At 35.5% G+C, this 576,716-nt stretch overlaps 2 protein-coding genes and 2 long non-coding RNA genes across 10 annotated transcripts; 2 read left to right on the top strand and 2 right to left on the bottom strand.

The window, feature by feature from the left end:
* Positions 1-136,507: 136,507 nt before the first annotated feature.
* Positions 136,508-142,269, top strand: LOC139991357 (uncharacterized). Its single transcript, XR_011800805.1, has 3 exons — positions 136,508-137,220; positions 137,302-137,629; positions 137,731-142,269. It is a non-coding gene; the product is annotated as an uncharacterized lncRNA (long non-coding RNA).
* Positions 142,270-170,352: 28,083 nt separating this feature from the next.
* Pdm3 (POU-domain protein pdm3) lies at positions 170,353-382,314 on the top strand. 5 transcript variants are annotated; one of them, XM_072011846.1, is made up of 14 exons: positions 170,353-172,263; positions 188,011-188,306; positions 326,865-326,912; positions 355,041-355,218; positions 355,756-355,914; positions 356,386-356,577; positions 360,331-360,504; positions 361,047-361,300; positions 362,350-362,563; positions 365,835-366,015; positions 367,048-367,104; positions 368,242-368,325; positions 376,067-376,203; positions 376,647-382,314. In XM_072011846.1, exons 2-14 carry the CDS (start codon positions 188,040-188,042, stop codon positions 376,769-376,771), a joined length of 2,070 nt encoding a protein of 689 aa, XP_071867947.1. In that variant the 5' UTR covers positions 170,353-172,263; positions 188,011-188,039; the 3' UTR covers positions 376,772-382,314. The 5 variants fall into 5 exon arrangements, with proteins under 5 accessions (XP_071867947.1, XP_071867950.1, XP_071867945.1 ...); XM_072011844.1 differs by lacking the exon at positions 170,353-172,263 and adding an exon at positions 186,407-186,681; XM_072011847.1 differs by lacking the exon at positions 170,353-172,263 and adding an exon at positions 187,380-187,399.
* Positions 290,401-295,128, bottom strand: LOC139991609 (uncharacterized). Its single transcript, XR_011800881.1, has 2 exons — positions 294,822-295,128; positions 290,401-291,727 (listed from the first exon to the last, which is right to left on the bottom strand). It is a non-coding gene; the product is annotated as an uncharacterized lncRNA (long non-coding RNA).
* Positions 381,506-412,722, bottom strand: LOC139991606 (UNC93-like protein). Of its 3 annotated transcripts, none has more exons than XR_011800880.1 (8): positions 412,567-412,722; positions 402,817-403,500; positions 391,553-391,839; positions 386,292-386,517; positions 383,635-383,794; positions 383,299-383,566; positions 381,747-382,877; positions 381,506-381,710 (listed from the first exon to the last, which is right to left on the bottom strand). XR_011800880.1 is itself a non-coding variant. In XM_072011851.1 (8 exons), exons 3-8 carry the CDS (start codon positions 403,080-403,082, stop codon positions 382,606-382,608), a joined length of 1,479 nt encoding a protein of 492 aa, XP_071867952.1. In that variant the 5' UTR covers positions 403,083-403,500; positions 404,402-404,536; positions 412,567-412,707; the 3' UTR covers positions 381,506-382,605. The 3 variants fall into 3 exon arrangements, 2 of the variants coding, with proteins under 2 accessions (XP_071867952.1, XP_071867951.1); XM_072011851.1 differs by adding an exon at positions 404,402-404,536 and having other exon boundaries at positions 381,506-382,877; positions 412,567-412,707; XM_072011850.1 differs by having other exon boundaries at positions 381,506-382,877.
* Positions 412,723-576,716: the final 163,994 nt, after the last annotated feature.

Below are 576,716 nucleotides of genomic sequence, written 5' to 3' on the forward strand. Positions count from 1 at the left end.
ACAGAAATTTCCATCTACAGTAGAACTCTATATATCTAAACTCCATTTATTGGAACGAAATTTTAGTTAACAAAACTTGTACCGATTGAATGTGCTTATCTGCATAATATATGAACTTTTATTATTCCAAAGAAAAATGACGAAAGTATGAAGAATTATTAAATTCTCATCTTACGTATGAATTGTTTGTTAAACGAGCAAGAACGTAAAACGAGAATGAGAGCATTTGCTCGCGTTTGTTTAGTATAAACAATTATCGAGCAATCTGTTCGTAAACTTATTTGTGCCGAAAGAGTTTCTTCGCGATGAATGCGAGCGAGCGATCGGCAACCGACGAAATAATGCTCGTTTATATTTTCATTTTACTAAAGAGATGGAAGAACAAGTATTCGTTTGCTTCGTCTAAACGCATTTTTTTTAAAGAATCGAACAAATATTTTTGGAGCATAACGACTTTTCGATGTTCGATAAAGACGGAAACAAGATAGTATGGAAAATTCATTTTTCGTTATGTACCAAAATTAAACTTATATCGTTTCAAATATTTCACGAAAAACTTACTTTCCTCTACCAAATTTTTACTAGATGTTTATATATTAGGTTGTCCGAAAAGTTTCTTTCGTTTCATAAGGTGATAATAGATGAACAACAATTTCTGTTTTATATTATTTTATTGAATTAAGTATGATCCATTTCGTTCTATTTCTATTATTATGTTCGTGCATAATTCAATAAACTAATATAAAACAAAAAACATGGTGCGTCTATTATTTCCTTATAAAACGAAACATTTCGGACAATCTAATATAATCAATAGAGATAAAATGAAACCAACTATCTTCATACATGTAAAAGTGATCTTTATTACAAAAAATAGTCGGGAAATTGCACATCACCAGTTTCTTTCCGTCATTCGAACCGAACAAAACACTTACAAGAACGTTGCATGACATAATTCGCTCACTGTTCTGGCTGCGGTTATCTAACCAGTATTTTTGGAGTATTCCCAGAGTATTTTTAAAGTATTTGAATATTCGATTTTCGACTCGGTGAGTCGGTGATCAAAATAGTGATCGAATGCTCATTTACACTTTCGTTCTACTAAATCTTACTAAAATGGGAGACAATCGATTATGTTCTTGCTTCTTTCAATTGCACCATTATATCGAAGTAGAATAAGTACGACACCAACCGACACGAGAAACGGCGAGCAGCAGTTTTTCCTTGCGCAGCGGATTCCGTCTTGTCTGTGGCGCGAGGCATCGAAGTCGCCGATTCGTCGGGCGTACGGCTCGAGATTAATATCGCGGGTTCCGCAAGAGGCAGACCCCCTTCTCGATATTCACGCTTCACAATTACGTAGCATCCGAGAGATACAGATACCCCGTGGTAGGAATAACCATCTCGTCGAAGAAGACAGACGAAGACAGGGACGCGAAGAAAGAGAGAGAGGAGAACATCTATACGCTATATCACGTGTATAAATAATTACTCCGGTGCGCAGCAATTACTATAAGTTATGGCCTAGCCGGCACAATTTGCAATGTCAAGACATAAACACTGCTACCGCTTACATTTGAATACATTAAACGGCGGAACGGGAGGAGCTGATTGGTCGACGAGGGAGTGGTGTACATCGGGTTCTGGTATCTGTACGTGAGCTACGATCTGGTTGACGATTTTTATTACGGAAACGATCATCCCGCTTGGTTACGGGCACGATGCCTTTTCTCTGCTCCACTTGTGCTAGCTCTCCCCCCTCCGCCATTTTACTATTGCGCGCACGTTGATGGATGCCCATTCCCATTCCGTCCTCGATCGGTCGCTAAACTGGATTTGCGATTTCCGATCGATCTTTGAAGTATTTACGACGCTACCGATCGCGATAATCTCCCCGGCCAATTGTTTTATGACAATCGAAGAAGAGCCTCGACGACGAGATGGATCGTTCGAACCGCGATTGGATCGAAGTTGCAGTTTCTGCCTGATTTGGACTTTCTCTGCCTTCGTTGGTTATCTGCGCATTGGGAGGCGGGGCGACGTCTTTGGATGAAGAACGCCAGATCCTGGGTATATACGTTTACGGAGACGAGTTTGACGTGGATTTATCCAATTAGGACACGAGTTACAAGATTTTTATGGCGAATCAGAATGAATAATTGGTAAGATGTTAGATCTCGAAGAACAGAAGAAATGTAGTACTGGGAAAGCTTTGGGGAGATTGACTTCTAAATTTGATCCTAGTTTAAGAGACGGGGAGTTGATTTATTCCGTCGGTTGTCAATGCTGCAATCTACAACTTATCGATTTGAAGAAACTAAGTTGAGAGTGTGCAGAAAGTACAAAATACCTGCGATATATTCTTCAGGATAGAAGTCGATTTTTCAAGCTTGATCGTCGATAGAATGATAAGCCTGCTTTAAGAAAGCAATTATTCTTTGAAAGTAATTTAATTTCTGAAGAACAGAGAATACTATTCTGTGGTGTTGCAAGAAGAAGAGAAAGAAAGGAGTCTCTTTGTCAAAATCTCATCAATAAATAAATGATCTGCCAAGGTTCAATTTGCAAAGAATAAATCTACTGCTAATCTAGGTACGACGCCCTAAGAAAGACGCCCATTAGATTGTACAAAAATTTCTCCACTTCTTCAACTTCAAAATTCTCCAATGCCAAATTGCTTGTTTCAATCAACCAGGAAGATTCCAAGAAACGCTATAGTACATTTTCACGATAGTTTTCACCCGCGAAAAATACTTTAACCAAACCCACGATGAACGATCTCTCCACGAGCGGAGTAGATCGAGGAAAATCACCGGTGAAAATCGTCGGTGCAAGTTGTTTCCGTTACACAGTGGTAAACCGAGGGCGAGTGTCTCGGCCCAGCGGATATAGCAATCGCGGAGTGTTTTTCGCGTTGTTATATTTCGGCCCGACTGTAACGGTGTCCCGATGATCGGGATGCACGACAGAGAAATGCGCGTCCGATCCAGAGACGAAGAGAGGGGCAGAGAAGAGCGGTTTAGTCCGCGCGTATGTGCGGCTGCCAGGCCATTTGCCTCTGCGGTCTCTTGATTCCTAGCGACTAAATTTTCATCTGTACTCATTCAAGTTTTAATGTGTTTTTGCGGCATCAGTCATTCAAACTTAATCAACAACCAGTTACGCGCCGAGTCCGCGCGAGGCCGAGCCGCGAGCGCGCGCGACGTATAACGGCTGGTTCAACCGTTCTCTCTCTCTCTCTCTCTCTCTCTCTCTCTCTCTCATTCGTGACACGGGTATATAGGTTTGAATGTGTACTAAATACGTGTACGTGGCGATACGTGTATGGGCGCGACGGAATATTGGTCGGCCGCTCTGTGACGAGAGCGTATTAATTATAACTCTGGTCAGAGGAACGTCAAGAGATGCTTTTGCAGATACCTACGATAAATTGTCGGTTTACCAGCAAATCTCATTTCCAAACCCCGCCATTTTTCCGCTCGTTTGTCCACGCCCATCGGCCGAGAACAACGCTACGTACACCACGGGCTCTCTCTGCTCTAGCATCGTGGTATTCCCTTTCCTTTCCCGCACTTCCTATGTCCTATGTACACGTGTACACCATCGTCCGTGAACACCGGAGACTGTCGCGTGCACAACGCCCGCTATGACAGCGAAAGGGAGAACGATTTTATTGAATAAAGTTGATACGGCTAATGGGAACGTCGTCGTTCGCTGTCTTCTTGTCGGAATTAACGGCATCGCTTTTTCGTTTTTATCTCGACGGCTTTGATAAAGTGTAGTCTTTTATGAGGACGTTTATCAAGTTTCCGAGTTGCATCGAGCGATTTTTAGAGGTGCTTGGATCTTCTTAGTTATATAAGAAAGTTTGACACCTTATCTTTTGACTCTTTCTATTGTTAGATGCCTGGTTTTAATATGTAGCTATTTTGATGTAGTATACAGGTAGGGTTGGAAGATAATTTTGGAACTAAATAATAATATAAATAAATTGATTCAAATAATTCTTAATGGATCAGTATAATTGTATCAGTCATTGAAACAAAAGGGGCAATACAACGTGACTTATACTGTAAGTTTCAATCAGCTATTTCGTGCTCGCGCTATCTACACAATATTTATTTTCCTTGTAATCACATAATCTCCCTTTTTCACAGAATTTAGACAAATTATGCAGACATATCCTCGAAACACGTTCAGTCATGCATAGTTAAAACCTTGTATTACTATACATTCTTTCTTTGCTTCTTCATGTGAAATACAAATGCTTTGTTTCATACCTAATATTCAAAACTAGTAGTCAGTCATTCATTATGTACATTCACGTCAAATATTTTCCCAGACGTACAATGTGCAGTTAAGTACAATGAGCAGTGTGCTTTCTAGATGCAAGTTTCTCTTGATTCATCTCTTTGATACTATGTAAAGATATAATTTAATGTAATGTAAATAATTTATGGAATAATGAAATGTGATGCAATGTAGATAATTTAAGAAATAGTTCACATTAATTTTACGATTTAAAACTAAGATCGAATTTTATTATAAAACCTAAATGAATCTTTGTCACAATCTTTGACAATATGTTTTTATTGGATAGCAGTTTTGGACCAGACTTGATGTACAAGCTGTACTGCATGACAGTAATACATAACAATGAATCAAACATAAAAGAATACAATATGGGAGGTTTACAATTTTCTTAGAGTTAATGAACAGTCTTTTGTTGTTTAACTCACGTTAGAAGGCTAGAATCAATCTTACTTACTATCGCTTAATTTCTGGTGACCTTGGACTCTTGTGATCAGGAGATAACAATTGAACGATTAAAATAATTTCAGAACTTTTCACTGCAAAAAATTTTTGCTACTATCTGATCTACGACCATGACACGATCGGTCAAGAAATCGAAAAGATGTCGAACGAAGAAGAAATGAAAAAAGAGATTGACTAATAAACTCGATGCGAGCGTAACGCGAATTCTCGTCACAACATACTTGACGCGGGAAGAATTTCAATTATCCAGCGGGTCGTAAGCTTCGCCAAGAGTCAGACCGAAGGGACGTCGTAGGTGTGACGAGCGCGCGATCCCCAACCCTCTCTAGAAACGAAAGAGAGGCGGAAATAAAATCCGGACCAATTGTCCAATCTCCAAACATTCCCCAGTGGGGGCTGGTTACGAAGTTTTACCGTGTACGCGTGCCGAATTAGCCGAGTGTAGCGAGAGAGGAGCGAAGCGTCGGGGCAAGGAGTAGGAGAGACATTTATTTGGCTGTCACTGGAGCAGTTGGAAACTTCTGCATCGTGCTACCGAGGGAGGCAAAAGAGGTTTGGTCGAGCCTGTGTGCAAGTGGAAGGAGAAATGAGGGACGATAGACGAGGAAGAAAGCAACCCCCAAGTACGCGGAACAAGAAAGACAGAGAGAAACATAGGCATACAACGAGAGGGGAGCAGAGAAAGAAAGGAAGATAAAGAGACTGGTTCCCGATGCGGTGCAAAACCTCGAAAGAGAGAGAAAGACCGGTGGAAAGGTGTTGAAGCGTGACCAAGGGAAAAAAGAAGAGGAAAGGGAAAGGAAAACAGAATGCGACCGTGTAAAACGTGAATTTGTGTTAAAGGCGTGTGTGCACACTGTATACACGTGTGTATATATGTGTACATGCACGTGTGTGCAGTCCACGAAGAGCAACGTGTGTGTGTTTGGCCGTATGAGAGCAACTGAGAAGGGGCTGTGGAGGATGAGCAAGGTCCGAAGAGCGGGAGGAGCGCGAGCATGTTTTATTAAGTGCGTCGCGCGTGGAAAGAGCGCGAGGCAATTTTCAGGTGCTAAAGGGAGCGCTGATAACGCGGGACCACATTTGAAACAGTCCGTTACACTTTTCAACTCGTTATTTTCTGCCGTCTCGTGTACGCCCACAGATCTCTACTTAACGTATCTGGATAACGACCCCGGTGGCCTTCGAGGGTGGCGTTTGATTTTTCCTGTTCTCTGTTTCTTTTCTGTCGTTCGAGTGGAAATAATTGTCCGTTTGCTTGCTCGTTGCTGCTCTTTGCTCGCTAATTCTTTTTTACTGCTTTTTTAAACGTGCTTTGATCGGTTATGACGATGGGTTTGGCTGCACTTTGAGTTAAGTATCCTATCGTCGGTTTGGTTTCATACGAGACGCAAATCCACGAATATTTTCAGAAAAAGTAAGCGAGGATTAAATGTTGCTACATTTCAAGATACACTGCTAGCCATAAGTGTTTGAACGCTTCGCGATGTTAACTTACTTTCTCCCGCTTTTATTTCTTCATTATTTTATTACAAATCTGTTAATTTATTCGTGTCATAATATGTCTTATAATGTAAAATTCAAAATAAAATAAAATTTAGTGGAATATTACCATATTGTAACGAGTAGGTGTCGTAATATTTATGGTCGGATTTGTAAATCAGATCTCCAATCTTTTATCGCCAAGGATTAACAGCTGAAAGACAGTTTTAAGCATCATTGTATCTGCAATTATTATACTCTATATCTACTAACTTACTATAGTAAGAGTATTTGCTTTGAATGCAAAATTGGTGAAAGATTTTACAAAATCTACGTTCCATATCCTAATCGGCAGTACAAAAATTATTACAGAGACATATGTCGATTCTGCTCCAAGATGAACGCACCGAACGTGTCAAAAGACACCGATACCGATAGATTTTCCCAATCGTGACTATTATTTCAACCTTAAATCTCACCGATCTCCCACGATCACATTTTTCACCAAATACAAAGCCATATACATATTTCTCCGCGAAGGGTCGTAATATTTCACGACAAATCGCACGTTAGATTCGCCGTGCAACCGTAACGACGAGTTACAAAACCCCCTTCCGCGAAGCACAGAAGCTTATCCGCCATCGGTTCATCCGGATTCACCTTCGTACAGGTCCCATGATCAGCGTATCAAACATTTTTCCCGGTCCTTAACGCGGCATTAACGTTGTCCGAAAGACAAAAAAGGATTGCATACATCGTTAACGCGCAGCTATAGCGAGCCGAGGAAGCAAGCCATCTATTATTTCAGCCGTCAATGAGATGTGTCAGCGGTGACGGGTATACGTCATCCGCGGTGTTCGTCCGGCGGCGGACTCGTCCGCATCGCATGCAGAAAGCAAAGGGTGGGAAAGGGTGGAAGAGAGAGAAAACTACTAAATCGACGGAGAGAAACAAACGTTGGAAGGTGTAGGTGAGAGAGAAGGAGGCCGACAGATCGGCGGGCCGAGAAAGGGAGAAAAAAATAGGCCGGGAAAGTGGAGAGGCGTCGACAAAGTGAGAATTAATATTCAATCGCATTAACGAATCGTCGCTGGCGACGCCATCGTTATACCAGGAACGTACGCGTACGGCTGGCTCGAGAACGATGGACGCGCGAGAAGGGGGCCACGGAAAACGGGCTAGCTGAAACAACCAACCAACGAAACCCCCCTCGCACCTCTCGTCGAAACTTGGAAGCCCCCCGATCGCTCTTCGTTCGTCGCACCCCCGCCGTGCGTCGTTCCATCTCGCTCGAAGCGCGACGCCAAATGAAAATACCGAAGGACAATGGAAATACTAATGATTGATTGGATACGAAAAAGAATTATAATTGAAAAAAACGCGGAGTGCTGACCAAAAAAAAAAAAAAAGGAAAAACGAAGAGCGAGAGCGGATGAATTGGTCGAAGCAAGAGGGACGTACTGAAAAAGGAGGGTGCGAGGCCGACTACAAGAAGAGGAAGAGAGAAGGAGCGCGAACTATTGGGAATAATATATCAATACCCATCGAAGCCACGCATACGAATGCGACGCTTTCGTGGAGCCATTTCGGGGGCAAGGGGCGAAGGGGTTCTCGGTCCGTGACTCGGGCTAACAGCGAGGGGCAAAGGGGCGGCCGAAGGGGTGGCTGTTCGGAAAGAGTAAAAAATATTACACCCTCACACACTGGCGCCGACTCGCGGATGAAACGGACACTAACCAATACCAATAACGGGCGGCACAAAAGAACGGCCAGTCGGTGTGCGAAAAACAGACCCACACACCGAACCACCCACGATGCTTCGGTGGCATTATAGCTTTTCACGTACCCGGTGGCTTCTCGATACGCTACGGGCCAATCTGCACCCGTTCGTGCTTTCCTAGTCGGTCTGTACCGCCGTCGATTCGTCCTCGATTTACCCGCGCTTGTCGTCTGATAGCGTTTGTCAAATAACTACACGATGCGAGTCGAGGAAATTGCTGATAATATTCGTCGTATCGGTGATCGACGATGAAGACGGTATTTGAGGTGGTATTTGAAGAATGCGTTGGATGAAGTTTTGGAGAATTCTTGGATTAGTCGTTGTTTTGAAGATTGAAAGTGTAGAGGGAAGGAAGATGTTTTGAAGCTAGGATGAAACATCGAGGATATATTAATATTTGTTGTCAGGGTTAGGTTAGGTTTGAGTGCAAGGCAACGTTTCTTGAATTTCAAAGATTGCATGACATATATGTAGTTTCAAGAACCTTATATAAATTTTTAAATATCAGTGTACGATGGTTCATCGTTTCTTTCAATGGAATTTGAAGATTTCTTCTCCATATATTCTCCATACATCTCTCTCGATTCTTCTCCAATAGATTATAATCAGTCTTCCATTTCTCAATTAATCCTGCAATGCTCCAATATTTTTGTCTATCTCCAAAAAACTTAATCTGTAAGATCATTTTGGTTTACCGCGAGATATCTCAACATATTCGTCATACTCAACTGAATTTTCTTCAGGAATTTGTGAAAACATCCAATATATCACCCCTAAACGTAAAATATTGACATAGAAACTTTTAACATGTTGTCTGATTCTGAAGAGAGGATCAGAAGATTATCCTACTCTATTACAAGATTTTTCAAGAAGAAATTTTCATTCTTTATACATGTTATATATTAACACATACTTCTCGTCATTTCGATCATTTCACCTTATTATCTCAAATCGGTTAACTTGAACAAAATAAACAGAAGAGAAGATTAATAACATTATGTGTATAACATAAGCATCGATCAAGTGTTTTAGCATGAAAACTTTGAACATTTCAGAAAGTGGTTTTATGATCACTTTGACCTGTGACGACTAAATTGCAGTCCATTCTACAACTTCAAGAACCAAACGATCGTCCTCATTCTTTATTAATCTCCACAACCCTTAAAATCCTCGGCTATAGAAAGAATCTTTTTACTTCACCCCACGAGTCAGCAACGCGTTATGAATGCTATACAACGAGGAAGACCAAAGGATCAGCGGGTCCCGGGCCGGGTGTCGCGACGCGTCACGCCGACGGGCGTGCGTCGACTTCCTCGTTCGGTACGACCCTGTAGATGCCACACGTAACGGCTGGCACACAGGAATGGGTGGGCACACGAAGCGCGCGTTTAGCATTTGAAAAAAAGCCCTCGGCCGGCCGGTCGCCTCGCCCGAATCTCCCATACACCCGCACAAACAAAAGGCTACATTTAGCATTAAAAAAGCACGAGGACCGACGCGACTGTGGCACGAAGCAGAGGCGAGGATAGAGGGAACAGCAGAGAAACTAGGGGATGAGTTGAAGGAGGTGGAGGAACGATGCAGCCCGATGCCAGTTACTCTCATCTCCGCGGCCGGACACGCGGCCCTCTTCCACTATTGTGTGACTATGCTCGTGCCAGTAGAGGAAAACCAGTTGACTGGTTAAAAAGGGATGAAAGAAGGAAGCTCGTAGGAACGTTGGAGGAAGACAGAATGACAAACGTACATGACGTAACATTGTGTGAGTGGCTGGATCGGGACAGAAGTGGTTGATGCATTGGGACAAACGCATTTGCCATTAAAACAGATACGACGACACGCGTGTTCCGCGGAAACGGCACTTCTTCCTGCGACAGCCGTCTACCAGCTGCGAGGGGCGTGTGAATTTGAGCGAAAGAAAACGACATGGGTGGATCGTTTCGCGCGGACGCGTACACATTGCCGCTTTATGTCTTTTCCTGAAACTTCTGTTGCTCTGTTAACGACTGTTTCTTCTTATTTTTTCTTTCTTTTTTTGCTTGTTTGTCTGTCTTTTCGGGCTTTCTCGCTTGGACCCACCTGTGAAAGAATGGATTCGTGACAGACGTCCGGGCGAGAAGGTTTTTATGGACTCGCGTCGTGGACCTCTCCGGTGATTGATGATTGGACTCTCGGTGATTGACTTCGTTTGTTTTTTCGAGGAACATGGGAAATTGGAGGAATATCTTTCTTTATTTTGGATACTGGTAGTTGGAACGTGAAAGGTGAGGAATTGGTGGTGAACGATTCGGATAATGGATTAATCCTGTCAACGGATTGTCATCGAATTTGGAACTTTTCACGCATTCTTCCAAACTCTACAGCTACAAAAAATGAAGATAGGAATTCTAAACGACAATTTGACACTCATAAAAATCTTCAGATTTTTCAATTCTTCCTTTCACAAATTTGCAACAAATATGAAAAATTCTCCTGCTTGTTGAAACGAGTGTATATAAAACAATATATATAGGAATTCCACAACTTCGCTACTGTATAATGTTTCTAACATTTGTTATGCACATAAAAAAATGAAAACATTACTCAAACCATTTGATTTATAAGCCATTTTAGTAACTGAATTAACTTCCTTACGCCGACTATTCTTCAGAAGTAAAAACATCAAGAAAACAATTTACTGGTGACCGAAGCCGTAAATTTACCACCAAACATAATTTTACCACCTTGTACCAATCACTCGCCAAAATGAAGACATTAATCAAACAATTTAACAACTCACCACTGTTCACATCCCTCAACTCAGTTCTAAACCTTTACATGCTATTTCTTTCTGCGATCACGAATCAAACGAATGAGAACGTTAAGAAGGTGGCACAAAACAACAAGAGCATAAAGTCTGATCGACGATTTCGTCGAACGCGTAACCGGTGTCCGATTCACGCTCGCGACGTGTCCTCGCCTCGTCACCATCGTCGTCCTCCTGGTCGTCCAAATGCCACTGCACGGCCCGGGGCTTCCATCATTTTTTTGTCGGCGTTACTGCACTTCTATTTTCATTCCGCCTCACGTTCTGGAGGTCCGCCCGGTGGTGGAGGAGAAAAAATGCGTCCCCCGAACACGATTGATAGGTACGGGCAACATGCGAGCGTTGCTGGCCGTGGGTGGCACGCGTGTATGCGTGAAACACCAAGCAGACACCGCGTTGTGTACGTGCGGCGTGCAGAAGGCGACAGAAAGAAGAGAGACGGTGGCTTGGCCGAGGAAGCGAGAGCAATTGCAAAAATAGTGGCGGTCGAACGGCGGAAAAAGAAGGGGCGCTCGTTCTGTAGTACGTGTTCCGTTGCTGCGACGTTATTGCTGCCGGATGGAAATAGTTATTAGGTATAGTTTATTAGTCCTGCGACGTGTGTTGTAACCAGAGATTTCTCTGCGGAGAGGTTTGCGGAGGAACGTTTGCAGGGGGAAAAAAGGAGAGCACGTTACGGGGGTTACAACGCTCGGAAGAACTAGGTAACCGTATTTTTCTTTTGGAATCGTTTCCGTCATTCTGCTCTCTGACCGAGGGGTGAGGTAATGGCGGTACAGGAATATTTAGTAGACTTTCATGTTTGTTTCGATTTCGAATCGAAGATTTATTAGGAGCACTAAGATGGATTTCCCAGATCCATCATTAATAGCTGAGAATCGAGTTTGCTCTTATTAGATGTAGATTTTCGATATTTTTCGAATCTACATATTTATTCTGGGAATGTTACGTGAATCGTACGAAATGATGTATGAAACTTAAATCGTGTATTTCATAATTTCAGGTCGTTTTTATTCTTACACGCGATGCATAGCTCTTGAAGTTTAAAAAAATATAGACTCAGCAGAGATAACACAAATAACTCAATCTATCATGGAATATTTAGAAATTAAAAAACACGAAAATATTTTAGATGGTCACGTTAAATGAGATATTCTACACAATTTATGTGATGAAATGCACGAATAATATAATAATATACAGACACGTTTGCTGTGTTATGATTTTAATTCGAGCTACATTTACGATATGCGTATGCAAATTAAGTGTCACGAATGTTTAAAGAATCTTTTATTACAATTTATCCAAAGTACACACATGAAGTCTTATAATCTAGAAATATGTTTTGTGAAATACTTTTCTCATTTTTACCCTTTTTATCACAAATAACTGGTCACGGTAGCAAATTAATAGAGTATTCAACTGATTAATTATAATCATTATCAAGTATTTCCCTAAATGTTTCAATGTTTTCAATCTTTCATTGTAGGTAGTTTCATCGTCAAAACTGTCAGAACATGACAGGGTGCGATAGCTCAGCGTGACGAATAAGTGTCGAAAAGAGAATCCATAATGCGTACGCTGATTTTGCGCACGCTCCCCAGGTAATTTTACGCGTTTCTGTTGTTTTTGAATGCCTTGCAAACGACGACTTTAAATATATGCCCAAGTCAAACACGCGCAGGAGCCCATGGGAGCAAAGGTGACACGTGGTCGAATAAACAGGCGAAGCATCGCGAAATGAAATTCGCAAATTGTGCGATCGAAATTTAAACGCGAATGTATTTCGAACGAGACGAAACCCTGCAAACGATCACGCACCGCTGAAAGATTTTGTTGATTTGGTCAATCGAACGAGAGAAACGACCTGATATAACGATCGCAGCTTTTATCGCAGCATACCATCAAGGTTAATCCCTTATCTTGTTATTTATGGCCATAGGATCTGTAGGTCTAAATTACCGACTCGATATTTATGAGGAAATTTTAGAGTAGAGAGTCTGAAGAAAAAGATTTAACGGGCTACCTTGTGTTTAAAATATTAGCTACGAATGATTTAATAGTTCAATATATCTGTGCATTAATTTTAATACGACTCATCGTTTGTGCGCGTGTTTAACGACAGTTATAGTCCTTTTTGTATTGTATTTGTTGCACAGTATACACTTGTGACTCATAAATGAAGACATGCGTTATTTCTTCAAAATTCTTAAATATCAAGGAACAAGATTTCACTCAATTTATTGTCATAATGTCATAAATGTTAGCAGATATTAAATAGTTTAAAAAGGATACGTTTCTGAAAACTTGTAAATTTTTTAATACGAAGTAATACTCAGCTTGCATTATCCATCTTAATCATATTCAATCAAACCATACAGTTTACAAGAAATTAGAATTTAGTGACTTGATCTTACTATCTCATGGCCCGAAATTATTTATACTTCATTAAATGTCGTAACATTCATTACGAACCACTTTATACACTAGTGTCATATATAATGTGTATCAAAAAGATCCATCTCCTCGCTCCTCTAACTTCCTGAAAAGATAAAAAAGAAAGAAGAAAGGAAAGACTACAGCAGAAGCAGACAGTAATAAAGTATCTTTGATCGAGAGAGAAAGAGAGAGAGAGAGAAAGGAGGAGAGACAGTGAAGAAATCGGAAAAAGGAAGAAAGATGAAAAGCTTGGTAGAATCGGAAGAACGACGAAGAGAGGACGGTAGAAAGAAGAGGGTGATCGGGAGAGCCGCCCCTCTCTCGTCCGGTAGATAATTAAAAATAGTCCCCGCGGCTCTTTACTCCTTTTTCGCGGCTCATTAAATCGACTATAAATTATGCATCGAAAATTACGGTCAGACCATCCGAATATCGGTACGAACAGAGGAGGAAGGACTACACCCCTTGGCCCAACGCGCCACGGCATAATAAGCAATTTGTAATCAAGAGGCGTCGTACGGGTGTTATAGTTAGTAAGAAATCCAATGGAAGTCCCGTCCCATCCGTGGACCATGCCGGGCCACGACGTCGTTCGTTTTCAAGAGGCTTGTACAACAGCGGTGGTTGTGATGGTGGCGAACGGTGGAACGGGGTGAGGTTGGAACGCGTAAAAAGAATTGCAAATTGCGAATTAGCATTATGTCCCGACTACTCAAATCGTTATTATCCTCGGAGTTCTACTCGGTGTGGCGCGGGCTCGACCCTGCCCCCGGGGATGCGCTTTGTCGTGATACTCGGCGCAAATCGGATTCACGTCGCTTCGAGTACTGACGCAACCAGTTATTACGCAGGAACAGGACGAAAATTAAATATCGTGCGTGCGCCGGGCCGCGCCTCGCCCTGCGCCTCGGCCCTGTTACCTCGAAAAATAGCTGATAAACCAGGAAAGAACCGCATTGTTTCGGTCGGGGCTATCGAGGACTCTGACCCACCTGTTCTTCCTTTCTATCGGTTTTTTGAATGCATACCCTATCCAAAATAGGAACTTATATATGTATACGTACGCACATTTATGTTCGGGTCATTTTCCCGCTATATTTCGCTAAAAGGTTGATTTCGAAAGTTCAAAAGTTTCGCGCGGGTATGAAATATGTATTAATGTATTTGATTTTATTGCAGGTCAATTTTTTTGATTATGTGTTGAACTATTGGAGATTGATATTTCGGAGTTGTTATAGGAAATTAATCTTTCGAGTTAGTTTTAACTCGCAAGCATGATTCGGAAATATACACGAGCCATACGTGTGTATATTATTTTTGTATATTTTATTTATTATTATTTTGAATTTCTTTTTCGAGTTTATGTTTATCATTATTTTTGTTTTTCAATACTTATTGTTTATTTCGATTAATGTTTATAAATTTGCCCGAAGCAAATATGATTGAAAAACAACCAACAAATGAGAGATGTAAAGAGGAGGGAGAGAGACGGAAGAGAAGGAGGGAAAGATGTTATTGAAGATTATACGAAGAACATACGTACGTATGCTATGAACTTAAATTTCATGATAGTATGAATAACAGAGGCTCAGTATTAACTTGTTCGTTATAACCGAGCAGTTTCTATAATACCTAGATGTTCACTAGATAATTATCCTGACAAGCTCTTCGTATTATTGGATTTTATTATTCTATTCAAATATTAGTATTTAAGTGTTACAACTTTAATTGTTGCTTTGTTTACACGTAGAATTTGTTTAGAATAAAAACAAAGGACAAACATTAATATATTTATTATAGGTCGATCGTAGTTCAGATAATACAGGCTCAACATTAATTTGCTCGTATAAACAAGCTACGGATAAGCGAAGTTCTAATCTATCTATTGAAGTAGTTGTTCTGTAAACTGTCTTTGTACGCATCTTATTACACGAAAGAACGAAAAAATGTTTGCTACAGGTGTGAACGCCACGTAGGTGCGATCAATTAAATTACTCGTACACATTGCATGCACGCGTCGCGGTTAAGCGAACAATGTTGTATCATCCGCATTATTCCATCTATCCGATCGATCAAACGTATCCGGGCCGGTTGATAAACGCGCAGAATGCGCGATGAAAGCACTTCCAGCCTTGGTAACAGTCGGTTGTTCACAGTGGGATGAAAACCGGGAAGATTAAAAAGACGTGGAGACATGTGAATTCGGTCGCGCGTAGGACGCGGAAGTCTTGTGCAAATCGCACGGAACGCACGGACCGCGTGTCTCTCAACCGGCCGGACCGCGAAAATTTAAATAGCGGCCCCGTTGGTCATATTATTGCATTAATAAATGGAATTAGCGAAACAGTAAAGTGCTTTTAACGGGCTGTGTCTATCCTGACTTCTCTAATATGACAAATACACTACGCCGCTTTACCGGTTTCGGCGTTCTTGCATTCATTAAATGACGCCGGCAATGCGGTGCCGCGCGCGCCGAGGTTATTAATGGCACCGCATCAAAATCAATTTTCATTTGTTGAATACTTATGTACGTTGCAATCCAATTTGCACGGCCACGACCATGGATCGGCGATCTCTCACCCTCTTTCTCTCGCTTGTCCTCCCGCTTCATCCTTCTCTTCCGCAACTCCCCCTACACCCGTGAATTTTACTATAATTGAAAGTCCTCGAACATCCACAGACTAGATATCAAGATGTAACGCAAGGATGCTCGGATACTTGGCTAGTCTTCAGCGAATAATTATTAAGTTTATCAAACTACCTTTCTGTCCGAAGATATTTTTCTCATTGGAAACTCTAGATAGGACGCCGTTTTCGTTTGCTCGAAACGAAGTTATGTCGAGAAATAAAATTATACGGACAGGCGGATCTTTTTTGAATGACCATTCTAATTTGGTTAACAGATTGATAGCCTACGTTATAATTGCTTCAAGTATAATGCAATTTATCAGTGATCCGTGGAATTTCAGTTTAATCATCGCTTGACCTAGTATTCGTTTGGCGATCTTTGTTGGATTTTCGCGTTCCGCTATTGTTAAAACCGACGCTGGATGTAAATTAATCGAATAAAGAAGCCGGATCTGATATTCAAAATTGACCAGGACACAATTCTCGCATTATGAAGTCGGAATAAAAATTAATATTGCAAACAGAGAGGATTCTTTAGCGTGCTTGAAAGAACGTCTATAAAATACTTTCGTTTAATCGTTTTGTCACTTTTTAGCAGAATTTATTCAATTTAATTCGGTTTAAAATACACTTCGTATTTTTACATTAGGATCTTCCAATGTGATAAACTTGACAAAAGTTCGACGATCCATAGCCGTTTCTTGGTTCACGATCCAAAGGTCACGGTGAAATTAATAAATATCTGTCGGTAGAACAAGATCGATCAATTAACGAGAAATGGAAGGAGCCCGTAGTTAAGGCGGAAAAAGTCTGAAAAGATTTCCTCGGGTAGAAATGCATCTTGAGCCGGATCTTTTCCCAGAAGTTGCGCGTAGTTGACGAAATAAAGGGTCCGCGGGAATAATACTGCTACCTGGAGCCTCGACGACTCAGCGAAGCGGCTGGAGATCTCGAAGGAACCTAATTAACTCGGCGCATTCGAATGAAATTATTTTTGCGCGATCGTCGTCGAGAAGAAGGAAGAAGAAGAAAGAAAAAGCAAGTAGAAAGATACGATAAGAAGAAAGGAGAGGAATATTACGAGTGAGACGATCCAAGGAGAGGAAAGAAAGAAAAGACGAAAGTTCGACTGAGAATCCACACACACAAAGAAGGAGAAGGAAGAAAGGAAAGGTGGCCAGGGTGAGAAAGTAGCGGACGTCGAAGGATGCGAGAGGGCGAGATGAAGAAAGAAAGATAGAGGGCAGGAGGAGAAGTAGGTGGAAGGGCCGAGTACGCCGGCTCGAAACTACCAAACTACTTTTCAAGTTGCCCCCGCGGCCCTGGCAAGATTATAATTAAAACGTCGCGCGGTGCTGGATAATAAATTAATGCATAATTAACATAGCTAATTATAATACCGGCTGAAATTTTTCTCGTAACTCGCAACACACTGGTACACCTCGCATGCGAACCCAGCGCTGCCCGGTAATTTATGATCGGACATGAAAAATTACCGTCTCGGGGGGGTTTAATCATCCTCGAACCAACCCCTCCTTCACCTCTCGCTCTCCTGCATCGGTATCGTCGACCTTTTGCCAACCAACGTTGGCTACACGTTCCCTCGTCAGCACACACTCCCCTCTCCCAAGATCCGGTGGCTGGACTTAATAACTTATTATAATTCGAAGCAACATCGTGAACATCGACTAGTAGACGTTGGCCATTTTCGATCGTCGTTCACCGTGAATCGACTTTGTAGCTTCGAAACAGTGTTAAGGCCGATGCTACGGTTAGATTGCGCACGTGGACACAACCAGCGGGTCTGACGCTGCAGGTGGAACGTTTTATATACATGATGGTAATGTAGATTCATTGTGAGCTGTTTAAACGAGGAGTAATGTGCTTCTTTGTCTTGGCTAATTAACGCTGCAGTCTGATCGTCCGATGATGCTGTTAGTGTGTAAAAAATTTACGCGAAAGTCTGGTTCGTGTGATTCGTGATAAATACCTGGTAAATGAGTAGAAGATGGTAAAAGAGACTGGCGAAAATAGTGAGAAATAGAGGGTGAGATATTCGAGGGGTGGCTGACGGTCAGAGAGGCAAATCGAGTTGACGAATGATGAATTTTAAGAGAGATGAGTTCGTAGATAGTATTTAGGATTTCATTATGGTGTAGTAGAATGTAAAATAAAAATCAGTCGGATTTATGAAAATAGACGATAGGTAAAGCGAGATGAATATTATATTCTGATCCTCAAACATACTAAAATGTTTGATATTTAGAAAGTCAAAATTTCTACGGAATATTTATTAGAATTTACTTGGAGATTCTCTATCTCTTTACGTACTGTTCAGTTTTTAGTAAAAATAAATAGTATTATATTAATATTTACAAAAAGTACAATTAATCTAACTGAAATTGATTTATATTCAATAATCGTAAATTTGTAAGTATAGAATCTTTAGTTAAAACATGGCTAGGGAAATGACAGATGGATAATATTATAGATCGACAACTCGACATCATCCTTTTCATCTTCTAAATCTTAATAATTGAATGATAAAATCTCACAAAATAGCTCAGAAAATAATTTATAGTCGTTATCCCTTAATAAATCCACGAGACTAATTCACTTACTCGCGATTACATTTAACTACTACAAACTTTTATATTCGCTCTCGATCAAATCTGTCATCTTAAGAACTTTCTAGTTACATAAATGCGCAATTCTACGTGACACCTAAATATGTTGTTCAGAAAATACATTCATACGAGAAAGAGTTTAAAACCATCGACTTTTCAAACGTCGGAAGATGAAAAGTTTCGAGATTCGTCGGCTCGCGATAATAGAACACGGCGCGTCCGTTAATTGACTTATAAAAAGCTTAAATAATTAAATTAGCATTAAAAGCCGCCGCGAGCCGGCCCTCTGGCTATCCTATAATTCAACATTGTGCTTTATTTTCCTCGCAGTGGCAGTAACGTGAAAGCTACCGCCGCTGCCTCCGTTGCCACCGCTGGTCTTTTTCAAAGCGGACATACCGCACGCGCGTTAATTCATTAGTCGTCGCTATACATCGTTCTCGCGGAAACTTGCCCGGTTTTTAGATTCTCTCTGTCACGGCTTTTCGAGAGCGATCCATCCCTCCGCCTACCGAAACGGCTGCCTGCCGGCCCCCAAACCCCGATCACGTCACTTGGCCGCTTGAACGTCGGCCGGTCGTTTCCTACGTAATAATTTACACTCCACACGGGCCGCTACTTTCCCCGCTCTTTGATGTTATTTAGGCGCGGCGATATCGGTAAACCGTGGAAGTAATAAGCGTGGCCTTTTTATTCTATAAATATTTAGGTGGCTGCGACCGACCAGGGCATCTCTGTGCCCATAAATCGATACCGCGGATCGATGCCTTGATACGTTGGCAAGGCTGTTCTCTCACTGTCTGTTGGTCATCGACGTGGTGGCCCGCGCTCGCAAAACCAACAATTTCTATGAAAATTTATAGAAAACTTCCATGTTGCCTATTATCGTTGTCAGAGTGTATACTTTATACATATATATATATATACATAAAAAATGGTATACATAAAAAAATGCACGGAATCGAACGATACGAGGAGGCTGTGTATGCAGGCTACGTAACAAAATACTCCCCCAGCGAGGGATATAACTTTCCTGGGACAACGGGGTCGCATCGTTTGTCGGAAAAATCTGCAAAATCGCCGGCCGTTAGCCGGTTAAAATCGCGCAACACGACGATCGCTTAGGCTAGACACGCCACGAATGCACTAGCGTCGTAGTAATTTGTCCGCGTTATTCGAACCGGTCGCGGGGACGATTTCTCCCTACGCCTCCTCGTCGAGCCCTGTCGACCGATGTGTGAGTGCGTGTATGGACATCGAAAAGAGAGGCAGGGGAGGGACAGGGGCTGGAGGCGACGGGCGGATACGGCGAAAATGCAGACAAATGAGTTAAAAAACGCAGGTTGCATCGCCGTAGTCGGCGTCGGCAGAGCGGCGTTGCCGGCGATTTGACATTGTCGAAAGTTAATCAATGCCCCCGTAGCGGGCTGCAGAGAGCCGAAAGAGAGCGACAGAGAGAGAGAATTAGGGAGCAAGAGCGAGAGAGTATAAACCGAGAGAAGGTTAGAGAGAGTAGGATGATAAAAGAGGAAGAGACAAGAGGAGAGAGAGAGAGAGAGAGAGAGAGAGAGAGAGAGAGAGAGAGAGCAGTGGTGTGCAACTCCGCCCGTGTGCCGTTCCGTCAATTTTTTAAAATTAAATCACTATCTGTCCTTGTTAAATGCATTTCCCGGCTCCCCCGAAACTCATCCCTGGCCGGTAGATCCCCTCTCACCCGATGCACCAGCACCCCCGCAACTGCCGTTGATGCCGCTAGTCGCGCGTTCGCGCGCGCTATTGTGCCACTCTTCCCCCGTCGATCCACGTGCTGCGTCTAATGACAGACAGTTGGCCGCGAAAAAAAGTGTGTAAATCTGCTGGAACGAGACAGACAGAGATACACGGATCGAAGTGCGCGGCGATCGTCCATACACGAGTGAAGGGGGATCAGGTTGGATAGAGATAGGCATTGGAGAAGGCAAGAGACAGATAGAGGAAACAACGAGCGGGACCGAGCAGAAAGAGTGGCAGTGGTAAGAGAGAGGAACCGCTTGGCGATGGTGAGGAACAGGACGGGAAGAGAGTATGGGATACGAAAGAGATAGAACCGCGCCATCGCGGCCTTCATATATAGATGGCGGTTGGTAGGTACGTTCTGGTCTGGCGGCGGAGCGGACGCGCGCGCGGCCATTCCGGTAAAACGCACCGGAATAAAAATAATGGCTGGAAATGGACACGGGGGGTACACCCGGCACCTCGTCATTTTTTTCTATTAGCCGAAACTTACAAACACCCGGGGCTTCCGGCCATTTCGGAGCGCCGCGTTCACCGCCAAACTGCTCCGCCGACCGTGTCCCCGCGTCCGTGTATCCAACGTCGAAATTCGAAACGCCGCGCCGCGCACCGCCGTGAGTTTCCCCGGCTGCAAAAATCGTGGCCATATTTTTGTTCGAGCTTCTCTGTCTTTTCCCTTTCTATTCTTCTTTGCTTTTGCTATACCCAGTTTTATTTTTTTCGGTCGCCGCTGTTTTTGTTTCTGTCATACGCTCTGCACTCCTCGTTCAGAACCACCCCCTGCCTCCTCTTGGAGAAATTTTTTTTTTTGATGCTATTGTTTCTTTACTTTAATTCTTTTTGTTTGTTTGTTCGTTAATTCTTTTTTCAACGCGTACAGACAGAAGGAGGTGGAAAACTCGCGACAGTTCAACCGCGCGATTAAAATGTCATCCGTGCGCTGCAAATGACGACACTTTTTTTCCCGCGACGGTTTTCGAGCCGCGCGACCAGCCACGAATAATTCAGTCGCTTCATTGTGGTTATTAATTTCGCGCGTGGCCGCCAGGAAAAAATGTGGCCGCGCAATGTTTCGAATGGTCCCAACTTATGCCCGCGTACTCCTCCAAGCGCCGCTGCCGTTACGTGCAATCGTCCTGTCACCCTCGATTTTCCGCCCGTTCAAGGGGAAATCAGAGAGATGAATGGCGGATGGTCGGCGATTTCGAATGGCAGAAACGCGCCGGAGACGAATTGCCCTGCGTGAATTTTCGTCAACGTTATAGCGAAGGAAATGGAAATTTAAGAAAGGTTTAAAACGATTAAGTAATACATGAAAAGAAATGGTTATTTTTTGTGAACAATATATTTGCGACACTTTCGATCACTATAAGCATTTTACGAAAAGAACTGATTTTCTTATAGAAATATTACATTCATGATCTTGGTTAAGCAAAAATTAAGGAATTTATTATGTTACGAAGAATTTTGGTAAGAGTAAAGAAGCTTTGAAGATGATCTTTTTTCTCCCTTTCTTTTCTTTCTAATGAGAAGAGGAATTTAAAAGCTGTAGAGAAATGTATTTTTCTCAAGGTTAGAATCGTGGCAGAGTTGGAAGACGAAGCGTGGGAAGCTCGAAGTGGGAAAGGTAGAGAGAGCATTAAACTCGTTGAGGACCTTTGTAAGTAATTTACACTGCTTATACTGGACTGTTGCAAAGATCCTCATTGTTTTAAGAAAACTCTTCGAAAAGAATATAATTCTAAATTAATAAAAACAGAGGTAATAATGCTACTTTATGACAGACAGAAGATCAGTTTAAGAATTTTTAGAGCGTAGTTATGATTCATTTTAAGCCTTTACTTTATAATGCTTTTGATCATAGCTTATAAGATACTAAGATGCTGTACATGATCCTGGATACAACAAATCGAAAGTTGTTCAGTCCTGTTCATAAAAAATATGAATTTGTATAAATATCTGAAGTCCACTCATACATACGTACATATACCAAGACCTAAAATTTTATTCTGTTACGAGCATCGAATTGTTACATTTTAATCCCGCTCTGCTTTTAGCAGGCAAAAAGGATTTGCGATGTTTCAAGAAGATTTTAATATACGCTTAAAATGAGAAATCACGCGTATGAACTTGAGATATTTGTTAGAAAAATAAAATTGGATCGAAAATGATCAAAAGAACGAAACAAGTAAATGTGGAATTTTAGAATGAAATGTTTAAAGTGTGTTAGTATATGAGGATAGCACAATGATGTGTCTTGTGGTATAATAAATTATAATTATAATTATAATTTGATAATTCGTTGCTGTTGTTTGCCTTTTAATTTTTTAAGTTTTTCTTTCCATTTCTTTTTGTATATGGCATTTATTTGTTGTGTGTGGTAATTTACTTAAATATGTTTCAAAGTAATACTATAAAATACAATTTTTCAAAATGCAGTGATATAGAAGGATAGATCAAATGGATCTTCGTCAAGCTATTGTCTATTAAATAGCTGATGTTAATTTGTCGACGTTGGTTTTTCATGACCACTGAAGATTAAAATATCTTCACTTTCTATTCCAAGAAGACAATCAAACCTAACAACAGTGATATAAAAGCAGAAGAGATGTAAGGAATACGAGCGTTCCCCATCGGGATCTCGTTCCAACTCATTCGTATGCGGGCCGAAATGCCGTAAGACGTAACGTACGTGTTTCGTTAAGGCGGATCAGGCGAAGGGCACAGAGGAAATTATGCACAATTAACGTCAGTCAAGTATACTTATGTTACCGTCGCGTTGACCGATACTTTATATACACCGATGGTATTCCGTGAATTTGATCGTGCACGGATATATCTTCCATAATCATATACGACGACGTTGCCCTTAAATGGGCGCAGGATAAAGAATCCCTGAGATAAAATTAACGATGTTCCTCGAGAACGTGATGGATCTGACGATCGGACGTATATTCGCCCAGATTATTGACCATTCGTATCCAGGTTGTTCCATTGTAATTCGACTGGGTGCATAACGTCGATTAACTGCCAGCATGCATCAATGCTCGTGCTTCGGGTTAAAGTGACTCATCAGTAGGAAGTGGTGCATCGATAGCCACCCTCTTACGTTCGAATCGTCGTTAATATTGTCCGCCACGAATGCAATCAACCGACATAATAACCATTCCGTCGTCCTGACAATTCGTAGATCGCGCCGTCATAGAATCCTATTCGTTTCACGGTTATTTTATCCGATATTCCCCTCTATACCTATATTATCAGATATAGTTGCTAATGATACGACTATTGGTAGAATAGGTACGATGTCTTACCTGTTATTTTCAATAGAAATCCAATTTTGGAGAAAACTAGTTTCTAAGATTATAAATTTTGCAATGAAATGAAGGTGGGATATCTAGATCTAGGAATTGTAATCCTTGTGGATATTTGACAATTCAAGATTAAGGGGTCTAAGAGTAGATTGACAGCATTTTTATCTTTTGCGCTTTGAAAATTTTCATAATATGATCAACCAGGAATTCGAACACATTCTCGTAGTTGTCGAAACTAAGTTTGAAAAGGAAGGTTATAAATATCTTTTTTGCTGTTTTCATTCTTCGTCAATGAAAATAGTGTAAGATTTAAATAGTATTCTCTGAAACAGTTTTAAAATTCGTAATTCGTCGTAATCATCACGTTTTAACACCATATAAAATAATTTCCTTCTTGAAAGGTAATCTTTCAATCTCGGAGTTCATAGAAAACCTTGTGGCAGCGCCCACCGACTCATCAAGCTATAAATATGTTTCAAAAATCCATCGTACGCGTCGATCGTTAAAAATCCGATTAAAATAAAAGGATTACAATACAATGTCAGAATGCATAAAGAGTGTGGTTGTCGCGCGAGTACGATACTACAATGAATCTCAAGAAAGGGCCCGCGGAGGTTGCAAGAGTCCCGTCGAGTCGGAGAGCAAATCTGATTGGCTCATGAATATTAAGTTCGGCCCGCAATTATTATCTGCGTTATAAATCGGGCGACCTGCCTCGGCAGCCTTCTCGAGAGCCCAGGCGTTATTATCCGCGTTCGCACACTCGGATGAACCACAGCCTGTGCACGGTATACACGATTCCGACACACAGAGAAAAACGAGCACACAGAGACGTATAAACACGATTGCTTGGTCGCTCGTGCTGTATCTTCACGCAATGCTCGCGATTACCCCCAAGTGTTAATTACTAATCTCGCCTCTGCTAATTATAATTAACGCCTTTCGGCTTGGAATGGCCTCGACAGCGCCGATGGAACGATGCAAAACGAAAGGACAGATCGAGAAGGATCGACGGTGCGCGAAGCTTAAAGGAGATCACAGGGATTCTTCTGCCGAGTCTCAGTTCGAAGAGGCAACGAACGTATTTTGGACCGGTTTCCAAGTCGATCTCTCGACGCGTTTCTCGCGAGTTTCGCGAGCTTGAAATCCAGATACACGAGTTTCCACGCGTAATAAAGGGGCTGTTGATCGAACACCGATCATAATTCGATGAGGGAAAATTTGCATTCCAGGGCAGGAGTATTTCTTTGATTAAGTAACCTAAGCGGTTTACGAGTTCTCTGCGCGCGGACGATCGAGTTAATGCGCTCTGCACGAGATAATGCTTGTCTATGCTTGAGAGAATCGTAATCTAGCTTTATTAGCAAAGTCCCTTGTTTATTGCCACGATTTTTAACTCCTTCCCAGAGAGAATTTCATCGCCTGTGGAAAATTGACTCGTGTTGCTGTTCTGCAGATCAATTGTTTCTCTCGATATGGTTCTTCAAATGCAATAAATTAGAGTGTTTTAGAAATTTGCGTTTAGAAATATAGTTTAAAAATTTGAGAAAGATTTTTGAATGAGAACGTGAGATGAAAATTTATTAGAAAATCATCTGAGGATTATACGAAGAATTTTGTAATTGATCGTAAATGATATTGTTTGAATTTAACTTTAAAGGTTAAACAGTTTCGGAACTATGATGTATTGTCTTCATAATATGATATTTATTTCGTCACATTTATGTACGTATAATGTATTTGAACACTTCCTTATGTTTGACAAAATATAATTACAAAATTATGAGTATTTACTGTAATTATTGTATAGAGTATAGTAAAATTCATACACCGTGTGTATGTGTGTGTGTTTCTCTAAGTAAATTGAACGTAAGGATACTCAAATATGATATTGTAGATAATGCCGTGCAAAAGATGTAAATCAATTAGAATATTTTATTACTTGAAAATTTGCTGATAACATTTGCCTTAATAAATCAACATATATCAAACATAAATCAACTTGCAAACTATATACGTTTAAAAGAAAGAACCGATGTATTGATAGAATCCTACAACTTAAAACTTCCAATACTATTGTTAAAGGAAAAGAGCAACAGGATAAAACAATAAAAGAATCCTCGCGTCATGCAGTTTCAAAGAAACAAAGCGGAATCACGGGTCAAAAAGGGACATTTTCCAAACTACAGAGAACGGTCGCGGTCGTTTGAAGCACCGACAGGAGCGCATTTTCGCCGTTAGGCTCCCCATGTCGCATTATCATCGGCATTTGAGGCTGACGTTAGCCAGGGTAAACTGAGGGCTACCTGCTGCATCGTCCAACTCCCGCGGCACTCTACGGGCAGCGCCTCATTAAAATATGCAAATACACGGCTCTCGGCTGGTCCGTTCTGTTTCCTTGCTTCCCCTGCATGCCACGTAACGCGCGTGAGCTCTTTCGCGCCAGCGTTCGCGCTCCCTCGCTCGTCGAAATGTTTACGATCACGGCGAAATTAAAAGTACCGCTAAAATATTGCCCCAATACTTATATGTGCTCTGTGAGAGGCCGATAGGTGCCCTCGAACCTTCTCCTTAAAGGCTCCTACTGTTCGAAGGCTAGCACGCGGAACGATTACATTGGATACAGAGAGGTAGACTTGAAACGGCGTGAACATACCACGGACAGTTCACTTAAGGGACTTTCAAACCGTTTAACTTTGTTACAACGCCGCTCGATTCACCTCGTTTATTCTGCATTCAATGCAACCGAGTGATCGCATATCCATCCAACTATTCTTCCTAACGGAATTGCAAGCTTCGATATTTGAAGATTATAGAAGAAAGACTCGACGAGTCATATTTTTCTTTTTATCAAGATTATATGAACGCATTTTATTCGATTTTAGAATGAAGTATTTTTATCACACTCCGTTCATATAAAATCTTGAGAATTTATACAGTATGTTGTTTCTATATCAAATACATACTAAAATACACTTTTCTTTACTTACCAAGTAGGTAATGTAAAATTCAGAAAATCGTGCGGGCTTCATTTGTTTTTTTATCGAACTGTATGATACATTTTTCTTTTTCCATTTTATGTCGTATCTTTTTATGCGAGTTTCCAAAGGAGTTCTTATATTTTTTTATAAATTGCGATTTGATATATGTTTGTTTATTTATTTGTGGATATAATATAAATTCTTTAGTGTACATGAAACATGCGAGGCGACTTTGTTTTACATGACCATTGATTGCAAGACTGTAAAAGTGGTATGAGAACTGAACTGGTCAGGCGTCTCGCTGAAATTATTCCCATTAATAATGGTGTAATTAATAAGTGTAATTAAAATGGCAATAAAATCTGAGGTGCGATTCTTATAGAAGGTTATAGTGTTTTGCAATTACGGCGATATGGATATATTTAATTTAATTCATGGAATTTCAAGACAATAATTGGTGACATACAATATAAATTGTCAAATAAATATACGAGAGACAAATTCGTGTTGCTATGATGAAAGTAATATCAAAGATTCTATTCGATGAACTTCAATAATACCAAAGAAATTGTTCTCAAAAATTCCAAAGAAATTCCAAAATTCCAAAGAACTCAATAATTTATCCTAGATCTAATTAAGTCTAAACATTCCGAAGGATTCAGTAACTTATCTAAAATATAGACCTAAATGATTTTACAAAAACCTAGTCTCAAAATCTAAACTCGTATCAACCTTTATAAAAAGATCTCGAATCGCTTCTCACAATCGCAAGACATCGATATTTCGGACTCATCAGCGACATTGGCTCGACGTCGCCTTATCCACCAGGTAATCCGCGGCAACGAGCACGAGTTAAGGACTTAACCGCGCGCGACTGACGGCCGATCGCGATAAACAAGTTCGTATGGATTTACGGAAGAGGTATGGGCCCCGTGATGCCGCTCGAAGAAGTTGCAGTTGACGAGCAAAACGAGCTTCTTTCGGACAGGTCCTCCGGGCGGAGCTTCGCCTCTGGGCGCATTCGCCGCGTTACTCCTCTTCGTCTCGTCGCGATACCATTCGGGTCTCGATTGGCTGACAACGAACGCAGCGCGCGTGTATGCCCTGTTCGCGCTTAACCGCGATGATTTTTACGATCTCGATCCGCTAACGAGTAGTCCAGCGCCTATTCCATCGGACCTTATGCGACGATAATTCTTCATTATCGTACATTGTTGCGAACAGTTGGACCATGGCGGCGTTTCACATCCGCTCGTCTAAGTCATCGGATGAACCGTACGCAGGAGTGATTTTTTACCGAGCTGCTTGGTAATCAGCACGCATTTTAATTGCCAATTCGTTTTATTACTCGCTGTTCTCTTTTTCATGGTAGATAATTTTGACGTTTATGGGAGACGGGGTGACTAATCAGGCTACAAAGTAGTCTGGCTTCAATTTGGTATTCGTTAGGCCGCCGCGCTTTGTGTTCTGTTGTACTCGTTAAGAAGACGAAAATGAAGCGCGGGATGATTACATGAGAATTCAATTCTTGTCAACGATCCTTTAATGCGCCAGTGGAGTATCGAAGTCCTGGCTGATCGGTCAATGAGATAGCATCTTCCAATTGCCGTAATCGCGGAAGAGTTGTCCTCTTGGTGTCGTAGTTATTAACCTCTCGCTTAATGGCATTAACAAAGTGGCAGAATTTCATTAGCTCGCGCTTCATTCTTCGCGATGTGGCACTTAAATTTGTTGGAAATAATCCCTGTACTTCTAATAACAAAATAATTATGTTTCATGTATTCTTGTGAATATTCTTGTGACCATTTTCCACAGTTTGATTCTTCTTTTCAGTTGTTACATATTCTTAATTTCAATGTTGTATATCTAATAAAATATTTGATGTGACGCCATAAGTAAACTTTCCTGAATTCAGAAACTCGTACTAGCCAAACTGATATTTCACCATGTTATATTTCACGAATATTTAACATTATTTCAATAGAAAATGATGCTTCTTATAAAAAATTTTAATCGTACTTATCGATTTATTTTACACGTGTACATTCATTTTTTTTCTGAATCGTACCACTAGTTTGCTGGAAACTTGTGATGACTTGCTACATCTTAAATTAGCATAATACTTAAGAACATAAATTACATAGTTGTTAAATCATATTGGATAACTACAGTGGCTACAAACGGTATTGATACATATCCTTATTTCCAATGAAGAGTTCTTTGATCAGTGAATCTCCTCATATCAAAATAAATGTACTAAATGATACGAAATTTAACATATTTGGGACTAAATAATATAATTCTCGTGTAGATGTTATAATAAATACAATGGCATCAAATACTTTTTGCAGCCATAGTATGTAATTTTATATAATAAGTTAATGCAAGGCACAAATCAATATCACGAATTCGTACAAACCTTAACGAAATTTGAAATATCGTATTTGGATATCGTAATACTCGTCTCAAAAGATCAGTCGCATCTTGCACCTGTCGCCTTCAATTTTGATAATTACGTAACACTAGATCGTAAATCTCTTAGACCATCCAAAATAATTTCTTTCTCTTCTATTCCTCAACCACCGCAGATTAGATATCCTCTTCCTCCTATTAGTTGTAAGGTATAGTATCCTTAATAAATTTCTCTACCACCCTTTCAAGAATTATACAAGCCCGCATAAAATGATCAGAAAGTCTCGCAACACCTCGTGTAGAAAGCAACAATGTTGCAAAAAAGTAGCCGTGCAACGTCTCAACGCGACACGAGAATTAATTACTCGGCTCGAGTTAACCGTGGTGTACGGCCTACTTGGAGCAGGGTATTTTACTTATTAATGGACACGGAACGAATTTCTGAAGGTGTGGTCCGAGGACAGCTGACCGTACTTTTCGCGTTACGTTTTACGAGCATGATTTATTACCCGCGCGACTTCTGCGTGCGTATAATTCCATCGCGGCGGTAATGGTATCCTCGCGAGGTGGAAATCATCCTGCACCTTGCGAGACTGAGCTGGACAAAGAACCGGGCTTCTTCTCGACGTGCTAATTATGCGAGACGAGGCGCAACCTTCTTCGTGTTGCGTTGAAATTGGTTCACTTGGACGGGTTCCCAATTGCCACGGCGATATAAACGCCGACGATGCGATGCGATGGAAGGATACGAGCCGTGGCTTCGACACTCGTTACATTAATGCGCAATTTTATTGCAGAACCATTTTTAATTGTGCCTTTAATAACAAACCAGATCATTTTAAATTGTTTTTATTTGCCCCCGTTGTTGGTATTACATTATTTGAGTTTCCTGCACGTTCTGTTTTCGACCGAGTAAGGATAGAAACCTGGTTTCTTCGAGCAATTGAGTATTTAATTAACGTTGCTAGAATTTTCTTGCATAATAATTTATTAATTAATTGACATATCGCAGGTCTAGAATTTTATTGCGCAAATAGTTTACATTAAGTGTAGAAAACTGTTCTGTGATATTGGTTTTACAGTCTATAACATAATTTCAGATTCTGAGATATTTTTTAAACATTGCTATAACGGAATCTGTATACTGTTCGAAAGATGAAAGAAAGCAATTAACAGATCAATGAGAAATATTTCAGAATGACCGAGCTTATTGAAATATGTTTAAAATAAAGATTAGATTTCTTGTCGTGAGAATTACATAACTTTTCTTACAATTTTACAATTTAATAATTTTATATTGAATAGGATAATTAAATATCCAGTAGTCTGAGAAATTCACTTGCAAAATTTTACTTATTTTTTTGCATCCTTAATATTCAACAAATAATAATAATTTATATGTAAAAAAAGGACGAGGTTTCTCTTATAGAACAGTTTTAATCGCAGAAGCATCTTCTGAATTTTTTATCCATTTTTTCCTAGTTGGAAAGACATACGGACTTTTTAATATAATTTCTTTGATGATTTATTTCAGTTTAAAACGTACATACTTCTTAAGGAATACTGTATTATACATAAATCTTTGGACGAACATACAAGGCACTTATTTGGTATTTTTAAAGATACTTGACTGTAATTACTGGTAGAAGGAAGATTGACGTAAACGTGGGTACATACATACAACTGAACAAATACTGGAAGGTTAATTCTTACACAGTAAATAATATAATGATGATTTATAAGCAGTCTCATTAATCAGGTCTCGTAATTAGCCGGTTACACGAATACCCGGAGAAATGTCGGACTTGATTTCCTTGAAATCACCGTGAAACTATCTTTCTGCCGAATTTTTCTCATTTATGCCATAAATTATAGTCTGTTCTGAATACCATGGATAAACAAGATTTCTTAAACATGCTCGTCTATCAAACAACTTAGTTAAGGTATATTAAGCAAATATTTCGATCATGATTTCGTAAAAAGAGCCTTCGATTTACATATGTCCGTTCGTAGATCATCGTTAATTTACGCGACACGAATTATGTTAATGTCTCGTTACTTAAAGGTACCGTTAGTTGAGAACGAAAACGCTTGACAGATAAATTACCGCGATAAAGGAAATGGATATTTGCACGCTTCCCTTCGCCATGATCCTCTTCGCATACCTTCATCGTTCAGTCAAAGAACAGGCTGGCAAGTATGAATTAAAACGTATATTACAAAATATTACGTAAGATTGTACATTGACCTATCGAGAAGTAGCATTAATCGATGTCTTAGGATTATTTCAGTTATTTTAACTATTTCACCAATGAATATTTCTTGAGCTATGGAAAACAAATTTTTTGGTTATTATTGATAGTAAACAATATAAGGGGCAATGTATTAGTGAGTAATTGTCAGACTGCAAATTTCTATGCATTTATGGGAAATTTAATGCTATAAGAAAGCATAAAATACACGTAATATGCAAATATACATGTATATAAAATTTCTAAAGTACTGTTCTCGTTGTAATATTTAGTAGATGAAACAAATTCTTGCCTAGATTCTAATCTTTTAATTGTATTGATGGACGTATGAATGTATATAAAAGTTTGTGGTTTTAAGCTAATTCTAATAGTTAAGTACTAAAAATTTTTAAGAACTATTTCTATGGAAAAATCCATGATTCCTGTGTCGATCGTTGGATTCTATCCGCCACCGTTTTCACGGAACTGATATAAATGTTGGTGGAGGTTGCAACGCTGCTAGGTGTCTTGTACAGCCTCAAAAGCACTTAATCACAGTTAGCCTTATTGAGCTTACAGATTTATCCACGCCCAGTAGCCTCAGTCCTATCATACCGAGCGGATGATTACCCAGCTGCGTGCCGAATGACGCGAAAAACCGGCCAGGAAGGTGTACAATAAAATGCCGGCAGGCCACTTCATTATGTGTTCTCGTAACGCATTCAAATAACGCGTAATAGCAGTATAGAGCCTTGTGGCGTCTACTTGGGGCGCTCCTCTCGGTGAAAATAATATCAATCGTAGAGTATCACGTATGTGTGATTTTCTTCTGGAGGATCGAATGGTCGGTTCAGCTTCGAGAAGATCGTCTTTACTTTGTTTTCCTTTCATTATTCTTCGCGTTACTTTATTTAATATCAGAATTAAAAACAATTTTGTTACGATGGTGATATCTTTGAATAGTTCGCTGGAAAGAAAAATTAGAGTTTCGTTCGAAGTTCGTAGATTTTAATTTGCTGGTAGAACGTGACCAATGCTTGGTATTCGTCTTGTAGAGATAATTTTATAATTAATATGCGGGTTAAATGGTATCAAGTTCTAGTCGAAGATGTGGGAAAGTTAATTTTGTTGGAGATAGAAAGTTTATTCCTGGTAATTTAATCAATTTTCTTTTGTGATAGTTCTTCATACATCATCTGTTCTAATCGTAATTAAAGCGATTGGTTTTAATATTCTCAATGGGAAAGTCGGAAGACCGTATTCGTGCTCGCTGCAAGTTGATGCGAATTTTTATTTTTGGAGATTCAATTTTTCCAATCTCTGGAAGTATATGAATTCAAGTCGAAGGCATTTATTAATTCTCATAAGTTATTTTAAGATGCAATAAAAACCCCAATTACAAAAGTAGAAATTAATTCTGCAGGATGAAATTTGAGAAATCATTAACAGCTCTGAAAATTAAGGGTTATTTCATTCTATTACTAGAGTTAACTAGAGTCGCTGCATGTACATCAAGGGATGATTTAATTATGATATAACCTTCTAGAATTATAACTTTCTATTTAACAGAGGTGTAAAATATTTTCTTCATTTCTATCGGCAAGGACCAATCATCCAATACCTATTTCCTTTGTCACTAGTACCAACTACAACTACTATATACCAAGGATTATTTTACTTACAGCATAAGTTCCGTAATGACGATTTTTAATAAACCTCCAGGCCATTTTATCAAAGCAGTTTATCACAAAATACTGTCTCCATGGCAGGACAAAGCCCATTCCTGCATAGGATACAATGTACACATCGCCATAAGAATATTAGCCATTTAGAATCCAGGTCCCGGAGTAGAGCGAGGATCACATTAAGAATCGTTGCACCGGCTTGAAAATCGGAATTAATATCGCGTCACCATTCATCTTATCTCCGGGCAATTTATCCCCCTCCGGGCGGAGGGGGTGAATAGCAGCGGCGCGGATTTTTGTTAATGCGTAATTGAATTTACGGAGCGTGTCTACTAGATTGTATCTCTGCCCTATAGATTTCAGCCGGGCGATAACCTTGGGAAGGCGTGGACGGTGGTTCGATTCAATTCCCATTTATAACACCGTCACATCGAAAGTGGCCGCCGTAAGTATGCTCGCCCAGCCGACTACTAAATACACACACAAGTGTCCCGCGAGCCTTTCCATACCTGTATATACCGATACACACGCTTAACCCTCGCCGCGTATTTCTATACGATGTATTCGCGTGTATATGTGGCCGCGGGTACACGAGGCCGTGGTAAAATTCAATCAACTTCTTGCTTTTTATTTTTCTCTTCTCTTTCTTTCTCTTTCTCTTTCTCTCTCTCTCTTTTTCTCTCTTTCTTTCCTTCTCCCTTTCGAGGTTGGAGGCTTGGGACAACTCTAGATCCCTCGTCAAATACTCATGGATACCTGTTCGCTTTCTGATCATGCAGTAAAGAGTAACACGTCGCCCGGTTGCTTGGCCACTCATTAATATTCGTTCTCTAATTGATACGTATATCGATACCGATCTCAGTGCCGATGGAACGAGCCTCTGATCGTCTTCTACCCTTCTGATACGGGTTAATAATTCTCGATAATTCGTCGGACTTAACTTTTCGTAATGAGAGTCGAAACGAAGTTCGGAAGATAATAACTCGCGAGTTTTTGCCCGGAAGCGGTGATAAAAAAATGCCACTTGTCCCCTTGTTTAAGTCAGAAGGGGGTTGATTCAAGGCGAAATTAGCGGGTGACGCAGCGGACGAAGGAAAAATAAATTCCCTCTAATCGTTATCGAGCTAACCGAGTTTTTCGTCGGCGCCACCCCGATCCCCGATATGCATTATTAATACGCCACTGTATCATTATGCAATTTAGTTGCCATCATAGTTGCTGTAATTTATCGATGTATCCGGAATGTAACAATTAATCTTGCCCCACCGTAAGGATATTCAATTCCGCGGTGGTATGATTGCGATCGTATAAGTAACGCGATCGACATAAATCGCAGGACTTCTTGTAATTTCGATCGGCGCTTGTTCCGTCTGACGGTTCATTTTGTTTAAGTACTCGATCCCCTTCTACTTTAATGACCACTTTATTCTATAAGCGTTCCATAAATTTTACTACTCGCCGGTTTTCGGCCGTGTTCCTTATTACTGAATTAAATTGTTTCTTGAATGCACGAGGGGAAGTTTCAAGCTTAAATATTTCTAAAATTTAGTTTTATCGAAAGTTGTGAAAATTCCTTCTTATTCCGAGGAGTATTCAAATTCAAATTCATGCCTACGGGAAATGAATAGAAAAGGATTTGTTTTCTGTTAGAAGAGTATCAGAAAATTGTGGAAATTAAAAAAATTTAATATAGAATGGAAATTATTTTGAACATTTTATATTCAAATCAAACAATTTAGAAAATATGTTTTAGGTCCATTCATGGACAAATTTTTGTAATATGCTATCTATTTATAAAAATATTTATCCATAAAAAGTTACTGAATCATAAAAGAATGCCTCATATTGCATCTATCCAACTTAATTTTTACCATTACATAGCAACAATCGTAACATTCAACTTCATCTATTCAAATTCGAACAATTATCAAGCAACAACCTTAAGATCCTTGTATTCCATTTATGTTTCAATAATCGATCGTTCAAATTGAAAAGACGGACGCGACGGTAACAGCATCGGATGTCTGACAAGAGCAGGCAGTATTTCAAGTCAACGCCTCTGATTGTCACTTAACGAGGTAACAGCCCTTAGGCAAATTGTTAGGGCCGATCGGACGAGCATGTTAAGCTGGCTGGTAACGCGATACCGCGTGGGCAGCTCTACACGAATGTTAATTGTTTACCAATGATAGTTTATGAAGGCCATGATTCAGATAACCGAGTATTGCATAGTACCTGCAAGAACATCGATTCGACATTTTCTAACGAGTACACCTACCGCGTCGCGTTCGGGATATCGCAGTATAGCTCGCGGACGTTTTACTTCAAAATCTCGGCTGATCCGGTTCGAGGCTACCGATCTATTTGTCTTTCGAACACTGAAACTCGAACGCGATCACTGTTAGGTTCTAGGATGTTCTCATTTAATATGAGTTATTCTAATTCTCGCCAGCCACGATAATGGCGTTTGGGATTTTTTGAAAGCCGACCGAAATTGATCCGAGTAGGATAAGAGAAGGATAAATGTTTAGTAGATGTAATGTTAGAAGCTATGGTATAAAACGAGACGCAACTTTCAAGGTGTAACGTTTATGGCGTATGTTATTGAATTGGTTGGATGATTTAGTAGCTAAGATCGTGTTTCGCGTGTTTATTATTTTAGTAAGCAAAATGGTTGTTTGAAAGTTGAAGTGGTTTCAAGATTTAATTGGTATAAGCTTGATCTCGCAATTAGCTTCATTGATCGGAGCACAATTTTGTAATAGAAGGTTATAACGGAATACTAATATTAATGTAAAGCTGTATTTTCTGAGGATTCTGGAAGGCAAGCAACCACAGTGTAATTTATAGAACCCTAGCTCTTTGGGTAAATATTAAATGTAAATCTTCGATGTCATCTTTTCAATTATTTACTAGCATGCCTAAGAAGGATATTTTATTTTCTATCTTTAGGCTTTGTAATAATACAAATATTCATATCAAATCATAATTCATCTTTTACCTATAAATTCTATTTTAGTCAACGGATTTTACAAAGGTTTCATTCCAATCTTTCTATTAATATCTCTTAAAAACTATTCATCGAACAAATTTACGACATCATCACAATTTCAATATTCTGTGTTTCAGAACTTAATCCCATATAAGTTAATAAATTTTATAAAGCTTAAGTATTAATCATTATGGTACAGGTCAGAACGTTGCGCTAATAAATAAGAAATAAACAAACAATTAATCAATAGAAATCTCAGTTTACGACCGGTTTTGCATTAACATTAAAGATAATGAAGACAATTAGTGAGGAGTGCAACATTCTAATAAGAGAAAAGAAAGATGTATAGAAAACAAAACAATATATATATATAATTTAGATTTGGAAACTACAGTAGAACTCCATTTACCTGGACTTGTAGGGCGAATAAACATAAATATATAAATTTTCCTCACTATCTATATATTATTTTCTGTTCACATAGTAGTAACTCACGCCCAGATAGGTGAATTCAACCAGCAAAAGTTTAGTTAATTCGATACTAACTAAAATTTCGTTCCAATAAATAGAGATAAATGAAGTTCTGCAATACTCTAATGAACGAAACTTGCAAGAAGAACAACCAGCTACTTATCAAAAGCGCAATTCTTGATAGAACATGAAAACATATTACATCCTAAAAATCATTTCAACGGATTAAATCTGTAAGAAGAGCAACCAAGCAGCAATGGTACCATCGAAATTCCTGAATCGAGCCGGAGATGGTTGGACATACATCTGTCGAAGAAATTCGTTCCGACGCACCGGCCAATTTCCCAAGCAGTATCACCAAGACATATCGAAGTTCTAAATTCACGATTTGCACCAAAGTTCGACACTGTTTGTGCAGCATACGCCACGGTTAGTTTGCTGGTGGTCACGTGAGACCAGGTCTCACGTCTTGTACCGGTGCTATAGCTCACATTCTGTTGGCCGGACACTTGGCGACGACCCATCCCTCATCCCTGTCGTAGCTGTCCGAGCTTCTAGGCGCTGTCCAGTCACTGAACTCTCGAGCAACTTCTGTTATTATAAGTTAACCCCAGCCCCCGCGCGCGGCCAACTCCGCCACCAGCCCGCTCAGATTATGGCCATCAGCCAGCGACCCGAGATCTGGGTAACGCCGTACCTCAACTTCGCTTCGTTTGTATAAGGAAGTGTTTCAGGTCATCCGAAGAATAACACGTTCGACCTCTTGTCCGTTCTTCACTTGCTGCGTTCACCCACTGCATTTCCGCTCGATTCAGAAGGGCTTGGAACTAGCCAGAGGGTTCAAACTTCGAAAGTAATCGTCATCCATTAAGGTTCCTTCCGTAGGACCTGCTAAATATGTACTTCATTAATGGCAAGGGTTAGGGCGTGTCTACTTGGGTGGATGAAGGGAATGATAGGGATGATGTAAATACTAGGTGTAGAGATTTTGTAGAGGAATATTGGATAGTCAAGTGGAATTGTGCTTTAAGGTTTACTACGGAAATTGAATTTTATGAGTTAAAGAGAAAGGAAGATAGGAATTGTGAAATTAATGACAAGATAGATTCTTTGTAGACGATGTACTGATTAAATCGTGGAATGTCGTTAGAATATTTTATCAATTTTTATCAATGATTCGAATAGTTGGTAGTCGATGAATAGTTTTAATTCTAGAATAGATACTAAGTGTAAGGACTTTATGAAGAAATATTGGGTATGTAGTTAAGAAGAATTGTGGTCTGCAGTTAGTATGACAATAAAGTTTTGTTTTATGTGTGATTAATATATATATATTATATATTAATATATATTATATAATATAATATAAAATATAAAATGTAATATATATATCAGGTAATTGGGTCTGTAAAAAAAGGAAGACAAAAATTATGTAATTAATAATTGGATACTTTCTTTGCAGATGTTCTGATCAAATTGTAGAATATCGTTTGAATATTTTATTATTCAAACAATTCGAATAATTAGTAATCTTCACTGATGAATAGTTTTAATTCTAGAATACTTTAGAATATTTAAATTTTATCTTATAATTGTCTTACATTGAATAATTAAATTCTCGAAAATTTAAATTAAATAAAAATTACACGCGAATAAATACAAAGAAAAGATCGTGATACATGCAAAATCATTGAATGACGGTTCACATATTAGCTCTTCGTTATTATTTTCATTTCATTACTATATATATATATATATGATGATGATAATATATATATATATCGTCGCCGTTCAAATATTTGCCAATATTTCACTTTCACCTCGAATTTTCAGAACCCCACATACAACGACCGTAACGCAATATCCCATTCAAAATTCATAACGTCATTCGTTTACAATTAAAACGAGTGTACGAAGAGGTTCAGAATGATGAACCTTAACTACTACAGTTATGGACACACACAAATTTGAATAGGTAATAAGGAAAGACCTTTGACTTAATTTAATACATACTTTATTAAAACGGCCTGAAAAGTTTTGATTTATTCTATTAATTTCTGATGATACTTGAAAAGTATTATTACTACTAGACTGCGGATTTTTATGCAATTGTATATTTGTATTAATATAACTAAGGTACTTGGAACTTACATAAAGATTTGCTTCACTTTCAACATTTTTTATATTTTTGCGTTTTTCGTTACATTCTATACATTTTTGCGCTTTTAAATTTCCGGTAAGTGTTAAACTCCATAAAATCATAATTGCAGAATGTAGTATCTGAAGAATGCCATCCCAACCAATCAAAAACAACAGATAACTTTTCAAAAAGAAATATGAAAATGATACAGAACAGAGGAGACAATAATCTCATAATTCCTCAAAAATTTTACAAGTCCTCGTGCCTTTTTTCTGCTCGAATCTTTACGTATCACGTCTTCGATGTCTTCAGAATAGTCGAAACATTCCATGAAGCGTTTACCCGGTCCGTTCACCTAGAAGAAATCTCATTATCCGTTGAACGAGTTTTACACAGGTTGTAATTACGTTGACGCTAACGATGTTTTGTTTGGAGAAAGAGGGGAGAGGGGGATGTTGCAGGGATCAGAAGGAATTATTCGAAGTAATCTACAGCGTTAAAAACCGGCGACGTGTTCAAGCCTTGAAGGACAGGGAACGTTTTTCGAGCGCGAAAGAGACGGGACGAGAAGCAGCTTTACGAGAGCAGAAAGTTGCTCCGGAGATATAAAGCAACCCAAGTCGCATATAACTTACAATCAGCCACGTTCCCCTGCTTGCCTTTTCGTTTCACTCCTAGGTCTCTTCTCGTCCGGCTACCGGCACCGATTTTTTACCATGGAACCTCGTCGTGGCATCGCGCGAGTCTTCGACTTAGCCAACGAATTTACGACCGCCCCGAACGCTACCCTAATTTAATGGATTCGCAATTTACCGTACGCGAGACGAGATTTCGATAAACCCTGAAAAACGTCACGCGAAAAGATTTTGTCACGAAATAATTTACCAAGATCAGTATTGTGATCTTTAGCTCGAATTTTTAAGATACATTTGCTGATACTCTATGATATGGATTTAAGATGCAGATCGAATTCGATTTGTCTTTTTTTCAGAGAAGCTGCAATGATTTGCATATAGAGTGACTAGAAAAAGTATTGGGACATCATTGAATTTACTGATTAATTGGGTTCGTGTATATTAAATTTCTTACCATTTGATAGTATGGCATCATAACATTTAGCTGAGACAAGTTTCCATTGAGCATTAACATATAAACTTGCATAAATATTTATAGCCTACTTGTAACAAGTGGAAATAATAGGAGTTTGTGTTATGTGATTCAAAAATATCTAGAGTAGAACGATGGGTGTATAAATGAAGAATACTTACGGGCATAGATTTTAATGAAATTTATTTGAAAATGTTGAAAATATAATTATTCAGAATAAGGAAATTCATTTATCTTAATAATAGTGACATAATAATAATACTATCAGATATCGGAATAATTTACAACACAATGTAGACTAAATTACGTTAACTCCGTCGGAATTTTGTAAAAAATTTCGTAACCACGAACTAAGCTGGAATAAATGCAGTCCTTTGTAGCCAGGGCCCTCGATTTAAATATCCAACGCGACCTATGAATAATCATCGCGCCACCGAGAAGACGCTAATTAGTACGAATCAAAGTTCCCTTAACGGCAACTAAGGTGTCTCGCCTTAGCCAATCGACGGGTTTCTGTTCGCGTGAACTCGTATCATAGCCATCGCGTGATTTAAATAAAGGGGAAAGAAAGGTGTACGTAACTTTCTTGATATCGGGATTCACGAGTATGCGTCTCGATCTCATCAGCATCGTTTTCCTGGGGACGTTGAGTTAAAGCATCTGTGTATCCTCTTCGTTGAAACGTGACGAGCTACATAAACGTTTACTTACTGGCTAAGGGAGGCTTTACGGTTGGACAATGTATAGAAAATAAATCGATAACTTAATTAAGCCGGCCCGGTCCAGCGAGAATCGCGGTGAATCAATTCGTAGCCGGTACTCGTACCGTATTGTACGGATACGAATAACAATTCCTTGATCATAAAGCAAACTATATCGCCTTCGATTTCATTAAACCGTCTTCCTTCGTTTCGTTGGGTGATGGTGCGTGACTGGGACGAGTAAAATCGGCCAATTATTGTGCCCACGTACGTACATACACTACCGGTCAAAAGTTTGGGATTGCTATCTGCTCCGCAGAATCCACAGACTTATAAATCGAATTTGTATTTTGGAACAACTTGGAATTCTGGTTATCCCTCCTGGAGAACTTTTTGGTTGAAAACCGATCGAAGGGGATTGGTATCAGTATTTATTTTTAGTAATTATTTATTTTTTAATAATTAAATTATGGATGTTTATGTAAATCCATATTTTTATAGATATAGAAACGTGGATAGAAGTATGTCTTTTGTTATAAAATATATTTTGCATATTTTTGCATTTGTGTTCATTTTTGCATACTTTGCCATAAATGTATAAATATTTGCAGTTTACTAAGAATGCAACATTGCAACGTATCGCTGCTTGTATTAATATCAGAACTGCTAATTCAGGGATTAAAAAATCCAAAGATAGAGATTTTTCCACAAGACGACTACAAATGCCAATTTTATTATCATATATTCACTTTTAAAAATGAATTTAATCGTATTACAATAATCTATAACATGCGTCTATGATGATGATAAAGAATAAAATCATTATATTAGTTTGAATAGTAAAGTAAATTTATGTAACAGAACACATCAAATGTTATTATTTTCAAGAAATAACTTATTCATCCTATTTCTTTAGAAATTGATATCTTTCATAAAAAGATACGTGTATCTTTACACTTTTTAAATAATTTTTATAACATCCTCCAAAATGTGTACATGAGTAAAAGATGAACAAATGTATTGTTTGATTTACCCATAATTCGGTAATTAAAATGCATCTTGTCAAAAATTAGGATACTTTCGAGCGATAGTGTACGAATGCGAAATGAATCGGCAATTTTTACTTTCGGACGGTGAAGTCCGTCGAACTCAAGGGCGTCGTTAATATTCCATTCTCGATACGTGTATTTCCTCGACGACCACGAAGATCCGGTAGGCAGCATTTGGAAAAAAGAATGTATTCTCCAGGAGGTTTTGTTTGGCACGGTTTAATCGTCGTCTCGAATGTTTCGAGGTAAATTGCAGTGTTGCGACGCTTTATTACAAATGTTGGATTGATGTAATGATACCTCGAGAAATTGCTACCCTCTCGGTACCGCGTGTCTCTTGCCTCTTTGTTTGCTGACTTTGTATGCCTGATTCCGATCGGATAAATGGAAATACAAAGGTGTATTCCGTGTAAAGATTACCGATCAAGAACTTGTTGGCTATAACCTGATTATTAGTTACGATGCTTATATTGCAATTTAAGGAACTTTCACGGAACAGTCGGTGAATTTATAGAGGATGTGGAGGTACTTAGCAACGTGGACTAGCTCCGTTTAAAAAGGTTTTTTGAAGTGATGCATATTTAAGTGGATATAGAGAATCAGATTATAGACTGTGCCTGACGACAAATGACTCGTATCTACTTAAAGGTTTCGTTACTTTTTGCTTTACGTTTTCCTTATTGCGTACCGTTCAGTGTAGTAAAAGTAACTTGTCTCTGTTACATATTGAACATTTCATTTTTTTCAACAACAAATATTTATATGAGATGTAATAAACATACATATTCTCAACAAAAGTTCTTCGTGCGAATATCAAGATATCGATAGATATTCGAAAATATAGATCTCTTATTAGATCTAATCTGAAATAGACAAACAATTTATAATATAAAAAAACTTAACAATTCAGGTTCTTCACTCTAATTTTCTTATAAAATTATATCTACTATTTTATTTCACGTTGTTTATCGTTACATTATTTATACCGTAATAAAGAAATGTGTAAGACGTTAAAAAATTTTAGAATTTCCAATATTGTGGATATTGTACAAAATTCTCCACTAACGAGGGCCCCAAGTTTGCCGGATTTCACCGTCCCAAAGTAAAAGTCGTCGATTCATTTCACGTTCGTACACTACCGCCCGAAAACATTTTGATTTTTGGCAAGATGTATTTTAATTACATTACGAGTAAGTCAAACTTCGTCCTTCGTATCCTACATACTTCAAATCACAATGATTTTATTCTTCATAATCGTCATTGCAGTCTATGTTTTCAAGATAGACGTAAAGTGACGCGATAACATGTTCTATCATCGTGAAAGTTGCAAATCTGAAACTCGGATTTTTAAAAGCGAATTACTACGTATCACGACAATCAAACCGAGCACTAACCAATCAAGAAGTAAATACGAAGGAAACTCGAAATTACTACTTTCAATCTTCGATCAAACACGAATCTTCCCATGATTATCCACATGGTAGTTGTCTACTTGCGCAAGAACGATCGAACTCTCTTTATCGCAGAATCTCTTGGCAGAAACGGTCTTGAAACTGGGCGAGCACGTGACGTAGTTAGAAGATCCTTTCGCGTAAGGTGCACGAGATCGCGCTGTGAATATAACACGGTAGTTAGACAGAGATGACCGGTTATATCCCGTTGGCAAGGGCGCGACAATAGATATGCGGCGGACAGTACAATGGTCATTGTAAATCAGGGCATTTTAAAAATCTGACAGGATATATGTTGACTCAGCCTCGTATATCGTGTCACACACGGCCTGCAGTGCCTGCCCATTAAATACAGCATTATGCTACCCGGCCAGCAAACCAACTTCAGGCACGTAATGGTAATTGCCGGGATGTATTCCCAACGCCATTTTCGGCAACTTGCCATTCAGGGATACCAACCGTGTATCCTCCTACACCGTTTCTCCTCCCCCTCCCCTCTTTCTATCCTTTCATCGACGGTTTTGGCATTTTTCTGAAAGGCTAGTCGGGGAATCGCTCGATCGACCGTGCTCGAATGATCAATGGAACTGTATGGTGCGCGAGACGAACCGCTTTTCGAGACGTTTTATGCTACCTTCGTTAGTGTGTATTTGAAAGCTATGGGTTTGCTCGGATTGTCTCTTATTGGAAGGTTGTTTAAATGGAGAAAGCTGGCGGATATTGGATTGTTAAAAAGAGCATGTTTGAGACAAATTGGAAGGGAATGCCTTTTTATAGAATTAATATTTTGTCGAATAGTATGGTTCGTTCCTTTTGAATAGATCCCGTCAAGTATCAAGTAGCTTCGCTTTTATATTTTTTTAGCAATGGCTGAGAATCATGATTTGAGTGAGAGAATAGTCGAGAATGTTCTCCGAAGTATAGGAAAATACAGAACGTTAAAGTTTAGAATGAGAATCAGAGTTGTCAGGAAAAGATAAAATTACAATTCTTAACAATTTGTCATAGTGATACTTATTCCTGGTGATTATTTTATTTGAATCATTATTTAGGGTTTCTTAAATTCAAGAATCAACAAGTAATTTTCTTCTACTTTATTCGATAGCGAGATGCGAGTAGGAAATAGGAAATAGGACAAATTAGTAAGGCCATGAAAAGTTGATAGCGGAAGAGATAAAGACGACGGAAAAAGGAAAGAATGAAAAGATCGGGGCAAGACGTGGGTTAGGTCAAATAGTGCATTTTAACTGCGTCCAGACACGCGACAGACACGTCATAATTTCTTCCAAATGTGAAATAGGGCCCGTTGCAGCTAGCTACGGCTGGACTTTTAACACCTCCCTTTCTCTATATCCTTTATACGAAACTTTTTATTGTTTCTAGCTTTTCTCTTTAATCAACAGACCCATTAATTTATTATAGACGAAAAACTTTCCTTCGTAGCGACAGTACTATAATTTTATTGTTTTATGAAAATCAGTTCAGAGAAACTTGCGTTATCAGCGATTACGGCTCTTTCAAATAATTTCTAAAAATTATACATACCGAAATCTTGAAAAAATTTGTCAGCAATTATTACCAAAAGATATTTGAAAAAATGTAGAAACATTTAGTTATAAGTCAAACATTTCAAATCTACAGTGTGACAATATAAAATTTTAACCTATAAATTACAATTATTACAAATAATTAACAGAATAATTTCCGCACAATTTACTCAAAGAGAATGTAAAAACGCTCATCTATAAACTAAATAATTCAAATCTAAACAATGTGGTAAAATAACTTATCAATCTATATACATATCTCGATAATTCATCAGGTAATCAAAGGAGCTAATTGAAAATTGTTAATAGAATAATTCCCCGAGTACTCAAAGAAAATATGAAAACACTCGTTCACATAAATCAAATAAATTCAAATCTCACCAACGTAATAAAATAAACTTTCAACCTATATTTCTCAACAGCGAACCAGATAATCACACGAAATCATTCTCTCGATTATCCTTTCGTCGTAGAACGAGCTAAACACACAGTGTCGCCAGTCGTGATTGACCGGCCAATAATTTTCTCGCGATTTGACCGGTTTTTATCTGGCGTTACGAGGAAAGAAGCGAGCCTTTCTCTTCGTTGCATAAACCAGTTATCAGAACGCTCGACCCGAAAAGGATATGCCTCGTGCTGATTTCTAACACGGGCACCGTGATCATAAATTTTCGCTGTTGACAGGCCAGCCAGTCTATATCGCGATCACAAGGACGTTAATTAACGGACGACTAATATATCGATTACTTACTCCGATTGCGATTACCGCTTAATGCGAAATTATGGCTTCCCGCTCTACAGGGTTTCATGTTTCGCGCCCGTTTTGCACGAAGAACGCTAAGTTTGTTGATAAGCAGCAATCATAAACAGGTAATACGAACTACATGCTCCAGGACAAGCCAAGGATTAATCCTCTGGCTCATTATCCCTCGTTGCTCTTCGAATCGTCGTTTTTTCCAAGCCCAATGAGAAACTAACGCCATATCTTTGGCAACTTTATCAAAGATTTGTGTAACTTTATTGAAAGTGACTAACGATCAAGTAAATCATTTATTTTCTGGATTATTGCAACGGTAATTTAAATATTCGTAACAAAATTTGCATCTACGATTAGATTCCTCCAGGAATTATATTTTATGCAATTTCTTTGCAACTTTATCAGTGATCATTATAAATGACGTAAATTATGGATCTGGAGGTTCTATTTGATGAATGTTCTTTGTAAACGTAGAATGTAATTTATCGCAAAAGGTTCTAACGAAAGTTGCATTGAGTAAATTTTACGTAATAAATGTTCATTAATCGCAAACAATATTGCAGAAAGTGATTCAAACCCCACTCTCTTGTTACAAAGTTGCACCCTTTAATTCGCCATGTATCTGTTCTGTTCTTAATAATCATTCACACGTTTACACATAGTTCCTCGTCTTGTTCTCGAAATAACCAACAGCTTTGCAAATTTAACGAAACACAGTCCTTTCTATACGCGACGGTAAAAATATGAAAAAGAGAAACGGAAATAGTAAATGAAGTGGAAGAAAGACAGAAAGAAGAGGGAGAAGGGTACAGAACTCGCGTTGGTGCGATCTGAAAGCAACACAGTATGGTGAGAGCCACTGTGTTAACCACTGTGCAAGCTAGAAATCCAAACGGTAACAAGAGGTTACGTTTAGGGGTAGTGAGCGGTAATGTATTCCGTCCGGAGAAGTGAAGCATGCATATTCTAGATATATTATAAATAATTACTCAATTATATCTTTGGAAAGGCAATGAATAAAGATGTCTGTTGCCGTAGTTGCGCGCGCGAGCAGGAGAAAAACGTAGAGGAGCGAGGGGCAGCAGGCTAATAAAAAAAGGAAGGAAAGAGGAGGAGAAGGAAGAAGACAAGAAAAAACACACAAGGGAAGGAAGAGAGAAGGAGAAAAAACTTGCGTTGAATATTCAAACGCAACAAACTAGATACAACGGAGGGTGCTAGGAGGTCGGTAGAGGGAACCGGGGTGAGCTTATTTCAAATGGAGATCCATATTATACCCTCTTCTTACGGGAACGTACTTTTGTTTCCAGATTTCGCGATTTTTCGCTGTGCTCGAGTACGCCAAACGAAGGGAAAGAGACACTTGAATTTCCAAACGGTCCTTTATCCGCTTATAAATGTTGCAATGAAAATCGACCCTCCATCGATGACTAATTATAGCCATCGATGTATACGAAAACTCGTAACAGAATGGGAGTTTACGTCCGCATCAGATTCGTATCGACGATTCTTCGATTCACCACCGTGATCTTTCTGAGGACGTATCGTCGAACCCTTCAATTAAAAAAAAAAAAAAAAAGAAAAAAGACAAATATAATAAAAGGAGAGGAAATCCTTAAAACCCCTCGACGATGCGTCTGCGTGTCTCGTATGGAGTTCGCGTCGTTTCCATATGTCGTCGATATCGACGGGGAATGCTGTTACTCTCTTGTGTCCCTTTCATAATAATTTTTACTTATAGTAGTATCGTTTCTTCCTCTATTCGAATTTTAGCCAACATAGATTCCAAAAAGTATATTATTTTACTTTTTCTAAATGTTTATTCTTTCATGTTAATTTTTTTTTATACAAGCGAACAATTTATATCCTCCTCTCTGTGATTAAAGATTGGAAGAAGAGAGAATTAAAGATTAATTAAATTTCTATATCTCTTCGTTTCTTTATCTGTGCACTGACAATTTTAATAAAAAAGGAAAATGATATAGTACATTTTATCCAAACGACAAACATACATGTCACCGGAGAACGCATAAATCGGATTCATAATTCTCAAAAGGTACGCGAAAAAAGGAGGAAACTTGTAGAAAGAGGAATAAAGCGTTTAATGATTCATTAACATGATGCGTAAACCCGATTTATCTCGTGTATACACGCGTTGCCTCTTCGTTAGTCTTTCGCGAGAGGTCAAAAAACTTTATTGAGGCATAAATTCGCGGCCGCGAGACACGATAACTTTAAAATATTACGGAAACGAAAAGCTTTCGCCGACGCGTGCAATGTTTGCCTCCTTTTCCGCGAAAGATAATGCAACTACTGGCGAGAAGGGGTTGGATGTCGAGAGTTTGAGGGTGGGCCGGATTTACGGGACGTTGTTTTGTAAGTGGACCTTTCTCGTACGCGAAAGATACCGTGAATTTAAAGCCCGTTAAGCTACTTTTTCTCACTTGTTCTGCGGCCGACGTAACGCGTCGCGCGTACTTTTCTCATATTACATAGGGAACAGGAAGGATTTAAGCACCTCGAGAGAGAGCGTGCCTGACATTTGATAACGAAGGATAAGACGAAGGCAAAGAAGCTTACACTCCCCGCGGCCACCTTACACACTTACGTATGCGAACTGATTTCCACGGAAACCGGAACGATAATGTTCCTCCTTTCATCGGAATTAACGTTATTCCTTTCCACGGAATTGTACACCGTTTCACGGAAGCTCTTTATGTGTCTTGCATGGTCATGCTGTATTACTGTTTTCTCGGCGAATTAGATTCTCTGGGGATTTGGATGACAGGATGTTTCCAGAGGATGGTTTTCGTCGAATTTTTGTAATTGGGCATATATACATAAAAATATTGTTAAGCAATGAGAATTACATTCAGATTTTTAAGATTCATTATTTTGCTTTTGGTGGCTGTAAAATGAAAATATTCGTAAAATGGTGATTGATAAAACGTACAAAATTGTTTTTAACGTATATAATTGTTACATGATTATATGTACAATTATACGTATATAAATGTAATGGATGTTTTGGGATTTGAATTTTGGTAATTTAAAAGCGAATTTCAAATTTTGGAATTAATTATAATCACGCCAGTGATATTATACGAGATACGAGATTATTATTATTTTTTAACATACATATCTATTTCTTTTTTATGCATTTCGTAAGTCCCCAAACGATATAGTATATTCAATGTATGTAGAAATTGGTAATGGTACAATGAATTTGATATTGATATTGAATTTGATATCTAATCATTGATCATATATATGGATAATGCAAGGAACACAAGATTATACTACACTTTGAAAATCTTATAAAGAGCGCTTTCTATTACGTATGTATAGCCGTAATGAAATTACAGAATTTCTTGGCTAGGGTTAAAATTGCATTAATAAAAATTACCGTAATGTAACGATTAAATATCAGTGAATTATACAATTTTATGTATTATACAAGGAAAAGATTAATGTGTTTTTGATACACTCAAAAATATAAAACGACGATCAATTTCAAAGATCTTTAGTAGTTATTTATTTTATCTTATTTATTTTAATTATTTATTTAATTAATTTATTTTATCATTTATTTAGCTGTGAAAATAAATTAAACGTTAGCGAATATTTGCTATGTCCTCAGACAAATCTCGGCGGTAATTAACTTCGTTAAGTTACAAGAGATACAAACGAAATCTGTACACAACAACATTTTTCAGGTAAGGCATTTTGACTATTTCGGAATACGGTGTTGATTTCGAGCGCCGGCTGTTCGACTTTCCATGACCGAGACTCAAAGTCAGTTCTGTTTCAACCGTGTAAGCGATAAGTTCTGTGTTAAGATTAATATTCCTTAAAATTTTCTTATAATTTTGTGCGTACGTGGGTTATTGAAGAGTCATGGTGTTTTTAGTATAATGTTGATATGCGTTCTTTATTTATCTCCTCTTTTTAATAATTCATGAAAGTAATTAGGTTTGAGTGTTTGAAATTAACATTGAAAAATCTGGTATTGATCGTGAGATTAATTTTACAATTAATTTATAGTTTCTTCTACATTTTGTTAGAGTATCTTCCGAACATTTATTTTCTTCGAATTAATTAAATGTAATTATCAAAGCAACATTTCTTTCACATTTTTATGTTCTTTCGCTCTATAAGTGATAAATTTTCATAATTAAATTTTCATAATTCAATTCAGTCGATTGTAAAGTTTTTCCCCTTTTCGATCTCTTAATATTTCTTTATCATTTTATAATTTCTCTGTTTCAGATCCAAAAACGAACTTCGTCTCGCGTCTTATCACGCAACCATCAGTTCTCGATTCCATTTCAAGTATATTCACGCTGACCATACACCTCCCGAATCAAAGAAACCTCTTCGAAGGTTTCTTCATCCTAAAGAACGCGAATCTGTGGGGTTCCATGAAGTTAGGGAGTAAGTCGAATTCACAGATGTTTCTATTTTCTCGCCCCACACACGAATAGGGCAATATTTTCATAAGACACGGGGCCAGGAATTGACATCTCCGCCTGAACGATTTTCCGCATGTATGGATATGAGAGAGCACCCTCTCCGCCGGACGTGATTGGCTTCTGATAGAATTACGAAGGGTGGACACACAGAGTAGCTAAAGCTCCTTGTGTGTGCGAGCGCGATCCTTGTTGCGTCTGTATAAGTATAGAACCGCGTGGTACATAGACAGGACCACAAACGACCCTCGTTTAAAACAAAGGACTTGGCTGGGCTGCATCTTCATGTAGTCAGAATCATATTAAGTTTGTTTTTTGTCCCTTCCTACGGAAACGGGAAATTGATGAGGTCCTTTCTATGAGGGTTGAAAAGGAGTAGAGAGGAACGACCGTCTCGTTCCTTTGCCCCTTTCGCTCTCTTAGACGTCGCGATGCATTCTGTTACATCGAATTTTAGGGAATTCTTGAAAACCTGTTAAATAAGTTATTTCTATAGTACTTCAAAAAATAGATTCGGAATGTTTATGCACATTAATGTAAAATTTAAAGTTTCAAAGTACACATAGTGCAGGAAAATATATAGAATATTCAAGATATAGCACTCGTTACGATATTTAGTATGCGAAATACATCTCTGTGTAGGTTGCATTTGTTTGATCGTGTTTATAAAAATATAAATTTGCATAATACCAATATTTATAATCTAATAATCACGGAATCTTTAAAATTGTTTCACTTTAGTTAATTAATTACACATTATACTTTAAATATATGTATAGAAAATCACAATTGCTTCAATCTTTATTAAAGCAGAATTATTCACAGTCAGCGATTATTACGAGCAATATTAATTTGTATGTACATAGGAAATCCAATTTTGTATATAGAAATTTATACAATTGCTTTAGTTTTCATTACAAATACAAAATTATTCGTAAATAACACTCCTTAAATACTGCGTATTAAACATTGCATTTATACAATATTATAGTTGTACTATAATATTTACACAATACAGTGTTCGATTGCCTCAGACAAAACGTCAGTGCCTCATATAGAAACCGCTAATATAGCAATACAAGTGCTAATATATAATAAAAGTAATTAGCGTAATGTGTCAATCAATAATAATCATTTAACACTATATTACAAGAATTCCCCAGATAGATAGGAGAATAAATAAGTTGTACCATCGAGGAGGAGAATTCTTTCGTCATTGAAAGTCATCGAAGAAGCACGATCAGATTCAAGATCTTTGCTAACGGGCCGGATATGGTAACGCAAGGGCGCGAATAGGGGTGCCGAAATTGAAAGATTCGAATGACATTCATGCCAATTTCCTTTCGACGCAAGTTCATAATTTTATTGGCAATTTACGATCCATCAGAGTTCACGCAGGGGTAAACACGTCCACTGACAGGAATTTAGATCCAAGATCGAGCCGAGCTTCATCTTGTCCCGTTGAGAATGGTCCTTAGGATGTTCCAATGAAACCTTACTCGGAAGGAATAGACCAAAGAGCATAATTCAGGCTATTCGAAATGATTAACGAGAAAGGAAAACAATAGAAACGATGGATGTGCAATTACGCAGTTTTTCGAAGTGAAAGGAGTATCCCATACACAATTCCTCGTAGCGAATTTAATTTGGGAATCCTTTTCTGCTTGAATACAAGGGCGCATGGCGAGAATATTTTTTTCAAACAACAACAACAGTCAGACAGGGAGTAGTAACACGAATGAATTTTAAATAGGAGAAAAGGAATATTATCGGCCGTGTTTCGGTGTTTATAATGCATGTTATTGAACAGCGACACGATCGACGAATCATTAATTCGAGATTTTTTCGTCGAATGCAGTATAATTAACCCTTTTCACTGGAAAATTCGTCCTGGGGCTCCCTATTTTGCCTGGAAAAGGAAATTAGGATCCCTTTTTTCATGAAAGCACGGTGACAGACGGAAATTTTGATCGCGAAGCGAATCTGTTTTTCGAAAATCGAATCGCCAATAGTCTTTGTTTAAAAATTGATGTAATTGTTATCCAAAATACCGATTAGCGGACAGAGATTGGGATTCTTTGTTTAAATTTTATATATCAGATTCCAAAATGTAAAAATTTTTAATTTTTCGAATTAGAAAATTCAAATTTAGGATTCTAAATTTAAAAGATTATTTTGAATTTTGAATTGCAAATTTGAAACTTATTTACAAATTACGATTTTCTAAGAATCTTAATCTTGAACGTCGAACTTTGACGTCAAGTATGAAAAGTCAACTCTTTTTTCCCTTCGTCATTCTCAAATTTCTGAATTCCATATTAATGTCTTAAGATTTACATCATACATTAACATCAAAATTCAAGAAGGAACGAAACAATTTGCGACACGAGTATCGGAACGGTTGATAAGCATGCGTTAAGCAACGCAATCCCGATTGCCGATATTTATGTCGGCGGAAGATAAAGCGCGGCCGGAAGGCGGAGGAACGAAAGACACGTTTCATACTCGGGCGAACGATTTCAATTACAATGTCGCGTACGCCGGCCTCCGGCTCTCTAATAGCCGAAGTTATCGAGGCACTTTCACACGTGTTGCGGCGCGCACGATGTCGCGGCCACCCCCCATAAGAGTCCGTTTCATACCCCGTTTCGTCTCGTTGCAGCTACTTGCGCCGCGTTACGACGATCACAGGCTTGAACCACGGCGAATTTCTGACGGGACTGTACCTGCATGCCAACAGCGTCGGTCGCCTGAAAGTCGAGCACATCATTTTATCTCCATGATAAATACGCTACATTTTATGCGCATTATTTTGCGCCCCCTCCAATGGTCGGAGCGCGTGAGAGAGGTCTACCCAAACCCGAGGTTCACGGCGACCCACCCCATCTTCCTAGCGTTCCTCACCCCCGAAACGACACATACGTGGAACGCAGTTGTATCTCACCGTGCTCGTCGTTCGCAACCCAACGACCCTCTCCCTCCCTCCTCTAGCTCTAGTTCTCCACCTCTCGTGCCAGCAGCAACCATCTCCTCCGCCTGCTCCTCTAACCCCTTCCTATCCTGCTCTCTCGCGCGCGTCCGTCCGTCCGTCCGGCCACCGCCACCCCGTACACAGCCCATCTTTTTTAATGTTAGGCAGTTATAGCCGGTGCGCAACGCGAGCGGTTCGTTCGTTCGCTTCCTCTCTCGTACTTCTTCCTCTCTTTCTTTCTTGCTTACCCGAATACACGGTCTCGTCTTTTCTCCCTCGTTCGTTCGTTCGTTCCGGCAACGTGTCTCTTTCATTTTCCAACCGGTCCACGCGTCTCTGTCTGTTACTCGTCCTGCCAGTGTAACGTTATCCTCGTCGCCGGACGACGGGCGGAGGCGGGGGAGGGGTCGACGTAGAAAAAAAAAGAGGAGGACTTAGGTCAATTTTTATCACACAAACCGGCCGACCGAGCGGCACCCATAAAAAATGCCTCTTTACGTATGGCGATTGGTCCGCAACGGGGCTCCGGGGGTAATGCCGAACCGCGCGCTCTTTTTCTACCCCCGCAACCGGCCGTCGGTACCACTGGTGTATCGGTATCCTCTTTCGCTCTTCCGACGCTCCGCTCTTCGTTCACGCGCCCACCCCCGTCCGACTTTCTCACCCTATCTCGCTCCCTCTCGGTTCTATGCTTCTACGGCTTTTTTTTCGACGCGGGGAAAAAATGCGCGCCGCCCGTCGATTGGTCGAGGGGACAGATGACGTAGTGAGCGACGTGCCACCCCCCGGCACGCTTGGGGGTGGGGATGCATGCGAGACGATGGTGAGAGGGCGCGCGGTCGAGTGCGAGCTCCGCCACCCAAGGGGGTGCATATATCGAGGGGGTGCCGGTGCTGGATACCGGGGGTGGGCCTCAGGTCGAATTGGATGGAAATATTATTACATCAGAGAAACCTTAGCGAGCCTTAACGCGCGCGTTCAACCGACTGCCCCGGACTCTTGCGGACTTTCGCCACTTTGCCACCCCCGCTCTGCCTGTCGACCCAGAGGATCGCCCGTTCGGGGGTTGCTCGAGCGCGCCAGCGGCTCCCTTGCCAATCGTCGTGCTCCTTAGTTGAACATACTTTCGTGGGACCTTTTAAAAATCGGTAGTACTATAAAGTTACAGAGATTTGAAATGGGGAGGGGTTGATTCTTTGAGGCAGTGTTTTGGAAAAATTGTCTGATACGGTAGGATGAACGTTTGGAAAGAATCGTTTAGGGTGGTTAGAAATGGATTTTTTTTATAAATGACTGTAATTCGAATGTCTTATATATCTTTAAATCTTCATGTTTTTTTTCACTCGTTACTGAAGTTACGCGTGTTGGTAATTTAAAAAACAAATTTTTCTTTGTTGATGAGTTTTTATATAGTGAAATAATCGAGCCTCGAATCCGCACACTGTAATATATGTTCGTACATAAAAGTACAATTTACGAAACGCGCAGGAAATAATAATTCCAAACAATTTATCATATACGTATATCCATTTAGTAGTTGGAAATTGCAGCTCTACTTTATCTACATTCCACCCCTTCTCTTTAAAAACGTTCTTACAGATTTTGTAATCACTCATAACCACTCTTATCCTGTAATATACTTTACGGAGTCTCGTAACTCTCAGTAAAATAACAATTTCATTAAATTCGTTGGAAATGATGATAAAAAGTCGTCTAACAGTTGAACATCGCGGAAGAAAATCGCGAGGCGGCGAACGATTTCTGTCGCACCCGCTCCCTTTTTCTGAGGGGGGAGGGGGTTGTGTGTAACGTCGATCATAGGGGGATTGGCGAGTGTCGACACATTCGTACATCCACGTCGTGTCCCCGTCGACGGCTGGGTATTTGTTTAGCGAGCACCTCGATATGACATGATCAGCGCATTAACCCCGCTCGCATTTTTTCATCCGCGCGGTCCTCTTCTGGCTGGCGCCTGCCTGGGATGCGTTTTTATCGATTCGTAGACCCCTGCCCCGATGTGCCGTGTATCTGTATGTCCACCTCCACACACGACCGCGTACAAAGCATCGATAGAGGAGCATATAGATGGGACCGGGCATCCTTCTTTTTCGAATGCAGTCCTCCCGTCCGGGGAGAACATCGCGAAACTTCGGCCAATAATAAGACCGGTGTTCGCGATTCTTATCTGTTTACGTGCCCGTTTGCTGTTTGCCATCCTTCCTCTATTCTATATTCACGTTTAAATTTATTTAAAGTTTGAGTATAGATAGAGGAAGTTTAAGTTACGGATGATTTTAGGAATTGAAGATGAATGTTTGTAATCTTTATCTATCCATATTGGTTTTTGAAACTTTTGTTCTTGAAGAAGGTTAGTTATGTCATTTGCATCGTATATTTTTATATCGTAGCATCGAAATTTGTTCAAGTTTTCCAATAAATGTAATGAGTGCATGCCTCGATATTTATAACCGGCTGTACATCTTTCTAGGATATAGGCAATGAAACTTGAAGTTAGTGATATTAGGCATTCTGAAACTTTCGCTCTTTAATAGCATTCACTTCTCATATTACGTATTCGACGATTTTAGGAGTTCGAAGACCAGAGTTCGCAATCCTTATTTACCTACTTACTTGTTTCTAATATTTTTCTTCTTCAACTCTGTTTACTCTATAGTTGATAATATTTAGTTAAAATATAGATAGAGTGAAATTTGAGTTTAGTGATTTCTTGGATTGTTACTTGATTAAGAATGGGAATGGGTTAGTAGAATAAGCATCCGTTTCTGAGAATAGGATGAATCGCAGGTAGATCGAATTGTTTGGGAGGAAGTTAGCCATTTTTTTTTAGATATTTTTAGTACGTGTCGTGTACGCCATGTTTAGTCTACCCGTTGAAATGGATGATACGGTGGACGGGGTCTGTTGTTGGAAAGTATGTTTTATAGTGTAGATGAATAAATCTAATTGATAGGTTTTTGACATTTTATAATCGAGTGATTTATTTGTTCATCAGACAGACAATGATATCTGAAATCTTCCATAGATATTGTATAAAATTTCTTTAATTGTAGTAGGTATTCTTCATGCCATGTATCTCTTTGAATATATCATTATATTGTTTACATTCACTTTATATACACATAGAAACAGAAATCTTACAATCAGCATATTAGTCTTCCTCGAGACAAGTTTCTTTCTACAAATTTGTTTTCCCAATTCTACAAGAATTATTCTAAAAAACACAATAACATAAATTTCTTTACAAATCAGTTCTTCAATCCTCCAAAACATAGGGAACGTCGCATAAAATACGCTATATCCTCGACGATATCATCGATAATGTTCAAACGAAGGGCAAATTAATCGCGGATAATATTAATCTTGGTTGGGATGGACTGAGACGGAAGAGGGATGGACATCGGAGGCGGAGGGCCTCGTCCATCGAGTTTCAGCGACGTCGTCAATTTCGAAAACCCGATCCTTTTTGCGAGGCCATTCGCCGGCGAATTTTTTAAAACCAATTTAAATTTACCACCGGGCTGTAAAAGGTGGATAATAAGTTTTATGGGCCGTGCCCATCGGCCATCTGCGATCCGTCATAGGCCGGTTACGCGCGTTTCGCTGACGATACGTCGTTGGTACCATAACCGAACTGTACCACGGCTTCAACGACTGTATCCTTGTGTGTGTCGTTACATCCTGTCAAGCTCTTCTTTTTTTCTTTCTTTCTATCGACCTTGTTGTTGTTGTTGTTGTTTGTATAGGTCGTGTCGTTACAATAGTCCAACATTCGTAGATACTTCGGGTACGACGAATTGTTTCCCGTTCCAAGGACTCACCTATGAATCGATGTGTTATATGCATGGCATAAAATGTACAGAGGAGAGAGAAAAATAAAGAAACAAAAAGGAAAAAGAAGAAAAAAAAGATAAAAAAGAAGGAAGAAATGAGGGTGAACGGGGGCGAACGAACGGCGTCGACGAAACGGTGGTTCGCTCGAAGTGGCGCGAAAAGATTGCCGGAGAGAGAAAAGGGCGGGAAGTCGGCCTGGAGCCGGGCTTTTATCGCTTACGGAAGTGCCAAACACCTGTGGAATAACGGGGGCTGGCCAAGTACATCGTTGGTGAAGAAAAACGAAAGTATTTAGCACGCGAGAACCGCAAGATGGGATTTTATTGCGCGCCACCGACACACAACCGGCGAAACGCTCGCTTGGAAAATATTCACGTGCTACTCATCGTATCCTTTGCACCCTTTTTCAGTCGGTCTTAGATAATAGGAGTTTTGTCTACGATTTACGATCGCTCTGATTTATCGCGATGGTAATTGTGGTGGATTTGGAATTTTTTTGAGAGTTACTGAATTACGAGTTCGTTCTAATGATACGTTCTGGCGTTCTATATTCTTTGTAGTTTTACTTTTATTGGAAGAAGAATCTTTTTTCTTTATTCTTTTGTAAAAATCTTTTATCTTAATCGTTATAATCTCGTAGTTTCGTTTGAAATTGACAGAAAATTAAGATATTAGTTTTTAAGACATGCGAAAGTTCTGTTTGAACTTAACTGTGTTCATGACATATTGTTTAATAAAATCAGTAAAGAAAGTAACGTTCATAAAACAAGATTATTCTTATCATTTACAATTCAAAATTTATACTCGTATCCTTCAATGCAAACAAGATTCCAAAGCATAGAATGAATATTTTTCATTACGAATAAGTGTTTCTACATAAGTGGAATCTTTAATTAGTTTTAATCTCTTTTCCTCAGAAAAGCAAGAAGAATTATCTTCTTCTGGTTTCAATGAATCCGATTCTGAGAATTTAATTATGGATTTAAGTCTCACTTATAGAATTGCATATTGATTACTGATTAATTTCAAATAGGAATTTTAATTTTGATATGCATTCCAAATACAGCGTCTAAAGGAAGCCTCAATAAACAATCTCTACAAAACCATCTCTACAACCCTCAACAAACACTAGAAACCACCTCAATTCCATAAAACAGGAACCAAGCGAAATATTTCTCGTTGTAGCTCCCGATAAGAAACATACATAGTTCATATGTAAACACCATATGCCTTGGCAACATAAGCATAACAATCTCCATTGAAAACTGGAAGGGACGGGGTGCCATCAGTGAATCGGTTCTAAAGTCAAACGTGATACTTGGCTGACCGTTTCGCTTTGGGGCTTTCCCCTCACATTTTCGGGATCGGTGGCCTGTTGGTAACCATGGCGACTCAGGCTCATAATGATCTTCTACGAGCAGGCCAGAGTCCAGAAGCACCCTTCTCACTTACCGACACACTGGAAAACCGGCCGCAAAGCCCCGTACACAGGCCGTTCGTGACATCGAGCGAGTAGCTTCTCCTGTGCCCGGGCTCATCTTATTACAATAAAGTTATCGCAAACTTCGTTCTGCAACGTTGATCGTTCGCGTGCGGGGGATCATCGAGGATATACGCGTGTTTACGCGGTTGTATTATACACATGTGTATACGCATGCTGATACGGATCAGCTTAGACACTTACTGCTCTATATATCCTGGAAAGTATTTAAGTGCGTTTCAGACATATTTTTCAAGTTTGAAGTTTAAACGAGTCTATTGCTGGCTTTTATTAATATAAATTTATTATAATAGTTACATTAATTTTGTAAACTGTAAATAAACAAGAAGTTAGCTTATTTTAATTAATACAGTTCACTTATACGGTAAGGATAATCTGGTATTTTTGATTATATAGTGGTATTGCGAAGAATATGAATGTGTATCGAAAACTAACTCAAGATGGTATATAGCCTTGATGTTGAAATGAGCAGTTCAGATGTACCACTGGATATATATTATAATAGACAACAAGGTATACAAAGGCAACATAATTTTACAAAATGAATTTCTATCTAATATGAGCAATGAATAAATATAAGCTTGCCACAGAATAGATGACTGTTAGCAATATGATAAACAATTTTTAACACAAAAATGAATAAAATTCATAGTAATTTTAATTCTTTTATTCTCCACAGTAGTTTCTTTCGAACGATGTATAAGAGTTAATGTCTACTACTTTTGTTTTTCTTTCCTACGGCGAGCTCGGCAACATCTCGCTTCGTTGTTTAAATTTCTTTTATCTTCTCAGTGTGCTCTCCCTAACTCGTTGTTGTGTTCAAGCGTGTTGTGCGAAGTTAATAGAATATATTCATATTTCTTTCGCAAAAAAATCCCACATTTTGTCTCTTTTCCTGCCTCTCTCTCTCTCTCTCTCTCTCTCTCTCTCTCTCTCTCTCTCTCTCTCTCTCTGCTTCGAACCCAGTCTCTCAACTGTTTTCGTTAGGATATTTAGCTTATATTCGTAGCGATTGTGCAGCCTGAATATTAGATGATGGAAACGAGCGGCATCGTTGAAAATTGTACGTTTGCCGTGAGGCAGTTTTGTTTAACGCCGGTAAAATGAGTGCGCTACGATAGGGAGCCTACGCGTGCGAGCTGTTAACGCGTTGTGAAATATCGCGAGAAGGGTCACGATGTATGTGGTGCTGGTGCTATATTGAAATACGTCGAGTTTGTTTCTTAGGCTTGGGGAGGAGAGTATGGATTTCTTTCGACTGAAGTTATTGATTAAGGATCTTTATTGAGAATCTCTTTATTCAGAATCTCTTTCTGGAGAATTTTTTGAATCTTTCATTGGACTGACTGTTTCCTGTTTATGGTTAAGTAGATGTCCAAGTGAGAACGATTAAAACGTGGGAGATAATAATATCGTTCTTTAATGGTTTGCCTGTTTATCAATTTAAATGTTTGAGGTAAATTAGGTGATATGAAATGTTTCAAAACGTATCTCAAAGTTTTGATCTCAAAGTTTTGAAACGCATTTCTAAATTAGTTTGAAATACTTAAAAAATCCTTAGGCGATATCAATTCTGATTTTAAATTTATCAATATCCGATAGAATTTCATTTTTTGAAGTAGTTAAGAGATAAGTAAAATATCATTTTACTGATATATTTCACAAGAAAAGCTTCATAATATTTGTACTCGTTCTTTTTATACAGAAATGGAGCTCGCGACTCGCAAAATCGCAACTGCTTTTGCAACAGGGCACTGATACTGAACGAATTAAACGTTTCTAACATCCACTCTAAATCCCTACGAATCCTGATACCTTCATGCGTAACCAATCACTTTAATCGTTAATTGAAAACTGAATAAGCCAAAACGCAGCGGAATTCTAATAAGCCGAGGGGCTGTAGAAATTAAATTTTTTAGACGCGGGCCAACGTAAAAATGAAGCGACGCGACTGTTTTAAAGCGCAACGTTAGCCGTGGCCGAATTAAGAGGCGTTGTAAGCGGGTTGTTTCCGTACAAGTTGCGTCGCGTTGTCGCGAAACGCCCGAGGACACGATGTTGTGTGCCAACGAGGGCGAGCTAACACGCGTGTACAACACATTCACATACATACACAAAGAGAGGGAGAGAAACGGAGAGAAAGAGGAAAGGAAGAGACGAGAGGAGGAAAAGAACAAATGAACCTTAACTCAATCTGTAGCGCGGGAAACACGGGGCAGTACGCGGGCCGGTCTATCAATTTTTCAACAGCAATTCTCATTTCGACAAAATTTTATGCCATAAAAGATAGGAGGTCGCAGTCGCCCTTCCTCCACTGACGAACGTTACACCGGCCGTGAAACCGCGGTAATGCAAAACGCATTCATTTCGTCGTGGCTGCATTCGTAATGTCGCGGCCTGGTATTTTAATCAGCGCGGTTGCTATAAAAGTTACATCGTGGCATCGCGCGCGGCACGATCGCAGTTGATACGAGATATTAAATTAAGAAGCTGCGTCGTTAAATCGCCGTCAGTTTATTTTTCAGTGCAATTTGAGCCGCGCTGAAGGCACAGCGATCGACATCACATATTAAAATATAGAGAAAATTCGTGACATTGTAAACATTTTTTAAAGAACTTTCTTGGTATTTATGATTATTTATGTCAGTTTCTGGAGGTAAATTTATTTGTGGAAGTAAGTTGTTTCCTGAAAAATTGTACCGTGAATGTTTATGTAATTCATATTTCTGTTCCCAACATTTGTTTTTTTTTTTTTTTTGTAACTTTTAAGACTGATATAGCTTGTCTTGTCGCAAATAATATGTGTTTGGTTATCGATTATTAACCAAATAACATATAAAACTATGTTACAAATATCATTGCAATGAAATGATTATTAACTTACGGAATAATACAACTAGAACAAAATTCGTATATATAATTTAATCCACGATAGCCCTCGATTTTTCAAAACAATTCCTTAAAAATAGTTCAATAATTTTCTAAAAGACATTTTAAGATACAGATAACTGAAAAAGACTTTGCCTTGCTTCCATATTCTATATCAGTAATTATCTCATATACAGAAGAAAGAAATCCATATTCAGCTCCATTCAACTCTTTACTAAAAGAAACATCAGAACGGAATTACATAAAAAGAGGGGAAGGTGTTAGCGCATTTATGCCGTGAACGGTGGCATCGTTGTAATTTTTAAACAGTTGGCAAATTTTTCTCTGCATGATTCACGAGTAAAAATCTATTACATCCGCGTGAAACTTGGAAATTGTCTGACGTTCGTTTCGAGCCTGGTAAACGTTTTACGCGCTGAGTAAATGCAACATTCAAGGCGCGTTCTACGCTCGTTAATGCTTTATTATGGGAAATCCAGAGAGAAGTAGAAGGACCGCGAGAAAAGGAAAAAAGAAGAAGAAAAAAGGGGGAAACAAGCATCGACATTGAGAAAAAGGCGATTCTTGTTCGGGTAATAATTGAACGAATTAATCGCGAATATTTAATTAGGAACGGTTGAAAGGTAGGAAAGTGGCACAACGGGAGTCTGATTGGCCGTCGGTTGGATAAGAAGGGTTTTTCGTTTCATAAAGCGACAAGACGTTTGAATCGCGCAGCTGATTCACCGTCACGATCTCTACTAATTAAAATGATTTCCCGTGCGATCTCGCTGAATAATTTTATCTTCTTAATCACTGGACATTCATCGCATGAAAGAGTCTTGATTTTAAGCGTGCCCTCTAATAATTTCTAATAACGACGCGCCTCGCCTCACGGACCCTGTCATTAGGATCGTGCTAGGCACACGTCTACCCTGGTTATGCAAATTATCGGAGGGTTAATTTTACCCCCTCTATATCACCGACTTCCTTCAGTTTCTTCGACGTCGTTGACACGATTTCTCCAGCCGAGGAAGAATGTCTCGCGCTCGAAGAAACTTCTGGCTGACGTACGTGGTGAAGTGTTACAATTTATTTTCTAAATGGATCATTTTTAAGATTTTATCGACAAGATATTTCTACTGGGAACGATGCTTCTGTTTAAATCGTATATTTTCAATTAATCAAAATATTGATATAAATGTTTAAGGATTATATTGTGTATTTAACAGGATACATTATTTACTTAACATTGTTCAGATTAATCGCTATTTAAAATATTTATATTTCATCGCAATATAATTAGTTTAAATAGGGCGTCAAAATTCTACATGAAACAGCAATAATAATTTCTTAGGAGCAATATAAGGAACATCCCTATTCCGAGGATTAGCTTCCGAACGATTAAGCAATCATTTTCTAATTTCTAAATAAGGAGACTTTTTCCCTTTGTAAAACAATGTTAGAAACATCTCTTGTAGAACGATAAAAATAATTTCATGGAATCGATACTAAAAATATTAAAAATATTTCGTTGGTTTCATTTGATTTCGCAATACCTGAAAACATGCTTTACGTATTGTTAACGCAGTTGATCGGACAGGATAGGAACGATGAAAACGAGAAATCCCCGTGATCGATCGTCGAGCCTTTAAGATTCATATCAGGACGACGATGGAAAGCTCGAGCGGCGATTTAAACGTCTGTGCCAGGGTATTTTCGGGACGGTGGACACTTTGGTTGAATTTTAGAAAAACACGCGTACGTCAGGACGTGTATGCGTACTGCGAAGCGAGAATGAAAAATGGACTTTAAAATCGAATAGCTGCTGTCATATTATAAATTGAATTTCGGCTTTGCAGCGTGTACTGCTGAAATTTTTTTTTATTCGTTGCTCCTTCCCACTGGTCGTCGGCTTTCTCTTTTCCACGCTTTCCCCCTTCCTCGGCGACGAATTCAGCATTCTCTTTTTTTCTTTTTTTTCCTTTTTACATTTTTCTTTTTTTTCGCATTTTGTTTTCGCTCGAACGTCGACCGAGGTCATACCCGAATATTTTTGACGAATTGATAATGAATACCCGGGAAAAGAACGACTTTCTCGGAGGCTGGCACATGACGCTGTTAAATGCCGCGAGTTTTCGATTCAATCGACGCATCCGGCGAATGCATTGAAATTATTTCGCCAGAATTTAGAAATTGGGAAGCCCGCGGTCGAAAAGGTTTCAATCGAGGCATCGCGGAACCTTTCAGCATTACATGAAAAATAGTACCGCGCTCGTTCGGTACAATTTTCAATTTATATTAATATCTCGAGGATTAGTAAACAATAATAGCTATGCAAATATGAATAATCAAACTGTGTGTTTAATGACTGATAATAATAACTACGAAAGGTGCTGAAATGATTTGTACGAATTTGATTAATGGTTATTTATAGAACGCTATTTATAATTATTATTTATTGCTATTTATATTTATTATGTATTATTATTTGACTCCTGATGAAATTAATTATAATCATACATTATAATGGCTGTAAAGCAAACAAGATATTTCTTCCAAAAGAGCACGAAAACTTTAATTTTGTTAACTGTGTCACATCGGACCATGAAACTCTTAATCTTTTACTTATAATTCATTTCATTGATCACACAGTGAAAATACTAACAATGTAAAACATAAATAAAAACCTCAATAGTCTGGTAATATTATGTAAAATAACGTATCGATGATATAAGCATCTGGAAGGAAACGAGATACAACGTTTGTCTGACCACGAACGATCCTTTTCTTTTTCCTTAAATTCTCCATCTCCCCAAATTGGTACTATCTCCTGAAATACTCTGATACATTATTACGCAAATATATTGATCTAGTGATCAATAATAATAATAAATATACCAATGAACTGATAAAATCACCAATAACATACAAATACTAAAAGTGTATCCATCAAATAATAATAATCTAAACAGTAACAATAAATAATCACAGAAAATGTATGAATATGATGATCTAACAATCAAATTACTAGCCAGAAAAACATATGTTTCTTTCAAAATTGCAAAACATTTCTCATGAAGTTCGTTGCATTGCGTTAACGATTATCCGCGCGAGAAAATTATCGCATGCGTGTTCGTGATTAAGGTTCAACGCGCATTCAATTAATGTCGTGTAGTATGCGTAAGAAAAATTGTAACTGATATCTGATCGTAACTACGATAATTACAACTTTCGAACGTGTAAACGACTGACGATACTTCCTCGATCTCGCAACTCAAGATAAAATACGTATAATCTTGTCGTGTTTGCGATGCTAAGTAGGTAGGGAGGAAGGAAGGGCAATCATTTCAAGCAAATCGCAACGTACTTTAATCCGCACGGCATATATTAGAAGATCGCAAGGTCGGTGAATTATACTAATTAAATTTCTGACCGCGATAGGATCGGTTTGTATGTACATTCCGTGGTGTAACGTAAATGGAACGAATGGGACACCGATAGTAAGCAGCGGTAATAATTACTCGTTGCTGGATTACTTATGTTAGTGCATCGTTCGTGTCATCGTGGTGCTTGTGTATTTTGTAAAATTACACGTGCCCATCATCCCCTTACTAGTTAAAAAGTTGCTAATCACACCGTTGTTAGAAACATTCTATGGGAATAGGAATTACGGAGTTTTAGCCCTGATTCTTTCCTATCAAACTTCATCATGATATATACTACCTGTAATAAAAATATTTTAATCCTACCAAAGTATCTGTATAATATATGATTTAATGAAAAGTAGTATATGCTATCTTTTTACGAAGTCAGCAGATTACAAATTAAAGTTATCTGTTAGAATCTTGTTAATATAGTTAGAACTAAATATGTATTTTATCATTGAATTTATCAATTTTAAACATTGCTACCTGATTATAATGTTAGTAGCTTTTTTATCAGCATATAGCTTTGTTAGTAGCATATTTACGTTTGGAAGAATCTTGTTTATCTACTTTATAATATAGATTGTTAGTAGTACGAATAAATAGTATTATACATAAGAACAATGAACAGATACAACATGCGTATCTTATGATACACAACAGTTATCAACACGAAAAATATTATTTAATATGAAAATCATAATGTTTTTTACTGAAGAATTATCAATTTATGAAATTACTTAAATTACAAGTGCCAATTAAAAAATGTTTTTCCCCGCCAATATAAACATATCACGAATATCTTTTAAAGAAGAATTGAAATTACAATAATCTACCGAATAATCCACGAAAGACAAACCATGTCCAAAGCACCCTCGTCAATGTCAAAAATTTCTCCATTCGATCCATTATGACCAACCGCCATAATAAACACGCTGTAACGACATTCGATCGAAAGAAACCTGTAACACGTTGGAGAGCGAATTTACGAGGCCACAATGGATCGTTTCCTCTCTCTGGCAGTATCGGTGGGCACCGTTATCGAGCATCGGCTCGGTCTGATTATGCTAAGCACCAAAATCGATAGCATTAGGACGCAGACGTTTCCCGCCGTTGCTCCCCTGTGGCAACGAGCTCCTCGTTGGTTGATTCGAACCCTTTCGGTGGGTTGCTGCAATCACGGTGAACATAATCAGTATGCAAAGTCCAGAGTCCAGGGTCTAGAGCCTGGGCGAACTTCGCTGCATGATACGTAAAACGTACCAACGACAGAAGAGAGAGAAAGAGAGAGAGAGAGAGAGAGAGAGAGAGAGAGAGAGAAGGAAAGACGAACAAACGTGCACACGTTCGATTTCCTGTCGCTACGAACGCTCGAATCCTGATGTTCTGGCACATTTGTAAAAGCCGAAGTGCTCAGGAATGACCAATTTATCATTTCGCTCAGACTCCAGTAACCGATGCGAATAGATTGCGAAATTCCAGGGCAACGCCTCGCACGTAATCCGACAATATGCGCGATTCTGTCGAGAATAGATCACGATCGAATTTTAATAGTATTTTTAACGCCTCGTGCGCTGTACCGAATCGCTCCCGCGAGAATTTCCCGCTTGCTCGAGAGGAAGTGGTCGAAGAAGTTTTGCTTGAGGTTGTCTCGTTTGTTTCTTGGAAGATATTCCTGTATTTTATACATTTTGGGTGGGAGAACTGTGGGTTTTTTGTGTTACTTTTGGATACTGATTTAAAAAGAAGTGAGTAGGTTTTGAAGTTAGGAAGTTAGGTGGATTTTAGTGAGTTGAAGTTCCTCGTGGTCAAAATTTCTACGACTTAGAGCAACTGCGAATGGTACGAATGTGGAATAAATGATATATGGCGAATGGTAACGAATGATGCAGAAAGTAGTTCAAATAGTTTTAGTAAAAATTCGAGTTGTTTCATTTGATATGGTTTAAGTAGATTCTGAAAGATCTTGAATAATTCGTGAGGATACTTTGTCCCTTCAATTTTATCTCTGTAAATCTTTCCTTTTCATTTATATGTTATATTAATATATTTAATATGAATATTATACATATTTTTAACAAAATTCGATTCTCCACTTCTTGTCTATAATATCAACTCAGATACCTGTAGATTAAATTCGTAGCTGGAATCATACGTAATGAAAACAGGCCTAACTTGTATCAAACTTTAATTTCAATTCTATATAGCACACCTGTTATACAACTATATAACTATATAAGCAATCCTGTATGCAATTTGAAAGTTTCATAGTTTCTTAAATCTTGCATTATCTATTTATAACTGCAACACGGCATTTTATTATTTTATCATTAGCATTTACCATTTATCAACAGCACTACCAATTACATTCAACATTTCTTGCTCAAAAGTGTTAGGACCTCTATTCTTAATAGAATCTTGCTATGTGGTGTAAAATATGAATTTTTAATTGCTCGCGCGTTTCAATAAAATCGTTTGCATGTTAGTAGTGCATTAATAGTGTATTATTACTGTATTGTTCTAATTTTAAAGTTTACAGTAGCTTCCCTAAGATTTTTGAGCGGAAATGTACGTACTTTAAGTACAAAATCCGTTTCTGCTCATAAAAGAAACAACGCCAATAAAATTTCCTATTCACCATCTCCCCAAACCAAGCAGCCACGAAACCATGCGCCCCTTGCAACATTTCCCGGAATGACGCTACCGTTTCTCCAAAGATAGTCAGCCGCACCGTTTCCCGTCGTTAAAGATCTTAACGTTCTAATCAAGCATCCTAATGTAGCCACAAATTATTACAAGCTCTCGTTGCGGATGGCGGTAGTCGTTGAAGATCCGGGTGTAAGCGGTCGCATCGACGGGTCACGAGGAGTGAGTGAACATCGTCCGGGCATTTGCATCCAAGTGGCGTCCGTTAGCAATCCTAGCCCAATAATCCCTGTGCCACGTCGTCTATCGGCAGACGCTATCGGCTAATGACAAAACTACAGGCTCCCGACGGTAGTACATCGGACTGTTGCTGGTGGACGTCGGTATCAAGTTGTTGCCGGTCCAGTTCAGTCGGACCCTGCCCGCTCTGCTGGCCGAATGATAATTTGTAAGCGTTCTCTTCCTCCACCTCTGTCACCTCCAGTTAGTAGCAGCTAGGCATCGTGCCCGGTACACCATGGGCATACCCGAACCACACGTTGATCTCTTGCAGAGGAACCCCCTTTCCTCTTGCAGCCATCGCTACAACCCCCCTCTAGAACTCGCCCTGTCGCCCCTCTTCGTTCATGTCCACCCTTTGATTACGTCATACCCCTCGCACTCCCTGCCCCCAATCCTCTAATTATATTCACTCACCGCTCCGACTCTCCGGCTCCAGGGGGTCCAATTCCGTTCACCTTTCATTACGAACTGGCTACGATTCCAACGATCGAACCAGCTGCGTTTTTCAGCTTTTTTCTTCTTTTCTGTTTTTCATTTTCTTTTCTTTTTCATTTCGTCTTTCTCTCGCCGGTTTCTTTCTTTCTTTCTCTCTTTTCTTGCTTCGCTTGTTCTTTCTCTCTTTTAGTTTACTTCGATTTAGTTCGGCTCGTTCTTTGCTATCTATCTAGTCGAGGTCGACCATTCACGCAGGTCGATCTATGTGTGTACTTATATATGTCACGTGTATATGTGTGTACATATGTCCGTCTTCGTTTTGCGTAGTATGGTAACTCTGTTTCACTTCTATGCTCGGACTCTCTGGATCTCTGCTACCGGCCGGTGCATTGCAGCCCGCGACTGGAATGGTACCTCGGAATTTCCGCGTGCGTGCTACCGGATGCTGCTTCCGTCCGAGCCACAACGGACTGGGATTAAGTTCCTCGATAATTCGGACGCGAGGTCGATCTGCGTCTGACCCGGCCAATGTCGAGCCTCGTAACGAGGTATGTCATACGACAGACGTGTACCGTCAGACGCGGAAATTCGTTTAATCGCTGTGCGGCAAGTTTATTCCTTCTGGAGAATCGCTCGGTGCCTGTGTGCTCAATGCGAAATTTTTGATCATGTCACAAGGTGATACGTGTAATCTCATGTAGGTTATAATGGACATTTTTGGTCAAAATTAATTTCTTGTAAAAATGGTTAAATTTAGAAGGTTTCGCTATAAAATAAAAGTTTTGTTTTGCCTGCTGTATAATCCTGCTTTTTCTGCAGAGTAACGTCCAGTCGGTGATGTTTTCATGGTAAAATTGATCGAATGCGAAAAATTAGGTCATAGGGTAATAAAAATATAAGAATATTTTAAAATATACAAAGGATAATAAAACAATATAGTATCGTTCCTACGATGGCTTAGTTTTTGAGCTGTACAAATTCAGAATCCAGCGAAACAATTTATTTTTTCATAAATTCTTTATAATTGCTCAAGCGAATACTTCAACGATAACAAAATTATTAATCACTTCATTCCACTCAACTCCCAACAATTAGAGCCTCGTTCGTCTTGAAACGATCTAAATACCAAATTTTCATGGGAGAAATTCGAAATCTCGAAAATCTAAAGCACCTGTTCATTTAAATAACCGAGCTGAAAGTACGACGTTTGGTGGTAGCGCTGCCAGCAATAAGACATTCGTAGATTAGGGAACGGGGTGTTGCATGTTTCTCAGCGCTTAGACATAGTAATATTCAAAAGAGGGGGCGTAGCCAACGGTGGCGGGCCGCTAGGCGTTTCTTAGCATTGGCCTAGGCTGGACGTGTTGATTATAAACTAATGGGCCTTGAAATATAGAGATATTATACGCGACGCGAGTAGTTATTACTTCATAATTTCGGGAAAATTATTAAGGAAGGAAGTGGCTGTCTGCTCGCGTAAGAAAGCTTACCTATGTTATCTCTGGGAAGATTTAGGAGGATCGCACGCCACGAATAAGCCGCTTTATGCATAAGAGCTTCGAGCTACACTAGACGTCTAGATGACCCGCGCGTTAAATTCTGCGCCAATAAATGTTTCATTATGAATTTACATAAAGACAAACGAACCTATTTCGGTTACGATATATTGATTTCGGGTATAGTTACCACTCGTTTCGATCTTATGTCGTTAGTTTCAATTCGTCTATGTTACATTGAGAAATCTACCATTGACGAGCGTATCGCGTGTCCATACCGGGTCTATACTTCTCCAGGTATTTCTGGACCGTATTGTTTAAAAGTTGCGTCGTACAATACAATATTTTGATAAAATCTTTGACTAATCCTTGGTAGAAATATTATATTGTTTAATTAAAGTTGAAAGATTGTTAGCCATACTATAAGTAATGAGTAGACTGTAGGTTTTCATGCATTTGCAGAAAATCTAAAGTTGCATAGAGTGTACGTATGCGAAACTACATAAAATGTTCAAAGAGAATGTTCTTGAAACGAATTGAGGAGAATAAATGAAGAGTAAATGAGAATTACATAGAAATCTGCGATCTAGTAACGAAGTATTTTTTAATGGATGCTTTACGTGAAAATGATGTAGATACCCATGTGTAGATAATTGATCAGTGATGTACCTTTTCGCATTTTTTTTTTATTATTATTCGTTATCTTCCTGTCAAATTTCATATCTTTCTTATATAAAACTTCTATCATCGCTTCTAGTATGACATAACATCGTTTTCTTAGAAATTCGTTCAAATTTCTTGTAGAGAGATATCAGGAGATAATGACAACAAAAAATCAATTATCTTTTTAGTTAATTATGAATATGTGTTGTGTATGGAGACTAAAAATAGCTTTGTTTTATTTTGTAACGAAGTCTCTATCGAGAATTAAAGAAATAGGAGAATAATAATATATAATTTATCGTTTAATAAACCTTTTTGAATTTTTCTGCTGAAAGAAAGATACAGAATTATATGTGGAAAAATACGTTAGAAGAAGTAATTAGCGTAGGCCCACTTAGAAAGACGTCCCGTAAGAAGCCGTTCTGTCAGAGACAAATAGCCGATAGTAGAACGCACCCAGGAGCACTGAAAGTTGTGAATTATCGTGGTTGGAAAGTTCGAAGAATCTGCGCGTAATTTTGAAACGACGACGAAGAGCTTCTTGGTGTCGACGGTGGTGAAACTATGCTCGAATTTCCTCTCATAATTTATGCGCGTGCATGGTGATCGGGCGTCGAACACAAGATTTACGTTGTGTAATCCATTACGAAGTTATCGTCAAAGCTGTCTCTGTCTTTCTCTATCTATATCTCTTCTGCTTATTCTTCTCTCTAAATCACGAAAGAAAAACAACGGCAAGAAAAGAAAAAAAAGGGGAAAAACAAAGGGGGAAAAAGAAAGAAAGAACACACAACAGCCGCATTATTGTTTAACGAGTATTTCAATCGAAAGTCCTGCATCGCGTTTTCTCCGACTTCGGTATATAATTAAACCACACGGTAAAATGCAATCGGAGCCGCGATGGAGAATATTTTCATAAAAAATGTCTCGTTTCAACGCGGATAGCCCGATAACGAGCGGCAGAAACATCGTAATTTAATTAATAATTCAATTTCATCGGAGCCCTCTAATTAAAAAGATTGATACGCCGGTTAAATCACCATTACGACGGACGATGCAAAACGAAGGGAAACAGCAGTCACCTGTCTTCTCGAAACTGAGATAATAATGTTCTTTTGTGCAAACAGAGTTTCCGGGGAATCGTTGTCCCAAGCCCGAAATACCGTAGAGAAAAAGAGTAATTAGTCGACTGACGCTGTTCGACCGCCTCTAAAAACTTCAACGTTTTCGCTGGATAAAATTTATCGCCCGGTAAAAGTAGCGTTGTACGATAATACGAGGCCAGAGATACAGAGAACGAAGGATAGAACGAGCGATGCTGATGGCGGTTAACTCCAAAAATGATTTTCCACGATCGAGCCTTGCCGTTTCACGATAATGCGAGTGGAAACGATTATCCTGGAACGTATGACGGGACATAACCGATGCATTTTATCAACCACCCAGTCGACTGGGCTACGAAACAACCGCGGATCACCCACGTGTCACCATAAAACTAACCGAGTGACTAACTAACCGCGCGTATAAATATGCAATTAACGACGATTGTTGGGTAATTTTGCCCGACATTTTGAGAATTTACGATAAACGCTGGACCAAATGTCTGAATGAAACGTCGCACATATTGCCAATATTGTCTAATTTGACAGAAACTTATGGTGTCTGTAAAAAACTGAAATTGGTTCTTTGTAACTTGGAATAGTTTTGAATATTGTATGTCTAAATCAATGGAAGAGACAGCGAAATATTATACAATTTTACGATAATCTATTATTACTCTACTATCTAGTAAACTAAAAATGGTAAAGTATGATGTCCACAGATAATGTCTGTTAATTACTACTTAACTCCAGTGTGTACTTTGTGTTTTTCTATTATTAAAAGAATTCTTCAGCTTCGAATTTACATGAAAGCTTTTCTTAAAACATTGGGATTTTATATCACAAATTTTATTTTATAAGTCTTGGTTAACCCTTCCTTTGTGTGTAAGCAACATTGTACTGTAACAAGTTATTAATCAATTAAACGATGAAAATATTCGTCTTCGGTAAAATCGAACTTAAATTGTCTCTGGCATCAAAAAGGTGCGTTTTTATCATTGATAATCAACAAGGAAAAAATTGTTCTTATGACCAAAAAAGAGAATTCATTTCCAAAAAAATTTAAAGAAAGCCTACTATTGAACATCAACCAATATAAATTTTGTGAAAAAACCGTGCATGCTTTCATAAAATTGCCATAACAAAAGATCTCAGTAGACTATCCACGGTTGGTATAATAAACAAGTCATTATTGGACAAGTTTAATTAGAAAATTATTTAATCAATGGAAGAAAATGAACTTCCGTGGCGTTCAGACTCGATCTCAATGGGTTCCATCTCCTACCCTTTTTGCATTTCCATATAATCGTACTAGCCTGGTGGTACTCCAGCTTCTCCTAGGTCCACGTGTATATTAATATGCCGGGTGCACGCGAGATGCCGAAATATTTTAATCATGGCTAATTGGCGAGTAATAATGGAGTTCCACAGCGTCCAGGGTAACCGGCTTCCTCGAGTTCCTTTGGTTCCTCACTGAAGGAGCTAAGGAGACAGCCGCAGGACGCGATCTTGTTGTCCAGCCGTTGCTGCCATTGAATTCGGACCATCCCGGCTCCTCAGGCGTGTCGGGACACTTGCGGTATTTCCAGTGTCGCGTAATAATTTCCAACGCTTTGATTATACGCCTCGGTTCGCACGAGTCGTTTCCAATCTATCTGTCGTCAGATATCTATCGACGATTGTTTAATATATTTCACTATGGTTCTGGTATTTTGTTAGTTATTATACAAGTTGAGTTTTTAATCGTTAATGAGAATTTATAATTTCTATGATATATGTATGAAGATACATTTGATTTATAGTTTGTTAATAAAGCAAAAATTTCAATGACACGCAGTAGTTTCTGTCAGTTACAAGTCTTAAGGTGGGAAATTTTTTGTTTTTACAAAGAAATATTACGACACCCGCTGTTGTTTTCCACAAGAAGCATCGTCTCATTCAAAATGATTAATATTTTATAGATTCCGCTGTTGTTGTCTTACTCAGCAAGTTTTTTTAGAGGACATTGTTTAACTTTTCCGTGCATTTACTTTTTACATCTTCTCATATCCTCTTTCATTTTCGTTTTAGAATTTTCCTTCTATCCTAATGTCCATATATTATAACACTTAAATGTATAAGGGTTCTATTCACCTTGCAATGTTCGACAAATTTGCGAGCCGAGAAAAACAATAAATTAAGAATCAATGTAAACATCCATTTGCATATACCAATATATAAAAAAGTTTCCCAAAAACATATTTAATTGTTAAACAGCTCAAAACTTTCATACAACATCATATACATGTATCAAGACTCAAAAACAAGATACATACTCCTTTTCAAGAACCCCTAAACGGCGACGAAGGAAGCAGCTATTCTTCTTCATCTCCTAGACAATAAAGATGCTCTTTCGCGAAGGTAAGGTAGCAATCGCGGAACAGGGATGCACACGAGATATTTCATGCAAAAGTATCCCGTTACCCAGACTGAGGTCGTTTCAATCCTTGTAATGGAGGTCCAGTGGTCGAATTTAATTCGAATACGGTATAGCGGCTAGGGTGACGGTCTGGCCAGGAACAGAACCAGAAGAGGGTTGCTAAATATTCAGGCATTACGGCTCTGCATAAATTCATTTCATTATAGCGCCACCAAACATTGCTTTTGATGCTTTCCGCTCTCTTCTTCCACCCCTCCTGCCCCTCACACACCCACCCCATTCGTTGACGACCAAGCCACCCCCGCGTGTTAGGCCTTGGTAGTATCGTTCGCAACCGCCCGCGGCGCTCTCCTCCCTGCATTCCGCTTTCTCACCCCTTTTCTTCTCACTCCATTCTTCCCTCGATCGCACCCTTTCTCGCAGTAAGTACCGTCAGCTCCATTCGACGTCCGTTCCGTTGAACGATTCCGGACGAGCTGCCGCGAGAGATCGAAAATTATTTTTCGTCGATATCGCATTCATTTCAATCCAGCCCTCGCCCGTAGAATCTTTCACCCTTTCGTTTGGTTTTTACCTGCGAGTCACCGAATCGGAGTAAGATTATCTTCGCTGGCCCATTCGACGACGCGATTCATGGGCCAGGTTTCAGTTAACGAAGATGAGTTCGATCAGCTGGGTAATTTTTAGTCAGATTAATTTTATTGGCTCTTTGTTCTTTAAGGGGTGGAAAGGATTGGGTGGTAGTTTTTCCAGGATCCAGGAGGAACCTTCTCTTTATTGTAAAATAGTTGGAAAAGAAAGAACGTAGATTGTTTGTAACATGAGTTATTTCTTTGAATTATTGCTGTTGTAATAGGTATAGTAAAGAGAGGAGAAGATAATAGGTAATTTGTAATTTTATGATTGCAAGACACAGTGTCTGTCGTATATTTAATTTCTAATCTGCGTATATGTTTCTGCTATTGTGGTGCTAGATAGTCTCTAATGCTTTGTTATTTATTATATATTTAACATACAGTTTCATATAGGAACAAATGTAATACACAGATTCTTAAACCTCTAATATTAATTATTCTTTCATCAGGTATTCATAAACGAATTCAAACATTTCTAGAAAGCTATCCATTGCCTAAAATAATTGTCCCTGTCATACGAGTCATCTACAACGCCAATAACATCATTTACCAACGTGGACAGTGACAATTATCCTAATCTACGAAGAAAGGGCGTGGGGGGGAAATGGAAGATTTCCGATAAAGCTTTGGAGAAATATTTAAAAAGGGAGGAATCGCGTCGAGAGCAATATATCGGACGCGCTACGACCGCTTTGGTTATAGTGACTAAATTACGTTCCGCTCTCGCGTTCCCTTCTATTTTTTTCCCTTTTTCGTCCTTTTTTTTGCACCCGTCGGCGTGCAGGCGCCATTATTCTGCTCGTAGAGACGTTCGATCTGGGCTCATCGAACTCACGATACGTCAGTGGCACGCAGAGAAACGCGGGGCACCGTGGACGTGTGGTGTGCAAAGCGGCAGGCTAGCCTCCTCTCTCATGCATATGGAGCGTTTCATTATATTAAACCCTTTCAATGTATAATTTACTTTTGCGTGAGTCATTTGAGATCCGGCCTGTGCGCCGCGCCATAGGAGGACAGAGGGCTCTGTAACATCGTCCAGGCTGAAGATAGCGGCCGACAGAACCGATAGACCTCGCTTGGTATACATTATCCTCGCGTGCGATTTTCACGGAAGTTTTGCTTCCTTCACACCTTTATTGCAACAAGGCTTTTTTGCATACTAGTTAACGTGGCCGCGTGAAAACGCATCCCCCGCGCCCAGCCACACACGCAGGCGTGTTTCTTCTCTTCGCGTGGAAAATTATTGCATTCAACAACGCAAGAGATTGTCTCGATTTTAATTACTCTTAGATTCCCGCCTGTTTTACTTTGAATGAAACGCGTCAGATTGGTTGAAGAGGCGATGGTGTTATTTTTGTATTCTGAGAATGTTCAGACGGAATAATTCCCTTAACGAACGATTTAATTAAAATTAGTTCTTCGCTGTATATATAATTTTATTACAGTCATTCGTGCATATTTTATTTTTATGAGGTCAAGGGATTAATAATTAATTATTACTGGGAATACTGAGGGTATAATCTGTGATTTCTCAATTTAAATTATTAAATATTACTTGAAAATTGAACTACTTATCTTAGGGGATGATTATGGCTCATATTGCACTATTCTTATTGAAAATGCAAGATTGAATGAATCTATAACAACCGTAGTTTAATAATATTTTCCACCATCATATAGAAAATTTTGTTTAGTGATCAGCGATCATTAGATGTAACACCGTTTAATGATATTTAAGAAGTGAAGAAGATAATGGAGAAGATATAGTTAATATTCACTTTTATCTTCTCTAGCAAATTTCGGTTTGGTTTTATTCAAACTATCGTAGCTGGCTGTTATTTTATCAATCAATTAAGAAAATACTGTATTATATGAAAAAATTGATATATTATTGTTTCTACAAAGTGTAATAGTTACATTCTTCTAAACCATGGAAAACAATACTCCATGGTTTAGCTAATTAGTCAGATTTTCATGCATCGAAATACCATCTTTATCAAAAAGTTCAAACACTAATTAATAAAGATCGGTAATATTCTTATATACAACTTTACAAGCTAGCAATTTCCTTGATCGCAGTATACTGGCTATCAATTATTATTATATAACTCTCCAGTAAGAAACAGCGATTATTCAGCACGAACCGAGAACTGGAAGGCGGTGTACAGTGTGGCGTTTTCACGAAAGAAGCGGAGGTATTAATATTCCTGGTTGCTTGAGCCGTTCAATCTGGCCTTTTCTCGCCGCGATTATGGGTCTAATTAACGACAGGCTTCGTTCATTATGCAAATGACGGTAAGAACGCATGAGCGACCGCGTAATTCTCAGCGCGGTGGTCCTACTTAAAACATAATATAACAAAGTGAAGCGCAATTAGCGGGGACGCAAAGGTATTGTTAATTAGCGCGTCGACTTGTGGCTCCTTTATTATTTAACTGCGTGTATCCAGTTACCTTGCTGTGAACACAAAGGAACAAATAGGCGGACTTTGTCTATTTTATCCACGGCTGGCGGTCCCCGTGTAAAATACATTCGTACAAACATACATATACATAACACGTATACACACACCCACGCACACACGCACACATACACACACACACACACACATAGGGAGAAAGAGAGGCAGTGAGAGTCTCGCTCCCGAGGAACAAACAATATCTCCTATTTCTATTGTAATTACGTTTTAAAACGAAATGGAATTCCCATGGACCGCGAACGCTGGCCACGGCTATTTACGAGCACGCTGTTCCTCTATAGATCTCCCGTCGAATGGAAATTTCGTACGGAAGATCAAACGCGCGGGTTCGCCGATCTTCCGTAAGTTGATATCGCGTTTATCGAACGTGAAAAAAGCAGGCAGGCGTCGAACAAAACAAAGAGCCGGGCTAGCCTACGGGGGTGTAGAAGGTGGAACAAAACAAAAATGAAAGAAAATGCTTGAAAAATATAGAAATCAATGAACAGTTGCTATTCTACTAGAATTTTTAGGACAAGAATGTAGGGTGTTAGAGATCCTCGTTGCGGATAGAAGATGATGCTTCGGATGGAAGTTAATTCATCTGATTTTCCACGGATATAACGCACTAGGTCTGCGGTATCAACAGCGGCGCACGAAATTATTGAAATATGCATGAGACGAACGGTGAAAAGCGGCGGATTAAATTCGCCAAGAATTAAAATGAAATATTACGCGCAATCGTATTTCCGGAATACGCTTTTTTCCCCATTATTCTACGCACGGCCGACCTTATTAAAGCGACCATCGACGAGATCAAACGCCATGGAGAAGTTTAAAAGTATCATGCCAATGAGAATTTGTGTAGATGATAAATGAGAATCGTATTGAACGAATCTATGGTAAACTTTGAAATAAAGTTTCAATTAAATGGAAAGAATACTTCGAAAGAAACGCGTGAAAATTTGGGATGCGTGTCATAATTTGACTACACGTAAGAATTTTACTATATCTGATAGTAATTTGTAATAGAAACGGGAGAACACATAATAAAATATATCAGATTATACTTATATCAGATCAGACTCATTGTCAGATTATATCTTATTCAGAAAGCATATAGACATTTCAACTAAACGATCTCATGACAGTACAGGAATTTTAATAATCTATAACAATATCATATAAACTCACTACTAAAAATCACTATTCATAGTTACAAAAATCTACCTATCAGTAACATTGAAAATTTTGAAAAGTACGATTTGGTGGATTTTGAGAATTGGAAGAATATTGGAAATGCACCATCCATCAACTATGTACTTCTGAAATTCAAGAAAGACAAGGAGCTTCAAAACGACTGATAAAATGTATTATGCATTAGCAAAATTATGACATGTCTTTTAGATCTTCGGTAACTTATCCTACAATCACTACATTTAGTTTGAATACCTCAGCAAATAAAACAGTAGTACAAAGGAATTAACATGACGTATTTTATATCGATTATAGAATTTCCTTAAAATTTTATTTGCGAATAAAAACTTATCTGCAATCAAACATTTCAACAACTTGTATATCAAAGCCGATAATAACGTGACTCTGAAGATCGTTGTCCTAAACAGGACACGCGTGTTTATTTTAGTTAACGATTCACATAAAAGTTGATACTTCTGTAGAAGAAAATTGTCCCGGTGAAGATAAAAAGTATGTCTTTTTCTTCGTTTTATTCTACTTCCTTTGGTCTTTTTCCCCCAGGCGTTTTGTTCTCTTTCGAGTAAAACGCGTGAAACGTTTGCCAGGCAACGAAACCACGGTTTGACGGATAAAAGTTACATTAATTTTCAGGATGCTTCGCGGACGTTAAAAAATATGCAAACCACCCTTTTTACCCGTCAGAGTGTACGGGAGCAGAGAGTATTTTGGTTCCTCTCTGAGCAGCGTTGGGGTCCGCTGGGTGAATCGGACATTCACAGTAACACAATTAGACCAACAATCGATAGGAGCTGCTAGTGATGAATATGAACCTGTTCTGGCGCGTTTCGAGGACCACTACGTCAAGAACACAGAGGGAAACTCATTTAAGCGTCCCCTTAAGTTTGATTAACTTCTTCGAAAAAAATTAGAAAATCTTGAATTAAACACAGGTTCTCTACTCTTAATGAAAGAACTAAGAATTAACTTTAAATAGATTATATAACAGATCAATATTGCAATGATAAAACAATGTTATACGATAATAAAGATACAAAAATAGTGGCTGCTTAACTTCCAAATCACATGACCTTATAAAACGTCAACCAATTAAATGAGATTTTTTCATTTTAAAATACAAATCTTCTTCCTAGTCTTTTCAGTTTTCTAATTTACTGAAGAAACATTTAGCTAAGGTCAGCAGTCACTTTCACTCCAAAACAATTCCTCTGCTCTCCATTTCCAAAACAATTCCGCTTATGATAAAAAATCATAATATCTACGATTCTGCAAGCATTATATCAAGGTGATTATCCTAGAAATTTATTTTCGCGATGATTCATCTAATCGGCAACGCATTTTGGCTAAAAGACGAGACAAAGGAACGTCGAATGAAATATCACTTTCGGCCGGTATTCTGTCGTTTCGCGCAATAAAAGGAAACTGGCGTGTGTACGGCGGTCAGGCCAGCGTCGCTTCGTTCTTTATGTAGCAAGAGAATAGAAATTAATTAATGCGGCATAAGCTTAATCCGGTTCGGGCAGGTACTCTCTCTCTCTCTCTCTCTGTTCGAGCTCGGGAATCGTTTGAACTTTTCGCTAGGAGCCAGACTGACCATCTACACCGGCCACCTTCCCCTTGTTCAGTATAGGATTTCATCCCCTCATACTTCTCCGCAGTCGTGCAGTCGTCGCACACCCTCACCTCGGACGCAAAACCATCCCCTATCTCATTTGGCCTCATTGTGCCTTAGCGTCCATTGTTTTTTAAATTACGAACCCCACTTCTGTCAAGCAGAACTCGATTTCATTTTTTGTTGGTACTGTCACTTGTCTGAAACGCGTCCTCGCGATTCGTTCTAACCATCGTTCCTCTTTTTCTCTTCTCTCCTCATTTTTGCCAACCGTTCGTCGTCGTTTTGCTAAGTTGCCTTTGGAAGATTAGCGGAGGAACATGAGCACGAGACCAAGTGATAATCGACTGAGCTCGTTGGAAACGACCGGTTGAACTATCAAGCGACGTTAATGGGTAATTTGCACGACACCCGTTTCCCTCACGTTGCAACGGTACACACGCCTCGTCATTGTTTGGGCAAAAACGAAATTACTCCGGGATACCATAGAAAGGGAAATATCGCGTCGAATTCCGGCCATGGCTCCGAACGTAAGCGTTAAATTGCTGATTGCACGCTGCGGATCTCCCCGTTCTTGATATATGATTATATTTAAAATGCCGCGAGATTCGGGATACGCTCTGCCGCCACTGCGCTGTCCGCCTTAATTTGTCATTGCAACTTCATCGCGGTTTGGTTTTTCTAGACACTGTAAAATCCGTGCTCGAGGAAAGATCGTTTTCGTTACGGTTAAAATTTATATAACTTTTTCGTGGAATACTCTGCCATTTTACTTTAGATTTCGGTGTTCGGTTTTCAAACAGCTTTTACATTTCAGTCTCACGTTCCTTTCAATGAACAGAAAGACTTCCAGTTTCTAATGTTTTAAGAAAAACTTGAACATCAAATTGATAACAGTTATGTGCATGTTAGCAACAAGTTTCATGTATTTCGTACATTTAAGAAATTACTTAACGGTAAAAATTCAATATAGAGTAGGAAATCTTTGTACGGATACTTTATTCCCGTTTCTATTCTGTTTAACAACCAGTGGTATTCATCCTTACAAGATATTAACTTTGCATATGTAAACAGAATTCATTCTTGCTTCTGAAATGCTTCTCACATCACATATCTTACTCTGTACTCAATTTCTACTACTTTAAATGTAACCATGAGATTGGGTAACGCATGCCACTATTGAGTAACTCCATGTATCTTGAAAATTTTTCCCAAACTTACTGAACTCTATTAATAGTTTATACTTTTGGTTTATAATATGGAACCCAATCCACCAAAAGGAAGAGAGATGAATTAGAATTCATAAAAATGATACTTACATATAAGCATAAGCACTACTTAAATTAACTTCCTCCAAATCTTCTATTTTTCTATAGTATCTACGCTGTCTTAATCAAACTCTGTTCGAATACTCTTTAAATATCTTTAAACACTGAATTCGTTGAATCGATCAATATAAATCATCAGCCAGTAATATCCAAAAATCCCGCGCATTATAAAAAAGTACAAGGACTAAACCTATTTCTTTCATTCTCGCTAAACGATACAAAATATATTTACTTGAAACCATTTCAGAAGTCTACTATGACCATTGAATATAAATCTTAAATTCCAAGAAAATAAACCATGTCTTCGTTTACCATCAATGACGCCCACAACACGTCAAAAATCGAGCGAGCACGTGAGCCGGAACAAGCATCGCGCGGATAATTAACGAAATTCACGGTCAGCGGTGGCCGGGGTCGCAGAATGGGAACGCGGGATCACCGGATGATTTTCCACGCGGTAGAGCGTTGAATGATTTCAGCTCTGAGTGGGGGAATGGGGTTTATACAGCGAGTACGGAGGGGAGGAGAGTGCGTATCGGTAGCGGGCCGCTACAAAGCCGCATTCTTTCGAGAAGCACGTACTCGACCTTTCCCATCGATAGCTGTCATCGATAACGCGGTGCATGACACACCCGCGCGCGCGCACGCGACCCATTTGCCGGCATAAATCATTGGAAACGAAAACATATCCCCGCGGCCACGCAAATTTGCCAACACCCGACCGCAGGTAGAGGAACGGCGAGAAAGTGAAACAGTGTCTGTGACCGAGTGGTTTCCTGGTACGGAGGAAATAGCGTGGACCAGTTGGATAAACAGAGTCAGCGAAGACAGAGAGAACGATCAGTGAAAAGCGGAACAGGGACGGACATAGAGAGAGATAGAGATAGAGATAGAAAGAGAGAGAGAGAGAGAGAAAGAGAATGACCGGCGAGAGCGCGTAAACAAACGTGAAATCATGACATAGCCGCGGCCTACGAGTTTCTGCGTACCTCTCGTGAAACGTATACACATTGTCACGAACACGAGCGTAGATCGGCGTAGGCGAAATGGTGTCGAGCGAGAGTAAGAGGGAATCGAGAGAGAAAGAGAGAATGAGCCAGGATCGGTAACAGGGAGCCAGTGAGTCAGCGAGAGAGCGCGATGGAAGGTCGAGAGGAACGAGCACGAGGCGAGGTGTTCTAGCGTGGATGACTCGTCATTGCCGTGGGGCGCGCGTGCCACGCACACCCGGCCACGGCTGGACGCGTGTGTATACGCTTGGTACACGCGTGTGCGACGTGAGCTGGTAACAACGATGCACTCTCTCCGCCTCTCTCCCCGTGCTGATCTGTATACATCGCGGTCCATACAGCCACCGATATGGCATTTGCGTATATATGTGCATACACGGTGCTCAACGCACACACCCGCGTTTCCGCCCAGCGTGGCGCTCTCTCTGGCAGTCATCGCCCACACCAGCACCACTCAATTACTCGCGGCACGCTGTGGAATCATTTACCCAATCATTTAGTTACATCAACGCAACGCAACGCGACTGCCCGCCACACGGTCAGCTTCGCGGGCTTGCCGGCTGTTTCGAACGCGCGCCAACCAAACGGAGGGTGAAGGGGGCATAAACGCGCGCTTTCCAGACCGGAGAAACGACCAAGAGAGACAGAGAGGACACCAGGGGACAGGTCACCGGCTGGCGGTGGCTATTGTGTTTCGCCACACGGGACCCAGTCTCTCTCTCGTTTCCACCTACTGGTTCTTTCTCTTTCTGTCCCACTGTCATCGTGTATCGTCACCCTGTTGATTTCGCGTTATATCGTTATGATGACGATATAATAGCCCGGCTGATGCGCGCCAACTGGATTCACTTTGACGTCGTGCGATTCGTCACGCTTACGACGCGACCTTGTACTTCCGTGTCATTTAAGGATGATGCGGATTAGACAGGTGGATAAGAAGAATGTAAGATTCATTCTAGAAATAGCAGCTTTTCTTTCTTCCTTTCGACAATTAAATTTTTGCAACGAATTCCGAATAAAGGATTTTAGTACAATGCTTAAAAATCTTAGAACGAAGTTTATTTTACTGAAGCTACAAAATTGGCACATGCCCTTATTTTCTAATAAACTTTTTTTTATCAGATTCTACACATCATTTTCATGGCATGAAATTTTTTTTGTCATATGAAAATATTGCTAAATGTTATACAAATATACTTCGATCTGATTAAATAGCGTAATAAATTAGCGTAAATAGATAGATACAATGATGTGTAAATGCTTACTGCAACCACTGTAGATCAACTGCACGTTCAGAATGTAAGACTTTTCTTGTAAACCTTGTGTTTCGTGGAAAAGCAGTGATGTTGGTGAAAGATTGACGCGAAAGACTTAATAGATGTCCTGGATGACTAGTAGCTGAGGTTCATGGTAACACGAAACGCATTATTTCGTACAGTTGAAACTCCACGTGCTACGAGCATTTTGTTCGATCTTGCGATTCATGAAACATAGAAAATTTATAGATTATTAGAAGTTGCACTTGGTTAGTAGTTAGCTTTTCTGTTAATTAGGCTGAAGATCGACTTCTAGTATTAAGTGCAAGAAATAAGAAACAGAGGAAGATGAATACACGCGAAGAAATATAATCTACTGACAAAAAATCATCCACGCTTATAACTCTATCATTTGAACAGCAATTTCTTCTTAAAGATCCAAATTAAAATATCACAGTGCATTCCAGAATGACAAAGTTCATGTCTCTCTTTACTTAACTCGAAAATATATCCCTCCATTTAATTTCTAATATTGTCAAATTACATTTATAAATTTCACCCATTGTACGAGTCACCACGAAAAGAAGTCAGGAATAGTCATCCGCAAAAGAGGGTGAAGAAAATCGAAGTAAATTAAATCGTGAACTACGTGCATTTCTTCCGAATTTCCGCCGGGTAACGCTATTAAATATAAAAGGGATTAAACGTGGTGTTGGTACAAGAAGCTGAAGGAAAATCGTGACATGCTGGGAAACGGGGCGAAGTGTAGCATCAGTGGTTGTTCCATCACGCGGGGCCAATCGTAGCAAACTTCCATTCCCCGGCAAGTCCGGATACATCCTCGAAAAGAGGAAAAAAATCCATCGGGCGTGGGTGGGGCCGGGACGGGTGGTATATTGCAGATCAATACAATTGCACGTTAGTGCTAATAAATAATAGGCGGTGGGAGCAGAAAAAAGCGCGCAATGCAGCAACGAACGCAACACACAAATAATACGCAATACATCAACCACGCCGGTAGGTAGTTACGTATACGTGCCTTCCTCTCTCGCTCCCATTCCCAGTTTTTCTCTATCTCCCTTCCGCCTCCACCTACGCCAGTCCCCTTTTTTTCTGCCCCGCACCTATAACCGTGCAAGCACCACCCCCGGGGCACCGCCATTTCCGGACAAATAAACTCTAGTCGACGTAATTTTTATGCTGGCCGCCAAACGCGACGAAAAGCGAGCATTGCCGGGACTCCAGTTTCGTTGAAACGGCCGAGAAATCGCGCGATTGTTCCTTTGCCGTCTTAAGAATTCATTTGTATCACTTCAGTCTCGTTGTTCTTCCCTCGCATTTGCTCTTTCTAAATTTGACACATTACGAATGTATGATGTGATTTCTTGTATTTTGCATTTCATTGTTAATTTTCACGAGATATATCTGGTATTTTATATGTATCAATTGAAAGTTATTCTGGATGAATAAGAAGTACATATTATATTGGATCGTCCGGAAAGTTCCGATTTATATTTCGATTCGATATACATTTATTGAATTATATAAGTGGTATTTTGTTCCATTTTCTCCATCTTTCACGCAACTTGAATATTCTATCCTTCCAGAACTTCTCGGGCTTTTCGAAAAACTTTTCAATATGATCTCTGGTGTCGACCAAATTTCTTAAAATTCGGAAGGAACTTTCCAGGCGACCCAATACAAAATATTTGAAGCTACAAAATACCTGGCTACTGGTTAATAATGTATCAACCATGCTGCCTGTTGAGGCAATCACGTTTGTCCGTTATGAATCAATTTCTTCAGCTTGAGGAAAATACGAAAGAATCGTTGACAGTACGTGTGATTTCTAACTCTTAATTTCACACTGTTAGAGAGTTTTCAAAAAATTAATAGCTTTTTCGCGTGTGATAACATGCAAATGAGACTGCGTTATTTATAAAAATTCGTGGTCCGTAACAGGATTAAATTTAAAAGCTTAAAATTAAAAGTATCATAGTTTCATCCTTTTAATAATCCTCTTCAGCATACCGAAGAATGGTTTATTATTATTTCAAACATAACGCTTCTTTCCCTTTAAATTATATTAATTAGCGAAAATAACTTTTGTTAGTTCGTTCATTGGCTAAGATAACTTCATTCCACTTAAAACTATCAGTAACGTACTTTTCCAATAAAACTAAGCTAGAAGAAAGAAAAATTCTAAATCGAGAAAGAAATAGTCAGTTTCTGAGTCTCACAAAAACACAATAGACCATCCCATGACCGGTATTTGCCCTTCAACTGGTGTTAATTAAGAGTGATTAATGTTGGGCGACGAAGGGGTGATCATAGGTGGATGGATTCGGTGACGCGGTTTCGGTCCTGCTGTCGAACATTAGTTAATTTTGAAAAATTGCGCTAAACACGTTCCTCGTGAATTGGCTTCCTAGGGGGCTTTGGCAGGCCAATCGGGAAGAGACATGCACGTAGGTACCCTCTCTCCACCTTTCCCGCGCTCGTTGGTGGAAACGCGAGAGCGATAGACCAGGGGCTGGTAAACCCCTTCGCGTCCCTAAAAAGCGTTTCCCCGCGCCCCCAGTCCCAGGTCCAACCCCCGACTCTTCAGCCGGCAACGACTCCATCCCACCCACGCACACGTTAATGCCTGAAAAATGTACGGCAATTTTTTATTTTTTTAATACGCTCCTTGTCGCTCTTCTGTCGTGTTCTCTGTCGCTCTCGGGAATGCTTCATGGTACCCCTCTCGCTCCCTTCCGGTGAGCCGAAGCTATGCGTGATGTAGCGCTTCGTTCGAGTTCGGCTCGGTCGCCCTCAGCCTCGGGTTTTTTCGCTCTATCGATAATTTGTTTGGATAATTTCCAATGCTATTGATCTAGATGTACATCCTGCAGGATGTATACAATGCCTATATAGGCGTCGCGTACAAAGCGTTGTGTGCAGGATAGGAAAGCGGAGAGGAAAACGTAACAAAATAAAAAAAAATAACAGAAACGAGAAATGTAAAAAACAAAAAAAATGCAACAACATAAAAGCGACTGCGGCACGGGGGTGGTGGTTGTGCGAGCGCGAAGCAGGAGGAAATGGCAGAGGAGGGTTCGGAGCCTGATCGTGAGTTACTGACGTTTTAGTATTTATCCATCTACGAGCTCGTTTTCCGCGTATCCGCTTAGGGTCGATGGAGGATCGTGCTATCGTACGTACACGAACACGAGCGCGAGGACATCGTCGTATAGGGAAGCGTACACACGCATCAGCCGTGTTTTCGGACGCCGCGACGTAATATTTCGTTAGCTGTAGAGCTGTACGAGGGCGAAGCACGGATCACGGAGGGAGAGGCGCAACACTTTGATGAATCGCCCTCGTCGTCGATACCGCAGATCGACAGATACGATGGCGGCCACTGTCGTTGCACGGATTTCCGGTGACAGGCGACGAGAAAAAAGGAAGTCGATTGGCCGACAGGTGCGCCAAGCGCGGCTTCAAGGACTGGATGACCCTGTCACCGAGAGCCGTGCCGCCGTTCGGCCACTTATACCGAGGGTGAGAAAAGCCCACTCGATGGCCAATTTGACGCAGCATCTTCCCAAGCGATTACGATTAACGATCCCGCTCGATCATTAGTATTATTTCTAATTAATTATTATTTTAATCAGTTGGTTTGTAACGAATTTCTTCTTGTAGACATAGGACAGATTATTTTTTATGCTATCAAGGCGTGGTTATTGATACAATTGGTACAATTCTTTGAATTGTAATAGATATTAGACCTTTCTTCTAATTTAAGTTAGTATTGAAGATTAGAATTGGAGATGTTGGAGGTGTGGAAATCTTATAGATTTGATTTCTTTTGAAGTAGAAAAATTATGAAAAATTTCTGGTTTTAAAAAAATTCCTTTTCAGAATGATAAATATTTTTTAATAATTCGAGAATTAAAGAATTTTGGGACTAGAAACAAGTCCTTTATTGTGGATTTGTAGAGGGTTGCTTTAAGATCAAAGTACACTTATTAATTTTCAAATTTTATGACATTAATTATTAGATATTAGATACTAGGTATTAGATATTTTGTAGATTATACATGAATCGTAGTTTTAAATGGTTCTGTGAAATTCTTCATTTCCGAGTAATTTAGTCTTAACAAGATGTCTTCTTGAGAAGTCTATTGCTTTCTGAATTCTGCAATTATTCAATCTTCTTCTAAATAGTGTAAACTTGGTTTTCCTCAAGACAAAAAATTCATCTAATTTTAGAAAAATTCTTTTTAAAAATTTTAATTTTTTCTAACAATTTAGAAAATGCGAAGTTTTGATTGTCTCAAAAATTGTAGAACAATCTTTTCGAAGATGGTAACCATTCTCTAATAATTTAATGTTCTGTTTTTTAGTGATTTAAATTGAAGAATTATACTTATAATATTTTATCCTTAAAATTCTATTCTAATTTCTTAATTAACAAACATCGCCAATGAAACTTTGACTCGACCTATCAACTCTTGATTTCCGTTCGATGCCCCGTTAACTCTTCACCCAGTCACACGCACGCACACCACAAACGCACGCACTCGTCATCCAAAAATTCCACATCGATTCTCTGTGTCATTGGCATCGTCACTCACACCTAGTCGTCCAGTTCCCCACGCACCACAAACATTGTTCCCCCGGTACCTACAATGCCACGGTACATAGCAAAAATGTTGCTCCATAAATATCATCGAAAACACCTTCATCATCATCATGAACAAAGACAAACAAAAAGAGAAAAAGGCACTCGTTATATATTCTACTAGGAAGTAGGCTACTAAACTATTGTGGACAACCTATTCTTATTATTTGTCACAAGTAACAGCCTATATTGCCTAATCTTCGCTTCACTGTAACAGAAAATGGCAAAAATTAAATAATGACATTATATTTGCACACAAAGTATTTAATGGTCTAATAAAATGTACCCGAAATTTGAGAATTTCAAAATTAATATCCTAGCGAGAAATCAACGACGCTACTTTTGCGTCATGTCCAGTCTTAGGATACAGTGTTTATCTGTTTCACTGTCATTAATCGTATTGGCGTTGATACTAATAATTAGGCTGCAGATTTTTATGCATTTATAGTAAATTTCAAAACGCAAAATTGTACGAATGCACGGAACAAATATTCTCAAAGCTATGAATTTGTATAAAAATTCACACTCTACTAATAATATATATAGTTTTATCGTGCTGCATTGCAATATTTGTCTTTTCAAGTATGAATATTTTTCTATCTTATGTAACTTACATTCTAATATGTTTTATAAAGTATCGGAGCAGATGGGAAGGCGCGGAAATGGGAAAGAAAATGTTTGTGATCACGAAGACAATAGGACTATAATCCTGAAAAAAGTGGCGGAACGGGATCAGAAAGGATAAGAGGTGGAATGAGACTTGTGCTCTCTCCGCGGATTGGTTTTCACCTCACTTAACCCCTCATAGCGGTCGGCTTGGTGACCGAGGGCATTTGAAGGGCCGAGGATGCGCCGGCTTTCGTACCTACGAGTCAACTTTTAATTAGCTTCTCTGAATTACCGATGTAGCCCGGACTCGATTCACCGTTTCTTTGCCGGACGAACAAAGAGAGAGAGGACCTTGGATTATAGGCCCACCTCCTTCCCTCTTTCGTTGGAGCATGCTCTATATTGGACAATGGCCAACTCGCTTATTACGGGGGCTTCATAATAAAACCTTCTCAATTAGTAAATAAGCGCGAATTTTTTTAATTTCTTTCGACAACTCCGTTCTCCTCTGTTTGAGTGAGTCGTGCAAAGTTTAAGATAATTGGAAGTAGCCAAAGGATATAATGGGAGATTTTTTATCTTATTTCGGGAATTATTGAGGTTGTTTGATTGTTTGAGATGTGTGAGTAGAATTGTTTCTTTCTTAAATTGGTTTCGTTTTGTGCGGTATTACAGGACTGACTTAAATGGAGAAACGAGTAAAATTATCTTTAAAAAACGTGTTCTTAATTGATTAGATTTCGATGGAAGAGCTACTAAATTCTGGTGACTGTGCATTAATAATATCATAAATAGTAAGACCTGTATTCTTTGCTGTTGCAAATTTAGTTTGTTCTTAATAGGCTAAAAATAGATTTCTTGCAAGATCGGTTCGAATTATTTGCTTCTCGAAAAATTGGGTTAGAATTGTGTTACGCCTGCATTCGTTTCTTTATTTACAAAAATTAATCAAAATGAAGATCCTTTTCTCTGTGATTTGTGGAAAAACTGATTAAGTTTTACGCTTATAAACAAATTAACAAATACAATAATAATCGTATACCATTTATATGTAGAGAAATGGGGGCAAATTGTAATTAAACTACAGTCGCGTTTAATATTTCTTATCACTTTTTCCAGTCTAGGTTTTGTCACGCATTATAGAATTTAAACATTCATATAGTTTGTCATTAATTTTGTAAAGGTTTGAGGAAGAAGATAACATCAAGACGATGTAAGCAGGACATATTAAAAGTAACATTTTCAAACTCAACTATACACTTTCAAATATAGTAAACATTATTTTGTATTCAAAAACACAATTGTCTAATATTAATTACTCATAATATTACACATAATTACACATAATATTCGAAAACGCTATACAATTTATCCATCTCATACAGTGAAATTTAACTTTGTAATCTTAAATAGAAAATATAATTTTCTGTTCAGAAACGTTCTTAAAAATTCGTCCAACATTTAATAGAGCTTATATCTATCTAATATCCAAACATAGATTCTATCTTAAACATACAACAGAGTCATTTCTACTGACTTCCAATCAGAAATTAACATCCAAAATTTCTAACGATTTCTAAATAAATAACAAAACATCATCGTTCATACATGTTTAATCAAAGGAAAATATCCAAAATTGTTTATCCCAACTGAAGAAATCTTTATTAAAACAATCAACTCCACACAGACTCCGATGACTCCAATGCAACAACGTCAAACAAACTCGATCAAGGTATTCAACTTCCATTGCAAGTCTACAGGATTCAGCGTTCCTCCGGTAAAAATCCGGTGGTGGAAAAGCGAAACGGCGGTGCTCGACCGCGGGATGCCTCGTGTTCGTTCGCGTCGTCCGTTTCCATCGAGCGTTCCCCTAATGAACATTCGACAGCGGGAACAATCATCGGGCCCGGTCCTCTAATCACCTTTTTCACATGGGCAAAATTCGAAGTAACCCAAATATCTCGCAGGCAGAACGGGCACGGCTCTCATTCCCAATCTCGCGAAAGCCGTCGAATTCGTTTAACGAGAACGGCCGGAGCGGTGGAGGCCTGTCGTCGAAAAAATCGTCGCCACACCCACACTAACACCCATCTAGCCACCCACACACGCCCCTCCTCTTGCAGCCGCCGCTGCATGGTGCACCTCTTCGTCCTGCAGCTCGAACGTTGCGGAGGGGCCACGCTAGTCGTGCCATCAAGGTGCTCGATATTCCGCGCATTTCGGTATTTCCCAATTAATAGGAGAGCGCTCGCGAGCGCGCTATCGTTCCCTTGCATACAAGCACGCACTTGCGCGCGCGCGCATACACACACAGACACACAGACACACATATACAAATGTAAGCAGGGAAGAAACACGAATATGAAACATATATACGACAAATACCTGTGTACATATACATGAATAGAATTTATATATGTATGCCGCCCTTCCCCCGTGTCAGGGGTATCCTTACACACAGGGTGGCACGCGTTGATGCGCGCCTATATACCTGACACGCCGTTTGCTACATATGTACATACGCAAGTGCGGCGCACGCGTATTTCGACAAAGCTTCTAACGCGAAAAAAAACCGGGCTAGAGAAGAACGGCGAGCAGTCGGTCGGTCGGAGGGGCGAGGGAGATGCCGCAAGAGAAAGGCACCACCGCGGCGGTGGGTACGAAAAAAAGGGGGTGGTACGTAGCGAGGAGAAACGGAGCTGGAACTCGCGAGAGAGAAAGAGTGATGGTGGAAGACGGAGCTAGCACGGGACATGGTGAGGGAGGGTAGAAGAGAGAAAACGATTGGATAGAATCAGCAGTCTGCGAGTAACAATGGGGGGTTCAATTGAAAAAATAATTTAATGTGTCCTTTTAATTAAACAGAGAAGAGGGACAGCCGGGATGAGGATCGAATCATGGGGAGGGAGGGAGGGAGGGAAGGAGGGTAGCAGGGAGAGGGAAAGAGAGTGGTCGTACGGATGTATGAGAGGTGGAAGAGGACACCGGAGGGATTGATAGTGTGCGTTTGGGTGCGTGTGTGTCAGTGTGTTTGTGTGTGTGCGCGCACGTACATAGGTGCGTATGCGTAGCTATAACGTGTGCATGTACGTGTAGAGCAGAGGAGGCAGTAGGAGGAGGCAGAGGCGGAGGATGAGGCGGAGGAGGAAGAGGTGGAGGCGCGGCTCGGATGGACGCGGAAATTTAAAACCTGATCAATTGATAGGACGGAATGAAAAAAGTAGGGTTGTGGGGTTGCGCGGGTAGCGGTGTGTGCTGCGGAGTAGGAGTGGGTGCCACGGCGCATCGACAGTGGTGAGGCGGCGGGTATGGAGGCCGTAGGACGTGGTTGTAGGCGGTGGAGGGTGTACGTGGGGGTGCAGGCGGATACAACGGGGTACGTGGTGGCCCACGGCACGGTGGAGGAGGTAGCGGAGACCGAAGGGGCGCGAAGGGTGAGGGAGAGAGAGCGAGAGGTGAGCGGCGAGGGAGGCGGGTAGATGGGATTGCCGGGCATTATTCTGAAACGCGAATTTGTTCATTTGTTTCTTCCCTCTGTATGCGCCGCGGCGTGTGTGCATCCTTTTATCGACTGAAATCCAGGCTTCGAATTACCGTGCAAATGATTTTTTTTCGAGTGCGCACTCGCACCCCCGCCTCTCGTTCTTGTCCCCCCACGTACGCCGCCCCCAACCGTACCCCATCATCCAGTTCTCGTGCCCCCTTCAACCCATACACGTACGTACGTGAACGCCTTCCTACTCTTCCTATGTGTGTTCACTTGATGTCCGTCTCCGTTACTCGTTGGTTCCTCTTGTTCGAATCTTCATCACTATTTCGGCCCGATGCGATGTTCTATCCTCGCGTGCTATGCCCCACAACACCCCTGCAACGGACTCGAAAGGAATTTAAAACCGGTGCTCGGGCCCACCGCCGCCGCTGACACGGTACTGCGAGATGACGCGCATGCTGGCGTAACAAAAAAACCTTCAAGCGGTAGCCTCGTGATTTTCGCTACCCCTGGAGCTTGTGTTACTCGAGTCTCGGTTCCCGAAATATCGCAGCTCGTCCTTATTCCCCCCATTGTCGTTGTTATGTTCCTGCGTGACGGCTGACCAGTCACGCTGATGATACTGTGTTGGGAAATTTTCTCTGGTCGCCTCTCTGATGCTCGCTTGTCTAGATTTGATCTGCTTCTACCTGTTCCATTATGTCAGAGTTCGCGTAATGTACGATTTATAATTATTTCTGACGCGATATGGTTTTATTCATTATGATAGTAGGTGGAGATTGTTTTGTATTTGGTTACTTAGTTGGCTTTCGTACGGTAAAGTAACGTGAAGTTTGTGAAGAATGTAGAATCTCTTCGTGGAACCAATCGAGATTTTAAATTGTTTTTGAGAAGAAGTAGTTTTCAGGACGAATATAGTGTGTTCGAGATGGAATTTGACTCAAGTCATGATACTCAATCACTACGAACCGATACAATATTATCGTTGCCCTCAAATGAAGAGCCTGACTCGTCATGGTAATATAATGTATACAAATAATGGTATCAATATTATGTACAAAGTATACGATGGCGAGATAATCTTAAAAAGAGAAAAATTAAATCATACGTCAAACTTTTCACATTGATATTAAGAATTGAATCTTTTTGAGATTCAAGTTCAAAATACGCAAGCTACAATCTTCTTCTGTAAGAAATATACTCCAAAGAATCAGTAGGGAATCTTGACTGTACACTTCATCCGGTCGAATCATCCAACCCGTTGAACCTGAGGAAAACTCGATGAGGAAATAACGTTTGACGAAAGGTTGACTCGTTAACGCCGCGATCGCGAGGGATTGGTTGGCCGTTGGCCTCGAGACGAAAGAGACGGATTGCCGAATGGACATTATTACGAGACGAACTGAGGCATAGATAAACTTCTGGGGGCACGGGATCCAGAACGCGGCAATATGAAACTCCTCGATCTAATATGGCTTGAGGCGGCGACGAAGCGTGACGTCACATCCGTCCCGTCTACCGGTCATCTTGAATATTGAGTCGACCGCCGCCGGACCGGAAGTTATGAGATTCGGATTTCGACCCCGATGTCCCGATTCGCGTTTATATATCCCGTTCACTTCGTTTCGGCTCGATGAACGTTCCTGAACGCGGCCGATTTTCTATCTCTATCTTACTCTCTCTTTCCCTCTCGTGCACCCCTTTTGCCAGTGGGATGTTGGCAAATGTTGCATTTCATCGAATTCCGTTGGATCGTGGCACGCAATCGAATTATGCGGTCAAGTGTCGCAATAAACCGATCGCAGGAAAAGGAGAGACTCAATCCAAGTCCAATCAATGGATTGACGATCATGCGTATGTGAGATACAGATATGACCAATCAACTATGTTTTGTCCTAATAGATATAATTACGTTTTTGTATTTATGAAAACCCGTGCTCTCTTGTTATCTTGTGTTTCGCATCTTACTGTATTAGAAATGTAAGATATAAGAATTACAATACGATATATTATTCTGTAAAAGGGGTACAGTTCCGTTTCAAGAACTGTGTATAATTAAGCGGTTAAGGGGTTAAGGGTGTATTAATTAAGGGTATATTTGAAGCAACTGGAATTGTATAGGTCTTGGATCAATAAATAAAAAAAAATATATATAATAATTTCTCAAAGTTACAACGCTTAATCTCTTGGCTCATGTCAGAACATTCGTTATTCAATGAATCCAAAAAATAATTGTGATGGTCGAGGTTCTAATTAAGAAAGAATTATATAACAGCTTCTTATATTATAGCCTATTAAATTCTCCGGATTTTTGGTTTTGTTAGGAATTGTTTAATAAAATTGTTTTATTCAAATGAGAATGATAGATGGGAAAGATGAAGATCGAAAAATTTTTCGATTCTACAGAGCAACGCTCGAATCGACTTTTATTAGACGCATTTTTCTCGTTCGATAGAAATGGTAATACGTCGCGTACGGTCGTATGATAATTTTGCAATTCCGCTCGGTTGTGATCGGAACGCATTTTTTTACTCCGGGTGGAATTCTGGAAAACGCTGGCCCAGAAAAAAGGGGAAGTTTTACACGTTTCGACTGGTGTACGCAGGTTCGACGGGGTTTGTAACCAACCTAATCAAACCTAGCTGATTGCAAACATCGTGCCGATTGGAAAGGCAATCAACTGAGTAACGTTAACTAAGTGTAACTTTGCTCGTTACTCGCCAGGGAGGGGAAAACTGGAACTAAACCCTTGTGATCATAAAAGCACCGTGTGAGCGCATTAGCAATTCCAGATAATTTTTCTACAAATCTTACACTTTATCAATTAAATTCCCATTTCAAAAAATTCTTTTAGGACATTCAATTAAATTTCGAGTACCTTGCAAAAGTCTCGGACCACCTATCAATTAGAAAAATGCTTGATGTCTCTTTAAATCTGGTATTACTTTTTACGTAACGTTTAATTCGAGAATCTGTAATTTGTTAAGAAAGTATTGATGAACTAGAAATAATTAATACATTTTGCGTGATTTTTTGTTCTTTTGTCAGAAGAAAATTCTCTTGGAAATGTTGTCGGATACTTACACTCTGTTTTAATATTTTATGTAATCTATTTACCCATATTTTTTTACATTCTTCTCGTGAATCATTCTGAATATTTTTATGTGCATTCTATAACATCCAATTTAGTACTTAATCTATTGGAGTATTTCCAAAGTATCTATAAACTGTAAAAACTGTGAAAGAAGGAATATCCATATAACACCATATGGAAATATTTAAAAAAAAAAATTGTTGCTATTATGAGACCTTTGCACATTACTGTGTGCACATTCATATATTAATCGCGCATGCAAAATCGAGCGAAAAGATTGAAGTCTCGCATTAATTCACCGGTTGATTAAAATTATAACGCTGGTAATACGTTATTTTAATGGGCAACGGCAATTTTCATGCTAATTCCGAGGACTCTTTCCGCCACCTTGGCGTAGTTAATAAGAGCCGCATAACTGAAGCGGCGCATTAGTAATAACCCCATCGGTGAGCCGCATTGAGGCGAAACAATCGATAATTCATTTGTTGCGTCAATTAAAAATGTAATTTAAAAATATATTAAACGTGCGGGGGCCCAGGCCAGAGACGTAGACGAAGGCCAGTGGCGGTGTGCTCGAATGCAAATGAATTATTAAAAATTTAATCAATCGAATCGCCGCTGTGCCTTGCCTCACCCATCTACGACGCAATGATTATTCATGCTGAGACGGTTTCGCGCCGGCGAATATTTATAATTTGTTTATTTAAATTGCTCGGTCGGCCCGTCAGCGCGCCGCGTGTCCTCACGAAATTGCGTTATTAAGTTTACCGTTTCGTATAAATCGCGTTTTCAGCCCGAAATTATTGGAAACCCTTGAAGACTTTGCGCGCGATTTCTACCTTTCACGGATGTTTCCTTTTAGTGGGAAAAAAAGGAACTTCGATTCTCTTTCTACAGATATTTCTGCATAATCAATTCGACAAATAGCGCCAGGTTACCGATGATAAATATTTAAAGGAATAGCAATTTGTGGAACAAAAGTGTCACTGTGTAACCTGTTGGTTATTTCTACTTCCTTGGCTTTTTTTTACTTAAAGTAGGATTAAAATGAATATTCTTATCCTTTGCTTCTCTAGATTTTATAATCTTTTGTCAATGGAAGATAAATATTATCATTTGGGATGATTATTCTAATACATTGCTTCTCTAGTTTTTCTAATCTTATAGAAAATCTTAGTACATTTTACTTAAAATGAGGTAAAGATTTTCTTTCATCCTTTGATTTCCGAATTCTTGGAATTCTATCTATAAACTCTCCCTTTCTATCCAAAGAAAGGTTTCTTCACTTATATCACTGTTTCACTAAATCCCTTGTATATCAGTTTAATTAAATGGTTATAAATCTTTCATACATAATGATTACCACAAAAATATGAACCAAAGATCCTGTCTATCAATCCGAAGAAATGACGGAAATCGATGATCGACGAACCGATCGGTGTAATTCCTCGCGGCACAGCGACGCTCTATAATTTAACACAAATTTACGCTCGACTAAAGTTGCCGGGCACTGGCAGTCGAACAGAGAGAACGTCAACGAGAGGTCTTTGAGAATCAATGTAGAAGCTGTAGAGAGATGATCGCCGCCGCACATAAACGTAGCCTGAATTGTCTGGAAGCCTTCCTTTAACGAAGCTGTCGTCCCTCGTAATAGAACTCGAGTATTTCGTCCAGCACCACTAATAAGTGGGAGGGCCACACGATTCCTCTGGAAAGGCCACTGCCTAGGGTTTGATGTTCCTTTCGAACGGACCCTTGCGAATTCGAGAACGTCTCATTTCACGACCCCTTGAAGACCTTCGTTCCTCCCCTTCTGCCTTCGCTCGGCTCGCTCGGCTGACCAGCTGCATCTTCGACTACTTCGGCTCATATCCCCGAGACCTCGGCGGTATCGATCGATCGATCGGCTCATTTGAATGTTGACCGCTTCCCACGGCGGATGTAAAATTCAAAGTAGCCCCTCATAGGCATTTTTATACGCGACCCTTACCCGAAAACCCTCTCACGAGCTCTCTGCTATTTTTCTCGCCCCTTTTTTCGGGTTTCCGCCCGATGAAAACGCGTATCCTACGGTGTAATGTATTTATGCAGGAATATGTGCATATATGAGAGCTTTTTCCTTCCTTACGTTCGAACCTCTTCTTACATCGAATGCGCTCTGGTATGGAAAATTATGCGATGCTCAGACTAGGGGGAAAAATTTTACGGATTATTCGAAAGGGTGAGATGGTAGAATAAAATGGTTGAATGGAGAAATGAAAGTTTCAGAGAGGGAATCGCGCTAATGGCTGGTGATATTGGATGTTTATGGCGATAAACGTTTCCTTTTGCCACGATGCAAGATAGATAGGTGAGAGGTGCACAGCTGCATCGATACAAAGACTCCTGTAGCTCTTGTTCTGGGAAATTTTCTTGCAAATTACAGCCTCGTAAAGCTGCCGGCTTGTGCAAGGGAGGTATCCATTACACGTACCGACAAATACTATGCAGATGTATGGCTTGTTTCGGTGTAAGAACGTTAATTACGTAAGGAACCAAACTTGCGCTAAATATTCTGTGCAACTGTTGGTCCTGGTTTGGACTCGGAGTTTAAATGTTTTTACGACCCCGTCGTACATTCTTGCGACATTTTATATTTTTAGTACTGAAGGATATAATTAACCGAAGATTTTTATTCAGTCGCTGGTATATATTAGAGGAAGGATGTTGGAACAGGATTTTTAGGGTTCTTCGTGGTTTTCTACATCTTCCTACAATCTCATAAAGCTACAAAATTTTATATCATCTGTTGTGAATATACTAGGATTTCTCACAATTGAATTAATATGATCATTGAAATTCTCCAACTGACAATAAAATTAATAAATTCTCTTGCGCAATAGAAAGTGAAATGGAATTGTAGATACCTATAAATTTTATAAATTCAAAGTCACCTGATTATTCTACTAAACATAAAACTGGAACGTTATAAATATCTATAGTCCTCCACTTGTAATTTGTAACTTGTAAATTTACTAATATTAATTGAAAAATTCTGCAAGGGGTCTAAGAAGTATCCACCCCTAAAGACTGCTATATATTTATCGTTATCCCAAAAAGCAGTTTGTATCGTAAAATGTTTCTAGACACGTATCTATACATGATTATATAGGAATGTGTGTCACACCATCCAATGACACTAGCACAGAAATATTATCGCGAAATAATTAACCGTGGCAGATGACGCGATGAGAGGGTGTTTCTAAACAGAGTGTAATTAAAACGGTTCATACCCTTTGAATTTTTCTTTTTTCATTTCGAGGACAACGTAGGAAACGTAAATAGTCCGTGAGCGTTTTAATCATTTTCTCCTCTCCGCGGTCCCGGGATACAAAGTTGAATGCGCGATCGCGCGCGCGCGTGTGCTCGCTCGCTTGTGCTGGCTCGCGTCCGTGTTGCTCGAAGGGAACAAAAACATTGCGCGGTACAACGCTGTCAAAATATACCTTGCTTGCGTCCGTCCCGCGGGTCCCACATTACGCGAATGTTAAATATTATTTTTAGGGGGACACATTTATTTGCGAATAAAAAATAGAGCTGTCTCGTGAATAAAGTGGGAGCCCGCGAAGCGTATTTCGCCGAAGCGCCTGTTGCTAAATATCCGTTCGCTATACGTGTATGTATTTCTCTCTCTCTGTCGTCCTCCGCATCTCGCCTGTTTCATCTCTGCTCGGCGTGGGACACAACGCGCGGCCACGTATCACACACACACATACGTACAAGACACAGATGCGTGGCGCAGTAATTACTTGGTAAACAGTAATTATTTTTGAGAATATAGAGGGACGACCTTTCCACGGGAGCGCGGATCACGCGATGATAAAGCGCGGCAACGCGATTAATGTTTTAAACGATAACGTGTAACCGGAGACAATTGACATCCGGCCGAGCTCTCCACAGTTTCTCGACTCGTGACAGCGTTGGAGATATTTTTGGGCGCACTTTTATCAGTATCGCTTTCGCAATTTCGTTATCGAGAAGCAACGAACTGGGATATCCGGCGGTAATGAAGATCAGAAATGATCCTCCTCGTTGAATTTTTAGTGCACGATGGAGGGAAATTGTTTGAAAATTGCTTGGAAATTTTCGTCGGATGGTGAAATTTTAATCGATTGAAAATCGTTAAAGACTACAGGAAGGTTAGAAATGATTTTCTTTGGTGAAATTTTAATGTACAAAGAGGAAAACGGTTTGATTCTTTAGGAATTTGATTTAGGACGTTTAATTTCATAATATGGATTAATTATTAGTGATAAATCTTGGTATTTTTATCGTGTTTGTATTGGCCTGTACAGTTGATACCTGATAATTAGTTTGCGTACTACAAATTACAGCCGGTTATACCTAATTAACTCAAATTGAAATACTAGGAGGAACCAGATAGTGTAAGTAGATGCAGACCGTCTATAATCAGACATCATTTCGAGCGCTAATATGCGGACAAGCGTAACTATTTCTCTTGCTCCTTTTTTAAAAAGAGAAAAAGAAAAAAAGAAACGGATAAAAATATAAATGTTTCGTACAATTACAATCTTCAAAATATAATATAAATTTATTAACACTAATCTACTCGTAAAATGTTTATTTGTGTTATAAGATAAAACACTAATATGATTAGTCGAATTATATAGAGCCATTCAAGAAACGAAAGTTCCTAAACTATTCGAGTCAATTAATTTACAAAAAGTCATCTTCACGATGAAGGAGCATCTTTGAACTTCTCGACCGTTATCCACTGTTAAACGAAGAAAGTTAGACCATCATGATTGTTCAGGTCGAATCGAAAAACTGCAAGCGTTCGGCGCGGCCTCAAAGACGCATCGAAGCGGTTGGCCAGGCGTTTTGCGGCGTTTATTCCGGGGCTGGTGTGGTAACAAAGGGACGCGAAATCAAAGAAAAAGGACGGGAGGAAAAAAGGGAAAAAATCAAATTTTTCGGTGGAAAGACCAGTATAACTGAGTGCATTTACAGATATGTAGGATAAACGCGTATAGTGCCGCAGCGGCGCGCGTCTCTACACGTATACTACTCTTTTCCCTCTTTCCCGGTGGTTAGCGTGTATGCGTGCACACGCGAATGTTTCACCCTGTACACGCACAGGCTCTTGCCTGTGCGTGTAGGTAGACGTGCACGCGCATCGAGACTACGTAACCACGTTAGCGAAGAGAATCTGGCCGCAGGGTACTTTTTAAAAATTCGTGATTTTAAAATTCGCGTTGGCAAACAGCCCCCACTCGATTCGAAGAGCGGCCACCCCTAGACCACCTACACTCCTACTACCTCTGTCTAGCCCTCTCACTTGCTCTTGCGGCTAGCTGCGCCCCAATCTGCGCCCCCTCGTCACCGTTTCGTCTCTTTTAGCCTGCACTCACGCTCCCAACGGCGCCAATGGATGACAAAATATAAGCTCGAAGCCTGGATTCAATCAGAAATGGCGACGCCCCGCGCGCCACACATACGCGATGCCCCTTTTTTCATTTTTTATTCTTCCTTGGTCTCTTTTTTTTGCTTCCTTTGTCGGCTTCGGACGTTTCTGTCGGCTTTTCCGGGGTCGACGGCTCAATAAATAACCATAAGAACGCAGAGACTCACTTTGTAGGCGATATGAAGCGATCATACGTACGCCTTTTCGGCCGCGGTTCTGTTTTCTCTCTCCCTTTCTTTCTCTCGCTTTCTCTAACCCTCTCGTAGCTCTTCCCTTTTTCTCCCCTCTCCCTCTCTCTCCCTCTTGTTCCTTTCTTCCCTTTTTTGTGGGATCCCCGGATAATTAAGCGATTGCTTTCCAATCCCGGGGCACCGATGCTCTTTGATGGAAAGGCTTTTAAGATCGTTTTTCGAAAGCGTGTCGAGAGGCTTTGGTAGGTTGAGTTTGGCTTGCGGCTGCCGGGATTAGGGATCGAAGGTGGCAACTGTTGATACGCCCGGCCGGAACGCTGAAATGTGGCGAACGTTATCCTCTCGCCGAAGCCTCCTGGTGTTGTATCCTGTGTTCTCCCCTGTTGCGTCCCGATCCCGATGCTTATTTTTAACATATCCGGCACTGTGTTTCCGGCATGATGCTCGTTTAAATATTTTACTGGTCCATTTTATCGACGCTACATTCGACGCTATTTATAAAAAAGATATTCTATTCTGCATTTCGATTCGACTGTATTTATTTATGTATTTAGAGGATGAATCGAATGTTCAGTATTATTTACAGTTTTCATCAAATGAACGCTAATAAACCATGATTTTGATTAATCAACTTTCAAGGTTGTTGTTTAAGAAATTAAATTAACAGGATTGGTGGAAATTGGAGTAGGGTTTTCGACATCTAATTTCGTTCGTTTCCTTAAAATCTACGCGACTATACTTATGCAGAAGAGTTGCGATTAATCGTGAATCGAAATGTAAAGCTATTTCATTTTAAACATCATATTTTTATTTATCCAATTCTTTTCTAATGCCGTAGAAAAATTGTGTCAATGAAAATTGCGATATAAACTAGTACCTATAATTTGTAATTGAATTATTTCAGGATTGTGTGATTGCTATGAATAACTGTGATCCGAACTGCAATCTTTGTGATCTCTAGACTCTAAGGTGTTTGAGACGTGGCGTTCAAAATCTAGGATTCCTGGGATTTAAAGTCAGAGGTGCAGGATCTGGGACCTCCAGTATAGGATGTAGAATTTAAGATTTGAGATCTAATTTTTTATGTATTCGGGGTCTGGGATCTATAGAATTTTGTGTTTTTGAAATTTGGAATTTGTGAAATTTGGTAATTGAAAGAGTAACCAAAATCTAATTTTTAGAGTCTACTATCTGAGAGTTTGAAGTCTTTGAGATCTGAGGCTTCAGATCTCTGAAGTTTAAAGTCTATAAGATTTGAGTGTTTGAGATCTGGGGTGTCCCGGATCTGTAGTCTCTTAAGTTTCTGTAATGTAGGGTCTGATACTCAGAAATTTAAAATCCCATGAACCATTCAATAGCTGCAATACATTCTACGAGTCCAGAATTGCAAATTCTGAGATCCCGTGCTACTTGAATGCTACAAAGACTACCGTCTCATCTGTATACATTGTTGCAATGATTCAGGACGGGTACCATGACTTCTAACTTTCAAAGTTCAAGGATTTCTGATGCGAGCATAATCGAAAGCAGACTTTATCACCTCTCATTTAGCCATTTTATTAACTTACAATTAGCTGCAGTAAAAAACTGAAATCTGCCAAATAATCAGTTTCATCAATCTCCATTCAAAAGCAGATAAAGCACAATATCCGGTAAAACAAGCAGCACGATGGAACTTGCTTTCACAAAACGCGATAACTTGTTGGAAACTAGGTATCTGCGTGCTTTCCTGGAATTTCACGGGAACGGAATGTAATATCGATTAAAGACGAAGCAGTACTCACGGTAAGCGAGTGGAAGGGTAAACAGGACTCCATTGTAAGTACCAAGTGGCATTTTAACGTCGTTAAGCGGCGTTCTGAGGGCGCGAGAATTTCGCGGCGACCGCGCGCGAGATTAAAACTAGCTAACGAGAGCCGGCCCACGATGGTGATTGCAAATAATAAAATCTATTTTGCCGGTTTATTAAATCCGAGCGCGGAATAAAAATGTTGGCGGATTATTGAATTATTCCCGTGCCGCGAACGTAAAGCACAGCCCGGGCCACAATAGCGCGTTGCGCGAGCAGAAAGACTAACAATTTTTGCATCGACCAAGGCATCGCTTATGAGATTTCCGCCGCGGTATTACGACGAATGTTAATGAAATTGCTAGGCGCAAAAACGGCGAATCATTTTGCGACGTTCCACGGCTTGCACCTTGTTACAATTGCACAGGAATTCTTGTTAAAAATTTAACAGAAACTAACAGAATTGAAAATAAACGGGTCTATGATGTGCATTAGTTTGATCAATTTTTTCAACTTTTTATAACAGTTATTCACTAGTTCTGGTTAATGGTGGTATATTTTTCGTTTGGCGATTTCTCTACGTGAATAGAACGTTAAATTTATATATAATGTAATAGAATAGATTTTTAAATGTTTTGTGAGATTTTTATATGTATAAGTGAAACGAAAAAATTATAAATTTCACGATGAATAATTTTTAATAATTTGTTTCGATAATGAGAAACGAATTTCGGTATTTTTATAATGTTTCTATTGGTCCTAGCTTTACGAAGGAAAGATGGAAAACAATTAGATACATTTTTTGCTGATCGAATTTTCATTTAATGCAAATATGTAATTAACATATAAAATGTATTTCGCTATCATATACACACATATTGTAAAAATATTTGGTACCTGAAATCCAAGACCTATGCACTGAAGTGACAATATTCAGAATTCACATGAGAGCTCTATCTACTTTTATCCTCATGCTATAAACCTTGCAGTTGAATTCAAATCTAAGAATATCTTTAACATACATAAACCTACAGTGACGGAAAAATGGCAGTTTATAAAATGAAAAATACAAAGGCATCATAATTTTACAAAATGGATTTGTATTCAACAATGAATAAATATAATGTGTATGCACCACAGAATAGATGTCAATTCACAGAATCAACATGTCAAAAATTGTTTACTATAAAAAATTACCAAAATTCATAGTGTATGAATTTTGAACTTACTTTTATCCGCCATTGTATAAAAAAGGTGGAAAGCGGTGATTCTCCCCTACAGCATTCTCTTCAAATTTTATTTTTTTCGTCGCTCCCAAACGTTGCTTAGCAAAATAATTAGCGCATTTTATTCATCTGAGGGAACAAATTCAGTTTCACCATGGAAAAAGAAAACGCGTGCGGAAAAGAGGATGTCGAAAAAAAGAGCTAACAAGGATAAAGAATTAAAACGAAAACACGGAGCGGAACGCTCGTCGTCGATTCCATCTCCAAAGAACGAAAAACTATCTATATCCCCGGTATCATATCGATAACATTCGTTATTACTCTTTTTGACATTTCATTTCCATCGTAGCGGTGGGTTACTGGTGGCGGTGATGCACGTGCATGCGCGCGCTCGTACGTCCCGCCTCGTATCCGCGCGCTAAGCATATAACACTGTGGCACGAGCGTGCAAAGACAGCTCGCGTGTTCCGCCGGTTTCGAAGCCGAAATCCGAATCAAAAATGCCCCCGCCACGTACCGAGCGAACGCATGACGAAGGCAAAAGTCATTTCGACGCCGGTCCCCGTTTATTTATATTTCACAAATCGCTTTCAAAAAGAGCGCAATAGTTTGGGATTATCGGGAACGGCTCGGCCCCGCGTCGCTCTCCGTTAGGAGACGAGAAAAAAATGTCACACAGAGAATCGCCTATGAGTCGTGCGCGCGGACCGAGCGAAAAAAATTCGGAAATATTATTAAAAGCCGCTGGACCCACCTCCAACGCTCTTCCATACTACAACCATGCGCGCATATTTGGAACCTTTTGGTTTTTAGACACTCGCTCTAGCGACATATAGACGTGTCTCTTTGCCGGTTATCTTGATCCAACAGCCTGTATACAAACATGTATTTCGATGTTCAACGTGCGATAGTGCGAATATTTCTCCTCTACCTTTCACTTTGTAGCGCAAAGTAGTATCGTATTAGCCGATAGAGAAGAGACGAGATAAAGCAGGATGGCCCGTTGAAACTGGGTCTTTCGTTTCTATCGGGCATCGCGAATTTTTTTTTTTTTTTCGATCACGTTCGCCTGATTGCAATCGGCCAAGCTCGTCGATATCGCGAGGAGAAGTTATGTCGCTGACCGTGTTGAATTAACGACGCTTTGGCTTGGGGGATTGTTACCACCGGCGGAGCTGAAGGATTTAATGTGACGTATCCAGGGGGGCGGATTCTTGACACCGACGGGGATTTCCGAAATTGTTTGACGAACGAATCCAACGAATTGGACGGAAATGTATAAAATATGTTTGAGTCGTCGATTTACAAGAAGTATTACAAAATTTGAAAGAAATATTAGAATGAGGAAGAAAAGATTCAGATTTACGGTAGATAATAATTGGTAGCGTTATATGTATAGAAATTGTTTATAGTGTTAAAAGCAATGTACCTAAATTTTATGTTTTTTTTAAGACTCGAAATTACAATCTTACTGCTGTCTACAATTTCAAATAACAATTTGACAACTTTCGGAGATCTAGTTTATGAAAATAACAAAGATGAGTACAAGTGTAAAAGCGTATAAACTATGAGAAGTAAAATACGCGTTATATTTAACAAATAAGACGTTCTTTTATTCAAGTTTCATGTTCTTGTTAATGTCTTGAAAGATATAGATCCGTAAAGAACAGAATTATGGATCACACATTTTCTGCTGCGATTCGAAAACTAAAAGCTAATAATTCAGATAACTATAGATAGACAACACGCTATCCGAGTATAACTATACCGTAATAAAATACAGTACATAGTAATAAAGTTTCAAAAATATGAACAGGAAGGAGATGACAGAGGAGGATAAATTATAAACGTAACCGCGAATGTACAGTAGGACCTCGACGAACTTTATTATTAATTAAGAGATTAATTAAGAGAGGTATATGGTTGGTTATGATTATGTTGTAAAAGGAAATAGATCTTCTAAGAATGAAGAACATTTTTTGGTATAGAAAGTACGTTTTTACTTATTTCGCCTCAGATTTTGATTATGCATTGAGCCTCGATTTATCCAGACTGTTTGTTTCTCGATTAAGGCGGTTAATCAAGGTCCTACTGTGTCTCATTTAACACAGCTCCAGACAAAACACCAAATTTAGTTACATAAATCTCATATTTATAAAGAATGTATCGAAGCTTATAAAAAGCTCGCCCAATACAACTGTAGACAAAACATTTGGACTTAGTTAAATAAATCTCACATTTAAAGAACGAATCGATGACTATAAGAAGAACCGAACGAAAAGCGATAAAGAAAAGGAAAATAAGCAATAATATACCATGGGAAAGTTTCGATGTATAAACGTCATAAAAGATTGTTAATCAAAAGTAGATGCATTTAAAGGCACCAAAGAGAGAAAGATCTGTGTAAAACCAATTTTTTGTCCCATCCCTGGAGTCGTTCATGGGGCAATCTGCATTCATGGAAAGTAGTCACCAGCAAAAGAAACGGACGATAATAGTATTCATTATGAGTCTAAACTGCGGGTAAACGATCACGTCAGTATCGTAACCGGCCACGTCGTTACGTACGAAAGTGTTGCAAACCGAAAGTAGAGATACAGAACTGGTTCTGACATCTTCGACGGTACATTACAGACCGCGCCACAGACAAAAAGCGATGCACAACCGCGTGCACCACGGCCAAGCCTCATTATTATCATTAATTATATGCGCATTATAGGCACGACTGTTGGTAACAGTCTTGCTATTAGTTCGTCGTGTAAATTCTTATCGACGACCATCGGCCCCCATAAGTACACGTTTTCGATAGCTTCTTAATCAGATCACTTGAGCAATAGCGTACAGCCATAACAATAGTGTACACACAATGTATGTACATATATATACCTGGTGATATCTAGTAAAAACCTAACGCTCTTTACCGCTTTCATTTTTCAATTATTTTATTGTAAAACTTTTGCTTTATTTGCATTATATTTGTCTTATAGTGTAAAATACTTATTATAGTAAAATTTATTGGATTTTCTCAATAAGTGTAAGAAATAGCTGCCCTAATATTCATAGTCTATAGAGAATTGATCACGCATCTAACGAAAATAGTGGAACCGCGGCTAAGGACAAATTACGAGTCGTAGAGGAATAAAATATGAATCGTGCATTCATAATCAAAATATTTAGATAACTGATCGATTGATTATAAATCTTGGACAGGAAAGATGGAATAAAAGTTCAATAGGAACATGTGGATTGTGAAGGTCGAAAAGTGTATGGTCGTGCACCTATGGTTGAGATATTCAGAAAATTGAATTGACTTAGACTTAGATGGATCACAGGATGGAAAATATGGATCTTACATTCGTAGTCAAAGTATCAAAAGTATCAAATGATTGATCATGGACTTATTGTGGAATAGACGTCAGTAGAAAATATGGATTGTAGTAACCCATGCATTCATAGCCGTCATCTTCGAGTAGCCCTGTTTATTAGTTTGCTTATTAGCAATAAAGCTTATTATAAAATATAGAGTTAAGTAAAATATAGAGCTAATAAGATATAGAGTTATAAAATACTCAAATGGAAGAAATTGAAAAAATCATATATTCGTAGAATTGAAACATTCAAAGTATCGGATACCTTGGATCTTAGATGAAGAAGGTATGGAACAAGGATTGAGTGAAAATTATTGCATCCATAGTCGAAATATTGAGAGCGTAACTTAGGCTTGGTCGGAAGAGGTAGAACAAAGGCCAAATGGAAAAATGTGAATAGTGGAGACGGAACGGAGTAGAAACATCATCCCTTCCAACGTGACTTTTTTCGAAGGTCGGTCGAACCGGGGAGCCGTAGTCGAGGCCGGGTTTAATGTAATGCTATAAAACCGGCATAATTTAGTAATGAACGGCCACTTTGCACAAATGGCTTCGTGCATCACGGGCAAACCAAAGAAGTCCCTTTGGCCGAGCAAGCGCGTGATAGGATAATAGTAATGTGCTTAATGGTAAATGGAGGCATTCAAGAGGCCGAGATTCAGATGGCACTCATAATGGCCGCCTGAACCGGCATATCACCCCTAATAAGTACAAGTGGCACAAAATAGCTGTAATCACTTGACATCGTGGATCGTAAGATTATCCTTCTCCCCGCCCTCCTAAGACGTCGTTCTGTTTGCTCGATGATGCGTTTGTCACATAAGCTCTCTCATTCTCTTTCTGCCTATTCGAGCTCCTGTATGAAACTTACTAGTATTTCATTCGAGTCAAGGCAAGAATGCGACCGCTCGATCATAGTCAAGGTTGAAATTCTTTTGTTGCATGTACGACGTTATACTTCTAATTTAGGATCTTGAAATATTTACGTCATTCGATTCTGGAACAATTTAATTCGATAGTACTACAAAGTAGATTTTTATTGTTAATGAGGCATTAGAATTTCGACAATGATGTTTTTTAAGATAGTTGCCATTATTTTTACTCGTCAAAGTTTTATCCTTTAAAAAGGGAGAATATTTATGATTTCCTCTAATTTTTGTTCCCTATATCTTCAAGTTAAAAAATGTTGTCATTATAATGATTCATTTTTTCTGTGAAAAGTAATTCAAACAGTAACACGTAATTCTTCGATCGTTGGACTCTCCAAAATAGTTGTTACTCGTATTGATTTATTCTAAAATAAATTTAATTTTCTACATACTCAACCTAAAGCGCTATTCGTATAAATACCCATTTCTGTCATATATGAAAATATACCAAAGAGTAACCCATATTAACTCAAGCATGGTTTCACTTAACTAATTGTGCCGAAATTAAGTGTCCAGGTCATGGTAAAAAGTCCTTGACACGAAAAATTGAGGTTCCCCTTGGATCCGCTGAAAATTCCAGAGGAGGAAAAGGTAGAGGAAAGAGAAAGGTAGGCAGTTGGGTATTTTCCTTTGGTTTCGCAGCGGGTTATCGTGGAAAGGATCGAAACAAGGGGAGGGTGCAAGGTCACGGTAATGGACCGTACGGGAATCACGGACTAATAATAATCCAGGTCGCGTCGCACTATCGGCGGTAATTCAAAGCAAATTTAACGCGCAGCGTATCGCAATTGCGGACAAACCGTATATAGAGCGGGAAACATAACTCACCGTGGGTTTGTTTGCATTATCTGCCGCGCTCAAATACCCATATTTATCTCATCTCTCGTGACACTTCGATGGGAGATCGTTATTTTATTGACACCTCGCGTTACGCGAATATTAAATAACCAACGATAACGTCGACGAATAACACGATGCCATTCGTGCACGAGCAAACTTTCATTCTCCTTACCGCACTTGTGATAAAAGTCGAGTGGAAAATTAATCATCTATCGTAGTTTCTCGACGACATGAATTTTATCGAGATGGACAAAATTTCCTAGGTCGATCGGTCTTCCGATTTTTCTCGATCGGGGTGTATCAACGTGGCCGATGAGTTATCGGTAAAACAGCCGGCATAATATCGGCGGCATTAATCCCAGTAATGGCGACGCGGGGTAATTATTAATTTATACGACGCCTAGGAAAACGATTCGTGACGCCGGAGCATTTGTCACGAGCTTAAACTTCTCTCTCTCTTTCTCTCTCTCCCTCTCAACCCCTGCCCACCCTCATCCCTCGCGAACCTTGATCCCTCTCTTCCAGTTGCCCATCCAACTCACCCAGTTACAAAAGCGAACACCCCCTTCTCGTCGAGCTCATCCTGCCGTTTAAGGGACTGTCCGTTGTTCGTGATCGATGAAACGATTTCAATTAACAAAATGCGCCGCATCGATGCCCGCCGTGTGTGATGTCTCTCATTTCGAGCCGCGTTTTCCGAATTCGTCGAAAAATATGCTCGCACTCAAGGTTAATGGGCCGGTCGAACGAGGCCGTTTCGACCAACCGGAAATCGCAGATATATTGCACTGACACGATTTCGCATTATTTTGTAAACCTTCGATGGAAGATTTAGTTTATTTTGGTGTAGAGGATGGATTCCTGGGGTTGTTCCCATTTTGAATGGTGTTTCCGAGAATATAAATGGTTTCGTCGATTGGGAGACTATATTCGGATTATTTATTGAATCTTTAATGGGACATTTAGTATATTTTGATGCGAAAGGTGGATCCACCGGGCTGTTTCAATTTCGGAATATTAACAGGTTAATTAGAAGGTTACGTTTTGTATACGATACAATTAAATTATTTTATACCAGAATGTCGTACTATTTTAGATACTTTTAATGAAGAATCTACTTTACTTTGATGTAAAGGGAGATCCATCGATGCAACATTTAGCTTATTTCGAGATAAAGAAATGAATTCTTGCATTAGTTTTGATTTTGTCGTCGTGAGTGTATACGGAGTAGATGGTTTCGTTGCTTAAACGACTGTATGCAGAATGAAAAATGCAATTACGGTTTGCTTTGCTCATGCACTGATTAAATCTAGAGAGGGACACACCGTAAACAGTATAGTTTCGCGTTCATAATTTGTTTCAATTAATGTCTCTATATTTGTTTTATTATCAGCAAGTATCATATACGCCAGTATGTTTTTTCCAATAATTTATATAATTTTTAACTGTGTTTGACAAGAAGATATTTAATACATACAATACAAGTTTTGTAACTTCTTTCGCACGAGGTTGTCTTCTTTTTAGAAATTTCTTGTCTACTGATTTTTTTAATCGACAAGTTAAATCATTCCCAAATATAACAAAATATATTGTTATTTAATGAACAATACTTAACATTTCTCTATTCTATATTTAAGAAACAATTCGTAACATTAATTTGTATGGACGAAATCATCGTTACAAGGATATGATAACGGCAACACAAAGTTGCAGAAGAGTTCGTTGTTACTTATCGTAACGTGAAAACTGGCAGAACGCCGGGCGCGGCATTCAAGTAACGGAATTAACCGTGAAAATTAATTAACACACTCGACGGGGAATGTGATATCGATACTCGAACGGCAAGGAAACAATCGGGCAGAAATCAGATTCGCCTAGAACGCACGTAGTATCGTGCGTTTCTCACTTGAGCGTCGTCTGTAACGTTGGTAGCTGCGATAATTAAGCGACTGCTCTAATGAATCCCTATTCGCATGACTAATTTGCGCGATAAACTGACTAAATAATAATCCGCGATATTTCTCCCCTGGGAAAAGCGCGGTCGATCGGATGCAGCGTGCCTCCATACGAATATATACATATATGTATATATATGAATGTATATATATGAATATATATATATATATATATATCGGCAAAACATATTGTTGAAGGGCCCCTACACAGAACGAATGTAATTTGACAGGTCAACGTAGCCGATAATGCGTTCTGAATTAATTCCTTTTTAATCCTGTACGCCCGCAACGAGCTACGACTAGCATCCCCTATGTACACGTGTCGAAAAAATTACGTTCGTTTATACACAATATGCAATGGATGATCAAATTATTACGATGAGACGTATAAGTTGCGAACTTCCTATTTAGAAAATTTTTACTAATTTATAAAAGTTTTAAAATATTCGTTATTACATGTAATTAAGAATATGATAATTTCATTTAACGAAAAAGGTTTCATTTTACGTAAGTGATAATTTCGAATAGTGATTTGATTATCGATCGTACATTATTACTGACAAGTATAGAAATAGTTATGTTTTTTAGTTGATCTTCCATGACATATCTGCGCTTCTATATTTTCTAAAAAATTCTTTATTTTGTCGAATCTTGCTTATATGTATGTTCCGTTATTTGTTCTCTTTCGTTAGATAAAAAAATTTCTGGTGAATAGAATCCTACAGGACCATTGTATTGTTTTGCCTTTTATATTCAAATATTTTTATTTTTTGCTTAGAATTTATTTTTAGTTAGGAAATAGATATGAAGTATTTTTTCGTTAGGATTTTACTTTGTGGATTCGAGGAAAACCGCTTCCATTCGTCTTTCTAATAACGTTTAATTAGTTTATCCATTGATTTCTTATAATATTTTTATTTTATTCATATTTTTATTTTTCGTTATTTGCAAGTTGATTTTAGAAAATTTAACTTAAGAATTTCCATATTCTTACGGATATTTTTGAAACATGTGAGTTATTTAGTGAATGATCAAAGGATTCACAAAGAGAACGTTAATTGCCAATACTGTTTCACGTTTGTGTGGTGATACAAAATGTTTACCGTTTCCGTATTATACCACGGAATACAAATATCCAACTACAATTATTGGCGGTGTACCCGCGGGTGTGCTGAATTTCACGTGTTCAGTCACCCGTTGTTGTTGATTGAAATTGGAGGCGCCACAAAAAGGAGGGAAAAATCCTGCGAAATAGACGATTGAATCTTGTCGATTCGAAGATTCTTCTACAGTTTATTTCTTACAAAAGGACAAAGATATTAACAGTCATCTGTTATTCATGAAAATGTCTCTTATAACAACAATTATTTATTCATGAAGAAATATAACGACGAAGTGTGCAATGATCGGAGAATGTGGAATTTCTCAGTCGAGGTCATATGACATTTTTCAATATTTCTTATAACTATTAAGAAGTAATACTATTATGTTTGATGAGTTCCTTCTTTTCGATTCGAAAATTCGTCCATTTCTGCGTTGTAACATTTTGTTAGCATAATTACATTTTATTATAGATATAAATGTTATTACTTTTTGTACTTTATGCGCATACCTGTTTCATGTATAAAGCAAATTTAATAAAATATCACTGCGCTAAATAGAAATTCTACCAAACTTTATAATATTAGACAATTCTATTTTACTAGAGAAAAAAATTGAGGAATCCATATTTAGTTTATCATCGATGTTACATTTCTAACAATTTTGAAGAACAATACATATTCAATCAAAGGATTTGCTGTCAATCAGATAAACATATGACAAACACACTACACCAAAGACAGAAAACATAAATTCCTTTTGATCCTTTTGACATCAAAGATCACTATCACGGAAAAAAGAGCTTGAAACTCATCGATTCTCGCGAACATCTTAAACTGTGAATATTGCAAGATCTGAACGACGTCGACGAAGGCCGACCTAATTAATTTCCACGGTTAATCCCCGAAAATTAGACGGGTCTTCAGCGGCGCTGATTCGCTAATGATTCAAGGCAGTTCCGTCGAGATCCTAAGGAAAAAGTTTCCTTCCTTTTCTTTTTTTAATTTTATCTTGACGGTCTCCACGACCGGATCTCCGCGGGTTCCGCATTAGCCCGGGATCGAGATAGTTTCGTGGCGCGAGATGGCGCGATCTCATTTGCATGAAAAAGGCGAATGGAAACTTTTTTCCCGCGGACTTCAACTTTAATTCTTAATGAAAATGAGACCCTCGTGAAGTCACTAGGCTGGCAGAAGATGAGATGGGAGCGAGAAGCACGGCTGGTTGGCGAGAGGAATCCACCGTTCTGGGGTGGTCGACAACCGTGAGCCAAGGGGTAGGAGGACGCTGACTATGAACAATGAACACGAGAGGGCCGTTCCAGCGCCTTTGGCCACGCGGCCCACGGCCATGCACTTAACATCGTAGCTCTAAAATTGTCGCTATCTCCATGACGTGTCTTATACCATCCACCTTACTATCCCTTCTTGGCGAAAAACGATACGCGCTACCCTATCGCAAAGGTTTACACGGACCGCTGGATCCAGTTTAAAGAAGTGAGAAAATTTTTGTCAATGGACCGTTGTCGCATTTGTGATTGTAAGTGATCTTTCTTATATTTATAACTTCATTGAGTTTTCCATTTTGTTTCATTTTTCCGACTCCAGGTTTCGGATCCATCATTTGCATTATTTATTAATTTAGAGACCTTATATGGAAAACTTAGTCTTACTTGTGGAATATTAATCATTGGTTGTTGGTTCCTTTTGTTCAGCTTGATAAAAATATTTTAGTAACATCGAAGATGATAGGAAAGTATCATTGTTTGTTAAATTATCCTAGCGCCGCACAAATGAAATAGATAGTATAAAAAGGAATAGGTTTAGAAATGAAGTAGGTAAATTAAACGTAAGGATTTTTATAAAACTTTTTAACATTGGAAGTTACATTTTTCACTTGAAAATATAGAAATTGCTATAACATCATATATAATATCAACAATTTTTGATAAAAGACTCTTAGATCTAAGACTAAGGAACTAATAAATATAAATTTGTTAGATAGATGACTGCGCTGAATTGCAGGCAATCTTATTAGTCGACGGACAAAATTTCACCGGCTGGATGTAGAAGAATCTGGAAGAGTATATGTACTGAGTAAGTATATGCAAGCCTTTATCTTGCGAAAGAGGCCTCAAAACGTTACCGCGGGCGTCACACTTGGCGAGTGTACGGTCTCTTTCGAATGCAATATTGCTTTACCCGGTAGGCAGTCGAGACGCTCGACTGCCAAGCCCGAAACAATAGTAATCGCACTCGACTTCATACTTAACTGTACCCGGTTGTGGCACTGCCAGAAGGTACGTCTCAAAATCAAGAATATAATCGTTATCCCTGCTACACGTACGATTAGACAAGCTCACGATTTTCAATATTACGGACGTATATAAACCCGTTTCATTCAAATTACAATTTCAGATGTAGATATAATACCAGAATTTTCTTCCAATAAGTGAAGTTCAGATAAATGGAGTTACATTGTAATCATTTAAAGTTACCATAAAAAAGTTAGATAACTCACGAAACGACTTATTATTAGTTGGACATAATTCCAAACTGCTTCTCAGTAATTATTATCGAATACTCTTTGTAACTTCACAATGAAAATTTGGACTTTTAAGTAACTAAAATCTCTCTACGTATATCTACTATACTGCATAGAAGAGCATGCATCAAACCAGACTTGGGGAACCGATCAATCGATAGCTCTAAAAAAAATCGAACGAAACGTTTCATGGTCGAGGTAAGCACTGTTAAAAATTCTTGGCCGAGAAAAATCCCTTCTGTTACCCTCTCTCCATCGGTTTGCTCTCTCTCCCCCTGCGTCCGGCTCCTTTTCCACCACACCCGCCCCCGCCTCCTCCAGCAGGCCTGCTTCTCCTGAGTTAACAATGGGGCGAGGCTCACGTGCGCGAGGAATCAAGTGTTCTCACACACTGGCGCAGTCCACTAGACCGAGGGCGCATGCATAATACAATGACCCTGCTAAGTACTATTTTAAAACAATGCTGAAATTGCTTTAGGGGATAAAAATGAACGAGGTAGCTAGGTGTATTTTTCTCTCCCACTTCTTTGACGAGGGTTGCACGTACACGCCGGCCCATACACGGGGTAGTTACCGTCGCCCCTTTTGCGCCCCCTTCTTCCTGCTGTGCCTGCACATAGGCATTGCTACGTACAAAGCTCTAAGCCTTTGAGTCGCAGTCTCACCGGCGCACAATAAGGCGTTCCACTTTTTTGTTTTTACATTCACTTGGAGGGAAACGCGACGGGACAAGGACAGAAGAAAAACGGGCCGGGATATCGGAGGAACGATGGAGGAAGAGAACGAGATATCGCTGGCTAACCAGAAGGGGTAAGACTGACTACAAGGCAGGGAAAGAGAGAGCCGGAGATGTAAAGTATGTATGTCTACCGGACTGAGGAAACTACGTTTTTTTCCTTTACCTCGTCTTTTTTTCTCCCTTAGTCCTTTCCTTTTTCTTCCGTTCTTTATGAGCGCCGAGTCATAGGGTGAGGGTAGGTATTCGACTTCGCGTGCAAGGTATACTTGTAACGCGGAACTTCGTACGGATTTTCTAACACTTGGAAGACCTTTTTAGGAGCTCACGCAGTCATTATTGTTTTGTGAAATTTTGTGATTCCTATTTGGACAAACTTTGGAATTTTTCTTAAGTATAAGAAACTAATGGAGAACTACCGATGAATAAAAATTTATATCAAAAAAATCAAAATGAAAAATATATAAGGAAATAATTTAAGAGGGAAATCAAGCTTTTGTTCGTACGAACAAACTCATTTAAATTCACAAGAATCCACCGTTGTGAATTTATAAAATTCCTACGAATAATTACCAATTGATCATTTTGACCATTCTGATAATTCTACTTAATTTTGTTCAAAGATTATATCGAATTATTGCTCTGTAATAATAGAACTTCTGAATACCAGCGCTTCTTCGTCACAATTAAAGGTATATCCCAAAAATTATACGTTGAAATTCCCTGAAATCCCACCGTGCTAGACAATCGTCTCGAAAACTTGCACAAAACTACAAAAAAAAGAAGATGGGAGGAAGAAGTTATAATCGATCATTTGCACTCGCGAGCCAGCCGCCTTTTTCTTCCAGTCACTTATCCAAGCATAATTAGTGGGATGAAAAGTTAGTCTCGTCTGTGAGAAGTTTATGATTGTCGCATCGTGGGAACTTGACCGTGGTGTAGCCGTGTTATCGATCTTCGAAATCATGCTGTTTCGTCTCGTGGAGTTGCTTATAGGCGAATCGCGAGGAGGGTGGCCGAATAGCCACTCGAGGCCACGTCGACACTGGGGTTCTTAGACCCGCCGTTACTTTGACATTTTTAATTACTGGCCCTTATTTCCGACAAGCTCACTTGTCTGTTCTTCGTCGTCGACTCCTGCCGGCTTGACCACATAAAAAAGCGGCTTCACGCTGGTACAAGTCGAGTACCAACGGGTTAAGCTTAAATTAGCGATCATCTAAGACCGTGCCGACCGCAATTCATAGGATTCCTTGTATTCACGACCTTCGTTTGATGACGAAACGAATTACGGACGCGGAATCTTGTAGTCGATTCGTTTAAACAGACATTTCGTTGGGTATCGTTGTACGAATTTTAATACGTTAATAATAACAGATATAATATTATTTCATGAGTTGTTTTGCGCAATTGAATTATTATTCTTATTAGAATACGTATTTATTTTACTTCAATTAACGATAATAAGTGGTACAAAATGTGTCTATTATGTGTGTGAATTACATTGAAGCTCAAACTTCTGCAAGCATATCTTTGAAATATTATACTTTCGATCTATGTAATAAAAATTATATTTTATATGAAATTTCATATTTTATATGAAAATCGCCGTAATACTGTAAATCTTGCAATTTTAGAATCTCTGTGAAAGAAAAAATATTCGCAATTTCTTCACCCACCAGAATGTTAAAAGACAGAATTGAGTAATATAAATTAGAACCGGTAAAAAATTGCATTAATGCAATGTTGGTCCTTAATGAGTTAAACGAGTGATATTGGTTAATTAGATACGAAGTTACGTGCTCTTGGTATCGATCTGCAGTTCAGGTTTCCTTATCACAACTTAGGTATATACTTTCCATTTATGCTTCGTGGTATTTATCTTTGGTTAATTTCAATTTTAATCAACGGATATAGTTAGTTTTATTGCTTGTAAGAAGCCAACATGTTTAATAAGTATTATGTTACTTGTATTCTATTACAGTTACGTACTCTTATTTCCAAGATTTCCAAGAACCTATGTATCTTATCAAGTTAATTGTATTACATTGAGTCAATAACCTTTTTAATACGTACAATAAGCAAATTATGAATTCGTTTGTCTGTACCTTGCTTTTTTGTTAATACGATTTGTCATCGTGCAATTTGATTAGGTAGCAAATTTCAGATTCGTTTATGACCGCCACATCGATAATGATGTTATTTTTATTGTAAACGAAACGAAAAGCAGGGTGCAGGAGCGGTGAACGACCGATGTCCTACGCTCCCTTTCATAGTCTCTAACGCAATTTTTCAATGTCGTTACCGGCTACGTTTGAGGGAAAGTGGAGGCTTTTAAGGAAACTAATATTTTGGTGTTTTTTACGCATAACAGTCGATGAGATCATAATTATCGATATTAAAATTAATTATTTTGTTATTTTACATTGTTTCACGTTGCCTAAATCTTAATCATTCGAATATAATACTTTGGGATTAAAAATTTAATGCCGACAGGGCTAATGAATTATTTCTATCCTAATTGTGTCTTATTATCGTTAAAAAAATTTTGAAAAAATACGAAGAAATTAATATACTTAATATAAGCATATGTTACTTATAATTTGTAATTGTCACATAATATTCTCTGTTTAGTAGAAAATCTAAAAAATCATGAATTTTAAAATCAAAATTTTAAAAAGTCAATCCCAGAAATGAATTACTCTTTTTCTTTACAGTAAAGAGTATATATAAACAATGTTTTATCACAGACCATCAAAATTCAAGGATAAACAATTTTTCCATTGCTAGAGATTTGAGTAACTGGTAATCTTCGATTTCGATTTAATTTCTATTTAAAATCAATTTGTTGAAAAATTTACTTTCCTTATCCTTCTATCAAGTCGACGATGAAATACACGCAACGTACACTTCAATTACACACAATATACAATTTATCTCTTTTCTCTTCTTGTTTCAATTATATTCTCGAATGCTTTCAAAAATTAGGAGTTTAAGAGATCGAAAATTCACAAAATTTTAATAAACCTACATGATTATCACATCTGTCTAATCGATCAAAACATATTTAACCATATCAGAAGCTTTAACCCCGTTAACGATGAATAATGGGAACAACAAAATACACAGTGCCTATCGAATATATCAAGGGGTGGTTTTGATATACATGTAGTATCATAAATAATCGATCTAAAGGATCGATCGTTTGCTGGCTCGCTTATCACGTTGAACAGCGAATTGGAGGCTATTTATAAACTGTGTCTCGAATCCACCGATTAGAAACATACGCATTTGGAAAATTAGCGTCACCCTGTAGGCATAATGTAGATAGTCGTCCTCGCGTGAAACCAATAATCGCGTGGCACGGTGTTGGATATAGATTAGAAGGGTGAGTCGGCATAGCTAATACACGCGTTAATAAGAGCCCGTGTTCCACGCTCGGAGCTCTGTACATAAGCGCCAGGCATGTAATTTCTAACCACATTTCCCTGTATTCGCTTCAAACGTACGTACACGTACGAACGAAGGTGGCTGGAAGTTACGAGCGAGTATACCGTGTGTCTCGATGCAGAAAAGGGCTAAGCTGATTCACATTGCAATTAACTTTCTCCCCCTTGTATCGTGTCAGGATTTTTTCATGCAATACAATTGTCTTTTTTTTTTTTTGCGTCATTAAAATTTATGTGTTTGAGGTATGACGTAGAGGAAACAGAGAAAGGGGAAGAAATATAGAATGTTTCATTGTTGCTTCGTTTATGCACTTCAATTACTCCAATTTTTAAATAGTAGCAATTTATTCTAAGAAATAATTGGAGATACGATATACAGTCTAATTTCGACTAAAAATAATTGAATTCTGAGAAACACGTAGAGAAAAGATAACTTGTATTTAATTACCAAATACTAAAATTGCTGCATGAGTCACGTTAACGTTTTCATATCGTTTTTTATGCATGAATCTGCTATGAAGGCAAATCTTACCTTCTCTTACTGCTTAGAATGTTTTAAATTCGTATCACAACCAATATTCGGGTTCCAATGATACTAATGAACTTCAGGAAGATTTTAATTGATTTAACATATTCAAATGAATAAAATCTACGTTACTAATAATTAGCCATCTTTCACGTTTGATCAGAGCAATCTATCAAAACTTCTCCACGACAATTCCATCTTAAAATAACGTGCTCTTAATCATTTCTCTAAATCAAACCACTCAGAATCCCCATTTTTCGCCTAACGTAAACTACCAAAAATCAAAGATAAAGTGACCATGGCTGTCGCGCGCGGATCCCGTCGATCCATGGAATAGTTTATGAGACGAGAGTTTCCGGCCGCGTTCCGCGAAACGTTCCGGTGTTTAAGCAACGCCGCCGGGGCAGCGTATCACCCGTTACAATTCGACTAGACGAGTACTTATACGCCCACAGAGCAGACGGAACACCGGTAGCGGTAGCCATGCACACTCGCAAGAGGCGAGAGAGAGAAGGGTGGTGGCTGTCCGTAGCCCGCAGCCTGTAGTCACGTAATTAGGTGATTAAAATTAGATCTCGCATCAGCCAGAAACTCAATTAGCAATTAAACGTGGCATTTTCTCTAATTACGATACGTTCTCACTAATTACAGCAGCTAACCTTCCTCCCTCTCGCCTCTCGTCTCTCCGCGAGCGGGATTCTCTCTTTCTGCCCTCCCCCTAATTCTCTCTCCCCCCGATAGCACACCCTTCTCTTCGTTCCTCTCGCATGAAGCGACTCTCTCCTGCACGCAATTCGCACGATCCCTCTTCGTCGACACTCTCTCTCGCTTCGCTTTTTCGCCCCTTTCGCTCTTACGATGTCCTCCGTCGAAGCATGTACCATCGTAGAGCACTCTCGCTGAAATGAACCAGATCTGACTCGATGCACACGTCGACCTATCGAAAGTATCGATGCCAATTGCCTGCCGCTCAGGTTTGAACGCTCCTCTGTGCCTCAGGCATTCATCGGTCGACCCCTTCGTCGTCGTCGTCGTTGTTGTCGACGACGTATGTACGTAGGATGATCGAGCACGACGACGACCATTGACGCACTCGTTTATCGAATTACCGACTACAGGAGAAACGCGTTTCCTCTAACTCTGTGGGAGAGACTGCCGAGAGATACACCCCTCGATACTGTTACTTTCCACTTGCTCTCTGACGAGGGCTGATCATGCTCGATCGACGAGGTCGCGAACGAAAAGTCTTGGAGGGTTGAAACATTCGATCAAGGGTGGAGGAACGTTCTTGTCTACTTCGTGCGTGCTGCCTTTTATTTTCTCGTCGCTTTTATTATCGTTCCACGAGTTTTCCAAGGATCCTGTGGAGTAACTTATGGGAGGGAGAGAATTTGGGTAACTGGTTAGAATTGTTGGTTAACTATTCTGTTATCATTTTCTTATTTTGAAGGGGGAAAAAGAAGGACTGCGTTTTTGATAAGTTGTTTTGATAGTGAACGAACGTTTGGCGTGTAATAGTGGAAGCGTCGAGTCGTTGATTTCTGAGATCACTTCCCACGCAACCGTCCGTGGAGTCATAAAGTTTTACCTCGAAAATTGCCGAGATCGTTCCGATCCGGCGATAAACTTGGCCGGATGGATTCAGTCATTAACATAATGCAGCGAATGTCTGTATTACAGTTTTCGGTCCGGCTAACTGTTGCCTTGCGATTATACCGGCCAACAGTCGTTACTTCTAGATACGCCATTAGGAAATGCTCTTTCGCCATCGTAGAAAATTGCTTCGGTATATTCTGCTACTCATCTCGTTACTCATTCGATCTTAAAAAAGTATTTTAACTCATCTATTACCTTTCTTTCAATACCGTTTTATAGATTTGAATAAAATTACAAAATTATTCAAATAAGAGTGTAAAGAAACGAAGTCTTCTCTTTTTCGCCATTCCACTCATTTTCATTTCAACGTGTCGCTAATTAAATGCATCACGTTCAATACACGCGAACATACAAATAAATTCAATACAAATGTATCATCTACTTTTCTATAAAATTGACAAATCTATTGAAAAGATCAGTAGGTTTTACTTATTTAATTTAATCAACAAACAATATTTTAATTTACTTCCCTATTGCAGAAATGAAGATTTTCAGATTTATAGTTGCAAGGATTATGAATCGATGAAAAGGAAATGTTTGGATAGCTCTAACGATAAGTATATATTAAAACTCATTAATTAATTAATATTAAAATGAAGCGAAACAAATAATTTAGACTACTTCTTACTTAAAAAAAAAAAAAAAAAAATGAAAATTCTCCGACTCATAAATTCCAAAGATTATAAAAGAAAATCTAAACTTATCTATCGTTATACTTCTAACTGTATATTAAAATTTCAATAAGTGAAAATTGATGAAATCGTATTCTAAATTCAAAGATTCGATCAAAGGCCTATCGCGTCGATAGTCACTTATCGAAAAGCATTCGCGGCAAGGGGTAGAGGTGTTGCTGGAAAATCGTGTTGGTCCGCGTCGACGGATGAAAGCGTTTATTATCAGGCGGCTAACAGAAATGCGATGCTGCTGCACGGTCACGGGTGCCGATTATTTTAATCACCGCGGAATTACCGTCGCATTCACCTGTCCCAATGAATAATCATATCGAATTACACACGAACGGCTCTCAATCGTAGATACGATTATACAGCGTAGGTACGTTACGTAACACCAGCCGACTTAATTATTGAACGGGAGTCAGGCGCGACTATTGGGTTTGGTAATTTGCCACTTACACGGATTGTCGTATATGCGCTCGGGAGACAGAGGCATGTATGTACGTGCCCGAGATTGTTATTTCGGATATCTGATGATGAACGCGAATCTGATTCTCGTAAGCACGTGTTGTCGGCAGTGGCTTGAATTATTGGTATTGTCGATTAAATAGCTGACGTTAATTCGTCGACGAGGCGCCGGTTTGCCTTTCTATTCCCTTAAACTTTTCTTTCTTCTTTATTACTTGAGTTATACATCTTCGTAGAAAACTGAAATATTTTGTTATAATTTACTTCTATATGTTTTAACTCTGTAATCTACGATCACCGAATTTTCATATTTCAATTTTGCCCTCAGTTTAGCAAACTAAATGATAGGTGCTGTTAGATGTAATATGTAACGTTAAGTATAATATAATGTTTAACATAAAATTAAAACGAGATGTCACGTCATTTATCCATATTTTGTTCAATTGAAGATATTTTTTAATGCTAGATAAATATAATTTATACGAAAAATCGTAAGAAACGCGTTAGCATATGAGAATAGTATAATGATATGCCTTGTGGTATAGTAAATTATATGCTTGACAATTCGTTAGCGCTGGTTACCTTTCTATTCTTCATTTTTCCTTTCTTCTTTTTAGGTGGAAATGAAAAATATGAAAATGCTTTCTCGTAGTTTATTTTAATACGTTTCAAAGCAAAATTGTAGAATAAAATTTTCAAAATGCACTGATATACAATGGCAAAACAGTAACGTTCGTCGTGGCATTGTCTATTAAATTGCTGATGTTAATTTGTCAACGTGAATACGGTTTCTTTCAACTCGTCACATTTTTCCTCGCTCTTTCTGCGTGACGTAGGAAAATGTCCAACTAAGAACGTTTCTTTACAATTTGCTCCAATTTGTTACAATTTGTTCATGTTCCAACCCTTAACTAATGACATTCAATTTCTAGATATTAATTGTAAGACTGACTTGTATGGTTTCTTACATTCTAATGAAGAAACATATTGTTTTTGTAAATATATGTTTACAAAATAAATATTGCATTTGTTACGTAGAAATGAGATACAACCTGTTTTACATATTTTTACCAGAAAATATTTCATGGTCGTGTGAAATAGTTATAAAGTTAAAAGTTATAAAGCAAAGAATACTTATTTCCTCCATTATATGAAGAAACGTATCACACGATAAATCTGCCAGACTTCACATCAATATTAATTAAGAATACGTTTCACCTCTCAAAATATATTTGTATACAGGAACAGTCCAATAAGGTTCATCGTAGTAATCGACACTTTTACATCATTCCATGTTTCCGATTTAATACGTCATGTTCGGTGAGACTTTGTGTCCGACTAAGGTTTCATCGCACGAAAATCGATCGGTTTCTACTTCTCCTCTTTTATATAACTTCGACATCCGTTAATACGTTTATTAATCCCTTCCGGCCGATGGACTTCATTAATTTAAATCCATACCGCTTTAAACGCTCCTCAAGGGTGTACCGTTCGCGCTGATTTCAATTATTGGTGTCGTCGATCAATTAACCGAAGTTAATTGGTGACTGGAAGACCGTCGTCCTGCTTCTTCATAACGACACCGAGGCAAATAGGCTCGATGAAACCTTTTTTCCCTACATAATTCACTTTAAATTGGCGCACACTCGAATTACTTTATGCAATTATCAACCCCCCCCCCCTCTTCTCTCTGTGGTATGTAATTCGTTCGACTGTTTTCACGGCGCTATTTTAAACGTCCCTCTGCGAAAGCTATGTGAAACTTTCACGATTTTAACGATTGTGGTAAACGGCAGATATTCTGGAGAGTCCAATTGGTTCAACTTTCGAATAAATGAGTGGCTTATTCTCCATCGTTCCCATTCCCTGTCAAACCGCTGTATCTATCCCATATATCTTTATCTGTGGATTTTTTAAAAAAATGAGAAACACACAGCAGAAAACACGAAGCTTGGATTAACTGACATACGGGTATGGAATGCACAAAAGCATTGTTAGCCTCGGTTAATAAATTACGTTGATCCGGTTAGTTTCGAGAGAAAGAGAGAGAGAGAGAGAAAGAGGGAAAGAGAGAAAGAAAGGAATCACTTTGACGTGCGAGCGTTACAAAAGACACTAATGACGCTGGGCCAATCGATAAAGTCAGCCTAGCATGACGCGGATCCTGAAAGCCTCCGGACTGGTGAGATGTATAATTAAAGCAATATTTGGGCTTACGTAATTACGGTTCATTACTGGCTCCCTCGGCAAAACAGCGGACTCAATAAGATACGCATGCTTGGTTAACATTATGTCACATAGCCAAATTACGTCCCCGATTCCATTAGCTGAGTTGGAATAAAGTTACCGATCGATAGGTGTACACCAACTCTCTCTCTCTCTCTCTCTCACACTCACTCTCACTTACTCACTCACTCTCTCATATCCATTACGTATGATTCGAATTATATGTACAAACACTCGCGATCAAGAAAGCTAATTCTGAAGTTGCCATATGATGACGAACAGTCAACTGGACGTTATTAAGTCGCGCTTCCGGGGAAATCATCCAGTCAGGATCATTTCTTTTAATAACTGAGATTTGCATCTTACGACGACCATAAGTGCATCGTTGAAAGGACTGTAAGATTGGAACCAAGTTTCCAAAGATAAATTACTAAAGTACACTCATTGAACGAAGGTGGTTTTTGTGGAGAAGATTTTTGTAAAGATTTCCTTGGATACGATTGCGGAGGAATAGTTGGAAAAGTTTTATCATTGCAAGTACCTTCTAAGAATATTATTCTAGCATAAATGTAATTTTCTCACTATGCTTTTCTTCGATCTCTTTATCGAGTTTTCTCAGATTTTATCTACGTTCTCTTATAGCTTCTGCAAGAATTTTATCTGTACTTTATATAGCTAGTTTCGATTCTTTTTCTTTTTTTCTCCATGATTCTTGCGAAAAGGGTAGTTTTCTGTGAAAGAATATTATTTTAATATAAATTTTATTTTCTACTGGCCTCTTCTTCGAATCCTTTATTGGGTCTTCTTAGATTCTTTTTATTTTTCATTCCAGCGTCTGGAAAAATTTTATCTCACTTTCATCTAACTACTTTCAATACTTACACCAAATTATTATTTTCTGCTGAAAGTATCTCATTTATTTTCTGTTTATTTAAAAAGTTCTCAGCTTTCCAAACCGAATAATTTACAAAACAGTTCCACGAACGGGAGAGTGGAAATCTTTGGCGCAATAATGAAGCAGTATCGTTTTCACATAATTCATGATAACCACCGATAAATCGTCGAAAATTCTGCGTTCTCACGGAGGACGTGGTCGAACGGTCGGAAAGGTCCGTGATATTAACATCGGCAACGTTAATTGGCAAAAAATCGTTCGTTTGAGCCGATTACCAGCGATATTACGACGTTCGAAGAAACAAGTATCGATCTACGCGGCGAAAACGCTACATCGTCGAACATAGTAGTGTTTACTCGCGTCCAGAAGTCTGTGTGGAAGGCAGGGAGAGGGAAAGGCATTAAAATTAAAATTGATGGACTGCAGTATCGCAGCCAGCGAAATAATCTGGAAAGTTATGGACCTCGTAATTTACCGCGGTCTTACTTAAATTCATAATGAGACGCATTTAAAGCAGCTGCCGGTAATCGCGGCGATTAAAACGTCCTTAAGCGAGTACCGAAACAAATTATATACTCAGTTACAAAACAACGAATTTTATTTGATCTTTTCTTCCTTTCTTCTCTCCTGTGTTTCTTTTACTCCTTGTTCCTCTTCAGTGTCATGGATTTTTTAATGTGATCAGTTTTAAGAAGGACAATTTGTTTATTCTTGGCGTATTTTTATAATTCTTAAATGATATAGGAATAATTATAATGTATAGCGGTATAAGTTTCTTGGATTTTGATTCAGAATTTCATAGAATTGTAATTCCACTCACAGCCGTATAGATCATACTGTTTAAACTTTTTGTTTAATATTTCGAATTCTTATGTATACAGTTATGCTTTGAACTAAGCAACTCGGTATTGCCACCTTTTTATTTGACCTTAACGACAGAGTGAAAAATTCGAGGACAAGTAGGAAGCCCATGAAAGCGAGAAGCAATCAATTTTGCGATCGAGTAAACAGTGACATTGTTTAATAGAAGACGAATAGAATATGTGTAATGCTTTTTCACTCTAATATTAGCGATCTTGCCGTGTTATATACTGCTCGGTCGATCACTTTATAATTTGCCGCTATCTCCAGCCTCTCGCTCGTTCTCCGTGTTCTTTTTTGTCCCGTTCGAGAACAAAGTCAAGTCGAATAGTATATCTGTCTGGTAATAAGCAACCGAGATTCTTGTTTATATCGAACTTCTGATAATTTCTTTATTTTAATATTAAAATTATAATTATTTTGGTTACTAACTAATTTTTCAATTATATATTATATCATAGTCTACATATTGCAAAGTACTCGCGTAGCTCGCTACGATATACCTAATAATAACTATGATTCATGAATTGTGATAGCACACGTGAACTTCGCGTTTTGAGATGATTCGATGCGATTACAGGAATCTACAACCATCCTTCACCTTTATAGAGAAGTTTCAAACATCATAACCCATTTTATGTTAATAAATGTAATTCAATTTTGACTCTACACAAACAATAGTGTGTATTCAACAATTTTATAAGAATCATTATCTGAGACAATTTTTTATTTTATATAAAAATTCGATCTCAATTGTTTTTTCGAGATCTTGTTATACACAAAAGTATTTATTTTTCGGTATTTTTTATATTTTTGATTCCGAACTCTTTTAACCAGTTCGTAAGAAATACGAGTTCATCTCAATTCCTAATTTCATTAAAGTGTTAAGAAGATTCATGATAACCGCCGATCAAAACCAAACTAAAGAACATTTTTTTCTATCAACGAGCTTATCCACGAAGCGAAGCGGGTATTACACGTGTGATATTTTCCAATTTTACAGTTTTAATTCATTACAATACCCCGATATAATTTTTTTTGCGTCGGACCTTCGACTCGAAATTAGTTATTGTACACGAGACCGTCCGAATGGAAGGCTCAAACCCCGGTGAATACAAGAACGATATCGAGACACTTGTGGAAATTGATTACCGCTTTCGATCGAACCCCCGTATCAAATTCAACAAATATAATTGCAGCAAAAACGAGGCTTTACTAGTATGACACGTTCCCCGCACGTATCCGACAATTATTTCTCCATCCATTTCCTATCGCCGCAACCACGATATTCTCGAGGAATCCGATATATTCAATTAACGTTATACCGCACTTCCACTTGCGGAGCCAGGACTCCGCGCCGCGTTTTCCATGCTGGAGGAAAGAGTAATTCTTTTCCGAGGCATCACCGGGGTTTTTTGCACCGAACAACTTTATGAGGTCAATATGCGGTTGCGGTCGCTTACGATTTTAATTCGGCCGGTACACGTTCTTTCGCCCGGTCTCAATCTTCGTCTGACCGAAACTGGATAACGATTTTTAGTGACCCAGCACCCGCCGCGAAACCGATACATGAACACACATACACACATGTCTGGTCACGGGAAAAATTTACACGATTCAATTCGCCCCCGATTCTCGCCGTGGACCTCGTAGTTAGGCTAGTTTTTCTGAATATCGAATCGGTGAAAAGTAATTTGTCTGACCACCCATCTGTACATTCAGCAGCCATGCATTGATGGATATTGCGGTGTCTGAATTAAATGAAAAGTAGAAATTAAAATCTTCGATCGTAATGGATCGGCTGTCGATGTTTATGCATTTATGGGATATCTAAAAACGGAGAAATGCGCAGATTGCGTGATAGCGATTTGCTGAATATCGCTATATCGCTATTGTAATTGTTTATGCAATATCCTGCAGAACAAATATGGAAAAGAAAACTATTAGTTGATACTGTATCATATTATACTGCATCTACTATAGGACTCATGTACAAATTTGATTCTATACTTTTTTTTCCTCTTATCACAAAGTTCAAACGTCTCTACCAGAATATCTAAAAAGCTTTTGAAATATGAATGAATCTGGATAGGACGTATTGAACATAATAACATATTGCAATATGTGTTAAACTACGTAGCTACTAGAGTGCATCAAGCTCTATAAATTATCAGTTTAATTGTGTTATAAAACGTGTCAGGTGTATACATAAAAAATGTCAAATGTAGATGTATAGGAGTTGGATGGTTAGTAGAGAATAAAATAAACGTGATGTGGAATATGATAGTAGAAAGCTAAAACGAAGATAAAAGGAAAACAGTAGTTGTATAAATCAGAAAAGGTTAATTTATCTTCTTATTTGTTTTGGAATATCTTTTGGAATAATTTTGATATATAATCTTGTATTACATTCATTGTTATTTTTAAACAGCTGTATCGTCTCATTGGGGGAGCGCGCCGCTTTTTTCCCCCATTTATTATTTTTCCATACGGCACGACCTGTGTTAAATTTTAACTTCATCACCGCGAAACTTCTGCCACAAACAAATCTGTCATACCATTCACACGCGTATAAAGCAAATTTTACTAAATTTCTCCCAAATACATACACACTCACGGGATAAACGTGAAATTTTCTTTTTATGGTTTGATTATCCGTAATTTGTTTCGCGTTTTTGCATATCACACAACGAAATCCTCTCGTTCAAAAAAACGGATAAGGTTTCGACGTTCCTCTCGATCAGTCTGTACCGCTCATTATCCACGTCGACCCGAAAACGCGACGCTAAGAGGGGTGACTCTGCGCTTCGAAAAAATATTTTTTTTTTTATGCGATGAAAATTCCTTGCGCCGATAAATCATGATTATTCGACCGAGGCTTCCCCGGAGCCGGGGCAGTATATTTTACTTACGAAGTCACACGTTGGATCACGCGCAAACTTTTTTGCCCGGTTGCCGGGTATTACATTTTTAAATGGTTTTTACGTTTTGAATAGCAATGCGGAGTTCGGCTCGCATACCTGCACGTAACTGTGCGGCCCGCGATGTCTCCCCTTATACGGCCATTTTCATCTAGAGTGGACCAGCTATAGTTAGGAATAGAAATTAGAGTTCTTGAAAGTCAATATAGATTATGCATTTCATGAAGCAATTTATAGAGGGATAAATGATCGCAGAAGACAAAAATCATTCGCTCTGAATCATCAGAAAGCTTAATATACAATGACAGGGTGGTGTATGTTCAAAACTATCCAAACACTTGTTCATTTTTGAGAAGATATATAATGTTTTAGCTGTAAAATTATATTTAATTATATTTATATCATATTTTATTCTTTATATTTAATTTGTTATTTATAATTATCTTTTTTCGGAGTCAATATCCAGTTAAAAGGCTGGAATTTGTAATTTTCAAGTACATTATTTTGTTACTCGATAAACTTTTTATCTTCAAAGCTTTTAATTTTTTTTATTATAGGTTAAATTAAGAAGCGTCTTTTGAATCGATAGAAACGTTTCCAATATAAATACAACCAGTGTATACAACCAAATACAAGTAAAATATATTATTGTTCTGTTTTCTAATATTGTAAAATTGTTGTTCCTTCCAATTACTAATTCATCGTTCTACTGCCATAATTTCATTAGTGTGTCCCATCTACGAACGATAGTGTATATGAATAAAACAAGAAACTTAAGATACAAGACAGTTTTTTGTAAAAATATGTAAATAAACGCTATGTAAATAAAAGATATCGTAAAAGGCAAGAATCACTCGGTTTAAATTTGCAAACAATTTAACATACAACAACGGTGCGTATCATGTGTAGAAAGAAAAATGAATTTAAAACACAAGAAAATTTGGCGTAAAGATATGTACATAAAGCGATCGTACGAGATAAGTATCATTCGTTTTGGATTTAGTTGCTACCTCGTTCCCCTTATAACACCACGGCCATGCTCATAGAACGAAGTCGATGTCAGGTTTTCCGCGGTCGTACACGATACCGTTTGTGTCAGACGGGCGCCGACCTCATTTGCGAGGCTTTCGTTGGAACTTCGCGGCCAAGAATTATAATTAAGATCCTGTAGCGCTCTCTTTACCCTCCCCCTGTCCACAACGTCTTCCTAGTTCTCCTTCTCTGGCAGCAGCTACCTTCCGTGATATTACATTCCATTCCGAGTTGGATCAATCCTCTAATGGCCGGAAGTTTAATTTGTGCGCCGCTACAAAATAATCGCGAGCAAGACCGGGAAGCGTGACCTGTCGAGAGGTTTATTATTCATAAGCTCTTATTGCCGTGCCGATCCGTCGTTTCTCTCGTCGATATCTCGACACGTCACTCTCTAAAACAATCCGAACTTCGAATCTGAACTTTCCAAAAAATTATGTTATGTTTTTAGATACTTTTTTCTTGAAAACGAAGACTTCGAGTCTTCATCATTCGTTGAAGAATTTCCTTCATTCCACTTATACCACGTAGCTTCCCGTTCTACGTATGTTTCAAATTTGCGATTCAATTGAAAAGAAAACACTATGGAATAGTATATAGAGCAATTATATACGCGAATAGAATATTTTACTATAAGTTGAGAAGGAATAATATAGAATAATAGAATAGAAAATCTTACTACGTAACAGCATAGATAATAATGTAGTGTAGAATAGAATATTTTACTATAGAACAGTAAAATGTCAACTTTCTAAACTTTTATAACCGCTGCCCAAACAGCAACAGACACACATAGAAAGAATTCTCTTCCCGCTGGAGAGGCTTGGTTCCCCAAAGAATCGACGAGCAGAAACTTGAAGGACCATCCGAGAGACGAATCAAAGAAAAAAGAAGAAATCGGGAGAAAATATTTTTCGTAACAGATCGATCGTCGCCATTCAATTGATAGGGAATATTTTTCTTCGATTAAAATCTGAAAAGGTTTTTAATCACGGCGCGGCAGCGAGACGCTCGTTGAAAAACAACAAGCCATCGTAACGAATAATATTTAATTCATTCGAGTCTCGTCTTCCGATTCTGACTACTAGAAGAAGAGAGAAGGATGTTCTGTTTCGTCACGAGTAAATATTAATCGCAACTAGATGGAGGGTGCGAAAGAGAATTTCGCGTCGATCTGCATGCAGAATCTTGTTACCTGATTCCGGATCGATGAGAATCATTGGATCGGTAAGATTCGTTGAATCGGTTCAACAAGGAAGTCATTCTACACACACACACACACACATACACGCATATATATACCTAAAATAAAAATAAAAAGAAAAGAACGAGTCACACATTCGAGAGGAACGGAAACCATGCGAGTAGCCTGGGACGTTGGACAATTTCGCATGTATATTATACGGACGTTTTACACGGAACTACGGTAATTTCGCGGGACGATTCGCGCGCGCGTCGAAAGTTATTCGTTTGATTCGTTACCAGCGAAACGAGCACACGCCTCGCCCATCGTGTTCGCTGAAATGCAAAACGTTTTCATATCGCTACGCCCGGAGTCGAGATACATTTTTTTCAAAGCAAGTCCCGTATCAGAGTCGGCCGCGTTAGAGGGAAAGGGGGGAGACGGAATTGGGGTGGGTTTTCGGCGAAGGGTCAGGGGTGAAGAGGGGCTGGGAATCGGGCAGAAGAGCAGAGAGAGCCCCCATATGAAACCGTTATCTGCACCGATTCAGCAATATTTTTACATTTACTACCCCCTCCACCGATGCCCCCCTTTTTATGCCCATACCCCTTAATCTGAAGCCCGCAACCTAACGAATGTACGAGTACAGCGGGGCTTACATTGACTGTCGCTGGTCGCAGTTTCCAGCTTGACCAATATAGAGGCCGAAAAACCCAGGAACACTTTAGACTCCGTTTGTTATTATTACGAATTCGATTGGTACTACCTGCACAGGTATACCCATACATGGATTCCTTCGCTTTTTTTTCTCGTTTAGAAGGGATGGTTCTATCTTTTTTTTCACTGTGTGTTCCGTGTTGCCTACTTTTTGCAATTTTCGTTTTTTCGTTTCCACGCGTCCACGCCACGCTCCGGTCCCTGCCCCGCGTCGCAAACTGGATCCCGTAATAATCCTTTTCGATAGATCCGCCGTTGGACCGGGGACGGGGGATGATCCGAGTAATGTCGCCAGATATTTATAGCTCGTTCATTCGCATGCCACCGAGAGAAAAAACGTTATTTTCGAGATCCATAGTAAATAAAATTGCAGATTAATTCTGGCTAAAATACTACGTCGAGGAACGCTGCGACGCGTTGTTATCGTTGGGATACGGCTGAAAAAAAAGGAGGAACCAGTGAGCGAGAGAGAAAAGAGGAGGGAGAGAACGAGACAGACAGTGTTCGGTGGGGGTGGGAAAACAGAAACGGTTGTGTACGGTTATCGAAACAAAAAGAGGGAAAAAGAATGAAAAGGGGTATGTGTGAGAGGAAGAGAGAGGGAGGGGAAAAGAGGAGGGGAAGAAAAGAGACGAGCCGGCGAAAAAAAAATGACGCAGACGAGACAGGATTTCGTGGGTGGAAAGAAAGTCATCGAATTGGACTTATCAAATGGCGGTGATCCATCGTAGCGAAGGATCGAGCCGCCAATAGTAGAACTGATTTTCGCGGTTCACGTAACGAGCATGGTTGAGCTGTTGAATCGAGGGTTCACGCGCAGTTGAACCGCTGAGTGGTTGTGAGTCACCTTACAATACGACAGTGGTGCTCCGAAAGGGGTAAAAGCGTACAGGGTGTAGGAGAGTGGAGAAAGAGAAAGAATGAAAAAAAGAGAGAGTAACGGGCTTCACAAGGAAATGGAGAAACGACAGAGTCGTTCCGGTGTCAATTGTTCCGAACTGGATTTTATTTCACGAATGCGTTGACTCTCGCAATGCGTGTAATCATTCGAGTGGATCTCGACTCGCGTGTCATCATTCTACCGCTGCGTTCGTTCTGTGCACCTGCCATTATTGCTCGAACACGTTTTGTCATATATTTGGATGAACGAGTTTTTATAATACAAACTCGTCTATGTTAATTGTTTCGTTAAACGCGGTGACGATGGAAAGTTGATCGATCATCAAAAAGCAACGACGGTGAGAGCCGCTGCGCGACTACGCAGCGAGAACCCGAGCAGCGCTCACAGCCCTCGGTATAATTCCACCCTTACAATTATCCCCAACATTAAAAACACGATGTTAATTTCGCCGCGCAGAACTCTGTTGTACCCCTTCGATTCAATCGATTTGTAATTCTGCGCCTAAGCGTTGCCATCTTGCGATATGCAATATACGCCGCCAATGAACTCGTAATATTCAACCGTGTGTTTCAGGAGCGTCGAACAACGAAATCGAACGGTAATCGAAAGAAAAGGAACGATCGCTTCGAATTGAAATTAATTTACTTGCAACTAAAAAGGAATAAATCAACCCTATTTGGCAAAAAGATAGGTAGATATCTGAAAATTATTTTTCTTTTGAATAAGGACTATTATATGTTGAAAATTGAGCTGGGAAGTTATTTTTAACCCACAATCTTTGATTTTTCAAAAGATCGATCTTTTTGGAGTGCAGCAAATGTACGGATGCCCTTGATTAAGTCTCGATTTCACCAATCTCTGATACATGCGAAGTGCTCTAGTTTAGAAGTTGGGCGCTACTCGAAAAATAGGTAATCCAATCTTCGCCTCTCTTATTTTTCCAACTGGCGAACTATTGGGAATATTGTTAAAACAAAAATCTTCTTTAATGTTACTCTTTTGACTCGTTAAACCTTTTCATTTAACCGTTAAACCGTTTTTCAGTTTCCAGGTCACGTTTCCAATTCCTTTTCTCTTTTAGTAGAAATATTTTTTTCTTTTAATAGAAAACTCTTTTTTGCCAAAAAAAATGGTTTAACGATTACACTTTTCAATCTTTTTCTGTAACTGATTTTAACCAATGCTATATGTCAAATGTACATTTAAACTCTCCTAAGAAAAGCTCTCCAACTCTCCTAAAAGAATCACAATCACAAATATGCATTTATCGAAATCAACGAAATGAAATTTCGAATATATGTATGTACAATACATCTATTCTATGGTTAATTTTTCGTAGCAGTAAAAACCTTAAAAAACTCTCGTTAAAAAATCACATTCACAAACATACGTTTCGAAAAATCTTCGATAAAAGTGTTATTATTAATACTGAAAGAAGAAAATCCTCTAGAAAGAAGAAGCCTCTTTAAAAATTACCTTCGCCTTACTTCCAATTCAATCCAGCCTTTTTCCAAGCCCAATTCCAACATCCATACTTTAATCACAAACCATCTGTCACACGCGACAATCGAGTTACATCCAATTGAACTTCCATCTCCGAAAGAACATAACCCTTGAGAAAAAAAAAAAAAAAAGAAAAAAGAAAAATGAAGAAACACAACCTCTCAAAACCAAATCTGCAAATTATTTCACTTCTTTTTACACGATATGTTGTTCTAGAGGGACCAAGTAATAAACTGAAATTTTACAAACTATTATTTACAATTGCTCCGTGTTATAATTCTCTGTAAGTAATTTTGTTGTAGAATTATCGGGGATAGAAATGGAAATAAGGTGATTATTTGGTAAAAACTTACTAATGCAACCTTTTGATGCAGACAAGAAAGGGAAAAGAGAATTAGTTACTCGTTTCTCGGCATTGTCTAAAATTTTGTGCATCTTCCATCCTCTAGAAGCCCAGTCGTCTCAAGGGGTGTCTTCTAAGTCCCCTTTCGCTTTTTTTCGCCACTTTCTCGCAGCGGTTGACGGTCTGGTTTGGAAATGTCATGGTGAAAAAAAAGGTTAGATTCGCCGTCTTGACCGTTGTTCGCTCTCGTTTTCAACAAGGGCATCTCCCCTTCGCCCCGTGCGTGCCCAAGTGGTCCGGACGCATAATGCAGACGCACAGGATGGCGGCGTTTGCCGCGCGGGGGGCGAAAGGGGCGGTATAATTAGGGACTTGAAGGGGCGGCTCACAGGGGAGAGGAAGTAGAAGAGGCTGACAGATGTGGGAGCATTGTTTTATGGGGTGAACCACCCCTCTCCCCTTCAGTCACGGTGTTTCCCTACCACTCCTTTTGCGCCTTGTGTCTTCTAACTACACCCCACGGCGCGTAGCGTGCTGAGATTTAAAATAGGTCCGCCGATTTCGTGGATTCACGACCACGGACGCGATATTTACAGGCCTCGGACAACATAACCCACCACCGTGTGAATGTTTCGCCTTTTCTCACTGGCATTTAATGGTTTTTATGAAATGGTTTTTCGAGTGTTAGACCACGACTCTCTTACACAATAATTTACCGACTACTGATATTGGCCGTTTTTACGTAATCCCATATTTTATTCGCATAAAACATTGAATAAATTTGCTTTTTAATTTAGTTAATTAGTTTATCAGTAGACATTATCCGATTAGACTACAGTTTAGGTCAGTTATCAAGGTTTGGGTCTAGATACTGTTACGTGTACTACTAGAAACCTACGTAAAATATATTTCTGTCAATTTAACAACTTTGCAAATTGTGCAGTATTTAATCTTTTTTTACACAAGATCTACTGTATTGGTTTTTGAAAATATGAAACGGAATTGTTTCGTGTTCGAATATTTCCTGATATCATTCCCTGCGAGTGATATTATCGTGGAACGATTGGGATGGAAATAGAAGTAAGGTGATCATTTCGGAAAAGTTAGGGTAATTTATTTTCCATTCTTAGATCTAGTTAGGACACTTTTTGCACAGTGCGAAATTAGTTATAGAGGAGACAGAGAATTTTGACAAGCTTGCTTTTTAAATTTTTGACTTATTTTTCCATGAGAAATTACTGGACATTGTGCAAGTATCTGCGCTTTTATGACGATTTTTTCCGTATTCTGTACAATAAGCACAGGAATCGTCGGTTTTTGGAGCGTGTGTAGTTAAGCTCTCATGAAACGTTACACGGGTTTCCGTGAAAATTCCACGCTGGTTATAAAATTTCCTTTCGAAGTTTAATTTGCTGAAAATCGTCGTTCAATTTCATAACGCTAAAACAATCACAAGTATCCCTCTCTCTCTCACTCCCTGATATTAATCGACGTTTTTCTTGGAATCGACGAACGCGCAACTCTGTTCGACAATTTTTTGAATTTCGCCTCGGTCGATACACATATACAGTTTTTTTCTCCTTTCAGGGAACACCGTTGAGTCTTCAATAATCCATAACTTTAATACACATCGTGGCCGATTCTACAATTTTATTTCGCCAATGAAACGGTTCACCGGCTACCAGAAATATCGATATAACAATCAGCCCCGGTAACGGGGGTGGAAGTTACCCCCTCCTTCCCTCCTCTCGGGTTGCCAAGAATATTTCAATTTGCACGCCGGGATGAGTCACGTCTTTGAATTTTAATTTCTCTGAAAAATCTGAGTAATCACGGGAGAAACTGGTGAACATGTGCAGTCACACCTCTCATTAGGTTTTTGACAGCCCTTCATACGAGGATCAACCCACCCTGTGCATCCACCCGACCGTTCCCAAACCCAAACCCCCTCCCTCTGTCGTCCCTGCACGCTTCTTTGTTCTTGGTCTCACTGAATGCTAGCAACCCCTCTGCTGTACGGCTTAAATCAGTCGAACGTCGAATATGAGCACGAAATTCACGAGTCGAGCGGCAATTAAAATATTCTTTACAGTCAGCCAACGTGCGCTAGCCATCGTTTATTCCCACAACGATAACGAACGATCAATACCAAATTCTGTAATAATGTGATCGACCTCTGATTTAATTCTTTGTTGTGTGGCATATTTGGTTTAATTTTTCGTTTGACATTTTGGCTATAAAAGAAGATAAAATCATGAAATATTGCGATATTCCAGTATGTCAGATCTTTAACTATAAAATGAGAAAACATCCTTTTAATGTTGTTGCTATTCATTTTTAATTGCATTAACTTTTGAATTGTATTAACTTTTATATTTAGCAACTGTAATAAATATAGTGAATATATTGGGTAACCAATATGACAAAGTACATAATGTTAAGAAGGAAAAATAGAGAAAGAAATCTGCAGATATGTTTTCAATAATAAAGAATTGGTATTGTTCGTGGGGAGTATTTTCAGATTTTAACAGATTCTTCAGCCGTTGTTACTCGAATTATCGATACAGGTGTATCACCGACTTTTACATAAATGATTAAAACGCAAAGTTTAATTGCGGATAATACTAGAAGGCGTACACACTCGTCTCGATACGTTAGATTCATAAATATTCCAGTAGCGGTTGATTTATTGGTGAGGCAGTCTGATAACCTCTTATCCACCAGCTTCGGTTATCATCGTTCCCGATCGACTATTAATAAACATAGGGAAGGATTTAAGAGACCTCGATCTAGAATATGAACGTGTATCGTCTGTCATATCTGCAATGTGATTCAATTGCCCATCGTTAAGGTTTGATCGTTGTCCCTGTGTACGCATCAACAAGGAATAGTACTGAAAATATTAATCAGCCAGCTAAATATTACTGAGAGAAAGCTTTAGGTGAATACGCTTCTTGGAACAAATTTACTTCAACTCAAGTGGACTCGAAGCTTGATATTTCTATTTTAAGAAGATCGAAGTTTCTAAACGAAAAGGTAATCAAAGGCAGTGAGCATTGAATAAAAGATTGTGAGCAATCGTTATATAGATTATCTTGCCCGAACATGTTTTAAATCTAATTCAAATTTAACCCAAATATTTCTATTTTAGGAAATTCGAAGCTGAGAAAGTGAAATTAAGATAATTGGGAATGAATGAATTTTGAATAAAAATTACATAGAATCATTATAATACGGAATTGCACTAACCTAAATCTAATATTTCTCTAACATAAGACGTTCGAAATCTTAGAAGTGAAAGATGGCTGAATTTTAAATAAGAATTTTGCGAAGTCATTAGGTGAGACTATTGTATAACAGCTGCGGAATCGTTATTATTTATAACATAAAGATATTCGATGATATAAAAGACAATAGAAAGGAGGACATCTAATGACATATAATCAATCGTAATAGCATTTAAGACTATCAATATGCAGGTATTTGGGAAATATTTCACGATCCCCCAGTAGCCAAGAAACACTCGTCCGCCACCCGTATTGTCGCGTCGGTTTAAAAGTTTCAGCTTCGATGTTCGCAGGGTTTAGTTGCTGGAGACGCGTTACAGGATGCTAACACCTGTTATTGTCACGCCTACGGGGAATATTATGTAGGTAACTAGTGATCTGGTACAACTCGACAGCTGTGATCGATGGCACTGTGACTCCAGATAGCCAGCTATTTCTTTCACTGACGGAAACTACAATACGCGTGTGTATGTGTGGCCGCAATTAATTTATAACAAATTGCCCCTTAGATGTTAAATACAAATGAAAAACGGTGAAAAATATTACGATTAAACGACTCCTAATTATTGGTACGCCCTTCGATACTATGAAGACCAATATGTGTAATGTACAAATAAAATAAGATTGTATCTTCCTTAATATCATTCGTTTTGCCAGATTCAAATCGTAAAAATTAATGGAATTGAATAATTTGAAAGGTTTACGAACAGCGGACAAGAAGGATTGGAGAAGGAAAAGAAGGATATAACCAGATTTATAATTGATCAGTCTCGCATCAATAACTAAAAGAAAATCGCAATACAATTAATTTTAGCAGAGTAATCGTGCAGAAATTGATGAGATTAAATAATCTATAGGATCTAAGAACAAGAGTCGAAAAGGATTCAAGGGACGAAGAAAAATATTTGATACAGCCTTATACCTCCAAAGCTATTAAAATGAACAACTAAAAGAAGATTACATCTACCTTAATGCCATCAATTTCGCAAGATCAAAATCGCAAAAACCGACAGAATTAAATAACCTGAAAGCAGTAGGAACAACAGAGAAGCAGGACTCGGTCATAAAGCGGAGAGAAACGATTCAGGTAGATAAACGAAGAAGAGGAGCTTCGGAGGACTTCGTGTGAGGAAGACAGAAAGCAGACTGTAAAACTGAAAAGAGAACGTGTCTGTCATCGACTAAAATCGATCTCGAGCAAGCGTAAGATACAGCAAGAGACAGAGCGAGAGGTAGAAAGCGAGAGAGGGTGTCACAGAATGAAGCAAGTGCCACACCACGAGAAGCGAGTGCGTAGCTTAATTTCCTGCTAAATTACTACTTTAATAGGAAAGATGAACGCCGTTGATGAGGAGGGTGAGCCAGAATATAAATAGGGGGACTCTCCCTTTCCTTCTCTATCCAATCTTCCCCCTCGCTTCTCAACACCCTTCGACAGTACCACCACCTTTTCCCCTTCCCTTCTTCTTGTCCTCTTCTCTCTTTAGCAACCCCTTAACACGAGACATCATCGTCGCTCGGTTAACAGCGTGACAGGAGATGGAGGATGATGATTCACGGACGTGACGATTTCACAAAGAGTTTTTCCCTCGAATGCTGGCCAATTTCACGTGACTTTACGACCAGACGACGACGATGTCGCGTGATCACGAAGTAGGAAAATCGAGGGCTCGTCGCCGAATGGAGGTAGCGCGCCTCTCGTGTCGGGAGCTCGTTCACTTTTTATAAAGAGGACGCAGGAAGAATCGCGAATTGATTAATTGGTAATTGAGTCGTGACGGGTGTCCTATGGGAGGGATTCGAAGAGAATCCTCTTCCTTCTGTTCAGAGTGATTTTTTTATATCCATCAGGGGTGTTTTCTATGGTGTTTTGTTCGAGATACTTCTGGTGTCTTTATTCGTAAACGTAGTAATAAGCTAGGAAGATATTAATTGCAGAGTTCCTTTCATTTAGGATACCGAAGAAAAGTAGTAATCCGCTGTAATACACTCCATACATATGGGTATTTTAGATTTTGAACTTTCATGACGATTAGATGACACGTCTATGGTTCTTCAGGGCAGACCTGAAAAATTGAACTGGAATATTCACGAAACGTCGGAACAAAGCAGAACTTGCTGATTAAAATACAATGAAAATTCGAACTGTCACAAATATGTTATTTATGTATTGTTTAATTCATCAAAGAGTTGCGATAGATTGGAGCACGTTACACCACAACATTTAATCCTAGCAAAATATTGTATTCACATACTGTTTTTAACAATGTTATGTGAATCATTTCACGGTTGAAAATTTCTTAATTCATAAAATTTATCTCATTTTAAGAATTTTGAAAAATTTAGTAAAACGTGAGTCATTAATGACTACAGTGGTAGCCAACATGATAAATACATTACGCTTCTACAAAAGTGTACGATAGAGATATACGATCACGTAACTTTATAACGAAATACGTGCATCTTCAAGGAAATGGCAGACGATAAAACCAAACGTTTAAATTTATAACACGAGTCTCCCCGTGGCATCACCGTTCTTAAAATTGAAGAAGATTATTGGGATACACGGGGGACGCCTGAGCGACAAAGAATTCGCCCGATTAATAACCAAGCAACGAGACTCGCAATTAAAGTTCGATACGGCCGATAAATGAGGAAGAGAGCGTGGAGGACGGCCCGAAATCGGGGCAAGAAATTCGCATAATAATTATCGATCGTCCGTTAATCTCTTCTTTGTTCCCCTTCCTGGTCCCCTGCGTCCACCCTCCCCCTCCGCCGGTGGGCGCGCATTTCAACAGAGGAAAACGAGCCGCCACAAAGCGGATCGCTTTAGTCGTCTTATACATCTCGTGGAAGTTAACAAACATTGTGTTCCTTATCTCTCCTCGGCACAATTAATGCGAGAGAGGAACCCTTTGGCCCTCTGCCGCGCCACTTTCTTCCTCCTGTTCTTCTTCGTTTCCATCCAGCATCCGCGCCGACTCGCCATCACCGCGCACCGAGACGCCTTTGGTGCTTTCCTTAACGCGGTATTACTTATGTAGATGAGCTTCGCAATTCCTATACATTATTTGCAAAGAGCTCGACCCGCCGAAGGGCGGCGAAACGGACGCGAACCCTGAGCTTAAAAGGGGGCAACAACACAGGGCAGGGAAGGGTAAAAGGATCTGGAACTTTCGAGATTGCACCGCGGCGCTGTGCAAATTCCGATTCGCGCCGCGGAGAACAAAGGGAAAGCCGCGCGCCCCGGTGTATTGGCCCGCTGTCAGCGTCCTTTCCCGGAGAAGACGCGTGTCGTTTAAATGCCGTCTGTGTCCTCTCTGTCGTTAAATGCATCGGAAAGATTCGCCCTGATCCTTTGCTTACCTTTGACCTTGCTGTACAAGATCGTTTCCAAAGGTTCTCCCGATTGAAATATAAAAGGGGCTGTCGGGCAGGGTTTGGGGTAGGAGGTGTTACCAGCATTTCTCGGGCTAGGTTTCAGTTGCTTTCTTTAGATAAATAGCTTTTGTTTAGATGAATAGCTTTTTGTTTTTTTCTAAAGAATCGCTTGATTGTTATGTAAAAGAGGTTGGTAGAGATGACTTTTCTTTAGATAAGAGACGTTGCTAGTTTCTTTTAGTTGTTTCGTTATCGAAGCGAGTATTTCTTTCTTGAAGATAAGAGCATAGTTGTTTCTTCATCTGTCTGTTGTCGAAGGTTTAAATTTGAAACTCGTAGCAAGAACTTTTATGCTTCTCTTCTCTAAATAAATCTCCAGAGTCCACATTGAAATCTAGCAGGAATTTACAGGACCGTCTTCAGGCATAATAGTAATTATTATTAGTAATAATTGCTTCTTTAACTAGTTTTTACAGAAAATTGAAATAATTTGGACTTTAGTATTCTTCTTCAAACATGTAATCGAAGCTCTGAATTTGAACAAGGAAAGAGAATCTTTCATTGTTGTAGGTTAGAGCACGATGAACCTAACTATACATTTATTACCAACTTAAGTCGAAAATGGTAAAATCTCTGTACTAAAGATTTAAATTTAAATATTGAAATAGCAACCGCTGTAACATTAAATATGGATAGCCCAAATAATTAATTCAGTAATCCTATCAACTGAGTTCTCCTTCAAAGACGACTCAAGGTATTATTAAAGCCTACCATCAACGCTATAAAGGATCGCAAAGGTAAAAGGAAGATTTTACGTCAGCTTTGTAACAGACATCGTCTTATTACGCGAAATCACGACTAATCGTAAAAAGTCTGACGGTTTTTGCTGATATACGACAAGAATTCCAGTTGGTCGTGACTCGAAACCTTAGCAGAACAACGGGCCGCTCCGCGAAACGGCAGAAAATGTGACATTTTTATCGTGTCGTATATCGAAATGTAAATTCGGTCTGTAGCTTGATGGTCAGGGACGGTATATCTACTTTACGACCGATTTTAGTAGTGATATTCTTGCACTTAATGTCGCAGCGTGCAGTCGGATTCTTCCTTGAATGTTTCAGCTGCATTCTCAGGCGATTCATCTCCACGTGCGCGGATGCCGGTTCATTGCACCTACATTATTCCACTTGCACGCGTGCTTAGCATCTTATGACCAAAACCTATGTAAAACTTTGACTAAATGAATAAGAAAATGCTACGAGAAATTTAAAATTGCAAGAGAGGATCAGCTTTTCTTTCGTGTAATAAAATAAATATAACAAAAAGAAGGCAATAGTCCTTACAAGATGATATCTATGTATGTCATTATATTGATTCTGATATGATAGTGCATTTATGATAAGTTGAAATTCAAAGAAAGGATAAATTATTGAATGGAACAAATAAAAAATTAAGAAGGCAATATTCTTTATAGGATGATACTTCGCCCATTCAGAAATGATAGTGTTTTTGGATAGCATTATACAAGATTATAGTATTATTCTATTATATTTGTACGGTATTAATGCAAGTTTAAAAATTGCTTGACAAGACCATAGACATTTTAATGAAACCAATATTAACTTTTTATTACAATCCAATGTCAATCAAACTCGATATTTTACAATTTTTTTCTCTTTTTTTTGTCTAAAACATATTATTTTTTTAATATTCTAACGTAATTTGATACAAATATTTTAATGTTTAATAAAAAAAATATATAAGTCGTTGATAACGAAAATGTGAAAATAAATAAACTATCAAATTGCTTTTGAAAGTAACTTATAAAGTATGAATAAATTAATTTAAAACACCAAGAAAGTTGAAGATCAAGAGAAGCGCCACAAAGTTGATTATTTCCTTCAATTTAAACACTGTTCACTGTTTTAAATGTAAGATATTTCAAAAGACATTTAATTTCACGATAAGAATCTTTCTAAGTGATCTTCTCGTGTTTTCCTTCCACTTCCATTGTGTAATATTGCAAAGTATTATAAATGGTCCAAAGTAACCTGCTCTTTTATTTAAACAACACTGTATTTCTGTAACTGCTTACGCGAAAACTCTTCTATCTCCTTATTATTCCTATGAAAAGGGAAACACTTGCATTACAAAATCAACGTTTAAAAGCGCGCTGATATACCACAATTATACGCGTGATAGAGATATACGATAAGCAAACACGCAAGAAGTAAGACTCGGTTGAAGTGACGAAACTGAAGGTTTCGCACGGTCATTTCGCTCCTCGCATCATTGCGAATTAAATGACCCGTGCTACAAAGTCGACCGTGTTTCCATTAAGGCTGTTCGCGCGATTACAAGCGATCCAGGCTGAACATCACGAATTCGCAATAAGAAGGTTCGCATTAAGGTGGCAATTGGCTGGCAAGCGGATTTGCCATGTACGCAGCCGAACGCGAAACTGTAATGAGAAGAACATTGGAATCTTATCAGCTACACCCACGGAGTTGGCTAATTATCCGACTGCATTGATTTCAAAGCCAGAATTAACGAGCAAGTCTTTTCTTCGAGATTGGAACATGATAAATTAGAATGATCAGCGCGTTAAAACACCAAGTTTCTCTTAACTTATTAAAAATCAGCGTTGCATTAATGAAACAGTTTATTTTTTTAATCAGATTATATTACTGAATTCAGTTTCTTATATCGTAATTATGAAAAAGAAATCCAAGAATTTGTACAGTATTTTCTTTTTTTGACATTACTTTTTCTCAGTTAGATTCTGCAGTTTCGTTTGAGAAAGTTGATATACTTGTAACATAGTATGATAAACTATTTTTGTCAAGCCATGAAATTTTTGTTTTTTAAATCCGATTTTCTAATGTCTCTTTTTATATAAAAAAATCTCTTATTTTAATATCTATTATTTCAATTCATTTTTTGCACCTTGATAAATGTTTCTGTACCTAACTTGCGTATTATATTACTAATTAATTTTTAATAGACTAACGCATTGAAAACGAGGTAAATACAGACCAGAATCTTCAAGTGAAATCTTTCAACTAAATTCAAGTAAATTTTCTCATACTGAAAATTTTCCTCAACTTTTCTTACACAACATACAATTATTATGATTTAATCTCCTCGTATTCTCAAGTGAAGTTTTTATTTCGTCTTATATTTCTTACATTAAAATGTATCACATAATGACGATCAACATTCAAAATGATGTTTGAAATACTATAACAAGCTACGACATTATAATACTTACAAACTTGTGCACGCGATAATTCTTCAGAGAGAAAGTTCCTAAGAGTTACTTCAAACTCAAAGATTAAAAATCTACAAAAGGACAGAATCCTTCTATAGGTTATACTTGAATGTACAAACATAGAATACGTTAAATTATAAACTATCTGCCAAACGCTCAACCAAAATGGTCGTTAAAACGCAAAGAAAATTCTAAGCGGAAAACACGGGCGAGTACAATACTATGGACCCATTTTCATCTCGTGCAAAAACAAAAAACAAAAAAGTGGAGAGAGGAAAAAAAGGAACACGTTCAATCAGTTTTAAGCGGCAGAACGTTCAAGAAGATTTATCCGGAAAGCGTCCGCGTTCCCAGTTCGGTTGTAAAAATTGTCGGACCATTACTAATTGTCCCGTGTAATTATTTCATGCCGGTAACTGGTAACTCCGCGCGGGCGGACCGCTGGTCAGAGGGTGAAGATTCGTCGTAAAAAGCTGTGGTGCATCGTTCATCCAAATTTACTTTGCAACGCGGTTAAATAATAAATAATGCACTCTGTCACGCTGCCCGGTACCTTCCTCCATTTTTAAAGTCGCGCTTCATAACTATTGGATGCCTGTGCTTCTTTCTTTTGTTGCTTTTTTTCTACCCTCCTCTTTCTCTCCTTCTGGCCCTTTACTGTAACGAATAGCGACGATTATCCAACGCCTGCGGGAGGGCAGTCTCGAAAATATCAGCCCGATTCTCTCCGTTTATCCTCTGCTTCTCCTGCTTGTTTTATGATGGGTGAAAACTGGGCTAGAGAAATCGTCGAGACGAGCAACCTATATGCATATCGTTTTACGTTCCATCTGATGCGATGGGAAGAAGGATGCGAGCTGCATAAGAGAGCCCAAAGAGGGCGTCCATCGGGCAGGAAGTTGTTCGTCACGTCGGTTCTTATTGAAACATTCACAAAAGGGCGATCGTAGCTTTATCTGCAGTTTGATTGTAGATTATTGATGTTCCTCCCCGTGTTCGTTCATCCAGGCAAGCGAGGGCCGTCGCCCGTAAAAAAAAGCCCCGAAAAATCGACGGCAAAGGGTGGTCCACCCACGCCACCCCCCGCCTGGCCCCCTTCCACCAGTATCCACGGTGTTCCCCCTGCCTCCCCTCGATCCCTCTTCTCCACCCCCTCAGCCTGGCCAGTCGAATGCATGTCTCTCCCTGCACTCTCTCTCGTTGCACGTAAAAAAAATATCTACGTCCTCTCCCGGTACGGCAGCTCGACGAAGCGCTCGCGCGCACCAGCGTTTTTTTCACGCGTATGCGTGAACCCGGTGCTGTTTCACGCGTATGTATACACACACCTGTGTGTACACTGACACGAGAGGCAGGCTGCCACCTCTGTGTATGTGTATGCGTGTCTGTATTTTCTCGTCGAAGGGAGAAAGAGAGACAAAGAGATCGGGAGGGAAAGAGAAGGAAGTGAAGAGATGGTTGCACCACGCGGGCGTCGTCAACGTGTGTATGCAACGATGTAGGTGGACGTGGACGCGTAGAGACACGTACGCTCGCGTAGAGACAGTGGTGAGAGCGGAACGTAGAACCTGGCCGCGTTGTTTTCGCGTATGTAATCTCGATTCACAATGATTTCACATACTTTTGCCATTAGAGCCGATTCACAAGTGAGCAAACAATGCGTCCCATTCTTCCGATCGCTACAAAAGGGTTTTTGGCACACTTTCGCGCGCGCCCGAGCATACGCGCGTTTTCAGCGCCAGAGCAGGAACAGGACGGAATGAAGAGATGGGGAAGGAGAAAGGGAACGGAGGTAGAGGCATAGAACGAGAGCGGTGAGAGCGAGGGAGGAGCGTAACCGTGGGCTGCAGGAACACAATCGCGGATAGAGACGAGAGAAAGAGCGAAAGAGACAAAAGTATGTGTGTGTGGATGTGTGTGTGGGGAGGGCAGGCGAAAAGGGAAGGCTCGATGCGAAAGAGGCGCCCACCAACGGAGGGACAGAGAGAAAGGGTGGGGGGGTGAAAAAGGGGTGGTTACCCACCCGTCTGAATTGCATCGTCGATGCACCGGCGCATCGGATTTCCATGCGACTCTTCCTGACAATCGCGGTCCTCCTCGTTGGCAAACGAAAAGCTTCTGCCTTGCTTGCACCCCGTTACGAGGAAAGTTTGGCACGGCTCGCCGAAGCTTATCTTGTCACGGGACGATTAGCGAATCGCAGATACCGAACAGCCGATCTGGTGTGCGGTCCACGAGAAAAAGGTTGCCATGTGGAACATTTTCATGGGTCTTCTGATCGCTATTAATTCCATTATTATACATTTATTTTTTCCACTCCTCCTTAATCTTCCATATAGTTAGTTCTATATAGTAGAATTTTATTTATTAGAATTTATTGGACGTTTACACTTTCAAATAATTCGTGGTAATATGATATCCACTATCTGAAATGAATCGATTTAATATAAGGAATTCATTTAATCAAGTTAGTAAAGAATCAAAGTTCTTTTATACATAAATATTTAAATAAATTCGTATCTTAGTTATAACTTGGATAATATCGATGGCAGTATCTATATCGTTGCTGTTCCATCGTCTATATAGTTGTAATCAAATGCACATGTACTAAGAAAATTTAAAGATCTTTATCAATTTAGAGTTTAATCAAATTATGTGGAAACGCAATCATTTATTTATAATTTTCTTTTTCACAACATTTTCGTTAAATTAAAATCACGTAACAAACTTAAGAACATAAGAAATGATAAGTAATTATTTAAAAAATTTGTAACACAAGGGGAACAATATATTTTCCATATTTTCTAATTACTAGACTCGAGGAATCATTTGCTTCGTCGTTCGAAGATTAACTGTACCTCTTTGCCTTCTTCTTCCTTATCTTCTGTCTTTCTCATTTTTCCCAGCGTCGATTTAGTTCTTCGATGTATTTTCGCATCCTGGTAGCACGATTGCCGCGGATGGAATTCCTGCTGATGGGAATAAACGATTTCGAAACAATATTTGTTGTCTTTCCAGACAGCAAATACACGAGCACAGGGCCGTCGCGTACCGGCGGCTGTTACATAGAAATCAAAATGTAGAAACACGCGCGCGCACCACTTGAATATCAACTGAATTGGATATCGAGAGCCTCTCCCCGAGTGAGCGCACAGGGCTGATCAAATATTTTTTTTATGTTTTTTTTTTTTGTTCTATCGTACTTGACGAAAACACGTATCTGCGTTGGGCTAATCGTTAGCAGCAGATTCTGAGCACATCGGGAGAGAATAGACGTTGTGTGGATTAGTATCCGTTGTTACCCCAATTGGTTCCATGCTTGTTTCGGAAAGACACTAGCAAATTTTAACTGGTTGCCACGTGATAAATTTGTCAAAAATCTGTTTGGTGTCCAGTGGATTCTCCTAGGTTTTTGTTATTAGTTAGGGGTGTCCCAAAAAACTGGTGTGAATCAAGGAAAATCTATTTTTCTACAAACTGATGGAACTGACGCTTTCTACGCGATAAAAAAAATTGCCTTCGACCTCCGCTTTTCGACAGTCCATGATTGGATTCCGACGACATTTAGAAATTGAACGTAGAATTTAACAATATTCCATCAAATTTCATTGGCATTGAAAGAGAATCTTTCATGGAACCGAAGGAAACCTTTGGAAATGAAGAAATTGATTCTAATAATAGTCAACTCTGCGATATTACACCTCATAATAGTGAAGAATTGCATCTCCAATCGTTAAAAACAGTTGATGTAAACTTTAAACGATCGTGGAATACCATTTTGTTAACCTAACAACAAGTTCAAACCTGCGGTTTGAGCGAATAATCTTAATCTACGTTCTTAAATAAACAATCTAACGACTCTAATGCTAAAAGATTACTTGAAAGTATAAATAAGAAAAGTAGATCTAGTTAAAACGAAAAATGAGTTACCATTATATTTCCAAGTTTTCTCCCTTGTCGCGTAATTAGTAAAACACTTTCATTAGTCAATCTGATCATTATACTCGACTAAGAAAGGAACAGAAGCTACACAGAAACTCGTTACATTGTTATATACGCAAGTACTATAATTTTGATATTTCATAGGCTGCTATTCCATCCTACCCTTATTCTGTGAATTTTTGTACCTATAAATATTGCCAATCTAACGATGATCAATCATCGAAAATCGTTGGAGGCTGGAAGCGACGCGATGTTTACGACAATACATCCAGCGGATACAACGGAAGCCGTCTGCTCGGCTGTCATCGTTGGATAGAATCCTAAAAATTCCGCCTTGAAGGGTCGTTAGGTTAACGCGGTGACATCAGAGGGTAGCCTGGTTGCCGGTGCCTGGTAATATATCGAATGATGAATCCGCGCATCGCAAACCCATAAAAACCCGTCAAGCCCCCGGACAGATACGAGATACGCCCTATTACTGTCCACCAACACCCAAGCGGTCCAGCGTCCGTCCAGTTCGCAACGGCTAACTAAATTACCAGTTACATTTTTTACTGTCCGATCCCTGGGCGTTTTTTACCATCGTATCGAACGCAATGAAATGCTTCCCTAGGTCGTCGCCACCGTTACCGCCGCCGCCGCCGCTGCCGCCACGGAGCGGAGGCACTGAAAGGCCGGCTGCGCCCCCGAAAATGTTGCTCGCGTGCTTTTTTCCAACCCTACCTTTTCGCCCCTCTACCTCCACCGGGCTACGCAGGCTCCGCTTTTCGTGTACCACCGCGATGTGTTCCGGTTAAAACGATAGGTTCGCGAGAAAGAACGAAAAAGAAATCAACAGAAAAAATATATATACATGTATATAGGTAGATGTAATAATAAATACGTTCGAGTAACGGGCGTAAATGCGCGAAAAAAATACGACTCGTCATGGAGGCGCGGCCACCGGTGCACCGAGGGCGTACACGTTTCGGTGTTTTCGAAAAAATGTTCACGTCGAGTAGTACTCCCGCTGTAGGTGACTCCCTCCGGGATCGAAACATATTTTTATAGGGCACGGAAAAGGTTTACTAATGTCATATAATACTCTACGTCGCCGTCGGCGTTCACCAACCGACGACCCAGCCCGACCAGAGACCAGCCATGGCGTCGCGTCGAGTCTCGCGTCGACGCAACGACACAGCGACTTCGACGACCGAGAATAATTATCAGCGTTGCATTTAATTGATGGAATTGGATCTAACGTTCACGATGCCAATGTACTCGGGCTAATACGTGTGCAGCATGGTCGCTACTTACGGTAATCATTGCACGTTGTTAAGAAAACCGTCCTTAAGTGGGCGTAATTGGAGGAAGATGTAATTAGAAGCTTATTACTCGGAACTGTTTCGTCTTTTCTGGGCCATTATGATAACTGTTGGATAATGTTGTGGAGGATTTTTTTGATGCTTGTCTTGCGAGAATATTGCGTGATATTTTAGGTAGAAAGATAGATATTTATTTGTCGATTTATCGAATTATGCTCTCGTAGGAGCAGATAAAGTTAAGATAGAAAGTTCAATTCAAAAGGAAGCGTTTTAGTAGATTTACCGAAAAGACTTGTCGCTCTTACGAGCAATGAATTCTTTCACTGATGGATTATCTTTTATATCGTTTTGCTTTGTGTTCCAAACTTCTTTACTCTGAACTCTTCTGTTCTGCCTCGAATAGTTTGGGATCGCCGTTACTCAAGAATAAAGAGTTTCCAAAATCCATGAGATAATGTCAGGAAATCTTTTGTGGTACTCGCATACATTTCATACATATCATCATACATTTTCAATGGCTGACGGTCTTCTAGATAGTCTCCCAAACATAATAGTAAGAACAAATATAAAAAGTTTTTTGAATATGTATCTTCTATTCTGAACATTCGTTCTTCATCGACGGATTGATTCAAATTAATTTAACGTATTTTACGATCAAAGAATTGTTACATTTTAACAAATTTACATTTTAACAAACAGTTCACAGGAAGATACGAAGATACCTTTGACTAAAATGAAATTTAATTTCCAAAACACAATATGCTCTCGATAACTTCTTCGAGCAAGATAGATTTTATTCTGAAGTCTCACCTACAAGTCAAGCCAGTTTTCGATGTAACAACAGCTGCGATGGAATTTAAAAACTTGTATTACGCATATGTAGCCTACTCCGATAACTCAACGAAACTTAACCAGCGATCAAAATTTATAGAAACCAGCGGCGACAGTGATACCACGAAGATCGAACGATCAGTCTGATCTAGCTCGTTTATACGGTTTTATACGAGTCTCATTCGTAACATTAGCTTTAGACAGGGTAACTGCGTTTCGTCGATACATCGTGTCCAACAAATTTCCGTGGAACGGCTAGGAATCACAGAGGAAAAATTTATTAACTGCAAACCGATGGTTGCGTCTCTCTTCAACGCGCACGCGTGCACGATAGAAAGCGGTTTGTTTTGCAAGAACGATAGACAATGGTGATTTTATTTTTACGAAGAATTTTATTAGGTGCTCGCAAAATCAGTCATAACTAATATTTTACTATTGCTCGAAGCGAAGAGGGGGGAGAGATGTAAAATAAAATGTTGCACCCGTTTATGCAACTGCCGGGCCACTCGTTTCGGAAGTGAGACGGTGTAAATTTTACAGTGCGCGGACGATAAACGTGTGCGCCAGATGAAACATGGTCCGAACCATTTTTCTTCGCCATCCATTTGCGCGTAAGTCACCGTGCTGGCATTTTTTCCCCTGCGTGTGTGCAACCGGATCGTTATCCTTGGATCATAATCGTTTTCGACCGCTCCGACTGCCTGTAAATGTCCACCGGACGTGTACACGTTTCGGAAACGATTCTGGAAAAGGTATTCCGCTGGGGGATCTTCGATTGTTAGAATGAATGTATCGACTGAAGCATTCGTTATTCAGGAATGACGGCAAGAAAGTGTAATCGTAGTTATTATCCAATAGAATTGATTAATCATTTCCACCTGGATGATAAGATCATGAAACTGGTTTCATGAAAAATTCATGGCCTAATAATAGAAGCTTGAGAAGAGATTTCCGTTACTTTTATTTTTCATTACAGAGGAAACCTTACACATTTTGGAAACGGATGAAAACTTGATGAAGTAGCAAGTTATATTTCATTCGGTTATTCGTTGTCTTTTCTGAAGTCATATGAACTTAAGTTCAAGATGGATATCTACTTATAATAACACTTGCATGACATTTAATGTACACTTAATTGACTTGATTTAGAAAACCAACATAAGCAAACACAAAATTAGAAATGGCATGACGTTACCTAGGAATTACTGTTCTCAATTTCACTTGCAACTTGAAACAATCTCTCAAGCCATAAGTAAAGCAAGTTATCACCGATAAAGTAGTTTCAACCCGCTTCAATTTAGATAACTTCGCTGACCTAAATTATATTTTTTTGATCGAAACTTAGGAAACAATGGCAATTGCAAGAAATATGAAGAAAATCCACAAAAGAAAAAGAAAACATTTTAGTAACGTTTAACGTCAAAGGGTCTCTAGTATGCCCATGAAAAGCGTCAGGAAGTACAAAGAAATTTACAATGTACGAAACCACTGCAGGCGTCCTTCCCTCAGTCTGCATTTCTGTCCACAGGTCTTCCCCTCTCTCCGTTTCATTCTCAGGTTAGAATTTTGTTACAGGCTCTTAGAAATCTTAAAAAGCGATAATTTATTCGAGAGGAGACCGACAATTATGTATCGCGATAGAAAATTATGCCCTTGGAACCTCCATGGCGGCGCAGCGTGCATGAAAAATGCAACGGACTAAACGTTTGCGCTTATATGCCAACTTCCCGGAAGAAGTAAACCGTGCAGTTAGCCTAATTTATGCCAATATCTTTTCTTACCCCTCCTCTGACATGACTGTCTGCTTGCGAAGAGGTTAAAGGTACTGCATCTTGAGAGCCATCAGGTCGTAACGGATAGTACGTATTCGTGGCTAAATTATGACCTCGTAGGGCCTCGACTTCATCCCTCGTAAAAAAGGCTGGAACGGCCTTCCGAAACGAGGCAGTGCGCATAATTATCCCGCTACGTCCCTCATTCGCGCGGCCCCTCTTAACTTTACTGTCCTGCAGGACCTACACGCCTGTCGAAACTTTCCTGAAATTACGCGCAAGTCAGCCTCGAACCGCGATTATGCACACCTAAAGGGTTTCAACATTGATGTCTTGGCGTATCCGTGTTGCAAATTAACGGGCCACATTTTGCCCGGATAAGTAATTCGTAGAAATTTCGTTACTTGAGAAATTTTGTGTTCGTCGAGGGTAAAGAATTATTGGACGAAATTGCAGAGAATTTAGACAACGAAGGAAGTTGTTCGAAAAGTTGACTTATCGACGGATTTAACATACCTGAAGCGTACCAACATTGACGCAAAATTGCTCCAAATTATCGGACCATATCTTATTGGTTGACTTGGATAAGTAATTGGTAGAAATCGAGTTAGGTACTTACGATCTTTGTGTTCGTGGAAAATAAGAAATTACTGTATGGAATTGCAGAGAATCTATGGAAGTTGTTCGAAAACTAATTTTTCGATGAATATACTAATAGGGTTCCATCAGGTGCACGTTTGCATAGCAAATTGTCGCATCTTGTTTTACTTAGATGTGTCAATTTAATACTTCAAAAACTATTTTAAGGGTAATTTAAGGGAACACAGAAATTTGTACGAAAAATTGATTTATCGATAGATTAAGTACACTTAAATAAAGCATTCCATTGTGGTATCAGAATGCCGTTGCGTGACAAATTAACAAACAGTTTGCCTGTAATGAGCAATTCGTAGAAATGTTCTAAGAATAAGAGAGCAGCGTGTTCGTCGATTATTGGACGAAATTACAGATAATTTTGAGAACGAATGAAGTCGTTCGAATATTTTTATTTTTATAAAGATTTTTATTGAGTTAATACAGCGTGTAATCAACGGTGCAGTTCTTTCTCAGCAAATTATATCGTAATCACGTGGAAGTTGATCAGTAGCGGTAATTGCATGCGCGAAAGGTAATATTTCAAGATTCGATGTTGGAACCGGGTAATAAAGTCATTGGAGTAGCTGGTCCTAATTACTCGGAGAGACTGACGAGGCTCGTTAATTCTTCGATCGGCACACAGTTTGTTTCACGTTATTTCCTTGCTACGGTACATTATCACGTATAGTTATTGTGCCTGTAGACCCGATACTTGTCTGTTTACGAAGACGGTAAAACGAAACGTTGTAGTTAAGTATCAATTTGCCGAAGAATCTGTATTAAAACACGCGTCACGTGAATTTATACGTTCATAAAAGGTTCGTTCCTTTTTGCCTGGATCGGAAGCCGCTCACGAAGGACAGCTACGTCGATATCGATCAGCACAAAAAGTGCACGAATACATACCTACGTGGTTATAGCTCAATTAAGGTCGCGCAAGGTGCAGGAATCCTTTAGGACACCCGGAAGGGATCAGCGTACACCTGCTGACCGAAATTTTCACTAATATCTCGGTCGCGCTTGTACGATGTGACGTACGATTTCTGATTATTGTAAAAAATGTGTCGTTTTGTAGTTTGGGACTAAAGCCACAGTTAGGAGAAATTGTGGCGCGATAAGTCGCACGAGGCTGTCATTTCGTATCGCTGTATTCAAGGAATCAACTCGCGATTAAGAAGAATTTTAGGGTGATAATTTACACAAGGGTACCACTTTGCCGTGTAATTTTTCAGGAATTATAATCGCAATTAGGAAAAATTGTAGTGGTAATTTATCCAAGGGTGTTATTTTACACAGAGTAATGCTCAAGGAATCGAAGTCACATTTGGGAGAAATTAAAGGTGCTGATTTCTATAAAGCTGCAAGCTGGGCTTTAATATTCGAAGCATTAAATCCATAATTGACAAAATTTCTGCTAATTCAAACAATTAAAACTTTACTGAGTGAAATTGTGTATAATAAGATCTGTTCGAGAATACTACTTTATTGTTTCATAATGTACTTATTCTTAGTAATCAAGGAATTAAAGTCACAATCAGTAAAAATTGCAATTACATGTATTATATGATTGATTTGATAAAAATCTATCGATCGACTTTATAAATCGAAAGGCAGAGAAAATGGATGACACTACAAACATTATATCGAAAATTCGTTTTATTCTAAGAACTAAGTTTACTAAGTAATATAGTTAGTCATATAGAAGAATAATCTGTGTGTAAATGAACACTAATCAATTTATCAGTTTGCCTTGAAAGTTTCAAAAACCAAACTTATCAGTAAACATAATTTCATGCTAATTCATGCGCAATTTCCTCGAGTCGCCGATTACCCAATCCAGTGCCCGACGCATACTAATTATAATTTATTAATAACATCTCCCCATCCTTCCCTCGAAAACGTTAATCAAAGGCGGTCTCTAGAAACGTCACCATATTTCTTCCCATCGTGTTTATCGTCTAAACATCCCCTCGCTTCAACCTTTCTCAAGTAAGAATATAGAAATCGAAGAGGTTCTTGAACAGTAACTACTTGGTAGAAAATATGAAGTGACACTTTTCTAAAACTGGGATATGTTCTCCGCTCGGTAATTTCAACGCAGGCCTACGCGTAATAGATGCAAACTGCGAGCCGATCGGCTGTAAGGGGTCACGATAAAGATTAACTCTTCGAGCTGGTGTGCGCGTAATCAGCAAGGCGGGAACATAACCGTGCGAAGTTATCAAATTGATCAAGCCAAAATAATCTGTGCGAGCGGTCGCCCCGGTTATGCGCCATAAACGCAGTGTATGAGCAATACCGCGTGCCACCTAACAGTGTACACGGTACATACGTACAAAGCAAGCACGAGTCGAACAGGCCAGTGTTCGTGGGATCGCCAACACACGGCCAGAGAACATAACATAACCCGATGTCACGCGCAGGACTTTACAACTCTGCCATCTCGTCGTTGGTCCTCTCGCCTCCTCCGCCACCCCCCTCGCCATAGCCCTCTCGGTACATCGCCCTTACGCCGTTCTTCCCTTTCCAAATGTCTCTCCCTCTTCGTCTACGCCCCGCGATTTGATTTCTCCGGGAAATCTGTAACTCGTCGAGGTTGAAATGGCGTGGTTTTCCCAACGGAAGCCTCTGAAAGAGGCGGGACTACTTTTGCGGAGTCTGCTCCGGGAATTGGGTGGCGATGTCGGTGTTAACGTGCCACGATTCTGGGGACGATGGTAAGGATGGATTGATATCGGTATTATACGAGTGGAAGTGGATAGGAAGTGATAAATAGACCACGAATACTTATGTAAGCTCATAGTCCTAATCTTACGGAGATGATTCATGAAATGGAATCTAGGTGGAGAATTATTTGATCGATTGAAGATTATAACGAGTACCATACTTTGGATATTTTATATGTTTTTACGTATTACATGTATTTCGTGCATTCTTGTATCTTTAAATTTTTCATAAACACATAACGATCTACAGTCTAGTGATAAGGAATATAAAAGTCACAAGTGAAAAACATTGTTACATTTCTTGTCTTTTACAGTCGTTTGTCTATAAGTTTTAAATTCAATGTAAAAGTCCGTGTACTCGATCCACCAATGACTGCATATGAATATTATTTTTTATTTGATTTTCGGAACTAAGTATTATAATAAACTGTTTCTTAAAAACAACTGTGTTATGTTGAAATACTTCCTTTGAGACTTCCAAAGATATAAATGTTAAAAGATCAGCAAAAAATGGACTTATTATATTTTTCTATGGTTTTCAATTGTGTGAAGTGGTGTTGAAGGAAAGAAGGAGGAAGATTTTATTAATCCTTATTCGTTGCTTCTTGTCATTTTGATAGGTTATCATAAATATGAAAAAGCAGTATGCTCTGAGCATTATTTTATTATTCATGAACGATAGGAACGATTTTATACAGAAATACAGATATACAGAAATTTTATCTTTTTAACTTCTACAAAAGAATTTGCAAATTTACGTATGTCTTTTACTTAAACATGTCTTTTCATTATATTGAGATTTTATTTATCACGGCAACTTTATACCAAGATAAAAATTACGATGATAAAATAAAGCGTGTCGTAATACTCTCTAACATGTAATCAAGTGTCTGGATACTGTTAAACTATAATCTATATCAGCTCAAGTAAAATGAGCTATAATTTTCATAATTCAACCTCTCTTAAAAATTCTTACTTGCTGAAGATAGCAAACGTTCTGTATATAATTAAAGAAATTATTCGTCGTATAAAACCAAATTTAGTATGTATTTACCTCCCTTCAATGACAAAATAGCTCATTATGAATTACAATTATACGATTCGAATTATGTAAAATCGAACAAAACTCCCATCTTCCGCAAAGAAAAATGACGAAGAAAATTCTGCGTAAAGATTCCAGAAAATTCTCCACAAAGATTTAAGAGATATATTTTCTATATGAATGTGACGTGCGAAAACAACGAAGAGTGTTAAGGAGTCTCATCGATGCATCCGGAAGAGGAAGAAGCGAAAAGAAAGGCGGCAGCGAGATCGGTCATCGAAGTCTCTGAGAGTGACAGAATGATGGCCAGAAATAGACGTCAGAGGGAAAGAAAACAAGGGGCCACTCGATGTACTGAGAGTTAGCTGATGGTAACGTCGGAGAAGGCACCAGTGAACATCCTCCTGGGTGCTGGCAGATATTACTATAATGCAACTCTGGACATAAACGCGTTTACGACGCGCTGCGTTGTCATTACGCGGCCCCTGCATCGTTCGCCAGTGGCTTTAACTTTATCGGCACCACCACCGACACCGACGCTACAATCATTGTTACCACTACCAAAAACGACCAGCAATACGAGCGACTACCTTCTCTCTCGGCCCAACCAAGAAGTCCCTCGCGTTCGAAACGCCGTTTCTGTGTCCCTACTGCGCCCTCGAGGAACACCTGTCTGCCCGTGCTTTACGGTGCACTCGTAAAAATTAATTACCTATAATTAGAAAAATCGCGAATGTGCCGGCGTAGAGCGTAACGCGAAGGGCAAGAGCGAGGATTCGGCGGAAGATATTGTTCGCGGTGACTTTATGATCGTGAACAGTAGGATGATGGGTGGGGGATCTTCTTCTACCTTCTACTTTATCGTCTTCGTACGTACAAAAGATAAGTATCTGGGGCTTACAAACGAAAATCGCGAGGATTCCTTTGGTACCCTTAAACATCCTTTCTAGCATTCAACGTGTGATTTTTTCAGATTTTTGGAGTTAGTTAGAATGATCCGTGATAAGGAGATTTTAAACGGTTATTAAGTTACTTGCTTAAGGAGCTTAACTTAAGGAGCTTGCAAATAGGAATCGTAAAGATTCCTCTGAATGCATTCAAATGTTGTCAGTGTCCGGTGTACTATTTCTCCGGACATTTGGGTTTGGTTTGGATAATTTAAGATAAGAAGTGCTTAAAGGATTGTGCGTTAGATGTAATTAGTAATAGCTATTGAATACTTTTAATTTCTCAAGTGTGTAATCTCACTTTGCTTCGATAATTATTGAAAATCAGAAATTCGTTAAAAGCTTGAAAATCTTACGAGATCTAATAGCTCTTTAAAAATTAGTGATTCTGAATCTATCGAGCAATCAGTTCGTTTAAATTACTTCTTCCTCTTCGTTGTCGCCATGTTCTTTCTCACAGTAAATTGATTCTGTATGTGATTCAAAAAGATTTGCATAATTGGGGTTACAACAAAATTTAGCTTAAGAAAATTGTAGATAAAGTTAGATTTTAATAGAACAATTCGTAATGTTCCAAGTATGGAAACATTAAATGTAACTATAATAGTACCATCATGGAGAAACGTTGTTGAGATAAGTTAGATAGATACATATTTTTGTCGTTTTTGGAAAAAAATGCGCTTATATAATTTTTGCATCGAACCGTCCAACTAAGGCGACTTCACGTAACTTGAAATTAAACGTAGATAAAACACTCTGTTAGTAGAATATTTATTCTAATCGAGTAACTTTTTTAGCACCAATTTTACAAAATTAATATAAATACAAACTATATACAATATTTCAATATATTTCTTCCAAACAAATTCTTTAGCTTCAATTCTTTAATAAGTGTTATATAATATTTCAATATTTTATACTTGCTGCAGTATTACAATAGCGAGTATCAGAGATTCGTTTAATTTACTAAACGGAAAAAGAAAATATCTCAAAAGACGAGAGATCAGATAATTGAAATTCGAATCAAGTAACTACAGAATTCGAAGCTTCTCTCTATGCTCACATTGTATCTATTTAAACTGACATGACAGCATAGTGGCGCGTATAGAGAAGCTAAACTGGTCGAAGGAGCACGAAACGACCAGAAGAAGACAAAGTGCCTGAATATGTATTCGCGCGTGCGTTATATCCATCCATACAACGTCCATGAGCTCTGTCGTACACGCATTGCCGGGGTGTTGCGGCAAGGAAGGGTTTAACGATTCGCGTAGCTGCGTCGATTTACGGCCCCTAAAACACATCGAATGCGCTTTATATGTATGTAAATTAGGTCAGCCGCTTTGGTTCGCCCGAACCCCAATCTTCGCGGCGCGGTGCACAGGGTGAAACAGAGTCGAAAGCAAAATTACGACATTTTCGTTCGGTCTTCGCAATCGCGAAGAGAACGTATAAAGTCGAACTTTGGCCTGCGTTGCTTCGACTTCACACAGAAATGTTGCAACGTGTATGTGGATGATGAGATATGGAATACTTTTTGCCGGTGAAGTTTGGGTAATAAGAAGAGAGAAAGAAGAAGCTTGCGAGAGAACCGATACTTCACGCTCGTATGTTCGAAAGTGCTGATTCTCAGAATTACTTAACGTATAACACGTTGAAAAATGTAGCTACTTCACTTTTGAAATTACACGATATATACTTTTTCGTGGAATGTAATTAGCATTATTTTAAACAATAATGTTTGTTAAGATGTTCTGTCTATTGTGTTTTTGTTTCTAAGTTTTTTGTTTACTTTAGTTTCTAGTCCTTTTAAGTTTGTCTTTTGTTGAAATGCATAGACACAAAGATCTAAAAATTGCATCAGTAGTGTTACTTATTCTTAGACGATCGATGCGGCGTAAAATATGGACGCCCGAGACTCACAAAAGCGTAAGTCAGTCTGCTGATATTTTTCATGAAACAAAAAGCATTTTGCATTTATTATTATAAAAAATTCGTTATATTTACTCAACAGTTGGAAATATACTACGACAGGGAATAAAAATAAATAAAAATATTATAATTTATTATGAAACTATAGGAATGATATTCTTAAAATATATAAAGAAGTATATAATTAAATCCAAATTTTCAACGTTTGATTGCTATCGCTATAACTTTTATATGAATCAGTAGCAGCGAAAATGTTAACTTTGATATTATTAAAACTACTTTGTGTAATAAAAATTCCATTACATTTGTAATGTCCTTTTTAATCTTCGTTGATTAATATTTATAATAATCGAGCACACTTTGGAAGTTTATAGACAATCGTTGAAGCATGAACGATCTTTTTTTTTTTGTGAAATACAGGAGTATTAAAATTCACTGCAGGAGATAATTTCGCAGTCTAGACGTTCATTCTAATAGTAATCTAAGCTTCCCTTCCCAACTTCCCTTGTAATAGCAGCTAAATCTTCCCACCACTGTTCCAAGAACGAAATAAGAACAGAAAGAACAACAGATTATTACCAAATAAGACTACCAAAATCTCTAACATGTGCCCATAAACATGTCAACGCCATCGTCATAGTAAAACATCGAAGGAGAGTTCTACTTTCAATCGTTATTCTACGTCCGTGTGAAGCAAATCCTGCAGAGACACGATGGTCGTTTTTTGTCGACAAGAGGATGGCGATTTGGCGATTCGTGCGCGCTAATTATCATTCCTTTCTCCGATTACCTTCACACTTGTTTGCCTTGCCGAAGTCCGCTAATGGCTGCCCTTGAGTCGCGAAGCAAAAGGGGCGCCGGCCTCTGCCGTCTCGTTTCTTCCACCAGCGAAAATCGAGGCGTTTTGTCGGCAATAAATCGTAACAATGCAGCGACGGTAGAAGAAACGGCGAATTTTGATTTGCGAGCGTCCGGATCGCGTCCGTAATTTCAGTAATAGCTTACGCGGTTTCTCTCCGTACCTCTCTCCTCGTTTGTCCGAAGCGTTTGGATGAAGAAGGAAGGAAGAAGAAGAAGAAGAGATAGGCCACGATTCAAAGTAACCGCTTTCAGAGCGACCGTTTCGCCGTGGTAACTTCATAAAAGAGCCCCCCCGCGTTCAGATGATTCTCTATAAAACAGTATATCTCAATTCTCGAGGTACCTACACTCACACTCGTCCACGTTCTTCGGAATATAACTGGTGTTCTCGCTGCTGTCCGCTTTTCTTTCGCCTGATCGACGTTTATGAGGCTCGGGGAGAAAGTTTGACGAGCAACTTTCGGAGGGGTGGAGCGCGATGGTAGATTTAGGTTGTTCTTGCTATGATTTTTTTTTTTTTTTGGAATTTCAACGAAGTTAAATAGTGGAAGTTAGTGGTATTCCTTTATATTGCGCAAAGGGAAATAGTACTTTAAATTTCTTTGAAATCTAATTGAGTGTTAGAGAAGTGATTCTTTTGTGGTCTATAAGAAGTCAATGAAGATAAATGTAGGATATAGGATATTTTTTATTCATTTTAAATACGAAGTCTACTTTAACAAATGTAATATTTGTTTGATATGACGCACATTTTAAAAACATTGATAATTATAAAAATTTCAGTAATTTTATTTGTATATATAATTTAAGAAACAATGTTATAATAACATCTTGAACGATATAATTTTATACTTTATGTACGACTAATCTTCAAAGATATAGAATTCACCTAGAGAAAGAAATAAATCGAAGGAACTGGAAAAACATAAAACATGCGTATGTCAAAGAAATAAAAAATCCATTGAAATCTTCAAAAATATAAATCTACAAAGGTTCCATGAGAAGCTATTATTTTGAAAACTGATTATTTGTCTACTTTGATAGTTAAGAGATCTTGGATGAGGAACTGATTAAAGGGTAATTCGAAGAGTTATCCGACCATCAATATTACATGGAGCTATCGAAATGGAAACAGTGTGTGGAAGCACCCCCAGGATGGGGTCAGAGAGGCCGGCCTGGCACCGGAGGGAAACAGTCGACGAACTTTATGATCACCCAGTACAACTTGAACGGGAATAGCACGTTCTAAAGGCTTGAGCGCCGCTGCCTACGTAGGTTGCAGTTTGAACTATAAAACGACGTAAATTATGGCCACGGATTGCAATATTATGAGGCTATATACGCACGTTTAATGATCGAAGCTACCGGGCAGGGAAGCGCGGCTAAATATTGTCCGGAAATGGTGTGAAGGCACAGGCTGACTCGTCTTTGCCTCTGACTGGCAAGTATTGACCGATACATTCGTGACTGTACGATGCGAGGCTTTCCATTCCCGGACACCGGCAGATTCCGTGAGAAAATGCCTGGAAACGACCGCCAAAAGACGATCGAAAGACTCGTAACTCAGACAAAATCAACTCCACCGCCGAATGAAGTCACGCGGAGTAAATGCATTACGGCTGGTAATAATTGACACCTGTTTAAAACATCGAATTCTCTACCTTAAACTCGTTTCACTTCGCTGGTAATATTCGTACTAGAATTTGGAATTTTAGATTATAATAATATAAATATAATATAGTAATAACTATATAACTATAATATAACTACGAACAGATTTTAAAATATCTGTTCTTTTTAGAAAAGTTGTTTTTTTGAAATGGACCTTAAGACATTTCTATTCTTGTGATAAAAGAGGCTTGAGATTCTTTTTATTCTTGTACTAATCTACATTATATTTTGAGCAAACAGGAAGAACGTAACATATGGGAAAATTGTTTATCACGATCTTTCTTGCGCCTTTGTTAGTTAAATTTCATTATTCCGTATTTCTACTTGTTAGAATCAATAGCGGCATATACACAATGCACATAGAAAAACTGGCAATGTAGTAATAAAGAGCAGTATTATTCAAACTATTAAACAATTATAATAGTTATCGACAATTACAAAGGTCACACGCTGAAGTCCCCGAATGGCTAAACTTTGAGATGCAAACTCTCAAATATTTTTAAATTCTTCCATCTCCCTAATTTCCAATATTCCTAACTTTTCTCCACATCTTGCACCCTTAAACTCTCGAGCAGTGTTACTTCTCGTTAAATAATCCGCAGTAGAGTGATATTCCAAGTAATGTCCATAGAAATCTGTAAAAATCTTTCACCTCGAAAACACTCGATCCTTCTTCTCGCAATTAACCCGGTGCCTTCGCTTTTCTACGTTGCTGCTTAAAATCTCGCTATGTCTGGCTCTCTTCTATAAAGAAATTCGAAAGAAGAAGACGCAGGAGAAGAAGAAGTCGATAGAAGGAATTATTCATCAAGCAGCTCGCCGGTGTTCTTTAAGCACAAAGACAAGGGAGTCGTTTGGAATCCATTCAAACAAGAGCGAAGTGTTTCTCGTTACCGGATCACGGCGGGAACCTAGGGAACGTAATCTTTAACGTGACACGAAGATGCGGGTGAAATATCAAGTTCCATCCGTTTCACGATGAACCTGTCACACGTTCACAGACCAACACTCTCTAACCGAACACGTTTCATTTTCGAACTCGTGAGTTGTAAACTTATTTTTGGCGCTTCAAGTTTGCGAAAATGAAACACTGAACGCCGTAACAGATGTATAAGTATAGCATAGTTAATATATAGTTATAGTATAGTTTTTATATATATATATTATATATATTTTTTGGGGGGATGGGGAAATCGTAAATCTTAGGCTTAGCTGAGGACGATAATTGTTAATTACGCTGGTTGCAAGAAGCGACAGTTTCATTTAAATACGGTATAAGTAAGCTACACCAGGCTGAAGGGTAAAGGCAGGCGAAGCGTCGCTAACGAATCTAAACGCCGGAAGGGACAAGATCTGTTTTATTATCGACGCATAAATTGTGCAATAAACAACGACATAAGACAAGACGGTATATTACTCAGTCGTAAAAGGCGAGAAGGTTGCTGTCGCGGTGCTCGTGGTTTTGTTACATTTTCGCGGGAATGTAGCAATGGACGCGAAACAGGGGTGATTTCTGTGTAGCTACGTATATTATAGGTTCCTTGACTTTGTTCTCTTCCTTGGTTCTTGCGTAAATTTATGCAGGCAAAGTCTGGAAGTTTTATGTAGTGTACGAGTATCAAGGATGAAACGGAGTTTCGACGTAATAAATGTAAATAGATAATTATAAAAATATTATCTTATAGCATGAGATAATATTACGGGAAATAAAGTAAATCAATATACACACATACGTGTATATGGTTTGACATCTGTGTATTACAGTTTATAAAACGCCTATTCAATTATTATTACGTTTCATGGAAATCCAGTCACTTACAGTAGTACGAATGAAGTATTATTGCAAAAAATAATTTGCTGTTCAACTTTCTTGTGTATGTAACAAGTGTATGTACTAATGTATTATAGATGGTATTGTATATTTATAGATAATATAGATAAAAGATTGTTAACGGTCAAAATATCATTCCCTTCGACAAAATGTCCACAAAAATTTCAAGAATAATTTCCTTAGATAACCGAAACAGAAGAGGAAGGGGGGCCTAAGATATCAAAAAGGAACGAGACCGCAAACGACAAAATGGAGGCTATTCCGCGAAAATGTGATAAAAGGAAGCCAATACGACGAAACGAACTCATTGTACGCGCTCTTCCGGAGAAATATAAAGAAAAAAAGTGCTTTTAGCGAAGAACTTAGCTCTGGTGTCGAACATATACATATATCGAGAAGTGGTTATTACGGCAACAATAATGCGCGAAATTATCGATCAATGGGAGGTTGATACAAAGAGATCTTCCCTTAGATTACTTTGTTTCCTGGGTATCCCCGACCGGACACGACATCGCACATCCTCGCGGTATTATCATCATCAACCACCTGCTCTCTCTTCCCTCTGTTCTCCACCTCACTTTGAATATAATTCTATAAGACGCGAATTTTCGGCGTGCCACCGTGATCACGCGACCAACCAGAAACGTGAAACCAACGTTTCACTTATGCTTCTATTCCCGAAACAACGTGAATCGATCGCCATATGTCTTTTTCGACCATGCATTCTACCGAGAAAATGGGAACAATGTTGCAAAAAAAGAATAAGGACGTTCCTCGTATTCCTTTCAATTCGTCTTCATTAGGTAATTATCTTGACCCAAGTGAATCCCTTTTATATTCTCCTCCTCTTCTCTTTTTCTTTACCATCAAACCATTCTTCCTCCATGAGCGTTCGCTTACCTCATTGTTTTCTCGCCTTTCATCGAACATGCACCGATCGACAGTTTTGCTTCCTTCGTTGGAGATCACGCAACAACGTTGAGTTGGTCGCCACGCTCTCCCGTATTAATTAGCCTCAAGGAATCACCAGGAAAACCGGCATCAGGGACCAAGAACCCACGAAACAGCCGTTACGCATCTTCAAGCCCTGGGTTTATACTTCTGGGAAGATGCTCGTAAAGACTGCTTGGCTTTCGTTGGCTCTGTTATTAGCCGCGCATAGTCTGCGACTTAAAACGAGCCAAACCTGGCCCCGTGCAGGAAGGGGCCTCGAGGATATAATCGCGCTTCGCCACTCTTCCAGCCTTTCACCCAATACCACTAATCTACCGCGGCTGACTACCAACGCGAGAAAAGGTGGCCGCTTCGGCTATGCGGGATTAAAAGGCCTCTTCTCTTCCTTTAGAACTATGTTTCTTTTCCAGGATTGAGTGATCGAGGAAGGATGGATCAGCCGCGAGCGTTCTGTGGAATTTAAGGATAAGGTTAAAATTTATTGGTCAAGTTGAGCTCATTGGAGTAACAGTTTAAGCAACGACTCGCTTTCTATTGAAAAACACCCACTTTTAACTTAATACTTTGTGATTCACACAAATCGCATTAGGCCTTTTATTTCGACTAATTCACACTGAATGAGTTACATTCAAAGCGTGTTCATAGTTCTATATTCCGATTTTTAATTTCCACGATGATTAGATGACATCTTTGTGGCTCTTGCTTGCTGCAGCCTCGATTGTGTTTTTATTCGCACGTTGCACTTTGTTCCGAGTTTCGCTAGCGTTTCAGTTGTCTTTATTGGAGGTATAAAGACGCGCTGATGCTAATAAAAAGACGATTGAACCCCGAAGAACCACGAATATGTCAGCTTATCTATATTTTTGTACTTTTGTAATAAAATAAGCTATTATAATAAAATTAATCTATGTGAATATATTCTAATTTCAGTGTAAAAGAATATACTATATATGTATAAAAAGAAACGAAAGAAATAGAGCGAGTTTGTCTTTTAATTCAGATGCAGCAAATGATCAGTCATAAATATCTTAATCCCAATTCTACATCATATTCAGCGCTATTTACAATTTACTCAGTCTTATTTTTAAAAAATCCTCTAAACCACCATTGTAATCCACCCAAAAAATCCTCTAAATCGCCATTATAATCCACTCAAATACCAGAATTACAAACTGAATCTACAGGATTAGGCAGTCAAATCGGTACCTCGTCCTGCATAAAATGACCTTCCCTATTAAAACGTTTCCTAAATCTCTTTCAATCGATTTCGTTGGGAAAAAAGAAAGAGACGAAACGAAGTATCGCGAGAAGCGTCCCGTATCTGTGAAACGGGCAGGTAGCACTAAGGAAAGACAGGAAGCGTAAAAGGAATCGGAGGGTGGCGAAGTCACGGGGTAAGATCATTAGCATCCGTTCAGCTAGAAGAGAAATATTCAGGGAGTGAGAGGTAACGTCCGATCGGTGGCGGCACGCCACAGGGAAAACAGAGAGAAAGGTCCCGTTGGGCGCCGGAGTGAAGGCAATCCCCGTCGGGACGGAGAAGTTTTACGCGGAGATTATCAGGAAGCGGAGCGGACGCCCATGAATACGGAGATCCTGCCCGATAAAAGGACGAAAAAAGGACTGTGCGAAGTGACGAGGAAAGAAGAGCGAGAGCGAGAAGGGAGAGAGTGAAAAAAAGGAAGAAAGAAAGAAGGATGACAAAAAGAAAACACGGAGTAGGAAAGGTAGCAGGTAGTAGAAAGGCGACGAGAGGGAGGAAGATGGAAAAGCAAGGGGTAAGTGAGAAAGACAGAGGGCCAGAGGCAGTAGGGAAAGAGTTGGTAACCCAGTGCCGCCAGGAGAGTGCCGGAGCAATGTAGTCGACCACGAATGAGCGTACCAACGGATGGAGAGGCAACACTTTGTAGTTTTAATCGATCCGGTGGGACGGGGGAGAAAGACGGAACAGCAACCCCCTTCGTGCTCTCTCGGAGAGAGGGTGAGTCGGCATGTGCGGCAAGGAACGCGAGGGTGAGGAGGGAAGCACGAGCCAACGACTAGAGAGACGAACCGAAAGTGGAACGAAGAGGGCGACTATCGGTGGAAGAAGGACGTGGCGAAGTGGCCGAGCGATGAACGAGGAAACGATGGTGCAAGAGGGATGGAAGGAATACCCGGAGAGAGAGCGTAGAGACCCACATCCTGCCGACTCCTACAACTTCAACCACCAGCTGGCTACACCTCCTGCCTCCGACCGGGGGCGAGTTATATGTGAAAAGCACGTGGACCTTCGGGAGGAAGAAGGACGGGAGGATTCATTCATTTCCTCGTATATTTCCTGGAAAAGATCCGCACGTACTTTCGTCAATGTCGCCGGGGTTTCAGGCACCGAGGAACAGGTGGAAACTAGCCTTTCTTTAGGAATATTAGGTCGCCCACTTTAAGGGATGAATTCTCTTGCGAAAATTATTCTTAGCGAAGTTTAGAAAGTCGAGTGTTTAAGGAGTAGTAGAATATACTTAATAATCGTAAATGCACATAATTGCACTGATTGATCATGAATTTTATAATAAGCAAAAATATAAAATATATTTGGTATCTACCGATCGAAGAGAGACGATTCTAGAAACTCTTGAAGAGTAATGGAAATAATATGTAACGAAATTGATATTGGTTTTTTTGCATCAAATGACGCAAGATGTAGTTAAAATATAATCAGTCACAGTGTGTTTCGAAGATAAAGTCAGTCTTAAAAAGTTAAAAGCACTTTCAAGAGATAAAGACAATATATAACAAAATTTGAAGACGAACTATTTCAAATTAATCTTGTTAACGATGCAACTTCTGCTAGATTTAATTCCGTTGAAGAAAAAGCAAGAACATCGGAATCCCAAAATGCAAAATAACTTGTCGATTACGTAAAAGGAGACTTCTTTCGCGTAATTTCGAGGATGGCTGAATCGATGCGTTTTCATTACGAATTGCGAGGTCTAATCAGAGGTTTCGCGATCGATAGAAGCGTCGTCGTAGCAAGTATAGGGCAGCACGTAAAGAACTACAATAATTTACTGTCAGCTAGCGTGACCAGCATGGTCGAACTCGAAGAACTCGCCGTCTTCGAGCGATGTTTCAGCCGAAACGTATTTGTAGCAGAGAGACGCGCCTCTAAGGGTCGAATCACGACAGAATATTGTCGAGGTCGATGTTGGAGAAATTGAGGGGAGAACATTAAAACACCGAGGGTGCGGACAGTAATAGTGGCGCCGACGAGGGTAGCTCGTCGCTCAAAAGGGGTAAAATTTGGACTTAATAAAGGCTGGCTGCGTCGTAACGAAACACGCAGTTATATTTACACGAAATTCTGCGTTCACGAATATTTTTACGCACGAAGATCACTCGGAGCCATGCGATTTATTAAATAATACTAAGTCGTTTTAATTCGTTAATAATTAATAGTCGTTACTATTTCCTTTTAATTAGCATCTGATGAATCAAAGGTCCAAGTCAGGAATATTTCTGACATGTATACTTTATAAATTTCGTAAAACAATAAAAGTTGCAGTAGGAAATTTTGATTACGTTTATCTATAAGCATTGGATATGAAAGCACGCCAATGATAACTTTTTAGACTCTGGAGAAAATATGTTGATCAAATACTGGAAGATAGAGATGTCGCAAATTACAGATAGAACAGTTAGTTTCTAAATGATAAGAGGAAGAAAACGAGGAATGATACTGGCCTTCTGTACTTTCATGTCAAACATTTGAAACAAAACATCTAAAATCTACTTAATATAAAATTTTGCTAGAGAACGAAAGATGCGGTAATATTTTTGCAACATATTAAACTAAATAACGAGAGATACATTTGCAGTACAGATGGCGGAAATAATTAACTTGTAAGTATGCGGTGCATGTGCTGAGTCAAAGATAAGATGCAAAAACCATCCGTAATATATTCAGCCGTGAAGCGACCAGGCCACTCGTCCGGTGCAGTCCGGTGGGTAAAAAATTTCGAAAGATTTACATGCTATGGAAAAGCGTAATGCTTCAGATTCGTCGACCAGATTGACGCATTTTAATATGTATAGCGGAGGCATATTTCTTTCTAACTCGAGCCGATCTCTCTCTACTCGCCACGATGAAAATTCAAACCGCACGTTATTTCATTCGTCGATGTTTCAGAGTAAAAAGGAACCATTTCGTTCTCTATTTTTTCCCGATGGTCCACCATAAAACTATTCGTTCTTCTTCGTTCCCCGATATTTTCCAGCGGTTGCTACTTCGATCTGAATATTCGTTTATTCGAACGAATACGACAAATTTTAAGGTAGCAGAAGGACCGCGTGTAAAGTGTAAAAAGAGTAGTTTCGTGGCCATGTACGTACCTGTCACATCGACCTAACGACTCGAAACTCTTCTTCCATTCGTCTTTCAGATCGGACGGTGCGTCGTTCGAAACTGGCAAACCCATTGTCGTCGTTTCAATCTGGGAGACAGAACGAAACGAAAATGGCGCACTATCGGCTCGTAGCGTTGCAATTACCAGCCACGGGGTTCATCGCGCCCCCTGAAGATAAATGAGACAGTGGATCAACGTCGACGAACTCCGACTTCTGTGTACGACGATTTATCAAAATTAATGACCGCCGAGGACTACCGGGTCGACCGACCGTATGTGTAATTGGAGTGCATCTGTGACTTGCAATTGATAGGCCAGATACTTGAGGATCACAGACAGGACATGTATAATTCGCGAGAAATGGTTTCGTGACGATTTTGGACCGATGACTGAAAATTTTGCAGACTTCTGAAACATTCGAGAGATGCTTTGGAAAGTATTTGTGATTATTGTGTTTTTATATTATTACAGCGTGGATATTCACATTATCGCGGAACAGAGCAATTCTTGCTTACAGCCACCTATCTTCTTCCTGTGCCTGTGAATTCCCAAGAAGATGACACTCGTTATAGTGTTAAGTGCTAGAACTGCAAGTTCAATAAAATTTAACAAAAGTATGATGAATAAGACTTCTAGAGTAGAAGTCTAAATAAAAAAATTCTCCACTCTTACAAATACTACAAGTCTCGGTTACAATGAAATACACGGAACCTAAATTCACCCCAAATACCCCCTTCTTCCTCGCCATCCCAATTCCCACGAAACCAACAGAAACTACCATCCAGCATTCGCCTGCGGAATAACTCATCTCTTATAAATCTGTAAGAAAAACCAGAAGGACCGTCCCAGAAACCAACCGAGCGCCATCCATCGATTTTCAATCCGCTATCTCTGATCGTCCATTTTACAAGAACTAGCCGCCTCTGAAGAAAAAATTTGCCGATCTGTCCATCGGATGAGCGCTTAAAATCACATCGTTAGGAGGCTGGTGTCAACCGGTGGTGTCCCTTCCGCGCAGAAGACCGGTGGGTGTCGTGAGATCGGTCCTTGGTGGCAATCGCTCCTCCCGGGCATCCCCGGTCGAAGTACTCTTCAGCCCCGTCGGGCTGATTTGCATCACGGTTACGAGCTCGTTCGAGCTCGTGGTGGTTATATTACAGAGCGAGGGAGAGAGGGCCAGGATGTGGAAAAAGGGGGACAGACGACGCGCGGGTCCCTCTCGCGCGCCGCGTTCCACCCCCAAAGCAGCCTCGCTGGAGGCAGCTCGGACACTCATAACAATCATAACAACGGGATCCTCGCGAGTAACTCGCGGACCACCTCCGCGCATCGGTACCGCCTCCAGGACCGCCTCCATTGCCCCTTCCTGCTGAAACGAGCATTGGCTGGCGGCTAGGCGGGAGAGAAGCCACGGCGGGTTGCCTTCCCTCGACTCAACAGCGGGGCCACTACGCAGCCAGACTGCGGACCGTCAGGATTCAGGTCCAAGTTTTCGCGCCGAGCTTCGACCGCGCAACGTGCACACCACGCTGCCAGCGACACGAGGACCGAGCCAACGTGATCCAGAACGAGCAGTCTGAACAGCGATCGATCATCTTGGATCACCGATCTTGGGATTCGTTAAAGAGTGCGTCGAGTCTGATCGATCCTGTTCCACGAGGAGTTCGATCCCAGTCCACAGTGAAAAGGATACAGGAGCGAGGAATAGAAACCTCCCTGGACCTCATCAGACGGGATGTGAAAGATAGAGGAACGACTTTGAGTGGAAGAAGTTTGTGAAATACGCCGGTGGTAGGCGAGTGTGTGAGTTCGAAAGTGATCAGGGAATCATAGCGCAGAGGTGCGTGCGCCGTTCAGTCGGCACGTGGACGCACCAAAGGAACACATTATATATAGACATATCGCGAATCCTGACTATTCGTCGATTGTTACGGTTGTGGTGAATCTATTGAAACCGGTGACGCGTTTTAAACGCAGTGGAATAAGTGTCCATCGCCAGTCGTCTGACAACTACGTGCAGAAACTACTGTGCGTTGTCGCGATCGATTAGCCGACCCGTGGCTTCGTTAAGCCGGATCTCTACGGACACTGCTAGCGTGGACGTTCTTCGAATGACTTATTTCAGACCCAGTGAACTCCGTTCAGTGAATTATAGCGGCCCCAGGCTTTATACGTATGATCGAAGACTGTCGAAAATATATTATCAGGAGAGCCACGTGCGGGAGGCACTAAACGTGGCAGGTGCTACGGACAGGTGGCTCGAGTTAATTGCATGGCAATAAACGTAGACATTCTGCGAAAGATTGATCAACGGGCAAACTCTGAAACGTCCGTGTGTTGTACGTGTCTAGAGTGTATCCAAGGAAGGAGCCGCGTATCATTACGTTTTCTAACGACTACGCGTCGCACTGGCGATGCAGTAATAAAACTGACGACGACACAAGGACTCAGACTCTAACAAACTCCTAATTATCGCCGCGGGTAATTGCGACACGCACGTGACCGCCGTTGTGTTCTTCGACGTGGAATCGCGCGCGATAAGCACGGTCGCCGCACACCGTCTGACAAATAGAATAATTAAAATCACATTAAAGGAACGCTCGTTCGCGCACTTTGTGCTCGTTCCATCTTCGTATTACATGATCATCTCCGAAGGGGAACTGACTTACAAACCTCACAACGTTTTTCACTTAGGAATCATTACAAGACGATTGCGATTATTTCAGTAAAATACAAGACGTTTGAGTTTTCAATCGAGTTTCTGATTAAAAAAAAAAGAAAAAAAATAGTTCTATAATAAAATCAAAGGTGGTACTTCTGAAGTAGTATTCCTTTCGGGTTAGTTGGAACGATCGACGAATCGAGTCGACGTATTATCGGACTGTGAGCTATTAACTGTTTGCTTCTTAATCGCTCCTAATTACTCACAATTACCCGGCGTAATTAAGTAGGCTGATGTCACCGGCGGTCGATGTATTTGTGAATCGTTTGTCCGTCGACGTCGGTCCACCGTCGCCATCCGGACTGTTGTCTGTCGTCGCTGGTCGTTGGAAAATTACCGGAGGATCGTGAAAGAGAAATAGAGGAGGCGACGAAAAGGTGTTATCGAGGAAAGTCATCGATCGAATCAGAAAGCCGGAGGAATTGCGGTCGAATCCGTTGGTGTTCCAGTCGAGGGAAGTTTTATTCAGAGACGATAAAATTCGTCAGACTGGGGAAGCGCGGCAAGAAGATTTTCAGTTCGTTCGAGCAGGTGGCATCGAGGTGAATAAATAGAACCAAGCAGTCGAGAGAATCTACGTCAGGACGACGTCCCACGTACAACAATCACAAGTCGCCTCAGGTGAGTGTCAATCATAACTCTTACTCGTCAATATTAAAATAGGACACTTAGGAAAATAACATAAATAATAAATCCATTTAGAAAATAGAATAATGTAAAAATCGATTCTGTTCTACAAGTCATAAAGGTAGTTTGATACTTGTCGTTAAATATAGATAAGTTTCATAAAAATTTTATCATTTCATCAGGGAACATCAATTGGTAGAACACGAAAGTATCTCAATGTTATTTATGTCCCGAAAAAAAGAGGTTAACAGGAATTTTCGATCTCAGATAAAACGTCTAATTTTATGGATAACGTTATATTACACATCAAGATGAAAAGATTAAATATCAATGTAAGGCGTATCTAATAGAAAAACCCTATAATCGTGGTAATTGGTAGTAGTCGAAAAGAAAAGGACACATATATTTCCATCAAAATTTGGTTCGGTCGATCCAGCCGTGTATTTATATCTGGCCAGGCAATTGCGAGGCTCGCGAGCGATAATCGTTGCTCCGATAGCATGAAGTTAATCTCTGTAATTAAGAAAGTTACTCGGGGGCCCGGCCACGCGGGAATGTTGCTAGCGAGAGATTGAAACCGGCGCTGGGTTCTGCACGGCTCGCCCGAAGCCGATGATAATTCCCCGCGGCTACTTAGCTGCGTTCCAATAATTAGGGTGATAATTATGCGCGATCGCGTACGTGTCTACATCTAATGTGACCTGAAAATGCTAACTGAAGGATCGGAACACCAGCTCCGTATACCAATGCGTATACCAATACACAACAAACTGTGTGCTCCTTTAACCTTCGAATAGTCATTTTGCTCGTGCTATTCTCGAATTGGTCGTCTTCACAAAAAGAAAGAATTATAGCTTACTATTGGACGTATGTAGTACGATTGTAGAAATTGTTGCCAACATTTCTGTGGAAATAGGTTGAGTGTAACTTTTATATGATATTTGTATCGGAAAGTTCGAGGGTGTTTACTGTTTACGAAGATTTTTAAGGATATAGCGTAGAAAACATCTTCTTGCGAACAAAACTCTTGTTTCTTGTTATAATCCTTGAGTGGATAGTTTAATCATGTTTCTTAGTTGAATGATTTTAGGTATAAAATTTCCTTGTGTTTGTCGTATTATTCAATTTTATCTCCAGACGTTTTGTACGTCTTTTGATCATTCTATAACAAAAAAGGCAAAAAGAAGTTCTTTATCTGTTTCTTATAATTCATCGTATTATAATTCGTTTTGTTATTTCAAACAATGTCTTCTTTGTCTATAAGAAAGAAAACTTGAAACATACTCTTAGCACTGTCAAAAACTACAACATTAAAATCCGCAGCAAGTACACCATAAAAATTCTCAGAGTCGTTATATGCTTTAACCAATAGATCGCAATTACTTTAAATAAACATCGTGTAACCTATTTATATATCTAAGGATACACTCGATTAGAATAAAATTCTAACCAAATAAAAATGACGAAGAAAAAAGAAAAGTAACGGAAATATGATTAACGAGGTAAATGGCTAGAAGCGTCATCGCGAAATTTTAAACGTCCACTGGCGACACTACGCGTGCCGCGAGCTCTTCATTACAGCAATTCGATGACTACCCCCACCGCTCTGGCCAACATCCACCCTCCACTGTTAAAAACGAGGCCGGTGAACCGCGGTTTCCATCGAAATCATCGGCGGAATGATGCCGGTGCCGGTGGGTTGCGCGTACGCGCGGTCCGAAGTGCGTGTCGAACACGCATGCACTCGTCATGAATCCAATTAACCCAGCCGCGCATACGCTGCGTGCCAGATATTTTCGATGAAATGACACCGTCAGTGAGACCACGTTGGCCACCGTGGCACACACGGTTTCCACGAACCATGTGATTGGAGAGGTAAACAGGAGCACGTGTTGGCAGCGTGACTACCGAGTGACGCGCGGGGGTTGAGGGGCGGATAGGAAGCGGGTAGGAGGTTGGACGAAGGGTGTGCAGAGTGGTTTGCCGGATGGGAAGGGTGTCGAGGGTAGAAAATCAGTGCGAGCAACCGGAGGGTAGGAGAGTTCTTTGCTTGCCGCCTCGGGACCATGGTGAGTCGCTGAAAGAGGAGGAGAGGGTTGGAGCAGTGGCTGGCCGAGAAAGAGGGAGAACGAGTGAAAGAGAGGGCACCGCTTTGCTTGACGTGGAAAACCAGGAAGGGAATGCGAGGAGAAAGAGGAGGAAAGTGCCGGTTGATGGAGATTCGAAAGCGGAAAATCCCAAAGGAAGCACTCGACTCGCGATATCGTTGGGACAGTAGTTCTCTCCGGCGACTTGGGAAGAAAAACCGACGCTTCTCCTTATCTGTCTTGGAGTACTTCCGATGTATATAGGATGGTTCCGTAAGAAAATTGAAAAAGCGATGTTACAAATTGTTTTACTTAACTCAAGTTTGGATACACGAAGGGTCTTCTTATTGAGCAACGAACTTTTATTAGAAGAAATTTTTCTTGAATGGTTTAACTCATTATTTAGGGTGATAGGAACTTCAGAAACTTTTTACTTCTGAATTATAACAGCAAAAATTCTTTTCTTTGAAAAATAGTTTTCATCTAATAGTACAGATTTCTCAATTTCATCCTTAGAATATACTTCAGCAAAAGAACCAAAACTATGTTTTGGCAATTAAACAAGGTAAAAAACAACATAAAATTCATCAGTTTCCATAACAAGTACAACATTTATAGAATTGAACATTTACAACATCTAAGGAACATAGAGAAGTAGATATTTAAAAGAAAAGATCCTCGTTCATACGTAAGAAAAAGAGAAAAGCGAAAGTATGAATAAAAGTAAAGCCGGGGATGAGTAATAGAGAGAACGCGGATATTGTCCAGGTCAAGAAAAGTAATCGATGCTTTCCCCTTCTTAAATCCTTGCACATTTCTCCTCGTTCCTCCACGTTTATCCTCTATCTCTGTTCTCCTTTTCCCTCGGCTCGTCAACCCCCGTTTGCAGCCCCATTCAAGCTCCCTTTTAGCCGATTCAACCCCTGCCGACGATCCGGCGCGCGATAACGTTTCGCTCGACAACTTACCCACTTCCAGCTCGCTTTGTATCCTTGCTTCTCTATTTTCCATCCAGCGCCCTCCATCGATTATCGACTCACGAATCATCGCCGCTAAGCAAGTTACGCCACCGTCTTCGAGCGTCAAATGTGAATCGAGTGTTTCTCATCGTTTTCGTGCTCGAACACGATATCGCGTATTAATCGTTGACACATTCACTCTCCCCCTCTCTTTAAATTAGATTAAGCAATTTTCCTTCATTTGGAAAATTGATTTTCTTCGGTTATTCCACCGATTCGATCGATCTGTTTGTTCCGAATTATTTTGGCAGATATCGTTTCGGTGAAATAATTTAGGACGCTTGAAAATTATTTTGGATATTAGTATTTATAATGGAATTTATTTTTTAACGGATGATCATTATTATTAGCATGGTTTTAACGTAAATAAAAGTTTGGATCGATACTCGATCATTAAAATACGTTGCAATGTTTTATGCAGTTTGTTGAAAATTTAATCTATATTTTAGTGGTTAAATAGATTAACAAATTTAATTGGAAAATTTCTAAATTTCATGAAACTCCTCAGAATAAATCGAATATACAAAATAGACTATAGCGATTGTATCCTGTATTCAATAAACAATCTATTATATTAAGCAATACCTTACCTCACCGACGACGTTCAAGAACAATGTTCAATGTTCACGTTTCAAGTGGTTCTTTGAAAAACAAAAATGAATTGTCGGAGGGTGGAAGAGATAAGAAATGAAACCCTTTCGCAGTTTAAACTTTTTTCTTTCTTTTTTCCCTTTGAGGGCAAATCCTTCTGCAAGCAATTGGACGACGTGACGCCCCATAGCGCGAGGCGATGCGTGAGGTGTCATTAATTCTAATAATTCATAAAGAAGCACGCACGTGCGTAACGGGGCGGGCCTGCTCGTCAAGGGACAAGCGTGATGCCACGGCACGAGTGTTTTTGTACGCTCGATGTTCCTAATAGACCTAATTTGCGTGTAAAAGCACTCCTGAGATTTCCGTGCCTCGTCGCCCTATTGAGGACTTCTTCTCGCGCTTGCTGCTAGCACTGAAAGGTCCCTGGCAAGAATTTTAATTCTCCGAAGAATGGTCGCATGTTCCGCTCGTATTTTACGTCTGTCTCCTTTTCAACCGAGATGATACTTGATTTATATCTCTCGGGCCCTTGGGTGGTTAGTTTTGACTGGTTGCTCATTTGACTTGGAGAAGATTTTTGTGAAATTCTGTCTTTATTGGTTAGTATTTGATTTTAATTGTTATGGTCTTGAGGTGGATTATTAAACGGACTTGTTACAAAAAGCTCAAAGTTGCAGTTCTTATGTAACTCTAGTTGAAGATTACCAATATCGGCAATAACATTTTGTCGGGAGTTCGTTTGCCTTTAGACTTTGTAAACCAAAACAACGTTGGTACAACGTAATATGAGTCTCTCTAGATTCGAATTTTCCGTTGGCTCGTGTGCCGTTATAGTTTCTAGAGCCTTTGAGTATATAATTTTGTCTTGAGGCTCTACTCCGTGTACTTGACGGAAGTTTCTGTGAAATATCTATTATCTTTATGAGGTGGGATTTGGTAAATTTGATTATTTCGGTCTGTAGGTTATTTGGGTGCTTAGTTTTGAGACTTTACTCTTTGCACTTAACGAAAATCTTCGTGGGATACTGTTTTGTCAGAAATTGTGTTTTATTGGATAGTGTTTGATAAATTTGATTACCTCGATCTCTAGATTTTTTTGATCGCTTTTCCACGGTTCATTCTTCGGATTTAACGATTTTTCTAGAATTTTGTCTTTATTGGTAATGCTGTTTTATTGGATAGGTTATCTGATTAACAAAATTCCTACGCTATTAATACCTTAACGTATCTCAGTAATCTTTGCGCTTAACAAAGATTTTTGTAGAATAATATTTTCATTGAGTAATGTTATTACTTTTTGAATTCGTGAAAGAGTTTTGTTAGAAAATCTATCTTTGTTGGAAAGAGTGTTTTATTCAGTAAAGTTTTATGAACTTGATTACTCTGAAAGTCCCTTGCATAATTAACACTTCGTTACCTTGCATCACATTATAAATAATAATTTCCTGGGTAATGTATGATAAATTTTTTCATTATTAGCACGTTCGTTACTTCACGTCATATTACCATATGAGTTAGTCAAAGATTCTTGTGAAATCCTGTCTTTGCCTGAAATAATAATGTAGTTATTTAATACATTTGATTATTTCGTTACATAAAGTCCGTTTGTTAATATATTCGCTACTTTGTGTAATGTGTATGACACGTCAATTTTACGTAAGAGAGCATCTTATTAGACGATTACGTTTTAATTTCTGGAAAAGATATATATTTGAAGTCTTATCTGCATTTAGTATAGTCTTATATTGTATAAAAAGTGGCAAATTATGTTACCTGCATTTAGTATACTCTTATATCGTATAGAAAGTAGCAAATTATGTGTATCATGTAATATAAAAGTATCAAAAACCGACTATCATCTACATAAAATGCTCAGATTTCTTCATGAATGGTTGTAGTGGACATAGTAAAGATGTTGACACGCAGATACTACGGAGAAAGAATGATTTTGGTTATTTGATAATATGTACATTTGTTATATAAGTTTCTCTTCTTACTGAAACAATTTGCAACAAGTACAAAATGTATCCTGCGTCGTCTAACTTTAAGAAAAAAGTTTGCAGCATATATTGCAATTTCTATATTATATAGCAAAGGCAGTATGTGCAGAACACTCTGTGAGAGCCATTTCATCAACCTAATTATCAAATTTCATGTTCTTCACGCTTATTACATATTCGCTACAAATTACTCACAGCCACTTTACTTATTATTTGCTTTACAATTAACACTATTGTCCTAACAAAAAGGAACTAAGAAATTAGTCATCGATTATACGCATTTAATATGACTAGAAATTAATTAAGGATAGTTGAGCCGACGAATCTGGCGATTTTTCGGCTCGATCGAGCGAGAAACGCGAATACTGTTCAGCAACGACGGTTAATCTCGTTGAAGTCGGTCGAAAAAAAGGGTCCAATGAACCGAGGCAACTCGTCTTTGGGCCAGATGTTAATTCCAACGACTCAGCGTGAGCCGCGAAGGCGGTTTAGTACGTAAATACATCTTCAGCAGGGGGTACCATTATAATGGGCATGTGCGGTTAAAGTTCTATTTGTGGTAATTCGGAGTTTAATGCACTCACGCTCTGATTTAGCCGGCGGGCTGACACTTTTTTTGTCCGGCGCAACCCCAACGACGCTGGCGCCGTAAAACATGAAATATTCTTCCTGCGGCTCCTCTGGATGGTCTCTGCCCGCGCGCCTACGTATATCGTATCATATTTTCCATCCTCCGTGCCAAAATTTGACGCCACATTATGCCAGTGCTCTCTCTCACTCACTCACTCACTCACTCTCTCTCTCTCTCTCTCTCTCTCTCTCTCTCTCTCTCTCTCTCTCTCTCTCTCTCTCTCTCTCTCTCTCTCTCTCTCTCTCTCTCTCTCTCACTCACTCATCGTCTCCGCTTCTCTCTGGATTATTTTCACTTAAAACCACCGCTGCAAGCTCTCGGATATGTTCCGCCTTTTGATCGACTTCCACGACCACCGTTGCGAGAATTGGGCTAATTTCTCGGGGGAATGCCGACGATTTACAAATACGAGTGAAATACCAATTTTACATAATTTGCGTAAAATGAATTGACAGATTATGAATTATTCTATGAGTATGTTGTTTTATGATATGATACGCATAATTGTGGATGTTTGTAGATTCGTTTAAGGTTTAGGGTTTTGTTTTTAATAAACACGATGTTTGTTAAAATAAAGTTCTATCTTGTTCTTAAAATTTCTAACATTTTACAACGTCGTATCAACTGTCCCAACCTGTGAACTAAATCTACCATCAACCGAGTCGTTTATCAAACTTCTTGTTACTACACATTGCATTAAAATTGTAAATTGTGACAAATGGAATTCTTAACATCTTTACTTGCATTCCAAAACTTGTAACACCTTAAATCATACCAACTCTCGAATGTCTTGAAGTAAAACTTATCCTCAATGAATAACCTTCCTAATTCATCCTTAATCGCTCTTCGAAATCGTCATATAAGGTTCCAACTATCTTTTAAAACGCATAAACGTAGAATTCCTAGGTAGCATTTTTACTTTTTTCCTCAAAACTTAGAATACTACACCACTCTACTGATTCCGGGACACTCTGAAGTAAACCTATCTCCAACGTCACTTATCCATTGAAATTCTTAAATCATCTTAATTCACTCGATTCATCCTGAATCCAAGTCATTCAAAGTTTCAATCTTCCTTCGCCTAAATACAGAATCGCTAGCATTTCTGCCCTTTTCTCAAAACTTACATCGCTTCAGCATTCGTAAAAGTGTCGTAAACTTCAAAGTTTAGGACAGTCTAAACCTATCTTCAATCGTATCCATCCACCAAACTTTTAACGTATCCTATGTCATCTCTCGAAATCGTCTTTTAAAATTTCAACTCTTTTCGAAGCGTATAAACAAAGTAATCATTTGGCGTGAAAACATCGTGCTTAACCACAAACGTTTCCCGCAAATCCCGTATCTTGGGGCGTCCCAACGTCAATTCGAAGATCCCTTTGGATAGCCAATTTATGGCGAATCGTGAGATCGAAGATCCGTTGCGTTTACGCACATTCGTCCGGTTGTATGCATCCTCGTCGAGGCGTTCGCACAGTCGCATTAGCAGGCCTGTATTGGGTTTAATCCTTGCGTTTCGTGACTCGGGACAAAGCCCCTCGGATTTCTGACGGAATGGTATCGCACGGAACGACCATTACCTCGGGCGGCACTTAGCCGCCGCGCTTACCTACATACGCGCGTTAAAGATTAATTCGAATCACTCGATACCAACTGGAGACTGCAAGGGAAGGAAACTCGATTCAGCAGCACGGTGACTACTGTGTTCCGATCGAATACGTTGCTATAGTGCTGTTTTCGAGCGTTTAGCGAACAAGCTCGACGATGATATAAGGGACAGAGATCCTTTCATCGCTTTGGGGTTGCGCTTTCGAGTTGTCGGAAGAGCGATCCAGGGATCAAGGGGTTAAACGAGTCGAGTCAGTGAAAGGAATGGAAAGGTTCGAGTTTGACACGCCACTGTGTGAAGTCGCATACTTGATATCTTGCAGGTTTGAGTTTGTTGATCGATATTTGGGTAGAGATCTGATTTTTTAAGAAATGTGACTTTGGAGAGGTGTGGCTTTTTTATTCATTGATATTGATGTTCAGAGAAGATGAAGAACAAATGTAGAAAATTGTGAACTAGATTGTATTTTGTATAGATTGAGACATCGATTATGTTGGAAGACTCAATGTTAGGAAAAGTTGACAAGAATATTAGATCTAGTTACTTTCACATCCTTAAAGTGTAGAAAGAAAGAAATTTAAATATAGCAAGCGGTAGATAAATTATTGCACAATAAATTATTTTCTGCGAGCCATAAATATGCGAAATATTTGCAAAAGAGAATTTTCTCATCCAATGCAATATTTTTCTAGTCAATTACTCCAGTCCACTCCGCACAAAGGGGAGTACCGAATCTGTAGAAACAAAAAAGGCCTTGCACAAATATCGCAATTGCCTTTGTCAGCCTCGGTCCCACCAAATCATTTCATACACAGGGAAACGCGTTTCAAGCTTCCTTTTCACTCGGCCTCTTTAGCATTATGAGCACGGTCAGGCGCCACAAAGCCGCGATTATGCGTTGCCATTAGACCGGTCGATTGATTACGGGATCGTGCAAAAAAAGAGAAAGAGAGAAAGAAAAGAAGCCAGCAAGGACAATGTCGCGATGGGCGGTTGCCAACTGGTCCCGCTGGGATCATTTTATTGGCCGTGTTTCAAGTAGTAGGGTTACTCATACCGGCTTCTTCTACTTTCTCCCTCTCACATGCACCTTCTCTTTTTCTTTTGCCCTTTAACAGACAGCCTTGTACTTTCATCGAGCAATTCGTGCCCCTTCTTTTTTTCTCGATGGTACAGAGATTTTGGTATTAGTCGATTTGCTTCCCGCTGAAGACTACCAGTCTTTTATCAGGAGCATGAGTGTCGGTTAATTCTCGTTGACAGGTGCTATGATCGACGAGAGGGGTTGCCTGTTGGAAATAAGAAGACCATTCAGGAAATTTTTATGCTTTATTCGAATATACAGGTGTGCATACTTTTTATATTTTTTACAAATTTTGTGGAATGAAATAAGTAGTACTTTGGGCATCCTGTTTGATAAATATTTTTGATGATTATCATGTGACTAGTATATTTTATGAAACTATTTTACGAAATTACGACACTTCGAGTAGTTATCGCACACGTTTGCATATACTCGCAGCTTGGTATTTTGCTTATTTTATACCAAAAATATCTTACACCGAAGTATAATATCTTAGTTTACAATTACATGACAGAATATTAAATACTTGGAATACTTTCTTGAAGTTGCAAAATTTGACACCATGATAATCATTTGAAGCTTCCACTATAATTTTTTAAATAGAATTTCCATTTCGATTTCTTTTTTCCATAATTCTTCTCTAAAAATATAAAATTTTGCACGAAACAATCATTCGAAGGCTCGATACATATAGTTTCGTAGATCAAATTTCCATTCGTATCGCCTTCATTTACGACTCTTTTCCAAAACAGTTGCCAAAATCTTGCACTAAGGTAATCGTTTGAAGTTTATTATAATTTCTCAAATAAGAGAAAACAGACTTCTCTAACATCATGAAACGACGTCATCCCTAAATTTCTAAACCTAATGTTCTCATGGATGGTACCATCCCACAGACCGGAAACTGAAACGCGGCTGTCAAGTGAAGTGTGATGCGTCTATCAGGAAATCGAAGTCACTCGCGATCATCTGCGAAGAAACCGGGGTATTTGGTGGCATGCTTGGCCATATGGTGATTACCCGCGGTTATTTATAGCGTTGGTGGGCAAGAACGTCCGACGCGGCTCGTGGAAACGGGCCGCGTTTTCGCTACGAATTGGACCGAGCCTAAAATTCTAAAAGCGCGGCGGTCTACGCGCGCGACTCGCTTTCATAAATCGAGACCCGGATTTTGGGCGATTTACACGCACCTCCGTGCAACGCCTGAAGCTATGGGTTGTCTCGAGTGTGTGTGTGTGGGGGGGGGGAGAGCAATCTAGACACTTGTACACCTAGTTTAGAAGAAGACAGGGCGATAGGTACGACCATAGGTAGAGAAGCTAGCTAGCTGCTGGCCAGAGGCGCATGGTTGTTTCTAAACACACCTTATCTACTAGCCCCTATAATAAGGTGCGATCTGAGACCGTATATCGTAGCCAGCCACCTACACATACTCGCACGCACCAAGCCAGAGAAGAAGCCAGTCGAGCGTAGACACGTTCTCTAAACGTTACCACATACATACGTATAAGTAGGGAGGTAAAGTAGTGGCGGTCAGTTCGAAGGAAAGAGCTACCCGCAATTCTCGGCCGCTTATACGCGGTGTTGTAGGCCACGGAGCGCTTGCAATTACAAGCTGGTCAACATATAATTATCCCCAATGACCATAAATTACCGGATTTTTATGCGCAACATTCTTAATTACCCTTTGAATTAACATCAATCAACCCCCTTAATTGTACGCTGCTGTTGCCGGCGTCGCTGACGCTGCGTTCTCTCTATCTCTCTTTCTTTTTCACTCGTCGCTCGATCATCTCCTCCTCGCACTTTCTTACCGCTCCTTCCCATCCTCCTAACTTCTACTCGCGCTGTTTGGTTCCTTCTACGATCTTCGTCTCCCTTCACTCTAGTCGGGAGGATAGCGGTACGATGATAATATGAAAACGCGGTATTCGCCCGGAAGCGAGGACGAGAGAGAAATATGCAGAAGGACAAGCAGAGGAGAAGACAATCGAGGGATGAACAGTTGCGTCGATAGTCGCAACGAAATTGGTTAGAGGATCAGTTCTCGGCGGTTAAACGTCTCTGATCGGCGGTTGTGAGAGAAAGGGGTAGAGGTCTCGCGACGGGGTTTGTAACGGCTCGTCGCATAATGCACGCGTTTTAATTGCCTCCCTAGACACTCGACCGATCCTCGTATCAATGGTCCCCGTGTTTTAATTGCATATTCGATTACGTGGACTTTCACCGGCTGATCCCGTCAGCAATTATCGCTCGAGAAGACATGCCAGGATGCACCCGATGAAAGCGGATACTCGTTGCTCGATCAAGAGAATCGAGCCTCTCCATTTCCCGGGAAAATTGACCGGATTCGTTGCACCACTGGACATCTGTTTCTTCGACGTTAGATTTCAAGAGTTAAAGTTTATGCAAAATGATTTTGTTCGTTCATTTGATGGCCGTTTGAGTACCTCACTGTTGAGTTTCTATTTGTTTAACGACGATGGAATGAGATTTCAGTAATTGCATTATCAGGAAATGTAACTCGTGTATTATAAACTTTATTGTTGCGATGACAATATTTTTATCAGGATCAAACTCTTTGTTACGAAGAAAATTGTACAACTACTTGTACTATCGTGCTGTCACATGCGCTACGAATAAGCGTGTAGATTATTCAATTCTCAAAACATCGTTAAACCGAGTGAAACTTATCAATTCTAAATTTTATCATTATGGTGATAACTCTGTTACGAACTAAATTTTTTGTCATCAAAAACATTGTAATTACTATATTATTATCTATACTAGCAAGTGTTTCGAGTAGTGTTTCTACTCTTCGTATCTCATTAAATCTATTCTAAAATATATTGTAATTCAGCTATGCTAAAACGATACCGATGACAACTTCGTTTCTTAAGCACCAAATTCTTTATCACCGAAAAAGCAAAAAGGAAAGAAGTCGTGAAGTTATTCCTACCACCACACTATCATACGTATTAACAAGTGTTATTATAAAAGTATTCTTAAATCGATCATATTACCGTACGAAAAATATTTGTGACACGTGTATAATTGTCAAAGTGGCGGGTTTACGGTGACGATAAATTTATCGTCGTATCCTGAGACTGAAACGAGATGCCTCTCAAGGTCTGATACGAGTTCGAAACCTAGTAATTTTTAAACTCTGCGGCTCAATGACACCTGAACGATGAACGATCGTAATCACTGTCGATTTCTTCGTCCGTTGTTTTGCAAGGATTCTCCTTCCGTTTCACATATCGCGATCGCAAAAGAGAGGGAGAGGGGAGAATGAACGATGCCGATACGCTAATGAAACCGCACTCTCATTAAAGCATCCAAATCGACGATACTAATTGGCTAGCTTTCGGAATACCCGGCATTATACCTCAGGATGCGATATAATAATCGTTGCGGACGAATTCGGGCCGGACAGCCGGTGGTTAAAGCGTCTAGTAATTTCACGGGCGCAGCCCTAGAGCGATTAATATGATTCCAACGGAAATTAACGACCACAAACGGAAAAAAGGGAGGCTCGTTGGATGCTCATCTGACCACACGTTCGTCGACAAGCGGTCCTTCGAAATGAAAGGATCGCTTAAGACACGAGCAATTTACTTCCTTTCAAACGAATGATTCGCACTGTAAGATCTTGCCGTAGGATCACGTTAACACTGAGAAACATTTGTGATTTTAGTATTTTGATATTGGTTATCGTGTGATGAGTGATTTTTGTGTAGTTTGGTTTGATTTTATTGGAACATTCTTTCTCATTAATCTAGAAATTACTTTTTAAAAAGATATATATTACAGAAATATGTTACAGATGAATGTTTATAGGAATTTTCATACACAGAGTCCCGATCCTCCAAATTTTCGACACAGAAATTCTTTAGCAAGTTGGAACAATTGCCAGGCAGAATGATCATGAAATCGTGCACCTTTCACGAGCAATTAAGCGTCCGCCTATAGGTTCCCAGAAATTCTCACGAATGATGCAATCCCGCGCGTTAATTCTCCGATAACGAGACACAAAACTACGGCAATTACGTGTTACGTAGCGCGTGGATCGTCGGCGTATGTATATAACAGAGTCCAGACGTGTTTCGCAGGCTGTGTGTGTCATTCGTGCGATTCTCAACCGCGATAGAACCGACTCTCTGTTTTGTAGGAAAGAACCTCTATCACGATAGAACGCCGCGTCGTCGACGGTCTCTTTAAAAAAAAAAACCCCGTCCGAGAAATATTTACACGGGTTGCCATTATAAAACGCCTTTTATGAGGAACAAAGTAGCTGGCGGGCAGAAGGTGCGCCCTTTGACAATAATTTGTCCAGAATAACCGGCTTCACTTTCTCTCTCTCTCTCTCTCTCCCTCTCCCTTTTTCCCCTCTCCTTCGCCCTCTAGCCCATTCTGCTTCCGCTCGATCATCCATCCAGCCGTTCGTCATAGGTGCCCGGCTTTTAAAAAGTGAAGCGCTGGACTCGGGCCAGCGCAAAAATAGAAGCAGATGTTAGTTGCGTTCAGCAAGTACACGAACCGCGGCTTCGACGATGGATCCCCAAGCTTTTGCCCTAGGGAAGAGATGAAAAAGGGAGGAAGAAAGTGATCGGGGAAAAGAGGAAGGTCTAACTGAGGCAGGAAGAAGGAAAGGAGAAGAGGAAAATGTAGAAACAGAGAAAGAAAAGGAGTAGATGGAATAAGGAGGATCACAGGTTCCCTGCAGTCCCTGTCTGGACGGCAGGCTGATCTCATTGCCCTTGAATTCTTACTAACAGGCCTCTTAGATAAAAATAATTAGCCAGATAAATGCGAGGTGTCGGTAGGTAGCGAGGGTTTGGCCAGGCTGATTTTATTCTTGAATCCATCGAGAATCCTCTCTCTCTCACTCTCTCTCTCTCTCTCTCTCTCTCTCTCTCTCTCTCTCTCTCTCTCTCTCTCTCTCTCTCTCTCTCCTCTCCCTGCCCCCCTTCTCCCTAACATTTTCGTCTGGTCCCGATGCCATCGACCAAATGTTTTTGCTTTGAAGTCGGCAAGATGAACGGCGGAACCTCCTTCTAATTTCCACTGTCTGCATTCTTAACAGCTGCGCGCAGCACGCTTCGATACGGCTGGCGGGATTCCCGCGTTTAATTAGCATCGTGTTTATGCGTGTCGTCCTACGCCCTTTTAAGTTTCCTGGGGTCCAAAGTTTCCAAATCTATCGAACGCGTCGTTGTTCTCACACGGTTTTGCGAACTCTTCGAGACGTTCAGTGATAGGCTGCTTCGCGAAGTATAAGGTTCGAGTATATATTCCTTGGTGTCTGGTGTCCTGTTCTTCAAAATTGAAGCTTCCTGCGTAGTTTTGGAGATGTGTGGAAACGTTTTGGAACCATGGAGAGATATTGTTAGTAAGAATATATGTGATATTATATGATAAGTTGTCGGCGTGGCTGATTATGTAGTATCTTTAGGTTAGGTTAAGCGTCAGTAGGATGTTCATTTATATCTTTATGAACACGATCAAAGAAATAGAATCTAATAGAGATTTTCTTGATATTCAATACGTATTATAACAAGTATTATAATTTGAATAGTTTATATATTTTTACATATTGCGTGTATATGTACGCATGTAAATATGTCGTTCATACCTATGTCTTATACATATATGCGTGTGTCTCATGCATTTTTAAATTTTGAATTTCCCATAAATGCATAAAAATCTGGAATTTAGTCATCAGAGCATCAATTGCAAGTTATTAGTCTTTTTAACTTTCTTTACTGTATTACATTTCATAATAATAGAGAGGTTATAATTTTTTTTCGGAATTTGTGAGATTAATTGACACTTATGTGTTTTATTTGGTAAACATTAATACTATTATATGTATTTATAATGTTTTTAGAATATATTTAGGATTAAATTTGGAAAGAAAGAGTGTTAGAAGCATCTTGCATTCAAACGTATCGTGCTTGGCATCAAATATCAGCAATTGTTTACCCACAGCACGCGCATCGTGAAAATTGCGTCGCGTCTCACTGACTCTAAATTCCTATGACATAAGAACACAAGCCTTATCTTGAAAATAAAAAAACAATTGAACAAGGAAGAGTATGTGTATGTAAGTATATAAGGTGTCTAAAGAATAAACGTACATACTCAAACCAATAGTAACATAAAAGTTAAGATAGAAAGTTCAGATACAGATCTTGACTGTCATTGATTGTTATTACCAGATCTAAGCCTTTCACCATGAACAAGGTATCTTTGTATATAAGATTTGTCCATATATAGATATAATTACTTGTAATTTAAAGCAAAAATGCTGTAAGACTATTGTTGAAGAAAGAGACCGAGTAAGAGAAATTTTTGTAGGTTATGTTTCATTGATTGTTACATTGTTACATTGATTCTCGAATTCGTACGTTTGTGTCAAATTAACAATGCTTTCACATCTGTGATTAATCTTGCTGTTACCTTTAAAATTTTATATCCTAATCTCACTTTTATTTCAGTGAATAAAAAGCAGGCTTTGGACAAGTCTTTGAACGCACGTCTTAATCCAAAATTGATTTATCAGATCATTATCTGACACATTTCGCCCATCGGCGCATATCGAACCGGGACAAATGATATTCCTGGCATTATGGAATTGGGAACGGGACAGGGGCGCGTGCGGGCGGCGATTTCAACTATTAGATCGGTCCTCAGAGAGTTTTGGTCGATTTGCAGATTACGAGTCCCCGGGATGCAAGGCTGACATGGCAGAGGGTTCGGCCGAGGAGGAACAGAGCAGTACCGCTGCGCCCGCTTCCCCGCCAGCTGATCTTCGCACTCTGAACACCCAATTGTCGCCGCCTTATCACCACCAGTCCCATCTCCAACCTCGTCTTCAGCATCTGCAGCATCCCAACATGTTGGCGACCGCCGTGCCGCCCAGGCACAGCCACAGTATGCTGTCTCATCAGGTGAAAACGGAAGCCGAGTTGGACGCGCCCTGCGACGTGCCATTGAATCTGAAGAGCGAGGTAAGTCCCTATGAATCCTATATATCTCTATTTCTCTCTTGCTCTCTCTCCCTTGCGTTCACTCTACGAACTAATGTACCGTGATCGATTAAGATTCGTTCTAATCAACACGGAAGCAGTCACTTCGTGAAACTCGCAATGCTCGTTAAATAATGCGACGAATTATACGAGAGATTTACTCGTGTCGTTCGAGTGGAAGTCGTTCGATTAATAGTTTAGGATATTTAAGGGGATATATATTAAGCGACGAGGATTGATTTTTTTATTACAATTTTCTTTTCTTTTCTATCTAGGTGAGCACGAGTCGCGGATGATTAAGTGATCTTCGATTTAAAGTTTGAAGATTCTGAAGTCTTCAAAATTCATTATAATTGGACGGTGTTTAGATTAGAAGATAAAGAAATAGAATTATTGTTAGGATCTAAAAACTATTGTATGGATATTTAATACGTAAGTGGTTTTAGAAATGTTCGAAATTAAGACATTAGAAATAGCAACGGTGATGAATAACAGCTAGAATTTTGTAATTTAGAGAGAAATTATTTAGCTTATATTTAAAGAAATATTATCTGTTTTTCGTTGCATGCAGACGTTTTTATAATTCGAAGCATATTAAAGTCAATAGTTTCTTAATTTGGCTAATTTTGAGAATGAAAGGGAACGTGAAGATTTCTCCCCCGGTATCCGTGGACTCGCGCAGTCCTAGATAGTTAATAATAAGAAAGACCCTCAGTCGAAACGATCGTCACACTCGTTAGTAACGGTTTTGTGTGTCAATGACAACCAATTGTCTGCTTAAGTAGCTGCCGCGCCGCATCCCAACCTAAATCGGCCAATGGTCTCTCTGACCTGTATATGATTAACGTACAAAACAAAGCGTGTCGAACGACTTCCATGTGGACGATGGGGTCATTGTACCAGTTGATTCTTTCTTCGGGGATTGCACAACGCGTGATACCATTGCTCTATCGTCTATTTAACTGTGCCCCCAAACTTAATATTTAACATCCAACGAAACGATTCTTCGTGAAGGATATGCGAATTTCATACAACAAATTTTCATTTAACTTTTGTAATTTCTTTAGCATTCATTTGATGAATTGTAATTAGAATCAAATATCCATTCAAATAATTTTTTACAAAAAGATACGCATATTTCTTACAATTCTATAAGCTTTACTTTTCATAAGTTTCATACCTACTTCAACATGCAATTGATAAATTGCATATGAAATCAAATTTAACTCTTTGTACAATAATATTTAAAACTATATCCTCAAGGTTTTCGGATCCTTTTAACTTTCTACAAGCAATAAATTATAATAATCGCGTCATACGTAATAATGTCCAAGATTTGAAATTTTTGGTATTATATTCAAAAGCTTATCCAAGTATCTTGTATTACATTGTGAAAGGGTTAATATCTATCTACGCAAAATTATATGAAGAATCAATCTTAATATTCAGCAAAATAATTCTTTCCACAAAAAGTACGCAAACTTCTTATAATTTTACAATTCCTCAAGGAAATTCATTGTATAACGAGCGGTTCATTGCACACGTTATTCGATATATCCGTGAGTCATAGATCACCAAGTTCTAACCGCTTTCTAAGTCTCGTAGCGGAAGAAAAAGACAAAGGCGTTATCGGGTAGTTACTTGTAAATATACTCATATACTTGTACCAATCTAATCTCCATACTCGGTACATACATAGCGAGTCGTTGGAGCATTAAGAGAGCGGCTGACTCTCGGGTTATTACCACAAAACTGCCAGAAAAGGTTGCTCCCGTTAGTACATCGGAGCTCGTGGGAAAATCGTAGCAGATAGAATGTCAAAGTTTCTAACGGGGCTACCACGCCACGGTATGCGACTTCTCCTGCGCGTATATACGACATTTGCCTAAGCGTTTGCATGAAAGACTTCCGCGTTCCACGGTACGGACTAAAGTCTAATCACGGTTTCCAAGTCGCCCCTCCATCGAAATGGCCGCGTCGATCATTTATCAGACTGTAATCTGTATCAGAAGATCAACATTAGATCTTTGGCGATCACGATCTATCGTGCTCTCGTTAACAAGAATACTTCTTTTCTCCTGTCAAGATTATTCGGTTCAGATCTTATTTATCATAGATCGTAATTGTTTATTATAATACTCGGAACACGGGGAAAACGGGCGAAGTATAGGCTCGTTGCATGATCACGAACTGGCCTGAATGTTATTTTGGTGTACGTGGAACGAAGCTAGTTGCGTGCAACGCGCGAAATTAGTATTTATGGGAGGTCTGTTAACGAGAGCCGTTTTGTTCGGTTCGTAAGCGGTGAATTACTTGGCCGCTAGGTATTCGCCAGAGAGGCTAGGTTGTAATCCGTATTGATGGCTAAATTTGAGTTAAACAGCTTTGTTTAAAATGTGAGATATTTTCTTTCGCTTCTTTTTTTGTGGGCTTTCCTTTGCTAGGAATTCTATATTTGAGATTATGTAGGATCAACCGCTAATTATATTTTAGTACAGAGTACTATCATTGTTATTATAGTTAATAGGGAACACAATTTTATTTGTTATTTATTAAACAAAAGAAAACATTTTTTGTCAGATGAGGTTTGTCGGAATCGCACAATAATTTACTGATTAATAACATTGGTGTATCATAAATTACAAATTGTAAATTATATTGATATCTTCTACACAATTTTAAAGTTTTACATTAAATAAGATAATCGCATGACTTGTAAGTTGTAAAATTTCATTCATTTAATTGCCAAACTAGAGCTTTTATTACAATCAATAACTTATAGCTTATGGCTAAAATAACTAACTCAGTTGTGTAATTCTTTCATATTAGAAAAAAGAAAAAAAAAAAATAATGAGAAGTTTAACTCGTGAGGTACCTTAAATGTTCAAATTTCTAAAAATCCTAAAATTATAGATAACACTGTGTCCATCACCGCAATGGGGAGGCCATCATTAATGTCAGTGTAATCCTAATCGTCGTCGCATTCACGCCGAAGCGTTTTATTAAAGTTCGACAAAAGCGCTCCTTTTTTCGCGGACGGGCACGGTTGATTCGTGGCATCACGGGAACGCCCGACAATTCGTCCGTTCAACAATGCACAACAATGATGCCAATTAGCCGACGAAAGAGAATAATAGTATACTAGGAGAGGAATGAGGCGGCAAAGCCTCAGACTAGAGTCTCGAAAACAGCAGTCTCATCCGTTGGTCCACGCTTGGTCTCTGTTCATCCATTACACTATTATCCCCTCGGCAAACATCCAGGATCCATCCGTGGACACTCCACGCATGGACTTAATGCCTCGGCGTTCCGGTCCCCGTAGTCTGAAGAAGGGAGCATGCAATTTACGCGCAAAAGAACTAGGATGTGTTTCATAGCGACGATGCAAAAAGAAACGCCTCTCTCTGCTTAACAGGGTACAGCATACATAATAATGTCGCCAGCGAGTTTCCGCCGGCGGTGGTGCGCTCGCTTGGTGAGATATGAAAAGACCCAGCGAAAAATTGCGATCGTACAGCCGCCGGGCTACGATCTTCTTATTTATCGGTGTTAACATGTCAAAGCTGCTTAGCTTTTTCTTGTTCCTTTTTGAAGTGTACTTTTCAGAAGGTTCTTAAGATGTTTAATTTACGTTGTTCTTTCTTCTGATTTTACTATTTTATTTATTTTGTAGAATAATTATCGATGAGTGTTCAAAAAGGTGGCGAGATAATGATATATGAATAATGAATAAATGACCAAAGTAAGCGATTGTTGGATTATTATTTTGTAGGCGTTGGGAATGAAAGGTCGAGAGAATTACGATCATAAAATTATTTATCATGTATTAACATATGAAAATTGCTTAAATTCTTTTCTTTTTTCATAGAATATACGCTTGAGAGGTTTCTTAAGACGTCTAATTTACTTTTTTCTCGTGTTACATTTTGTTACTTTAGAATTATTATTGATAGATGTTGGAATAGTTGTTTGGTAAATTATAGTTAACATAGGAGTTGAGAATAAGAAGATTAAACGAAGTTTAAAATTTGAAAATCCTGTTTCTTACAATGGTGTGATTTTAACTCATCATTGGCAAATTAGATCATTGACGACCAGCAAATAACAGAAGTTTTATTTTGATTGAATGATATTTCAAGTATTTACTTCGATAAGTATTCCAGAACTTTTTCAGACTTTTCGAAAGTTTAAAACAGTAACAAGTTAAATTTATTTGCGAATAGTCTGTATTTTATTTTACTACTTGTACTGAATTTTTTATTGTTTAATTTTGAAATAGAAATTCTGCGAATATTGCAGAAACAAAGATAAAAAATGATTAGGAATAATTCTGTTGGATTAATTTACAATCTTTTTAAGACAATAGAATTTTGATAAAGTGAAGTGAAAATTTGATAAATTTTAACCAGATTAAAAATAAGTAAAATAAGACGATTTTACGTGTTATAAAAGATCTTTTATCGTCTAGATACTTCCATATTATACTAAAATTCCTCTTTACGACTATTTTATCATACTAAGACTTTCAGAAATTCGAAACCACCAATTGAACTTAATCATCTTTTGATAATTTTCTAACCTGTAATTCGAAAACGTCTCTTCATATAGAACATTAATCGTTTGAACTTCTCGACGCGATAATTATAAATTATTAGACCTCTGAGCGTCGTATTCCAAACGATTCCCTCAATGCCATTATACACATAGCCGTTTCTCTTTTAATTACGGAATAACTTCTTCTTGCGAGAATAATAGATATTCATTAACACTAATAAGTACACCTATACAAAGATGCAGTCCTTCAAGGATTTTTCGTTAGAGGCCGTTCGAGAGTAAATGAGCCACTCAACGGAAAAAGACTAATGCTGTGAAGGACTCGTTTGCACACAGTTACGATCATTGACAATTAGAAACCATAAAAACTCGATGAGAAAGAGTAATCGCGGCTCATTGCTATCGGTCACGGTTTTCTCATGGCCATTCGCGGCTCTGTGTTTCTCCTGATTGTCTTACGTTCTGTAAAATATTACTTGTGTATTTTCGAGCTCTTATTGTTCAATTCTTATAGGGAAATTTCATCAGTAGGAAAATTTAGCGAGGATGGAGGAATAGGAGGAAAGATGATACTGGCGAATAGTAAGAACGTTGATTGTTTTTAATTAGTTGAATATTTTTGTTATTGAGAGTTGAAGTGCTCAATTTAGAAAGTTAGAGAAAGATTTTATCAATTTGTGACTATCAGGGATCTACCGTCTCGAAGGTTTCTCTCACGTAGGATCCAAATGACTTATATTAGAATGAGATACGTGTAGCTAGAAAATGCAAAGTTATAGTTAAATTATCAGATCAGAATATCCCATTTTGTTGTAGTTGGCTCTATGAATATCAATGTAATTTGAAATTCAGTAGCTGACATTAGATAAAAGTGTTTAAAACAATCCTCCATTCTTAAATCAGTCAAAAAATTCACACTTTTATATATTCGACAATTTTTTAATAATTTTAAAAAGTTTGCATAGGCTATAGACAAGTTTCTTTAGACTTCCATCCAATCAAGGATCTTCCCATCACTACAAAATCATTGTACAATTACAAAAAGAGAGAAAAAACAACGAGATTCTTGTAACAATCTCGATTTTATCGCAAAACACATGAAGTCGAAAGTACCCTTCAGAGCATTGAAATCACCGAGCGAGCGACGTTAAAAAGAAAGAGAAAGAAGGTCCCCTCCCTGCAAATTCGTTAGAAACGACCAGCGCATCGACTGTCGCGTGGAGATCCAATTTCCCTGCACTCGTACGATCTATGGAACGACTTGAAATAAAATAGAAGCGAGTAGAAAATGCATCGAGTGCCTCCGGCATGGGGTGCCAGCGACCTGCCGGTAGTCGATACGTATCTGCGAGTCAGAGAATCCGGTTAAACATCGAATAGATGCATCGTCACGAACGTGTCTCTCCTTGGATCCTTGGAGAGATTCTCGAAGAGAATACACGAGAGTATTACACGTTGAAATATCACGAATAATCGACGATATTCCGGATTTTTGCCAAGAAAGCATCTTTGCTCGTGTAGTAACTACAGATTCTTAAATAAATCTGAGAGTTGGAAGTAGAGAGTCGCAGTCCCGCGTACAATTTTTGACTTCTTGAAACTTTAAGCACAATAGCCAGCTGTCGATCGAAAGCCATATTTCGTACATGTCAACACTGTGTTTTTATGATGACATAGGATAGAGAAAAGAAAATGTTATTATCACGTTGACTGCTACGGGTTGTCATCGGTGACCTATGTGTTACTAAATCTTTTAGATTGATTACGACAAGATAATTTTTATGAACTAACAAATTTTTAACAATGTGAATGATTTAAAGAACATTGGAAGGAAAGGTAGCACAAATACAATATAATACTTCGCAAAAGTTATATTGCGACTCTGAGGAAGACTTAACTCGTCATTCGGATTCCCAATTTTTGGATTTTTGGAATTTCTTCATTTATAAATTTCCTACTCATAAACGTATCGTGTCATCTTAAAGTTCTAAAATTTGCAAGAACTGAAACCAATCTAACCAAAATTATTTTATCTCTATTACCTTTTAATCACGTAATTATAGAAGTATATGATTAAGAAATGACTTAGTTAACCTACTTAGTCTTTATTAGTCTTTCAACTTAGAGGTGCATCTTCAGAGTACACCATATATTTCTTATCATATTCTATCTTATTTCCAATGGAAAATATATAGACAGACTGTTAGGATGAACAAAATAATCTAACTTCAACTAAACACACGACCAATCGAAAATTATTGAACAAGAAAATTCGTTGTGTAGCTAGAGCTAAATCCACGTTATTTAAATCGACATTATTCAAGGGTCAATTGAACTTAATGATTTCGAATGGTAGATTCTGATGTTCGGAACCATTCGATGGATCGACAGGTTGGTGTACGTAGTGGAGGGCCTTAAGGCGCATTCCACCTTGATGGCCACGAGCCCGGGACCGTAAATGCATCTGTCAAGAAAGTGATTGAAGGCAAACGAGGGGTGCTGGCGCAGCAAACCGGCCCGGCTTCACGTTCGGATCTCATTACCTCTGCTGGCTCATTTCACCGAGTCAATCGGGTTTCGATCGAATTTCACAATTATCGTCGGTTAGCCCAGGACAAGGTTGCGCTCTCCGCGGATTCGATGATTTCGCAGCGGTTCCTGGTTACGGAATGACGATCGTTTTCGGATTCTGGCACACGTGAAATCTCTTCAATTGTTAAGGCAGGCAGTAACTGTACGAAAATTCATAAAGTAAATTTTATTGTAGCTTTGGATAGGTATGGATACTTTTGAACGTGGCTCAATACAGAAAGATAGTAGAATGCCAAAAATGATGTAATGTCAGAGAAGATAGGAATAATATACCTTATATCTTTAGGCAAAACGTAGTAAATATAGTAAACTGTAAAAGATTATGTCAATATGATTCTGATATATATTGCTTTTCTCTCCGTATTTGAGCAGAAATATATTTGCAAATATATGTGATGAAACATTTTGAAGTTGACAATTTATGTGACATAAAATCGCAAAATATAAAAATGGCCAACTGTACAACAGTGAACATACTTCATTTATTCGCATATATTCTCTTTATATATTTTGTTTACTCGATATTAGTACTATTAATAAAATTGAGAACATCGATCATAATCGTTTATACTCGCATTTTCGGAGATGTTCTCCATTCACCACGTCTATAGCGTGCAATTCGCTACTTTGTGTTTCCAGCTCATCAAGCGACGCCGTTCTTCTTAGAGAAACTTGCTGTCGTTGAAACTTGCCAACTAATTGGTTTACAGACTAAGTAGTTACTCATATTTCAAACGCGACATTGTCTGTTTTGTACGGGCATAAATGAATTTATGGCACGTAACTCTAATTCTCCGCTTCCTTTTGCGCGAATTACTTTCGGAATATCGTTCTAACGAATATTGAACTAGATCGTAAATCACTTGAACCATCGACGATTCTATATAAATACAATGATTAACATTCGACGAATTGAAAGGTACGTGAAATACGACGCGATACCATCGATAATTAGCCAAATGATTCTTCTGTTCTTCCCAGTATTCAAACTTCGAATTCTATAAAGCATCACCAGCGAGTTGACGGACGTCGCTTTATGGATTGGAAAATCTGCGATTTTATGACGCACGATCGTGTGCTTGCCGTTCGCGAAAGGTTTATTCAGCCAATAAAGAATAAAAAAACGGGAAGAAAGAAAGAGAGGAAAAAATGGAAGGAAGAAAAGAATCGAAAGAAAAAAAGGGGGAAAAAGTGAGAAAAAAGGAAGAATAGGGTACCGCTCGACAAGCGGCGTTCGGTAAAAGCAAGGCAGCCAGAACGACGTCGACGAAAACCTACAAAAAAAGGAAATAAAAAAGAGGAGAACGGGCAGAACGAGAGAAAAAGAGAGAAAGAAAGAACAAGTATTAAAGAGCGACGGAGATAGTTAGAGAGAAGTACACAGTGAGAGAAAGGGTGACTATAGGATAGAAAGGGTTGGAAGGGAAGGGTGGAGCGAGAAGGGTGATATCCCGTCGGCCGACGGCTCGTCTATTTCTCCCGCTTGCTATTCGCAGAGTGATGGAATGTTTATCAATAGATTAATCTCGGAGATCGGCGTGCGGCTCCGCACAATCGCTGGACCGGACTCCTCGATTGCGATTAAACATAAAAGTATTATTTCAATCTGGCCCCTCCGCGCTTGCCGTACATTCAGACTCCATCGTTCGCGCTCTTTCCCTCTGTTCATACTATATACCTGTAGATACACATATACAGCGAAGGGAAAGAGAGAGGATCACACAGTATATGTGAGATAAAGAGAGAAACAGAGAAAGAGAGCCGCGGCCGAACATACATCCCCCGATAGATCGGGCATTTTTCCATTAGATTGGAACTTGATTAAATTGAAAATCTGTCAATTTAGGAAAAAGCATCCGACAGCTTATATTGACGGTGGACATTATACGCCAGTGGCCAGGCAACGAGGCAGAGAACTCGTTGGCCTGACAACTCTGCTGTAGATAAAAACCCATCGTCGCGCGAGGACCCCGCCACGGTGGCGGAGCCGTGTGCACCCGGCCCACACGGGCCGCTTTTCCTCTACCGCTTTTTGCTATCCTTTTTGCGTCCTTGTAAAATTAATTGCCGACGCTCTTTGAGGGCGACGCTCCCGTCGCGGCGCGCAGCACCACCAAAACGATCCTCTCCCTCTTCCTACCCTCCGGAAATTCGCTCGCGGTCTGTGTCATTCGTTCAATCTCCATCTGATGCGAATCTCCGCTACGTGAATACCCGCTCATCTTTGAAACCACCAACCCGATTTCGCTTTTTCTATGACAATTGATCGTGCAGACTTTCTGCGTGTCGATGGTGCCAATGATTTTCCATCATTTGTATATAGCCGTAGGATTTGGCTTGTTTTTGGTGATCTTTTTGAAACGTGTATCTATAGATTTCAGGCTTTCGGGAATTTCCTTTGATCGTAACAAGTATAATTATTCACAAGTTTTTTATTTTGAAGAAAGCTTGATTTTTTTTAGTTTTATTCAAAATGGTGATTGTTTCTAAAGTAAAAAGGAATACTAAAGATAAAGAAAATTTGGTATCTTCATAGTAAGTGACACTAATCATAGGTATAATATTTAATAAGGACATTTGCTTCTTTTTAATAGTTTGCAATGATTTTGTTCTTTATGTAGCTGCGTACAATAGAACATTACTTTCTGATGTACATACATACGTTCAGTAGAACATTATCTTCTGATGTACCTACGTACAGTAGAACATTATGCCGCTACAATATTGTGTTTCAAAAGCTAATATGCAATAACAAACTTGGTGTTCGTAATTTTCGAAGCTTATAGAATTATCTTGTTGTTTGAAAGCTCCTCAGGTTACCTAATTTCTAACCTGTGAGCTAGATAAAGGAAGTTCTACTACACTGATGGAAAAACTATCGGCATTTTATTTTTTTCTTCCATAATGACATCTAAAATCTGAGTTAAGTTTTCTAAAATGTAATTTAAATTTATTATCTATAAATTCCATTAAAAAGTTATAAATACTGCTGCTAGTTATTAATTTATCATTAATTTGCACGTTTTGTAAAAATTGTATGATATGAAAATCTTATAAAACGAACAAACTTGTAATATCAAATCTTATAAAATAAATTCGACAAAGCGTACGGATACTCAATGTACACATTAGTGTATCGTATATGTGATTGTAAAGAAGTAAGGATTGGATAATAGAAAACAGAAGATGAAGTATTACGAAGCAATTGTGTCGTAAGTTTAGAACAAAGAATCGTCCTCCGCGACTATTCGCAACTAATTATTAATCAAGGGGCATTCATTGACAAGCTTAAATTCCCCGTACACCACACACGGAAACAAGAGATTTTCTGCCACGTAGACACCTAATTTGGTATAATCAGTCAAGCCACTATATGTGTGCGTATGTACGTGCAACCGACCAACACAGTGCGTATTTAGTCAGAGATCGTTTCTTAACGAGATTCTAAGAATCCATTTGGAAAATACTTATTAAAACGACGATCCCTCTCGCTGCGAGCGACCAATCAATTACACGCTCGTATAAATCCCCGAGATCGTCGTGAGAATCTTCTCCAAACCCAGCCCATTAAATTCACTTACATATAAAATTATTTATAAATGTCTTATTCATCCACTATCGTTTTTATCGTATTTTCAAACGATTTCTTCATACGCATATGTCACGGACACATGCCATAAAACGAATCGTGTTTTAACTAATCAAGATGTGAAACGTCTAATGGTAATAAAGTTGTTCTCCAGACGCTTATTCTCTCAAGTTTTCAATGATATCACAATTATTTGTGGTTGTTTGATTTATTCTTCTTTTGAAATGGTCGCTACAATGTTAATTAGTAATTAGTATTGGGTCATAAAAATCCTTAGCTACTCTTTCATTTTGTACTCAGAATCTTAATAAGACTCGAAATAAAATTCCTATTTTTCCAATGTTCAATCCATTTTAACAGATAGTTTAGATTCTTTAGTTGATTAAAACGCGATTTGTCTGAATTCGACATCTTATGGTTAAATACAAATATTCTTCAGTTTCTCCTTTCCTCTTTTGCTTTATCAGGTTTCTCCTATCGCGATTCCCTTTGTTTATTCTAATTCCTCTTGTATATATCAGGTGGAGGAAAAGAAGGTAATTCGAGCGGGGGCTTAGTTGAGCCGGTAGTCGAGATAATTCGACGATTAGGCGGAACATAAGCCGGATAACATTATCTCGACTGATTTAAAACAGTATCTTGCGAAGGAGCGAAACGCTAAGCACCGCGGGAAACGTGATTGCAATTCGCTTGCCGGCCGTATATGGCACCATTGTCCAAACCAGTTCGATGTTCGCCTCGCAATCGAGAACGAATTACGCTCGCGATAAGGTGTTGCGATTGCGCGAGATATATTTAATTGAAAATGCGGCCCGCCCTAACGATAGTGCCACGCAACCAAAGTCGTACTGTACAGTTGCGGTCCGTTATTAAGTAATTTAAACGGCCAAGATTATACGCACTCTTCTTATGATAATTCACGGATCACGTGTCGGTCGCATGCGTTTTTACATCGCGAGATCCGAGGTACTTTAAGAGATCCTTGTTTTTTAAACAGGCAAGTATCCAAGCTTGGAAAGGAATTCGATATTTACGAGTTTGGTTTTATTGTGTTAGAATTATTTATTGAAACATAAAGATGTGTGTGTGTGTGCGCGCGCGTGTGTGTGTGCGTGAGTTTATTGAGGATGGTTAAATTATGACAGGATTGAAGGACAAGTTCTGATTCTCGATTAAGAGACTTTTCGTTCCTTTTTTATGAGTTTGAAATATATTAAATGTTTCTACGAAATTTGCATGACACGTTCGTTGCTACTTAATTAATTTTTGTTCGTTGTTTTAAGTAATAATGTTTAATTTCTGTTCTTAAATTTTCTTGGCTTGGATTGTTGCAACATGTGCATCGATGGCGAATGTCTAAAGGGAGGTCATTTTGATTGTTCTAAAAGATTGATTATTCTTTTAATTTAGTTAAAGCTTCTTTGTAGCATGTATTTACAGAGATGAATATGAATTGTACGGATATAATTTTATTCTTACTTATAGGAAAAAGCAATTTTATCAAGTATAAATCTGATTATTCAAAATATTTTATTACAGCCTAGCTGAGATACAATTTTTATTTCATGTATTTCTTCACTCCAATATATTTGTTTCTTCACGTTCAAGATACTTAGCCCTATTATTTCTTAGAACGTTCATCCATTCTTGACGAGAGAAGTGGTTCTTCTATAATTCTAATCCAATATTATAACCAAATTTTTCCACATACAAAACCAATCTCTTCAAATCGTATTTCTCCAAAAATCATCAAAGATATTCAAATACATAGACTTACAAAAATTCACCTTCAAGTGAAGACTAAATTCAGGCGACCCGAGGGTTAAGAGACTTTTCCTGCTTGATTAAAGACAATGGTACCGCGGACGAAGAACCGCGGAGGAAGAACCGCGGATAAGTCACGTTGCAATCGTGCACCACGACACGGCCTTTTAAAGTAGGAAACTCGCCGGAAACTAGCGGCCACACGGTACCTAGAACTCTCCGGTGCGGTGCCAAATAACAATGTTGAATCTCATAAACAAGGAGACAAGACAAATACCCGGCTGGCCAGTGGTCCAAGGGCGCGGAGTGGACAGAGTCCGTTTCACCCAACCACCCCCACGGGGATGGGAGATTCTGCTGGTAATTTCACGGTGTCTTGCATCCCTGAGCCACCCCCTCTGGCCCTCCCCATCGCAGCCCTCTCCATCCAAAGCCGCGCGATACGTTCGCCATATTCGTACACGCCAGTCCCATATTATGATCAGCGTTCACCGCATTAATCGAATACGAGCTAACTACCGTGACGCGTTGCTCGAATGCTGCCGTTCCTTTCTTGAGAACACGTTTTCATTGTGTGAAATTGTATGAAACAGATATGAAAGATGAGAATGTTTACGCGAATAAAATTATCGAAATTTATTTCTTAGCAGAGATTTGTTTTACACATTATATATTTTTGCATATTATTTACGTGCATTTTATGTGAACTTTTGCGCCTTAGAGTTTCTTAACTCTTCTACCTACCTTACTACTTACGGCAAAATTACGAATATGTAAATTTGCAATTTTTTTAGGAAAAAAGTGAGATGAATGTCGTTCTAGTCCTGGCGATTTAACAAATTAATTATAGGTATAAGACATCGTTATTTACCAACTTCTCGACCCTTTTTTTAACGAACATTTCTATTTTATTTTGCATTTAATAAAACACACGGATACAATATATAGACGTTTTTGGATATATAATCCATATAACACATATAAGAAGGCAAAGATATCTGAAGATACGAACGTGACCCATGGAAAAGGTTCTTAACTGTAATCGGATCAAAAAATTTCCTAGAACCCACTTAAACTGTATAAGACTTCGTAACACCGTCGATATATAATCTTAAAATCGAACGTTGTAAACCAAAGTATCAAATCGTACGTCGCGACGGGCAGAGTAACACGATGTCTTCGTGGAAGAGCAGACGACGTCTGGAAGGGTCAGCGGGATTTGCGCGAATGGCCGACGACTTAATTGATCGAGGGCCATAAGCGAATTAGGGATGACCAATGTTCCACGTGCGCAGCTCAGGAATAGAGCCGGGGGAAGACGCCGAGTTAATTCAATTCGAGGAAGGCTGAAGGGGTTTCAGGACGTCTCTCGCGAGACGTAAATTTGCGTACCACCGAGGCCCCCTTTACTCTCCTCTCTCACCCATTTTCGTTTCTCTTACTCCCAGTGGACGAAAGACATTCGGACAAATTGCATCGATGACTCCGTAGGAGCTGCTTGGCCCCTTCCTTTTCCTCATGGTCCGGTCAGCTTCTCAATTCCAATTTTTTCCTACCTCTTTTCGCCCGAACAGCCGCGAGTCATAAATCAAATTATACGCTGAGTGAGATTAGATTTCTGTTTGGCCACGTTCGAGTTTGGGTCCCGTAGATTCGACGAGGGTAAGGACTGCTGCGGTGGCGTAGAGACCTTCCCTCCTAGCCTCTCTTCCTCTCGTCATACCAGTTCCCCTTCTCTCCTTCATGAAGCGTGTGGCACGGTGTTGCTGGCCTGGTGATAGTGGGCGACGATGGCCGGGTTGCTTTGGTGGTAGTTGTACCGGCACAGTGGTGCTAGCAGTGGTGGTGGTGCACTACGAGGTCCAACATTAGTTAACGATTAATCAAGGCGCTTGTAGCTCAACATATATCATTAAACTAGTTAGCGAAGTAGGGTCGGCCAAGTGTGCTGACCACTGGCTACCACCACCCACCCGGCCTCCACCTCCCTTCAACCTGACCAACCCCCTTGACCGAGCCCCCATCTTGTTTCCGCGGCCGATCCAACCCTCTGGCGACGTGCTCACGTACCGAACGGAACTCTTAGAGACTCCGAGTTGAACCTCGTCCCTGATGTTTAGCCCGTTTCCACTGGCTGCCAATTGCTCGTTAAAGCCCGAGCGCAACGAGCAGTAGTTTCGCGGATACGAAGTTGCACGAACGAATTCGAGGATCGAATACGATAATCCCCGGCGGTGCATTATCCACCCCCTTTCGTACGGTTGCTACATAATGAATGGTTATAGTGACGATACCAGGGCCTTTTACGATTTAAGGTAGAAATTGGGTTTTAGGTTAACGTGTGTAACGTTAGGCGAAGAACGATGGAGTAACAGCGGAGCTTTCGTTCGTACCGCGGCTAGTATGTTTACCTGGACGCTAGGTTTACCAGATTGTAGAGAAATTCAGGTTAGTCCAACGAGGAGGGAAGAGGGAAATTCAGAGTAGCATAAACTGACCAGTGCATCAGATGCACACGTAAATATTCTCTCGTATTCCAGGGAACTCAAACCTAGAGAGATCACCCTTTCCTGGCTATCTTGCTCTCTCGCCCTTCCACTTCGATTGGACTCCACAGTTCCTAGCATCTCCGCCTTGCTTGCTCTGTATCCCTCTAATTCTCCGTCTCTTACCTCCTCGTTCGCCCACGATATTCGCACACAGGCCGATCTCAATGCCCCATCCCACCGGTCTCTTCTAGTTTTAACCATCGAGAGACGGCCACATAGCCTCCTGTGCGCCCGCGGGCGCCCCTTATAAATCCTGCAGGACTCCTGCAGGCACTAATGTACGACTGTTTGCGGGTATAACTTGGCCCCGACACGAAGGATAGGGGATGGTGTTTCCAGTACATGCTAAGCCGGGGCTAAAGGCTCGCTAGACCAAGCCATTCCTCACTGCCCTACAGACTTACACCTCCATCCCCCTCCTCGTGTGCTTGTCTTTGCTTCTTATCCCTAAGCAAATGTGGTCACCGCGAGGAGGGCGCCGGGATTTATTGATGGATTTACGACCTTGATGTTTAGATCTTAGAGTAAGACGAATGGAATCTTGAAATCGCGAGCGTCACTCGTGTTTAATCTTCGTTTGTGCGACCGTCCATCCTATCTCTTTCTCTCTCTCTCTCTCTCTCTTTCTCTCTCTCTCCTCATTCCGCTTTCTCCTTGCTTCTACTGTTTCACTCTCTCGCTAGAACCAACGGAGGATGAGGTGTTTGTTTCTTTGAATTGACGTCAGAGTCGCCGTACCCAGGGACGTCGATGGGAATTTTCAATTAATACTGATTGCGAGAGTGGTGACTGTGGACTTTTTACATGGTGAATTTAATCCTTCGCGCCTTTATTGGACCGTGTAATCGAAGCTGCTTAATTAAACCAGCCTAACTAACGTCTGGTAGGAAAGTATTATCGGGACAGTATCATCTTGTTAGCCAACAAAGAGAATTTTTGTTTTTAACTGTTATACGTTGTATAGTTGCAGGCGTAGGAATAATTCTCGCGAACAGAGCGAAGTTAATGACGCTGGAGGGGCTGGTAGTAGGAACGCCTTTAGATTATCGACATTTCGAGATGAAGCAGAAGCCCGAAGGGACTGGACACATTAATACCGTCGCAGGGAATCACTTGGCCGAAGTTATTTGACCACCACTGTTCATCCTGGGAGATGGTATTAAATCCCTCCCCCCTGCTACCACCCAACCCTCTCTGGACCCACCTTCAGTGGTTCAGACAGACTTGTACCTAGGACCAGAGCTAGCTAGGCACCAGTGTCCGGCGGTGTCGTCGGCAAACGTTTGCTCGACAAACAAACTGAACTCCCGGTCCCTGCTTCACCATTGCGCGACTCTGTTTTACTATATAAATGAGATGGTCACCCTAAGTACGGGGGTTGAAAGGGATGATACTATACGTGTGTGTCGCCACCACCCAGACCCGTTTTCCACCTTGATGACCGCAACCACTGATCCTTCCTCTCTTGCTCTTTAACTTTCTCTCGGAAGTAGCTCGAATCCAGCAATTAGAAATTTTTCGATTAATTGTCGATGTGTAAGAGATTTATCGCTATGACGTTCCAGAAACTCGTCTTTACGATGATTTCTTTAACAAATTTGACAGATTGTTTAACTATTGATTCCTTAAAATTGTTTAATTCATCTAACGACGCATATGGGCTATCGTAGAAATCTTTACAATTTAATTGTGTAAAATCTGTGGATCTTCTATATTAATTGAAAGTTAAAATTTTCCAATTTTTAAATTGAAATGTTTTCATTTTCAAAGTTAAAAAATTTCTCCTCCTTTTTTCCACAAATGCCTCAATATCTACGAACAGAAATTTAGATACTCTAATAGCAGTTAACTATCAAAATTAGTTTTAATAGAAATTAATATCTAAAAGCGGTATAATTTCAACTTTCGAAGCCTCTTTTTCTTTGTATCAAAAAAAAGATAAAAGATGTGTCGGATATAAAACTGGTTAAAATGTTAGGTTTGCGGTTCTAAGAATAACGTAATCCTCCGGTGTACGTGGAAGCTACTTCGTATTAATGTTTGCCCCGATATCTGTAAACAGGCATTACCTGTATCTCCGTATAGAGGTGTAACTATCTGCTCGACGAGCTAGCCGTGGGTTTGAACGTTAGCCGGCCACAGGGATTAGGAACTTCCTTCGGCCGGGTCACCCGTGCACGCCGTGTTTGCGCTTTCCTATCTGTATATCGCGGAAGGAAAAGAGAAATTCGTATCTCGCTGCTGCTCTCCACCCGTGTTGATACCAAGATTTTAACTTTGCCAACTGTATCGATCTTTAATAAGTTCTACCCTTCGCCAATGTTTTTTAAATTACAAAGGTAATTTATATACCGATTGGTCAATGTTATTATTAGTCTAGAATAATTATAAAAATGTCATTTTAAAATCAGTCGAATGATTTTGATAGTTTCGATATTCAAAGCTTCTAATTACAATTCTTTATATTATATATTTATTATATTATATCTATAATGTATTTGAAATACTATCATAATTTTTAAGTTGAACTATGAATCTTCTGTGTTGCTTATTAATTGATCATACAGATTTAATTTTCTAACTATGCGAGTAACTTTGAAATTCTGATATTCACCTTTTACCTCAACCCCAGAATTAATTTCTTTGATTCAGTAATATTTCAAACATTATCATAAGCTACCAACTTTCCAAATCTTCTATAGTAAAATAATCATAGAAATTTCGAAATCTTAAACATTCGGAGCCTTTAAACTCTCCATCGATGCTGTCACTATAAAATTCTTTCCAATTCGTTCTATTCCCCACGCTCTAACTTTAAATTTGTTCAGAAAACGTTAATAGAATAGTAAGTTTCAAAACTTACTCCACTTGTATTTGATTGTAGTCGATCCATAATCGTTGAACGAAGGGGTAATGTATGAGGAAAGGTCCGGAATCGACGGGAGAGCTAACGCATTGGCGTTAAGCGCCGCGTGAAATATGCAATACTCGGATCTTGTCTACTCCCTGGGTACAGTTTATCAACCAGCGTTCGCCCTAAATCATGGTATTTTTAGCGTTTGTCATCGGCGGCCGTGCAATCATCTATATTACGCTGTTTGCTCAGATACGTTTCGCAGGGAGAGAATAAAAAGGCCGGTTTGCAAAGATTCATTGTGGACGATAACGTGGGTTCCAGTGAGAAAGAGAGATAGAGATGGAGAGAGAGCGATGACACACTGGCATTACCGTAGATGACAGAGTGGCCGGTTTCATTCACACGCGTGCGTGTACGTTGGACGGTGGTTAACTGACGCGGAATATTTACATTGTGTGGCGGTGCAATTAAGCCTCGTATCCGGCATCAAGCGTAGGAAATTCCGTGCGGACTAACACCTTGCTCCCTGCTTTCATGCCGCCTGTTTCTGTCCTTGTGACAAGCGGACTGTTTCGTGCGAAACAGGAACTTCCAACGACCGTGTTTTTCCCCCTTTTGTTCCTCCACGCACCGATGATGAAGCTTTTCTCTTTTTCATTCGCTGCATTTTGTCTTATCGTCCCATATATTGCGTCCTTTCCTTCTCGATGAAATTTTCTGTTTCTCGTTTGAATTCTTGCACTCAAAGTGTATAGAATTCGTAATTATTTAAAGTTTCTATGATCTTCGAATTTTTGTATCTCAAATTTTGGGCATTTTGGTATAGGATCGAAATGAGAAATCAGACATAATAGTACTTCGTCGCCCAAAGTAGGAAAATTATGAAAGTTATGCCTACAAACTTGTCCTTTTTCTTTTTAAAATATTCACAAGAAATTATTCCATTGTGCGAAAATGACAAAGTAACATAGTAATTGTAAATGCGCGACTGGATCGAAAATTACGTAAAGAAGGTAACGGATTTAATTATATCTAGTTATTTTAGTTTATATTCCTTTTTTCTTTTTGGTTCCAGAGTAAATGTTAGAACACTAGAATAGAGAGGTTAGCAAGGTTAGCGGCGAGTCAGTAAATCGCGAGACTCTAAATTCGTAAAGCAATGCACAGCGGGAAAGGAAGTTCGATCGTTGGATATCGATCAGTACACTGTGGCAAAGGGGTATAACTGTTTCTACTGCTCGTAAGGGAATTCCAGGTTTGAATCGGCTGGGAAACGCTCGGGAAACCGTTTCAGAGAAACGTTAACGTACCCTTGACTCGAGCACACCTTACGGATGATTGTCCTCTGGGGCACGGCAACATGATTTCCATGCACAACACGATTCTTTCTTTTCTCCGAGAATCGAGATTCCACGTTTATAAAACACAGAGTGTATCTTGATGAGAGTCTGATAGCCTCGTGATTTCATTCGTGGAAACTGATTGATAATTTTATTGAAAGCACAGTTATAATAATATGATATCAAGAACTGTGGTGGCAGTTTTTGTTGAGATAGATGAAGATTATGTAGTTTCGTGATAATGGGGAACTTCTTGGAAATGTATAAATCTAAAGTGTTTCGTATTTGCGTTGAGAGCAGTGTAAATAGGAATCTACTGATGTGTAAAGGATGGAGAATGTTTTAAAAAGCATTTAAAATATATTTTAAATTTAATGTTTCAAACGTTCAAATTCCCAAATATTTAAATACTTTTACAAATTTTGCAAATTTTGTTATGTTTCCAAATTTTTTAATTTCGAACTTCCAGTATTTGATTTCTCAAATTTACAAATTAAACAACTCAGCTGTTTAAATGTTCCCCAACAAGATACATACTATTACAATTATCGCTTAATTAAGTTTCCTTCGACAATTCATTTTATTCGTCCGTACGATTTCAATTCGCCTCCATGTAAGTTTCCAACCCAATTCTACTAAAACGAGACGTTCCATAGGACATCCAACTTCCCACTTCTTTAATCACCACTTCCTACGTCTGTCGAGCAACAGCTGACGCACATAACATCACCAATAAGATTCATCCAAGCCCTCTCTATCTGCGTTTTCTAGAATTATTTCCGTTAGTACTTCCTCGGCAATCAATTGCTGTTCCTTTCATGACGTTGGTCAGAAGACGACGGCGACGACGATCTGCGAAACAATGGGACCTAGTAAGTTAGGGAGAGGCGATATCTGGCGCTGGAGTCTCTATCTATCCGGTTCTATCTTTTATTAGCATCCCGTAGAAGCTATTTCGTGGCCCTTTCTCTATCGGCCAACCTATCCCAGGCAGTTTCTCTCCGAGTCCCGGGCGTTCCACAACCGGGTAGGAGTAGCAGAAGTGCGTATTTACGAGCGTTCCCGTCCATAAAGCAACCTCGCGCCTGATTTTGATACATTCTCTACTCGCGGCACTATCTCACGCGCGAATACGACCCACGTAACCATACCACTTGGAATTTATGGTGATGCCACGGAAGTGCCGCGATAGTTCTCTTTTCTGGCTATTCGTGAATTTTTTTCTGCATCAAACAGTAGAAGACATTCTGTACTACTTTTGTTTCTTGACAGAAGTTTAGATCTTGGGAGATTTTTCGAAAATTTTCTCGAGGTAAAGGTGTTGCAAAGTATGCTAGGTAATATGTTCTACATATTTTTAAATCCTTTTGTTTAAATCCCGAGGAAAGATTAGATCTTGGAAGATTAGGAGGATTTTGAGAATTCAGTATACGAGCGAAACAAATTGCAATGATTATCTTTCCCAACGTGCAAGGAGAACGGAACATTTGTGGTCAGACAGAGAAAAATATTGGCCCTATAATATTCATCGTATCTTTCGAAATTACGCTCCAGTTAAACAAAAGTTAAACGTACCTCGTATATCGTCACGATATTCAAAAAATGATTAAACAAGGAACGGAAATCCGTCCTTAGAAAGTTCGTTCTACAAACAAAGCGAATCAGATGTGATCATAGTGGCCAGACGAGTAAGAAACTGAAATCGGACAACGATGGTCCTACTAAATAAAATAAGGCAAACACAGGATATCGCGTCCGGCGATGGATGTATTATTAAAATATACATTTAGGCGTTGGAGGAATAATGACGTGAGAGCTCGATTATGCAGGAATAAATGTATTGGGGTAGAAACGTGGAGAAGGGCGATACTGATATTGGGTGTACACTGGGCAAGGGGCATTTGTCCGAACCCGCGCGAATATATAAGCGTCTCTGCATATCGTAATCACAATATTATGCTGAAATTGGGAGGGCCGAGTTTCCCATTTCTATTTTAATGGCTTCGGGGATTTCAAACGGGTCTGAGCCAAGCGTCGCGTAATAACTTGTATTCCCCTCCCCCGTTCAGCTCCTCTTTTCCAACCCTCTCCACTGACTGTCGACAAAAAAAAAAAAAAAAAAAAAAAGAAAAAATACGAAGAAAAAAAATATCGAAAGGCCCTGGGATTCTGGATTTTTACGATTCTCGTTTTTCATCCGGCGTATTTTAATAAACCTTTCGTTCGCGTTGCCGAATGAAACATTAAGCAACGGCAGGGGCTGCGGATCGAGGAGGAATAGAGGGAAACCCGATTCGTGCTGGTTCGCTTTGTGTCTTGCTGCTTTCCGATGAATTTAACGTTCGAGAGATCGAACGTATCAATTTTGTCCCGTTTTTACCCGATTCTTGGTGAAAAAGTGTCGCTATGTGGACTATACATGGAGGATTCAGATGGTTGATAAGCTAAAATGGTTGAATTTTGAAAAGTCGTGTTAATAGTAGGATATATTGGCTACAATATTTATTAATTACTTTTGTTTATTTATTTAAGGAAGGAATAATGGATTAAGACTCGAAAGTGTAGGATAATATTACATCTATGTATTTATTTAGAGAAAAGGACAGTAGGTGGCCAAATTATGACGATCATTCGGCAAGTTCTACATATTTGAAGTTTGAAGAAGAATTGGAAATTGTAAAATATGTTGTGTCTTTGGTGATATACATATATTATTAAGGATCTTAAAAATTGTACAAATTATTCAATATCGTAAAACATAGTTTTGTCATTTCTCTGCTTGATCATAGCAATTTGATTATCCATTGTAGTTTAAAAGTTGCAGAGAAGTACAGCTTTTTTGAAGAATTACGTATACATGAAAAGTCCTAATCTATTCAAATGATTCTTTGGAAAATAATGATGAATATGGGTCCGAAGCTTGGTAAGACTTGTTTCATCCCCTGTTCGCATGAATTTCTCATCGATGAAACGGGAAAGATAGCGATTAGCGACGATCTTGGTTGTAGATCTTCCTTTATTGTCCTCGTGCAACGCGAGTTAGGAAGATTTTTATCGCAAAAATGCGATAGTTTAGCGCGATACCATTCGTGCCAAGGAAAATTGGAAGATGGATCTCACTGTTTCTCCGACTTTTTTTCAGAAACTTTTCCTACAATTTGAAAGTTTGCGAATAAATACTGGCACGGAATAAACGGAGTCTCAAAATTAGCATAATGTATGTCGTAATTATGGCCATAATTGCCTAAGTTGTTGGCAACTTATTTCAATCTTAAGATATCCTGCTTCTATCCTCGAATATCTTCGACGACAGCCTTACTAAACTCTACTTTACATACCAAACTTTCTTCCTTTCGAACATTTATCATAAGTGTCTAATATAACTAAATTATGAGCTAATAACTGAATAGAGATCTATTGTACTCACTAAATATTATAAAAGGTACTTTATTTTCGTTTCTTAATTCCTTATGAATGCGTAAACATATCTACTAATAGGTTCTGCCTCTGCAATAAGAAGATTATAGAAAAGCTTCGCAAACTATTCCGAACTACGTCAAACACTTCCGAAACATTACATGAGCACCAGAATATATAAGAATTACAATAAACAATACTTCGTTTCAGAGAGTGAAATAACAAAGAGGATAAAATTTCATGGAACAGGAAATGGTAAAAGTGGACGAAAATGGCGGATTCGATGGTCATAAATATTGATCGAATTATGCCGTGGCTAATTGGAAATTAAATACATTAGGTGTCGATGGCGTTACACAGAGGACAGGGACGTCGTTGCCGGCTGTTTTACGGGAAAGAAAGTTGAAAGTTGGAGGGGGTCGAAAGTTTACCTCTACCCTCGTTGAACGAACGGGGGATAGTCAGTTCTGAAGGGGTGAGGGTGTAGGTCGGCGGTCGGTGAGAATGACTCCAAGAAGTTAGGATCCATGAGAAAGGAGTCTGTAAAGTTGCTGGAACTTTTTAGCAAGAATTAATCACCGGAAGATGGTGACTGGTCCTTATTAAATTGCGACCTCGCCATTTATTTCGATGCGGTTAGTCCTAACGATTCAATTTCGCCGGTACCCGGGCATTATGCGAGTAAATTATGCGAAATGACGACTTCGGTGTTACTTAGCGCCGGCTAATTTACGGAAATTTCGCGAGTCCACGGGAATTTCGTTACACGAATTCCGCGGGATCGTTAAAACTTGCCTCGAACTTCGTGCCTTTCGTCGCAATTGTTCTATTTCTAATTTATCGTCTCCCCTTTCCTGCATAAAGTATCACTTCAAACGCCATTAAGAATTATTTATACCGAACTATTTTGTATATTTCGCTTTGAAACTTGTATCACTCCTTGGAAGAGTTCACGGGGGAAAAGCGCTAAAAATGTATCTGAATTGATCCAGTGTTTATAACATGTAAAGAATAGAGGATGTAAATAGCGTTCATTTTAAGCTACCAATTCTTTCAAAAGTCCTCTTTTTGTTCCTAGAATAAGTTACAGTATTTTTTGGAGATATGTATATACACATAACATACGTGTGTATGATCTAAGCAAATATGTGCGCAAAGAACTATAGTAATTCGTAGTGATCTTTTTCCATAATCGTTAGAGATAGCCTGAGACAAGAACGAAACGCAATCATTTATTCAAGCTTTTGTGTATTGATTTATTCGTATTGATCAGACATCAATACACACATATTGGTAATCCCATCCACTCATGAAACAAGATTAATATATAGGATGAAGTCAATGAATCCATGTCCAAAATTCATTGGAATTAATTGTTCCATTCTACTTATCGCTGACAGACACTGTTGCTTAAAACAAGAAAAACCAACGATTAACGTGTATTTAAATTATAATCGAAGTGGTAAGATAACAAAATAAAATAAATATTACATTAATTTTTAGTAAGTGCAAGAGAAAGAAAAATTAATTTTTAACAATTCCAAAAAACTGGGAAAACTGAATTTTTATTAATTCCTATGGAAGGAAAGCTCAAAATTTAAGACTGTAGTGTTAAAAATCGATGTATAGAAGGAACTCCACGAGACTTATGACTTTTATCCCAAAGTCATCGAATCGATGGACCGTAGGGTTAACAAAATACTGCCGACTTTATGGTGCTATTTTTATGTTGCCCTCACTTCGCTCGCTTTAATTCGCCCGCATAAAAACCAATGTCAAATTTAAATTTCTCTCACCAACGATGAAAGCACGGTTGAAACAAAAGGAAAAAGGAATTTGTGTGAAGGGGGAAAAAGGTAGAGAAAAGCAGCAACAACGAAGGAAGGAGAAACGGAAGGAAAGCGAAACTTAACGATTACACGTATTCTTCGAACGCGTGCGTTTGCTTCTTTTATCCCTCTGTCGGGCGAATCGAATTAATCCAGCGCAGAATTAAATACACGCATTCTCATAATTACCGGGACCCACGAAAATTCTCGTCACGCGATTTCCCTCTTTCCTCTTTTTCCCTTGTGTGTCTGTGTGTGCACTTTTTACTCGACGAAAAATATTTTTCTCCCTTCCCCGCCGCGACGAATGAATTATCCCCCGCGCGTTAATGAATATGCGCAAGTGAAATCGCCGGCGAACGTTCCGCGATCGGACCGAGGGCCGGCACTCCGCGTCGCGCCGCCGAAAACACGCGCCCATCAGGGGAAGCATAAATGAATTTCTGTTCGAGTACGTTCTGAATGGCTGAGGAAATTTGTAAAGGTTGTTTGAGATTGGATATTCGATACACCTTATGGAAAGCTGCGGCAGGTTCACTTAGTTCATTAAATTCGATGAGGAGATTATTATTATTAGAAGATGATTATTATTAGAATGTGGATTTTTATGCATCTATAATGATTTCAAAGCTGGGAAAATCCATAGTACATAAAGATGTATCCATAGTACACAAAGCAGAGTCCTCTATAATCTTTAGTAAATGAAATAAATTTCTACGTAGGTTCCTTTCCTTTAGTTCTATTCATAAAAATATAAAATTGTATAAAAATTCACAGTTATTATTTATTATTATTCACTAGTTATTATTGTGGAACATTATTTATGCCTAATTTCAAATTTTTCATTATTTTCAATAACAATAGAGCCATATATTGTACTTCTTAGAAATTTGTAAAATTAAATGAAGATACTAAGTTTTACAGAGTCGATATAGTGTGATTGGGGATTAAATTGAAAATTTTATAGAACTTTGTCAGAAATGTTTAATGGTATTGGAAAATGTCGGCTTTGTGAGAGACTTTATCGTAGTTTACGCCGAGAGAATATTATAACTGTTTAAAAATTTCGTAAAATAACCAAAATATTACACCATACGCGATCGTTGAAAATTTCCAGAAAACGAATGACCTGAATAAGCACGAGAAGGAACAAATCTAAACGATTCTTCTTTCACAATTTCCAACATACTTTAACATCGAGAACTAGCCTTCGGTTTCTTTTTAGAATATCTCACAAACTCAATGTAACAATGTTACAATGAAACCTCCACAAATTTTAACTTCCAATTTCTTTATAAGAATTCCGATCTCCATGTTAAACGCCATAATTCCACACAAAACCACGAGGTGCATGAAGATACGCGAAACGTCAAAACTAAAGAATACCTTCAAACATATTGAAAGAGATACTTAAAAAAGGCAGCAGTCATTAAGTGCACGAGTAGAAATAGCATCCTCTAAGAGCGTTTGTCGTTTGCATGGTGCAGGAAACGTTCCCACGGGGGTAGGAGAATCTTGGCGACGATGTCCAGATACCTCATTACATCGCTATTGACCCGGATCCTTTATTATCCGTCGAACGTGCACACGTAATCCAAGAGAAGCACACGAGTGGGAGAGACTGGCGCTCATTATAGCGCGGAAAATAATCATTATGCCTATTGACCGGTGCGCACGGGCAATTTTATATTTTCTGCGTATGGAATCGTCGGTGAATACGTCTCTGATGACGATTAGTGGCCCCCGGCATCCTTAATGACCACTCACACGATTCTGACTCTGGTTTGTGTGCGTGTCTCGTCGTCCTCTTTGACGTCGTTGTCGTCGTCTTCGTCTTCGTCGTCATCGTCGTTGTCTTCGTCGTCGTCGTCGCATGCACGGTGACACGATAGCTGATATCTAGATCGTTCTAGCCTCCGAATATGATATTTTGAACGAAGAACGTTTAATTAGGCGTCACGCGAGGTATTGTACACCTCTACAATCCCTTCTGTTGTTCTCTGTTCTTCTTGATCCGAACGCGGTTCATGGGGGCGAGGTGTTATTAACAACATGAAAAGGAATCGAGTTTTCGACATTCGAGTCTCGTTGATTACAGTTTGGAAATTATCCAACTGCTTGCGCTTTACTGTTGTTGCCTTGTAATTGTTTCTAATGTAGAAAAGTTCGAACGTTTGTTTATGGGAATATTTAGGTTTCATTAAGTTTGACGATTAAGTACTGACGAAGGGAATGTGATTTAAAATTGAAATTTACTGGAATATATGATAGTTATTATTAAGAAACTGATAATGTCGGAAAATAACAAAAAATCGTTGATAAAAGGCATTAAATAGAAGCTAATGCAGCCAAGCTTATTAAGCATAATTAAGTATAACACTAAAAAAATTTAGCAAAAGATTCATATATTACCACTCCTCTAATGGGAATAAAATGTTTTTAGGGAATTTTGCTGTAGGCTCTCTCTGTTCCAATATATTGTACATTCAAATTTTTAGGTATCACCTTTATCGCGTTACTTGTTCCTAATTTTTTTTAGTCCACTTTGTTGAACATTTTGAAGGAGACCTAAATCCCATAGAAGACCTAACACATATCAGATTACTTTAAATGATAGAAATAGGAGTGAAACATTTTTCCAATAAACGGAAGTAATAGAAACTACGACGTTACTAAAAATATGATGATTTTATTAAAAAAGTTTCGTACTAGCATCTTTCTCTCCGAAATAACGAAGAAGTAAAAGCAGGTCACACAAAATATTCATTATTCCGAATTAATCAATGTCTCTCGAGATACTTACTAATTCCTGGATTAAACGATTCTTAAGAAATGACAGAATTGAAACGATGCCAAGCATCCTCTTTTAAAGACAAAGCTAGATATTTCTGCTTGGTAAATAGAAAGCTGTATATTTCGATATTACGAAACGTTCATGATTTTATGGAAATTGAATTATATCGATGATTCATCACTATCACAACCTAATATTATCTTTGAGATCAACGATGGACACATAGCAGGACTGCGATACATTCCGTAATTAGGAAACATATTTCCTTTGATTAGAATCCTTTGGTGGAGGAATGCTTTGGCATGCTTGATCACATAATGAAATATATCTTCGTAGGATATGTGTGATAGATAAAAGGCTGCTCGTGGAAGTACTAAATTTGTTTATCTATGCTATCCTTCGTGATTCATTTGTTAATGGAACAAACATTTGCCTTTACTATGCAAATGATGTTTCTGTTTTCGTTTGTTAAAGATCTCTGCAAAATTTAAATTCCCATTCTGTTATATGAATCTAATAAACTTAACTCGAGGTAGAAAGAAACTGAATTCAACGAATAAATATACATATACATACGCTTTACTTAAATAAATTTAATAGATGCCTCAGAATTGTTGAATCTTCACAGTGCAAGACCGTGCGAAACATTGGAGTGAAGCTCAAAATTAGATTCAACTATGACTGACACACGAAAGAACAGTATTCAGAGATTTAAATATACAGGGCACGACCCAGCTAACGATTTTTAATCTTAAAGATCCATCGAACATGGCCAAGAGAGGAAAGGGGAGACAACATACAGGGAAATTAACTTAACTGGTGATTAGCAATTCCCGGTAATCCTAATGATAGATCCAAAGTGACAGCGTATACTTACTCTCCGATTCACCGTTTCCACGAGCTCGGACAGATTTTAGATTTCAATGAAACGATCTGTCAGAGACCGGAGCATCTATACTCTTATTCTCTCGTCTTCTCTCCTTTCTCTAGTGGAGGAAATTAAGGAACGATCTCGATACGAAGAACGAATACGAAAAGGGGAGAGCGGTAACAATTTAAAAATCGGCATAATTGATACGGTGCTGGTTCGCGGTGCAAGGTTGGATTCGAAAAATTGCCGTGGAATCTGTTCTATTATTCCGTGGCCGGGCTTCAAAAGACCGAGCGAAACGGTCGAAAATTGAAAAGAGCCGGGGAAATGAAAGAAGCGATTAAAGAAGAGAGGAAAAAAGAAGAATGAGAGAAAGCAGTACGTTGATGAAGACCGAAATTCTATTAAGCGGAAATTCGGGTAATACAGTCAGAATGAAGAAGAGGGAGATAGATAGATCGAGAGAGAGAATTTCGCGATGGTAACCTTGAATTCAGAAGAAAATTGACGAACACGGAGGAAACACCGAATCGCCTTTACTTCGATCTCGAGAGGCCTACTCGAGATCCCCGTAATCGCGGTTAAAAGCCGAGAACCAGAATGGAGGGTTGGAAACGACCCAGTCTAGCAACCAGTGAGAAGGATAGTACTACTATGGTCGAGGATGGAAAAGAGATGGGAAAGCGAGGAGAACGGTACTCTGTGGAAATACGAGAAAGAGAGATACAGCTAACGATAGAGGGGAAAGTGGAAAACCGAATAATCGTCCAGCGTCGACCTCGGTGTCGGTTAGAAGCCGACGAAAAAGAGGAGATGAAATGGACCGTCCGACTGACAGGAATTTACATCCTCTCGTGCGCAATCTGCGTGAGTGAATTGTGTCGTGTTACCGTCCGGAGAATTAGATCCGGAAAATCCGTAATAATTACTCGAGCGACGCTCACCGAAGCATCCTCTTCCCTCTGAGTTCGTCATCTCTCGCCCCCTCGTTCGTCCATCCTCGGTTCGTCCTTCGCCAGTGCACATTTGTCGAGCGTTGTCTCCGTCAGTCACCCCATCCTGTATCTCTTTCTCACGTTGTTTCACCGTTGGTTGCGTAGGCGCGGATGTTTCCTCTCTTTCTTCATCGTCTTCATCGTCAACACCCCTCAACGTGTATCCTGGGTTTGGGATAGGTTTCTCGTTTCCTCTACCGGCCGTGCGCGTCGCGTTCTCGTTTCATCAGCTTCTCTGGTTTGTCCCGCGGTCACTGAGAACCGCTCCACAGCGTGAAACGCAAAAATAAATAATGATTCACCGTGCGAGCCGGCATTAGCTCACGAAGAGAGAGAAGTTTCTCTCATGCGCCTAGCGAAACCAGTTTCGTCAGAGAGACCATCCGCGGTAAACTGGCTCGTTTAATGTATGTGCATATATGGATATGCATAGAGACGCGTGTTGCGCAGTTGTATGAAACGCAATCTGCTTCCCTACAATCTTTTACCCTCTTTGTGGTCGCTGGACGACGCGTTTCATGTTCTCCTTTCCATGTAATTCGCTCGCGATTATTAAGTTTCGAGTGTCTCGGAACGGATTCCAAACAGCGTTATCGTTATTGCCAGTGTTAATTCTAGAGGGAGGAACAAGAGGGGGTTGGTTTCTCGTGATCGTGACAAGAGTTTCTGCGTCTCGCATTCCAAGAAGTCGTTAAGGATCGTTCGGTAATAGACGCGCTAAATTCGTTTCATGTTTCCCGGAACGATGGCGCCGGTTTAGCCGCCGCTAATGTAGCTGCTTAGAGACAGTTGTAATTAGCACACTTAATGCCTAATGATATATACGCGGCGCTCGCGCGATTTAGGTTAAACGATGCAGCACGTGCGCGAACGACACTCTGTCTGCGTTCCACCCTCGTGTAAATTCGCCTGCAATCTCGTCGCTGAAATTGTCGAGTTGCTTGATGAGTTTGTGCTTCGACTTTTTTTTGGTAAGTTTAGTTGTTTGATAATGGAGATAGGAATGTCTGCTTTTTGGAAGAGAGACGCGGTATGTTAGTTCCAGTCAATTTGCGATAATTTCGCGAATAATTGTTTGAGGCTTTTCGGAGAGGTTGTCGTTTATTTGGTTGATGAAATAGACGTCTCAATGCCGATTTTTGGAAACAAATGATTATTCCCTTTTTAGATACATATAAAGTAATTTCATAAAGCAATTTTTATATGTGTGTTCCTTTGAGAACGAAACCCTTGTCTTCAAAAAGTTTCACTGAAGTATTTTGGTTGACTGCTTCATATAAATTTTCAGAGCTCTAAGAGTTAAATTTAAACCTCAGGAAAACTACATTACTTAGATATATGATTTAATAATCTGTGTCTATGAAGTTCTGTAAAAACACAAGTAGATTTCCACTAACTGCTACAATGAATTAATAACACCCATTTCCCTTCATGTATCGTTTTCTCGATACTGTTCTTTATAGAATGACTTAATGATACGAGTCGATACTTTTTTTTTGGAAAAGAACAAATATATCACCACTAACAATTACGATAAATTAACAATAATTTCGTCCTCGTATCGCATTATCGATACTAGAAATGTCTCCTAAATGTCACGAATTTCACCCCAATTGGTCTGATGATGATCACGGGATCGGATTACGAAAATCCAATGACTCGGTTCGTCGAATATTTAGGCGATCGTTTAAGGGAATCTTAGACAGGAAATACACAGAAAAATACATCGATGATTTTCCTTTAATTGACACCGACGACGTAAATAAATGATTAAAATCGCAAAAGAACATCGCCAATCGAAAGAGCAACTGGCGTGTGTGATGACTATACATATAGCACGGTCGATTGGTTCGCACAAAATTCGAGTTAATGGAGCGCGTGCGAGTAATCAGGTTGGAATTCGAGTTCATCACTTTCTCGATGACTATTTCGGGTCATCGTTGGGCGGCTCGTGTTACCAATCGAAAATAATAATTTTCTTTGTCAACATTGCGTCCAAACCGAACGAGCAGCCCGCGTGTTTCGGTATATACCGGTGCGTGCAAGTTCATTAATCGATTATCATTTTTCACATAGTCAGACTATTTATCACGATCGCGGCTTTTCTCGATGATCATTGCCTCGATCGATCAACCCACAACGTGTATACACACACACACACAACCCCTCGAGTCTCTAGTTTCGCTATTTTAATTTCACGGCCTCCGACCGCCGATAGCGAGGACACTTTTAATTGCCAATTATCGATTATAAACCACTTAATACGATGTCGAGCCACGCGAGATCTAGGTGAACTATTTTCGCTGTTCCGTTTTTATGTCAATCACGACTTTTCGTGCATTCGTCATTTCTTCCTCTGTTGTGTTATCTCTTTTCCGTTTTTCCGATCGTTTCAAACCACTTGTTTCTTTGACTGATCAATTTTTCAAGGGATCGGAATTTAATCCTGTTAGATATCGTGTTCAGCTACCGAACTTAATTCTCTATTCTTATAGCTTCGATTCATGAAACATGTACGTATCGAACGTAATTTATTCTCAGACTAAGTCTAACATTTAGGTTCTATTGTTTCATCAAATAAAACTGAAGATTCCAATAAGCATGACAATCGAGAAGAGCGTTGGTACATTAATCTTTTATATACTTTGATCCAAATAGTATTTTTGGCTCAACGGTGGAATTCTTATTTTATTTTGCACCATTTCTTTCACGCTTGGAATACAAGACGTAGATACCTTCCTGCATTATAGTTTCAATTAATGAAAATATACCAATGTAAATGAATATTGCCTACAAAACTATAAAAATGTAGCGAAACTACCAACAACTTTTGAAGTTAACTCCGTTTAAGACAGATATCTATTTTTAGATTGAGGAAAAAATTTTCTTCTATTAGTTATTTACTTAGTCACTTACTGATCACGAACTTGTTAAAGAATAAAGTTATATATACGCAACATCGAGTCTTAGATACGAATCAAATACAACTCGCCCCGCGTAAAGAGTAAAATATAGACACTCGTATCATGATAATCACAGAACTTTAAATTTACAATTTATCGAGTCACAAAATCATCTCTATTTCCACCGTGGTGACGTTGATTAATGTAACGCTGCTTTTTGTGCGACCTACACATCGTCCCGGAAATCCTTCATCGTGAGGACCACCCCCCTTGGACGTTGATTCCAATTTCAGCTGGCATTCGCGCGACTTCTTGGTAATAATTCCAGATGAATTGCACGTCCGTTAGGACTGCCGTCACGGCACACATAGAGAGACCACGTACAAAGTCACGAGCACATGGTACTTCTGAACGAAAGGGTGAAAAGGATCTCTTGTTGGAAAGACTCGAGCTTTTTCTCTCGCGGACAATAAAATTAATTTTGTTCGATTCTGATTAACTTCGTTTGTAATCAGGGGAAAAATAAACATGCACGAGGAGAGATAATCCCATACTTCCATCGCTAAGTGTCTCTCCCTCTCCTTCTCTCTCTTTCTCCCTCTCCTTTCATCTCTCTTTGTCGCTAGTCTTTTTTTCGATGCAAGCAAAATTCCCTCCCCGTGATCTGTTCCCCACCCTCACCACCCTTCCATTTGTACGTTCGTCTGTCCGCCCATCCGTCCATCCGGAATAGTGGCGAACGTACGGCGGTCGCTTTACTTTTTCAACAGATATATATTTTCTGTGTCCGGCCGCAGCGGACCGCTCGCGGACCGAAACGTAGCGAATGAAAAAAAAGAGAAAGGGAGCAGGAGGGAGAGACAGAGATACATAGTCGGTCTGGTGTATGTGGGGGACAGAGTGGGGTGAAGCAAAAAAAAAAAAAAAAAAAAAGGAAAAAGGAAAAAACGGACGCGGATGAACTATTAAAAGGCACGTTCGGCCAGGCCGTCTGATGGTCGGGGGTTTTCATTAAAATTCTTTCGATCTTTTAACATTTCCAATCGGTGTTTGTCGGAATATCGAGTTCTCGCGCGTCCGTGGTAAAAATGTAAAAGGCTCTGGCGCTCTCACCATCGGCCCCCCATGCGCTCGCGATGCGCCGTCGACAGGGTAGGTTCGCGCGCTTATAAGCATCCATTCGTGTCGAATCGAATACTTTCGGCCCGCGATTTCCCATTGTTCGTCGCTTTTCGACGATCCGCCGAAGATTCGAACACAGGAGCTAACGTGCAGTATATGTACGTATACACGTAGGAATGGTTAGGGACTGTTGGAGGGGATGCCTGCTCGGGAAAAAAATTTCGGCGCGGAGAGTTCGCTTCGCGCGATTTTTCAATTAATCGGCGGAAAAAATGATCGAGCCCCGAGTCTTGCGCAAATATTCGATAATATTTTCATTGTAGCTGCGTGAGAGATCGCTCGGTTTTTAATTAATTCTACAACCGGGGGGATACGCGTATCGACTTCTGGCCCCGTCGCGGAGGTTAGTTCCGGTCAATTGGCATCGATTCGATGAAATGTAAGAAATCGAATGTGATTTGGCTGTAAATTGCTTTCACGTGGAATATTTGTATGTTAATGTAGTCGAGCAAAGAAAAAGGAATGAGAAACTTATAAAAGAAGCTACCTATAACTTAAGATCTATCGTAGAAAAAGATCGATTAGGAACAGTATTGTTTTCATAGAAGTATAAGTATCTTTTTATTAATTCGACAAATAGGCAACAAAAGAAGTAAATATGTAACATTATGAAGTACTGTTATGTAAAAGTAAGATGTAAATTTTATTAGGATTGTTAGAGAAATTAGGATTGCTGGCGCCGATATTTCTTATACATATTTCGTGCCTATAGGAAACCACGTTTTGTTAGACTCGATTCATGGCATCTCGTAAGTGTTCAAAGTTCGATCGCACTCTGCAAAGCTTGCCGCTGTAACAGATTACCGGCAGAAACATATGGCACCAACTTTTAAGATGACTGCGTGGAATCTTTGGAAATGATGTTTTATTGAAGTCATTGGATAATTCTACAGTACAATACCTATATTACTACAGTATAAATCTGGCAACTTCTGTTAAACTTCTGTTAAACTTTGATTCGGAATCAATTCCACTTGTCAGTGACACTTCTTCGTCAAATACTTGTTTCTAAAATTTCTCGTATCTTATGTTATATAATTGTCACACTGGATCAATCCACCCTTCGGTCAACTACTGTTCGAAAAATAACGGTGGTATCGAATCAAGAAAATTTTGGAATGTAGTTTAATTGCCAAAGAATCTTTTCTAGTGATAGAAAGCTATTCAGAAAAATTCTTTCTCGTAATCAAGTCGTGCACCCTAAAAACGATACGCAACGAGAACTTCGCTAGAAGATTCGAACGAGGCACACGCAAACCGGGTGAGAGAGTAGAGAAACGTGTTTGTTTTACCAGCAAACACCCGTTCGCACGTATCCGTACCTTCGTGTGCCTCCCCCTCCAACAATCTCTCATCCTCTCCTCGTTCGTCTCTCTATCGTTCCTCTTTGTCTTTCGTACGGGGCTAGCACACGTTCCGGCTTCGACCACGTGTGTTATACGTACGATCTGGCGTATACGGCGAAGAGTGGCCAGCCTTTCATTTCCCACCCCACTTGGAAAGCGGCCGCCAACCAATCGGACCTCACCCCGCGTAAAAACATTGAACTGCACCGGGCGGGTGGGGGGTGTGCGCGAAGGGCGCGTCACGAACGGTCCGGGGGTTGGGAAAAAAATCGTTCAAAATTAAAACAGTGAAGCAGACAAATAATCAGATTTCCGCGTATATTATTAACGAAGATACGCCCGGCTATAGATGGAAGTATTGACGTCGATTGGCATGGTTCCACCCTTGTAAACTGTTGGTATTCGCGATTCCACGGTTGAACCGAACTTCTTTTTCTCTTTGTTTCTTCTTGTTGAAATTTAGATAGTTAATTTTATTTTTATGGATACCATAAGTGATGTGCGATCACATGGGGGTACATCCGCATGAATTCATCCTTGTAAACTGTCGTTATTTGTGATTCGAGGGTTGAATCGAGATTCTTTTTCTCTTCTTTGTTGTTCTTTTCGAAATTTAAATAGACAATTATATTTGTACAGATACCATAAGTGAGGTAGAATGTACGATCACGAGGAGGTAGATCGGGTAAAGAAATCGTAGAATGTATATTTTCATATCGATTACTTGATTTTCATTTCCTTGATTGTTAGGTGTGTTTGGGTTGAAAAATTTTGGTACGTTTCGTATTCATTCGAATCGATCGGTGTATATAGATTGTTAATTCGGTTCTTACGTTTTATTGCAGAGCGATACGTTCATTGATTTCTGCACAATGTAAATTTATAACGATATTAAAAACCAATATCAAAAAGAGGTGTAAAACTGTGGAGGTTTAATTAAGTCTAATGACTCGCGGACACACACGTACACACATCACTTGGGATTTCGAAATTAATCCCAGTCTTCGCGTTCACCTGACTATAACGTACCTATTGTGTATAATAATTTTAATATTCAATAATGTTGTAGACATGATATGATGCAAAAATATATCCAAAATATTTGAAAATTTTGGCAACTTTCAACTCAGGCGTAGATAGCCGACTCATCTTATATAAGGTTATTTTAAAGCCTATACATATGCACATTTATGGAATTTAACTATGGTACACAAATATATGAATTAAACGTCATGAAGTCTTTGCAGAATTCAAGAGAATTAAAGAAGTAAAAACTCAGCAAGATATATTTCACCTACGAAATATTGCCGTCAATATTTTATTTTACATAATTTTTATGCTTTTGTACATTATCCGCTTTCTGTGTGTTTTTTCCTTTTTTAAACGTCCCACGAATGCATAAAAATCCGCGATTTATTTATAGTAGATCGAGAAAATATTCATACTAAATATACTTCAATATTTGCAAAAGAAAGAAATTATTCTACCCGGTCTACGAAACATTTAGAATTTACTATAATTTCAACTCCAATTATCCCCTTTCGAAACTTCCCATTGACCGTCACATCGACGATTGACAGAAAAATTTCTAATTACCAGCATCAGACCGGCGCAACTCCATCGTTTACACTCGGACTCTGTACATAAGCGTGGAAGTGTGTTTCGCGGGAGTTGTTCAGCATCGACGGGGGCGGCGAGGGTGACACGAAGGGTCGAAGAGGGCGCACAGGCCGGTTGCTGTCCGGCGCAGAGAATTTATAATGTGAAAAAAAAAGAAAAAAGAAGGGCGCCGCCGCAGCGCCGGTTGTTTAAGCGGCGGTGACTCGCGCCGCGGAGGAGACACCGACGGGCAAATGGTGTGCGTAACGCGGAATTTATATTTCGAAAAATCGCCTCGGCCAGACGGTGTGTGAATGGAGACGCGTGACTTTTTGATAGCGGCCGCTCGCTCTCCGCCTCCGTGCACGGTTCGCCGGCTCTTTTTGCGGGACCGTAAATTATTTTCTGAGAATCGCCGCTCGCTTTTCGCCGTCACCGCGCCTGTTGGCATTGTTCCCCTCCAGCCTGTCGCGGTTTTGGGAACACTGTTTTCCTCGTTCTCTTTTCTTTCGTTATTTTTTCCAATTTTTGTTTGCGGGAGAAAAAGTCGGACGATCTGGATAATCCATGTTTTTAGTGCAGCTTCTTTCTTCTTTTTAGGGCGTGTTAAGTTTCGGAGAAAAGATGGTAATTGAGACCAATGGTCTCAATGGCACATTCAAGAGGTAACAGGTCCTTATAGTCAGACAATTTTTTCAAGAAGTATCGATTCATCTTTTTCATTCGAAATAAATATTTATGTACTTGTGTATATTGTGTAATTTATGTATTATAAATATACTACAATGTAATGTAGTCCGAAGTAATGAAATTCATATATGTTTTCTGTACTTAACACGATGCGTAACGTTTCTACGTTCTAAGAACGAAGATAAATTTGAGATACGTGTATGTTCTCGAACAATTTTGTATTTTTCGAATTCTATTTTGAATCTTATATCTTCGATCGATAATCTCAACGCCCAACACCCATATTTCATTTTTATAGACCTGAATCTTACCATATATCTGACAAATTAACGTCCTATCTTTATCGCTGTACATCCAGAACGATGTTCAACACTCGGAACGAAGTCAGTACCAAGCTTGTCATATGACCAACATCTTTCAATCGTCCAACGATCCAACTGAACGTAAAATCGGAATTTTCCACCCCCTACGCATTTCCGATTCAACGTCCTGCGCTGGATCCGTTGAACACGGACGAGAAGTTAATTTCGACATCCTTAATCGAGTTCGATTGCATCTAAATGGAAGGACGGAGGGAAGAGAAGGCTGGGGTGGTAGATAGAGAGGGGGTTAGGATGGGGTTAGGTAGGGGAGTAGAAGAGCCGCGAGCAGGAAGTTGAGACTGAAAATCCGGGTCAAATGTGTAAACAGGCGTAACAGACAATACGAACGCGACAGATACGAATTCGGAGTCGTAGTCCCGAATCGAATCGTTACTCGAACGAACACCGCAAGCACGATGCTGGACAAATACCTTCGTCGAGGTCCTTCAGGAATCCCTGGAGTTTCGGCGGGTAGCGGTGGAATCCTTCGATACTCTAATTGGTGCATTCACGCTGGTGTTGGCCGTGTATTCCGGTTGCAATCTGTATGTACCAATTCGATTTTCGTCCCGTCCATGTATCCGTAAACGTCGTCGTACCGTGACTCCACGGAACCAATTTGAATTATGCCGATAATCATGTACGTATCTTCAGGATCGAAATTCTTCGTTAGCCCGGTCACGGTAATTAAAGTTGAAATTGCTTTTCAAGCGCGCCCGGAATCTCCCCGATGGCGGCACCCGACTGCCTTGAAATATCGCCGGATTTAAAACGTGGCAATGCATTTTTCAGCGTTTCGGGAATTAGCTTCAAAGTGATCCCCGTTCAACGACTCTCCTCGTCTCGTTTGTAACAAAAAATCAACGGCGACGTCTTTTTTCGGAAATCGGATCTATCAAAGTCGCTTATCGACACTAAATGTTGTACAACTGTATCCGCTAAATTTCTCTGGATAATTCGAAGGAGCATCTAAACAGATTTGTTGAATTAGTGATTCGTTGGTAACTAGTATAGTCTATTAATACATAATGATTATTTCTATCGTAGAAGTTCTGTCTGTGCTATGATATCTGACTCTACTGTCGGTTCTACAATGTGTTTGTTATTGTCGTAACTTTTCAATCTCTAAAGTTTACCAGTATCTTATAGAGTCACTTGTACGATGTCTTCTGCATCACTTATATCGCTCTAATATCCCCTACACAATTTCAATCTTCTCACTTTCACGCGTCTATTTTAGTGTTTAGTAAATTTTGAATGATTAAAAATGGTGAATTTCATGTATATACTGAATTTTGTCATGAACACTGAGAAGCGTTCAACCACTATTTCGGATGAAAAAACAAGTCACCTCTTTACACGCTTTTGTCGATGAAATGACCATCATTTGTCCCGCCATCGAGGCGAGAAGTTCTCGACGTCGTTGTCGTTGATCGTCGATAAATTCAAAACGGTTCGTCTTTGAAGGCGCGCTCGTTTTGTATCAATCTTGTACCCCGTGTAACCACCCTCTCATTCTTCCTCGTTCCTTTTCCGGAGGGTAGGTATATCGAGCACCAATCACCACGCATAATCTGCGTGCTCATTATTACTAGGACTGCAAGGGGACGAACATGTGCATGTCCCTGGTACCCGCGTTCATTATGGAGACGATATGGAGCATTGTTTGCGGAACGAGAGGGTGAGCGCCACGACGACCTAACCCACCCTTCCTCTCGTCTTCTTTCCCTTGTGACAGACCCCTTTAATGCGATACCAGGCCTCTCCGTCTCTCTTTTCTCTAGCTCTCGTCATCCCCTCTGGTTCTCTTCTCGCGTGTCTCGCTGACGAGTCTCGAGCATTCTTCTTCTGGTGCACTCTCGCGCTTCCTGAGCACCGCTCTGCGGCGACACGCGTACAACTAAACTACTTATCTCCCGGATCGAGCGTACGTTTTTCACTCCAGACCGTCACAGGAAAGATTTCCACGCCACGTCCAACCGACGCGTTCCGTCGCGTCGTATCGACGCGACGTCACGGAAACCCTGTACAAAAGCCTCGCGAATCGTTCCGCGTAATTAGAGCACGTGTACGGATACTTATTGTTAGCGCGGAGATGGTGTCCGGTTTGCGTCGAGATCTTATCGTTTTGCTGCCGCTTTTATTTCGTGTGATTTATTTCGGTTTTATACGGACGGTGGAAATGTAGACTGTTTCACGTCGAAGAGTCTGCGGAAGAGATTTAATGTGACTTCTTTTTTTTTTCTTTTTTTTTTTAGTGTTTGGTTGTATAAAATTAAGAAAATATTTTAATATTTCGCATCAGTGATTATGCTACGACAGTAAATAGTTAACGATCAGCTTGGATACTCGAAAATCGCAAGGTGAGAGGTAACTAATTGACAACATTCTAACCCACCGTAATCAAACTGGGTTCTTTGTATCCAAGTTTAATATTTATGCTGTTCAAGATTCTCGAAGAGTTATTAAAAAATTGTAGGATACTTATTAGTATCTGTATTAAACAACATTTTAAACTCTCAATATAAAAATTCGGAGGAAAGAAATTCGTTGGCGAGATTTCTCTTGTCTGACTACGAACGGCCGATACCACTTATTACGCTTATTTCCCAATACTAGCTTCTGTATTCCAGTTTCCTCTGATCGATTGAACGAACAGCTTGGGAATTCGAACGACGCTGCGCGCTTTCTAAAAAAGAAAGGAATCGTGGAAAGGAAAGTCGATCGGTACGGCTCGCTTTTAAAACCGCCTGCTTCCTTGCTTAATTTGTTAATACGCCCGTTACGAAATTCGCACTGATCTGCAATGCGATATCGACTGTTTCGTCAATGGTGAAAGCGAGAGAAAAAAGCGAATTTCACGCGCCGGAAAGTCATCATAGGGATCATCGAATGCGAGATTGCAGGTCGCGACAATAAAAACACGCCGCTCATTTCCATATACGTTGCAGAAGTCTTTGCTGCCCGTCGGTATACGAGTGTGCAATCAAACAGCGCAATTATCAGGGCCTTTGTTCATGAATAATTACAAACAGGAGAACCGTGAGCACGCTCTTTCCGCGCTCCTCTTTCACTCCTGTTTACACCGAGCCTCTCTCGGACCTCGTGTTGCTCGCACTAGGGTTTCTCCAGCGCAGAAGGGACCCTGACAGCCGAGGGCAACCGTTTGGAATCAAGTAACACCACCCTCTTTTGAATTTTGGCATTTCATAAGCGACGCCTTCTACCCCTCGCAGACGACGCACGAAAAATTGTTTTTTCTTCTACTTTTTCTTTCTTATTGATGGGAACATGGAACGGAATATTTTTTTAGGAATTGAGCCCAGGGTTGCTTGAGTTCTTAGTTAGGTATAATGGTTTGAACGGAGAAGATAGAGAAGCTTCTATCTTTTTTATTTTGAATTTTAGTGGAAGATCAATTCCGAATATTGTGACGTATTTAATTTTATACGAGAAAGAGACATTTGTCTTTTTTTCTTTTTTCTTCTTATTCGTTTTATGGTATTATAGGTTCAGAATGTTTCTAGTCACTCTTTTTTTTCCGCCGTTTAGTACGAACTCGTAACAATATTTCAAGTAAAAAATTTTTAAAGCAATTCTCAAAAATTTCTTGTTGATTTACCTCTGTATTTACCTTAAAATAAATTACACGTATTTCTTAACTCACACTCTTCGATTTCCCCAATTTTTCACGCCTTTACATTCCGAAATAGAATAATCATCGACAGTAACAAGATCAACCTTTGCGTTAAACGTTAACTTTTTCGATTTGCTCTTAAATGTTGCCAGTTCTGCACAACTGCACGGTTTGAAACAAAATAACCAATAACAGAATAAAAATTAAAATTCCATGCAAATAAATCTTTTCTCCAACCTACATTTCAAAGATCTTGCATGCACATAGACAAGGGAACGAAGGGAATACTGGTGATTGCAATTGACGCGTATCAGTAATTTCGGTGTGTGTGGTGTACGAGTTCGGCGCGCGAGAAACGGCGGCGAGTAGCTGCTAGCGACAATAATGAACGGCCGTGGACTGTATCACGACGCAATCTGCACATACTTAACGGTAGAAAATGCATATTCATAACCGGGGTCTGTAGGCGGGACCACGTGTGTACGTTCTCCGACACGTGTGGAATTCGCTTTTCCTCTTGTCTCTGTGTGTAAACGCGCGAGAAATGTAACGCGGAAAATCGGAGCGAGTTTAAGCGATGATGCGTCAGGCGTCGACCAACGAACACAGGAATAATAACGAGAGAACATGTATATTGGAACGTGGCGATCGATGACGCGATTCTTCTTCGTTGACAGCGGGTGATGCTTAATTCCCGAGACGGAGACTTTTCACGTGGCTCAATGAATGACAACGAGACAGAGAAAGAGAGAGGAAGAGAGAGCACGAGACAAATGGTATACGAGAAGCGAGGAATTTTTAAAACGTCCAATAGAACGAGATTTTCGTCTTGCTTTTGTTCTGTGTTGTGCGCAGTCATAATGCGGCCGATTTGTACTCTATTTCCCCCTTTTGTTCCACGTTCTTCCTTTTTAAACGATTTTCGTACAGAAAGTAAATTCAACGGCACATTTTCGTCAAATTTATCAACGGATAGGAAAAAATTAGAGAAAGTAGCGTGATTTAACGCGCACGATAAATTTCTGTGGTTATGAACGAGGTGAGAAGAATGTGATAAATCGTTGGTTTCTAAGAGAGGTTTTATACATTCTGGATGAATCAGAGTTGCTGTAAAGTGATTCAATTGCTCGTTTTTTGTGGGCTGTTTAGCATACGGTTTTATTAGTAGAAGAACATTAGCAAAGAAATTTTACTGACTCACCAGATCCAATAGACTCGTGTAACTACACGATGCGTGAGAGAGAGTTGCGTTGAATAATGAATGTTTAAAAATTCATAGGATTAAGATCAATTTATTTCGTATTCTATATTATTCAAGTCGTTGTATGAATAATATGAAGTTTCTTTACATATAATATTACGAAATATCCCACGTAATATACAAATCTGTCTATTTTCGTTGGTTCTAAGACTGTGCCCACTCTCGTTCACGTTTCTTTAAATTTGAAATATATTACGATATTTTTTAATCTTATGTATCTGCAATATGCACAAAATTTGTTCAAGATTCTTTTTTATTTTTTGTTTGTTTGTTTTTTATTTCCACTTATTTTTTCACAAAAAATTATCCCTTTTAAAATAGCATCACGCTTATAGGTATACGTTAGTGTTATTGTCTTGAATAACACTTAGCACGGTTATACAGCGCGGTTACTATGGTGCAATTTATGAATGGAATATTAGTGCACGTAACCAGGGATAACCGAGGCAAATCTAGCGAGAATAATACGATGTAGAGTGGAAGCTCGACGATGGTACGTTTAACCTAGTGACTCGACTGGTCTGCTCGTCGTCGACGGCGACGACATGACGACCAGTCAGGGACGCAGGAAGAAAGGGGCGTCGAAACGCTAGAAATAGGCGGTCGACGCTTTCGCTCTCGACGCTGGAAGGCGCCGTTCCAACAAGAAAACTTTAAAGTTGGCGGCCAAGTTCAAGTTGCTGCCATTCAGTGGCGAATGCCTAGGACTCTTGAAAGTGCGATCCCGATTTGCATTGCGTGCCTCTGCCAGCGGGAGAATTTCATTCTCGACTGTTTCGCGTGGTTGAAAATGATCATCGATCATCGCGTGACTTTTTGCTTCGTTTCTTCCGTTGGACATCTGGAAATTATCTTTTGATCTCTGATTTATATATTCGAAAGATAATTAATTTCAATTTCTTTTCTGTGGAATTCCTTAGTAGTGTACTTTGATGTTGATTTATTTTCTGTAGTTTTCTAGTTACAATTATTTTGTTTAGAAAGTTTCAGTCTAATACTTTCTTCGTTAGTCTGATGTTTTACTTTTTTTTAAAAGTACAATTTTTTCATTAGCGCTAAATTTGTTCAAAACGTGTCGATACAATAGGAACGACGGTGTTTGTTTTACAAAATTAAAATTAATGAATTTATATAACGGAGAACGAAATTGTTCTTACTCTGATTAAAAATGTTTATTTCGATAGAAGTAGTACTTATTGATATGATTCTTCAGAAATCTTTTATGACACTGTTAAGTATATAAAGGAAAGAAGACTTCGTCAGACAAAATTGAACGACCTTAGACATTTATTCTTTCGCTCGTAATCTCTTCATATTACGGGAGACAGTTCAAATCAATTTAAAAAATTTTCAGACATATTCACTTATTCCACTCGTCAGTATCTCACCGCTTTATTATAATAGCATATTAAGCATATTAATTTCCCATCCCCTTAGCAAATGTGCCTCGCATCGGTAGCTTTCCCATTAGCGATTCAGATGCACAGGCGTGACGCTTTTATTTTCAACGTACCACTTAAAACAGTCAACGAAAAGAAACGGGTACCAAAGCATATTCTCTCTCTTTCTTCCTCTATCGCGGAGCGTCTCGTATCGTAACTTTAAATTACGCCATTTTGCAACTCGTTTCATAACTAGCATCAATTATTTCGGCCGAAAGGGGTGACAAGGAGAGTTCCAAACGAGTGGTTTTCCCTATGTACGACGAAAAGTCCGGCGTGTCCAACTGTCCCGCATTTCGCGCTTTCATCCGCCGCTGGTCGTTGCTCTTTTTCGTTCTTTAATCTCTTTCGTTTCACCTGTTCCCCCTGTCTCTTCGTCTTGCTATCTCTCATATTCTGTCATTCCCTCGTTACCGATCAACGTTCTCTTGCTCATCCCTCGGGGCAAAACAATTTATACCGTTTTTTTCACCACGCTTCACCCGTAGCACGAACGTTCGTTTTCGCTTCTTCCTCCTCCCCAATTTTTATCCCTTCCTTCCTACTCGTTTTTTTTTCTCTACGCTCGAGCGAAAACACACGCTTGTATAGGAAATTTCTTGAACGATCCGCATGCAAATTTTCGCGCATATTTAATCCACTGTCATGAATGTGAAACTTTGGTATACAAATATTTATATCTTAGGTTTTAACCTAAGGCATTTCTGGTTTTTGATTTCGAAATTTCAGTATACCCATTTTTATCTTCATTTCGGCTTACTTTTTTATATTAATTTTATGGTAGAATTATCAGAGCATTCAAAATGAAATATTCGCAATTTTTCATCAAAATCTATAAATTGACAATCGTTCATTTTTATATATCGGAGCGTAGGTTCTTTAGAGACTAGCCTTCTTCCTAGAATAATATTCTTTTGTTTCCAAGGTTCACTATCCTCATTTTAATCTTAATTCCAATTTTATATAAATTTTTATTAATTAAATATTAGAAGTATTAGAGTGGTCAAAATCAAATGTTCGTAATTTTTCATAGAAATTTTATAAATTTACATTTGTGCATTTTTTGCAATTTCAATGATTTTTCGTAAAATATATGAATAAAAGACCGTATTACATATATTTTTATATTTCTTTCGTACACGATGCGTAATTTAGTTATCGTTAGTTTCAATCTCAAAGAATACCTATTGTGCCATGGAAGAAGTCAGGGGAATGGTGAAAAATAAAATGGTCAGATTAAGCAAACCTACTCAACGAGGGATGAATAGTGACGTTATTATTTTCGCAGTCTTCGAAGGGGCCGCTACGAAGATCGATCCCCGGTAGCCAAGGTCGTACCGTGGATGTCAGGAATTAACGAGAGCTCGCTCGCTGCAACTGTCCCATCAATTCTTATATTTTTTAGCTCCGTGACAACGAACCACTGTGGACAGGGATTTATAGCCACGAATTAACCAATGAAACGCTGGCATATTTCGCCACTTGAATAGAAAAGCAAGCAAATTTTCTCACTCGCGAGCGAGAAAATGAAAGTTTGAGTTCGTTAAAGCTATCTATTGTTACGTACATGTATATGTATATTCCACCTAAATACTTTACTTCTACGCATAAGTGTTATACGTAGAGTTACTGTTGCGCGATTAACTAACGAGAATTGATTGTGAAAAAAAATTAGTAGTGTATTTTCTAATACGTGATTTATTGTATTTGAGTCTTGCTTAAATACATACACAATTAGAATAATTTTATTTGGTTGCCATAATAGTAAAGATTAACGTGAGTGTTTAGAAAAGAAGTAGAATTTAAACCGACATTTATATTTTTGCAAATAACTTTGAATATTTTAAGTGTACTTTGACTATTTCGTATAGTTTTACATATAACTTTGGATATCTTGTGTTTACTTTGGGTATTTTATATATTTTTAGGTATTCACAACTTTGAATATTTTAAATTCACTTTTGATATTTTTTATATTTTTGCATATTACTTCTTATATTTCTATTTTCCTGTGGATACGCTTGACGCATATTATGTACACCCTATATACTCTTGCACAATTTCCTGTAGATGCATAGAAACTTGTAATATAAATATTTGCGTTATGGCTCCATTATGTGTTTCACATATTGTTAAAAAACTGGAGAGCTGTCTCCGATTTGTATCACATGTCATTTTCTGAAAAATAAATAGCGCGTTTCACTCTAGGTGGCCTAGCAACTCTTAACAACTATGTATATACATACATATCTTGGAAGATTGCTTTTCCATAGGTTGAATCAATCAATTAAGAAACACTAATGATTATCGAAACGAATATAGAAACAATTTCGAAGTATCGAACTCGTGGAATTCAATCTTAAACGAGGTGGAACTAATCGCTAACCAAGGCACGATTGTACGGTATTGAAACAAGAAGAACGTTACTTACACCAAGGAAAATTCGATTAAATGATACTGAGAAAGTGTCTGATGCAATTCACGTTTAAACGAATGCATAAATATTCGAGGCTAAACGCAGAAGCGGATCTAATTATAATTGGAATGCGCGACATAGGCGTGAACATTAATTTTCCCGTTTCTTGAGCGACTTTTTCCTCCTGTTTCTTTATATAACGGTCGTTGTATTAGATTCTAACATACGAAATCAGATTCTTCGCTTAGATCGTATCGGACAGCGTATTGTTTAGTTGCATCGTGGTTTACATAAAGTTGAACGTCGGTTTATATTCTTTTGTTTGAAAGTTGTTTGGTATTTTCTTCGCAATGATACAACGAGTACGTACAGAATGATTTTCTCTTACGAATTTAAACTTAGACACTCTGTAGCCAAAGTTGAACAAAATATTAATGTAATTTTTGAAATCATGACACCAACGAAAGTACTATTCTTTGACGATTTTCCAAATATTTTTTTCGATATTTAAAGTAAATTTCTAACGGAAAAGTAATATACTTCAATTATATTAAAAGATTGATAAAAGGTTTTGATAAAGTGCAAACCCATACGTATATTTAAAGTCAATTAATTTCATATATGTTACGATTTAATAATAAGATAATGGTATCATTGATACAAAGTAACAAAATGAGTCACCAAGGAATTCCCGCGCGAAAACGAGCGTGCAGTTGTCAGAATTCGCCACTCTTACACCCTTTTCTCTCTCTCTTTCTCTCCCTCTTTCTTCCTTTTCGTCCGGTCCTCGACTCGGTGCTTCTGGATTCAACGGGGCGAGTGACGAAATCAACGCTCATCTGTTTGCGTAGACGACTCTCGGATAACCAGTTAGTTTCAAAATTGCCGGACGGCAGGCTGGCCGTCGAACAAAATTGAAAATTGTCCCTTCTACCTCTGTCTGTCGGCGTTCGTCTTGTTCCACTCACTCGCGCAATCGTCGACTAGAAAATTCTCGCGTAGCTCTCCTACCAGAAAGGTCCTACTACATTTTCAAAGAATATCCAAATTTCTCTACGAAATATTTTGCTTTCAATCGATCTTTGAAAAACTCCGTATAAAAACCTCTTTTCCTTTATTGCACGATAATATGTCGTTGATTACAGCAATTTAAACGAGACTTTGGTTATAAAGTATCGATAATATGTCAACGATTTTACGTCTTCAAAGGACACGTGTTACATTTTCCTCATTTTTTCCCCATGTATAGTCGATAAGCAAACCAGCCTTTCATTCATTCGAAACTCCCAGTGATTTTTACATGATGCCAGGTAGCGCGGAAAAGAAATACAGAGAGAGCAAAAAAAAAAGGAGGAAAAATTGATTTTCTTGCAAAGGCGTGCACGAAATTTCCCGGCAGCCCACCCAGTCGTATTTTTTTCTATCAGAATATTTCGTACGAAAAAAAGCGTATGAAAAATAATCGTTCGTTATGATCGGAGCTCGAGTTGGCCAGAGCGCCAGAGATACACATGTGTACGTTCTTTCTCTGTTTCACCCTTTTTCGTTCGAAGCGTTCGTTTATCAGGGTGGCGTAGACACGAGCATAATAAGTGTTGATTCCGGCTCAGAAATTACTGTCCCTGTAATTCCCGGCGTTTTTATCCAGCGACGATCGCGAGTACACGCGTACGCGTGCACGCGAGCGCATCAGCCTCATGTACGAGTGTTGAAAAAACGTATTTTTATTTAAATTACCGATGGGAGAGCAATATTTTCGATATTATTAACCTCTGTAGATTGGAATGAACGAGGACAGGCGCCACTTTTTTCCTCTTTCTTTTTCTTCCCATCCAGTTACTACTTTTCTTGCTGTGTTTTTTCATTTTTACCCCTTCCAAACCTTCCTCTTTCTTTCTTTCCTCTTTTTGTTTTCTGATTCTGCTCACACACGTGATCACCATCACACGCGTTTCTCTGGTGTGTGTACACTTTCACGATGAAACATCGAACCTAGGAAGAGTGATGAAAAAATTGAGTAAGAGAGAAAAGAGGAGAGAGACGCGTATCGGGGACGGGGGATGCACAAAATCGTATATATCCGCGTAAACGCACGGCATCTCACCGGATAGCGAGGGAGAAGGCTCGGGATTCGAACGAATGGACGGAACGAGCGAACGGTTTCGCTTCGGTTCGGTTCGGTTCGGTCGTCCCTCGTATAAATCAGCTATGCTTATCGGTCTTTCATCGAGCCGGAGGTGAACTCATTTCGTTCTCTCTAAATACGAACTTTTTTTTCGAGGCAAAAACCTATTTCGATTAAAATGGCGCGCGCGTTTCGCATTTTGCCGGATTATAAAAGGTTGCCCTCGTCACCCCCACGCCATCGTCTTTCTCCCCCTCTGTTTCGAACACGCCGCGTTTCTATCCTCTGACCGCGGCTCTTCGAATCCACCCCCTCGATTCTCACCACCTCTCTCCGCGCTACACGCGTAGATCTCCTCTTTTTTTCTTCATTTCGTTTCTTTCCCGCTGTTTTTTGTTTTTCTGTTCTTTTTTTATTCTGTTTCTCGTCCTTCTCGTTCATTTCTGTTTTTTTGTTTTTTTTTTCTTTTTTTTTTCGTGATTTGGCTTCAATCGGATACCGCCTATAGCGAAGCGGTCGAACGGCGACTCGAAATTTTTTCGCCGCTCTCTTTCGGCTCTTCCTTCGTCGATCGAACCGCCGTTGCTCATTTTCGATTCCACTGTTATTTCTGCGCTTGATTTTTTTCCCCAGCTTTTAACCCCCAAGCCCGAAAAAAGGGAATGTTTATGGCGGCTCGAATCGCTGTTACCTTCCCCGACTGGTTGCGAAGGATTACGAATTTCCGTTTTTGATGGATTAGAAATGTAAGAATGGTTTTACTCGTGTTTCTTAATCTCGTCGAGTATAATATCGATTCACACGTGTGGGGATAGATTGTGGTAGATGGTACAGAGACAATTTGTAATAGAATTTTTAACCGAGAGCGGGCTACTACAGTAAGTAATTAATTTTTGCTGTTAACGTGTATTTATTTAAAATATCTCTATAAATTGTCAATTGGACAAATAAGATTTAAAATGGTTGGTGAACTTAAATAACGGACCGATGTTCATAATGTGCTTCTTTATTCACTCTTACTTTTAATGAAATAATTTTACGTTTATCGTCTTAAAAATTTAACTATATCCTTCGAAATTACAAAAACATCTCTCAAACGACAAAATTAATCGATTATGTAATAAAATTAAACGGTTGATACTTTTAATACTAGAGAATGATTCTTGTTATATCTTATATTTAAGAAATTCGACTTACATCACTATGATTCTCACTCTGTTACAATCCTTCAAAATTGAATTAGGTAAGAAATTTTTTATCTCCACAAATTATCGTTTTATTGCATCCTCATCCTAGACATTACTGAAACACCAGATCAGCGATAACACACGTGGTTGTTAAAAAAATCACAAGGCGAGAGATTAACCTTCCAATCTCGCGAAAGCTTTCGTCAAATTTTCCATTCAAAATTACACAAACTCCGCTACCCCTACCTTCGGTCGTTCCGCTAATTACGAATTCTATACACACGGCCATGGCGAAAAATACTCGTCCCCCTGTTCCTCGCCGACGAACGCAATTTTATTTCAACGCCGCGCCGGTTCGAATTTTTTCGCTCGCGTCGCTTTTAATTCGTTTTATCCTGCGCATTATAAATCGTAAGTTGTTGTCGTTTTTTTTCCACCCTCTTTCGCCCACCCCCTCCGATCGTTCCGGTGGGGTTTGCGAGCGCAAAGCGGACGATGGTAGTGTTCGTTGTCGATATATAAAAATCGAATACGGGAATTTTCGAGCGGCCGCGGCCGACCGGATTTTTTCCCAGGCTCTGGCCGTTAGGACACGGCCTCGGCGATAGAGATAATAGAGCGACGTAAATCTAGTTATATTTCCGAATACACGGTGACAGCCGGCGAACGACGACGGGCAGGTCAGCGGCCAGGGGGAGAAAAAAATTGCGCGCCGGCTCGCGCTAACGAATCGTGATTCTCCGGCCGAACCGTTTCTGTCCTTCCGCGAAATTAGGCGGCATTAACGATCCTACCTGCAATTAATTGCGAGCCGTCGTGCCCGCCGCTACAAACGAGGACGCGCCTACGCTGTTTGCCTAACGCATCAATCTCCGACTCTGCTCGTCGCTGCCTGGCGAAATATTCGCGAGATCCGCAACGAGATTCGATCGGGAGTCGATGGAACTTCTTCTGTTCGGGGTTGTCGTGACACGGAGTTCAATTGGATAGGAATCTTGAACAAGGATTTAAAGCATATTTAGCAAGTTTGGGGAAAAACTGATTTTCTACACTCTTATATACGTCATATATTCGACACTGTATATGTTTCAAGCGCGTAAAGCGTTTCTTGTGTTGAACGTTGCGTCGTCTTCTGTCAACGTATTTGCAAACTGCGTGTACTAAAATGATCGACACAGACCGTAGAATCGTACTTTAGCTATTACATCGACTCACATGTGTCGTAGACCCTTTTTCGAGCTTTTCATTCACCTTGTACCAATTTAAAATCGCTTCGCGTCTTCCATTAAAGCGTAGCAATAGTCAGTTTGGAAATTTTCGCAGAATTTCGCTACGACTTTTCAATTTTAGATTTTCTATAAGCAGTTTCGTTTATAGGTAGGAGAACTAATTTTTTAGGATTAACGGAGAATTCGGAGTTTCTTTCTGCTCTTCGATAATGATTCGAAATTCGCCAAGTCTTGAGCCCTATGGTATCGTTGCATTCCAACGAAGAATAGAGTATTCTGCAACTTGAGTGACATGTATGTGGTTATAGTATTTGCTTTCAAATGTGGAAATACTGATGAGTAATGAAAATTTTGGTTGTCATATCTTTTTTTCGTTAATCAGTTGAAATTTCAATGGAAATTAACTTTTAGCGTATTTGCGCACACTGTTACATTGTATTGTTACAATTGAATTGCGAACATATATTTATAAAATTTCGTATTTTTAAGAAAATAATTTCACGAATGAAACGTATTATATCTCGTTTTTAATATATTTTTTCGTGTAAGCTATCTGTGAATATTTGCATCTTCAAATTTCCTAACGCATAAAAATTTACAATCTTATTATATCATTTACATATTAATTAATTAGGTCCAGGTATATTAATATAGGAAGTTAATTCTCGTTTTGTACACCGCACAACCATTTTTAGCTAATCATATGACAATTTATTCCAGTTTCACTTAAACTATCGAAGAATTTATAAGTCATCGAATTGAACGATACTGTCTCAGCTTAAATAACAAAAAAGTTATGATATTCGAGAGAAGTAGGAAATTATTTCAAGAGGATCGGATACGACTGTTATCTGTTTTTTTTTTTTTTTTTTTTTTCTTTCAAATGCTTCGAAGGAAGGAAAATTTCTTAATCACAGGCTAAGCGAAATTTTACTGGATCAGATCGTTGCAAGTTTAATCGAGTTGTCGCCAGATGAAATTATAATTATAACAGTCACAGTAAATATTGTTTCACTGGTTGTAAAGTACACACAGTTCGGCTCGGACGTGCAGTTAATTTGACGGAAGGTAATTAGATCTTAACTGTCCCGTCTCAATCGACTTCGTAGCAAGATGATAATGGAAGAAATGAAATTGGACTCGGCGATTGATTGAAACGGGGAAATGAGGGACGGAAAGGTAGTCGTGAATGAATGCGAAAGAAGAACTCGGAACGATGATGTGGAATGACTCAGCTCCTCTCGTCTATCGAAAATCGCGATACCATCTTCTTGCGTTATAGATCGTTTCGATGAACGTGATCGAGCCGTGAAAATATTCGCCTCGTTCACTGCACTTGTTAAGAGTTAACATGATAATCGAGTTTCGTTCCTTTCAAATCGGTCGACTTGGAAATATTATCATCGTCTGCGAAGAAAATATTTTATTTTCAACTTTTATGAAAAATAAGCCCCAAGGATACTAGCGTACATATATGTATATGTATGTTCAGCTTCTTTTAATTTCTGTATAATTTTAGAGGATACATTTTTCTGAATAAATATATAATTAATTCCTAAGTATATAAAATCTTTTCACGAATAATTGAATTTAATGTATATGCATTATTTTGAAAAGTAAAATATAATTATTCTTCTTCGATTTTAATGTACCCGCCCTTGAAGAGATCGAGTTACCAAATTTCATCAATAAACTGAACAGTCGAGTCTGATAAATCAAGTTAAATTAAAAAATGCAGCTGTTCAAAAGTATCATTACCGCAAAAGATTCATTTTGATTGAAATTGTCCAACAATTGTATAGCATCGATATACATTTTCTCGTTTCATTGGTACGACATCTCGATCAGACGTCGAATAAAAATCTACAACGATGATTACAAAACCACGGCGAAGAGGCGAAAAAATTCAAGATCATCTAAGATATTGAAAGGATCGAGTGTAGCAAGAGGAGCGCGCGTTTAATCGCCTGACTCATCGCCCGATACTTGAATTCATCACAGAGCAATCATTCGTTTGTTCCGTGCACTTCAGAGACAATCGCCGCTCGAATGAAAATTTATAATCCTCTGTACAAGTACGTGGCGCAAGATGACGTCGATCCGAGCGTAAACGACGTTAAACCAAGAGGACGAAGAAGAAGAATGGATGGATCGAGCTACGCGTAATACAAAAGCGTAAAGAGTCGAGGTTGTTATTTTAGGAGAATAGTAGAACGAGTTGCCAACGAAATGGGTTATTTCGAGCCGTTGATTTTCTTCTGCTACTACGAACGAAACGCGGGGAGAATATCATTATAAAACGCCAAGTCACGAAACCGGCCATTCCGGCGTCCTATTAAAATATTAAAACACCTCGTCCAGCCCCTGGTGAGTCCTGGCGTGGGGTGTGAAAAAAATAAATCTACCTTGTCATGCACAGCCCCTCTCCTGGTGCCAGACTCTCTCGTTGTCTCTCCGCTGTGGTGTTTCAGGAACAGGTATGAACGGTCCTTGAACACGTCCGATCGATCGATGGAACAATTCGTTCCACCGGCTTGCCTTTCGCCTCCCAAGAACGAAACTGCTCACGCACCATTCATCCTTTCTTCTCGTTCTTTAACTCTGCAAACGATCGTTCGATAGTTCATTGTTTGATAACTCAATCGATTAATTTTTGCAAATTGTCAAATATAATTAAATGGCTATAGAATGCCGAGCTAGAAGTAGTTATAAATGGTTAAGAAAGCTTTCAAAGGATCGTTAAGAAAAGTTAACAGAAGCAAATTTAAGTGCAAAGCAAAGCAAGGGAAATAGAGCGAAAGAAGTATAAAAGAAGTTATCGTTTAATCTCAACCGATCTAGGTTAATTTTTCGGAACAAAAATGTGTCAAACAATTGATAGAATTAATTGGTACACATTTAACCATTAAATGTCGCATGGTCGCGTGCCACGTATAGCACGATTGCATCACGAAGTAAATCACATTTGCAAACGGTTCCGCGATACTGTTAGAAACCGGTCGCCAGAAGAAGCATGATGACGGTAGTAAAAAACGCGGAAGCAAATAAGTCGACCGAGGCGGTAGTTCGAGGCCGTCACCACTTCTACGCTATTTCGACCTGGCTGGACTTGTCCGGTCGCTCATCAGTCAGAGTCATTACCGGGATAATTAATTACATTTGCCCCCTCGTCTCTTCAGCCCAGAGCTCGTTCGCGTCTCGCCCCTTCTACGGAGCCACCCTCGACCCTGATACGAACAGTGGACGAAATCAATGGAAAAATATAGGATTAGGCCGGCATAGGTTGACGATGTCGCCGACGAGAGTGAAATACAACGTGGAAAATGGCTCGTGGAACGAGACAGGACGGAGAGAGAAAGAAAGAGAGAGAGAGAGACAAAGCTCCCCGGTTAACCGCTGCTTGGTTTCTCTCTTTTGCTATACCTATGGAGGAAAAAAATAAGAATTATCCCTCCAGTGGAGAGTTGAAACTGAATTTCGGCCATTCTGAATCGTCTGACCCGAAGTAGAACATTGGAAGACGAGGAGAAGGAAGAACCGGGAAGAGGATCTCGAAGGTTCTCGTCTGAACGAGGAGAGAAGGCACGGCATGAAAATCTGTTGAAAACTCGACTCCTTCTTTAATTAATTATGCAAATGGCCGGCGGGCAGCATGCTTAAACTTTTCCTCGGAGACCCGACCGACTCGCGGTAGCTCGAGCCGCGGCGTTAATTATACACCGAATAATAACAATTATTACAATTACCGTGAGCCATCCTCTTTCTCTTTCTCTATCTATCTTCTCTTTTTTCTTTCCTTGTTCTCCACTTGGTCGAAGCAAGCTTCAAGGCGCAAGGAATACATCTACAGCTTGCCCCTGCGACTGGTCGCCAACGTGTATTCCGTACACTTCATAGCCACCAAACAGCCAGCAATTTACACGTTTCACGACGCATATTATTTCCGTATAATATGAGTGACTCGCTGTGTGAATACGAGTTTGCGTTAAACGAACCGCTGGTGTTAGAACTTGCGACAAAGTAATAAGAAGTGAATCTTCTTCTGTCATTTATTAGAGGCTGTTTAATTCCTTAGACTGTAGTTAAGGAATGAGAAAAATTTTTAGACATTTTGTCACATTTCACATCGTTGAATTATACGTTCGAATAATGAATTCTTTCGCCTTTTACTACTGTACTATTTCGGAGAATGTTAGAGGAGTTAATTAAAGAATATAAAGATACACTTATCAATGGAATAAATTCGTCCATCTGATTATATAAATCTTGCATGAAAGTATTAAAAGGGTTCGTACGCTTGATAGAAGTAGGAAAAATAAAAGTAATTACTATACAGGAAATTTACAAATTTTATGACACATATTATACCAGTTACTGTAAGGTAACAGAAATTGGATATTTATCACATTCATCAAAGGAAGATTGGCGTTTACACCATTGATGGACAAACAGATATTAATCGAATTCATCTAAATCGTGCAAGGAAGATTAATTTTTGCATTATGGATAATTGTTCCATTTCTTTGAATTAAAAGTAGGAAAAGAAGAGGAGCACTCGCCAAACAGTCAGTAATTTAATTCCGTATAATAGAATTGTCTTTTTCCCATTCAGCTAGAATCCTGACAAAAAGTATCGAGCAAAGGGGAGAAAACGATACCGATATTCGACGATTGTTCTATTCGCACAGTATGTGGTATTAGCAGCAGCAACTACAAAAAAGAAAAGAATCAAAGAGAACAGGAACGGTCGATTCAAGTAAATCCAAGCGTGACATCCGACGCGAATTAAAAACCTCATTACCGCGGATACGCGTTTTTCGGAAAGCTCGTAACTTCTCGATATCCCGACAAAAACGAAAGCCGATCGTATCCACACGAGATCCTAATCGGCGCGTTGCGTGAATGTAATTTCGCACTAGGAACGCAACTGACCCTTGAGTGGACGCTCGACTATGACATAGCTCATAAAACTGTATCAGAACGAGACAGTTAGTTCGCCTTCTCTGTCCCTGGCTTTGAAAAATGCAGAACGCGGCGCGTGCAACACACGCGAGTAACACACGCCAGTGCGTATATTTATTCGCCTGGCCGGAAAACGAAGTTACGTAAGAGGCCACGCGACAATATCATCCAGCGTTTTATATTCTTACGCCCTTGCTCATTCGCGTGGCATGAATTTATGTCGTTTCATAAGTTGGTACTTGAAGTTCAGATTGAGGGTGTGGTTGATGGTTCAAAAAATTTGCCCGTTACTTTGCAAGACTTTTCCGGTATTGTTCTTTGCTTGATTTGTACTCATTTCGAAAATTGTTGACACGTTCTGTTACGTGCTTTCATAACACACATATGATATCGACTGAAATACAAAAAAATAAATTAGAAGTTGCGAAATTAAGAAGAAAAAGGTTTAACGTAATTCTCATAAAGTCGTATACTACTTATTGAAATATCGAAATCACTACGTGTTTCATAGAACTCATTACGTCAAGAATGCTGAAATGAAATTGTATTTAGTGGTGAATTAATAACAAGATTATAGAGCGATTTAGTACAGTAATATAGAAATACCTTCTAAATACATGAACGCGATTTGCTACAACGCAAAATGAGTAACAAAAATCAGTAGTCAACGTTAAATAACACGTTTGTGGACCATAAATACTATGCACTCTACAAGAATATGTAGGAAGTAATTAGACACATTAATTAATTAATTCACTAGAAACAGAGGTTACGTATAAAGAGGGAAATAAGGAATAAGGAGAATCGAACCGTGCCTGGTCAGATACGGTTAAAATGGCAACGAGTCCACATCCCTTCAAATTCCCAACTTTTACTGGAGAAACTATTACGAGTGAAACTAACCAGATTAATATTCCTGCTTAACGTTGCAATTTATCTTCAAATTTACAACTAAACAATCCAAGCCGCCTAAGGAAAGAAACTGAGAAATTTCTAGAATTCTCAATTAATGAATTACAAAGAGGCGATAGAAATTTATTGCATAAGATAGAAAACATATCTAAAATGAACAAAGAAGAGTATAATAATTAGTAGTTGCTCGTGCAACATTGTGCCGCTTTGCTTCGTAATATTTCCTACTTTCAAAGTTGTACACTTCGCTCTATTCTAATCTCTTATACTCGAATCGATCTAGAAACATCATTTACCCATATATTAAACACCTCGATCGTTAAGATCCGTAATCTGCGTTTATCCTTTTAACGGGAGCATGAAACGTTTCTTCCCAGCGATGTGCACACAACTAACTACACAATCGCCGGTGAATTCTAAACGAGAGTTAATGAAACATTCTTCGTGTGTACACACGATCATCGGACTAGATAAACCGCCTTTCAGAGAACTGTGTTCCTTAAAGCGGAGTGAATGGACGCGTCATAAAAATTGTAAAATTTCAAGCCCAGATAGCGATCGAGAAAAACGAAGAAAAAAAGGCGTTAACGCGATGCTCCTGTGGTTCCATTCGTCACGAGTAATTACGTTCACGCAAGCAGGTCGATCGTAATCTTGTCTTACGCGCGCGTGTAATCGAACCTCTCCTGTGCTCCTACAGTAAACAAGAAATAAGTTTCTCAATTTTTACTATGCTCTCTGACACCTATAAATTTCCAAATTTAAGCTTCCTACTTAAAATCTCATTACCTCAGAAATAATAAATTAGTAATATAAAAATTGTATGTATAAAAACAAGTGTGAAGGTTTCTTTTGGACTTGATAAATAACGAAAGAAGCAAGATTTGAAAGTATGTCTCATTCTCTACTAATATTCTAACATGTATTTTCCTTTCAAGATTCAACATATTTTCAAATTCTTGCCTATTGTCATACAGTTGTAAGTGATGCAATCTAGAACATATTGCTTACAGTTTCGTTTTTGATAAAACTGAATTTCTAAAATCCTTTCAATGATGTTCAGTAGACATGAAGAATAATGTGCGAACCAATATATGACAATAAATTTATTAGTTTCTTCTACAGCTCTGCAAATAGATTTGCCATTTATATTGACGCTCATAAAGAAGCAACATTTGAATGAAATGTCCTATCTTCCAAACACCGTAGCATATGTAACTTTTCTTCGAAATAAGCGACACGCTCGGGACCAACCAGTTACTTATTACGAGACAAGTATATTATTCGGTTTGACTTTGTTTTCGAACGGGAGATCCAATATAACGGCAAATCAGGAAGATGATCGGTCAAGTAGCGTATAACACCTCAGGATTGCTAATACTAGAGTGAGAAAGCATTACACATATTCTATGCGTTTTCTACTAAGCGATGTCACTGTTCATTCGACCAGAAAAATGTATGGCTTCTCGCTTTCACGGGTCTTTCACACTGTCAAATAAAGAAGAGGGGATACCGGGTTGCTTATTCCGTGGCAAAACTTTCTTTACTTTCGATAATTTATATATTTTCGCATTCGTGCTCATCCTTATACATTTCTCCATATTTCCACTCTTTCTAAATGCATGAACATCTGCATTCTAATTACCACGCTCTGTCATTATGCCATGAAACATCCTAATATATATATTTTTTAAACAAAGTTGCAAATTACTTACGTCGTGGAATCGATGTGGATGTTTCATTTACACGCGCAATAATTGACCGCTCTTTTTTTCTAATTGAATTAACAGATACCAAGCGTGCTTTCTTTATGCTTGATGCCTCGTAACCGAGCCGCGTGCTCGTTGCAACAAATTGCTGCGTTACGTAACGCGGATAAACGAAAGAGACGTGTAGAGCTCGCGGAGTACCCTGCGTTGGGGCGTTTCACTTGAAAATTATTGCAAATAACAGAGGTGATGTAATGAGCTAAAATATAATTGGCCGGAAGATCGGCGTGCGTGGCGTAACGTTCCACACCTTACTGGGTTCTCGCTTTCTGTTATCTGCGTGTGTTAAGCACGAAAATAACCGTAATCAGTCGCCCGGCGAGAGAACGCCACATAATCCTACCGCATTACAAGTGAGCATAATTTATTTACTACGCTCCAATTAGCCGTACAGCTCGCCTCATAGAGTATCGAATTTTACTTGTTGCGTTTAATCACTGCTTCCTATTGCCCCGAGGACAGCTCGTGCTCCGTGCTACTGCATGCTGTTGCCGTTGTTGTTGAATTTAATCGTTTATTCGTTGCGTTACGAGCTATCCTTTCCTCGCTTTACTCTACTAACTCGTAGGTTTGTTCGTTACCTTAGGAAAAACGTTGGACGAACTCGTCTTTTGGGGTGGTTTCGATGCATCGTGGTTTAGTTGCATTACTGGTGCAACGATTGTCGTATCAGCTTCTCTGTTTCGCTGCAAATCAACCTGTTTGTATGATTGGTATGTATGAGTGCGTATATATGCTTATTTATCTATATAGGAGAAGTTGATTGTCATTGGATATCAAAGAGATAGGATTTTAAGCGACGTTTGTCGGCGCGCGATGAAATGTTGGCGAAACGTCGGAAAAATTCCCGGGTACGCGATAATTGCGCGTTCGAAATAAAGCACGGCCAAAGGTCTTGGGACCCGTGCTCATTTCCTTTCTCATTTAGGTCTGTAAAAACCGCTCATGATATCGCGTTACTAATTAGTAAATGAAACAGCTCGAGATAATGCCGCCGGTGCCACAGGGAAAATATTGCACAATACGTTTACAACTGTGCAATCTGCGGTGCGCCCAGGGATAGTGGTATAATTTTTTTTACATTTTTGCGTGTATATGCCGACGCGTGTGTGTTTGTTTTTTCTCTGTTGCTTTCTCCCCCGTTTTTTTTTCCCCAGGCCAGGAAAAAATTTTTAATCATATTAGTTCCATTTAATGACTTTGTCCGGATGATACTTTGTATCGGTCGTTCCTCGTATGTACCATCCCCACCCCGCGGCAGACATTAACAGAGAAACAAAGTGAGAGGGAGAGAGAACGAAAAAGGGGTAATATAATTAAATTTAATTTAAAAAGTGTTCAGGTTTTGTTCGAATTTTCATGGCGAAATAAAATTTTAACGAACCCCGCCCAACCATTCTGCGTCTGGAAACGGTCGTGATATCAACAAACGAAATTAGAATCAATTAATCGGTACACGTGAAAACGCAGGGAACTTGATAACCAAGAAATTATAAAGAACATCAGTCTATTACTAAGAAATAACCGTCTGTTTTGTGGTTACTTTTGCCATAAAATTTCTAAGTATTTTTCTTATAAATTTAATCTCAGATTTTTATAATAATTTAACAATTCTTAGAGAAGTTCTTAATTTACTGATGTCGCTAATAAGGTATTTAAATATCCATTTTATTTTCCAATTAATTAAATTATATCTTTAGGACTTACTATTTAAGATTTGATGACCAACGTCGCATCTAATAACTTATTCTTTCGACTTCATTATATTCGTTAAAGCTATTCAATCCGTCTTATAAACAATTATCGTGACAATTTGATTCACGGATACACTCCCCTTGCGTTATTACCATCTTTTTACTTCTTCATTCCTATTAATATCTCCCTCGACGTCCGACCGTATTGTTATTATGAATTTATTTAACACAAATTAATGGATCTTATTCTGTTTATAATAACGAGAACCCGTCTGGACATTCGGAAATTTCCTTTACCTATTTCCACACGACCAATCCCTTGAATTATTCAATTTAATTTAAATGAAAATTGCCACAGGAATTTTCTACCTATACAGACATTAATCCTTTCGTTGTGATACGTTTATGAAGATAAAAATGGTGTTTGTTAATATGAAGAAGATAGGGGTAGAAATAGATTAATTAGTTTGCATAATTAATCATGGTGTGACACATATAAACGGAAAGAAAAAGGAGATACGTGTACACTTGTTTAGCAAATGCGATAAACAATTGATCTTTAATATATTTTCTAGACGATTGGCCTTCCTCTTTATAATTGAACAATTTATCTGGCTTGATATCATTAAAAATGTCTGGAGCCTATTCTTATTCCAGACGCTATACTCCCTGATTTGAAGATAAAAATTCAAGATGTTCGATAAAATAATAACATTTTAATAATTAACATATTTTAATGTTAGACTTTGCTTATTCCTCGCAATTTTTACGAGAAAAAATTGAAAGAAAGATGAATGAAAAATATAGTGAAAATAGTTATTATCTGTATATTAAAAAATGCTATTTGACTGGTCCTAATTCGATGACCAAGGATTAAAATATTAAAGACAGACGAATCATCGATTCTTAGAGAAAACCGAAAAACCCTTAGGAACAGCCGGCGTATGTATCGTTTTATTGTCGATTCATGGAAGAAACTGGAGTATAGAGGAATCAAGTCGGTGGTTGGAAATGAAATAAACTCTTTTTTTCTCTACTGCGCGGATCGATGGAAATTTGCATAACGGCGAGCGAGATAACGGTGTCGAGCGTTGCCGGCTAATAGACCGAACGACAGCCAGGATTGGAACTTTCATAATTTTTTCAGAAGGAGACAAATTCGAATCGGCAGGTATCAATCGCGCAACTAATGCCAGGAACGCGGGTAGAAAATTGCGAACCATGCGCCGGAGGATTGGGAGCACATCGTTCGACCGATTGGAACCAAATTTGGCATGAAATCACGTCCCTCATCGTGGCGATCCCGGTGATTCATTTAAAAATTCATACTACGTGCCCAGTAAACCTTTTATGGCGCGCCTCTTCTATCCTGGTTCTTGCTGCTTCGTCGACCTCCTTCGGTGTTCTGCTTGACGTCGCGGTTCTGAAATAGAATCCATTAAACGCTTAAGACACGATGGAACGTTCTTCGCTTGACTTTGGTAGATATAAAAAAGGATGCACGCGGGTCGGTTTGAAGGACCGATTGCCGTTTTCGTTTCGGGAATTTTGCTGGTTGAGGTGATGTAATTGGTTTTGTATATCTCTTTGCGACAATTTTATGGAGGGTTTCAGTATCATACTGTGTAAGTTGTGCGTGAATGGATCTTCATATTATGATTGAAAAAAAAAAGATACAAATAAAAATAAAAACTGTAAATGACGAGCAAGCATACGCATTTTTTAAATGACAAATTATTTACGAGCAGATAAAGCTTTAGTTACTTTAAGTCGTAATACTTCTCATTGTAACAATTATTACAAAAAAACTGACACGTTCTTCCTAGGTATAGAAAGATCTTTGAAATATTCCCAACATTTTAATGTTCTTAAAAATTGTATTAGGTTCGTAATTATAAAAAGTCAACTGTGAATTACAATTCGCTATTAAACGTACCAACTTTAAAAACTCATTATTCCAAAAATAGACAAAACAAAACATTCTATTTAGGTTCTCAGGTGTTCAACAAATTTTCCCACGAATTAAATCCAATTAATTTCTACAAAAAGGAGGAGGAAAGCAAAAATGAAAAGAGCGTGGTATAACGTCGTTTAAGAAACCCCATCGCGAGAACGAAAGGACGGTAGCAAAACAGCCGTTCGGATTCCCCGAAAATCCGCTAAACTCTAATGAGCGGAGTTTCGTTCCACCGGTGGTGTCAAACGCTATTCAACGTTATTTTAATATTAAACGATATTCAACGGGATTTTAATTCCGGCGAGTTCGCGGTATCGTGGCTACATGCGAGCGTAAATGGTATGCGAGCGCGCGATAGTCGCCGTGGCGGCCGCGGTGCGTTAAATTAACCGCTAAATGATGTCAAGCAAAACCGCGCGACCGTTTCACACAAATTCCGTGCAAACGAGCCGCTAGTCAACCTTTGAGTGACCCTACATTCTACTCGAAAATCCTCATCGATTCGTCGAATCGATTAAGAACTCGCGACCGCGATTTTCTTCCGCATACGTCGCTATACACGCTCGTGATCAGCGATTTAGGATCGGGGACAAACGATGGAAAAAAGCGGGCGGTTCCAATCAGACGAGCGTCGTTTCGCGCGATCGCGTATGAAGCACGTCTACGAGTGGAAACCATAGGGGGGGAGGTGGCTGCTGTGAAGGGTGTGGGTGGCGCTGGACGAATTTGTTTCCGAACAATTTTCAGTGTTCCGCCGTCCAAAGGGGTTGGCCGGCAGGAATAATGTATACCCGAGGTTTGGCTAGCCTGTCGAGCCGTGGAACTGTTCGGAGGGCCAAGGGGTAAAGAGAAAAACAGAGTACCATAGGCGGGAAAGAGCGTAACGACAGGGCGAGCGAGCGAGAGAAAAAGAGAACAACGTTCGGGTGTGGGTACGGGCGCGAGAGGGTTCGAGGGGTGACGGCGATACTTTTTTCGGGTGTAATTTTTTATCAGCACCGGCAACCAAGCGCTTTGACCAATCCCTCAACCCCCTCTCCAAACCTCTATATAGCTCGGCTCTCTCACGCCATCCTCCACCCCCTCCCTTCGAACCCCTCTGTACCTGCAGGTACCCCGATTCCGCAACCCCCTTGAACAGCCTCACCCTGCTCGCGCGCCCCCGAGAATCGTTCGGTTATATAGCCTACACACGACTAGGCTGCCCTCTCCTCCGCCTACCTTTGGCCCTCTCTCTCCCCCCACCATCGACCAATCTCGCCACCGTATCGGTGCTCAATCACATTTGCGATGCATTTTTTTTCCTTCCTCTTTTTTCATAAAGCTGGATTATAATTGCATCGCGAGTTCGAGTTGCGGGATAGCCGGGCGAAAAAATGGAACATTGCTGGGGTATGGGGTATGGTGCGCCGGTTCGGTGGGCCAACGTGTAGTATGAGGAAGCTCGGAGCGTGAGTTAGATAGAGCGAGAGCGAGAAGGGAAAAGGTAGAAAAAAAATTGTAGAGAGAGAGCTGGAGAGAAGGACACATAGTATACAGTGAGAGGAGAGGGACAGTGAAAGAAAGGTGGGGGGTGAAGGGAGCGAGGGGAGTGCTCGATGGACGATCGGTTCGGGAGCGGGTGGAAAAAGGGGGTGGTAGGGGGATCGAACAGGAGGAAAAAACCGATGAGGTTTCGGGGCCGCTTGATTGGTAGCCGAACGTACACCTACTCGCTATCAACGAATCCGACTATTCGTGTCCTCATCTTCACCCCTTGCGTTATATCCCAACACCCTCCACTCCTCCTCTTCTTCCTCGCGCCGCTTGCACGGCTCTCTTCTCTACTGCTCGGTCCTCCTCATACTCTCTTGATCGTATTTGACGCCCCCTAGACAGTCTATGCCCATTCTAGTGGAGTAACGCTAGGAACTGCCTCCGACATAGACCTCGTGGCAGCTCTATAACGAAATCTGGAACACGTCGTTATCCCATTAAATTGGGTATCTGCTGATCCGATTCGTGGGCACCGTGGGGACCGGAAGTGCCGCGTGGAACACTTTCGTTCCGGGCGTTCGATGGCCAAGCGCGCCAACAGCCGCGTTTCGATGCGTCGTCGAATAAAATTCCAACGATGCGACTCTTTTCGACCGAGAATCGATGTCGCTGAGTCCACAGTCCCACTGCTGGGGGGCGGAAGGTTGGAATTTTGATGGGGAAATTTGCTAGCCGATCGACGATCTTCAATTGATTAATGGGAAAGCCGTTATTTTCCGAATTGCCACCGAAGGAATGAAATTGATGGCCTGTGGAACTACGTCCGTAGTTCTGGGATAAGGAATTTTTTATGCGAATTTTGTTTTTCTGGTTGATTAAATTTTTTGTTTCGACCTCGTGGAAAGTATCGTAAATCGGCCGAAGGATCGATTTTTATGGGTTTTATCGATCTCGATTATTCGAAGGGTCGATTAAACGCGCGTGAATATTGCCGCGGGCGATAATTGTGTATTAATGGTGGTCATAAGTCAAAAATTCGCGCTTTTAACACACTTTTGTATCGCGGACGTAGTATTTCTTTTGACGAGGTATAATTATCGCCACGCGAATGGGGGCGAGCAATTTACAGGGAGCAAATGTAATTGGTCGGCGGGAAGCAAGCGAGACGAAACATCGCGAACCGGGGAACGTGGAAAAAATAAAATATGGGCAACAAAAAAAAAAAAAAAAAAAAGAAGTAGGGAAAAGGAGAGGGAGAGAAAATATATTGCGCAGAGAATATATTACATACGTATGTATATATTAATTCGTTCTTAATCCCCGTACGTCCAATTACTTTCGCCGGCGTTGCATAACTAATTACGAATCTCCCTGGCCGCGTTGCAACCGCCGTTTGCAACTTCTTACGGGAATTTATTATGCCATCATAATTACATGAATATTTTATTCCACGATGAGAGAGAGAGGCAGAGCCACTCGTGCCTCTTACTAATTAAAATCATTCTTCGCATCTGCTTAAGCTATCTTCGATAATCCAGCCGCGTCGGTTATAGAATCCTGCAACTTGAAACCACCCCTTCGACCGATAGGAGGAAGATGGGTGAGATAGGAAGAGGTGGAAATTCGCGGATCCGTTTCTTTGACGATAAATTTATCGCGACGTGGTGGGATAATTAAACGAGCGAAAAAGTATAAGGGATTGAAAAATGAAGGAACGAAGAAAGGTAGAAGTAGAACAAGATGTGGAAAAAATTTGAAAGAAGAATCACAAAAGAAACAACTCGTTCAATTAAATCGACAGAAGAGAAAAGAAAGGGATATAAATATATATATATATATATGTATGGATGAGAGATAGGAAGAGGTACGAGACGACTCGTGGATCTTGGAAATCAGTGCTTCAATTCTCGACAACCGAACGCTGAACGTGTGCTACAACCAACAATTCCTGGTGCCTAACAAAGATCATGCCGGCGATGATCGGTCGGCGATATCGCTTATATCCAGCATAGGGTGTTTTATCTGGCGCGCATACGGGAGGAGGGTGGGAGAAGGACACAGAAGGGTGGTTTGGGTGGGTGAAGAGAGAAAGCGACGTCCTTTGGACGTGCAGCCCGTCGATAAATAGCGAATGCGATAAAATGCCGCGAATTTAAAATACGCCCAGGATTTTACAGCGGGGACCAAAGGACAAAGCCGCTCTCGTTGTTTCGACAATACCGCTCGTCGAAAGGGGGTGGCGACGGCCGACAGAGAGAAAACGAGAGGCCGAGTGGAGGGAAAAAAACGGAGAGAATCGAGACGAGTGGAAGCGAGAGGTAGTGATCGAGGAGGATGAGATGGAAACAAGGGGTGAGAAAGAGACAGACTGTGTGGAGAGAACCGTTGTATATACGTATGCGCGTATATACATATATATAAAAGAGGCACGCCAATGTATACATGCGCGAGTGTGTGCGTGGCGGTGAGGAGGAGGCATAGAACGAAGGCTGATTCTTCGGGCAACACACGTTTGCCCACACGTTCACGCAGCAGTAGCAGCAGCAGCAGCAGCAGCAGCAGCAGCAGCAGTAGCAGCATCACGCGCCGGCAGGCGTCGCTGGTTTTAAAAATGGGGGATTTTTTCACATTTATCAGTGCACGCTCAGATCTGGCTTCCGTATCAATGTCCGAACACACGTGAACACCCAGACAATCGAGCGTTTCACACGAATACATTGTCCTGATCGGATTGTATGGATTTTTTTCCGGGACACACACCACCCACCCCCTTTGCACCCATCTCCCTACCTTTTGCTCTTCTACCTCCCGTATACCCGCCCTCCCCACACTTCCCTTCCCCCTGCTGGTGGCCGGGTCTGCTCCCGTCTACGGCCACCCCCGTACAATACCACCCCATCAGCTATTCCGCCACCCACGCGACAACCGTAATTTTAAGCTGAAAGGACCGATTTTTGTGCATCTCGATGCTGTTTGCTGCGTCGTCGGCTTCCACCCACCCCTCCGCCTGCCGATATCAAGCCCCCTGGTTTTTTCCCCTCTCTTTCTCAACCACCGCCCAACTCTCTTTTTTCCTTTCTCTCTCTTTTTGCTCTTCGCGGTCGAACGACGCTGACGTCGACCGAACAATCGTTTTGTGCGTACATAATGTTTTGATTCCTCGCAGCCTGCCTTGCCCAGGATAATTGTTATCGATGCTACGTATTTTTTTTTTCGGTCATGATATAATACATCTCGGATATTATACATTTACCATCGCTGTACCGTTCTGTCATAAACGAATTTTGTAAAAGGAGAACGAATCACAGACAGAGAGGATGAATCGAAGTTGTAGGATGACGTCGGTTCTCCGCGACGTTGCCGTAGTCGCGGTCACAAAATATCGACGGGAAACCGCGAGGGCGTACAAAATATAACCGATCGCCACAATTATCAAGCCAAACATCCCGAAATACACTTGCAACCCCGCGCGCGCCCGCGTTTGTCGATTCGAGGTCGAAGCACGATGGCCTCTCTCGCGTCGCCCGTACCCGCAACGATAGCCGTGGCCTGCGGTTAAAGCCCCCGGATCCCGACATCTGCGGAATCAAAAAGCTCTTCCCGATGAATGGAAGACGATCAGTCGTGTCTGTTCGCATGCTCGGATAAATAAATAGGGATCCGCCATTATCTGGAGGACCAGCCCTCGACGCTGCTGCGGCCGGGACCCCTACCACCGGCACAGGTCAATGGGATTCATAACGTTTGCGCGTCGGATAAAAAAGCTGGCTGGCCCAGTGTACAGAAGGGTGGGGCCACATCGGAACATTACTCATGCCTCGGCGTTCGCGCAATTTTTAGCTCTGAAATAAATCATCATTATTGCGGCTGGAGGGATGCGCATTATGGGGGCCACGGGGGTAGATTATCGTAGGTGGAGGCCACCTACGGTATATATACCTCTTGCTCTCTAGCACATCGCCATCTACCACCCCCACCCATCATTTTTCTCTCTCTCTCCATCTCTCTCTCTCTCTCTCTCTCTCTCTCTCTCTCTCTCTCTCTCTCTCTCTCACTCTCTCTTTCTGTATCTCTCGCTCTCTGTAGCGCAGTGCTAAACACCGATGAAACGAGACGAGGAAAAAAAAAGTTCGGGTACACGATGAATGTTGCCGGCTACGCGTTCCGATTGATTTCGTCTGATCAAAGTTCGTGGAAAATGTGTATTTTTATTAGTAGTTATTGCGTTAGGGGTGGCTACGGGATCGAAAGAATGTAAACGATGGGTTCGGAGTAAGGTATTGTATGAATGTTGGACGCAGACAGTATTTGATAGCAGAAATCTCAAATGAAAACTGCGTTTAACAAAGATTTAAAAATTTGTGTTTCATGTACAATCTATAGAATGATTCGAAATTCTTGCTTCCGGTTCTACTTCGATTGTACATTTTCACACTTTTGTCTTAAGTGTAGACTATTTACAGTTGCGTATTCCTTTGTACCTCTTGTTCGATAAGGAATTTAAGACAGCCGTACGTTCTTCACTCAGACACCATCTTAAATATACCAAGTTACAAAGTTAAGTACTCGATATTCTGTCGTTCAGGCATTATATAATCCTTGAAGTATTTTCAAGCTCCTTTAATTCTGTGGAGAACATAATTGCTAAACTAAAATGAGATAATACCTAGAAACGAACACTTGATCGTGTAGACTGTATAATCTTTTTACGTACAGTATTTTTATAGCCAACATGAGAACGTCTTCAAAATAATATTTTAATCACTAGATTAATTTACTTTTTCGTTAATCAATGTTTCTGATCGGTTAGTCTCTTTCTTCTTCGTTTCGAACAGGATAGTATACAAATCAAAATCTAGTCTATTTCGAGAAACACCATTAGTAGAATTGATTAGTGTGTAATAACGAAGCAGTAAGATGAATAGGCAGATCGAAGCTAGTTTTTCATTTTTCATGGAACGTTACGGAGATAAAAATAACGAGTTCTGTACCCTTCACCCATTTCTCTTCATCTTGCCTTGACACGATACTTTCGTTCCAATTCATAATAATGCTTCTCTGAGGCGAAGTAATCCTATGATTAGCAAATATCCGATTGTCGTCGATGTCCAATCAAGCGACAGTTAATATTAATTCACCTCCACGTGTTTATTTAAATCTAGATCTTTGCCAAAGTCAATATAGTCAGTATAATCCAAAACAATTGCCAAATTCTGGTAACTTCTAAATAGAAAAATCGAAGCTGTATTATTCCAGATCATTCTTCAATAATTATTCTCTTATTGAACATTTCATCATTGATCACTTTTCCCCATAATCTGTCGCATTATCGCGCATTAATATCGATCCACCGTGAATAGACAAAAACTCTCGACTATTTGCGTAAAATACACGTAATATTCAAGGATCCAAGTAATTAACTAATTCTATTCGAATTATAACTTACAACTAATTACACTAAAACGTGGAAATCTATTTGACGCAGTCGATCAGGCTATTTAGCGTGATGTATCCATGCAGCGCGGAAGGATAGAAAGTGAGAGAGATGGAAGGGAGCAAAGGGGTTGGTTGAAAGGGCGGAAATCGGTGGGAGGGTAACCAGGATGATGTTACATCATCAATCAGCTGGCAAACATCAACTCAACACTCGCACCCCGGCTGGTATGTCCTGACCTGTAGCCAAATATATGCGCCGATAATATCGTCGCAGCATTGCTACATCATGTCCGGCTGTAATTAATTATCTAATTCTTAATCGACGGTTACCACGCATCGATCGAGCCTCCACGAAGATCGCGGGAGATTTATAACGACGTTTATTCCTCCTTTGAATTTTTTATCGAGGAAAATTGTACTATTTTTTATTACAATCAATCTTTCCTGACACAGATTTTTTAACTTTGCATTTTAATCATAAGGACGTTCGTTAGGAAATTTCGTATGATAAAGATTTCAATGATATTGAGATTTGAATTATTTGATTTGTGAGACTTATGAAACGTTTGGTACAGAAATTTCGAGAAATTTCACGTAATAAAAGTCGTTAAAGGTATTGATTTTGTAATTACCTCGATTCTCTTTCACAAGAATTTCTAGAAACTTTGTGTAACGAAAATTCCCTTGGTACTGTGGTTACTAAAATTTTAGGAAATATCGCGCGATCAAAATTCGTATGTCACTGATTCCGAGTCTCCGAGTCTACTCTGGATTTTGCTTCGCAAAAATTTCTGAACGTTTGTTAAGAATATTTGAAGAAATTTCGTATGATACGAGTTTTTGAATGTTCGTTACGGAAATTTTATGAAATTTAAACTAATAAATATCCACAAAATCTTTATGTGAAACACTTACGAAAATAACAAGATCTTCAGTTAAAAGTCACAAAAAATAATCTCGTAACAATACAAACATTTTTCAAATTAAAAACCATATAGATAAAGAATTAGCCTAAATCTTTTTTCAACGACTTCAATCTTCCATCTCACCTACCAGATTCACTTTACAGAAACACCAATAAAACACAAACAGTTCATTCCATCGGTCAATGCAGAAGTTAATGATTTGCATTCATGATTCTCTGCTTAGCATTAGATAATAAACAATCATACAAAACACTGCGATCGTACGTCTGAATTAAAAAGCGGGAGAAAATTGTGACGTGAATTAGCAGTGGACGGTGATGAGTTTGGTGATCCTATTGGAAGAGTAGGTTAAGGTTACTCGGCTCATTAGCGGGGTTGAGCGTGCTGGTTGACGCGAGGCTCGCGCGTCGCGACGAACACCGTCGTTCCGGCAATCATCGGTAATTGTGACGATCGATCTTGATCGAAATGCTCATTTCCTGTTTGCTTGGCCGCTAGGAGCGTTCAGAGGCCCGCCAGCTGGGTGACCATCCAGGTCGAATAGTGGGGATGGTAACGTTGAACATTGGCAAGAGGGAGAGTGGGGTCGAAGGGTGCCTCTAGCCGGCGCATCATTAACGTGATTAATGTTGAAATAAATCAGGAGCTTCGAAACGGTAGTCGATAAATCCAATAATTGCGGTATAATCATAAGTAAACAGGTAACGCGGCTCGCGTTAGCATATCGCTGCCGGCGATCAGGCTAACGCTCTGTGTCCCTCCATTACGTATGCATTGACTTTTGATTCCCGTTCGTACTGACTTTTCGCGTTTAGCAACAGCCTCGAAGCATCATCGTCGCGTAAATCTCAAACGGTTTATTACACGTATCGATCGATCTCCGGTTTCCGGGATCTTCGTGTCTCTATCCCCGTCTCTCTTCTACGCCATTCAAGGAGCGTAATTATTCAGCGTAAATGAGTTATTAATTACAAGGCGGTTTAATTATATGCTGATGTATGATTTATGACGCGAATCCACCGCGTTCTTCTCGGAGTACCTCGGGAAGACCGATGTACGAGATCCGATCGAGCGAACGAGATTCTTGAAGAACAATCCTGTTTCGATGAGGTTTTGTATTTGTATGTATAGCGGAAATTGGAAATATTGTATTAGCACAGATCTAGTTTCCCTGATCTTAAATCTGTATGTGAAAGATCGTGATATGACTTTTAATCAATTTCGCTTTTTCTTTGCAAAATATGATTTACGATGATTTACGTTTACGAAGTTATGTATTAAAGATAAATAATAAAAAATTCACATAGTAATAGATTTTCTTAATAAAACGTACAAGAATCGATAACACATAGAACAATTTTCGGACTGTAATCACGATTCTTTTCGGCCCCTACTTATAATATGTTTAAACTTCAGATTCCAAACTTATATCTTATAAAAAGGAATTAAATAGAGGAACACGTTTCTTTAGAAGATAAATTCTATATCAATATTCTTATTCATCATTAAACACATGTACGTGATGGGTTGAATTGTACGAAGGAATCGGAAAGGACGGTCAGGTGGTGATCGTAAATTATCGATGGCTGGAGGAACCTGGCCTCGTTTTAATTAAAAGCAAATTGTAATAAACGTCGAGTAGGTCACGCAGATGGAACGATTGGGCAGAGTAAGCTACTTTTACGGGCAAAAAGGTGACTGACTACTTTCGTCGTTTCGATTCGACGAACTGAGCCGCGATGATTGGTTAAATCTTGACACTTAATTAACAAATGTGATGGGTGGTAATGAAGTTCCGCGGTGACGCGATACTTTCGATGTTATCGCCTCGATGAATGTTTCACTGGTGGATTTTCGATGACGCGAAGGCGAGATCAACAAGTACCTATCGTTGGAACAATACGCGAATGGTTGGACTAGTGTTGAATTGCATAACGTAAAAACGCACTGTTAAGTTTACAACAAGCAATAATTGTATTTTCATATTGTTAAATAAATTTTCTAAATTTGAAAAGAAATACATAGAAATGGTTGATAATTCTAGAATGTTATTAGTATAAGAGGGTACTGCATTTTCTAATCATTTTTATTTTAATTATTTTTAAGAAAATTAGCTTTTGTTATTTCTATTTCTCGATGTTCTGTCAGAGGAAAACCAAGATATATAATGAATATTTAAATTTTACGTTGGTATAATTTATATTATATAACTTAGTCCTGTGCCAAGAAAATATCTTTTCCAGTATAACAGAATATTATTAGAACTATATATGAATGCGATATTGCAAAATTAATGTACGTGAATTCTAATTTCAATTTTATGCAAAATCCTTCCCTAAAATATTAACGACTTTCTTATCTGATGAAACGAGAACAAGATTGAAATATGAAATTAGGTTAAGCTACCACAATTTATTCTTTATTTACTATTTTATTTGCTTTCTGTTTCTTTGCCTTTTATATAACTACTTGGCTATAATAAACACGTAATCAGAATAATAATAAAATATGGTTAGAAAGATACGTCATAACTTTGAAAACTAATGTTAATATAGAAGGAAATTCAGGTTAGCAGAAAAAGATAAGATTACGCGATAAGATTCAGATTGCTTTTAAGTTAGTACGAAAGTATGTGTACATGTAACAAAAATATTTTTACCATACTGTAATCCTTATCGATGCTCCTGTACTTTTTGAATAATGAGGCTAACTGAAAGACCTGAATCAGCCTGTTAAAACGCTTGTCAGACGTTTAAGTGACACTCGTAAGAGACTATCGAATCTTGAAACGTTTCACACGCGACAGGCAGGTTAATGAACGAAAATAGCGACCGTGCTTAATACATCTATCCTTTCATTCACGTTCTGGAACGGTATTTTTATCAATGACTTTCAAGCTTCTAGCTGGTTCGTTTTAAAAATATACGACTAGAGCAGGTATCATAAATATTCAGTCATCTTTGTGTCTATTGCTGCTTGGAAGCTGCGATAATAATTAAATAACTAAAATAAAAAGAATAATATTTCAGTTATAATATAGTTTGAGAAGGAAGTAATTTATTAAATTAAATAATATTTTCAAGTGCTTTAAAATTATGTTATGAATTTGAGCAATAGATTATTAGTATTCTAGAATGTTAGTATACAAAAAATGTCATTATTTTTTAAATTCACAATGACGACAAAAATTTGTTTTTAAACTAAGAAACCTCGTTATTCTATCCATCAACCCAGTCACGCTTCATCACGCGTTTCTCAATTTCGTTCTAACCACTCTACCTACAAAACGAAATTGTCCACGAAGAGAAGACAATCTTATTGCTCGACACATTTAAGAAACACTGTCGCATTGTAATAAAATCCCAACCTTAAAACTTAAACGCATTATTTACCAATCTAATTATATCTCGCCACACATCTCTTAATTTTGTTTCAACTCTACTCATTCTACTTATAAAACCAAACTTGCTATAAACCAAAAATAATCAATACAACTCATCATTCCTGTGAAATTTCTTATCAAAATCCCAACCCCCAAAGAAACTACTTTAACCATCGCCAACATCGCCGGAAACACCTTTCCAATTACCCCACGCGCGCACTATCGACGGAATTACTATGAAATCCTTCCTTTCATCAGTATAGCTGGCTGAACGGTTCTCCTATCAGTCTCGAAGGTGATCCACGTGCTGGTAGATCGATCGTTCAGCTTTCCTCCTTTCCCCCGCCTCCGCAGGATACAGTGAAACGTTGTCCGGTGTTGTTGCGCGCCACCGCCACGCAACAACATCTACATAGACGTACGCGTCTACATGTATACGTGGCATATGGTACAACGTGGAAATTTAGCGGCGCACCGAGAAACCGTGTCGACCAGGTACAACGTGGCGGCTTTAACACGCGCCGCGGACAATCGCTGGCCGATAGATACATAATAAGCGTGGCGTTGTACGCGTCCGTCTAAGGCCGCGGCAGGCTAATGAAGCCTGGCCTGGTTAGGCGCGATGTTAATTAAATGATATGATCATTAGTCATTATAACGTCATTGTGTTGCCGGCGACTTGACACTTGGCGTTGTTACTCGCTCCTGGGACCAGGCCACGAGCATGCGGAACGTGTAGTGGACGCGAAACCCGTGACCACGCCCGATACAACCAACGTTTCTATGAATACAACCAGTGTCCACCAGGCCTGCGAATAATCACGCACCCGGATAATTAGGATCTCTTCCTACTCTTGACGTCATCGGAACGATGATTCTGTAACGTGCGATTCCTAGCGGAAGGTCTTGTCGATTCGTCTCACGATAATACGTTTGTTCACGCGAACGCGATCGAATTTCAACTAAGATTGGGAATTTCTAATATTTTTCTGCATCCGATTAATCTTGCTTTTCAATCTGTGTTTCGAAGGATTCGCGCTTTAACATGAAACGCGTTCAAATTTTATTACTTTGACTGTTTTATATTTTCAACGGTAAAAATGCACTGTATATATTGCATTATTACTAGACTACTGATAATACACAAAACTATATAAAATATTCAAAATAAAGTAATCTGTAATTCGATTTCATTTCTTTAATTATGTTAATAATTTTCATAAAAATCCCCAGTTAATTCATTATAAATACAAGTTTGTCAGATTGCGCACAGTATCACTGATGCGAAGTTTAACGTTGATTCTTGCTTAATTCGCCATAAGGAGGAATGATCATTCGAAAAACGGCTAATTGTGAGTCGTATATAGCACGATTATACGTGGTACCATGTGGGGGAAAGAGTGAAAGGTTCTGCGGTTAGCGTTGGGTGCCGAGGTTGCCAGTATTGGGATACGATGGTTGTCGGTTTTGGCACGCCGCGCACGCTGAGGAATTGAGCTGCGCTTGGTTCTAATAGGGGAAATCCGATCAGAAATTTGAGAAAACAATTTGTTGTGTTTGCTGCGAATAGATCAGCGATGTCGAAATTTGACGCTGTACGTTTTTGTAATCTAATTGAAATTAAATGCATTTGAGTAACGCACTCTTTAATCAGCCGTGTTTTATGCAAAGAACTTTCGTTTTACGAGGGTTAGACACGCAATATGTATACACTTTTATAAGCATTAAGAAGTCTTTGGAAAATGAGAAAATTTTGTCACTTATTGCTAGTTTTTTTTATCATGGTCTACGCTATATGTTTTTTCGTAATAAAAAGATCATCTTTGACAGAATTTATTCAAAATTTGTTGAACAGGGTTTAGATCAGACCAACGTGTAATTCTTAATTCGCTATTGTTTCATAATACCTGGAAATAGTTTTCACAAACTTTATCGCCTATTTCAAATCGTTATCTAGCACAAATATAAGAAGTTCGTAGCCATTAATCATTTCCTGATAATCTAGCGCAATTATCATGTCTTTACACAAAACCAGAAAACAGTTACATGTAAGTTAGGAATCCTCTAAAATCGAAGCGAACTTGTTCGTTTAAAAATCGAATCCGCTAAAATATGTACATACGTATATGGAAAGTTAAACGTTCATTTCCTTCTACAAAAAGAATAATTAGAAAATTATCACGAATCGTTAAACCCGGTACACCGACGCGAATTTCCAGCAACGCCGCGTGAATGATTGGATGAAAGTCGAGAAAGTTACCGGTTCCACTTTGCTTTCTAATGCTTTTAGAATGTAATTGACGTACGATTGACGCCGCCTTAAAATTCCCGCAATTATCACCGCTTTATCTTGTAACTCAGTACTCGGAAATTCTTTTATCGAGGTCGAGTTCTCTTTTTGGATTCGTACACTCTTTGTATATACGATACGGCTCATGGTTGTGCGTGAATGGCCTATAGTTGGATCGAATCGAGCGGTTTCGCGGTTTACGCGGAAGACGAAGTTTCGGATCCCGACTGGGAAGCACAACGTGCAACCGGAAAAACATTTGGTCGCAGCCGCCACGTCCTCTCGTGGATTTAACGATGCCTTGTGAAACGACTAGATCTGTATAATTCCTTTTAACGATGTTGAAGCGAGAACATCGTTTATTATAATCTGATATAAATAGTATTATATTAGATTTCTATGGTAATTGAAAAATTGGAATCTCAAGAGAGACTTTTTTCACCCACTAAATGTTGTAACGACTATTGTTACTCTACGTGGGATATTTTAAATACTTTTCACATTATGCACATTCTGTGTATTTTTGTATTTCTTAAATTTTCCATAAATGCATAGAAACCTGCAGGCTAATTGTAAGTAGCAGTATAATTATAAGAGATACCTTGAATTTTTTGTCATTATCAGATTACTTGTTTTAAATTCGACCTAATAGAAATTAAAAAATTATTTTTATACGTGGGATCTGTGGCTTTTTCCCTATTGCAATATTTTTTTTTTTTTTTATTTTTATTATAGTATTTCCTATTATTCTATTACACAAATGAAAGATTTGCAGCGAGAAGGATTCACCTGCAATATTTAAATTGTATTTATTGGAAGAGAAAGAAATATACAGGTTTCATATAAAAAATTTTAATAGTTTATTATTAAAAATATTAGTTGAGTGTAAGTTACAGTAATCTGTCCGCCCTTTTATTATTCCATCTTACGAATTTGGAGACATTTACATTTTCAAGAAACGTTTACCAAATTTTAATTTTTGATGATCGTAATCGATTAACTGTATCGTATAATTAGTACTTTTCTATATTTTGCATACATTATTACGACGTTGCGATTATTACGTTTTATAGATGATTAAAAATATCTAGAAACAGTGATATTCTGTTGCACGACCGTCGTTGTAATGAGATTACTTTATGAATTTTTCTACTTAATTAAATTCTTTAAGGAAATTATGAGAGAAGAATAAACACAGATTCTATTTATAAAGGAAGCGAAATAAAAGCTTGGAGAAAGGTGTCCTCCGACGCGTTCAACGAATGATTTTCCTCGATAATATTCTAATGATACCTGCTGCCCCGACAATCTACCTTCGGCCAGATACGTTCACTTACGGGGACTTACAACGGGACACCCTTGTGCGATCCAGGTTATAATTAAATTTATCATCCGGACGTATCTAAAAAGCTCGAAAACGCAAAACAGTCGTCGCTATAGCGACGTGAATAACACTAGAACCTTTATGTTACACTCTCTGTTTACACTTAAATTGATTATATACCTAAAACATTTAGAATATTAACTGTATTAGAAGATTACAAATGCAATCAATTTTTTCTAGACTAAGTATTTTCTATGGAATTTGTACGGTGGAGCTGGATTGGATCATTGCTTTTAAGAAAATATGCCTATAACCTGAATCATCTGGTTGCTAAAATTATTCTATAAGATGTTGAGAAATAATCAGAGTCCTACTGTAAATCTTTCTGCAAGATTAATTTTTGCAAATTTATATACACAATATAGTCACGTGTCGTATAAAAAGAAAACTTACAGAAATAACGAGTTAAAAATTCTGTGACGTTAGAAAATTTTGTTACGAAGAATATCAAACATTTTAAATTGAATGAAGAAAAACGAAGATAACAGAAAGAAACTGATAAAAAAGTTTAGCTTTCGTCAGTTTCAAAATGACAGACATTACATTTGAATGAAGGGACTCGATAAGTATAGTTCCACGAGAAGACTCTCACATCTCTCCCTTTCTCTCCCCGTTCTTCTTATTTTTTTTTTTTTTTATCCTTTTTATTTTTTGTTAAATAAAATTGCGAATCGAGTCACGACAGTTGGTTCGCCAGCTTTAAGTGGCCGTTAAAATGTACAAGGGGAGTGGCAATTGACGACTTGAGCTTAACCAGGCGACAGCTCCCTCTCTCTTTTCTGCTTCTATTGGCTCCGCGGGCCGCTTAATTTCAATCGAAACACCAGAAATGCTAATTAGATGGTATTTATAGCGCGGTTTAAAGCGCGGAGCATAACCGAGCGTGGATCGGTGTGAACCGCGTACCAGGCAACGCATCGCTACGTCGCATTTCGCGTTAATGGCCACAATTAGGTGTTTTAATTAGCGCCTCTCCACTCGCAGTGGCAGCTGTCGGCTGCCAAATTAGGGCCGCCACGAAACAATAACTGCCGATTGAAGAACCTAATTAACGGAGGTTCACGGCAACTCGAATCTGCGCCGCGCTTACGCGCTTTATATCAGTCCAGTTATAAATTAATAATTGGCCATGATCTGCTGTTGGATATCATCAGATTGTCGAGATCGTGCCACCGGAAGAATGGTAGTAACCCTTGTAATTAAGTCGTCGTATCGATTATAAGAAGATTCAGTCGTCTGTTTTACGTACATTCCGTGATCGACATACGTTTCAGGGAATAACCTTGCTGAACGACCGTGGAAATGTCTTAATCTTGGATTATGTTAGACTGAATGGTGAGTTCTTTACTTTGATAACTACTTCATTTACTCTTGAGAATATCGACAATGATTTATTGACAATGAACGTCTTATTTGACAGGCTGAATCTTCTTTAGGGTACCATTAATCTGTCATATCGATGATATCGTAATCAGTATTTACAGTTACGTGAATAGTAAAGAACTTTAGGTTTGTAATTAACATTCCTTTCCCTTGATGAATAGATAACTATCTGTTGTAATAGTGTATCGTTTAATTTGAATATCAATAGTATTTTAATAAACGTATATGATTTGTTTCTATGAAAGCTAGTTAAATTTTCAAGAAATGCTAGAAACTTTGTAGAATAACTCGACTATCGTTTGGTAAATTATTATCTGTTTCTACTGACACGAGTAAAATGTATCAAAAAAAAAAAAAGGTTTCACTTGGAAGGAGATTTCTACATTCTTAATTCTGAATTGGAATTTCATCGTGCGAACAATAAGAAATTCCTCTTATTTAAACCTTCACTTTGATTTTTAGCAGTTCGATGTGCCATTCTCAAGGTACATGCAATTTCATTGCAACTGGGACTTCTTTAAAAAGCAGTTAGTTGAAGGAACGTTATTTTATTTGGTGAGAGATAAACGATTGGAAGGGTTAAGCGACCAGGAAGCTAATTCAGCGCTGTGAAAGCGCGCTTAATGTTTATTATCGCGTTACATTGTAAGCGCGGTTAATGCGTCCATGATGATGTCACGCGCACTGAAAGTCAAATAAATTATTGGTCGCAATGCGGGAGAGGGAGGAAGAGAGACAGTGACGAGAGAGGAGAGAACAGGATAAAACGCGGCAACGAGAGCATATACTCTTTCATTAATTTTCGTACGTTTCAGAGCTCTTGTGCGGGCTCTCATGAGGGAAGTTATATTTAAATATGCGCTGCCAGGGAAGAGAAAGAGGGATGCGGAAAAAACGACTACAGACGAAACTAAGTAACACGAAATATATACCATCGTCGCGTGTAAACGCCGGATGAACCTTAAAAAATGTATATAATGTTGCACGTATGATATTCGCTATCCCCTCTCCCGCTAATTTTCTTCAGCCGCGCTTAATTCTGCCACTTCTTCACGCTTATGCCAGCGAAAAGTCACTTTCCCGAATTACTAGCATTTACAGTAACATGAAACGATAAAAATCCGATACCTTAAATAAATTTGTTATCCGAGAGTTCTCGAAGAGAGTTTTCTTCGACCAAGTTTCTATTGGTCTCTCTCGTTTGCGACCGTTGCATAATTTCTTCGAGTTACAAAGTATCCAATTTTGGCCCAGGAATTTGATTCTCGAAATTGTATTCATTAATATTTGCTACTCTAAATGTGAACTTCTATATTTGAGTACTTGTTTTAGATTTAAGATCGTTGAATAATTTCTTTGACGGATGCAGCATTTAACTTTGATCTATAGTCCTAGTTCGCTAAAATTTGTTTTTTTACGCTGCGTGGTGTTATGCGAGGAAAATTATACAATTTTTCGTGAGAAATACAAAATTTCCTAATAAATGTTATGTTTCTAGTAAATAGCACAATTTCGTAGAAAGTTTGGTATGTGAAATTTCTTGATACTTTTTCACTTAATGACGCCTTCTGATATTTTTGATTCTATATGTTTAATGACACTTTTTAACGTTTTTGTCTTTCTCTGCTCTTTTCTAATGCAACGAAAGTACAACATTAACATTGCGACAGGGGAAAAGGGATATTATACATTTTCTAATATATTGATCTATGTTTTAATAATAAGAATTTGAAGATCAGAAAAATGTTTTTAACGTAAATCAAATGGAAAAGTCATGAATCAAGTATCAATCAATCATAAATTCATTTATATGGTATAACTAGAATACACACAATTAGGAGTTAAATATTGCAATTACTTCCATAAAAATGTTTGTAAAATTTAATTTAGTGATGTTACGACTTACTTGTTCTCCGTTATTAAAATTCTTTTATTTTAAAGCATTTTATGAAATTCAAAACAATTACAACATATTATTATGACATATCATTTCGACATATTTTCACGAGATCACGGATTTGATTAATAATTTAAAGTGATACTTGTTTAACATCATAGAAAAACTTCTTAGATCTCTGAAAATTACAACACAGCCATGACTCACAGGACCCAGAGTACGATTCCTCCTCGGCGTATAGCACGAGAACAAGTTTTCCGATTGTTCGAGCCTCTGTCCGACGTAGAACGCGTATTATCCTATGTGGCAAGGACGACTTTGGCTAATCCTCGAGTGCATATGCTCTTTCGTAATATGTTCGGTTACGTTCCATCCACTCCCTCCCCTTCTCTTTTTCTCTTCTCGTCGAATCGCAGCTCGCTGGTCCCCGTAATTTAATATACGCACGAAAATGGAGACAGTAATGATGTCGTATGGTTTCCGGCTTAAAATTAAATGCGACTATCCGAGTTAGTAAAATTCCTAATTCGTTCTCGACCGGTTCCAGGAGATCCCTACGGACCGGACGCGAAGCACGTACATTTTTCGTGTGATCTTCCGGGGCTTCGTTTCCTCGTACCAGTCAGTCGGAGCGAAAAGGTGCAACTGGACGCGTTCCAAATTAAATTTTGCCCAGGGAAATGAAAAAGAAGCAGACGGTGCCGTATGCTCCCAGTCCGAGATGCTTCCTCTTCGGGTCTCGTTCTCCTACTCTCCTCGTCAACGAGTCCCTAACCTGACTCTTGTTTCCGGCTTTTCGGAGTAGGCTCAAAAAATTCGAACGACCCTTAAATAAATCGCTAACCACCCGCACGTCCGCTCATATCGAGACTCGAAGGGAGGCTCACATGCGGGTAACTTCGAGAGTTTCCTTGAGTCTATCGATAATTCAATATCTACCTGTGTTTAACCATGTTTCTTCCTTTTTTCCTTTTATTTCATCGCCAATAATCTTTCAAGGCTGATTGAATAAGTTGTAAGAGAAAGTTAGAATGTAAGAGGATAATTTTGGTGAAGAATTTAGTCTTTAATAATGTTTTAAATGGCATTATTGCACGCACGGTTTAGAAATTTCTTCAAATTTATTAATGCTAGATTACTAAAATGTTGTATGATTGTTTAATTGAGTGTCTTCTATTTTGATTTTTGTTGATGATCTTAGAGGATTGGATATACCACAAAAGGTCAGAATGTAAGGAAATGTTCAAAGAATTTCTAATCGTGTTTTAAATATCTTTAATGTTTTGAGAATTTCATTAATCCTAGAATCCTAGCCTCGTTAATCGCATCCTGTAACTCCATCTCAACATACTTTTGCTTCATTATGGCGCACAATACCCTTCGCAGAAAAATTGTACCGTTTACAAACGAACCAAAGCAAATAGCATTCGATTCCTTACCTGGCTACTGTGATGTCGCATACTGACGTGTAATAATTGCAAGAATTCAAAGCTTAACCGTTATCGAGCCTGTCACCGCTGCTAAATAGCATCGTCACACGACTCGTTCGTCGGCCAGATGTCTATCTACCTTCGATCTGAACGCTTCTCATACTCGGTATGCGTTCGTTGACGGCGGACAATTCATTCCGCGACACTTTTAAACCTACACCAGAATATGTATATCACAGATTAATCTCGTCGACTCTTCCATTTCAAACGCTATACGAGCTTCTGCCGTTATTTCGCTCATAAATTATGCATCGATGTTGACCAACTTGTCCATCGTCGCGTCAATCAAATCTTGCTTGGGTGCAATCATGCATGAAACCGCCTATATGTATACGATCCAGTAAAGCAATCATCATTTTCCCAAGGACTATACTTCCGAAGTATCCATGTCACATTGGACCGATGCAATTTCCAACTTGCACTTCCTCGCGTCATTTGGATAGAAAGCTTGGCACCAGGCAGTTTTTCTTCGTTTCTAGGAAAAATTAGAGAGCGTACGGTTGAAAGGTGGCGGCTACTGGCTGGACATACGCGGCCTCGTTTAATTAATGTAGCTTATTAGCATATAAACTCGCGCGTCCCGGGGACGTAACCAGCCCGCGGCGTTCGTACAGGGACGTGGTGAATCGTGGAGGGACGTGGTGTGGTCGTGGTCGCGGTCGTTCAGCCGTCAGAGAGAGAGAGAGAGAGAGAGAGAGAGAGAGAGAGAGAGAAACGGTCGTAGAACCTCGGTGTTCGCTCTATGGGGAGTGGCCAGAGAGATGCAAAATGTCGTACGCGCGAGCACTGGAGGCAGTGGGCATTACGAAGCCCCTGGAGCACTGTACCCGGCAGCCACTAGTTACATTGTCTAAGGTTTCAATAACCTAATGAACCCCAACGCGCAGACCAAACCAGGCGAACTCGGTCCTTGGCTAAGGGAGAGACCCGGCCCAGAGACTTGCTTAATTAAATACAAATTAGAGCCAAGAATTGCGTCCGCGGGGGGTTCGTTGCGCGGTGAAAATAACATGTTAAACGAGGATCTCTGAGGTGACGAGAAAGAAGAGGTTTCTCTGATTCTCTACTCACTTTGAATGGGGCTATTTATTATGGACTTCGGAGCAACTTGAAATCCGATCGTTATATGTTTCCTCTTGTCTAATATCATAGTTGAGTCTAAACGTGGATCTATATATGTAGATGGAAGTAATCACGTGAAATTTTGGATATTTTGTTAATTCTTCAATCTTCTTTGTATTGTCTAGAGAAAAAGAGGAAGTCATAGAAGAGACAATTCTGGGGATTTTAAAGACCGTTCTAATTTCTGAATACAAGAAAGAAGTAAAGAGAAAACTTTTGGATTTTTCCACTTACTTATTCAAGAGGGGGCGAAAATAAAAGAAAATAGGATTGTTTGAAGTACCCTTCGCATTTTGCTAATTCAACGAATTTTTTGCATTTCTTTACTTGACCATCCATTTAGATGCAAACAAGAACAACGTAAAAGGAATGTAACCACTTGGAATATGCTCTTCTACGCTCCTTTTGCGCCCTTATCCAGTCAGAAAATAGGTTGAAGAAAAATTTGAAAGTGGAAGAAAATATTATCAGACATAAATATTTGAAGTATCGTATTAAGACTCAACAATCTTTTAACATTTTAAATAGCGTTCTGATTGTTTTTTTTCATCTTCAATGTTTCATTACATATAGACTTTTAATAATGATAACAATTCAATACTTCCTATAATCATTAAAACGATCCTCCTTATTGGAGACAATCGACGTAAGAAGTATTGAAGCAACTTTGAAACTGAACTGTGAAATCTGCCATTTGAAATCGAATGCCAAATTGTTCCTGAAGATGGAGGAATCATTAAATCGATGATGGCGTCAATCGGTGACTGAAATTGAGAGATACAGGCTAAAGTAACGTGACCGACGAAATACGAACACCCATGTGTCGAATATAAAGCGGGTCGTTAATAGACCGATTAAATTAATATATTCGCCTCCGTTCTGAAAATCGTTTCACGCACGCAGACGCAGGCCACGCGATTGACGGTATTCGCGCAACCGAGATGCAAACGTTAAGATAAAACGAATTACCGGAATATTTACGGTTTCGACGATTAAACGCGAAACGCGTTCGCTGATCCCTTGCATCCGTCGTGGACGTTTATTTAACTGCGTCAATGAAACGGTTCCGAGACGCCGAGGTCGCTGGAAGACGTAATTAAATCGGAGATTTCAGCGGTTCGCGAATTAAGAAACAGTCGTCCCAACGTTACCGTGGGAAGGTGTTATTAACGATCGCAGCGAATGATTCTGGACCTTCGTTTTATTGCGTCGATTTCGTCGCGAAGGGACAATTTCGGCTTCGAAAGGAATTCGAACTTTTACGAGTGGCAGTAAGGAGCGAGAGATATTGTTTCTTTAATGTTAACGTCGTCGATCGATTTCTATCTCAAGGATCTTTATTAACACTGATGACCTTTTTTCTATATGGAAATTTGAAAGATCTTAATGTAATACTTGTATAGATAAAAGAATTATCATCCCATTGATTTTATATCCTCGTTGATGAGTATGGGAATATTTATAGATTAATCAAATATCATTATATGTACAATAATACATCTTAATATCCACTCCTTTTTTTCTAATAACCCATCAATATAGTATACCACAAAATACACGACTTTTACCAACATAGTAAATAATGTCTATCGCAAAATTTACTGACACTCACATGCACAGATACCAATAATTTCAAACGTCCTTCTTTCCGCCGTTATAATAAGAAGAGCAAATACAACCAGTCGTTCAGAAGCCACATTGATCAACTCCATAAATAGAATGGCACAGAAAAGTGACTATACTTACACTATCTCTTAAACTTACCTTAAAATTTACCATTACTTATGTCACCTACCTACAATGGATAAACTTACAGCAATGGGTCCTATGTCTCTTCAGAATCGAATATTGTGTATCTAAAAAAATGGAAAAATTAATACAAAGTGAAATTGATGAATTTGAATTCTGATAGGTTTTTATATTACGACACAAACCTATCGTCATAGACCAACGATATCCCCTACGGTGCATGGAAAAGTCTCATACTTCACTCACACTAGTTTACCATGATAAAATAATTAAACGACAAAGTTGTACGGATTGAGAGGTATCCCAAAGTGCGAAACGGGAGCAGCCACGTGTACCGAATGTAAGACGGATCATTAGTAGGGCGATTAAATTAAAATATTTGATTGGCAAAAGGGTTGACGGTAGTCGCGATCCCTGGTAGAGACATAGCGGAGGCCTGGGTGTATCGCTACGGGTCTGGCCGCTCTCTCGCCGAATTTGAAATGCTAAACAGCAAATACGCCTAATGAACACGTATGCCAGGCTGTGTCCGTAGGTATGTTTGTACCAACCGGTGACATTACTGCCGGCGTATTTGCGTTGGCAAGGCCCCCGCGGATAATAGATTCATCCTTCACGCTTCTTAATTAGGAGTTAAGTTTTATTGGCCTTTAGCCGGCCACCGGTCGCTTTTCGCGTCCGTGTGCGTCACGCATACCCGCGGCCACGCGGCCGTACCATTATAAAACCGGCGGCACACTTGGTTCTTAAGAGGAAGCAAGTATGAGAATGTTCAAGCTTATAGAATGATATGCACAAGAAATATCTTAATACGCGATAAAGAAAATACATTTCAATTCGTTTAATTCCTTATTAAAGAAATGCTGATTAACAAGTATACTAAACATCATAAGCGATCAGAAGTAATAGAAAGTTTTTCAACGAGTAATGTAAAAGTGATACAAAACGAAGGAGACGATAAGTTTATAATTGGTTAAAGAGTTTTTGCGAATGCTGAGTAAACAAATTTCTTTTGGAAATCGAAATGGAAATAAAAAATTCGTGGAATTCCATTTAGGAATCATGATGCTTAAGAGCATGCTGAAAGAGCTCAGGAATGTGAATTGACTAAAAGAAAATTACAAGGAGAGTATAATCATTCGATAACTTCGAAATCAAACCAAAGAGTTACTATTATTCTGTCAGACAAAGTTGTGCATATTTTATTTGCAATGTAGGATGTAACGAATGATCGTTAAGAAAATATTAGGCGAATGCTGCAATAGAAAGTTCGTTGACAGGGATGTAAGAGATGTCATAGCAACAGGACGGAGACAGAACTTTGGCGAGACTAATGAACGGCTATTATGAGCGTTCGGTCTATCGAGCAATGAAATTTCATTAAACCGCTCGAATTATCTGATTTCCATTCAATTTTTGTCAATTTAGATCGTCACCGTAAAATGTACAAAGATTGAGATTTCGCTTGGAATTTAAGCGGATTCAGCGAAATGCAACGAATAATACTCTTGAATCTTGAAAATTCGATCAACTTCCATCGTGGTAAATAGGAAGGAAATGCTTAATACATAGAGAAGGGAAACGATAGCTGCCAGACACGGGCATTAAATCTATTCCTAACAACGACAGATTTTCTACCGGTTGATAATTCATTATCAACCACAGGTATCCCATTAATATCAGCTTTCTAAAAGAAACTGCTTAAACCTTAAGCTATTCGTACGCGGAAAGAAATTGCTCGTAAATATTCAACCTTCCATTTGTGCACACGTTCGAGCTTATTTTTATGAACAAGTATCATCAATGTACGATGAAACACGTTAAATGCACAACTTTCATTAGTGTTTTGAAGAATTCTGAACGCATGTTTGGTTTCATTCCAATTGAAGCATAATTTTACAAGATACGATATTGTTATGAAATGTTTTCGTCGTCAATAATCAATCTTACTCAACTGCAATTCGTGATTCATTCTATCAACAATTCTATGTATAAAATTTGGAATTATTTCATTGAAATTTATCTTTAAACTTATATATAAAATTTAAAATTATTATGGACATTTGGAATTTATTGCCTACATATTCGCCATTTCCTATACCTGACTAATTTTCGGAAAACTACACTTTTTCACCGAGCTCCTCGATTTAAGCTTCCCAGCTGATCAGAATAATTGTACTTGGCATAGGATCGAACGCCTTAATACGAGATACGAAAAGAAGAAACGAAATAAGGTGAACACGGTTCTAATACGGCCTGACAGTATCCAATGAAACGGCTTTTTCACTGTTAACAGGAACGAAACACGATGTATAGAAATAACGCGTAAAAGCGGGGCGAGAGATCGAGTCCATTGAGAGACGTTATCGTCTCGGATCCCCTCTTTTGCTCTTTGGCCGCCTGGTTCCTTCCCGGAACGCTTTGCATTCCGTTCGCCTCGTTCAGCGTCTCGTTTTTGCAGGAAGCATCAATATTTATATTGCATAATGCATTCGTAATTGCCGCGTGTACACTCTATTTGTTCCGATTTTGTAATGCCATGAAAATGTATGAAGCGATAGCTATTATTAGAAGCGGGATGCAAAACTCTGGCAAGGGCCCTGGGTGCCTGGGTTAACTAGGTGTAGACAGGTGGGGAAAGAAAGTAAATGAACCGGGGAATGAGATTGCAGAATTATCAAAGAACTTTCTTGCGTGTGAACCCCCACCTATTTCTCTTAGCTTTCGTTTCTCTCGATTCTTTCGCTTCTTCTCTTCTTCCTTTTTTCCGCTCTTTTTTCTTTTTTTCATTTCGTCCCAATACTCGGCGCGTCGATGAGTCGTTTGTGATGAATGAGAACGCCACCTATCTTCCATGCACAACGAGATACGTTATCAGACACATCAAAGGATCTGAAGGAACGATCCCGTCCATCGGAAACATCGTCGTACAATACGTAATAGTGTGTTGTACGTTATTTATCCCGCACGCGTGTCCCCCGATTAAAGGGGACAAAATGAACTCTTGGGTTTGACAAGGATCCAGTCACTTTGGTCCAACGATCTGTTAAGAAGTATTTTGATACTCTTTTTAAGAGCTTCGGATCTTCGTTTTATTTGACTTCGAGCGATTTATAAATATATGTATACATATCCACGATAAATAAGTTCTATACATTCTCCCAAAATATAACGAACACTATAAACTATCATACTATAAATGTGTAAGCATTCTATAAAATATTTATTGTACGCCTATTGTTATCAACATTTTTCTTCTTCTGACGATGTGGCGATGAGACATTGCTGATCTAATATTGTGTTGTAAATATTGTTGATCTAATAGCGTATCAAAGACTCATTTACAGTTTGTTGGAAATTTTAGATGTAATTATAAAAGTTTCCACTTCATTTGTAACATGATTGGAAATTTTGCAAAGAATATTTGTAGAATCTTATACCAAACAAATTACAATCAATATGTTACCTGAAACGTAACTATTAAAAGATTTCAGGAAAAAGCTTGAAATTTATCTACATTTTTACTCCAAGCAAATCTTTAAAAATCTCCATCGTATTCTGACATCCTTCGATCCACGATAATTTAGCACCGAAGACAGTTGGTGCATCGTAATATTGCAGAAATTAGCCCCCAAACCTAGCACTCTGGTATGCTATACAAGCTCGTTGCCATTTAAAGTCCTCGAGCAACAAAGAGAACAGTTGATTCACAGCAACGCACAATTCAAAGCTAATCGATGCCGAGATGCCGAACACTACACGTCTTTTCTTCGCAAATCCCTCTCCGGGTGCAAAGCATTGTAGGAAGAGAGAGAGAGAGAGAGAGAGAGAGAGAGAGAGAGAGAGAGAGTTCTTGGCCTCTTGATCCGCAACATGCGTTAAAGAATCATCCCCCTTTCAACGAATCATCTCGCGTCGACGCTTCCACTCGCGACTGTGCATCCTCTCTCTATAAAACATTTCCGATTGTTAAAACAAAAAAGAGAAAAAGAGAACCACCATAAAGAATCTCAAAGCCTCGATGCCTCGAAACCTCGTACGAAGAAACGTACTATACTTGGAGAACTGTCCGAAACTGACCGTAGAAGTAAGTCTGAGCAGGTGTCGGACGTCTCTCGGCTCTTAGAGGCGTGTCAGAGAGAACTGGACGGCTTTCGATTTATCGACAACCTGTACCGACGGTGTTGTTAAGACCTCGTGGAAATGGCTCGCACAGTACGATCCATATTACGAAGGGACCAGGCAGACAAGATGACCGCTTGCTCGCCAGCCAAGATCTGCGAGAGAGGAGGGTTCCATCGGAGGGTGAGTGGGCGGCGAGCGAAGCTGGAATAAGTTATCTGCAACTAGCAACCCTTGGGCTAAGTGGACGGTTCTCAAGCGGGAACATCTCACTCCATTGTCCTGGCACGGAGACGACGCTGGAATTCCGGTTAGAATGGCGGTCTGTCGGCGAACATTGTTAGTGTCGATTGAATATCCTTGAATAGTAAAAAGAAGCAAACGATGCTTGCTCGATAACTATAATATTATCTGATTATACAATATATTTTTTTCTTCCTTTTGAAGAAATAAAATGATCAAGTGGTAAGTGACAATGAGGATGGATAACGGTATTGTTAAAAATGTAGAGAGGGTACAACGTTAATCTTTTGTCTCGGTGATTGGCGAATGTAAAGCAGTTCTGTGTTTCACTGCACCGCGCAAAGGGTTGCTGGTTGGGAACCTATTTTCCCAAGAGGGTGGAATAAGGTGGAAGGAGAGGCTGAGGAGGGAGTCGTTGTGTCCAGTGTCTCGGCGTGCGGCCGCTGGGGTGGTTGTGGCCAGTCACGAGGGCGTATGGGATGGGGTTAGGTCCCTCTTGTACACGAGGCGAGGTTCGGACTTGAGAGATCAATAAACGACCCTCCAACCTGGACACTCGGCCCATCCCTCATTCTACTACCGGCCAGCTACCTTCTCTACTACCTACTTCGACCCACCTAATGTCTGTTGCAATTGCCTTTTTTGCGCCAACCCCAAGAATCTTCCTGTCCACGAAACACGAAACCACCCTCCTCTTCCACCTACTGGAAAAGGTCTTATGAATTTGCAAATTTGCATATACCTACGAATATCTTCCATTTCCCCGTTTAAATAACATTCATTTGTAAGACTGTAGACATTATTTTAATTTTATTTATATCTTTCATGATAATTCAGATTTTTAAATAGAAATTTCAAAAAATGTATGTGGTGGATATAAAATTTATCAAGAGAGAAAATCTATAGTTATGAATTATAAAACTTCACCCCTATTTTCTCTACAATCTTCGCATTTTCGTAATACTTTTCAATGCTATGAAACGTGATAATCATCGAGGAAAGAAAATTTCAAGTTATCGAGTCCTAAGTTCACCAAAAGACGCCAGTCGCGGGGATCGAATCGATGGACAACTATCCGACGCGGAAACATGGTAACAGACGAGATCAGTGTTCTAGGATGATCACCATGATAGATACACGCTCTTCCACGCATGGTAATTTCGCGAATTACTGCAACGAGACCGAGAAGGCAGGAGAAGACAAGGTTATCTTTTCTTTGGTGTAGGGTTGAAGGATCGCATCGGTGTACTTTGTTTCGTATTAATTTGCATAAGGGTGGCTAATGTAAGCAGAGACCGCTGTAGGGTGCGCGTTGCCTCTCGGGACGCTCCGAGCATAATGCACGGCTCGCGATTGCGAGTCTTCTTAACCGGTGTACGACTAAAAACGGCATAATCGAGTAAATTAATTTTCTGCCAAGACATAGCCGGCTTCAGGTAAACTACAAGCGCAGTAGCCCCGGTCAGGCCGCTTTGAATATATCCCGACATCTTATCTTCAGTCGAGGTTAAACCTGAAACCGCCGCAAGCTGAAAGCTTTCCGTGAACGAGCCTCGCTACGGGCGTGTTCCAGACGTCGAATTTTTCTGAGAATTCTGGGAGGCGTGGGATTAATGCAAAACTATTTTCGCGGTGAGATGGATATGGAAAATTAGCAGGTGTCTTGACGGTAATGGAACGTTTCAGATGGATTGATGTTTCTTATGGTATCTGATGAAAATGAGGATGGGAACGGTTAGTGAGAATCTTGAGATTGATGTTATAATCTCCGTGAAGACTAGGCAAGTTATTTCGCATAGGATTTTGATATTGACGTAAAGTTATTAGAAATATAGATAGAAATATTTTGTGAATGAAATCGACAGAAATATTGATAAATATTAATAAATTGGTTAATTATTTTTAGTGAATTAAGAAAGTGAACGTAGTGAAGAAGTAGATAAAATGATATACAGATTGGTACAGAAGATTTTGATATTGATATGAAATTATCAGAAACAAAAATATGTTAGAAATATAAAACGAATTCTACGATTTTACATCGAAAAGGATAATCGATTGAATTTTGATTTTTCAAGTTCACTTTTGTATTTCCTTCGTGACCACCCTTGTTACTATAATATTATACAAGAAAATTTACTAGCACTGACAATTTGTGAAATATATTTCGTAAAATTCAATCGATTTGATCGATTGACATTAATTGTGCAAGGATCAGGTGTCCGAGCAGAAACAAATATTGTATGTAAGTATCAAAAAACAAATCCTTCGATCATAATAACATAGCAATATCGCGATCTTCCAGTGAAATCGTAAACAAGCTTCGATTGATCGGCCTTGAACCATTTCCACCCTCTACTCGATTAACGAAACGGTGGTTCCGTGCTCTTGCGCAACTTTAACCGACGTACGGAATCGCGCGGGATCACGGAATCACGGTGGTGGTGTTCCCCTAGCTAGCAATCGACTCGTTCGCCGGCATTTTTCCCTGGTTTTATTCTCTAACCCAGTTTCGTTGCCGAAGAGAGAGAGTCTGAGGCCATGGACGGGAAAAGAGGGCGGAAAAGGGAAAAAGAAGAGGCAGCCACCGGCAGCCACGGCGGTAACTGAGAGCTTCAGACTTTTACGGTAATGCAGCGTCGATTCGAGTGGGGTTTTCTGGCCTGGCAGCAACTGGTGGCTGAAAAAAAACCACCCCTCGACGAGTTCCTTCGAAATCTTCGCGTTCGTTTTTATCGGTTTACGATTACGCGTTGACAACGGTTATCCGAAACTCTCTTTCCGTTGGTCATCTAACTCCAACGTGCTGTTTTCACTAAGAGAAAACTGTAAAGTAATTCCGAACGACGTTCTATTGCTGTTCTCATTTTAATGAATAGAACGAGGAATGACAATTTTAGAAAGCTTGTAAGAGAAAGATCAGAAAGAAACGTAAAATAAATAGAAATTAAATGACCATGGTTTTCTTCAATAATATAGTTTTCTACAATAAAGCCTTCAAAAAGGAAAACGAACGTAGTTAATTCATTTTCATTCGCGGAGGACCAAATATTCATGTATAATATGTAGTAATTACTTTTTCAAACAAGGTTAAATTTGTCTCTATTTGGGAATTGAATTCAAGTTAGAAAATGGCCCAAGTCCAGTAACTAAGGGTTAAATCATAAAACCCAAGTCTCTTAAAATTAATGGATCATGTCAGCTGACATCATATTCAACAAAAAAGAAAAATCACAAATTCTCCAGCTCAAGTATCCATCATTTTTTAAACCCATTACAAGAGCACCCAAGTGCGAGTACAGAATATACAGAACAAAAGACACAGCTATAAACGCAAGCACAAGAGAAACATACTGTCACACATCCACCCCCGCAATCACAGGCGAGGGTCCATTAATCTAAATTCTATCAGCGTCGTCAGATCCTCCTTCACGGTCGTTCACCTTCACGCTAGACGCGTTGAACCGTGACAAGACTTTTTTCCATGTCCGTGTACGGAGTTCCTCGTTACGCCCTCGAAACCCACGCGCCTTCGTGTGTACACATCTACATGCATACACGTATAAGTGAATGTGTATCCAGGTCGAAGAGGCCGAACGTCGAAGAGAGGAACAGCAAGTGGACGGTTGGAAGCGAGTTTGGGACTTTTATGGTCTGACAACATTCGTTCCCTAGCTTTCTCTCCCCCTCTTTCTCTCTCTCTCTCTCTCTTTCTCTCTCGTTCTATGTAGCATCCAGGATCGAGAGGGGTTTGCGGATGCCGCGAGCAACTGGTGGTGGAAAAACACCCTCGTTCGCTTTCTCTCTCCACCCCCTTAGCAGCCTGCTGCACAGACATCGTGCGCCAACCTCTCTTCCACTTCCTTTTCGCCCTCATCCTCGATCCCTCGGCGTATCGCTGCTTCTACGAGGCAGCCAACATCGCGTTACTTCGTCGACTCAAAGCGATCCTTCGAGTTTTATGAACACGTAAACGCTCCGGGCCACACCGGGATTCTTTGTGAATCGTTTACACGTATACACACATACATGTATAGGTTCATAAGTATTTGGACACATCCTAACGTTGCGAAAGACGCGATAGTTGATCGAAATTATTAAGGAAACGATCGATCGATTTTTGATTCATGCAAAGTAACCGTCTGAGAATTTATGAATATTTGTAAAAGTTAGAAAAGGAATGCGGTAAGAATTACACGTTGCCTGTATAACACTATATAATATTGTATAAAACTAATCTCCCAACCTAAAACTGTAAAAAAAATATAAGAAAGATAATAACGCTTAAGTTCAATAATCTCCTAGTAATATCTACTTAAGAGAGAAGAGAAAGGTTAAATGTGTCATTGACGACGATTTGAACTTGCTTGATATGATGGTACCTAGAGGAAAGATTTAGCCAAGGGAAAAAAGTAAATCCGTACGAATACTTTCACTGCGGACGACATCATTCGACTCCCTTGGGTGTTTTCTCGGCCTCGACGATTCAAACGTCGTTACCCATTTACCCTTGCTTGGCCATTCCACTTTATTGTTTCTCGGTTTATTCCGGCTCCCGTTTCAGCTTTCTTCGGTTAACCACATTCCGTATCTATTGTTCCTGCAACACCTCCTATATCTCATATCGCGGTTTCTCAGCCCCTTTAGGCCCCCGGCAAGGGTGCGTCGTCTACAAGCAGCTCATTGGCGAGTCATTGGTCGAATATTGTTGTTTATTAGGTTAGCGGAGACTTTTTAAAAAAGCTTTTAAAATTTGGATTGTTAATAGTGAATTACAGTTAATGAGTGGGAATCGATTTAGTAGTGAATTTATTAACTTTTTACTTGCTTTACTCTGGGATTGTTCACTTCTTTGCTGCAATCAAAAAATGTATTAACGTTTTATTGACAGGGCGCATTGAATGATTTTATTTCAAAATATTGGTGTGAAAAATGAAGGATATATTAATGAAATTTTGACTATTGTTTCTATATTGTTTATTTAACATTGTCTAAATTACATTGTTTTATTTATTTTCGTTACTTTAATGTCACTCTATGATTAAAAAATAATGTTTTGATATAATGGCTGAAAATAAAAAGAATCTGTCAGTCAAATATGATACCTTCAAAATAGTTGCTGGATTGACAAGGTTTTGTAAAAAAAAAAAAAAAAAAAAATATCAAAAAGCAATATTCTAATATTATGGGAAATAACATTTTTGAAATTCTGGAGAGGACATAAAAGCCGAATAGGAAAATATTTCTGGTAATAGATTTGAGGCTGATTAGTTTGGGTAAATTTTTTTCACTTGAAAAAAAAAGAATGAAAATGTGACTTACTGTGTACACTTCATATTATCTGAAATATTTGAAAATATAATGTCATAGGGTTATTTAATACTATGTTTTACCGTCTTCCGTTCTTAAAGTACTAATTCAATTTAAAATTCTTCGATATGTGTGGAAAATTTGATCTTTTTTTTTTAAGAATAGAAACTTTCGTACAACTTCGTTTGGAAAAATAAGGGATTAAATCCGAAAATAAATCGATAAGCGGATTCTTTGGACAGGAACATTTGAACGAGAGCCTAATTCCAGAGTGTTCATCAACTCTGGCAATATTCACGCTCTGATCCCTCAGATCGGAGGGCGGGTGCCTAAGCTATCATTAAGACTCGAATAATTCAGGTTAACGGTTAGCGCAGTCCGGAATAATCTCGATTTGCATTTCGTTGTTTGCTTGGAGCAGGCCAGTCCACGCAAGAATAAACATCCTGGAAAGGACAGTGGCCTCTTCGTCCATGTCAGCTGGCTGGATTCTCAAAATTCACCGGAAATAGTTTCCTCATTGATTTCTCAGCTTATTCAAAGAAATGCCTGATAAATTAGATCAACAATTACCATCGGGAACTAAATTTATAGCTGCCCGCATCTATTAAGCCGCTTCACTATTTCCACCAATTATATATTCTTGCTGAACTGAAATTCTGGCTACTCGGAAATCTTCATTTTAATAATTATAACAAACTCTTATAGTAATCCATTTATAATGGATATTATAAAGATAGATAGAAGCGCGGTCCCAATTTTTCTAAAAATTTCTTTCCCAAAATTCTCAAAATCTGATAAAAAGTTACTATATCGATACTATAAAATCTTGACAGCGATAGAATCTGTTACTTAGATCTATCCAGTTATACTTTGGATTAAAAGAAGCTATTTCAAAATTTCCTATATTACATCAACCATTACGATTAAAATTCTCGATTCGACCGATTCCTTTCAAAATATTCGATGATCAGACTGCACCTAGGTAAAAAATTGTGTTACCTATCGAGTATTATATCAAGCACTATACTTTAGATATTTTATGTATTTTTTCATATTAAATTTATATTGCGCAATTGTGCAGTTTCAAATATGCATAAAATGCATAAAAATCCGCAATATACTTGTAATTGAAAGCAGCTACTTACGTCTATCGTTGAAGCTATCGATTTCTCCAACCATATCCTGGCGGAAGCCTTAAAAGTAACCGAGCTGTCTAATTTGCCTGTCCATTTGAAATTGCCTTCTTCGTGGAGCGTCTCCGGCCGGGTCCCTTCTGGACGATGGTCAATCGGTCGAGTCGGGCCGAGTCGCTTCTTGCAGACTCCCTGAGTTTCCAGACTGTGGGGCCGGTTACAGAGCTGGCCGGGCAAATACAGGCTATGCATAACAATCGATCTCCCAGGAAACTATGGGGGTGGATGGTGAGCGGGCGGATAAAGCAGGGTAGCTCTCGTCGTAAGGGGTGAGGCGGGCACGAGGGCAGACCGGCACAAGATGAGGGAAGTCTGAGATAGCCAGTGGCCAACACCCCATCTGCTGCCCCTTTCGAAACCAGGTTATCTGTTCAACTCCCGTTAGACGCGAATGAGAATCGGCCAGCAGTCCGGGAACTAAGTTGCGCATCCCTCCGTGTGATCGGGACAATTGTTAATGCTCGAAAGACTTCCGGAATTATATGCTTGTCCCTGGTATTTTCTGTCAGTCTTGCCAAGATTAAAGCGCGTGATTACGTCGTCCCTCCGGTTCGGCTGTTCCTTGCTGTGCTGCCATTTTCGCCGCAGCTTCCAGAATTACAAGTTCCTTAGAGTGGCTCATCAAAGTGTTCGGATATTTACCACAGAAAATTTTCATTATACTCGCATATCGCTAGTTTCTTTATACGAAACGTTTTGGAATTCCATCTGCTCTGTAACGAGACACGCCTATCGTGATTATGTTTGGACAATTTGAAACCAATCTGGAAATGGATATTGAAGTTACAAGATATTTATTACAAATTGCTCAGTCACTGAAGTCTTTCAGGCATGCAGCTGTTATGCCGTGATTCATAGCTTTTTACTTTATATATTCTGTTGTGATTAGCCTATATATGTCTATGAATTTATAACAAATGTAAATAGATGAACATAAATCCAAAAATATATAAAATATCAGAAGATACACATATCAGAATATTTGACACTTATATGTTTGCTATATTACAAGATGGATATTCGTAATGAATGTCTGTACAAAATATGAATTTGCATAAACATTCGCAATCTAATTATGATGAAGCTTCATCTTCTCTGATTAAAAAACCCAGACCCATCTGACGCTATGATATCTCGTAATTCTCATCTTAAAAAATGTCAACCTATCCTCGAAATACTTCTCGCAAACAATCGTTTATTATTCGGATAAAAACGTAACAAACACAAGTTGTCCAAATTACCAATCTTTCTAAATACCTCACAGCAGAAGACGATTTTGCGAGATGAAAATTTTCGTCTATCGTCGTGACTTATCGCGTTTCAAATTGGGGACAGGGACGAAAATAGTCGAATATAAGGCACGCAAGGGAAACGGACAATCGTACTTACACAATTCGAATTGAAATACAAAATTTACTTGCCAAGGGCATTCGTTTTATTAATCGTGAAACGAAAACAGAAAACGCGAGCATCGCGTTTCTCCGTGAAAATAAAAGTACCATTACGAAATGAATAAAAATTTTTATGGAAATCGATGCGGCTTTTCAACATAATACGAATAGGTAAACACACGAATACGCGCGATCCACGACAGTAATGCATTAAATTATGTCTTCTTCGAAGCTCAACCTGCGGAAAAATGGTATTATATTCTCTTTCTCGCTTTCCCATTTTCCAGAAGGAAATTTATAATATTTATATTCGTTCGCGATACCAGCACGCGAATAAAAAAGCTCATTTTGTAAAATGCATGTACGCTCACACATTTTAATTATCCAGCTTCTCTCTTCCCCTACGGTCAACTCGTGTGAATCAGCCTTTTTTTAATTTTCGTTTGCCGTCGGAAATTTGGAATTTAATGTATTTACGATTACAAAAGATTTTCCTATCTTTCAATTGTCTTTCCAAAAATATATCAAATTTCATATAACAATGTTAGTTATTTTGGTAATACTCATTTGATCTCTGAACTATTTTATCCTTTCAAGCAGTTTTCCTTTACTCAGACATGCTTATCATAATTTCAGAAGGATGATGGTGTTGTAATTTTATTGTATTCATTAATTAATTATTTTTTAAAAACTAGCCTTAATAGTAATACAGAAATTTAATTACTATATTCGGTTCAGATTCGAACCATTATTCTAAAAGAATCGCAAAATAATCGAGCACATCTGCATTAATATAGCAAAAATATATGTATGATATTTCAATAAATATTTTACGAAATTGATTATATAGATTATATAAAATATTATATAGAATAAAGAATGAATTTAAATGGAATTAAAAAAAAATTATCCTATAGGAAATACATCAAGGAATAAAACTTTCGGTAATGATTGATCAATATTTGATGTGTTATTCAAAGCGAATTATTGATTGATAATTTCCAAATTACGATAAACTCAGAGTTAATACTTTCAATACACATGCATATTTTCGAACGTTTGTTTATTGGTATCGTGTTCAAATGGTCTACAAATGGTCTGGTATCGATGTTAAATTCCGCTCTGGAAGAAAGACAATGGAACACGAGGTTTGGCGGAGCACGTCCGAGACTGGAGACGAGTGAAACCATCGGTCAACCAGCATTACGGCATTTGCATGTTATTTACTCGCGAGCCACCGAGTACATTTGTTTGGATTATCTCTGAAATAAACCAGTGCCCATTCCCTCGCGCTGCCCCTTCGATGCCACGGCATCGTGAAGTACAGACTCCTGGAAAGCAGACAAATGGCCCTAGTTTGTCCACTTTATGCCCGCCTACATCATTCGAGAAACGTCACTATCGCGTCTTCGCAGCGGTTGTATGTCCATGTGCCAGGTAACCCCCTCATTTTTACGTGAAATCAACTTTATTCCACGTGAATTATAGGCGAAACCGATGTATTACACGTCTGTCATCTAGTAATATTAAAAACTAACAGATCTATGTCTTTCTCTATTAAATATATATCATTATCGATCATTATCATTACATATATAATCATGTAGAAATGTTCGGTTGGAAACAGGTTTAATATGTTTTATTATCAATAAAATAGTAATGTCAAATGAAAGAATAATGACTATATTTAGAAAACGATAATGTGATAATAATTGATTAAATACTACGTAGAAATTTGAGAAAGGAAACTAGATATTAAATGCAATCACTTTGACTCTAATCGATTCGTGTCGGCTCATTTTAGCTCCTCGTCCTCAAGTGATTTCTGATTCTTAACCGCTTTCTTCTACATTTCCTTTTTTCTTCTATTTTGCAAATCGACCACCGAAACCTTCGTACACATAATAATCTCACTACCAAGCACTCGATTCAAACTCTGTTTCCAGTTTCTTTCACTACAAACGCTTTGAAATTCTGAGTCAAGTATCCTTCGATCGAACATCATTCCACGATCAAATTGCAGATGATTTGCTCCTCAACCTCGACAATCACACATGATTAAATCTCTTCTCCACGTTCTCTCCACGTTCTGTCCACGTTTCCATATATACCAGCATCCCTAGACCCGTAAGAGTCAACCGCTATCGATTCTCACGTTCCGAAACAAACACAAAAATGCCCGCTAATTACTGGCGTAGCAGGGGCCGAGATTTAGCGTGCGTCTCGTTCAGTTTGATTAACAATAATACAAAGCAATAATGTTTTAATAAAAAGTGCAGGCAGAAATTGGAAACGTAACAACGTAGAGAGGGAAAGGAGGACAAGAAGGAGATGGAGGGGTTGTAGGGGTGGTTGAAGCGGCACGAGCAAATTTAAAAGCGCAATTACACGAAGATAAACGCTTTGGCAAATATCCATTTTTTTTCGCGAGACCGGAACGCGTCCGCCTTCGTTATAGAATCTCGGTTCCGTGCACGGACGAATGGAGCCATCCAGATATGTAGATCCGATTCAATTAAAGAGAAACGCTCTGTCCTTTCTCTCTCTTTCTTTCCCTCTCGCTCTCTTTCTCTCTCACTCTCTTTCTCTTCCCCTGCATCTCTATGGATCTCTATGGTACTCGCTGCCAGAGATCCGAATACGTGAGTTATTCCCCGACGAATCCCGCTAAACCTATACGATAAACCGCCAACGGCGACTTTTTCGAATTCCCATCGAGTCGCCGGATGCTCTCGGATACCAGACGACGTTCCCTTGGCTCTCTTAATCGGTATACATTGGAATGCATCTCAGCCGTACGCTACCATGCGCCGCGGCTAAGTAATCGTTGCACAATGACGAATCGCATAAATGGGAGGATTCTCGGAGACTCTTCCAGGCTAGAAAGGTACGGTCCCCTACGCCATCGGGTAATTTCATGGTGAACCTTAACCTATCTCCCTTGATGTTTCTTCACTGTTTCTTTTTAGGGAGAAAATTAACCGTATAGCTAGGATATAGGATTCAGGAAGAGAGTAATAAACACTGGCGAGTGTTTCAGCGCGTTTAAGAATGTATAGGAGGGTTCGTTTAATGGTATGCATTGGAGATTTTATTGAGGAAGTCCTGTTGAGGGATAGGAATATTTCTGTGCTACCAAGATTGATATCTTATGATGGGAAATTCTGGAAATTCTTTTTGGTAGCAGTTATATATCGTTGTCGTTAGTGGTTTCTAATTGTTAATGGCAACTACTATCTTTTAAAAATATTGTTTGCTAATCTTTGGATAGCGAAAGTTCTGTTCCAATTATATTTTATGACGAGAAATTGTAGAGATCTTTATAAATAGTATCTATTCGCCATTGTATTCGCTCGTATTCGTAAGTATGCAAAAGTATTCATTATCAAGACGTTTCGGAGATTTTGCTAAAAAAATCTCGTTGAATGAATAGAATCGTGTTCATAGTCCAGAGACTTTTATGTTTTATAATCATACGATGAAGCGGTTGAAGAAATTTCTTCTCATAACGACAGTAAATAGTCGTTGACATACAAACATATACATGCTGTTTCGCTATTAGTATTCTCCGAAGAATTTGTTCTAAAACTCTGGCTGGATGAATAGAATTACTTCTGCAATTCAGAATTTGATGCTTCATGAATTTCATGTGATGAACATCTTTCTAATAACATTGGCAAATAGTTGGAACCGAATCGAATGCAAAGAAGTTACCGTCAGATGTCCCTTGAGATTTTTATCATTATACGGCAAATTCTATCGAAAATATCCAGTCTCCAGCAATTTCGGCGGAAATACCGTGCCCCTGAACGACACCATTCTTCCCGAGTCTCTTACGTCCCCTCTAGAAACCCTGCAAGACTCGAGGGAAACTTCACGATCGTCCACTACTACACTAGACAAAACGGTGTATCGATCACTGTAAAAGCTGTACGCGCTCAAAACTCGCAGGAATTCCGTCAATTACAGCCCCGTCTTTTGGAATTCCCACCTAGTAGTCGTCGGATACGGAACGATGTTCCATGACTCTCCTGATCGGTATTCATTGGAATTCGTTTCGATTCTAGATATACATACGTATGTATGTATGTATATTTCGTACCGATCACGCATATATACGTGTGCATATAAATATATATGTATATAGAAATATACACGTAACGTTCCAACGTTCGTCGTCTTCCTCGTCTTCGTCGTCTTCGTCGTCTCTGTCCACGCGATATTCGCAAATTTATGGCAATTCCGTCAATTAAGTCGAGTGAAGCGGAGTCATAACATAAATATGTAAACGGCCACGACGAGCCTCTCTCGGAGTAGCCATATAAGCTGCGCTTGTCCATCAATGTCTCCGCGAAAGAGGTCCAACATGCTCGTAAATGCATACCCAACGAAATGCAACGGTCAGTGGCTATCATACATCCGTACGTGAGGATCCGCGGTATCGCATAACTCGTCCTCCTTCCACGATCCACAAACCGAGTGCATACACGACCGCGTGCGTGTGCATCGCGCGGTTTATCGTTTGCAGAAAATGCGAGGACGGAAACTACGCCGAGCCAGGTTGCTCTTCTCGCATATTTTTCAACCGATTACGGGATAGCCTCGGGATTACGCCGTACTCTTGATAAAGTTTTCGAGAATAACGAGGGATTTACTTATGTTGCGTTGACTTCGATAATTGCCTCGATGGTTACGATTCGTTTACTTTGAAGAATAATTATGATTAATTACGTTATGACTGGATTTGATAGATACGATGTTTTTGATGTTAGAGTCGATCGGTAAAATTTGATCGTCGAAAGAAAATGATTAAGGAATACTGAATAATATTTGTAAGTAGGGAGAGGATAGACCACTGGTTGAAATTAAGAGGATCTTTTAAACACTTCGTATATAAATTTTTTTATTAGTTTACTAACAAGAATTTATGATATTTCAAATGGAACTTTTAGAGATCGACGATTAAAATAACCAAACTGATTTTACATACTGTGAGAGTGTGTGTTCTTAAGTGGTTAGTGAAACTCTTAAAATATTAATTTGAAATAATATTTCTTTAAATTCACGGTAGCAAACTTTTACTTGTAAAACTACTTAAAGAACGTGATACAATCTAAATGAAGATGACATTGCATTAGCAAATGTACTTCATAAATCCTGAAGAATTATTTTTCTCTTCCATATTCATGAAAAATTCTTAATTTATTTTAACGAATCTTAGATGTTCCTAAAATCGATACAATTCCATACAATTTTGTTCCTTTCCTTTTAAAATGAATATGGATATTACGATATTTTTATGATATACAATATCGATATTAGAACTTGTTCGAGTCATTAAAAATTCGAAAAATCATAATAATTTTGTACACCATGATATGCGAGATACGATCGTTGTGTATTACTGCTTTATAATAGCATAACTTTGTTTTGTAATATGTCGAAACAAGTACTATAATTAGTAGAAACGTTTTATTTATTTAATGTATATACTTTTTCTAAATAAAAAACAATAAGATAAATGATGCTCAAACATCATGTCGCAAAAATATTCGAAATGTCCGAATATCATTGCGAGTCACTGTATGTATAATTTGTTTCAGTGTGAGAAAATTCGATTAGTCAATCGGAATTTATGAACGCGACTGCGAAATCACGGGAACGAGGGTCGAACAGGAAGGGTGGCTGCCGCGAAAGCTTTCAGGCTTTGTCGTTTAAAATGCAGTAGTATCTTTGGCAAAGTGGGCGGTTCGCCCCGTTCTTTCTGGCAACGTGCCCGATATAAACTTCTTAAACGATTTCTTAATTCGCCACCCCGTCGGGGTGTACTCGGTTCTCGAACCTTTTCGGCCATGTTTCTGTCCCACCTTACCTATCCCTCCCTCTCACCTATTTGCAACCCTTTCGTATCCCCTTACCTCGACGTCTCTTAATTTCCACGAAACCCTCTCGCTACGTTCACCCTTTCTCTGTCGGTCTTCGCTTTCCACGAGCGAATGTAATTAATGTTTAGCATCCGCGTTATTTGTTTAGTTTCATTTCATTATCTTCGAAGGCGTCGACTACGACGATTTTATGCAAATAGAGGCGAAGAGACGAAGTTTCACGTCCTACCTCTCCCCCTTCCGACCCTCTTCATCCCCTCTTTGGCTCTGGCTTTCCTGAACACGTTTCTTATTGTTCCTGCATCTCGTCCTTTCCTTTATTATCACCAGTTCTTTATACGTTTTTCTTCCTCCGTCCTTTTTCCCTTCTCTTTTCTTTTTTCTCCTTTCTTGTCGCTGTTGCTATTATTATTACGATCGTGACGAAGATCCGCATTATCATTTTCCCAAGTCGCTTCGGTACTCGACGAATAAATATCATTCATAATTCATTCCACTTCTTTGGCGTTCATTAATCCTCTGATTAAATGTATCTCATTATTTAAGAAAGCCCGGCCCGTTTTATAAAAGCGGCAGAAGTTCCATTACCAGGCGCGGGTGAAATTCACGGCGATACAAGTCCTTCCCTTTTCTCTTTCTATCTCTGTCCCCCTTATTGTTTTGAATTTAGTAACGAGAGTCCCTCGGCTAATCGAAGCCCACCCCTTCCGCCCACCCCTTCGCCTCTCTTCGATCTCATTTTCGCTTGTTAATTAGAATTCACGGCTAAGGGATACGCGTAATTTGCCGGTGGACCGGATGCCGGTTGAATAATTGTACTACAAGCGTTTCGACGAGTTGGAAACACTTTGAAAACCGATCCCTCTCGCAGAACATTCTTACATTCTTCTTCGTTTGCTAAACAATAAAAGAAAGTTGTTTAATGGTTAATGAAACGTGTATATATAAGATTGTCGTGATTTCTCATCGTAAAATTGAAATAGCGCCCTGATAAGTATGTGTGGGTTTCTACGTGTATGATTAGAAGCTTGTTGCGAATACCAGCTTGAAGATGACTTTCTGTTTCGCGGTAAGAGAAAGTATAATGACACGCAGAATTGTTGAGCTATAATAGTTGCTTTTGGTTTGTGGTTTGGAAGAGGGAAGTTAATAATGTGCAGTGCATTAGAGAGTTTTCAATGAGAAAAACAATATACTAATAGCGTGACATTTTCCTCGTTCATCATAAATTCGAATATTTAAAAATCTAAGTTTGCTCAATCAAAATTCCAAGAAATAATTATTATTTCTAGTATTATTTAATCATCGAAAAGTCAATCGAGCAATATTAAAAAGATTTGATTTTCCACTGCAGAAAGCATTTTTAGGTTTAATATAACTGACTACGTCAAAAAATTCGAGTTTTCAAACTCTCCAAAAATAATTTATGTTCTTTGTAGTCTTTAATTGTCAAAAATCCAATCCGCCAATATTTCGAATTCGAACTCGAATTTGTACAATTGAACTTCCACAAAATAATTCATATTGCCAACATTCTCTAATAGTTAAAAATCGATCTACCGTTATCAAAAACTTCAAGTTGCCACAATCAAAATTCGAAAAAGTAATCCAGGACCCTAATAAGTAAAATTCCATAATTTTCGATTTTTTTATTCATGTAATAAATTTTCACCGCTGGAAATAAGCGTCGATTGGAATGGGGGTGGTGAAAAGCGGGGAGGTCGAAAGAGACAGGCGAACGACATGAACGAAGGGTTGGCCGTGAGCATGTTGCGCGACTTATCCAGACGCCGTATTTAAATTCAGGCGAACTTTGGAGCCGTAAGTTCGGGCCGGGTCGGGACCAGCTGAATTGAAAAGCTAATTCTCGGCGTACAATCGACTCGTCTCGGCGTAGGGCAAACTTTGTGAATGTGTCTCATTAACCGGCTGCGAGTAGCGTGCGCACGCGTAAATTCGCGCGTACTCCGAGACGCGTGTGCGTGTTAAAGCGTTTCACTCGGTGTAACCACCGCGTAATCTCTTCCACGGTCACATATTCCCACCGCGTATTTCAATTCAAAGGTCATACGTCGGATTTCCTGGAAGCCCGGCGACAAGTGTGTCTTATTTTACCCTCTTATCGGTCTGTTATGCGATACGCCTTTCAAGATCTTTTATTCATACTCTTTTGCCTCTTTATCCTCTTCTTCTTGATCTTTTCGTGATGTTTTCCATTCGTATTTTTATTCTTCAAAAGTATTTAAAAATGAGGTTTCTCTTTAATCTGTCAAACTCATTCTTTAATTGAACATTTCTACGATTGCGAAGTTGTAAATTAACAAAGATAAATCAGTTTCAGATAGATCTATTTCAAATGAAGTAGCGTATTGAAAAGGAGACTTCCTAACTAAATTAAGGGATTATTATGTATATTCTATGTACTATGTATACCTATTTATGTTTAAGAGATTGGGAATCTAAGCGACTTTTTAAGTCGTTCTTCCTGTTTAATACGTTAAATGAAGGATTCTTTTATGGTAAAAGAATTCAACTTTCAAGTCAAATCATGTTTTCTCACTGTATTATTTGAATATGCTAAAAAGTAGAAAGGAAGAGATCGGATGTCTGAAAAAAAAGCTGGCATCTTCACTCAACAAGGGAACATAGAAACTGGTGTATGCAGAAGGTGCATTATTCCGTGGAATCGAGCGTGACTCAGTTCCCAACTATTTTCCCTACTTTCCCAATTAGAGTGGCACACGCGGGTGTGTAGGAATACAGTTAAAATGGCACAGTTTTCGTCGACCGCGGAGCCACCCCTAAATTCGGCTGCACGCGGTCGCATTCCTGTGTTTTAAAATCTCGGCAAGGGCGCGGGAAACAAAAGGCAAGTTGCAGCGACGCGCAACTTTCACCCCGTACGTGTGGCGGAAACGAGAGAGAAAACGGGTGTAAAAATAAAAAAAAACGAGAGAGAGAGAGAGAGAGAGAGGAGGGACGGTCAAAAAACCGGGGTAAAAAGACAAGAAAAAGAACGTCGGGGAAAAAGGAGGGAAAAAGGAGATGCACGGGGGTGTGAGTTGGTGAAAAAAGAAAAAAGAAGGGAAGGGATTCGCTGAACCCGGGGCTCCAACGAGCTAACGCTTTTATTATCCGTCGCTTTAATTTAAGCGGCTCTAGTCGCTCCGTCACGGTTCCAGGTGTGAATTAAGCGCGGAATAAGCGAGCAGCCGCGTATCCACTTTCGGCGCCCACGGCGATGCGCGGAATAATTAAATGTGTGTTTTGATAAACGCAAACGAAACCGTCGCCATGCCACCCCTTCGCACAGTCAGAGACGCAAGAAACATGCAATTCCACGCCCGTTTCCGAACCACCTAGCAGAAATTTCACGGGCAACCGAAGGACACCCGTTTTTCCTTGCGCTTCCTCTCCCTTCGCTACAGTTATCTTTATGCAAATATTTCTCGTACGTTTCATCGTGAACCAATTCGCTATCCTTGGTCGTGGGAGCGATCGAAGAGTCGATGGAGGCTTGATGGGTTAAGCATGGTTTATTACTGTTTGATCGTTTTAAAGGGCTACTTTTTATGGTTGGTGGTTCGTTAATCGTGAATGGAGTTACTAGATTATGAATTTGGAAATTTTATTAATTATCAGAGACTTTGGTTGTGTTATATTGCATCTATGCAATAGGAATGTCGACTAATTCCAAGTGCAAAAATGTTTACTATTTTTAGTTACATTTATTGATGTATTAATACATTAAGTATTATGTTAGGAAGCATATAGATTTATTGAATTACATATTCGTTGGAAAAAATATTTACAAATCTTGAATTTTATTATTAATATTTTATGTTATTATTATATAGAGAAAGAACTTTTAAGCCGTAAAATTTATTACTTTTATCAAGAATAAATGCTTGATTTTTTTCAATTACGACACATGTTCAATTTTTTAAGTAATTCAATTCAACGGAAGATACTTTTTTATTTCTAAGAATACCTTTATTTCAGTATTATCCTCAGTGTGTAAATCGATCGTCAAGTAGGTGCGTCCGAGGCGCGTCGCCCTTCAAGGCCGGAAATCGTAAACAGAGTCCTCAGTTTGTCTCGAAAGTTTGAACCGTGCGGAGTGATGTGCGCGTTCGTCTTCTATTCCAAAATTGCGTCGTACTATATTGAAACTGTACGAATGGACAATATCCGAAAAACTCTACGCTGTCCGTCATTCCGTATCAGTCAAGATAGGTTCGTACCATTTAATTCTGTACACTCTATTGCCATTTGCAGTCATAATTATCAATATTGTCTAAAGAAACGAAAATTCTACGTTTATACTTTTTTTACACCTTTTTACAATCATTTTACACTTATTTCACAATCATTTTTTTCTTTAGAATTTTAAGATACGAATTAGTGTATTGTACATTGCAATTATTGCAATTGCTATAGCTAATATAATTCTCTTAAATATTTTTACTTGCTTTTAGTGATACGTGTGTTATTATTTTTCCAATTATCAAAATTTTACTTAGTTTAAAGTAATTTTTATCGTTGTAGATGTAATTTTCCCCTGAAAAGAAGAATTCTGTGTACTTTTAAGTAGATAAAATTAGTCATGGTCACAGATAAAAAGATGCAAATCCTGTTTAACTAAAAGTCACGCGTATTCCATTAGACTTAAACTCAGATTCGTAATTACAACCGACATTCTCTTACGGATGAAAGAAAGAGAAAGAAAAATTATATGTAACAGATTTCTCGTTTCCTACCGCGATGTTTTGTGAATAATTTCACGTAAAAATGTAACACCTATATATTTTTCGGTCAACTCGTTCCCAACGTTTTTCAAAACATCGTTCTCCAATCATCGTGTGTACATTATCGCTCGTCAGTATTTACACATTCGTTGTCACTGACGTAAAATTACTTGTTTGCGTAAACTGTATCTGACACTAGTGTGAAATTACTCATTTTGCAAGATAACAGAAATATTTAAAAAGAATATTAGACTGCCTAAACATTCTTCTCAAGCATTCCTACTATACATAAATATATTTAACAATTGTTTTTCGTTTAATTCTAAACAGGATTTCTACAATTCTGCTCTTAATTTTGAATACGAAAATTTCCAGTATGGAATTATTAAATATTTTTCTGTTTATCCTTCGATATACAATTAAACTAAAAGAATTATATTTCCAATATAAGTTAACTTCGCCTTAAGTTCCATATACACAGCACTTGGTAAGAAAACAAGTTACATAATCTTGAAAATAGAATATACATATGTTTCACGAGTAATAAAAGTTACTTAATTCCTTAATGACCTATTCCGTCTCCCATACGTCAATTCGGCATAAAACACAGATATAACGAGCTAGAGACGAGTCGCTCGAAATCAAAGATGAGACAGCTTATAAAGTTACTCGTTTAAAGACTTACCGTTATAAGGATTTCCCGTTTTAATTTTATGCTGAGGATTTTTCAGAAATATCTAAAGGCGCTGCCTTGGTCGAAACGAAAGCGAGATTAAGATATAAATAAATAAATCGTAGCAGAATTAAAGATTATTGTAACAAATAATCACAGCTAGTAAACTGACCAAGAATAATTGAATATATAACTTATCCGGAAATTAGATAGTACCGCCTATCAGGCGGCATTTTTGAAAGCGCAGCCGCGTACGACTACTTTCAACGCCAGTGGCAACGCGCGGCATAATTAAATGTGTGTTTTGATAAACGCCGCACGCAACGCTCGCGATCGGGCGTGCAAGCAAGAAACGGTCGACGAGGCAGCCGCTTGTTCGCTGCAAACTTTCATGGAAGTGTCTACACAGCGTCCTTGTTGGAACCTCGTCCTCCCACATCTCCTTCTTTCTCGCTCTAATCCGTGTCTCTACGTACGTGTCTCTCTGTCTCCTTCTCATCTTACTTCCTGTCCGTCTCTCTCTCTCTCTCTCTCTCTCTCTCTCTCTCTCTCTCTCTCTCTCTCTCTCTCTCTCTCTCTCTCTCTCTCTCTCTCTCTCTCTCCTCCCAGTTAGAATACAGAGGCACGACCATAGGCGATAGGGATTTGTGTTAGGGGGCCGCACTGGCACTGCTCTGGAAACTGCTGATTCGAAATTAACGAAAATTAATTGGCAACGTCGCGATATTAATTCCCGAGATTAATTCCCCAGGACGTAGTGCTAATTGATATCTCTCGGTGCCAGGAGCGAGTGAGAGAGAGAGGGTGGTTGCCAGCAGGTCAGAGGGAGAGGAAACACAGAGATCCGCAGCTTGCAACGCAGCTGCACCTTGATCCGTTCGAATCTTGATATCAACGTGAGTTAGCGCCTTTTTGGACGCAAAAATTCAAACATTTCGTTTCACGAACGAAGAAGGATCCCGAGATAAAACAAAACTTAATCGTCAGATAAGATATTTCGTTAGGTCTAGTTTTCTAAGGAAAAATATCGAAGTCAGTAATTACGTTCTTATCAAGAAATCAGAAAATTTATTCTCGCTATATAATAAAATTTTTGTGTCGAGGATAAGATATCGACGTTGAGGTATTTCTTGTCGATTAATGTTAATAAAAAAAAATTGTAATATTTCATTTTGTAGTTAAAAAAATATATAGGTGCGAGTCGTTGTTCAACCGTTGGAAAATCGATTTTAATCGTCAGATCTCGCTTTCGTAAGTATGAACGTCGATTCATTTTTATTTAGTAGTTGAAAAATTTATTTTCACGATTGAAACACAGATGAAAATGTTGAATCGAGGATAAATGCTGAACGAGACCGCAGTGTTTCTCGTTAGTTGGGGTTAATAAGATAGAACATGAGTTTCAGCTATATTTAACTTGACACTTATGTAACAAACGTCGCATCACTGTCGTTTAAGTATGTGTTTGTAAATGATACACGTATATTCTTGGTAATCTTGACGACGTTCTTTATGATGAGTTGACCAAATTCTTTCGATAACGCGTGGATGTGCAGTTTGATTTCTTTCTGGATTCTTCTGTTGACAATCGTCAAGAAAATGGAGATAAATGCATTATAAACGGTTGATAGATGCGTTTTACGGTAGATGCATTTATCTGGCAACGTATCGTTTAGCGCGGAAGAGAAAGTGTTAGTTTTTCCATCGAACGTCATTCCATTAATGAAATTCTTCTTAGTCTCTAGTAATGACGCTGTTAATCATCTTTCGTCTACATTCGTATTGCGTATTTTACAGCTTCTTCATTATAATTTGTGAGAAAATATAAAATATTCCCAGTAACATACTCGTTATAATATTTAGAGGATGAAACGAATCTCTGTCTAGATTTCATCTTTTCGGTTGTATTCATAAAAATATGAACTTGCATAAAAATCCACACTTTCGAACTAACTACAGTGTGGTTATAAAACATATCTGTACAGTCTTATTTGGCAATGAAACTTTTTTCATGTTAGGTTCTTAATAAATAGTATCCAAATTTTTGTAGTCATATAAACGTATTATTAAATGATACAGAATTTATTATAATTAGATTTAATTAACTGATATACAAATGTAATAATACATGTAGCGGTGTACATATAACTTTCGTACCCGCTGTATATCTCATCTCTTGAAATTTTTACATCTGCTTACCTATTTTATCACAAATATTAGCTATCTCCATTAAAAATCTACGACCACATAAGAATAGAAATCAAAATATTCCAAGATAAAACTCGGGAAACCACCAAATTCTAATCGTCATTGTCTTTGAAGGATCGATCACGATGCTGCAGTCGATGCAAGGCAATCAAGCATTAATTACCCTCGCGAAACGCAATAAATTTCAACAATGTATAAAACACGATCTCGGTAGAACGTGTCTCGAAACGAAATCGTAATTAATTCTTGGCATAGGGCGGATAATGAAGACGAAGCGAGGCTTGGTGGATGGTCGTGGCGAATTCTCATTGAAGAAGTGTCGCCCAGGCCGGTGTTTATAGCCGGATAAACCACCGGGACCAGTCGACAATTAAAGTTGAAAACTCTTTGGGCTTGGGGATGTTTTACGTCGGCCAAGACGGTCGGTGCTGAGCTCGTAAAACCTAATATAATTAAACATAAAAATATCCCGGTAGCTAGCCCGAACCGACTAGCTTGGCTGAACGAGGCAAAGTGAATAAAAAGTGCTCTTTATTACAATGAGCTTTAATTAACGCGCGCTCGCTCGCTCGCTCGCGATGACTGCTCGCGTACCGCGCACTTTCTCAACTTTAATTTACAACGTCTGAAAGCGCACCCGGGCGCGTTCGTTACATCGTTGCCATAAAGCATAGACACATAATTATGCGGCGCAGGGTGAATGAACGCGGGACGCTGATTCGTCTACAGGGCATTAAATCCTTTTGTGAAACGCCGTTCTTCCTCCCTTCAGTCACCAGCATCTATGCTATTACGAGTTCGTAAATGATGGATTTGGGTATGGGATAATCGAAACGTCGAATTCGTGTCGGGAAATGTTTGGCAAGATAAATTATTCTCTCGAAATCGAATCATCGAGTGCTCCATATTTTCGGACTGTTTCACTAGATATCACTTGTTTATGAGATATTAGGATGAGATTTAACGCTTTTCTAAAGTTTCACGTTTCTGGTTAGAAAGTTTGTATAACGAAGTCTAATTTTCGAAAGAAGGAACATTAGATCACAGAGTGTAGAATTTCTATTGTATTGTGTTTGGAACTATAAGGCTGTGGGATTGTTGTATTATTATATTCCAAGATAGTTCTTAACGGAAAATAATGTATGATTCTTTTAGCGTAATCTATACATATAATGATCGTTCAAAAAGTAAGTCTATTCAGGGACTATAGCTCCTATTTAGTATCTCGTGCACATATCTTTTGTACATTATATCCAGATAAATTATATAGATATTCTCCACTCAAAACGTTAAATATAATCATGCCCTCTTTTCGTACCCTAATTGCAGGCAGTCGATGCTTCCATGTATCTCTAACGCTCGAAATTCATTGCCAGTCATTTGCAATAAATAATCACATTACATTCGTGTTTCTATCTTTTCCTACAATATTCATTCATCATAACGATATGATTTTGTAAAGTCGTTTCAAAATGGAAGAATATGGTAGAGGAGAAAGGATACATATATTAGTGTTACAGTTTTCAATTTATCACTAGCTGAAAGACAATCCACTTATTAAACCAGTAAGTAAAACGTTACTTCAAACTCACGCATCGGAATCTTTATACACTAGAAAGATATTGAAAATCGTATTTTGGATATGGTATACTACACGTAACTCTTAATTAACCCATACATTTACAAGCGCTGACATTTAATTCTTCATATAACCACACAACTCGCCATTTGAATAATAAATTTCAGAAAAATCTGGCATAATCTTCTCTAGAATACAAATAAATCTTTTCCTCGTATTTTGAACTCGTAAGGTACCTTTCAAGTTTCCATGTCTCCTCGCGATAAAAAATCTTGGCGTTACATTATCCCATGAAACCTTCCCGAATGATATCTTTATCCAAACGACTCACGATCTCGCCATACAATCCCATTCATTTCGAATCACCGATGAAGAAACTCAGCCGTCCGAAGATGAAACGACCCAACGATTAAGCATAGTGAAAGACAATTCTGTATATATAAGAAATACGCGTCAAAATCTCGGGATCGGCGAAACAAAATGCTCCTCGCGACTCGCGATCTGTGGATTTTGAAGTAATAAATTTCTCGTTGGTCGGTCGATGGTTCGCCGTCAGGTTATGCGCGAAAGTTGAAATTTATGTCTCGGTTGTTTATGATCGGCCAGTGATAAGGGATCTACGGACGTATGACAAATGATCCCGTAATGAAAAGTGAAAGATACTGCGCGTAGTGGGTCCTGGTTCTGCATAAATTTCAATGATTTAGCGCGTCGCGCGTGCTGCCGCGTATCCTCATTGAATATACACAGCGATCGATAAAACTAAAGCTTGGATCGATCCGCGGAGCGAAAAGTCATCGATCCGTCGTGCAAACGTTTGCTGTTCAACCCCCTGAAGCCATGGCACTAGGTCACACGCCGTTTGTAACTCGAGAATCATCGCAGTCTCATCGTTGCCGAGAGAAGGAAACATATTTTATGAAGCATTTAGACCAAACGAGAAAATGCTGGTTCTTCTCCCACTTTTAGTAAAAGTTTACTCAAATGAAACTCTAAACGAGTATCAGTTTGCCGTCTGACGGCTGCTCGCTGAATTGTAAATCGAACATTCAAATGGTCTAAAAATGCTCTAAAAATGCTCCAAAAGGAATTTGTTCAATTCTTTTAGATCGGAGTGTATATGTACATTACGTATAATATTTGCTCACGTTCGTCATGAAACAACGTACAAATTTCTAGTTATTAATAATTAATTTTCCAATAATTCGCTCACTTAGTTTAAACGCGTCATTGGAATTGTAGATTGGCGACAGCGAAGGTGGATTAATTGTCGTTGAACGTCTCTTTACACGCTGGCATCAAGCAAAAGAAACATTTTACTTCGTTTGTACCGTTCTCCGGCGAATGGCAGACGTTATGCAAGTGCTTGCGCAAAGATAGCTAATAACATTGTGAATCGCGAGACTTATGTGCTCGCGGTAATGTTCCTCCTTGAAGAAAGATCTTGGATACGAACTTCCATTTCTGATTAACTGATCGATACGTATTTGGAGAATTCCAACTATTTAAATCGTTTATAATCTTGCAATATTAGTTGAAGATTAAATTTATGTCATTTTCGATCCAGTTCTATGTTTCTAATATTAAAAGATATCTGGAGATCGAATAGAATATGTAGAATTTTTATTGATATGTATAATGTCTTGTTTTAATTATTTAATATTTTTTTAAAATATTAATAATTCTTTTTGTTTACTAAAATGAGAACAGACAATATCGACATATAAAAATGAAAATATCGCACCAGGATTGTTAAATAAGCTTAAATTCTTTTGTAATATTCTTCAAAGTAATATCATTTGCTTTTTCCTTTTCTTACTGTTAGTTGATTTTAAAACAATATTAAAATTCTAAGTTTATTACCTAGAGAAGTTTATGGCAAATTACAAGACTTTAAATGATTTGATTATATTCTACCGTTTACCGTTTGTGGATTTATTGCCATTAGACTTTTATTGGTTATACATGTGTTATATTAGATGCCTATATATATATTTTTTGTCTTCTATATTATACGTCGCCGGCTGCTGCTTAAAAATACGATATTGATAAAAACGAATGTCTCATAAACAATCACCGAAGTAGAAAAAAACATGTAACATAACTCGTTAAACGTTATAAATGTTATTTATATAAAGACCATAGGAGAAAATCAGGATAAATTACATTTCCATTTCTTACCAGAAAACAATTATAAAATTTTGCCGACCCATCTCAAGATTATTTTTATATTTGGTTTTAGTATTAAATATGTGTTTCTTGCTACCCACTCGAAACATTTTAAAAATGTTGAAGCTTATAATACTAGTTATAGGTTTTACAACATTGCGCAATATTATACCAGTCTTTCACAGTACTTTGTGAGAGTTCGGAACTAATCATTTTCCTTTCAAATGTTTTGTATAATAATGCTTCTTGTTAACCACCAAGTTATATCGAATTAAAATAGCTAATATGAATAGACACCTTATTTTTTCTTATAGTTTTCATACATATTAGAATATCTTTCTTGCAAAATCGAATGAGCTTCGTTCAAAATTGGTTAGTTATTTTTCATTTTCTTGTCCGTGTATCATTTATATAGTTGTATAAAATATAAAGTACAAATTAAAAGGAAATAACAGAAACTGTTATAATCACCACACGAACTTAGAATAGTAATAAAATAACAAAGAAATCAGATATATATAAATACATATGTTAAAATATTTTCCTTATAAAATTGCATCGACTTTGCTCAAAACTAAGTTATTCTACCAACACGAGTTCTTCTTGAATTATCTGTAAGAATATAGCTATCCTTGCACCCAATCCACTCGTACGAAACGAGTACAATACCAACGGGCAGGTTGCTTGAATTAACACGTCCGGATGAAAATGGAGGCGTTGGATCGAACGTAACAGTTGCTCGATCGTGGCAGTCCCTCCGTTGACCTCGTAAAGTCGGATCGGTAATACGGAACACTATTTATTCCCGAAGTTTCGACGGCTCGGTTGAGCCGAAAGCAGCTCACTTGGAGGTAATTACGAGGATTCGCCGTCTTTCTCAACGGCGGCGGCGCGCCGTCTCTGCCCTTCTCTCTTTCTTCGCCTGTGCAAAGTATACTGCCGTCTCGCTCCCGCCCGCCGATTCTATCGGGCATAATTACCTTTCGCTGTCCCTCTCGGATAATCATTGTAACACCTAAGCACCCTACCTAACCTACCGGAGCCTAGCCAGCGTTTCCAGCGTTATTCGCCATCGATCGACCGACCTGACGACGATTTCCGTGCTACGACGTGGTCATTGCTGCCATACGAGTAGATCGTTTCGCTAACGATTACAGTGTCACTCGGCCAATCTAGGATTATCGCTATTTCGGAAGCCGGCATGCGACCAGAACCGACGCGGTTATCGATATCGCTGCCGTGATTCGTTGAGTACACTCGATAATTCCTGCTTACCAATTTATTTTCCACGTGTCTTTTTTGTTTCATTCTATTAATGTCGATTTATCCGTCTCATAGTGTAGCACGAGACAGTATTATAAATTGAATACCCGCTTTTGGTCATTGTTGATATAATTATGTTTTTCGAACGTTAAATATATATCTGAAGTTTGAACAAGACGTGAGGAAATTCGTATTGTATTGATTGCTTTCTCTCGATTTTATGGCAAACGTCTTCTTGGAATATTACAAACTCTTTTCGTTTCGAACAAATTCGAAGGTCGCAGCAGGGTTAAATGTCATTGTAGGTAGTGCAATTAGTAGTAAGGTTGAAAGTATATATTTCTTGTATCTGATACGTGAAATATACGAGATCTTGAAAGTGAAGAGATAATGATAGAGGAAATTATCCATTCTGATTTCTTTGTTATTTTATTACTATTTTGAATTCGTATGGTGACTATAGCAGTTTGTGCTACAATATTTCCTTTTAACTTGTACTTTATATTTTATACAATAAATGTTATGATGAATATTTTGTAATACAAATTGAAATAACTAAATAAACCTAAATTGGCGCGAATCTATGATTCCGTGATGTCAACTTAAAATGAACATATCTAACACGCACAATTGCAAAGAAACATACAAGAGAAATAATGATCACTGCTGTTAACAATCGCAGAAAATCTTGTACTCGTCATTATAATAATAGTGAAGTAAAGTATAGAGTGTGCATTGTTCGAATAATTATGAGCTGATCATTATTACCACGCAGTGTCACACTTAATTCAGTGAGTCATGCAGTGACATAATTCTTCATAATAATCTTCAGAAAATTAAAAATACTGTCATTCGATGTTTCCAATATAATTACATAGAATCTTACCTCATTAAAAAAGTACTTAAAACGTCGCCAATAAATCCGCCACCTAATCGAATTTCCAGGAAACATTCTCTTAAAAAAAAAGCCAGGTACGGAACGAATCGTAAATCATGAAATTTTATTCTCGGAATTCATCATCGTCTAAGATATTAATCAAATTTAACACCGTCGTCCTGGCTTTCCACATTTTGTTCCGTGTCTTACCGCGAGACGAGACCGGTACGCTGTACCGTTCGATTTTCTTGGCGAAATCGTCCGTCCGCATGCTGCGCATACCAGTCGCGATAAACGCGCCAGTGAAACGCGATTCCGCTCAAACGTTCCCCGCACATTAACGGTACGTCGCGTTAAGAGCTTCAAGAAGAAGAAAAAAGGATCTTTCTATCCTCTCTTACGATCAATTGCATAACAACGACTGCCATAAAATATTTGACATGCAATTGTGTTATAAAAAGAATTATTCTGGAAGAAGGAGAGAGAATTTACCTTGAAGAAAATAGAGTAAGGTAGGATCATTTATAGACCGTGGATTTTTATGTATTTATGAGAAATTTAAATAGTCTTCGAACACTTATCGTAGAAAACTTATATTTACATACTGTACGTGCTATGTAAAACATTTTGGAATTTCATTGTCACTGTAACAAAATGCGTGGTGATGACGTGATTATATTCATAAAATTTATACCTAATCTAAAATTCTAGAATTCACCATTAGGTATCTATGTCATTTTCTTGCTACAAATAAACTTATACGAGTAATTTGTTTCTTAGAAACTGAACATAACTTGAAATTTTCAAATTAACAAAAAATAAGGTCATAGGATGAGCGGGCTCCAAAGCGGCTGAAATGTTAAAACTTGGACTTCTGAAATAACCCTACCTTACGAGATCATGTTAAGAGATCATGAAATAATCAGAGTGAAAATGGCAGTCGAGGATAATGGGATTCTTTACGACGCGTTTATCGATCCGTTTCTAGCCGTAGAAAACCAGCTGGCAAGCAATGAATTCGGCAAATGGTACCTGGCAAAAGGCGTCGAACTTACTCCGGGTTCTACCGTCTGTCGTCGGTTAAGATTTAATCCGTTAATCTATTCCCGGTAATAAGGAATCCATAATGAGTCGAAGCACAGACATCTATATCGTTCTACTGTCGTCTGTGGAAAGGGTGAACGAAGACGCAGTTACGCGCTTCGCTCCCCGCGGTTCAGAAGGTGAACACTGAGAGGCTGTCGTCGGAGAGAGGATAGAGAGAACGAGAAACGCGAGTGGAGGACGATGGAGAGGATGTAGGGTGATAGAATTGGTGGGGCGAGGAGGGCGATGGTAGGGGGTTAATTAAGCCGTCCTAATATAACTTCTCCTCGGCCCCCGAGTTATCGAGTATTATTCCGCAAATGTGTCGACCTCAAAGACAATGCCATTCCGGGAAAATTTATTTGTGTCGCTGTACACTGCCATCTCTACCGCCTCGAAACAAACCCGACGAAACTTCTGCCAGGCTCGCGCAACTTAATTAAACCGACCGTGGCCGCGTCGGTCCTGTACGAAGTGTCGACCTCTCCCTCTTCCTATCCTTTTCTCTCTGCCACCCTGGTTCTACCTCGCGATTCTTTTTTATTCCTTTCTTGCTTTCTTCGTTGCGACGCCTTTCGACCGCCCCCCCCCCTCCATCCACTGCACCACTCTCTCTGGTTACTTCATTAAACAGTTGGTCGGAGTTTTCCGACCAACCAACGCCGTTTCGGTCGTGTAATTATGTAACGAAAAGTGGTGTCGATGGAAGAGGGTGGTTTCAGGGGAGGAATGGGCAGCACGTTGCGTTACACGCGAATTTCGACAGGTAGTTGGGATTGCAGGGTGCAAGAGGAATTCTCGGAGGTGTGTCTTCATTTGGAATGATTCTACATAAATTAATTTGGTTTGGATTACGTGGGTTACGTGGAAGAATTGTTCAAGGGAATAGAGAACATTGACTTTAAAATTTGACAAACGCTTCATGGAGCAGTTTGGATTCGTAGAGATTGAAAAATGTGTTTTGCTGTTTGCTTTTTTCCCCATTTTCATTTATCTTCAGAACTATCTAATGTAAATTATGGACCAACTAAATTCTAAAAAATGAATACATCTGAAGCCTACGATGTAAAAATCTGTGTACATATTCGATTACATCGAGTTCGTCAGAACGTTCATTTATCTTAATACGCTTCTACAACCCTAATTGTGGCCAGCGTAGGCATAATGCCAAGAAAACTGGTAATTTTATATCTACTCCACGATACTATATAAATTCACAAAAATTCTGCAGAGCCCGAGTCCTTTATCCTAGACGTCACTAGAAATCTATCCGACAATAAAAAAAATTTTTGTAAAACCCGATATATAGACCGATGAGGACCCGAAATCCAAGTCGTTCGTCGAATTCACTCTGTGGAGAGATCGAATGTTGAAACGGGGGTTCGAATTACGACAGGGGTGAACGATCGTGTCGGGCCAGGGGCGTTGGTATTGTTGCCTCGGTCGGCCATCACGGTCGTTGCAGTAATTATGTGCTGACGTTTTCCTCGGTAACGTTTCCAAGTGAACCGCCGTGAAGATGCTTCCCAGAAGTCATCAGCGTTGGACGAGTTCGTTCAGCACATGTTAAGAGATCCACTTGTCGTCGCACAAGTGGCGAGGAAGAAGGAGAAGAAGCACGAGGAGGAGGATCGGGAGAATAAATTATTATTACGCTGGTAAATCCGGTCAATCTCGTGGACGGACTCCGATGCGCGGCGATGACGACGAACCGCCGCCAATCGCCGCAATGGAGATGCATGGGAGTGCGTTAATCCACACAGAATGTTCCGACACTTGACATTTCCTTTAATAATGGCGTCTTCATTCGTTGAACCGCAAGTTCAAGTTAACTGGGGAGCTACGCTTAAGGAGCACGCTGTTCTCACTGCGCATGCTAAAGATCTATGGAATTCGTACGGAGAACTCACGAGTTCAACTCGTTTTTATCCCTTGGTGAAAATAATTAGAGGATCGCGAGCATGATGTATGTGCAAGTCCCTTTTAACGAGATTCTCAGAATCTTAGATTTTATTTATGCTCATTGTTTCGTTTCTGATAAGGAATGCTTTATTTTTGTACATATTTTCTTGGAAATCTCAGTATTATTGTTCTTTCTGCAAATCTAGTAATTTTGAAAAGTTGATAAAAAATAATATTCTATGCTCGATATTTTTATGGCAAAGAAAATATTGAAAATTTCCACTTTATACTATATTTTATAATGTAGAGATTTGATTAAAATATAGAGATTCTGAGAATCTCTATATTAAGATTCTTGTTGATAGTTTTAGGATAGCTATACTTATTTCGTATATAATCGTTACAGAATTTGAAAAAATATTATTCCGTTTAATATTTCATTCGATAAAGAAAATATGCGGTATTGATGTGATAAAAATATTGCAACTACGTTCTAGAAAACTTTATTAAAATATAGAGTATTAAAATATAAGAGGTTATATTAAAATATAAAGCTTCTTCTAAAAGTTTTTATTCTTCCATACCGATAGATATGATCATATTACGTGTATTTATAATACTAATAGATGTTCAACATTTTCAGCTATTAATTCTCTCGGAATTTTAATAATCTTCTCTAAAATTACCTACTCAACTTTACCTTATTTCATTTCTAAAATATGGAATAATAAACAAAATCGGAGATAACTATTTTACATATACGTTCGAAAGATCCGAGATTCACATCGCAAAGTACAGCACAAAGGACTATAGAAGACATACATTGACTAAAATGTACACGCGTGAAATCAATTTGGATGAAAGGCGAAGACATTAATTAATCGATACGCTTTACCAGGTCACGAGTTAAAATACTTGCGCAAATAAATGGGTTCCCCAAGTAGAAACAGGTTAAATTATACATGCACATACATGTATCATACATACGACATTCTATAAATACGACGCAAATGCAATTTTGATCGTCAATTTCTGATAAGAATCGCGCGAGGAGAAAACAGAGTAGGGATGTTATTACGACTCGAGTGTGTTACGACTCGGGGTTACAATGAAAAATACCGAGCGAATTAATTCATCGTCTCTTTTTCTCGTTTATCTCCATACAGTAGTATGCAAAAGTTCCCAGCGAGAAGGGTCTTACATAAATGAAAATACATATCCCATTTTAAAAATTGAAGATAAAAAAAAAGACACGATAAGTACATTTTTGTTGATTTCTTGATTTTAATGTCACTTTATGATTAAATAAAAGGGCTTTGATGTAACGTAATTGAAAGTGAAAGCAACCGCCGATAGTATAATATAATACATATGGCATAATTATTAAGACAACAAAAATCTTGAAAATTTTGACAAATATGATAAAAACCAATATGAAAAACACACATTTAATTTCAAAACCGATTAAGAAAATTATTTTGGGAGATTCACGGAATTATAGAATTCTTAGAATATAGTTCATAGTTACGATATTAAAAAGCAAAATTCGATAATGTAAACGATGATTGAAAAAGAAATTGCGTTATAAAAATATCGCGTTAACGCCGTTAATGTGTTCAAATTCTCCAATATTGCTTTTGAAATGTAAAGTGAAATGTTTGTCTAATCAGAAACTTTTGTAGAGCACTGTATAAGAGTTCAGCTCGTGGCGAGCAAACCGAATGAAAATTGATTCGACATTGATAGTCACGTTTCATAACCTTGACGATGATAATGGAGAAACCTCGGTACCGATTAACCTTTTTCCACGCGAACTATATTGACCAGTACCTACTTATGACCATAGTCTTGGCTGGCGTAGCCGGGGTAACGCAGCTAGAATAATCGTCTTAGCAGTAGAACCGCGAGAGCGCTGGCAGTATCGTTGGAACATCTAGAATTACGCTCATTAACACCAAGGCATCTGCTAATGATCTTACTTGGCTCCGGATTGTGTAACTCAAGGACTGCGCGGAAATCGGTCGCTGTGTATAATAAGCCTCCTCAGAATAATGTTATTCCTTGTACGAATTACGACGTACTCCCGTTGTCTTCCTCTAACGCCGAGTTATAAATCAAATGTTCACTCGATAAAGAAGTTCAACAGACAATTGCTTATTTCTTTCCTTTTTTTCTTTTTTTTTTTTTTTTTTTTTAAGTGTTTGAGATTAGTTGATTCTTTGTTCGGTTTTCTCGTGTCACGTTAATTATTTGTAATTGCATGGAGTTGAATGTTGGAATTTATGGAGGAAAATGCGTAAGATTGTTAAGAACGGTTTAATTAGCGTTTAGTTGCTGGAATCACGAGATTCATATCGTTTAACATGTGATTTTGCAACTGAAATTTTATTAAGTAGTCGTTTAAGAAGTATTCAGAAAACATATAGAAACTTTGCTGAAATTTAAAAAATCTGACAAACTCTAGTCAATCATACTTTCGCGTTGCAAGCAATTAAGCATCCATTCCATCGCAAATATTCAAGCAACCATTACAGAGAGGATTATCATTAATTATTAGACACATTTCAGATACGAGGGATATTTCGAAGAATCTTTTAGAGTCTTGTAAAATCTTGAAAGTTCAAATAAGCATACACCCAACCATCTCAATTATAGAGAACTAATTAACAAAAGTATTCAAAATTCGAAGAACATTTTAAAGAATTTTAGAATCCTATAAAATTCTGAAATACAAAATGAGCCGACCAATAATGAAGAAAATTAATTAGCAAAAAGTTTCTAAGATTCTAAGAATATTTCATAGAATTCTAAAATTTTATGAAGTTCTAAAAGACTGAACTTAATATTTTATGAAAAATAGCTACGTTGAAACACGAGATATTCATCGTAAGATCCTCGAACCGTATCTATGGCCGTTGATGTGGCACCGGCGGATAATTATCGTCGGCTGGAGTCCTTGGGCCACGATGTTGAATCGAATTAGCTAATCTCGTCGTTGCGCCTAGGCGCAAGACACGGAGGTGTTAATTTCCATGTCTTTGATTTTTGGCAAGAGAGAGTTTCACAACGTTGTTCCAATCTAAAGACCCGACGCTCTTATTCCCGATATCTTGAACGCCCTGTGGCAGTTTTGTTACTCATCCCACTGTCGAGAGCTCGTACACGCGTTAGATTTCGACGTGAAAGAGGCGAGGAGTCGCGCGTGACTTAGCCTTTGCGAACCGAAAAGGCTTTACGTCAACACGATCTAATAAAGTCACGACTCTTGGATGCGAAGGTTAACATTGTTCCTTCCTTTGACTTGTTTTCACCTAGTCGGCGGCAATTCGCTTTACGAGCTATTCCTTTGCACCTATCCTCGTGTCTCACTTTTAACTTCTTCTTCGATTATGTGCAGATTGAACGTATGAGAGTGGTGAAATGTCTTTATATAGGTTCACATTGTTCATCTCTATATTGTAAAATATTTATAATAAGCATAAAGTAACGATATTGACCTTTGGTGTTTGAGATGTATCACACGATTCGTTCCTGTAAGGATGACAATGTAAGTTTCCGATTTGTGACATATTAGGAAAAGATGCTTCAAGTATCATAAAAAAATCTCATCTATCCGTATAATTTCCATATAATCTCATTCCACGAGTATTTCACAAATATGCTACTGCAAATAAACTGCCAGATAATTCCCATAAGTTAAAACACTCTAATTCTGAAGTACTTCCATTTATTATCTACAACCAATCAAAAATTTTGGGTCAGGATCCTTCTTCAGTTATACCTATATGTACATAGAATCTCTATTAACTTTGTCATTAACATCGCAAATATCAAGAATACTTTTTCTTCCACCAATATATTTTCATCTAAAAGATTTTCCAAGCTAATACAATGCTAATTTTTCATTTTTACCATCTAATTAAAAGTGTTATAAATAATAGAACACGTACTAACTCCAAACTTTTGACCGACAGTATAAATCTTACTCTATCAAATATCGAAAATCTAAACAGTTCGAAATATCCGAAAGAAACCAACTGCCCTTCAAAAAACGCATACAACTAAAATCGATCAGCGTGATAGATCAAAATAGATCGGAATAAACGAGAAGTTGGATGAATCACGATATTCTAAGGCGCCTGAAAATTTCACAGGACCGTCAGAGATCGTTTATCAATTGGAATTATTGATCATCAGCGAACGTAGCCTAATTTACAGAGCGAGAACGAACAGAGTCGGCTTAGGGTAGCGGAGCGTAGGCCAGAATGACACTCTTGGTAATCCCCCGGCCCTTCCCTGTCGTTTCTAACCAACAGATCGGTAAGGGGGAGGGACGCGATGCCTCACGGTACTATCGATCATTCGGCAGGCCTCATAATTAGCAATTAACTATATCCATTAGTCGGTGATATAATTACCATGTGCTCCTACTACCGACGCTTAACCCGCCGTCTGCACGGCACAGCGGACGTTGCGAGGGGCTGATTTTCGCGGCATTAGCAGGTACATCACGATAATTATACGATCGATTATTCTAGGAGACCGACGGAGGGGGACGGGGGGCAGAGGACGAGGGGGGGGGCGAAAATTGCTCCCTTCGTCCCCACCAAAGTGTCTAGTAAACTTGGCTAGTTTCGACTCGAATCGATCCATCCTATTTTCGATAATTCAAGGTCCGCGTGTCCTTTCCACCTTCATTGTAAGCCGTGTTCTCTTTTTGTTTACGCCGCTTGCCATATGTATTAGGACACTTGCTCGACGTCACTTTATTGAGAAACTTGAACAAATTTTACTTCGTTTACTATTTTCCATGATAAGACACACGTGATACGAATGAAGGGACACATTTGTAATAAAATAATTAGAAAATAAAAGCAATGAAAAATAGCATTATCTAATTTGTATCTACTAGTAATTATTATATACCTACTAATACTAATGATTGATAGTGTATGTTTTGTGAATGTAAGAATATTCTTCAACCTGTGACGATTATTGTATTCGTTGGTATAATTGTTGTTTTAATCGTCTCTGGAAGAGCTATTTTCTTATGAAAGATTATTATACGTTAAATATACATGAAGGAAACGTTAGGTAGTAATTTGTTGACTTACGATTGTTTCATGAAAGTTTCATGAATTATTCGTCGGTGTTTTATTTTAATTTTGCACGAAGCTGTTCGAAGTCGATGACGTGCTGAGTATGTCATTTATCTATTTGAGTCTCTTTATGTAACTCAAGTCTATGACAGCACTCTGTTATAGAATAATCTACTAACTAACAATATAATATTAGTGTATTGACAGATTATAAGTCAAAGTTGCGAACTATTCTTGTACAATTTTATGCCAAATAAAGTAATCAATTGATTTATAACATGCAAAATTAATCGTGTATGTAAAACTTCATTCATTGTATTACTAAATTTGTTTCTATTATGCAAGAAAATATATTAATGCTAATAATTTGTTACTTACGACTTGTGATTTCTCACTAGGAGCATCGAATTGGCAACTTTCAATTGTACAGGAGGACCCAGGCCACGTATTTTATTCTTCCAGCATAAACCACAAAAATCTGCCATTCGTAAAAGTCTTACGATAAACCCGCGGCTTCGAATGGATTGAACTATTCACCATCAAGCCCTGCCAGAAGGTCAGTCGCATCGTAATAAGACATTCAGTTGCGATGGAATCGATAGTTGGAAAAGTTATTAACCTGGCACATGCCGGTCATTTCGACGTGGCGGTTTCTGCTATACACCGTGTAAATCCCTCTGCCCCCTGTTCGACCGGCCTCGTGTATTCTTCTTTCGCAGTCCGTGTCGAGCGGTCGAAATGAAATTTAATCACCGAAGAAGTTAGAAACGGGCCAGGGCGACGACGCGTGTGCCGGTTGAATTAGCTGCACGAGACACGGCAGAGAGTTCACACACGCGGCTGAAACTTTCAGCCGGCCCTCCTCGGTAATTATTATCGTGGGATTGGTATAACCGTTGATTATGGCTATTATAAACTGTCGGGCAAATATAAGAAGGTTAGGGGTAGGGCGCGGAGTCGGTGTTAGGTAGTTGGAATTAGTCGGGCAGGATCGGCCTAGAACTATCTTGGATACCGCTGATTGCGGAATTAGAATTTATATGGATCTGTGCACGCGAGCCCGCGAGCCCAGTGGCTCTCAATTTCTGGTCCTGGTCGTTAAAACGAGCTTGTCGTGATACGAACGATCTGTTTTCGGGCCGCGGTCGGTTTACGATTAATTCTAAAAGCTCTCGATATACCACTTAATTCGGCCAACGATATCAGCGATTAACGTCCAGCAATGATGTGGCGCCTACATCGCCCCGCCTCTGGTGTCCAGCTCGCCAATTCACTCAAAACCTCCTCTCTTCTCCCTCGTCCATCCCTCCTTTCCCCATATACCACCCCCTCACGTTTGATCACCCTCTCCCCCCTCTCTCTATCCTCTCTTCGCTTTCCACCCGCTTTGCTCGTCGCACGCAATGAAATTACTACGCGTCCCATGAAAATAATCTAATTGAATAACGCGTCGTTATCATTTTTGCGTAATAACGATGAGGGCAGACCTTGATCGTGATTTCGGCCAGGGAATATGGCGATGTTTGGTGAAAACGATAATTGTCGAATATAGCCCCGGCGACAGTGCAATACGGGTCGATTATATAACCTGCAGCAGATTAATGTTTCAAGGAACGTTGCTTGGGGAATTCTGCGGTGCGATATCACTGGGTTAGTTGAATCGGTTTGCCCGATTCTCCACGGTGATTCGGGCGGGAGATTAAGATCCTTTCGTTCCTTAGATCTCATCTGTATTTTTGCCCATATTTATTTCTCTAATTTAGTCCCATTTATTATTTTTTTATTTATATAATTAGTTTACGACCGTTTAATTGAATATTTTCAATACAATATAATTTCCATTATAATTCCGAGAAAGTTGATTTCGTTTTCAAAGGCACTTTTGATATAAATTAAAAACACTAATTGTACTTGCTAATTTGTATAGTGAACCACTTATGCTGTAACATGTAATTAGCATAAAGTTATAGAAATAAGTAAACGAAATTTTAAATTGTGGTTTTGTCGCACTCTTACTATTAAGAGTAAGTTGAACAATTTTGATAAAAGTGGTGTTTTATTAAATCCTTCGGAACCATTGTTGAAGAGTGGAATTATAGCTACAGATACATTACTTATGACCATAGTTAAAGTTCTACTTCTTGCCGGAAAAATTAAAACGCAGATTTTCAACAGAATTTTATAGAAATATAATGTGAGATTCATAGACACAATTCATAATAAAGTAGCATCGATATATCGCATGTCTAACGAACTATCTCAAAAATATTTATTTGGCTCGTTTCTACTCGAAGCTAGGCTCGAATTATCCTATACTCGAATTCCTTCAATTAACATAATCATTACCAGTTCCTCAATCACTGGGATCATCTATCACCACACAAAGCCCAGTATCGTCCCACAGTATTGAGAGACAATCTGTGGACAGGGAATCCCCAGGAAGCCTGACGGCTGATTAGAGCCCAAGCTGCTTGAATAATATTTGTCGTCGACTTTCTTCTTTGGACGAAATCCGCACCACGTTCGATTCTCCTATGCATATGTAAGAGCCGTGCCCGGCACTCGAATTGATGAAATTCCCAACATTAATTGTATCACAATGGTAATTGAATCTGCGGAGCGCCGTCTATTTGAACAATAGTTGGTTATATTATGTAGATTTGCCGTCGTAGCCTGGTACCCCGCCATCCAGCTTGCCCCCTCTTCTCTCTGGGTTCACTCTTACCCTTCCTCCTTGTGCTCTACTGCCCCTTGTCACCCCCGTCTTCCCGTTACCTTCGCTGTTCCATCCCCTTTACACCCCTTTCAACCCTCTCCTTTTCGTTTCAACGACGACGGTTGCTGCAGCACCGCCTGGCTGTTTAAACACAGACGATATCAGAACTACCAGAACTAACGTACGGAGTTAGCACGGGTTAGGTGACTCGACTACGGTCGCCATTATCATAATTGCACGCGGAGTTCCTTCGACGAAACTCGGCTGACCTATCGCAATGGGAATAGACGATGATCTCCTTGGTGACCTGGAATCAGTGCGCAACCGGGAGCTCCAGAACTTGGAAGTCTGCCATTGGTTTTGCAGATATCAGTTGGAAAGAATTGGGTGGTTTGTTCTTCGATTATTGGATTGATTGGAAAATTCTGTCGATAGAGTTTGATTGTACACGTAAAATTTTGTTTGATGATTTGTAGAAATCTATTTATGTGAAATTTATCAAACTTGTCTAGCATCTATGATTCCAAAGTTTCATCTATCTTTAGTAATATACTTTATCTATCTCTCTTATGGATCAGGTTGACCTTTCTCTTACCTAATCTATATAATATGTACTTATTCCTCTTTCTATAAGAAGAGTAGAACTGAAAAGGGTTAAAAGAGAAGCGACCTTGACCTATTTTTTTGATACAAACGAAGAATCTCGTAACGAAGGATCTGAATAAAAGTGTAGATTATCTTACATGATCCACAAGACTTTCGTTACTGCACCTTTATATCATGGTAGAATAAATCAACGAAGTTTAGTATGCATGTCTAGAATAAGAAAATCTGATTAGAGCCAATTATCTAAATAGTCTTGAGATGAGAACCACTGTGACTGCAGGTGGGGTACTCATTTATTATAACGAATAAAGTTGCAAAGGCGGTTCCTTCTATCCAAGGAAGAGTACTCGTAAAACTAATGTGCCCTTATTACACGCTCAAAGGAACGTTACACTTTATCATTGCACGGATTACAATCAGACTTGATCAGACACAGAACTTCTTCTTCGAATCCCTATTTTTCGTACCTTTATCCTTGATCGTCTCTTTATTACTAATACACTGTGTTTCGTTTCCTTGCAAATCATTTTTATAGATTACTTTGTAAATGAATAGAAGAAGTACTAACAGGCCGGACAATAAGCGACAGCCCGTGCAAATGATATGCACGCGTCGCACTCACAGGTTGACACCTTCGCTAATCGACCACGTTGGGACTATCAGGGACGGTTCGACCGTGTGCCATGATATGCCCTGGCTGACGGCGGAGGGACGAACCTGTGACGATATTAGGGACGTGTTAGGTTTGCCGAGGGATCCCTCCGGGGACAACAAAAGGACCACACGCACCGGGACGTACCAATGGACAACGTTATATTGCGCTGAAATTGCTCTCGTCCGATGCCTCTCGCTTCTAAACCTTCTTCGCTTTCCCCCCTTTTCGACTCTTTCATCGGAAAGCAAAATAAATTTGATATTCTTTTCGGTCACTGAATCTTTCTGATCCCTTTCTAATCGGTTCAAATATTTACGAGTCGGCTTTTATTGCTTTGATTTTTCTATAGTCGTTGCATCTTTTTCTCACCCTATAGTGGTCTTGTCTCTTGAAGAATTAACTTTGAGTGAAATTTTTGGTGCGTTTCATATTTTCTTTTAGAAAATAGAATATTTTTGGGGAAAATAGAGATTAAACTGAACTATTAAGAGCCGCTTCAATTTTTTAATTAAACGAACATTTGAGGGGTTCATTGGGACAGAGGTACAAGTGTATTTCTATTTTTAAATAATAGGTATATTTATCTAAAATATATTTTTATGAATTTTCAAGATTACAAACTTTATGTATCTTAATATTTACAAACGTACAAATTCGTCGATTTTTCTATTAGAGTTTAATGTTACTACTGTTTCTGCTATTTATACCATTTTTCCTCTAAATACTTCATTCGTTTTTTATTCATCACTTTCGATATTTCCTGTCAAGAAAAATAATTAATTTTATCAATAAGTATGCAATTTTTTTTTTAGCAAAAACGATTGAGTCGGGAATCACTCAAGGGGCATATCTCTGACATCCATAATTTTACTTTTCGATATAGATAAGAAAATAAAAAAACGATATTCCTCCTACCTTTACAACATGATTTTTGACACTTAGCGTCCTGATAAAAAATGATAATCACGCTCCCTTGTTAATCCGCCCACTATTCCCAATTACTTCTTTACCAGGAAACTATCCTTTCCAGGTGTTCGGCGTCTAACTTAATCCAGACCAGGCTTAAACAGATTAGGATTCAATTTTTACACGGTTCGATCCGCGAAGGGTAGGAGAGCGGGTTAGGTAGAATGATTAAAAGGCATGGCTTAGGTAGGTCGGGGGCGTCTACAAGCGAGCATTAGCTCGGATGGTATACGTAACAGGACTATTCGGATCCGAATTTCGAGAATTCCGGTAGCTTTTAACGCCCATCCTAGCATCGCCCGAACTCGTGTTAGGCCAGGGCCAGTCGACGTACGATCGCCGTCGATGTGCACGGACTTTGCTCGGTGGCGATGGTGTTCTCCCACTGCTGAGTTGGTAGCCCTGGCTGGCTGTGCCTGCCTGCCACCACCTCATTTGAATTTCTAATTAGGAAACCTCCATGCAATTATTGGATTAATGTAAATTACGAGAGCTGGCTCGGTCTCCGCCACCGCTACCGCTACCGCCGCACAAGGGTGAAGCTGTCTCTCTTCCTCTCCCCCTGTATATATATATACATCTATCTCACTTCGCTATATCCTTCTCTCACTCCATCTAACTGTATATTTCGTCTCTTTTCAACTCGATCTCCAACGTTACCTCCGTTTCCCTTCAACTCTCACTTATTCTATCTCTGTCTGATAGTTTGCCTATCTTTGTTCATTCGGTTCAACCCCTTATCGTTCCTTCTTCATCTTCTCTGTCTTTGCGTTCGTCTCTCTTTTACCACCACTCTTCTCCAACCGCTGCCCTCCACTCCTTTCCTTCGGCAAAGCCGCCGACTCCCGCTCTATCTCGCTGTCTCTCTCGCTCGCCGGGGGTTGGGGATAATTAAAATCCGTTGATTAATATGTAAATTTAATAAGATTACTGTTCTAGGAATGCCCGGTGCAGACAAGCGGCTGTACCGCGTCTGCTTGTATCGGGGCTGCGGCCGTTGTAGCGTTTGACTGTCGTTGGGGGGTGGCGAGCTTGACGGTGGGATTTCTTGTCGGGCTTCTTTCGATCCCATGGAAGTCGTTGCTTCTCGTAAACAGGGAACGATCGTTCTTTTACTCGATTCTTTAGTCCGCTGCTCTTTTGAAGATTGTTGGAGATCAGTTTCCTCGTAACTGACTGTTTGACTTTGTTTTTGAAATTAGTTGGAATTACTGAAATTCTAATGATTATTCGTTTCGATTAATTGATTTGATTTTATAAAATTGTTTGTAGTTTATGAATATTGCTTTTAAAATATTTAAAAGTACTAAAAATTCATAAAGTTACATATGATGTAATCCTACTTGACCTTAGTGACTAATATACTAGGCTATTGTATGTACTGCGATATTACTCATGGCATGCGATAAACGCCACTATATAATTAGGCAAATTTAATACATTTAAAAATTGTTTCTGTATACACAATGTACGCTATAGGCAATGTAATAAATGCAGAAGATTTAGAGAGAACGAGTTTATCTTGTACATTTAAATTAGTATATCTATCGCATATGGCTCGTGTAATATAGATGTATTCTCCATATTGTACAGTATTCATTACATTCAAATAATACAACGGAACAGTCTCTAAGTTCTCAAAGTTCAAAATTTTGTAATGTAATTTTCCGAAATAAAAGGTACTGTCCTACAAACAATTATTCCACAAATCTCATAATTATCTATCGCTAATGTAAAGATTGTAAGGTTACATCTCGAGTTACACGACAGACGGGAAAAGTCAAAGACAGGTTGACCGATCCGAAATCGAAGGGTGACAAAGCCGCGAAAAGGCATACGCGGCGACAGGCAATTTTTGTTGCTGCGTAAGCTAGAAATACAATTTGAAAAATCCAACAATGCTGGCCAATTCGCAGGAAAATGCGCCAGTCACCCGAACGCCCTCGGTATTGTTCGCCGGCTGGACACAATGCGCCCGATTGGCGGTCCCGGATTTTTACAACATTCGCGACTTTTTTTGCGCGTCCCCGATCCCCTTTTCCACCCTGGTGCACCCCATCGTGTTCCTCCGTGTTACGTGGCTGTCCAGAGGCCAGCCAGGCAAACCACCTCTTTTATTTCCTTTTCCGCTTAACTCTTTTTTTTTTTTTTTATGCCACGACACGACGCTACGCTACGCGACGTCGGTTTGCGAGCTTACGCGCCAAAACTGAGCGTAATCGACGCGTCCCGCGATTTGCATAGCCGAGGCGAAAAGTAGCGGCGTGCGTTTTCGTTGATTTCTCGCTCGTGCCATGGCTTTTTTCCACAGAATCGCTAGTATCCAGCGAGGATAATCCGTAAAAACCGGTGGATTTCTCGAAATCACGACACGCGCCTACCAGCGCGTAGACGCGTCCAGGTGGAGCGACTCGTGGCTTTTTCGCCGCGTTCCAACGACACCCTTCGTTTATTAACGCCCTACAATCGCGACGTGGTGGTTGCGCGCTAAAGCCTGTGGCGAGTCAAACAGTCGTACGAATTTTTAATTACGCCTGGAGAACCGACCGACGCTCGCGAAAATATCGTCGTGATTAGCGGGATTGTTTTATGAAAAACTTGTAACGAGACTGGTTCAATTAACGGATTTCCATGGGAATGCTGGTTATGAAGAGACACACTCGTTGCGCGCATTTGTTTTTCCGCCAGCTGTCATGCAATTGTTGACACTAGAGCTCATACAGCTGGCTGTTTGGTGTAATTCAACTGTTCGATTGGGTTCAAACAAACCAAGCAAAGAAACTTTCATAGATATACTGTCTTTCTTAGTTAACATTTCCTATCTATCATTTTGTTTGTTTTTCAAAATGTGTATGTATTTCAAAAGTGTCGCAACTTAAAGTAATCTAGTCGTATGTTGAATATCAAAATCATCAAACGGATTCCAAGAGATAAGAATGAAGAATTACAAAAATAATATTCGTCCATTGTTTTCTACGGTCTATTTTTGTCCTTATTGTGTGTTTAGCGAAGAATTTTTTTGTAAGCTTCCAAATAATTTCTCACTTTTTTCGAAAAGTTGTTTGAACTGTGTCGCTTTTGACATACATATGCGATATTTTTAAATATGTGAAGTTACCTTTTAAGTAAAACTACATTATTATGTACATTTTTACACCGAAAGCTAAAGGGAGACTGTAACATATTTGTTGACTGAACAACGCAAAAACGTCTTGATAATCGCGCAACATTTAGTTGTAATTAAATCAGTATAGAAAGTTGAGTTATACAGATCGAATTCCGGTGTATCATAATTAAAAGTTGAGGGAAAGAAATTGTATATAATTAGAAAGTCACTATTTCACTGTTAATTACAGGTAATTTGGGTTGCACTTGTTTTACAACTGCCAGTTACATTATCTTTTCTATGGTAATAACTAGGTTTCATGGTTTACGCGTAAAACATCGCGGCAATCTCGATGGTATACGCGTATTTAAAATATTCATATATCTCATCAACTTTGTACAACGGCTGTAATCGTTGACGGCGGAAGGAAAGCGAAAAAGAACAAATTTGCAGGACAGAACGGATTAACACGCCTTGGTGGCCGATCATACATGTCCTTCAGAGTGTCGTTTCGACCGCGATCCAATCAATTTCGCGTCATCCGGCCGAAGAAACCGCCCCTTTCGCGGCGGCCGAAAAAAGGGCACAAAGTTATTAAAATTCTGGTACAGCGAGGATCGACGTCGACTAGCCGGGAATAATTAATCGGCGAACAAAAAGATTCTTCCGGTGGCCGCCGCCGGCCGTTCCATAAATTAAGATAAATTCCTGTGACACGTCGATTCATTCGGCTCTAGGATCGTTGCCAAACATCGACGCAGTTTTTCGTTGCTCTTCCGTGCTAACGAAAAATGAAACAGAGAATGTACTAAAAAATAGGGGTAGGGGGGAATAGAGAAAGAAGAAAGAAGAAAGAAACAAAAGAAGGAAAAGAAAAGAGAGAGAAAGAAAATGAAGGAGAGCGAAAAAGCGAGCGATCCATCGGTATTCCACCAGCGAATCTGTCACACTCCCTTTAGCCGGCTTGTAGAACGAAGCTGACGCGTGCGCTCGCACGCACCCGATCATCCCCCTTTCTCTCGTCCCTCCGCGACACATATACATCGTACTTTAACGTGTATAGTATCCTGTATACGTAAAACGAAACTGGACAACACACATACACGTGCCGGCTGGTACACCGACGATTCGGCTACTAACAAACCCAATAAAAATAATGCACTTTCGTGCATTTGCAAATGAACGTTGTCATTTTATTTCGACGGGAACGAGTCACGTGGTGGCTCGCTCTGGGGCTGCCAACAGCTCCCGCCGCTGATAATAATTATGGATATTGAGAATGGTTATCGCTGACGCCCCGCGTATTAATGCCCCCGACGCTCGCACGCCGATAAACAAATTTGCCGTGTCCGCGTCTACACGGCGGCGTCTAACTTTTTTCCGCGGCCAAGCGAATTAAGCGCGCCCTGGGCCATTAGGGTTTCGAGAGACTGGAAATTAGTTTGTCGCCCATGCGATCGTGGCCTAGCAGAAGTAAATAAGCGTGTTTTCGCTTTAGGAAATTTTAAAGGACTCTATTTGTTAGGAGTGAATTTTTTAGATATTAGGGCTTTCTCAAGGTGTCATTTATTGGTTAGGGGGACGAGGGCACCGTTATATGGTAGATAAGAAAGTTAGAGTAGAATTGGATAAGATAAAGATAAATAAGGGTAGATAATGTGGGAATGAGATGGAATTGGATAAGCTGAATAGGAATTATAAATTTGATAGGGTAGAGATTAATGGTGGAAGAATGATTACAAAATCAAAATGAAAAACACAGAATTATAATATAAATTTGATAGAATTGTAACGGTTCGCTTAAATTACTACGTTTAATACTTACCAAATATATTAAAATACATATATAGAAAACATTCACGAATAAATTCCATTTCATTTCATCTATTAATCCATAACTTTGACATTCCTTTTTTTTTCTTTTTATACTTCCATTTGTTCAACGCTCTATGAATACATATTGTAATTTTCGATTTAATAGGAAAGTAGTATCTCGATATTCATTTTATTTGAAAAACTACAATGCACGGGGAACGCGAGGAAGATTTTACCGTTATCCATCGGTGGTTACCGTGTGGCGCGAAATTTTCTTTTTCAACCAAAGGGTTGAATCGCTGTCGAACGCATAACGCGTAATTACTGTCCACCGATTGGCGGAGGCAACGTTTATGTGCTGGCCGTGTAACGTCCAGTTATACAGGCTCGTCGATGGTCGTCATTTACAGGAATGTCGCATTGGCCAGCAAGCCGTGCGTACAGCGCGTGCTAGTGTGCGGCTATTTATGAATTGACACCGCATTAGGGATATTGCTTAACAATAGCGACACTGTTAGCTCGTCGGAGGGTCGGCGTGAAAAGCTGTTATTTTGAAACGTGTTATCGTTGCAAGCAGTAATTGCGAGATTGTTGAACACCGACTAAGTACACCGTTCCGCTCGCATTATACACCGATTCTACAGTATTTTCCAGCTTAAGTAAAAGTATCGCGATAATAGTGAAATTAAATCGTAGACTCGCCTAAATCTGCACTAGAAAATTACAAATTTCGATATACTTTCTTTCACATTCCGTTTCTCCATTGGACTTCCTTGCTTCTTGTTTCGTCTCTCTCTCTCGCGTTTCTTTTCGGTTTGGGAAATTCATCGAAATTACGTCGTATTAATTTTTTGTCTCTCGTAAGTAACTAAACGCGAGAAGTTGCATTTATATTCTGTAATTAATTAACGTGGCTCACAGTCAGCTTGAAAGAAAACTTTGTATGGACATCGTTGTAATTAAATTCGTTGCTACGCTTTCAATTAAAAGGAAGAAAAAAGAGAGTGGGAAGGGGGAGGAAAGGAAGGGAAGAAAGAGGAAAAATATAAAAGAGGGTTACGTAATTTCTGACACGTTCTTTGCGACTCCTTCCGCGAAAGCGTTCCAATAGAACGCTCGAATTCGTAATTAGAAAAGTCAAACGGCAAAGCGACCGCCACCGCGTGGAAGAAAGCGATTTTTTTTCTTTTTTTTGACAACAATTTGGTGAACACACGACTTTTTTTCCCTCGACTCGTTACGCTTTTTCCCTCATTACTTTTCCGCGATAAAGTATAATAATTCCGCGTAGAATTAATACTACATATTTAAAACTATCACGCATTCGTTCTGTTTCGCGTTTTGTTGCTCACCTTTACCGACAGATTTTTAACGGGTAACCCATTATATCTGCCAGCTAGATTCTTAAACTGAACTTTTACACCGTGTTATTCATAGAACGTTCTTTTAAACTTGCCCAAATAACGTGTCGCGTAAAAGACATTTGTTATTATGCTTATTATAATCGGAATAATGATAGAATGAGAAACATAGGGGCTTTAACTCTATCAGCTTACAATATGTAGATTCACGTTCCCTTTCTTTTATTATATTTCCTACAAAAATTTATATTCGCGCAAAGTGAAGTTGGGATTAAATTTTATAACACGAATAATGCCAACGAGCTGTAGGATAATACATTAGATTCGTTTCATATGAAATTAAAAAATGTTTCGGATTCTTAGCAGAGATTAGTCGATGTTTATGTATACATCTCGTTGTTTTGTATTTAAATACTCAAAATCTAATTAGGAAAGAAAGGTCTGTTGCTTTTAAATGGTTCTAAATCTTAATGAAGGATACATTGGTTACTATCCTTATTACAATCGGGATAATGGCAGAATGTGAAACGTGGAGGTTTATTCTATCTCATAAAGATGGCTTTATACACAGTAAAGTTGGTATTGCAAGATAAAGGGATTGTTTTATGCGTAATTCAAACAAGTTTCGTTCTTCTACCGAAAATATATTATGATTTAAATACAATTGTATTGCGTCATAATCACTAGAACAACAATTCAGACAAATCTTTTGTATTGATAAATCATATACGGATTGTTACTCTATGCAGAAAGGTACACCTTTTCTTCTATAAAAAATATCGTCTTTGAGAATTATTATTTTATATATTTCCTTTGTGAATGTGTAAATTTAGTGGTTGAATTAAACAACAGGTTAAACAAACTGCTGCTATTGAATTAATTCTTACATCACAGTGATTTAATACATAAAATTTTAACGCCTAAATATAATTTACAATACAGTCAAAATTTCTAACATACCATAAACCATTTTCTAAACGCTGCTCATAAAATATCCAAGCCGAGAATTAACAATAAATTGAAACACCTGGAGCTCGCACGAGATCTCAACGCTTAAACATAATATCCCGGCCTAGAAACGAAAGCAGGCCGAACAGAGTCTGTGATTTAAAAAAGAACAACACAGGAGCTTTGTTCGTAATGGCAATTCTCAAACGTAGCGCGAGTTGCGGGCGCGCGCGCGCGAAGTGCATAAACTTCCTGTGACGCGCGCGGCCGAAGGTACAAAACCGCGTGCAAGTTGCGGGCGGCGAATGCGCGCGATATAAAACGCCTTTGTCTTGCAAAAACCCGCAGACGTATATCATGCGAGGCCAGGCCACCAGCGGGCATTGTTTCACTCTCGCATAATTACCGCGAGTCACGTTTTAAAGTTGAATTTCACCTAAATAAAGCTTAATGTTATTATCGCGGCCAACGGCGAGCCGCTGCCGCCATTATGAGCTGGTTACAGTCTCAAACGTCATTGTGCCGTGTGATCGTTTTCCACGATATTAAGGCGCAAACGACGTTTTTCCACTGTTTTTAACCCCGGCATCGTCGGCGACCCGTCGCGATCGACGTTAATTAGATGCACGCCGCGAGCGTTACCGGTGTGTTGCTGGATATATATTCTTGAATGGCTCGACTAACTTTGTTACATTGACTTCCCGTCGTTTCTTTGTACGTCTCCTCTTTTTCCTGTTTCGTTAGAAAAAGAACTTCGTTCGTTAAGCTGCCAACTCTAGAGATTATAATGCGATTTAGTAGGCAAAGCAAAGGAACATTCGCGAGGGCGCAGCTTCTTCCTTGGTCATTGTAATCTTGTCACTGTAGATTAAAACGGTAGCGTGCTATAATCACTATGTTACAAAATTAAAAAAAGAATTTGTTCCTTGTAGATTTTGAATATAATTATTTATCGAATATTTAAAATAGCAAATACATAACGATTCATGTACCGTCGTGACAATTATAAATCTTAACAACTTATAGTCTTTTGTGCGCACGACGAGACATGGATTCTACAGCGAAGGAGTTAATTTATGAAATTCTGGAATTAATATTTACAGTGTAAGAATGCTATTGATAAAGTTATGAGACGTATTGATACATAATTTTTTTGTAAATTTTTCAATGTTATTATTTAAGTGTACAATTAATGTTCAATTGTAATAATCTTAATAAAGACATTGCTTATTTTCATAAATTCGTTTCTCCTCTTTTCAGTATGTCGAATTAATCAGTGACTATTCTCTGGTATTCAATTCATGGAGTTAATCAGTATAGCTTCTGAAAGGCTCTTATGAATCTCTCAGAAGATCAACTGATCAATTATAGTTTTTGTAATAAATGATTTTATTTCATAAACTCATTTACTGTAAGAAGATGATACAAACAGTAATAAATTTCAAATTGTAAAAATACTCCTTTTTTCATTTTCCAATTCATAACGTTGATCAATTTTCTTTTGAAGAATAATCAAGTAATTTACTGAAAGCATCAATAAATTACTATCCTATCAAAATGAAATGTTCAAATCTAAACCGTTGACAAACAAATTGTAACAAGAGATTGTTATTAGGATTGCTATTAGTAAAACGGATGGTAGAATGGGAGGGGGGATGGTTGCCCTTAAATTTAACAGATACATGGTCAGGAAGGTTGCGCATGTTCCACTGACGTCAACGCTAAATCGAGAAATTAATTACTAAAATTGCAAGAAAAACCGGAGCGGGTCGATAACTGATACAACTTCATTAAATTTACCGATCGATGAGGAGTGGCGAACGCGGCGACGCGGGCAAAAAATCAGGCTATTATCCCGCCGAAAACGGCGGTATTGATAAAACCCGCGTCGCGATCACGGCCGACCGGACAAACACAATGATAGCGAGCGAACGAAATTTTTTTTCTCCCCTCGCCTCCAGCCCCTGCTCGTCCCGATTCACTCCCCCTTTTGCCGACCCTGTACCACCACCTACGCATCCCCTTTCCGCCCCTGTGCCACCCCTTTCGTGCGTCGCTTCTGCAAAACTCTCCGTCCGCGAGCATAAAAGTCGGCGTAATAAACGGCGAGCGTCCGAAAGGGGTCGAAAAGGGATGGATTAACCGACGGCGGCCGTTGATGGAACAACGTAATGCATACGTGATGTTTAATTAATCAATTAATAACCGTATTATTGTTTTGTTTAATTAAAAATAATGAATCTCTCTCTGTCTGTAGCGTTGGTGGGCGGATTTACGAGCACGACCGGCGTCGGCATCATCCACCGTACGTATCAATCGCATTTGAAAGCTGACGCAGGCTACGGATAAGCCTACCTTATGTATCTGTGCTTTTTGTCGATATACGATAGGTTTATTTATTTATTTTTTTTGTCTCTTTTTTCACGTATCTTTTTGTTCTCTCTTGCCCGTATATCGCTTTCTTCCTATCATGGAACATTATTTACGCGAGATGTTTGAGTTTTTGTACTTTCTTCCTTTTCGTTTCAATGCACGCGCGAATTAGTGGATTTTAGTGATCGAGATAGAGTCGTTGCGGGAACAATCACGTAGATTATATCGCTTTATGATTGTATGGGTTGAAATAGAAATTTACGATGATCAATTGGTAGATATTTTAACATAGCAAAAATTGCAATAGTGATGAAACGAATCGAAGCCTACAGCTTTTTTCGTTATTCAAAGACAATAGTCAGATGTTTTGAAAATTCATATTTCAAATGTTCAATTGCCAACAGATCCAATATATTAAAAGCTTCAAGAATTCAATGCGAAATATTCAAATATTCAAAGTTTCACATATTTAAAATTCAAATATTCGAAATTCTATATGTAAAAAATCCAAATTTTAAATACTCTAAATACCAATATCGATGATAGATATATCGATCGAAATCAGAGACGACTAGATAAGGACACGAAACTGGGCTATTCTCCGTTGGAACCCAAACGTGTCCATGTTCCGGTTGACGGTTTATATTTCGCTAGCAGTCGATTTTAATAAACTCGATGTAAACGGTTGGCCCCTACCCTTTGTAGAGAAAGTTTCCGGGAGAGCGCGCCGATTTTTAAATATAGTGTGCCCGGTAGGTTTGGACAGCAACGGGAGCCTGGGTCGGGTGTGGAACCGTGTGCTACCGTCAAAGCTTTTCGCCAAGCGTTCTCCGCTTGCCTCGTTGATCCACGAAAAAGGCTCACCATCCGTGGAATCTTTTGTTTATAATTTTTTTGATCATTACCCAACAGGCTACTAATTCCACCGGCGGGTGCATTCAAAATTTATCGGCGACGCGACAAAACGCACCCTCCAATCTTTTTTATCTTCCTCTGCTACACCTGCTACTTCTGTCTCTGTTCGTCAACCGACTATCCGCGATCGTTTCTCTTCCCTTTTTCGCTGCTTTTCACCTTTCTCTCTCTATTCTGTGTTTCTCTTGCACTCGTGTCTCTCTGTCTGCCGCGGTCCCTCTGTCTGTCGTGGTCCCTGTAGCTGTCCGCTCGCTTTCAAGCGTCCCATTCCCTATTGGACAGCGTTCAAAGGGTATTCAGAGTCGAAGGTCCGGAAATGGTTCGGTGAAAAAAAAACAGGTGAATAGAGTTAGGCACTTGTTTGTCCGACGGATCTATCCGGACGTCGTGATTCACCCAAAATCCTATCATCTATTTCCTTTATATTGGTTCCTTCATTTTTGACCAATTAATTATACATGATTTTATAGTAATATTAGATTGTCATTTAGTAAATTTTGAAGTTTGAAGATAATGAATGAATGATATCATTAACCTATTTTAGTCCTGCGTTAGTAAGCCAATATCATATCGAGAAACTGATTAGTTCAATTGAGAAAATGAATAAAAATAGAGGTAAAATAGTTGAAGAATATAATTTCATTGATATATCAATTGGTCGTACCACATGCTAGCAAATTTTCAGTAAATATTAGTATGAAAAAGAACTTACCATTTCTTTTTACACTCCACAAATATCGCGTATAATATCCATATATTGCTATACATGACTTCTTTAACTCTTTATGTTCGTAGTAGCCAGCCGATCCAGAACGCTTTCACGTTTTAATTTCCAAACCGATAGAGCCTGTGCATAAATCACGTTCGTGGAACAGAAACATTCGAGAAATGTCTGACGCGTATATCGAGGACAGTCGAATAAAAGTGGCTCCCCCGTACATCTATATACATGCATTTTTTTTTTTTTTTTATTTTCACCGAGTTAATTGAGATTGCTCGAAACGCGAAAAACGCATCCGATCGCGAGGCGCGGCTGGGTCGCGTATCTCTCTTTGATCCTCCCGTGCCGACGTTTTTCCTACCCCGCGCTATATATACGAGCGTAATTATCAGCATTTAAATCCCTGTTCCCATCATCAAAAATGTGCCCAGACCACACCGGGCCGCCGCTGTTTGTGTTCCGCGAAGAGTAACCGCCGCGTTTTCGAGAGGTAATCGGCATCGTCAAAGAAAGTGACGAGTGCCCAAGCACCGTTAATGAGACACGTTTTACACGTATCCTGCGGGATAACTCCGATTCCACGTGCTTGTCTGTATGGCATATTCGAAACCAACCTCAGTTAGTAAGAGACATATAAAAAAAAAAAAAAAAAAAAAGAAAGGATGAAAGAGGGAAAAAATAAAAAGAGGGCGAACAAGTGGCCTCGAGGTGGTGGTGGTGGTGGTGGTGGTAAAGGGTAACAGTCTGCATTCAGAGATCGCGGTATATCAGGGGAAGGGATGAAAAGGGGGTTGGTAATACGGGGTAGAGAGAGCAAAAGCGCGGGATACGGTAGAAATAATGTGTTTAGGCGCAGGCATTTTTATCGCGCTACACCCTCAACCCCCACCAACCCCGTTCGCCCCCTTCAGCCCCTAAAGCTTTTGTTGTTTCCAATGCTTTATGTGAATTGCACTGTAAAATCTCATTATATTCGTGTGCAATGCGTCCATTATATCCTGTGCCAGAAACATTTTCTCCCACCGGATTTTTCCTCTCCCTCTACCTTCTCGTGTTCTTTTTATATTTTTCTGTTTCTTCTCTGCTTTTTTTCCTACTTTTTCTTCTCTTATTTTTTTCCGTTTTATTCTACTTGCCATGCTTTCGTTTATTCGTTCCTTTTCTCGTTCATTTTCGTTCTCTCGTTCCTCCAGTGCACAGGTCTCTGTGACCGTCTCTGTTCGTTGTTCCAAAGCCGAAACATTCCCTAAATTTATTCGCTCGTGCGACGCGCCACGGTCTAATTTGTTTCGCCGGAGTACAACGCGCCCGATGCGAAACAGCGATGGACGCTAATTACCCCGCCGCTTCGACCGATCGCTGTTCGATTTCGTCTCTCGAATCCTGTGTCGCACGCCCTCCATCCTCCACATGCCTCTTTCACCCTTCGTTCGATCTTTTGTTATGCTAGCTTTTCGTGATTTAGAGAATCGGTTGTTTGGGTCGCTTGTTCGATGCTTTGCTACCTCTCTCTCTCTCACACACACACACACACACACACACACACATACACACATCTCCCCCTCTCTTTCTGTCTGTCTGTCGGTCTCTCTCTCTCTCTCTCTCTCTCTCTCTCTCTCTTTCTGAACGGAGCAGACCCGATTGCGAATGGTTTTTTTTTTCGAATGTAATCAAAATGTATGGACAGCGAATGTTCGATGAAATAGAAAAACAAAAAGGCTATGAAAATTGTTACGGAAGTTAATTATAGCGAAAAGGATTTCCCTGGAATTGGTATTTCGCTGAAACGTTGCTATCATCTTGCAAAAATATCGACGAAATTTAACGGCGCCTCTTTTGCGTATAGTACGAGCTAATCTTACATTCACAGCGGAATAAAAGTGGAAAACTGTAATTATATCGAAAGAATACGATAGAATTTGACATAGAAGTTCATAATCCATTTTATAAAAATACTAGTAAATTTTGTAAGTGTCCCGGAATAAAGAATAGTTCCCTTATGTGCAGATCGGCTATTTTTTTATATCATTCGATGTTTCTTAAATTTACAGAATGATTTGCTTCATGAGCATGATAACTTGCATTATAACTGTAACTTCCCTTGTTGATAAACCTCACGTAGCATCATAAAGATAGAGTACATACATTTTCACCATTCAGATCATATAGCATTCTTTGACAAAGAAATCATCATTTTCCTTGCATTCCTTATATTTATTATTATTATAGTATCAGTAGTTTTAGTGTTAATTTTCAATGTCATTCTTATATAAATTTCTAATAAAAATATAAATCTCCAAGAAAAGCTGCTAATCTCGATTTCGTTTCGGTAAATAGAAAGGTTAAGGATATTTTACTTTTATTAACAAGCTTAGAATGAAATTGAAATTAGAAATTAAGCATAGTAACAATGATTTTTTTGCATTTGCTTCAAACTTAACAAATGCTGTTTAACTGGATCGAAACCAACCCAAAGTACTACGTAGAAGAGTTAAAAGCTGCGCAAGATCGAAGTTAGAGTCGCGTCGATAGGAAACCAATTAGGAAAGCAGCTACAAATGACGATGCATCATCGAGCCATTATTAAGAAGAAAGAGAGTCAGTCGGAATAAAAGTATGGGACGAACCGTTAAGCTCAGCCGGGCAAAGCAACTGGAAGGTTAATGGCGCGTCGTTGCGTATTCCAACGGTGTTTGTTTCCTCGCAGTTGGCAATAAACTAAGATAAATGAATGTCCGTAGGCTAGACCACTATTATTCCTTCGCTCGCTGCTTACATTAAGTTGCCCCGCATTAACGGCGATGCTGAATGTATCGCACCCATTACAAGCTCGAATTCCCGATCGAACGCTCGTCTCTCATTTGTACGAAGCACCATGAGAGAAGTCTGGCTTTCTTCAGGAGTTTGAAATCTAGGATCACGGTCTTGAAATGTTATGTACTTTAACTGAATCGTAGAAGAAAACGATTGAAATAGTACGCTGCAATTTTTGGTATTTTCGTGCAAAGATCTCCATTCGAGTTAGTAATCGCGGATAAAGCTTCACACGCTTTCTCAGTTATCTATAAGATTGGGGAATATAGGATTTTATGGTTGTATAAGGACATGTGCATTTAGATTTAATTAGATCATCAATATCATTAAAAATACAAACAACACTGTATATATAGAATACACCGAAAAGGTAACAAATTAAAAAGTTTTCAAATATTTTTGTTCACATCGAAGCGAGCAAGAAAATTCCGAAAACATCTATACGCTAAAAGACTAAATACATTTCACCCTGAGATATCGTTTCATCGACGACGGGTTGCTGAAATAAGCTGGTAGGAGTGTTTCTTTACTGCCCTACGAGACAATTCCCGAGCGTAGCTTCATCAACTCATCTCGTTTCGGAACGAAACCGACATGGTGACTGAAAATTATAACAGCATTGTGCGGCGGTTGCGTCCAAATAACCGGGATCGTTAGGTCGTAGCTGGGTACGTTTGGATAACCACGGGGAAACGCTTATGATTCGTTTGCGAAGTCGAATATCGCGCGACGAGAAGCCGCGAATCCATTCTGCTGAAGGTAAGGCGGTGAAGAGAGGAGTTGCTGGAGGGCAACACGGTGGCAGGCAACCGTCGGCAGTAACGTCGTCGCAAAATCCACTGTGAGTACGCCTCAAATTCCGGCAGAGGAGGCTCAGCTCGTAAAGCACAGGAAGATGCATGCCGGGATATTAAGGCCATTATCGCCGTTGCATATTCATGCCGTATTATAATGAAAATACAGTTTATTACCGAAGATTAACAGCTTCTTACGACGACGTGCGCTCGCTGCCGAGCTGGCGACTACCCTCTGCGCCGCGTTTCACCCCTCTTTCGCTGTGCCAGGATTCGATGAAGATGGAAACGCGTTCGATAGAAAGTTCTTTACCGCTGCGTTGTTCAGTGTGAGTGTTTTGGTCTTAGACATATCTCTTTGTATATCATGCCGAGTGGTATTGATGTTAAATTTCTTAGTTAAAGTGGGTAAACTTTAGCTACGAATATACTTCTGTTCTTTTGGGTTGAAAAATTTTCTTGGCCTTCTCCCGTAGTAAGAAAGTTTGTATAAAACAGGTTATTTTCTTAGATCTATATTTGAATGCTTAAGAAATGATGACAACACGCCAGAAAAAGATATCGCATTGATATGCAAAATGTTCTGAAATGAATTATTTCCACCCACGCAAGAACTACTTAGGCAAGCTTGTGTGCCATTTACCAGAGTTGAGACAAGAACCAGTAAACCTTCAGGATTAAAGGAAAAACAAGTAAACCTTCGTAACCAAATGTAGTTAGTTTCAATTATCAAAGAAATTTCTCTGAAATTGCTTTATTTTCTACAAATTCAGTATAGAAGCTACTCAATTATTTCAAATATTACAAATCATGTAGCAACCTGTAGCAATCTATAACAACCCACACAAGCAGTTACCATAATTGTAGATAATGAAAGAAAAACGAAGAAAATGTGCACTCTCGTAAATTTATTATTGGAGACGGAACAAGATACGAACAGAAGTGCACGTGTCGCTGAATTACGCACGTACATTACATGCCTGCTACAATTTTAACTCTGCTGCAATCCTTGAATTTATATTTATTCAATTTCATTCTTACTCTCCTTCTAATAATTTAAAAAGATTTCTAATGCTCTAAGAAAATGTTTATTACGCCGTAGAAACGAAAAATAATGCGTACCCATAATCATTTTTCCATATTTTGTTACGAACCTGGGGTATTTTTAGAAGAACACAATTGTGCTGCAAGTGACAAAAAAAAAAAAAAAAAGAAAGAAAAAAAGGAAAAATAATAGTTTTAAAAATCAAACTATGGAATGTATGAACAGAACAATATTATATGAATGAACAAAATCAAATCGATGTGATACAAATTTTGCGATATTTTATCTGCTCAGGTAGCGACGAGAGTTAGGAGCTGTTTTGGGAAGCTCGAATCCCCTAGTGTGCGCAGGAACTCGCGTGTGCTCCCGTTTATCCACCGTACATAAGTAATTAATTCTATGACTTGCTTGCCGAGTGACGCGACAGCTTCTGCCACGGCTGTCGCGTGCTTGCCGAAGAGTAAATAAGACGAAATGAGGGAATAGATTGAGGAATAATTCAGATATCTTTGTAAATCTTTTATTACTATGTGACGACATTGTTTCTTTCATTTATTCTTTCATTTACAATTGCGAATTTCATTATAAATTTTCGTTGTCTGGCATATATTTTTCATTTATGGTTTTATTGCTTGTATATTTATTTAAGTGTATTTTTGTTTAATATTTATGAAGCCGCTGTTGAAGTAGTAACAAAATGTAAGAAGTCGCTGAGTATTTCATCTAAAATAATTCTTTTAAATATCTTTTTCCCTTTTTGAATATACAGATTAACATAGAAGAGAGGAAACGAAAATCTTCAAAGAAACTTCTGAATAGATATAGGAAGATATATACACAAAATTTGGATCGCTATAAGTACATTTATTAATACAGTGCGATAGTACAATAGTGAAATTTCGTCGCTCAAATTGACATAGACGAATATGGATTTTTTATTTATTTCAAGTGTCACTTGTAAAACATTGAATCTAACAAGCATTACGAAATATGTTATAAATAACACATGGCAGGCTATAATTATTCAGTCAAACAATAAAATGGAATCTTCATCAGTAACTTGTCTGACTCACTTTCGACAATCCGCCAGAGTTCTCCCCCCCTCTCACTCTTTCTCTCTCTCGAAAACCGACCGTGTCCAGCGGTTGTCACCCTCTTGAGCCAATTTCCTTGGCTGGGAGGGCCAGCCTCGCTGTCTTAATTCCTCCTCCACTATAGACGGGGAACGAGGTACTACAGAGATTCCGTTTACGTACCGTAAATAAGTAAATAATTCATTCTCTGACTCGCTTGGCAAGTGGCACGAGGAGTAAGCGTGTCCTGGAGGATGATGGAGGGAACAAGAGACCAAGGAGAGTGGGCGAGGAAATGCTCGTGGAGGGGTTTCTAGGAAAGGGAGAAAGACTACTGTACCAGCAACTACGTCGTGAAGACGACGACAAGGGGTGGTAACACGGGCGGTGGGGATTGAAATCTGCATAATATCGGTAATGCTCAAAATGCGAGTCGCGTAGCTACCTGCCTTGCTTACCCCCGCGTACCGCTCCACAGTCGCGTCAACTAAAACTTAATTATAATTAATTAATGCGACTGCTAACTGTGGCGGCCGGACAAGTATTGACCCGACACGCCACGCTCGACCGTTTCTGATTCTCTTCCCATGCGCGAATCCCTCTCGATCTTTCCTGTTCCTTCGTCTGATCCCCGGCTACTCGGTGTCATCAAGGCCGCTGACGTGGCAGATCTCGTGTCTTAATTCCGCATTTCGACCGTCTTTGCTTTCGCCACCATCTTCGTCCTCTACGTTCCTCTCCTTCTCTCTTTACTCGACCGTCACACCCCCTAAGAGGAACGATAGAGAGGAGGGAGGCTTGGTGCAAGAACTGGGACATAACATTTCCGTGGCGGAGGCGGTACTAAGTCTATGGCTCCGTACAGTACGTAATTAGAAACCTTTGTGCAAAATGAATACTGTTAATTAACGTACCTAAAAAGACATTATACCCGCGGGCTGGTAAACTAAATATGGCCTCCGGCGAGCGTATTACACCGTTCACGGTGTAAATAAGCGATTTGCTCGTCGCCCACGCCGACAATATACGCCTTCTTGCTACCGTTAAGTCATAATGAATTGTATTCGCGACTCGCGAGAAGAGTTCCCTCTTCGTTGTTGGACGCAGCGTCGAGTTACGTCGCCATCTACAGCCTCGTCGCACGCCGATTTCATACTCAAAGCCGGCTAATGCATGGAAAACTCGCGAGGGTCGTTCTTTCAAAACGATTCCTCCAAGAAATTTTGACGAAAATTCTAACAACACGGATTTATGAATATTTGAACAGAAAACCAACAAAATTATTCTTTTCACACTTCTCTTCTGTAATTTTTATGTGAAATAAAAAAGAGAACAAAATGATAGATTCGCAAGTACAATCCTTCGAAAATGGGTAATAAACTTACAGTGTATTATAAGACGCGATTAATATTAGTTTGATCGTTCCGTTAAGTTAACTGAATCAGTATTAGTCCAAAATGTTCAAAAGAATATTAAAAACATATTTAATCTTAAAATCAAACGAACGGGCAGTTTTATCGTGGCATTGTTTAACGAAGTATTGAATTTAAAGATTGATCAAACTAGGATCTAACATTGTAATTTAATATCTATTTTGAGCTTAGATCGAATGAATCATTCGCATTACGTGATATTCTATGATATTTTGTGATTAAATAGGAAAACAGGACAGGTGGATTATGTCAAAAGATGATGAATGTATATAGTTGATATTAATTGCCTCTTAATTTATTAATTCGTTCGCATTATCTCAGAATCGTACAGCGAGAGATCGTCCGAGGTCGTCCGAGATCGGGGTTCTCTGTTCGCTTTTACGTGGCCCGACTGGAGTTCGGCGGGCAATTACAATATGAAAGGCACATAAATCAGCGGGTTTAATTAACGCGTTGTTATTATGATTATGACACCACCACGGGATTATAATATCCCAAAATGCTCCTGGAGAGCACAGTACCCGCTGTAAGCCATTTTTCAATGGGCCGCAAACGCGAAAACTCCTTTTGACTTATCACGGGATCCGTTTGAAAGAAAGTCACCCTTCTCGCGCGACATTTCCTACTTTTATCCTTTCAATTCTTTTTAAAAAACTGAATATTAGTTAGGAAAATTACATAAAGATAAGATTTGAAATGAGCTTAGAAATTATTTTTAGTTTCTTAAATCGAATTTGCAAAAATGCTCCGTTAATTGAATTAAAGTCAGTCAAATTAATTAAATATTAAATGAACGGCCCAGAGAAAAGGTAACATAAGCGATACAATTTTTAATTTGGAGAAAGTTTAATTAAGTTTGTAAGCTTTTTTTAAACATACTATTTGTATTCATAAAATAAAGACACTTGCACAGTTTTTCATTTAAGCGAATACGGACCTTACACATTACTTCCTGAGTTTATTTTTGTTTCTTTTTTTTTTTTTTTTTTTTTTGACAAATTGCCTGGTGTCATTCCCAAAGCAATTTCGACGAAAACTTCTACTATTCCAAAGTATCTCAAATTTCGCCAAGATTAACCACGCAAGTATAGCGTTTGAAGACGCAAACAGTCGAAAAGGATGAGAAATTCTCGAGGGTACATATTTCGAAAGGAGTGGAGAACAATGGAAAGAAAACGAAGGACGTTGACAGATAGAGAAAAGAAAGAACCCTTAGTCGTAACGGAAGAGCGGTCGGGAACAGGGACTCCCGTTTTTCTCCCTGTTCTCGTTCCCCTGGCTGCGAAACAGTCTGTGAAAGCACGACTTCTCTATTACCGTCAGTTAATAGGGTTTTTAAAAGTCAAGTGCATCTCGCATCCCCGCACCATGACGAGAGTGTGGGACATAGAGAACGAGTGAGAGGAAGAGAGTCCGGGACGATGGCGAGCACATAGGTGGAAGGCAAAAGGTAGCGAAAACGTAGAAGAGGAATTGGCAGAAGCTGGAGGGATGAGACTGCATTCAAAGGTAGCCAATATAAGCCCGGCAAGTGCTCGCTGTTGTGGACGTTTGCGAGAGTTTTTCCGCTATGATTGGTAGTTCCAGAAAACACTCGCTCGATACTCATAATCAAGTAATCACAGATGATGCGGGAGCATCGAGTGGTACGTTTCAGCTATCAGCTATTAGCCCTCGTCGATATACATGGGCAGTAAGAGAGACGATGATGAGAGACGCCTTTTAGTCAGCGGCTCTCAAGCTACACACCGTGTACGTTACCGCGGTGGTCGAGTCGACCGGAGCTTATGTTCGTGTTGCAAGGGAAACGGCAAGAGAACAAGGGTGACAGATCGTATGATGATGGTGTGTCTCGCGAGAAACGGACTAGGGGACGATAAAGAGAAATCAATCTACGGGGGCCACATACGACGCGAACGGAAACTGACTGAGCGACCCTGCGATATTTTTTAATTAATCGAATTATTGAACTGTATCGCAATTGAATTGAATTAAGTGTCGGTGCCGCGGAACCTGGAAGCGCGCAATTTTCTGTCATTATTGCAACGTCCTCCATCCCCTATAACCCCTTGTGCAGTCTGCTCTCTATCGTCGTCTCCCTCAGTCGTCTCGATCGTATCTTCTCTTCTTCCCCCTTTTTCTCCTCGTTCCCATGTTCTTGCGTTCTTCGTCCCGCTGCTCGTTACCCTTATACCTTTTCGTCGCCCGTTTCGTCGCGACCCTTGGACTACCCCTTCCCCTCTGCCGTTCCACGTTCCATCGGTACCCTCGTCGATACACGCACTCACGCATCAACCAACACTGCCGCGTGACGCGCGTTTATATCGTAGCTGCACCACGTGGCCCTCACTAATTACCTATCCAGCTGTACCGCACGAGTAAACGACGGGAAGGGTTGTGCCTACGCGCGAACGCCAAGGATTTTTGTTCGGTCCCCGGGAAATATTGATAAAGTAAACGTAGCTCTCTCGGCAAGCGAGATAATTAAAAAAAAAAAAAGAGAACAAAGGGAATCCTTGCCGCGCGTCGAAAATAGAGTGAGCGCGATTAAGGGATCTTTTCTCTGGAAAATTGTTTTTTTAAAGAACGTCTATTTAGGACATTTTTAGTGGAATTGAACTAATATTTTTATTTTTGTGTTTGAAGTAGTGGAAGTAGATCGTTCAACCCTTAACTGGTGCAGTGAGAATTAAATAGCCGATAGAAATACATTTTTCATTTTTATGACAGAGTGTTGTACTTCTCACTATGTAGTTACCATTGATGTCTGTACGATGTAAGATTAGTCTTTGCTGATTAATTGTTCATTTCTTGCTTTCTTATCAACGATCTCACTTGCACCTTATCAGTTGAGGATTAATTTATTCTTAAATTCGAAAAGATATTTGCTATATGTGTGGCGTGTCTTCTAGAATTTCTTTGAAGCTATTAACACACACGACGGTTAACTATCATGCTCGGTCAAATATCCCCTAGCACGAACTCATACTTGACGTATTTCAATTAACCTCATTGCCGTGGCTCGTTACGTCCACCGAATGTCAAACATGCTCGTCCATGTTACGGGGATCCATGGCGGCCGTGACATCGAACCTTCCACCAGCTGTTCGACGATTATTATTTCAGCCATTGTCGAGTATCGTTCAGATTCTACAACTGACTGTGCGAACCATATTTGAACATATGCTGAGAAGTATTACTCCGACGATTCTACTTTCACTTATAAAAACTACTCGCACTCCTACTTTTATTATCCACGAAATTTTACGTTCTTATATTCGAGTGACTTATTATAAACTTTTAGCCAATCTACCCTGGGTACAATTATAGCGGAAACCGAGAACGATTACATCACCGATCCTATAAAGATCGATACGACTTTAATTCCCCGTGGTTCACCGGTTTCAATCGCCGCATCCCGAGGGTGGATTTCAAAAATTCGGCGGACCGATCAAATCGCGGCTGCCACATTCGGTATCTCGGTTGGCGAAACGAGGTCCACCGAGGCCACGATTTCCCCTTGAAACCTGGTAGGCCTATCGAGCGGCGGCAGACCACAATAATTCAAACGAGACGAGACCGGAACGGTTACGAAAACCGCGGAACGAATCGTCTCAGCGAGACACGATTTAGAACACCTCTACGGTGGCGCGTCGTCGTCGACGAAAAAGGGATGGGTTGGACAAAGAGGGTGGGTGAAGAAGATAGGTGAATGAGAAAGAGAGGGTGGAGAAGGGAGAGAAAGGAAGCAGAAGAGGGAAACACGAAGTTGAAAGAGGAGGTTGTGGGTGGTTGGGTGGACCGTGGGGTGCGGAAGGGCGACGGTGTGGGGGTAGAGGGTGGTCTAACCAAACTTAATTGAATCCCAGTCCGAATGTATAATATGTAGACTGCCTGCATAATGTCGTGAGCCAGCAGTGATTCTCAACGAGCCACGTGGCCGTTTCAACGTTAAGCGTCGCGACGCTAGCCTGGCCGCGACAAACACCGAATTTTGAGAACCATCCACGGAATTAGATATACAATAATGTAAGCAGAGCCCCGTTGCGGTGTAAGGGCTGATGGTAAGGTCATGTATATTCATACATCGGTCGACCCACCTCCGATTCTCTCGCCCAACCACCCCTACCAACGTAGCTACCACTACCACACTCATCACGACCACCTTCTCAGCCAGCTTTTCTATCTTACTCTCTCTTGCTCTCCAATGTGTTTCTCGAGCTCATGCTCCTCTTTCATCCTCACTCACACCGTGCTGTACTCGCCTTCAACCGACCGCCCCCTCTTAACCGGCAAAGACCGAGAGCCAAACAACCACGCTGCGAATAGATTTACGTCACGTCCGCGCTGTTTACGACTGGCGAGCATTAAGATGTCTGTTGCGAAGAATATTCTGAACGTTGCCGATGAGCTGATTACAGGACGCTCGCGTGTACCGGATAGTTGGCTCGTTCTTAGCTAGATGGTATATATACCGGACGCTATCAATAGTTGTTGCACGTCGTTTTGGGGATAATTGGTATGCAATATTTGACAGGATTATATGATTAGAGTGAGTGAGATTAATCTTAAGGTGGTAGAATTTGTAATCTTGTTGGCTGATTAAGGTTTCGTTTGTCGTAAACAGTATCTTTGATTGTTAATTATTGATCAAATGCAGTTTCTATACAAAGAAGTATATCGTATACCGTGACTACAGAAACTATTTGCATAGTATTGTATTTATTATAGCATTTATTCATATCATTTAGTAGTACAGCTACAAAAATTTCATGATATGAACGTGAAATGTAAAACTTGATAAGAAAATGCTTCTTTAGACAGTAATGTGCAATTACTTTCTGCAGCCACTATATGTCAAAAATTTCAAAAACTGGACAGATTAAAACATCAAATCCACTTCAAAATAGGACCGTAAAGTCTTCAATTATATTTATGAATTTAAAAAAGTAACAAAATTTTAGACAATATCGCGTACAGACTACGATAGTGATTTTCCTGTTTAATTTGACAACGTAACGTTACATGATTGAATAATTCTTCATACCCGTTTCGTCTCCTGAATCATTTAAAATAATCGCATCCACTTTGCTGTAAACCGTGAAAACCGCGTTATTTAAAAGTTTCCTCTGGCTAAGAGCAGTAAATTCTGCCGAAACTTCGTTTTGATTCTGCCCAATCAGACGAGCAAACAGCATTTCGCCGGAATTTATGCAAGGCGTAATTACACGGAGCCAAGAGAAGGAAAGATACAGTCCGGTGCATTATCGCGAGGTCTCGGGGATTTCTTACAATTTCTCGAACGCGGCGTGTCCGAATAGTCGTTAGAACGCATTTCCTCGGAAACGATATCTGGATATAATGAAGGATCCATTTACAAGTAAGATTCGCCCCGGCGACTTCATTACCCCACGATTTCACCACGAACACCCCGCGGCATTCGTAATGAGCGATGGTCATTCATTTTAATATCCATTAAATGCAAATACCACCGGGCACAAACGTTTACTCCTATTTCGAATTATTTCGCTGACTCGCCGTAATTAAGCTTTTCGAAGGGACTCGGGGAAACATTACCTACGGAGGAGTCGTTACCGGTAACGATGCCCCTCTACTTCTCGTCTTTCTCTTTCTTTCGTTCTACGTATCGTTTCCTATACAAAAAGTACCCGAACGCTTGGCACAGAATCATTTTATGAATATATTACGTGCATTACGAGAAAAGTTTTGAAATTTCTTTAGTATTGTCATAAGGCACATGATTATATTCGTAAAATTTGTAACCAATCTAGAAATGTACATAGAGGGTACAAGACATTTATTGCAAATATACACTGGATGAATAAATTATATACAGCATAAACATACAATTAGTGCCAGTTGGTTTCGCTAAATTTGTGGTTTATTAATGCAGTGAATAATTGATTGTTCAAATACTTTGACGATCCTTGCAAAATGTATACATCCAATAAATATTGTATGTAACTTCCCTATATATTTTGAAATCCGTTCTATTAGAGTTATGATAGTCCTGTCTCGATATAGTGAAATTTCAAAATGGTTTGTATAATATATATGTATATATAAAAAGCTGTTAGGAATGTTCTGATTCTTTCGTAACCCACTGTACAATGTATGTGTAATGACACGGAAGTATTCAAACAGTTCACGAAACGAAGAATCACAAATATGTGAAAATTGAATTGTTTACGATTTTAAAAGTAATTTTCAAACGATACTTTTGTACATAAATTTTCTTTATCGCTTGATGTTTAGGATCATACTACAAATGTGGCATAATTTTTCAACACCCTATATATTACCACCTAGTAACATCATTCACCGTGACGATTTTCATGCGCGATAACTGGAAATTAAAGTTTAATACACAGAACGGTGGAGGAGGATGAACTTGGAAAAAAAGGAAAAAGAAGAAAAGAAGCGATCGTCTTATCGTCTTGCCTCGGTTTAAAATATTCATAAATTCCCGCGTTAATGACGCCGGTTTTATAATCATTTTAATAGAATCGTATTACTCGTGCCTAAGGTTGACATAAAGTTCGCCTCGCGATTTCCATACTGCCTCCCAGGGAACGGTATTGTCCTCGCTGGATTTTACGAATTGTAATTAAAGTAAGGTTGTAAGTGCCGCAGAGAAAGGAAAGAGAATGTCTGTTTACGAATGTGGCGTTCGATTTTGCGAAATTGCAAAATATATCGTCGCGAGCAACCTCGAACTATGAGTTTGATAATCATAAAATTCTGGTGATCTATTTTATTATTAAAGAACATAAATTTAAATGCTAAAATTGTCTTGATCTACTGGAGAAGTGACACGTGTAGACAGAATTTTTCCGGAAATTGATTTGGAAAGAAAAGTTGGCAATCATATGGCAATTTCTTCTCTTTTACAGTTTAAATAATAGATGTGTCATTTTTCGAGCGAATAAAAGAATAAAAGAAACCAATTTCTAAATTCACTACGCTATCTTTATATGATCAAACTCAGAACGTTTTACTCAAAACGTTTTAAGAATATCGATCGTCATGAGATTAGTTATAACATACTTTTTAATACACTTTTTATAACACTTTGTGAACTTATCATCTATTTTGTCCTATTTGATCGCTTCCCTATTCAACTGTCATATCAAAAATCGTATCAAAATCAGGAAATTGACAAAAATTATTTATTATTGTCTTCTGATATAGTTTTCATACATTAAGACGAAGAAAGATTTTGGAACTTTTATCTTTATTTCGCGACATCGTAAAATCGAATATCGTATTTAGCATCATTTAGTATACCTCCTTTTCGTACATATATGCACGCTTATATGTATAATGCTATGCACGCACTGCATGTCCTTTTAAAATATTTTACGCCATTCTTAAAACTTTACACTGCATATTATTAGTACTTCAATGGCATATACATTCACCCTATCAATTCACCAAGAAAAAATGTACTAATCTATTACAAAAACATAATAAAATATACAATGATCAAATTAATTAGTACGTAAATACGTAGGGTAATAAATAAAACGATATTTTTTATAGCCATTTTAGAAATCTAAAAACAATAAGAAAAGAGTACTGAAATCAAAAATATTAAAAAAGTGCCAAAGATAAAATGATCGAGAATTTAATAAAATTCATTAAAAGGTTACCCCGGGAGGTCGGCAATAAAAAGTAATTAAAGCGTTGAAAGAGGTGATAGAAAACCAGTCAAAAAGTGCAGGCTGGAATTTGAAATTTCCAAGTTGGAGGTACACGGTAGATTGACACATTGAAACGTGACGAGGGTGGCACAGTTGCCTAAACCTGATGCACCGAATGGGCTGTATTAGAATGCAGTGGCGTGTGGTAAGGGTAGATTTTTCGGGGATCGCGTGTGTTACAAGAGTAAGACGCGAGCCGCGGATGCTCGAGACACAAGCCACCGTCGGTCGTTATACACTCAACATTCTGCAATCTACCCTTTCTATCGGCCCTAATTTATGTTGAGTAAGGTAGCAGCAGTAACCCACCCTCGACTTGCTTCGCCTAGGAAGCCTCGGTAATGTTTCAAGTGGCTTGTCTGTTGTTAATTTAACCCGGTGGAGGCCTTGATGGGGGTCTGTCTACCCGCTGCCATGCTCTGCTCGTTGCGATAAATCGGTCATTATCCCGATACCTGGTTGTACCTCCACCAAAAGAGAGAAGACTGCCCCTCTTAACCTTCGTCTTATTTTTCTTTTCTTTTCCTTTTTCTTTTCCTTTTTGATTTGTAGTTGATACAGGATATAAAGGGGGTGGAACTTTGGGTTTTCGCAGCAGAGTGTTCGTTTTCTCGGGGTTACGCGATTACCATAACCGGATCGGACGTTGCTGATAAGCGACAATTCTGGCCAGATAGCGGTGCAGATTAGGGGGAATTCTCGAGTGAAAATTACGGATTCTCGGTGGTCCCGTGGTATCCAGTTTTCGGGACGTTTCGCGTTGATAATGTTCCACTATCTTCGAATAAATTTCGTTACTATCTGTATCTTTTTTCAATATTCCGATACTTGTACTATTGTTCTCTCCAATGCTTTTTCTATTCTTTCTTTTTATCTAACTGTGTGATATTATAGTAATATACTCTGTATTCCTTAATCATATTTGTTTTGGCTTCTAAGAGATAGTAGTTATTTGGTACGTATATTTTCTGGTAATCTTCTGACATAGAAGAATCGAGACTGTTCAACAGCAAATCTGGACTTGTTTGAAGTAAATGTTATCCTAATACAATTCACGTCTCTCTTAAGTTATGCATAAAATTCTCTACTATCTTCCGAGATATTTTGGAGACATTATTCTTTTCATAAATGAAAAGAAACGTTAACAGAATTCCATATCTGTAATACCTGTAATATAGCGAATTCCTTAAAGTGAAAGTATTCTTCTCAAAAAATCTATAGAAAATTTCTTGCTCCTTCTAATCGAAAGTAGTGACACAATGATTTCACCCCTCGATCTAGACCATCGACATCGTAATTTTCAGCGGAGCAAATCGCACGTTGCACTGGTGAACACAACGGTCGTAAACATATACGGAGGAGGGCGAACCCTTTTCCGCGTATCCTGTGCACCCTTTCGCGCCGGGCCAGGCCGACTCGGCTGGAACATTAATATCGCGAAATGAAGCTCATTTGCATATAAATAAGGCGGTGGTGGGGCATGGTGGCGCGGCGAGGGAGAGAAACCAGGATGAACCACCCTTTCCCTCCTTCTACCCCTCTCTTCCCTTCTTCCCATAGCCTCCTCTGTCTCTGTCGATCTCACTTTCTCTTACGAGAAACCCCACCCTGGACTAATTACACTTACAGACAAAGCAGCCTTGTGCCGAGGGTTCGGTCGATTCTCCCTCTTTCTTTCTCTCGTTTGTCCATCTTCCTCCAGCTCTCTCCGTCTCTGGTTAGCCCCTTTTCATCCCCGTCTTTCTCACACGTGCTCCCTCTTCTCCCTCTTTCTCTCTGTCCTCCTCATCCCAACTGCCCGATAACAACGATTCGCAATGACCACGTGATAATTGCAACCCCCGTGGAGCACGTCCCCGTTAGGATACCCCGGTCGTCGAGGAAATTCATCGTTTCCTCGCACCGCTTCGCTCTGGATGGCCACGGATAATCCTTAATCCCGATCAATGGAGTACTTGTGACGTGGTACGCGGTGAGTTAAAAGTGTCTTGGTGGGTCTGTTACGTCGTGATACGGACTTTGTTAATGGGCTTTTCTTCTCGTTTCTTCTTCTTTTTTTTTTTTTTTTTTTTTTGTTCTTCCACCACTCTTCCTTTCTTTTTGCCCCTTAGTGGTAAGGTTTCTAATGAGGCGCGCGGTTTATTTGCTTATTCCTGTGTTCCGTATTCGTTGTATCTTCGCCATTGAATTTCTGTACGTTCAGAGGGATGGGGATGGATAGATAGGTTACGAAATTTGTTTTTTAAACTATGTTGCTTATGTAGTAGCTTACGAAATAATTTTTGTCTTTTCTCTTGTATATTTTAATGATCCTCAAAAGAATCCATCTAGATTTCTTTAAAATTAATATTTTAATTTTATACACTTATTTTATAATTGTTACAATCCCACCGATCATCGTCTCGATTTCTTCAGAGTCATCTGAAACCAAAATCAAGATTCTGCTTTGCTAATATACATGTTATTCCAATACCTCGCTTAAAGCTATCACAATCCTGCAACAACCATTCTTAATTATTCCTAGCTTCGGCACTCGTCACAACATTAAATAACAAGAATCCTTTCAGTAACCCCAAGTCGAGCAAACTGGAGACTCGTGCACGATATCCGAGCGGAAAGCAGTAATCCCAGCGTGTAACGAGCAGGGCTAGCTCGCGAAAGCCTTTTAAAGCAAAAAAAAAAAAAAAACATCGCAGGAAACGACGAAGAAAAAGAGCCGCGAAACGAGAAAGAGAGGTAGACAAAAGGGAGAATCGATCGTAACGAAAGATTGGCGAGAATATAAGCGTACGTGGGAAAGCCGGTGCCGCGAGGGCCGTTGTATAGAGAAAGAAACATAAAAACGCGTATTACCGATTCCGGAATACGGCCATTAGTCTGAAGTCAGCGCGGCTATCGTTTATTAAGCGCAAACAGATATTAATGTATTTTTACACGCCGTGCCGCCGTTTTCGTTGCGCCGACGCCACGAACCGCCGCCGCCGCCGCCACCGCGGACGCCGACGCCACCGACGCCGCCAGGCACCGCTGGCGCGGTCCGCGGGGTCGAAGCCAAATCCAATTACTTTTATTCGGGCGAAATGAGTGCAGCTAAGTCATTAATACTAATCAATGGCGCTGGGACCTGATCTCCCGTTCTCTTTCTCTCCCACGACACGCTCCCACCATTTCCATACGATCTTTCTCTCGTACTCTTTCTCTATCACATCCCCCTATGTCTCTGTGTTTGCGTTACCGGTCGCTCGCGCGTTCCACACGAATTACCCATAACTCAAATGCCTCGAAATGACTTTATTGCAAAAAACTTGCGCTTTTGCGCGGCCGCGAGCCGCTTCTCTCGTCGTATCCGCATTGTTAAAGGCTCCCGTGCCGATAAGTAATGTTTATTGTTGCATTTCCAACGACCGTGTATCCCAATCCTGTGCCACCCTCTTTTTTCCACCCCACCACTGAACCAGCTCGCAACGCCGCCCTTTTTCTGCTCGCATTTTTTTTTTTTGCACCACGTTACTCTGTATATATGTGTGACTGTTCGATACATATATGCATGTATGGATAGACACACGCGTGTCCAGGTACACCCCCGTCCACCCTCAGATCCGATCTGGGTGGTGGTCCCTCTCTTCCCGTCTCTATACTTCTCTCTCTGTCTGTCGAGCGGAGAACGTTGCAGCACGGTTTTTCGCATTAGCGAGATGGCCCGTGAGGGCCGGCTAACGATTTTTTACTGCTCGAACCGACCAACGAACGATCCTTCCCGCGAAATTTAAAGCGTTATTATTTCGTTCGGTCGGGCATTGTCGCTGATGGTCGCTGTTCCGATTGCTCTGGACGCCGGTGCGCGCGTCACGGGAATGAGAGAGGGAGAGGGCGAGGGTGGCTCGTGTAAATCGGGCTGCTTTCCAGCCGTTTCGAAGGTGTGAAAGGTCGCGGATTAGTTTCTTTGTATCGGGGAATGGGACTTTTTTGTCGAACCGTCCCGAGAATTTATGTCTCGCCATGGATCCCCGGCTATGCCGACGAGAATGTTTCCTCTGCCCCCTAGGTTCGATTTATTGGAGTTGCAATAACTCGAAAATTTCAGTTTATTTTACCGGCGGGGCCTCCAACTTCCGTGTTCCTATCCTAGCTGCATGGGGGACGCGTTGCTCTCCAGAAATTTGTATTTGTAACCCTCGTATGTTTAGCATTGTTCCAATCTTGCTATTGATGTTTTTAAATCTCCCGGAAATTAGAGTTTTCTGTCGAAAATTTTTGTAGAAAATCAGCCCGTGAGGTTTTACAATTTGTAGGATTTTTGGTCCTTTGTGGAAACTTTGAAATCTGGAACTTTCTGGAAAATTTGAATTCTTTGAAGCAAATTTTTGTGGTCAACTTATCAATGAAGTTTGTAGCAAAATTGGAAGGTTTTCCAAAGTATTTGAAGGTTTTCTGAATATCCTATCAGTGAAGTTTTACTACATTGTAAAAAAGTTGGCTAGCTTTCCGAAGCAAATTTTTGTTGTTAACTTACTCACCACCGAAGTTTCGGAACTTTGTAAAAACTTGGAAACTTGTGCGAAATAAATTTCTCTGAACCAAATTTCCGTAATATATAACATTACAATATTCAAAACTTTGTAAAAAGTTGATCAATTTTCTGAAGTAAGTTTTCGTGCAAGTAGAACACGCACCCGATACAAATTAATATCCAATTTTATTCTCTTTATACCGCTACTACTCTTAAAAATTAATGATTATTTTATATTACCTTGGAAATCCTCTTCGTATTTTAATTTTACATTTCTCTTTAACGAAATCTGATAATGGTAGATACACAAACCCCGGCGGGAAGTGAATGGCCAGGTCTATAATGATAATTGAAGTTGATGCAATTGTGGGTATTTGGTAAATCCATTTTCGGAATGCGGAGAACTTTTTTGTCCTGGTAATATTTATATATTTAGGACACTCGAAATTCGAGGAGTTTACTCAGAGGTAATTAGAACGGAGAGGACAAACTTGTTAACGGAATTGGGAAACGGCTACCAAAATACGGGAATGAATGGACAACAATTAGAAACAGTAACAAAGTCAGTGAGAGGCAGTTATGAATTATGCACACGAGAAGTCGGCTGTCGCTTCAAGAATTTTTCCAAATGATTTGTTTGTTGTTCCAGTGGAGAGTCAAGTGCGTGTTACATTAATTCCCGGCGGCGCGGTTAAAATTTATTAAATAATTGGCAGAGTAAAATATATCTATTCTTCGCGAAGAAAAACTTGACAACCTTTTAAATGCATTCTTCCGATCACATTCAACCAACATTTTATTTTCCTAACGCTGAAAAATACTTCAAGTTTGAACAAAATAGAAGAAAATTTTTGTTGGTATGCATGATCTTTCGTTTCAATTTAATGTTAAACATCTTCTTACGATATTACAAATCTTTAATTACTAAAATAATGAGCAAGATTGAAATATAAATTTTCTTGCATTCCCTTAAACTTTTACTATAATTATTCAGTACATTTGTTTCAAGACTCGATACAATTAAACAATCATTAATAGGAATACCATTTAACTTGGCTATCAGTTTTATTGAAAAACGTATGCATAATTTAAAGTTTATAATATGCATAAAAAATTGAGTCTTATTAAAAATAAATGTTATTGCAGGATTTTTAAGTGTATTCAGAAATAAATCTAGTTTTTTGTATACGTATTAGCATCGAATTATAGAAATTCCTCAATAGGTCGTGAATAATTAAGAAGCGTGTTTAACACGGGGTTGAGATAATCTAACTTATCAGTTAAGGTTTGAACAAACCGCACTGTCGTAGATACATTGGTTAAAATTCATTTCATGCATACTAAAATTTTTCCTTTCGTTGTATAAATTTACATTTAAATGCAAAGCGACCGCGTACCTATGTTTACATGAATTTTCTTCTTACTTCAAGTACCTGTGCATACTCTCGATCCGCATTCCCTATAATCAGCATGCTTATTACCCAAACAAAATCACCCGTGATTTAAAAAGGTATGTACGTAAAAGATCACTCTTTTGCTATAAGAAATACTTATATCTCTACAATACGATCGATATTTATCCCCAACCTTCAGGAAAAAATTAAATATAATAACATATTGATCAAAGCATGCAGGAGGGATTTATATTTCTCATAGTAAAACCGTTGAAGAAATTATAAAGGCTTGGATACATGAAGAAAAGCAACGTTTGTGTGCTTCTGTCGAGCAAGGGGGGTCGATCGGCTGATTAATTTATGCGAAATGTCTAAACCCCGTAAACATACGTTTCTACGGCTTACTATATATCGGAGTGCACTTTTACAAGCAAAATGGCCGGGCCTGTACATTCAACTAATCCCCCTCGCCTCGTCCATTTAATATGGGGGTGGCCATAGCCGTTTACGAATTTGCGTACAAAAAAAATTGAACTACCGCCGTTGCTCCTGCGCCTCCTATTTTCGTTCGTTACCTATCGACCGGGCTTTATCTATTTTTTATGCAATGAAATGCCCCGATACCAATGGCGATGCGGCCGCGAGCGCCGCTCTCCATTGTACGACTTTGACGAAAATTCGAAATTACAGCGCCACGGAAAAGGGATATTCACCCCTTTTATATAGAAAAATGGCAGCGAGAGTATTCGAATCGTTTGATAACTTCCACCATTCGCGGGATTCCGAATCGTTATATATTTCTTTTTTTCGCCTAATCCTGTCACTTGTACCAGTGAGAATCTTCATTCTCCGATTTCACGTTTAAAACTTTGATCGTCTAAAAGCCTGTATCATCATTCAGGTAACTGGCCACACGAACTGAAGACAAACGAATTTTAAACCTCTAAAAAGATCCGTGTATTTAAATCCCCTGACTTAAAATTCCCTTGCGAAATAATTTTATCACTGGTTGAAAATCGCCATAAACGTCGTCTGTCTGATATCTAGTCATGTTTATCTGGTTGACCGTGAGTCCGAGAGAGAAGCTTCGGTCGAATTTATTCATGGATCGTGTCACCCTGGGGAGAGAGTCCTTTTTCGCGAATTAGCCGGGTGTCGAAGCTCTAACACGCTTAATCTGTATCCAACTATGGCGATACACGTTCCGGCATATTTCCATGCTATTATGCAAAGAGGCCGCGCGCCGGGTAACATTACTTTGTACAACCACCAACCATCGACACACGATGAAAGAGAGAAGAAACGAGGGTGGAAAGCATCGGGGCTCGTGCGTACTCCATCGATTTATTATAATTTAGATTGTCTTTCTAAGAAGCCGACTGTACGTGCGATGTACATATATATACACAGGACGCGCCTTAATGCGCTGCCGTTCGTTAATTATTCCTCCGGCATCCCGTAAATATGCATGAATTATATATCGCACGGCACGAACGAGCCGGGGATACGGGGACGAATGATTAATACACGCCAGTTTCTCTCTTTTCTTTACCTTTTTGCTCCCTTTACCCCGTTCAACCCTCGTTCGATTCATATTTCTCGAGAGAGAATAGGCAAATATTGCTGAGTGATAGATTTGAAGGTTCTATCGAAATTGATATTCTTTAGAGCTAAGTTGGACGTTGAACCCTCAACTACGAGTGATTTTTATATTTTTCTGTTCAGAGTTGACAAAATTTATATCTTGTCCTGGTTAATCATTAGGAGAGTCTTAATGCAATAATAAAAAAAAAAAATAAAAAAAAAAAAGAAAAGGAACATGACGTGATAATAGCGATGGCCCGCCGGAATTAACAGAATAAATAGAATAATGAATAATAAATAGAATAAATTTCCCGTAATGAATAGTTGTAATGTAGTTGTCTCACAAAGCAAAATAAGGAGAAGTGTATCCTGAACGCGGAACGTGTCAAAGATACGAATAAAGGACACGAAGATGAAGTTACCAGTCGTTAGTGTAAAGTGTCGCCTGTAATATATCGTATCGGTAATATGTTAGGATGAAAACAGAGGCGAATGCACAAGTAATGCAAAATCCGGTAGGGAATAATTGCAACAAATTCCAATCTTCACCCTTCGCGCATTGAAACGTGGGTATTTGCGAGATTGTACATTCGCCGGTGGTATTTTAAGAAAATTGACAATCCGTACCGAGCCTTTGTGCAGCTTTGTAATCGTACAGGGGCAGCGGTATAAAAAATATTCACCGGCTTGATTGCCAATATATCGTTGTACGGCGCTGATTGAACCAACCCCAGTGGTGGTAGTGCCTATATCGCGTCTCGTCGGCTTGTTAATTTGGAATATCGTCAGGTGCACAATAGAAAAATTTCGCAACGCGAATTATTTATGTTTATATAATATCTCGTCGATTTGTAATACACGTACGCGTGTACTCACACAGAGAATGAGAAAACGGGAGTGTGTGTCGCAATGTACAATTTTTCTACGTTGGTCGTTTTCTGTTTCCTACATTCTCTCTCTCTCTCTCTCTCTCTCTCTCTCTCTCTCTCTCTCTCTCACTCACTCACTCACTCACTCACTCATTCACTCACTCACTCACTCACTCACTCACTCACTCACTTATTCGCTCACTCACTCACTCACTCACTCATTCACTCACTCACTCACTCACTCACTCACTCACTCACTCATTCGCTCACTCACTCACTCACTTTCTCTCTTTGTTGGACACGCGCGCGAAAATCGTATTATCGCGGGAGAATTTCGTTAACGAGCTTCATTTCGCGAAAGAATCGTCGCGCTCACAAAGAATCGTTGCTGGATACATCGCGGGAAATATTATAAACTCGCGAGTTCGATTCGAGAAATCGGCAAACCTTTGTCGCGTTTCGCACGTTCAACACACGGGACACAAAGTGTATATCGGACGAACGGTCGACTTCGTCTCGCTGATTTTTCTCTTCGTCGATGATTCGTCGCCCGCGTACGGGTTTCATTGTTCCCTTTTTTTTCACCGCCAGCCCTGCCTCCAACCCCCTTATACCCTATCGAACGGCGTGTATGTCTACCACCATTATTTCGTAGCGAAGCATTTTAACGTCGGCCAGTTGGACCGTGAATGATTATTAATCAATTTTCAGCGTTAAACGTGCCGCCGCAATAAAAAGCGTGGTACGTTAACGAACCACGCGCGTATAATTGAGCATTTTGGCGAGAATGATTGCGAGCCCGTGCTAAAACCTTTGCGTACCCGTTCGATTGATTTCGGCTAGCAAGGAAAGAAAAAAAAATCAGACACGGTGCAAAGGGATGATGAAAAGGTAAAATGAACGACTTGCCCGTCCTCGATTTTTTAGCTTTTAGTTTTTTAATGGCTGGAAAGCCACGTCACCACACGACGATCATGTATGCAATCGATTACAATGTCGGATTAATGTTTGGCAATAATTTTCTTTGGGGCTGGAAGTTTAATTGATCAGTAAGAAAATTTCTAAATCTTCTTTTTTTTATTTGTTATAAATATATATTGTATACAATTTATCATATATATCATGTTTAAATGTAATTACAATACAAGGTCATTTTTCTAGAGTCTCCAATGAAAAAGCCTTTGAAATTTCCTAAATATATGAATTATTTTTCTAGGGGTAAAGTATATCATGTGTATCTTTTTAACCCTACTGTGATCTTCTAATTTTTATGCCCGAATCTCACTTATACCTCAACAAACAAAAAACCTTAATGTTTTGAAAATATCTTTTTTATATTTTCTATAAATTCATGAAATACTTTAACGATAGAGAAACATGGGATTTGTTTTTGCACTGTGTTATTCCGCAATTGCATTTTGCCAATACACAATATTTTTCTCTAAAACTAATTAAACACAAAAATGTCAATCACTGTTCAATCGAAAACTTCAATTTCAATAATTAAAATTAGGTGCATTTACTTTTTCTATATTGACGGTAAACGATAAAAAATTGATGTGAAAGAAAAAAATAAAAGTATGCATCATATTCTTGCATTCGAAAGTTGCTCCTAGTATGTCAAGCTGCTTACACAACAGGAATTAATTATATCAGCAGAATGCGGGGGGATCGATAATTTAAAAAGTTGGACGTATTCCTGGATACTCGGCGAGCGTCATCGAAAGTTGGGACGTTTATCGAATCCCCTTGGGGTAGGTTGGGTCCGGCGATCGCGTCCACGTTGTCCTTAAACAGGTAGAAAGTTGAAAGTTTGTCGGGGCTTACCTGACCTTCGTGAAATAATCAGGCACAGTATCAAGCGAACTCTCTTCAAATAACGTTGCTACTTCAACCCCTCTCCAAGTTTTATCGGCACGATAATTGTGCTGCTGGTTTAAGTTCAATCTCCTTACTACGTACCACTAGAAATTATAATCGTAAAGCAGCTAGCGAGCTATTGAATCGGATGCCATTGAAACAGTTCTCATTCTGCTTCTAACTCTTTAACATTGGGACTTGCAGAATAATTAATATGACGAAATCATAGTTTTGATAACAATTTTATATATTTATTACGAGGCACTGTTTTTTTTTATATTTGAATGACGTTGATAAAGTAAATAGATGAAAGCTTATTTTTTCCTCTCACTATATATTTTACCATACACCTCTCATGTCAGTTTCTTTGATACGAATTTTACAGTTTAATCACCAATATTTTTATATTTCGTTATTACATTGATGATTGTGATTCAAATCATTTCTGTCGATCCATTCGTATCTTGTTAATTCTAACGTTAACAGTTTACCCTGTCTCACAGCATCATTGAGACAGAGCATACGAATTTTTGTCATTGAACTACGATCGTTTGACAAAGAAGGTGTCTTTTCACTTGTATTATGTATATTTTCGTACGAGTTCTGTTTGGTACAAGGTTCGATAATTTTAGCGCTAAATGTCTACAGTGTTTCTTCGAAGATCTCTTCATTTCGATCACCAGGGTATATTAATTTATAGTTTGAAATAAAGATTTGAAAATATGTAAAAGACTGTTTTACGATTCGATTAAGAGGACGCATGAAGAAGTCAGAGTACGATATTAACAATATCAATTCCCTTAACGAGGGCCATTAATATTTTGGCAACATTGACAACAAAAAATTACCTGGGAAGCTTGAAAGGCGCGTAGGAAAATTTGCGATGACACATATAGTCGAAAGCACTTTGTTTCCACCGGCGGTGGTCGAATATTTTATAATTGTTATCAATACGGTACAAATGCAAAGGGGTTTCAAACGCGGCGTAATAAACGAAATAAAGTATCGCTATTTTCGCCGCTGACAGAGCGCGCTGCTCCGCAGTTGGACTTTTCGGCTGTGTTTCCACCGGTACCTCTTCAATCGTAATTAATATTTTTTCCCGGCGGCTACTTTTTTCTGGCTTTCGATAAATTTGACAAAAAAAAGGGGGGGGGGAATTGGAAACAAAGCCTCATTTTATGATACAGCGTCCCATTTCTTTCATTTTATTTCTATGTCCGTTCCCAACCATCGAAGCGTAGAGTTTAATAGAGTACGATTAACATAAGCTGTAATTATGTAAATCTTCGTAACTTACCATTTGAACGCACGTTTGTTACAGGACAGCGACAGGAGTAGCGTTGGCAGCCCTGAACCGGTGGCGGCCGCGACCGGCTCGCTCCATGAGCATCAGATGATGATGGATGAGATGAAGAACTCGCGGAAGAATAGTCCGTCACCTGAAAATCTGCATCAGGCGAAACGTGCAGCCGTGGCGCAAGCGCATCTTAATGGGACGAGTAAGTCGGGATCTGATTTATTAATTGGATAAAATAATCGTGTCTTTCTATCATACTTAACGCTGAAATTATCAAGTCTATCTAAATAATGGATATCAAATTCCTTATTTTTATTTTACACAGAACAGAAAATAAGTTCTTCATCGAAACTAACTGCATTATTTACAGTTATACCAGATTTTGACTGATATGGTTTATAAATAGAAGTAACGATAGATAGCCAGATTGAGTGAACTAAACAGACTGCGGTTAGTTGAGTGCATGCGTACTCAACGAATATTCAAACTCCAGATTCTCGAAAACGTAGCGTCATGTAGAAACATTTTATTCTATATGTTTGATTTATTTTTATATGAGCAATCCCCTCCTTCCCCATTGTACCACGATTTTGGAAATATTCCGCATATATATATTTATGAAAATACTCAAACATTTGTAGACACCTTTTATAAGTATATTATATTTATATTATACGAGACATTTTCAATTAAACAGAATGAATTTACTATATTCATTATGTTTTTATTGTCCTATCAGTGGCAGGTATGGTGACCCTACAGAATCTTCAGAATCTAGCGAATCTACAAAACCTACCGCAAGTCGCGTCGCTAGCTGCGGGTCTCCAGGGAATGACAGCGGGATTGACTAACAATCAGCTCATCAACACGCCCCTGAATCTCACTGTCAGCTCCTCCGGTAGGGATACAAACAGACATTGCATGGTTTGACAAACTGACATACAAAAAAACTTGACACTCTTTTACAATTGCTTCAATTATTCAAATAACTTCCTCACAAATTGTTTTAGCACATTGTAAGTTTTCTCGCCATACTCTCGATAGAAGTAACATTCGCTCTCACTGAAGAGATTGTTCTTTATTTTTCTAATACTTATATCATTTACCATCTCAACTGCTCAATTGTAGAATTTTTGTCGTGAAGTTTATATTTATTTAACCATGCTATTCCCTCGACTATATTTACGTAAATAAATATTTACGTTTTGTTGTACTTGAAGAGATACAAACCTGAAAAAGGATTTTAATTTCTCAAAACACACCATCCAATAGTGAAACAATTTAGTATTCTTAACAATATGTTATAAGAGGCGGGCTAATTAATTAAATCGTCAGATTTTCCTTTCACCCAATGAATTTTCATGTTCAGGTGGCACAGTACCAACAGCCTCGAACACGACAGCTGCCCCTCATCTTCTGCCGCCGAGTTCGACGCCAATGGCGACATTACCTCAGCTATTATCTCAGCCGCAACCGGTCGCGATGCCTCAATTCATCCTAACGTCCGGTCAATTGGTTCAAGGCATTCAAGGGGCTCAGCTTCTTATCCCTACATCGCAAGGTAAGCCTTCCGTTTCTTATGTGTTTGCACCCTTTCAGCTCTCGAAACGAGCATTCAACGACACCCATTAGAGGCTCATTCCTGAAGTTCGAAGTAAACCTCGTCCACGTTCAACGTGTCACGCAAATCGATTGTTCGTCAAACCCTTTTACAATTACGATTCATAGGGAATTTATTATACAGGAAATAGATGCGTAGAATGAATCATGCTAGCTTGGAATAATAAGTAGATTCAGTATTTGACTAGAAGTATATTTCACTTTATTGTCGAATATTTTGAAATTTGGAATATTTTTTGGATAAACTTTTATCATAAATGTGTAGAATACTTCGGGATTTGGAATATACATTAGAATATTAGACGAAGAAATTTATGGGGAAGGAGTTATAGAATTTTGTTTTTAAGACCTTCCTCTAAGATGTTCTTTACAAACACTTAGATATTGAAAATCCAAATGATCTGAATTAGAAGTTAGCAACTAATGGTTAATGACCAATTTTACGTATCATATTTAATCGTCAAAAGCCATCTGCGAAATATTTTGCATTTTATATGCGTTAATCGATGGCTATTAAAACTTAATAACAAGTATACAGAATTGAAAGTATTTCAATAATTTTTGACTGACTTCTAAGGAATTCTAATCACACAGTATTAATTTCAAACACTTTTCTCATATAATACACAATATTTTCCCGCAGTATACCAAATATAACATTATTCTAATATTCTTCACACGTCACAGTGTATTCCTTTTTCCAAACTTGTAAAGCATTAGACCCTCTCAACAAGTCCAGTTGTCGAGATCCTGAAAACATTCGAGGCGGCTAATCGCAGCCTCACCTGTGAAATTTAATTAAACGGCACCCAGGAGGCAGAGCAAGAGAGTGAGACTGTCTGACAAAGGATCCGCGAGGAACAAGGAGATGCCCTGTATCCCGTAGCTATCAGTAAACCAACAAGAAATCTCCAACAATAACCCTCGCACTAAGTACCTTCGAATTTCAGGGCATAAATCAGTCCGAGTGGTCTCATCGTGAAATCTGCACGATGTGCCGGCGCATAATGTTGTGCAATCAAGATGTGCCGATGTATATATATATATATATATATATATATATATATATATATATATATATATATATATATATATATATTATATGTGTGTACATATTATATATATATACGTATATATACATATAATATATATTATCATATCGACTATCTCTGACCAAGGCTCGGACTAAGGCTCGCCCCGTCGTCCATACTTAGTGGTCCTCGACTGGCCTGGCGAGCAGAGGGCAAACTCTGCAACTAATTTCAATGTATAATTAACGTCTCACTACCCCTTTCTAGACCCACGAATAACCACCCCTCGCCTTACTCGTGTCCGTTCCTTCCTACCCTAACCCTAATACCACTCTCTCTCTCTCCTGGCTGGACATCACAGCTCCGCGGATTCAGCCGCTATTATATCGATTGCGGTTCGCGCTAACTTCGTTTCTACCAAGTTGAGTTTCTATTCTGGCAATTGAGAGAGAGAGAGAGAGAGAGAGAGAGAGGACTGGGACCATAGGAGGAATGAAGAGGGACAGGTGGATGCAAGGGTTGGTACGAGAGGGAAGGAAATGAGACACTAGCACAAGGGAGGGTAAAGAGGGGCAACGAAAACTTTGCGAGTCTGCCTAAGTGGATTGAAGTTCGTGGATATGGACCAGTCCGTGGTAGGATGACGAGTTACGTGGTGGCAAATAATGTTTGCACTGCTTTTCGGTACAATCGATGTTAACTGGCTTGCGCTCGATTGATTCGCAATTCACGATTTGATAGAAAGAAGCATCTTGGGTTTATAACATACGCTATAATATCGCGCTTCAACCTGAGGATCAGGGATTAACAGCTCTATCGAGTCACCTGTTAATTTTAATATTCATTGGAAATTAATTCTACCAATGTTGATAATAATATTCTTCAGTTTTATATAGTTTTGTATCAAAGGATCTTCAGAAATACCAATATATAGCGACGAGGAAAATAGAGAACGATTAAATATGTATTACATTGTTTAGTGACTCAGTCGACACATTAAACTTTTGTGTCAATTGTCTTTAAAATATGTTAGACGGAATCCTAAAAGAGAATCTAGAAGGAATAATTTTATAATCGGAACGCGATTGAAAGCAATAGTGATCGAACGTTCTATAATCGCCTAGCAGTAGGTCATAAGGATACAGATCATTGGCAACGCAAATAACATTGGATACTTTAGAATACTCTTTTAAGAATAAGCTCGCGAGGGCTTGTCAGATGTGTCGGCTATTTTCGTCGAGAAATTGAAGAATCTTGAAAAAGACTCGGGTCAAGAGTGTAAGTCTTGATCTGATTATAAATCGTGATTCGACCTAAGCTTAACGTACTTACGTTACAATACCTATGTTTGAATGTCAAACTATTCCTAAATCTGATTTGCTGTAATCATCGCATGTTATATTTTCCTTTTTCAAACTATGAAATACATTCCTCTTAATCAAATTCAAACGGTCTACGAAGGATCTTAATATATGTACATTATATTATCTATGATGAAAAATCGTAGTCGTATTTTGTGATTACAATAAACTACCCTTAAACACGGTTTATTTCAATCGACAAATTTTCTTGTTATCAGAATATTCAATTTATCTTTATCTCGATAGAGCAACCAACTGAGAATTTTAATATATGTATATCATAATGCGATATATGATTTTAATAAACCACATGTTGAAGTGGTTTATTGTTTCCATCAAACCATCAATTCTTTTTTAAAATATGAATTACGTTTGCTTTAATCTGATTCATATAGTCCATTAAAAATCTTAATGTACGTTAGATTATTTACAATGTCGTAGACGTATTGTATATTTGTAACAAACTACTCCTGAATCTGGCTTTTGTTTCAACCACCATATCTCTCTTCTTTTTAAAACCTAAGTTCCATATTCCCTTTAACCTCGTCTTAGCTACCAGAAAGCTTGATAACCGCAACAGTTTATACGAAACTCAAATGAGATTTTTCCTTATATTCGCGAAACTCCATTTTTATCGTACGTAAAAGACAAAAGAAACAAAAATGACAAACAACTGAGCAGCATACATAGTGATGACACTCGGAAATAAAAGAACGTTCTTCGGAATATTATCGTGGAATATCGCGGAACGGAACTAAACGTTAATCGGATTGTCAGTTGACCTTACCTCAGAACGCGAAACTTTTATGGCTGTTCGGAATACGGGATTTGCTTAGCTTAGCTATAGGTACCAACACGGGTACGTACTCATGATCAGTAATCATATTAAGCGCGTGTACAGAGTAATCAGATTAGCGGAGCTGGAGGTAATCCCGAAACTATTCTAAGTATGATTAGGCGTCCTTCTCGCAGCCTAGTCCAGTGCCAGTACCTGTACCCACTATTAAGATGACGATAATAGTTTGCCAACTACGCCGGTCTGCGAGGTTACCTGCCCTATGGGTTGCCTAATAATCCCTCTATGAGACTCTGATAACTTTACTACCCTTCCTGGATCAACGACGCGTGGACTACGTTCATAATGGAAATGAAGTATCTATTGATTCGAGACACGTTCATACGAGGATAGGCCACAGATAGAATTATCAAGCTAGGTTCTCTTAACCCGTTGTGGTATCGTTGTTAACCTTGTGATGGAACCTACGGAATTAATCTTTCTTTCTCTATTTATTATTCTTGCAGGAATCGCTACACAAACTATCCTCACTATACCTGTCAGCCACGTCACGAATAATCAGATGGTGAACTTGGCGCTCAGCAACGGCCAGGTCGTATCTACTACTCTGGCGAATCTTCAATCCATCGCTCAGCCACAGAACATGCTGAACACGCCGACCAGCAACGGTGAATTTACAGGTAAAGCCAGTTTGCAAAATTTCCTTTTCCTTTTAAAAAATACAATTATACGGTTTATCTATTGATCTGATTGCCTTTTAATTGGAAACTTTTATAGTCACGGTATGTTAAAAGTTGATAAGGATAAAACAGTTTGAATTAGTAGATTTTGATTTTTCGAATTTAGATTTACTTCTCTGAACATTTTATGAAAGAAATGTTCTGATGTTCTATAACAAACTACGCTACGTATTGGTATTCTCCAATAATGCACCATTGTAAATTTATAAAAATTTTTTGAGTAAATTTAGTACAGAAATAATTGCAAAAGAATGCAGTGACCAAAATAACGACACTTTTTGTGAAAAATTCTGATTCCTTTATATTTTAACTGTTCTAATAGTTCTAATATTAAAAGGCCAAAAATAGTCTTTTTCGGTCACTGTATAAAATACATTCTCCAAAAATGATATGAAAGTAATTATAGAAAAATTCGATGAATAAAACGAGACGACTGAAAATTAAATACGATTGGATCGTGGTTTTCTTTCTCCGCGTGACAGTTCCAACAAGTCCCAGCTTAGCATCAGGATTAGGGTTAAGTCCCGCTGCCTTGCCTCACCTTCTAAGCAACAGTTCGGCCAGCCAGCAACTTCTGAGCGCGATGCAGCCTCAGCAACTACTTCAGGCCGCGCAGGCGGCTCAGGCACAGGCTGCACAGGCGGTCCAGGTCGCTCAGGCTTCTCAGCAACCGCTTCTAACAACATCTCCTCAACACCACGGTCATCGACACAGCTCCCACATAAATCATTATACGGTGCGTCTACATATGTCGTCGTTTGCTGAATAATTTATGCCTTTTCCACGCGCGTTACAATCATTCTCACGGGAATACTTCGAAAAATGATCAATTCCCGCGGCTTTATGAAATAAAGCAATTTCGTCATTTTCCACTGTAATTGGATTATTGCCTGGCCATCGACAACGAAATCCTATTAATAGATCCCGTTTGATAATTTAATCATCGAGGTATATTTACTGAAACGTTTCCACCGAAGAAACTTCGTGTTCGATATAGCTGATTAAGAATTCAGCGAAACGTGTCTGACAGATTTTATTTTATTCTCAAGACTCGGCGAAAAATCTTGCTCTATAGTTTAACATAACAGAGTCGCGTCGCTTTTAAATAACTTTTTTCAAATTAATCATCTTGACGGATTATTCGCGAGATTTAGAAACTATTTCACGTTGTGTAAGGTTAACATCATAATAGACGTGCTGTGCACGGCCATTCTCTTTCATCTCCTTTTATTCTCCTTGGTAAACCAGGGGGAACACGACCAATCCGAGCAACATTTCGCTTGTTTGCTACAATTATCATCCGCGAAAGGACCAGCGGAGCGAAACCGGAATACTTTTTCCGCTGCAGGAATTTTGATTTATCCCGGTTTCGTCAATAACTAACGTCACTCCTGGTCTTCTAATGAACGATCCCGCTACCGGAAAGTTAACGATAGACAAACGAGTCAATTCGCGGATCGATATACAAGCGAAACTGTGGGTGAAGGTGGAAAGGGCTTAAAAAATATCGCAAGATCAACGGGACAGGGCAGAATAGTTCCTCGATAGCGAGCGATCTCGTTAAGAAAGTATTTCAGTATTTCAGGCGGCGTTTCTTCCACTAATTAGTCTGTAAAGTGTCTTGAATTCAAGAGATAGAGTGAGATAGAATACGATAAAAGAAGGATAGGACGAGGTCTCATTATTAAGTGCATAATTGGCGTGAAAGAGAATCATGAAGCATTGTCGTTGATGCTGGTTGAGCTACTAATCCGTTACTACCAATCCCCTTGTGTCCCCTTACAGCCGACGGAGAAGCATCATAGAGAGAGACCCGAGCAATCGTCGCCTTTGAACGAGTCTGTGGTATCCGCAGCCTCGGCTCTGAACAGACTGGCGGCTAGCAATGGGGAAATTACAATCACGACCACGCACGGACCCAGCGGAGCCGGGGTGAAGCCCTCGCCGAGCAGCATGCACAACGCCAAAAAAGAAGAGGAGGATCTCAATGATTCACCTAGTAAGATCGAAGTTCTCATTTCATTTTCTTTTCTTAATGCTATATGTTCAGTTTTCGAAATTTCCTGATAAGAGTTAGGGAAGAAAGGAATGTCTTCAGGTGTTTAGATTGAAATTATTGGGATAGGTAGTAAGATAGTAAGAATCTTTAGGTGGTTTAGATAGGTTAAGCAATTTTGGAATTTGGAGAAATTGTATAGATAATTTATGTGACTAACGTTGATTGGTAGATTGTGCATGTTTATACATTTATGGGAAGCTTAACGGTGCAAAATTTTATAAAATGTACATAATATGTAAAATACATAAAGTTAAATACACATTGTAATATATTCATAGTAGTTGGAATCAATCTTCATAGATTCATTCCACTTTTTTAGTTCACACACAAAATTATGAAATTGTATACACATCCACAGTCAACTATATTTGTGGGTGGAAAGAGATCATTTCTAGGGGCTAAAACAATTTTCTGCTAACAATTTCTCTTTTTAGATATATTCATAAGAATATGAATTTGCTCAGACTTCCTTAATGTGTTAATTATCTCATGAATCATATTTAGACAAGGAAAAGACAAAGGAATTTAGACAAGAAAAGAATATTTTCATTTTATGTATGAGAAAATAGAGGTTACTAATTATAAGATGAGAAGATGTAAAATGTTTGATAATGTAATATTAGGAGCAGAAAGCTCCTAATATGAAGCATTTTTTCAAAAATTTTGTATGATCAACCATATTTGAGTATATGCATTTCAACAAGGATGTCATTGAATGATTCACCAAGCAAACTTATCTTTATTTTCTCTAATAAACATACGATATTCGATAATCAGACAAACGATAAATATCTAAACGAATATCGATCGCGTAAAAATAAATTGACGAATAATTCTTTGGCAAACCATTCAAGAATAAAAGCATAAAATTGATCGTCAGTCCGATGCAGAAGCGTTTCAATCCGGCACAATCCGATGTATTACGATGCTTTATGATCTGATAATTAAGTTGATCGACGGAAGAATCATTTATTTATTAGGAAGTAAAAATGTTTTATAAATCCAACGATTCTTCCTGTCTGGTTGCCTCGAATTACGTTTCTTTCCTCCGACGATACAGCATTTAATGCACGGTCAAAGCCGATAAATAATAATGTCGGCGGTTCAAGCCGTGCCGCGAAGCTCTTAATAATCCTAATAGGATATCATACAATGCACGGCTCATTACGGTGTATTAGATCGTTGCCTCGCTGCCTTCTGGGAAGCCATAAAGATTCTGACTACGGTGCACGTAACCTCAACAGCCGGCAGACAATAATTTTAATAATTCACAATCATTGCTTAGGTTGGCACTTCGTCATTCCGCGGGCAACGATCAGAATAATCGTTGGACGTATCGAGCCTAACGATTCTCAATTGCCGGTGCCACGTTACTTAATAAATCTGCGTCTTTGTTAACCTATCTCCGATAACCGATCCTTGAGTAACGGTTCGTAAATTTAAAAGAAGGTTAGATGCTTTGCCTATTTCAAACACGACGAATAGAGATTGATAATGGAGAGTAAATTTTGAGAGACGAATAAATTTCCACCAACACGTTATTCATTCGTGCTTTTATCATAGATATTTGATTTTTTCTGTCGTCATAGAATTAGCCTTAAATGTTGAAAGATTTCATCTTGCAATGTCCATTGTGGGGAAATCACATTTGGTCCACACACTAGTTGTGTTGATAAATTTTATCGACCTATTTAATTTCTAAAAGATTCTGGAACTGGAGTTGATCAATTTGGTTTTTGATTCAATTATTTGTACTATAGCAATTGAAAACTTGTATTACAAGAAAATGTAAAAAATTTTGTTGATTTATTTATCACAGCTATGATCACTGCGCCTGTGTGTGCTACGTAAAAGTACTCTTCAACAAAATTACTGTCCATTACAAACTTCCATCGAATTAAAATACAAAGTTACCAAAGAAACATTCGACTCGACTGCAGAATGTAGCGGATTATAAATTTTTATTTCTGTACTTCATTAAAATATCAGAACGAACATAATGTATTTACAGCATTAAATGCTTTAAAAGCCTGAATGTTGGTATTTCGTTAAAAATAATATTCCCGTGTAAAGATTCGCTTTAACGATCTTTACGTTCTTCATTGATTGCGAGTATGAAGGTTACGCTTCCTTGTACGTATCGATTCTCGAAAATGCTTGTACGTTCATCGAAACTGGAGGATCGCTGACACGAGAAAGTCGAGGATCGTCGTCGATGCGTTTTTGTCCGCACGCGGAAACGAGGATCTTGCGTTCGATTGGAAATTAATGATCGCAGAAAACAGTGTGCCTCGGAAGAAGGATTTGCAGTTTATTGCTTGGCACAGAAAGCCGGCTCGAACTGGTCGAGATTGCGGGGCATGTGGGCACCACTATTGCGTGCGTATACATTCGGGGTGACAGATTTACGAGTGAAATCGGTGTAGCTGAAGCTGCTTTAACGAAGCCGCCCGATGTCATTAAGCAGACTCCCGATGAAACTTCGAAACATTCCCGCGAAATCGATCCGCAACTCCATCGAAAATTCCTCTAATCTTCTGCCAAAACACGTCCTTAATAGATCGGTATAAGTGGATTTTCTTACCAAACAATCGCGGAAGAATTGACAGTTTTCATTCCAGAGCGAATTATATTTCCTCGAATCGATTTAGAACTCGTTGGAAAATTCCTGTAATCCTTGTCTGAGCACGTCATCCCGAGAAAAATAAATCTTGTTTCGTTAGTTAGGAATCAAGAGAGAAATGAAAATTTTTAATTCATTTGGGAATTCGATAGGAGAGTGTTCTAATTCTTGATAAACCTAAAATATGTTCTTCCATAACCGCTGATTCTACGATTAGATCTTGATAGCAGAGAATCAGAAAATAGTTAAAAATCTGCATTTATGTGTGGAACATAGTTGGAAAAATATTGAACACATATCTTTCTTATTATTAATGGCTAATTCTGAAAGGATGAAAACAATCCTAAGAACTAGCGATTGAAACTATTCTTAAATTAAATATTCTTCAAATATCTGTTTCATATTACTTATAAATCAACCAAAATCGAACATTTTTGAATAATTGACAAACTGTAGGATGAACTGTATACAGTAGTGAAATGATAATCAAATTTTGGCTATAAAAGAATTCTTTGAACGTCCAAAATTCCTGATTCCGTTTAAACCTCTAAAACCACCAGACGGGAGATTTGCAAACTATAATTGCAGATCAACCGACGATCAACGAAGCCACGAACAACGTAGTCGATGGCATCAATCTGGACGAGATCAAGGAGTTCGCAAAGGTGTTCAAGTTTCGCAGATTGTCGCTGGGTCTGACGCAGACCCAGGTAGGACAGGCCCTGAGCGTGACAGAGGGGCCAGCTTACAGCCAAAGTGCCATATGCAGGTGAGTGTACGACGAAACAGTCGCGTGTTCCCTTTGTTTTATTTTTTAATTTCTTTTTATACTCTCTTTATCTTCTTCTATGACGAATAATTTGAAACGGACGTCGCTGATGAGACACAGAAATAGAAAACGTTAATAGGTTATGATATGACAGTGTGCCAGGTCACTGGAAATGGGGAAAAAATGGTGGATTTCGATAGTTCCCTGGCTGCTAACAATCTATATACATTTCTAAACTACGGTAAATCTTGATGATGTCTTCTTTCGTTTAGAAAAGTCGGGGCTAAGGGACACTTATCGCTAGTTGAAAGTTCCTCGAAACGGTCACACATCCTTTTATTCTGTCCTATGTCCAAATGAAATTGGCCATTGAGTCAGCGTACAAAATCCTGACATTCGTTATGTCACTCTCTTTTGTCTCTGTTAATCTCTCTGTTTCGTGTTTCCTATACTTTTGTTCGAATGGAAATTGAGGGAAGTGTCTATTCGTAGGAACGAGTTTGTAGAACATATCTTCCTATTCTATATTTTTTTGCCTTAAAAAAGGAGTACACGTGATGAATGAAGCAACAGTATATGTGATGAAATTGGTAATCCAAAATATGGCCTTAAGTAACCAATTCATTTTGGACATAGTGTTTAAACGAAAGAGTTAGTTATCCCGATTTGTATTGGTTCATATCGTATACTATATTGTATATTTGATCATGTTCGACGCTCTTCGAGTACAGTTTCTAAGAGAGTAAAACGTCGTTGAATTTTCATGTGATCGTACTCTGTGGGAAATGTCTAATGTGTAACCTGCCACGGTGGTTCCTCAAACCTCTTACATTTACAATTATGATTTTTAAGAGATGGAGTACACTATCTTCAACCCTCAAGTTTCACGAATGACATGTCTTTCCAGAATACATATAAAATTACGAAAGGAACCACAGTGGTAATGCTGGTGGCAAGTAGAAACACTGTTTCTACATCCATATAGTATTGTTATCGTAACGACTAATTTAAGCATTGGTGATTGTTCCCCAGTGCCCTGGCTACCCAGATGTACGCTGCCTCGCAGATTGCCTCTCAGCAGCAAGCTACGTACGTTCACCCCTCATGCTATTTAATTTACCTAAAAATCTAAAACTTTTTCAAATCCTCTGGAAGCATAGCAGTTATACCCAAGCATGTGAATCCGTACATTTGGTATCGTCGTGTGCATATGTTAAAAGGCGTACGAGTAGCTCGGAATGAGTGTTCTCAACGAACCAATCAAACCTTCGCAGGTTAATTTACCTTTGTTTTATATATATACATATATATATATCTTTTTTTTCATTTTATTACATAAACGAAATTGATACAGGAACAAGCGTACACGCGTACTATGTTAGTACGAATTAACTTCTATCCGATTACTCTCGCCCTGATCTTTCTTCTATTTTTCTGTCCAATGTCTGTCGATCTTCTCTGTTCGACTCTCCTCGTGTTTCGTTAGACGAAACGTTTAGTCGCTTTTTAATCACGTCTTAGTACCATATGGGGCATATTTGGGTATAGCTGCAAAAGCACTATCACTAATTTCTAACTCCGTTTTCTGAGAAAAGAAAGATAAAAAGTAAAATATAAATGAAATGCGAAAGGAGCACTTCTGAAAGTTAACGATTTCTTCGAGCCAGGGCATTGGCAAACTTGGGCATGATGTCGCCAACGCGTAAGAACACGTTCAAGAAATCGCGGAGATCGACGTCCGTCGACGAGAGTGTGTTCCTTTTTAGACGATCTTCGTCTTCATATTTTTTTTTTTTTTTATTTTTTTGATACTTGTTCTAAATTAATTATCTCGATCTTCACAATAATGAACTTGGTTTACGCTCGTCGCAGAAGAACACTAGCTCTCGAAGCGCGTTGGCAACATCATACACGGCATCACCAGAACCTTTAAGCATGCACGCATTGTCAATGTCCTGTTTTTGAGTCAATGCATGCCTTTTAGTGCTCCTTTAGTCGAACAAAGACGCAAAGAATTTCTATCAATTCAATTCTATACCTTTTCATTCGAACATGATTACGCGAAGTGTCTTAATTGATAATATTTGTGACTGGTATTTCTAAATGATCGAATAGCGTGTCTTTACGTCTTTGGTGTGGAAAGTGCGATTTCTTCCTTCACGAGTTTTCATCTTATATAAGATACGAGATCACAGAACGAGAATCATAACTTATTGTTGGCTCTAGATTCGAAAAGTTGGACATCACGCCAAAGAGCGCGCAGAAGATAAAACCGGTCCTTGAAAGGTGGATGAAAGAGGCTGAAGAGAGGTGAGTATATTTCTGGAATGTCATTTTACAATTTCAATTCATTTTGTAGATTTGTAGTGATGTAGGAAAAAGTAAAGATGTGGTACTATAATCTTACCTCCGAAAAAAATCTTCCTCGAGCGTATTGATAAATTTGAACTCGACGAAGATCAAATTTAATCAAATTCAAAAATATTTATCGAGACACATTTCATAGAACACGTCTTAAATTTTCTAATTTCTTCAAATTTCGTAACATCTAAATACCTTAGGTATTCAAACTGAGATCTTAAATTCGTTAACATTCTAAATTTCTCAATATGAAAAGATCTTAAGTATACAAATTAAAAATCCATGTCCAAATCCTGATTAAACATTTCTCCCTCTGAAGCTCGATTATTGTCAAGTGCAATACTACACCAAGTACTCGTCTCCTTCAAGAACAATTCTTCATTACTTATCGAATGCTTTCCTTAAATTTTCCAAACTTTTTTTTTCTTCTAAATTTCCCGATATCAACGGTACTGAAACTAAAATCTTAAAACTCTCCAGCAAAGCATTTTCAAGTCAAGCATAATGCCAAATACATATTCAACTCTCTTTTGAAGAACCGAAACTTCTTCTTTTATTGATTGAAAAAAATTAATGATGCTCAGAATCACCTTCAATTTCGTGAAGATCGTCCGATCACGTACAAGATTGCCGTTTTAACGACGTATATCGTGGCTCATGATTATCCAACGACCGTCCAACAGGATCTCAAGCGGTGTCCAAGAGCGTGTGAACGCGTGCGTGCTAATTGGTAATTCGCTAATTGAATCCACCTGATTAATTGCAGATCCGCGTCTAATAAATACGCGGAATGTTAATTAGAATGGGGGAAACCGTTAGCGGGACCGTGCTCTCCGCGCTGCTACAGGTACCGCCGGTTTTATTCGTGTCGCGAAAGAAGTCGCCTATCGGCTTCCTCCTTCGAGGTATCGGTTTTACCGCGTGCACCGACGTGCCTACACACCGACATCCCACGATTTTCTGCGAACGCTGTATCAGGATCTGTAATTAGCGAAATTTAAAGTTTAATTCATCGTTCGACCGTGGCCGACCGATACAACCGGCCTCATAACGAACGATACGCGGCACGCCGACTTATTTCCATTGCCGTGGATATTCTTGCGAAATTTTCATGGTTTATTGTTGCTTTTGATTTTATGCAGATTAATTTTGTAATATAGGAAATTTGCTTCGATAGGAGTAAATTGAAATGAAGTATCGAGTTTTGCATTATGTCGCGTAGGGATTTTTCGGATTTGGAATGTCACGAATAGTATTTGTGGGTTTTCGTGAAAAGAAATGTTGTTTAAATATTTAAATGACTGTCCTTTTGTTAGATTTCCTTGCATTCGAAAAGTGAGTATCAATAGTCCGTAGTAACTTTCCCAAGAAGCTTAAGAATCATTAAGCAACTAGGGTTAAAATATTCTGATCTTAAAAATTTCTACGTGTAGCATTTAGAATCCTCCTGTAGTTTAAAAGCTAAAATCATAGAGTTCTAATCTAATTCAAATATAGTCCAAACCTTAAAAAATTTCGAAACTCTGAATGCTGATGAAAAAAACGTTCATCTTCTCACATGATGTGTATTTTAAATCATCGACTTAAAAAATCATGATTTGCGAATATTCGTAACAAAATATCCTATCTAATCTTTAAATTGACGTTCATATTCCCACGATACAGAATGGTTGTTTAACAAATATCACAATCTAAGAGTATCAATCAATCGAATTTCACGAGTCGGTGACACCTAACACACGGTTTATGGTTTCGATTTCACCGTGATGCCATTTTATTATCGGCAAAAGTGCGGAGAGTATATATACGTGTGTTATATGCAAAAAGATATATATAAACACGTGCAAATACAACAGACGTGTTATAAAATACACATGTACGTATATGTATTTATATATGTAGGGTAGCGTATCGAGGTACGCAGCATGTATCTCGACCGTGAACCGGATGATTCGATGACAGGAGCACGCGGTCATTTCTCTTTTCGCGGCCGAGCCGGCAACAATGACCCATTCCGCATTCCCGCGGCGTAACATCAACAGATTTTCCCAAAACGAACAAAATGATTTGTTGACTATGCATTAACACCTTTGCACGGCGATACAGCGAATCATCCCCGGCGTTATTGGCCCGGAACCGTTTTCCCGTTTAATGATTCGTTCCTTGATTACTCGTTCGTTCAAAACGAAAAGCGAAAGTCCTCTCATTTTCTCTTTCCCGTCGCGTCATTTCGTTACTCCAGGTAGAACGTGATACGTTGAATTATCAGACGAGGTGTTCATTCTAAGAAAAAATGTGAGAATCTGTGTTCTTTAAATCATTTTCGATTGAATCAAGTCTTTTTTTTTTTTCTCGTTGGAAAAATATTTCTTTTGTTCGACGAACATAATGGACAATTGTTGAACGTGTGATTATTTTTATCTCAATTTCGTTGTAAAATTTTTCTTAAATATGTTAAAAGTTTATTTATTGGAAAAGAAGTGAAATCGAAGCATAAAAGTTCGATGACTATAATAAAATCGTAAAGAAGATGATGGTGCGTTTCGAAGAAAATATTCGCATTAGAACAAATAAATAAATATACGAATAAAGAATAAATTTTCATTTCTAACAAAATAGAATGTCTTAATTTTCTACAAACCTCAAATTCGACAACTGTTCCAGAATTGTTAGAAATTCGAAAGGCTCTAGAGACCAAATACTTGTCAAAGTATCCTTCTGTTAAATATTTTTAAATATCCTACATAATTAAATCATTCTTCCGCAGCGTCATACACCCAATTATGATCATTGCGATCTACGAATCCGTAATAAACCCATTAGACCATCCGATCTTGAAAAGACCAAAAAATATTCAATTACCACTAGATTTCAAAGGAACTGAATTCGAAACCGAGCATAGAGCTGGACGTGGAAGGATTACGAGCCTGCGGATCCGTCAGCCGGTTAACACAGCGGACTATTATCCAACCGATTCGATGACGGTTTAAGCACGGTCATTTCTCTTTTCGCTCGCGCACCAACCGAGCAACAATGACCCATCCTGCATTCTCGCGGCATAGAAGTAAGCGCGACCGTGCCGGCCGCGTCCGGGAAAAATGAAAGCGGCTAGTTTATGCGGTGCACGTGCACGATTTATCTGCCGAGTAATTAAACTGTGGACTAATTAAAATCAGGTTTCTGATGTACCCCTCCCTTTGCAGCTCTCTGCCCCACCAAGCTCTTACCCATGATTCCTGTCGTTTCTTCTCCACCTCCTTTTACTGCCTCTTTCTCGTTCCCTCTTTCACTCCTCTGATTCTCTTCCTTATTCTACTTAGAATTTCTACACGGTCGCGTAAACGCGAACACTCGCCAATCCATGGTACACCCACGCCACAATCTCTCTCCTTCTTCGTTTATTTCTTCGTCTATTACGCAGTTTGCTTATATTTTCTCTTCCCTTCTAGATTTCCAATGGCTCCAGGTGTTTCCATAATCTCTCAAATGCTATTTCTTTCCATTTCTCGCCTTTACAAGTCTCTGTTTTTTATCTTTTTCCAAAGTTCGGTGAATATGTAGACGCACTAACTTACAAAAGTATACATAAACACTTACTATAAATTTTTGCGTCCATATTATACGTGTTATATAAAATATTTCGAAATTTCATTCGCACTGTAACGAGACAGGACTGTTACGATTATGTTGTGCAAATTTTAAATCAGTCTGAAAATGTATATGAGTATCAGTATGAAAATGTAACAAAAAAAGTTACAAGATATTTATTGCAAATATCTATAGAAAACTTTTATGTCCAAGTCGTATGTGTCACGTCAAAGATTTTGAAATTTCATTTGCACTGTAATGAGACATGTCGAGCAAACTTAAATTCAATCTGAATATGTATATAGAATTCACAACTCATTGATTGCAAATATGCACTCAATAAAAAGTTAGTATACAGTATTTGATCATCTCAAGCACATAATAAATTTAAGCACATAAGACAATTTAAATATTTGTGTGACCCCTATGTAGTTGCACTAAATATTTTGTAACTCCTATGTGCCTTATTCGGATTTGTTTCAAACTTTACCAATAGTATTACCGTGATAGTTAAGCCTCGTTACAGTGCTAATAAAATTCTAAAGTCTCGTATAACGCATATAATATATTCATAAAAGGTTTCCACAAGTGTTTGAACACTTTCGTGAGCTACTGTATGTATACATCTCGGCAAGATTTAAGCTTGTTTAATGCCAGCCGGTAAGGAGTTTCTAATAAATATTCGATTAGCTGATTTATTCCAACGATCCAGCGGACGGATTTAGAGGAGACAAGAATCAAACCTCCCCGCTGACTAAGCACGTTTTCAACGTTTGTCTGATAGCACGTACTTGGTCGTGATTCATATTTCAAAAAAAGAAAAGAAAAGAGACGATGTGGTGCGTATTGTCTTGGACGCGACACGTCGGCTCGGTGTTAGAGGCTCCTTTCATTCTTTTTCCTCTCCTCCTCGACGACGACGTTTAATTCTCGCTTCCTCTTGCTTATTCTCTCGCCCTCGCGGATTAAACCTCGCCACCGCGCTTTATCCCTGTCCTTGTTTCTCCTCCGTTTACGTACCTACCTCGTTTCCCCTCTTTCTCTCTTCATTTGGCTTCTCACCTATGAGGGAATACGTGCTCGGGCTAACCCTCGACGCCGGTTTGATTCCACGTTTTCCCTTTCTCCCTCTTTTTCTCTCGCTCTCTTTATCCAACCCTCGTCACTCGTCCCGGCGAGTTTCCTCTCTTCTTCAGTCAGCTTTTCTCGCCTGCAATACACGCGCGCGATAATAACGTTTCCTTTGGAGGCGGAAGGGTTTATTAAGATTATTGAAAGCGGTGGTAAATTGGCGCAAGAGAAGCAATTACGATATTTGTGACCGCTTTGAAGCGGTCGCCTTTTAATTTGTGTCGCGTGTTTTCAGTTATTGAAAGCTTTGTGCTCCTCTTTTTCTCCTCTCTCTTTCTCTCTTTCCGTTTCTTTCCTTATTCAACTAGCTTTTAATAAGTGCTCGGAACTCGAGCTTGCATTTTAGTCGGCCGTAATGTCGGCAATTGCTTTGATAAACGATTAAAACAATATTCATAATAATACCTACCGTTAATAATTCGAAGACCACCTTGGAAGATATCTTATCGCTGTTGCATTTTTAATTGTTCCCTTCGACCGTGGCCTTTCAACTCTTCGGGCGTCGACATTTTTTTAATGGCTGAATTCACATTTCGACGAATGCTTCGAAGCTACAAACTCCATCAGCCTTTTACACCAATGACTCAAATATAATTAATAAACCGGTGCGCCACTAAAAATATAGCTCTTTTGTAGGAAAAATGTAATTACCGTATGGTTAATTTTAATCACATATCTTTGAATATTAAACAACGGAGAATGATAGGGTTGGCTTTTTCTACGAAATTAATAAATTCTACCACTTCTCGTCAATTACTAGGAAACTAATCTGTTACCTTTGCAATATCCACTGTAACAACGTTTATACCAGTTTTGAAGATCGCTAAAAACTTTCCTTGAATATTATTTGAGTAAATAAGGAGTGTTAATTAATAAGATGCTAGTGTAATTGATTTTTATTTTATCCAGACCATGACATCCCTAAGAACATTGAAATTTCCCTTACATATTTCATATCTCCAACTAGAGGTCGATTCTTTGCATAAAAATGAATAAAAAACCAGATAAAGAAAACTACCCGTCATAACTATTATAATACAATAATAGAATAATTTTCTCTGATACAAATAGATACATAAATATTTAACGTATTATCAAGACTTGATGACGTCTATACACTGAAAAAGTAAAAGAAACAAGTAAAATGTATAAATAAACAAAAGATCAGGAATGAAACTATGCCATCGCAATTACCATCTCTAAACGCATTAATATGTTGTAATTCACTCTTAGAACTCTGACATTATCACAACAAATTTGTAATATATTAACATTTTACCATTTTCAGCAGCTGCGCGTAAAAAATTCGAAATAAAATATCTCGTTATTCCATCAAGCCTACCTCGTCATTATCTAAATGCACCATTAATTTTTCTCCATCAGATTACCATCTTCAACGCAATAATATTTATATTATATAATCTATTTTTCGAAATCGAAATCGAAAACGAAACGGAATTGTTACAATAAATTTATAACATACTGATATTTTACCATTTTCTCCTGAAACGCGTACAAAATTCGAACTAAAACATTTCCTTATTCCATCGAGTCTACCTCATCACCATCTAAATGCCCCATTAATTTTTCCCTATTAAACAGCGGCGTAGCGTGGACGTATCGCCCCGTACCACCCCTACTCGAATCCCATGGCCGTTCGTCAGCCTCCGTTGAAAACTCCCCCCCTGTCCGAGGGGGGTAGCTGGTTTCGAAGCATCGGTTCTTCGCGCTCGCCGGCTTCTCCATTAGCATATTGTTTTCGCGGATTCGACGAAATATCACCGCGCGATGCTAATGGCTCAGCCTGCACTTTTTTCGGCGGGGCTCGACAGTTGGTCATACGGAGTTAAATTAAAAACATAAATTCCACAGCGGCGTCCACCTACGCCTCTATCCCCCCGTCGGCCAACCCTCTGTGTGTTGTGTGCGTCGGGGACGGCCGACCCTTCATCCTCTTCTCTCCCTCCTTCTCTCTCGTCGTCTCTGTCTTTCTCGCTACATTTCACCCTTTCTCACGCGTTTGGCTCGTTTAGTCGCGATTCCCAGCGGAAGTTCTCCTGTTTACGGTTACGAGGTTTTTTCGAAGCGGCTGCGACGCTTCGATCGCTAATTTCATTTGCGCGACGGCGACGTCGCGATACCCTCGACCGTTCCATTCGTGAAAGTTAGTCGGCTAGGGACGCGGACCAATCAGTCAAGGGGGATGAATGTCTCGCAAAATGCTCGCTATGTTTCCTCTTCTCTATTTGTCTATTCTTCCACTTTTCCCTATTTATCCAATTTTTTTATTCTCCTTCCTTTTTGGTTTTACTCATTGTTTATCCGAAAAAGTCAGGGAATGGATGAAATTGATTAGTTTAGATTTACCCAAATTTATCTGGATCTGTGATTTTGTATTCTCTTACATTTCCATGTGTATTAATAATCTCTTTTTTAGCATTTGTTTTTTCTTTTTCTTTTTCTTTTTTTTTTTTTGTGAAAAGGAAGGAAGATGATATAGAAATGGATGAAATCGGTTAGTCCAGATCTGTCTGTTCTTGTCTGTTTATGGCGCTTCCGGTTTCACGAGAATCGCTTTGATGCAGAGAAAGTTTGCCGAGTTAACACACGATCAAATCCGCGTGTTTTGTTTTAATATTTGATTAGAACATGATCGAGGTATTTGCACTGGCGCGAAATGAAAATTCAGTTCTCGCTATCAAGTCGGTTTGTCCATAGGAAGCTTCTCCTTCCTCCTTTACTGTTCTTTTTATTGTCTTTTTCAAGACATTATTTAATTAACATAGCACATCATTGAGATCATGATGTTCATTCCTGTGACACACGTGTTCATTGTGAATTTTATTTTATTTTATTTTTTTATGTGTCTGTTATTAATAGATATATTTTCTAATTTTGATTTGATTTGTTGAAACGTATAACGTTAATGGATTTTATGGAACAGGAATGAGAATAGTGCGTTTGGTTACAGGCACAAGAGCGGGCTACATCAGTTGACAGATTTTATTGGCGTGGAAACGAACAAGAAACGAAAGCGACGAACTTCGTTCACTCCACAGGCTTTGGAACTGCTGAACGCTCACTTCGATAGGAATACTCATCCTAATGGTAAGTTTCTCTGTTTCTTTTGCTAATACATTGTATTCTATGAACGACCATTTCTGTTTTTTAAATTGTTATTCGTATTTCGTATTTTAGTGAAGATCTTGATTCACTTTTAACGTATCTTCGAGAAAAGTTAAGTTGTATTAGCATCAAATTGTATGAAATTTTCATAATGGAAGATGTTGATAAAAACAGTTTTCAATGCCTGGGATTCTCACTCTAGCGTTATGGATAGAAATTTTGCAGTTGCGATTCTTTGCAAAAGTTTAGAAATTCTAGGAAAAGGAATTTCATACAGAAACGGCCGTAACCAAGCATTTGACTTATTATACATCCTAAATACGAAAAATTAAAAAATCTCGTTACCTATTAAATATATTCAAGCAAGAAAAAAAATAAAATTCTTTTAAAAAATTAATAATCGTCTTTCTCTGTGCTTATTTCAGGCAACGAAATTACGAACTTGGCGCAACGCCTCGGATACGACAGAGAAGTGATCAGGATTTGGTTCTGTAACAAGAGGCAATCCCTAAAGAACGCGGTGAGACTGATGTCGAAGGACGTTGTGTAAAAGTGCTAGGATAAGATTGGTCGTGAACGGAACCAGTGAACAAGAATAATTAAAAAAGAAACGAAGAAGCTTTAAGGACTCGAATTTTACGTTGCACGGATTAATTCCACGAGATTCGAATCGCGTTTACGTTCATCGGTCGCTTTGCATCAACCCAGGGATGGATCGATGAAATTTTGCGCGTGAATTGGGGATTTCGACAACGGAGATCACAGAAGAATAGAAAAAAAGGGTTCACCGAATCTCGCGTTAATAATATAATTCCGACAAATCAGCGCGTCCGAAGGAATCGCTTTAAAAAGTCATGTTTCTCGGCGACAACCGGCGAACCATGAAGTTCTAAAGGCGCGCTCTCGACGATCGATGTAAAGATCATTGTGATTGCAGGCGTATACGAGACCTATATGTAAATAGTTTTAAACCTACGGTTAATGTGATGTACAGGAGTCGAGCGTTTAACGTTGATAATTGCCTTAACCGCCATCGTCTTATCCGATAAATGTTAAACGAAGAAAGAAGGAAATGAAATCGATAAAAAATTCATTACAGATGAAAAGAATACAGTTTTATTATCGATAGTCGATAAAGAAACGGCTGATGGTAACATACATAGTGATAAATGGTACAGGAAATGTTATCGATTGATGGTAAAATATAAAATTGACACCTCGTAAGTTTTTAGAAATATAATAGAAGAAAATTCTTGGTAAATATTCGGTTGTAGAACTCGTGTACCATTTGTCACGGGGCAGAACGCGATAAGACGTAAATCAAACAACAATTATCAAGTCGCGTCTCGGCTCGTGAAACTAGGATAAGTAAATTCCATTAAGTAATCGCACAGATAACGCTAGTTCGTGAAACGATCGAGAAGCTTCCAGCTACTGAGAATCGTCTGTCATTAAGAAACCAACAGACGAAGCACAAAACGAGGATCGTGCAGAAGATATGATCGAAATCTTCTAAATCGTTCCAAAAGATAGAATGATATTTTCTGTACGAAATCCCATCGAGAACCACGAGACCGAGGAACAAACCAGTGTGTTCGGTCCTCTTGCACACAGGAAGGAACATAGTTGAAGCAACGAGAACAGCAACAGTAACAGGATACCAATAATAACCAAACAGCAACAAACAGCCAACAACAGTACCGTCACATTCACATGCCATACACAGCGGGATACAATTCAGTTTGACCACACAGGAAATAGCAACGGAAAAGTTTTGACAGTACCGCCGCTATCGTTTATGACGATCCATCATCCAACTCTTTTTATTTTCATTCTTACCGGTAAAACAACCACTCGTTTACAGGCTTCGTTAGGGAAGAAAAAATGATAAAAAATGTTTCAACCATATTGTTCTCTGGGTGTGCTCGTCTGTAAATTATACGCGTGTATTTAAGTAAAAAAAAAAAAAAGAAAATCGATCGAAAAGCAAAAGTCACGAGGGAAATGAAGTTAGAGAAAAAAAGGAGAAGAAGACGAAGGAACTTTGTAGCGAGTAAATTAACGCAATAATGTCTTTTTGAAAGTATATTATCGATCGATCATAAGGATCCTCCTGATGCCCTTTTAAAATTCTATTCGAACCCGAGAAACAGGGATGTTTGAAGGTGGTTTGAGGTTTTTCCCCCGCAAAGTAACATGGAAAAAAAGTACTAGTCCGTAATAATCTGCCATATAACGAGGTATACGTATTAAACATTTACGCATCTTTCGTTCCTAAATGTTCGATCTGCTTGCCGCTGGTGATTGTATCGATATATTTATATTTGGTACGTGTCCCGTCTTTCTTTAGTGACTGGAAAATATGCAATCGAATTACCGCTTCAAAAAAGAAAAATTGATTCAATATTTGCTTTAGCTAGGACAAAAAAATACAGGAAACAACCTTTATCTATAGTATCTCTAGTTAAAGCAAAATATTGAATGAATAGCAATTTCAGGAAGAGTTTCAAATAATCATTCTTCATTCTCAAAGAAAATCGATAGATTGCTTGCTGGATGATCATCGTCAATATGGCATCTTCGATTTTCTTATTCCGCTTCCATTCGATTCTCAAGATGAGTGACCTTGAAGAAATAAATATAGAATTGCGCGAAGCTGATCGATATATCACCGATATAAATTCCATGGTAATAAGTATGAGCTGAGTATATACCCATATACATATATACATATGCATGTACATATTATATATGTATATGTGTGTATAACACGGCCATGAAACAGGCAACGTGCATTGGATAAAGATATTAATTCGGTTGCAAATTCACCAATGCAAGGACATTAATGAATAGCAGCGTAGTGAATCACAGATGCCGTGAGTCGTCTTTGGCGAATATTTATTTCACTTCCGGTGTACGATTCAAGCGCGCAAATTGAAACGTGTCGTGTCGTGCAATAGACATGAAAACGGCGTATTTTGAGCGAAGACGGGACGCGGAACGACCAGGGACAGGTTTCCAATTTCCACAGACGAATCTTCGTATTTAACGCATCCAGAGGAATGGTTCGTTAGTAAAAAAGAATAAAAAGAAAAAAAAGAGAAAAAACGCAAAAAAAGAAAGGAGAAGACGAAGGAGAATGGGAAGAGGAAGAGTAAACTAAATAAAAATAAATTATAATACCACATTTTATGAGAAAAGCTTAAAATATCGACCATCCACGAAGGATAAAAGTATCTCATGTATTCCCCGGTTAAGCGATATAGAAATAATAGCGTTTACTTTTGAATGTGTTCCGCTTCAAGTGAAAGGGCTCTCTTTCTTTCAGTCTAATCTAAACTAAACTAAACTGGAGGGCAGGATAGTCGGTTTTCAAGATAAAAAAAAAATATAATAAAATATATGCGAAAATGCGAAAAAAATAAATACTACAGAAATAGCGCGCGCGACCGATCGACCATTGTTCTCTCTCGACGATTTTTCCTTCCTTGCCGTTAATAAACGATACTGTAGGCGAAACTAAACCCATCCCAAAAGAAATAATAGTACGACACGATTTCTTAAATATCTCTCAGCTCGAGTATAATTAAAAAAGAGATAAAAAAAGAAGTATTACACGCGTTACATACACAGATATACACAACGATTGTGCGTTTAAAGGAACATAATGAGAAAAAAAAAAAAGAGGAGATGATACCATGACACATACATACATCATAATACATACATACATTGTTCATACAGACAGGTACACATTGTACTTCGATACCCCGCCGTTGTAATGGGCTAATTCAGTACGATTAATTATTAAACCAGAAGATCCTTGCAAGGAGCATAGCTAGGAGCGCGAATGGGTAGCGAGTGTACATATTAAGGCGACACCTAGGGACTGCAATATCGTAAGAATCTAAAAATGTTACACTTATTAATCGTGACAGCTACGAAGTAGCTATGCACACGATATAACGATGACCAGACGACGACCAGACGACGACAGACGATTTAATGGACGCACTGTGTAATTGCACGGTTGAAACGTTAACGACGAGAAAATAAAAAATCACGTTAGGTTGGGGGAGGGGGGTAAAAAATGAAAACTAAATTTGTAAGAACAAACGCGTACATTTAAGATATTTTACTCTCTAGGATACCATTAAAGATACGAGCAAAGTGATCTGTTCCTAAACGAAGCACACAAAGATGAAGGTAATAGAAGATACAGAAAACTGAATAAGAAAAAAAAAAGAGGAAGAAAGATTTGTGGTGTAAAGGAGACAGGGAAATGTATTATAAGAAGAAAATGATGGGATGGTATACGGTTAAGAGTGGAGTTATATGGGGATAATTCAAAATTCAAAATTTTGATTACGGGATAGGGGGGGGCGTGTATGTTATTCTGTTTGATAAAAGAAAGGGACGGAGTGGGGTGGAACAAAGAGAAAGAGAGAGAGAGAGAGAGAGAGAGAGAGAGAGAGAGAGAAAAGAATGAAAACGTTTGTACAGAGATATTCCGGTTATTAAATTTTGTTATATGAGGAAAAAAAACTAACGGGGGAGAATGGCGCGGTGGATGTTGACGAGAGAATAAATAAGAAAAAAAAAAACTACGAACGAGTGAGGGAGAGTGTGAACAAGAGAGATACTGCTAACGAGAGAGAGAAAACAAATTTACGAATCATGTGTATTTTCTTCGTGAAAAAAAAAAAAATTGATATTCAATAGGTCATTACGGAAATATAAACATGAGTATTAAAGAAAAAAAAAAAAAAACGTGAACTGTATTCGTGAGTGTCATATTTCTAAGGAAGATAGATCCACGGGCGAATGTTTTATAGCAGTTTCCGGCCGAATTTTCACGTTCAGGTTATATCCAGAGATGAAAATATACGCATTGCTACGCTTGACAAATAAAATAACGGAATTATGTGTTTTCAGAACGAAAGAACGAATAGAAAATAATTTAAAGAAACAGAAAAAAATGATGGAAAATACTAAATAATCGAGGATGAAAAATAAATGACAGTAAACTAAAAAACAAAAAAGAAAAAAAAAGAAATAAAAAGGAAGATAAAGTTTGTGGCACGAACAAAAAGAGGAAACTGCTCTTGAAACATTGCCCAGCGAAACCAAAGTTCCTACTACGTTTTATAAAGTATATAACTGAACTGCAAAACTTGAATTGTACATAAACGAGGGTTAAGCTAGCACACGATTCACAAATACAATCAGCAATCGAACGACGCAAACAGACGAGGGATGCAAGGTCAATTGATTCCACGTCGCGATTCGTTTATTATTTATTAATACGAAATTCAGACAAATTCAAGAAGATCCGCGTAACGGACCACGCGATATACATCAAGCGGCAAATAATCGTGTAATATACCATCGCCTTCGCAATTTAAAAGAGACGGGGGACAATTGATCGTGACAGCACAATAAACGATGAGCATAAAACGGAACATACTACGAGAGAGGAAAACGCGTTACTACATACATACATACATACATATATACATACATACATACATACATACATACATACATACATACATACAGATAGACACTCGCAGAGATACATATTATACATAGAATCCGATATAACATACTTTATCACATTTACAGACACATATATACATGTATACATACATAATATACAGAGATACCTACATACATGAGACACATCACGCGTACAGTGAAAAGGAAATTAAGCACATTAAGTATACAATTAAATTAAGCAGCCGTAGCTTTAGCTTGAATGTTAGCACCTAGACACACGATGTAACATTAAACTACGTATTTAAAGAGACAAGAAAAAAAAAAAAGGAAAAAACATGAAGAAGAGACGGAGAAAAGAATCTTTAGCGGTTAAGCGAACTATCTGTGTAAAATCTAGTAGGTGTCCACAAGAATAAAATAAAAACATATATTATGGTACAAATCACACAAAAGATCGTACCTTCAAGGTCCTGACTGCGCCTCCAACCGAACTCTTTCTTGTACATATAATTTTTTATATGCCGATCTGATTTGTGTATGATTTCTATATATACGATATGTATACCGCAATTATAATATTATTCACACCGATAATCCTATTGTCGAGCGTTTTCAAAATAATCCGAAGAATTATCGCTAGTAAAATCAGCTCTTTTTCTTTCTTCTTTAATTCATCGCCCTCTCTTTAACACAATAACTCGATTATAAAATAATTTTAGATATCAACAAAACTCCTGTAATTTTCTATTCACATCATGACGAAGCATTTATACCTGAGAATTATTGTTTTAAACTAACTAACAAAACTGAGGTTCATACAGTACAACGTCTGACAAGAGATCATATTTCTAATTGAAAGGATTCATTAATTTTATTCTCGTCAACTCAAAGTTTCGTCGTGTCGTTCAATTCGCCATTTGTCACCAATTCGAAATCTGGTTTCGATTCTGGAACCGATCTATCAGCTTTCCCAGTCCACTCGATTATACCGTAACCAATCATTCCAAGACAGAGGATTGCTATTAGACAGTACAGCTTCGTTTGAGTGCAGAGGTAAGGACTGTACACGTATGTGATCACAGAACCTGTGGACTCCCACAATCGGAAGTTTGAAAAAGCGGCTTCTTCTTTGCCTGGGAACAGCAAACCTGACAGAGCTGGAAGTTGCAAAGATATTTTTATTCTAATTAATTGAAGACGAGAAAACAGTCTCCATGATTGATTAGATAATTTTAAGATGATAGCAAATAATCAAATATCGACAGAGGATAAAAATAATCGCATTCTATTTTGTGAATATCGCATGGAACTACAAAATAGTGCCAAATTTATAAAAAAAATTATAGGAATATTTTTATATGGATTCAAAAGGAATTAATATTTCCTTCAGTCGATAATGTAGAGAATATTATATACTACTATCAAATGTTCAATACGAATTCTACCGAATCAACAGCTAGTATCGTCATATAATGCAATTCTTTTTACCGATAAACGATGAAGATAAAAAATACGAATATACTTTGAAAATATATATTTTCAAAGAAGGATAAACTTTAGCAATTATTTAGTGCTCACCGTTTATTTGTACTAGCCACATAGCGTCACAAAGACCCCATAATCCAGACATCAAAAAGAATATTTGATTTTGATCAGGAGTGGGTTTCCAACGTAACAGGAAAGTAAAAATTCCCATGTGAATACAAAAAGCGAATATCATCAAAGGCCTTCTTCCTGTTAGTTTCATTATAGATCCTGTACCTAAAGCAGCTATAGCGTTCGTCACACCGAAACAAATCATTACGTAACCTATATTGTTGATTCCCCATGCACATGAGACAAATGACTGAAAAAAATGAATGGAATGTATTAAAAAATTTCTAAGCAAGACATAATAGGACTTAAAAGACTTACAGCATTGTAATCAGCGAATAAGAATGCTTGCTCCGCTCCAATGAATATTATTATTGGCAGTATAAGGATCTGATTTTTCTCTTTCAATAGTTTCAGTGTCACAGCCAACAATTTGAATCCTGACTGGCCTGTCGCTGATCCTGATCTACCTCTGTCATACCTATGAGTAGTATGGTTTTATATGTTTTTATAGTTAATTCTTGATTCTTAATTAAATATTTATGTTTTAAAAGATATCTTTAAATAGAAAATTGTTTCTTTACAAAATAACGATATCTTATTTTGCATTAAATTGAAAGTCACAGTACCACGATGTTTTTAATTAAACTACACTTCAGAGAGTAAATTTAAAGAGAAAGTTATCTCGTAATAAAATACTAATGATATCTTAACTATGCGCAAAATATTCATTTAAAATAGTAAGAAAGAAATTTCAATTTGAGTAACGGAAAATTGAATGAAATTATCCTTTTAAATCAGTTAAAATCGAACAGCAAATCCAATACTAATAAATGCAAATGACATACGAGATAAATATCTCTATTTTCTTTATTTTTTAATCCATATTTGTGACGAATCGCCATATAATGAAGAATCGAACCAATGTGAATGATTTTTTTCTATCGCGAAAAATCTCGCACGCTTAAATTTTGAATGCTTACGTTGCAGCAGGCGTTAGTTTCGATTAATCGTTGAAGTTAGCAGCAATAATTTTTCAAACGGAAACAATATTGCGCTTCTGCCGCAGCTTAATGTGCTATCAATTTCGGATTTCCGAATACGTCAGGATAGACGAACAATTTATGGCAATCCGAACAATACATTGTACTCCAATTGTAAGTTCGATCGTGAATTACTTTTCCTTCTCTTGGCGTTCATATATGTATGTCGGAGATGAAAGGACAACGGGGTCACCCGTTGGAATTACTTGGAAAACCTCAATACTGTAGCATTTACAAAATAAACAAACACAGTCGTTCGAAACTTGAGACAATGAGCTTGGGCTCGAGGCGACTACCGGTCGCCGAGTGTAGCCACGGTCACGGGATGAACGTTCCACCTAACAGAGATATGAAGTTACATAGCTTTCCTTTAAAGAATTGGCCGTACCGGCACTTGACAATAAAATATTCCAGCGGCCACACATAGACCCCATTCTTTGGGTAAGATGGTCGCCAGATGCCGACGCATCATTCGCAGTTTATGTTCAGATAGCCTGAGGAACCGTTACAAATCTTAGGATCTGGTTAACTAAAGTCCTTTAGATTGGCAAACAGTCTTTATTATATCAGCCCGTATATCTGTCACCTATTGCGGCAAGATACGGGAGATCTGCTTTCCTCACGTATGACGTTTTCCGCTAGGAACTCTCTCTCGAGAGCGGCTAGCATCCTTTTCTAACCGCCAACATGGAGATTAACCAATTAACAGCAACGTCTATTTCCCTCGCCCTCCGAGCGGAGGCTTTCTTTGGCGAATCCGATGACCTCGTGCCCTTAGGCACATCCCACCATAGTTTTCCTCTGCAGCGTCGTTGCGACGGAAAGTCATTCTTTTTCTTACAGTCGCATTAGTTAGATACCTAGTGTGTTTGTACGATCAGTGGATAATCTACGTCTTAGTAAAGAGTTAATCAAGCGATCCTTGTATCACGAGAAGTAAGTCGAGTTCGACTTAGACTTTGAAGTAAAGTAGATCAGTTATCCCGTGGGCCGTGGATTCGCTATACTGACCCCACGATCGTTGTCATTATCGTTCGAGTATCGAGACCGGTAGTTTATCTTGTATTTGTGACAATAAAAGATATCATCGATTGTACACTGACGATGAGCGACCCTGGCGCAGATTCTTTACACGCCCCAAACCCAAGTGTTAACCCTAACCCGACATGTATGTTAATTTTTATATCTCATTGTTAATTGACGACTAACGCGTATATATACGTGATATAAATGTATATACAATTCTTTTTTATTATTATATTCAAAGCTAAATTATCCATAGCATTATTGCTTGTAATATATACAGAAATTTTCTAAATTCTATATTTATGAATATAAAATTGAATATTAAATTTAGATTTGAAATTTAAATTATTTAATTATTCTATAAATATTATAGGTAGTATTCTACAGACATTCAGTAAGATAGATTATTTTTTCATAAGTAAAAGAAGATACATATTATATTTACGTATAGAGATATTGAAACTTTATACGCGACCGGAGTATCGGTTTTCAGTATTTTTTTTACGAGGTTTAAATAATTTAGATCTGTTGCAGTTGTTTCGTGAAATGTCCGAGATGGTAAACTTGAAATCTGATACACGTAGAAGTTTACACGGTTCCAAAATTTGGCGATTTGAAATTAAAAAAATTTAAATTTAAAAATGATTGGAGGTTTGGAAAGTTATCAGTATGCAGATCCGGAAATTTTTGGTCTTGAAAATTTGGAAATTTAGAAAGTTTAAAATTTGAAAAGTTGAATCCTCCAAAATTTGTAAATTTGTGATTTGGAAATTTAAGTCTTTAAAAATTTTAGAACTTGAAAATTTTATTAGTATGTAAATGGTAACTAGTTAGGATTGTATTACGTTTATGTTAATAGTTAACAGGGATTATGATACGGATAATGAGCAAACATAATTTTATTGTTACCTCGAGAGTGAGTCAACTCCAAACATCACAATCAATGAAGCGACTATCATACAGCCCAAATAGATACCGCAGATTAGATGAATTCTTTCCTCTGGAGGTCGTTCCAAATTTGGACTGTCGTCGGTATCGGAAGTTGCACCGCAAAATTTGGCACCACACGCTTCCGCCACAATGCTACTATTCAATGTAATATTCGTTGGCATCGTGTCGATTCCATATGAAAGGACTGTAGAAACAATGGGAAAAATACGTTAAATCGTGATATATTACATTTGAAAATGTCAAAAATACATAAATGATAAATTGCCCACCAATAGAATTTCTATAAAGAAAAAACTTTCTAACATTTCTAAGGATTATATTTCACACTATCAAATAACAAAAATTTATGACATAACAGCAACGCAAGTATTCTCTTATCACTCATATAATAATTATTATACAATTTCAATGTTTTCTCAAAATTGTAATTTTAAGCCATACGAATTTCATTCTAAATTATTTAATTAATTTTCCATTAGATATAATCTAATTCAGATCAATTGATTTTAGTATATTCTCCAAGAGATTCGCGATCAGAATTAGTTCCAGAGTTGGTTTCGAAAAAATTCAGATCTCGAGTCTTCTTCACGGTCAGCAGTAATCAAACTTACAAACACGTCAATCCCTAGGGAACACTTAAAAATCGATTGGTTTTAACCATTGCCCACATTCCTGATGAAAGTTTTCCACGATTATGAGTCTGTTCTTTCCACACGAATTGCGGAAAAAATTTCTAAACGACAATCGTTTTACGATATTAGAATTATGACCTTGGAATCTGCATCCCACAAATACGAAGGATTCAGTAACGTTTCGTTCAATCCTTCCTCTTTGTAAGTTGATGAGCCATGTTTTATCTCGCCGGAAAACTTCGACATTCCTAGAAAGGAGAAACCACTGACCCATTTTCCATTGCACCTTTGATTCTTCCTAACGAGAACTCATCCAACTTTTTTCGAAGCTCCATCAATCATTCGGAATTTGTTATACGATTCTTGTACATTCTTTTCTTTTTACGTACAATATTTCACAGAAATTTCTGTATACATTCTATATGTTATGTAAAATATTCCAAAACTTCGTCATCACTTTAATGAGAAAATTGCAAATTTTGATGGATTTTCACATTTTTATGAATGTAATTCAAGAAATGGAATTTGAATAGGAATTTGTTTCATCTGCTAAATATTAAAATAAATGCTCTACTTTGAATATTTCATATTATATTCATGTTACATTCATACTCATATATATACATGAATATTTCACTTTTGCATATTATATGCAACGTGTGCATTTCTGCACCCTAAAATTTGCTAAAAATACATACGAATCAACAGTCTATTAGTGACACACGATTGTTACGATTATATTAAACATAGTTAAAGTTCAAAACAATCTGGAAATGTACGTAGAAATTATAAGATATTTACTGCAGATGATTGTTATAAATATTTATAGAAAACTTTTATATTGTATATATTGTATGTGTTATACAAAACATTTTGAAATTTCGTTAGCAATGTACCGAGACAGAATTGTCATGATTATATTGTTTAAATTTGGAACCAGTTGAAAAATGTATATAGAAGTTACAAGATCTTTACAAGTTTTTTTTCAGATTTTCTAATTTAAAAATATTAGTATACCTGCAATTAGGCAGATACTTAGTATGAATATAATATAAAAATGGTTTCATCAAATATCAAGCCTTATTAATATAACGGATAATTGTCTGTTTAAATAATTGTGTGATCTATGTAAAATATGCAATTGTAGTAAATATTTTGTGGCTTTCACCCACATTTTCAGATTCGTTCCAAACTTTACCAATACAATCGCGATAATGAAAATTTCAAATGTTTGCATAGCGCACATAATGTATTTGTAAAAGGTTCCAGCAAGTGTTGGAATACGTTCATGAGCCAATTCTTATTTCTTCGTCTTTAGGACATAGTGTGCAGCTTGTCCGGGGTTTCGCGTGCCTTTGTATCGGTGAAACATTAAAACTTTCAGATATTCTTGAATTTCCGGACATCGAATTGGAAGGCTCGTGAATAAGCCGGGTTCTCCCGTGGGACTCGAACGAGAAACGAATCAATATACGTTCTCTGTCACTGAAAAGGGAACTCGCAAGTTGCTTTTCGACGCTTCTATACGTTCGATCATTTATTTGTTGGTTTTACGATTGTGAGAAATAAAAGAAAATAATAAAATTCTTGATGTGTTACATCTGTTTAAATAAAGTTATCGAATATCGACTGTCAAGTTCTGCTATAAACTAGTATCCACGTTGTCTTTGATTTACTTATTTTTTTTTTTTTTTTTACTTATTTACTTATATTTGATTAATTTATTTTCTGTATAATATTTATATGGTGCAGTTCACGCTGTATGTTGGAACTTCTGCGACTCGATCTTAGAATTGTTATTAATCAATTAAACTTTGATTAACTCTAACGTTACTAGGTTTTGGATTTCTATCTTTATTGAATTTTATTGATTTTTTAATTCTTATATAAGATAGAAAGAATAAATTCGGTCTCTGGTTACCAACCACGCTCTGTTACGATTCTTTGAAAAGAATAAAGGAACATTCCGCAGAAGGAATTTCTTCAGTTGAGTTGCCAGTGAGTTGAGTGCAGATCCAAAAAGATAGGGATGACAAAAAGATTCCAAGGGAAGCGTAGGTCTAGTGCAAAAATCGCAACGTTGGATTGTGTCTGTGTATCTTGCTTTAAAATATACATGTATAACAGACTATGAAATTTTCAAATACGCACTTAATGAATACAATCTGTTATATTAGTGTATTATATTCCATTAGAATATTACATCATAATTCAGAATTTGAATTTCCTTTATAAAATTATAAGATGAACTATCCAAGTAATTTATAAAACGAAGTAAACGTTTTCACACCATTTTTTAATATTTATTATATTATTATATTAATATTATAATAATATTATATTATATTATATTAATTATTATATTTAATAATGTATATTATATTTTAATACTTTATTATAATATATCATAATATATAATTTTATTACATTTTAATATATTATATTATATATTACTATATTATAATAATATATATTTATTAATATTTAGTTATATATATAGAGAGGTATTAAGAAAGATTCCAAACATTTTGACTTTGAAATCAGCAATTCACGTGTCCATTTCGCCAAAAAATAATTCTTTAAAAGTACTTGAAAGCACAGAAAACTCTTTGAAACTGAAAAACGTGTCAAAAGACAACCGATCATATGCTAGAACAACGTTCGATCGTCTGACGGCAATGACAAATTGCGCAAATGTAGCGCAATTTCTCGCAGATTAATTCAAGCTGTTCTCTGGCGTATGCGTCGCAAAATGGAGATTCGAAATAATCTTCGGCTCAACGGGTTCAGCTTCAAATCGCTTTTAAGCAAACGGTTTGATTGGCGATATTATACAATGCACGTGACACATTACCGTTGCGATTCACAGCTTGTTCCGTTCAAAAAAAAACATGAGTAACATGAGCAAAAAGTAACATTATAAACAGGCAGCTTGGCCAATTAATCAGTATTAAAATCCAGCCCAGTTCTTTTTTTCCTTTTCTTCTTTCACACGAAAGAGAGTCAGAAAGCTTTACGTTTATTTTGTTTCGTTGTTTTATTGCTATCTGAATAGCTCTATCGTTTTACCCCGTTGATGAAGTTGCGAATTAAAGTACCGTTTCGAATTTGAACGGCAGAACGACGTTTTCCGTTACAGCAAATTTCACTGCAATTAAAGTTACTTTATTTTTTTTGCACGTAACAAACGTTCGAAGGGGGAACGCACGTATGAACTGATGGGAAGCTGGCGTTAGTAGCGAAGAAAAAAAGAAAATTACATTTGCCTTTATGTCAAAGCGTTTCTGTAGCCAACCAGAAGAGCTTAGAGTCGCTAATGACATCCCTTAAGCGAAATAAAACTTTTCCTATGAATGCACTCCGCTCCAATTTAAACTATCATAAATGGCATCATAGAAATCTAGATTATTAGATATTTACGTATATGAAATTTCGAAAGAATTTTTCGAATCTGATACAAAATAATAAATTAAATGACATGTTTGTAGTTCTTTGTTTCGCAAAATTTTTCAGGCTTGCCCTAAAGAAATGAGCAGGAATGTTCATGAAATGTCGAAACAATGCATGACATGCTAATGAAAACACGATTGAAACTCGAAGGGCCGTAAATATTATAATAGGAATATGATAGGAATTATTAATACAATAAACGTAAAACAATTTGATGGAAATGATTAAACAGACCAATATTCCTGTAAAGCAAAAAAATTGCTCTTGCAGGAAACTATTACTCTACCAAACCTTCCATATTTTCATATGTATCATATGTATGAGTTCTATTGTAGAAGTTTATTAGGTCGCGCATGTTTATGCAAATTCGTGTTTTTATAAATATCATTTAATAGAAACTTGTTTTATCCATTATATTATTGTAGTGAATACACATATCATCTTGAATATTTTATTTATGTGTAATGGCTCACAAAAGTATTCGAATAGTTACTTTATAATTTTTTATGAATATATTATGTGCATTACACAAAACCTTTTAACATTTCATTAGCACTTTAACGAGACACTACTATCGAGATTATGACAGTTACATTTGAAGTTGTTCTGAAAATATATATACCTATAAGTTACAAGGTATTTATTACGAATATACATTTAACGAAAAAATTAGTATACTGCGTAATAGTTTCAAATTTATAATTAGTACTAAAAATGGTTTCACTTATATATTGTGTCTAGTTAATATAGTGAATAATAAATTGACAGTTCAAACATCTCAGTGATCTTTGCAAAAATGTATACTTCTAATAAATATATTCTAACTTTTGTATACATTTTCAAATCGGATTCAAATTTTACCAATATGCACAATCGCGATAATCGTGTCTCGTTTGCTATGCTTAGCGTACATGCTGCTAGTGACATTTTAAAATATTTTGTATGACGCACACATACGTAAAAAGTTTTTAGGAGAGTGTGAATACATTCTTCAGCCGTTTTATACATACACATTCTATGGTTTATGTGGAAAACGTTCTTGTTTTATCTCTCGGTCTTCAACGCCAAGGAACTTGGCGCGTAAAGGCACAGATTCAAATCTTGCCCCTCGCCAAGAAACATTACAATTATACGCACCTGCCGAAGATATAAGATTCCCCCAGACTTGTGCCATCTGGTAAAACATGAAAAACAGGCCGAAGAATCTTGTGACGAGGACATCCTGAGCCACATTCGATAGAGTGGTGTATGCTTCTGCGACGACCGTTAAATAGGTGCATTTGGCGCACCAGAGTGGCCCTGCACCGATACCAACCATCAACCCAGCTGGTATCATGGTGTAGAATTTTGGGTAGAATTGTGCAGCCATAAACGGCACGTAAGTCAGAATGGACAATGATATGGTCCATTTACAGCCCAGCCAGCTGTAATGAAATACGAAGCGGGGATAAGATTGTTTCTACGTTTGTCTACTGTGCTTTTAATCTCCCAGGTTATCAAGTGTTCTTTGTAACGTTTTCGTGTTTCGAAGTACTCGAGTAGTGTGTTCAGTTTAACAAGTTGAACCGCGTAGAAAGTTCGACAGAATGGCACGGTGGAATTCCATTTAACTGAACTACGTCTACTGACACAGAAAATTTAGTTACTGCCTGATTAAGTGAATTTCTGCATGCATTAAATTAAATTACTCTCTTGTCCCAATGTGAACTATTATTTAAACAAGAAATCATGAAACGAGGAGGAGTGAATTCGTATTATACGAATCACTGGATTATAAATTTGTTTATATTCTTGATGAGGCAAACGGAATTCTACTGTACAAGCTTGTCAGATTGCAGATGTTTATGCAAAGTCATAGTTTTATAAATATAATTCAATAGAAATTTGTTTTATCAATTGCGTTATTGTAGTGAATACATTAAATAAATAAAAAATAAATTTTTGCACTTTACGTATACTTATCTTTAAAGTTTTTGTACATGATCTTAAAAATATATACAGTCCACTAGTATCGCTTTTAATTTAGAATTTACAATTATAATTTACATAGTTCTATACTATAACTAATTTGAAAGTTAAAAATGTATCTCAATCAGTTTACGTTTTTCAAGCTTTCATGGAATGTTTGCGAAGATTTATAAAATTAATTGATTCATTGACAAGGTGGCAAAATCTTGAAGAGCAGTATATATCTATTTGTTCATTGGACAGGTAACTGACTTCTTCTTTTATCATATTACAATAAATAAACGCGCTGGAGTATCGGATTGTCAAATAGGGTTAAGAGTTAATCCGAAGAGCGTATTTGACGTTTACCACAGATATGACGCAAAAGATACAAAATCGAAGATCAGAAAGGAAAAGCTTGATAGTCTATTTCTGTTGATTTTTTTATTTGAATAGATATCGCTTGTTGGTTGTAAGGGATCATATTAACATGATATGGTTGCAATGACAAACAATATGTTATATTGTTTAGTTATCTTTTTGATATACGAGTCGTTCAGAAGATCATACATTCAGAAGTGCAGAAAAGTGATGTTATAAACGTTATTTTTCAAAATTACCTTAAAATTTCCTATTATTTGTCTCATCTTTTTGCAATAGATGAAACCTAAGAAATTAAATCATTTGTTTCTTGGAAATTGAACATTAATGGTGTATTCGAATAACGAAATCAAGAAATTAACAAGAATTGAGTTGATCAGTTTGGTTTCTCAGTGGTTCATACATTAATAATTTTTTATATATTACGAGAAGAATTAAATAAAAAATTTTTTAAATTCACAAAGATTTTACGAAAAAGATTGATGGTGTTACGCCACGAGGCTTTTTAGAGATCGTATTTCCAACCGTCGCTCGCGGCCCTCCAGCGTCGCAGATACATCCTCTTATCTGCCCGACGAAAAATATACATTGTATCGATGAGCGCATATTTATCACCAAATAACGAGTTCTGGAACCGTCGATCTCGGACCGTTATTTTATAAACGAAGAAGTCGGCCTGCGTGATCATCGGCGCGTGCGATGGCGTGATCCGAGCATATGGGGGGTCGTCTCCCCGAAAGACAAAGAATCGGTCTAAGGAGGTCAGTCTCAATCGAAATCTCTTACGGATCAGTCTCAATCGAACACTCTAACCGATCAGTCTCATTCGAAATCTGTAACCGAGAAGTTCATTTTCGTCGTCCGAACAGTCAATAACTCTACCACGGTTCTACCTTCAAATCAATCCGTTTGTAAAGTCTAACTATCTCATCGAGAGATATCGTCAAATCGGGTCACATTTTCTGTAACGCATAAGCTGTACTCATCGTCAAATACTTGTGACGCTCATAACATTGTGTAATCCATTGTTGAATATATACATCATATTAACCTGTTAACACAGTGTTAATTTCAATTAATCACCCCTGTTATCCTAACCGAAACACGGGGAACGACTACTTCGCGGCGTCGATTATACGAATCGTAGCGAGAATTTACGCCTCTCGCTGACGCGTTTTCCTCGCGACCGCGTCTCTCCGCGAACGGTCGTAACATTTGGTCCTTCGAGCCGGATCCAGTGATAAGTGAAAAGTGCACACCAGTGATACCCACTACCATACAGTGCCACCCAAATCCAACATAACCAGCAGCGGAAGCGTTGCCACTCCAGCGAAGTCAGTATCGTCAAGGGGCCGTCACCTCGGACGAAGCACAATTCGACGGTTGAAGACCGCAACCACGCAGTCTCCCGCCCTAGCTGGACAATCACCAGCACATTCAATCTCCTGTCGCACAATACCGAGTCACAACACAACCACCAGGTAAGCTCGTTCAGAACATCGAAATCAGTCATGGCTCCCAGCCTGGAAGAGCGCATTAGACAATTGAAAGTCCAACGAGAAGGGTTCAGAAAGGGGTTGGAGGCATTTCGCATGAGTATCGATAGTTACGAGGAAGGGACATCTATACATGCCATCCAACGTAATCTGAAAGAATTAGAGGTAGAATTCACATCGTTCAAAAAGGCTCAATGTGAACTAGACGATAGTGACGCGGGCATAGCACAGCAGGACCGCATCGATTTACAACAGACGTTCTATGTCGTCACCGGGAGAGCGACCACTATAATCAGTAACGCAATCAAACAATCAGAACCGACCACCCAGATGCCTACTTCGAACGTGTCGAACATCCCAGCATCAAATGCCGCCGACTTGCCGAAACTTCAATTACCCACCTTTTCGGGAGCGTATGAGGACTGGCCAGGTTTCGCGGATCAATTTCGCTGCGCGGTGCATGATAACCCTCGCATTGACGATTGCATGCGACTAACATACCTCCGCTCTTGTTTAACGCATGACGCGGCTCTCACTATATCCTCACTAAGGAACGTGGCCGCCAATTATTCAATCGCGTGGGAAATATTAGAAGAGCGATATAACCGACCCGCTAAAATCGTTGAAAGACACCTACAAGAGATATTCAACATTGGTTCCTTCTCGCGCACAGCACATCGAGATTTACAGTCCTACACGACCAAGCTAGAATCGCACTACAAGGCCTTAGAATCCCTTGGACAACTGACCGTCGATGCCGTGTTGCTATATTTGTGCACCTCTAAACTTGACCGCGAAACCGATCTAGTGTGGAAGGACAGGATAAGATCCACCCCATTCCCCACGTTCAAGGAGTTCCTAGGATTTTTGAACGAGCGGTGTCGAGTAATCGAGCTTCCAGGAACGACACGCCAAACGCGTGGACATGCATTCATCACATCACAGTCTTCGTCACATTGTCCAATTTGCCGGAATTCACACTCAATCTGGAATTGCAACGAATTCAGGAAACTCACCATCGACGAACGCCGGGCGGCCGTGGAAGGAACATCAGCATGTATCAATTGCCTGAAGACAGGACACTCGAGTTCGCAATGCACTGCCGGCTCCTGTCGTATATGCAGACAACGCCATCATACTCTTTTGCATATACCCAACGCCCAGCCTCCGAATCAGGCTCTCGCTAACAACTCCACATCCGCGACAACACCACCCATCAGGAGAAGAAACCCATCCTCGTATCCAAATGATACACCAACAACCCCCTCATTTCCTAGTCAGTCCACTAATACCCAACGACAAATCACACAATGACAAAGACAGACAGACGCAACAAGGGACACCGACTCACCGACCCTCAAATCGTCCACCTCATTAGCCAACGATCTCTTAATCACAGCACGCATAAACATATTAAACGACCGAGGTCAACCCGTACGCTGTCGAGCCCTACTAGACACAGGCTCCAGCATGAATTTCATGACCGAGCGTCTCGCGAATTCCTTAAGAATTCCGCAACAGAAATGTTCCGTCCCAATCGGAGCCCTGGACACCTTGTCAATGACGTCAAATCACTTTGTCACCGCCACGATCACATCTACTAACACAAGCTACCAACGCACCCTAACGTTCCTCGTCATACCGACAATCTCGACAGCCATCCCTCATCAACCCATAAATCGATCAACGATCCCGATACCTAAGAATATCCAACTGGCTGACCCAACATTTCATTTACCAGCCCCCATCGATCTCTTGATAAGCTCAGGGCCCACAATTGCGTCATTATGTGTCGGTCAAATCAACATCAATCCATCAACAGGCCCCGATCTGCGCCTGCAAAAAACACAATTCGGATGGGTCATCGGGGGGAGCCCAGTTCCCCGATCGACCGCCAGGGTCCTCCATGCCTCCACGGCAACGCTTGAAACGGACCTCACCCGCTTTTGGGAGCTCGACGAAGGGCCACAAACGAAACACGTCTCAGAGGCGGATCGACGATGCGAGGAACATTTCCAAAATCACGTCCAACGCACCAGCGAAGGGCGATACATCGTCGCACTCCCCTTTAACGAGAAACTTTCCTCACTCGGATCATCCAAAACAATGGCGATGAAACGACTCGCCTCTCTTCATAACCAATTTCAACGAAACCGACAATTCGAAGCCGCATATCGGGCGGTCATTCAGGAGTATCTGGAATTGGGTCACATGACAAAAATCACATCACAGCATCAATCAGGTGGAGAATACTATCTGCCACATCACGGCGTAATCAAGGAATCCAGTCAAACGACGAAGCTCCGAGTCGTGTTCGACGGATCGGCGCCGACTACCACCGGCGTTTCCTTAAACGATACGCTTCATACCGAACCTGAGGACTTATTGGATGTCTATACAGACCTGAAGATACGATTGGTTAGACTCAACAACATTGATTCTTCCTCAACGGATGCCTCCAACGCAGCGGCGAATCCAAAACTATCGGAATGCAGCAGCAATACTTCCAGCAGTTACCAGAGACGTAAGAATAATCTAAATAATAACAGTAACAATGATCATACTCCGCCGACGGAGAATCTCGTATCGAGTCTAGCGCCGATTCCGTCGCATGACACGCGAAGTTCATTGCATAATACTCGCAGCGCGCCAACACGCGACTCGACGACGATCAGGTTCGCGTCCTCATCATCTGAAAAATCTGATTCAACGCTATCAAACGCCGTGAATCAGACAACCTCTAACGTTCCCTGCTCATCGCCTGCATGCGACTCGACGACGACCAAGTTCGTGTCCTCATTACCCGAAAAATCTGATTCAACGATACCGATCGCCGTGAATCAGACAACTTCTAACGCCCGCTGCTCATCGCCAATACGCGACCGGACGACAATCACGGTAGCATTATCATTACCCAAACAATTTGATTCGACGATACCGATCGCTGTGAATCAAACTACCTCTCACGTTCGCAACTCATCGCCAATACGCGACTTAACGACGAACAAGCTCGCGTCATCATTATCTGAACGATCTGATTCAACGCTACCAATCGCCTTGAATCAGACAACCTCGAACATTCGCTGCTCATCGCCAGCACGCGACTTGGCGACGGCCAGGCTCGCGTCATCGTCTGAACAATCTGATTCAACAATGCCGATCGTCTTGAATCAGACAACTTCTCACGTCCGCAGCTCATCGCCTACACGCAACTCAACGACGACCAAGTTCGCGTCCTCATTATCCGAAAATTCTGATTCAACGCTACCAATCGGCTTGAATCAGACAATCTCTAACGTTCGCAACTCAGAGCCAAAACGCGACTCGACGACAAACAATTTCGCATTATCATTATCTGAACAATCCGATTCAACGCCAGCAAGCGCCTTGAATCAGACAACCTCTGACACTCGCAACTCTTCGCCAACACGCGACTTGAAGACAACCTCTCACGATCCTCTGGACCGGAAAAAACTGAATCCCGTTCATGACAACAGAGTCAATTTCGAATCAAAACCTACAGCAGGGGTTTCGAAATCCATGATAAGATTCTCTAGGAACATTTCCTCCTCAATCAACATCTCAATGTTCAGTCTGTCTTACAGCACGTTACCTGTATCATCTGAGAGCAGGAGTATCATATCGGAGAGTCATTCTCCTGGACATAACACGAAGATGCCACCTTCGCCATTTCCGAAAGGGGCCACATCTGCAAATTACCCGAAGCGGAATACTCATCACGGTGTCACCACCGTAACGAATTCCTCAAATGAGATTAGTTGTCAAACCACACCATCAGTTTTCAATACTTATCCACTGAGCCCACAGATTGCTGCATCGGACAAGTCTCGGGAAAAAACCACGAAGATCTCACTGGAGTCACCCCTGGCTCCAATAACGCCAACATATTCTCCAATGCCAAGGCAAGTCACAGTTACGACGTCCAGCGTCGCGACGCCCAACGCTCATTCTCCGCCAAGGATCATCACTAAGAGAGCGCGATTCGGGCGGATCATCGGGGGGAGCCCAACCTCCCAATCAACTCCAAAACTCCGCATCGTGTTGGACGAATCAACATCAGGCAACACAAGAATTCCGTTCAACGACACCTCATGGGCAGAGGTGTTCCAAGACACTTCCTGGGTCGAGGTACTCCACGACACCTCCATGATCGAGACATTCCACGACACTTCCTGGGTCGAGGTACTCCACGACACCTCCATGATCGAGACATTCCACGACACTTCATGGGCAGAGGTGTTCCATGACACTTCCTGGGCAGAGGTGCTTCACGATACCTCCAGGATCAAGGCACAAAACGACACTTCCTGGGCCCAAAAACACAACCGCAAATTCCTAAAACGACGAGAACCACAGCGATCGAAACTACAAGGAGTTTCCGAACAGGACATAAACAACAAACTTGTCAAATCACTATAATCTAGTAATTTTCAGATGTAATCCGTACTCTACGAAGGGAATCTCGCCCATTCATCAACCTCAGAATCACCTATTGCAAATCATTTACGTCAAAGAGCGAGAGGATCGCAACCACCGCAGAATCCAGGTATTCGTATCCAACTTATACGTCTTGCAGTTAATGCAGTCCACATCGAGCTGGTCAACGATCTCATAAGCGAGGCCTTCGTCGCGTCTCTGGGAAGATTCATCGCTCATCGAAGGGTCAGTCTTTCTAGCCGGCCGATGGATCGAATGGCACTTCACACTCTCAACTCGCCTCACTTCAACGGATTGCGGAAGCTAGCAGCAATTCTTCAAACGACATCTCAGACGTGTCGTCATTAACAAGCTTCATACAATTAAAACGCGAAACACACTCCCTATCAGAATCAAAACCAACCCTCAACTCCAGACCGCCAACTTCGATATCTCCAGATCGAAACGATCTCTTAATCCTTACTCCCAGTCACCTCCTCATCGGAGACTAACAAGTTTGCGAGATTGAGTTTTCAGGGATACTCCAACCAACCTTCTCCAGCTAGCATCAAGAATATCCACACGAGCTGAACATACGAACCAAAGGGAGCAAGGGCAGTTACGGCATACTAGAAGACATCATCGTCCTCCTCATAGAAGACAACGTTCTCCCAATGCGATGACCATTGGGCAGAATCATCAAGGTCCAGCCCGGCGCAGACGGCATCATACGGACGGCTACCGTACGAACGGCAACAAGCACACTGGATCGGAGCGTCAAGCGGATGGTACCACTACCGAGCAGATCGCCGACAGATGACTCCGAAACACCCAACAGTTACGAAGTCTAACGAGAGATCCACCTCACAGTATTACTCATAGTACTTGATCGGTACCCTCTCAACGGGGGGAGTATGTTACGCCACGAGGCTTTTTAGAGATCGTATTTCCAACCGTCGCTCGCGGCCCTCCAGCGTCGCAGATACATCCTCTTATCTGCCCGACGAAAAATATACATTGTATCGATGAGCGCATATTTATCACCAAATAACGAGTTCTGGAACCGTCGATCTCGGACCGTTATTTTATAAACGAAGAAGTCGGCCTGCGTGATCATCGGCGCGTGCGATGGCGTGATCCGAGCATATGGGGGGTCGTCTCCCCGAAAGACAAAGAATCGGTCTAAGGAGGTCAGTCTCAATCGAAATCTCTTACGGATCAGTCTCAATCGAACACTCTAACCGATCAGTCTCATTCGAAATCTGTAACCGAGAAGTTCATTTTCGTCGTCCGAACAGTCAATAACTCTACCACGGTTCTACCTTCAAATCAATCCGTTTGTAAAGTCTAACTATCTCATCGAGAGATATCGTCAAATCGGGTCACATTTTCTGTAACGCATAAGCTGTACTCATCGTCAAATACTTGTGACGCTCATAACATTGTGTAATCCATTGTTGAATATATACATCATATTAACCTGTTAACACAGTGTTAATTTCAATTAATCACCCCTGTTATCCTAACCGAAACACGGGGAACGACTACTTCGCGGCGTCGATTATACGAATCGTAGCGAGAATTTACGCCTCTCGCTGACGCGTTTTCCTCGCGACCGCGTCTCTCCGCGAACGGTCGTAACAGATGGCTATAAACACTTTTATTCTTTACTCTACACACGTTACTTAACACTGAAAGAAAAACTATAGGAATATTAAAACATACATTTTTGGCGCAGAAGCCAGATTACCGGAAGCGATTCTGAAGATAGATGGTGATACTGAGTAAGGCTGAGAATTTCATGGGCGATAAAATTCGATAATAAACTTTACTACTTCCATGCTATAACCGGAAGCAGTCTCACGAAGAAAATCGTCGGCGTCTCATAAATCGCAATCGTCGATAAGATTCTTGAATTCTTCTGAGTTTTCAAAATCATCGGACACGAATCTCAGTCTGGACACAATTTCTCCATTTTTCTCCTCTCATAAAACGATAAGGAAAGGAAGGAATATAAGCTACTTTTTTTCCTAGTTTACGAATTAGCGACGCACGCAATTTCATTTTACACAATTCTACCACTTTGCTCGAGCCTGCAAACGCAATACAATGCGGCACATTAGAAAACACAAAGGATGAACGCCCTTTAGCCGCAACTCTTGATCCTTTTAAAGTAAATGAGTCATGTGCGCTCGGACAACGCCGAGGTGAAAAGCAGAACAACGCCGCTACTATTAGCAACGTCCCTTAAATATGCTGTAACGCTAAGACATACGCATTTATTCTGTTTCAAAAGTGATACAATTCAAGCTACTTTATATAATTCACCAAATTCGGTTATGAAATTACAGTCACCGCGATGGAACATCTAGTGAATGTTTCACGACTCTCCGACGTTGTTATTAGAAATTGTTATTGTCGCGAAAAATTACGAGGTTGAATTTGAGATGGTACAATATCTTCTTGCAACTTCGTTGATCGATAATTTTTAATTACGGTTTGGGTTAGGTTTCTACATAGACACCTTTATTGATTTAAAGTCTTCTGTCGAAGAAACTTTAAATGTTGAGAGAATCCTGGTATCTGTTGGAGATTTAGTTACAAAACTGTCTTCAAAGTGGGTTAAGAATGGTTTTGTTCTTGGGAATTATGATGGAATATTCTGCGTAGAATGAAAGAGATCTTTGTAAATTTTGTAGTGCCGATCTGAGATTTTTATCGAGTTTTCCAAGATAATTTCTGCTAAAAGTTTCCAATAAATTTGTAAATTATAATATCTGAACACACATATCTTTGTAGATTTTTTATTGTCAATCTGTGATCTATACTGAATTATTTCAGATGACTTTTCACTGAGTTTCTAATAAATTATTAGATGCAAGAGAAAGCATACTTCCGCAAATTTTTTAATTTGAACATCACTTGGTGATTGATATGTATATATTGGAAATGACAAATGGGCTGCTAGATTTTGAAATATATTGCTTTCAAAATTACACGATAAATTTACGAAATTTTCTAGAAGTCGACAGCAGAATTGACATTATAATATACGATAATATTTTCGAAATGTTCTCAAGCATCATAAATCACATATTTTATCCCGAAATTAAATAAAATCCTAGGTTAGGTAATATGAGAGCAATTAAAGACGTTCTTGAGTATCAAATTGATCTGTTTTAAAAAATAGAAAATGTGACTTAAATTTTTCCTCTGTAGTCTTCTGATAATTATTAAATATACTTCCTTTTTCGTAATCGCAAAAGGATTCCAAATAATTATTCTCAAGTGTTCGACAAATTTTGGTTATGCTTTAATCTTGCGATTTAATAAATGATCTGTAAATAATAAATCTATCCATTAGACTCTCCATTTAATTCCATGATATAAATAAAAGGGTATAAAAGAAGATCATATACATCTTTGATTGACGCACAAACGAAAGATGAACAATCGTGACTTTTCATTAAATTGTGGATGTTTTGACAGACATTTATTTTTAAATAGGAAGATATTTCTTTTATTCACTAAATATTGTAAGTAATTTACTTTGTATACTTTATGCATGTATATATATATATATATATATATATACAATACAATATAATACAATATTTAGTGAATAAAAGAAATATCTTCCTATTTAAGAATAAATGTCTGTTAAAACATCAACAATTTAATGAAAAGTCACGATATATATATATATATATATATATATTTCTTTACATTATGTACATACTGTAAATTACTTCAAATTTCCTATAAATACATAAAAATCCGCGATCATGTTTTCTCTTTTTCTTAATATATGTACAGTGATTTACAACTTGATGAACATGAAACTTAAGCATTATTTAACTTATCGCTGTTCATTTAAAAAGTATGTGCAGTAAATAATATATTACAATGTATGCTTTTGCCAACTTCGATATTTGTTTTAATATGTTAAAAATCAATGAATTATTTAACTATTATAAACGAATGCATATAATAATAATGTCCCGCATTCTATAGTGTCCGAATATTAATATAAATCATTATACATATTTGGAATTGATCAATGTAATATATTATAATATTCAGTTATTAAAAGCATCCCCTGTAATAATTGATTATCAAAAAAATGAGGAACCACATTACCTTATAATCAGAGTCGGCAGAAAGATATTGCTGAAGATCAGACTGCCATAAATTGATGCCAGCGTGAAGGTACCCAACGATCCATCGGCATTAATCGAGCTCTGTAAATTCGTCGCCCCCATGAATGCCGTGAAGTTCACCATAAACGCGATTCCAATTATCAGAACATTCCTCGTGATACGCCATCGTTCAATAGGTTTAAAGCCAGTCCTCTCCGATCGTACTTTCACAAATTGTCCTGTCGTGTCCGTTTTATCCAACGACATGATTCGTTTCACGTTTCTCCCGCGATTTTAATTACGATCGCGACAAATCCTTCCGCCAATGTCTGGCATCGAACACGTTTTTAGGATCACGTTCGACGTTCGCGCGACGCCGCATAAAAATGTGTCTTTCACAAGCACACGGCACGTATCGACCGATACATCGACGATCAGACGGCGAGTGATGAAATTTATTGGCAGCTTGACTGAAATATTACCACGATATCGCTGCGAATGTCCGACGTTATCAATGGTCCTCTTCGAACGATTATGTATTACACAATGGTCTAGCTCTGATCATTGGGTAACGATCTTCGAGCGATATTCACAAAATCACGAGTGAATGATTAGGTAGGTCGGGAAGTAACGTCGATCTCATAATTGGCGTTTCTTGTAAAGTGAGTTTCCTTTATTGGGGCGCCTGCAACAAAAAGTTACAATCGTTCTAACGCAGTTTACGAGCTTCGATGAGCGCAATCGTGCTTCTTGTATTAGAGAACACGTGCATAAATTTCAGCATAATTTTCTTCCATTTGTATTCATTTTGGATAATATTTATTCTGTGGTATTAAAGATATTTGGCCAACTTGTTATATCTCTTGTTGGTACGAGACGAACAGAGTTTAAAAATAGAATTATTTTATTATGACAGATAACAGTCTCGAGGTTAAAAATCTTTCAGTTCGAAAATTATCCTCATTCAAACAACGATAGAATATTTCATATTCAATTTCACTTTTGTATTAGATAAATTTCCTATGACTGTAGATACTTTTGTAACGTAGTGAGAAACAGAATTAATCTAATTTTCGTAATACGAAAGTTTCAAATTGGAGAAAGTAATCTCTGAGCAATTTCAAACACAGAAGTTTTCTTTAATGAAAGTTAAAATAAAATGTAATATTATTCCTTTATGCAATAGCTCTTTTATATTTTATAGTTATAAATGTGAACATTTTTGTAGCGAGAAACAGAACTTTTCTAACTAATTACAGTTTGAAAGTCTGTCTGAAAATGAAACTTTATTAAAAATTCCAGTAAAAAGAAGATGTAAGCAGTGAATAAGTGTGAAAATTTGTGAATGTATTATTCTGAAAGATTTCTAATTTTACCTCTCTGTTCAACGATTCCTTTGAACTTTATAATTTGAAATATACATAACGCATTATAATGGTTCCCATGGAAAGCAAAGTTTATTCAGTTCCCTTAATAATTTAAAAAATGATTAAATACTATTTTCTAGAATATTTTTAATACAAAAATATTACAGACTTCCCTCTCATAAAATACTCAAAGTAAAATAGAGTAAATATCTATCTTACATTTAAAGTTTATAAATGGAAACGGAACCAATCATCCCTGTCTCGTAGACAAGGTAAATTTTATTGACCATCCTATTATCCAGCATCCTATTATCCATCGATAATGACACACTGGCGTGATGAAATGGATTTAACCTGCAAGATAACCAACCTGTTTACGTTCCATTGACAGGCTATACGTTATATAGCTATACGTCGAGACACGAAGGGTAGTATAAGTTATTGACACAGCGATGTTTAGTGTGAATGGCGAAGGAACAAATTTATCTTAGTGAATGATCGAGTAACTCTCATTATGAGGTAAGTTCCACCCGACATTAGTATGACTACACACGTCACACTCTATCATTATGATGATATCAGTACCTTACGCACAACAGTTTAACTTGTCCATCAGAGGTATTACGTCAAGAAATTATGAGTTTATGATTTTACTTTTATTAAGATTTAAGGTTTTATTAAAGGATTAAAAGGCTAAAGATAGATATGTTAATTTGGGAACTATGCCAACTTCGTTGACTGTATTTTATTTTAAAATATAAAATAAGCGTAGAAATTATTTATTTTGCACTGTATTATGTATATATTATTTTACAATTTATTTGTAAAAAAAATGGGATGAACATTTTTTATGGACGATCCTTTTAAATCTTATTAATTATTAGACATTTTTATAATTGAGTCGATATATTATTTCGTAATCTTATTTGGATATTTTCTATATTTTTACATACGTACACTTTGCATTTTGAAATTTCTTATAAATGCATACAAATTTACAATCTATTGATTATATAAGTTATTATATAACTTAACGAAACACTGGAATCAATATTTGGAGGTTCGAAAGTATCAAAAATAAAGTATTCTCGAATTATAATATTCTATTAAAGCATTCTAGTTCTGAAACTTTAAGAATACAGAGGAATGATAGAGAGTTAACCAAGATGAATACACCATTCTTCACTTTGACGTTTACATGATACTTTTTCCCACCTTTTCAAAGTGTTTTCAATAAGATGTTGGTTGATGATTGCTTTCGGAGTAGAATTTCCCGTTCAGTGATTGATAAGAGAGATCAAGAGGGGAATGTTAAAAGCACGATGTACAGACATTGAAAAATGTACTACAGATGGAGGAAGAGAAATGAAGTTTATTGAAAGAAGCACGAAACATGTGAAACAACCGTGGCACCACTTTGTGGAAGATTCTGTTAACTTGCTAAAAAATAATGTATATTTTCCTATAGTTGAAGTGCTTTATAAGTCATTTTTGGTATATATAAATCTTATTAGTTTCCTCAACTCTGTCGTTTTTGTTTTTCATACCTAAAACGAAGACTTAAAATTGATTCTTAGTGCAGGCTGCTTAACAAAATTTGTATTAGAATGTCACAAACAATATTATGAATTTTATTTAATATTCAAACTGATTTAGGAAGCCATATATTCAACAACTATTAATATTATAAACAAATATAATATATTACAACAGGATTGACATTAAAACACAAACAATTCGTTTAACAAAATTTTTATAAAAATTTCATAAGCAATACCATAAATACTATTCGGTATTCTAACCAACTCAGAAATCAAGAATAAAACACAATAAATTTGTATTAAACTAGGAGAACAGAATCGATATTAGAGCAATAAAATTTCCATGAAATGGATGTTTAAAGTATGCTAAAATATTCGATCCAGCTACGAACAATTTTTAATATGGAATCTCGAGGATAGGATAAATGTCGAGAAGAGGAATGTACATATGTCTGTGTCGATATTGCAACATTCAAACCGCTGAATATGAATATTTATATCGACACATGGACGATTGAGACAAGTTACACGATTTACGCAGCTCAAGATGGTGATCTCAAGGTTAGCGGCTACAGGAAAAACTAGGATTTTAAGAAAAATTGCATAACTGTAGGATATTTTCATTTGTAATCGATTAATAGATAATTTAAATAAAGGTTCGCATTATCAACGTTCTATCGCGTTCTCCGGTTGGCTCGCATGTATAACTAACAGTCTGAGTCTATTTGCTATTATTCACTTAATACAATAACTATTCATTTAGAAAATACATTCTAACAATATTCTAATTAACAATAGAAATAAATAAAATATTTTAAACTTCTCAATCAACAAAAAATAAAAATCAATAAAATTAAAACCAATTCAATGAAAATAAAAAAGGTTGAAAAGTTTGATTCCGTGATATTTTTTAAACTATACTCTAAAAAAATTAAAAGGAATATTCCAACTCATCACTAGCTAAACAATCTCTTTTCATACAGCGTACATAAGAAAAATTCCGAAAATGATTTTTCTTTATATATGACCAGCTATAAAAACCCGACAGAAATCTCAAACTATAAATACATTTATCTATTAGTATGAAATAAAGCCACAAACACACGTTTTCTTGTTCAAATATAATCGAAACTTAGTCAAGGTTAAAGCCACGACTAATATGACGAAAATTAAGAATCAGTGCAACCTTGGACTAACAGTACTTTTTTAAAAAAATAAAGTTAGACAATATTGACATTCACTGCGAACATAAACACGAATAGATGATCAGTATCGATTGTGTATGATTGATATCGAGACGTACGATTGTCTCAACAAACAATACGTCCTTGAAGATCCTTATTCGTTGCTCCTTTCACGAGGTTCGTTCTGGAACTGGATACATTTTCAATTCCACTGATACACGCCTGGCTAGCTACCTAACTATCATATAACCTTACAATTACGGTGCTACAACCGGTTACCATGGATTCGTATAGGAGATTGTAAAATGATTGCGTGAGTTGTGAATGTTTGAGAGGAATAATTCTTAATACATGTGTAGAATCACGTTGGAACTTCGTTGACTTTAGAATGATTACTTTGATTCACCAACTTTAAGAATAAAGATATAAGGGGGAACTATAAGAAGAAAATATAAGAAGATAGTTTTCATTACCATAAATGATTGACTGATATTAATCTACTAAAGGCTAGCGTTGCATTAACGCAACATCTCCTCGTAATATTTTCCGATTAATATACATCGTCAAATTCTGTTTTTTTAACATTGTGGCTATATAAAGGAACTCCACAGATTCAGTTAGTATTTCTTTTCTTTTGCTATTACTTTTCCATCTTGATTCTACAATTTTATTAAATTCTAAGATATGTTAAATAGATTCTAAAATTTCAAGAAATTGAATTATGATAAACCATTGATTGGTCCTTAATTAAACATTACAATTAGTATGTCGTGAAGTAAATGTGGAGTTAGTCAAGGATTCTAATATTTACCCTGTTTAAAAGAATTGTTGTTGGCGTATTAATGAATCCAAGCGGAAGCGTAAAATCCTATACGTTTGAGAGACTTTGATAGAATAATAAAAATTGATCTTACACCAGTTATTTAAACAAATGCACAGATACAACAAGTGGATATAAAAATCAGGGTAGTACAGAAAATGGACCTCTTTGGTAATTATCATAGCAAAAAGACTTCCAAGAACATTCTTATGAGAAAAATACGATAATAGGAAATGATGTATTATTAAAAAGGACCATGTGGATCTTTAAGCACCTCTGTAAATAAGGATCATCGATCACTACTATCCTAGTACACTAAGGGTTAATAGCACTGGGAGCCGAAATACTCTTGACTTTAATATTAACAGCAAAAAGAAAACACTATAACTCATTTCCCGAAAGAAGAAAAATGGTGTTACTATCTTCTCTTTCCTTACCATCCTTTTTTATTATCAATCTTTTATACAAAACACTGAACGATTGATCGCATAAAGGAACTCCAAGTACGAAATTAATTATCTCAAAGAACCCTCGAGGAATAGTCTCGTTAAATAATCCCCAAAAGTAGAAACATCGAGTTACTAAATCGGTTTATCCAAAGAGGTTTGACTAATTATTTCTAATTTCCTGCGTCTCCATCATCTACAGCCCCTGGATACGCGTGTTCTGCTATCGAAAATTAAAGAAAATTAACATAGCTAGGCTCCATGGAAACAGAAAAGCTATTAAGTATATTGGCAACTCGGTTCATGATCCGATTACGTCTTTGTTGCAGCGGAAATTTCGAAAAGCAACAGCGATATTCCACAAGATAGACGACGCATACAATTTATATGCGTCATTTTCATGCATTTGCATACTTATCATATTTGGCCTCAGCTATAACAACTTTACTAGGCACATACGAAATTAGACAACAAATGCATTGATGGCGACGCCAAATGATTGTACTTCAAAAATATGATAAATTTTTATCAAGAAGCAGATCTAAAACTTAGTAAATTTATTCGATCAATCCTATGCTACAAAAATTGTGTCTTTCTTTGATTTTTCTGTTATTCATAAAATATTGGGATACGTTTTTCTTCATTGCTTTATATTTTTTATATCTCTATATTTATATATATATATTATAATAAAAATATATTATATATAAATATATATATTTCTTATTATAAAATATAACGTATTACTGTCTGAATTGTACATTTTAATTAACATTTCTAGAACGTACTGTTAATTAGATGATTGAGGAATTTAATTTCAAAGATACGGGTTTTGTCCAAAATATGAAATCAATTATCGTATATTGTATAAAATTGGAGAATTCATCTACATATGTAATATGTTGCTTCAATCACGCAGTTTTTCATACTCTCTAAAATTTTCAGTTTTGCTTGTGATAATATTAAACGATCTGTATAATTACACTATATATGTACACATTTGGCTTTCATAAAAATTCGTCAACTCACCAGCTAGTATTAGACTTACATCTTCAAGTCTAACAGATTTTTTATTTTCAATTATGTCATATCGCTTTTCTACTTAATTATTAAGTAAAACAAAAATAAAGAGACCAACAAGAATGCACATCACATTTTTTCCGTAATCTTCAATTATTTAAATCACTATAAAATCATTCTTACTATCCTTTCGATTTAAACAGAAGAATGTAAAAAATCCATCGAAAAGAAATCAACTAGTTGCCGCTGAGTAAAGCGCCGCGGCATTAAAACAGGAATCGTAGTCGTTAGAGTTGGAGTTAATTTATCGATCGATTACCACATTATTCCTACGAGAGTACGACTTAACATTTAGATTTATTTCAAACTCTAGACTATTTCTGCCTCGTAACGTTTCGAAATTGTAATCCGAACGAATCGCCACAGAAACAACGCACACCAGCTTCTGTGACCGTATCAAATTTATGCTTTAATCCAGGAGTCGGCGATCCTCGAATTTCGAGGTTTTAATTAACAGTAAACACTGATTTACATTCGTGCCACGAGATGTATTTCGTGTAACCTGGAATTTCGCAGAATTTCGACGTTTTTTCACGCCAAACGTCACGCCTCTTCTAAATCATAAGTCTGTAGCGTTTGAGCCACCCTGTAAGTAATGTGATTTCTCGGAGAATTGAAAGTTATTGTAGAAGCAGTGGAATTTGTTGCGACAGAAATTTTAGAAAAAGGAAATTGAAATTTTGGCTTCTCTTCATAATTTTGTACAATATTTTCAAGTTTTCACATTACGTATAGGACAACCTAATTACTATCATATAAATTAATTAGGATGCTCTGGAACAGCTATCCACATCTACATTCTTCACACCGTACGATTTAGTAGAATCGTGTAATTATATTTTTCTTATATTAACATACTTAACGTTCTACAGACACGATATCACGTTTCATAGACTTAATTGCTTTCGGAAATATCAGCCAATTATTATATACCCTAATCGACAATAATTACACGGTTAATTTATTCCAATTGACTTTATAAAACCTTGCATAATTTTTTAACGAATAATGCGTAGTGTCTCTTATGGTTTTGTTCATGATTCTGTATAAAAATAACACGACATTGGGATCGATACTAGGATTACAAACAGAAACGTCAGGTGCATGACGATATCTGTCGCGTCAGATGAAATTTCCTCGAGAGCAGAATATTTCCCGAACGACGAATTCATGTAGTACGCTGCCGCGACAATTTTTCAATAATTTTCCCTTCGAGGACTGGATGATGTTATTCTAAACGGAAAACGAGTGGCTTCTATGTTTGTCACAACGTTTTTCCATCGAATTGGCAATCGTTGGAAGTTGACACGAATTTCAATTCGCAATTAATACTGGATGAGGCACAGTAATGACATATACGGTAAATCAGATATGTGGTTAATTACTTTGTTCAGTGACAGGATCGAAACTCAGTCGAATACACATTCACTACATTATATGGAAACCTCAGAGAGAGAAAACAATAAATCACATTTTCCATTTTTGATAAAAGAACAGTTTTAAAGGCCAGTACGTTGTCAATTAGTTCTCTTGTTACTGAAATTGTACTATTATTTGTTTTTTTACCCTCTTTATAATTTTAAAAATTTTGTTCGTAATAATAAAATATCGAAAATATTAAAAGAAAAATAAAATTCTATACATGAGGTCTTAACAGTTACATCTTAGACTTATACAAAAATTTGGCAGCCACATCTTTGAAAATTAATTAGGTTTTTCCCACTTTTAACTATTTTATATTAAAATATTAAGATTTAATCATAAAATGACAGTATGATAAAAAATCTTTTCTATAACCGTCATATTTTTTTTTGTCATGTCCTGTAATATGACAATTACGAAATATTTATAGTAATCTATCGAATCTACTAATATAAAATTCAGAGAATAAGAATTAATGTTATTTATGCCTGACAATATATTTCGCTAATTATAGAATAATTGCACCACAAAAGCTATCGGATTTCACATCCAGAAAAAATTCATTCTATTCCTAACGCTTAAACATACATATACATATATACCTAGTCTTTTAATTCCGAGATAATTACACCATAAAATTTACCAAGTTTCATTGAGAAAAAGTACATTCAAGTTTTTCTTTTAAGTTATTATTTCATTTTCCTACTTCTAATATCTGATGTTCTGTTAATTACAAATTAATTATTTTGTTTGGAGAAAAACAAAAGAAAAAATTCATACCTATATACGTTGCAAGTTTGCTATTTGGAAACGTACCGTGTTAATTACAAAATAATTACAGAACACCTACCAGCGTTTCGCTTAAAATATAAGAAAAATACAATTCAGACCTGCTTTCCTTATATTTTTCAATTATAAAATAATTGCAATAAATAACATTATGATGTTATAACTATGGTTCATAAATTATATTAAAAGGGCACTACAAAAGTTTACGATGCTATATTCATCATAAATAATATAAAATACTACTTTATTAATTACGAATTAATTAAATTTGAAGCTTAGTTGGTTTCATTCAGAAGAGAAAGGATTTCGTAGACAGCAATAACAGGCAATTTTAATATTTCTTGCAATTAAACATAGAATTGAATAAAATTGCTAACTGAAAGCAATGCTAACTATTTAATTGCAAACCACGAAAAATATTGCATTTCGGATTATTAGGATATAATCCCACGTCAGAGAGACTGAATTTCGTTCCCATCAAGACGTAATTTAATAATTTTGGACATGGATATGTGAGGTCCGCAATTTTTGTTTCGCTTTGCTTTACTTTTGAGGATTTTGCTTGGAAGAGGATAATTTGGGTAGAGATGCAACGGTTGGACTAGTTCGTACTATAATACTTGTAATATTGCTGGATTGACTAGATGATAATTTGTACACTGCATGTTCTTTTTCAATTTTATAATTTATAATTGCAATCTCATAATTTCACGTTAAGTAGGATATAATTGCGATATTAAAACAAATTTAATGAGTTAAGATAATTAAATAATATACGCATTTTTAAAAGTGATTCATCCTATTACTTCACTACAAAAGTTAGCAAGTATTATTATACTTCAGCACTTTAAAAATATTTAAACAAATGTTTCTAACACAAGCTACATAATTTTAATTAATTAATAATTTTAATTTCTAGCTTACATAATTTTACATTAAAATATATATTATATATACATAATTATAATAAAAAGTGGTATAGTAAAAAAAAGTGGATTCAATGAAAGTTCAATTAAAGCCGACACTAATTTTGATAAAAATTCACGATTAATATTTTTAGAAATAAGCTTTATTTTGCCAATAATTATTCTATGTATCTTACCTTTGAAGTTGAATCGATGATTACTTTTTCTTTAAACTCTTGATACGATTCTACCACATCAATTTGCTCTATTTTTCCTCTCTTTTATCCGAAATCGCGCCGCAAATCGCTCGCAGGTGCGCAACGAGTGAAACAACACTGATCGAACACGAAACCTCGCGGTCAAACCTTCATCCTGTTCTGCCCCACCTCAACATCTTTTCACAGCGAGAGAACAGCTATTTGAGTAGGGATTTCGATGCTTATTGAGTCGAACCGCGGCTATCTGTATTCCAAACATACGGTCGATTGTTACATCTCGTATTTGATCCGGGGATTCGCTATTTTTTGCGATTTCCTTATAGATGCGAGAAAAATTCGATTTGGAAAAGGAGCTCAACGTATTTGGTTCCTCGGTTATACACATGTTTGGATCGACCAATTCGAAAGCATGAGTTTGCTCCCGAAATTTTTTAAAGAAGAAATCCTCATATAATTGAATTCATTTTCCTATTGTTAAAATCCTCTTGTTCAAGGCTCAATTGTATCATCTTTTGTCTAATATTGACGTTGGCGTTATTGCCAAATGACACATGCTTTATCAAATAAAGTGCCGTATTCTTAACAGATATCTTAATAGATTTGGATAAACTTCTTAATAGATAAGTACACTGTAAACAGTACATATGGTTTTGAATTGCACGTAACCGTTACACGAGGATTGTCTGCAATAATAGTTTAATAGTTTATTTACAAAATTTCTTCGAATATTCCTAAATCTATTCAAAGTTTCACATTGTTCTAATCTTATGGTTCTAAAAAAGATTCTAAAAGAGATTCTAAAAGATGATTCTAGAAGATTCACTGCAGGCAGTATAATCGTATAATATGACTTTAAATCAGATGCAATTAATTAAATACAAATGGCCATAACAATTTATTTGCAAAATTTCTCAGAATATTTAAAGAATTATTCCAATTCTTGAATTATCCTAATCTTACTATTTTAAAAAAAGGGGTTTTAATAATATCGAATATTTTCACACATGAAGATCCGAAAAGGTTGGGAGCGAATGGAAGTATCGAGTATCGATATTCGACGTTCCCAATTCCTTAATGTACTCACCGCGTAACATTTCGAATCTCAAGAAAACACGGTCCATCGTTAATTGTTTATTCTATGTTCTCGTATCAAATTCATGCTCTATCAATTTTTATCGATTTATAATTGCCTTTTTGGAATTATATGACATAATGCCTTCGTCAAATAGCTGATAACGAACGACAGAGTGCGTGTTACAATATCTTCATTTCTACAGTTAAATAATCCAGAGTTATCAGTATAAAAATTTAAATGACCGTAACAAGGCCAAATGATGCAGTTAATTATCTTCATTGATCGTAAGAAATATCATGTTTCGCTTGATATTATAGTTATTTTTTAATTTTTAGAAGTATAATTGCGAAGCACGATGTAACAACAATATAACAATACCCGTGACAATAGTTAATGTATTAATTATAATAATAGTTATAGTGCAATTATGATAATTAGATGCTTATATTATATTTATATATTAGTTTTTTCGATACGTATATTAATCTCTGTGTAAACAGGATTATGATGTAAGATTCTTATTCAGGAGATTTCTATCTTTTCTCATCACGTTCATTACGAAATATATATAAGTAATCAGGTATTATTCCAATTATCGCAGAAAAACATTCGGAACGTGGAAGAATAGATAATTTTAACTTGTATTTTCTGAATCTTTTAAGAACATCTGGTAATTAACATATCGCTGGACAATATAGTCATTCGTATCTGTAACATTTTATTTAGTTCTTAAAACATTTAATTTCAATTGTACTTTTATTTTTTAATTATTATGTTATAACTCTTTTGGATGTAAAACTTTATTCTCAGAAGTATCTACAGATCTTTGATAATTATCAAATTCTTAAACAATTTAATTAAGTTGTTATAATATTATTATAAATTGGCTTTCTATAAATTTGTTTATATTTCTTTAAATATTTATTTGTGATTTTCCTTCGTAGCCCTTATATTAGTAAAATGTGGGACCGGCTAAATCTGCAATAATAAACAACTACAAGCAGAATATCAAACATATGTACCGATCGACTATCGCGCTAATTAATTAAAATTACGCGGCATCGACTCGCCGGATTTTAAACAGAGAATCTATATCGAGATCTTAACAGCATGTTCATTAATCGTTGGAACTTACTTTGCTCTAGCTTCTCACAGAACAAAAAATTATCTCTTCGGAATTTTCTTACATGATTCGATCTTGATTTATTGCTATCCTCTGCAAGAACCATTACTTTTGTTTCTGAATACTTTCTTCATACGACAGAAAAAGCTAATTTGTGGGTGGAAGGGAAGGGTCATTAATGTAGATTTCGAATTAACGTGCATAAGGTATTGTCTGCTGTATGTGTTGTCTTTTATTTGTTTACTCATTTTTTATGATATCTATCTAGAAAAAGTAGGTAATACATCTGTAATTATAATTTTGTTTAAGGGAACGTCAAATTAATTATAACTATTAGACAATAACAAGGTGTCTTCATATATCGTTTATAATTAAAGCAAACCGTATTGAATATTATATATTTAAAATAATATACTATTATTAGATTAGATAATTGAATGTCAGTATTAACAATAATTTATAAGTGGAGAAACCGACTAAAATACGTGTTAAATTGTCAATAAATTATGATGTGGTACAATTAACAATTCATGTTGCATCAGAATGCAATCATAAAATCATATCACGTTTCAGTATCATAGGATACTTCTTGGTAAAATAAAGTGATAGGTTATATATTCAGGAAATTGGTCTCAACCTAGGTGGATAGCCAGCGATATAGTTCTGCTAATAACAGTTGACTCCAAGTTTCTATTTCTCATTGTTTCATTTTCCAGCCCACAATGGGGATGTCCATGATTACATATCGGATATTTATTAGCCGGTTTTGTTCTGCATCTAATAATTCCATATCGTATATATTATCTCGCGAGTAACCACTTTTAGATTACGCTCAATTCCGTTTCCGAAAATGCATAAAGAAGTAGCAGAAAGCAATATTGACGATACCGTGACGAAGCAATATCGTATTATTCTACTATTAAATATTATAATATAAATATAATATAAATATAAATATTATTAAATATAGTAGTATTTCAAAGCATGCTGATTTTATAGTTTGTTTATTCTTCACAACATACATTCAAATTAGAAACTACAATTGATCATAAAAGTAAATTCATTTTAGTTCCAGTGATGCCCGTTAAAAAAGAAGAAAGTATATAGACACTTTGGTCGTATTGTTAATACAATATATCAATATTATTGAAATATATGAATTAATGGTCAGTACAATGATCAAAATTAATACTTACTATCTTTTTATAGAATCAACAGATATATATATATATATATATATATATATATATATATATATATATATATATTATATCATATTAGGTTTAAATTGTTTCATAACCCTATCCTATTAATGATATTAATCCTATTAATAAATAATAACATCTTATACATATTAATGATATATTAAAACTAAGTAAATGATTCATATGCTTATACGTGTATTAACTAGTTTGAAATATTGCTAGGATTAATCACAACATCAATTTGGAAGAATCTTAACAATAAGGAAAGGTGGTCGTAATAAATTTCTTAAAATAACGAAATCATTCCACAATGTTTAACACTTGCAAATGCTACTGCATATTGCATATTCTAGTAGTAGTTTTCAAAAATAAATTTTGTCGTATCATGATGTTCTGTTAACTCTAATAGTAAAATCGTCCTGAATCTTTCTTTTTACAATATTACAACTACTTTAACTGATTTAACTAATTTAACTAATTTAAACAATTTCGATAAATAGAATAATATTGTAATATTAAGGAAAAATAATTTTGTAAAAATAATAAAAAACTAAATAGAAAAGTGAAAACGTCATACTTTTAGGCAACATACATGTGTATATATAATAGAACATTATAATTGATTTTTAAAAGTCAATATGTAATAATGGAACTGACATTTGCACAATAATTATCAGATGTCGTAGAACTATTTTCAGTAAAAAATGATGTACAATGGAATTTACAGTGAAAAATTAAGTACAGTTTTATTCAATTTTACCAACGTTGAATACACAACGATCTATTCTTTAAAAGAATAAAAAGAAAACAATAGGAACATTAGCGTCCGTAAATTTCAATTAAATTGCTATGTAGTCACGTTTTATTAATAATTTACTGTGTGGTCGCAGAGAAGTGTACAATAACCTTTATCGGGAGTCGCCGCCATTATATGGATGTTAAAGCATTATAAATAATCGAGATAACCGTGTTGGCTAATAATACACGCGGTCGAATAAAAAATTTCTAAGATATGCAGTTGCATTAATATTTGGACATTCTTTAAAACAGAATAACTTCTTTAAGATTGGACCGAACGACTTGAGTTTTCTTTTGAGAAATTTCAGCACATACATAACTGACCTAAATTTACAAAACTATATAAGCTCAGACAGGAAAGGTATGAAGCGCGATCTTTAACGTTTTCTTCGCAATTCCGACTGATTAAAACTTTCCAAATTTTTCTTTCCCGTTTTAGCTTTACACGTAGTAATACACTAATCTTTCCAAGTTCTCAAAAAGAGAGAGAGAGAGAGAGAGAGAGAGAGAGAGAGAGAGAGAGAGAGAGAGAGAGAAGAAAAAAGAAAAGAATAAGTCGTTTGGTACAATTTTAATAAAGTTATCCTCTTTTAAACGGTATCCTAGAGGGTAACCCGACGAATTTATAATTATTAGAGGAAAGTTGAGGGCCAGTCGATGTCAGGCTACGAGATGGTTTAATTAAATTTCTCTCTGCAACCGAGGTTGTTAAATATTTTTTCTAAATAAAATTCTATCTGCCGCTGGAAATACAGATGCATACAATGTGAATAGGTTTACTTTGATATCTTGTTTTGTTTTGCAAGAAAATGTGTCGCTTTTTATTTTTATAAACATATTTGTACCTCAAAACTTTAAACCATAATCTTTAATAAGTTGGAGTAACTTAATTTATTTTATGTTCCATAATTAAGGATGACAATTGTGAGAAAGATGAAGGATAAATTTGATGTAATATTTATGAGAGTAACCAATTAGTTGTTTGCAGTAGTTTTCATTTTTGAATTTACTGCTTATTTTCACTGAAGGTATTTATGAAATAGAATTAAAATTAGCGAATTTATTGTATAAAATCGAAAGTATTCAAATGATTAAAGCTTTAATTGCATTATATCGCAATTTCTACTTAAAAAGAACAGTTTCTCAATTTTATAATAATATTATAGTTTTCATTGTGGTTTTTGTTTCATCTGCTAAATATATCAAGTAACTCTAAAACCAATGACAGATATTATCATAGCAATCTAGTTTGAAACTACATTGTAGAAATTAATCGAGGGGATTATATCGATATTTATCGAGGAGATCGTTGATGATGGAATATTTGTTTCATTGGTGATTACTAATCGTCGAAAATTATTAGTAGGACTTCTAGATTGAATCAATAAGTTCTCTATTCTCTTCCAATGCGTAAACTATAATTAATTAGTTCTTTCCCATAAATATTTGATTGATATGGTTGACAATTAGGATGAAAAAAGATATATCATGTAAATTTGTTTTAATTAGCAAAGTACCCTAGGAAATTAAAGTGTAAGTGTAAAGTGTAAAGAAAATTGAACGAAGAGGAAGGATTTAACGTCGTACCGTGTATTTTCCATTTATATGTTTATTCGATAAAGTTACATTTTAACTTTGTCGATAGATGTACACGCGGTAACGCATGTTCTCGAGATTGTTTATACGTGTGTGCAATAGAATAAATAAACGGAACTGTACCTGTTCAAACAGCACTCCTGCATAAAATGATATATTAGTTACTCTTAACTCTAGATATGGGTATGATTCTATTTGTCGTTCACACTCTTTATGATTTTACATTTAATCTTGAGTAACTATTGCAATAAATTATTTATTTAATTAAATTGCGATTACTACTTGTTATGATAAATATGAATGTTTGTTTTCAAGACATATCGTACTTGTTTGCATGCAGTAATCTTAATGTCTCAATGTTATTCATATTTGTTTCAAGCTTCTTAATATTTCAAATATTATTATGTTTTAGCATTTTAAAAATTATGTTATATAATCGAGATAAACAGTTTTTAATTGCCACAGCAATAAATCTCTACTTTTAATGAAAAAGCATAAGATGAAAATAAAACATATACAAATATTTTTCTATGGTCTTATAATACACGAAGAAACATTTTGTTCTAATTATAAAAATTACGCAATTAAGAGTTAAACCTACATGCATAGAAAATATACATGAAAAGCAACATAATCATCTGAAAATTGTAACGTGTTAAATATTTATAAATATTTATAAATATTTATAAAAAAATAATAAAACTTATCCTTTAATCTAGAATAATACGCGTGTACGAAAAACAATTGATACAGATTAATCTTAAAACGATTGTCAACGGTAGAGTAGTATGCAAGTTTAATATCTTTATCCGTGCAAGCAAAAAGAAGCTATTGCAAGAAATATTCAGCACAATTACATGATAATAGTAACCGTGTTCCCGTTTTTCCTAATACATTTTCATTCATGACAGCAGTGTAACAGAAGTTCCTCTAGAGGCTTTTTTTGCTCGCGGCTCGTAATAAAGGAACGTTAACAAGTAAACGTTTATTTTCAGAGAGAAATAATTTTCTTCTACTGAATAAATAAATGCTACAGATCAGGAAGGGAAATTCAAACAAAATAACAGGTTTACTTTTCCTCGGCGATAAGGCGCTATAAAATGGAAGATTAAGAGAAAATTAACGAAACACCAATATAAATCCGAGTTGAAAAATAAGATAGAAAGGAAATACGACCACATGGAAGTCGAGTTTCTGACAGGAGAATCTATATTCATTTCACTCGTGATCGCGTGTTAATTAAATTTACGATAGGGACACGATTGTCTGTTTGAATAGCCACGAGATTCTCGCCCCTTTGAAACCCGATATCTGTTCGGACAACAATGAATGATACATGAAGGGATGTGACGTGAATCAGTTAGCATAAAATTTCTGTATATCATTTTCACGTGGAAACAATGCATCACGCGATTGTTACGATCGCGTAAATGCAGTTGTAATCAAAACGCAGGAATAATGTCGTCGACATTATTAACATTGCAAGCATTTTTAAATATATTTCATGTTTCTTCTTCGAGAAAATTGACGAATGCACTGTTTTATTAGTGCAGGCATTCGATCCTCTTTATAAATCTTTCGAGTTATAGAGTAATCAATTAAAACAAATGAAATTTCAAAATGTTAATGTATCGAATGATGGTAATTTATTTATAAAAAATGGCGATAATATTCTTTTTATTAAGAATCCCTTTTATGGTAGACATTGTTCATGAAGTTTCACTTCAGTAGCAAACATATTTAATCTTTGTCAATGATGATAATTTAATATCCGAACCGAATTTATTCTGCTGTTTTTTCATATCAGATCGAAACGATGTCAAATATTTTCTCATCGACAGAAAAAACACGTTTATCTTTCATTCGTTGAAATTCTGTCGAATGCAAATATTCTTCATGGTTATCGAAATCGATCATTGTTGGTCAACGAATAGCCGTTTCTCCTCATTAGAATATTATCCTGTGAATCAAATTTTTATGCTTATGTTTATTTTCAATAATTGGCAACATTGTGAAATGGCAATATCGAAATATGAGTATTTGCATGTTTAATTTTCGTATTACACTTGGTTGATTAATATTGCGCCTGTTAATTGCTTGAACGAAAAGCGTGTATTAATTTCAATATATCGTCACTCTTGTATATCGACACGAGGACTTGTAATAAGATTCTTTTACTGAGCAATAAAAAATCGGTATAAAGACCAATACGCAAAGGATATAATATAATGATCGGTAAAAATCAGTAAAACCATGTGGGGACACATGAGTCATAGGACGAGGCGAAGCGAGAGCGAGTCATGTTGTTGTTGTGCCTCGGATTACGGATACTGCTTAGACACACATAAATAAAGCTGGATTATCTCTAGCCAGAAACAATGCCACCGTTGAGGGCAATCGTCATTCCAAAACGAATTTAAATCTTCCGAATCCCCCCGACCAGTATATATAAGCGGACACGATCACGAGCGAGATTATTATTATCGAACGATTATTGAGTTGTATTATCGAGCGATTATTGAGTTATATTATCGAGCGATTATTGAGTTGATATAGCGAGCGAGTTTATGTGTAATACGAGTAAGCGTTAGTGTGATATAAAGCATTAGCGAATCTTTGTAGTGTACCTACAGGCGATTTACTTCACCGGAAAGAAATCTCCTATAAGGACGTTTATCGACGTTGTACTTTGTTTTAAAGAATTGATTTAAATATACTGGACGGTTGCAATAGTAAACAACCTGATAATTTCTGCGATCCAAAACACAACATCCTCATCCGCCACAACCAATTTACAAAATTTCATAAAATAAGTAGACTGAGAATTTTTATGCATTTATAGGATATTTGAAAGTGCAAAATTGACCGGAATGCGCACAATATGAAAAAATATATAAAATATTAATAGGATGAAACAATTTCGTACCTAGGTATTTTCTTAGTTATATTCTCAAAAGTGTGTATTTGTATAAAAATTCGCAGTCAAACAAGATTTTAAATTTTCGTTAGCATACAATTTATCTTTCGCAAAAATTTTACATAGACTTCGTTAATCTAAATAATCGCTCCAGCCGCAAAAAGTATTGATTCGAAAGAAAGGGGACAGTACTACCGCCAGATAAAGAGACACGATGAACGTTCGTGATCATGAAAAATCGGAAAAACATTCGCAAAGCTCGGTGAAATACATTTCCTGCAGCGTCGAATTAGAATTTCAAATGAACAATCACGCGGATGTGTTACGCCACGGAAGAGAAAATTTTCAGAGGATTGTGTCGAGGCTAACAAACGGAACGACCCTTAACCGATAGGGTGTGTGTACCTTGCAGATAGGGGTGAAACGTCATATATAGAAAATCGAAGAGCGGAAAGCTCAAAAGACGTGCATGAGGCATTATGTAAATGTCGACTCGGAAAAACGATGTGCTCACATCTTTCTTATCAATCTTTGTTCGATCGAGGATCTCTTAACAGAATATGCAAAATTAAACGAAATGTAGTTCGAAACCTGTGTCTGAGTTAGTTAAAGTGCAGTAGCTTTGAGCAAATTTTATTTCAAGTAGAAATAAGAAATTACTATTTAAAATAATAAATTTTCAATAATCTTATCATTCTTATTTTAAAAGTAACACAGGAAGAGCAACTTTATTACGTGTTAAGATGAAGTAAATCACTTTCAAATGTTTATTTTTCCGAATGAAATAACAAATAATGTGGAATGTGATATTAATTTGAATTTTCAATATTATATTGTGTATGTTATAGAGACATTTTTAGTTTCAATTATTCGTGAATAATACATGCTTAGGTTTTCGAGTGATTTACAACATTTACGTAATAGAATCAGGAACTACTTGAAAGAATATAATAATACAAAAAATTATAATTTAATTTATTGTAGCTAAATAACGAAGTAATTCAAATAAAAAATCATTTGTTTATTCAGATAAACTAATACATCATGCTTTTAATATTTCACTGAAATAACATCTAAATCTAACTCAATTCGAGGGTAAACCATTTTAAAATTTACAGCAGAGGAAGAAGAACGAGGGTGTGATTTTTTGCTCAACGAAATTGCAGCAAACTTGTCAACACTGCCATTTCTATGAGAACTTCCAAGCAAGGACGGTCTATTCTTACGCCATTCTTGCTCTCTGATGCAACGAATTGCTACGTTGTCCCATGTAGAGTAATATGTATAGATTTTTCAAATTGAGTTTTTCTTGCTGATCCAATGGAACGAAACAGCGGAGACTATGAGAGCTCAAAGGTAGCACTTGGAAGTTCATATCGCACAGACAGAGTTACAAAATCAAATAGCTTTGGTGAATTCAAAATTCAAAATTTCAGTATTCAGATATTCGAACTTTGTAGAGTTTAAAGTGAGAATGTTTAAACTTTCAAAGTTGAATATCAGAAAAATCGAGACTTACCTAAAAGCCTGATATAAAAACTCTCCGTTTTTTCAAGAGTATTTAATCTAGAAGAAAGAAAAGGATCGAGGGGTAATAAATTCGCACATAAACGACTATAACCTTTAATCTTAAACGAAAAGCCATTCGTCACCGTTCGAATACAATCCACCTTTGAGCTCGTTCTTAATTCTACGTTTTTTGCTTTGATGAAAAATATTGCGGTTTCAAGAAATTCCCAAAGGTTAGCCGTAAAATTGAGAATAAATCCATTCGTATAATATTGTTAGCAAAAGTCATACAGGTTTTATACTATGTCTGACTATACTTCCAATATATTCTAACTGTGTCAGCCATGGACAGTTGCTGAGGTCACAAAAGGTAGGTCTTTGTAGTAAATCTGGATTGAGCTAATTGCCTTCGATAATGTTAAAAATGTAAATTATAGAAATATAGATAATGCTTTACACATAGTGTTATTATTAAATATTGTTTTCTAAGAAAGTCTGCGTTTGTTGATCAATGGTCACAGAAATTGTTCTGAGTTCGATCTGACCAGAGAATAGTGAACATACGATTTCTTGACTGGCGAGGTTGCGGTTAAATCCGCAAGAAATTCTTCACAGTAAAACAGATTTTCTTAAAGAGAAAATGGAATATTTCTTTCGGCTATGTATGGCCAGCCTGATCTCAAACAGAGGTGCGTTTCGTCAATCCTGTACATAAATATTTTTCATTTAGAGCAGACAAAACCTCTTTGTTCCCGGAGACATTATTCTGAATGGTAAAGAATGCTATACAATTTGAAGTTTAAAAGACATTTTACTTAACTAAGGCAAAACAAGATATTTTCGCCGAAAAGTTAGAACAAGTTCTAAAATTTATTTAGTATATACAAAATATAATGCCATCTAAAATAAAAAAAATATGAAATTCATGAAATTCATAGTTTGTGAAAGAAACAATAATAAATTTCTTTTTGAAGTCCTCTTTCTATTTCATTTGTTACATACAATTACGTAAAGCGTTCATATTTTTCACCTGAATTCAATAAAGGAATCAATGCTTTTGACTCAAAGCTCTAACTACATTTCTTCACGTGTATTCCAAAAGAGAAAAGCGGAATATAACACACTCTACCCTCAGGAATCAGAGTAAATACCCTTGATCAGCGTGAAAAATTTTAATTAACTCCTCGTTAGACAGTTTTCCGCCATGTAACAAAATTAATGACCTACAAAGTTGCATACAAACTAAGTTAGTAACTATAAAAAGAAACGAAGAAGCCTTGAGGTCACAGAGTGTCTACAAGAATTCCGATTCGTTTTTGCAGAAGTATGACGAAAAAACCACCACCAATTAGGTAATATTATATTAAATTACACAGTATGACGTTATATAGTACAAAGTTATATGGCATTACGTTATAACGTATTATCGTTCATGGTAATATGTTATAGCGTATTAAGTTATATGGTACTACGTTATAACGTATTACGTTAGATAGTATAAATTACATGGAATTACATTATAACGAGTTACGTTATATAGTATAACGTTATACGATATTACGTAATCACGTACAATGTTATAGCGCATTACGATACACGGTATTACGATATAACGTATTATATTATATGGAATAACGTTATAACGAATTACGTTATACAGTATAACGGTATATGCTATTACGTTATAACGTAGAACTATATATGCTATTACGCTAAAACGTACATTTGTTATATACTATTACGGTACAACGTATAACGTTACTTGGAATTACGTCATAACGTACAACGTTATATGGTATTACGATATAACGTAAACCATTATACATTATTATGTTCTGACGTATAACCTTATGTAGAATTACGTTATAACGTAATGCAATATAACGTTATACGTTATAACGTAATGCAATATAACGTTATAAGGTACAACGTAATAATATATAACGATATTCATTATTACATAATGCTACATAACATGATAGGATATAAGGTAACAGTATCTAACGTTATACGATATAACATAAAGCTACATGACGTAATACGTTATCACAAAATATTATATAACGTCATACGTTGTAGGGTAATAGTATATAACGTTATACGTTATAACCTAATAGCACATAACGTTATACGTTAAAAGGTAGTCTCATATAACGTTATAAGTAATAAGGAAATGCTACATAACGATATACGTTATATGGTAATAGTATATAACGTTGTACGTTATAACGTAATAGTATATAACGTTATACGATATAACGTAATAGTAAATAACGTTATACGTTATAACGTAATGGCATATAACATTAAGCGTTATAAGGTAATAGCATATAACGTTATACGTTATAAGGTAATAGTATAAAACGTTATTCGTTATAAGGTAAAAGTATATAACGTTATACGTTATAAGGTAAAATTACATAACGTTATACGTTATAACGTCATAGTATTTAACGTTATACTATGTAAGGTCATAGTATATGACTTCCTACGTTATAAGGTAATAGTATATAACCTTATACGCTATAACATAATAGTATATGACGTTATACGCTATAACGTAATGGAATATGACGCTATACGTTATAACGTAATGGTATATAGCGTTATACGTTATAACGTAATGCAACATGACGTTATGCGTTATAAGATAATAGTATATAACGTTATACGTTATAAGGTAATAGTATATAACGTTCTACGTTATAACGTCGTGGTATATAACGTTATACGTTATAACGTCCGAGTATGTAACGGTATACGTTATAACGTAATACCATATATCGTTATACGTAATGAGGTAATAGTATATAACGTTATACGTTATAAAGTAATAGCCCATAACGTTATTCGTTATAACGTAATAATATATAACATTATTCGTCATAACGTAATAGTATATAACGTTATACTTTATAACGTCATAGTAATTAACGTTATACTATATAAGGTCATAGTATATGATTTTCTACGTTAGAACGTAATAGTATATAACGTTATACGTTAAAACGCAATAGTATATAACGTTATACGTTAGAACGTAATAGTATTTAACGTTATACTTTATAACGTCATAGTATTTGAAGTTATACTATATAAGGTCGTAGTATATGACTTCCTACGTTATAAGGTAATAGTATATAAAGTTATACGCTATAACGTAATAGTATATGACGTTATACGTTAAAACGCAATGGTATATAGCGTTATACGTCATAACGTAATGCTACATGACGTTATGCGTTACAAGATAATAGTATATAACGTTATACGTTATGAGGTAATAGTATATAACGTTATACGTTATGAGGTAATAGTATATAACGTTATACGTTACAACGTAATAGTATATAACGTTCTACGTTATAAGGGAATAGTATAAAACGTTATACGTTAGAAGGTAATAGTATATAATGTTATACGTTAGAACGCAATGGTATATAACGTTATACGTTACAACGTAATAGTATATAACGACATACGTTATAAAGTAATACCACATAACGTTATACGTTATAAGGTCATAGTTTATAACGTTCTACGCTAGAACGTAATAGAATATGACGTTATACTTTATAACGTAATGGTATATAGCGGTATACGTTATAACGTAATGCTACGTGACGTTATACGTTATAAGATAATAGTTTATAACGTTATACGTTATAAGGTAATAGTATATAACGTTATACGTTATAAGGTAATGTTTATAACGTTATACGTTAGAACGTAATAGTATGTAACGTTATACGTTAGAACGTAATAGTATGTAACGTTATACGTTATAACGTAATAGTGTATAACGTTATACGTTATAATGTAATACCAAATAATGTTATACGTTATAAAGTCATAGTTTATAACGTTCTACGTAAGAACGTGATAGTATATAACGTTATACATTAGAACGTAATAGTACGTAACGTTATACTTTATAACGTTATAGTATATAACGTTATACGTTATAACGTAATAGTATGTAACGTTATACGTTATAAGGTAATAGTATGTAACGTTATGCGTTATAAGGTAATAGTATATAACGTTATACGTTATAAAGTAATAGCATATAACGTTATACGTTAGAAGGTAATAGTATATAATGTTATACGTTAGAACGCAATAGTATATAACGTTATACGTTATAAGGTAATAGTATATAACGTTATACGTTATAACGTAATAGTATATAACGTTATACGTTGTGACGTAATGGTATATAACGTTATACGTTATAAAGTAATAGCATATAACGTTATACGTTATAAGGTACTAGTATATAACGTTATACGTTATAAGGTAATAGTATATAACGTTATACGTCATAACGTAATAGCATATAACGTTATACGTTATTACGTTAAAGTGTATAACGTTATACGTTATAAGGTAATAGTTTATAACGTTATACGTTAGAACGTAATAGTATCTAACGTTATACGCTAGAACGTAATAGTATATAACGTTATGCGTTGTAACGTAATGGTATATAACGTTATACGTTATAAAGTAATAGCACATAACGTTATACGTTATAAGGTCATAGTTTATAACGTTCTACGTAAGAACGTAACGGTATGTAACGTTATACATTAGAACGTAATAGTACGTAACGTTATACGTTATATCGTAATAGTATGTGACGTTGTACGTTATAAGGTAATGGTTTATAACGTTATACGTTAGAACGTAATAGTATGTAACGTTATACGTTCGAGCGTAATAGTATATAACGTTATACGTTATAACGTAATAGTATTTAACGTTATACGTTATAAGGTAATAGTATGTAACGTTATACGTTATAAAGTCATAGTTTATAACGTTCTACGTAAGAACGTAATAGTATGTAACGTTATACATTAGAACGTAATAGTACGTAACGTTATACGTTATAACGTAATAGCATATTACGTTATACGTTAGAAGGTAATAGTATATAATGTTATACGTTAGAACGCAATAATATATAACGTTATACGTTATAAGGTAATAGTATATAACGTTATGCGTTATAACGTAATAGTATATAACGTTATACGTTATAAGGTAATAGTATGTAACGTTATACGTTATAAAGTCATAGTTTATAACGTTCTACGTAAGAACGTAATAGTATGTAACGTTATATATTAGAACGTAATAGTACGTAAGGTTATACGTTATAACGTAATAGCATATTACGATATACGTTAGAAGGTAATAGTATATAATGTTATACGTTAGAACGCAATATTATATAACGTTATACGTTATAAGGTAATAGTATATAACGTTATGCGTTGTAACGTAATGATATAACGTTATACGTTATAAAGTAATAGCATATAACGTTATACGTTATAAGGTAATAGTTTATAACGTTATACGTTAGAACGTAATAGTATCTAACGTTATACGCTAGAACGTAATAGTATATAACGTTATGCGTTGTAACGTAATGGTATATAACGTTATACGTTATAAAGTAATAGCACATAACGTTATACGTTATAAGGTCATAGTTTATAACGTTCTACGTAAGAACGTAACGGTATGTAACGTTATACATTAGAACGTAATAGTACGTAACGTTATACGTTATATCGTAATAGTATGTGACGTTGTACGTTATAAGGTAATGGTTTATAACGTTATACGTTAGAACGTAATAGTATGTAACGTTATACGTTCGAGCGTAATAGTATATAACGTTATACGTTATAACGTAATAGTATTTAACGTTATACGTTATAAGGTAATAGTATGTAACGTTATACGTTATAAAGTCATAGTTTATAACGTTCTACGTAAGAACGTAATAGTATGTAACGTTATACATTAGAACGTAATAGTACGTAACGTTATACGTTATAACGTAATAGCATATTACGTTATACGTTAGAAGGTAATAGTATATAATGTTATACGTTAGAACGCAATAATATATAACGTTATACGTTATAAGGTAATAGTATATAACGTTATGCGTTATAACGTAATAGTATATAACGTTATACGTTGTAACGTAATAGTATATAACGTTATACGTTATAACGTAATAGCATATAACGTTATACGTTGTAACGTAATAGTATATAACGTTATACGTTATAACGTAATAGTATATAACGTTATACGTTGTAACGTAATAGTATATAACGTTATACGTTATAACGTAACACCATATAACGTTATACGTTATAAGGGTATCGTATATAACGTAATACGTTATAACATAATGCTACATAACGTTATACGTCATAACGTAATAGTATATAACGTTATACGTTATAAGGGAATAGTATAAAACGTTATACGTTAGAAGGTAATAGTATATAATGTTATACGTTAGAACGCAATGGTATATAACGTTATACGTTACAACGTAATAGTATATAACGACATACGTTATAAAGTAATAGCACATAACGTTATACGTTATAAGGTCATAGTTTATAACGTTCTACGCTAGAACGTAATAGAATATGACGTTATACTTTATAACGTAATGGTATATAGCGGTATACGTTATAACGTAATGCTACGTGACGTTATACGTTATAAGATAATGGTATATAACGTTATACGTAATGAGGTAATAGTATATAACGTAATACGTTATAAAGTAATAGCCTATAACGTTATACGTTATAAGGTAATAGTATATAACGTTATACGTTATAACGTAATAGTATATAACGTTATACGTTATTACGTTAAAGTATATAACGTTATACGTTATAACGTAATAGTATGTAACGATATACGTTATAACGTAATAGTATATAACGTTATACGTTATTACGTTAAAGTATATAACGTTATACGTTAGAAGGTAATAGTATATCATGCTATACATTAGAACGCAATAGTACGTAACGTTATACGTTATAACGTAATAGCATATTACGTTATACGTTATAACGTAATAGTACGTAACGTTATAAGTTATGAGATAATGGTATATAACGTTATACGTAATGAGGTAATAGTATATAACGTAATACGTTATAAAGTAATAGCCTATAACGTTATACGTTATAAGGTAATAGTATATAACGTTATACGTTATAACGTAATAGTATATAACGTTATACGTTATTACGTTAAAGTATATAACGTTATACGTTATAACGTAATAGTATGTAACGTTATACGTTATAAGGTAATAGTTTATAACGTTCTACGTAAGAACGTAATAGTATATAACGTTATACATTAGAACGTAATAGTACGTAACGTTATACGTTATAACGTAATAGCATATAACGTTATACGTTATAGGGTCATAGTTTATAGCGTTATACGTTATAAGGTCATAGTTTATAACGTTCTAGGTTAGAACGTTATAGTATGTAACGTTATACGTTCGAACGTAATAGTACGTAACGTTATACGTTATAACGTGATAGTATATAACGTTATGCGTTGTAACGTAATGGTGTATAACGTTATACGTTATAAAGTAATAGCATATAACGTTATACGTTATAAGGTCATAGTTTATAACGTTCTACGTAAGAACGTAACGGTATGTAACGTTATACATTAGAACGCAATAGTACGTAACGTTATACGTTATAACGTAATAGTATGTGACGTTGTACGTTATAACGTAATAGTATATAACGTTATACGTTGTAACGTAATAGTATATAACGTTATACGTTAGAAGGTAATAGTATATAATGTTATACGTCAGAACGCAAAAGTATATAACGTTATACGTTAAAACGTAATAGTATATAACGTTATACGTTATAACGTAATAGAATATGACGTTATACGTTATAACGTAATGGTATATAGCGTTATTCGTTATAATGTAATGCTATGTGACGTTATACGTTATAAGGTAATAGTATATAACGTTATACGTTATAACGTAATGGTATATAGCGTTATTCGTTATAATGTAATGCTATGTGACGTTATACGTTATAAGGTAATAGTATATAACGTTATACGTTATAACGTAATAGCATATAACGTTATACGTTATAAGGTCATAGTTTATAACGTTCTACGTAAGAACGTAACGGTATGTAACGTTATACATTAGAACGTAATAGTACGTAACGTTATACGTTATAACGTAATAGTATGTGACGTTGTACGTTATAAGGTAATGGTTTATAACGTTATACGTTAGAACGTAATAGTATGTAACGTTATACGTTCGTACGTAATAGTATATAACGTTATACGTTATAACGTAATAGCATTTAACGTTATACGTTATAAGGTAATAGTATGTAACGTTATACGTTATAAAGTCATAGTTTATAACGTTCTACGTAAGAACGTAATAGTATGTAACGTTATACATTAGAACGCAATAGTACGTAACGTTATACGTTATAACGTAATAGCATATTACGTTATGCGTTATAACGTAATAGTATATAACGTTATACGTTGTAACGTAATAGTATATAACGTTATACGTTAGAAGGTAATAGTATATAATGTTATACGTCAGAACGCAAAAGTATATAACGTTATACGTTACAACGTAATAGTATATAACGTTATACGTTATAACGTAATAGAATATGACGTTATACGTTATAACGTAATGGTATATAGCGTTATTCGTTATAATGTAATGCTATGTGACGTTATACGTTATAAGGTAATAGTATATAACGTTATACGTTATAACGTAATAGCATATAACGTTATACGTTGTAACGTAATAGTATATAACGTTATACGTTATTACGTTAAAGTATATATCGTTATACGTTAGAAGGTAATAGTATATCATGTTATACGTTAGAACGCAATAGTATATAACGTTATACGTTATAACGTAATAGCATATAACGTTATACGTTGTAACGTAATAGTATATAACGTTATACGTTATTACGTTAAAGTATATAACGTTATACGTTAGAAGGTAATAGTATATCATGCTATACATTAGAACGCAATAGTACGTAACGTTATACGTTATAACGTAATAGCATATTACGTTATACGTTATAACGTAATAGTACGTAACGTTATAAATTATAAGATAATGGTATATAACGTTATACGTAATGAGGTAATAGTATATAACGTAATACGTTATAAAGTAATAGCCTATAACGTTATACGTTATAAGGTAATAGTATATAACGTTATACGTTAAAACGTAATAGTATATAACGTTATACGTTATTACGTTAAAGTATATAACGTTATACGTTATAACGTAATAGTATGTAACGATATACGTTATAAGGTAATAGTATATAACGTTATACGTTATAAAGTAATCGCATATAACGTTATACGTTATAAGGTCATAGTTTATAACGTTCTACGTTATAAGGTAATAGTATATAACGTTATACGTTATAACGTAATAGCATATAACGTTATACGTTGTAACGTAATAGTATATAACGTTATACGTTATAACGTAATAGTATGTAACGTTATACGTTATAACGTAATGCTACGTGACGTTATACGTTATAAGGTAATAGTATATAACGTTATACGTTATAACGTAATAGTATATAACGTTATACGTTATTACGTTAAAGTATATAACGTTATACGTTATAACGTAATAGTATGTAACGTTATACGTTATAAGGTAATAGTTTATAACGTTCTACGTAAGAACGTAATAGTATATAACGTTATACATTAGAACGTAATAGTACGTAACGTTATACGTTATAACGTAATAGCATATAACGTTATACGTTATAGGGTCATAGTTTATAGCGTTATACGTTATAAGGTCATAGTTTATAACGTTCTAGGTTAGAACGTTATAGTATGTAACGTTATACGTTCGAACGTAATAGTACGTAACGTTATACGTTATAACGTGATAGTATATAACGTTATGCGTTGTAACGTAATGGTGTATAACGTTATACGTTATAAAGTAATAGCATATAACGTTATACGTTATAAGGTCATAGTTTATAACGTTCTACGTAAGAACGTAACGGTATGTAACGTTATACATTAGAACGCAATAGTACGTAACGTTATACGTTATAACGTAATAGTATGTGACGTTGTACGTTATAACGTAATAGTATATAACGTTATACGTTGTAACGTAATAGTATATAACGTTATACGTTAGAAGGTAATAGTATATAATGTTATACGTCAGAACGCAAAAGTATATAACGTTATACGTTAAAACGTAATAGTATATAACGTTATACGTTATAACGTAATAGAATATGACGTTATACGTTATAACGTAATGGTATATAGCGTTATTCGTTATAATGTAATGCTATGTGACGTTATACGTTATAAGGTAATAGTATATAACGTTATACGTTATAACGTAATGGTATATAGCGTTATTCGTTATAATGTAATGCTATGTGACGTTATACGTTATAAGGTAATAGTATATAACGTTATACGTTATAACGTAATAGCATATAACGTTATACGTTATAAGGTCATAGTTTATAACGTTCTACGTAAGAACGTAACGGTATGTAACGTTATACATTAGAACGTAATAGTACGTAACGTTATACGTTATAACGTAATAGTATGTGACGTTGTACGTTATAAGGTAATGGTTTATAACGTTATACGTTAGAACGTAATAGTATGTAACGTTATACGTTCGTACGTAATAGTATATAACGTTATACGTTATAACGTAATAGCATTTAACGTTATACGTTATAAGGTAATAGTATGTAACGTTATACGTTATAAAGTCATAGTTTATAACGTTCTACGTAAGAACGTAATAGTATGTAACGTTATACATTAGAACGCAATAGTACGTAACGTTATACGTTATAACGTAATAGCATATTACGTTATGCGTTATAACGTAATAGTATATAACGTTATACGTTGTAACGTAATAGTATATAACGTTATACGTTAGAAGGTAATAGTATATAATGTTATACGTCAGAACGCAAAAGTATATAACGTTATACGTTACAACGTAATAGTATATAACGTTATACGTTATAACGTAATAGAATATGACGTTATACGTTATAACGTAATGGTATATAGCGTTATTCGTTATAATGTAATGCTATGTGACGTTATACGTTATAAGGTAATAGTATATAACGTTATACGTTATAACGTAATAGCATATAACGTTATACGTTGTAACGTAATAGTATATAACGTTATACGTTATTACGTTAAAGTATATATCGTTATACGTTAGAAGGTAATAGTATATCATGTTATACGTTAGAACGCAATAGTATATAACGTTATACGTTATAACGTAATAGCATATAACGTTATACGTTGTAACGTAATAGTATATAACGTTATACGTTATTACGTTAAAGTATATAACGTTATACGTTAGAAGGTAATAGTATATCATGCTATACATTAGAACGCAATAGTACGTAACGTTATACGTTATAACGTAATAGCATATTACGTTATACGTTATAACGTAATAGTACGTAACGTTATAAATTATAAGATAATGGTATATAACGTTATACGTAATGAGGTAATAGTATATAACGTAATACGTTATAAAGTAATAGCCTATAACGTTATACGTTATAAGGTAATAGTATATAACGTTATACGTTATAACGTAATAGTATATAACGTTATACGTTATTACGTTAAAGTATATAACGTTATACGTTATAACGTAATAGTATGTAACGATATACGTTATAAGGTAATAGTATATAACGTTATACGTTATAAAGTAATCGCATATAACGTTATACGTTATAAGGTCATAGTTTATAACGTTCTACGTTATAAGGTAATAGTATATAACGTTATACGTTATAACGTAATAGCATATAACGTTATACGTTGTAACGTAATAGTATATAACGTTATACGTTATAAGATAATAGTTTATAACGTTAAACGTTATAACGTAATAGTATATAGCGTTATACGTTATAACGTAATAGTATATAACGTTATACGTTATTACGTTATAGTATATAACGTTATACGTTATAACGTGATAGTATGTAACGATATACGTTATAAGGTAATAGTACGTAACGTTATACGTTATAAGGTAATAGTATATAACGTTATACGTTATAACGTAATGGTATATAGCGTTATACGTTATAACGTAATGCTATGTGACGTTATACGTTATAAGATAATAGTTTATAACGTTATTCGTTATAACGTAATAGTATATAACGTTATATGTTATAACGTAATGCTATGTGACGTTATACGTTATAAGGTAATAGTATGTAACGTTATACGTTATAAGGTAATAGTATATAGCGTTAAACGTTATAACGTAATGCTACATGACGTTATACGTTATAAGATAATAGTATATAACGTTATACGTTATAAGGTAATAGTATGTAACGTTATACGTTATAACGTAATAGTATATAACGTTATACGTTATAAGGTAATAGTATGTAACGTTATGAGTTATAAGGTAATAGTATGTTACACTATAGGTTGTAACGTAATAGTATATAACGTTATACGTTATAACGTAATAGTATGTAACGATATACGTTATAAGGTAATAGTACGTAACGTTATACGTTATAAGGTAATAGTATATAACGTTATACGTTATAAGGTAATAGTATGTAACGTTATGCGTTATAACGTAATGCTATGTGACGTTATACGTTATAAGATAATAGTTTATAACGTTATACGTTATAAGGTAATAGTATACAACGTTATACGTTGTAACGTAATAGTATATAACGTTATACGTTATAACGTAATAGTATATAACGTTATACGTTATAAGGTAATAGTATGTAACGTTATGCGTTATAAGGTAATAGTATATAACGTTATACGTTATTACGTTATAGTATATAACGTTATATGTTATAAGGGTATCGTATATAACGTAATACGTTATAACATAATGCTACATAACGTTATACGTCATAGCGTAATAGTAAATAACGTTATACGTTATAAGGTAATAGTACGTAACGTTATACGTTATACGGTAATAGTATATAACGTTATACGTTATAACGTAAGAGTATGTAACGATATACGTTATAAGGTAATAGTACGTAACGTTATACGTTATAAGGTAATAGTATATAACGTTATACGTTATAACGTAATATTATATAACGTTATACGTTATAAGGTAATAGTACGTAACGTTATACGTTATACGGTAATAGTATATAACGTTATACGTTATAACATAATAGTATATAACGTTATACGTTGTAACGTAATAGTATATAACGTTATACGGTATAACGTAATAGTATGTAACGTTATACGTTATCAGGTAATAGTATGTAACGTTATACGTTATAAGGTAATAGTATACAACGTTATACGTTGTAACGTAATAGTATATAACGTTATACGTTATAACGTAATAGTATGTAACGTTATACGTTATAACGTAATAGTATATAACGTTATACGTTATAAGGTAATAGTATGTAACGTTATGCGTTATAAGGTAATAGTATATAACATTATAGGTTGTAACGTAATGGTATATAACGTTATATGTAACAACGTAATAGTGTGTAACGTTATACGTTATAAGGTAATAGTATGTAACGTTATACGTTATAAGGTAATAGTATATAGCGTTATACGTTATAACGTAATGCTACATGACGTTATACGTTATAAGATAATAGTATATAACGTTATACGTTATAAGGTAATAGTATGTAACGTTATACGTTATAAGGTAATAGTATGTAACGTTATACGTTATAAGGTAATAGTATACAACGTTATACGTTGTAACGTAATAGTATATAACGTTATACGTTATAACGTAATAGTATGTAACGTTATACGTTATAAGGTAATAGTATGTAACGTTATACGTTATAAGGTAATAGTATGTAACGTTATGCGTTATAAGGTAATAGTATATAACATTATAGGTTGTAACGTAATAGTATATAACGTTATACGTTACAACGTAATAGTGTGTAACGTTATACGTTATAAGGTAATAGTATGTAACGTAATACGTTATAAGGTAATAGTATATAGCGTTATACGTTATAACGTAATGCTACATGACGTTATACGTTATAAGATAATAGTATACAACGTTATAAGTTATCAGGTAATAGTATGTAACGTTATACGTTATAAGGTAATAGTATGTAACGTTATACGTTATAAGGTAATAGTATACAACGTTATTCGTTGTAACGTAATAGTATATAACGTTATACGTTATAAGGTAATAGTATGTAACGTTATGCGTTATAAGGTAATAGTATATAACGTTATACGTTATTACGTTATAGTATATAACGTTATACGTTATAAGGGTATCGTATATAACGTAATACGTTATAACATAATGCTACATAACGTTATACGTCATAGCGTAATAGTAAATAACGTTATTCGTTATAAGGTAATAGTACGTAACGTTATACGTTATACGGTAATAGTATATAACGTTATACGTTATAAGGTAATAGTATATAGCGTTAAACGTCATAACGTAATGCTACATGACGTTATACGTTATAAGATAATAGTATATAACGTTATACGTTATAAGGTATTAGTATGTAACGTTATACGTTATAAGGTAATAGTATGTAACGTTATGCGTTATAAGGTAATAGTATATAACATTATAGGTTGTAACGTAATAGTATATAACGTTATACGTTACAACGTAATAGTGTGTAACGTTATACGTTATAAGGTAATAGTATGTAACGTTATACGTTATAAGGTAATAGTATATAGCGTTATACGTTATAAGGTAATAGTATGTAACGTTATACATTAGAAGGTAATAGTATACAACGTTATACGTTGTAACGTAATAGTATATAACGTTATACGTTATAACGTAATAGTATACAACGTTATACGTTATAAGGTAATAGTATGTAACGTTATGCGTTATAAGGTAATAGTATGTAACGTTATACGTTATAAGGTAATAGTATATAGCGTTATACGTTATAACGTAATAGTATATAACGTTATACGTAATAACGTAATAGTATATAACGTTATACGTTATAAGGTAATAGTATGTAACGTTATGCGTTATAAGGTAATAGTATATAACATTATAGGTTGTAACGTAATGGTATATAACGTTATACGTTACAACGTAATAGTGTGGAACGTTATACGTTATAAGGTAATAGTATGTAACGTTATACGTTATAAGGTAATAGTATGTAACGTTATACGTTATAAGGTAATAGTATATAGCGTTATACGTTATAAGGTAATAGTATGTAACGTTATACGTTAGAAGGTAATAGTATACAACGTTATACGTTGTAACGTAATAGTATATAACGTTATACGTTATAACGTAATAGTATATAACGTTATACGTTATAAGGTAATAGTATGTAACGTTATGCGTTATAAGGTAATAGTGTGTAACGTTATACGTTATAAGGTAATAGTATATAGCGTTATACGTTATAACGTAATAGTATATAACGTTATACGTTGTAACGTAATAGTATATAACGTTATACGTTATAACGTAATAGTATATAACGTTATACGTTATAAGGTAATAGTATGTAACGTTATACGTTATAAGGTAGTAGTATGTAACGTTATACGTTATAAGGTAATAGTATACAACGTTATACGTTGTAACGTAATAGTATATAACGTTATACTTTATAACGTAATAGTATATAACGTTATACGTTATAAGGTAATAGTATATAACGTTATACGTTATAAGGTAATAGTATGTAACGTTATGCGTTATAAGGTAATAGTATATAACATTGTAGGTTGTAACGTAATAGTATATAACGTTATACGTTACAACGTAATAGTGTGTAACGTTATACGTTATAAGGTAATAGTATGTAACGTAATACGTTATAAGGTAATAGTATATAGCGTTATACGTTATAACGTAATGCTACATGACGTTATACGTTATAAGATAATAGTATACAACGTTATAAGTTATCAGGTAATAGTATGTAACGTTATACGTTATAAGGTAATAGTATGTAACGTTATACGTTATAAGGTAATAGTATACAACGTTATTCGTTGTAACGTAATAGTATATAACGTTATACGTTATAACGTAATAGTATATAACGTTATACGTTATACGGTAATAGTATGTAACGTTATGCCTTATAAGGTAATAGTATATAACATTATAGGTTGTAACGTAATAGTATATAACGTTATACGTTACAACGTAATAGTGTGTAACGTTATACGTTATAACGTAATAGTATATAACGTTATACGTTATAACGTAATAGTATGTAACGTTATGCGTTATAAGATAATAGTTTATAACGTTAAACGTTATAACGGAATAGTATATAGCGTTATGCGTTATAACGTAATAGTATATAACGTTATACGTTATAAGGTAATAGTATGTAACGTTATGCGTTATAAGGTAATAGTATATAACGTTATACGTTATTACGTTATAGTATATAACGTTATACGTTATAAGGGTATCGTATATAACGTAATACGTTATAACATTATGCTACATAAGGTTATACGTCATAGCGTAATAGTAAATAACGTTATTCGTTATAAGGTAATAGTACGTAACGTTATACGTTATACGGTAATAGTATATAACGTTATACGTTATAAGGTAATAGTATATAGCGTTATACGTTATAACGTAATGCTACATGACGTTATACGTTATAAGGTAATAGTATGTAACGTTATGCGTTATAAGGTAATAGTATGTTACACTATAGGTTGTAACGTAATAGTATATAACGTTGTACGTTATAACGTAATAGTATGTAACGATATACGTTATAAGGTAATAGTATGTAACGTTATACGTTATAAGGTAATAGTATATAGCATTATACGTTATAACGTAATAGTATATAACGTTATACGTTATAAGGTAATAGTATATAACGTTATACGTTATAACGTAATGGTATATAGCGTTATACGTTATAACGTAATGCTATGTGACGTTATACGTTATAAGATAATAGTTTATAACGTTAAACGTTATAACGTAATAGTATATAGCGTTATGCGTTATAACGTAATGCTATGTGACGTTATACGTTATAAGATAATAGTTTATAACGTTATACGTTATAAGGTAATAGTATATAACGTTATACGTTATAAGGTAATAGTATATAACGTTATTCGTTATAACGTAATAGTATATAACGTTATACGTTATAACGTAATAGTATGTAACGTTATACGTTATAAGGTAATAGTATGTAACGTTATACGTTATAAGGTAATAGTATATAGCATTATACGTTATAACGTAATAGTATATAACGTTATACGTTATAACGTAATAGTATATAACGTTATACGTTATAAGGTAATAGTATGTAACGTTATGCGTTATAAGGTAATAGTATATAACATTATAGGTTGTTACGTAATAGTATATAACGTTATACGTTACAACGTAATAGTGTGTAACGTTATACGTTATAAGGTAATAGTATGTAACGTTATACGTTATAAGGTAATAGTATATAGCGTTATGCGTTATAAGGTAATAGTATGTAACGTTATACGTTAGAAGGTAATAGTATACAACGTTATACGTTGTAACGTAATAGTATATAACGTTATACGTTATAACGTAATAGTATATAACGTTATACGTTATAACGTAATAGTATATAACGTTATACGTTATAAGGTAATAGTATGTAACGTTATGCGTTATAAGGTAATAGTATATAACATTATAGGTTGTAACGTAATGGTATATAACGTTATACGTTACAACGTAATAGTGTGGAACGTTATACGTTATAAGGTAATAGTATGTAACGTTATACGTTATAAGGTAATAGTATGTAACGTTATACGTTATAAGGTAATAGTATATAGCGTTATACGTTATAAGGTAATAGTATGTAACGTTATACGTTAGAAGGTAATAGTATACAAAATTATACGTTGTAACGTAATAGTATATAACGTGATACGTTATAAGGTAATAGTATGTAACGTTATACGTTATAAGGTAGTAGTATGTAACATTATACGTTATAAGGTAATAGTATACAACGTTATACGTTGTAACGTAAGAGTATATAACGTTATACTTTATAACGTAATAGTATATAACGTTATACGTTATAAGGTAATAGTATATAACGTTATACGTTATAAGGTAATAGTATATAACGTTATTCGTTATAACGTAATAGTATATAACGTTATACGTTATAACGTAATAGTATGTAACGTTATACGTTATAAGGTAATAGTATGTAACGTTATACGTTATAAGGTAATAGTATATAGCATTATACGTTATAACGTAATAGTATATAACGTTATACGTTATAACGTAATAGTATATAACGTTATACGTTATAAGGTAATAGTATGTAACGTTATGCGTTATAAGGTAATAGTATATAACATTATAGGTTGTTACGTAATAGTATATAACGTTATACGTTACAACGTAATAGTGTGTAACGTTATACGTTAGAAGGTAATAGTATGTAACGTTATACGTTATAAGGTAATAGTATATAGCGTTATACGTTATAAGGTAATAGTATGTAACGTTATACGTTAGAAGGTAATAGTATACAACGTTATACGTTGTAACGTAATAGTATATAACGTTATACGTTATAACGTAATAGTATATAACGTTATACGTTGTAACGTAATAGTATATAACGTTATACGTTATAACGTAATAGTATGTAACGTTATACGTTATAAGGTAATAGTATGTAACGTTATACGTTATAAGGTAATAGTATGTAACGTTATGCGTTATAAGGTAATAGTATATAACATTATAGGTTGTAACGTAATAGTATATAACGTTATACGTTACAACGTAATAGTGTGTAACGTTATACGTTATAAGGTAATAGTATGTAACGTAATACGTTATAAGGTAATAGTATATAGCGTTATACGTTATAACGTAATGCTACATGACGTTATACGTTATAAGATAATAGTATACAACGTTATAAGTTATCAGGTAATAGTATGTAACGTTATACGTTATAAGGTAATAGTATGTAACGTTATACGTTATAAGGTAATAGTATACAACGTTATTCGTTGTAACGTAATAGTATATAACGTTATACGTTATAAGGTAATAGTATGTAACGTTATGCGTTATAAGGTAATAGTATATAACGTTATACGTTATTACGTTATAGTATATAACGTTATACGTTATAAGGGTATCGTATATAACGTAATACGTTATAACATAATGCTACATAACGTTATACGTCATAGCGTAATAGTAAATAACGTTATTCGTTATAAGGTAATAGTACGTAACGTTATACGTTATACGGTAATAGTATATAACGTTATACGTTATAAGGTAATAGTATATAGCGTTAAACGTCATAACGTAATGCTACATGACGTTATACGTTATAAGATAATAGTATATAACGTTATACGTTATAAGGTATTAGTATGTAACGTTATACGTTATAAGGTAATAGTATGTAACGTTATGCGTTATAAGGTAATAGTATATAACATTATAGGTTGTAACGTAATAGTATATAACGTTATACGTTACAACGTAATAGTGTGTAACGTTATACGTTATAAGGTAATAGTATGTAACGTAATACGTTATAAGGTAATAGTATATAGCGTTATACGTTATAACGTAATGCTACATGACGTTATACGTTATAAGATAATAGTATACAACGTTATACGTTATAACGTAATGGTATATAGCGTTATACGTTATAACGTAATGCTATGTGACGTTATACGTTATAAGATAATAGTTTATAACGTTAAACGTTATAACGTAATAGTATATAGCGTTATGCGTTATAACGTAATGCTATGTGACGTTATACGTTATAAGATAATAGTTTATAACGTTATACGTTATAAGGTAATAGTATATAACGTTATACGTTATAAGGTAATAGTATATAACGTTATTCGTTATAACGTAATAGTATATAACGTTATACGTTATAACGTAATAGTATGTAACGTTATACGTTATAAGGTAATAGTATGTAACGTTATACGATATAAGGTAATAGTATATAGCGTTATACGTTATAACGTAATAGTATATAACGTTATACGTTATAACGTAATAGTATATAACGTTATACGTTATAAGGTAATAGTATGTAACGTTATGCGTTATAAGGTAATAGTATATAACATTATAGGTTGTTACGTAATAGTATATAACGTTATACGTTACAACGTAATAGTGTGTAACGTTATACGTTATAAGGTAATAGTATGTAACGTTATACGTTATAAGGTAATAGTATATAGCGTTATACGTTATAAGGTAATAGTATGTAACGTTATACGTTAGAAGGTAATAGTATACAACGTTATACGTTGTAACGTAATAGTATATAACGTTATACGTTATAACGTAATAGTATATAACGTTATACGTTATAAGGTAATAGTATGTAACGTTATGCGTTATAAGGTAATAGTATGTAACGTTATACGTTATAAGGTAATAGTATATAGCGTTATACGTTATAACGTAATAGTATATAACGTTATACGTTATAACGTAATAGTATATAACGTTATACGTTATAAGGTAATAGTATGTAACGTTATACGTTATAAGGTAATAGTATACAACGTTATACGTTGTAACGTAATAGTATATAACGTTATACGTTATAACGTAATAGTATGTAACGTTATGCGTTATAAGGTAATAGTATATAGCGTTATACGTTATAACGTAATGCTACATGACGTTATACGTTATAAGATAATAGTATATAACGTTATACGTTATAAGGTAATAGTATGTAACGTTATACGTTATAAGGTAATAGTATGTAACGTTATACGTTATAAGGTAATAGTATACAACGTTATACGTTGTAACGTAATAGTATATAACGTTATACGTTATAACGTAATAGTATGTAACGTTATACGTTATAAGGTAATAGTATGTAACGTAATACGTTATAAGGTAATAGTATATAGCGTTATACGTTATAACGTAATGCTACATGACGTTATACGTTATAAGATAATAGTATACAACGTTATAAGTTATCAGGTAATAGTATATAACGTTATACGTTATAAGGTAATAGTATGTAACGTTATACGTTATAAGGTAATAGTATGTAACGTTATGCGTTATAAGGTAATAGTATGTTACACTATAGGTTGTAACGTAATAGTATATAACGTTATACGTTACAACGTAATAGTATGTAACGATATACGTTATAAGGTAATAGTACGTAACGTTATACGTTATAAGGTAATAGTATATAACGTTATACGTTATAACGTAATGGTATATAGCGTTATACGTTATAACGTAATGCTATGTGACGTTATACGTTATAAGATAATAGTTTATAACGTTAAACGTTATAACGTAATAGTATATAGCGTTATGCGTTATAACGTAATGCTATGTGACGTTATACGTTATAAGATAATAGTTTATAACGTTATACGTTATAAGGTAATAGTATATAACGTTATACGTTATAAGGTAATAGTATATAACGTTATTCGTTATAACGTAATAGTATATAACGCTATACGTTATAACGTAATAGTATGTAACGTTATACGTTATAAGGTAATAGTATGTAACGTTATACGTTATAAGGTAATAGTATATAGCGTTATGCGTTATAAGGTAATAGTATATAACATTATAGGTTGTAACGTAATGGTATATAGCGTTATACGTTATAACGTAATGCTATGTGACGTTATACGTTATAAGATAATAGTTTATAACGTTAAACGTTATAACGTAATAGTATATAGCGTTATGCGTTATAAGGTAATGCTATGTGACGTTATACGTTATAAGGTAATAGTATATAACGTTATACGTTATAAGGTAATAGTATATAACGTTATTCGTTATAACGTAATAGTATATAACGCTATACGTTATAACGTAATAGTATGTAACGTTATACGTTATAAGGTAATAGTATGTAACGTTATACGTTATAAGGTAATAGTATATAGCGTTATACGTTATAACGTAATAGTATATAACGTTATACGTTATAACGTAATAGTATATAACGTTATACGTTATAAGGTAATAGTATGTAACGTTATGCGTTATAAGGTAATAGTATATAACATTATAGGTTGTTACGTAATAGTACATAACGTTATACGTTACAACGTAATAGTGTGTAACGTTATACGTTATAAGGTAATAGTATGTAACGTTATACGTTATAAGGTAATAGTATATAGCGTTATACGTTATAAGGTAATAGTATGTAACGTTATACGTTAGAAGGTAATAGTATACAACGTTATACGTTGTAACGTAATAGTATATAACGTTATACGTTATAACGTAATAGTATACAACGTTATACGTTATAAGGTAATAGTATGTAACGTTATGCGTTATAAGGTAATAGTATGTAACGTTATACGTTATAAGGTAATAGTATATAGCGTTATACGTTATAACGTAATAGTATATAACGTTATACGTAATAACGTAATAGTATATAACGTTATACGTTATAAGGTAATAGTATGTAACGTTATGCGTTATAAGGTAATAGTATATAACATTATAGGTTGTAACGTAATGGTATATAACGTTATACGTTACAACGTAATAGTGTGGAACGTTATACGTTATAAGGTAATAGTATGTAACGTTATACGTTATAAGGTAATAGTATGTAACGTTATACGTTATAAGGTAATAGTATATAGCGTTATACGTTATAAGGTAATAGTATGTAACGTTATACGTTAGAAGGTAATAGTATACAACGTTATACGTTGTAACGTAATAGTATATAACGTTATACGTTATAACGTAATAGTATATAACGTTATACGTTATAAGGTAATAGTATGTAACGTTATGCGTTATAAGGTAATAGTGTGTAACGTTATACGTTATAAGGTAATAGTATATAGCGTTATACGTTATAACGTAATAGTATATAACGTTATACGTTGTAACGTAATAGTATATAACGTTATACGTTATAACGTAATAGTATATAACGTTATACGTTATAAGGTAATAGTATGTAACGTTATACGTTATAAGGTAGTAGTATGTAACGTTATACGTTATAAGGTAATAGTATACAACGTTATACGTTGTAACGTAATAGTATATAACGTTATACTTTATAACGTAATAGTATATAACGTTATACGTTATAAGGTAATAGTATATAACGTTATACGTTATAAGGTAATAGTATGTAACGTTATGCGTTATAAGGTAATAGTATATAACATTGTAGGTTGTAACGTAATAGTATATAACGTTATACGTTACAACGTAATAGTGTGTAACGTTATACGTTATAAGGTAATAGTATGTAACGTAATACGTTATAAGGTAATAGTATATAGCGTTATACGTTATAACGTAATGCTACATGACGTTATACGTTATAAGATAATAGTATACAACGTTATAAGTTATCAGGTAATAGTATGTAACGTTATACGTTATAAGGTAATAGTATGTAACGTTATACGTTATAAGGTAATAGTATACAACGTTATTCGTTGTAACGTAATAGTATATAACGTTATACGTTATAACGTAATAGTATATAACGTTATACGTTATACGGTAATAGTATGTAACGTTATGCCTTATAAGGTAATAGTATATAACATTATAGGTTGTAACGTAATAGTATATAACGTTATACGTTACAACGTAATAGTGTGTAACGTTATACGTTATAACGTAATAGTATATAACGTTATACGTTATAACGTAATAGTATGTAACGTTATGCGTTATAAGATAATAGTTTATAACGTTAAACGTTATAACGGAATAGTATATAGCGTTATGCGTTATAACGTAATAGTATATAACGTTATACGTTATAAGGTAATAGTATGTAACGTTATGCGTTATAAGGTAATAGTATATAACGTTATACGTTATTACGTTATAGTATATAACGTTATACGTTATAAGGGTATCGTATATAACGTAATACGTTATAACATTATGCTACATAAGGTTATACGTCATAGCGTAATAGTAAATAACGTTATTCGTTATAAGGTAATAGTACGTAACGTTATACGTTATACGGTAATAGTATATAACGTTATACGTTATAAGGTAATAGTATATAGCGTTATACGTTATAACGTAATGCTACATGACGTTATACGTTATAAGGTAATAGTATGTAACGTTATGCGTTATAAGGTAATAGTATGTTACACTATAGGTTGTAACGTAATAGTATATAACGTTGTACGTTATAACGTAATAGTATGTAACGATATACGTTATAAGGTAATAGTATGTAACGTTATACGTTATAAGGTAATAGTATATAGCATTATACGTTATAACGTAATAGTATATAACGTTATACGTTATAAGGTAATAGTATATAACGTTATACGTTATAACGTAATGGTATATAGCGTTATACGTTATAACGTAATGCTATGTGACGTTATACGTTATAAGATAATAGTTTATAACGTTAAACGTTATAACGTAATAGTATATAGCGTTATGCGTTATAACGTAATGCTATGTGACGTTATACGTTATAAGATAATAGTTTATAACGTTATACGTTATAAGGTAATAGTATATAACGTTATACGTTATAAGGTAATAGTATATAACGTTATTCGTTATAACGTAATAGTATATAACGTTATACGTTATAACGTAATAGTATGTAACGTTATACGTTATAAGGTAATAGTATGTAACGTTATACGTTATAAGGTAATAGTATATAGCATTATACGTTATAACGTAATAGTATATAACGTTATACGTTATAACGTAATAGTATATAACGTTATACGTTATAAGGTAATAGTATATAACGTTATACGTTATAAGGTAATAGTATGTAACGTTATGCGTTATAAGGTAATAGTATATAACATTATAGGTTGTTACGTAATAGTATATAACGTTATACGTTACAACGTAATAGTGTGTAACGTTATACGTTATAAGGTAATAGTATGTAACGTTATACGTTATAAGGTAATAGTATATAGCGTTATGCGTTATAAGGTAATAGTATGTAACGTTATACGTTAGAAGGTAATAGTATACAACGTTATACGTTGTAACGTAATAGTATATAACGTTATACGTTATAACGTAATAGTATATAACGTTATACGTTATAACGTAATAGTATATAACGTTATACGTTATAAGGTAATAGTATGTAACGTTATGCGTTATAAGGTAATAGTATATAACATTATAGGTTGTAACGTAATGGTATATAACGTTATACGTTACAACGTAATAGTGTGGAACGTTATACGTTATAAGGTAATAGTATGTAACGTTATACGTTATAAGGTAATAGTATGTAACGTTATACGTTATAAGGTAATAGTATATAGCGTTATACGTTATAAGGTAATAGTATGTAACGTTATACGTTAGAAGGTAATAGTATACAAAATTATACGTTGTAACGTAATAGTATATAACGTGATACGTTATAAGGTAATAGTATGTAACGTTATACGTTATAAGGTAGTAGTATGTAACATTATACGTTATAAGGTAATAGTATACAACGTTATACGTTGTAACGTAAGAGTATATAACGTTATACTTTATAACGTAATAGTATATAACGTTATACGTTATAAGGTAATAGTATATAACGTTATACGTTATAAGGTAATAGTATATAACGTTATTCGTTATAACGTAATAGTATATAACGTTATACGTTATAACGTAATAGTATGTAACGTTATACGTTATAAGGTAATAGTATGTAACGTTATACGTTATAAGGTAATAGTATATAGCATTATACGTTATAACGTAATAGTATATAACGTTATACGTTATAACGTAATAGTATATAACGTTATACGTTATAAGGTAATAGTATGTAACGTTATGCGTTATAAGGTAATAGTATATAACATTATAGGTTGTTACGTAATAGTATATAACGTTATACGTTACAACGTAATAGTGTGTAACGTTATACGTTAGAAGGTAATAGTATGTAACGTTATACGTTATAAGGTAATAGTATATAGCGTTATACGTTATAAGGTAATAGTATGTAACGTTATACGTTAGAAGGTAATAGTATACAACGTTATACGTTGTAACGTAATAGTATATAACGTTATACGTTATAACGTAATAGTATATAACGTTATACGTTATAACGTAATAGTATATAACGTTATACGTTATAAGGTAATAGTATGTAACGTTATGCGTTATAAGGTAATAGTATATAACATTATAGGTTGTAACGTAATGGTATATAACGTTATACGTTACAACGTAATAGTGTGGAACGTTATACGTTATAAGGTAATAGTATGTAACGTTATGCGTTATAAGGTAATAGTATATAACATTATAGGTTGTTACGTAATAGTATATAACGTTATACGTTACAACGTAATAGTGTGTAACGTTATACTTTATAAGGTAATAGTATGTAACGTTATACGTTATAAGGTAATAGTATATAGCGTTATACGTTATAAGGTAATAGTATGTAACGTTATACGTTAGAAGGTAATAGTATACAACGTTATACGTTGTAACGTAATAGTATATAACGTTATACGTTATAACGTAATAGTATATAACGTTATACGTTATAAGGTAATAGTATGTAACGTTATACGTTATAAGGTAATAGTATGTAACGTTATACGTTATAAGGTAATAGTATACAACGTTATACGTTGTAGCGTTATAGTATATAACGTTATACGTTATAACGTAATAGTATATAACGTTATACGTTATAAGGTAATAGTATGTAACGTTATACGTTATAAGGTAATAGTATGTAACGTTATACGTTATAAGGTAATAGTATACAACGTTATACGCTGTAACGTAATAGTATATAACGTTATACGTTATAACGTAATAGTATATAACGTTATACGTTATAAGGTAATAGTATGTAACGTTATACGTTATAAGGTAATAGTATGTAACGTTATACGCTATAAGGTAATAGTATACAACGTTATACGTTGTAACGTAATAGTATATAACGTTATACGTTGTAACGTAATAGTATATAACGTTACACGTTATAACGTAATAGTATATAACGTTATACGTTATAAGATAATAGTATTCAACGTTATAAGTTATCAGGTAATAGTATGTAACGTTATACGTTATAAGGTAATAGTATGTAACGTTATACGTTATAAGGTAATAGTATACAACGTTATTCGTTGTAACGTAATAGTATATAACGTTATACGTTATAACGTAATAGTATATAACGTTATACGTTATAACGTAATAGTATGTAACGTTATGCGTTATAAGATAATAGTTTATAACGTTAAACGTTATAACGGAATAGTATATAGCGTTATGCGTTATAACGTAATAGTATATAACGTTATACGTTATAAGGTAATAGTATGTAACGTTATGCGTTATAAGGTAATAGTATATAACGTTATACGTTATAACGTAATAGTATGTAACGTTATACGTTATAAGGTAATAGTATGTAACGTTATACGTTATAAGGTAATAGTATGTAACGTTATGCGTTATAAGGTAATAGTATATAACGTTATACGTTATAAGGTAATAGTATGTAACGTTATACGTTATAAGGTAATAGTATACAACGTTAAACGTTATAACGTAATAGTATGTAACGTTATGCGTTATAAGATAATAGTTTATAACGTTAAACGTTATAACGGAATAGTATATAGCGTTATGCGTTATAACGTAATAGTATATAACGTTATACGTTATAAGGTAATAGTATGTAACGTTATGCGTTATAAGGTAATAGTATATAACGTTATACGTTGTTACGTTATAGTATATAACGTTATACGTTATAAGGGTATCGTATATAACGTAATACGTTATAACATAATGCTACATAACGTTATACGTCATAGCGTAATAGTAAATAACGTTATTCGTTATAAGGTAATAGTACGTAACGTTATACGTTATACGGTAATAGTATATAACGTTATACGTTATAAGGTAATAGTATATAGCGTTATACGTTATAACGTAATGCTACATGACGTTATACGTTATAAGATAATAGTATATAACGTTATACGTTATAAGGTAATAGTATGTAACGTTATACGTTATAACGTAATAGTATGTAACGTTATACGTTATAAGGTAATAGTATGTAACGTTATGCGTTATAAGGTAATAGTATGTTACACTATAGGTTGTAACGTAATAGTATATAACGTTATACGTTATAACGTAATAGTATGTAACGATATACGTTATAAGGTAATAGTACGTAACGTTATACGTTATAAGGTAACAGTATATAACGTTATACGTTATAACGTAATGGTATATAGCGTTATACGTTATAACGTAATGCTATGTGACGTTATACGTTATAAGATAATAGTTTATAACGTTAAACGTTATAACGTAATAGTATATAGCGTTATGCGTTATAACGTAATGCTATGTGACGTTATACGTTATAAGATAATAGTTTATAACGTTATACGTTATAAGGTAATAGTATATAACGTTATACGTTATAAGGTAATAGTATATAACGTTATTCGTTATAACGTAATGGTATATAACGTTATACGTTATAACGTAATAGTATGTAACGTTATACGTTATAAGGTAATAGTATGTAACGTTATACGTTATAAGGTAATAGTATATAGCGTTATACGTTATAACGTAATAGTATATAACGTTATACGTTATAACGTAATAGTATATAACGTTATACGTTATAAGGTAATAGTATGTAACGTTATGCGTTATAAGGTAATAGTATATAACATTATAGGTTGTTACGTAATAGTATATAACGTTATACGTTAAACGTAATAGTGTGTAACGTTATACGTTATAAGGTAATAGTATGTAACGTTATACGTTATAAGGTAATAGTATATAGCGTTATACGTTATAAGGTAATAGTATGTAACGTTATACGTTAGAAGGTAATAGTATACAACGTTATACGTTGTAACGTAATAGTATATAACGTTATACGTTATAACGTAATAGTATATAACGTTATACGTTATAAGGTAATAGTATGTAACGTTATGCGTTATAAGGTAATAGTATGTAACGTTATACGTTATAAGGTAATAGTATATAGCGTTATACGTTATAACGTAATAGTATATAACGTTATACGTTATAACGTAATAGTATATAACGTTATACGTTATAAGGTAATAGTATGTAACGTTATGCGTTATAAGGTAATAGTATATAACATTATAGGTTGTAACGTAATGGTATATAACGTTATACGTTACAACGTAATAGTGTGGAACGTTATACGTTATAAGGTAATAGTATGTAACGTTATACGTTAAAAGGTAATAGTATATAGCGTTATACGTTATAACGTAATGCTACATGACGTTATACGTTATAAGATAATAGTATATAACGTTATACGTTATAAGGTAATAGTATGTAACGTTATACGTTATAAGGTAATAGTATGTAACGTTATACGTTATAAGGTAATAGTATACAACGTTATACGTTGTAACGTAATAGTATATAACGTTATACGTTATAACGTAATAGTATGTAACGTTATACGTTATAAGGTAATAGTATGTAACGTAATACGTTATAAGGTAATAGTATATAGCGTTATACGTTATAACGTAATGCTACATGACGTTATACGTTATAAGATAATAGTATACAACGTTATAAGTTATCAGGTAATAGTATATAACGTTATACGTTATAAGGTAATAGTATGTAACGTTATACGTTATAAGGTAATAGTATGTAACGTTATGCGTTATAAGGTAATAGTATGTTACACTATAGGTTGTAACGTAATAGTATATAACGTTATACGTTACAACGTAATAGTATGTAACGATATACGTTATAAGGTAATAGTACGTAACGTTATACGTTATAAGGTAATAGTATATAACGTTATACGTTATAACGTAATGGTATATAGCGTTATACGTTATAACGTAATGCTATGTGACGTTATACGTTATAAGATAATAGTTTATAACGTTAAACGTTATAACGTAATAGTATATAGCGTTATGCGTTATAACGTAATGCTATGTGACGTTATACGTTATAAGATAATAGTTTATAACGTTATACGTTATAAGGTAATAGTATATAACGTTATACGTTATAAGGTAATAGCATATAACGTTATTCGTTATAACGTAATAGTATATAACGCTATACGTTATAACGTAATAGTATGTAACGTTATACGTTATAAGGTAATAGTATGTAACGTTATACGTTATAAGGTAATAGTATATAGCGTTATACGTTATAACGTAATAGTATATAACGTTATACGTTATAACGTAATAGTATATAACGTTATACGTTATAAGGTAATAGTATGTAACGTTATGCGTTATAAGGTAATAGTATATAACATTATAGGTTGTTACGTAATAGTACATAACGTTATACGTTACAACGTAATAGTGTGTAACGTTATACGTTATAAGGTAATAGTATGTAACGTTATACGTTATAAGGTAATAGTATATAGCGTTATACGTTATAAGGTAATAGTATGTAACGTTATACGTTAGAAGGTAATAGTATACAACGTTATACGTTGTAACGTAATAGTATATAACGTTATACGTTATAACGTAATAGTATATAACGTTATACGTTATAAGGTAATAGTATGTAACGTTATGCGTTATAAGGTAATAGTATGTAACGTTATACGTTATAAGGTAATAGTATATAGCGTTATACGTTATAACGTAATAGTATATAACGTTATACGTAATAACGTAATAGTATATAACGTTATACGTTATAAGGTAATAGTATGTAACGTTATGCGTTATAAGGTAATAGTATATAACATTATAGGTTGTAACGTAATGGTATATAACGTTATACGTTACAACGTAATAGTGTGGAACGTTATACGTTATAAGGTAATAGTATGTAACGTTATACGTTATAAGGTAATAGTATGTAACGTTATACGTTATAAGGTAATAGTATATAGCGTTATACGTTATAAGGTAATAGTATGTAACGTTATACGTTAGAAGGTAATAGTATACAACGTTATACGTTGTAACGTAATAGTATATAACGTTATACGTTATAACGTAATAGTATATAACGTTATACGTTATAAGGTAATAGTATGTAACGTTATACGTTATAAGGTAATAGTATATAGCGTTATACGTTATAACGTAATAGTATATAACGTTATACGTTATAACGTAATAGTATATAACGTTATACGTTATAAGGTAATAGTATGTAACGTTATGCGTTATAAGGTAATAGTATATAACATTGTAGGTTGTAACGTAATAGTATATAACGTTATACGTTACAACGTAATAGTGTGTAACGTTATACGTTATAAGGTAATAGTATGTAACGTAATACGTTATAAGGTAATAGTATATAGCGTTATACGTTATAACGTAATGCTACATGACGTTATACGTTATAAGATAATAGTATACAACGTTATAAGTTATCAGGTAATAGTATGTAACGTTATACGTTATAAGGTAATAGTATGTAACGTTATACGTTATAAGGTAATAGTATACAACGTTATTCGTTGTAACGTAATAGTATATAACGTTATACGTTATACCGTAATAGTATATAACGTTATACGTTATACGGTAATAGTATGTAACGTTATGCCTTATAAGGTAATAGTATATAACATTATAGGTTGTAACGTAATAGTATATAACGTTATACGTTACAACGTAATAGTGTGTAACGTTATACGTTATAACGTAATAGTATATAACGTTATACGTTATAACGTAATAGTATGTAACGTTATGCGTTATAAGATAATAGTTTATAACGTTAAACGTTATAACGGAATAGTATATAGCGTTATGCGTTATAACGTAATAGTATATAACGTTATACGTTATAAGGTAATAGTATGTAACGTTATGCGTTATAAGGTAATAGTATATAACGTTATACGTTATTACGTTATAGTATATAACGTTATACGTTATAAGGGTATCGTATATAACGTAATACGTTATAACATAATGCTACATAACGTTATACGTCATAGCGTAATAGTAAATAACGTTATTCGTTATAAGGTAATAGTACGTAACGTTATACGTTATACGGTAATAGTATATAACGTTATACGTTATAAGGTAATAGTATATAGCGTTATACGTTATAACGTAATGCTACATGACGTTATACGTTATAAGGTAATAGTATGTAACGTTATGCGTTATAAGGTAATAGTATGTTACACTATAGGTTGTAACGTAATAGTATATAACGTTGTACGTTATAACGTAATAGTATGTAACGATATACGTTATAAGGTAATAGTATGTAACGTTATACGTTATAAGGTAATAGTATATAGCATTATACGTTATAACGTAATAGTATATAACGTTATACGTTATAAGGTAATAGTATATAACGTTATACGTTATAACGTAATGGTACATAGCGTTATACGTTATAACGTAATGCTATGTGACGTTATACGTTATAAGATAATAGTTTATAACGTTAAACGTTATAACGTAATAGTATATAGCGTTATGCGTTATAACGTAATGCTATGTGACGTTATACGTTATAAGATAATAGTTTATAACGTTATACGTTATAAGGTAATAGTATATAACGTTATACGTTATAAGGTAATAGTATATAACGTTATTCGTTATAACGTAATAGTATATAACGTTATACGTTATAACGTAATAGTATGTAACGTTATACGTTATAAGGTAATAGTATGTAACGTTATACGTTATAAGGTAATAGTATATAGCATTATACGTTATAACGTAATAGTATATAACGTTATAAGTTATAACGTAATAGTATATAACGTTATACGTTATAAGGTAATAGTATGTAACGTTATGCGTTATAAGGTAATAGTATATAACATTATAGGTTGTTACGTAATAGTATATAACGTTATACGTTACAACGTAATAGTGTGTAACGTTATACGTTATAAGGTAATAGTATGTAACGTTATACGTTATAAGGTAATAGTATATAGCGTTATGCGTTATAAGGTAATAGTATGTAACGTTATACGTTAGAAGGTAATAGTATACAACGTTATACGTTGTAACGTAATAGTATATAACGTTATACGTTATAACGTAATAGTATATAACGTTATACGTTATAACGTAATAGTATATAACGTTATACGTTATAAGGTAATAGTATGTAACGTTATGCGTTATAAGGTAATAGTATATAACATTATAGGTTGTAACGTAATGGTATATAACGTTATACGTTACAACGTAATAGTGTGGAACGTTATACGTTATAAGGTAATAGTATGTAACGTTATACGTTATAAGGTAATAGTATGTAACGTTATACGTTATAAGGTAATAGTATATAGCGTTATACGTTATAAGGTAATAGTATGTAACGTTATACGTTAGAAGGTAATAGTATACAACATTATACGTTGTAACGTAATAGTATATAACGTGATACGTTATAAGGTAATAGTATGTAACGTTATACGTTATAAGGTAGTAGTATGTAACATTATACGTTATAAGGTAATAGTATACAACGTTATACGTTGTAACGTAAGAGTATATAACGTTATACTTTATAACGTAATAGTATATAACGTTATACGTTATAAGGTAATAGTATATAACGTTATACGTTATAAGGTAATAGTATATAACGTTATTCGTTATAACGTAATAGTATATAACGTTATACGTTATAACGTAATAGTATGTAACGTTATACGTTATAAGGTAATAGTATGTAACGTTATACGTTATAAGGTAATAGTATATAGCATTATACGTTATAACGTAATAGTATATAACGTTATACGTTATAACGTAATAGTATATAACGTTATACGTTATAAGGTAATAGTATGTAACGTTATGCGTTATAAGGTAATAGTATATAACATTATAGGTTGTTACGTAATAGTATATAACGTTATACGTTACAACGTAATAGTGTGTAACGTTATACGTTAGAAGGTAATAGTATGTAACGTTATACGTTATAAGGTAATAGTATATAGCGTTATACGTTATAAGGTAATAGTATGTAACGTTATACGTTAGAAGGTAATAGTATACAACGTTATACGTTGTAACGTAATAGTATATAACGTTATACGTTATAACGTAATAGTATATAACGTTATACGTTATAACGTAATAGTATATAACGTTATACGTTATAAGGTAATAGTATGTAACGTTATGCGTTATAAGGTAATAGTATATAACATTATAGGTTGTAACGTAATGGTATATAACGTTATACGTTACAACGTAATAGTGTGGAACGTTATACGTTATAAGGTAATAGTATGTAACGTTATGCGTTATAAGGTAATAGTATATAACATTATAGGTTGTTACGTAATAGTATATAACGTTATACGTTACAACGTAATAGTGTGTAACGTTATACTTTATAAGGTAATAGTATGTAACGTTATACGTTATAAGGTAATAGTATATAGCGTTATACGTTATAAGGTAATAGTATGTAACGTTATACGTTAGAAGGTAATAGTATACAACGTTATACGTTGTAACGTAATAGTATATAACGTTATACGTTATAACGTAATAGTATATAACGTTATACGTTATAAGGTAATAGTATGTAACGTTATACGTTATAAGGTAATAGTATGTAACGTTATACGTTATAAGGTAATAGTATACAACGTTATACGTTGTAGCGTTATAGTATATAACGTTATACGTTATAACGTAATAGTATATAACGTTATACGTTATAAGGTAATAGTATGTAACGTTATACGTTATAAGGTAATAGTATGTAACGTTATACGTTATAAGGTAATAGTATACAACGTTATACGCTGTAACGTAATAGTATATAACGTTATACGTTATAACGTAATAGTATATAACGTTATACGTTATAAGGTAATAGTATGTAACGTTATACGTTATAAGGTAATAGTATGTAACGTTATACGCTATAAGGTAATAGTATACAACGTTATACGTTGTAACGTAATAGTATATAACGTTATACGTTGTAACGTAATAGTATATAACGTTACACGTTATAACGTAATAGTATATAACGTTATACGTTATAAGATAATAGTATTCAACGTTATAAGTTATCAGGTAATAGTATGTAACGTTATACGTTATAAGGTAATAGTATGTAACGTTATACGTTATAAGGTAATAGTATACAACGTTATTCGTTGTAACGTAATAGTATATAACGTTATACGTTATAACGTAATAGTATATAACGTTATACGTTATAACGTAATAGTATGTAACGTTATGCGTTATAAGATAATAGTTTATAACGTTAAACGTTATAACGGAATAGTATATAGCGTTATGCGTTATAACGTAATAGTATATAACGTTATACGTTATAAGGTAATAGTATGTAACGTTATGCGTTATAAGGTAATAGTATATAACATTATAGGTTGTAACGTAATGGTATATAACGTTATACGTTACAACGTAATAGTGTGGAACGTTATACGTTATAAGGTAATAGTATGTAACGTTATACGTTATAAGGTAATAGTATGTAACGTTATACGTTATAAGGTAATAGTATATAGCGTTATACGTTATAAGGTAATAGTATGTAACGTTATACGTTAGAAGGTAATAGTATACAACATTATACGTTGTAACGTAATAGTATATAACGTGATACGTTATAAGGTAATAGTATGTAACGTTATACGTTATAAGGTAGTAGTATGTAACATTATACGTTATAAGGTAATAGTATACAACGTTATACGTTGTAACGTAAGAGTATATAACGTTATACTTTATAACGTAATAGTATATAACGTTATACGTTATAAGGTAATAGTATATAACGTTATACGTTATAAGGTAATAGTATATAACGTTATTCGTTATAACGTAATAGTATATAACGTTATACGTTATAACGTAATAGTATGTAACGTTATACGTTATAAGGTAATAGTATGTAACGTTATACGTTATAAGGTAATAGTATATAGCATTATACGTTATAACGTAATAGTATATAACGTTATACGTTATAACGTAATAGTATATAACGTTATACGTTATAAGGTAATAGTATGTAACGTTATGCGTTATAAGGTAATAGTATATAACATTATAGGTTGTTACGTAATAGTATATAACGTTATACGTTACAACGTAATAGTGTGTAACGTTATACGTTAGAAGGTAATAGTATGTAACGTTATACGTTATAAGGTAATAGTATATAGCGTTATACGTTATAAGGTAATAGTATGTAACGTTATACGTTAGAAGGTAATAGTATACAACGTTATACGTTGTAACGTAATAGTATATAACGTTATACGTTATAACGTAATAGTATATAACGTTATACGTTATAACGTAATAGTATATAACGTTATACGTTATAAGGTAATAGTATGTAACGTTATGCGTTATAAGGTAATAGTATATAACATTATAGGTTGTAACGTAATGGTATATAACGTTATACGTTACAACGTAATAGTGTGGAACGTTATACGTTATAAGGTAATAGTATGTAACGTTATGCGTTATAAGGTAATAGTATATAACATTATAGGTTGTTACGTAATAGTATATAACGTTATACGTTACAACGTAATAGTGTGTAACGTTATACTTTATAAGGTAATAGTATGTAACGTTATACGTTATAAGGTAATAGTATATAGCGTTATACGTTATAAGGTAATAGTATGTAACGTTATACGTTAGAAGGTAATAGTATACAACGTTATACGTTGTAACGTAATAGTATATAACGTTATACGTTATAACGTAATAGTATATAACGTTATACGTTATAAGGTAATAGTATGTAACGTTATACGTTATAAGGTAATAGTATGTAACGTTATACGTTATAAGGTAATAGTATACAACGTTATACGTTGTAGCGTTATAGTATATAACGTTATACGTTATAACGTAATAGTATATAACGTTATACGTTATAAGGTAATAGTATGTAACGTTATACGTTATAAGGTAATAGTATGTAACGTTATACGTTATAAGGTAATAGTATACAACGTTATACGCTGTAACGTAATAGTATATAACGTTATACGTTATAACGTAATAGTATATAACGTTATACGTTATAAGGTAATAGTATGTAACGTTATACGTTATAAGGTAATAGTATGTAACGTTATACGCTATAAGGTAATAGTATACAACGTTATACGTTGTAACGTAATAGTATATAACGTTATACGTTGTAACGTAATAGTATATAACGTTACACGTTATAACGTAATAGTATATAACGTTATACGTTATAAGATAATAGTATTCAACGTTATAAGTTATCAGGTAATAGTATGTAACGTTATACGTTATAAGGTAATAGTATGTAACGTTATACGTTATAAGGTAATAGTATACAACGTTATTCGTTGTAACGTAATAGTATATAACGTTATACGTTATAACGTAATAGTATATAACGTTATACGTTATAACGTAATAGTATGTAACGTTATGCGTTATAAGATAATAGTTTATAACGTTAAACGTTATAACGGAATAGTATATAGCGTTATGCGTTATAACGTAATAGTATATAACGTTATACGTTATAAGGTAATAGTATGTAACGTTATGCGTTATAAGGTAATAGTATATAACGTTATACGTTATAACGTAATAGTATGTAACGTTATACGTTATAAGGTAATAGTATGTAACGTTATACGTTATAAGGTAATAGTATGTAACGTTATGCGTTATAAGGTAATAGTATATAACGTTATACGTTATAAGGTAATAGTATGTAACGTTATACGTTATAAGGTAATAGTATACAACGTTAAACGTTATAACGTAATAGTATGTAACGTTATGCGTTATAAGATAATAGTTTATAACGTTAAACGTTATAACGGAATAGTATATAGCGTTATGCGTTATAACGTAATAGTATATAACGTTATACGTTATAAGGTAATAGTATGTAACGTTATGCGTTATAAGGTAATAGTATATAACGTTATACGTTATAACGTAATGGTATATAGCGTTATACGTTATAACGTAATGCTATGTGACGTTATACGTTATAAGATAATAGTTTATAACGTTAAACGTTATAACGTAATAGTATATAGCGTTATGCGTTATAACGTAATGCTATGTGACGTTATACGTTATAAGATAATAGTTTATAACGTTATACGTTATAAGGTAATAGTATATAACGTTATACGTTATAAGGTAATAGTATATAACGTTATTCGTTATAACGTAATAGTATATAACGTTATACGTTATAACGTAATAGTATGTAACGTTATACGTTATAAGGTAATAGTATGTAACGTTATACGTTGTAACGTAATAGTATATAACGTGATACGTTATAAGGTAATAGTATGTAACGTTATACGTTATAAGGTAGTAGTATGTAACATTATACGTTATAAGGTAATAGTATACAACGTTATACGTTGTAACGTAAGAGTATATAACGTTATACTTTATAACGTAATAGTATATAACGTTATACGTTATAAGGTAATAGTATATAACGTTATACGTTATAAGGTAATAGTATATAACGTTATTCGTTATAACGTAATAGTATATAACGTTATACGTTATAACGTAATAGTATGTAACGTTATACGTTATAAGGTAATAGTATGTAACGTTATACGTTATAAGGTAATAGTATATAGCATTATACGTTATAACGTAATAGTATATAACGTTATACGTTATAACGTAATAGTATATAACGTTATACGTTATAAGGTAATAGTATGTAACGTTATGCGTTATAAGGTAATAGTATATAACATTATAGGTTGTTACGTAATAGTATATAACGTTATACGTTACAACGTAATAGTGTGTAACGTTATACGTTAGAAGGTAATAGTATGTAACGTTATACGTTATAAGGTAATAGTATATAGCGTTATACGTTATAAGGTAATAGTATGTAACGTTATACGTTAGAAGGTAATAGTATACAACGTTATACGTTGTAACGTAATAGTATATAACGTTATACGTTATAACGTAATAGTATATAACGTTATACGTTATAACGTAATAGTATATAACGTTATACGTTATAAGGTAATAGTATGTAACGTTATGCGTTATAAGGTAATAGTATATAACATTATAGGTTGTAACGTAATGGTATATAACGTTATACGTTACAACGTAATAGTGTGGAACGTTATACGTTATAAGGTAATAGTATGTAACGTTATGCGTTATAAGGTAATAGTATATAACATTATAGGTTGTTACGTAATAGTATATAACGTTATACGTTACAACGTAATAGTGTGTAACGTTATACTTTATAAGGTAATAGTATGTAACGTTATACGTTATAAGGTAATAGTATATAGCGTTATACGTTATAAGGTAATAGTATGTAACGTTATACGTTAGAAGGTAATAGTATACAACGTTATACGTTGTAACGTAATAGTATATAACGTTATACGTTATAACGTAATAGTATATAACGTTATACGTTATAAGGTAATAGTATGTAACGTTATACGTTATAAGGTAATAGTATGTAACGTTATACGTTATAAGGTAATAGTATACAACGTTATACGTTGTAGCGTTATAGTATATAACGTTATACGTTATAACGTAATAGTATATAACGTTATACGTTATAAGATAATAGTATGTAACGTTATACGTTATAAGGTAATAGTATGTAACGTTATACGTTATAAGGTAATAGTATACAACGTTATACGCTGTAACGTAATAGTATATAACGTTATACGTTATAACGTAATAGTATATAACGTTATACGTTATAAGGTAATAGTATGTAACGTTATACGTTATAAGGTAATAGTATGTAACGTTATACGCTATAAGGTAATAGTATACAACGTTATACGTTGTAACGTAATAGTATATAACGTTATACGTTGTAACGTAATAGTATATAACGTTACACGTTATAACGTAATAGTATATAACGTTATACGTTATAAGATAATAGTATTCAACGTTATAAGTTATCAGGTAATAGTATGTAACGTTATACGTTATAAGGTAATAGTATGTAACGTTATACGTTATAAGGTAATAGTATACAACGTTATTCGTTGTAACGTAATAGTATATAACGTTATACGTTATAACGTAATAGTATATAACGTTATACGTTATAACGTAATAGTATGTAACGTTATGCGTTATAAGATAATAGTTTATAACGTTAAACGTTATAACGGAATAGTATATAGCGTTATGCGTTATAACGTAATAGTATATAACGTTATACGTTATAAGGTAATAGTATGTAACGTTATGCGTTATAAGGTAATAGTATATAACGTTATACGTTATAACGTAATAGTATGTAACGTTATACGTTATAAGGTAATAGTATGTAACGTTATACGTTATAAGGTAATAGTATGTAACGTTATGCGTTATAAGGTAATAGTATATAACGTTATACGTTATAAGGTAATAGTATGTAACGTTATACGTTATAAGGTAATAGTATACAACGTTAAACGTTATAACGTAATAGTATGTAACGTTATGCGTTATAAGATAATAGTTTATAACGTTAAACGTTATAACGTAATAGTATATAACGTTATACGTTATAACGTAATAGTATGTAACGTTATACGTTATAAGGTAATAGTATGTAACGTTATACGTTATAAGGTAATAGTATGTAACGTTATGCGTTATAAGGTAATAGTATATAACGTTATACGTTATCAGGTAATAGTATGTAACGTTATACGTTATAAGGTAATAGTATGTAACGTTATACGTTATAAGGTAATAGTATACAACGTTATTCGTTGTAACGTAATAGTATATAACGTTATACGTTATAACGTAATAGTATATAACGTTATACGTTATAACGTAATAGTATGTAACGTTATGCGTTATAAGATAATAGTTTATAACGTTAAACGTTATAACGGAATAGTATATAGCGTTATGCGTTATAACGTAATAGTATATAACGTTATACGTTATAAGGTAATAGTATATAACGTTATACGTTATTACGTTATAGTATATAACGTTATACGTTATAAGGGTATCGTATATAACGTAATACGTTATAACATAATGCTACATAACGTTATACGTCATAGCGTAATAGTAAATAACGTTATTCGTTATAAGGTAATAGTACGTAACGTTATACGTTATACGGTAATAGTATATAACGTTATACGTTATAAGGTAATAGTATATAGCGTTATACGTTATAACGTAATGCTACATGACGTTATACGTTATAAGATAATAGTATATAACGTTATACGTTATAAGGTAATAGTATGTAACGTTATACGTTATAACGTAATAGTATGTAACGTTATACGTTATAAGGTAATAGTATGTAACGTTATACGTTATAAGGTAATAGTATACAACGTTATTCGTTGTAACGTAATAGTATATAACGTTATACGTTATAACGTAATAGTATATAACGTTATACGTTATAACGTAATAGTATGTAACGTTATACGTTATAAGGTAATAGTATGTAACGTTATGCGTTATAAGGTAATAGTATGTTACACTATAGGTTGTAACGTAATAGTATATAACGTTATACGTTATAACGTAATAGTATGTAACGATATACGTTATAAGGTAATAGTACGTAACGTTATACGTTATAAGGTAACAGTATATAACGTTATACGTTATAACGTAATGGTATATAGCGTTATACGTTATAACGTAATGCTATGTGACGTTATACGTTATAAGATAATAGTTTATAACGTTAAACGTTATAACGTAATAGTATATAGCGTTATGCGTTATAACGTAATGCTATGTGACGTTATACGTTATAAGATAATAGTTTATAACGTTATACGTTATAAGGTAATAGTATATAACGTTATACGTTATAAGGTAATAGTATATAACGTTATTCGTTATAACGTAATGGTATATAACGTTATACGTTATAACGTAATAGTATGTAACGTTATACGTTATAAGGTAATAGTATGTAACGTTATACGTTATAAGGTAATAGTATATAGCGTTATACGTTATAACGTAATAGTATATAACGTTATACGTTATAACGTAATAGTATATAACGTTATACGTTATAAGGTAATGGTATGTAACGTTATGCGTTATAAGGTAATAGTATATAACATTATAGGTTGTTACGTAATAGTATATAACGTTATACGTTACAACGTAATAGTGTGTAACGTTATACGTTATAAGGTAATAGTATGTAACGTTATACGTTATAAGGTAATAGTATATAGCGTTATACGTTATAAGGTAATAGTATGTAACGTTATACGTTAGAAGGTAATAGTATACAACGTTATACGTTGTAACGTAATAGTATATAACGTTATACGTTATAACGTAATAGTATATAACGTTATACGTTATAAGGTAATAGTATGTAACGTTATGCGTTATAAGGTAATAGTATGTAACGTTATACGTTATAAGGTAATAGTATATAGCGTTATACGTTATAACGTAATAGTATATAACGTTATACGTTATAACGTAATAGTATATAACGTTATACGTTATAAGGTAATAGTATGTAACGTTATGCGTTATAAGGTAATAGTATATAACATTATAGGTTGTAACGTAATGGTATATAACGTTATACGTTACAACGTAATAGTGTGGAACGTTATACGTTATAAGGTAATAGTATGTAACGTTATACGTTAAAAGGTAATAGTATATAGCGTTATACGTTATAACGTAATGCTACATGACGTTATACGTTATAAGGTAATAGTATATAACGTTATACGTTATAAGGTAATAGTATGTAACGTTATACGTTATAAGGTAATAGTATGTAACGTTATACGTTATAAGGTAATAGTATACAACGTTATACGTTGTAACGTAATAGTATATAACGTTATACGTTATAACGTAATAGTATATAACGTTATACGTTATAAGGTAATAGTATGTAACGTTATACGTTATAAGGTAATAGTATGTAACGTTATACGTTATAAGGTAATAGTATACAACGTTATACGTTGTAACGTAATAGTATATAACGTTATACGTTATAACGTAATAGTATATAACGTTACACGTTATAAGGTAATAGTATGTAACGTTATACGTTATAAGGTAATAGTATGTAACGTTATACGCTATAAGGTAATAGTATACAACGTTATACGTTGTAACGTAATAGTATATAACCTTATACGTTGTAATGTAATGGTATATAACGTTACACGTTATAACGTAATAGTATATAACGTTATACGTTATAAGATAATAGTATACAACGTTATAAGTTATCAGGTAATATTATGTAACGTTATACGTTATAAGGTAATAGTATGTAACGTTATACGTTATAAGGTAATAGTATACAACGTTATTCGTTGTAACGTAATAGTATATAACGTTATACGTTATAACGTAATAGTATATAACGTTATACGTTATAAGGTAATAGTATGTAACGTTATACGTTACAAGGTAATAGTATACAACGTTATACGTTGTAACGTAATAGTATATAACGTTATACGTTATAACGTAATAGTATATAACGTTATACGTTATAAGGTAATAGTATGTAACGTTATACGTTATAAGGTAATAGTATGTAACGTTATACGCTATAAGGTAATAGTATACAACGTTATACGTTGTAACGTAATAGTATATAACGTTATACGTTGTAACGTAATAGTATATAACGTTATACGTTACAACGTAATAGTGTGTAACGTTATACGTTATAACGTAATAGTATATAACGTTATACGTTATAACGTAATAGTATGTAACGTTATGCGTTATAAGATAATAGTTTATAACGTTAAACGTTATAACGGAATAGTATATAGCGTTATGCGTTATAACGTAATAGTATATAACGTTATACGTTATAAGGTAATAGTATGTAACGTTATGCGTTATAAGGTAATAGTATATAACGTTATACGTTATTACGTTATAGTATATAACGTTATACGTTATAAGGGTATCGTATATAACGTAATACGTTATAACATAATGCTACATAACGTTATACGTCATAGCGTAATAGTAAATAACGTTATTCGTTATAAGGTAATAGTACGTAACGTTATACGTTATACGGTAATAGTATATAACGTTATACGTTATAAGGTAATAGTATATAGCGTTATACGTTATAACGTAATGCTACATGACGTTATACGTTATAAGATAATAGTATATAAGGTTATACGTTATAAGGTAATAGTATGTAACGTTATACGTTATAACGTAATAGTATATAACGTTATACGTTATAAGGTAATAGTATGTAACGTTATGCGTTATAAGGTAATAGTATGTTACACTATAGGTTGTAACGTAATAGTATATAACGTTATACGTTATAACGTAATAGTATGTAACGATATACGTTATAAGGTAATAGTACGTAACGTTATACGTTATAAGGTAATAGTATATAACGTTATACGTTATAACGTAATGGTATATAGCGTTATACGTTATAACGTAATGCTATGTGACGTTATACGTTATAAGGTAATAGTATATAGCGTTATACTCTATAACGTAATAGTATATAACGTTATACGTTATAACGTAATAGTATATAACGTTATACGTTATAAGGTAATAGTATGTAACGTTATGCGTTATAAGGTAATAGTATATAACATTATAGGTTGTTACGTAATAGTATATAACGTTATACGTTACAACGTAATAGTGTGTAACGTTATACGTTATAAGGTAATAGTATGTAACGTTATACGTTATAAGGTAATAGTATATAGCGTTATACGTTATAAGGTAATAGTATGTAACGTTATACGTTAGAAGGTAATAGTATACAACGTTATACGTTGTAACGTAATAGTATATAACGTTATACGTTATAACGTAGTAGTATATAACGTTATACGTTACAAGGTAATAGTATGTAACGTTATGCGTTATAAGGTAATAGTATGTAACGTTATACGTTATAAGGTAATAGTATATAGCGTTATACGTTATAACGTAATAGTATATAACGTTATACGTTATAACGTAATAGTATATAACGTTATACGTTATAAGGTAATAGTATGTAACGTTATGCGTTATAAGGTAATAGTATATAACATTATAGGTTGTAACGTAATGGTATATAACGTTATACGTTACAACGTAATAGTGTGGAACGTTATACGTTATAAGGTAATAGTATGTAACGTTATACGTTATAAGGTAATAGTATACAACGTTATACGTTGTAACTTAATAGTATATAACGTTATACGTTATAACGTAATAGTATATAACGTTATACGTTATAAGGTAATAGTATGTAACGTTATGCGTTATAAGGTAATAGTATATAACATTATAGGTTGTAACGTAATGGTATATAACGTTATACGTTACAACGTAATAGTGTGGAACGTTATACGTTATAAGGTAATAGTATGTAACGTTATACGTTATAAGGTAATAGTATATAGCGTTATACGTTATAACGTAATGCTACATGACGTTATACGTTATAAGATAATAGTATATAACGTTATACGTTATAAGGTAATAGTATGTAACGTTATACGTTATAAGGTAATAGTATGTAACGTTATACGTTATAAGGTAATAGTATACAAAGTTATACGTTGTAACTTAATAGTATATAACGTTATACGTTATAACGTAATAGTATATAACGTTATACGTTATAAGGTAATAGTATGTAACGTTATACGTTATAAGGTAATAGTATGTAACGTTATACGTTATAAGGTAATAGTATACAACGTTATACGTTGTAACGTAATAGTATATAACGTTATACGTTATAACGTAATAGTATATAACGTTATACGTTATAAGGTAATAGTATGTAACGTTATACGTTATAAGGTAATAGTATGTAACGTTATACGCTATAAGGTAATAGTATACAACGTTATACGTTGTAACGTAATAGTATATAACGTTATACGTTGTAACGTAATAGTATATAACGTTATAAGTTACAACGTAATAGTGTGTAACGTTATACGTTATAACGTAATAGTATATAACGTTATACGTTATAACGTAATAGTATGTAACGTTATGCGTTATAAGATAATAGTTTATAACGTTAAACGTTATAACAGAATAGTATATAGCGTTATGCGTTATAACGTAATAGTATATAACGTTATACGTTATAAGGTAATAGTATGTAACGTTATGCGTTATAAGGTAATAGTATATAACGTTATACGTTATTACGTTATAGTATATAACGTTATACGTTATAAGGGTATCGTATATAACGTAATACGTTATAACATAATGCTACATAACGTTATACGTCATAGCGTAATAGTAAATAACGTTATTCGTTATAAGGTAATAGTACGTAACGTTATACGTTATACGGTAATAGTATATAACGTTATACGTTATAAGGTAATAGTATATAGCGTTATACGTTATAACGTAATGCTACATGACGTTATACGTTATAAGATAATAGTATATAAGGTTATACGTTATAAGGTAATAGTATGTAACGTTATACGTTATAACGTAATAGTATATAACGTTATACGTTATAAGGTAATAGTATGTAACGTTATGCGTTATAAGGTAATAGTATGTTACACTATAGGTTGTAACGTAATAGTATATAACGTTATACGTTATAACGTAATAGTATGTAACGATATACGTTATAAGGTAATAGTACGTAACGTTATACGTTATAAGGTAATAGTATATAACGTTATACGTTATAACGTAATGGTATATAGCGTTATACGTTATAACGTAATGCTATGTGACGTTATACGTTATAAGGTAATAGTATATAGCGTTATACTTTATAACGTAATAGTATATAACGTTATACGTTATAACGTAATAGTATATAACGTTATACGTTATAAGGTAATAGTATGTAACGTTATGCGTTATAAGGTAATAGTATATAACATTATAGGTTGTTACGTAATAGTATATAACGTTATACGTTACAACGTAATAGTGTGTAACGTTATACGTTATAAGGTAATAGTATGTAACGTTATACGTTATAAGGTAATAGTATATAGCGTTATACGTTATAAGGTAATAGTATGTAACGTTATACGTTAGAAGGTAATAGTATACAACGTTATACGTTGTAACGTAATAGTATATAACGTTATACGTTATAACGTAATAGTATATAACGTTATACGTTACAAGGTAATAGTATGTAACGTTATGCGTTATAAGGTAATAGTATGTAACGTTATACGTTATAAGGTAATAGTATATAGCGTTATACGTTATAACGTAATAGTATATAACGTTATACGTTATAACGTAATAGTATATAACGTTATACGTTATAAGGTAATAGTATGTAACGTTATGCGTTATAAGGTAATAGTATATAACATTATAGGTTGTAACGTAATGGTATATAACGTTATACGTTACAACGTAATAGTGTGGAACGTTATACGTTATAAGGTAATAGTATGTAACGTTATACGTTATAAGGTAATAGTATATAGCGTTATACGTTATAACGTAATGCTACATGACGTTATACGTTATAAGATAATAGTATATAACGTTATACGTTATAAGGTAATAGTATGTAACGTTATACGTTATAAGGTAATAGTATGTAACGTTATACGTTATAAGGTAATAGTATACAACGTTATACGTTGTAACTTAATAGTATATAACGTTATACGTTATAACGTAATAGTATATAACGTTATACGTTATAAGGTAATAGTATGTAACGTTATACGTTATAAGGTAATAGTATGTAACGTTATACGTTATAAGGTAATAGTATACAACGTTATACGTTGTAACGTAATAGTATATAACGTCATACGTTATAACGTAATAGTATATAACGTTATACGTTATAAGGTAATAGTATGTAACGTTATACGTTATAAGGTAATAGTATGTAACGTTATACGCTATAAGGTAATAGTATACAACTTTATACGTTGTAACGTAATAGTATATAACGTTATACGTTGTAACGTAATAGTATATAACATTACACGTTATAACGTAATAGTATATAACGTTATACGTTATAAGATAATAGTATATAACGTTATACGTTATAAGGTAATAGTATGTAACGTTATACGTTATAAGGTAATAGTATGTAACGTTATACGCTATAAGGTAATAGTATACAACGTTATACGTTGTAACGTAATAGTATATAACGTTATACGTTGTAACGTAATAGTATATAACGTTACACGTTATAACGTAATAGTATATAACGTTATACGTTATAAGATAATAGTATATAACGTTATACGTTATAAGGTAATAGTATGTAACGTTATGCGTTATAAGGTAATAGTATATAACATTATAGGTTGTAACGTAATAGTATATAACGTTATACGTTACAACGTAATAGTGTGTAACGTTATACGTTATAAGGTAATAGTATGTAACGTTATACGTTATAAGGTAATAGTATATAGCGTTATACGTTATCACGTAATGCTACATGACGTTATACGTTATAAGATAATAGTATACAACGTTATAAGTTATAAGGTAATAGTATGTAACGTTATACGTTATAAGGTAATAGTATGTAACGTTATACGTTATAAGGTAATAGTATACAACGTTATTCGTTGTAACGTAATAGTATATAACGTTATACGTTATAACGTAATAGTATATAACGTTATACGTTATAAGGTAATAGTATGTAACGTTATGCGTTATAAGGTAATAGTATATAACATTATAGGTTGTAACGTAATAGTATATAACTTTATACGTTACAACGTAATAGTGTGTAACGTTATACGTTATAACGTAATAGTATGTAACGTTATACGTTATAACGTAATAGTATATAACGTTATACGTTATAAGATAATAGTTTATAACGTTAAACGTTATAACGTAATAGTATATACCGTTATGCGTTATAACGTAATAGTATATAACGTTATACGTTATAAGGTAATAGTATGTAACGTTATGCGTTATAAGGTAATAGTATATAACGTTATACGTTATTACGTTATAGTATATAACGTTATACGTTATTACGTTATAGTATATAACGTTATACGTTATTACGTTATAGTATATAACGTTATACGTTATAAGGGTATCGTATATAACGTAATACGTTATAACATAATGCTACATAACGTTATACGTCATAGCGTAATAGTAAATAACGTTATTCGTTATAAGGTAATAGTACGTAACGTTATACGTTATACGGTAATAGTATATAACGTTATACGTTATAACGTAATAGTATATAACGTTATACGTTGTAACGTAATAGTATATAACGTTATACGTTGTAACGTAATAGTATATAACGATATACGTTATAACGTAATAGTATGTAACGTTATACGTTATAAGGTAATAGTATGTAACATTATAGGTTGTAACGTAATAGTATATAACGTTATACGTTACAACGTAATAGTGTGTAACGTTATACGTTATAAGGTAGTAGTATGTAACGTTATACGTTATAAGGTAATAGTATATAGCGTTATACGTTATAACGTAATGCTACATGACGTTATACGTTATAAGATAATAGTATACAACGTTATAAGTTATAAGGTAATAGTATGTAACGTTATACGTTATAAGGTAATAGTATGTAACGTTATACGTTATAAGGTAATAGTATACAACGTTATTCGTTGTAACGTAATAGTATATAACGTTATACGTTATAACGTAATAGTATATAACGTTATACGTTATAAGGTAATAGTATGTAACGTTATGCGTTATAAGGTAATAGTATATAACATTATAGGTTGTAACGTAATAGTATATAACGTTATACGTTACAACGTAATAGTGTGTAACGTTATACGTTATAACGTAATAGTATATAACGTTATACGTTATAACGTAATAGTATGTAACGTTATACGTTATAACGTACTGCTACATGACGTTATACGTTATAAGATAATAGTATATAACGTTATACGTTATAAGGTAATAGTATATAACATTATAGGTTGTAACGTAATAGTATATAACGTTATACGTTACAACGTAATAGTGTGTAACGTTATACGTTATAAGGTAATAGTATGTAACGTTATACGTTATAAGGTAATAGTATATAGCGTTATACGTTATAACGTAATGCTACATGACGTTATACGTTATAAGATAATAGTATATAACGTTATACGTTATAAGGTAATAGTATGTAACGTTATACGTTATAACGTAATAGTATATAACGTTATACGTTATAAGGTAATAGTATGTAACGTTATGCGTTATAAGGTAATAGTATGTTACATTATAGGTTGTAACGTAATAGTATATAACGTTATACGTTATAACGTAAGAGTATGCAACGATATACGTTATAAGGTAATAGTACGTAACGTTATACGTTATAAGGTAATAGTATGTAACGTTAAACGTTATAACGTAATAGTATATAGCGTTATGCGTTATAACGTAATGCTATGTGACGTTATACGTTATAAGATAATAGTTTATAACGTTATACGTTATAAGGTAATAGTATATAACGTTATACGTTATAAGGTAATAGTATATAACGTTATTCGTTATAACGTAATAGTATATAACGTTATACGTTATAACGTAATAGTATGTAACGTTATACGTTATAAGGTAATAGTATGTAACGTTATACGTTGTAAGGTAATAGTATATAGCGTTATACGTTATAAGGTAATAGTATGTAACGTTATACGTTAGAAGGTAATAGTATACAACGTTATACGTTGTAACATAATAGTATATAACGTTATACGTTATAACGTAATAGTATATAACGTTATACGTTATAAGGTAATAGTATGTATCGTTATGCGTTATAAGGTAATAGTATGTAACGTTATACGTTATAAGGTAATATTATATAGCGTTATACGTTATAACGTAATAGTATATAACGTTATACGTTATAACGTAATAGTATACAACGTTATACGTTATAAGGTAATAGTATGTAACGTTATGCGTTATAAGGTAATAGTATATAACATTATAGGTTGTAACGTAATGGTATATAACGTTATACGTTACAACGTAATAGTGTGTAACGTTATACGTTATAAGGTAATAGTATGAAACGTTATACGTTATAAGGTAATAGTATATAGCGTTATACGTTATAACGTAATGCTACATGACGTTATACGTTACAACGTAATAGTGTGTAACGTTATACGTTAGAAGGTAATAGTATACAACGTTATACGTTGTAACATAATAGTATATAACGTTATACGTTATAACGTAATAGTATATAACGTTATACGTTATAAGGTAATAGTATGTATCGTTATGCGTTATAAGGTAATAGTATGTAACGTTATACGTTATAAGGTAATATTATATAGCGTTATACGTTATAACGTAATAGTATATAACGTTATACGTTATAACGTAATAGTATACAACGTTATACGTTATAAGGTAATAGTATGTAACGTTATACGTTATAAGGTAATAGTATACAACGTTATACGTTGTAACGTAATACTATATAACGTTATACGTTATAACGTAATAGTATATAACGTTATACGTTATAAGGTTACAGTATGTAACGTTATACGTTATAAGGTAATAGTATGTTACATTATAGGTTGTAACGTAATAGTATATAACGTTATACGTTATAACGTAATAGTATATAACGTTAAACGTTATAACGTAATAGTATATAGCGTTATACGTTATAACGTAATGCTATGTGACGTTATACGTTATAAGATAATAGTTTATAACGTTATACGTTATAAGGTAATAGTATATAGCGTTGTACGTTATAACGTAATGGTATATAGCGTTATACGTTATAACGTAATGCTATGTGACGTTATACGTTATAAGATAATAGTTTATAACGTTAAACGTTATAACGTAATAGTATATAGCGTTATACGTTATAACGTAATGCTATGTGTCGTCATACGTTATAAGATAATAGTTTATAACGTTATACGTTAGAAGGTAATAGTATATAACGTTATACGTTATAAGGTAATAGTATATAACGTTATTCGTTATAACGTAATAGTATATAACGTTATACGTTAATACGTAATAGTATGTAACGTTATACGTTATAAGGTAATAGTATGTAACGTTATACGTTGTAACGTAATACTATATAACGTTATACGTTATAACGTAATAGTATATAACGTTATACGTTATAAGGTTACAGTATGTAACGTTATACGTTATAAGGTAATAGTATGTTACATTATAGGTTGTAACGTAATAGTATATAACGTTATACGTTATAACGTAATAGTATATAACGTTAAACGTTATAACGTAATAGTATATAGCGTTATACGTTATAACGTAATGCTATGTGACGTTATACGTTATAAGATAATAGTTTATAACGTTATACGTTATAAGGTAATAGTATATAGCGTTGTACGTTATAACTTAATGGTATATAGCGTTATACGTTATAACGTAATGCTATGTGACGTTATACGTTATAAGATAATAGTTTATAACGTTAAACGTTATAACGTAATAGTATATAGCGTTATACGTTATAACGTAATGCTATGTGTCGTCATACGTTATAAGATAATAGTTTATAACGTTATACGTTAGAAGGTAATAGTATATAACGTTATACGTTATAAGGTAATAGTATATAACGTTATTCGTTATAACGTAATAGTATATAACGTTATACGTTAATACGTAATAGTATGTAACGTTATACGTTATAAGGTAATAGTATGTAACGTTATACGTTATAAGGTACTAGTATATAGCGTTATACGTTATAACGTAATAGTATATAACGTTATACGTTATAACGTAATAGTATATAACGTTATACGTTATAAGGTAATAGTATGTAACGTTATGCGTTATAAGGTAATAGTATATAACATTATAGGTTGTAACGTAATAGTATATAACGTTATACGTTACAACGTAATAGTGTGTAACGTTATACGTTATAAGGTAATAGTATGTAACGTTATACGTTATAAGGTAATAGTATGTAACGTTATACGTTATAAGGTAATAGTATACAACGTTATACGTTGTAACGTAATACTATATAACGTTATACGTTATAACGTAATAGTATATAACGTTATACGTTATAAGGTTACAGTATGTAACGTTATACGTTATAAGGTAATAGTATGTTACATTATAGGTTGTAACGTAATAGTATATAACGTTATACGTTATAACGTAATAGTATATAACGTTAAACGTTATAACGTAATAGTATATAGCGTTATACGTTATAACGTAATGCTATGTGACGTTATACGTTATAAGATAATAGTTTATAACGTTATACGTTATAAGGTAATAGTATATAGCGTTGTACGTTATAACGTAATGGTATATAGCGATATACGTTATAACGTAATGCTATGTGACGTTATACGTTATAAGATAATAGTTTATAACGTTAAACGTTATAACGTAATAGTATATAGCGTTATACGTTATAACGTAATGCTATGTGTCGTCATACGTTATAAGATAATAGTTTATAACGTTATACGTTAGAAGGTAATAGTATATAACGTTATACGTTATAAGGTAATAGTATATAACGTTATTCGTTATAACGTAATAGTATATAACGTTATACGTTAATACGTAATAGTATGTAACGTTATACGTTATAAGGTAATAGTATGTAACGTTATACGTTATAAGGTACTAGTATATAGCGTTATACGTTATAACGTAATAGTATATAACGTTATACGTTATAACGTAATAGTATATAACGTTATACGTTATAAGGTAATAGTATGTAACGTTATGCGTTATAAGGTAATAGTATATAACATTATAGGTTGTAACGTAATAGTATATAACGTTATACGTTACAACGTAATAGTGTGTAACGTTATACGTTATAAGGTAATAGTATGTAACGTTATACGTTATAAGGTAATAGTATATAGCGTTATACGTTATAACGTAATGCTACATGACGTTATACGTTATAAGATAATAGTATACAACGTTATACGTTATAAGGTAATAGTTTGTAATGTTATACGTTATAAGGTAATAGTATGTAACGTTATACGTTATAAGGTAATAGTATACAACGTTATTCGTTGTAACGTAATAGTATATAACGTTATACGTTATAACGCAATAGTATATAACGTTATACGTTATAAGGTAATAGTATGTAACGTTATGCGTTATAAGGTAATAGTATATAACATTATAGGTTGTAACGTAATAGTATATAACGTTATACGTTACAACGTAATAGTGTGTAACGTTATACGTTATAACGTAATAGTATATAACGTTATACGTTATAACGTAATAGTATGCAACGTTATACGTTATAACGTACTGCTACATGACGTTATACGTTATAAGATAATAGTATATAACGTTATACGTTATAAGGTAATAGTATATAACATTATAGGTTGTAACGTAATAGTATATAACGTTATACGTTACAACGTAATAGTGTGTAACGTTATACGTTATAAGGTAATAGTATGTAGCGGTATACGTTATAAGGTAATAGCATATAGCGTTATACGTTATAACGTAATGCTACATGACGTTATACGTTATAAGATAATAGTATATAACGTTATACGTTATAAGGTAATAGTATGTAACGTTATACGTTATAACGTAATAGTATATAACGTTATACGTTATAAGGTAATAGTATGTAACGTTATGCGTTATAAGGTAATAGTATGTTACATTATAGGTTGTAACGTAATAGTATATAACGTTATACGTTATAACTTAATAGTATGTAACGATATACGTTATAAGGTAATAGTACGTAACGTTAAACGTTATAAGGTAATAGTATATAACGTTATACGTTATAACGTAATGGTATATAGCGTTATACGTTATAACGTAATGCTATGTGACGTTATACGTTATAAGGTAATAGTATATAGCGTTATACTTTATAACGTAATAGTATATAACGTTATACGTTATAACGTAATAGTATATAACGTTATACGTTATAAGGTAATAGTATGTAACGTTATGCGTTATAAGGTAATAGTATATAACATTATAGGTTGTTACGTAATAGTATATAACGTTATACGTTACAACGTAATAGTGTGTAACGTTATACGTTATAAGGTAATAGTATGTAACGTTATACGTTATAAGGTAATAGTATATAGCGTTATACGTTATAAGGTAATAGTATGTAACGTTATACGTTAGAAGGTAATAGTATACAACGTTATACGTTGTAACGTAATAGTATATAACGTTATACGTTATAACGTAATAGTATATAACGTTATACGTTACAAGGTAATAGTATGTAACGTTATGCGTTATAAGGTAATAGTATGTAACGTTATACGTTATAAGGTAATAGTATATAGCGTTATACGTTATAACGTAATAGTATATAACGTTATACGTTATAACGTAATAGTATATAACGTTATACGTTATAAGGTAATAGTATGTAACGTTATGCGTTATAAGGTAATAGTATATAACATTATAGGTTGTAACGTAATGGTATATAACGTTATACGTTACAACGTAATAGTGTGGAACGTTATACGTTATAAGGTAATAGTATGTAACGTTATACGTTATAAGGTAATAGTATATAGCGTTATACGTTATAACGTAATGCTACATGACGTTATACGTTATAAGATAATAGTATATAACGTTATACGTTATAAGGTAATAGTATGTAACGTTATACGTTATAAGGTAATAGTATGTAACGTTATACGTTATAAGGTAATAGTATACAACGTTATACGTTGTAACTTAATAGTATATAACGTTATACGTTATAACGTAATAGTATATAACGTTATACGTTATAAGGTAATAGTATGTAACGTTATACGTTATAAGGTAATAGTATGTAACGTTATACGTTATAAGGTAATAGTATACAACGTTATACGTTGTAACGTAATAGTATATAACGTCATACGTTATAACGTAATAGTATATAACGTTATACGTTATAAGGTAATAGTATGTAACGTTATACGTTATAAGGTAATAGTATGTAACGTTATACGCTATAAGGTAATAGTATACAACTTTATACGTTGTAACGTAATAGTATATAACGTTATACGTTGTAACGTAATAGTATATAACATTACACGTTATAACGTAATAGTATATAACGTTATACGTTATAAGATAATAGTATATAACGTTATACGTTATAAGGTAATAGTATGTAACGTTATACGTTATAAGGTAATAGTATGTAACGTTATACGCTATAAGGTAATAGTATACAACGTTATACGTTGTAACGTAATAGTATATAACGTTATACGTTGTAACGTAATAGTATATAACGTTACACGTTATAACGTAATAGTATATAACGTTATACGTTATAAGATAATAGTATATAACGTTATACGTTATAAGGTAATAGTATGTAACGTTATGCGTTATAAGGTAATAGTATATAACATTATAGGTTGTAACGTAATAGTATATAACGTTATACGTTACAACGTAATAGTGTGTAACGTTATACGTTATAAGGTAATAGTATGTAACGTTATACGTTATAAGGTAATAGTATATAGCGTTATACGTTATCACGTAATGCTACATGACGTTATACGTTATAAGATAATAGTATACAACGTTATAAGTTATAAGGTAATAGTATGTAACGTTATACGTTATAAGGTAATAGTATGTAACGTTATACGTTATAAGGTAATAGTATACAACGTTATTCGTTGTAACGTAATAGTATATAACGTTATACGTTATAACGTAATAGTATATAACGTTATACGTTATAAGGTAATAGTATGTAACGTTATGCGTTATAAGGTAATAGTATATAACATTATAGGTTGTAACGTAATAGTATATAACTTTATACGTTACAACGTAATAGTGTGTAACGTTATACGTTATAACGTAATAGTATGTAACGTTATACGTTATAACGTAATAGTATATAACGTTATACGTTATAAGATAATAGTTTATAACGTTAAACGTTATAACGTAATAGTATATACCGTTATGCGTTATAACGTAATAGTATATAACGTTATACGTTATAAGGTAATAGTATGTAACGTTATGCGTTATAAGGTAATAGTATATAACGTTATACGTTATTACGTTATAGTATATAACGTTATACGTTATTACGTTATAGTATATAACGTTATACGTTATTACGTTATAGTATATAACGTTATACGTTATAAGGGTATCGTATATAACGTAATACGTTATAACATAATGCTACATAACGTTATACGTCATAGCGTAATAGTAAATAACGTTATTCGTTATAAGGTAATAGTACGTAACGTTATACGTTATACGGTAATAGTATATAACGTTATACGTTATAACGTAATAGTATATAACGTTATACGTTGTAACGTAATAGTATATAACGTTATACGTTGTAACGTAATAGTATATAACGATATACGTTATAACGTAATAGTATGTAACGTTATACGTTATAAGGTAATAGTATGTAACATTATAGGTTGTAACGTAATAGTATATAACGTTATACGTTACAACGTAATAGTGTGTAACGTTATACGTTATAAGGTAGTAGTATGTAACGTTATACGTTATAAGGTAATAGTATATAGCGTTATACGTTATAACGTAATGCTACATGACGTTATACGTTATAAGATAATAGTATACAACGTTATAAGTTATAAGGTAATAGTATGTAACGTTATACGTTATAAGGTAATAGTATGTAACGTTATACGTTATAAGGTAATAGTATACAACGTTATTCGTTGTAACGTAATAGTATATAACGTTATACGTTATAACGTAATAGTATATAACGTTATACGTTATAAGGTAATAGTATGTAACGTTATGCGTTATAAGGTAATAGTATATAACATTATAGGTTGTAACGTAATAGTATATAACGTTATACGTTACAACGTAATAGTGTGTAACGTTATACGTTATAACGTAATAGTATATAACGTTATACGTTATAACGTAATAGTATGTAACGTTATACGTTATAACGTACTGCTACATGACGTTATACGTTATAAGATAATAGTATATAACGTTATACGTTATAAGGTAATAGTATATAACATTATAGGTTGTAACGTAATAGTATATAACGTTATACGTTACAACGTAATAGTGTGTAACGTTATACGTTATAAGGTAATAGTATGTAACGTTATACGTTATAAGGTAATAGTATATAGCGTTATACGTTATAACGTAATGCTACATGACGTTATACGTTATAAGATAATAGTATATAACGTTATACGTTATAAGGTAATAGTATGTAACGTTATACGTTATAACGTAATAGTATATAACGTTATACGTTATAAGGTAATAGTATGTAACGTTATGCGTTATAAGGTAATAGTATGTTACATTATAGGTTGTAACGTAATAGTATATAACGTTATACGTTATAACGTAAGAGTATGCAACGATATACGTTATAAGGTAATAGTACGTAACGTTATACGTTATAAGGTAATAGTATGTAACGTTAAACGTTATAACGTAATAGTATATAGCGTTATGCGTTATAACGTAATGCTATGTGACGTTATACGTTATAAGATAATAGTTTATAACGTTATACGTTATAAGGTAATAGTATATAACGTTATACGTTATAAGGTAATAGTATATAACGTTATTCGTTATAACGTAATAGTATATAACGTTATACGTTATAACGTAATAGTATGTAACGTTATACGTTATAAGGTAATAGTATGTAACGTTATACGTTGTAAGGTAATAGTATATAGCGTTATACGTTATAAGGTAATAGTATGTAACGTTATACGTTAGAAGGTAATAGTATACAACGTTATACGTTGTAACATAATAGTATATAACGTTATACGTTATAACGTAATAGTATATAACGTTATACGTTATAAGGTAATAGTATGTATCGTTATGCGTTATAAGGTAATAGTATGTAACGTTATACGTTATAAGGTAATATTATATAGCGTTATACGTTATAACGTAATAGTATATAACGTTATACGTTATAACGTAATAGTATACAACGTTATACGTTATAAGGTAATAGTATGTAACGTTATGCGTTATAAGGTAATAGTATATAACATTATAGGTTGTAACGTAATGGTATATAACGTTATACGTTACAACGTAATAGTGTGTAACGTTATACGTTATAAGGTAATAGTATGAAACGTTATACGTTATAAGGTAATAGTATATAGCGTTATACGTTATAACGTAATGCTACATGACGTTATACGTTATAAGATAATAGTATACAACGTTATACGTTATAAGGTAATAGTATGTAACGTTATACGTTATAAGGTAATAGTATGTAACGTTATACGTTATAAGGTAATAGTATACAACGTTATACGTTGTAACGTAATACTATATAACGTTATACGTTATAACGTAATAGTATATAACGTTATACGTTATAAGGTTACAGTATGTAACGTTATACGTTATAAGGTAATAGTATGTTACATTATAGGTTGTAACGTAATAGTATATAACGTTATACGTTATAACGTAATAGTATATAACGTTAAACGTTATAACGTAATAGTATATAGCGTTATACGTTATAACGTAATGCTATGTGACGTTATACGTTATAAGATAATAGTTTATAACGTTATACGTTATAAGGTAATAGTATATAGCGTTGTACGTTATAACGTAATGGTATATAGCGTTATACGTTATAACGTAATGCTATGTGACGTTATACGTTATAAGATAATAGTTTATAACGTTAAACGTTATAACGTAATAGTATATAGCGTTATACGTTATAACGTAATGCTATGTGTCGTCATACGTTATAAGATAATAGTTTATAACGTTATACGTTAGAAGGTAATAGTATATAACGTTATACGTTATAAGGTAATAGTATATAACGTTATTCGTTATAACGTAATAGTATATAACGTTATACGTTAATACGTAATAGTATGTAACGTTATACGTTATAAGGTAATAGTATGTAACGTTATACGTTGTAACGTAATACTATATAACGTTATACGTTATAACGTAATAGTATATAACGTTATACGTTATAAGGTTACAGTATGTAACGTTATACGTTATAAGGTAATAGTATGTTACATTATAGGTTGTAACGTAATAGTATATAACGTTATACGTTATAACGTAATAGTATATAACGTTAAACGTTATAACGTAATAGTATATAGCGTTATACGTTATAACGTAATGCTATGTGACGTTATACGTTATAAGATAATAGTTTATAACGTTATACGTTATAAGGTAATAGTATATAGCGTTGTACGTTATAACTTAATGGTATATAGCGTTATACGTTATAACGTAATGCTATGTGACGTTATACGTTATAAGATAATAGTTTATAACGTTAAACGTTATAACGTAATAGTATATAGCGTTATACGTTATAACGTAATGCTATGTGTCGTCATACGTTATAAGATAATAGTTTATAACGTTATACGTTAGAAGGTAATAGTATATAACGTTATACGTTATAAGGTAATAGTATATAACGTTATTCGTTATAACGTAATAGTATATAACGTTATACGTTAATACGTAATAGTATGTAACGTTATACGTTATAAGGTAATAGTATGTAACGTTATACGTTATAAGGTACTAGTATATAGCGTTATACGTTATAACGTAATAGTATATAACGTTATACGTTATAACGTAATAGTATATAACGTTATACGTTATAAGGTAATAGTATGTAACGTTATGCGTTATAAGGTAATAGTATATAACATTATAGGTTGTAACGTAATAGTATATAACGTTATACGTTACAACGTAATAGTGTGTAACGTTATACGTTATAAGGTAATAGTATGTAACGTTATACGTTATAAGGTAATAGTATGTAACGTTATACGTTATAAGGTAATAGTATACAACGTTATACGTTGTAACGTAATACTATATAACGTTATACGTTATAACGTAATAGTATATAACGTTATACGTTATAAGGTTACAGTATGTAACGTTATACGTTATAAGGTAATAGTATGTTACATTATAGGTTGTAACGTAATAGTATATAACGTTATACGTTATAACGTAATAGTATATAACGTTAAACGTTATAACGTAATAGTATATAGCGTTATACGTTATAACGTAATGCTATGTGACGTTATACGTTATAAGATAATAGTTTATAACGTTATACGTTATAAGGTAATAGTATATAGCGTTGTACGTTATAACGTAATGGTATATAGCGATATACGTTATAACGTAATGCTATGTGACGTTATACGTTATAAGATAATAGTTTATAACGTTAAACGTTATAACGTAATAGTATATAGCGTTATACGTTATAACGTAATGCTATGTGTCGTCATACGTTATAAGATAATAGTTTATAACGTTATACGTTAGAAGGTAATAGTATATAACGTTATACGTTATAAGGTAATAGTATATAACGTTATTCGTTATAACGTAATAGTATATAACGTTATACGTTAATACGTAATAGTATGTAACGTTATACGTTATAAGGTAATAGTATGTAACGTTATACGTTATAAGGTACTAGTATATAGCGTTATACGTTATAACGTAATAGTATATAACGTTATACGTTATAACGTAATAGTATATAACGTTATACGTTATAAGGTAATAGTATGTAACGTTATGCGTTATAAGGTAATAGTATATAACATTATAGGTTGTAACGTAATAGTATATAACGTTATACGTTACAACGTAATAGTGTGTAACGTTATACGTTATAAGGTAATAGTATGTAACGTTATACGTTATAAGGTAATAGTATATAGCGTTATACGTTATAACGTAATGCTACATGACGTTATACGTTATAAGATAATAGTATACAACGTTATACGTTATAAGGTAATAGTTTGTAATGTTATACGTTATAAGGTAATAGTATGTAACGTTATACGTTATAAGGTAATAGTATACAACGTTATTCGTTGTAACGTAATAGTATATAACGTTATACGTTATAACGCAATAGTATATAACGTTATACGTTATAAGGTAATAGTATGTAACGTTATGCGTTATAAGGTAATAGTATATAACATTATAGGTTGTAACGTAATAGTATATAACGTTATACGTTACAACGTAATAGTGTGTAACGTTATACGTTATAACGTAATAGTATATAACGTTATACGTTATAACGTAATAGTATGCAACGTTATACGTTATAACGTACTGCTACATGACGTTATACGTTATAAGATAATAGTATATAACGTTATACGTTATAAGGTAATAGTATATAACATTATAGGTTGTAACGTAATAGTATATAACGTTATACGTTACAACGTAATAGTGTGTAACGTTATACGTTATAAGGTAATAGTATGTAGCGGTATACGTTATAAGGTAATAGCATATAGCGTTATACGTTATAACGTAATGCTACATGACGTTATACGTTATAAGATAATAGTATATAACGTTATACGTTATAAGGTAATAGTATGTAACGTTATACGTTATAACGTAATAGTATATAACGTTATACGTTATAAGGTAATAGTATGTAACGTTATGCGTTATAAGGTAATAGTATGTTACATTATAGGTTGTAACGTAATAGTATATAACGTTATACGTTATAACTTAATAGTATGTAACGATATACGTTATAAGGTAATAGTACGTAACGTTAAACGTTATAAGGTAATAGTATATAACGTTATACGTTATAACGTAATGGTATATAGCGTTATACGTTATAACGTAATGCTATGTGACGTTATACGTTATAAGATCATAGTTTATAACGTTAAACGTTATAACGTAATAGTATATAGCGTTATGCGTTATAACGTAATGCTATGTGACGTTATACGTTATAAGATAATAGTTTATAACGTTATACGTTATAAGGTTATAGTATATAACGTTATACGTTATAAGGTAATAGTATATAACGTTATTCGTTATAACGTAATAGTATATAACGTTATACGTTATAACGTAATAGTATGTAACGTTATACGTTATAAGGTAATAGTATGTAACGTTATACGTTGTAAGGTAATAGTATATAGCGTTATACGTTATAAGGTAATAGTATGTAACGTTATACGTTAGAAGGTAATAGTACACAACGTTATACGTTGTAACATAATAGTATATAACGTTATACGTTATAACGTAATAGTATATAACGTTATACGTTATAAGGTAATAGTATGTATCGTTATGCGTTATAAGGTAATAGTATGTAACGTTATACGTTATAAGGTAATATTATATAGCGTTATACGTTATAACGTAATAGTATATAACGTTATACGTTATAACGTAATAGTATATAACGTTATACGTTATAAGGTAATAGTATGTAACGTTATGCGTTATAAGGTAATAGTATATAACATTATAGGTTGTAACGTAATGGTATATAACGTTATACGTTACAACGTAATAGTGTGTAACGTTATACGTTATAAGGTAATAGTATGTAACGTTATACGTTATAAGGTAATAGTATATAGCGTTATACGTTATATCGTAATGCTACATGACGTTATACGTTATAAGATAATAGTATATAACGTTATACGTTATAAGGTAATAGTATGTAACGTTATACGTTATAAGGTAATAGTATGTAACGTTATACGTTATAAGGTAATAGTATACAACGTTATACGTTGTAACGTAATAGTATATAACGTTATACGTTATAACGTAATAGTATATAACGTTATACGTTATAAGGTTATAGTATGTAACGTTATACGTTATAAGGTAATAGTATGTTACATTATAGGTTGTAACGTAATAGTATATAACGTTATACGTTATAACGTAATAGTATATAACGTTAAACGTTATAACGTAATAGTATATAACGTTATAGGTTATAACGTAATGCTATGTGACGTTATACGTTATAAGATAATAGTTTATAACGTTATACGTTATAAGGTAATAGTATATAGCGTTATACGTTATAACGTAATGGTATATAGCGTTATACGTTATAACGTAATGCTATGTGACGTTATACGTTATAAGATAATAGTTTATAACGTTAAACGTTATAACGTAATAGTATATAGCGTTATACGTTATAACGTAATGCTATGTGTCGTTATACGTTATAAGATAATAGTTTATAACGTTATACGTTAGAAGGTAATAGTATATAACGTTATACATTATAAGATAATAGTATATAACGTTATTCGTTATAACGTAATAGTATATAACGTTATACGTTAATACGTAATAGTATGTAACGTTATACGTTATAAGGTAATAGTATGTAACGTTATACGTTATAAGGTACTAGTATATAGCGTTATACGTTATGACGTAATAGTATATAACGTTATACGTTATAACGTAATAGTATATAACGTTATACGTTATAAGGTAATAGTATGTAACGTTATGCGTTATAAGGTAATAGTATATAACATTATAGGTTGTAACGTAATAGTATATAACGTTATACGTTACAACGTAATAGTGTGTAACGTTATACGTTATAAGGTAATAGTATGTAACGTTATACGTTATAAGGTAATAGTATATAGCGATATACGTTATAACGTAATGCTACATGACGTTATACGTTATAAGATAATAGTATACAACGTTATACGTTATAAGGTAATAGTATGTAATGTTATACGTTATAAGGTAATAGTATGTAACGTTATACGTTATAAGGTAATAGTATACAACGTTATTCGTTGTAACGTAATAGTATATAACGTTATACGTTATAAGGTAATAGTATGTAACGTTATACGTTAGAAGGTAATAGTATATAGCGTTATACGTTATAACGTAATAGTATATAACGTTACACGTTATAACGTAATAGTATATAACGTTATACGTTATAAGGTAATAGTATGTAACGTTATGCGTTATAAGGTAATAGAATATAACAGTATAGGTTGTAACGTAATAGTATATAACGTTATACGTTACAACGTAATAGTGTGTAACGTTATATGTTATAAGGTAATAGTATGTAACGTTATACGTTATAAGGTAATAGTATATAGCGTTATACGTTATAACGTAATGCTACATGACGTTATACGTAATAAGATAATAGTATACAACGTTATGCGTTATAAGGTAATAGTATGTAACGTTATACGTTATAAGGTTATAGTATGTAACGTTATACGTTATAAGGTAATAGTATGTTACATTATAGGTTGTAACGTAATAGTATATAACGTTATACGTTATAACGTAATAGTATATAACGTTAAACGTTATAACGTAATAGTATATAGCGTTATACGTTATAACGTAATGCTATGTGACGTTATACGTTATAAGATAATAGTTTATAACGTTATACGTTATAAGGTAATAGTATGTAACGTTATACGTTATAAGGTAATAGTATATAGCGTTATACGTTATAACGTAATGCTACATGACGTTATACGTTATAAGATAATAGTATATAACGTTATACGTTATAAGGTAATAGTATGTAACGTTATACGTTATAAGGTAATAGTATGTAACGTTATACGTTATAAAGTAATAGTATACAACGTTATACGTTGTAACGTAATAGTATATAACGTTATACGTTATAAGACAATAGTTTATAACGTTATACGTTATAAGGTAATAGTATATAACGTTATACGTTATAACGTAACAGTATATAACGTTAAACGTTATAACGTAATAGTATATAGCGTTATACGTTATAACGTAATGCTATGTGACGTTATACGTTATAAGATAATAGTTTATAACGTTATACGTTATAAGGTAATAGTATATAGCGTTATACGTTATAACGTAATGGTATATAGCGTTATACGTTATAACGTAATGCTATGTGACGTTATACGTTATAAGATAATAGTTTATAACGTTAAACGTTATAACGTAATAGTATATAGCGTTATACGTTATAACGTAATGATATGTGTCGTCATACGTTATAAGATAATAGTTTATAACGTTATACGTTAGAAGGTAATAGTATATAACGTTATACGTTATAAGGTAATAGTATATAACGTTATTCGTTATAACGCAATAGTATATAACGTTATACGTTAATACGTAATAGTATGTAACGTTATACGTTATAAGGTAATAGTATGTAACGTTATGCGTTATAACGTAATGCTATGTGACGTTATACGTTATAAGATAATAGTTTATAACGTTATACGTTATAAGGTAATAGTATATAACGTTATACGTTAGAAGGAAATAGTATATAACGTTATTCGTTATAACGTAATAGTATATAACGTTATACGTTATAACGTAATAGTATGTAACGTTATACGTTATAAGGTAATAGTATGTAACGTTATACGTTGTAAGGTAATAGTATATAGCGTTATACGTTATAAGGTAATAGTATGTAACGTTATACGTTAGAAGGTAATAGTATACAACGTTATACGTTGTAACATAATAGTATATAACGTTATACGTTATAACGTAATAGTATATAACGTTATACGTTATAAGGTAATAGTATGTATCGTTATGCGTTATAAGGTAATAGTATGTAACGTTATACGTTATAAGGTAATATTATATAGCGTCATACGTTATAACGTAATAGTATATAACGTTATACGTTATAACGTAATAGTATACAACGTTATACGTTATAAGGTAATAGTATGTAACGTTATGCGTTATAAGGTAATAGTATATAACATTATAGGTTGTAACGTAATGGTATATAACGCTATACGTTACAACGTAATAGTGTGTAACGTTATACGTTATAAGGTAATAGTATGTAACGTTATACGTTATAAGGTAATATTATATAGCGTTATACGTTATAACGTAATGCTACATGACGTTATACGTTATAAGATAATAGTATATAACGTTATACGTTATAAGGTAATAGTATGTAACCTTATACGTTATAAGGTAATAGTATGTAACGTTATACGTTATAAGGTAATAGTATACAACGTTATACGTTGTAACGTAATAGTATATAACGTTATACGTTATAACGTAATAGTATATAACGTTATACGTTATAAGGTTATAGTATGTAACGTTATACGTTATAAGGTAATAGTATGTTACATTATAGGTTGTAACGTAATAGTATATAACGTTATACGTTATAAGGTTATACTATGTAACGTTATACGTTATAAGGTAATAGTATGTTACATTATAGGTTGTAACGTAATAGTATATAACGTTATACGTTATAACGTAATAGTATATAACGTTAAACGTTATAACGTAATAGTATATAGCGTTATACGTTATAACGTAATGCTATGTGACGTTATACGTTATAAGATAATAGTTTATAACGTTATACGGTATAAGGTAATAGTATATAGCGTTATACGTTATAACGTAATGCTACATGACGTTATACGTTATAAGATAATAGTATACAACGTTATACGTTATAAGGTAATAGTATGTAATGTTATACGTTATAAGGTAATAGTATGTAACGTTATACGTTATAAGGTAATAGTATACAACGTTATTCGTTGTAACGTAATAGTATATAACGTTATACGTTATAACGCAATAGTATATAACGTTATACGTTATAAGGTAATAGTATGTAACGTTATGCGTTATAAGGTAATAGTATATAACATTATAGGTTGTAACGTAATAGTATATAACGTTATACGTTACAACGTAATAGTGTGTAACGTTATACGTTATAACGTAATAGTATATAACGTTATACGTTATAACGTAATAGTATGTAACGTTATACGTAGGAAGGTAATAGTATATAACGTTATGCGTTATAAGGTAATAGTATATAACAGTATAGGTTGTAACGTAATAGTATATAACGTTATACGTTACAACGTAATAGTGTGTAACGTTATATGTTATAAGGTATAGTATGTAACGTTATACGTTATAAGGTAATAGCATATAGCGTTATACGTTATAACGTAATGCTACATGACGTTATACGTTATAAGATAATAGTATACAACGCTATACGTTATAAGGTAATAGTATGTAATGTTATACGTTATAAGGTAATAGTATGTAACGTTATACGTTATAAGGTAATAGTATACAACGTTATTCGTTGTAACGTAATAGTATACAAAGTTATACGTTATAACGCAATAGTATATAACGTTATACGTTATAAGGTAATAGTATGTATCGTTATGCGTTATAAGGTAATAGTATGTAACGTTATACGTTATAAGGTAATATTATATAGCGTTATACGTTATAACGTAATAGTATATAACGTTATACGTTATAACGTAATAGTATACAACGTTATACGTTATAAGGTAATAGTATGTAACGTTATGCGTTATAAGGTAATAGTATATAACATTATAGGTTGTAACGTAATGGTATATAACGTTATACGTTACAACGCAATAGTGTGTAACGTTATACGTTATAAGGTAATAGTATGAAACGTTATACGTTATAAGGTAATAGTATATAGCGTTATACGTTATAACGTAATGCTACATGACGTTATACGTTATAAGATAATAGTATATAACGTTATACGTTATAAGGTAATAGTATGTAACGTTATACGTTATAAGGTAATAGTATGTAACGTTATACGTTATAAGGTAATAGTATACAACGTTATACGTTGTAACGTAATAGTATATAACGTTATACGTTATAACGTAATAGTATATAACGTTATACGTTATAAGGTTATAGTATGTAACGTTATACGTTATAAGGTAATAGTATGTTACATTATAGGTTGTAACGTAATAGTATATAACGTTATACGTTATAACGTAATAGTATATAACGTTAAACGTTATAACGTAATAGTATATAGCGTTATACGTTATAACGTAATGCTATGTGACGTTATACGTTATAAGATAATAGTTTATAACGTTATACGTTATAAGGTAATAGTATATAGCGTTATACGTTATAACGTAATGGTATATAGCGTTATACGTTATAACGTAATGCTATGTGACGTTATACGTTATAAGATAATAGTTTATAACGTTAAACGTTATAACGTAATAGTATATAGCGTTATACGTTATAACGTAATGCTATGTGTCGTCATACGTTATAAGATAATAGTTTATAACGTTATACGTTAGAAGGTAATAGTATATAACGTTATACGTTATAAGGTAATAGTATATAACGTTATTCGTTATAACGTAATAGTATATAACGTTATACGTTAATACGTAATAGTATGTAACGTTATACGTTATAAGGTAATAGTATGTAACGTTATACGTTATAAGGTACTAGTATATAGCGTTATACGTTATAACGTAATAGTATATAACGTTATACGTTATAACGTAATAGTATATAACGTTATACGTTATAAGGTAATAGTATGTAACGTTATGCGTTATAAGGTAATAGTATATAACATTATAGGTTGTAACGTAATAGTATATAACGTTATACGTTACAACGTAATAGTGTGTAACGTTATACGTTATAAGGTAATAGTATGTAACGTTATACGTTATAAGGTAATAGTATATAGCGTTATACGTTATAACGTAATGCTACATGACGTTATACGTTATAAGATAATAGTATACAACGTTATACGTTATAAGGTAATAGTATGTAATGTTATACGTTATAAGGTAATAGTATGTAACGTTATACGTTATAAGGTAATAGTATACAACGTTATTCGTTGTAACGTAATAGTATATAACGTTATACGTTATAACGCAATAGTATATAACGTTATACGTTATAAGGTAATAGTATGTAACGTTATGCGTTATAAGGTAATAGTATATAACATTATAGGTTGTAACGTAATAGTATATAACGTTATACGTTACAACGTAATAGTGTGTAACGTTATACGTTATAACGTAATAGTATATAACGTTATACGTTATAACGTAATAGTATGTAACGTTATACGTTATAACGTACTGCTACATGACGTTATTCGTTATAAGATAATAGTATATAACGTTATACGTTATAAGGTAATAGTATATAACATTATAGGTTGTAACGTAATAGTATATAACGTTATACGTTACAACGTAATAGTGTGTAACGTTATACGTTACAAGGTAATAGTATGTAGCGGTATACGTTATAAGGTAATAGCATATAGCGTTATACGTTATAACGTAATGCTACATGACGTTATACGTTATAAGATAATAGTATATAACGTTATACGTTATAAGGTAATAGTATGTAACGTTATACGTTATAACGTAATAGTATATAACGTTATACGTTATAAGGTAATAGTATGTAACGTTATGCGTTATAAGGTAATAGTATGTTACATTATAGGTTGTAACGTAATAGTATATAACGTTATACGTTATAACTTAATAGTATGTAACGATATACGTTATAAGGTAATAGTACGTAACGTTATACGTTATAAGGTAATAGTATATAACGTTATACGTTATAACGTAATGGTATATAGCGTTATACGTTATAACGTAATGCTATGTGACGTTATACGTTATAAGATCATAGTTTATAACGTTAAACGTTATAACGTAATAGTATATAGCGTTATGCGTTATAACGTAATGCTATGTGAAGTTATACGTTATAAGATAATAGTTTATAACGTTATACGTTATAAGGTAATAGTATATAACGTTATACGTTATAAGGTAATAGTATATAACGTTATTCGTTATAACGTAATAGTATATAACGTTATACGCTATAACGTAATAGTATGTAACGTTATACGTTATAAGGTAATAGTATGTAACGTTATACGTTGTAAGGTAATAGTATATAGCGTTATACGTTATAAGGTAATAGTATGTAACGTTATACGTTAGAAGGTAATAGTACACAACGTTATACGTTGTAACATAATAGTATATAACGTTATACGTTATAACGTAATAGTATATAACGTTATACGTTATAAGGTAATAGTATGTATCGTTATGCGTTATAAGGTAATAGTATGTAACGTTATACGTTATAAGGTAATATTATATAGCGTTATACGTTATAACGTAATAGTATATAACGTTATACGTTATAACGTAATAGTATATAACGTTATACGTTATAAGGTAATAGTATGTAACGTTATGCGTTATAAGGTAATAGTATATAACATTATAGGTTGTAACGTAATGGTATATAACGTTATACGTTACAACGTAATAGTGTGTAACGTTATACGTTATAAGGTAATAGTATGTAACGTTATACGTTATAAGGTAATAGTATATAGCGTTATACGTTATAACGTAATGCTACATGACGTTATACGTTATAAGATAATAGTATATAACGTTATACGTTATAAGGTAATAGTATGTAACGTTATACGTTATAAGGTAATAGTATGTAACGTTATACGTTATAAGGTAATAGTATACAACGTTATACGTTGTAACGTAATAGTATATAACGTTATACGTTATAACGTAATAGTATATAACGTTATACGTTATAAGGTTATAGTATGTAACGTTATACGTTATAAGGTAATAGTATGTTACATTATAGGTTGTAACGTAATAGTATATAACGTTATACGTTATAACGTAATCGTAGATAACGTTAAACGTTATAACGTAATAGTATATAACGTTATACGTTATAACGTAATGCTATGTGACGTTATACGTTATAAGATAATAGTTTATAACGTTATACGTTATAAGGTAATAGTATATAGCGTTATACGTTATAACGTAATGGTATATAGCGTTATACGTTATAACGTAATGCTATGTGACGTTATACGTTATAAGATAATAGTTTATAACGTTAAACGTTATAACGTAATAGTATATAGCGTTATACGTTATAACGTAATGCTATGTGTCGTTATACGTTATAAGATAATAGTTTCTAACGTTATACGTTAGAAGGTAATAGTATATAACGTTATACGTTATAAGATAATAGTATATAACGTTATTCGTTATAACGTAATAGTATATAACGTTATACGTTAATACGTAATAGTATGTAACGTTATACGTTATAAGGTAATACTATGTAACGTTATACGTTATAAGGTACTAGTATATAGCGTTATACGTTATAACGTAATAGTATATAACGTTATACGTTATAACGTAATAGTATATAACGTTATACGTTATAAGGTAATAGTATGTAACGTTATGCGTTATAAGGTAATAGTATATAACATTATAGGTTGTAACGTAATAGTATATAACGTTATACGTTACAACGTAATAGTGTGTAACGTTATACGTTATAAGGTAATAGTATGTAACGTTATACGTTATAAGGTAATAGTATATAGCGTTATACGTTATAACGTAATAGTATATAACGTTATACGTTATAACGTAATAGTATACAACGTTATACGTTATAAGGTAATAGTATGTAACGTTATGCGTTATAAGGTAATAGTATATAACATTATAGGTTGTAACGTAATGGTATATAACGTTATACGTTACAACGTAATAGTGTGTAACGTTATACGTTATAAGGTAATAGTATGTAACGTTATACGTTATAAGGTAATAGTATATAGCGTTATACGTTATAACGTAATGCTACATGACGTTATACGTTATAAGATAATAGTATATAACGTTATACGTTATAAGGTAATAGTATGTAACGTTATACGTTATAAGGTAATAGTATGTATCGTTATACGTTATAAGGTAATAGTATACAACGTTATACGTTGTAACGTAATAGTATATAACGTTATACGTTATAACGTAATAGTATATAACGTTATACGTTATAAGGTTATAGTATGTAACGTTATACGTTATAAGGTAATAGTATGTTACATTATAGGTTGTAACGTAATAGTATATAACGTTATACGTTATAAGGTTATAGTATGTAACGTTATACGTTATAAGGTAATAGTATGTTACATTATAGGTTGTAACGTAATAGTATATAACGTTATACGTTATAACGTAATAGTATATAACGTTAAACGTTATAACGTAATAGTATATAGCGTTATACGTTATAACGTAATGCTATGTGACGTTATACGTTATAAGATAATAGTTTATAACGTTATACGTTATAAGGTAATAGTATATAGCGTTATACGTTATAACGTAATGCTACATGACGTTATACGTTATAAGATAATAGTATACAACGTTATACGTTATAAGGTAATAGTATGTAACGTTATACGTTATAAGGTAATAGTATACAACGTTATTCGTTGTAACGTAATAGTATATAACGTTATACGTTATAACGCAATAGTATATAACGTTATACGTTATAAGGTAATAGTATGTAACGTTATGCGTTATAAGGTAATAGTATATAACATTATAGGTTGTAACGTAATAGTATATAACGTTATACGTTACAACGTAATAGTGTGTAACGTTATACGTTATAACGTAATAGTATATAACGTTATACGTTATAACGTAATAGTATGTAACGTTATACGTAGGAAGGTAATAGTATATAACGTTATACGTTATAAGGTAATAGTATATAGCGTTATACGTTATAACGTAATAGTATATAACGTTACACGTTATAACGTAATAGTATATAACGTTATACGTTATAAGGTAATAGTATGTAACGTTGTGCGTTATAAGGTAATAGTATATAACAGTATAGGTTGTTACGTAATAGTATATAACGTTATACGTTACAACGTAATAGTGTGTAACGTTATATGTTATAAGGTATAGTATGTAACGTTATACGTTATAAGGTAATAGCATATAGCGTTATACGTTATAACGTAATGCTACATGACGTTATACGTTATAAGATAATAGTATACAACGTTATACGTTATAAGGTAATAGTATGTAACGTTATACGTTATAAGGTAATAGTATGTAACGTTATACGTTATAAGGTAATAGTATACAACGTTATTCGTTGTAACGTAATAGTATACAAAGTTATACGTTATAACGCAATAGTATATAACGTTATACGTTATAAGGTAATAGTATGTAACGTTATACGTTATAAGGTAATATTATATAGCGTTATACGTTATAACGTAATAGTATATAACGTTATACGTTATAACGTAATAGTATACAACGTTATACGTTATAAGGTAATAGTATGTAACGTTATGCGTTATAAGGTAATAGTATATAACATTATAGGTTGTAACGTAATGGTATATAACGTTATACGTTACAACGTAATAGTGTGTAACGTTATACGTTATAAGGTAATAGTATGAAACGTTATACGTTATAAGGTAATAGTATATAGCGTTATACGTTATAACGTAATGCTACATGACGTTATACGTTATAAGATAATAGTATATAACGTTATACGTTATAAGGTAATAGTATGTAACGTTATACGTTATAAGGTAATAGTATGTAACGTTATACGTTATAAGGTAATAGTATACAACGTTATACGTTGTAACGTAATAGTATATAACGTTATACGTTATAACTTAATAGTATATAACGTTATACGTTATAAGGTTATAGTATGTAACGTTATACGTTATAAGGTAATAGTATGTTACATTATAGGTTGTAACGTAATAGTATATAACGTTATACGTTATAACGTAATAGTATATAACGTTAAACGTTATAACGTAATAGTATATAGCATTATACGTTATAACGTAATGCTATGTGACGTTATACGTTATAAGATAATAGTTTATAACGTTATACGTTATAAGGTAATAGTATATAGCGTTATACGTTATAACGTAATGGTATATAGCGTTATACGTTATAACGTAATGCTATGTGACGTTATACGTTATAAGATAATAGTTTATAACGTTAAACGTTATAACGTAATAGTATATAGCGTTATACGTTATAACGTAATGCTATGTGTCGTCATACGTTATAAGATAATAGTTTATAACGTTATACGTTAGAAGGTAATAGTATATAACGTTATACGTTATAAGGTAATAGTATATAACGTTATTCGTTATAACGTAATAGTATATAACGTTATACGTTAATACGTAATAGTATGTAACGTTATACGTTATAAGGTAATAGTATGTAACGTTATACGTTATAAGGTACTAGTATATAGCGTTATACGTTATAACGTAATAGTATATAACGTTATACGTTATAACGTAATAGTATATAACGTTATACGTTATAAGGTAATAGTATGTAACGTTATGCGTTATAAGGTAATAGTATATAACATTATAGGTTGTAACGTAATAGTATATAACGTTATACGTTACAACGTAATAGTGTGTAACGTTATACGTTATAAGGTAATAGTATGTAACGTTATACGTTATAAGGTAATAGTATATAGCGTTATACGTTATAACGTAATGCTACATGACGTTATACGTTATAAGATAATAGTATACAACGTTATACGTTATAGGGTAATAGTATGTAATGTTATACGTTATAAGGTAATAGTATGTAACGTTATACGTTATAAGGTAATAGTATACAACGTTATTCGTTGTAACGTAATAGTATATAACGTTATACGTTATAACGTAATAGTATGTAACGTTATACGTTATAACGTACTGCTACATGACGTTATACGTTATAAGATAATAGTATATAACGTTATACGTTATAAGGTAATAGTATATAACATTATAGGTTGTAACGTAATAGTATATAACGTTATACGTTACAACGTAATAGTGTGTAACGTTATACGTTATAAGGTAATAGTATGTAGCGGTATACGTTATAAGGTAATAGCATATAGCGTTATACGTTATAACGTAATGCTACATGACGTTATACGTTATAAGATAATAGTATATAATGTTATACGTTATAAGGTAATAGTATGTAACGTTATACGTTATAACGTAATAGTATATAACGTTATACGTTATAAGGTAATAGTATGTAACGTTATGCGTTATAAGGTAATAGTATGTTACATTATAGGTTGTAACGTAATAGTATATAACGTTATACGTTATAACTTAATAGTATGTAACGATATACGTTATAAGGTAATAGTACGTAACGTTATACGTTATAAGGCAATAGTATATAACGTTATACGTTATAACGTAATGGTATATAGCGTTATACGTTATAACGTAATGCTATGTGACGTTATACGTTATAAGATCATAGTTTATAACGTTAAACGTTATAACGTAATAGTATATAGCGTTATGCGTTATAACGTAATGCTATGTGACGTTATACGTTATAAGATAATAGTTTATAACGTTATACGTTATAAGGTAATAGTATATAACGTTATACGTTATAAGGTAATAGTATATAACGTTATTCGTTATAACGTAATAGTATATAACGTTATACGTTATAACGTAATAGTATGTAACGTTATACGTTATAAGGTAATAGTATGTAACGTTATACGTTGTAAGGTAATAGTATATAGCGTTATACGTTATAAGGTAATAGTATGTAACGTTATACGTTAGAAGGTAATAGTACACAACGTTATACGTTGTAACATAATAGTATATAACGTTATACGTTATAACGTAATAGTATATAACGTTATACGTTATAAGGTAATAGTATGTATCGTTATGCGTTATAAGGTAATAGTATGTAACGTTATACGTTATAAGGTAATATTATATAGCGTTATACGTTATAACGTAATAGTATATAACGTTATACGTTATAACGTAATAGTATATAACGTTATACGTTATAAGGTAATAGTATGTAACGTTATGCGTTATAAGGTAATAGTATATAACATTATAGGTTGTAACGTAATGGTATATAACGTTATACGTTACAACGTAATAGTGTGTAACGTTATACGTTATAAGGTAATAGTATGTAACGTTATACGTTATAAGGTAATAGTATATAGCGTTATACGTTATAACGTAATGCTACATGACGTTATACGTTATAAGATAATAGTATATAACGTTATACGTTATAAGGTAATAGTATGTAACGTTATACGTTATAAGGTAATAGTATGTAACGTTATACGTTATAAGGTAATAGTATACAACGTTATACGTTGTAACGTAATAGTATATAACGTTATACGTTATAACGTAATAGTATATAACGTTATACGTTATAAGGTTATAGTATGTAACGTTATACGTTATAAGGTAATAGTATGTTACATTATAGGTTGTAACGTAATAGTATATAACGTTATACGTTATAACGTAATAGTAGATAACGTTAAACGTTATAACGTAATAGTATATAACGTTATACGTTATAACGTAATGCTATGTGACGTTATACGTTATAAGATAATAGTTTATAACGTTATACGTTATAAGGTAATAGTATATAGCGTTATACGTTATAACGTAATGGTATATAGCGTTATACGTTATAACGTAATGCTATGTGACGTTATACGTTATAAGATAATAGTTTATAACGTTAAACGTTATAACGTAATAGTATATAGCGTTATACGTTATAACGTAATGCTATGTGTCGTTATACGTTATAAGATAATAGTTTCTAACGTTATACGTTAGAAGGTAATAGTATATAACGTTATACGTTATAAGATAATAGTATATAACGTTATTCGTTATAACGTAATAGTATATAACGTTATACGTTAATACGTAATAGTATGTAATGTTATACGTTATAAGGTAATAGTATGTAACGTTATACGTTATAAGGTAATAGTATACAACGTTATTCGTTGTAACGTAATAGTATACAAAGTTATACGTTATAACGCAATAGTATATAACGTTATACGTTATAAGGTAATAGTATGTAACGTTATGCGTTATAAGGTAATAGTATATAACATTATAGATTGTAACGTAATAGTGTATAACGTTATACGTTACAACGTAATAGTGTGTAACGTTATACGTTATAACGTAATAGTATATAACGTTATACGTTATAACGTAATAGTATGTAACGTTATACGTTATAACGTACTGCTACATGACGTTATACGTTATAAGATAATAGTATATAACGTTATACGTTATAAGGTAATAGTATATAACATTATAGGTTGTAACGTAATAGTATATAACGTTATACGTTACAACGTAATAGTGTGTAACGTTATACGTTATAAGGTAATAGTATGTAACGTTATACGTTATAAGGTAATAGTATATAGCGTTATACGTTATAACGTAATGCTACATGACGTTATACGTTATAAGATAATAGTATATAACGTTATACGTTATAAGGTAATAGTATGTAACGTTATACGTTATAACGTAATAGTATATAACGTTATACGTTATAAGGTAATAGTATGTAACGTTATGCGTTATAAGGTAATAGTATGTTACATTATAGGTAGTAACGTAATAGTATATAACGTTATACGTTATAACGTAATAGTATGTAACGATATACGTTATAAGGTAATAGTACGTAACGTTATACGTTATAAGGTAATAGTATATAACGTTATACGTTATAACGTAATGGTATATAGCGTTATACGTTATAACGTAATGCTATGTGACGTTATACGTTGTAAGGTAATAGTATATAGCGTTATACGTTATAAGGTAATAGTATGTAACGTTATACGTTAGAAGGTAATAGTATACAACGTTATACGTTGTAACATAATAGTATATAACGTTATACGTTATAACGTAATAGTATATAACGTTATACGTTATAAGGTAATAGTATGTATCGTTATGCGTTATAAGGTAATAGTATGTAACGTTATACGTTATAAGGTAATATTATATAGCGTTATACGTTATAACGTAATAGTATATAACGTTATACGTTATAACGTAATAGTATACAACGTTATACGTTATAAGGTAATAGTATGTAACGTTATGCGTTATAAGGTAATAGTATATAACATTATAGGTTGTAACGTAATGGTATATAACGTTATACGTTACAACGTAATAGTGTGTAACGTTATACGTTATAAGGTAATAGTATGTAACGTTATACGTTATGAGGTAATAGTATATAGCGTTATACGTTATAACGTAATGCTACATGACGTTATACGTTATAAGATAATAGTATATAACGTTATACGTTATAAGGTAATAGTATGTAACGTTATACGTTATAAGGTAATAGTATGTAACGTTATACGTTATAAGGTAATAGTATGTAACGTTATACGTTAGAAGGTAATAGTATACAACGTTATACGTTGTAACATAATAGTATATAACGTTATACGTTATAACGTAATAGTATATAACGTTATACGTTATAACGTAATAGTATATAGCGTTATACGTTATAACGTAATGCTATGTGTCGTTATACGTTATAAGATAATAGTTTCTAACGTTATACGTTAGAAGGTAATAGTATATAACGTTATACGTTATAAGATAATAGTATATAACGTTATTCGTTATAACGTAATAGTATATAACGTTATACGTTAATACGTAATAGTATGTAATGTTATACGTTATAAGGTAATAGTATGTAACGTTATACGTTATAAGGTAATAGTATACAACGTTATTCGTTGTAACGTAATAGTATACAAAGTTATACGTTATAACGCAATAGTATATAACGTTATACGTTATAAGGTAATAGTATGTAACGTTATGCGTTATAAGGTAATAGTATATAACATTATAGATTGTAACGTAATAGTGTATAACGTTATACGTTACAACGTAATAGTGTGTAACGTTATACGTTATAACGTAATAGTATATAACGTTATACGTTATAACGTAATAGTATGTAACGTTATACGTTATAACGTACTGCTACATGACGTTATACGTTATAAGATAATAGTATATAACGTTATACGTTATAAGGTAATAGTATATAACATTATAGGTTGTAACGTAATAGTATATAACGTTATACGTTACAACGTAATAGTGTGTAACGTTATACGTTATAAGGTAATAGTATGTAACGTTATACGTTATAAGGTAATAGTATATAGCGTTATACGTTATAACGTAATGCTACATGACGTTATACGTTATAAGATAATAGTATATAACGTTATACGTTATAAGGTAATAGTATGTAACGTTATACGTTATAACGTAATAGTATATAACGTTATACGTTATAAGGTAATAGTATGTAACGTTATGCGTTATAAGGTAATAGTATGTTACATTATAGGTAGTAACGTAATAGTATATAACGTTATACGTTATAACGTAATAGTATGTAACGATATACGTTATAAGGTAATAGTACGTAACGTTATACGTTATAAGGTAATAGTATATAACGTTATACGTTATAACGTAATGGTATATAGCGTTATACGTTATAACGTAATGCTATGTGACGTTATACGTTGTAAGGTAATAGTATATAGCGTTATACGTTATAAGGTAATAGTATGTAACGTTATACGTTAGAAGGTAATAGTATACAACGTTATACGTTGTAACATAATAGTATATAACGTTATACGTTATAACGTAATAGTATATAACGTTATACGTTATAAGGTAATAGTATGTATCGTTATGCGTTATAAGGTAATAGTATGTAACGTTATACGTTATAAGGTAATATTATATAGCGTTATACGTTATAACGTAATAGTATATAACGTTATACGTTATAACGTAATAGTATACAACGTTATACGTTATAAGGTAATAGTATGTAACGTTATGCGTTATAAGGTAATAGTATATAACATTATAGGTTGTAACGTAATGGTATATAACGTTATACGTTACAACGTAATAGTGTGTAACGTTATACGTTATAAGGTAATAGTATGTAACGTTATACGTTATAAGGTAATAGTATATAGCGTTATACGTTATAACGTAATGCTACATGACGTTATACGTTATAAGATAATAGTATATAACGTTATACGTTATAAGGTAATAGTATGTAACGTTATACGTTATAAGGTAATAGTATGTAACGTTATACGTTATAAGGTAATAGTATACAACGTTATACGTTGTAACGTAATAGTATATAACGTTATACGTTATAACGTAATAGTATATAACGTTATACGTTATAAGGTTATAGTATGTATCGTTATACGTTATAAGGTAATAGTATGTTACATTATAGGTTGTAACGTAATAGTATATAACGTTATACGTTATAACGTAATAGTATATAACGTTAAACGTTATAACGTAATAGTATATAGCGTTATACGTTATAACGTAATGCTATGTGACGTTATACGTTATAAGATAATAGTTTATAACGTTATACGTTATAAGGTAATAGTATATAGCGTTATACGTTATAACGTAATGGTATATAGCGTTATACGTTATAACGTAATGCTATGTGACGTTATACGTTATAAGATAATAGTTTATAACATTAAACGTTATAACGTAATAGTATATAGCGTTATACGTTATAACGTAATGCTATGTGTCGTCATACGTTATAAGATAATAGTTTATAACGTTATACGTTATAAGGTAATAGTATATAACATTATAGGTTGTAACGTAATAGTATATAACGTTATTCGTTATAACGTAATAGTGTGTAACGTTATACGTTATAAGGTAATAGTATGTAACGTTATACGTTATAAGGTAATAGTATATAGCGTTATACGTTATAACGTAATGCTACATGACGTTATACGTTATAAGATAATAGTATATAACGTTATACGTTATAAGGTAATAGTATGTAACGTTATACGTTATAACTTAATAGTATATAACGTTATACGTTATAAGGTAATAGTATGTAACGTTATGCGTTATAAGGTAATAGTATGTTACATTATAGGTAGTAACGTAATAGTATATAACGTTATACGTTATAACGTAATAGTATGTAACGATATACGTTATAAGGTAATAGTACGTAACGTTATACGTTATAAGGTAATAGTATATAACGTTATACGTTATAACGTAATGGTATATAGCGTTATACGTTATAACGTAATGCTATGTGACGTTATACGTTATAAGATAATAGTTTATAACGTTAAACGTTATAACGTAATAGTATATAGCGTTATGCGTTATAACGTAATGCTATGTGACGTTATACGTTATAAGATAATAGTTTATAACGTTATACGTTATAAGGTAATAGTATATAACGTTATACGTTATAAGGTAATAGTATATAACGTTATTCGTTATAACGTAATAGTATATAACGTTATACGTTATAACGTAATAGTATGTAACGTTATACGTTATAAGGTAATAGTATGTAACGTTATACGTTGTAAGGTAATAGTATATAGCGTTATACGTTATAAGGTAATAGTATGTAACGTTATACGTTAGAAGGTAATAGTATACAACGTTATACGTTGTAACATAATAGTATATAACGTTATACGTTATAACGTAATAGTATATAACGTTATACGTTATAAGGTAATAGTATGTATCGTTATGCGTTATAAGGTAATAGTATGTAACGTTATACGTTATAAGGTAATATTATATAGCGTTATACGTTATAACGTAATAGTATATAACGTTATACGTTATAACGTAATAGTATACAGCGTTATACGTTATAAGGTAATAGTATGTAACGTTATGCGTTATAAGGTAATAGTATATAACATTATAGGTTGTAACGTAATGGTATATAACGTTATACGTTACAACGTAATAGTGTGTAACGTTATACGTTATAAGGTAATAGTATGTAACGTTATACGTTATAAGGTAATAGTATATAGCGTTATACGTTATAACGTAATGCTACATGACGTTATACGTTATAAGATAATAGTATATAACGTTATACGTTTTAAGGTAATAGTATGTAACGTTATACGTTATAACGTAATAGTATATAACGTTATACGTTATAAGGTAATAGTATGTAACGTTATGCGTTATAAGGTAATAGTATGTTACATTATAGGTAGTAACGTAATAGTATATAACGTTATACGTTATAACGTAATAGTATGTAACGATATACGTTATAAGGTAATAGTACGTAACGTTATACGTTATAAGGTAATAGTATATAACGTTATACGTTATAACGTAATGGTATATAGCGTTATACGTTATAACGTAATGCTATGTGACGTTATACGTTGTAAGGTAATAGTATATAGCGTTATACGTTATAAGGTAATAGTATGTAACGTTATACGTTAGAAGGTAATAGTATACAACGTTATACGTTGTAACATAATAGTATATAACGTTATACGTTATAACGTAATAGTATATAACGTTATACGTTATAAGGTAATAGTATGTATCGTTATGCGTTATAAGGTAATAGTATGTAACGTTATACGTTATAAGGTAATATTATATAGCGTTATACGTTATAACGTAATAGTATATAACGTTATACGTTATAACGTAATAGTATACAACGTTATACGTTATAAGGTAATAGTATGTAACGTTATGCGTTATAAGGTAATAGTATATAACATTATAGGTTGTAACGTAATGGTATATAACGTTATACGTTACAACGTAATAGTGTGTAACGTTATACGTTATAAGGTAATAGTATGTAACGTTATACGTTATAAGGTAATAGTATATAGCGTTATACGTTATAACGTAATGCTACATGACGTTATACGTTATAAGATAATAGTATATAACGTTATACGTTATAAGGTAATAGTATGTAACGTTATACGTTATAAGGTAATAGTATGTAACGTTATACGTTATAAGGTAATAGTATACAACGTTATACGTTGTAACGTAATAGTATATAACGTTATACGTTATAACGTAATAGTATATAACGTTATACGTTATAAGGTTATAGTATGTATCGTTATACGTTATAAGGTAATAGTATGTTACATTATAGGTTGTAACGTAATAGTATATAACGTTATACGTTATAACGTAATAGTATATAACGTTAAACGTTATAACGTAATAGTATATAGCGTTATACGTTATAACGTAATGCTATGTGACGTTATACGTTATAAGATAATAGTTTATAACGTTATACGTTATAAGGTAATAGTATATAGCGTTATACGTTATAACGTAATGGTATATAGCGTTATACGTTATAACGTAATGCTATGTGACGTTATACGTTATAAGATAATAGTTTATAACATTAAACGTTATAACGTAATAGTATATAGCGTTATACGTTATAACGTAATGCTATGTGTCGTCATACGTTATAAGATAATAGTTTATAACGTTATACGTTATAAGGTAATAGTATATAACATTATAGGTTGTAACGTAATAGTATATAACGTTATTCGTTATAACGTAATAGTGTGTAACGTTATACGTTATAAGGTAATAGTATGTAACGTTATACGTTATAAGGTAATAGTATATAGCGTTATACGTTATAACGTAATGCTACATGACGTTATACGTTATAAGATAATAGTATATAACGTTATACGTTATAAGGTAATAGTATGTAACGTTATACGTTATAACTTAATAGTATATAACGTTATACGTTATAAGGTAATAGTATGTAACGTTATGCGTTATAAGGTAATAGTATGTTACATTATAGGTAGTAACGTAATAGTATATAACGTTATACGTTATAACGTAATAGTATGTAACGATATACGTTATAAGGTAATAGTACGTAACGTTATACGTTATAAGGTAATAGTATATAACGTTATACGTTATAACGTAATGGTATATAGCGTTATACGTTATAACGTAATGCTATGTGACGTTATACGTTATAAGATAATAGTTTATAACGTTAAACGTTATAACGTAATAGTATATAGCGTTATGCGTTATAACGTAATGCTATGTGACGTTATACGTTATAAGATAATAGTTTATAACGTTATACGTTATAAGGTAATAGTATATAACGTTATACGTTATAAGGTAATAGTATATAACGTTATTCGTTATAACGTAATAGTATATAACGTTATACGTTATAACGTAATAGTATGTAACGTTATACGTTATAAGGTAATAGTATGTAACGTTATACGTTGTAAGGTAATAGTATATAGCGTTATACGTTATAAGGTAATAGTATGTAACGTTATACGTTAGAAGGTAATAGTATACAACGTTATACGTTGTAACATAATAGTATATAACGTTATACGTTATAACGTAATAGTATATAACGTTATACGTTATAAGGTAATAGTATGTATCGTTATGCGTTATAAGGTAATAGTATGTAACGTTATACGTTATAAGGTAATATTATATAGCGTTATACGTTATAACGTAATAGTATATAACGTTATACGTTATAACGTAATAGTATACAGCGTTATACGTTATAAGGTAATAGTATGTAACGTTATGCGTTATAAGGTAATAGTATATAACATTATAGGTTGTAACGTAATGGTATATAACGTTATACGTTACAACGTAATAGTGTGTAACGTTATACGTTATAAGGTAATAGTATGTAACGTTATACGTTATAAGGTAATAGTATATAGCGTTATACGTTATAACGTAATGCTACATGACGTTATACGTTATAAGATAATAGTATATAACGTTATACGTTTTAAGGTAATAGTATGTAACGTTATACGTTATAAGGTAATAGTATGTAACGTTATACGTTATAAGGTAATAGTATACAACGTTATACGTTGTAACGTAATAGTATATAACGTTATACGTTATAACGTAATAGTATATAACGTTATACGTTATAAGGTTATAGTATATAACGTTAAACGTTATAACGTAATAGTATATAGCGTTATACGTTATAACGTAATGCTATGTGACGTTATACGTTATAAGATAATAGTTTATAACGTTATACGTTATAAGGTAATAGTATATAGCGTTATACGTTATAACGTAATGGTATATAGCGTTATACGTTATAACGTAATGCTATGTGACGTTATACGTTATAAGATAATAGTTTATAACATTAAACGTTATAACGTAATAGTATATAGCGTTATACGTTATAACGTAATGCTATGTGTCGTCATACGTTATAAGATAATAGTTTATAACGTTATACGTTAGAAGGTAATAGTATATAACGTTATACGTTATAAGGTAATAGTATATAACGTTATTCGTTATAACGTAATAGTATATAACGTTATACGTTAATACGTAATAGTATGTAACGTTATACGTTATAAGGTAATAGTATGTAACGTTATACGTTATAAGGTACTAGTATATAGCGTTATACGTTATAACGTAATAGTATATAACGTTATACGTTATAACGTAATAGTATATAACGTTATACGTTATAAGGTAATAGTATGTAACGTTATGCGTTATAAGGTAATAGTATATAACATTATAGGTTGTAACGTAATAGTATATAACGTTATACGTTACAACGTAATAGTGTGTAACGTTATACGTTATAAGGTAATAGTATGTAACGTTATACGTTATAAGGTAATAGTATATAGCGTTATACGTTATAACGTAATGCTACATGACGTTATACGTTATAAGATAATAGTATACAACGTTATACGTTATAAGGTAATAGTATGTAATGTTATACGTTATAAGGTAATAGTATGTAACGTTATACGTTATAAGGTAATTGTATACAACGTTATTCGTTGTAACGTAATAGTATATAACGTTATACGTTATAACGCAATAGTATATAACGTTATACGTTATAAGGTAATAGTATGTAACGTTATGCGTTATAAGGTAATAGTATATAACATTATAGGTTGTAACGTAATAGTATATAACGTTATACGTTACAACGTAATAGTGTGTAACGTTATACGTTATAACGTAATAGTATATAACGTTATACGTTATAACGTAATAGTATGTAACGTTATACGTTATAACGTACTGCTACATGACGTTATACGTTATAAGATAATAGTATATAACGTTATACGTTATAAGGTAATAGTATATAACATTATAGGTTGTAACGTAATAGTATATAACGTTATACGTTACAACGTAATAGTGTGTAACGTTATACGTTATAAGGTAATAGTATGTAGCGTTATACGTTATAAGGTAATAGCATATAGCGTTATACGTTATAACGTAATGCTACATGACGTTATACGTTATAAGATAATAGTATATAACGTTATACGTTATAAGGTAATAGTATGTAACGTTATACGTTATAACGTAATAGTATATAACGTTATACGTTATAAGGTAATAGTATGTAACGTTATGCGTTATAAGGTAATAGTATGTTACATTATAGGTTGTAACGTAATAGTATATAACGTTATACGTTATAAGGTAATAGTATGTAACGTTATGCGTTATAAGGTAATAGTATATAACATTATAGGTTGTAACGTAATAGTATATAACGTTATACGTTACAACGTAATAGTGTGTAACGTTATACGTTATAAGGTAATAGTATGTAACGTTATACGTTATAAGGTAATAGTATATAGCGTTATACGTTATAACGTAATGCTACATGACGTTATACGTTATAAGATAATAGTATATAACGTTATACGTTATAAGGTAATAGTTTATAACGTTATACGTTATAAGGTAATAGTATATAACGTTATGCGTCATAAGGTAATAGTATATAACATTATAGGTTGTAACGTAATGGTATATAACGTTATACGTTACAACGTAATAGTGTGTAACGTTATACGTTATAAGGTAATAGTATGTAACGTTATACGTTATAACGTAATAGTATATAACGTTATACGTTATAAGGTAATAGTATGTATCGTTATGCGTTATAAGGTAATAGTATGTAACGTTATACGTTATAAGGTAATATTATATAGCGTTATACGTTATAACGTAATAGTATATAACGTTATACGTTATAACGTAATAGTATACAACGTTATACGTTATAAGGTAATAGTATGTAACGTTATGCGTTATAAGGTAATAGTATATAACATTATAGGTTGTAACGTAGTGGTATATAACGTTATACGTTACAACGTAATAGTGTGTAACGTTATACGTTATAAGGTAATAGTATGTAACGTTATACGTTATAAGGTAATAGTATATAGCGTTATACGTTATAACGTAATGCTACATGACGTTATACGTTATAAGATAATAGTATATAACGTTATACGTTATAAGGTAATAGTTTATAACGTTATACGTTATAAGGTAATAGTATATAGCGTTATACGTTATAACGTAATGGTATATAGCGTTATACGTTATAACGTAATGCTATGTGACGTTATACGTTATAAGATAATAGTTTATAACATTAAACGTTATAACGTAATAGTATATAGCGTTATACGTTATAACGTAATGCTTTGTGTCGTCATACGTTATAAGATAATAGTTTATAACGTTATACGTTAGAAGGTAATAGTATATAACGTTATACGTTATAAGGTAATAGTATATAACGTTATTCGTTATAACGTAATAGTATATAACGTTATACGTTAATACGTAATAGTATGTAACGTTATACGTTATAAGGTAATAGTATGTAACGTTATACGTTATAAGGTACTAGTATATAGCGTTATACGTTATAACGTAATAGTATATAACGTTATACGTTATAACGTAATAGTATATAACGTTATACGTTATAAGGTAATAGTATGTAACGTTATGCGTTATAAGGTAATAGTATATAACATTATAGGTTGTAACGTAATAGTATATAACGTTATACGTTACAACGTAATCGTGTGTAACGTTATACGTTATAAGGTAATAGTATGTAACGTTATACGTTATAAGGTAATAGTATATAGCGTTATACGTTATAACGTAATGCTACATGACGTTATACGTTATAAGATAATAGTATACAACGTTATACGTTATAAGGTAATAGTATGTAATGTTATACGTTATAAGGTAATAGTATGTAACGTTATACGTTATAAGGTAATAGTATACAACGTTATTCGTTGTAACGTAATAGTATATAACGTTATACGTTATAACGCAATAGTATATAACGTTATACGTTATAAGGTAATAGTATGTAACGTTATGCGTTATAAGGTAATAGTATATAACATTATAGGTTGTAACGTAATAGTATATAACGTTATACGTTACAACGTAATAGTGTGTAACGTTATACGTTATAACGTAATAGTATATAACGTTATACGTTATAACGTAATAGTATGTAACGTTATACGTTATAACGTACTGCTACATGACGTTATACGTTATAAGATAATAGTATATAACGTTATACGTTATAAGGTAATAGTATATAACATTATAGGTTGTAACGTAATAGTATATAACGTTATACGTTACAACGTAATAGTGTGTAACGTTATACGTTATAAGGTAATAGTATGTAGCGTTATACGTTATAAGGTAATAGCATATAGCGTTATACGTTATAACGTAATGCTACATGACGTTATACGTTATAAGGTAATAGTATGTAACGTTATGCGTTATAAGGTAATAGTATGTTACATTATAGGTTGTAACGTAATAGTATATAACGTTATACGTTATAACTTAATAGTATGTAACGATATACGTTATAAGGTAATAGTACGTAACGTTATACGTTATAAGGTAATAGTATATAACGTTATACGTAATAACGTAGTGGTATATAGCGTTATACGTTATAACGTAATGCTATGTGACGTTATACGTTATAAGATCATAGTTTATAACGTTAAACGTTATAACGTAATAGTATATAGCGTTATGCGTTATAACGTAATGCTATGTGACGTTATACGTTATAAGATAATAGTTTATAACGTTATACGTTATAAGGTAATAGTATATAACGTTATACGTTATAAGGTAATAGTATATAACGTTATTCGTTATAACGTAATAGTATATAACGTTATACGTTATAACGTAATAGTATGTAACGTTATACGTTATAAGGTAATAGTATGTAACGTTATACGTTGTAAGGTAATAGTATATAGCGTTATACGTTATAAGGTAATAGTATGTAACGTTATACGTTAGAAGGTAATAGTACACAACGTTATACGTTGTAACATAATAGTATATAACGTTATACGTTATAACGTAATAGTATATAACGTTATACGTTATAAGGTAATAGTATGTATCGTTATGCGTTATAAGGTAATAGTATGTAACGTTATACGTTATAAGGTAATATTATATAGCGTTATACGTTATAACGTAATAGTATATAACGTTATACGTTATAACGTAATAGTATATAACGTTATACGTTATAAGGTAATAGTATGTAACGTTATGCGTTATAAGGTAATAGTATATAACATTATAGGTTGTAACGTAATGGTATATAACGTTATACGTTACAACGTAATAGTGTGTAACGTTATACGTTATAAGGTAATAGTATGTAACGTAATACGTTATAAGGTAATAGTATATAGCGTTATACGTTATAACGTAATGCTACATGACGTTATACGTTATAAGATAATAGTATATAACGTTATACGTTATAAGGTAATAGTATGTAACGTTATACGTTATAAGGTAATAGTATGTAACGTTATACGTTATAAGGTAATAGTATACAACGTTATACGTTGTAACGTAATAGTATATAACGTTATACGTTATAACGTAATAGTATATAACGTTATACGTTATAAGGTTATAGTATGTAACGTTATACGTTATAAGGTAATAGTATGTTACATTATAGGTTGTAACGTAATAGTATATAACGTTATACGTTATAACGTAATAGTATATAACGTTAAACGTTATAACGTAATAGTATATAACGTTATACGTTATAACGTAATGCTATGTGACGTTATACGTTATAAGATAATAGTTTATAACGTTATACGTTATAAGGTAATAATATATAGCGTTATACGTTATAACGTAATGGTATATAGCGTTATACGTTATAACGTAATGCTATGTGACGTTATACGTTATAAGATAATAGTTTATAACGTTAAACGTTATAACGTAATAGTATATAGCGTTATACGTTATAACGTAATGCTATGTGTCGTTATACGTTATAAGATAATAGTTTATAACGTTATACGTTAGAAGGTAATAGTATATAACGTTATACGTTATAAGATAATAGTATATAACGTTATTCGTTATAACGTAATAGTATATAACGTTATACGTAAATACGTAATAGTATGTAACGTTATACGTTATAAGGTAATAGTATGTAACGTTATACGTTATAAGGTACTATTATATAGCGTTATACGTTATAACGTAATAGTATATAACGTTATACGTTATAACGTAATAGTATATAACGTTATACGTTATAAGGTAATAGTATGTAACGTTATGCGTTATAAGGTAATAGTATATAACATTATAGGTTGTAACGTAATAGTATATAACGTTATACGTTACAACGTAATAGTGTGTAACGTTATACGTTATAAGGTAATAGTATGTAACGTTATACGTTATAAGGTAATAGTATATAGCGTTATACGTTATAACGTAATGCTACATGACGTTATACGTTATAAGATAATAGTATACAACGTTATACGTTATAAGGTAATAGTATGTAATGTTATACGTTATAAGGTAATAGTATGTAACGTTATACGTTATAAGGTAATAGTATACAACGTTATTCGTTGTAACGTAATAGTATATAACGTTATACGTTATAACGCAATAGTATATAACGTTATACGTTATAAGGTAATAGTATGTAACGTTATGCGTTATAAGGTAATAGTATATAACATTATAGGTTGTAACGTAATAGTATATAACGTTATACGTTACAACGTAATAGTGTGTAACGTTATACGTTATAACGTAATAGTATATAACGTTATACGTTATAACGTAATAGTATGTAACGTTATACGTAGGAAGGTAATAGTATATAACGTTATACGTTATAAGGTAATAGTATATAGCGTTATACGTTACAACGTAATAGTGTGTAACGTTATACGTTATAAGGTAATAGTATGTAGCGTTATACGTTATAAGGTAATAGCATATAGCGTTATACGTTATAACGTAATGCTACATGACGTTATACGTTATAAGATAATAGTATATAGCGTTATACGTTATAACGTAATGCTATGTGACGTTATACGTTATAAGATCATAGTTTATAACGTTAAACGTTATAACGTAATAGTATATAGCGTTATGCGTTATAACGTAATGCTATGTGACGTTATACGTTATAAGATAATAGTTTATAACGTTATACGTTATAAGGTAATAGTATATAACGTTATACGTTATAAGGTAATAGTATATAACGTTATTCGTTATAACGTAATAGTATATAACGTTATACGTTATAACGTAATAGTATGTAACGTTATACGTTATAAGGTAATAGTATGTAACGTTATACGTTGTAAGGTAATAGTATATAGCGTTATACGTTATAAGGTAATAGTATGTAACGTTATACGTTAGAAGGTAATAGTACACAACGTTATACGTTGTAACATAATAGTATATAACGTTATACGTTATAACGTAATAGTATATAACGTTATACGTTATAAGGTAATAGTATGTATCGTTATGCGTTATAAGGTAATAGTATGTAACGTTATACGTTATAAGGTAATATTATATAGCGTTATACGTTATAACGTAATAGTATATAACGTTATACGTTATAACGTAATAGTATATAACGTTATACGTTATAAGGTAATAGTATGTAACGTTATGCGTTATAAGGTAATAGTATATAACATTATAGGTTGTAACGTAATGGTATATAACGTTATACGTTACAACGTAATAGTGTGTAACGTTATACGTTATAAGGTAATAGTATGTAACGTAATACGTTATAAGGTAATAGTATATAGCGTTATACGTTATAACGTAATGCTACATGACGTTATACGTTATAAGATAATAGTATATAACGTTATACGTTATAAGGTAATAGTATGTAACGTTATACGTTATAAGGTAATAGTATGTAACGTTATACGTTATAAGGTAATAGTATACAACGTTATACGTTGTAACGTAATAGTATATAACGTTATACGTTATAACGTAATAGTATATAACGTTATACGTTATAAGGTTATAGTATGTAACGTTATACGTTATCAGGTAATAGTATGTTACATTATAGGTTGTAACGTAATAGTATATAACGTTATACGTTATAACGTAATAGTATATAACGTTAAACGTTATAACGTAATAGTATATAACGTTATACGTTATAACGTAATGCTATGTGACGTTATACGTTATAAGATAATAGTTTATAACGTTATACGTTATAAGGTAATAATATATAGCGTTATACGTTATAACGTAATGGTATATAGCGTTATACGTTATAACGTAATGCTATGTGACGTTATACGTTATAAGATAATAGTTTATAACGTTAAACGTTATAACGTAATAGTATATAGCGTTATACGTTATAACGTAATGCTATGTGTCGTTATACGTTATAAGATAATAGTTTATAACGTTATACGTTAGAAGGTAATAGTATATAACGTTATACGTTATAAGATAATAGTATATAACGTTATTCGTTATAACGTAATAGTATATAACGTTATACGTAAATACGTAATAGTATGTAACGTTATACGTTATAAGGTAATAGTATGTAACGTTATACGTTATAAGGTACTATTATATAGCGTTATACGTTATAACGTAATAGTATATAACGTTATACGTTATAACGTAATAGTATATAACGTTATACGTTATAAGGTAATAGTATGTAACGTTATGCGTTATAAGGTAATAGTATATAACATTATAGGTTGTAACGTAATAGTATATAACGTTATACGTTACAACGTAATAGTGTGTAACGTTATACGTTATAAGGTAATAGTATGTAACGTTATACGTTATAAGGTAATAGTATATAGCGTTATACGTTATAACGTAATGCTACATGACGTTATACGTTATAAGATAATAGTATACAACGTTATACGTTATAAGGTAATAGTATGTAATGTTATACGTTATAAGGTAATAGTATGTAACGTTATACGTTATAAGGTAATAGTATACAACGTTATTCGTTGTAACGTAATAGTATATAACGTTATACGTTATAACGCAATAGTATATAACGTTATACGTTATAAGGTAATAGTATGTAACGTTATGCGTTATCAGGTAATAGTATATAACGTTATACGTTATAACGCAATAGTATATAACGTTATACGTTATAAGGTAATAGTATATAGCGTTATACGTTACAACGTAATAGTGTGTAACGTTATACGTTATAAGGTAATAGTATGTAGCGTTATACGTTATAAGGTAATAGCATATAGCGTTATACGTTATAACGTAATGCTACATGACGTTATACGTTATAAGATAATAGTATATAACGTTATACGTTATAAGGTAATAGTATATAACGTTATACGTTATAACGCAATAGTATATAACGTTATACGTTATAAGGTAATAGTATGTAACGTTATGCGTTATAAGGTAATAGTATATAACATTATAGGTTGTAACGTAATAGTATATAACGTTATACGTTACAACGTAATAGTATATAACGTTACACGTTATAACGTAATAGTATATAACGTTATACGTTATAAGGTAATAGTATGTAACGTTATGCGTTATCAGGTAATAGTATATAACAGTATAGGTTGTAACGTAATAGTATATAACGTTATACGTTACAACGTAATAGTGTGTAACGTTATATGTTATAAGGTAATAGTATGTAACGTTATGCGTTATAAGGTAATAGTATATAACATTATAGGTTGTAACGTAATAGTATATAACGTTATACGTTATAACGTAATAGTATGTAACGTTATACGTAGGAAGGTAATAGTATATAACGTTATACGTTATAACGTAATAGTATATAACGTTATACGTTATAAGGTAATAGTATGTAACGTTATACGTTATAAGGTAATAGTATGTAACGTTATACGTTATAAGGTAATAGTATATAGCGTTATACGTTATAACGTAATGCTACATGACTTTATACGTTATAAGATAATAGTATATAACGTTATACGTTATAAGGTAATAGTATGTAACGTTATACGTTATAAGGTAATAGTATGTAACGTTATACGTTATAAGGTAATAGTATACAACGTTATACGTTGTAACGTAATAGTATATAACGTTATACGTTATAACGTAATAGTATATAACGTTATACGTTATAAGGTAATAGTATGTAACGTTATGCGTTATAAGGTAATAGTATATAACGTTATACGTTATAACGTAATAGTATATAACGATATACGTTATAAGGTAATAGTACGTAACGTTATACGTTATAAGGTAATAGTATATAACGTTATACGTTATAACGTAATGGTATATAGCGTTATACGTTATAACGTAATGCTATGTGACGTTATACGTTATAAGATCATAGTTTATAACGTTAAACGTTATAACGTAATAGTATATAGCGTTATGCGTTATAACGTAATGCTATGTGACGTTATACGTTATAAGATAATAGTTTATAACGTTATACGTTATAAGGTAATAGTATATAACGTTATACGTTATAAGGTAATAGTATATAACGTTATTCGTTATAACGTAATAGTATATAACGTTATACGTTATAACGTAATAGTATGTAACGTTATACGTTATAAGGTAATAGTATGTAACGTTATACGTTGTAAGGTAATAGTATATAGCGTTATACGTTATAAGGTAATAGTATGTAACGTTATACGTTAGAAGGTAATAGTACACAACGTTATACGTTGTAACATAATAGTATATAACGTTATACGTTATAACGTAATAGTATATAACGTTATACGTTATAAGGTAATAGTATGTATCGTTATGCGTTATAAGGTAATAGTATGTAACGTTATACGTTATAAGGTAATATTATATAGCGTTATACGTTATAACGTAATAGTATATAACGTTATACGTTATAACGTAATAGTATATAACGTTATACGTTATAAGGTAATAGTATGTAACGTTATGCGTTATAAGGTAATAGTATATAACATTATAGGTTGTAACGTAATGGTATATAACGTTATACGTTACAACGTAATAGTGTGTAACGTTATACGTTATAAGGTAATAGTATGTAACGTTATACGTTATAAGGTAATAGTATATAGCGTTATACGTTATAACGTAATGCTACATGACGTTATACGTTATAAGATAATAGTATATAACGTTATACGTTATAAGGTAATAGTATGTAACGTTATACGTTATAAGGTAATAGTATGTAACGTTATACGTTATAAGGTAATAGTATACAACGTTATACGTTGTAACGTAATAGTATATAACGTTATACGTTATAACGTAATAGTATATAACGTTATACGTTATAAGGTTATAGTATGTAACGTTATACGTTATAAGGTAATAGTATGTTACATTATAGGTTGTAACGTAATAGTATATAACGTTATACGTTATAACGTAATAGTATATAACGTTAAACGTTATAACGTAATAGTATATAACGTTATACGTTATAACGTAATGCTATGTGACGTTATACGTTATAAGATAATAGTTTATAACGTTATACGTTATAAGGTAATAATATATAGCGTTATACGTTATAACGTAATGGTATATAGCGTTATACGTTATAACGTAATGCTATGTGACGTTATACGTTATAAGATAATAGTTTATAACGTTAAACGTTATAACGTAATAGTATATAGCGTTATACGTTATAACGTAATGCTATGTGTCGTTATACGTTATAAGATAATAGTTTATAACGTTATACGTTAGAAGGTAATAGTATATAACGTTATACGTTATAAGATAATAGTATATAACGTTATTCGTTATAACGTAATAGTATATAACGTTATACGTAAATACGTAATAGTATGTAACGTTATACGTTATAAGGTAATAGTATGTAACGTTATACGTTATAAGGTACTAGTATATAGCGTTATACGTTATAACGTAATAGTATATAACGTTATACGTTATAACGTAATAGTATATAACGTTATACGTTATAAGGTAATAGTATGTAACGTTATGCGTTATAAGGTAATAGTATATAACATTATAGGTTGTAACGTAATAGTATATAACGTTATACGTTACAACGTAATAGTGTGTAACGTTATACGTTATAAGGTAATAGTATGTAACGTTATACGTTATAAGGTAATAGTATATAGCGTTATACGTTATAACGTAATGCTACATGACGTTATACGTTATAAGATAATAGTATACAACGTTATACGTTATAAGGTAATAGTATGTAATGTTATACGTTATAAGGTAATAGTATGTAACGTTATACGTTATAAGGTAATAGTATACAACGTTATTCGTTGTAACGTAATAGTATATAACGTTATACGTTATAACGCAATAGTATATAACGTTATACGTTATAAGGTAATAGTATGTAACGTTATGCGTTATAAGGTAATAGTATATAACATTATAGGTTGTAACGTAATAGTATATAACGTTATACGTTACAACGTAATAGTGTGTAACGTTATACGTTATAACGTAACAGTATATAACGTTATACGTTATAACGTAATAGTATGTAACGTTATACGTAGGAAGGTAATAGTATATAACGTTATACGTTATAAGGTAATAGTATATAGCGTTATACGTTACAACGTAATAGTGTGTAACGTTATACGTTATAAGGTAATAGTATGTAGCGTTATACGTTATAAGGTAATAGCATATAGCGTTATACGTTATAACGTAATGCTACATGACGTTATACGTTATAAGATAATAGTATATAACGTTATACGTTATAAGGTAATAGTATATAACGTTATACGTTATAACGCAATAGTATATAACGTTATACGTTATAAGGTAATAGTATGTAACGTTATGCGTTATAAGGTAATAGTATATAACATTATAGGTTGTAACGTAATAGTATATAACGTTATACGTTACAACGTAATAGTATATAACGTTACACGTTATAACGTAATAGTATATAACGTTATACGTTATAAGGTAATAGTATGTAACGTTATGCGTTATCAGGTAATAGTATATAACAGTATAGGTTGTAACGTAATAGTATATAACGTTATACGTTACAACGTAATAGTGTGTAACGTTATATGTTATAAGGTAATAGTATGTAACGTTATGCGTTATAAGGTAATAGTATATAACATTATAGGTTGTAACGTAATAGTATATAACGTTATACGTTATAACGTAATAGTATGTAACGTTATACGTAGGAAGGTAATAGTATATAACGTTATACGTTATAACGTAATAGTATATAACGTTATACGTTATAAGGTAATAGTATGTAACGTTATACGTTATAAGGTAATAGTATGTAACGTTATACGTTATAAGGTAATAGTATATAGCGTTATACGTTATAACGTAATGCTACATGACGTTATACGTTATAAGATAATAGTATATAACGTTATACGTTATAAGGTAATAGTATGTAACGTTATACGTTATAAGGTAATAGTATGTAACGTTATACGTTATAAGGTAATAGTATACAACGTTATACGTTGTAACGTAATAGTATATAACGTTATACGTTATAACGTAATAGTATATAACGTTATACGTTATAAGGTAATAGTATGTAACGTTATGCGTTATAAGGTAATAGTATATAACGTTATACGTTATTACGTTATAGTATATAACGTTATACGTCATAAGGGTATCGTATATAACGTAATACGTTATAACATAATGCTACATAACGTTATACGTCATAGCGTAATAGTAAATAACGTTATTCGTTATAACGTAATAGTACGTAACGTTATACGTTATACGGTAATAGTATATAACGTTATACGTTATAACGTAATAGTATATAACGTTATACGTTATTACGTTATAGTATATAATGTTATACGTTATTACGTTATAGTATATATCGTTATACGTTATAACGTAATAGTATGTAACGATATACGTTATAAGGTAATAGTACGTAACGTTATACGTTATAAGGTAATAGTATATAACGTTATACGTTATAACGTAATGGTATATAGCGTTATTCGTTATCACGTAATAGTATATAACGTTATACGTTACAACGTAATAGTGTGTAACGTTATACGTTATAAGGTAATAGTATGTAACGTTATACGTTATAAGGTAATAGTATATAGCGTTATACGTTATAACGTAATGCTACATGACGTTATACGTCATAAGATAATAGTATATAACGTTATACGTTATAAGGTAATAGTGTGTAACGTTATACGTTATAAGGTAATAGTATGTAACGTTATACGCTATAAGGTAATAGTATACAACGTTATACGTTGTAACGTAATAGTATATAACGTTATCCGTTATAACGTAATAATATATAACGTTATACGTTATAAGGTAATAGTATGTAACGTTATGCGTTATAAGGTAATAGTATATAACGTTATACGTTATTACGTTATAGTATATAACGTTATACGTTATAAGGGTATCGTATATAACGTAATACGTTATAACATAATTCTACATAACGATATACGTCATAGCGTAATAGTAAATAACGTTATTCGTTATAAGGTAATAGTACGTAACGTTATACGTTATAACGTAATAGTATGTAACGTTATACGTTATAAGGTAATAGTATGTAACGTTATACGTTATAAGGTAATAGTATGTAACGTTATACGTTATAAGGTAACAGTATACAACGTTATACGTTATAAGGTAATAGTATATAGCGTTATACGTTATAACGTAATGCTACATGACGTTATAAGTTATAAGAGAATAGTATATAACGTTATACGTTATAAGGTAATAGTGTGTAACGTTATACGTTATAAGGTAATAGTATGTAACGTTATACGCTATAAGGTAATAGTATACAACGTTATACGTTGTAACGTAATAGTATATAACGTTATCCGCTATAACGTAATAATATATAACGTTATACGTTATAAGGTAATAGTATGTAACGTTATGCGTTATAAGGTAATAGTATATAACGTTATACGTTATTACGTTACAGTATATAACGTTATACGTTATAAGGGTATCGTATATAACGTAATACGTTATAACATAATTCTACATAACGTTATACGTCACAGCGTAATAGTAAATAACGTTATTCGTTATAAGGTAATAGTACGTAACGTTATACGTTATAACGTAATAGTATGTAACGTTATACGTTATAAGGTAATAGTATGTAACGTTATACGTTATAAGGTAATAGTATGTAACGTTATACGTTATAAGGTAATAGTATACAACGTTATACGTTGTAACGTAATAGTATATAACGTTATACGTTATAACGTAATAGTATATAACGTTATACGTTATTAGGTAATAGTATGTAACGTTATACGTTATAAGGTAATAGTATGTTACATTATAGGTTGTAACGTAATAGTATATAACGTTATACGTTATAACGTAATAGTATATAACGTTAAACGTTACAACGTAATGGTATATAGCGTTATACGTTATAACGTAATGCCATGTGACGTTATACGTTATAAGATAATAGTTTATAACGTTATACGTTATCAGGTAATAGTATATAGCGTTATACGTTATAACGTAATGGTATATAGCGTTATACGTTATAACGTAATGCTATGTGACGTTATACGTTATAAGATAATAGTTTATAACGTTAAACGTTATAACGTAATAGTATATAGCGTTATACGTTATAACGTAATAGTATATAACGTTATACGTTATAACGTAATAGTATATAACGTTATACGTTATAAGGTAATAGTATGTAACGTTATGCGTTATAGGGTAATAGTATATAACATTATAGGTTGTTACGTAATAGTATATAACGTTATACGTTACAACGTAATAGTGTGTAACGTTATACGTTATAAGGTAATAGTATGTAACGTTATACGTTATAAGGTAATAGTATATAGCGTTATACGTTATAACGTAATGCTACATGACGTTATACGTTATAAGATAATAGTATATAACGTTATACGTTATAAGGTAATAGTATGTAACTTTATACGTTATAAGGTAATAGTATGTAACGTTATGCGTTATAAGGTAATAGTATATAACATTATAGGTTGTAACGTAATAGTATGTAACGTTATACGTTATAAGGTAATAGTATATAACGTTATTCGTTATAACGTAATAGTATATAACGTTATACGTTATAACGTAATAGTATATAACGTTATACGTTATAAGGTAATAGTATGTAACGTTATGCGTTATAAGGTAATAGTATATAACATTATAGGTTGTAACGTAATAGTATGTAACGTTATGCGTTATAAGGTAATAGTATATAACATTATAGGTTGTAACGTAATAGTATATAACGTTATACGTTACAACGTAATAGTGTGTAACGTTATACGTTATAACGTAATAGTATATAACGTTATACGTTATAACGTAATAGTATGTAACGTTATACGTAGGAAGGTAATAGTATGTAACGTTATACGTTATAAGGTAATAGTATATAGCGTTATACGTTATAACGTAATAGTATATAACGTTACACGTTATAACGTAATAGTATATAACGTTATACGTTATAAGGTAATAGTATGTAACGTTATTCGTTATAAGGTAATAGTACGTAACGTTATACGTTATAAGGTAATAGTATGTAACGTTATACGTAGGAAGGTAATAGTATGTAACGTTATACGTTATAAGGTAATAGTATATAGCGTTATACGTTATAACGTAATGCTATGTGACGTTATTCGTTATAAGATAATAGTTTATAACGTTAAACGTTATAACGTAATAGTATATAGCGTTATACGTTATAACGTAATGCTGTGTGACGTTATACGTTATAAGATAATAGTTTATAACGTTATACGTTATAAGGTAATAGTATATAACGTTATACGTTATAAGGTAATAGTATATAACGTTATTCGTTATAACGTAATAGTATATAACGTTATACGTTATAACGTAATAGTATGTAACGTTATACGTTATAAGGTAATAGTATGTAACGTTATACGTTATAAGGTACTAGTATATAGCGTTATACGTTATAACGTAATAGTATATAACGTTATACGTTATCAGATAATAGTTTATAACGTTATACGTTATAAGGTAATAGTATATAGCGTTATACGTTATAACGTAATGGTATATAGCGTTATACGTTATAACGTAATGCTATGTGACGTTATACGTTATAAGATAATAGTATGTAACGTTATGCGTTATAAGGTAATAGTATATAACATTATAGGTTGTAACGTAATAGTATATAACGTTATACGTTACAACGTAATAGTGTGTAACGTTATACGTTATAAGGTAATAGGATGTAACGTTATACGTTATAAGATAATAGTATACAACGTTATACGTTATAAGGTAATAATATGTAATGTTATACGTTATAAGGTAATAGTATGTAACCTTATACGTTATAAGGTAATAGTATACAACGTTATTCGTTGTAACGTAATAGTATATAACGTTATACGTTATAACGCAATAGTATATAACGTTATACGTTATAAGGTAATAGTATGTAACGTTATGCGTTATAAGGTAATAGTATATAACATTATAGGTTGTAACGTAATAGTATATAACGTTATACGTTACAACGTAATAGTGTGTAACGTTATACGTTATAAGGTAATAGTATGTAACGTTATACGTTTTAAGGTAATAGTATATAGCGTTATACGTTATAACGTAATGCTACATGACGTTATACGTTATAAGATAATAGAATATAACGTTATACGTTATAAGGTAATAGTATGTAACGTTATACGTTATAAGGTAATAGTATGTAACGTTATACGCTATAAGGTAATAGTATACAACGTTATACGTTGTAACGTAATAGTATATAACGTTATACGTTATAACGTAATAGTATATAACGTTATACGTTATAAGGTAATAGTATGTAACGTTATACGTTATAAGGTAATAGTATGTTACATTATAGGTTGTAACGTAATAGTATATAACGTTATACGTTATAACGTAATAGTCTATAACGTTAAACGTTATAACGTAATAGTATATAGCGTTATACGTTATAACGTAATGCTATGTGACGTTATACGTTATAAGATAATAGTTTATAACGTTATACGTTATAAGGTAATAGTATATAGCGTTATACGTTATAACGTAATGGTATATAGCGTTATACGTTATAACGTAATGCTATGTGACGTTATACGTTATAAGATAATAGTTTATAACGTTAAACGTTATAAGGTAATAGTATGTAACGTTATGCGTTATATGGTAATAGTATATAACATAATAGGTTGTAACGTAATAGTATATCACGTTATACGTTACAACGTAATAGTGTGTAACGTTATACGTTATAACGTAATAGTATATAACGTTATACGTTATAAGGTAATAGTATGTAACGTTATGCGATATAAGGTAATAGTATATAACATTATAGGTTGTAACGTAATAGTATATAACGTTATACGTTACAACGTAATAGTGTGTAACGTTAAACGTTATAACGTAATAGTATATAGCGTTATACGTTATAACGTAATAGTATATAACGTTATACGTTATAAGGTAATGCTATGTGACGTTATACGTTAAAAGATAATAGTTTATAACGTTATACGTTATAAGGTAATAGTTTATAGCGTTATACGTTATAACGTAATGGTATATAGCGTTATACGTTATAACGTAATGCTATGTGACGTTATACGTTATAAGATAATAGTTTATAACGTTAAACGTTATAACGTAATAGTATATAGCGTTATACGTTATAACGTAATGCTATGTGACGTTATACGTTATAAGATAATAGTTTATAACGTTCTACGTTATAAGGTAATAGTATATAACGTTATACGTTATAAGGTAATAGTATGTAACGTTATGCGTTATAAGGTAATAGTATATAACATTATAGGTTGTAACGTAATAGTATATAACGTTATACGTTACAACGTAATAGTGTGTAACGTTATACGTTATAAGGTAATAGTATGTAACGTTATACGTTATAAGGTAATAGTATATAGCGTTATACGTTATAACGTAATGCTACATGACGTTATACGTTATAAGATAATAGTATACAACGTTATACGTTATAAGGTAATAGTATGTAATGTTATACGTTATAAGGTAATAGTATGTAACGTTATACGTTATAAGGTAAAAGTATACAACGTTATTCGTTGTAACGTAATAGTATATAACGTTATACGTTATAACGCAATAGTATATAACGTTATACGTTATAAGGTAATAGTATGTAACGTTATGCGTTATAAGGTAATAGTATATAACATTATAGGTTGTAACGTAATAGTATATAACGTTATACGTTACAACGTAATAGTGTGTAACGTTATACGTTATAACGTAATAGTATATAACGTTATACGTTATAACGTAATAGTATGTTACGTTATACGTAGGAAGGTAATAGTAAGTAACGTTATACGTTATAAGGTAATAGTATATAGCGTTATACGTTATAACGTAATAGTATATAACGTTACACGTTATAACGTAATAGTATATAACGTTATACGTTATAAGGTAATAGTATGTAACGTTATGCGTTATAAGGTAATAGTATATAACATTATAGGTTGTAACGTAATAGTATATAACGTTATACGTTACAACGTAATAGTGTGTAACGTTATACGTTATAAGGTAATAGTATGTAACATTATACGTTATAAGGTAATAGTATATAGCGTTATACGTTATAACGTAATGCTACATGACTTTATACGTTATAAGATAATAGTATATAACGTTATACGTTATAAGGTAATAGTTTGTATTGTTATACGTTATAAGGTAATAGTATGTAACGTTATACGCTATAAGGTAATAGTATACAACGTTATACGTTGTAACGTAATAGTATATAACGTTACACGTTATAACGTAATAATATATAACGTTATACGTTATAAGGTAATAGTATGTAACGTTATGCGTTATAAGGTAATAGTATATAACGTTATACGTTATTACGTTATAGTATATAATGTTATACGTTATAAGGGTATCGTATATAACGTAATACGTTATAACATAATGCTACATAACGTTATACGTCATAGCGTAATAGTAAATAACGTTATTCGTTATAAGGTAATAGTACGTAACGATATACGTTATACGGTAATAGTATATAACGTTATACGTTATAACGTAATAGTATATAACGTTATACGTTATTACGTTATAGTATATAATGTTATACGTTATTACGTTATAGTATATATCGTTATACGTTATAACGTAATAGTATGTAACGATATACGTTATAAGGTAATAGTACGTAACGTTATACGTTATAAGGTAATAGTATATAACGTTATACGTTATAACGTAATGGTATATAGCGTTATACGTTATAACGTAATGCTATGTGACGTTATTCGTTATAAGATAATAGTTTATAACGTTAAACGTTATAACGTAATAGTATATAGCGTTATTGGTGATAACGTAATGCTATGTGACGTTATACGTTATAAGATAATAGTTTATAACGTTATACGTTATAAGGTAATAGTATATAACGTTATACGTTATAAGGTAATAGTATATAACGTTATTCGTTCTAACGTAATAGTATATAACGTTATACGTTACAACGTAATAGTGTGTAACGTTATACGTTATAAGGTAATAGTATGTAACGTTATACGTTATAAGGTAATAGTATATAGCGTTATACGTTATAACGTAATGCTACATGACGTTATACGTTATAAGATAATAGTATATAACGTTATACGTTATAAGGTAATAGTATGTAACGTTATACGTTATAAGGTAATAGTATGTAACGTTATACGCTATAAGGTAATAGTATACAACGTTATACGTTGTAACGTAATAGTATATAACGTTATCCGTTATAACGTAATAATATATAACGTTATACGTTATAAGGTAATAGTATGTAACGTTATGCGTTATAAGGTAATAGTATATAACGTTATACGTTATTACGTTATAGTATATAATGTTATACGTTATAAGGGTATCGTATATAACGTAATACGTTATAACATAATGCTACATAACGTTATACGTCATAGCGTAATAGTAAATAACGTTATTCGTTATAAGGTAATAGTACGTAACGATATACGTTATACGGTAATAGTATATAACGTTATACGTTATAACGTAATAGTATATAACGTTATACGTTATTACGTTATAGTATATAATGTTATACGTTATTACGTTATAGTATATATCGTTATACGTTATAACGTAATAGTATGTAACGATATACGTTATAAGGTAATAGTACGTAACGTTATACGTTATAAGGTAATAGTATATAACGTTATACGTTATAACGTAATGGTATATAGCGTTATACGTTATAACGTAATGCTATGTGACGTTATTCGTTATAAGATAATAGTTTATAACGTTAAACGTTATAACGTAATAGTATATAGCGTTATTGGTTATAACGTAATGCTATGTGACGTTATACGTTATAAGATAATAGTTTATAACGTTATACGTTATAAGGTAATAGTATATAACGTTATACGTTATAAGGTAATAGTATATAACGTTATTCGTTCTAACGTAATAGTATATAACGTTATACGTTACAACGTAATAGTGTGTAACGTTATACGTTATAAGGTAATAGTATGTAACGTTATACGTTATAAGGTAATAGTATATAGCGTTATACGTTATAACGTAATGCTACATGACGTTATACGTTATAAGATAATAGTATATAACGTTATACGTTATAAGGTAATAGTATGTAACGTTATACGTTATAAGGTAATAGTATGTAACGTTATACGCTATAAGGTAATAGTATACAACGTTATACGTTGTAACGTAATAGTATATAACGTTATCCGTTATAACGTAATAATATATAACGTTATACGTTATAAGGTAATAGTATGTAACGTTATGCGTTATAAGGTAATAGTATATAACGTTATACGTTATTACGTTATAGTATATAACGTTATACGTTATAAGAGTGTCGTATATAACGTAATACGTTATAACATAATGCTACATAACGTTATACGTCATAGCGTAATAGTAAATATCGTTATTCGTTATAAGGTAATAGTACGTAACGTTATACGTTATAACGTAATAGTATGTAACGTTATACGTTATAAGGTAATAGTATGTAACGTTATACGTTATAAGGTAATAGTATGTAACGTTATACGTTATAAGGTAATAGTATACAACGTTATACGTTGTAACGTAATAGTACATAACGTTATACGTTATAACGTAATAGTATATAACGTTATACGTTATAAGGTAATAGTATGTAACGTTATACGTTAGAAGGTAATAGTATGTTACATTATAGGTTGGAACGTAATACTATATAACGTTATACGTTATAACGTAATAGTATATAACGTTAAACGTTATAACGTAATGGTATATAGCGTTATACGTTATAAGATAATAGTTTATAACGTTATACGTTATAAGGTAATAGTATATAGCGTTATACGTTATAACGTAATGGTATATAGCGTTATACGTTATAACGTAATGCTATGTGACGTTATACGTTATAAGATAATAGTTTATAACGTTAAACGTTATAACGTAATAGTATATAGCGTTATACGTTATAACGTAATAGTATATAACGTTATACGTTATAAGGTAATAGTATGTAACGTTATGCGTTATAAGGTAATAGTATATAACATTATAGGTTGTTACGTAATAGTATATAACGTTATACGTTACAACGTAATAGTGTGTAACGTTATACGTTATAAGGTAATAGTATGTAACGTTATACGTTATAAGGTAATAGTATATAGCGTTATACGTTATAACGTAATGCTACATGACGTTATACGTTATAAGATAATAGTATATAACGTTATACGTTATAAGGTAATAGTATGTAACTTTATACGTTATAAGGTAATAGTATGTAACGTTATACGTTATAAGGTAATAGCATATCGCGTTATACGTTATAACGTAATGCTACATGACGTTATACGTTATAAGATAATAGTATATAACGTTATACGTTATAAGGTAATAGTATGTAACTTTATACGTTATAAGGTAATAGTGTGTAACGTTATACGTTATAACGTAATAGTATATAACGTTATACGTTATAAGGTAATAGTATGTAACGTTATGCGTTATGAGGTAATAGTATATAACATTATAGGTTGTAACGTAATAGTATATAACGTTATACGTTACAACGTAATAGTGTGTAACGTTATACGTTATAACGTAATGGTATATAGCGTTATACGTTATAACGTAATGCTACATGACGTTATACGTTATAAGATAATAGTATATAACGTTATACGTTATAAGGTAATAGTATGTAACTTTATACGTTATAAGGTAATAGTATGTAACGTTATACGTTATAAGGTAATAGCATATCGCGTTATACGTTATAACGTAATGCTACATGACGTTATACGTTATAAGATAATAGTATATAACGTTATACGTTATAAGGTAATAGTATATAACGTTATACGTTATAAGGTAATAGTATATAACGTTATTCGTTATAACGTAATAGTATATAACGTTATACGTTATAACGTAATAGTATGTAACGTTATACGTTATAAGGTAATAGTATGTAACGTTATACGTTATAAGGTACTAGTATATAGCGTTATACGTTATAACGTAATAGTATATAACGTTATACGTTATAACGTAATAGTATATAACGTTATACGTTATAAGGTAATAGTATGTAACGTTATGCGTTATAAGGTAATAGTATATAACATTATAGGTTGTAACGTAATAGTATATAACGTTATACGTTACAACGTAATAGTGTGTAACGTTATACGTTATAAGGTAATAGGATGTAACGTTATACGTTATAAGATAATAGTATACAACGTTATACGTTATAAGGTAATAGTATGTAATGTTATACGTTATAAGGTAATAGTATGTAACGTTATACGTTATAAGGTAATAGTATACAACGTTATTCGTTGTAACGTAATAGTATATAACGTTATACGTTATAACGCAATAGTATATAACGTTATACGTTATAAGGTAATAGTATGTAACGTTATGCGTTATAAGGTAATAGTATATAACCTTATAGGTTGTAACGTAATAGTATATAACGTTATACGTTACAACGTAATAGTGTGTAACGTTATACGTTATAAGGTAATAGTATGTAACGTTATACGTTTTAAGGTAATAGTATATAGCGTTATACGTTATAACGTAATGCTACATGACGTTATACGTTATAAGGTAATAGTATGTAACGTTATACGTTATAAGGTAATAGTATGTTACATTATAGGTTGTAACGTAATAGTATATAACGTTAAACGTTATAACGTAATAGTATATAGCGTTATACGTTATAACGTAATGCTATGTGACGTTATACGTTATAAGGTAATAGTATGTAATGTTATACGTTATAAGGTAATAGTATGTAACGTTATACGCTATAAGGTAATAGTATACAACGTTATACGTTGTAACGTAATAGTATATAACGTTATACGTTATAACGTAATAGTATATAACGTTATACGTTATAAGGTAATAGTATGTAACGTTATACGTTATAAGGTAATAGTATGTTACATTATAGGTTGTAACGTAATAGTATATAACGTTATACGTTATAACGTAATAGTCTATAACGTTAAACGTTATAACGTAATAGTATATAGCGTTATACGTTATAACGTAATGCTATGTGACGTTATACGTTATAAGATAATAGTTTATAACGTTATACGTTATAAGGTAATAGTATATAGCGTTATACGTTATAACGTAATGGTATATAGCGTTATACGTTATAACGTAATGCTATGTGACGTTATACGTTATAAGATAATAGTTTATAACGTTAAACGTTATAAGGTAATAGTATGTAACGTTATGCGTTATATGGTAATAGTATATAACATAATAGGTTGTAACGTAATAGTATATCACGTTATACGTTAGAACGTAATAGTGTGTAACGTTATACGTTATAACGTAATAGTATATAACGTTATACGTTATAAGGTAATAGTATGTAACGTTATGCGTTATAAGGTAATAGTATATAACATTATAGGCTGTAACGTAATAGTATATAACGTTATACGTTACAACGTAATAGTGTGTAACGTTAAACGTTATAACGTAATAGTATATAGCGTTATACGTTATAACGTAATAGTATATAACGTTATTCGTTATAAGGTAATAGTATGTAACGTTATACGTTATAAGGTAATAGTATGTTACATTATAGGTTGGAACGTAATAGTATATAACGTTATACGTTATAACGTAATAGTATATAACGTTAAACGTTATAACGTAATGGTATATAGCGTTATACGTTATAACGTAATGCTATGTGACGTTATACGTTATAAGATAATAGTTTATAACGTTAAACGTTATAACGTAATAGTATATAGCGTTATACGTTATAAGGTAATAGTATGTAACGTTATGCGTTATAAGGTAATAGTATATAACATTATAGGTTGTTACGTAATAGTATATAACGTTATACGTTACAACGTAATAGTGTGTAACGTTATACGTTATAAGGTAATAGTATGTAACGTTATACGTTATAAGGTAATAGTATATAGCGTTATACGTTATAACGTAATGCTACATGACGTTATACGTAATAAGATAATAGTATATAACGTTATACGTTATAAGGTAATAGTATGTAACATTATACGCTATAAGGTAATAGTATGTAACGTTATACGTTATAAGGTAATAGTATATAGCGTTATACGTTATAACGTAATGCTACATGACGTTATACATTATAAGATAATAGTATATAACGTTATACGTTATAAGGTAATAGTATGTAACTTTATACGTTATAAGGTAATAGTGTGTAACGTTATACGTTATAACGTAATAGTATATAACGTTATACGTTATAAGGTAATAGTATGTAACGTTATGCGTTATGAGGTAATAGTATATAACATTATAGGTTGTAACGTAATAGTATATAACGTTATACGTTACAACGTAATAGTGTGTAACGTTATACGTTATAACGTAATGGTATATAGCGTTATACGTTATAACGTAATGCTACATGACGTTATACGTTATAAGATAATAGTTTATAACGTTATACGTTATAAGGTAATAGTATATAGCGTTATACGTTATAACGTAATGGTATATAGCGTTATACGTTATAACGTAATGCTATGTGACGTTATACGTTATAAGATAATAGTTTATAACGTTAAACGTTATAACGTAATAGTATATAGCGTTATACGTTATAACGTAATAGTATATAACGTTATACGTTATAAGGTAATAGTATGTAACGTTATGCGTTATAAGGTAATAGTATATAACATTATAGGTTGTTACGTAATAGTATATAACGTTATACGTTACAACGTAATAGTGTGTAACGTTATACGTTATAAGGTAATAGTATGTAACGTTATACGTTATAAGGTAATAGTATATAGCGTTATACGTTATAACGTAATGCTACATGACGTTATACGTTATAAGATAATAGTATATAACGTTATACGTTATAAGGTAATAGTATGTAACTTTATACGTTATAAGGTAATAGTATGTAACGTTATACGTTATAAGGTAATAGCATATCGCGTTATACGTTATAACGTAATGCTACATGACGTTATACGTTATAAGATAATAGTATATAACGTTATACGTTATAAGGTAATAGTATGTAACTTTATACGTTATAAGGTAATAGTGTGTAACGTTATACGTTATAACGTAATAGTATATAACGTTATACGTTATAAGGTAATAGTATGTAACGTTATGCGTTATGAGGTAATAGTATATAACATTATAGGTTGTAACGTAATAGTATATAACGTTATACGTTACAACGTAATAGTGTGTAACGTTATACGTTATAACGTAATGGTATATAGCGTTATACGTTATAACGTAATGCTACATGACGTTATACGTTATAAGATAATAGTATATAACGTTATACGTTATAAGGTAATAGTATGTAACTTTATACGTTATAAGGTAATAGTATGTAACGTTATACGTTATAAGGTAATAGCATATCGCGTTATACGTTATAACGTAATGCTACATGACGTTATACGTTATAAGATAATAGTATATAACGTTATACGTTATAAGGTAATAGTATATAACGTTATACGTTATAAGGTAATAGTATATAACGTTATTCGTTATAACGTAATAGTATATAACGTTATACGTTATAACGTAATAGTATGTAACGTTATACGTTATAAGGTAATAGTATGTAACGTTATACGTTATAAGGTACTAGTATATAGCGTTATACGTTATAACGTAATAGTATATAACGTTATACGTTATAACGTAATAGTATATAACGTTATACGTTATAAGGTAATAGTATGTAACGTTATGCGTTATAAGGTAATAGTATATAACATTATAGGTTGTAACGTAATAGTATATAACGTTATACGTTACAACGTAATAGTGTGTAACGTTATACGTTATAAGGTAATAGGATGTAACGTTATACGTTATAAGATAATAGTATACAACGTTATACGTTATAAGGTAATAGTATGTAATGTTATACGTTATAAGGTAATAGTATGTAACGTTATACGTTATAAGGTAATAGTATACAACGTTATTCGTTGTAACGTAATAGTATATAACGTTATACGTTATAACGCAATAGTATATAACGTTATACGTTATAAGGTAATAGTATGTAACGTTATGCGTTATAAGGTAATAGTATATAACCTTATAGGTTGTAACGTAATAGTATATAACGTTATACGTTACAACGTAATAGTGTGTAACGTTATACGTTATAAGGTAATAGTATGTAACGTTATACGTTTTAAGGTAATAGTATATAGCGTTATACGTTATAACGTAATGCTACATGACGTTATACGTTATAAGGTAATAGTATGTAACGTTATACGTTATAAGGTAATAGTATGTTACATTATAGGTTGTAACGTAATAGTATATAACGTTAAACGTTATAACGTAATAGTATATAGCGTTATACGTTATAACGTAATGCTATGTGACGTTATACGTTATAAGGTAATAGTATGTAATGTTATACGTTATAAGGTAATAGTATGTAACGTTATACGCTATAAGGTAATAGTATACAACGTTATACGTTGTAACGTAATAGTATATAACGTTATACGTTATAACGTAATAGTATATAACGTTATACGTTATAAGGTAATAGTATGTAACGTTATACGTTATAAGGTAATAGTATGTTACATTATAGGTTGTAACGTAATAGTATATAACGTTATACGTTATAACGTAATAGTCTATAACGTTAAACGTTATAACGTAATAGTATATAGCGTTATACGTTATAACGTAATGCTATGTGACGTTATACGTTATAAGATAATAGTTTATAACGTTATACGTTATAAGGTAATAGTATATAGCGTTATACGTTATAACGTAATGGTATATAGCGTTATACGTTATAACGTAATGCTATGTGACGTTATACGTTATAAGATAATAGTTTATAACGTTAAACGTTATAAGGTAATAGTATGTAACGTTATGCGTTATATGGTAATAGTATATAACATAATAGGTTGTAACGTAATAGTATATCACGTTATACGTTAGAACGTAATAGTGTGTAACGTTATACGTTATAACGTAATAGTATATAACGTTATACGTTATAAGGTAATAGTATGTAACGTTATGCGTTATAAGGTAATAGTATATAACATTATAGGCTGTAACGTAATAGTATATAACGTTATACGTTACAACGTAATAGTGTGTAACGTTAAACGTTATAACGTAATAGTATATAGCGTTATACGTTATAACGTAATAGTATATAACGTTATTCGTTATAAGGTAATAGTATGTAACGTTATACGTTATAAGGTAATAGTATGTTACATTATAGGTTGGAACGTAATAGTATATAACGTTATACGTTATAACGTAATAGTATATAACGTTAAACGTTATAACGTAATGGTATATAGCGTTATACGTTATAACGTAATGCTATGTGACGTTATACGTTATAAGATAATAGTTTATAACGTTAAACGTTATAACGTAATAGTATATAGCGTTATACGTTATAAGGTAATAGTATGTAACGTTATGCGTTATAAGGTAATAGTATATAACATTATAGGTTGTTACGTAATAGTATATAACGTTATACGTTACAACGTAATAGTGTGTAACGTTATACGTTATAAGGTAATAGTATGTAACGTTATACGTTATAAGGTAATAGTATATAGCGTTATACGTTATAACGTAATGCTACATGACGTTATACGTAATAAGATAATAGTATATAACGTTATACGTTATAAGGTAATAGTATGTAACATTATACGCTATAAGGTAATAGTATGTAACGTTATACGTTATAAGGTAATAGTATATAGCGTTATACGTTATAACGTAATGCTACATGACGTTATACATTATAAGATAATAGTATATAACGTTATACGTTATAAGGTAATAGTATGTAACTTTATACGTTATAAGGTAATAGTATGTAACGTTATACGTTATAAGGTAATAGTATATCGCGTTATACGTTATAACGTAATGCTACATGACGTTATACGTTATAAGATAATAGTATATAACGTTATACGTATTAAGGTAATAGTATGTAACTTTATACGTTATAAGGTAATAGTGTGTAACGTTATACGTTATAACGTAATAGTATATAACGTTATACGTTATAAGGTAATAGTATGTAACGTTATGCGTTATAAGGTAATAGTATATAACATTATAGGTTGTAACGTAATAGTATATAACGTTATACGTTACAACGTAATAGTGTGTAACGTTAAACGTTATAACGTAATAGTATGTAGCGTTATACGTTATAACGTAATAGTATATAACGTTATTCGTTATAAGGTAATAGTATGTAACGTTATACGTTATAAGGTAATAGTATGTTACATTATAGGTTGGAACGTAATAGTATATAACGTTATACGTTATAACGTAATAGTATATAACGTTAAACGTTATAACGTAATGGTATATAGCGTTATACGTTATAACGTAATGCTATGTGACGTTATACGTTATAAGATAATAGTTTATAACGTTATACGTTATAAGGTAATAGTATATAGCGTTATACGTTATAACGTAATGGTATATAGCGTTATACGTTATAACGTAATGCTATGTGACGTTATACGTTATAAGATAATAGTTTATAACGTTATACGTTATAAGATAATAGTTTATAACGTTATACGTTATAAGGTAATAGTATATAACGTTATACGTTATAAGGTAATAGTATATAACATTATAGGTTGTAACGTAATAGTATATAACGTTATACGTTACAACGTAATAGTGTGTAACGTTATACGTTATAAGGTAATAGGATGTAACGTTATACGTTATAAGATAATAGTATACAACGTTATACGTTATAAGGTAATAGTATGTAATGTTATACGTTATAAGGTAATAGTATGTAACGTTATACGTTATAAGGTAATAGTATACAACGTTATTCGTTGTAACGTAATAGTATATAACGTTATACGTTATAACGCAATAGTATATAACGTTATACGTTATAAGGTAATAGTATGTAACGTTATGCGTTATAAGGTAATAGTATATAACATTATAGGTTGTAACGTAATAGTATATAACGTTATACGTTACAACGTAATAGTGTGTAACGTTATACGTTATAAGGTAATAGTATGTAACGTTATACGTTTTAAGGTAATAGTATATAGCGTTATACGTTATAACGTAATGCTACATGACGTTATACGTTATAAGATAATAGAATATAACGTTATACGTTATAAGGTAATAGTATGTAACGTTATACGTTATAAGGTAATAGTATGTAACGCTATACGCTATAAGGTAATAGTATACAACTTTATACGTTGTAACGTAATAGTATATAACGTTATACGTTATAACGTAATAGTATATAACGTTATACGTTATAAGGTAATAGTATGTAACGTTATACGTTATAAGGTAATAGTATGTTACATTATAGGTTGTAACGTAATAGTATATAACGTTATACGTTATAACGTAATAGTCTATAACGTTAAACGTTATAACGTAATAGTATATAGCGTTATACGTTATAACGTAATGCTATGTGACGTTATACGTTATAAGATAATAGTTTATAACGTTATACGTTATAAGGTAATAGTATATAGCGTTATACGTTGTAACGTAATGGTATATAGCGTTATACGTTATAACGTAATGCTATGTGACGTTATACGTTATAAGATAATAGTTTATAACGTTAAACGTTATAAGGTAATAGTATGTAACTTTATGCGTTATATGGTAATAGTATATAACATAATAGGTTGTAACGTAATAGTATATCACGTTATACGTTACAACGTAATAGTGTGTAACGTTATACGTTATAACGTAATAGTATATAACGTTATACGTTATAAGGTAATAGTATGTAACGTTATGCGTTATAAGGTAATAGTATATAACATTATAGGCTGTAACGTAATAGTATATAACGTTATACGTTACAACGTAATAGTGTGTAACGTTAAACGTTATAACGTAATAGTATATAGCGTTATACGTTATAACGTAATAGTATATAACGTTATTCGTTATAAGGTAATAGTATGTAACGTTATACGTTATAAGGTAATAGTATGTTACATTATAGGTTGGAACGTAATAGTATATAACGTTATACGTTATAACGTAATAGTATATAACGTTAAACGTTATAACGTAATGGTATATAGCGTTATACGTTATAACGTAATGTTATGTGACGTTATACGTTATAAGATAATAGTTTATAACGTTAAACGTTATAACGTAATAGTATATAGCGTTATACGTTATAACGTAATAGTATATAACGTTATACGTTATAACGTAATAGTATATAAGGTTATACGTTATAAGGTAATAGTATGTAACGTTATGCGTTATAAGGTAATAGTATATAACATTATAGGTTGTTACGTAATAGTATATAACGTTATACGTTACAACGTAATAGTGTGTAACGTTATACGTTATAAGGTAATAGTATGTAACGTTATACGTTATAAGGTAATAGTATATAGCGTTATACGTTATAACGTAATGCTACATGACGTTATACGTAATAAGATAATAGTATATAACGTTATACGTTATAAGGTAATAGTACGTAACATTATACGCTATAAGGTAATAGTATGTAACGTTATACGTTATAAGGTAATAGTATATAGCGTTATACGTTATAACGTAATGCTACATGACGTTATACATTATAAGATAATAGTATATAACGTTATACGTTATAAGGTAATAGTATGTAACTTTATACGTTATAAGGTAATAGTATGTAACGTTATACGTTATAAGGTAATAGTATATCGCGTTATACGTTATAACGTAATGCTACATGACGTTATACGTTATAAGATAATAGTATATAACGTTATACGTATTAAGGTAATAGTATGTAACTTTATACGTTATAAGGTAATAGTGTGTAACGTTATACGTTATAACGTAATAGTATATAACGTTATACGTTATAAGGTAATAGTATGTAACGTTATGCGTTATAAGGTAATAGTATATAACATTATAGGTTGTAACGTAATAGTATATAACGTTATACGTTACAACGTAATAGTGTGTAACGTTAAACGTTATAACGTAATAGTATATAGCGTTATACGTTATAACGTAATAGTATATAACGTTATTCGTTATAAGGTAATAGTATGTAACGTTATACGTTATAAGGTAATAGTATGTTACATTATAGGTTGGAACGTAATAGTATATAACGTTATACGTTATAACGTAATAGTATATAACGTTAAACGTTATAACGTAATGGTATATAGCGTTATACGTTATAACGTAATGCTATGTGACGTTATACGTTATAAGATAATAGTTTATAACGTTATACGTTATAAGGTAATAGTATATAGCGTTATACGTTATAACGTAATGGTATATAGCGTTATACGTTATAACGTAATGCTATGTGACGTTATACGTTATAAGATAATAGTATACAACGTTATACGTTATAAGGTAATAGTATGTAATGTTATACGTTATAAGGTAATAGTATGTAACGTTATACGTTATAAGGTAATAGTATACAACGTTATTCGTTGTAACGTAATAGTATATAACGTTATACGTTATAACGCAATAGTATATAACGTTATACGTTATAAGGTAATAGTATGTAACGTTATGCGTTATAAGGTAATAGTATATAACATTATAGGTTGTAACGTAATAGTATATAACGTTATACGTTACAACGTAATAGTGTGTAACGTTATACGTTATAAGGTAATAGTATGTAACGTTATACGTTTTAAGGTAATAGTATATAGCGTTATACGTTATAACGTAATGCTACATGACGTTATACGTTATAAGATAATAGAATATAACGTTATACGTTATAAGGTAATAGTATGTAACGTTATACGTTATAAGGTAATAGTATGTAACGTTATACGCTATAAGGTAATAGTATACAACGTTATACGTTGTATCGTAATAGTATATAACGTTATACGTTATAACGTAATAGTATATAACGTTATACGTTATAAGGTAATAGTATGTAACGTTATACGTTATAAGGTAATAGTATGTTACATTATAGGTTGTAACGTAATAGTATATAACGTTATACGTTATAACGTAATAGTCTATAACGTTAAACGTTATAACGTAATAGTATATAGCGTTATACGTTATAACGTAATGCTATGTGACGTTATACGTTATAAGATAATAGTTTATAACGTTATACGTTATAAGGTAATAGTATATAGCGTTATACGTTATAACGTAATGGTATATAGCGTTATACGTTATAACGTAATGCTATGTGACGTTATACGTTATAAGATAATAGTTTATAACGTTAAACGTTATAAGGTAATAGTATGTAACTTTATGCGTTATATGGTAATAGTATATAACATAATAGGTTGTAACGTAATAGTATATGACGTTATACGTTACAACGTAATAGTGTGTAACGTTATACGTTATAACGTAATAGTATATAACGTTATACGTTATAAGGTAATAGTATGTAACGTTATGCGTTATAAGGTAATAGTATATAACATTATAGGCTGTAACGTAATAGTATATAACGTTATACGTTACAACGTAATAGTGTGTAACGTTAAACGTTATAACGTAATAGTATATAGCGTTATACGTTATAACGTAATAGTATATAACGTTATTCGTTATAAGGTAATAGTATGTAACGTTATACGTTATAAGGTAATAGTATGTTACATTATAGGTTGGAACGTAATAGTATATAACGTTATACGTTATAACGTAATAGTATATAACGTTAAACGTTATAACGTAATGGTATATAGCGTTATACGTTATAACGTAATGCTATGTGACGTTATACGTTATAAGATAATAGTTTATAACGTTAAACGTTATAACGTAATAGTATATAGCGTTATACGTTATAACGTAATAGTATATAACGTTATACGTTATAACGTAATAGTATATAAGGTTATACGTTATAAGGTAATAGTATGTAACGTTATGCGTTATAAGGTAATAGTATATAACATTATAGGTTGTTACGTAATAGTATATAACGTTATACGTTACAACGTAATAGTGTGTAACGTTATACGTTATAAGGTAATAGTATGTAACGTTATACGTTATAAGGTAATAGTATATAGCGTTATACGTTATAACGTAATGCTACATGACGTTATACGTAATAAGATAATAGTATATAACGTTATACGTTATAAGGTAATAGTACGTAACATTATACGCTATAAGGTAATAGTATGTAACGTTATACGTTATAAGGTAATAGTATATAGCGTTATACGTTATAACGTAATGCTACATGACGTTATACATTATAAGATAATAGTATATAACGTTATACGTTATAAGGTAATAGTATGTAACTTTATACGTTATAAGGTAATAGTATGTAACGTTATACGTTATAAGGTAATAGTATATCGCGTTATACGTTATAACGTAATGCTACATGACGTTATACGTTATAAGATAATAGTATATAACGTTATACGTATTAAGGTAATAGTATGTAACTTTATACGTTATAAGGTAATAGTGTGTAACGTTATACGTTATAACGTAATAGTATATAACGTTATACGTTATAAGGTAATAGTATGTAACGTTATGCGTTATAAGGTAATAGTATATAACATTATAGGTTGTAACGTAATAGTATATAACGTTATACGTTACAACGTAATAGTGTGTAACGTTAGACGTTATAACGTAATAGTATATAGCGTTATACGTTATAACGTAATAGTATATAACGTTATTCGTTATAAGGTAATAGTATGTAACGTTATACGTTATAAGGTAATAGTATGTTACATTATAGGTTGGAACGTAATAGTATATAACGTTATACGTTATAACGTAATAGTATATAACGTTAAACGTTATAACGTAATGGTATATAGCGTTATACGTTATAACGTAATGCTATGTGACGTTATACGTTACAACGTAATAGTGTGTAACGTTAAACGTTATAACGTAATAGTATATAGCGTTATACGTTATAACGTAATAGTATATAACGTTATTCGTTATAAGGTAATAGTATGTAACGTTATACGTTATAAGGTAATAGTATGTTACATTATAGGTTGGAACGTAATAGTTTATAACGTTATACGTTATAAGGTAATAGTATATAACGTTATACGTTATAAGGTAATAGTATATAACATTATAGGTTGTAACGTAATAGTATATAACGTTATACGTTACAACGTAATAGTGTGTAACGTTATACGTTATAAGGTAATAGGATGTAACGTTATACGTTATAAGATAATAGTATACAACGTTATACGTTATAAGGTAATAGTATGTAATGTTATACGTTATAAGGTAATAGTATGTAACGTTATACGTTATAAGGTAATAGTATACAACGTTATTCGTTGTAACGTAATAGTATATAACGTTATACGTTATAACGCAATAGTATATAACGTTATACGTTATAAGGTAATAGTATGTAACGTTATGCGTTATAAGGTAATAGTATATAACATTATAGGTTGTAACGTAATAGTATATAACGTTATACGTTACAACGTAATAGTGTGTAACGTTATACGTTATAAGGTAATAGTATGTAACGTTATACGTTTTAAGGTAATAGTATATAGCGTTATACGTTATAACGTAATGCTACATGACGTTATACGTTATAAGATAATAGAATATAACGTTATACGTTATAAGGTAATAGTATGTAACGTTATACGTTATAAGGTAATAGTATGTAACGTTATACGCTATAAGGTAATAGTATACAACGTTATACGTTGTAACGTAATAGTATATAACGTTATACGTTATAACGTAATAGTATATAACGTTATACGTTATAAGGTAATAGTATGTAACGTTATACGTTATAAGGTAATAGTATGTTACATTATAGGTTGTAACGTAATAGTATATAACGTTATACGTTATAACGTAATAGTCTATAACGTTAAACGTTATAACGTAATAGTATATAGCGTTATACGTTATAACGTAATGCTATGTGACGTTATACGTTATAAGATAATAGTTTATAACGTTATACGTTATAAGGTAATAGTATATAGCGTTATACGTTATAACGTAATGGTATATAGCGTTATACGTTATAACGTAATGCTATGTGACGTTATACGTTATAAGATAATAGTTTATAACGTTATACGTTATAAGGTAATAGTATGTAACTTTATGCGTTATATGGTAATAGTATATAACATAATAGGTTGTAACGTAATAGTATATCACGTTATACGTTACAACGTAATAGTGTGTAACGTTATACGTTATAACGTAATAGTATATAACGTTATACGTTATAAGGTAATAGTATGTAACGTTATGCGTTATAAGGTAATAGTATATGACATTATAGGCTGTAACGTAATAGTATATAACGTTATACGTTACAACGTAATAGTGTGTAACGTTAAACGTTATAACGTAATAGTATATAGCGTTATACGTTATAACGTAATAGTATATAACGTTATTCGTTATAAGGTAATAGTATGTAACGTTATACGTTATAAGGTAATAGTATGTTACATTATAGGTTGGAACGTAATAGTATATAACGTTATACGTTATAACGTAATAGTATATAACGTTAAACGTTATAACGTAATGGTATATAGCGTTATACGTTATAACGTAATGCTATGTGACGTTATACGTTATAAGATAATAGTTTATAACGTTAAACGTTATAACGTAATAGTATATAGCGTTATACGTTATAACGTAATAGTATATAACGTTATACGTTATAACGTAATAGTATATAAGGTTATACGTTATAAGGTAATAGTATGTAACGTTATGCGTTATAAGGTAATAGTATATAACATTATAGGTTGTTACGTAATAGTATATAACGTTATACGTTACAACGTAATAGTGTGTAACGTTATACGTTATAAGGTAATAGTATGTAACGTTATACGTTATAAGGTAATAGTATATAGCGTTATACGTTATAACGTAATGCTACATGACGTTATACGTAATAAGATAATAGTATATAACGTTATACGTTATAAGGTAATAGTATGTAACATTATACGCTATAAGGTAATAGTATGTAACGTTATACGTTATAAGGTAATAGTATATAGCGTTATACGTTATAACGTAATGCTACATGACGTTATACATTATAAGATAATAGTATATAACGTTATACGTTATAAGGTAATAGTATGTAACTTTATACGTTATAAGGTAATAGTATGTAACGTTATACGTTATAAGGTAATAGTATATCGCGTTATACGTTATAACGTAATGCTACATGACGTTATACGTTATAAGATAATAGTATATAACGTTATACGTATTAAGGTAATAGTATGTAACTTTATACGTTATAAGGTAATAGTGTGTAACGTTATACGTTATAACGTAATAGTATATAACGTTATACGTTATAAGGTAATAGTATGTAACGTTATGCGTTATAAGGTAATAGTATATAACATTATAGGTTGTAACGTAATAGTATATAACGTTATACGTTACAACGTAATAGTGTGTAACGTTAAACGTTATAACGTAATAGTATATAGCGTTATACGTTATAACGTAATAGTATATAACGTTATTCGTTATAAGGTAATAGTATGTAACGTTATACGTTATAAGGTAATAGTATGTTACATTATAGGTTGGAACGTAATAGTGTATAACGTTATACGTTATAACGTAATAGTATATAACGTTAAACGTTATAACGTAATGGTATATAGCGTTATACGTTATAACGTAATGCTATGTGACGTTATACGTTATAAGATAATAGTTTATAACGTTATACGTTATAAGGTAATAGTATATAGCGTTATACGTTATAACGTAATGGTATATAGCGTTATACGTTATAACGTAATGCTATGTGACGTTATACGTTATAAGATAATAGTTTATAACGTTATACGTTATAAGATAATAGTTTATAACGTTATACGTTATAAGGTAATAGTATATAACGTTATACGTTATAAGGTAATAGTATATAACGTTATTCGTTATAACGTCATAGTATATAACGTTATACGTTATAACGTAATAGTATGTAACGTTATACGTTATAAGGTAATAGTATGTAACGTTATACGTTATAAGGTACTAGTATATAGCGTTATACGTTATAACGTAATAGTATATAACGTTATACGTTATAACGTAATAGTATATAACGTTATACGTTATAAGGTAATAGTATGTAACGTTATGCGTTATAAGGTAATAGTATATAACATTATAGGTTGTAACGTAATAGTATATAACGTTATACGTTACAACGTAATAGTGTGTAACGTTATACGTTATAAGGTAATAGGATGTAACGTTATACGTTATAAGATAATAGTATACAACGTTATACGTTATAAGGTAATAGTATGTAATGTTATACGTTATAAGGTAATAGTATGTAACGTTATACGTTATAAGGTAATAGTATACAACGTTATTCGTTGTAACGTAATAGTATATAACGTTATACGTTATAACGCAATAGTATATAACGTTATACGTTATAAGGTAATAGTATGTAACGTTATGCGTTATAAGGTAATAGTATATAACATTATAGGTTGTAACGTAATAGTATATAACGTTATACGTTACAACGTAATAGTGTGTAACGTTATACGTTATAAGGTAATAGTATGTAACGTTATACGTTTTAAGGTAATAGTATATAGCGTTATACGTTATAACGTAATGCTACATGACGTTATACGTTATAAGATAATAGTATATAACGTTATACGTTATAAGGTAATAGTATGTAACGTTATACGTTATAACGTAATAGTCTATAACGTTAAACGTTATAACGTAATAGTATATAGCGTTATACGTTATAACGTAATGCTATGTGACGTTATACGTTATAAGATAATAGTTTATAACGTTATACGTTATAAGGTAATAGTATATAGCGTTATACGTTATAACGTAATGGTATATAGCGTTATACGTTATAACGTAATGCTATGTGACGTTATACGTTATAAGATAATAGTTTATAACGTTAAACGTTATAACGTAATAGTATATAGCGTTATACGTTATAACGTAATGCTATGTGACGTTATACGTTATAAGATAATAGTTTATAACGTTATACGTTATAAGGTAATAGTATATAACGTTATACGTTATAAGGTAATAGTATATAACGTTATTCGTTATAACGTAATAGTATATAACGTTATACGTTATAACGTAATAGTATGTAACGTTATACGTTATAAGGTAATAGTATGTAACGTTATACGTTATAAGGTACTAGTATATAGCGTTATACGTTATAACGTAATAGTATATAACGTTATACGTTATAAGATAATAGTATATAACGTTATACGTTATAAGGTAATAGTATGTAACGTTATACGTTATAAGGTAATAGTATGTGACGTTATACGTTATAAGGTAATAGTATGTAACGTTATACGTTATAAGGTACTAGTATATAGCGTTATACGTTATAACGTAATAGTATATAACGTTATACGTTATAACGTAATAGTATATAACGTTATACGTTATAAGGTAATAGTATGTAACGTTATGCGTTATAAGGTAATAGTATATAACATTATAGGTTGTAACGTAATAGTATATAACGTTATACGTTACAACGTAATAGTGTGTAACTTTATACGTTATAAGGTAATAGGATGTAACGTTATACGTTATAAGGTAATAGTATATAGCGTTATACGTTATAACATAATGCTACATGACGTTATACGTTATAAGATAATAGTATACAACGTTATACGTTATAAGGTAATAGTATATAATGTTATACGTTATAAGGTAATAGTATGTAACGTTATACGTTATAAGGTAATAGTATACAACGTTATTCGTTGTAACGTAATAGTATATAACGTTATACGTTATAACGGAATAGTATATAACGTTATACGTTATAAGGTAATAGTATGTAACGTTATGCGTTATAAGGTAATAGTATATAACATTATAGGTTGTAACGTAATAGTATATAACGTTATACGTTACAACGTAATAGTGTGTAACGTTATACGCTATAAGGTAATAGTATACAACGTTATACGTTGTAACGTAATAGTATATAACGTTTTACGTTATAACGTAATAATATATAACGTTATACGTTATAAGGTAATAGTATGTAACGTTATGCGTTATAAGGTAATAGTATATAACGTTATACGTTATTACGTTATAGTATATAACGTTATACGTTATAAGGGTATCGTATATAACGTAATACGTTATAACATAATGCTACATAACGTTATACGTCATAGCGTAATAGTAAATAACGTTATTCGTTATAAGGTAATAGTACGTAACGTTATACGTTATACGGTAATAGTATATAACGTTATACGTTATAACGTAATAGTATATAACGTTATACGTTATAAGGTAATAGTATGTATCGTTATGCGTTATAAGGTAATAGTATGTAACGTTATACGTTATAAGGTAATATTATATAGCGTTATACGTTATAAAGTAATAGTATGTAACGTTATGCGTTATAAGGTAATAGTATATAACATTATAGGTTGTAACGTAATAGTATATAACGTTATACGTTACAACGTAATAGTGTGTAACGTTATACGTTATAAGGTAATAGTATGTAACGTTATACGTTATAAGGTAATAGTATATAGCGTTATACGTTATAACGTAATGCTATATGACGTTATACGTTATAAGATAATAGTATATAACGTTATACGTTATAAGGTAATAGTATGTAACGTTATACGTTATAAGGTAATAGTATGAGACGTTATACGCAATAAGGTAATAGTATACAACGTTATACGTTGTAACGTAATAGTATATAACGTTATACGTTATAACGTAATAATATATAACGTTATACGTTATAAGGTAATAGTATGTAACGTTATGCGTTATAAGGTAATAGTATATAACGTTATACGTCATTACGTTATAGTATATAACGTTATACGTTATAAGGGTATCGTACATAACGTAATACGTTATAACATAATGCTACATAACGTTATACGTCATAGCGTAATAGTAAATAACGTTATTCGTTATAAGGTAATAGTACGTAACGTTATACGTTATACGGTAATAGTATATAACGTTATACGTTATAACGTAATAGTATATAACGTTATACGTTATTACGTTATAGTATATAACGTTATACGTTATAACGTAATAGTATGTAACGTTATACGTAGGAAGGTAATAGTATGTAACGATATACGTCATAAGGTAATAGTACGTAACGTTATACGTTATAAGGTAATAGTATATAACGTTATACGTTATAACGTAATGGTATATAGCGTTATACGTTATAACGTAATGCTATGTGACGTTATTCGTTATAAGATAATAGTTTATAACGTTAAACTTTATAACGTAATAGTATATAACGTTAAACGTTATAACGTAATGGTATATAGCGTTATACGTTATAACGTAATGCTATGTGACGTTATACGTTATAAGGTAATAGTATGTAACGTTATGCGTTATAAGGTAATAGTATATAGCGTTATACGTTATAACGTAATGGTATATAGCGTTATACGTTATAACGTAATGCTATGTGACGTTATACGTTATAAGATAATAGTTTATAACGTTAAACGTTATAAGGTAATAGTATGTAACGTTATGCGTTATATGGTAATAGTATATAACATAATAGGTTGTAACGTAATAGTATATCACGTTATACGTTACAACGTAATAGTGTGTAACGTTATACGTTATAACGTAATAGTATATAACGTTATACGTTATAAGGTAATAGTATGTAACGTTATGCGTTATAAGGTAATAGTATATAACATTATAGGTTGTAACGTAATAGTATATAACGTTATACGTTACAACGTAATAGTGTGTAACGTTATACGTTATAAGGTAATATTATATAGCGTTATACGTTATAAAGTAATAGTATGTAACGTTATGCGTTATAAGGTAATAGTATATAACATTATAGGTTGTAACGTAATAGTATATAACGTTATACGTTATAAGATAATAGTTTATAACTTTATACGTTAGAAGGTAATAGTATATAACGTTATACGTTATAAGGTAATAGTATATAACGTTATTCGTTATAAGGTAATAGTATATAGCGTTATACGTTGTAACGTAATAGAATGTAACGTTATATGTTATAAGGTAATAGTATGTAACGTTATACGTTATAAGGTAATAGTATACATCGTTATTCGTTGTAACGTAATAGTATATAACGTAATACGTTATAACGTAATAGTATATAACGTTATACGTTATAAGGTAACAGTATGCAATGTTATGCGTTATAAGGTAATAGTATATAACGTTATGCGTTATAAGGTATACATTATAGGTTGTAACGTAATAGTATATAATGTTATACGTTATAACTTAATAGTATATAACGTCATACGTTATAAGGTAATAGTATGTAACGTTATGCGTTATAAGGTAATAGTATATAACGTTATACGTTATAAGGGTATCGTATATAACGTAATACGTTATAACATAATGCTACATAACGTTATACGTCATAGCGTAATAGTAAATAACGTTATACGTTATAAGGTAATAGTATATAGCGTTATACGTTATAACGTAATGCTACATGACGTTATACGTTATAAGATAATAGTATGTAACGTTATGCGTTATAAGATAATAGTATATAACGTTATACGTTATAAGGGTATCGTATATAAGGTAATACGTTATAACATAATGCTACATAACGTTATACGTCATAGCGTAATAGTAAATAACGTTATACGTTATAAGGTAATAGTATGTAACGTTATGCGTTATAAGGTAATAGTATATAACGTTATACGTTATAAGGGTATCGTATATAACGTAATACGTTATAACATAATGCTACATAACGTTATACGTCATAGCGTAATAGTAAATAACGTTATACGTTATAACGTAATAGTATGTAACGTTATGCGTTATAAGGTAATAGTATATAACATTATAGGTTGTAACGTAATAGTATATAACGTTATACGTTATAACGTAATAGTATGTAACGATATACGTTATAAGGTAATAGTACGTAACGTTTTACGTTATAAGGTAATAGTATATAACGTTATACGTTGTAACGTAATGGTATATAGCGCTATACGTTATATCGTAATGCTATGTGACGTTATACGTTATAAGATAATAGTTTATAACGTTAAACGTTATAACGTAATAGTATATAGCGTTATACGTTATAACGTAATGCTATGTGACGTTATACGTTATAAGATAATAGTTTATAACTTTATACGTTAGAAGGTAATAGTATATAACGTTATACGTTATAAGGTAATAGTATATAACGTTATTCGTTATAACGTAATAGTATATAACGTTATACGTTATAACGTAATAGTATGTAACGTTATACGTTATAAGGTAATAGTATGTAACGTTATACGTTATAAGGTAATAGTATATAGCGTTATACGTTGTAACGTAATAGAATGTAACGTTATATGTTATAAGGTAATAGTATGTAACGTTATACGTTATAAGGTAATAGTATACATCGTTATTCGTTGTAACGTAATAGTATATAACGTAATACGTTATAACGTAATAGTATATAACGTTATACGTTATAAGGTAACAGTATGTAATGTTATGCGTTATAAGGTAATAGTATATAACGTTATGCGTTATAAGGTATACATTATAGGTTGTAACGTAATAGTATATAATGTTATACGTTATAACTTAATAGTATATAACGTTATACGTTATAAGGTAATAGTATGTAACGTTATGCGTTATAAGGTAATAGTATATAACGTTATACGTTATAAGGGTATCGTATATAACGTAATACGTTATAACATAATGCTACATAACGTTATACGTCATAGCGTAATAGTAAATAACGTTATACGTTATAAGGTAATAGTATGTAACGTTATGCGTTATAAGGTAATAGTATATAACATTATAGGTTGTAACGTAATAGTATGTAACGTTATACGTTACAACGTAATAGTGTGTAACGTTATACGTTATATGGTAATAGTATGTAACGTTATACGTTATAAGGTAATAGTACATAGCGTTATACGTTATAACGTAATAGTATATAACGTTATACGTTATAAGGTAATAGTATGTAACGTTATGCGTTATAAGGTAATAGTATATAACATTATAGGTTGTAACGTAATAGTATATAACGTTATACGTTACAACGTAATAGTGTGTAACGTTATACGTTATTAGGTAATAGTATGTAACGTTATACGTTATAAGGTAATAGTATGTAACGTTATACGTTATAAGGTAATAGTATATAACGTTATACGTTATAACGTAATAGTATGTAACGTTATACGTTATAAGGTAGTAGTATTTAACGTTATACGTTATAAGGTAATAGTATGTAACGTTATACGTTATAAGGTAATAGTATACAACGATATACGTTGTAACGAAATAGTATATAACGTTATACGTTATAACGTAATAGTATATAACGTTATACGTTATAAGGTAATAGTATGTAACGTTATGCGTTATAAGGTAATAGTATATAACATTATAGGTTGTAACGTAATAGTATATAACGTTATACGTTACAACGTAATAGTGTGTAACGTTATACGTTATATGGTAATAGTATGTAACGTTATACGTTATAAGGTAATAGTATACAACGATATACGTTGTAACGAAATAGTATATAACGTTATACGTTATAACGTAATAGTATATAACGTTATACGTTATAAGGTAATAGTATGTAACGTTATGCGTTAGAAGGTAATAGTATATAACGTTATACGTTATAAGGTAATAGTATATAACGTTATTCGTTATAACGTAATAGTATATAACGTTATACGTTATAACGTAATAGTATGTAACGTTATACGTTATAAGGTAGTAGTATTTAACGTTATACGTTATAAGGTAATAGTATGTAACGTTATACGTTATAAGGTAATAGTATACAACGATATACGTTGTAACGAAATAGTATATAACGTTATACGTTATAACGTAATAGTATATAACGTTATACGTTATAAGGTAATAGTATGTAACGTTATGCGTTATAAGGTAATAGTATATAACATTATAGGTTGTAACGTAATAGTATATAACGTTATACGTTACAACGTAATAGTGTGTAACGTTATACGTTATTAGGTAATAGTATGTAACGTTATACGTTATAAGGTAATAGTATATAGCGTTATACGTTATAACGTAATGCTACATGACGTTATACGTTATAAGATAGTAGTATATAACGTTATACGTTATAAGGTAATAGTATGTAACGTTATACGTTATAAGGTAATAGTATATAACATTATAGGTTGTAACGTAATAGTATATAACGTTATACGTTATAACGAAATAGTATGTAACGATATACGTTATAAGGTAATAGTACGTAACGTTATACGTTATAAGGTAATAGTATATTGCGTTATACGTTATAACGTAATGCTACATGACGTTATACGTTATAAGATAATAGTATATAACGTTATACGTTTTAAGGTAATAGTATGTAACGTTATGCGTTATAAGGTAATAGTATATAACATTATAGGTTGTAACGTAATAGTATATAACGTTATACGTTATAACGAAATAGTATGTAACGATATACGTTATAAGGTAATAGTACGTAACGTTATACGATATAAGGTAATAGTATATAGCGTTATACGTTATAACGTAATGCTACATGACGTTATACGTTATAAGATAATAGTATATAACGTTATACGTTTTAAGGTAATAGTATGTAACGTTATACGTTATAAGGTAATGGTATGTAACGTTATACGTTGTAACGTAATGGTATATAGCGTTATACGTTATAACGTAATGCTATGTGACGTTATACGCTATAAGATAATAGTTTATAACGTTAAACGTTATAACGTAATAGTATATAGCGTTATACGTTATAACGTAATGCTATGTGACGTTATACGTTATAAGATAATAGTTCATAACGTTATGCGTTAGAAGGTAATAGTATATAACGTTATACGTTATAAGGTAATAGTATATAACGTTATTCGTTATAACGTAATAGTATATAACGTTATACGTTATAACGTAATAGTATGTAACGTTATACGTTATAAGGTAATAGTATGTAACGTTATACGTTATAAGGTAATAGTATATAGCGTTATACGTTATAACGTAATAGAATGTAACGTTATATGTTATAAGGTAATAGTATGTAACGTTATACGTTATAAGGTAATAGTATACAACGTTATTCGTTGTAACGTAATAGTATATAACGTAATACGTTATAACGTAATAGTATATAACGTTATACGTTATAAGGTAATAGTATGTAACGTTATGCGTTATAAGGTAATAGTATATAACATTATAGGTTGTAACGTAATAGTATATAACGTTATACGTTACTACGTAATAGTGTGTAACGTTATACGTTATAACGTAATAGTATATAACGTTATACGTTATAAGGTAACAGTATGTAACGTTATGCGTTATAAGGTAATAGTATATAACATTATAGGTTGTAACGTAATAGTATATAACGTTATACGTTACAACGTAATAGTGTGTAACGTTATACGTTATAAGGTAATAGTATGTAACGTTATACGTTACAAGGTAATAGTATATAGCGTTATACGTTATAACGTAATGCTACATAACGTTATACGTCATAGCGTAATAGTAAATAACGTTATACGTTATAAGGTAATAGTATGTAACGTTATGCGTTATAAGGTAATAGTATATAACATTATAGTTTGTAACGTAATAGTATATAACGTTATACGTTACAACGTAATAGTGTGTAACGTTATACGTTATAAGGTAATAGTATGTAACGTTATACGTTATAAGGTAATAGTATATAGCGTTATACGTTATAACGTAATGCTACATGACGTTATACGTTATAAGATAATAGTATATAACGTTATACGTTATAAGGTAATAGTATGTAACATTATACGTTATAAGGTAATAGTATGTAACGTTATACGTTATAAGGTAATAGTATACAACGTTATACGTTGTACCGTAATAGTATATAACGTTATACGTTATAACGTAATAGTATATAACGTTATACGTTATAAGGTAATAGTATGTAACGTTATGCGTTATAAGGTAAAAGTATATAACATTATAGGTTGTAACGTAATAGTATATAATGTTATACGTTATAACGATATAGTATGTAACGATATACGTTATAAGGTAATAGTACGTAACGTTATACGTTATAAGGTAATAGTATATAGCGTTATACGTTATAACGTAATGCTACATGACGTTATACGTTATAAGATAATAGTATATAACGTTATACGTTATAACGTAATAGTATATAACGTTATACGTTATAAGGTAATAGTATGTAACGTTATGCGTTATAAGGTAATAGTATATAACATTATCGGTTGTAACGTAATAGTATATAACGTTATACGTTACAACGTAATAGTGTGTAACGTTATACGTTATTAGGTAATAGTATGTAACGTTATACGTTATAAGGTAATAGTATATAGCGTTATACGTTATAACGTAATGCTACATGACGTTATACGTTATAAGATAGTAGTATATAACGTTATACGTTATAAGGTAATAGTATGTAACGTTATACGTTATAAGGTAATAGTATGTAACGTTATACGTTGTAAGGTAATAGTATACAACGTTATACGTTGTAACGTAATAGTATATAACGTTATACGTTATAACGTAATAGTATATAACGTTATACGTTATAAGGTAATAGTATGTAACGTTATGCGTTATAAGGTAATAGTATATAACGTTATACGTTATTACGTTATAGTATATAACGTTATACGTTATAAGGGTATCGTATATAACGTAATACGTTATAACATAATGCTACATAACGTTATACGTCATAGCGTAATAGTAAATAACGTTATACGTTATAAGGTAATAGTAAGTAACGTTATACATTATACGGTAATAGTATATAACGTTATACGTTATAACGTAATAGTATATAACGTTATACGTTATTACGTTATAGTATATAACGTTATACGTTATAACGTAATAGTATGTAACGATATACGTTATAAGGTAATAGTACATAACGTTATACGTTAGAAGGTAATAGTATATAACGTTATACGTTATAACGTAATGGTATATAGCGTTATACGTTATAACGTAATGCTATGTGACGTTATACGTTATAAGATAATAGTTTATAACGTTAAACGTTATAACGTAATAGTATATAGCGTTATACGTTATAACGTAATGCTATGTGACGTTATACGTTATACGATAATAGTTTATAACGTTACACGTTATAAGGTAATAGTATATAAGGTTATACGTTATAAGGTAATAGTATATAACGTTATTCGTTATAACGTAATAGTATATAACGTTATACGTTATAACGTAATAGTATGTAACGTTATACGTTAGAAGGGAATAGTATGTAACGTTATACGTTATAAGGTAATAGTATATAGCGTTATACGTTATAACGTAATAGTACATAACGTTATACGTTATAACGTAATAGTATATAACGTTATACGTTATAAGGTAATAGTATGTAACGATGTGCGTTATAAGGTAATAGTTTATAACGTTAAACGATATAACGTAATAGTATATAGCGTTATACGTTATAACGTAATGCTATGTGACGTTATACGTTATAAGATAATAGTTTAGAACGTTATACGTTGTCAGGTAATAGTATATAACGTTATACGTTATAAGGTAATAGTATATAACGTTATTCGTTATAACGTAATAGTATACAACGTTATACAAATAACGTAATAGTATGTAACGTTATACGTTATAAGGTAATAGTATGTAACGTTATACGTTATAAGGTAATAGTATATAGCGTTATACGTTATAACGTAATAGTATATAACGTTAAACGTTATAACGTAATAGTATATAGCGTTATACGTTATAACGTAATGCTATGTGACGTTATACGTTATAAGATAATAGTTTATAACGTTATACGTTATAAGGTAATAGTATGTAACGTTATACGTGATAAGGTAATAGTATATAACGTTATACGTTATAACGTCATGGTATATAGCGTTATACGTTATAACGTAATGCTATGTGACGTTATACGTTATAAGATAATAGTTTATAACGTTACACGTTATAAGGTAATAGTATATAAGGTTATACGTTATAAGGTAATAGTATACAACGTTATTCGTTATAACGTAATAGTATATAACGTTATACGTTATAACGTAATAGTATGTAACGTTATACGTTAGAAGGGAATAGTATGTAACGTTATACGTTATAAGGTAATAGTATATAGCGTTATACGTTATAACGTAATGCTACATGACGTTATACGTTATAAGATAGTAGTATATAACGTTATACGTTATAAGGTAATAGTATGTAACGTTATACGTTATAAGGTAATAGTATGTAACGTTATACGTTATAAGGTAATAGTATACAACGTTATACGTTGTAACGTAATAGTATATAACGTTATACGTTATAACGTAATAGTATATAACGTTATACGTTATAAGGTAATAGTATGTAACGTTATGCGTTATAAGGTAATAGTATATAACGTTATACGTTATTACGTTATAGTATATAACGTTATACGTTATAAGGGTATCGTATATAACGTAATACGTTATAACATAATGCTACATAACGTTATACGTCATAGCGTAATAGTAAATAACGTTATACGTTATAAGGTAATAGTAAGTAACGTTATACATTATACGGTAATAGTATATAACGTTATACGTTATAACGTAATAGTATATAACGTTATACGTTATTACGTTATAGTATATAACGTTATACGTTATAACGTAATAGTATGTAACGATATACGTTATAAGGTAATAGTACATAACGTTATACGTTAGAAGGTAATAGTATATAACGTTATACGTTATAACGTAATGGTATATAGCGTTATACGTTATAACGTAATGCTATGTGACGTTATACGTTATAAGATAATAGTTTATAACGTTAAACGTTATAACGTAATAGTATATAGCGTTATACGTTATAACGTAATGCTATGTGACGTTATACGTTATACGATAATAGTTTATAACGTTACACGTTATAAGGTAATAGTATATAAGGTTATACGTTATAAGGTAATAGTATATAACGTTATTCGTTATAACGTAATAGTATATAACGTTATACGTTATAACGTAATAGTATGTAACGTTATACGTTAGAAGGGAATAGTATGTAACGTTATACGTTATAAGGTAATAGTATATAGCGTTATACGTTATAACGTAATAGTACATAACGTTATACGTTATAACGTAATAGTATATAACGTTATACGTTATAAGGTAATAGTATGTAACGATGTGCGTTATAAGGTAATAGTTTATAACGTTAAACGATACAACGTAATAGTATATAGCGTTATACGTTATAACGTAATGCTATGTGACGTTATACGTTATAAGATAATAGTTTAGAACGTTATACGTTGTCAGGTAATAGTATATAACGTTATACGTTATAAGGTAATAGTATATAACGTTATTCGTTATAACGTAATAGTATACAACGTTATACGTTATAACGTAATAGTATGTAACGTTATACGTTATAAGGTAATAGTATGTAACGTTATACGTTATAAGGTAATAGTATATAGCGTTATACGTTATAACGTAATAGTATATAACGTTAAACGTTATAACGTAATAGTATATAGCGTTATACGTTATAACGTAATGCTATGTGACGTTATACGTTATAAGATAATAGTTTATAACGTTATACGTTATAAGGTAATAGTATGTAACGTTATACGTGATAAGGTAATAGTATATAACGTTATACGTTATAACGTCATGGTATATAGCGTTATACGTTATAACGTAATGCTATGTGACGTTATACGTTATAAGATAATAGTTTATAACGTTACACGTTATAAGGTAATAGTATATAAGGTTATACGTTATAAGGTAATAGTATACAACGTAATTCGTTATAACGTAATAGTATATAACGTTATACGTTATAACGTAATAGTATGTAACGTTATACGTTAGAAGGGAATAGTATGTAACGTTATACGTTATAAGGTAATAGTATATAGCGTTATACGTTATAACGTAATAGTACATAACGTTATACGTTACAACGTAATAGTATATAACGTTATACGTTATAAGGTAATATTATGTAACGTTATGCGTTATAAGATAATAGTTCATAACGTTATACGTTAGAAGGTAATAGTATATAACGTTATACGTTATAAGGTAATAGTATATAACGTTATTCGTTATAACGTAATAGTATATAACGTTATACGTTATAACGTAATAGTATGTAACGTTATACGTTATAAGGTAATAGTATGTAACGTTATACGTTATAAGGTAATAGTATATAGCGATATACGTTATAACGTAATAGAATGTAACGTTACACGTTATAAGGTAATAGTATATAAGGTTATACGTTATAAGGTAATAGTATATAACGTTATTCGTTATAACGTAATAGTATATAACGTTATACGTTATAACGTAATAGTATGTAACGTTATACGTTAGAAGGGAATAGTATGTAACGTTATACGTTATAAGGTAATAGTATAGAGCGTTATACGTTATAACGTAATAGTACATAACGTTATACGTTATAACGTAATAGTATATAACGTTATACGTTATAAGGTAATAGTATGTAACGTTATGCGTTATAAGGTAATAGTTTATAACGTTAAACGTTATAACGTAATAGTATATAGCGTTATACGTTATAACGTAATGCTATGTGACGTTATACGTTATAAGATAATAGTTTAGAACGTTATACGTTGTCAGGTAATAGTATATAACGTTATACGTTATAAGGTAATAGTATATAACGTTATTCGTTATAACGTAATAGTATATAACGTTATACGTTATAACGTAATAGTATGTAACGTTATACGTTATAAGGTAATAGTATGTAACGTTATACGTTATGAGGTAATAGTATATAGCGTTATACGTTATAACGTAATAGTATATAACGTTAAACGTTATAACGTAATAGTATATAGCGTTATACGTTATAACGTAATGCTATGTGACGTTATACGTTATAAGATAATAGTTTATAACGTTATACGTTATAAGGTAATAGTATGTAACGTTATACGTGATAAGGTAATAGTATATAACGTTATACGTTATAACGTCATGGTATATAGCGTTACACGTTATAACGTAATGCTATGTGACGTTATACGTTATAAGATAATAGTTTATAACGTTACACGTTATAAGGTAATAGTATATAAGGTTATACGTTATAAGGTAATAGTATACAACGTTATTCGTTATAACGTAATAGTATATAACGTTATACGTTATAACGTAATAGTATGGAACGTTATACGTTAGAAGGGAATAGTATGTAACGTTATACGTTATAAGGTAATAGTATATAGCGTTATACGTTATAACGTAATAGTATATAACGTTATACGTTATAAGGTAATAGTATGTAACGTTATGCGTTATAAGATAATAGTTCATAACGTTATACGTTAGAAGGTAATAGTATATAACGTTATACGTTATAAGGTAATAGTATATAACGTTATTCGTTATAACGTAATAGTATATAACGTTATACGTTATAACGTAATAGTATGTAACGTTATACGTTATAAGGTAATAGTATGTAACGTTATACGTTATAAGGTAATAGTATATAGCGTTATACGTTACAACGTAATAGTGTGTAACGTTATACGTTATAAGGTAATAGTATGTAACGTTATACGTTATAAGGTAATAGTTTATAACGTTAAACGTTATAACGTAATAGTATATAGCGTTATACGTTATAACGTAATAGTATATAACGTTATACGTTATAACGTAATAGTATGTAACGTTATACGTTAGAAGGGAATAGTATGTAACGTTATACGTTATAAGGTAATAGTATAGAGCGTTATACGTTATAACGTAATAGTACATAACGTTATACGTTATAACGTAATAGTATATAACGTTATACGTTATAAGGTAATAGTATGTAACGTTATGCGTTATAAGGTAATAGTTTATAACGTTAAACGTTATAACGTAATAGTATATAGCGTTATACGTTATAACGTAATGCTATGTGACGTTATACGTTATAAGATAATAGTTTAGAACGTTATACGTTGTCAGGTAATAGTATATAACGTTATACGTGATAAGGTAATAGTATATAACGTTATACGTTATAACGTCATGGTATATAGCGTTATACGTTATAACGTAATGCTATGTGACGTTATACGTTATAAGATAATAGTTTATAACGTTACACGTTATAAGGTAATAGTATATAAGGTTATACGTTATAAGGTAATAGTATACAACGTTATTCGTTATAACGTAATAGTATATAACGTTATACGTTATAACGTAATAGTATGGAACGTTATACGTTAGAAGGGAATAGTATGTAACGTTATACGTTATAAGGTAATAGTATATAGCGTTATACGTTATAACGTAATAGTATATAACGTTATACGTTATAAGGTAATAGTATGTAACGTTATGCGTTATAAGATAATAGTTCATAACGTTATACGTTAGAAGGTAATAGTATATAACGCTATACGTTATAAGGTAATAGTATATAACGTTATTCGTTATAACGTAATAGTATATAACGTTATACGTTATAACGCAATAGTATGTAACGTTATACGTTATAAGGTAATAGTATGTAACGTTATGCGTTATAAGGTAATAGTTTATAACGTTAAACGTTATAACGTAATAGTATATAACGTTATACGTTATAAGGTAATAGTATGTAACATTATACGTTATAAGGTAATAGTATATAGCGTTATACGTTATAACGTAATGCTACATGACGTTATACGTTATAAGATAATAGTATATAACGTTATACGTTATAAGGTAATAGTATGTAACGTTATACGTCATAAGGTAATAGTATGTAACGTTATACGTTATAAGGTAATAGTATACAACGTTATACGTTGTAACGTAATAGTATATAACGTTATACGTTATAACGTAATAGTATATAACGTTATACGTTATAAGGTAATAGTATACAACGTTATACGTTATAACGTAATAGTATATAACGTTATACGTTATAACGTGATAGTATATAACGTTATACGTTATAAGGTAATAGTATGTAACGTTATATGTTATAACGTAATAGTATATAACGTTATACGTTATAAGGTAATAGTATATAGCGTTATACGTTATACCGTAATGCTACATGACGTTATACGTTATAAGATAGTAGTATATAACGTTATACGTTATAAGGTAATAGTATGTAACGTTATACGTTATAAGGTAATAGTATGTAACGTTATACGTTATAAGGTAATAGTATACAACGTTATACGTTGTAACGTAATAGTATATAACGTTATACGTTATAACGTAATAGTATATAACGTTATACGTTATAAGGTAATAGTATGTAACGTTATGCGTTATAAGGTAATAGTATATAACGTTATACGTTATTACGTTATAGTATATAACGTTATACGTTATAAGGGTATCGTATATAACGTAATACGTTATAACATAATGCTACATAACGTTATACGTCATAGCCTAATAGTAAATAACGTTATACGTTATAAGGTAATAGTAAGTAACGTTATACATTATACGGTAATAGTATATAACGTTATACGTTATAACGTAATAGTATATAACGTTATACGTTATTACGTTATAGTATATAACGTTATACGTTATAACGTAATAGTATGTAACGATATACGTTATAAGGTAATAGTACATAACGTTATACGTTAGAAGGTAATAGTATATAACGTTATACGTTATAACGTAATGGTATATAGCGTTATACGTTATAACGTAATGCTATGTGACGTTATACGTTATAAGATAATAGTTTATAACGTTAAACGTTATAACGTAATAGTATATAGCGTTATACGTTATAACGTAATGCTATGTGACGTTATACGTTATAAGACAATAGTTTATAACGTTACACGTTATAAGGTAATAGTATATAAGGTCATACGTTATAAGGTAATAGTATATAACGTTATTCGTTATAACGTAATAGTATATAACGTTATACGTTATAACGTAATAGTATGTAACGTTATACGTTAGAAGGGAATAGTATGTAACGTTATACGTTATAAGGTAATAGTATATAGCGTTATACGTTATAACGTAATAGTACATAACGTTATACGTTATAACGTAATAGTATATAACGTTATACGTTATAAGGTAATAGTATGTAACGTTATGCGTTATAAGGTAATAGTTTATAACGTTAAACGTTATAACGTAATAGTATATAGCGTTATACGTTATAACGTAATGCTATGTGACGTTATACGTTATAAGATAATAGTTTATAACGTTATACGTTATAACGTAATAGTATGTAACGATATACGTTATAAGGTAATAGTATATAACGTTATTCGTTATAACGTAATAGTATATAACGTTATACGTTATAACGTAATAGTATGTAACGTTATACGTTATAAGGTAATAGTATGTAACGTTATACGTTATAAGGTAATAGTATATAGCGTTATACGTTATAACGTAATAGTATATAACGTTAAACGTTATAACGTAATAGTATATAGCGTTATACGTTATAACGTAATGCTATGTGACGTTATACGTTATAAGATAATAGTTTATAACGTTATACGTTATAACGTAATAGTATGTAACGATATACGTTATAAGGTAATAGTATATAACGTTATACGTTATAAGGTAATAGTATATAGCGTTATACGTTATAACGTAATGCTACATGACGTTATACGTTATAAGATAATAGTATATAACGTTATACGTTATAAGGTAATAGTATGTAACGTTATACGTTATAAGGTAATAGTATGTAACGTTATACGTTATAAGGTAATAGTATACAACGTTATACGTTGTAACGTAATAGTATGTAACGTTATACGTTAGAAGGGAATAGTATGTAACGTTATACGTTATAAGGTAATAGTATATAGCGTTATACGTTATAACGTAATAGTACATAACGTTAAACGTTATAACGTAATAGTATATAGCGTTATACGTTATAACGTAATGCTATGTGACGTTATACGTTATAAGATAATAGTTTATAACGTTATACGTTGTAAGGTAATAGTATACAACGTTATACGTTATAAGGTAATAGTATATAACGTTATTCGTTATAACGTAATAGTATATAACGTTATACGTTATAACGTAATAGTATGTAACGTTATACGTTATAAGGTAATAGTATGTAACGTTATACGTTATAAGGTAATAGTATATAGCGTTATACGTTATAACGTAATAGTATATAACGTTAAACGTTATAACGTAATAGTATATAGCGTTATACGTTATAACGTAATGCTATGTGACGTTATACGTTATAAGATAATAGTTTATAACGTTAAACGTTATAACGTAATAGTATATAGCGTTATACGTTATAACGTAATGCTATGTGACGTTATACGTTATAAGATAATAGTTTATAACGTTATACGTTATAAGGTAATAGTATATAACGTTATACGTTATAAGGTAATAGTATATAGCGTTATACGTTATAACGTAATGCCACATGACGTTATACGTTATAAGTTAATAGTATATAACGTTATACGTTATAAGGTAATAGTATGTAACGTTATACGTTACAAGGTAATAGTATGTAACGTTATACGTTATAAGGTAATAGTATACAACGTTATACGTTGTAACGTAATAGTATATAACGTTATACGTTATAACGTAATAGTATATAACGTTATACGTTATAAGGTAATAGTATGTAACGTTATGCGTTATAAGGTAATAGTATATAACATTATAGGTTGTAACGTAATAGTATATAACGTTATACGTTATAACGTAATAGTATGTAACGATATACGTTATAAGGTAATAGTACGTAACGTTATACGTTATAAGGTAATAGTATATAACGTTATACGTTATAACGTAATGCCATATAGCGTTATACGTTATAACGTAATGCTATGTGACGTTATACGTTAGATGATAATAGTTTATAACGTTAAACGTTATAACGTAATAGTATATAGCGTTATACGTTATAACGTAATGCTATGTGACGTTATACGTTATAAGATAATAGTTTATAACGTTATACGTTATAAGGTAATAGTATATAACGTAATACGTTATAAGGTAATAGTATATAACGTTATTCGTTACAACGAAATAGTATATAACGTTATACGTTATAACGTAATAGTATGTAACGTTATACGTTATAACGTAATAGTATATAACGTTATACGTTTTAAGGTAATAGTATGTAACGTTATGCGTTATAAGGTAATAGTATATAACATTATAGGTTGTAACGTAACAGTATATAACGTTATACGTTATAACGTAATAGTGTGTAACGTTATACGTTATAACGTAATAGTATATAACGTTATACGTTATAAGGTAACAGTATGTAACGTTATGCGTTATAAGGTAATAGTATATAACATTATAGGTTGTAACGTAATAGTATATAACGTTATACGTTACAACGTAATAGTGTGTAACGTTATACGTTATAACGTAATGGTATATAGCGTTATACGTTATAACGTAATGCTATGTGACGTTATACGTTATAAGATAATAGTTTATAACGTTATACGTTATAAGGTAATAGTATATAAGGTTATACGTTATAAGGTAATAGTATATAACGTTATTCGTTATAACGTAATAGTATATAACGTTATACGATATAACGTAATAGTATGTAACGTTATACGTTAGAAGGTAATAGTATGTAACGTTATACGTTATAAGGTAATAGTATATAGTGTTATACGTTATAACGTAATAGTACATAACGTTATACGTTATAACGTAATAGTATATAACGTTATACGTTATAAGGTAATAATATGTAACGTTATGCGTTATAAGGTAATAGTTTATAACGTTAAACGTTATAACGTAATAGTATATAGCGTTATACGTTATAACGTAATGCTATGTGACGTTATACGTTATAAGATAATAGTTTATACCGTTATACGTTGTAAGGTAATTGTATATAACGTTATACGTTATAAGGTAATAGTATGTAACGTTATACGTTATAAGGTAATAGTATATAGCGTTATACGTTATAACGTAATAGTATATAACGTTAAACGTTATAACGTCATGGTATATAGCGTTATACGTTATAACGTAATAGTATATAACGTTAAACGTTATAACGTCATGGTATATAGCGTTATACGTTATAACGTAATGCTATGTGACGTTATACGTTATAAGATAATAGTTTATAACGTTAAACGTTATAACGTAATAGTATATAGCGTTAAACGTTATAACGTAATGCTATGTGACGTTATACGTTATAAGATAATAGTTTATAACGTTATACGTTATAAGGTAATAGTATGTAACGTTATGCGTTATAAGGTAATAGTATATAACATTATAGGTTGTAACGTAATAGTATATAACGTTATACGTTACAACGTAATAGTGTGTAACGTTATACGTTATAAAGTAATAGTATGTAACGTTATACGTTATAAGGTAATAGTACGTAACGTTATACGTTATAAGGTAATAGTATATAACGTTATACGTTATAACGTAATGCCATATAGCGTAATACGTTATAACGTAATGCTATGTGACGTTATACGTTAGCAGATAATAGTTTATAACGTTAAACGTTAGAACGTAATAGTATATAGCGTTATACGTTATAACGTAATGCTATGTGACGTTATACGTTATAAGATAATAGTTTATAACGTTATACGTTATAAGGTAATAGTATATAACGTTATACGTTATAAGGTAATAGTATATAACGTTATTCGTTATAACGTAATAGTATATAACGTTATACGTTATAACGTAATAGTATGTAACGTTATACGTTATAACGTAATAGTATATAACGTTATACGTTATAAGGTAATAGTATGTAACGTTATGCGTTATAAGGTAATAGTATATAACATAATAGGTTGTAACGTAATAGTATATAACGTTATACGTTACAACGTAATAGTGTGTAACGTTCTACGTTATAACGTAATAGTATATAACGTTATACGTTATAAGGTAACAGTATGTAACGTTATGCGTTATAAGGTAATAGTATATAACATTATAGGTTGTAACGTAATAGTATATAACGTTATACGTTACAACGTAATAGTGTGTAACGTTATACGTTATAAGGTAATAGTATGTAACGTTATCCGTTATAACGTAATAGTATATAACGTTATACGTTATAAGGTAATAGTATGTAACGTTATGCGTTATAAGGTAATAGTCTATAACGTTATAGGTTGTAACGTAATAGTATATAACGTTATGCGTTATAAGGTAATAGTATATAACATTACAGGTTGTAACGCAATAGTATATAACGTTATACGTTACAACGTAATAGTGTGTAACGTTATACGTTATAAGGTAATAGTATGTAACGTTATACGTTATAAGGTAATAGTATATAGCGTTATACGTTATAACGTAATGCTACATGACGTTATACGTTATAAGATAATAGTATATAACGTTATACGTTATAAGGTAATAGTATGTAATGTTATACGTTATAAGGTAATAGTATGTAACGTTATACGTTATAAGGTATTAGTATACAACGTTATACGTTATAAGGTAATAGTATATAGCGTTATACGCTATAACGTAATAGTATATAACGTTAAACGTTATAACGTAATAGTATATAGCGTTAAACGTTATAACGTAATGCTATGTGACGTTATACGTTATAAGATAATAGTTTATAACGTTATACGTTATAAGGTAATAGTATGTAACGTTATGCGTTATAAGGTAATAGTATATAACATTATAGGTTGTAACGTAATAGTATATAACGTTATACGTTACAACGTAATAGTGTGTAACGTTATACGTTATAAGGTAATAGTATGTAACGTTATACGTTATAAGGTAATAGTATATAGCGTTATACGTTATAACGTAATGCTACATGACGTTGTACGTTATAAGATAATAGTATATAACGTTATACGTTATAAGGTAATAGTATGTAACGTTATACGTTATAAGGTAATAGTATGTAACGTTATACGTTATAAGGTAATAGTATACAACGCTATACGTTGTAACGTAATAGTATATAACGTTATACGTTATAACGTAATAGTATATAACGTTATACGTTATAAGGTAATGGTATGTAACGTTATGCGTTATAAGGAAATAGTATATAACATTATAGGTTGTAACGTAATAGTATATAACGTTATACGTTATAACGTAATAGTATGTAACGATATACGTTATAAGGTAATAGTACGTAACGTCATACGTTATAAGGTAATAGTATATAACGTTATACGTTATAACGTAATGCTACATGACGTTATACGTTATAAGATAATAGTATATAACGTTATACGTTATAAGGTAATAGTATGTAACGTTATACGTTATAAGGTAATAGTATGTAACGTTATACGTTATAAGGTAATAGTATATAGCGTTAAACGTTATAACGTAATGCTATGTGACGTTATACGTCATAAGGTAATAGTATACAACGTTATACGTTATAAGGTAATAGTATATAGCGTTATACGTTATAACGTAATAGTATATAACGTTATACGTTACAGCGTAATAGTGTGTAACGTTGTACGTTATAACGTAATAGTATATAACGTTATACGTTATAACGTAGTAGTATGTAACGTTATACGTTAGAAGGTAATAGTATGTAACGTTATACGTTATAAGGTAATAGTATATAGCGTTATACGTTATAACGTAATAGTATATAACGTTATACGTTATAAGGTAATAGTATGTAACGTTATACGTTATAAGGTAATAGTATGTAACGTTATACGTTATAAGGTAATAGTATACAACGTTATACGTTGTAACGTAATAGTATATAACGTTATACGTTATAACGTAATAGTATATAACGTTATACGTTATAAGGTAATAGTATGTAACGTTATGCGTTATAAGGTAATAGTATATAACGTTATACGTTATTACGTTATAGTATATAACGTTATACGTTATAAGGGTATCGTATATAACGTAATACGTTATAACATAATGCTACATAACGTTATACGTCATAGCGTAATAGTAAATAACGTTATACGTTATAAGGTAATAGTACGTAACGTTATACGTTATACGGTAATAGTATATAACGTTATACGTTATAAGGTAATAGTATATAACGTTATACGTTATAACGTAATGGTATATAGCGTTATACGTTATAACGTAATGCTATGTGACGTTATACGTTATAAGGTAATAGTATGTAACGTTATGCGTTATAAGGTAATAGTATATAACATTACAGGTTGTAACGTAATAGTATATAGCGTTATACGTTATAACGTAATGCTATGTGACGTTATACGTTATAAGATAATAGTTTATAACGTTATTCGTTATAACGTAATAGTATATAACGTTATACGTTATAACGTAATAGTATGTAACGTTATACGTTATAAGGTAATAGTATGTAACGTTATGCGTTATAAGGTAATAGTATATAACATTATAGGTTGTAGCGTAGTAGTATATAACGTTGTACGTTACAACGTAATAGTGTGTAACGTTATACGTTATAAGGTAATAGTATGTATCGTTATACGTTATAAGGTAATAGTATATAGCGTTATACGTTATAACGTAATGCTACATGACGTTATACGTTATAAGGTAATAGTATATAACGTTATACGTTATAAGGTAATAGTATGTAACGTTATACGTTATAAGGTAATAGTATGTAACGTTATACGTTATAAGGTAATAGTATACAACGTTATACGTTGTAACGTAATAGTATATAACGTTATACGTTATAACGTAATAGTTCATAACGTTATACGTTATAAGGTAATAGTATATAACGTTATACGTTATAAGGTAATAGTATATAACGTTATTCGTTATAACGTAATAGTATATAACGTTATACATTATAACGTAATAGTATGTAACGTTATACGTTATAAGGTAATAGTATGTAACGTTATACGTTATAAGGTAATAGTATACAACGTTATTCGTTGTAACGTAATAGTATATAACGTTATACGTTATAACGTAATAGTATATAACGTTATACGTTATAAGGTAATAGTATGTAACGTTATGCGTTATAAGGTAATAGTATATAACATTATAGGTTGTAACGTAATAGTATATAACGTTATACGTTACAACGTAATAGTGTGTAACGTTATACGTTATAACGTAATGGTATATAGCGTTATACGTTATAACGTAATGCTATGTGACGTTATACGTTATAAGATAATAGTTTATAACGTTATACGTTATAAGGTAATAGTATATAAGGTTATACGTTATAAGGTAATAGTATATAACGTTATTCGTTATAACGTAATAGTATATAACGTTATACGATATAACGTAATAGTATGTAACGTTATACGTTAGAAGGTAATAGTATGTAACGTTATACGTTATAAGGTAATAGTATATAGCGTTATACGTTATAACGTAATAGTACATAACGTTATACGTTATAACGTAATAGTATATAACGTTATACGTTATAAGGTAATAATATGTAACGTTATGCGTTATAAGGTAATAGTTTATAACGTTAAACGTTATAACGTAATAGTATATAGCGTTATACGTTATAACGTAATGCTATGTGACGTTATACGTTATAAGATAATAGTTTATACCGTTATACGTTGTAAGGTAATTGTATATAACGTTATACGTTATAAGGTAATAGTATATAACGTTATTCGTTATAACGTAATAGTATATAACGTTATACGTTATAACGTAATAGTATGTAACGTTATACGTTATAAGGTAATAGTATGTAACGTTATACGTTATAAGGTAATAGTATATAGCGTTATACGTTATAACGTAATAGTATATAACGTTAAACGTTATAACGTCATGGTATATAGCGTTATACGATATAACGTAATGCTATGTGACGTTATACGTTATAAGATAATAGTTTATAACGTTAAACGTTATAACGTAATAGTATATAGCGTTATACGTTATAACGTAATGCTATGTGACGTTATACGTTATAAGATAATAGTTTATAACGTTATACGTTATAAGGTAATAGTATATAACGTTATACGTTATAAGGTAATAGTATATAGCGATATACGTTATAACGTAATGCTACATGACGTTATACGTTATAAGATAATAGTATATAACGTTATACGTTATAAGGTAATAGTATGTAACGTTATACGTTAAAAGGTAATAGTATGTAACGTTATACGTTATAAGGTAATAGTATACAACGTTATACGTTGTGACGTAATAGTATATAACGTTATACGTTATAACGTAATAGTATATAACGTTATACGTTATAAGGTAATAGTATGTAACGTTATGCGTTATAAGGTAATAGTATATAACATTATAGGTTGTAACGTAATAGTATATAACGTTATACGTTATAACGTAATAGTATGTAACGATATACGGTATAAGGTAATAGTATGTAACGTTATGCGTTATAAGGTAATAGTATATAACATTATAGGTTGTAGCGTAGTAGTATATAACGTTGTACGTTACAACGTAATAGTGTGTAACGTTATACGTTATAAGGTAATAGTATGTATCGTTATACGTTATAAGGTAATAGTATATAGCGTTATACGTTATAACGTAATGCTACATGACGTTATACGTTATAATGTAATAGTATATAACGTTATTCGTTATAACGTAATAGTATATAACGTTATACGTTATAACGTAATAGTATGTAACGTTATACGTTATAACGTAATAGTATATAACGTTATACGTTATAAGGTAATAGTATGTAACGTTATGCGTTATAAGGTAATAGTATATAACATAATAGGTTGTAACGTAATAGTATATAACGTTATACGTTACAACGTAATAGTGTGTAACGTTATACGTTATAAGGTAATAGTATGTAACGTTATACGTTATAAGGTAATAGTATACAACGCTATACGTTGTAACGTAATAGTATATAACGTTATACGTTATAACGTAATAGTATATAACGTTATACGTTATAAGGTAATAGTATGTAACGTTATGCGTTATAAGGTAATAGTATATAACATTATAGGTTGTAACGTAATAGTATATAACGTTATACGTTATAACGTAATAGTGTGTAACGTTATACGTTATAACGTAATAGTATGTAACGTTATACGTTATAAGGTAATAGTATATAACGTTATACGTTATAACGTAATGCTACATGACGTTATACGTTATAACGTAATAGTATATAACGTTATACGTTATAAGGTAATAGTATGTAACGTTATGCGTTATAAGGTAATAGTATATAACGTTATACGTTATTACGTTATAGTATATAACGTTATACGTTATAAGGGTATCGTATATAACGTAATACGTCATAACATAATGCTACATAACGTTATACGTCATAGCGTAATAGTAAATAACGTTATACGTTATAAGGTAATAGTACGTAACGTTATACGTTATACGGTAATAGTATATAACGTTATACGTTATAAGGTAATAGTATATAACGTTATACGTTATAACGTAATGGTATATAGCGTTATACGTTATAACGTAATGCTATGTGGCGTTATACGTTATAAGGTAATAGTATGTAACGTTATGCGTTATAAGGTAATAGTATATAACATTACAGGTTGTAACGTAATAGTATATAACGTTATACGTTATAACGTAATAGTATATAGCGTTATACGTTATAACGTAATGCTATGTGACGTTATACGTTATAAGATAATAGTTTATAACGTTATACGTTATAAGGTAATAGTATATAACGTTATACGTTATAAGGTAATAGTATATAACGTTATTCGTTATAACGTAATAGTATATAACGTTATGCGTTATAACGTAATAGTATGTAACGTTATACGTTATAACGTAATAGTATATAACGTTATACGTTATAAGGTAATAGTATGTAACGTTATGCGTTATAAGGTAATAGTATATAACATTATAGGTTGTAACGTAATAGTATATAACGTTATACGTTACAACGTAATAGTGTGTAACGTTATACGTTATAACGTAATAGTATATAACGTTATACGTTATAAGGTAACAGTATGTAACGTTATGCGTTATAAGGTAATAGTATATAACATTATAGGTTGTATCGTAATAGTATATAACGTTATACGTTACAACGTAATAGTGTGTAACGTTATACGTTATAAGGTAATAGTATGTAACGTTATACGTTATAACGTAATAGTATATAACGTTATACGTTATAAGGTAATAGTATGTAACGTTATGCGTTATAAGCTAATAGTCTATAACGTTATAGGTTGTAACGTAATAGTATATAACGTTATGCGTTATAAGGTAATAGTATATAACATTATAGGTTGTAACGCAATAGTATATAACGTTATACGTTACAACGTAATAGTGTGTAACGTTATACGTTATAAGGTAATAGTATGTAACGTTATACGTTATAAGGTAATAGTATATAGCGTTATACGTTATAACGTAATGCTACATGACGTTATACGTTATAAGATAATAGTATATAACGTTATACGTTATAAGGTAATAGTATGTAACGTTATACGTTATAAGGTAATAGTATGTAACGTTATACGTTATAAGGTAATAGTATACAACGTTATACGTTATAAGGTAATAGTATATAGCGTTATACGCTATAACGTAATAGTATATAACGTTAAACGTTATAACGTAATAGTATATAGCGTTAAACGTTATAACGTAAAGCTATGTGACGTTATACGTTATAAGATAATAGTTTATAACGTTATACGTTATAAGGTAATAGTATGTAACGTTATGCGTTATAAGGTAATAGTATATAACATTATAGGTTGTAACGTAATAGTATATAACGTTATACGTTACAACGTAATAGTGTGTAACGTTATACGTTATAAGGTAATAGTATGTAACGTTATACGTTATAAGGTAATAGTATATAGCGTTAAACGTTATAACGTAATGCTACATGACGTTGTACGTTATAAGATAATAGTATATAACGTTATACGTTATAAGGTAATAGTATGTAACGTTATACGTTATAAGGTAATAGTATGTAACGTTATACGTTATAAGGTAATAGTATACAACGCTATACGTTGTAACGTAATAGTATATAACGTTATACGTTATAACGTAATAGTATATAACGTTATACGTTATAAGGTAATGGTATGTAACGTTATGCGTTATAAGGAAATAGTATATAACATTATAGGTTGTAACGTAATAGTATATATCGTTATACGTTATAACGTAATAGTATGTAACGATATACGTTATAAGGTAATAGTACGTAACGTCATACGTTATAAGGTAATAGTATATAACGTTATACGTTATAACGTAATGGTATATAGCGTTATACGTTATAACGTAATGCTATGTGACGTTATACGTTATAAGATAATAGTTTATAACGTTAAACGTTATAAGATAATAGTATATAGCGTTATACGTTATAAGGTAATAGTATGTAACGTTATACGTTATAAGGTAATAGTATGTAACGTTATACGTTATAAGGTAATAGTATACAACGTTATACGTTATAAGGTAATAGTATATAGCGTTATACGTTATAACGTAATAGTATATAACGTTAAACGTTATAACGTAATAGTATATAGCGTTAAACGTTATAACGTAATGCTATGTGACGTTATACGTTATAAGATAATAGTTTATAACGTTATACGTTATAACGTAATATTATATAACGTTATACGTTATAAGGTAATAGTATGTAACGTTATACGTTATAAGGTAATAGTATGTAACGTTATACGCTATAAGGTAATAGTATACAACGTTATACGTTGTAACGTAATAGTATATAACGTTATCCGTTATAACGTAATAATATATAACGTTATACGTTATAAGGTAATAGTATGTAACGTTATGCGTTATAAGGTAATAGTATATAGCGTTATACGTTATAACGTAATGCTACATGACGTTATACGTTATAAGATAATAGTATATAACGTTATACGTTATAAGGTAATAGCATGTAACGTTATACGTTATAAGGTAATAGTATATAGCGTTAAACGTTATAACGTAATGCTATGTGACGTTATACGTTATAAGGTAATAGTATACAATGTTATACGTTATAAGGTAATAGTATATAGCGTTATACGTTATAACGTAATAGTATATAACGTTATACGTTACAGCGTAATAGTGTGTAACGTTATACGTTGTAACGTAATAGTATATAACGTTATACGTTATAACGTAGTAGTATGTAATGTTATACGTTAGAAGGTAATAGTATGTAACGTTATACGTTATAAGGTAATAGTATATAGCGTTATACGTTATAACGTAATGCTATGTGGCGTTATACGTTATAAGGTAATAGTATGTAACGTTATGCGTTATAAGGTAATAGTATATAACATTACAGGTTGTAACGTAATAGTATATAACGTTATACGTTATAACGTAATAGTATATAGCGTTATACGTTATAACGTAATGCTATGTGACGTTATACGTTATAAGATAATAGTTTATAACGTTATACGTTATAAGGTAATAGTATATAACGTTATACGTTATAAGGTAATAGTATATAACGTTATTCGTTATAACGTAATAGTATATAACGTTATACGTTATAACGTAATAGTATGTAACGTTATACGTTATAACGTAATAGTATATAACGTTATACGTTATAAGGTAATAGTATGTAACGTTATGCATTATAAGGTAATAGTATATAACATTATAGGTTGTAACGTAATAGTATATAACGTTATACGTTACAACGTAATAGTGTGTAACGTTATACGTTATAACGTAATAGTATATAACGTTATACGTTATAAGGTAACAGTATGTAACGTTATGCGTTATAAGGTAATAGTATATAACATTATAGGTTGTAACGTAATAGTATATAACGTTATACGTTATAAGGTAATAGTATGTAACGTTATG

Source organism: Bombus fervidus, chromosome 10 (genome assembly GCF_041682495.2).
Source record: "Bombus fervidus isolate BK054 chromosome 10, iyBomFerv1, whole genome shotgun sequence".
In the NCBI taxonomy this organism is placed as follows: Eukaryota; Metazoa; Arthropoda; class Insecta; order Hymenoptera; family Apidae; genus Bombus; species Bombus fervidus.

Excerpts from the sequence above, each read along its gene's own strand:
- Pdm3 (XM_072011844.1), top strand. Across the intron at positions 355,219-355,755 it reads AGCGCATCTTAATGGGACGA|TGGCAGGTATGGTGACCCTA; the intron begins GTAAGTCGGGAT and ends TTGTCCTATCAG. Across the intron at positions 362,564-365,834 it reads GGATCTCAATGATTCACCTA|ATCAACCGACGATCAACGAA; the intron begins GTAAGATCGAAG and ends CTATAATTGCAG.
- LOC139991606 (XM_072011850.1), bottom strand. The coding sequence starts at position 403,082 with ATGTCGTTGGATAAAACGGACACGACAGGACAATTTGTGAAAGTACGA. Across the intron at positions 386,518-391,552 it reads GAATCTTATATCTTCGGCAG|TCCTTTCATATGGAATCGAC; the intron begins GTGCGTATAATT and ends TTGTTTCTACAG. Across the intron at positions 382,878-383,298 it reads GTGGCTAGTACAAATAAACG|CTCTGTCAGGTTTGCTGTTC; the intron begins GTGAGCACTAAA and ends TGCAACTTCCAG.